Source organism: Podarcis muralis, chromosome 2 (assembly GCF_964188315.1).
Source record: "Podarcis muralis chromosome 2, rPodMur119.hap1.1, whole genome shotgun sequence".
In the NCBI taxonomy this organism is placed as follows: Eukaryota; Metazoa; Chordata; class Lepidosauria; order Squamata; family Lacertidae; genus Podarcis; species Podarcis muralis.
Genome location: NC_135656.1, coordinates 74,608,382 through 75,185,097, shown reverse-complemented (window position 1 = coordinate 75,185,097; position 576,716 = coordinate 74,608,382). Strand labels below are relative to the sequence as shown.

General features: G+C 41.9%; 16 protein-coding genes, 1 long non-coding RNA gene and 3 other non-coding genes across 52 annotated transcripts in view; 10 read left to right on the top strand and 10 right to left on the bottom strand.

The window, feature by feature from the left end:
* The window catches only part of SFMBT1 (Scm like with four mbt domains 1), a 77,047-nt gene extending 10,799 nt beyond the window's left edge, over window positions 1-66,248 (top strand). Inside the window, exons 1-21 of one of the 2 annotated variants that reach the window (XM_028718816.2) lie at window positions 20,907-21,055; window positions 27,352-27,504; window positions 30,989-31,083; window positions 38,534-38,774; window positions 39,249-39,337; window positions 40,924-41,170; window positions 42,437-42,534; window positions 43,914-44,015; window positions 47,252-47,402; window positions 47,910-47,992; window positions 49,027-49,153; window positions 49,535-49,648; window positions 50,262-50,304; window positions 52,141-52,205; window positions 53,877-54,016; window positions 56,381-56,490; window positions 56,950-57,125; window positions 58,368-58,546; window positions 58,685-58,930; window positions 60,371-60,499; window positions 60,730-66,248. In XM_028718816.2, the coding sequence (XP_028574649.2) occupies window positions 27,477-27,504; window positions 30,989-31,083; window positions 38,534-38,774; window positions 39,249-39,337; window positions 40,924-41,170; window positions 42,437-42,534; window positions 43,914-44,015; window positions 47,252-47,402; window positions 47,910-47,992; window positions 49,027-49,153; window positions 49,535-49,648; window positions 50,262-50,304; window positions 52,141-52,205; window positions 53,877-54,016; window positions 56,381-56,490; window positions 56,950-57,125; window positions 58,368-58,546; window positions 58,685-58,930; window positions 60,371-60,499; window positions 60,730-60,870 (2,604 nt within the window). In that variant the 5' untranslated portion in view covers window positions 20,907-21,055; window positions 27,352-27,476 and the 3' untranslated portion in view covers window positions 60,871-66,248. Of the gene's footprint in view, window positions 1-20,906; window positions 21,056-27,351; window positions 27,505-30,988; window positions 31,084-38,533; window positions 38,775-39,248; window positions 39,338-40,923; window positions 41,171-42,436; window positions 42,535-43,913; window positions 44,016-47,251; window positions 47,403-47,909; window positions 47,993-49,026; window positions 49,154-49,534; window positions 49,649-50,261; window positions 50,305-52,140; window positions 52,206-53,876; window positions 54,017-56,380; window positions 56,491-56,949; window positions 57,126-58,367; window positions 58,547-58,684; window positions 58,931-60,370; window positions 60,500-60,729 lie in introns of those variants that run through there. The other variant, XM_028718815.2, reaches the window with a different exon arrangement.
* Window positions 66,249-66,629: 381 nt separating this feature from the next.
* Window positions 66,630-70,389, bottom strand: LOC144326996 (uncharacterized). The gene is made up of 2 exons (XR_013391953.1): window positions 69,856-70,389; window positions 66,630-66,849 (listed from the first exon to the last, which is right to left on the bottom strand). It is a non-coding gene; the product is annotated as an uncharacterized LOC144326996 (long non-coding RNA).
* An 11-nt stretch (window positions 70,390-70,400) lies between these two features.
* Window positions 70,401-114,543, top strand: LOC114591602 (musculoskeletal embryonic nuclear protein 1). Of its 2 annotated transcripts, XM_028718820.2 has the most exons (11): window positions 70,401-70,701; window positions 87,139-87,187; window positions 89,137-89,232; window positions 90,237-90,358; window positions 98,826-98,938; window positions 100,104-100,181; window positions 102,286-102,435; window positions 103,133-103,243; window positions 110,682-110,697; window positions 113,044-113,160; window positions 114,067-114,543. In XM_028718820.2, exons 1-11 carry the CDS (start codon window positions 70,488-70,490, stop codon window positions 114,171-114,173), a joined length of 1,173 nt encoding a protein of 390 aa, XP_028574653.2. In that variant the 5' UTR covers window positions 70,401-70,487; the 3' UTR covers window positions 114,174-114,543. The 2 variants fall into 2 exon arrangements, with proteins under 2 accessions (XP_028574653.2, XP_028574652.1); XM_028718819.2 differs by lacking the exons at window positions 70,401-70,701; window positions 87,139-87,187; window positions 89,137-89,232; ... (4 more) ...; window positions 103,133-103,243; window positions 110,682-110,697 and adding an exon at window positions 108,623-108,905 and having other exon boundaries at window positions 113,040-113,160.
* Window positions 114,544-116,082: 1,539 nt separating this feature from the next.
* On the bottom strand, window positions 116,083-141,596 carry LOC114591600 (inter-alpha-trypsin inhibitor heavy chain H4). Of its 3 annotated transcripts, none has more exons than XM_028718812.2 (22): window positions 141,443-141,596; window positions 140,414-140,574; window positions 139,947-140,051; window positions 136,231-136,393; window positions 136,019-136,129; window positions 135,780-135,908; window positions 133,518-133,634; window positions 132,046-132,214; window positions 130,901-131,026; window positions 129,908-130,089; window positions 128,992-129,174; window positions 127,526-127,665; window positions 125,413-125,558; window positions 123,793-123,831; window positions 123,634-123,696; window positions 123,187-123,249; window positions 121,411-121,452; window positions 120,583-120,723; window positions 119,699-119,870; window positions 118,301-118,455; window positions 117,470-117,557; window positions 116,083-116,256 (listed from the first exon to the last, which is right to left on the bottom strand). In XM_028718812.2, exons 1-22 carry the CDS (start codon window positions 141,515-141,517, stop codon window positions 116,178-116,180), a joined length of 2,649 nt encoding a protein of 882 aa, XP_028574645.2. In that variant the 5' UTR covers window positions 141,518-141,596; the 3' UTR covers window positions 116,083-116,177. The 3 variants fall into 3 exon arrangements, with proteins under 3 accessions (XP_028574645.2, XP_028574646.2, XP_077780926.1); XM_028718813.2 differs by having other exon boundaries at window positions 123,187-123,246; XM_077924800.1 differs by lacking the exon at window positions 141,443-141,596 and adding an exon at window positions 141,287-141,407.
* Window positions 141,597-147,494: 5,898 nt separating this feature from the next.
* On the top strand, window positions 147,495-171,383 carry LOC114591598 (inter-alpha-trypsin inhibitor heavy chain H4-like). 2 transcript variants are annotated; one of them, XM_028718808.2, is made up of 22 exons: window positions 147,495-147,648; window positions 148,361-148,521; window positions 148,884-148,988; window positions 151,416-151,578; window positions 151,680-151,790; window positions 151,901-152,029; window positions 154,234-154,350; window positions 155,524-155,692; window positions 156,561-156,686; window positions 157,506-157,687; window positions 158,421-158,603; window positions 159,601-159,740; window positions 161,336-161,481; window positions 163,054-163,092; window positions 163,189-163,251; window positions 163,631-163,708; window positions 165,617-165,658; window positions 166,336-166,476; window positions 167,210-167,381; window positions 168,625-168,779; window positions 169,828-169,915; window positions 171,130-171,383. In XM_028718808.2, exons 1-22 carry the CDS (start codon window positions 147,574-147,576, stop codon window positions 171,206-171,208), a joined length of 2,664 nt encoding a protein of 887 aa, XP_028574641.2. In that variant the 5' UTR covers window positions 147,495-147,573; the 3' UTR covers window positions 171,209-171,383. The 2 variants fall into 2 exon arrangements, with proteins under 2 accessions (XP_028574641.2, XP_028574642.2); XM_028718809.2 differs by lacking the exon at window positions 163,631-163,708.
* Window positions 171,384-175,389: 4,006 nt separating this feature from the next.
* On the top strand, window positions 175,390-207,403 carry LOC114591599 (inter-alpha-trypsin inhibitor heavy chain H3). Its single transcript, XM_077923496.1, has 21 exons — window positions 175,390-175,523; window positions 177,741-177,761; window positions 180,838-181,004; window positions 182,372-182,476; window positions 183,126-183,288; window positions 185,211-185,321; window positions 185,585-185,710; window positions 185,794-185,910; window positions 188,498-188,666; window positions 191,444-191,569; window positions 194,135-194,316; window positions 195,736-195,921; window positions 197,398-197,537; window positions 198,810-199,012; window positions 200,236-200,241; window positions 202,085-202,144; window positions 203,454-203,567; window positions 204,388-204,595; window positions 205,114-205,286; window positions 206,648-206,759; window positions 206,856-207,403. The coding sequence occupies exons 1-21, from the start codon at window positions 175,431-175,433 to the stop codon at window positions 206,983-206,985; spliced, it is 2,712 nt and encodes a 903-aa protein (XP_077779622.1). The 5' UTR covers window positions 175,390-175,430; the 3' UTR covers window positions 206,986-207,403.
* A 1,935-nt stretch (window positions 207,404-209,338) lies between these two features.
* On the top strand, window positions 209,339-229,021 carry NEK4 (NIMA related kinase 4). 6 transcript variants are annotated; one of them, XM_028718800.2, is made up of 17 exons: window positions 209,340-209,668; window positions 210,948-211,214; window positions 212,671-212,868; window positions 213,488-213,595; window positions 213,795-213,833; window positions 215,761-215,915; window positions 216,489-216,618; window positions 216,926-217,351; window positions 218,641-218,694; window positions 219,188-219,328; window positions 219,734-219,868; window positions 220,218-220,284; window positions 221,791-221,897; window positions 222,486-222,574; window positions 225,516-225,715; window positions 226,183-226,316; window positions 227,460-229,021. In XM_028718800.2, the coding sequence occupies exons 1-17, from the start codon at window positions 209,450-209,452 to the stop codon at window positions 227,550-227,552; spliced, it is 2,562 nt and encodes an 853-aa protein (XP_028574633.2). In that variant the 5' UTR covers window positions 209,340-209,449; the 3' UTR covers window positions 227,553-229,021. The 6 variants fall into 6 exon arrangements, with proteins under 6 accessions (XP_028574637.2, XP_028574633.2, XP_028574635.2 ...); XM_028718804.2 differs by lacking the exon at window positions 212,671-212,868 and having other exon boundaries at window positions 209,339-209,668; XM_028718802.2 differs by lacking the exon at window positions 218,641-218,694.
* Window positions 229,022-230,117: 1,096 nt separating this feature from the next.
* Window positions 230,118-232,842, bottom strand: SPCS1 (signal peptidase complex subunit 1). Its single transcript, XM_028718807.2, has 4 exons — window positions 232,486-232,842; window positions 231,531-231,590; window positions 230,881-230,967; window positions 230,118-230,295 (listed from the first exon to the last, which is right to left on the bottom strand). Exons 1-4 carry the CDS (start codon window positions 232,840-232,842, stop codon window positions 230,173-230,175), a joined length of 627 nt encoding a protein of 208 aa, XP_028574640.2. The 3' UTR covers window positions 230,118-230,172.
* Window positions 232,843-233,195: 353 nt separating this feature from the next.
* Window positions 233,196-246,703, top strand: GLT8D1 (glycosyltransferase 8 domain containing 1). 2 transcript variants are annotated; one of them, XM_028718805.2, is made up of 10 exons: window positions 233,196-233,364; window positions 236,704-236,763; window positions 236,864-236,962; window positions 238,504-238,720; window positions 239,710-239,827; window positions 240,188-240,272; window positions 241,399-241,511; window positions 242,362-242,528; window positions 243,619-243,731; window positions 244,396-246,703. In XM_028718805.2, exons 2-10 carry the CDS (start codon window positions 236,748-236,750, stop codon window positions 244,584-244,586), a joined length of 1,119 nt encoding a protein of 372 aa, XP_028574638.1. In that variant the 5' UTR covers window positions 233,196-233,364; window positions 236,704-236,747; the 3' UTR covers window positions 244,587-246,703. The 2 variants fall into 2 exon arrangements, with proteins under 2 accessions (XP_028574638.1, XP_028574639.1); XM_028718806.2 differs by having other exon boundaries at window positions 233,196-233,589.
* Window positions 246,704-247,299: 596 nt separating this feature from the next.
* GNL3 (G protein nucleolar 3) lies at window positions 247,300-264,961 on the bottom strand. The gene is made up of 15 exons (XM_028718798.2): window positions 264,812-264,961; window positions 257,510-257,568; window positions 257,003-257,140; window positions 256,150-256,260; window positions 255,223-255,306; window positions 254,710-254,845; window positions 253,745-253,848; window positions 252,800-252,941; window positions 251,600-251,687; window positions 250,727-250,901; window positions 249,801-249,943; window positions 249,259-249,395; window positions 248,194-248,384; window positions 247,619-247,700; window positions 247,300-247,522 (listed from the first exon to the last, which is right to left on the bottom strand). The coding sequence occupies exons 1-15, from the start codon at window positions 264,822-264,824 to the stop codon at window positions 247,452-247,454; spliced, it is 1,674 nt and encodes a 557-aa protein (XP_028574631.2). The 5' UTR covers window positions 264,825-264,961; the 3' UTR covers window positions 247,300-247,451.
* Window positions 250,108-250,181, bottom strand: LOC114593123 (small nucleolar RNA SNORD19). The gene has a single exon (XR_003705617.1). It is a non-coding gene; the product is annotated as a small nucleolar RNA SNORD19 (small nucleolar RNA).
* LOC114593122 (small nucleolar RNA SNORD19) lies at window positions 252,480-252,552 on the bottom strand. The gene has a single exon (XR_003705616.2). It is a non-coding gene; the product is annotated as a small nucleolar RNA SNORD19 (small nucleolar RNA).
* Window positions 254,329-254,405, bottom strand: LOC114593121 (small nucleolar RNA SNORD19). The gene has a single exon (XR_003705615.1). It is a non-coding gene; the product is annotated as a small nucleolar RNA SNORD19 (small nucleolar RNA).
* A 36-nt stretch (window positions 264,962-264,997) lies between the features above and the next one.
* PBRM1 (polybromo 1) lies at window positions 264,998-323,598 on the top strand. Of its 17 annotated transcripts, none has more exons than XM_028718783.2 (32): window positions 265,024-265,148; window positions 268,362-268,483; window positions 272,922-273,071; window positions 273,559-273,656; window positions 274,934-275,081; window positions 275,374-275,517; window positions 276,260-276,376; window positions 278,024-278,092; window positions 279,117-279,215; window positions 280,204-280,289; window positions 282,153-282,248; window positions 284,591-284,682; window positions 286,947-287,163; window positions 288,809-288,950; window positions 289,544-289,641; window positions 292,416-292,692; window positions 293,565-293,670; window positions 295,722-296,385; window positions 297,467-297,678; window positions 298,937-299,122; window positions 300,006-300,163; window positions 300,602-300,868; window positions 301,375-301,520; window positions 301,691-301,848; window positions 302,880-303,063; window positions 304,011-304,221; window positions 305,150-305,351; window positions 310,088-310,252; window positions 314,178-314,324; window positions 316,109-316,176; window positions 317,128-317,344; window positions 318,584-323,598. In XM_028718783.2, exons 2-32 carry the CDS (start codon window positions 268,445-268,447, stop codon window positions 318,754-318,756), a joined length of 5,136 nt encoding a protein of 1,711 aa, XP_028574616.2. In that variant the 5' UTR covers window positions 265,024-265,148; window positions 268,362-268,444; the 3' UTR covers window positions 318,757-323,598. The 17 variants fall into 17 exon arrangements, with proteins under 17 accessions (XP_028574620.2, XP_028574621.2, XP_028574616.2 ...); XM_028718786.2 differs by having other exon boundaries at window positions 272,919-273,071; window positions 295,743-296,385; window positions 298,940-299,122; XM_028718784.2 differs by having other exon boundaries at window positions 272,919-273,071; window positions 298,940-299,122.
* UQCC5 (ubiquinol-cytochrome c reductase complex assembly factor 5) lies at window positions 323,215-327,963 on the bottom strand. Its single transcript, XM_077924799.1, has 4 exons — window positions 327,864-327,963; window positions 326,142-326,278; window positions 325,041-325,233; window positions 323,215-323,598 (listed from the first exon to the last, which is right to left on the bottom strand). Exons 3-4 carry the CDS (start codon window positions 325,189-325,191, stop codon window positions 323,537-323,539), a joined length of 213 nt encoding a protein of 70 aa, XP_077780925.1. The 5' UTR covers window positions 325,192-325,233; window positions 326,142-326,278; window positions 327,864-327,963; the 3' UTR covers window positions 323,215-323,536.
* Window positions 327,964-329,643: 1,680 nt separating this feature from the next.
* Window positions 329,644-360,670, top strand: NT5DC2 (5'-nucleotidase domain containing 2). Of its 2 annotated transcripts, XM_028718795.2 has the most exons (14): window positions 329,647-330,251; window positions 334,874-335,058; window positions 336,603-336,677; window positions 339,213-339,268; window positions 341,141-341,234; window positions 346,968-347,096; window positions 347,863-347,923; window positions 348,111-348,213; window positions 350,617-350,718; window positions 351,528-351,609; window positions 353,581-353,667; window positions 355,086-355,226; window positions 355,469-355,533; window positions 356,864-360,670. In XM_028718795.2, the coding sequence occupies exons 1-14, from the start codon at window positions 329,921-329,923 to the stop codon at window positions 357,123-357,125; spliced, it is 1,773 nt and encodes a 590-aa protein (XP_028574628.1). In that variant the 5' UTR covers window positions 329,647-329,920; the 3' UTR covers window positions 357,126-360,670. The 2 variants fall into 2 exon arrangements, with proteins under 2 accessions (XP_028574629.1, XP_028574628.1); XM_028718796.2 differs by lacking the exons at window positions 339,213-339,268; window positions 341,141-341,234 and having other exon boundaries at window positions 329,644-330,251.
* Window positions 360,671-360,820: 150 nt separating this feature from the next.
* Window positions 360,821-452,955, bottom strand: STAB1 (stabilin 1). 2 transcript variants are annotated; one of them, XM_028718777.2, is made up of 69 exons: window positions 452,583-452,955; window positions 449,410-449,546; window positions 448,976-449,091; window positions 447,923-448,008; window positions 444,740-444,809; window positions 444,356-444,451; window positions 441,887-442,003; window positions 440,411-440,607; window positions 438,112-438,239; window positions 436,775-436,902; window positions 436,036-436,124; window positions 433,670-433,786; window positions 432,435-432,584; window positions 431,865-431,927; window positions 429,533-429,646; window positions 427,875-427,928; window positions 425,419-425,499; window positions 424,560-424,718; window positions 422,964-423,026; window positions 422,443-422,544; window positions 420,262-420,348; window positions 419,432-419,543; window positions 417,431-417,617; window positions 416,007-416,100; window positions 414,079-414,237; window positions 412,258-412,353; window positions 410,887-410,982; window positions 409,711-409,758; window positions 408,486-408,616; window positions 407,027-407,138; window positions 404,531-404,608; window positions 403,892-403,993; window positions 402,916-403,023; window positions 401,770-401,901; window positions 401,189-401,317; window positions 398,891-398,947; window positions 397,522-397,617; window positions 396,259-396,454; window positions 395,389-395,484; window positions 393,890-393,935; window positions 392,858-392,937; window positions 389,918-390,043; window positions 389,134-389,207; window positions 388,195-388,269; window positions 387,554-387,667; window positions 386,550-386,597; window positions 385,845-385,928; window positions 384,322-384,468; window positions 382,781-382,918; window positions 382,138-382,197; window positions 381,352-381,528; window positions 381,169-381,255; window positions 379,540-379,689; window positions 376,968-377,027; window positions 376,608-376,824; window positions 374,597-374,746; window positions 373,524-373,628; window positions 371,426-371,533; window positions 369,471-369,664; window positions 368,716-368,860; window positions 367,804-367,937; window positions 367,099-367,264; window positions 366,768-366,874; window positions 366,385-366,504; window positions 364,934-365,080; window positions 364,651-364,770; window positions 363,399-363,542; window positions 362,476-362,586; window positions 360,821-361,530 (listed from the first exon to the last, which is right to left on the bottom strand). In XM_028718777.2, the coding sequence occupies exons 1-69, from the start codon at window positions 452,661-452,663 to the stop codon at window positions 361,474-361,476; spliced, it is 7,755 nt and encodes a 2,584-aa protein (XP_028574610.2). In that variant the 5' UTR covers window positions 452,664-452,955; the 3' UTR covers window positions 360,821-361,473. The 2 variants fall into 2 exon arrangements, with proteins under 2 accessions (XP_028574610.2, XP_028574611.2); XM_028718778.2 differs by having other exon boundaries at window positions 364,651-364,767.
* Window positions 452,956-456,569: 3,614 nt separating this feature from the next.
* Window positions 456,570-491,514, bottom strand: NISCH (nischarin). Of its 4 annotated transcripts, XM_028718772.2 has the most exons (21): window positions 491,128-491,506; window positions 483,581-483,664; window positions 481,778-481,960; window positions 480,552-480,600; window positions 478,357-478,520; window positions 476,859-476,954; window positions 475,895-475,990; window positions 475,351-475,503; window positions 474,858-474,926; window positions 474,363-474,548; window positions 473,416-473,544; window positions 472,794-472,907; window positions 470,911-471,019; window positions 468,240-468,358; window positions 466,529-466,584; window positions 464,734-466,047; window positions 463,550-463,724; window positions 462,489-462,642; window positions 461,304-461,432; window positions 460,605-460,766; window positions 456,570-458,222 (listed from the first exon to the last, which is right to left on the bottom strand). In XM_028718772.2, exons 1-21 carry the CDS (start codon window positions 491,212-491,214, stop codon window positions 457,594-457,596), a joined length of 4,257 nt encoding a protein of 1,418 aa, XP_028574605.2. In that variant the 5' UTR covers window positions 491,215-491,506; the 3' UTR covers window positions 456,570-457,593. The 4 variants fall into 4 exon arrangements, 3 of the variants coding, with proteins under 3 accessions (XP_028574605.2, XP_028574607.2, XP_028574608.1); XM_028718774.2 differs by lacking the exons at window positions 456,570-458,222; window positions 460,605-460,766; window positions 461,304-461,432; window positions 463,550-463,724 and having other exon boundaries at window positions 491,128-491,514; XM_028718775.2 differs by lacking the exons at window positions 456,570-458,222; window positions 460,605-460,766; window positions 461,304-461,432; ... (1 more) ...; window positions 463,550-463,724; window positions 466,529-466,584 and having other exon boundaries at window positions 465,887-466,047; window positions 491,128-491,511.
* A 3,111-nt stretch (window positions 491,515-494,625) lies between these two features.
* On the top strand, window positions 494,626-503,999 carry TNNC1 (troponin C1, slow skeletal and cardiac type). Its single transcript, XM_028718771.2, has 6 exons — window positions 494,626-494,762; window positions 498,327-498,357; window positions 499,169-499,315; window positions 499,858-499,972; window positions 501,051-501,187; window positions 503,557-503,999. Exons 1-6 carry the CDS (start codon window positions 494,739-494,741, stop codon window positions 503,586-503,588), a joined length of 486 nt encoding a protein of 161 aa, XP_028574604.1. The 5' UTR covers window positions 494,626-494,738; the 3' UTR covers window positions 503,589-503,999.
* Window positions 504,000-506,051: 2,052 nt separating this feature from the next.
* LOC114590873 (parapinopsin-like) lies at window positions 506,052-514,357 on the top strand. Its single transcript, XM_028717452.2, has 4 exons — window positions 506,052-506,517; window positions 509,520-509,848; window positions 512,577-512,819; window positions 514,139-514,357. Exons 1-4 carry the CDS (start codon window positions 506,052-506,054, stop codon window positions 514,355-514,357), a joined length of 1,257 nt encoding a protein of 418 aa, XP_028573285.2.
* The last annotated feature ends 62,359 nt before the right edge of the window (window positions 514,358-576,716 follow it).

Genomic DNA, 576,716 nt, shown 5'->3' with positions numbered 1-576,716 from the left:
TATACATGTCAAAAGATGGTGCGGTAAATACAGCTCTTGGATCCAGGCCTACTTGTTGTTCGGAACTTGCAGGTATAGGGGCTAGGAATTACAGGGCATTGCAATGTTTCTCTGAGATGGAAAGTTAATGTACAATCTTTTTGGTTAGTCATAAGTATCCATACTTCTCAACAACAATAAATACATTGGGTCATACCTTTAATGTTTGACTTCAATAGTTGGTTATATTATCCTGTTGTCTTATATAGAAAGTAGGCTAAAACTTAATGTAATTCATAGTTTCATTCTGAGATACGTTAAATTCAAATTTAATTTTAAAGCATTTTTAAAGATTAATATAATGACTTTTAAAATTATATAAATGGCTTAGGATTTGGGTTATCTTGGAAGAAAAAAATAATTGTCTGGGATCTAAAGCAGTGTGTGCACATAATGAATTTTCAGCTGCTCCCTTTATCCTGTCCCCCTCTCCGTGCTTTGTGTGTGTGTGTATAGGGGCTAGAAAGAAACAGCAGTTTCCTAATATGCATACACGCTTATCTGGATCCTAGTGTATGCATCTATATCAGCACAAGCAGAGTACACTCTGTGCCTAGACCTTTCAGAAAAGGGAATGTGCCATAAGCTGATGTGTTGCCTGTTTTTCTTCCTCCTCCCCATTTGTGTACAGATTCCTTCCTCCACATCCTGGTTCACACTAACCACAGCCTGCTCCATCTGGCATCTGAATTGGGCAAACCAGAATCGGAAGTTCACTTTAAATAATTGTATTGAATGGTAACCACAGTAGGTATCCACAAGGAGAGGAGGGAGTTTTTAAGCACATTCCCAACTTTGCTTTGACTTCATTGATACTTGGACTGGGCCAAAGTGTACCACCTTTTAAGTTAATACTGATAGGTTTTAGAGTGCGAGCCATGCAGGACTTGATGCCACTCAGTTGTGACTGCGGAGCTTGGATGTGTCAACCATGCAGTCTAATCCCATTGTGTTTATGTAATTCCCTGAGTAGCATAGCTGCTGGTAAAAAAAAAGGTTGTCACTATCGATATTCTGCTGCCCAAAGGGCACTTCGGTGGTAGTCCATGTCTCATGTACCTCGACTTAATAATGCACTGGGCGGCTGTTTGTGGTAGTGACTAAGGTCTTAAACTGAGACTTCTCAGAATTCAACAAAGTTAACCAGTTACTGACACCCACTGTTGAATAATCTGTTTAAAATTAAACAGTGAAAATGGGCAACACTGCCTGCTGCAGGAAGGCAGTGGGGTTGGCAAAGTTGTGTTGTTACTCACAGGTGCTTTTTATTGCCACTCAAGCAGAGACGTGTTGTCTGAATTACATATTTGAATACACTTATCTAAGCCATTCAGATTAGGTATTGCACTGATTGCTTTTTAAACCCTTATATAAACTATATATATTTGATACCCGGATGCTTCTACCAATTGGCTTGCATTGGAGTAAATTTTGTGACAATTAGGATTTGTTTTGCTTCCTTCTTTGCTTTTGTTTTGCCGCCTATTTTGCTCTTGTTTCCAGCCTTTGAAAACATTTTATCATTTTAGCTCCATAGCTGCCTGAAAGATTCAAATAGAGGAGGAAAAGGACATATTTGTGGAATGCAAACTACATTTTTTCATATTTGCGATAGCGTTGGGGTATAGTAGCTTTGGACTAAATAGACACATACATTCTATTCAGTATAACAGTGATGGAGAGTACTAATTTGTGTCTCATGGTTATTTTTGGCAGCAGGTTTAATGTACTTTGAGTGAGATGAGCCATGCTGATGGTCTAATTGTATAGAAAAGTATGCATGTAGGATGGAATAGGGAACCTTCTTCTCACAGGGCCCAGGTATGTATGCTGTAAATATGCAGTATGTACCCTGGACAAGTGAAAAAGTTCATGCATTGAGCTTGTTGCAGCTGGATTTAGGATCACCTCTAGGCTGTATGACTGATCCTTATGGGGTAGATTAGCCCTATCCAGAATAGAGGTGGCAGGTTTTAAGGCATTTTTTTCTGGTTGCTTATTTTTATGTGGTTGATTTGTCGGTATTGTAATCTCTGAGTGCTCTAAAAAAAATTGTTATTTTAAATAACTATTCTAATGGAAGAAATTCATTCACTTATACCATACAATTAATCACTTTTACAGAGGAAACTTTTGATTCTGTCCATATTTTAGGTATTGTAGCATTGTGCTATTTTCATAAGGTAAAAAAGGGACCTACAAATCCACATAATATCCTATTACCATAAAATTTATGGTTAGACCGGCAGATGCATTTATGGGTGCTTTTGCACTAGCAATGAAATGGGAAGTATTTTTAAGCTACGGTGTTTAAAATGCTCCAGTGAGTAATTTTTACTGCAGGACTCATGTGAACAGACCCAAAGTAGGGGTGTGTCCTCTAGTAAATGCCACAGGAAGTCCAGCAGTTGCTAACATAAATATAGCTTTAGGCTGCTGTTGTACCTTAAATTGGGTACATATGAATGCATGCTGGGGTGTATTACATCTTGTTACACATACACAGTGATTGCATTGGAAGAAAATACAGTGCTTAAACTCTGCTTAAATTAAGGGCTTTGATGGGTTTGCCATGCAGCATTGGTTATTAAAGGTAAATGTCGCTGATTAGATATTAGAGAGCACCTTTTAGGTTCAGAAAGCTGGGACACTCAAAAAATGTAGTCACACGCACCCTGGTTTATTAGCTTAATCATCATAAAAAGCAGTGATTTAATCACTAGACATAATTAATCAGCCAAATTAAAAAGACAGGTAGAACTAAATAGATGATTGCAAATTACTGCTTTCCCCACACAGTTCATCTTGCTGTTCTCCAAAATCTTTTTGGACTTTTGACCATGCTCAAAATAGCTGTAAATACAAACTCTCCGTGAGGAGAGAGAAGTCATCTGGTAGTTGCCATGTAAAAAATAATAATAAGCATTTATTTATTTATTTATTGAGGTGATCTAAAGTGTCAACACCAACATATGCTATATTTTATAGATAAGACTGCAGGAAAGTCAATCACTTGTTTTTCAGGCTAATTGGCAACCTGGGAGCAAGGAATCATTTTTGCCCACACCCCAAACGTTTGGGGTAAAGATGCAGCACAAATGTATTGGCTTCTGTGCAACAGTGAAGGTGTAGAATATTTTGTGAGGTGTATAAATCATTAACAGGCTACAGATTAAATTAATTACAGTATGCCTATTATGAAACCTGCCCTCTTATACTTGTTTGAATAGTAGTACAGTCATACCCCGTGTTGCGTTCCGCTCTTGTTACGGACTTTCAGCTTATGAAAGCGGCAAACCTGGGAGTGTTTACTTTTGGGTTCGGTGCATGCGCAGAAGAGCTCAATCGCACCGCGCACATGTGCAGAAGAGGCACTCTAGTTGCAGACTTTTCAGGGTGCGAATGGCACCCCTAAATGGATTAAGTCCGCAACTAGAGGTACCACCGTAACCACTTACGGTAATTTTGAGAAGATGGTTTAAATAAGTAGTTCAGTAATACGAGAAAGGAGATTCCCACTAAATACCTGGAATAACTTTCTGACAGTAAGAGCTGTTTAACAGTGGAACAGATTCCCATGAGAGGTGGTGGACTGTCCTTCCTTGGAGGTTTTTAAGCAGAGGTTGGATAACTATCTGTCATGCATTATCTAGTTGAGATTCCTGCCTTGCAGGGGGTTGGACTAGATGGTCCTCAGGGTCCCTTCCAACTCTGATTCTATAGTGGGAATAGGATAAACAAGGTGTGCCAAAGGCAAATATGTTTGAGAACAAAATTCCTCAGATCGTGGATGCTTAGGGGTTGAGACCCATGATGCTTCCAAATGAAAAAAAATATCACTTTTACTGCTTGGATTGCTACATACCATTATTCCACTTGCCACATGGCTGGACTCTTTTACCACTGAAGGTGGAGATGGGATTCTGTAGCGTGCAGTAGTAGTCATTAATGTTCCTGCTCCTTTTTATTCTAACAAAGGCACCGTTTTCATTGGTCTGAAGGTTTGTCAATTTTTGAGGAATGGTAGGGGTACTGTGGACTTTATTTGGGAACCCTAAAGGACCCAGTGAGGCCTCAGGGCCTTACGTTTGACATCCCTATTCAGAAGAGATAGAACATTGTGTTTTGTGGAGTTGCGAGGATTCTAACTTCTATTCAGTCCTAAAAAGACTGAACTTGAGAAACTGTGGCAAGAAAGATCCCCCACACTGCTAATCACCAAAATACTCAAAGCTACCAAACGTTCCCTTTCAGCTTCCAATGAAAAACATACCACAGGAAATTACCAAGGAAACAACTCCACCTGTACACAATTCTAATAATCAGTAAGCATCTTCAGAAAGCCCAACCAGATAGTCCCTCCTCTTCCCAGCTAAACTGTACTCGCTGCCTCCGAAATCACATGCTTTGATTTAATGATCAAATTTTATTGATTTACAAAATGAGAAGAATTTTAGGGGAAAGCAAGCAGCAATCCATGTGATTGAATTACAAAAGGAAGGAGTGCTGTGGGACTCCAGTAGAGTCAGAATGGGGAGTGAATCTTGTGGTGCCTCCCGATGGTATGAGCAAAAACATGTCAGTAGCAGCTAGAACTTCTGCGAAAGTGGAGGTGATGCTCCCAAATGAACTGGGATCTCATGCTCCTAATTACCCCAGCCTGAAGATGGCTCTGCTGTTCACACTTGCTGGCAACTGAATGACTGAGGAGGAGGATTACACTGCTTTCCAGTCTATGGACCCTGCATCCCTCCCCTCATCTAGCTAGGTCTGGATACTGCTCCCGTTGGATGTCATCTAGCAGATGTTGTGGAGGATACACCAAACCAAAGATGACATCAGCAACTTGCTCTATGACTAGCAAGTTGTAAATGGATCTCCACTCCTCCAGAATAGCCCTGCTCTACTCTATGGTGGTCTTTAAAGTTCCCTTCAGTGCCAGTTCTTGGAGACTTTTAGGGAGGCAACAGCCACGATTACAAAGCAAATGCCTGGTCTACATGGATAAGAGAACACACAGGAACTTTATTGTGTAATCCCACCAACCTAGAGAAGATGATGCCTATCTCAAGCTTATCTGCAAGGGTGGAGAATGTCCAAGAAATGTCAGTGTTGTGGTTTCTCCCAGAAACACCAAAGTATGTATCCATGAATTATCATTTGCTGTCCAGCATTGCCTGCAGGACCATGCTATAGAAGTGCTTGCATTTGTAGTATTCCACACACACTTCCCAGGCCCAAATGCTAAAGTGGGGTGAATCCAAGGCCGCCTCCACCCCACCGATGCCCTTCCCGTGAAGCCAAGCTCATGGAAGGATAAGGTGATTTTTGTTGCTGTTCTTCATTCCCCACATTCGTGGGGGACAGTTTCTTCAGGATACAGAGAGTTCTTCTGAAGATCTCACAAATCATGGATAAATCCAGAAGGTAAAGCTGAGAAGCACGTAACCCACATTAAAGACCAGTTTGTAGAATGTCAGCACCTGTCTCTTCTTCCCAAGCACTGCTTGGTGTCCAGCCTTTCCAGGACTGGAGTGGTATCTTTATTCATTCCACAAAGTCATCTTTAATTTCTCCAGCTTCACCAATTCTCCCTCATTGATTTCTGTGTCCTCTCCATGCAGGCCATTACGACAGGTACCACTGCTCACTCTTGGGGAACGTTCCCTTGCCTAACCATAGGCTGCCTTCTCCCTGGTGTTTTGCATAACTTTATCTCCATTATTCGTACCCCCTTCAGTTAAGTAACTATATTCCCATCTAGAGTTGAGGTGTGCAGCTTCTAGCCTGCACATCCTAGAAACACAAGGTCACTAAGATCAAGGATTGTTTCTGGGTTTATAACAGTCAAACTGAGACTTCAGGGCACATGTGGATTGTACATTAGGTGTTTGCACTGGGGGTTTAGAGTTAAATGGAAGCTGCAAGTTGGAAATTGCAGGCAAAGGTTTTATGGGCAGTGTTGAGTGCTGATTGAAAACTCATTTGAGTTTTTCACCCCCTTAAAAGTATTTTGGCACTGTTAGTACCAAGTTATTAAACCTTGCTACTTTTACCTATGAATGCTTTCAAGGTTTTTTACAACAGTTAAGAATCTTGTGAATTAAATTGTATGTGAATTAAATTGTATGTGAATTCATATAAGTTAAATTAGAGTATCATGGTACCCAGTTCCTTTAACTCCTCTGCTTCCTTCTTCATCCGATTCTAGATGTTACTATGGACTCACTAGGCTGTGGTCACTTTAAATTTTCCTTTATTTGTAGCAGCGGCAAAGCTGGCTGCCTTTGAGGGGAGGAGTTGTAGTAGTGGAAGAGTAGGGTGAGAAAAGAAGCCTGTTACCAGGCAAAGTTAGGGCCTAGTTCTTTGGGCAATAAGCCAGCAAGAGCCACTTATCCTTGGGAGAAGATTCCTTTTTGTTGCACTCTTGATGCATGACTCTGCAATCTGCCCAGTGTCTGGAACAGGCATACAAACCATACTTAGCAAACAGTGCTGGGTTCCAATGTAATCGGATGCCATAGTTTGAGAAAGCCAAGTTTCATAAATTAACAACAATAAAAGGCTTAAGATTGTGATTTATTGGGAATAAGCAAAGCATGGTTAAGCTACTGGGCTCAGTTTGCGTGGTGAAACAAACCATGGTTATGCTAAACAAACCATGGCTTAGTGTTCCATTTAAAGCAAGCCTGTGTCTGTTTACAAGGAACAGTCCTTGGCATTGACCTGCTTTCATTTCACAAGCCACAGTCTCAGGCATTGTCAATTACTTCCTCTTTCTACACACAGGCCTATAATATAACCCTTGTGTATCACGTAATATCGTCACAAGGCCAGGTTTCTAACTGATTTTACATATATCTATTGAGAAATATGTCCCACTAAGTCCTTGTATCTAGTTGTATAGGATTGCCAAGGAATAGCAGGACACTGGATGCTCTTAAGGTGAGATGAGATGTTCTGTTTTCCATAAATTGCCTGGCATATTATGATGCGCCAGAACAGTGGATACACATACATAAAAACCCAGCACTGAAGAGGGGAGGTCTTAAGAGAAAAAATGTCTTATATTCTTGTCTAGGGATGTGTCCTAAATTTACTTGAGGTAAGTATCTTATAAACCAGTGATTAAATGTCTTCCATAACAGTTACTGATACAATAAATGCTCACCTACACAAATAGAGTTGATGGGCATGAAAGATATAATAAATTGTTTCTGTTCGGGAAAGCCACCTACAATATTTTCTAGTCTCTTGAGAGGTTTCAAACTTGTTTTCTTTTCTCATTTTTTTAAAAGGTATTTAGTTAATTGGGGAAAATAAGAGGAGCAGCATGTTCTAATGAGCAACATGATCATCATATATACATTAGTAGCAAACTCTGGTGCTGAATTACAGTGTCCCTGTAGCCAAAATGGGGCTGATAAGGAAGAGGAGAGGTATCAGTGTGCCTGGGGAAACCACAAAGTTTGCAGAAAGTGGCAGATACCGCAGAGGTCAAACTTATTTAGGTATGCTTGTCCCTACCACCACTGCACTGGTGGCTGCCACAGCTCTTGTTATTTTACAGCTGATAAGCCAGGGGTAGTTAACATGGCATCCTCCATATGTTCTGGAGCTCCAGCTCTCATTGGCCACAGTCAGCAGGGCCAGTGGTTGAGGGTGATGGGAATTATAATACAACATCTGGAAGGGTAACATGATGCACAAGAACTGCCCAATCCCATTTTGAAACTGGCAGCTTTATGTGAGGATGAACGTGAGAGTCAGGCTAGTTTTATTCTAAGTAACTTCGTAGGACTGAAAATGGCCAAGATAGAACTCTGGATCCTAGTTTGTGCCCTTCTTTCGGAATGGGAAGCATGTACAGTGGTACAGTGCTTACGCACGCTTCTGGTTACGAGCTCCGCTAACCCGGAAGTAGTTGCTCCTGGTTGCAAACTTTGCCCCAGGATGCGAGCGGAAGTCGTGTGCCGGAGGCCCCATTAGCGAAAGCGCGCCTCAGGAGAAAAACAGTTTCAGCTTAAGAACGGACCTCCGGAATGAATTAAGCTCGTAACCAGAGGTACCACTGTAGGCCTAGAAACACATTTTTTCCAGCCATCTAAAAATGTCCTCTTTCTGTTTCAATTTCCTTTAATTGTGTTTACTGAGAATGATGAACATGCTGCTAAAATTAGAGCTCCAAAGAATAATTATTTGGAGATGATTCTTTTGGCACCAGCGCATGTAAGAGAGAAAGACAAAGAGAGGCTGATGGTGGGGAAGGGCAGGAGAAGCGGAGGGCAGTCACGAGGGCCACCTCTTCGAAAGGGGCACAGTATGCTTAACAGCTTTTATCTTGGTGAAGGGGGCGTCTCCTTTTTTTCTTCATAGAGTCTCTAAATCCTCAAGGGAAGTCTTGGGTGAGGGTGGCAATACCTTTTTTCTTTCCTCCCTAATTTCATTGAAAGCGTATGCAAGCATATTTTTCCAATTACAAATCTTCACTCTTCCATTTTTGCTTTTTTTTAAAAAAAAGAGAGAGCTTGCTGTCTTGTGTTCTTGATTTTACAGTTTCAAGAGTACAGACAGTCAATTAACAAAGTGATAATTTAGCACCACAAGTATGTAAATAGTAGGTAAGTTGGTTTACCTGTAAGGAGAATTTTATCACACCTTCATACCTGGTCATCTTGGCATTTGTAGCAGGATGTTAACAGTGACTGCCTTCAGTATACTGTATTTGCTGTGATGGTGAGTTACCAATACTGGATAGCTCAGTCAGTAAAGCATGAGATTTTTAATCTCTGGGTTGTGGGTTCAAGCCCCACATTGGGCAAAAAGATTCCTGCATTGCAGGTTTTTGGACTAGATAGTCCTTTCCAATTCTAGAAATCTATGTGTGTTCACACTCCAAAGAAAACAGAATTAGGATAATTGTGGAAAAACATGTTCTGCGATTACCGCAGAAGTAGCTTTGTGTTTCCTGTAATTCTTTTAAATGAGTTACCTCTATCAGAATTGAGTTGGAAGGGACGCAATGGGTCACCTAGTTCAACCCCTGCAGGGTAGGAATATGAATAAGCCTAGGTAACAATTTTGAAGGCTAAAGGTAGCATAGAGCCCTGCGGTCCCACCTGAAATTGCTAATTCATTAATATACCAGGGATTCCTATTTTAACTTGCTTAAAAATATATGGGTATTTTAAATAGCTGCTGGTGGTTTGGACTTCCACAGTAAAAAAGAAAAGAAAAGCACATTGCTTGTGAGAACAGATGTCAGCAGTAAGTGTAGCTGCAAATGATCGAAGTTCAAATGTAAGCTGTGTTACTTTTTAATCACTGGCTTTGTATGTGATGTTAAATTCTGGCGGATGAGGAAGCCTCGCCTGTCATTGTGCCATTGTTGGTAGAGGAGCTTCTAACACTGCTGTTTCCATTTGATCTCTCTTCATCTGTAAAAATTGCATCTTTTGATGCACTGTTTTCACTCTGTACTTGGGTATGGATATGAGCCTCTCTCCCTGTCACATGGGTGAGCATGTGTCAAATTTGCTGAGATGATATATTGGGATTTTTAAATTGTAGCTGTCGGTCTTATATTTTCTTGCAGTTTGGGTTTCCTTTTTGAACATGTAATTTTAGGTGTTGAATTGTAACTCTTCTCAAGTTGTGAAGACACACGCACAACACGCATACGTATTGATAAGTAGTGATTATTTTAACATAGCATTGTCGGCATTACTACCAGAAATCTGTCTGCACTCATGGAAAGAGTACACAAAGAACTTGGGAGGAAGAACATGAAAGGACATACTGTGGTATTGGCTTCCTGTACAAATTTGGATGATTGTGACACCACTAACATCTTTATACACATGTGCCAATAGTCATAACACTTAAGAAAGGTGAAAATACTGGTCTGTTGTCACTTGCAGTAAAGACTGGCTACCTTTTTAATGGCTATCTAAAGATGAATTAGATTGTCATTTCTAAGTAACAAATATGGAGGTACACATATGTTGCCTACCCTTGGTGGCTAACCAAAAAGAAATATGCCTACCCATATGTGGGTCTGGTCTCTGACTTTGTCCTTCATCTCCAAAACACAGCATGAGATCAAAGACTAACCCCTGCTCCCTGCTCTAGCCTGATAAGATGGGAAGTGGTAGATTTGATGCAATCTGAAAAAAGTCCCAATTCCCCTCCATCTTAAAGCTGGAAGGAGTGTAGAGACTTGCTTTGGTTCTGGGTTTGGCAGAACCCATAAGCAAATCCTAGGCTTCCTTACCACAACTTTGGGGCCAGAGACAAATTGAACCCCCTCCCCCCCCCCCCGGGCTAGAGTTGGGAAGAAGCCGAAGACTAAGTACTTGCCACGGCAAGAAAATTGTAGACCAAAAATATACTTTAGGGACAGGTGTTCTTCATGCATGACTTGGCTTAGTGTGGTGTGTAAACCAGGCCATTGAATAAGATGGAGGTGTTTATACAGCAAAAGTGCTTTGAGAATAGCCCTTTGCTAGTCTAATTTAGTTTCATTTATAATATAACTCTAGTTCCTTCTTTCATTTTATAGCTATATTTTCCCAAACCAGAGGAATATACTTCCAATATATTAATGCTAAACATCTGAAACTCCTTTTATAGTATGATGGTTAGGGACTTTTGTTCTTTCACGCCAATAGCTGACAATTGCAGGAGGGCTCCTGTCCTCTTCATTGTAGGGTTTGCATGTAAGGACCTGTTTAAGCAATTGTTAATTAAACTAGTACAGTGGTACCTTGGTTCCCAAACAGCTTAGTTGTTGAACATATCAGCTCCCGAACGTTGCAAACCTGGAAGTAAGTGTTCCGGTTTGTGAACAGTTTTCGGAAGCCAAACGTCCAATGCTCCTGCAGCCAATCGGAAGCCGTGCCTTGGTTTTTGAATGGTTTCAGGAGTTGAATGGACTCCCAGAACGGATTAAGTTCGAGAACCAGGGTACCACTGTAGTTCAGAATTGCCTTGTGAACAAGCAGCCCATGTTTTTACAATGGTGGAGAATCCTAGAGTGTTGGTTGCATAGGCATGGTTGCTCTCATGAGGCATTCACAGTTCACTGTGCCCTTATGCTGGATCTCATCATTGTACATGGCTGTTGTTGGTGGGATGAAATGAATTAATTAAGGGATTCTACAATAACCTGTTTTACTGGTGAGGCTGCTAGAAGTACTAGGCTGTGCTCATCAGGCTAATGGTTTCTGTTGTTGTTGGGACAAAGCTAAAACTTTGCTTATCTCAAGCGGAGGAAGAGTTGACTTGAGGCCCTCACTAACTTGCAACTTCCCTCCTTTAATTAAACAAACCAGCAGCTAAAGTGCTGTAAAGGGATTGTTACTCTAGGACAGGGGTGGCCAACTCCCAAGAGACTGCGATCTACTCACAGAGTTAAAAACTGGCAGTGATCTACTCCCTTTTTTGGGGTTCGGGTCAAAGTTGTTGAGTTTTTTCAGGGAGGAGGTAAAATGTTGAGCTTTCTTTAGGGGAGCCACAGTTGTTCAGCTTCTTTGGGGGGAGCCAGTGATCTACCAGTGATCTACCGCAGATGTCCAGTGATCTACCGGTAGATCACGATCTACCTGTTGGACATGCCTGCTCTAGGACAATGGTGCATTATAGATACAGTGGTGCCCCGCAAGACGAAATTAATTCGTTCCGCAAGTTTTGCCGTCTAGCGAATTTTTCGTCTTGCGAATTATTATTTAGACAAAGGAAACAAAGTCGCGAGACGTTTTCGTCTTGCGAAGCAAGCCCATAGGGAAATTCATCTTGCGAGGCAACTCGAAAACGGAAAAACCTTTCGTCTAGCGGGTTTTTTGTCTTGCGAGGCATTCGTCTTGCGAGGTACCACTGTAATCCATAACTCCTTGGTTGGAAGCTACTAAAGCTGGAAGCTCATTTTGAGGAGTCAATGCAAAGTTGTGTGCAGAGTTCCACGCCTCCGCCACCAAAATCAACTGCACTCTTTCCATGCCCTGCACGTACGGAAACCAGACATTAGCCAGCTTTTATTAGACTTGCTGCATCTCCCATCCTATATCCCCATCTCTTTTTTTACCTCCTCATTCCTTGATGGAACAGTAAACGGAGAGCAGTTCCAATGTATTTCTAGTTTTGATAAAGCAAGTCCCCACGGAGGACCCCATACAGCTGAAAGAAAATTGCAGAGCTGCTGGTGGATGGCTTGTTGGCTGCTGAAAGGCAGGAGGCAAAGGATACAAATTCTGCTGCCTTCTATCTAAAGTACTCTACTTTATTAATTGGTGCGATTGGGAGCAACTCCAGCTTTGTCATATTGAGCCGAGACTTTATTTCTTGGCTCTTGCACATCTTAAAGATTCCAATTTTAAAGCAGCTCTATGGCTGTTGCAGTTTACAGATCAGAAGACTTATTTTAGTCACACAACTTTAAACAAACTACAGCGTGTCACTCAAAGCCATTTAATGCTTAGGCAGTACTTCATTTCTCAATTATGCTTCCTAGACTTAATGCACAGGCTGTACAGAGAGCCATACATAAAGCCTTGTCTGTGTGTGTGTGTGTGTGTGTGTGTGTGTGTGTGTGTGTGTGTTAAAAAACACAAGCAACTTCATTTTTTAAAGTTTTGTGAGGAATTGATCGTGTTAACCAGTGCCATTTTTGTACAAGCGTATAGCAGGAACGATGGGGAAATATCCATTGTGCTGCTGCTGCTTTTTTCTTCTTTTTCAAAAAATAGTAATAGCTTCATTTAACAGGAGCTGCTATTTCTGGCATTTATTATTGTCAGAACAACTGCACAATATATCACTAACAACTTGCCAAAGAATTTTTAAAATGTTCTTTTTCTTTTTTTCCCTGTAATTTGGTAAATTTATAAATAAAACATTTTTAAAAATCACTAACAACATGCAAATAGTTATTCTAGTCTCTGGATGGGTAGTAGAGTTTGTAAGCTATAGAAAAAAGTATAGTCTTCAGGGTTGTTTTCTTTTAAAAAAAACCTAGGGGTTTGGTTTTTTAACTGACTGGTTCCATGGATACTCCACTGTGAAACCAAAATACAGTGGTACCTCGGGTTAAGTACTTAATTCGTTCCGGAGGTCTGTTCTTAACCTGAAACTGTTCTTAACCTGAAGCACCACTTTAGCTAATGGGACCTCCCACTGCTGCCACGCCACCAGAGCACGATTTCTGTTCTTATCCTGAAGCAAAGTTCTTAACCTGAAGCACTATTTCTGGGTTAGCGGAGTCTGTAACCTGAAGCATATGTAATCTGAAGCGTTTGTAACCCGAGGTACCACTGTATTGTGTGTGTCTCCCAGCCTTGCCCCCATTTGTCTTTTTTTTTATTTATTTAAAAAATTGGCCATGCCTATTTTGACATTCAGCACCTTGACATTCCCTCCATGTGGCCCTTGGCCTGAGAAAGGTTAAGCTTGCCTGCTATAATGCTTAATCACTCATGCGGTGCCTGATCAGGCAAATGGACAACTGATAGGCAGCACATGCACATGTTGTGTAAGGGATCAGAGCTGTTTATAGACTGTATGGAACCCTTCCCTCAGTATCTTTCTTTCCCCACTCCATTGAGAATGATGAAAGGAGATCTCTGGATGAATTGCATTTTCTGTTCATTGTAGATTTCTATCCCAACACCAGAAGACTCCCTGGAAAAGACTCTGATGTTGGGAAAGATTGAGGGCACAAGAAGAAGGGGACGACAGAGGACGAGATGGTTGGATAGTGTCTTCGAAGCTACCAGCATGAGTTTGACCAAACTGCGGGAGGCAGTGGAAGACAGGAGTGCCTGGCGTGCTCTGGTCCATGGGGTCACGAAGAGTCGGACACGACTAAACGACTAAACAACAACAACAACAACTAACTAGAGAGGAGATGAAGCTCTTCTTGAGCTTTGAGGACTGACCCATCTCAACATAACATTGATAAAGGACATTTAAAATTCTTTGTTATTCTGAGCATTGCAGTTAACAAACTGTAATAAAAAGAAGTGAGTGCTGCTAATCTGGATCTAGTGGGGCTCAGGGCAAAACGCTGAAAATCAGCCTATACTTTTGCACCAGCATAAATAAGTGTCTGCCCAGCTAGCTCCGTTAGTAAATGTCTGCATGGCATTTTCAGGTTTGCTGTACCTGACAGAGGAATGCACTCTATATCAACCCTAACACTGAGTATAGAGCATTCACTCTTAAAATACCTCTTTGATAGAACAAGGTGCACTGTGGCCAAGGAAGCACAACCCCCTGCCATTCAAGTGTCTCCCCCAGCACCTTGCTTCCAAATGTCTCCAGTTTGTCTGGAAAGGAAAGCTAGTACTGGACTACGTAGTCAGAAAGGTCTGGAAAGCAGCAAGCTTCCACTGGCTGTTCTCTATTAAACATAGACCACGAGAGTGTTTCCTATTTAGCAGGTTTGGGGTCTCTGGAATATGTACACCCTCTACTATCTGCCCGGTTGCAATCTAATTAAGCCTTTCTTGTGAATTGCTTAGAGACTGTGGTAATTAAGCAATATATAAACTGTTGAAGTAAATACAAATAAATGAAAACACACCTATCGATTGGCTTTCTAGGAGCCTAAAGAGGGACAGCATAATAGAGGAAGCAATGTACTGGTAAAATAATATATTAAATACAAACCATTAAGGTTTGGGACCTGCACTCAAAAAGATGCCACAACATTGTGCACCCCACTTGCCCCCCACCTATGCTAGGGAAAGGAAAATCTTACCAACTCTGTTGCTACTAGTCTTTTCTTTTGTCTTAAGGGGGAAAAATACTGCATCAAGCCAGTACTCATGCTCCTGTTTCATAGCCTTCACCCAGGAAAGTTTCATATATGGGGCTCAAGCCTTACCTTATCCCATCTTTTCCAAAGTTATCTCTTACTTTGCCACCTTTTGGAGGAACTGTGTTTAACCTCAGAAATTTATATTGGCAAGTCTAGTAATCATGACTTCACAATGAATTGTTTTCAGGCTTTAGGTAGGCTTTCACTTCTCTTCCAGTATTTGGTGTTCCACGCTTTGCCATTGTATTTGGGGGGGGGGGGGATTGCAAGTGTAGGCATTAAGATGTTGACATGAATGGCAGTTGAAAGCCTGCAGCCTGGGTTGAGGTGGTCATGTGAACATTGCACTCTTCCTAACACTTGCCTGACAATTTAATGACAACAGCTCTTAAGAGTGTTCATAAAAGTGTCAGAAGCATGTCATAGAAAGGAATAATGCTCATCTGATGTCAATGCGAGTGGTTCGGATTGAAACGCTCCCAACAGTATGAGTGTGAAAGTGCCTCAAAAGTTGCAGTATCTGCCAGGCTGGAGTATAGGTGACGTAGATCTTGCTGCAGAGCCAACTGAGTACATCTTCAGGCTCATAATCAAGCCTACTAAGTGGCTGTGGGAGGCTGTGTCTCCATAGCATTCTCAAGGAACTGCTTGGTGGAGTTGCATTGTGTGGCTGGAAGATTGCTTACCTTGACCCAGGGGGCAAACCTCTGGAGCACATGGTGACTAACTGTAACCAAATGGCTAAACTCTTTCAGGATACAGGCACTCAACTATTGCGGTGATTTAGATGCTGGTGTTGTGGCAGTGCCAGCCAAGGTCCAATGCAATGTCGAGGCCAGCATTGTGGGATCAGTTCCAGTTAATGTGCCCTGATGATGTGGACGGGATACTTGCAGTGATGTACTTGACCACCTGCAAGTTAGACGCTTGTCCATTTTGCCTTATGAAAGCTAGCCGGAGTGGGGTGACGGAATGGGTGATAAACACAGCCTTGCATGATGGGAGTGTTGCCTTTGTCCTTAAAGAGGCTGTGTAGTGTTCACTTCTTTAAAAGCTCACTCTAGACCAGGTGTCCTTAACCTTGGCCCTCCAGATGTTTTTGGCCTACAACTCCCATGATCCCTAGCTAGCAGGACCAGTGGTCAGGGATGCTGGGAATTGTAGTCTCAGAACATCTGGAGGGCCAAGGTTGAGGAAGCCTGCTCTAGACCCAATGGAGTGTAATTACTATAGGGTGGTCACCAAAACCCCTTTCTTGGTGAAAGGATGGTTGTGAAGCAACAGCAAGTATTCTTGGATGAGACTGATTACCTAAGTCCACTACAATATGGGAACAGACCCGGCATTGGTCCACCAGATGGATGAGCTTTCTTGAGAAAGAGAGAGCCAGGGAGTGTAACCGTATTATTTCCGCTTGACCCCTCAAGTGGCTTTTAACATCATTGACCGTGGTATCCTCCTGGACCAACTCTGTGGGAGGGGACACTTACTCTTATCTTTAGCGTCATGTTCAGAAAGTAGTCATGGGTGAGTGAAGCTCTTCAGAGTGGTCATGAGGAGTTTTGGAGCAAGGTGTCATTCATGAATGGGTTTGCTTACGGATAAGGCCCACAGCCTAGCTTTTTCCCTTGTTACAACTGTATCTTTGTATGTATATATATTTTCATCCAATGTATGAAGGTGAGCCACAAAGAAGCTAGAGAGGAACATGGACAAAAACAATTCATGTGCAACAAGATGTTGTGGTAGGGTATGACATGGGGCTGTTGCAGTTCTAATGTAGCATTATTGGGTGAAAGGCTTAGTTTAGTGGTAGAGCACATGCTATGTCAGGTCCCAGGTTTAGTATCATGTCTGAAACCCTGGAGAGATGCTGGTGACCTCTGGGGATAATAGTGAGCTAGATGGCCTGCGATCTGACTTGGTGTATGACAGCTTACAATGTTGCCATGAAACAGCAATTGCACTAGCAGTTGCATTGCTGTGCATAATTTTTAAAGAACCTCAACCTATAGCAACTGGCTAGCAACACGGTACTGATTGCATGGGCCTATGTATGCAGGCGGAGACCATTTTGTGTGTGTTCAGTTGAGGTGGGTCATTTTGGACCTGGAAGGTGGTGGAATGGGGGCCGGGCCTGCTGGGCTTTTGCACACTCTGCCAACAAGCGCAATGACCCAGAATGCACTTCTCCCTGTTACTATAGTACTGAGCAGTAAGCTATATGTCATTTTGTTGCACCTTTAATTTTTCTTCCTTCAATATTACGGAATAGTTGATGGCCAAACTACTCTTTGAAAAGCTTGCTGAAAACATTTCTGTTTCAGCTGTCCTATCCAGACACGTGATTTGGTTACACTTGTTTTTAAATTTGTTTTAAGTGCTTAATTGTTTTTAGGTGTATCCTTAACAGCTTTTAAATGTTTTAAATACATTTTTATACTTTTAAATTGTTTCCTTGGTTTTTTTTTATCAAAGAATTGTTTGTTGCCCTAGGCTCCCTTGGAAGAAAGGGCAGGATATAATTTTATTTATTTATTTAAAAAATGGTAAGGATAACACTGATCATTTTGACCTTTCTTAGTTTGTTGACATGTTGTATGGCTGATAAAAAATGAATGTGCCCAGAAGTAGTTTGCATTCACTTTCTCTTGTACTGACACAATGCATAAAATTGCAAGTGCTGCAGAATTAAAATTCAGGTGAAGAATGGGGGTGGGGGAGGGTGTGCAGATTGCCTTATTTGAATATTATTTAAATCCTGCTTTTGATACTGCTGTCTCATTGTGCATCTCTCACACGTGCACACAGTGATGCTCATTTGCAGCCTTTACTAATCAGTTATTATGGAGCAAATACCACATCTATAAATAAAGGGCAGAGCTTTGTAAATCAGATGACAGAAATGATCGTGCTGGGGGCGGGGTGGAATTCCTGTGACTTACTTGGAGCTTTTCAGAACCACTAAGGCAGCTAACAAAAATAGTTTTCTGTCTTTTCAACTTTCTTTCAGTAAATTTAGAACATTTGAGTACACGTTTCACATGTTTGCTTTCAACATGGTCATGTCACTATCAGATGACTGTAATGTATCTGTTTTTGTGTGGCGAATGGGTATTTTTGAATGCCCCTTATATGGTGCCAGCTGTTTTCCAGCAGCTTGGAAGAAGTTTATTGATTTCAGTGTGTCTACTCAGAGTATGACTAACATCAGTTACCATCCAACTTGTTAATTTGGGGGAGGAGATCTTTTTTTAACCGAAGTGCTTGCAATCTTGTGATAAGTGGTGATGTAAATAGACCCTGAAGCTAAACAGAACTAGGGAATGGAAGTAGGCAAGCCAAATATAATGACGAGGGGGATTCCCATGTTAGGTCAGTTTGAAAGTAAATCAAGGTGTCCTGAACAAGTTAGAAAAGGAATTCTTTATTGTCTGCCTTACTTCTAACTTGTGATGATAAAAATGCATGTCCAGTGCTTTCTACTGAGATGTGACCTAATCTTTTGAGTAGAAGGTTCTGTGCATGCCTTGCCAACTTTCTGAATGACTAGGTGGGCCCACAAGAAGGTCACACTCTGTTGTCTCCAGCCCAGCTCATGGTTAAACTTAACAGTCACTACGCAGTCAGTTAAAAACGCTCTGGCCTTTTTAAAGGGGATTTCCTCGCCTATTTTCCTATGACATTGTATCAGTTAAAATCTACTCAGCCCCCTATTTCCAAGTTTACCCAGTAATTATTTACACGAGTAACAGAGCTTGTCTTCAGGGGGACTAACTTGATAGGCTAAAGTCTAGCTTCAGTTGTAAGAAGCAATGAAAAATTTATATCATATCTAAAGTTTAAAATGCAGGGTAGAGGGAGTGATCGAATACTGCAGTCAGAATGGATTGCCCACAGAATTTCATCAGCTGCAGGGAAAATGTGAAGCCATTTAATCTTTGGTTCCAGATACTCTGCACAGTTACAGAACCAAATGACATCAAATTGAGTTCAAGTTCTCAACTGTAACTCCCCCCCCCCCCCCATACAACAGACCTGAATCCCTTTCAAGTTTTTGGTCCTTTTCCTCATTTCTGCTGCTGCTTATGTTTTCCATTCAAATCAGCATAACCTTTCACATTTTTAGAAGGCCTGTCTGTTACGGTGTTTCCACGCGGTCGCTACCTCCTCCCACTTGTATATCTGCTTATAATTTGCTGTGATAAAACTGACTGCAATCTTTGCCATTTTGATTTCTAAAGGGCTTACTGTTGTATTTGCTGGAACCTATCTTTTATACAAAATATGTGTCTGGTAGTAAATGCGGCAACTACAGAGTTGCCAGCCCCATTAAAAACCTTCAAAGAGCACCTTGTTTTGCAAGGGTTTTATCTAACATTTGTTCTTCCCGATTCCATTTTAGCTATGAGTAATGGAATTGCTTGCCTAACAAGTTCTTTGGCGATTTCCTTCCCTAAATTATTTTTGCAGTGTTGCAGCATTTTCATAGCAGCAGGGTTACACCTGAGTGGTGCCTTAGTGCTGTAGGAATAAATAGCAGAATGAGATGAGGATATAATTTGAAGAACATTTCCTGTTCAGGAACATCAATTTGAAATAAACACTAAAACTGCAGAAATGGACCATAAATGTACTCAGTATTTTTTCCCCTTCATTGTTGAGGAACATGTGTTCAAAAACAGGGAGCCTGGCATTTAAAATCTGAAGCCAGCATTTAGCTGGCTAAATGAATGTTCAGATATTTGACTGTAAAGCACTCAGCAGAAGCTGCTTAAATTATTTGAAAGTCTTAAAAGTTTTGAAAATCTAGTCATTCATTTTAAGTCTTTTTAAAAAAGTGCTTCAATTTATCCATTGCTCTTATGTTTAGAATGGATTTAAATCAAGGGATGGGGAAGTTGAATCTTGCAAACAGTAAACCAAGAATGTATTGCAGTCCATGGACAGTACAATGGTTTTCTTCCATGGGATAAGCTTCCTCCAACTTGCAGTGTAAATAAAAGCTATACATACTAAGGAATAAAATACTGCCTCGGTTTTTAATCTTGATTCTCCTCCTTTTCCTCCTTTTATTTTACATTTAATGCATTAACAAAATCCTAAATAAGGAATTCTATTTTTGGGCCACGTTCCTGCTCAGAGTATCTGCAAATCAGGACTTGTGAGTCTAAGAGCTGAAAATTGCATAGAAACCTTAGGCATAGTATTAAAATCACAATAGCATACCAGGACATCTTTGAGTAAGTTAGCAACACTCATGTATTTTATTCCTCAGAGTTGTACAGAAAAAGCAATGTCTAATTGCTTAAAGCAAGCATAATTCAGGCAGGGATGGTGAGAGGGGTGGATACAGATCTACTGGTAGATGTCTGGGTGATATGCAGGAGATAAACAAGGATTTCTAGCTATAGAACTTGATTATTTAACAATAGCAGCAGCAGAATTACTCCTCTACCCCACCCTGAATTATCCTGCTGAAATTAAAGATTTTTCTCTGGAAGAACTTTGAGCTCTATTTAGTAGTCATGGTCAACACAAATTGCTGGGCTTAATGCTAAGGGGTGTCTTCTGCACAAGAATCTTCTTTTTAATACTTATTTCATTTTTTAATTACTTCCCATAAGCTATCCCTAAGCAATTTACAATAAAAACATACATAGAGCAATCGCACATAGAAAAGCAGCTAAAACATTTCTCTATATAAAAACTAAACTGGTCTCCCCATCTCTACCTTATGAAATGTGGACAACTGAAACGGCATCTGAGCTGGTTAGTAAACATGAGGTGCCCATGTTTTAGACTATACTGACTGTGTTTCTAAAAACTTAAATTGATCAAGGCTTAAATTACAACCAAAGGGGTTTGATTTGTTCAGGCAAGGCTGGGTTTATTTGTACCAGGGCCTGATTACTAGGGCACTGAAAATAAGCTGGATTTTAGCCGCATCCGCCAGGCTCCTAGCCAGATGCCCCTCCCCCATTCCTGGCCTCCGTCAACTGTCACAGAACATTCTAGCTTTTCCTTTCTGGGGAATTCCAGCATCCCAAGTAAATGCACTACTCTTAAGCCTTTGACTTGCCTTCGCCCTGATCTGTTGAATCATTTGCAAGGGGAGAGACTGGATTTGCATTGTATGAAGAGTCCTTTGCCTTTGGCGAACATCTGGAGGACTTCAGAGATAGAAAGATGCTTCTCATGGTATCTTTCCACATTATACATACTGCTGTCCTTTTATCTCCACCTCTTAAGAGTCCATATTTCAGATTCCACCCTGCTTTCCCTATTGATTAACTGGACTTCTCTCTACCGCCTGCTAATATTTTAAAAAAATAAATATTAATATACAAAGCCCTTTACAACTTGGGGCCAGTTTACGTATAAGCTCTCTTTACCCAATTAATATATGCCCAATATATCAACTGCTTTGATCTGCGGATCTGGAACTGTTACAGGTGCCACATAATACTTGTTTCCCTGCCCAGTGATATCAGGCAGGTGGCGTCACTATATTCTGTTTGTGTTTAGACAGTATTATGCAGGTATCTAGAATGCAGGTGTGTTTTTAGTTTATTGCTGGTTTTAATTGTTTGAATGCTTTGTTTCTACTAAATTTTATTTTTATTATTTTTGTAAACATGAGCTTTTTTGACAAGTGGGATATAGATTTTATGAAATAAGCAAGAGTAGCTAATATAAAGTATTCTGTGTGCTTTTTGGGATACCTCTCTGCTTTTAGGATTATGTCTGCTTCCTTATTGTGGCGAAAAAACGTAACAACCACCCACTATTTCTTCTGTGTAACATTTCTGACGACCAAACATGATGATGTGGTGTTCATGTCATTTGGCCTTGTCAGCTAGTATATTGTGTGTGTTTTTAATCATTCGTGTGGGGAGAGGCACATTGGGATCATAGGTGAGGAGGGGCTTTAACTATATGCCCCTTCTGTGCCCCTAATCTGAGTCAGGGATTTGGCTTGGGACCTTGGCATGGGCCAAGGGTTAAAGCCCCCTTGCTCCCATGCTACTCTCCCAGTCTTGTCACTCTGCTTCTTCTGTTCTTTTCAGGACTCAACTTCTGTTTAAAGAGAGAGAGAGAGACAGCTCTCAAATGATAACCTAATTCTGGAATAGCACTTTTAAAAAAAGTTCTTTTTATTAATGCATTTTACATGGCTTTACAAATCTCATTTTAAAAATGTATTTCAAATACAAATGATAAACTAGAACTCTTTCAAACTGTATGGGAACAGAGGACTCAACACAAACTATTGCCATTATAAAATGCAGGAATCTTTCCAGATTCGTTGAGGCCCAACTGTTTAAATGGCCAATTTTAATTTTAATAGTAGAAAACCCAGAACCCTTCTATTAATGTTTTGTTCACAAATATACCATATAACCAGTCTCATATTTTTCTTTCTTTCTTTCAAAAGATTATGAAGCTAATGTAAACTCTAGTTGAGACTCCCAGTGGAACACTCAAAATGTGTTTTAACTTTCCCATCAAGCGATCATCCAGCAACTTGTATATGGAGACACCTGGTGTAAAATTGTATGGGTTGGAGTATGCAGAACAGTGTAATGGGAAGTTGTTGTTGCTGTATTAATGTCCTACATTTAGGTGCAAACACTATAAAATAATCATATTATCTGCTGATGTACGTAGGAGATGAATCTACAAGATATGTATTGTGAGTAACAGGAAAACAGATCAATTTTGCTTTTTGCCTTGGTGGGGAAAAAACCCATTCCTAGAATCTTTGGCTATTCCTTTTGGAACATAGACCTGTTTCCATGTAATACCTCTAGGTTGAGTTTTTTAGCCTTGTTGTCGTTCATGGTAATTAATGATCATCTTGCTACACAACAAGAATGTGCACAATAATATACATTCCAAATAGATATTTTTCTTTTCTTTTTTACCTAGACTAGCATGTGTAGTCAGTTTTATCAGGGTTAACTTTTCAATGCACTCTAGTCAGAGGCTCACAGCACGACACTTTGCTATGAAAAACCTATAATTTCATTCATACTTACATACAGTGGCATGTAAATATCAAAGTGACATTATTGTCGGTGTTAAAATTTAGAACTTAAAAACACATTTGGTCAAGTCTTGCTTTTAAGTACTTTTAAATCCGTTCTGCTTTCTTGAAGTTCACTCTTGAAAAGAGAGAGGTTACTTTTTATTATTGCCACCGTAATTACATCCCATGTTTGCTCTATGATCAGCCTAACACAGAACTGTCTCGGGAAACTTGAATTCATTTATTCAGTTGGGCTGACAATTAGGTAGTTAAGTTCAAGCAGAAGAGGAAAAAAATCAAAGCAACCTGGTTTTTCAGGTATATAGATAGTTGCAAAGATGAAAGGGTACCTTGTGTGGTTGGAAACATCTTTTGAATTCTAAGCACTGACATTGTATTTTTAGTTGTAAGCGATGCTTCTGGGGATGCTTTCCATACCTTTTCCTTTGCTGTATTAGGTGTTGTGTGCAGGGCTGCAAAATACCTGCACCCGTGTCTGTTCAGTGATAATCAAAGCTGTTGTGCTCAGGGCAATGAAGGCATCATTCTGAATGTTGCATTGCTACAGTAGGTCCTACATCCAGCCCTGCATGCTGCTTTGCTTATAAGATTTAGCATTTAGCCACATACTCAGTTGCCCTTTTGCTGTACCAAAGTTGTGAATCAGAAAATAAGAAAACGCTAGACTAGAGGCAGTATGCAACTTTTTTAAAAGTGTGAGCGGAACAACTTCTGCTTGTGCAATGTGACTTTCGCCCTCCTTCTCCCCCCTTTCATGGCCTGCCCTATCCCCAAATCTGCTTCCCAGAAGGCTGTGGGGAGCCCAGAACAGATATAGGGGGCACATGGGGAAGGGAGGGAAAGTTCCATTGTGCAGCAGAAGCCATAGCACTACTTAACTCTAAGGTGAATATCCCCCTAGATATTACCATCTTCGGCTAAGTTGAGACCAAATTAGGCACAATTAGGGAGTAAATTTTGGGAAGTCTATACCAAGCATAGGCAAACTCCGGCCCTCTGGCTGTTTTGGGACTACAACTCCCATCATCCCTAGCTAACAGGACCAGTGGTCAGAGATGATGGGAATTGTAGTCTCGAAACATCTGGAGAGCTGGAGTTTGCCAATGCCTGCTCTATACTGTATAAACAATTTTTAATGTTGGCTCTATTGACATGAAAACAGAAACCACTTCTGGTGCCATGCCTTTTCTTTAGCCAGTGCTTCCAGGCCTTACTTGCTTCAGGGTTCTGAATACCGTATCCAAATGTGTATTCTGCTCTTCTGGAATCTGTAGGCAGCTAACAACAATCATAAAATGAAGTGCAATAAAGCAATATAAAACCAAATTAACAAACAATACAAAGAGCAGGAGAAAGAATCCAGCAGCAGAAAAACTACATAATAGAAACCAAAACTGAAAGCAGTAGCTTTTATGAAGGTATGGATTATAAATCAGAGAATGTTAGAGTTGGAAGTGACCCAAGGGTCATCTAGGCCAACTCCCTGCAATGCAGGAATCTCAGCTAAAGCATCCATGACAGATCGCCGTCCAATCTCTGCTTAAAAACCTTCAGTGAAGGAGAGTCCACAACCTCCCAAAGGAGTCTGTTTCAACAAATAAATAAAATAAAATCCCTTATATAATGCATTCTAGAACCTGGATGAAAGGAACTTGTGACTCTCCATAGATTGTAGGACTCACACACCTGTCTGCTACATCTGGAGATCCCCTGCTTTAAAATAACATGCTTGTTGGTGCAGTGTTTTAGTCTTTTGGATGCTGAGCCTTCCATAAGCTTCTGCAAAGATATTTAGGATGGTTTGGAGGTTATCCTCTGAGTGTTGTTGTCATCAACATATTGAAGCTCTGTGACGAAAGTTGTGGTACCCTTACTCTTTGCTTTTAACCTACTCAAGTTAAAGAGCTTTCCATCTGTTTGGTATATGATTTCCTTCGACAAAGTGTAGGATCATGGCAATGAAAATAATAAATAAGTTGGGGTGATAACACATCCCTGTTTAACACTTGATTCTACTGTGAATGGTTCACTTTGAGAGCCATTGTTATCCGCGATTGTTGCTGTCATATTATCGTAGAGGAGCCGAAGGATGTTCACTAATTTATCTGGGCAGCCAATTTTCAGAAGGACAGTCCACAGGGCAGTACGATTTACAGTGTTGAAGGCCTCAGGTCAATAAACACCATATACAGGTGTTGGTTTTTCTCTCTGCATTTTTCCTGAAGCTGTTGAGAAGTGAAAATCATGTCCACTGTCCCCTAGAAGGTCAAAAATCATTTTGGGATTCAGGAAGGGTAGCTTCAGATATAGTTAGGAGATGGTTTGCTAAGATCCTTTTGCCAGCTGCAGCTAATAAAGAGATGCCTCAGTAGTTTCTGCAATCCGTTCTATCACGTTTTTAAAAAGAGATTGATAATCTTGGCATCCCTAAAGTCTGCTGGGATCTCCTGTCTCTCCCAGATTTTTTTGATGAGATGGTGTGGTTGTTGTGTAAATTCAATTCCGCCCACTTTGAAGACTTCAGCAAGTATCCCATCAGGTCTACTGGCTTTGTTGTTGTTCATTTGGTTAATAGATGTACATAACTCTCCCAAATTTGAAGATACTGCAAGCTCATCTCTAATTTGTTTTTGCGGGATTTGTGAGAAGACCTCGGCAGCTATGGGGGAGTTGCAGTTAAGGAGATGCTGGTAATGTTCTTTCCAACTCAGTGCAATAGCTTCTTTATCTTTTTGAAGTGTGGTACCGTCTGTCAGAGTGCAAGTAGATAAATAGGTACCACTCTGGCGGGAAGGTAAACGGCGTTTCCGTGCGCTGCTCTGGTTTGCCAGAAGCAGCTTAGTCATGCTGGCCACATGACCCCGAAGCTGTACGCTGGCTCCCTTGGCCAATAAAGCGAGATGAGCACCGCATCCCCAAAGTCGGTCATGACTGGACCTAATGGTCAGGGGTCCCTTTACCTTTTTTTACCATCTGTTGTGCGTAGGGGGCATATGCTATGATTTATTGGCCCATAGATGGTCTTTGTGGCTTTAAAGAAACTCTGTGCATCATGAGTGTCGGCTAAGTGCTGGATCTCTCGAGCTTTTTTATCCACTGGGAGTTCTTTAGTTCTCTGGTTCTTCTTTGAACCTCAGCCTTAGTGTTGGCATAGTTTGTTTTTTTCTTAGTGGCACAGTTTCTATCTCTTTGCCAGATCTGAAAGGCCTTCCTTTTCTTGTCAATAAAGCGTTCAGTCTCACTGTCATTCTCATCAAACCAGTCCTGGTGTTTCTTGGTTTGGTATCCAATAGTTTGTTCACAGGCTGCAGTAATGGATGTTTTAGCTTGGTCCAGTGTTCCTTGATGTTATCAGGGAACTCCAAAAGCAGGTGGTGCTTAAGAGTCATTTGGAGGCAATCCCGCTTAATAGGATCTTGAAGGATAATTTGAGAGTAGCAGAGATTAATATGATGTTGTACCTGTCATAGCATTCCTATATCTTATATTTTTGTTATGATGGGGCTTGAATGCATAATTAAAAGAGCAGAATAAAAGCAAGTTGAGTATTTCTGTTCCAGGTACTGAAACTATAAATTCATTGGGTTAAGAGAGTTTGGCTCTTTAAATATGTATTAATTTTATGGGTGTGTCGTATGCTTTTCAAGCTCAGCTATTAGCACAATATGAATTTCATGAAGAATTCAGCAACAAAAAACAATTTGCAGGATTCTACAACTCAGAAGACCTGTCTAAAAAGGGAGGGCTTAACGCCATCTCTCTGAAAAGGGCTAACTGAGCAGTTCTGGCATATCTCTGCCAAGAGAAATGCACACAGTTTTGCAAAAGGCCTTATTGCCAGGAAAGTATCATTGGCAAAGTATTCTTTATTGCTAATAACCACACTACTTGTATATTGCTGAAAATATACATGTTGTTTTACAGAGCAAATTAAAGCCATTTCTCTATACCAAAGGCATTAGAATTATTTTCGGATTTCCTCATACAAAAATTTGACAGATATTAAAGATACAGTGGATGTTGCTCACATAAAAAGCACTTTATTTGTACCACCACTTGAGTTCTGTCTATAATAAAACTGCTTTATACAATCTAGTCCCAACTCTAGTGGCACATGAAAATTCAGAATAGATGTGAGATGTTATTTATGTACAGTAGGCAAGAGAAAGATGTATGTAAGTGAAATGATTCCTGTACACATCAATAATCAACTTGTTTTAACCCTGCTTTTTTGCCGTTTTCAGGCATGGGCAATATATCACAGCATGTCTATAAAGATAATTCTACATTGTATTTAAAATTGGAGGCCTTTTGGAAGTGGAATAGATGTGGCCTCTGTTTTTTTCCTAAAATATGTTCTTATTCCACAAATATAAGAAGGAGACGTTTAGTTGTTCCGGAGTTATAAACAAACAAAAACACATTTAATTTTTTTCCTCTGCAGTGTTTGCCTGATCATCCTGGGAGCCTGTAGAAGCGAAGACACTGAGAGCAGATGAGATCAAGGCAGTGACTGGTTGGCTTTCTCTACTTCCTGCTCCCAAGGATTATTGCCAGATTGCTGTGGAGATGAATGGAGAACAGCAGCATGAGACAGGTACTGCAATTATGGCACCTGGGGTTCCAACAGGTATCTTCTCAGTTGTAAATCTATTCTGGACAAATTAACCTTGTTTTGCATACTTGCGACACAGATGATTAAAAAGATAAGCCATGGGTAAAGTTGCTTTAAAGTTCAAAGGCAGGGGCTATGAAGACCATTGCTGAAGTTCCTCTTCAGTTATGTGTGTTCTGCACTTGTGTTAACATTGCAGTGTGTCTGTAGCTCTCAAAAACATCTTTCAGCAGCAGCTGATCTAAACAGCTTCTCATCTCATGCAGAGTTTCCTTGTGCCTCACCTCTGGCTTGCTGTGACTATATGGCCACATTTCGGTACAGCATAATAAAGGCTTATCATTAAAAGAATGAGCCCAGCCTCCCTCTGGGCTCACATACTTCTTCCTTCCTCTCTTTTCCTCCATGATGACTTGGAGGGTGAGTTTGGAAGTTTTGATTCTGATGTAGACTAGCCAGTTTATCATTGAGTCAGAAGCCAAACAGTTGTGGTTCCTCCTAATTATAGGTATTTGAAACAAGCCATCTTCTAACCATGGGTTGCAAAGCTGGCTTATCTCAACTAACCATAGTTGTGATAAACCAGAGTTTAGGGTTTAGAGATAATTTGTGTTTCTGCAAGTGGAAGCAAAAGCTTATCTCCTCACACTAGAGCGGAACAGGGAGGGGATGGGCACACAAGCTCAAGGCTTGTGCATAAACCACAACTCATTGTTCTATCATGTCTAAACCTAGCCAGTGTGTTTTCATTTTCATTTCTGTCCTCCTGCTGCCGCATTTTAAACAAGTATAGAGTTTACAGCTATCGCTTCTTTGAATTTGCAGAAATTATTCTTAAAGTTTATGCCCACTTCACAGAACTTGTTTAGATGGAGCATAGGTGATGAGCTCTCTCACACAAGAGCTTGAATTGTGTGATTCTTCTTGATATAATCACAAACCACACGTAAGTACAGAATGTGGAACTTTGCTAATGCTTATTGTGGTTTCATATTCTGTGGCCTCAAATGCTGTGAGCTGTACATTTTGAGAGTGTGTGGCCTTTTCTCTTTCAAGGAATAAATATGCTGACAAAGCGAGTAACATTGCATGCAGTATATTGAATGTGGGTGATGCAATCTGCCATAAATAGAGACTTGGAAGTGTTAGAATCTTTCATTAATGTTCAGATTTGGCTTTTTTCCTACCCACTTCACTTCCTGTGAGAGGAAGAGTTAGTCCTTAAAGAATAGAATATGGCATGGGCAGTACTATTGCTGTTCTGAATTTCATAACCAGCCCAACCCAGTGTTTACTGCCCAGGCATTATAAATAATAACATGCAGCTTAATTTCTTACTACAACATGCCTTTGAATTTGCAAACTTGACAGAGAGTTTCCTGAAATTCTTCTCTGACAAGTATGCATATTTTTCAGTTACATAAGATGCAATTAAGGAGACTTCAGGCTACACAAAGGAATTATATGTGAAGCTGGTTATGTACTAACAGAGCAATCCTATACTCTCATTATGTCAGGACAGGAGATACGCTACTGCTACATCAGCTGTGCAGTTTCCAGTGTATGCTCAGCCCAGGAGGAGAGGGGGGGAGACGCACAATGAGAAAGTACAAAAAAACATAAAAGCGAGAAATGCTGTCATAACCCACCCATCAGTGCCTATGCTGGCAATGATGCCCACATGCTACCCATCCAGAAGCAGAGCATGAACTCTCAACGATGGGGGTACACCCTCTGCATGCTCATACGGGGCATACAAGATGACTCCCAAGGCCCCACCTTCCATCCACCTCAGTGGCACAGCTACAACAACACCTCTCCTGCCAATCTTCAGGCACACCTCCAGGCAGGGACCCAATAGTCACTATTTTATGAGCACAAGTTGCTGAAAGGGGCAGGAGAAGTCACACAGTGCAGGGTAATGTTAGAGAATGCTCATAGGCCCACCTGGTCCCTATAGGTGTCGGGGGGAGCAGTTGCCACCCACATGAGCCACGACTCTCAGATTCCATTAAACAAAATGTTTCTAGCATTTGTGGAGGTGAAGCAAAACATACAGTCTCATTTGTTTGTGAAAAGCTGGCTTTCTCTGTCTTCTCAGTGTTGATAACCAATGAATGAAGTCATAGCAGTGACTGACATTTAGGAAAGCAGCTCTAGCCAGTTATGCAAAGAGAAGTCTAGAGTGAAACTCCCTCTGTTTAGAGAAGGAGCTTCTTGGCTTGTTTTTAAGCCTTTTATGTTGGTCTTCCCTAATGGGGAAGTGATTGGCGCCCCATAGAAATCAATTCAGGTATCCAGAATGTTAGTGTAATACTGATTGGGGACTAGTGTGTTGGCTCAAAAACAAAAGGAATAAGCAAAAGCAGGAATTTATGATCTCTCAAATTCAGATCTGATTTCATATAACTAAATGTATTTTTTTTTAAATTGAGTTCTGTTACTGGGTGGGGCTGTAGGATTGTGCTGTAAAATACTGGTACCACCCATCTTTCCCATATAGACACCTCAGCACACACCTGACCTGCTGTATATAAGGTGTCTATGTGCATTTAAAATCATGACAGAAGTTATTCTTTGGTGAGAGCAAACTAGCTACACAAATTGAAATGGTAACTGCAAAATCTGACACCAACTGTATAGTCAGTCTGAGCTTAGCTAATGAAGCCCATCTACTCATCCGTGAGGCATTACTTTTGGAGTGGAGAGCGTTACATATAGCTGTTAAGGAAAGAGCCCAGCCAGGCCTTGTGAGCTATATATCTGTTTAAGGATTGATCCTGTCACATATTAAATCAAGGGTGTACTACTTACAGACATAAGTCACAAATCAAATGTGTTTGTGAAGGAGCTGCTGCCCTCTCCTCATGTATTTGCAAGTTGCTTAGTGACCACCACCTAAGCTTTTACTGTAATGTTCTTTTTTTCCCTCCTGCCATTTTCTTGATTGCTGTTCCGTGTTTTTGGCTGAGCTTTCAGCCCATTTAACATGCAGATAGTTCCTATTTTTCACAGAATTCCAATTACTTTTGATACGTGTTGTACCTCTTCAAGTGGTTTTTCTTACCGAAGTACCCTCAGTACATCTTGGGTGTCAAGGACGCCGAATCAACATGGGGCTTCAGTAATTCACACTGGCTGCTAACATAAGTGGCTTGGATCAGGACAGGTGGCATCTATAGCGTCAAATTTCTCACTGTACTTTGTACAATCTTAAGTAGTCTCCCACTCCCAGTATTCTGGAATTTGTTGACAATCCTTATCGCTGGTTGCATTATACATCAGAATATTTGCATAGTTTTATTAGGTTCCCTAAACCTGTATTAACAAACAAGGTGTCCATCTGGCTTTTAATATACTCATTTAGTGTATTTCCAAAGCAACCCCTTCACAAGTAAGGAAATTAAAGTAGCAAACCGGTGTTTCTCCTAAAAGCTACTGTGTGTTTTTTTCTGGCTTATTACAGATGCAGGATCAGGTGTGGAAGAAGCAGAATTCAATTGGGAGGAGTATTTGGAAGATACAGGAGCAACAGCAGCACCTCATGGCTCGTTTAAACACGTAAGTGAGCATCTGGTCAGCCTCTTCTCTCTTTTTTTATGCATTATTTGAGCTCTAATCCCCAGAGAGTCATAATGTGAAGAAGCTCTTTTGGTTTCGTATGCTTGAGGAATCAAAATGCAGCTGTTTAGGTTTTTTGCTCCTATATTTGGCCTTCTGAAATGTCTTCACAAGTCCCATTAGGGGGATGTGGCATTAGTGGGGAGATTCTGTCCTATGGCTTACAAGGCAGCCCTTGTGTTTCAGTTGGTGCTAGAGATCAATCCAAATAATGGCTAATGTTCATACAGTGGTATCTCGGGTTACACACGCTTCAGGTTCCAGACTCCCCTAACCCAGAAATAGTGCTTCAGGTTAAGAACTTTGCTTCAGGATGAGAACAGAAATCGTGCTTCGGCGGCGCAGGGGCAGCAGGAGGCCCCATTAGCTAAAGTGGTGCTTCAGGTTAAGAACAGTTTCAGGTTAAGAACGGACCTCCGGAACAAATTAAGTACTTAACTCAAGATACCACTGTACTTTCCAAGAGAGTGGCCATTGATTCTTTGTCCTTCTGTGATTTGGTGCGGAATAAGATCTCTTGCAGTTGGTACAAATGCCCTATACGGGCAACAGGTTGTATCCAGCGTTAGTCATTCTGTGCCACTTTCTCTGCTGGAATAACTAGTAGCTCCTTATATGTGCAAATAACAGTGCTTGAGGTCGGACAGTCAAACCTCAGTTGTGGAACGTAATCCGTTCTGGAAGCTCGTTCGGCTTCTGAAACTTTCAACAACCGAGGCACAGCTTCCGATTGGTTTCAGGAGTTTCCGGCACCCAAGCGGAAGCTGCGTCGGACATTCAGCTTCTGAAAAACATTCGAAAACTGGAGCATTTACTTCCGGGTTTTTGGCGTTCGGGAGCTGAAACGTTCCAAAACGGAAGCGTTCGGGATCCGAGGTTTGACTGTAAAAGCTATATTAGGCAGCTTAACAAGTCACCATGTACAGGGTTATTTTACAAAAAGTTTAAAGATATTTTAGTTCCCCACCTGCATCACTTTTTCAATGACACCCTGAACAGTGACGTTACTGGAGACAAGGTTCTATTCTAAATCCTTAATGCTGGCTTCAGACCAGTTGGCGATCTGCTGCTCTCTTTTGTCAAAAGAAGACATAGCCATGTTATAGCTTGCCTCTTTGATGTGGTTCCACCTTGCTTCGACACTGGGGCAGTTCAGTAGAGCGTGTTCAACGGAATCAGAGAACTATTCACAAAGTTTAGGTATGGCTGTAAACTTTGTGAACTATTCACAAAGTTTAGGTATGGCAGTGTTGATTTGAAGCCACCTTTTCTGTTTTGTGCTGTGGGCCCTCTTTGGCTGGAGAAGGATTTTGCTTGCCACCAGGAAGTGATCTGTGGCAATAAAAGTATAAGGTCATCCAAACATTTAAATACAGTGCAGGGTAAGGGATATATATATATATATATCCCTTATATATATATATATATATAACTATACACTGATTACATTGATATAACCACAGTGATACCGCTAGAAGCCATGTAACCATTGCTCGCTGAATTAGAAGCATTTAAAATGGTGGCAGGACTTGAGTAAATTCTAAGAAATCAGAGTTTGAGTTTTCATTGAGCCCTGAAGCACCAAAACATTTGTTTTTAAATAATTAAATATCCCCATATGCCATCATAATTTTAGATATTTTGGCATCCAAAATATTAAAAACCTTAATAAACCTCTTTTTTCAAAATTTTGGCCCTATTTGGTATAAAATTACAAAATACAGTGTTAGCCAGAAGAAACTTTCATTGATGGATAGACTCATAGCTAAAAGCTATGAAATGATGGTGACATATCTGATTCAATAATTACCCATTTGGATCCTTCTGGAACTGCTCTGCCTATGGCAGAGAAAATTAAAATACTATATATTTCAATATAAGAAACCCTGGCTTAAAAGACCATTGTTATGTAAGCAGTCCTTGCATGGTGAATGTATAATCCTGAATATTCCCCTGTATTATGACACACATCAGTTTAAACATCTGGTCCTATACATCAGTGATGATAACACTAAACAGTGGGTATACTGAGAACAGTATGAGATAGACAGATTCCCTTAAAGGTTCATCCATTTTCAAAAACTAAACTTAGGAACATATAGTGTATTAAAAGCAGATTTATATCAACAGTTTTTAAAATCTAGTAGAGTAAGGTGACAGTATTAATGCCAGCATATTCCCCTATGATTTACCACTTCCTTTTAATAATAAAGATAATAATAAAGATAATAATAAAGATATATTTATGGTATATTAATGATTGGGAAGTGGAAAAGTTTTGTGGAACGTGCAATTTTTATAAAAAATAATATTCCATTGACCAAAGAAATTGGTAGTGACCATTCTGCAAAAAATCACAAATGGTTATTTTGAATGAAATTTCATCATTCATAGCGAAAGCAGCTGTAAAAGCAGCTGCAATCAGACAGGTAACTGCTTGGGAACAGTTATTAAGGAAGGTCTGGATATCTTATAATAAATATTGATACGTGTATAAACAGTGTTTAAAGGATGCCTGAGAACAGGATTTTAAAATACAAACAGATAATTAGGCTTGGAGAGACATCTGGATAAAATCACCCTTCAAATCAGTACCAGCACAGAATAAATGGAAGATAAAATGCTGGAGGGACTGCACCCAAATTGGAACTTATTTCCATATGTGGTGGGACTGTAAGAAAATTAAGGATTTCTGGAACATAGTTTTCTGGGGGGGGGGGGTGATACTAATCTTCAAATAACACCTCAGTTCACCTTCCAAAACTTCTGTATGGAACATAACTTTGGTTTGATTAATAAGGACCTAATAAGCAATTAATAATTAATAAGCAATTAATAAGCGTGGGTGGCGCTTTGGGTTAAACCACAGAGCCTAGGACTTGCCGATCAGAAGGTCAGCAGGTCGAATCCCCGCGACGGAGTGAGCTCCTGTTGCTTGGTCCCTGCTCCTGCCAACCTAGCAGTTCGAAAGCACTTCAAAGTGCAAGTAGATAAATAGGTACCGCTCTGGCGGGAAGGTAAACAGCATTTCTGTGCCCTGCTCTGGTTCACCAGAAGCAGCTTAGTCATGCTGGCCACATGACCCGGAAGCTGTATGACAGCTCCCTCGGCAAGATGAGCACCGCAACCCCAGTGTCAGTCACGACTGGATCTAATGGTCAGGGGTCCCTTTACCTTTAAGGAGGTATTTGGAGAAGAAACCTGATTGCTGCTGGTATTAACTGTTGCTTAGTAATTTTATTGTTGTTCTAATGGATTGTATTCTCAAAATAAAATTTTAAAAAGCTAGTTCACTCCTTTGTGACTTTAGTCCATCCTCATCTAATATGCCACTGTTTTCCTTTAGTGAACTGGCAAAGCTTCATTGTCAGTGCAACCTTCACAGTCATTTCAACCCACCTAAGTTGGTTTGGTTGCTATAAAATTTATCAGCTGTTTCTTGTTGTAGCTTTTGGAAATTATAGGCGGCAAAAGTGTTTGAGCAAGTGCTGGATTTTGGGACAGCGCTTGGTTTGTTCCTACTTCTCTGATTGGACAGTTTCAAAATGGGTAGTGGAAGAAGGAAGCAGCTTATTGGGACAAAAGAGCCCCCATATTGGTTGGCACATACAATGGTACCTTGGCTGTCAAACAGCTTGGCTCCCAAACAAATCGGCTCCCGAGCATTGCAAACGCTGAAGTTTTTCGGAAGCCGAGCATCTGGCACAGCTTTCAATTGAGTGCAGGAAGTTCCTGCAGCCAATCGGAAGCTGCACCTTGGTTTTTGTTCCGGGAGTCAAATAGACTCCCAGAATGGATTATGTTCAACAACCAAGGTACCACTGTACGTTTATCATATACCTTATGAATTCCTCATCATAGTCTGCAGTAAGCCCAGTAGAGTTGCTGAGACATCCATGTGTGGCTCAGCAGAAGTAGCATGTACTAGGGACAAGGCTTTTTTAAAGACGCTGTTGAAACTCAAAGAAGTTTTGGAAATGGGTGTGGTCCCATGTCATCCCTGAAAGAAGGGCCTGCAGAAGAGACTAATAAAGGGCTTTAGTCCTGTGGAAGATGGGAGTTGAAGAACGGGCAGAAAGCTAGAGGCAAGTATGCTGCGGTTGCCCAGCAATATAGAGCTTTGTTCTTGGCATGGCTCCTTTTTTTTTTTAAACTTTTCGTAGTAAATATTTAAATATATTTCACTTGGGAAGTATGCTGAAGTAGCTTCTGACTTCAGTTTCTGGCTGGGTTGCTCTTTTGTTTTGTTGTTTAAAAGTCCATCACAACTGCAGACTATCCAAGGGAGTCTTAAAAAAAAATTAAAGTTGGCAGAGTTCAAGCTGGGATATCACTTGCAATTTTACTCAGCTAAACTGTTGCTTTACAGATTTAAAGCCTTTGCTGCTTCAAGGATTTAAGCCAAATTGGAACACTGTTTCTCCATGTTCACAAATTATTCAGTATCTATACCGGCACCTTTCTGCTTCATCCTGACAGAACTAAGGTTGCCCTCTTGTGGCTAAATCAATGCCTTTTGTGAACCTGTGCAAACTATACTTGCCCTGTAATTAACCTGTGGCAGGCTTAACGTAATACCTTTGCAGTCTTCTATGCAACTGGGGTTGCAATTCTATTAGGGCTGTATTCTGGAGATATTTTTTTCCCTTAATCAATTTGCTTTTCCACTTGCTTAACAGTAAGCCAGTAAGTTTAGTTTAATAAGCCACTGTGCATGTGCTGTGTGCTGGTGCATGTAGCTTGATTGCTTCTGCCTTGCGCCCCCCTGGCATGAACAGACAAACAGAGAGGGTGTGTGCTTAGTGTAATATCTGAACCTGGGATTGTAGTTTGTAGTTAGCAAGCCTTGATGTGCAAGGCAACAACATGTCGGATTAACAGTCATGGCTTGTTGAGAAAGACACCACGATCCTGAGCTCAGGTCCAAAATTAAGCTTTCTGGTGCAGAATTAAGCCTTTTCCCACTAGGGGAGGAGTGAAATGGGAGTAACTATGCACAATATGGTTTATTAAGCACAATTCTTCATTTACAATTACATGTGAACATGGACACTATAAAGTAATATGCAGATAGATAGATAGATGATAGATAGATAGATAGATACACACACAATTGTCTAAATCGCCACACTTTAAATCAGGAAGTTATTTTTAGTCTTATTCACATATGTCTTCTGGTCTGAGGTTTGCAGCCATTAGAAGCCAGGGGAAAGAGGTGTGCTTAATTAACTATTTTTAAATAGTTATAAATAGTTAAATAGTTATAAATCTATCAATTAATTAATCTATCAGTATTATAATTGCTGCAGTCACATCTACAGATTATATTTTGGATGCCGGCATTCCTAGACAGCTGGTTACCTGCAACTATTTTTTTCATAGTGAATGCCCTCACAAATAAAAAAGAACGAAATTAGTTCCCTTCACTCTTCATCCCACTGCAATCCTACCAGACTGCCATAAGAGGGTGCTGTTTGAGCATGAGTGACAAGTTTATAATAAGTACTGTATCTTGTTTCTAATCCACAAATATTCCAGCCGCAAATATTTGTACCAAATAAGATGTGAATCCTGTTTTGAGTGTGCTTGTAATTGTTTGTATTTCTTTCTCTTGCTGTTGGTTGTTCCTACCATGTTTGCCACATAGATGTCCTCAGAAGAAAGGGATTCATGCTCTCTTTCCTTTCTTGCATTGTCGTGGGTGACATATTAGGAAACAGATTCTGCCTCAACTGCTTGATGCATCTCATGCCATGCTTGCAGGAAAGAAGGGGAGGGCAATATGTGTTAGCAGGCACACTTATCCTTTAACACAGTGTAAAATACAACAGTAGAATGGGTTTGAAGCTAACCTGATACGTATGACATGCTGCAAAGTAATTTCATTTGCTTATCTAATGGAAAGGGACTCCAGCTTCGGTTCTGTTTTGGGGAGAGGATTACATGTTGTTTTTACTCCTGATGCAAATAGTTATTTTATTGAACGTGCTATCCTGTTAAAGGATCAGTGCATAGCAATTTTTCTTTCCTTTACAGAAGTAGGATTTACAAGTGTAAAATTTTAATTCAAGTTGGGGGTGATCATGTGGTGGTATGTTGTACTGTGGCACACAGATAAATAAAAATAGGATTTCGAAAAGGGGTTGTCTGGTAAGGAAAGGGAGGTTATATTTTGTGCTGAGAAAGCATTGAAGTTTTTATGCCAAACTTAAAAGTGTCAGAATTTTATATTCTATTACTGTTCTGTTATTTAACCCAGTAATGGAATCAAATTTAGTTAATAATGGCTTCCTTATTACACATGTATGCAAAGAGAGAGGTGTGAATGCTTGACACTGAAATGTATGGGAAAGCTTCTCTTTTCTTCCTACTCTCCCCCCCCCCCCAAGAAATGAGATTAAAGTGCTGGAACTGGTTATGTACATATGATTGGCCTTGTTAATGTCAGCTGAAGAGGAAAGTAACTCGTGTGATATGATAATTTAAAATTAATTCACTTTGGCTTTAAGCAACATATTATCTGTTGCATGCTTATAAATCAAATTGTGTAATATGGTCTGCTATGCTATGTATTGTTTATTGGCTGTAGGTTTAAGGTGGGGTGTTGTTGTTTTTAACATTGTCCTGCTTTATTATAGGATGTAAATTACTCTTCTCAGTCTCCTTTACTTTTTATGCAATGTCTAAACTCAAGGACTGATAGGTTTTCATCATAAGCTGCAGGCTTGAATTTTTCTCACAATTTTCCACATCACAGTTGCCTTCTAAGTCACCAGTTATGTTTGTCATATAACCTTAATCGCCTTTCTCTTGGGATAGGTTTGAAACTCCTTATTTCTGATGTTCCTTCCTAATCCACATTTGTTTGGTTTTGTCTTGAGAAGCAGATTCCTTTGTTACCAATCGTTAGTAACACCTTTCTATCCATTTTATACAATTTTCACTTGGTCACCAGATTACTAAAAAGCTTTTTCTGCATCCTTATTGGTCTGTTAAATTTAATCTGTTCTCCTGAGTTTGGATAGCACACGATGGATATTTTAGAATTATTATTTTTAATTGCCCACTCATGTCATTGGTGTTTTCTAGCTGTGTTAGCTTACCTTTGGGTGTTGAGATAAAATCTTCTGAAATAAGTTAATGTTACTTCTGCTTTGCCATTTATCATTGTGTCTAGATCTTGTGGCCAATTTTTCCCAAGGTACCCCATTGTCAGTTGGTTCTTCATTGACCAAAAGCAAATCCAAAAAAAGTTTGTTCCTTGGTTTCTACAGCATTGTGTTTTTTTAAAAAAGTTGTTCCAGATCCATGCAAAATGTTTTTAAAATTAAGTGATCAAATTGCAACCATGGAGCCATGCATTGATGTGTTGCTTGCTCTCTCTTTTTAGGTGGACACTAGCCTGCAAAATGGCTTTGCACCAGGCATGAAACTAGAGGTTGCTGTCAAACCTGGCCCTGATACATACTGGATTGCTACAATCATTACCACTTGTGGGCCATTACTGCTATTGCGATATGATGGGTATGGAGAGGACAGGAAGGCAGACTTTTGGTTTGACATCATGACAGCTGACTTGCATCCAATTGGGTGGTGTGAGCAGAACAAGAAGACTCTCAAAGTGCCTGAAGGTAACAGTCCACCATGGGGAGAAGAATGTTTCAATAAAGTAAACCTCCTACAGGTGATATATATTGCAGGAGACAAAGCCCTGTTTTAAGCTTTTTGCATAATCTTCTGTGCTCATCTGTCCATAAACTTCTACTAAGAATCGCTTTGTGTCGATTACACCTGCAAACACTATCATGACTTGGCTGAAACAGCTGTAGATGGATCTGTTTTTCACTTGGCTATTTGTTAATGTACCTTTTGGACCCATTCATATTTGTAATGACTATCTGCTTGACCTCTAGGAAAATGATGGTTGAGATCACACACAAAAATGTTACTAACTTCTGCTGCTGAGCAATGCAAAAGTTGCAAATCTTCTTCGGATTGGACATGGGGCCAGCTGTTGACTTTCCCCAGCATAAATAAAACTCTATGCTATGTTATTATAAGATAGGAAAAGTAAATACTGAACAACATTTTTTTTCCCCTTTTAGGCATCAAAGATAAAATTTCTAACCAGGAGGAATTCCTTCAGCAGACTCTGAAAGGAGCATGCAGTGCTCCTGCCACTCTTCTAGAAGGTGTAAGTGTGCACATGGATCGGCAGCAATAAAAATACTTCGCCCTTATTACGTCTTAAACCAATACCTATTAAAGCCCATTGTGTTAGACTTTGCGGCTGCAATAGCCTTCTGGTACAACTTCATTTTTCCCTTTACCAAAGTGAATGTTCTGACAGCTGAGGATTCACGTTTAAAAGGTCACAATAAAATGTAAACATATAATTTAAGCAGCAATCCTAACCATGTCTTCTCAGAACTAAATTCAGTTAAATTCAATGGGACATGGCCCTTCTTAGAATATACTTTAATGATTTTTTATTTTTTTTAAAAAAAACCAAACTACACACTTTCAAAATGGTAATTTTCCTCCAGTGAAGGTCTTTTGATGTAGCCGACCTATTTTGCTTTCTTGCTTTTATGTAAAAGAAAAACATTTTGTTCTGGTAGAAACTGGAAAAGTTTCCCCCCATGCTTCCAAAGATAGCCAGAGATCAGATGTCAAGGAAACAACTATCTGACTTTTAGAAGACATCTGAAGGCAGTCCTGTTTAGGGAGGTTTTTAATGTTTGATGTTTTATCGTGTTTTTAATATTCTGTTGGGAGCCACCCAGAGTGGCTGGGGAAACCCAACCAGATGGGCGGGGTATAAATAAATTATTTATTTATTTATTTATTTATTTGTGATTATGTGGGCTAATTAGTGAATTCAGATTCCATTGCTAGGTTTTCTTATACTTTTTTTTGCTGTTTTGGGAAGCTAATCTTTCAGCAAAACAGCCTAGCAGTGGTATCTAGTGAAATAATACAAGTATTAAAACATAATAATTAGTTTAAAACACAAGACACTCAGCTACCCCCTGGAAGAGAGGAAACTGGTGAAACACCAATGAGTTCCAGTTCAAAAGGGTACATGCTTAAAGAGAAGGTTGATAACCCAGGTAACCAACCATTCTACCTGTAACCACTGACATGATTTCAAGGTCTCAATGGGAAGGATGGTAGGAAATGGCAGATTCCTTGTCCTTCCACAGTAATCACAAACCTGGCAGAGGGTACACCTGTGTCATAGGCACTAGCATCACAAAGACAGAAGGCTGAGAAAGTAGATCTGACTGTGTGGATAGAGTGCATAACAATATATTTATAGAGAGTCAATATGACAAGAGGTGGGCTTCCTAAAACAAATGCAACCAATAGTATTCGCTAATCTTTCCCTTATAAATAAAGATTCGTAAGCATTTTTAAAGGAAACAGTAGGTCATTTTTTCCAGCCCCAATTTGTTTTTGAAATCGCTTGATAAGAAAGCATGAAGACAAATGCTGGTTCCTGCTCCCTAAATGAATTACAAATTACCATGATCTTAACTGTGTGCCTATCAAGCTTTTAAGTGGAAGCTGCAGTGCCATGAATAGGAAATAGGACTACATTTCCACATCTTGCCAGAATTCCTGAAAACTCGTTAGCTGACCCAACAGTATTCATAGTTGATGTCTGCGTATAACTCAGCATAAGCAATGAAGATGGATATTTTGTCTTGATAGCTCTTCAAGACAGGTGACTGGACAGCTTACCATTTATCTTCCTTTTTCCACTTTCCTCCACAGCTCCATCGAGGGAATAATCCCTTGGATCTCATTGCTCCCGGTTCAAGACTAGAATGTCAGCACTTGAATGATTCTCTAGGAGCTTGGATAGTCAATGTTTTGGAAAATGTTGGTGGAAGGCTCAAACTACGTTATGAAGGACTCGGAGATTTAGATCAGTATGACTTATGGATGTTCTATTTGGATCCCTTTCTCCATCCAGTGGGCTGGGCAACTCAACAAGGATACACCCTTGAACCTCCACTAGGTATAAAATTGCATTTTCAATTTGGAGTGCAAGGTCTGAAGAAGAAAAGCTTTTGGTGTTTTCACACACACACACACACACACACACACACACACACACATAGTGGTTCCTCGGTTTTGGAATATAATCCGTTCCGGAAGACCGTTTGAAAACTGGAAACTCAATACAGAAGCCTCAAAACGTATACAGGAAGCCGCCTCAGAAGTTCGACTTCTGAGGTGCATTCAGAAACGGAAGCATTTACTTCCAGATTTTCGGTGTTCGAAAACCAAAACATTCGGCCTCCAAGACGCTCAAAAACTGAGGCGTGCGCGCGCGCGCACACACACACACACACACACACACACTTGTACTTGCTTTTGGAATTGCCGACAAGACTCATCTGCTCAGAGCAGCTATTTTAAAAAAATAGAAAAACACGTAAATTTCCCTATATTGTACCCCTGTCTCTTGTTTGGGGTATATTGACAAGACCAAACAGAGAATCTCTGGGATTTGGCATTTGCTAGTATGCTATGCTACACAGAGCTATACAATAAGGAAAAATAGCAGGGACAGGAAAAAGAGAGAATGCATGCATACATGAATTTGTCTTTGTCTTCCCTTGGGCTTGTTTTCATTAGCCTCGAACAGTATTCTGTGGTCTCAATTTAAGGAACTTTCAGTCTAGTCAGAAATCATACTGTGTCTTTGCCGACATCACATGAATAGCATGGGGCTGTTCCAAACCTGGAGGCTTTGCATTTTCTTCTTAAAGTTTATCTGAGCTGCAGACACAATTGCCATGAAAACAGGCAAATTGCTCTAGATACATAGAGTCTGGTAGTTCTTTTGTTGTCTGTGAGTAAACTTGGAGCAATACACATGCTGTGCTCTGCTGTGCTCTGCTCTGCTCACACTCTGGGCAGGGAGATGCACTTTTAGGCCCGTAACCCAAGGGCACACATAAATAGTGCAACTGGAGATAAGTTTAAGGATTCCTTATCTGCAATTTGCCCTCCCCTCCAACTCCATCTCCAAACTGCTTATGTAAAAAAGCAATTAAAAGATTTTGCATAAGAACTATTAAAAGGAAGTCTCAGTGGAAAATGCAAGCATGCATTGTGGGCAATTTAAAAACCATTCAATGTAGGGCTCATAGTAGGGTTCAATGGGGGAGGGAAAACTTTTGAGTTGATTTTCAGATCGTTGACTTAGTCGTGTAGTGTAATGGACTCATTTTTAAAAGTGTGGCACTTTACTCAGACTACCATTCTTTTATTGAAGCTGTTAGGCATTTGAAGACTGAAGCAGAATGGCAGGATATCCTAGAAAAAATAAAAGAGGAGGAAGAAGAATCTTTGGTTCCCACTGATCTGTTTAAGGTACAAGTGCTGGAATTTGCTATCGGATCACTACACCCGGCCTGAGTGCTTTTAACAAATGGTATGGTTAAATATAAAGACCTGGATGCAGAGTTCACATCAGTTGAACTCCACCCACAAAATGCTCCTGCTGGAGGAAAGCAGGGAAGGATGGTGATTTTCAGAGTCATTTGTTGTGCACCCGCTGAGAAGCTGTTCTGCGTGGTTGGGGCATAGCTGTCAACTTTTCCCGTTTCTTGCGAGGAATCCTATTCGAAATAAGGGAATTTCGCTTTAAAAAAGGGAAACGTTGTCAGCTATGGGTTGGGGTCCCTTTTGGAATAGTATGGGAGGGGGCAAGGGAAGTGGGAATCAGTGGAAATCATCACCTTTCCTCCATCAGGAGGCTCCACTGGGTTTCGGTTCCTTCTATTGCGCAAGCTGCATGAAATTCTTTGCACATTGGGTCTGAGGTAAACGAGCACCTGAAATATGCATGACATATTAAAATCAAATAAAATGGGTACAGTGTTGACTCCTTCAGCTACAGACACAAAACTCCAAACCAAATAAGAGTTTTGAAACACTTTCTTAAAGGTGTTTTGACTTTGTCATGTTTTTCAGAGGCACCACACTCCATAACTGTGGAGAGAGGTAGTACCTCTGCATGCTCTTTATGTCTTAACTTGATTTCTAGGTGGCACAGTACAGATGACACTCTAGGTTGGTCTTAGTTTGCTAGGTCAAAGGGGAAAAGGAAGTCTATGATTTGGTCCTTCGACTAGAAGGCAGTATATAGAGCTAATGCTGATTCTGTGGTATATTTTCCCATTAACCTACGCTTGCCTTAAGTGACCTCCCACATTTTCGAAAACATCATCAATTGCAGGCCTCTCAGAAATAAGATTAACCCAACCAAGCAAAGTTACGGTTGATTGCCTGTGACATTATACTTATTTTATTCTGTGCTAGAGATCTAGTTCATTTTGTTCAATTTCAAGTGACAAGAGTTTCCTGGACTGGTTTTTTGTTTTCACATTAAATGGCCTCTCTGCGAACCAGGAGAGTTTTCTAAATGCCTTCATTATGCTGCAGATTAGAAATTCCTGGGTGAAAAGTATTATGTCAAATCCCAGTCTCGCTGAACTGAAAATGTAATGTCCATTTTAGTAAGAGAGCAATTGCTGACAACTTTCATTTGCTGGCTTCTTGTAAGTGAAACAACTTTTGAAATGCCAGGGTGAACTAGTGTGATTCTTGTTGAAATATTAAAGGATAAGTTTATGTCGTCTCTTGTGCTAGTGGAAGATACTAGGCATCTCTTCTACTTTGAAGAATTTTCTGTTTCAATGATAAAGGACCTCAATGATAATTTAAAATTTTCGTGTTGTCATTTTTAGGACAAACCTGTTGTTGGAATTCATTCGTTCTCTGTCAACATGAAGTTAGAAGCTGTTGATCCCAAAGCTCCTTTCGTCATCTCGCCAGCCACAGTTACAAAGGTACCCAATTATATTCTGAAGTTCTCTGGCTCCAAGATGTAACATTTTAAACATATTCTATTTTTTCATCTTCCCATTTGGCATCAGCAAGGTAACTTTCTGGTCCTGTTCGCTTTAATATAATTTTGTGCACACTCAGTGCTCTTAGGAAATAAAGACATGATTCCTTGAGTTCCTTAATGAGGTCCCCACTTTTGGGTCTTCTATTCTTTCATTTTTATTTTTCATTTTTATTTATCATTTCATTTTATTGCAATGAATGACCCATATGCAGTACTCGCTATAAATTAAATATGTCCATAGGCAATCCCCCTCGGTTTTTTTGTTGTAAAAGTAACTTTCTTTTCAGTTCAGAACTCTTACAAGTCTAGGTGTCATGACAATGTCTGGACTAGATGCACAATTCTTGTCATTTTCTCAGCAGTAAACTGTCAGAGCAGCTATAGGTTCTGTCAACAGTATCAACCTTTCTTTTTCTGCCTACCCAACATTCCCTTTATCTTACATGCTTTACGTTTCTATATCTTATTCCTTCTAAGATGGCTCATCAGAATTTTCACATAAAATAGCTTATCTGTTTGAGAAATTCAGATGGCATTCTCACAGTCCCATTCCTGTCGAGGTACATTTTTCTCCACCTTCTAATCAACTACACATTTAACACAGTCCCTCTGCTGCCCACAATCTAATCAACTTCAGCAGCTCATTGTTGTGTTTATCTTGTTTAATTACAGTTCATATGAGTCATCCTTGTCATGGGATGAGTCCTTGGAATTATAGGATCAAGTGTACTTTTCCACCTTCTTAATTTTACTTTATATGGCTAGAGCAGGGGGAATTCCTTGTTTTAATCAGCCTTTATTTATTTGTTTATTTATTTATTTATTCTATTTCTATAAGACGGTGTTAATTTCTGTTTATTAAACTTTCTTGGTGTCTTAGTGATTTGACTTTTCCATACATAATCCAGTTCAAATTCTTGATTTTTCTGACTTTATTTCTTGAGAAGCCTAAGATCTCCTGTTGCCCTTTTTGTCTTGCTTCTTCCTATATAAATGTGGAATGTTTGTCCTGAGCATGTTCCCACTTCGCTATATCCTCCTTTTTAAACGCTTCAAGGTTCTGATCATGTTTGAGGTACCGTATTTTTCGCTCTATTGGACGCACCGGACCACAGGACGCACCTAGTTTTTAGAGGGGGAAATCACGGGAAAAAATATTATTCCCCCCCCAGCCCCAAAGAGCAAGGGACAGGCTGCACGCTTCCTCTTTAGCCTTGAGCAGCATCTTTAGCCTTGCACAATGGGATGGATCATGCCCGCTGTCCACCGGGGCTGGACTAGATGACTCCTGGGGTTCCCTTCCAACCTGCAATTCTGTGACCTCGCAAGTTGTTGGGGGTCTCCACCACTGGAGGCTTTTAAGCAGCGGTTGGGGGACCATCTGCCTGGCGTTCTTTAGCTGTGATTCCTACATTGTGAGGGGGCTGGGCTAGATGACCCTCGGGTGGCCCTCCCAACTCTATACAGTCCTACACTTCTGCGGCAGGAGATCCACAGCCACTTCACACAATGCCCACTCCCAATTTTCATTGGAGAGACATGTGGCTTCACTGTCTAGGTAGGTACCCCCCTACCTGCCACTCTTCCCTCACCCCACTTAAGCCAAGGGAATTCCTGCCCAGAGAAGCTCCCAGGTGAGGCAAGGGTTAAGATCTACCTCTGGTAAATGGCTTTGTATCCTCCCTCTTTCCCTTTTCTCTTCTTCTTCTATGCTAGTTCCTTCTCTTGTGTTTTGTTTAATCTGTTTTTATTGTATACTAAAATAAAAGGTGCAAAGTTTCCTTTTTTATAATATTCCCCCCTCCAAACTAAAACGTTAATCTAGATAAAAACACTGATTCAGAGGAAAATAAGGGGGTGGAGAAAGGATGAAAAAAGAAAAAGAGGTAGAGATAGAGAGATTTTTAAAAAGTTGGCTTCTTTAGCCTTGTGCAGCCTCCCGTGGCTGGAGAGTCGTGCTAGGCAAAAGAGGAAGCCCGGGCAGCGCTTTAGCCTTGCACAGCCTCCCTCGGCTGGAGAGGCGCGCACGCCTAAAGAGGAAGCCCGGGCAGCGAGCGGGATGGATCGCGCTCGCTGCGCGGGCTTCCCCTTTAGCCTTGCACAGCCTCCCTCGGCTGGAGAGGCGCGCACGCCTAAAGAGGAAGCCCGGGCAGCGAGCGGGATGGATCGCGCTCGCTGCGCGGGCTTCCCCTTTAGCCTTGCACAGCCTCCCTCGGCTGGAGAGGCGCGCACGCCTAAAGAGGAAGCCCGGGCAGCGAGTGGGATGGATCGCGCTCGCTGCGCGGGCTTCCCCTTTAGCCTTGCACAGCCTCCCTCGGCTGGAGAGGCGCGCACGCCTAAAGAGGAAGCCCGGGCAGCGAGCGGGATGGATCGCGCTCGCTGCGCGGGCTTCCCCTTTAGCCTTGCACCGCCTCCCTCGGCTGGAGAGGCGCGCACGCCTAAAGAGGAAGCCCGGGCAGCGAGCGGGATGGATCGCGCTCGCTGCGCGGGCTTCCCCTTTAGCCTTCCACGGCCTCCCGCGGCTGGAGAGATTGCGCAAGGCTTTTCTAGAGGAGGGAGAAGGGATTGACTGGCCGCGTCAGTCCCTTCTCCCTCCTGGGGAAAAGCCCGCAAGAGCCGCGCGAAGCTTGTGTGTGGCTCTTGGGAGCTTTTCCTGCTTGCCTCCCCCCCTGCATTCGCTCCATAGGACGCACAGACTTTTTTCCTTAGTTTTTAAGACGGAAAAACTGCGTCCTATGGTGCGAAAAATACGGTACTTTACAAGCATGAGGTTCCACATGCTCAAAGAGCTTTTCAGGGTTGTATTTCTCCCATTCCTCATGACAGATTACTTTTGAAATTGACGTGTGTAGTATTTCATGTGGGCGGGCGGGCTGTTCAAAGAAAACTAGTTAACTCCCCATTGAGCATGCTCAGTCCTTGGGCACATTGAACACGGCTCTGTATCCTAGCCAATAAATAACAAAGAATTGTATCCAACTAGGTCCTCCTCAGAGTAGACCTGCTGAAATTAATTAATGAACCTTAGTCATGGTCATTCATTTCAATGTGTCTGCTCTTAATAAGACTAACATTTGATTCAACCCACTATTAGCAGTAGGACAGTGACTCAGAAAGTTTTATATGTTAGTAAAGTGAACCTTGTTTCAAAGTCATTCCTTTGTCTTTTTGCAGGTGTTTAATGATAAATACTTTTTGGTAGAAATAGATGATTTGCGACCAGAATATACCACAAGCCGGTCTTACGTCTGTCATGTCAACAGTCCTGGTATTTTCCCTGTGCAATGGAGTCTAAAAAATGGCTTGCATCTCAGCCCTCCACCAGGTGTGTAGCCTATGCTGTCTATTTGCCTGCTCTCATACGAGCAGTTGAACTGGAAGCATTATACTTTTATCTCTGAAAACACTTCTATTCCACGTATTGCAGAGACTGGGACAATTTAACAGCAAGATTTCTTATAATGACTATAAAAGTGGTGTGGGAAAGACATCGGGCCTAGGCTTTTCAAGTAGTGTGAAAAGCCTAGTTTGAGAATGTGAGGGCATTTGTGTGTCCTCAGGAACTACTCATATCATTCTCAAACTTACTTAAGCCAGTATGGGATAGACAAATGTTGAACAAGGAGTAGAGAGATCCTAGCATAGATCCCACACAACTATGACGCTCAGTGGGAGTCTTTTGGCAGACTGTCTCTCAGTTTAACTTACCTAAGAGGGTGGCTGTGAGGATAAAATGGAGGAGAGGATCATGGCTACTACGCTGACCTCTTTGTAGGAAGGATAAGATAAAAATGCATTAATAAATAAGAGTCATTTGTTCGCTCATTCATAGGTTATCCTGGGCAAGACTTTGACTGGGCAGATTATCTCAAGCAGTGTGGAGCAGAGGCTGCTCCCCAAAGCTGTTTTCCCTCGGTAAGCATTCACAATATAATGTGTTTATTCAACGGTGAATATTTTACTTAGTTTGTAAAGCTTGTTAACCACACCACATAGTGGAAAAAAGAATTAAAGCGTCCCAAAATAGTCTAAAGAGATGTTTAATATTCAACTTATTCTGCAAGAATTGATGGTATCTCATGGCTTGGGAGTCAAACAATGGCATTATGCATCTTGGGCCACAAACAGGATATGAAATGTTTGAAGTGTAGGTGAGGCTTCACCTGATGAAATGTTTCTGGGAGGCGGGCTGAATTCAGCACCTAGAATATCGGGAAGATGGCTCAACTAGTATCCTTCTCCCCGAAATCTAGTCTTTGAGGTTCCGGGATTCTTACTGCTTTTTTTACTGCACACATGGGAAGCACTTTGGTGGGGAGGGTAAGTGAATTTTGCTTTTCAACAGCAAGCCCTTCAAGCCATGTGGTATTTTGTTCTAGAGAGTCATCAGCCTGTCAGAGCATTTTTTTGGTAAGGGACACTGATGGGAGGGGGAAGCCTGGTGCATGCATGGAACATTTCATGCAGCCTTTTGGATCCTCCCTCAAGAGTAAACCATGTAGGTACCCACTTTAGTTTGAAGTGGGACAGCCCAGACACAAGTTTACCACCTTGTTGGCTCCTTGTGAGAATTAATTTATCCTTTGTGCAGGAAGTAGGTTTCTTATTTTGTGTATGCTTATCTCCACTATTGCAGTTTAATTTTGATCTTGAGTATAACAAGATGTGGGCTTGAAGCAGAGTCTCTTGCATGTTCTACTGTAAATTCAATTATTTTTTCTTCTTTTAATACTTTTTTTGAATGCCAGGTTGAAATTCCCTTGGTAATCTATAAGAAGCCGCTTGCTGACTATTGTTTTGAACTTACCATTTAAATCCCTGGTGATTCCCTTCAATGGTCTGTGTTTAATTTGTTCTGAATGTTTTTCCTGTTTGGTATATGAATTGGGTGCCCTTAAAATTGCATGTTCCACCTAAGTGTTTTTTTCTTCTTTTTTCTTCTTTTTTAGCTGACTTCTGACCATGGCTTTAAGGAGAACATGAAACTTGAGGCAGTAAACTCACAAGATCCTGAAGAAATTTGTGTAGCTACTGTTACAAAGGTGAAGGATTCCTATCTCTGGCTACAGCTGGAAAGTAAGTTATATTTTGAAAGGTAGATGTTTTGAATTTTGTTCGCTTTCCCCATGTAGCATGTTAATGCCACTGCCTTATCTGAACATTATAAATCTTTACCAGCACGCAGTCTTACTCCTAAAAATGGCTCTGAAAACAGCTGTTCCAGCCCATGGTTTTGTTTTATTTTTTTGCAACTTGTGATAAAACCCTTATAGGCAACAATCAAAGGCTTGTTTCCTGACAGATTCCGTTTTTGAGGGCCTGTCATGCTACTTATGTCTGATTCAAATGTGCAGGTACACAGATATGTATTATAGCAAGTGTTGTGTTCTGTTCTGTTGCGAGTCCAGTTGCAACAACCATTGATTTGGGCTATGTGTTCCATTTGTCTCTTAACAGGTTCTAAAATGCCAGTCCCTGAATGCATAGTGAGTGTGGAATCTATGAATATATTTCCAGTAGGCTGGTGTGAAACAAATGGATATCAGCTTAGACCTCCTCGCAGGGCAGTAGGTATGACTAATACAATTACTATACTACAAGATGGAGTGGAATGTGTTGCAGAATTGATTGTTGTACTTCAGAGTACTATGGTATATATGCATTTCTTACATAACAATGGTAAAACAATCGCTCTGTAGCTCTATCAAACAGCACAAGAGCAAGTCCCTAGAGAGGAAGGACTGTGGAAGGTTTTAAGACATTTTTGATTAATACTTTGAGAATCTAGAACTCACTAGAGCTTAGTAGCAAGGCAGCCTTTTGGGGATACTTGGAGCAGCAGTAGATGGGCAATGTGCAAGCCGTTGCATGTAGATTTAGAGTACCCTTGAAGTTGGAGAAATGCCTGTTTGTAAGCTTAGGAAACTGAAAAGCCTGTGTGTTTGCACTTGAAAGTTCAGGGATTTTCCCGTGTTTGGTTCTTTGCTCATCTCTTCAAGTTTCACAAGAAAGTTGGGTCTCAATTCCCCAGGCAGTGATGAAACATGACTATTATCTGTAGCCTGACTATGTAAATGTTGAAATTCTGCTTACAGAAGATTATAAAATAAAAGGTGTGCGTTATCATTGGAAAACTTTTTAAATGATACACTGGTTATTCATTGACTTTCACCTTGGCTTACAGTGAACAAGGAAAAGAAAATTGCAGTGGTCCAACCAGAGAAACCGTAAGCATTGAACTTATTTCACATTGCTAGCAAGGGACTGTTTTTTGAGAAGCTTGAATGCAGTTAACTAGAGCTCACTTACTTAGTAGTTGGAAATATTATGCATGTTTGTGGCTCTGTCATGCTACTATACTCTCTGGATATACCATAACTACTTTTCTTCTAAATCAGCTGCATCTTTCTGAACTGTTCTCAGGTCATATTGGAGGTGTGCACTTTTCCGTTAGTTAGGACAGCTTTGGGTATTACTTTTTTTAATTCACCCTCACGTCCCTTTCATAAGTGCTGCTTGAAAGGTTGTTACTTAATTCTTTTTCACTTTAGCTCCCCAAATGTTCCACGAGTCACGTAGGTGGTTAGTCTCACAAATCTGCATTTGGATTGCAATAGCAGAAGATGAACTCTATTAGAAAAGTAGATGGAAGTCCAGCTAATTCAGAAGAAGTAATTCCATACTTTGCTTGATACACTGCAGTTCTGTGGAAGTGACCTGCCATCAGTGGATCTTCCTATCATATAATAGTTGGATTGAGATGTTAATATCTATCCCAGGGGTAGTCAACCTTTTTATACCTAGCACCCACTAATGCATCTTTCTTGATGGTAAAATGCTTGATGGAAGGAGGATTCAGCTTGTGCCGTAGAACCCCCTACCGCCCACCTAGAAACCTGAAACACCCACTAGTTGGTGGTAGGGACCAGGTTGACAACACCTGATCTATACTATAGACACAGCAGATGCTATAGATTTTATGCTCTAGAGTCTATAGCACAAACACACTCTGGGGTAGTCCCTTAAGCAAGTTCTCTGTCCTTCAGTTCTTGGAAGCCGTTGCCAGCTTTGCTTTCCATCTTCTGGTGCATTTTTCTCACACGCATGCCACATGTCGGACAGGGTAGGAGGGATATTGCTCCCTTTTCACTTGGCATTATTTCACCTGACATGTTGCTGCTGTTCTTTAGCAGTGCTTACATCTCTGGCCACCCTGTTGGTTTTATAGAGTTGGGGGACCTTTTTCAGCAGCCTGGGGGCCACATTCACTAGTGGGCAACCTTCCAAGTAACATATGCCAGTGGTGGGTAAGGCCATGAATGTGACTCTTATTTTTGTACAGCTGCACAAAAATCAGAGGTCTCTGCACATTTATCTCTCTATCTGGGCAAGAAAGGGACACTATTCCAGTTCAAGGATACATTCCAACCAGCAGAGCGTGTGGAGTAGGGTCTGTGATGAGGGTGCCTAGGAGGAGTCACGGGTTATAGAAAATCCTGAGGATCAAAGAATTCTGGAGGGCCACATGGGGCCCCCAGGCCTGAGAATCCCCACCTGTTTTACACACAGTTAATACATTAGTTTAAAAACTCCTGTTCTTTAATTCACTTGGCGGGTCCCATGTTGTAGTAGTTGTCATTTGTTATGCCACCTATGTGTATACTGCTTTATAAAGAACAGATATGACCTGCCCTGGGAGGTTTACAGTCTAAAATAGACAGAGGGAAACTGGATGCAGGGCTGGGCAGGGGAAGAATATGTTGTTGTTTTTTTCCAATTGTGTGTGCTTTGATTTAATTATAATAGGGCTTGGGCACTAAGGAGGGAATGAGGGAACAGCAATGCCAGAGGGGGCAAGAGGAGAGAATATGAAACCTTTGTTTGAGGCACAAGTCCCTTCTACTGTAGAAACAAAAACAAAAGCTCAAATTGGATGAGGAGCTCAAGAGCCCAAATAATGAATAATGCCATCCCTCCCTCCCTCCCTCCCTCCCTCCCTCCCTCCCTCCCTCCCTCCCTCCCTCTCTCTCTCTCTCTTTTGCTTTGCTCTCTTCCATGGTCAGAATATTATCCTCAAGAACTGTCCATGAGGGACTAAAGAGCCAGGAACTGAACTCGGCTGATACCGGTAAGAAAGAAGTGTCTTTGTGTGTGTAGTAGTTGGAGAATGAGGCTAAATGCCGTGGTGTGTACATGTCATGTTTCCCTCGCGGGCTTAGCTTTCTAGACCTATCCTGCTGGGGTGAGGCTCTTCCTCACAAACACTTCCTACTTTTCCTTTGAACTTTTATCCGTTCTGCGGTGAGTTTCCATGTTCTGCTTTGCAGGGAACTCAGGCAACTCTATAGACAAAAGGCCATTTGACAGTAGAATTCCATATGTGCCAGATGGTGAAATCTAATCATTTGTTAAACTGTTGAATGGATGAATGTTGAATAAGTGCATCTGCTGCTGAACAAATCAGTTAATACTCTCTAAAATCTTACTGCATGACTTGCAATGCAGCAAAATGTGTGTTTGAGGTACTACCTAATGTCAGCTTTGCAGAAGTGGCTGCTGCTCATTCTGGGATTTAATTGGTTTTTAAATGGAGAGATGTTATGTCAATACAATACAATCTCTATATGTGCCAATTATAAACCCCTGGAATTAGGGCTTTAAGAGAAAGCGGCTCTTAGTCCAAGCATAGCTGGAATGAAATGACTATTGGTATATTGATATCTTTAACTATCTTGCATCACAGAGGATGCTAACTTATTTTGCACGCTAAAGCAAATAACCATAAACTTTGCTTCAGCGTTAACACATAATAAATTGTATCCCAAAAAAAGTCTGCATAACAGGATGGCAGAAGTTGACTTTCCCCCTCTCTGCTCCCCCAGCAGCTTCTCAAAGGGGTCCTCTGAGGGCACCCCAATCACACTGCAGAATGGGATAAACTAGAACAGAGTTGGGGCAGGGAGGAGCCCAGAAAATCAGGTATTGGCAGTGGCCACAAGCCCTTGCTTTCTGTTTGATTGGGCTTTGTGACACTGTGACATAGCTGATTCTGGCCCAGTTTTTTGTGATTTAGCTCCAAACCTGTGTGTGCTGTTCAAAGGGGTTTTGTGCTAGCGGAAAGGCCCTTGTGCAAATGAGCTCCCTGAATTTTGGGCAAATTCCCTCATCCCTCAGGTCCAGCTTTGGGTGAGTTGCAGGAGGCTATCAAAAATAAATGTGCATGTATGTGAAACTCTGGGTTGTATCCAGATTTTTGTGTATGTAGTTCCACTGGTGCATTGGGACTTCTCTTTCCTGGCTCTTCCAGAAAACATCTACACCAGAGGGTCCCTCAAGCCCCCTCCCCTGAGTTGATTTTACAGGCACACAAAGATCAGAGGGGACAGGAGAGGGAGAGCAGTTGTATGCATGGAAGTGTGTTGCACCAAAGGAGCTGCAGTGTTGGATGGGGCCCTGTATTTGTTGGTTTAATTTCTATCGTTTAAATTATTTCTAAATGCTAGTACAGTGGTACCTTGGTTCTCGAACTTAATTCATTCCGGGAGTCCATTCAACTCCTGAAACCATTTGAAAACCAAAGCGCGGCTTCTGATTGGCTGCAGGAGCTTCCTGCACTCAAACAGAAGCCACATCGGATGTTCGGTTTCCGAAAAAGGTTTGTAAACCAGAACACTTCTGGGTTTGCGGAGTTCGGGAGCCGATTTGTTCGGCAACTAAGCCGCCCAGGAACCAAGGTTTCACTGTATTTAGAGCACATGTTTGCACAGAGTGTTCTGATTATTATTCTTATTTTTTCTAGTTGTAACCAATGGTAAATACTGCTGTCCAAAGATCTACTTTAATCATCGCTGCTTCTCAGGGCCATATCTTAACAAAGGTAGAATTGCAGAACTGCCACAGTCTGTGGGACCAGGAAACTGTGTCCTTGTTCTTAAAGAGGTAAGGGCATCTGGAAAACATGGCTATATACTTGTGGCACAATTCATTCCCTTTCTCTGTCAAAGCACACCCTTTGTATCATTGTAGACTAGGAATACTTTAATGCAGCATTCAACGTAAGTATGGAAAAGTGTAGACCTATAAAATAATGTATTAGGTTGGAAAGTTGAAATCATAAGCAAGATATTGGTGGGTTTGGCAGCATTAAGTCGCACAGCATAATTCTCATAATTCTCAATCACTAAAACATGAAATAATGACCCATGCTGTGGGGAAGGTTTGTCTGAACCAGATTTCTCAATCTGCATTTCATGAAACAAATTCAGCTATAGAGTAGCAAGATGGTTTCTTCTGTGTCATAGGGATGGTGGTGTGATCAGCTTGTGTTGTTGCATGGTATGCCAGAGGCTTCCTGGTAAGTTTGGAAAGCACAGTTTTGTCTAGGGTAATGTGGAACCCATGGGGCATGGAGGTATATTCTGGTGAATCAAGCATCCAGTTCTGCAAGGAGAAGCCCATACTCACCATAAAAAACTGGCTGCAAACAAGTTTCTGTCCCTTCCAGCTAGCTGGAGGGCGTCACTCTGATATTTTCAGCTATCAAAGAATGCTATAGTTCTTTTGTAAGGGGCCCATTCACATTAGCAAGACAGGTGAAACTCATAATGGTATAAACCTCTGCAAAAGGACAGATACATACTAACTTCTCCTTCTGATTGTAAGGCAGTACCTGATAGAACAACAGAAATATAAGCCATTCTTGTAGGGTGTAGAGTTTGTTTTTTACTCATGGTTCTTCACAGTCTAATTCAGGGGTTGTCAACCTGGTCCCTACCGCCCACTAGTGGGCGTTTCAGGATCCTAGGTGGGCGGTAGTGGGTTCTATGGCACAAGCTGAATCCTCCTTCCATCGAGCACTGGTGGGCGGTAAGGAAATTTGACCATCAAGAAAGATGCATTAGTGGGCAGTGGTTATAAAAAGGTTGACTACCCCTGGTCTAATTCATTGTGTTTTACTTTTTTTAAGCTATTTGTTTTTAATGTATTATGTTCCCTGCCTTGAGTGCATTTTTGAAGTGGAAAGGCAAGAATGGACATCCGGTGACAAATGAAAAGGCTTTAGGGCAAGTTAGATATCTGTAGGGCTCTGTATTTTTTGTTGTATTACAGAAATGCCTAAGTGGCATTATGGAGAAGAGAATATACGCCTGTCACTAAGCAGCAGTAGAAACTGTCCACGACAGAATATTAGAGTTGATGAGTCAGTCATCTGATCTGTTGTGACAAATCTATAGTCCTTTGAGAACATTCTAGATTATAGGAGTTGCCTCTGGGGGTCTCTGCTGCATGTTAAACGCCATGGGTTATTCTTAATAGCGGCAGCTTTGTCAGATACTGTGCAGTATCCATGGTCTAAGAATGCAAAATCCTTTTTGTATGAGTTTCTTTTTAATAAGGGTGCTTCACTATTCTGGGTTATTTGCTCATTAAATTGATGCATATTTCTTACATGGCTGTATTACTTCTTGGAATAAATTGAATGTGGCAATTATCACTCAATACTTTTTCCAGATATTTGAATGCAAGGATAAATATTTACTTTGAAAGCAAGTTGGCTTAAAGCTCGTTATCAAACCTCTTGTATTTGATCAAAATCTGGCTCATTTTTAATGTATCCTTGGGCATTTATTTCAAATGAGACCACCCCGTAAACGTGTTAAACTTGATACTGCCATTTTTGTTTCCTCCAGTGCCTGCTTTTTAGCTCATTGTTCCACTTTGTTTAGCATTGTGATAAACCTTCCTAGCACTCCTCTTTACCTCCTTCCTGTAGTAAATATCCCCTCCTGAATGGAATGCTATGAAACCTTATTCCAAGCTCCCTTTGATTGGTATGTTAGTGGTGTCTCTTCTGCCATTCTCCATCTATCCTTCCTTGAGAATCCTCTTTCTTGACTGGGAGGTGGAGGAAGCTGGAGGGAGAAAATGAATAATATCAGAAATGAAGTTGGAGGGGGGGAGTATTCTCCAAATTTTTGGCATACCTTTATAAAATAAAGTAGCAACATTTGTTAGATAACAGTACTTTACCCTGAACAACATTGAGGGAAATGTGGAAAGATAGTTGGGCTATACTGAACATTGAATTGGGAATCCTAGGCAGTCAGATAAATCCTTACTTGTCTGTTTTTGGTTCACAGGTACTGTCCTTTCCAAACGTATTATGCTGATACATTTTAGTTTCAGTCTCTCAAGTTGCTAACTCAGATGAATAGAACTAATCTACTAAGTCATATTAACACGTTAAAAGAAATTTACTTGCCTACTGCTTTCATAACACTCTCTCCTCATTTCCATTTTCAGGTTCTTTCTTTGCTGATCAATGCTGCCTATAAACCTAGCCGTGTCCTTAGAGAAATACAGCTGGATGAGGAAGCTGCATGGCATGGATACGGAGAAACCCTGAAAGCAAAGTAAATGGACTCTGTTCTGTAGTGTGTGTTGGTCCTTTGCTCTTAGGCCAAATTAGACATTGCCAAGGAAGGATTTCTCGGCCTTTGTAATGCTAACAACCTGAGCTTGCCTGCAGTTGCTGCCTTACGTTCCCAAACACCCTTACCTGGCTGTCATGACTCTAATGAATGTGACCACTGCTCTGTAAAGGAGGAAGTTCGTCTTTTCTCCCTGGTGGAATGCATGCAGCTGTGTTCTAGGACCCTTTGGTGTTTGAGATGCTCCTATAGTAGCATTTGGTCCAGGCACCATAACCAGCACAGTAGGAATGTGTCTTGGTTTGAGAATGGTGATGCACAACATTTCCTCACCCTAAAATGTTGTCTGTAAACATAAAAAATTCCATGGCATCCAGAATATTGTCTTTGTAAAAATGACGTTCAAATCACATGTTGTTGTTGTTTTCTTCCTTGCTTCAGGTATAAAGGAAAGAGCTACCGTGCCACAGTGGAAGTTGTGAGAACAGCTGATCGAGTCGCAGAGTTCTGCAGGCAGACCTGTATCAAACTTGAATGTTGTCCAAATCTCTTTGGCCCCCAAATGGTGCTAGACAAGTGTTCAGAGAACTGCTCTGTTCTGACAAAAACCAAATACAGTGAGTAATTGTGGTGGTTGGCCCTACAAGGGAATTTTCTGATTCACTACTGCGCTATTCTACAGTGTAGGTCAGTGGCTGCAAAGCACAACTTCCAGTAAATGCAATTTCCTTAAAGCTGCTGTTCATGCTCATCTTAGTTATATATGCTCAAAGCACCACTGTACTGTGACCATATCATCAACATTTCATCTTGCCCTGGGTCAAAAAGTGTCCATTGAGTCCTTCTACAGTTAGTCTAGGGACGTGGGTGGCGCTGTGGGTAAAAGCCTCAGCGCCTAGGGCTTGCCGATCGAAAGGTCGGTGGTTCGAATCCCCGCGGCGGGGTGCGCTCCCGTTGCTCGGTCCCTGCTCCTGCCAACCTAGCAGTTCAAAAGCACCCCCAGGTGCAAGTAGATAAATAGGGACCGCTTACTAGCGGGAAGGTAAACGGCGTTTCCGTGTGCGGCTCTGGCTTGCCAGAGCAGCAATGTCACACTGGCCACGTGACCCGGAAGTGTCTCCGGACAGCGCTGGCCCCCAGCCTCTTGAGTGAGATGGGCGCACAACCCTAGAGTCTGTCAAGACTGGCCCGTACGGGCAGGGGTACCTTTACCTTTACAGTTAGTTTAGCAGTGCAGAAAACTCGTGCTGTATTAGTAAACCCAACCTGTGATTGTGCGGGGGTTCCTATTGATCTCAGGACAAACCTACCTATTATGTGAGTGATACATCACCTTTCCTGACCTTTCTATCTTCATTTGGAAGAGCCATGTGGGATTTGAAATTAAATCTAAACTACCCTCTGGGAAGCTGTTGATTGCCCCATGGGAAGCAATGCTGATATTATTTGTGTGTGTGTGTCGGTTCATTTGCAGGTTGGTCACCACTTAACATGTTGAGAAACTGGACTCTTGATGGTTGTAGAGCAGTTTGATGTGCAAAATTGTTGCCACTCCAACCCTTTGAATCACTGTGCTGTTTGTTGGGTTACTAGATTCCAGTGGCCAGTACAAGTTTAATTTATGTACCACAGAATATGTCATCTTTCTTCTAAGGCACATACCCATAGGTATCAAACAGCAACAATAGGTCATATAGATGGACATCATCTATCCCCTGTTGGTGGTGCATAAATATCATAAATAAAACATGGTGATAAAAGGAGATTTTAGAGGCACTCTTGATACATGTAGGGCTAGCAAAAGATGAATCATCCTGACATTTCACAGTCAGAATCCTTTTTCTATTAATTTCTCATAGCCCATTATTATGGGAAGCGAAGAAACAAAAGGATTGGCCGTCCACCAGGTATCCACAGCAACACAGAGACAAGCATGAAGAAGGCAAGCAGGAAAAGAAAGAAACGGAAAAACTTCTTTGTCCATAAGAAGAAACGCTCTTCTACCTCTGTAGATAACACACCTGCTGGCTCACCCCAGGTATGATAACGCATACAATTAATTTAATGCACTCTGTGTTCCATAGGTATTAGATGAATGGGTTTTTGGGTATTTTGCTACACACAGTCTTCACTGTCTACCTCTGAGTCTCCCCGTCTCCTTTCCATACCATTTCAGGGCAGTGGGGGTGAAGAGGATGATGATCAGGATGACATAGATGAAGAGTCCCTTACGGAAGACAGCACCTCTGAGCACCAGGAGGAACTGCTTGAAGAGTCTGAAGTGTCAGAAAAGAAATCGCGGTCATCCTCCCCCACACAGAGCGAGCGATCCCATTTTGGAGCTCAGGACCGGGACAAACGGAAAAGGAAACTACGCGCCTTTTCTTTCTCAGATGATGAAAATAAGCCTCCTTCACCAAAGGTAGGGTAGGTCTTGGAATTTTTTAAAAAAGAATACCTTAGCAGCAAGCATCTAGCATTCAGAAAGAGAGATTTTGTTCATCGGGGGTTGTCTCTAACTAAATCTCTGGGAATCCCCAGAGCTGATATGGGGTGTGCACAGGGGGAGGAGAGGAAGGGAAGGTTGAGCTCACAGAAGTCTTGCCGTGTGCACAATGGTTTAGCTGGATGCAACCCAAGGTCATTAAGCCATCTAATGATGAGCTTTGAAGGCTGAGGGCAAAATAATTGCTCCAATAAGCAGGTGAGGAAATATTTGTACTGACTTGTGACCTAGCAAAGAAGAAACAGACCCTGTTAAGGAAGGATTATTAAGAGCAGTTTTGAGGTTTTCTTTAGAAGCAAAATAATCCATTTCCCTGCATTCTAATGATATACATTTCTGATACTTGTTATTTAAATAACAATTCCAGAATATAGATTGGGAGAGTGCAGGGATGACAGGTTTACCCCTTCTCTTGCTGCCCTGGGGAAGGAAGTTGCATCAGTAGAAATTTCCCTCCCAGGACACTAGGGAAGACTCAAAACCTCCTTCCTGGTATATCACGCATCCAGAGCATGAACTCTTTACTGAAATAGCAACAATCAGTTAAATGCATATACACAATTTAACCTATTGTATAATTTAGCATATAAACTTGCATATAATTTGCACTTATTGCAACCTATTGCATACCTAACTCACCACAACAGCAACACTGCAGTGATTAGGGTGAGGAAATCCAGCCAGATGGGTGGGGGAATATATTATTATTATTATTATTATTATTATTATTATTATTATTATTATTATTATTTAAAAATACACAGTCGTACCTTGGAAGTTGAACAGAGTCCGTTCCACAACTCCGTTCGACTTCCAAAATGTTTGGAAACCAAGGCGCTCCTGCAGCAAATCGGAAGCCGCAATAGATGTTCGGGTTCCAAAGAACGTTTGCATACCGGAACCTATACTTCCAGGTTTGCGGCATTCGGGAGCCAAAACATTCAAGTCACAAGGCATTCGACTTCTGAGGTATGACTGTATACACATTCCACCTGTTCTTGCTGGAAGCTCCATGTATAGATCTCATCTAGTTGCTGGGATTTGGGGATTTCCCCTCCAAGTGCTGCCCTGTCAACATTTTTTTGCTACAGTCTCAAGAATATACAACTTGGGGGTGGGGCAGAGAGAGGGGATGGTTTGTGGAGTCTGTTCATGAGTACATGGTTCACACCTTATGAATTAAATTTGATCAGCACACACACAAAATCCCTAACACCGAGAATCCAAAATGTCATGATCTGTGACTCTTTTCAGGAGACAACTTGGGTGGAATTGGTGGGAATATACGAAAAGAGTAAATATGCTTGAGCAGGGCAAATGTAATATTTTTGCTTTGTTTTGGGACTTGTGGGATAGGAAATAAAGATAGACGTTGGAGAAAAGCTGCAGCTGGACAGCAACCCTCTGGAGTGGAGTGTAGCTGATGTTGTGCGGTTCCTCAAATCTACAGACTGTGCCCCATTAGCTAGAATATTTCTGGATCAGGTATTTTATTGTTTTACTGTTGGCAATTGTTAACTGAGCACATGAAATCTCTAGTCTTTGTCTCAATAACTTTCTAGCATTGCAAATAGTTTGGCTTTTTTGGATCCTTATACTTTGTCGAGGGATGCATTCCCATTTGATTTGTTAGCTTTCAATCAGACCATTTAATGCATCTTAATGGCATTTTTTGCATCAGTTCTGAACCCTGTTCTCTCTCTGTCTCTCAACAGGAAATAGATGGACAGGCGCTTCTCCTGCTAACTCTTCCCACTGTTCAGGAGTGTATGGACTTGAAACTTGGCCCAGCCATTAAACTTTGCCATCACATTGAAAGGGTTAAATTTGCCTTCTACCAACAGTTTGCTAACTAAAGGGAGGGGGTGATAAGTTGGAAAATGAATTTTTAAAGCACAACTGCAGCATCCTACTCTTCCTTCAACAGGGTGAGGCAAGGAAGGTCAGACGGAAACTGCTTATAAACTGGCGTTTGCAGTCTTGCACTTTGAGGGGAGGGGGAAAAAATACTTGGAGCAAAACATTAATGCAATCCCAGCTATTTTCACAGCTGTCTATTGGCTTAAGAATGTAGTAGTCGCTTGTTCTGTACATCAGGACTTTTTTGATGAATAAAGGTGGTTGTAATCTCTCCTCTAAGGGGAGAAAAATTTCCTGTAGTTCTGGTCTGAAATGGACAGACTTGGCAGCACATGGAAGGGAATGCCGATTGATGGAAATCTCCTTGCCATTTGCAGAACTACTTCATATTCTTTGTCTTAAACATAATTTTTAAAACATTAATATTGCTGATTGCCAAGATAAGTGGTGTGGCCAAAAGCTTGAAAACTGAAGTGCAGCCAGATGTTTTTTGTTTGTGATTTTTATTTTGGAACTTGCTTTCTACCTCTACAGCCTGAAAAAAAAAAGCTATGAGGGAATTACATTTTTCGGGGAAGGTCATATATGGCTATGCAACATGTGCTTTTCTGCAGTCAAAATAGGAATGCCAACATTTTTTCACCTGACAAGAGGTCCTGGGCCTCCAAAAGTTATCTGAAAGTCACAGATTCAAAAAGTTAGAGCTGTTTGTCATGGAGAGGGAGTGGTAGTGAAGTTTGTGCCTGACAGAATTTCTGCCTGCCATGCTGCTGGTCAAGGCACGGAGAGGACAAGTTTTGGGAATTGTAGAACAGGAGGTTTGAATGTTAACATATGGCTCTGCTTTACAGATAAGCTGCAACCTAATTTTTTATTACTTTTTATTTTTTACTGAAAGCTGCACAGAAATATTGACACTTTAGTATAATTTCTCTTTTTGAAAATATTTACTAGAATATTGCATGGTATGAGATTGGGATTAAGTCTTCTCGTATTCTCATTTGTTTTTGGAAATCGACCTTGCATCTGTAGAGGAAGAACGGACAGAAATGTTGAGCTCCTATCAATTCTCCAATGTTTAAAGGGTTTCTCCAGAAAATTGTAGTTGTTTTGTAAATGCATGGGTGAAATGTCGTCTTCCCTCTTCTATCTTAAGTATATAACAGAAATGATTTGTGATGTCCTTTTTGTTGGACAGTTCATGCAGCCTGTACTGTGTATACACCTTAAGAGATGGGGTCCATAGTTCTCTACATAACTTTGTGGGTTTATGTAGAGGCAATTCAACTATGGTCAACTTAATAATGTGCTAGCTAATGCTTATCTATACAGCAACTTCCCACAACTGCAACAACTAACTGTTGGTGCACACTGCTGAACAATTACAGGTTTTGATTTCTGCAGAGTGAATCCAGCTTCGCTGGGATCCAGCCATGCACCAAATGGGCTTCTGCACCCATTATATGTGTCTGTTAAATTTGAAGTATATCCGCGTCACTGGATCTTTTTGATATTCACAGTTTGAAACATTGTCTTCCTGCAGAGTCACGTTCCAGGATATATATGAGTGCTGTTTAGGAAGAGGGTTGTATGGTGTCTTAAAAGAAACGAATAACCTTCCTAGCTTTATGAGACCCTAGATAAGAGTATGGATGCAGTGAATGATTACTCAGAGCTTTCATACTTCAGGTTTCAACCAAAGTAGGTTTAGTACATTAAATGCTGTGTAAATGAGCATATGGACCAAGTTTGCAATTACATTTATATATTGAAATGAGTGCTATTCAACTGGTCCATTTATTTATGAGAAATGCACTTGTATGTGTTGGTTTGAATGCCTCTCTCTGGCATTGGGCGGGTGGGGTGGATCCAGGTTTTTTCATTATCCAGCTTCAGTGCATCTTTTGCTTTATTAAAAAGGCAACTATTGGATACCTTCTGGGGGGGGAAATCAAAAATCATAAGAATGGCATATGTACAAATCTTGTATGTCTTGAGATTTTCAGAGTTTTTAAAGTAAAACTTTCATACTCCATGCATTGCTGTAAATAAGCCAACTTACGTTTCAGAAGCCAATGGAGTAGGTGCTGGCTATCTGTGATATATTTATAAGCTAATATTTCTGCCCTACTTTAGGAGTTTGATCCCAGTGGGATCCATTTAGGGGCTGTCAGAAAGAGAGATGCTTTCCATTGTTTGTTACTTTAAGTCATTTCTATGCAACACATGAGTAGTTGTACACTTCATTTCTTGAGGCAATTCAAGCCTATCTTGTGGGCTGAATTTGAAGCCGTCTGCAAAGCATTCATCCCCTAAGTAGCCCTGGAATATTTCCCAACTTCAGGGAAATGTAACCTCATCTACAAACCCTTCATTTCTTTCCATTTACTGCCCAAATCAGTTCAATTGGAAGCTTATCTGACTCAATGCTGTTAAAACTTCAAAAGCTTCTTGTGCTACTGTAGTAGAGTGGGAGAGAGTCTGAAAAGTTAGATAACGTTGTGTATTTTAACTATGCTAATGACATTCTTACTAGGATAAAGTACATGTGTCCAAAGCAGAGAGTGAGAAAAGATAAACATAATTGTTAGATCTCTGGGGGCTAGTTGCTATACAGTGACTACATGAAAATAAATTTATAGGTACTCTTATTAAACAACATAGGTTTTCCATTTGGCTGGCTTTTGGGGGTGGGAAACAGTAGCTTATAAAGCTATTGTCAAAAGAAATTCAGTACATAATTTTGGTTTACACTCAAAGGTTCTAAGTTGCATCCTGTTAACTGGCACAGCTATCTAATAAAACGTGAGATAGTTGAGAAAGTTCTGGTCTAATTTTACTTGGCATAGCTACCACTTCTATAATGCTAGAAAGTTGAAAGGAGGTGGGAAACCTGTGCCATGAAGGGCTTATTCCAGACTCTGAAAGAGACAAGGGTTGGGGTGGGGAATGACAGTGCTTTAAAATTTATGTACCTGCCATGCAACTGCCAATCCTGTTAAGATAATGGAAACCTTGTTAGTCCTTTCACAAACCCACCTCTGAAAGGACTAACCAGAGGTGGGTTTTTAGCTACCCTTGATCTAGCTATCATGCCCATGCTGGGTGTGGCCACCCCATGCTGTCTTGCACAAATCTGCATGCAAGCACAAAGGGCAAACTCTCAAACCTCTACAGCCATTCCATCAATGTGTCTAATTTATAAATGTTTCCCTTTTTTCTGCCACTGCCATAAAATTGCCTTGATGGAGCTGGTGAGACACCTGGACCCAGAGGTTAGCCACGAATGCTTTACAGTAAGGTAGAATAAGTTGAATACTAAATCTTTAGCAGTGTGTCAATTAGGGTACAATACCAGGAGCAAAGGATTTTGCAGGCCTCCCTATCTACAGGCTAAGAAGGAAGTCAGCATTCAGAACCCCTCTACCAGCTGCCACAGGTAGGACTGGCATCTTTGCCCCGCTACCATTGGTGCTTCAGCATCAGGGGGAAACGGGATGGATCAGGATCCAAGGTCCTCCTGTTCTCCCAACACACCCCTTGGAAGCAGTATGGTCCTGGAGCATCTGATTCTAGTGAGACCAGCAGGGCTTGGCATCTGGCAGTGCTGCTTCCAGAGACCCTTCTCTTCCCCCTCCTCCATTCTCATTGGATGACTCTACCCTTTAGTGAAATGAGCACATACTTTTTGTCTGATTTGCAGATACTTTTTATGTATTACTAGCCAAAGCCTAATCAGCTCAAAAATTTGTCTTGTTGGAGAATTTTGCATGCCAGATTACCTAGGCAGTGCACATCTTCACATCAGCCGCTTTCTTTCTGCACACATTGTGAAGCTTTATGAATTCATACCGGAGTGTTGCCAAAAGTAAAACAATGTTTTAAATAAGGCTTTTGTTGTGATTTTCAGTTTTGCCTAAGATTTTGTCTACTGTGAAAGTAGTATCTGGAACACCAAGATTTGCTAAGCACAAAGGGACTTGCCTGAAAACCTCATGAGTGTAAATTTGACTGTGTGCTGAGAACTCACGCTGGTATTAACTTTCCCTAAATCATTCATATATGAACTTTGTTGTCAAAGGTAGCCTTTTAACCATCAGGCTAGAATGGGGTTTGAGCATGCAATTTTAAAAGCTCATTATATAATCCATTATATAAACCATAGATCCAAACCCAAAAGCAGGTAAGGTGGGAGTAACTTCCCCACCCCTCTTCTCTCCAGAGGAGCCCCATTGAAAAGGTACTAGGAATGCTGCAGAATTGGGGTATGATGCGCTGAAAGGGGAAGTAATAGAATAATAGAAAAAAAGATGCTCCAAGCAGATGCTACCATTACAGGTGTGTCTGCCCATTTTTTTCCGCAGAAAGAAGTCTCCTTCTGCCCACCGCCTTTCATGGGTAGATCTCTGGATCACTGTGTATGCAGTAAGCTAACCCACTCCAGGCTGGATTAGTAGCTGATGAGATCTGTAGTGAACCTTGCTAGTGTGAATTCCTTTTTGAAAAGGATCAAAATTGGAGACACTAGAAGTACAGCAGTTATTTATATTAGTTACATGCTTGTTAGAAGTTCGACCTAATTATTGCACTGCTGCTGACCAGATTAAATTACTTAAAAGAATAAAATCAAGATTGAACCATGGAATGCAGCACATTACTTCCTAGAATGAAATGAAATGTTCCACTGGCTTGTTGTCTTAAATTTCAGGAGTGTGGAAACTGGATTTACCAGAACTTTGGAACTTCAAGTAATGAGTTGAAGTGATTTTTTAAAAAAAATCTGTGAAGAACTTACTCCTTTAACTGCAACTCCTAAGAAACCTTAAGTACTATCTGTATATCAGAGAGGCTTCATGTTTGTCAGCTTCTGCTGCTGTTACCTAATCACCCAGTCCACTCTCATACAGGATTGCACACAGATTTTTCAATTGACCTCTGAACCAGTTCTGTTAGTGTTTATAGACAATCAGAAATCTCTTGAAAGAGCCTTCTAGGGCAGGTACTGCCAGCATATATGTAGATCTGTTTTGTTGTAATAAATCATTGAACATGCACTTTCCCTGCTTTGTTCTTTCTTTTTTAAAAAAAATAATTAAAGATGTATATTGTGTTGTTCCTCCTGCTTGCTGTATTTTTCTTTGATTTAATATATATAAATTATATGTGTGAACTGAGGGTAAAATTCAAAAATGGAGAAATATGCACATAAAATATGCCTATTGAAGATCCTCCTTTACTGGATAGATGTATCAGTTAAAGGGTTAAAATATTTTAAATGGATTATTTTGCTTGTTTTTTTTCTGTAAATGAATGTACATAATTTTGTGGTACTTCATGACCGTTTAAAGTGATTGTAAGTAAATTTTAAAAAATACTTAAATTGCTGCTGGTCTACTTTTGTGTCAATAAGCTGAGTATTGCTTGAGTGCTCAGAATTCCATGTTACATGTGTCATTGAGGGGAAACTGGATTACATTACTAATACATAAACAAGCACTTGAGGGTTCATAGACACAAAGGTCAATTTCCAAGTGTCTTACAATTATGATTCAAGAAACATTATCATATGCTCTTAGTGCTGGGCTTATTTGCCTGTGACCCTCTTAGGAAAGAACTTTTGCAAACAGTTTTCCCTAGAAAAATCTGCTGGTAAGAATGCTGCTGGATAGACCAAAAGCTTTTCTTGTCTAATATTATGTTGTCCACATGGCCAATCCAGTGCCTCAGTTAAGAAATGGAAGCAGTATACCAATAGTGGTTTTTTAACTGTTTTATTGGTTTATCAAAACAAATACAGAGACGTATATATTTTCAGTTTAAACAAAGTGAATCATGGTTGGAAATCTTAAGTTGCATTTATATTTGGACCCCCTTCCTGCAAAAAAAAACATTTCCCATATCCACTTCGGTTTGTAAAGGGATATTGAAGTAGATTTCAGAACCTCCTTACTTGATTTTTCTTTTCCTGGTGGTTCCTAGAGAAGAGTTGATTAAAGTAACACCAGAACCAAATTAGGTAGTGTTGCTGGCATATAATGAATCAATTTGTATTCTGGCCTGCAAAACTAAGATTGTTCTCTTAGACACTTTTATCTGTTGAACACAATAGATGAATCTTATTTCTGAACAGGCATGCATAGATAGAATTAACCTACAAGCAATTTTTTCTCCTGCCAAACTCCATACTTTGTAGTGATCTTAGAATTAAGAAAATGTTTATTGCATTAATGTTTAAATATGTAAAAATAATTACCAGCAATCACCTTATCGCCCTCCCAACAGTATTGCATGCTGAGAACTGCTAGTGTAAGGTGATGAAAGCTCAAGATGAAACCTGCTATTTTAATTAGGTTTGATAAATCTGGTTTTGATAAATCTCATAAGTGAGCTGCTAGGAAAAGAGAAGGGGCTTGTCTGACTATGTGCTCTCAGAAGTACACCATACTGAAGAGATCTTATTCTTACTGAAGCTTTATGATTGTGTTGGAGACACACAGTGTGCCTTGGAAAATCTATACATTTCTCCCCTAGCCACTTCATATAAGAAAGTCAGGCAGGAGTCTGGTTTTTCTGACTTGACAGCTCACTTTGCTGCCAAATTGACAGAAAATAGTTTTTCATTAAATTTATTTCCCTAACTTACCGGTATGTACCTATCCATCTGATACAGGTTACTTAAATTACGGGCATCTCTAAAATGTAAACTATTTCCATAATGTGGTAAGCAAATTCTTTCCACCCAAACTTGAATGGATTCCCTTGCATACACAAAGCCGCCTATACAGTGGTACCTCAGGTTACATATGCTTCAGGTTACATACGCCTCAGGTTACAGACTCCGCTAACCCAGAAATAGTACCTTGGGTTAAGAACTTTGCTTCAGGATGACAACAGAAATCATGTGGCGGCAGCAGTGGGAGACCCCATTAGCTAAAGTGGTGCTTCAGGTTAAGAACAGTTTCAGGTTAAGAACAGACGTAACCAGAGGTACCACTGTATATTTAAAATGTGACAGACATCCTCTACGGGAGGTGGGGGGAGATAAGTCAATGGGAAGACATATGAAACTTCAGATTTTTCCATAGGGGAAGTTCTGCTTTAGACATATCGGTAAGTCAAAATGACTATCCTCAAAAGTTGCCGAGCTACATCAATTCACTTACCAAAGTAGTACTCAAGGCAAATATTTGATGCACACCCTAATCTTAATAATTATCTTAATAATTATTGTGTTATATGTGGTTCAGTATTTGTTCCAGCACCAGAGGAAACTTTGTAATTCAAATATACATGGAAGACAACTTCAAGATTTGGAATTTAAAATGTTTGTTTTTTTCTAGATTGCCTCCTGCTAGAGTTCAACTCTTGTCCTGCATTTGAGCTACAAGAAACATAAAAATGTAATAATATAAAACTGTTCTTTGCTCAAGAGTGTTACTACTGTATTCCTGAAGACAAGTCTACTTCTCAGTGTCAATTACATGTACAGTAAAGCCTTTTAAGAAGAGTTGTAGAACCTTGCATGTTTTAAGCATAATTGACATGTAGTGTTGAAGTTATGCCATTTACATTACAATCCTATACAAATCTACTCAGCTGTAAACCTAGTTTGAGTTCAGCAGGACTTCACTTGGGGGTAAATGAATATAGGATTGCAGCCTAAAGCAGAAAAATAGCTCAGTACAAACTCACAAGTAAATATTGTGCTGCATACAATTACACATTCTTTAGTTGAAAACAATGAAATAAAAAAACACTTCAATCCACATTCTCCACCCTGAAAGCACATGCAACTGAATGTATTGATTGTGCACTCAAACCATTCTCATTATACATTTAAAACTTTTTATTTCCTTCTTGGGTAGAGAAAAATAATCAGTCATGGCTCAGACATGTCACATGGGTTGATATCCAATGGCCTGGTAGAAGTTTATCTTCTAGTATGCAACAAAATAAATATTTCCTCTCAGGTATTGATAAGCCTTCATTGTACAAATCAATACAGCAGATATTTTATTACATACAGTACTGAGATCAGTGTGATGTTAATAAATATCCCTGTTCACAATTACAGCTATAAATCATGAGAAAATAGTTTGTTACAGACATGAGACACAAACTAGTTTTGTGACATATCCTCTATCAAAAGAAAATTCGACCCATTCTAAGTATACTTGACTCCTGGCATAAATATATTTTTGCTGGTATCCATTTATTACTAAATGTGTTATATAAAACTGGAGTACAGAAGTCACCAAAAATTGGAATGTCTTTCTGCAATCTTAACCATTTCTACTCAAGAAAATTACTGAGTTCTGTAGGGGTTTACCCCCAGGTAGGTAGGTAGGATTAGGATTGCATCCTAAATGCGAGATTAAAAAATCCATAACTTTGCAGCAAGTACAAAACGGTAACAGTAAGAGTCCTGTGCTGTGAGGATAGTTTCCACCACAAACTAGTCCTCAGAGTGTAATACTGTACAGTAATTAGCAGGCACCCGTGTTTCTCAGTGCTATTTGCACAGTACAGTATCTAGCTTTGAGCCTTGAGACCAGCTCCGAATTGAGACACAAGTCTTGAGCTCAAGTCCCTGTGCCAAAGTTTTAAAAAGTCTAAACTGAATTCCCCATTAGTCATCTCCAAAGTATCCTGAAAGCTGCCACTTCTAAACCCTAACCTAGACATTGTTTCTCAAACCAATGGCATGTGTTGCACTTATGCAGCTGTAAAAAGGCGATCTCAGGTTTGGTACAAGGCTGGATTTATTGTCCCCAAAATCGTTCTTGATTTTATTGTTTTGCCTTTTTTTTTCGTTCTGTAAACCGCTTCGAGGTCGTTTTTACAATCTAGCGGTATATAAATCTTACGAAACAGAAAATAATAAATGAGCCCGTGGATTAAATGGTTTTTAAACAGGCCAAAAACAGCATTAGAGCTTTTTTATAAGACACAGCAATAGCTAGCTTCCTGCAGGCGCTTACTTTTCACAGCACCAGGTCCATTAGGCTGGGAGACGGGAAGTGGTCGCCGTTTCCCGCTCGCGGTCCTGCCATTCCCCACAGCGGCCGGCGTCGGGTTGCCGAATGACCACGGGCGACCCTGGCAGGCGCGTCTCCTCAGAAGTAAAGCTGCCTCCTCGGTGGCTTTGGCTGTGGCGGCAGGAGCTGGGAGGGCGAAGGCTTCCTCCTTCACCCGCGGGCAGAAGCGAAGCTCCTCCTCGGAAGAAAGCCCAACCTCCGTCCTCGGCGCAGAAACAGACCGGGCCGAGCCCTTAGCTCCGCGTCGACTCTCCCCGGGGCGCGGAGAGGAGGACGAGGGCTCGCCCAGCCTCCTGTTCCCTCCTCAGACGACGAAGAGAACATCTTCCCAGACCCGCATCCCGCCTCACCTGACAGACGGAGAGCGGCGGCCGCGGCCCCGACGCCCCCTTGGCCCCGCCCTCCCCCGAGGCTCACGGCGCCGCCAATCCACGGCGCCTGACGTCACGCGCTGCCGGTGACGCGGCGCGTGGGGTTCCTCCCCCGTCCCCAGGAAGCGCCGCGGAGCCTGCGAGCGACCCTCCCTCTCCTTCCCTCTGGCCGGCGCACCTGCTCCGCGGCGCGCTCAGTCCGCCATGGGGGGCTCGCTGGCCCCCAACAGCTCCTTCCTCGCCACGCCCAGGCCGGGCTCTCCGCAGGGCGGCGGCGCTGCTGGCGGGCCCGGCGCTGCTTCCTCCCCGTCCGGGGATGGGCCGGGCTACCGTGGCTGCGAGAACGGGGCCCTGATGGACAGCTTCGGCATCTTCCTGCAGGGGCTGCTCGGGGTCGTGGCCTTCAGCCTCCTCATGCGTGAGTCCCTGGCCGGCGCTCCTTCCCGCCCGCCTTCGCCCTTCTCCCCGGGGAGCCCCGGGGCCAGAGACAGAGAGAGAGACCCCCTCCCCCGCCGCCTTCCCTGCCTCGCGAGGCGGCAACCCGGCCCCAGGCAGCCTCTCCATCCTGCTTCCCTGGGGCGCCCCAGCCCCACCTCCGCGCCTCTCCCTCCTTCCCTTTCCTTGCTCTGCTTCCCTGCAACTTCCTGCGAGTTTCGCTTGTCGTAGCCCGTCGTCTTCGAGATGTAGCATGACTGCCTCTCTCTCTGGGTCCGGCTCTCCTTTCTGTGCTTGTGGCCGAGCGGGTCTCTCTCGTGCTCAGCTGTGCTCTTCCCTCCCGCCCCCTACAACCCCCATTGCTCCTGGTCTCCCGCCTTCTCCTCCTTGGTTTCCCTCGAACAATGTGCTCAGGAAAACCCACCGCCGTCTCTGTGGCTTTGTTCTGCCTCCAGCTGCATCCCCGACTTGATAGCGGAGTCAGTGGCGTAGCGTGGGTTGTCAGCACCCGGGGCAAGGCAAGTAATTTGCGCCCCCTAACCCGTGGATTTGCGCCCCCTAACCTGTGGATTTGCCCTAACCCCAGATGTTGCGCCCGGTGCGGCCGGCCCCCCCTGCACCCCCCACGCTACGCCACTGAGCGGAGTCCCCTTCTGCCTCCCACTCCTTGCATCCTCAGATGCGCTTTCAACACTGATTCAACTCCGTATTAGAATATGAAGTACTGTAATAAACATTGCCTCGGAGCATGGGCGCTTTTCTTACTGGTGTCCAAGTAGATAGATGGGTGTGGGCACTTCACTAAGCTGCCAAAATCGCTCTGCTCAAGGGCCCTTTTAACTTCCCTTGTATCAGCTGTATGACGACTCCTGACAAGTTTGCTTAATCCCCGGTTCACTGACCCTCCAAAATGGAGTTATGGGTTGCCAAGATTCACCTTCCCATGATGTGACCCCATGCCCACTGTATTGACATTATGGTCGCCATTCTTTAAGTTTGTCGCATTTGTAGATGGATGCTGTTCAAGGTTTCTTTACTAAGTGCTTTTGTCATCTTTTGGAGTAAATTACTTCTGTTACTATGTTTTATTTGAGGCTGCATGTTCACTTTGTTAGTGGGAATGGAGACAAGTGGACCTTCTGTTTCTTTTCATTTTCAGCTTCCTGCCTATCAAGCATGAGTTTGGGGAGCATGTTGCTCTAAACTTTAGCTGCTTAAAATCCATGGGAAAGTATGTTTAAAAAATGAAAGCTCCAGTGTGTTCTAGCGCTTATTCTGCAAGAATAAATATAGCAACTTGTCTTATGAATTGGCTTTCTGAGAAGTGTGGTTGCAATAGCTGTCTGCCTTCTGCAGCTGCTGTGTGCAGGAAACATGTTAATTTGTTTTGAGATTCCAAATGCTGTGAATCTCACAGAGTGGCTCATGTTTACCAACTAGATCATGGTGTTTTTTTAATGGCTTATGCACTATTGCCTGTGTTTAGCTCTTCAGAAAAGAGTTGCACCCTCCAATGTCAATCAGGTTCCCTTCCTCCTGTGTTTAGCCTGGTGAAAAAAGCTTCAGAACTTGCATGCTTAATAAAGGTGGTGTTCTGTTGCAGATTTTGGAACCCTCCCATATTTGATTCTCAATATGTGTATTCTTTATGCCATTGACAGTCATCTTCCCTATTTAAGTGCTACTCTTATTATCACTCTGATCTGTCTTGCAAAGTGTTGTGTTAATCCTTTGCACAGTATTGCTTAGAGACCCATGAGCTGGCTGTTCACCATTGGAAGAAGCATTATGTAAACTTCTGCTCTCTTTAGCAAAGTAGGTTTACAAATTTTCTGGCACTCATCTTTAGCCCAAACATATATTTGGTGACTTCTTGGTGTGTGTGGTTTTGCCATACATTTGGATATTGAATGCCCCTTTTATGATCCACCTTATGTCAGACTAATGCTCAACTTCAGGTCCCAACTCTCCAGTTGAAGACCAGAGTGTCTACTCTGAACACCTAAAGACTTCAAACCTTTCCCAGGTCTGCTGTTTGGGATCCTCAAGTGTGGCTGCATAAGGACCTTACAGATGAGCTGAGATTTAACATGTATAAGAAATGGAAGAAAGGGGAAATCACGAAAGAATATACACGAGTAGTAAACAGTTGCAGGGAGAAGGTCATTCTGAGCCAAAGCTCAGACTGAACTCAGACATGCAAGAGAGGTTAAAAATAAATTTAAAGGTTTCTTCTGCTATGTTTGAAGCAAGAGGAAGAACAAGACAGTAGTAGGTCCCTTCTTGGAGAAGATGGAGAAATGCTGTTGAGTGACAGAGATGTGGGAACTGCTCAACACTTACTTTGCCTTTGTCTTCACCCAAAAGGAAAGCAGTGCCCAACCTGATGATAACAGAGTAAACTATGCAAGGAGGGAGCTACAGCCCAAGATAGGAAGAGAGGTGGTAATGGAACACCTAGCTACTTTCAATGAATTCACATATCCAGGGCCTGATGAGCTACACCCAAGGGTACTAAAGGAGTTTGCAGATGTAATCTCAGAGCCTCTGTCTATAATCTTTGAGAATTATTGGAGAATAGATAAGGTCCCTGCAGATTGGGCAAATGTCTGCATCTTCAAAAGTGGGAGGGAGAGAAGACCCAGGTAAATGTCGACCAGTGAGCTTGATATTAATACCAGGAAAGGTCATAGAATGGATGAACAGTCAGTCTGCAGCACTTAGGAAAGGATGCTGTGATTACTAACACCCAGCATGGGTTTCTCAAAACCAAGTCATATCAGACAAATCTTATTACTTTTTTTTGATAGTTACAGAGTTACAGGGTTGGTGGGTCAGTAAAGACTTTTGACGAAGTCCCCCAAGATATTCTTGTGGAGAAGCTGGAAAAATGTGGACTGGGTGAGGTAACGGTTAGGTGGATTTATAGATGGTTGACTGACCAAACCGAAAGAGTACTCATCAATGGTTCATCATTATCCTGTAAAAATGTGACAAGTTGGGTGCTGTAGGGTTCTGTCCTGGGCTGGTTGTTCAACATATTTATAAATTCATTGGTGAAAGAACTGAGGGGATGCTAATCAAATTTGGAGATGCCACCAGACTGGGAGGATGCCGCTGAAAACAGAATCAGAATTCAAGATGACTTTAACAAATTGGAGAACTGGGCCCAAACTAACAGGATGAAATTCAATAGGGACACATTTAAGGTTCTACACAGGCAGGAATAACCAGCTGCACAAATATAAGATTGCCAGCAGTACATGTGAAAAGGATCTAGGGGTCTTAGTAGACCACAAGGTTAACATGAATCAACAAGTGTGATGCATTGGCTTCACGTTAAAAAAAAAGGAAATTCCAACTGAACATCAGGAAGATGTTTCTGTCAGCAAGAGCTGTTCGACAGTGGAGCACACTCCCTCAGAAGGTGGTGAGCTCTCCTCCATTGGAAGTTTTTAAGTAGAGGTTGGGTTGCCAGCTGTCTTGGATGCTTTAATAGATATTCCTGCATTGCAACTGGACAACCCTCGGGGTCCCTTCCAAATCAACAATTCTATGATTCTGTGTGTGTTTGGAAAGGTACAGTCATACCTATGTTGCGCACCTGAAATAGCTTGGGAGGAAGACTGAATAGGCTAACTCACGTTCTTAAGTGTTATCTTTTATGAGTGTGCAGTAAGCATAGTCTGGAAAATAGTAGACACTTTTTCTCTTCCCGTTTAAAAATAAATGAGTACAGCTCATTTTCCATTGTTTGAAAACAGGCAAACTTGCTGTAGCTTTCAGAACTCTTATCCTTTCTGTTGTGATACAGTTAGAATGCATTAAGGCAAAGGTAGTGAATGTGTGCCCTCCATATGTTGTTGGACTACAAATCACTTCCTGAACAAGGTGGCAGGGTGCTTTGGGGAGGGGAATCACTAAAAAACCATGTGGTTCCACAATCAATTTTCCATCTTAACAGGACTCTTTCCACCATAACAGTTCCTGAATTTCCAGTCACCTGAAAGCTGTTTAGATGTGTATTATATGTAACAATTTTTCTCCTTCACTTTCCCTTCACCTCCACCAGCCCATAGATTTAAATGGACACTCATGCATTCAGGTGTAGCAGATACCTTTAAGTGAGCCCACCCTGGAGTGTGACTGTCAGATTCTGGGACAACTTGCTGTGAGATTGGATAGTGCAGGCTTTTATTTGATGCTGAGATTGGGGGCTGCTCTTTGACTCCAGGTGTGCCGTTACCTTCCCATTGGGAACTGAGTCATTCATTATAACAAAGCAATCCTGGGATGGAAGCTGATATACCCTTATTACAGCAACCATCCTTTTCTATGTCGGCGCTGCTTCTTTCAAGACTGATTGGGGCAATTGTGGGCCTTTGCTCATCTTGCTTCCCTTATTTGTTCCAGTGGGAAGCAGAGGGTTCTTTTCAGCTCTAGCTTGTTTGTTGTTTTCCTCCAGCTGTTCCTCTCCATGGAGGGAAGGAAAATAGACTGGTTCAGGGGCTGGTTCAGCTATTAACTTGGGAAGACACCCTACCAGTATACCTGAAGCCAAGTTTGTGATTTCTTTCTTTTTAGAGTTGGTTAGATGTAATTGGAGAAACTGTTAGTCTGCAAATTTAAATCTAAAATTCTTTCATTTGTGATCATATCATATCTGATTTACATCAGATGCCATAGGAGGGCATCTTTGTAGGATCTCAGACATCCTTATAGATCTTTTGAAACCTATTACATGATCAAGTTATGCAACAGATTTCAGGCACATCCTTGCCTATTGTACAGTGGTACCTTAGTTCCCGAACGGCTTAGTTGTCGAACAAATCGGCTCCCGAACTCCGCAAACCCAGAAGTAAGTGTTCTGGTTTGCGAACATTTTTCGGAAGCCAAATGTCTTCTGCGGCTTCTGATTGAGTGCAGGAAGCCTTGGTTGTTGAACAGACTCCCGGAACGGATTAAGTTCGAGAACCAAGGTACCACTGTACTTTGTCTTTCCGACATAGTGATACTTTAGCTTCCCCTCCCCCTCCTTCCTTCATTTCAATCATACACAGTATTCATTTTTGCTTGTTAACATCTCTTCCTCACTTGTAAATATCTTTTTATCTTATATTCCGGACAGGGTTGCCGAATCATAAATATATAAAAGAAACTTAGAATAAACAAACCATGGGCTTCTCTCCCCAACCAACTCTCACGCCAAAGAAAATCTTATCTCAATTCAAACCTTTGATCCATGTAGCTAGTATATTCCGCAGTATGTTGTTGCAACCCTTTTCCATCACACGCCGGCACTTTAAAGCCAATTAAAGATCCAATTAATGGCAGTGTAGGAGAGTTTTTGCCAGGCAAAGCACTTTTGCACTCAGTGCCTCCCACATTCCATGCCGAAGCGAGAGCCAGGTACCTAGACAAACTGCGAAAGTTCGAAAGTTTATTATTATTATTTATTTATTTCATTTCTATGCCACTTTATTTTTTAAGAAAAACATCTCACTGTGGTTTACAACCTATATTAAAACATCAAATAAAACAATTGAGAATAAAAGGTTACTGAAGAAAGTCAAATATAAAGTTTACATTCATAGCAACATAATTAACAGGAAACTAAAAATTTCTAAATAAAACATTACAAAGGAGGCCAACTACATAATGCACACTTAACGTAGCAAAGTGAACAAAAAAATTATCTGAAACATTTCAAAAGAAAACATTACTACAGGAAGTCAAATGCAAAACACAATTTAAAACCACATACTGTAATTAACAAGAGAGTAAAATATTATCATAAGCATAGAATGTATCTGCTGCTGTTGCTGCCAGTCCTGCCAATGGTGGCTCATGGTGGGCAGAGGCTGTGGAAGCTCAGGCTCAATGATCTGGGTCTGCACTGAGAGACAACCCACCCCCTTAAACAAAACCTATAGTGATATGTCACGGAAAGGCTCTACTTTTTCTCAAAAACCTGTAGTTGCCTGAAAACAGTTACTGTTAAGATAAATATTCTTTTATTGGGCCAATAAAAATATTTGGTGTATGTAACTGCCATTATTTTTAATTTTAGAATGAGTGACAGGTTTGAAAAGATTTCATGTTCAAATGTGTGGTATGTGGTAAAATTTGTTGGAGTTTTGCCATCTTATAAAAAAAAATGCTATAGATTTTTTTCCAAGTAGTTTTTTTAAGGGATATTGATTAATTTTATAGATTCAGATTGATATGCTAGGAAATAAGGTACAGTATTTAGTCTATTGGGCTGTGGATTTTTCAAGTTTATTCCTTTTTTCATGCCTGTGGAGCAGCAGAACACTGAAATCAAAGGAGGATAAAATACTATTCATACTGGAGGATCTTAATAATTACAGGAGATTTTAAAGGTCATTTACGTATGAAATTCTCCAAACTGCACCTCCAAAGTGGTCCCCTTTCCCCAATATCTCCATCCTTTATAGGCAGTGTGGTCTTACCTCAGAGGTAGCTTTGGATATGACCAACAATTGTAGTCCACCCAACATGGAAGTGACCACGAAATATACTAACTGTACTTGTTTGTCATTTCTGTAGCTATTTTTTGTTGCTTAGGAAAGCCTGAGTAGTTGGCTTTACTGTTAGGATGGGTCCCATCAACCAACAATTTGGGGTTCCTTTCAGTTTCAAAGAGGAAAGTGACAAATTGAGCAAACAAGTTGGATAATTTAATTGAGGTAAGCTTGGCTGTTTTTGTCCCTAGCAAAAACTTAACAGGAAATTAGTTTTGTCTTTGAATCTCAAATTCAGCACTTTGAGCACTAATCTAAAAACTTCTTGTTGGAGTAACTGCTAGACTCTCAAGTTTTTCTTGGGGCCCTATATGATAATACGGTTTAGTGTGTCAAACGCCAATTAATCACAGTATCATTTAACAGTCTTGCTTAAAAGTACCTGCACAATATAGTTGTGAAGTCCCCTGCTGTGGAACCATGCTTGATCCTATTAGATGGAGAGGCACCTCCAGGAGTCTTTTATGGTGTAGAAAGGGCAAGAATTAAATTTATCTTGTGTCTCCCAACTACAAAGTACTATTGTATTTAAATAGCAAAGTGGGGGGAAATACAATAATAGAAGTGGGGGAAATTTATTTCTCCCTCTAGCTGCTTTTCAGTTGCAAGGTAGCTGCTGATAAATTCTGAAACAAATCTAGCAGATTTCTGGAGATACGGTACCTTTCAGCTTTTTCTGAAATGGGATCAGCAGTGTTGATGCTCCTTGCCACAATTACATAAATTAGACAGAATCTCTTTAGGCTTTGAACTTAATGCTTAAAGGGCTGTTTAGTCTATCATGAGCAGATTTTTAGAAATCATTCATCTAAGAATATTGAACTCAAACTCTTAATCAGCTGCTTGTAACAGATTAAAATGTTCTTTGTAGCGCATTGTGTGCATATCTTTAAAAGTGTGGAGTACTTTTTTATTATTACTCATTTCAGAGTAAGAGAGGCCCCCATTCTTCCTTACCTGGAGAGATGTTATTCCTGATGCAACACTGATTTCAGATACAGAAGAGAATGGGAGAGGCCTCTTCCTGATTCTGCACTGAACCTAGATGCTTAGCAAGCAGTGAGGCTTCTTGCACATCCCTCTTTTTGGCTGTGCAGGAGAAGGCCTCTCTTTCTCCCAGAGGGGAGGGGTTGTGAACAGGAGCAGCTTTCCACTGGGACAGGGAGGCATGCTTCTGCTGCCGTGGCCAAGCCTTCCAGCCAACCAATAGAGCCAGCTGGTGGGTGGGGCTAGCCGCATTTAAACAGCTGCGGCAGCGCTCATCTCCCAGTCTGTTCCTGCTTTCTTTGGATCTCCCACCCTCCCTCCCTCTTAGGTCAGCTTCTTTTGCATATTGACCTTGCTGTGGACTTCGGTTGGTTGCCTTCGTTGCCCAAGGGGCCTGGTAGGACTTTTTTATCCATTTGGCACCAGCCTCTTGGTTTTTTCGCCTACCTCGTAGCAATTCGTCACAACTTTCTGGTATTGGCAGTTAGGCATTGGAATATGTGTGCTGTGTTGGAGGATTGGGTATGGGCCATCATCTACCCCTCCTCTTTGGGGTATTCCGTTAAAGGAATCCGGCGGTCGTGGATCCTGTCCAATGCCCTGCTGGTGGCTAGGGCCATGGCACGACCCCCGGTGACGTCATGGGGGAGCTTCCAGTTGTATTTGCATCAACAAGCTCCTCCCGTTGGTTGTTAACCCTGATATGACTCCCATGGTATTGCTGTTTCATCCAGTGCCTAAGCCAATACTACTCACATGCTGTAACCAATAAAAGTTGTGGCCTAATTTTGCCCATTAACCTAAAATAATGTGTCTTATTATACTCCTATGTGGGTGGCGTGTCCTCAACTCACAACAGGAGCTTATCCCACACAGCTGGGCTGGGAAGAGATCCTGTCTCTCTCGCTGGAGGGGATGGGAGAACAAAAATTTTCCTGGTTACCGAGATCACCCTAGATCTGGTGACCCTGTTCTGTGCCTAAAGCCAGAAATGTTTTAAAGTACTTCATAGTAATTATATCAAAATGGGCAAAATAAAATCCAGTAACTAGTATTTATGGCCTCAAATTTGTTGCTTTTTTCTTGTGTTGACCTTACCATTCCTACTGTCTTCTAGATGTTTCAAAACCATAGCAAATCCTGGGAACCTTTGAATTGTCCTTCCTTGGTCTGGTACCCAGTCTGGAGATGTTTTGGACGCTACCTCTTATTGGCTCTAGCCGACATGGCCAAAGATCAGGAATGATGGGAATTGTAGTTCAAACATGGGGGGAGAGAACACCGGATTGAGGAAGGCTGCTTTAAACAGACAATCTATACACATCTACATCGTTGACATTACCAGTAAAAGTTAATTCACATGTTTTATATTTATCTTTAGGGCTGACTGTAAGAGCCCTAAAGTTCAAGAGATCCTGCATCATGTTTTTCACAGTGGTAAGCCAAGGGCTTATAAGCAGAATTTCAAGGCAAAAAACTTCCTCCATTTCTTGTCCCTCAGCTTCTATTGTTCAGAGGCTTACTGCCTTTTGGCACAGAACTGTGTTGTAGCTATCACTGTTTAATAGCATTGATGGTCAAATATGTAAAGGGGAGATCTGACTATCATAAAACCATTTGCCATCACTGTGGCCTATGACAGTCATTTTTCATAAGTTGACTATGTGTTGTGAGGAATAATTCCCTTAGGGTTTTTTCTTTTCTGAATTTAGGCACCAGTCACTTCATTGGGGAACCCTGGGTTCTAAAAGAAAAAGAAAAATCCCTTCTGCATACCCTTCTTAATATTATAAGACCTGTCTCCCTTCACTCTGAAGTAATTTTTCTAAACTAAAAAGGTGATGGTGTACCCATTTCAGGAAGCTGCAACCCCTTTATGCATCATTTTTTTTTAAAAAAAATAAGTTTTATTAAGGTTTTTTGTGTTACATAGCAAACAGATAAACAAGGAGCAGCACATCTGTTGTCTCCACTTTCAATTGTGCTTCATTTTTTAAAGACCTCAGTACTTAGGGTGTGCCAGAGGAGTGTGGTTAAATAAATCATATCAGTTTAAGAAATAAAATGCAGCGTAAGAGGACCATAAAGCAACAGTGGCATTTAAAAATGTATCAAAGGCACAGTGGGATACATTTTTGCTGCCTTCCTAAATTTCAAGAGGGGGGGGCAACCTCTTTTGGGAAGGCGTTTCTCACCATCTGGCTGCTCTGCTGAGAAGTCTTGCTCTCTTGACCCTGCCAAGCACACCTCCCAAGGTGGTGGAACACAGAGCAAGACCTTAGATGTTGACAGTAGAGCATGAGCAGGTTCGTGCAAGGAGGGAGGGCGGTCATTTTAGATCATATGCTCCCAAGCCATTTAGGGCTTAATGAGTAATAAAAAGCTTTGCCTTGTTCAAATTATGGAAAACATATGCCAATTAAAGAAATGGCTTAAGTGCATGATAGTGAAAAGTTTAATCTCCTGGCTGATCCTTGTTACTGTTCTGGAGGCTCCCCCCACCCCCCGCACTTCCAGGACTTTATGCTATCAGTTTCCTGCTAGATGTATTGCAATCCTGGCTGCCCAGGAAGACTCCCTGAGTGAGTGCTTGAGGGCCCTGCTCTTGCCACTTACCATCTGGCCTGGGGCGGGGCCTGGGGCCTCATAAGGACTGCGTGCTGCTTGCGGCCTGCTGCCCAGGAAGACTCCCTGAGTGAGTGCTTGAGGGCCCTGCTCCTTCCTGCCACTTACCATCTGGCCCAGGGCGGGGCCTGACAGGCCTCACTAGGACAGTTGTTACTGCCGGAGAGGCACAGAGTGTTTTTAAAATGTGTTTTTTTGGTTTGTTTTTTAATTCTTTGGATTTTTTGTATGTGCGGGGTGGGGGTGGGATGGATGTTGGTTGGGCTTGGGGAATTATTTTTTTATTATTATTATTTTGATGTTTTTGTAATTTTTACATTTTCCGTTTGTATTGTTTTATTGGTTTTGGTTGTTTGTTTAAGGTGTTATTTTGTTTTTAGGGGGAGGGTTCGGGGCTGCCGGGGAGTGGGCCCCAGCCCATAAAATGGCTGGGGCATGTTCCACAGGGCGGGATGCACTGGGACAACCGATCTCAGTGATCACGGGTAGGAGGAGGAGTTACGCTAAGACCAGACCCTATCATTACAGAGGAGGCAGGTTTAGTCGTTGTCTGAGGACTATCCCTGCCTCCGGGTCTGGTCCTGACCGGATGGATACTAGAATCAGCAAGGGATACCCACATGACCTGAAGGTGCTGCTGTGCAATGCCAGGTCAATGATTCATAAGACCACTGCCATCCATGACTTGATCATGGATGGAGGATTTGACCTGGCATGTATAACAGAGACCTGGTTGGATGAAGCAGATGGGCCTGTCCTTGCCGCTGCTTGTCCACCAGGTTTCTCTTACGCACAGCAACCCAGGTCATGTGGGCGGGGAGGGGGGGTTGCAGTGATTTTTAGGAAGTCATTAGTTTGCACCGGGCGTCCTGTTGGGAAGACCCAGTTTTCTGAGTGCATGTTCTGGAAGTTGGGCAATAGGGGCAGTACAGGATTCCTTTTGGTGTACCGACCTCCCCGCTGCACCAAGGATTCCCTGCCCGAGCTGCTTCAGGTCGTGGCGGATGTTCTCCTGGAGACACCTAGCTTGGTCGTCCTAGGGGATTTTAACATCCATGCCGACACGACCTTACAAGGGGCCGCTCGGGACTTCGTGGAAAGCATGGCCTCCATGGGGCTGTCCCTGAATAAGTCTGGCCCAACCCATAGCCGTGGACATGCCTTGGACCTGGTGTTTACCTCTATGGATGTTGGTGATCTGACACTAAGTAAAAGCGAAACGAAAGAAGTGCCATGGTCAGATCACTTCCTGGTGCAACTGGACTTCTCTGCGACCCATCCCCTCTGCAGGGAGGTGGGACCAATTCGGATGGTCCGCCCCCGCCACTTAATGGATCCAAATGGTTTCCAGAGAGTGGTAGGGGATGCTTTATCCCATGTTGATGGCCTTTCAGCTGATTCCCTGGTGGCCCGCTGGAATGTGGAGTTAACCAGGGCTATTGACTGTTTGGCTCCGAAGCGCCCTCTCCGATTGCATGGAGCCCGGACAGCCCCGTGGTTTTCCACGGATCTGAGGGCAATGAAACAATCGTTGAGACGGCTAGAGCGCCGGTGGCGGAGAACTCATTCCGAATCTGACCGGACACAGGTTAGAGCTCAACGTCGAGCCTACCAAGTGGCGATAGCGACGGCGAAGAAGAATTTCTTCACCGCCTCTATTGCATCTGCAGAAAACAGCAGCAGGAGACTTTTTCAGGTGGTTCACAATTTAGCGGAACCAACTGCAACATCGGGGCCCAGTACGGGCCACATGTTCTCCTGCAATGATTTTGCAAAGTTCTTTGCAGATAAAATCGCTCAGATTCGGGAAGAAGCAGACTCCACCGTGGGAGCAGGGCCGGGGCGGGAGAGTGCTAGAGTTCTGTCTAGTCAAGTTGAGTGGGATCAATTCCAATCTGTTACCTCCGAGGATGTGGACAGGCTGCTTGGACGAGTGAAACCAACCACCTGTCTCCTGGATCCTTGCCCATCCTGGCTTATAAAAGCTAGCCGGGAAGGACTGGGCAATGGGCTTCGTGGGGTGGTGAATGCTTCCCTCCGTGAGGGAGCCTTCCCAGACCCGCTGAAAGAGGCGGTTATTAAACCGCTTCTTAAAAAACCATCTTTAGATGCGGCCACGATGGCCAACTATCGCCCAGTCTCAAATCTTCCATTCCTGGGCAAGGTGATTGAGCGAGCGGTTGCCGAACAACTCCAGGCACGCCTGGAAGAAGCGGACCATTTGGATCCCTTCCAGTCGGGATTCAGGCCTCATCATGGGACTGAAACTGCCTTGGTCGCACTGGTTGATGATCTCCGGCGGGCTAGGGACAAAGGTGAGAGCTGTTTCCTAGTTCTGCTGGATCTCTCAGCGGCGTTTGATACCATCGACCATAGCATCCTTCTGGACCGTCTTGAGGGGCTGGGAGCTGGGGGCACTGTTATACAGTGGTTCCGCTCCTTCCTCCTGGGCCGTGTTCAGAAAGTGGTGGTGGGGGATGAGTGTTCAGACCCCTGGGCTCTCACTTGTGGGGTGCCTCAGGGTTCTGTCCTCTCCCCCATGCTTTTCAACATTTACATGCAGCCGCTGGGAGAGATCATCAGGAGGTTTGGGCTGGGTGTTCATCAGTATGCGGATGATACCCAGCTCTACCTCTCTTTTAAATCAGAACCAGTGAAGGCGGTGAAGGTCCTGTGTGAGTGTCTGGAGGCGGTTGGAGGATGGATGGCGGCTAACAGATTGAGGTTGAATCCTGACAAGACAGAAGTACTGTTTTTGGGGGACAGGAGGCGGGCAGGTGTGGAGGATTCCCTGGTCCTGAATGGGGTAACTGTGCCCCTGAAGGACCAGGTGCGCAGCCTGGGAGTCATTTTGGACTCACAGCTATCCATGGAGGCACAGGTCAAATCCGTGTCCAGGGCAGCTGTTTACCAGCTCCATCTGGTACGTAGGCTGAGACCCTATCTGCCTGCGGACTGTCTCGCCAGAGTGGTACATGCTCTGGTTATCTCCCGCTTGGACTACTGCAATGCACTCTACGTGGGGCTACCTTTGAAGGTGACTCGGAAACTACAACTAATCCAGAATGCGGCAGCTAGACTGGTGACTGGGAGCGGCCGCCGAGACCATATAACACCGGTCTTGAAAGACTTGCATTGGCTCCCAGTACGTTTCCGAGCACAATTCAAAGTGTTGGTGCTGACCTTTAAAGCCCTAAACGGCCTCGGTCCAGTATACCTGAAGGAGCGTCTCCACCCCCATCATTCTGCCCGGACGCTGAGGTCCAGCGCCGAGGGCCTTCTGGCGGTTCCCTCATTGCGAGAAGCAAAGCTACAGGGAACCAGGCAGAGGGCCTTCTCGGTAGTGGCGCCCACCCTGTGGAACGCCCTTCCAGCAGATGTCAAAGTGATAAATAACTACCTGACATTCAAGAGACATCTTAAGGCAGCCCTGTTCAGGGAAGTTTTTAACATGTGATATTTTATTGTATTTTTGGTTTTTATGGAAGCCGCCCAGAGTGGCTGGGGAGGCCCAGCCAGATGGGCGGGGTATAAATAATAAATTATAATTATTATTATTATTATTATTATATATTATTATTATTATATAAGCTGGTGTCTCTTTAAACAGCTTTCTGCAATTTTCTTGGATTCTTTTCTCCAAATGAAGCAGCATTAGAGAACTGGAATAGACTCAATGTTTGTTCTCTCCAGGGGGGGGGGAGAGAATCTTTTCCAACTTGCAGATTATATTTTCTAATTCTTTTTCAGTTGACAGCTTACAGTTTGCCAGTTGGCAAATCTCAACTTCAATTTCCTCTTACTACTTTGAAGAATTCTGGTGCTCTGTATGCAAACAACATTTTTTAGTGTCTGCCAGTGAATTGATACCGTGCTTCAAAATTAGCCGTTTTAAAAACCCATTGTGAAAATAATGTCTGGTCACTACCAGTATTTTGCAGGAAGAATCCAACTGCATACTGTAGGTTTCGGTTTGCGCAATTAAAGTGGATTAAAGCACTCTGGCACAACAAATCCACGTTGTTGTTGTTGTTGTTGTTGTTGTTGTTGTTGTTGTTTGTCTAAAACAGAGACTTTTGCAGTTAGGAAAGTAACAAGGACATGTGCTGAAAAGAGTTGGATAACAATCATATGCCCTCCCTGCTAACAAACCTGAAAGAATCCTCATTGTCGTGTAACCTTCCTACAGACAAATCTGAATATACTCTCAATAAAGTTGGGCTCACATAACCTCTCTGTGCAAGTTGTATGCAAACAAATCAGGACGAATAATCAATAAGCAGGGGGCCTAAGTGTTACACATGATGTAGCATTTTAAATTTAATCACTTCTTAGGCAGTGATATATCACAGTCAGAATCCAAAAGGCCGTTTGCACTGCCTCTGTGTTGTTTTTTCCAGCCTCCCCCTTCCAGTGCATCCTTTGGCAATCTGTCCCCAAAGTCGGAAGACCTTCCAGATCCTTCTGTGAGATGTAAGCAGCTGCTGTCAGCAGAGCTGCACTCATCCAGCAGGGCTTCCCCTTCCTCTTCTCCTCGTGAGGCCTTCACACTCCCCCCCCCCCCAAAGCGGCTCTGGAGGGTCCTCTAACCATGCTGGGGGCAAGTGATAGGGGTGGGCTTCAGAGGGAGGCAAGAACAGGAAGTCCCATGCCACCTTAAAGGCTAACAGATTTGTTGTGGCACAGGCTTCTTGAACATTAGATCCAACTTCATCAGATCATGAAGTTCCTTACGTTTTCTTTTTTCAATAATTGAACCCCCGAGAGCTCTGAAAGGTGGCACTACCTTAAATTGTCTCTAAAACAGTCATATAAAGCCAACGAACCGGATAAAACATTACAGCTATGACTTCAGCACCTCAGTTAATATTCTACCGCCTGCTTTTCCTCTATCCTCATCACAGAGTGTCTGCTTAATAACATGTTCATGCTAATTCTTCCACCATAGAAATTTGACCCATCTTTTATTATGGCATCTTAATAAATGCTGCCACAAAAATGGTTGTTTCATAAGGGCGTGCGACTTGTTGTTTTCCTTTATGGCCTGCTGCCCTCCATGTGATGTTGGACCCTAATTCCCATCAGCTCCAGGCAAGCTAGCCAATAATCAAGGATGCTAGGAGTTGTAGTCCAAACAATTTCTGGAAGTCACCACTTTGGTTGCCCCTGGTATACAGCTTCCATACCCACCTTTGGCCTGTTACACGAGGCAAAGTATAATTATGCAGTGAGATGTGTTGCCTTTGTTTCTGTGTAACCTTGCATTCTGTCAAGCTGTTGTGCAATTCCTTGCATGTTGGCTTTTCATCATTGTTTACTGGCGCTTTCCGCTTTTAATTGCAGTATTTATCTCCATATATAGCTCAAGGAAACCATTCACCCCTGCAATTCTCTTTTTTTGTTTTAAAGAGCTGGCTGCACAGATTCCTCATCCTTTCCTTAATTCCCTTCTGTTGTAAGGAGCATGAGGACTCTGAATTACCTAGATTACCTTTTCTAACTGTAAAAGTTAATACTGTAGCATGAGTTATAGTTGCCTAATTGTAGCTTGTATTTTGGTAAGCTTACGTAAACTGACAGTATTTCTAAGCTGGTGGAAAATAGCATTAAGGCAAATCTTCCTTCTCCCTAGGCTTTCACTTGCAAAGCAAGTTGAGTTCATTGCTCTCATTTTCATGCTACTATTTCAAGCTATAACCATAATGGTCGCATGTCCCCAATAAAACGAACACACCACTTCAAGCAATAAGTACACTGCCTTTGTTTTAGCTTTTATAGTGAACTTTCCATTTCTCTCTCGGCAAATGGCCTTAAATTGTTCAGTCATTTTAAATTACCTAAGTATTTCCTTGTTTGTTTTTTTAACAGGAATGACTTAGTTCAGCAATTTTGCACGGCCTTAAATGAGCTATGCAACTCTGGATTTGAAGGCTATCATATTTACTGGGTTGCTTGCGTCAAGTCTTTAATGTAAAGGGGAGGGCAGAAGAAAGGGGTGCATGTTACCAGACGGTAAAATATATAGTGGATAAGTACCAATGAAACCTTGGAACTGAACGTAGATGCCAATCTACGAAGAGTGTTCAAAGTGGTCGATTGCAGTTTGCTCTTGAATATAGGGGTCTAGATTTAATAAGATGTGAGTATGAAATCTACCCTACTATTCATGAGCAACTTTGCATACAGATTCAGCTGAACGGGGTGGAGGACTTTAGTTGGTACAGCTTTGCCAGTCCACTGATTATCTTCAATTCTCTTTTTAGTGAAACGCTTCAGAGAACCAAAGCATGAAAGGCGTCCTTGGAGAATTTGGTAAGTGCTTTGTATTGTTCCTAGAGTGCCTTGCCTTTCCTAGATGTTCAGCTCATGGACCTTGGGCGATGCATTACAAAGGGCAGGCAGTTGCAACCTGACTACTGTGCGTCAGATTATGTTTTTTGTTTTTTCCCAGTCTATAGGAACACCAAGGCAGGGATGTCTGAGAATGTTGCACTCAATTCTGTGTCCCTTTTAAAGAAGCTTGTAGTTGCGTTACAGGGTCTTCCTGTGCCAGGCAAAGCTGGGGCAAATAATATCAAACTGCAGGAGCAGCAGGTCATTTTGAAATTTAAATCAATTTAAATTTAAAACCTGTTCGCTAGAGCAAAGTACATAAGCAATCTGCATTTCCCTCGACTTCCCCTCCGCTTCTTTCTGTGGTTACTTAGTGTATATCTTTTTGTTACTGTATATCCAGCTCAAGCCTATTCACTGATTTCCCCTTTGTATTCCCTTTCCCTTATTTCTTAGTGCACAAGTTTATTCTTCTAATGTTTTAAGTTGTTTACATCTTCAGATAGTCAATAAATTTTCCCCATTCTGTTTTTAATAAGTCTCTCTTCTTGCTTTCTTATTCTTCCAGTAAATCCCACCATTTCTGCATACTCCCATCAATTTTAATTGCCCGTGACATCTTTCTCATACTGCAGACAAATCTTCTGAGTTTGAAAGTCAATGCCCTTAGTAGGATTTATTTAGCACTGGCTGTTTCTTCCTGCCTCTCCCAGATTAGGAACTCGCTGCCTATTGACATCAGATTGCTGAGTGTACACTTTTCAGTGCCTGCTAGAAACATTTTTGCTCAGGCCATCCTATCCAGGCAGGCAAGAGTTGGCAGGTGTTTTAGCTTACAGTTGATTTTAATTATATTTTTATTTGTCTTAAATAATGTGTTTTAAACTTGACCCTTTATTGACAGTTTTTCATTTTTTTCATTTTTGCAAATCACTTAGAAAGGTTCAATTTACAGTCAAGTGGTATATAAATTTTGCTACATAAATTAGCAGTGCAGGGGTCAAGGTGTGTGGAAACAGAAGTGCAAAGAACAGTTATCCAGTATCGGTAGCCAATCCAGAGAGGTATGGAATGGGTGCTGGCCTGCAGAGACTTAAGTGAAAAGGGAAGTTCAGCTGGCAGGAATGGGGGGGAAGGTGCAGTATATGGGAACGAGGCTTACTGGCAGAGAAGAGCAGAGCTGGCAGCTGGCGGCTTGAGGTGGTGGTGGTGCTCATGAGGGCTTTGGAGAAAACAAGACGTGGAAAGGAGGCAAATTGGGGCTGGGTAAGCCCATCAGCTCCATAATTTTGAGTGAAGATAGGAAATTTCATTCTCCAGCTCATTTAAGTTTGACACGCGGGTCTAGAAAACAGAGGAATATATTGGAATGTCTAATAAAAAATGAAACTTGCCTGCTAATGACCCTTATGAATGAAGAGCACTTGCACTTCATTCCCTCTCACCCAGTCAAGTTATACTTGTGAATTTGATAGACTGGACTTTGCCAGGCATGCAGGAAATTAAAAAAGTGATGGGGGTTCTCATGGCTGAGGCAAAATGCAGCCCCCCAGGACTCTTTCCGGCCCTCACTGGCTCTGCTCTAATACTCTCCAGAACCTTCCCCTGTTGGAATATGTAAATATGGAGGATGGAAGGGGGGGGGGGTTCTAGAGAAACCTGTGACTTTTTGTGTTGCTGGGACGCAGTTCTCAAACTTGCCAGTCTCCACTTTTGCCACCACCCCACCTTATTAGCATGCCACCCCTTGGAAGGTTCCCCATGAAGAAAATGCAGTATTTGGGCTGAAAGGGGTCTCTCGTCTCCAGGATAAAAAGTTCAAAACCGCTTCTGCACCCTTGGTATCTTTCTAAGAACTTGCAATTTTAGATGAGGAGATCTGTATGGTCTGTGTTTCATATGATGACCACTTTTTAAACTTCCTGTAGGTTTTTGGATACTTCCAAACAAGCCATAGGGATGTTGTTCATCCACTTTGCCAATGTGTATTTATCAGACCTTACTGAAGAGGACCCTTGTTCACTGTAAGTAGTGTGTGTGTGTGTGTGTGTGTGTGTGTGTGTACACACAACGCTTTATAGAACCATCCTGCGTGCTGTTTTAGAATAATAGCCAACAAGGTTTAGAAATATTGGTTTATTTCAGAGTTTAAATTTAGATCCCTGCCCAACAAACTAAGTTAGAAATCAATGAAGTAGGATCCTGCTTGGTCAGGCCAGCAAGTCAGATGCTTCATAAAGATCCTTGTAGTGCAGAACAGCATCAAGCTACTTCTTTCCTGCAATGCACAAGTCCCTTCAAATGATAAACCCTAACTTTGAAACACTAATATTCCTCCAGATGGAGCAATTCTGTCAAAAAAGCTGGGAAATAGAGATCAGTCACAGCTTGATTGTTTTCCAGGACAATAGTGACCTCTGGTGGGCTGTAGTATAATAAATAGCTCAAATTTATGCATCCAGGTTGATCGATCCAAATGTCTTAATCCATCTAGCCTCTCATTCTACAGTAATGTATTCATGTAGTAGTTTTTTTAAAAAAACAACACACAAAAATCCACTTCAAACAGAACTTCTATTGACTTTTTGCTTGGGCTTTTGCGTTTGAGCATCTACATGCACATAGATTTTTAACTTAGCAACTGCTGTATGAGGAAGACTAAAGCTCAAAATGCGTGACTGGACCAAGCATATCTAGCATGCCTAATGACTAAGCAGGGATTTGAATCTGGATTGCCCTGGTCCTAGTCCAACATGGTAACCACTGTACTGCACTAGCCCTTGAGTGTGTCCCTGCATACTTGTGCTCACTACTTGACCACTAAAAATGAATAATGAAGAGTAGTATATCTTAAAATTACTGTGTGATTAAGTTGCTAGGCTTTTTGAATAGGTGACAGCACTGTCAAAGGCAAAGATCTAGGTGGTGGTGATGGCTGAGAGTCATATGGATTGGAATTTTGATTATGGCACCTGCATAGGCCTCAGATATGTCCTATTTCTTTTGTGTATTTTTCTTACCCCTTTAGGTACCTTATCAACTTTCTGCTGGATGCCACCTTGGGAATGCTGCTAATTTATGCTGGTGTGCGGGCAGTAAACAGCATTGTTGAATGGCAGCAGTGGGAGTCCCTTCGCTTTGGTGAATATGGTAAAGATTTTGATGCCTTAGAAAGGAATTCTTTTGGAGCTGAGCTTCTTTAATAACTTACTAGATGGGCAATTTTAATGTATTTGGCATATCAGCACCTGCAACTGTATAGCATGTTTCTTTTCCAAAGGTGCAGATATTTGATTGCTATACATTGCCAGATGCAAGCTGGAGGGAATCTCCTAACAAAGCAGTAATGTTTCACAATCAGAAAGCAGCATATCAGCTGGCTGAGAATGATGGCTGTGGTCTGCAACAGATCTGGGGTTTTTTCCAGCTTTGAGACATAAGGACTTTAGTCTTCTGCTCTCTCAGATGACTCCACCTTTTGCCCCTTACGATTGGAACTGCCTCCCAGAATCAGATAAACATTAATGCCCCCTTCTCTTACTTCCTTCAGATACCAGCTCACAACCCACCTGCTGTGTGAAGCCTTCACCCCCTAGTCCCCAGCCCCTAGTGTCATTAATACCATATAATTGAAATAGTAAATATTTTTCTTCTGTTTTCCCCTGCATCCATTTCCCTTCCTCTGTCTCCTACATCAAATTTTAGATTGAAAGACCTATCCTCTTGTGTTTTTGTAAAACACCACTCACGAGCATGAAATATATAATAATTTGGACCTGGAATAATACATAGTAAAGCCCTATTCACGGGTTCTCCCCCTCTGTCTCATCTCCATACCCATCTGCAGTAGGAGACTTGCTGTAAAAGAATCTAAATTCTACAGGCAGTGTCCACAAACACAAGCCAGGCTCCCTGCTGCAGCTAGGGAAGAACTACCCAGCACATCCCCATTCTTCCCCATATTGGATAAAGAAAAAGAGAAGACTTTCACAGGCTCATGTGAAGCCTCTCCCTGCCTTGGTGGAAATATTTCAGTGCTGAATCATGTCTAAATTGAATTTCTTACTAGCCACCCTCAAAGCATCCTGCATCTAGGAGGATCCTGCCAAGTCCTTCTATTCTTAACCCAATAGGGATTCTTGAGCTCATGGATGTGCTTGTCTCCTCGGGTGAAATGCCTTTGTACAGTTACTGGGTTTATCTTTGTCTCAGATTTTCCTGAGCCCAGTATTCATTTCTTCCCCCACTACATTCAGTTGGGTAGTGGATTCAGGGAGACTCCAGATGCAAAAAAAAAATAATTCCACTATTATGCCAGATTGGATAACTCTTCCTCCTTGCAAAGAGATTTGCTCCCTGCTCATATTAGATTGAGAAATAAACATCTTTGCACTTAAGTCCTGAAAGTGTTTAGGATGCCTTGGAGATCATAAGTCAGAATTACTGAGGTTCAGCAGTGCAGTTTTGGCCAAGTTCCAAAGATGAACTTTAGGCATGCCCAGTGGGATTTCTGACTCTGCACAGAAATCTCTTGCACTATCACAAACTGCTCTGCAAAGCAGCTTCCTCTGTTTCAAAAGTGCCAGGTGGGAAGTAGACTAAAGGAAGAGAGTATTTTAATTCATGCTTAGGATTAGGAAAATGAGCATTCTTTCCCCCCCTGAATTAACTAATGAAACACTCCTGACCTTTCTTGCATTTTCACATTGCCTCCTATGAGCTCATTCACTTTCCTAGATGTATCATTTGATCCCTAGCGATAGCTTGCTATTACTTCAGTAGGACAGACAACAACTCTGTTCTCATATTAAAAGCCTGTCTTTTTATGGATTTAATTTGATAGTGTCTTGGGAAGAGAATTGATACCTCAACATATGCAGGAGGAGCTGCTGGTGATATGGCAGATTGAGTTGCACGGGGAGAGTGAGGGAAGTCTGAGTCTAAACGCTGGCACTTAGATTTCTTTCACAGCCTCATTTGATTGATAGTTATATTACATATGGACGCTACTATTTCAACAGAAAACAAAAGTAACATAATAGGTGAGAACCAAGAAACTGCTAAAACGCATGTGTGCATTTTCTGACCTGTGGTCAGGAATGATGGCAAATGTAGTTTGCATCACATTGTCCACCCTTGGGCTGTAGCCTTGCAAGCTTCCTACTATCTTCCATGTAAATTCAGCTCTCCTTTATTTTGTCAGTGTTAGCTACGGTGCAGCATTGCTTCTATACAGGTGCTGATCAGTCAGCTTTCAAACAGCTTAACACTTGAAGTTGATTCTCCAGTACTCCAGGGGTTGGTGCAGATGTAATGCCTATACAATGGTTAACACCATCACATGAGATTTATATCTACATGTAATAAGCATAAGAGGTGGAAGTGTGCAATCCTCTTCCAATCTCTTAGCCTTATTTAAAAGAGTGACAGCATTATGTCCGCATTCTTCATCATCATCATTTTATTTGTATCCCGCCTTTCCATAGTTAAACCAATGCTCAAGGTGGCTTACAACATGACAAGATTTGCATAACAGAAGTCACAAGCAGTAAATAAAACACAACCAAAAGTACACAACCAAATGGGAAACAATTTCCACATAAATCATAAAATCTAAAACTAAGAATACAGCATTAATATAAATCACAATTTAAAATGGCATAGATAAAAAAATAAAAGCAATTTTAAAAAACAGGAACAGAGCCCTCTCTGACCAGCAGCAGCAGTAGTTCTTTGTGGAGCCTGTCAGAGGGAGAGAAGCAGGGCAGGGCCCTTCAGGCTCCCAGCAGGTCAGTCCTTGCAATGCTTGCAATTGAGCAATGCTTTGAATGGAAAGGCAGCATCCGCCGGATTATCGGTTGTTGTCTTCTCTTCTTGGCCTCCTGTCATTCGATTAAGGTAAACTTGGGCTGTGCAAAATGGAACTGCTAAGCTATTCTAAAACGGAGGCTACTAAGTTTCTGTTCCAGTCTTGAAACGTTTATTGGGGGAGGGAAATACTTTTATTTGTTTGAAAGTCTTACTACTATTCCTACTTTAACCTGAGAATAAGCAGTGCAACAATGACTTTTGCATTTATCTTTTGTACACAGGTCCATTCATACTTGTATGTATCTGTAATGAGGAAGTTGGGCATATAAGTGAGGGTTTTCTATACTGACGCCAGCCTCGAGAAACTAATTCCTGCTTTGGCTTCCCTACCTGTTTATCAGGACACTTCTCTGGTGGGGGAATTCCTGCGGTAAGGGAGGCATGCAGTGTAGAATGTAGTGTAGACAGAGAAACAGCCCTCGAGTTTTGGTTCCCTTCCCATGATATTTAAGTAAAGCTGTTTATTTCCTCTGAAAATGGTGGAATAGCTTTCAACCAGTATTTGATATACAGATAATGAGTTTCTCATGACTGATTAATAATAATTTTATTTCACAAGCACCTGGATAAATCCTAAGATCTCTATACAATATAAAACACAACCTGCTCCCCACCAGGCTTGTAGTGTGAGTAAACAGAAGGGAAGGGGCCACGAAACACAATTTTGGGTTTGTAGTACCATTTGAAAGCCTGAGCTCTGCCAAAGCAAAATACATAAACTTGCTTCTTCTTTTTTAATGGAAGCTGGAATCCCTTGTAACTTGCAAGTTGCCAGAATGTGTCTTTAGTACATGTGAAGAAAAAGAAGGGAAAGGCTAAGGAAAGGCAGCTTAGTGTGTTCTTTAAGTGTGCCCCTTCTTCTTGCTTCACACTTTGCTCAGTTCTATACAGTGGACCCTCAGGTAACGTAACTTTCGGATTGCAAACACAGCAAACCTGGAAGTGTATACTTCCTGGTTTCACTGCATGCGCAGAAGCGCTCTATCGTGCCATGTGCAGAAGTGGCACCTCACGTTGTGGAGTTTTCGGGGTACTTAAGGACCCCCGGAACGGATTAAGTTTGTATCCGGAGGGACCACTGTATAGGAATTGTGAGATGTGTGCATCTGAAGGTACTGTGGAATAATGAGATTTGCTACATTGGTGAAAGGAGGCACCCATAAATTTATACATGACAGTACATGCATGTAATTTAACATGAGTCTCATTGACTCCAGGAAAATATACGAAGGATTGCTGTCTTCGTGTGGGAGAATTTCAAGGTTTGCAGGAATACACAGAATTCCTCACTGCCCCATGAGAAATGAGCATGCTTAGTTGCATCCAGTAGCCACAAAGAATATTGAGTGTCAATTGGAAAAGAAAATTGGGTTTGGGAGTGAGTTGGTCTGTGTCTTGTATATCCTTCTGACTGACATCTTTTCTGGCAAGATGCTCCAAAAAGGGACCTGAAGGATCTTGAGCAGGAGAGTATTCGGAGCCACATAGAAATGTTTGTCTCTTCCGGTGTCTCTGTGGAGAACAGCAATAGAAAAATGGAACTATGTAGCATTGAGGGGGAGGGATGAGAGAAATCCTATACAAAGATTGTATATTTTAATGTAACTATTAAAGCATTAAGATATATTAAAAATGCATGTGTTCCGGGGTGCTAACCTGCAAATAAAGAGAGCTATGGGTATATTTCAAATTCCACTGAACAAAGAGAGATGGTTCCCAATATACCAATTCAAAATCTGGACTGGAGAAAGAGGCCTGAATTTTTATTGCTGAAATGTTTATTAATCTGTAATTAACTCTAGACAGAGTTATATATTTAATTGGCGGTGCATGGGATATACTTCAGTAACACTCTTTATTAGAAATTTCCAGACTTTGAAGCGTTAAGTGCTCAAGTGTTATATAGCACTGACATAAAAAAAGATTATAAACATCAAGACCAGCAAGTAAAATATCTGGTGCATGTCTTTCAAAGCCATGCCAGAAAAGGAAATGACCAGGGCCCATTCCACATTACAGCTGTTTGAAGGTATTCGAGTTTCCATTGCAGCGTTCTCAGGCTCAGCTGTTAGTCTGTATTTGAAGATACCATGAAACTGACTTGAAAGCAGAGAGGGAAATATCATAAGAAATAGCTGCATTCTAGTTGTGCTGACACTGCTTATTGAGAACCATTACAGCAAATCAGATCACATGCAGAAGCTTTTTAAAACTCGTATTTTTGCTGGTGCTTCATCCTCTTATCCAATTCTCATATGTGAGTAAACAGGAAGACTCAACTCCACCGGGTTTGTTTGCTTTTTTAAAAAACCCACATTTGTACTAGCCTGTTTTAGGTAGTCCATTTCCCTCCAGAGCGGTAAGATAATTAAAAACTCCAAAGAATCCTATTGCGGCTTCAGCTAAATAATTGTAAATAGTATTGAGAATGTGATGGGTTGTACAGCAGCTATATTTGAGAAATTAATATGATCCTAGTAGACTAGAGAGGAGTGAATAGTGTCAATCTTAACAAGCTTGTCTTCTGTACATGGGGAAATAACCACGCAAATAAGGAAGCTGCTTGGGCATACCCAGAGCAAAAATTTGTCGCAGTTAATATGGGTTAATTAAAACTGAATATGCGATAGTCTAGTTCACTTATTTTGCCAAAACTGCTAGTTGTTATAGAAAGGACTTCGACAAGGCATTTGATTCAGGTGCAGTCCGATGGAGCCTAATGGAGCCGCAGGATCACTGTTACAATCACAGTCCTGCCAAGCATGTCGGCCGGAGCAGTAAGGGGGAACAGTCAGATCGCCGTGGCAACCTGGAGTTGGTGCAACAACTGGGCCCACTGTAGACGTGTGGCAACAAGGGGGCCTGTTTGCGATCCAGTGGCTCAGGCTGCTTAGCCCCACCCCTGAACCTCCTTAGCTGGGGAAGTTGGATTGGGCAGAGGTTTTTCTCAGCCGAGCCCCTCTGGCCTCTACCTGCAGAGTGACATCAGCCACTGGATCAGCATGGAGTTCCTTAGCCCCACCCACATGCTTGTCAACACTTTCAAAAAACTCTATACAGTGGTACCTCAGGTTGCATACGCTTCAGGTTACACACTGCACTAACCCAGAAATTGTGCTTCTGTTTCAGGTTAAGTACGGACCTCCGGATCGAATTAAGTACTTAACCTGAGGTACCACTGTACATGTAGTGACACAGGAACTAACCTGTGTAAAAACCATATTGATTCTTCTTCAGCAATATTTTGTTCAATGGGCTGTATGGCCTATAAATACCAAGATCTCCCCTCCCCTGGACCACCTTCAAGTCTTCAGGTATAGAAGTCGCTTGTGGAGAAAAGTTAAAATATTTTTTGTTAGAAGATGAGCCATTTCACATAAAAAAGAAGAAGAATTCTTGGGTGGATACATCTCAGTTCAGTCCTGATTTGTTAATTTAAATTAATATACGAAGCTTAGAACTTCATATACCCTTCTCAACTGTGGTTCCACTAGGCTTCTGAGCTAAAGTCAGAAGAGGACAGCATTGCCTTCTCATGCCAGAGAAGTAGTGGGGGAAGCTGTGGCTGGCCCTGAGGTAAATGTCCTCTGCCATTCTGAATCCTTGGCCTCGTCCCCAGAAGTTTGAACATCAGGGTCATGACACCTTTAGCATATCTTCATTGTTTGGTGGTCCAGCTGCCATCCTAGCTGATTTCCTGCTTCTGGTATATATTTAGATAAAGTATTATCGCTCTTAATGCTTTTTAGTAATATGCTTCTAAAAAACACAGTTTTCTTTTCCTTTTCTTTAAAAAACACCCTTTTATTTATGCAATTTTAACAGCTTTTATATACACATCATACAGCATCCATCACTTATCTCTTTTCCTAAGACTTCCCAACCCATCTCTCTGTGGCATTCTAGGGAAATCTTGATCTGCTGCATAGCCTGATGTTTCACCCGTTACCATTTCAGGTCTTCCTTTCTGATGTTATCTGCTGCTCATATGTTAACTCCTACTTGTAGGTTAAATTGTATATTGTACCCTCTAAGATAATCTTGAAACACCTCCACTCTTCTCTTACTTTTGTTGTTGTTTAGTCATTTCATCGAGTCCGACTCTTCCTGACCCCATGGAGCAGAGCACGCCAGGCACTCCTGTCTTCCACTGCCTCCCACAGTTTGGTCAGACTCATGTTAGTCGCTTCGAGAACACTGTCCAACCATCTTGTTCTCTGTCGTCTCCTTCTCCTTGTGCCCTCAATCTTTCCCAACATCAGGGTCTTTTCCAGGGAGTCTTCTCTTCTCATGGGGTGGCCAAAGTATTGGAGTCTCAGCTTCAGGATCTGTCCTTCCAGTGAGCACTCAGGGCTGATTTCCTTCAGAATGGAGAGGTTTGATCTTCTTGCAGTCCATGGGACTCTCAAGAGTCTCCTCCAGCACCATAATTCAAAAGCATCAATTCTTCGGCAATCAGCTTTTTTTATGGTCCAGCTCTCACTTCCATACATCACTACTGGGAAAACCATAGCTTTAACTATACTGACCTTTAACTCATCCTTATTCCTTAGTTTATCAGTCAGTTACAAATTCTATGTATTATTTCAATTTGTTCTGTCAAATTTCCTTGGTGGGTATCTCTTCTTTCCATTTTTTCCTTCTTTCCCATTTTTTATTTGATAGCATTTCTTCTTGCGTTCCTTTTTCTTCTCATTTTGTCAAGGCTTCCATTTTTCTGGGGGAATGCCCTCTGGTATATTTGACGCTGCTCATTCACTATGCTGGTGTCTTCCTGAGCTTGATGGCACTTTCCACATCTAGGGCATACATTGCAGCTGAGCTTCAATTATTTTGCATAGCTGTCAACTTTTCCCTTTTCTTGCAAGGAATCTTATTGGAATAATGGAATTTCCCTTAAAAGGGGGGGGGGGGGGAGTTGACAACTATGTTATTATGGATTTGAATAACCTTCAAGTATTCTAGAGAGTTTTGTCTCTTTTGAACTTTCATTTTACTGGTCCCCTCATTTCTTATAAGCCTTCTCTTTTGAAGCCATGGCTGCGAATCCCGGATTTGACCTCCATAGAGGAAGAACAGTGACTCATTTGTATGGGCACTAAACTGTGAAAAGCTACCCAGTGACATTTTGCAGAAGTTTAGTGAAGGGTCCATTACCTTTCAGTATTTTTGTTAACAACTTTGAAGGAATGGGCAGCACCCTTGATGATTTGATGAAAGGTTTCAGGATTAGGCTGAACACGCACGTGTCGTAAGAAGGCACAGATAACGTGAAGAGCCTTTTTTCAAAAAAATGTTATACGTGCTATTGCAGTTAGCTGTTTGGTGTTTTGTAACAGTCACTGGTTATTCACTATTACAGGAGGTTAGTTTTCGTTTTCCGTTTGCACAGTCCAGAGACAGTGTGTGTATTACATTTTAAGTTTTGATTAGAAGATGCAGCCATTTGCCACACGACACAACATGAAAGGTGGTGGGGTTTTTTGTTTAGGGGTTGGCTCATTTTGTAAACACAGAATGTTAGAGGAGCCCTCAGGGCACATGAGAAATGAATGATTCCACCTTTGTGTGTGTTCAGTTTCAACTTCTGAAATCGTGTAAATCTGTCTTAGAATGAGATTAAACAGTTTTGTTTCCAAATAAGGGACAACCAAGAATCTAGTTTGCTAAAGATTTCATAGTGTCTTCCTAGCTACTCAGATGCGATTTAAGCTTGCTTGCTAACCATTTGTGTTTTGTTTTGTAGGTGACCCCCTTCAGTGCAGTGCTTGGGTGGGCCAGTGTGCATTGTACATAGTCATCATGATGTTTGAGAAAACCATCATCATCATAGTTCTCCTAATACCTCAGTGGAAAGAGGTTTGAGTCTTGATATACATATATTTACTAGATAGAGAGAGAGAGATAGAGAGATAGACAGACCATATAGTAACCAGTGCTTTAATTTAATTCAATGAGACTAGTCCTGTGCTAACAACTGACCTGATGAAAATATTTGTGGTGGCTAAGCCTTAATAGTAAAATACCATATTGCATCTGTAGGGTATGAATAACCATTTATTCAAAAACCTTCCTTCTGTCCTGTTGAGTAGATGCTTCAGTTACAATTTATTCTCTCAGGTTCTTTCAACTAAGTCATACTCTGAGTAGACTACCTGAAATCAATGGGAAGCTTAAGTCCATTGACGTCAATGGGACTTCTCTGGGTATGACATTGTCGGCTAAAATCTGTATCTGCAATGGTAGACTCCTAAATAATGAGTAGGATCTTATCATAGACTCTAGGGCAGTGCCAAGCATCTAAATATTAAAGTGCTGAAAAATTAATAGATCACATGGTAATCTAGAAGCAGGTGTTCTGCAGCCTATGTGTTCTGCAACTACATACAGTTTCCACCATCCCTCTTTTTCCAGTTTTATCCTTTTTCTGAATTCTGCTTTCATGAAGCTGACTAGAAAATTGCAAGTCCTGCAACTATCAGTCTGCCTCATATAAAAAAGTTCCAGATGCAGAGGTCTCTGGTTCTTGGAGCTAACACTATTCAGGGCTTTGAATAGTATTTCCTAGGCCATTTATTTCAAAATACACTTGTTGCTGACCCACAGTGCTTTTTAATCATTGTGGATTAAAGCAATAAAGTGTCCGGATATGTTTAATGTTCATTTCAGGCCCTAGTGAAATAGGTACACATCTTAACATCGTTTAAGAACAAACCTAATATCGTCATTATGCTATAGGTTGTATCCAATGGTATCTGTGCATGAGTGGAGCAGACTTCCACTCCTGCAAGAGGACTTCACCATCTTTTCCCTCCTTGCAGCCCTCTCATGCTCTGAAAAGAGTTCAGTCACATAATGTTGGATTTCACTCAATAAAAACTATTTCTTTTCTGTCCCCTCAGCTCTTCCCAAGCCCACGTCCCTTTAACTTGATGCCACATACAGTGAAAAAAGATAACCTGAAAACTCAGTTGTACATGTATATACTTCCATAATATTAATGTGCTTCTTTCTCTCTTTGCAGGTAGCTGTATTGAATCCTATAAAGAATCCTCAGTTGGAGCTGGCTATTGTCATGCTAATAGTCCCCTTCTTTGTAAATGTTGGTATAAACAAACGTTTTCTGGATATTTAGTGTGTTTAAAAATATTTATACTTGGGAGTGCAGATCCATTGCAGTGGCACATGACGGAACATAAAAAGCTGATGCCATAAAACTGTAAAAGGTTAATTGGCTCTTGAACATAGCATTTAGTTGTAGGACAGGTATCAATTCTTTCATCATTTCTAAATCCTCTTCAAAGAAATAGTGATTTCTCTTCCATGATGGTGATTGTAAGAACATTAATGGATAAGTGGGAAGCCAACCCCCCAACCCCACAACATAGACACACTCTTCACTTTCAAAAGTAGGGAATAATCAGAAATCATTTTTAAAATTAGTTTTATCCCATTCAGATTGAGGCACATAAATTGATTTGAGCTGCTTGTCTGTTCTTTGACTGTGTTCAACTACGCCGTGAAGCTAAGCATGCTTATTTTATAGGGGCATTTTTCTTACACAAGTAAAGGCTCCTGAAGATCTGCACATGTTCTGTTGGAAGTACATGCAGATGCACACTAAACAATAACCACATTGCTAAGTGCAGCACTTTTTGCTTTTTGTGCCAAACAGTATGTTTCTGTCCATAGTCGAGACTCTTTAATAATAATAATAATAATTAATTTATACCCCACCCATCTGGCTGAGTATCCCCAGCCACTCTGGGTGGCTCCCAATCGAGTGTTAAAAACAATACAGCATTAAATATTACTGCCATACTGCTAATATGCACTTATATTTACACAACATTGGGAGCTATGAATAATTATGATACTTTGTTGTTTAATGCTGTTATTTCATAAGTTAACCAGCTGTATTTGTGCTCCGTTACAATCACAGTTTTAAAATACTTGACCATCATTTGACTTTTCAAGTGGCCCAAGGGAGCAACTGTGTACAGTGTAGTTGGACATGGGGCTTTTCGCTCTTGAAATATTTTAAAAGAGGAAGCAGTTTTGCACCAGGCACAAATTGAATAAGGTTTTGTATGTCAAAATTAAGATCTTGCCTCAAGTCAGGAGGACAACAGGATGCTTTTACACACCACAGTGCTCCCATTGCTGCACTCAGATAAATAACTTTCATAAATGAAATATGTGCAGCCTTGTGCAGTTGATCTTTTCAGAAGCAGCATTTATAATAGATGGGTCATCATCTCATGTATCTCATGTCTGATAACGTGTGACTAGAACATTTAAAGGATAATCTAATCAATATTCAGCAAGACACTTCAAAGTGCAGCAAAGTCCTAACTCAGAGTCTTCAGAGAATACCGAATCTGAAGCTGGCACATATTTTCAGTCAATCTGTCTGCCACTCTTTATTTTTTCAATCATGAGCCACATCAGAGGGCACACAATTTAAATAAATGTTTGCTAAATGTAAAAGTGGATAGGTTTTAGTCCTTCTGTTGTCTTGGTAGCACTCTGGATATATATATATATATATATATATATATATATATATATATATATATATTGCATTATCTTACCTGCTGAGTAATTATACAGGAGAAATGTGAACATTCACTGTGGGTATACCGAAATAATTCTCATATAGAAATGAGTTTTTGTTCAATATTCTAATCCACTAAAACAAAATTTTTATTTTCTAAGCATGTAGTGAAATGTGCTACACCTGGGTTGTCAACGAGGTACCTTCCCGATGTTGTGGACTATAACTCCCATCATCCCTAGCCATCGACCAGGAAAGCTGAGGTTGATGGGATTTGGAATCCAACAACATCTGAGAGGGCACCAAGTTGACTACTCCTGTTTGAAACATCTCCTTCAGGTTTTCTTTATAATTGAAGCTGCTGAACACAAGTTTAAGGTGCTCATCATTCTTGGTGGCCCATTTAACTTTATTATTTTGTGTGTGTGTGTGTGTGTGTGTGTGTGTGTGTGTGTGTGTGTGTAGATAGATAGATAGATAGATAGATAGATGATAGATAGATGATAGATAGATAGATAGATAGATAGATAGATAGATAGATAGATAGATGATAGATAGAGAGTCTTTATTGTAAGTCCCTTAAATATGACTGCTGTCTTATAGATTGAATGACAGATGGCACTTAACATTGACTTCTCCATCATAACAGGCATTCATGTTCTGGGTAGTTGATAACTTCCTTATGAAGAAAGGGAAAACAAAAGCTAAACTTGAAGAAAAAGAAGCTGGGCAGGATTCAAGGAATGGAAGCAAAGTTCGATACAGGAGAGCAGCCTCACACGAAGAGTCTGAGTCAGAGGCAAGTTCTGCATTTGCTATTCCTATAGTTTGCAATAAACAAATGGGAAGGGAGTGATGGCGCAACCTTATGTAACTTTAGTTTTTGCTTTTATTCCAATAATGGTACTGTATCTACTCCTTTTTGCAGTGCTGATAAAGGGCAAGGTTAATAGTTACTTAAAGACCCAAGTGGGGGACGCGGGTGGCGCTGTGGGTAAAACCTCATCGCCTAGGACTTGCCGATCGTATGGTCGGCGGTTCAAATCCCCGCGGCGGGGTGAGCTCCCATCGTTCGGTCCCAGCTCCTGCCCACCTAGCAGTTCGAAAGCACTCTTAAGTGCAAGTAGATAAATAGGGACCGCTTACTGGCGGGAAGGTAAACGGCGTTTCCGTGTGCTGCGCTGGTGCTGGCTCGCCAGCTGCAGCTTCGTCACGCTGGCCACGTGACCCGGAAGTGTCTCCGGACAGTGCCAGCTCACGGCCTTTAGAGCGAGATGAGCACGCAACCCCAGAGTCGGGCACGACTGGCCCGTATGGGCAGGGGTACCTTTACCTTTACCTAAAGACCCAAGTGAGTCATACATACTACTTGTTTAGCTTACAACACTTCCCTCTCCCCCTTATAAAAGTGTGTTTGCATTTGAAGATACTTTTGGGTCGGTGAGGGAAAACAAATACGAGTTGTGTCTAATTGCATATCAAAATTTTGCCTATAGATCCTAATTTCAGCAGACGATGAAATGGAAGAATCAGATGTTGAAGAGGATCTTCGGAGACTGACTAACTTAAAGTCTGTAAAGAAAAAGAAGCATCGATTTGGTCTACCCGTATGACAGATTCTGTGGCCTGCACATTTGCAGGTTTTGTGACAGATGCTTCTATGGACAGTGGATTTTTCACTTGGCAACACTATGCTTATTGCCTGGAAACTGACTCAGAAGAAACAGAACATGGATAGTGGGGAAAGCTACCTGTTCAGTTGCACTATGGAAACACTGACCAAATATGCAAGAGTACCTTTTCATCATGGGTGGAAAAATTCTTGTTACCAAGGCGATTTGTACTCGACCCTTTTGAAAAAGGCACCATAGAGCACCATTGTTTCTGCTATGGTTCCTGAACGATATTATGAGAGAGACGTCGGATTAACAACATTTGAATCAGTATGTTTTATTACTAAAAAAAAAAAAAGGCTTTTGCAACATATTCCTAGGACAGAATAGTTTTGCAGTTACAAATCGTAACTTAATATTCTTATGTAACTTTACTTCTTAAGGGTACTTTCAGCTGTCAAAGTTGCCCCACCCCCCTACCCCAAAGCTCCTCTAACCTATTTGAACTTTTATATTTAAGTTATATTTTCATACTGGGATATTTAAGGATTGTGTTTGTCAAAGAATATTATGTTGTTACTTTCTGTGTGTGGTGAAAAGGTCAAAAACTTGCAGCAAAAAAAATATACATTGTATCTGTCATATAAAGGAGAGTCATGTGACAAAGGGAAATGGTGGCCAAGTGGCTACTAGTTACACAAGGCCTTGAATGGGAGCTCTGCGCAAGCCTGGCTAAACCAAAACACAGTGAAAGGCAGCAAGTAGTTGGCAGATTAAATCCCTGGTCACTTCTGTGACCTGAAGACCATTTGTGTATACATGGTCCTGTGCACTTTAGCATAAAAGCAACAATAATTGGCAATTCTATTTGTCGCTGAACATTTTAGAGACTTCAGTAATGTTGTTTTCTTAAGTGCTTGCAAGTCTTCTGAGCCTATATCTTAACTATTCCAAATCTGAAGCAACATTCCTTTTCTATATATATGATATTACAATCTTTCCTTGAAACGATAACAGTTGGGCCTTCATGTGATCGACAGCTATGAATAGTGATGTAACAGAATTTGTAATTCTGTTCTTCTTTAGAGCGTTTCTTACTACTACAAAGTGTGCCGATCACTTTTAGCAGTAACTCATTCCTCAATTTCCTAAGAACAAAATAAGGCCAGAGGTAACAGCACCTAATGCATATACTCACCCATTAACAACATCATGGTAGTTGCTGCTTTTGTTGTTCTGCTGTCCTATGGTAACTGAGAATATTTCTCTTGTCAATGGAATACTTGCCTACCTGATTTGGTGCCCACCACTTATTTTGATGCTAGTTACTGTTTGGCAGTTTTCCATGCTCATTTAAATCTTTGATACAACAAAACAGCAAAAGTGTTTTCAGAATAAGAATTGGGGGTGGGGGGATGCAAATCTGTAATTTATGGTATCTGAATATCAGACTGTATTTCAAGCCTTACAACACTTTCAACGACAGGAGCTCGGACTTTTCAGATATATTTTTTTACAGTTTTTATATGTGTAGTCTGTCTTAAATGTGGTCGGCTACACAGGCAGCTGGTGTTGGGGGATATCACTGGACTTTGGGGGGTACAATGCAAGGCTCCATTGTTGCTTTTTGCTAGCTTAAGGGCGGTAGTTCTGAGGGGAGTGACATTTGCCTCGCTTGCCCTGCTGCCCATAAGAAGCATCTTAATGGGCGATGCATTTCGGAACTACATAATGAATGGTGGGGGTTGTTTCTTTTGCACAGCATCATATCTGCTATACTTTGTTACATGTTGGTGTTCAGGCTGAAAACAAAGGGAAATGATGCTTATCTCAATATAAAGTTAAGCGAAGCCTCTATTAGGAGGCGGGGAAATGTCTGTTCTGTCAAGAATCACACCTGAAGGCAGGTTCCATGACGCCTTTGTGAGATTCTTGGGGACAAATTAGATGTTTATGGGAGGCCTTCTCCCCAATACATCCACATCCTTATCCTCAGTAAGATTTATATGCAAATAACATGTATGGGCTTCCTCTGGACTGGGGCCACAGCAGAGGGGAAAGGATTAAAGCACCTCTCCTCTCCTTCATTCTTGGGTCCCTGTGCCGATGGGGTGGTCCATACCTGTAATCTATTTTTAAAAGTTCATTCAGGGACTCAAAATTGTGTGGATGGCATCTCATTTCTGCAGAATGGCAGATACGGATATGATTTGTCAATTTAACTTACTTTACCTGAGGTAGAAACAAACCGAGATGAAACCGTAGGCCATTTATTTATTTTTCAGTTTAATAATACCTAGCTGACTAAATCCAAAAGCTTAACTTTATTCATTTCTTCCTGTGGCTTCAGTTACATGAAATGTCTGTTTTAAACAGTGTTGGGATGGGGAATTGTAAAAAATGAACCCAAAGCCTTAATTGTGTTAAATATTCCAACTTGGAGGAGACCTCAGATTTACCATTTTATAGAATAGCATGAGGCATCGGAGAGCAGCTTAATTCAAAAACCTAAAGAATAAAGGGTACTCTGTTCAGCTTTTTTGCTGCATTGTTGTATTTCATGGTGCTTTTTGTGTCTTGTAGCTTGACATGCTGAAGCAGTACTGGCCAAAGATGGGTTTAAAATGCTCAGATGTCAATTGTGCATGGACCACATTTAAGAACAATAAAAATTGCCTTTGTGGGTCGCATCTAGATCTATGTTTCCCACAGCAGTCAGATTCCTCTAGGCCAGCCTTTCTCAACTTTGGCTCCCCATTTGTTGTTGGACTACAACTCCCATAATCCCTGATCACAGGCCCTGCTGGCTAGGGATGCTGGGAGTTGTAGTCCAACAATGTCTGAGGACCCAAGGTTGAGAAAGGCTGCTCTAGCTGTTACACGGGACATCAAATTAATGGCCTTCTGCTTAGCTGGTATTTAGAGGTACACACTGCTTCTATACAGAGGTCCTGCATGGTTGTCACAGCTGTTAGATCAGTTGTCTGTAAACATCCATAAAGCTGTCAAAGCTAGTGGTCATTGCTACATCACATCAGAATTAACATGTGAAGAAGTTGGAGAATGGCTTGAATTTTGCCCTAAGCTCTTCTGTAAAACAAACTAATTACTTTTGGAAAGCTGCAATAGAATAAAGGAACAGTAATTTTGAATGGGGGCAGGGGCAGGGGCAGGATACAGCCTAGCTGAAATTGGTTAATGTTTTGTTCTTTACAGTGCTGCATTTTTGCTTGCACTTAAATTGATTTTGGGTGTATTGGCTTGCTCTTCATTGAGTTGTGGCAGTTTGAAGAGGGCAGAGGAAGTAGGCAAAACCTAAGTGGAACTCTGAAGGTCAATTTGTAAAGATCTTATAACAAAAAAAAGTGTACTTCAGTCTGTGCTTGAGAAACCTGATTCTAATGTGACTAATGTGGTCCAGTTCTTTCTACGCTTAAAAAAAAAATAGTACCGTGTGCTGAATTCAATGGAGAGACTATCAGTTTCCCCTTGCCAAATGGATGAGATCCAAAAATGAAACAGACCATGATTTGCCTCATTGACTGTGCATGATATCATGTGCCCGACATAATTATTTGGGACATCCTGTGGTGGTTATGTAGTCATCATTTTCTGTTTTTAAACATATTAGTGTCTCCCATACTATCTTTAAATGAAATGCTGTGTGTTAATGTTGCTGAAAAAAATGTGTTACAAGCTTCTCTTCAGGGAAAAGACCTCATACTCGTTGATTTGTGAACCGAACTACAGCAATGCAAAGTGTTCCAAAGGCATTCCCCTCACAAGCATGTGCTTGGTTTCCAGCTATGCCTTGCTGGAAGGAAAGCGGTGGGAGGAGGGCTGTTCAGCCTTAACATTTCCTATGTTGAAATCTGGGCATCTTCGCCCCTGTGCATGGCTAATTGCAGATTGCAGCATCCGTACAAAAGCAGTGTGGTGGTGGACGCAACAAAACCAGCCACATCGGCCGATAGGAAACTTGCAATACATCAAAACTTTTGTAAAAGTTTCCAGTTAAATGACAGGAAATTACTATGGTTTTACAAAGCAAATGTGTTTTTTGTTTTTTAAAGGGATACTCTTTGCAATTAGGATTTTTGGGTGCATCTGGGATCCGAAATAAAAAGTAGGTCCCTTGAAGTTAAAAATGCAAGTCAAGATGTCCTCCGGATCATGTTTAACTTATGGTGTTTCATTAAAATGGAAAGAATGTTATGTACCTAAATCATGGTTTACAATAAAGTTTTGACTTAATAAAAAAATGTCCCTAGGTCTCTTCACTTCATTACCTGCATATTGGATTTATTTAAGATACAGTTAACTGGCGGTAGCAGATACTGCTAAGTGGTTGAATCTGGTAACCCAATGGTCATTTCTTAACTATTTTATTGAAGATGGCCCCACATGAAGAGCACTGAGGGAGTCCAGTGTAAATGGACTCAGTGCATGAGTTACACCTGAGACCTGGTTCCCTTTCTCCAGGTAGGGTTGCTGCAGTTAGCAAAGCAGTTGAAGCTGGCAAAGGTATTCCCAACCACTGAGACCATGTGTGTACACAGAGATAGTGCCAGTTTGTAGGATAACCCCCAAAACTGTACAGTGGTACCTCGGGTTACATACACTTCAGGTTACCTACGCTTCAGGTTACAGACTCCGCTAACCCAGAAATATTACCTCAGGTTAAGAACTTTGCTTCAGGATAAGAACAGAAATTGGGCGGTGGCGGCAGCAGGAGGCCCCATTAGCTAAAGTGGTGCTTCAGTTTAAGAACAGTTTCAGGTTAAGAACAGACCTCCGGAATGAATTAAGTACTTAACCCGAGGTACCACTGTACTTGGTACTTCAGGAAAGGTATAACATCATCTAAGACAGGTTAAATATCTCCATCCAGAATTAGAGTTCCTAATCAACAGCTTGTCTAGCTGAAGTTTTGGCTTGTTTGCCTTCATCCATATCCCCTTCCCCTCAGCTGTACTTATCTCAGCAAGGCCTACTTCTTGCTTTTGGAATTCAGCTGGAGAGAGTAGTGGAAATTGATATTAAAATGGCCCAGAAGATTGACTTTTTGCTGAGGAGAATTAGCAACTGGGAAGTTCAAGCACCTCATTTTCCCCACTTAAATATTCTCCACAGTGAGTGTCCCTACCCCAACTTTATGGAGCAGTGGGGGGAAGACTCCTTTTAACCCTCATTACAACTAGTTCTGCCCTACTGGCTTTCCATGAGATTTATGTATGTATGCCTAATACTGCAGCCTAAATTGAGCATCTGCAACACAAAGCACTGCCCTTTAAGGCTATAAATAGAGGCTCGGAGGGTTCCCTTGGAACAAGTACTTGTTCAAGCAGAAAGGACAAGACTTCCACATAGTTCTGCTGGCCCAGCTGTCTTTTCTTGTCACTTGTGTGGTTCTTCTCACTTCAGCCACGCAGCTCAGTAAATGCTGTGAACCTCAGTCACCGCTAAGAATAAACCTCTCAACATCAAGGCTGTGTCAACCTCAAACACTCCAGGAACTAGATTGGGAAGATGACCCAGTAGACTGACCTCACACAAGAGTCTATAAAAGTTAGAGAAAGCCGACTACTTCAGCCTTTGGATTTTAAACAAGGAGACTACTGGTACTCTTAGTGCAAGTGCTGCAGCGATGTCACAGGTATAAATAGCTTTTATTTTTTCCTTTGTTTTTCTAGCATTAATACTGGTTAGCATTGCGCTTATCTGCAGCTCTGTCAATGCTATAGCTGCAAACTGAATTGGCAAAGCTGGTGCTGCACAGCTTTGGGTTCTTGGGTTCAGCAATAAACTATTCTAGCAAGTTTTGGGGACTAAGAAAAATGTGTTTTTAGCTTTCTCCTGCTATCCTGCTTTCCCCCTTCCAGTATCAATGAATACATTTAAGGATATAGGTCTAGTGTTTTAATACATGCTAATATTTTTATAGAATTCTTTAATCTTGGGGTTATGTGCGCGTTCAGCTTTGCTTGAGCAATGATAGCTCAGTCTTAATGACATAACGTTCTGCTAACTTCTGACAACAGAATAAAGTTTGCTGTTGAGGCAAATGTTTTACAGTACTTAACAGTTGGTTGGACAATTTGTAAAGCTGAACGTTTCTTCCTATCCATCTTTCAAGATGAGGTGGGCACTTTTTTGCAGGGGAACATTATGCTAACGGGTTCAGAGTGTAGAGCTGCCTTGTATGTCGGATTGCCATGCGTTCTCTTTTTCCAGGACAGATCCTCTTTTTCAAGGGTACAATTTGAGACAGATTGCACTTACTTGCTTTGAATGGCCATCATAGCATCCTCTTTTTTGCTCTTCAAAATATGGCAAGATAGGGATTTTCATCATATGGAGGCAAGCCATGCTTTCCTAATGGAACCAATTATGTCAGGGCTAGGACGAAAGGGAATCTTGGGGCAGATTAGGCACACAGGCAGCAACTATTCAGAAGCTGCTTTAGGAGGCTGTGCCTAGGAATTTTGTTCTGCTTAGTGTCTGTTCAAAGTAAATATTCACTGAAGGAATACTAAAGATCTTCTAAACAAGCACTCATTTCCCTGCCACAGTTTCAGATAAATGGTAGGATAGATTGTTGGTATGGCAAGCACAGGAATGGTTGCAGGCTGAAAGCTTCGCCCATGACTAAATTTGTCACTTCATTAACACTGGAAATAATGTGTTCACTGGCAGGAATCGTATTATGGTCTTGATGCCAGCAGAGCTGCTGATCTCTCTGGTCTGTAGTGCTTGTTGATTGCTTTTCTATCATGGGGGAGAGGAGGTAGGGCTAGGTCTGCAAGTTCCCTGATCTCATGGGGTCTGCTTTTAACTCATTTGGTTGTTTACAACATGGGTGAGTTGCTCCTGTGGAATGGCTGTGCCAGCATGACACAACCAGGTGTTGGCTGATCTGCAGAAAAGTACTTCAGTTATAGGCATTATAAATCTGTGGGGATGCGGTGGCGCTGTGGTCTAAACCACTGAGCCTCTTGGGCTTGCTGGTCGGAATGTTGGCAGTTCGAATCCCCGCAACAGGGTGAGCTTCCGTTGCTCTGTCCCAGCTCCTGCCAACCTAGCAGTTTGAAAGCACACCAGTGCAAGTAGATAAATAGGTAGCGGGAAGGTAAACTGTGTTTCTGTGCGCTCTGGTTTCCATCACAGTGTCCCGTTACGCCAGAAGCAGTTTAGTCCTGCTGGCCTCATGACCCAGAAAGCTGTCTGTGGACAAACGCCAGCTCCCTCTGCCTGAAAGCGAGATGAGCGTCACAACACCAGGGGTCATTTACTTTTACCTTTACCTTTTATAAATCTGTGGTAGTGAAAACAGCAAAGAGTCTCATGGCATCTTTAAAAGACACACTTTTTATTATTATGCATGCAGTGGCGTGCAGTGAATTTTTTTGTAGGGGGACAGTTAGGGCCAGAGGCCCCAGCTTCTGAGGGCAATGGGGGGAGGATATGTCCTGTCCTGCATGTGGGCATCGCGCCTCCCTACCTAATCTGGGCAGAAGCTTCTTGGGCTTTGGAAAGGAGGAACCAGATTTTAATATTCTGATTTACCAGGAACATTAAGGAGACTAGCCAATCCCCCTAGTCCATTGATTGCACACTATTGGATGCATGCATTTGTTAACTAGCAACTGAGGATCCCACTTCATGCGCCTGGTGAAGTGAACCCAAGGCAATTCCAGGCTATCACTATTTGGGGGGTTCAGCCACATACTGGCAAATTCGCTTTCCACAATTATTGGTAGGTCTTCTGCCACAATCTCACTTTCCTGAAAGAGCAAGCTTTTGCAATAAGAAAGGTGGCTGGAAAATGCCTGGAGAACTGTGAGGAAAAACTTGTTTTGATACAGCGTTGTCTAACCACCCCACAACCACATCAGAATAAATGCTCATTAAACAGCCAACATGGTCTAACCTTTCTGCAAACAGATCAGGATGAATACTCAGTAAACTGACCATCTGAAAGCACCCCTAGTCCACAGAAGCTTATACAATGATTTATTCATCTTTAAGATGCCACAAGACTCTACAGTAATGGTTGGTCACATGATAATTGTCACACCGAGTGCTTTGAAAATAGACACCATTTGGCAACTTTAAAGGGCAGACTAGACCTGAGTCAGAGCACTGGTTCATCAAGCTCAGTACACTTTCTACACTGGCCAGCAGTGGTTGTCCAGGGTTTCTGGCAGTGAAAATTCCCAGCCCCACCTGCAGATGCTGGGGCCTGAACCTGGGACCTTCTGCATGCAAAGCAAATGCTCTACCATTGAGCTACAGCCACAGTGTGAAATAGGCTGTTCCCCATTCTGGGCCAGATTCAACTAAACAGACACACTAGCAGAAGCCATGAACTGGGTCTTGCTAGTACAACAAGGCTTCCTCTTCTCCTCCCCCTATGTGCCCCCACAAATTGGCTTGAATGTGGGTCAGGAGATCCCCTAGAATAGCATGTGGGAGAGGAAAGGGGAAATCATTCTCTTAGCCTAAACATTTCTGCTTGCCCAATGGAACTATCCTACTAGCGTGACAACGTATTCCTCCCCAAGTGTTCAGGCCTTCAGTAGGTCCTCCTGGTTCAGGGGAACACAAAATATTTGAATGCCGTCACTGTCTGCCCATTGCTGCTGGACAGTTTTTGAAAAGGAAGCTTTTAAAAGTCAGCCTTTAATTTGTTCTTTGCCTGGCGCTGTTCTTTGCTTCCCTAGGGGTCTGATTTCTTTTTTATTATTATTTGGTTCCCACAGTAAACTGGAAGCAAGCTATTCCCACGCATTCTTTAAGTATGTAGACATCTCCATTACTACAAATCTTTTGCTTTGCTATATTTAAAGGGCTTTATTGTGTAAGCCAATTAATTTGAGGGTTTTTGTGCCCATACCAATTTATGTCTACTCTATACCAAGATGAACATGCCAGCCTTATTGTTGATTTAGCAAAAAGAGTACCTCCCACTTATTATGGGCAAAGAGAAATGATTTTGCATTCGAGAAAATCTCAAAGTGGATATGTTCAGGACCACCAAGTTAAACAAAACCAAAAATAGAATTTACTTCCCAAAAATGTGCACACAAAGTGGTGGCATCTTTCTTCTGTTTTCCAAAGCGATTACACTAGAAAGCTGAACTGGGGCAAGTTAAAATGCATCAAGTTTATTTTTATATTAGGTGCTTCCCAGTGTGTAGAGCACAGTGTCCAATCTGGACACACATCCTTAAGGACAGGACATGGGCAACAGCTACTCTTGTGCATTGTCGTCACCTTCTCCTCATTACACAGCACCATCAATTGACATAGTCCCCCAAATTTACATAAAGTTCCTTGCCCAAGCTTAAATCTATTATTGTTGTTGTTGTTGTTGTTGTTGTTGTTGTTGTTGTTAGTGTTAGTATTCATTGCATTTGTATACCACTTTATATTTCTAAGGGGGAGGGAATCTCAAAGTGGTTTACAACCTACATTAAAACATCAAATAAATCAAGAATAAAACATTACTGAATAATGTATACGGTATACATCCAAAGCAACATAACTAACAGGAAACTAAAATGGTATCTTAAAGATTTCTAAATAAAACATTACAAAGGTGGTCAACTACAGAATGTACATTTAATGCACATTTAATGCAAAAAATAAAATAAAATCTTAAGCATTTCATGTGGTTACCTGAAGGAATGTGGCCAGGTGATAAGATGCTTAAAATGGATAAGGCAGCAAGTTACCTCTGTTGAAGTTATGCTGCTCCATACATTTATACAAATGTATTCCTTTTTAGCCAGCTCCTGTGAAGAAGAAGCGCCCTCCAGTAAAGGAAGAAGATCTCAAAGGGGCTAGAGGGAAGCTCTCTGGCAACCAGGAAATCAAATCCAAAACCTACCAAGTCATGAAGCAATGTGGTGAGTGTCTACTGCGATCCTTTCTGCGATATAATGTAACCTGAGAGCTGGAAGAATAGATGCTTGAATAGTCCTTTAAACAGCAGATTACTCAACATCCAATGCTAAGTAGATACTAGGGGCACATGTTTCCAACTGCATGTGAATCAAAGTTCTGCTTACAAGGCCGTTGCTACAATACAAATGTTTTCATGTTGGTGACGCACCTTTTAGACATGCATCATTTCGCGATACAGTAATTCAGTTTTACTAGCAAACAGGAGGTTAAGCTAACCCCTTTCCAGCTCCGGGAGGAGTGCGGGGAGCGTTCGCACGACACACCTACACACTGCAGCTGACACACTCACGTGTCATGACACACAGTTGGGAAAGCTAAGCTGTATCCCATTAGAAATGAAACATAAGCCATGAACGGGTGCCGCTTTTATGCAACAATGTCTTGCGCTTACAAAAACATTTTTCTTTCTCTCTCGCCGTTTCCCCTACCCCACACAAGGTCTTTCTTTCCTAGCAGATATAGCCATGACAGCAAGATTCTCCCCTCCCTGGTAGCTTTTATACTATGATCATAATGCTGTTTGCAGGATTACACTACTTTTGCCATAACACACACAACCCAAAAAACTACAACTGGTCATCTACATTAAACACTAAATGGTAAATATTACTGCCTTATCTTCTCAGGGGAAGCTTTTCAAGATGGAGAGGATAGGTCCTTCTGTAAATAAACGTATTGCATTTTTTAAAAAGTGCATCTGCCAATGAGGTCCAAGTATCCAGCATTTCTGTGCACACTGACTCCCTGGGTGTGTGACATTATGTATATTTCAGGGAACCTTTTCAAAGCTGCTGTTGAGTGTGAAGCATTCTTGCTGCGGTATTAATTGTCTCCGGTTCTTTTTCCAGAGCAAGCTGGCTCTGCTGCACCATCCATATTCAGCCGAGACCGCACAGGGGGGGAAACGGTATTTGATAAACCCAAAGAAGAGCCTCCGAAGAGTGTCTTTGGCTGACTGCCAATTTCAAGATCTGCAGCAAATATACATGGAATACTAAACCCCTTATTTTGCTTTCACATGCACCAGTCTTATTTCTTGCGCTGTTAATTCCTTTAATTCCTAATTAACAAGAGAACTTGTCTTGAAAGAAAGGCACTTATTTTTATATGGGGGGGGGGGGGCTTGCTTGCTTTTTGACCTTTCTTAGCTGCGTAGTGGATGATTCGAGTAGAGCGGTAGTTATTGGGCGCAGGCTGGTATTATAATGACCAATTTTGTTACAAACATACATGGATCTCTTCTATTTTATGTTCCAGAACAGTGTCTCAGTTCCAAATGTGGTTATAATTCTGAGCTGTAAAACCAATAAAGCATGGCGGTTCTGGTTTTGGCTAAGTACCTTTTTTCCCTTACAGAAAAACAACTTCCTCCCACAAATAACTGGAGGAATTTGTGTTTTCGCCCATTGGTGCCCAGCGTGAAAATTACCTTAATTCTAGGTGGAAGCTCTATAGTTTATCTGCCCCAGACTTGGCTTTTGGACAGAGACTTCCACTTAGACCCCTCTAACACGGTACTCTGATATCGCACCTGCTATAGGTTGGGATGATGCACCAATTCATCCCAAACCCTTCAATGGGTTACCATCCCACCCAATGCCTTATCCAACTGCACCGAGTGGCAAGAGCACAGTCAGCGTTTTTCCCCAGGCAGTGGACCAGAATGAAGACTTCCTGACTCTGGTCCATCATCTAGACTCCAGCTCCTTGCCTGCTCCTGGCTGGGCAGTTCAATTTGTGTGTGTGTTGGAAATCTATCCTGCCATCCAAAGCAGGCAGCTGGGAGAGGACCCAAAGGTCGGCTGTGAAGACTCGACTCTTACCCCTCTCCTCAGGGGTGGAGGAAAAGGCTGTGATGGGCCGAAACCACTGTCCACCCCCAGCAGGGTAAGCAGCCATTCCAAGTCAACACTAACAGGCAGACTAGTCCTGGCTATTGTTCTCCTCCTTACAAGATGGTGTCACCTCCAGTCAGGTGAGGAGGTGGGGAAAATGCCTCCCCTTTCCTGAAGGACCTAATCGCTCAGTTGTCTCCATGGAACATGGTCACCTCTCCATAGAGCCTGGTAATGGAAATGGGGATACTTAGCTGGGCCAGCTAGGGCCATCATATTACAAGGAAGCTGGTTTCCTCTTGTATAGGCCCCAGTTTTGTAGACGGTTGAGACTCCCAGGCACAATGAACCCCCCAATTCTATAACAATCGAAGAATATTTGATGAACTACATAGTGGCACTTACAGTTCAGAATGTTGTATGCTGCAAAGCAATTCAGTTGAACAATTATCCTAACATTACTGTTTGTTGAGCACTTGACCTCCCTGTGGCTTTTTTATGATTTCCCTTGCCTCCTTGCAACCCAACACCACCTCCCAAGCTATTTTGAAGGATCTCCTGACCCTCCATTGCAGACCAGGAGGGGGTTGGGGCTGCAGGAGAAACTGTGTATTGGAGGGTGTATTGGAGAGTCTTCCATCAGTAGAGGGCACTAACTGCATATAATCCGCTGCTTTCAAATGCAAGGGGTGAAAAAAGAGCATGGGGCCACAAAGGGATGGCGCTGTCATGTTATTGACTTGTCATGTTACTGAACTCAGCAATATTACTGAACTTGTCATGTTGCTGAACTCCGGAGTTAGGTAATGCTGGGGCTTGCATAATCAGAAATTGAGTAAGTTACACAGGCACTCCAGTTGCCACCTAAGCCTCCCTCCAAAAATTAATACTTCCCAATCAGGAGATTGTGGCTTCCAATAGATACTGGCTCTTAAATCAACAGTTAAGAAAGTCCTGCATGCTGCTACAACCTCCCACGCTTGTCAAAGGTCACTACAGTTTAAAATATGATGAAACAGAGGACAAACATCCCTTTACAATTTTAATAGTTATCACTGAAATGAAATGTAATAGTTACACTTAATACAAAAGATGGACATTTTTACTGCTTTAAATGCTGTTCTTCAAGAAGTTATATCCAGTGACCAGCAGGTAAAATTGACATTGGCTCCCTGTTCAATCCTGTAATCTTTCTTGTTTTGCCTTTAAAATGAAAGAAAAAAGATCAATGAGTTCCCATTCAAAGTAAAAGCCCCATTGAAAGTCACATGGTCTTCTCAGTTATTCCCCTGCAAATGATTTTTGTTTTAATGTGACTGCATTTACAGCCTTTCCCCCAATTTTTGCTAGCAAAAACCTTTCCTTTGCAAATGGGAAGAGCTAGGAATGAAAGGATCTGCCAGTTTCACTTCTCTCCATTTCTCATTTTTTCCCATCTTAAATTCAGCCTTCCACATTTGTGCAGCAATTCACAATATAAGAATGAAAAATCCTCATGAAGATTCATCAACATTCAATGCAAATTTCTCCTAATAAACACATTTTGGGATGTGTTTCTTACACATTTTTGAAAGCAATTTCCTCTAATATAATGCATTCCGTATGTCATTTTCACTAACATTTGTATGCACATTTCCCTCTAATATATGCATTTTTGTAAATATTGGTTGGTTGGAGAACTGCATAGCAAAATTCATTTGCCCAGATTAGGCGCATTATGTGACCCATGAGAGCAGCAAAACAACAAGACTGCACAATGGTGATGGGATAAAATCAGGCCAAATATTTATTGACAGCAGCAAGCAGGGTAAGGGTTGGCATGACATTGGGTCCAAGGACTCAATAAGCCCTCCCCATTGATGATAACCCCCCGCTCCTTCACAAAGGGTAACTTTTTTTCATTGGCGAAGACTGGGGCAACTGGCCGAGGAAAGCTAGTAACAAAGGGGAGGTTAATGAATGTGCTGAAGACCTGAAAGGCATGGGGATGACTCAAAATTTTTGAATTGGGGGAAAGTTGCATTTCAAGCATAAAATACCGAATATATTTTTTTGTGCATAGAAAAGGTGTGGGTTGTTCCTTGAGGTTCCTAAAGGGCCACAAATACTTTGCTGTTATGAAAATTCATGACAACACTGTTTTGAGCTGCATTTGCAGAACAACACTTCCAATTTACTATATTTTATTATCACTTTCAACATTCTTCTTCATGTAAAATACCGCCCCCTCCCAAATTGCAGAGCTGTGTAAGGTATGTGGTGAAAGAGAAGCTCAGGGTACCTGGGCATTTTTAGCTAGAGAAAAGAAGACAAAGTACGGATATCTTAACAAGTTTCTCATACACACACACACACACACACACACACACACACACATTCATATAGTCTACAACAAGTGTTTTTCTGTGGCTTTTACCTTGTGAAACTATACGATTGTCCTCGTACAGTCAACATCTTCCTTCTATTGCTGTGTCTTTGAAGACGTTCATTAGAGTAAAACTGACCTGGGGAACACAAAGAAAAACACAGGAAAATAACTGCAGTCCTCAAAGCTATGCTGCAGCAGCTGCAATATGCATCTCACCCCCCCCCCCCTTCCAATAAAGGCTAATTCCTGCTTGATTTTAGGATATATTTGACTACTGTCTAGTCTAGTATTTATCTTGATGGAAGTATTTTTGGGGGGGTTAGGGTAGAGAAGGTAGTTTTACTCATAAAACAACAAGCTCAGTGTTTCTCCGAGTTTTCTCTAGACATTTATTCAACACTTGTCCACTTTTCTGAGGTGGAGCTGCCTTGTACGTGAGGAACGGTGAGCCCCAGGGAGAAGGCAGCCATGGCCAAGAGGCTGCCATGAGTTCCCTCTCCAAAGATAGGAGTAAGAACATCAGGTTGGGCCTGGAAACTGAGGAAGATCTTCAGTGGCTCTCCTGACAATCATGTCAGCACCACCACCCCAATTCTCACAAGTATTGGTGTAGTGACGGAGAGATTGAGCTGTGAGCCAGACAGTTGCCAGTTGAAACATAACTTAAGGTGTCATGAACTGACTAGGTGACTTAGGAAAGCCACTAAATCAGGGCTCCCCTTCTCATCCCCACTCCATCTGAAATGTAGAGACATTCATGCTCATTTCTTTTTAGTGTTCCAAGGATATACAATATTAAGTTATAGTGCTATATCAAAACCAAGCTTACTGGTAAATAGCATGATGATTGCTACTTCATTGCAAAATCTGAATACATACCAAAAAGTCCAGCAATGTTGTTAGAAAAAAGTTCACTATTCTTGAAGTGCAATCCAAGGAAATTAAGAGGGTTCTTCATATAGTAAACTTGTATTGTGATACCGTCTGGTCCTGATAGTGAAAGACTCCTTTCCTTTTCAATAAGAAAGCTCAACCTAGGAAGGAAGTAATGCTGTTATTTCTAAATATATACATGTTGAAATAAATGAATAAATATTAATATATAGAAATATATACATTATTACTATGGAATACCAAATGTTTGTAGAGTTGTGGCACTATATGTATTGTAACAATTCAATATTCCCTCAATTACCTCTTGATCTGCAATCCCAATTTCAAGGTGGCATAATTTAATAGGTATTTCTGCATTTGGTTCTTGTTGCATTTCTTATTTTTAAAAAATATTTACACACCTCTTATGACACAATAGTTACCAGCAACAGGTAAAAATTATTACAATCAGAATAGAAAATGAACACCAAAGAAAAAGCAATATAAGCCTGTATTAGAGTGAGAGGCTTAAACATTGAAAGACAAAGTCATCATTAGGGAAAGCTTAGAAAACTAAAAAAAAAATTAAGAGACCATGTAAAATCAACCAAAAAAGGGGTCTTACAAAGATCTTTGAGGAGGAAATTCCATTGATGTGGGGCCACTACAGAAAAGATTCTGTCTCAGGTGGCTACCATCATGCTTTAGCAGGTTTGTAGGGTTCCTGCAAATAACTTGACCCTAAACTATTTAGGGCTTTACATTTAAAGGTAAAATCAGCTCCTGAAATTGAAATCATTTGATTTTGATTAGGACACTCTCCAGACACCAATTCAGGGTTCCACTGTCTTCCTAAGATTAGCTTCAGTTGTTTCGCATTGGTGTTAAAAAGTATGGGGGGCAAGGTATAATCTCATGATCAGTGTCACTGTGACTCTCTGCCCCCAACACCCCCTCCAGTAAGGCTGTCCAAAACGGCACCACTGCCAATTGTATCAAAAGCTGCTGTGACATTCAAGCCACAAAATAAATCAGAACAAAGCTCAGTGAGCACAATTCACAGAAACATTTCAGCTTGAGCTACTGAGTCAATTTCATTATTTTCTGGCCAACTAACTGCTAATTGCCAGTCTAAGCTAACATATATTATGAAGCACCTACCTCAGTTCATAGGAAATTAAAATGCTTTGTTCAAAAAGAAAACCAATATTTTTTAAAGTCCCAAAATGAGGGAATCCACTGAATTTCACATGAAAGCTGTTATTTGGATGCATGAACAACAAAGGCTTGTGCTTTGAAAAATTATGTAAGTTTAGGAGTTCAAGAATGTAAAAGTAGCATTAAGTATAGCCTTAAAGTCAGACCAACCAACACTGAAAAGAAACTGAAAATATTAAATTTTACCCTCTAGTTGTTAAAGATGCAGCCTTTGTCCATGGGAAAGAGCTCACATTGCCCTGATCATTCAGTATAATTTCTCCCATTGACACGTTGATTTGCACATTGGGTGTCTGATAGATTACATTGAACTCCACAAACTTTCTGTTTTCTCCAAGCTTACCAGTCACTTGGATCCCTGGAAATATAATAGTCAAAATAAATATGAGGATCATACGCAAGAAACATATTGCTGTTTACTAAGCAACAATTTAATATAAATAAAACTGTGATATAAGCTCAAGAGCAACAAATTCCATGTGTTGCCACCACTTCTTGTCACCTTTTTTGAATGCCTCCTGAAATAACACAATTGGCCAGAATTGCAAGAGCTACAGCTAGAACCAGATGACACAACTAGCTTGTATTTGTTGGTTACTATTGACAAATGTACAAAGTAAGACATGTGATGACAGATAGAGAGAAGATACAGGCAGGTATAAAAGAAGTAAACTCTGAAATTGGACCCTCAACCTTTAAAACAAATAGTACTGATTAAGTACTATATTGGCCTATGGACCATGAAATAATAACAATAAATAACAATATTAAAAAGTGAGACATGTGCAGGAAGGATTTCTACAATAAATATGTGAAACACTTTGAACAACTGGAATGAGACATGTAAAACCACGTATTCTGACAAATGCATGATATTAGCAACAGAAAACCATGTCACAACATTTTTCAGTGTAAGCTCTACAAGACCAATAGTGTTGAGATTTTCCGGGTCAGCGGTTTTAATATATTTCATTGTCAAATAAAATTCACTCACACAGATTTCTGGAAACAACCAAAATGCTTGACATGAAAGTTAGGGAGTTGACAGCACTTTACATTAGAAGGCTTACCTTTGTCTGCATCAGTTAGCAGGGTTATGGGTGTTTGCAACTGTCCATTGATATTTAAACAAATGGGATTTTTTTCATGAGCCAGTTGAAGAATGAAACTTGGATACTCATTAACAGCGTCTGGGAGAGACTGAACGTTGCCTAGGAATCAGTAGAAACCAAAAAATATTGTCATTTTTAATAGTGCAATTTGTGAGTTTGGACCTGCCTTGCCAAACCTTCAGTGAAGTCATGTCAAAGCTATATTTGGGTCTTCCATATTGATTCCAAATGGTGGCTGGTGGCCCAAAGTCATCCTGCTCATATATGACAAAGCCCTCGTAGAGTGGACTTAAAATTAAGCGATAGAGACAGGACAAGCACTAAGGATGGTGACACCTAGAGTTTTCTCAATTCCCAAATCACACATGCTACATATTACACACACACTCTTAACAAACCTGAAAAGGTTGTCTGTGGGGGTTTTTGGATATAAAAAAGAACAGCAACCTCAGAAGGCTGCGAATTTAGGAAGAGAGGAGCTGCTTTATACTGAGTCAGACCATTGATCCATCTGTCTCAGGACTGTCTACACTGACTGCAGAAGTTCTCCAGGGTTCCAGGCAGAAGTCCTTCCAAGCTCCACCTGGGGATGTTGGGGGACTGAATTTGTTCTGAGGAGTGGCCTGAGTGCTGCTTAACCTGTTCCTCACCAAACATTTCCCCACTTAGTCTTGTAAGCTGCTCCCTTCCACCTTACCAATGGGATTCCAAATATATGTATCCATATCAGAAACACCTCATGGAGGGGGAAATATATTAATAGAGAATAAAGTGTGAATTACTCACCAGGGTGACTCCCCAGCAACCTGTATGAATAATCCGCATAATCTAAATAACCCAAAAATATATAAATTGTTAATTTTCTGCTGTTATACTACATAGGTACTAGATCAACCTTCCATAACCTGGTGTCCTCCAGAGATTTTGGACTATGATTCCCATCATGTCTCATCGCTGGTCCTGTGGACTGGGGTTCTGTTTTTTGTTTTTGTTCTTCTTATTTTTTATTTAACAGGATTCGTAATTTCTATTTAGCAGGATTCTTATTTTTTATTTAACATGTACCATTTCAGGTATAGGGACACATTGCTACCCCTAAATTTTTTCTAATATATTTTTCTAATATATTTTTTAAATCACAATCACTATGCAGCAAACAATGCCACTTGATGTCCCTGAAACAGGGCAAAATATTGCCAGGCAAAAACACTCAGAAAGTGAACACCGGCAGCTTCATGCATATTTATTCTCAAGGGGGGGAAATAAGCATTCCTCCTTTCCCAAGAACACTGAACTTAACATTTTGTGGATGTCATGCAATTTCACACTGACAAATTCAGGTTGCACAACTAAAGCATATTTGATGCTCTTGCACACAGAGAGAGACTTTTTGCAATAAAGAATGTGGCACGAAAAAGCACTGGAAATTGTGAGATAACAAATGTTTGATGCAGCACTGTATAACCTCCCTGCAAACAAATCAGAGTAAATCTTCAATAAACCAGAGCCATTATATAACCTCCCTGAAAACATTCTGCAAACAAATGAGGATGAATGCTCAATAACCTGTCACCAGGAAGCAACACTAAGCCAATTATAAAGCAGCTATTCCCAATCCCTTACCCATGAAGGGAAAGCAAAAACCTGGAAGCTCTAGTTGGGAGCAAGGACCTCAGGACCCCATACAGAGACCCTCCCCACTTGCAATCTTTCCCAAGGCTATCTCTGCCTCAAGTTGCGACTGAAAAAATTACACAAAAAACAAAGTCTCACAAAACTGATTAATCATAGAATCATAGAGCTGGAAGGGACCACAAGGGTCATCTAGTCCAACTCTCTGCAAAGCAGGAATCTTTTGCCCAACACAGGGCTCAAACCTATGACCAAGAGATTAAGAAAGAGAAAAGGGATTATTGAATTAGTGGTAGTTTTCCTCTGCCTCGCATACCCACCTGTGGGGAGCAGGGAGAGGAAAACAGTGAGTGTAGCACTCCTCCAAGAAAACAAAAAACAAATAATCTTTAATTCTTAAATATTGTGCATTGAGTGTGCTAAGAGTGTGTATTCCATTGATTTGAGAGGAAAGGTCCAATTCTTTGCAGTCACTAAATTACAAGAACACTGATGTTGTCCTGTCTGCATACTTGGGGCCAAACCCATAGCACTGGCACAGAGAGTCCTGTACTTAAAAGTAGGAGGCGGGCCCAACCATCTGTGGAAGCAGAAAACTTTTATTTTTACGTCCATTATAAAATGCCACCATTGGCTCCCAGGGACCAACTGTTTTACAATGGCTGCAGAAGAAGGAACACAGACTGCAAGATAAGCCTAAACCAGGGGGGTCCAAACTTTTTTCAAAGAGGGCCAGATTTGATGAAGTGAACATGTGTGAGGGCCGACCACAGTTGTTGAGATTTTTAAAGGATTTTTGAGATTATTTTTAGGATTTAGGATGTACTGCCATGGGAGCCAGATTAAATCAACTGGTGGGACGGATTAGGCCCCTGAATCGGACTTTGGACATGCCTGGCCTAAACCATACAAAAATGTGATGGACATTACCTTGCACAGCAGCAATAGAAAAATCGGTTTGGGGATGGTCATAGTAACGCCTAGATGGTCCTACTGAAAAAGAAGGAAGTGTTTCAGTATGTGTAAGTACAGAAGCAAAGCACATTCTACCCTAATACAATTTGTGTCCATACTACCCCTGACATAAATATAAGCCTTCTAGTTCCCTCCCCTCCTTTTTCCAACTGCACACATTGTGTTTCCAACTTCACATGGCTGTGTCCAATGGCTCACGAAGAGAAACCCTCCTTCTAGCTTTTCTCTCCAAAGAGAAACAGAGCCACTCTAACCCCATACGACTTCAGCATTGCTGTTGGCGGATTCTTAGTGACTCTGCAACTTCTGTACAGGAGAGAGATAAGTGCCTCAATTCTCAACACTCCAGAAAACAGACTGTGGAGCTGTAGCAGTAAATTCGTGAAGATTTAATCTTCATACCGTAACTCCCGGAGTTGTCAAGAGGATCGCTACCTCCTACGATTCTAGAAGATTTCATCATGCCTATGAGAGAGTCTCATGGTTAGATCATTTTTCTCACATTATAGAAATTCTTAGGAATAAGTTACTGGTATTTAATTGTTGAATTAGATTACATACCAAACATTCGATCTGCAGCAGTGTTTACATTCTCATTATCTGGTCAAAGAAACAAAGACAGATTCAATGGACCGTAAGCTCCATCTCAATTTTTATTTCTCCTGTGTTTGCCCCCTCGAATTATGCCATAGCCTTTTGGTGCTATTGGGAAGTAATGTGTGCTAATCTGTCACCTTTCTCGATTGACCTTTTTGAGAAAACTATTTCACAACAATAGTACGATTTCACAGTTTTGGCGTACCTAAATTGCTCAGTGGAAACCAGAAAAGATATGTCACCAACATTCCTCATACTCATTCTAGATCCATAGAAATCAATAGACTTAAGTTACTTATTACTGAAGTTATTGGATTTTAATGGGTCTCAGTATGACTTAACAGACAATCACTCACCAAATTCTATTGCTGAAAACCACAAACCAGATCAGGAATAATGCCAAAGAGTCTGCCTATTATATCATTCTAAGCATTTCACACTATTTTCTATTGTCAGACCAAGGGAAGTAATAAAGGTAAAGGGACCCCTGACCATTAGGTCCAGTCGTGACCAACTCTGGGGTTGCAGCACTCATCTCGCTTTATTGGCTGAGGGAGCCGGCATACAGCTCCCAGGTCATATGGCCAGCATGACTAAGCCGCTTCTGGTGAACCAGAGCAGCACACAGAAAAGCCCTTTACCTTCCCACCAGAGCCTATTTTTCTACTTGCACTTTGACGTGCTTTTTGATCTGCTAGGTTGGCAGGAGCAGGGACCGATCAACGGGAGCTCACCCCGTTGTGGGGATTCGAACCGCCGACCTTCTGATCGGCAAGTCCTAGGCTCTGTGGTTTAACCTACAGCACCACCCATGTCCCCAAGGAGAAGTAATAGTCCTACTCTATTCTGCCTTGGTCAGACCACACCTGGAGTCCTGTGTCCAGTTCTGGGCATCACAGTTTAAGAAGGATATTGGCAAGCTGGAAAATGTGCAGAGGAGGGTAACCAAGATGATCAAGGGTCTGGCCACCAAGCCTTATGAGAAATGATTGAGGCTATTGGGTGTTAAGATGGGAGAAGAGAAGACTAAGAGGTGATTTGACAACCATTTTCAACTATCTGAAGGGCTGTCACATGGAAGATGGAGCAAGCTTGTTTTCTGCAGCTCCAGAAACCAATGAACCAATGGATTCAAATGACAGTAAAGGAGATTCCAAGTAAACATCAGCAAGAACTTCTGACAGAAGTGGAATGGACTCCCTTCGAAAGTGGTTAACGTTCCTTCATTGGAAGTTTTTAAACATAGGTTAGATGGCCATCTGCCAGGGATTCTTTAGTTGTGTTTTCTGGCATCCCTTCAAACTCTACAGTTTTATGATTCAATGAAAGGTATATTCAGCACCAGTAACATACCAGTGCTATCACATCAGTGACTTCACCTTTCTTGACATAATTATAAGCTACATTTATCATTATCCTTGTCTCAATAGTTATACTTCTATCTGACTGTTTTACCACTCTCCCAACTCGCCTACATAGCCAGAACTCTCAACTCATTCTTCTAGCACTGAACTTGGATGAGATTCAAAAGATAAATGCATGTATCACTTCAGTTTGAGATGGGAGCAATTTGTTCTGATTTACCTGCCTCTGTAGGCTTGTTTGCCACCTCTTGAGCATCAGGTTTGGTGACCACCATGGAAGTGAGGGGTGTAACAAATCCAAACTTCAAGGAGATGTTCAAAACTTGAGCTTCCAGGTTTTCCCGCTGTTCTCCATCAGCTGAAGCACTAGGATACAGAGGCAAAATCTGCACTGTCTGCTTTCTACACATGATCCAGTGAAACAAAATACAGAGACTTACGTATATGCGTTGGGTTTTATGTAAGGAATGTTGGCTTGTATCCAACTAGATAACTGCACACACAGAACAACACCCACAAGTGTAACAGGACTTCCCCTCCTTCTCCTACCCCCATGGGCCCCCTACACCAGCCTCTAACCTGCTCTGAAGGGTTTGCGGGGGAACCCAGAATAGATTTGGGGGGCAAGCAAGGGGAGAAGATGGGGAGGAGTTGTGCTGTGCTTGCAGACATTGTTTCATGTGCACAGTAACTGAGTTTGATACAACCTGCTATGATTTACACCCTCTCACTGAAACAGACATAGCCACACAATATATTTAAAGCACATTTATACATTCATGGACGTGGGTGGCGCTGTGGGTAAAAGCCTCAGTGCCTAGGGCTTGCCGATCGAAAGGTCGGCGGTTCGAATCCCCGTGGCGGGGTGCGCTCCCGTTGTTCGGTCCCAGCGCCTGCCAACCTAGCAGTTCGAAAGCACCCCCGGGTGCAAGTAGATAAATAGGGACCGCTTACTAGCGGGAAGGTAAACGGTGTTCCGTGTGCAGCTCTGGCTCGCCAGAGCAGCGATGTCACGCTGGCCACGTGACCCGGAAGTGTCTCCGGACAGCACTGGCCCCCGGCCTCTTGAGTGAGATGGGCGCACAACCCTAGAGTCCGTCAAGACTGGCCCGTACGGGCAGGGGTACCTTTACCTTTACTATACATTCATGGCTTCTCCCAAAGAATTCTGTGAATGTAATTTTCCTCACAATTCCCAGAACCTATAACAAAATATATTCCTGGGATTCTGTGGAGGAACTTATGTCATTTAAATATATATTTACATTAGTATTAGGATAACAATATCAAATATATAAAAGAATGTATGGGTTAGGGTATTTTTGTATGTATTCATATAATGTTTTTTCTCTCCTTCACACAGTTGTGTGTTCTTTGTTCTTTCCCCCCTTTTTTGCATCACTTTATTGCTTTGTAATTGAAAAAAATTCAATAAAATATCAATTTTAAATATATGGTATGGATGTGACTGCAATAATGAAAGCCCAGGGATTATCAGCATGAGCCTTCTTGCAGAAGGAAGTGTTTCTCAAGTCACTAAGCAACTATTACTCACTTTGTGTTATGAGTTGCGAGGGAGTAGGCTGTATGCCAAGACCCTTCTAATCCCTAGATCCAGCAAGTGTTAAAAACGAATCAAGGATTCAAATTCCTGGAATAGCCAGGCTAGCTTCCTGGTGAGGTCATGGACTGTTAAGGTAACAAAAGAAGTGGATATGTGCCAGACAGCAAATGGGTGCCCCCCCCCCAACTTGCTGGTAGTTAGAAAGATAAAGGCCATGGTTGGGAGTTAAGTTATGGGAGCTAGAATCTGGAAGCAAAGCTGTGGGCCAGGTAGCCAGAGAGAGAGAGAGACATGCCTGATTTCTGTTGGGATCCAAGGTTGTGGCTATAGGAGAAGAATAATCCTCTTGAGGTGTTAATGCTGTGAACCTCTCCATAAGAGGCTGTGTTTGTATGCATGTGTAAATAAACCATATACAGTCATACCCTGGATCCTGAACGCTTCTGTAGCCGAATGTTTTGGCTCCCAAACGCTGCAAGCCCAGAAGTGAGTGTTCTGGTTTGCGACGTTCTTTGGAACCTGAACATCTGATGTGGCTTTCGATTGAGTTCAGGATGCTCCTGCAGCCAACTGGAAGCTGTACTTTGGTTGTTGAACGTTTTCAGAAGTCGAACAGATTTCTGGAACTGATTCCATTTGACAACTAAGGTATGACTGTATCATAAAGACACCACAGCCTCATTCCAAGGGGAACATGAACCCTAGATAAGCACATAGAACCCCTGGAATCTCACATGCTTCAGAGCTTGCAACACTATTATTAGCTTACGATTTTTCTAGCAGCTGCTGAATTGTCAAGTAGGCCCATAATCTCTCAATGAAATTTCCAAAGATGTATTTCTGATGCTGAAATACTTGCTCCTTTTCTCTTATATTTGCCTCTTCTTTAAGAGTAAGTTCACTGGCATGCTGGAAAGCAAGCGGGGAGTGCGAGTTATTCAAAGTAACACTCAATCTGAATATAAGCAACACATACTGTTTTCTGCACAAACTGATGTTAGAGGGGGAAACCTATTTAAGCAAACTTTTAAGATTGGAGGGAAGAGAGAAGAGCAGGCATCTACCGCATTCATGAAAACAACAAATTATGAATATAACAATAAAAACAAGACAATTGTGAGCTCATGTTTTTGTTGGAGATGCTGAGATCAAAGAGTGCCTGGCTGCCATGTCCCCCTCATGCTGCCCTCCCCGAGGGGTCTTGCAAAGCAGTTCAGGGCTGGCTCAGGGAGGGTGGCTGGAGCAGCCCGCCCCCCAATGTGCCTGGAGCGCCCCGTCAGCCCCCTCCCTGCTACGCCCCTGGTTGCATATCTTTAGGCTCCAGGCAAAAATGTTTATTTTCAACATACATATGGCAGATTAACCTTCTTTGGCTTCTTAAATGTGTTTGTGGGAGGGAGTGTCATTGGTTTGTTTTGGTAGCAATGCGCTCTACGTGGGGCTACCTTTGAAGGTGACCCGGAAACTACAACTAATCCAGAATTCGGCAGCTAGACTGGTGACTGGGAGCGGCCGCCGAGACCATATAACACCGGTCTTGAAAGACCTACATTGGCTCCCAATACGTTTCCGAGCACAATTCAAAGTGTTGGTACTGACCTTTAAAACCCTAAACGGCCTCGGTCCAGTATATCTGAAGGAGCGTCTCCACCCCCATCGTTCTACACTGAGGTCCAGCACCGAGGGCCTTCTGGTGGTTCCCTCACTGCGAGAAGCCAAGTTACAGGGAACCAGGCAGAGGGCCTTCTCGGTAGTGGCGCCCTCCATGTGGAATGCCCTCCCACCAGATGCCAAAGAGAACAACAACTAACAGACTTTTAGAAGACATCTGAAGGCGACCCTGTTTAGGGAGGCTTTTAATGTTTGATGTAGTACAGTACTTTAATATTTTTTTTTTGGAAGCCGCCCAGAGTGGTTGGGGAAGCCCAGCCAGATGGGCGGGGTATAAATAAATAAATAAATAAATAAATAAATAAATAAAAATAATAATTGTTTTTATATCTGTTTTATTATGTATTATGTATTTTGTATTCTCATTTCGTATTTTTCTATTGTGAACCTCCCTGGGATATATGGATGAAGGATTTCCCCCCCTTAAATTTCAAATACTTTAAAAAAATCATAAAAGGAAAAGCAGAGTTTTAGTTTCAAAGCAGAATGTACCACAGAATGTTGGGGAAAGAAAAATGACTACGCAGCCCAAAGTTGTTCATACAAAAGAAGCAATTTACTTACTCCTTTAGCCTTAATTTCCACAGGAAGATCATCAACGTCATTGCCGAGCTTTCCAGCTACAACAATTTCAGAGCCATCAAAGAGCAACTTGAAATTATTCTGAGTTACTTCCAGTACGGCATTGTCTGGGTACTTCATTTCAATCTCTTTCAGGATAGGCGTAGCTACCTCTTGATAAAAGCCCTTGAATGAGACAGACAGAAAATGTAACCATAGGAACAAATCCCATTGGCAGAAGCCTGCACAAATGCTTCTGTTAATGCAATGAGACTCTCCCCCACTCTCCTTCCTAATGGGCCCCCACACCCTCCAAAATTGGCTCTGGGGTGCTCAGGAGAACCCCCAGAACAGCATGCATAGGAAGCAAAAAAGGGAAGGCTCCGTGTTGACGGAACGTTTTCCATAGCACAACAAGGGACGCAGTGGCGCCATGGTCTAAACCACTGAGCCTCTTGGGCTTGCCAATTAGAAGGTTAGCTGTTCGAATCCCTGCAACAGGGTGAGCTCCCGTTGCTCTGTTCCAGCTCCTGCCAACCTAGCAGTTCAAAAGCACACCAGTGCAAGTAGATAAATCGGTACCGCTGCAGTGGGAAGGTAAACAGTGTTTTCGTGTGCTCTGGTTTCCGTCATGGTGCTCTGTTGTGCCAGAAGCGGTTTAGTCATGCTGGCCACATGACCTGGAAAGCTGTCTGTGGACAAACGCTGGCTCCCTTGGCCTGAAAGTGAGATGAGCGCTGCTCCCCATAGTCGTCTCTGACTGGACTTAACCGTCCAGGCGTCCTTTACCTACCTTTTAACTTATAGCACCACACTGAATTCCTTTCCATAGAGAAATATTTTGGCCTACCTGAAGACAGTTTTGAGATTCTTCATTTTAAAACATATGTATATGTTTTGATTGTTGTGTCTCCCCTACCTGGAGCTGCAAGGCTGCATCTGAGTCCTCGTAGATACGGCGAGCCACTCCCCCATTTTCTAAAGCCATCTTCTCCAAAAATGTGTAGCTGACGTCAAACCCAAAGCCAAGGCAGTAGAGGAAGTACTTCCCCTCATTAGCTTCCCGTATGTTTCTTTGAATCCTATCAATGCTTGTTTCACCTGTCATATATGGGTATAAAATGTGAACACACCCCAGCCACTGATAAAACAATTAAATATGCTGCATTTTGAAAGAAACAAGCAGATGTTGGGAGTATAAAAAATATTAATGAGTTTAAAAACACCCACTGAGTTTTCAATTAAAGAAAAAAACTTTCAGAAGCAAATATTGGATATCTGTGTTCAACTATAATACATATTTTTTCTTACCAAGAAAAATGTTTTGTATTTAGGATTTCCTGTTTCTTATTGAGAAACGGCAGGAGTACTATATTGTGGTCAGATAAAGGCTATATTGTGTTTTCCCCATCTGGCACTCATACAATCTAGTGAGTCCGAAGTAAATGAAGGTGTGAAAGAGAGTTATAAAACATGAGGAAATTTTGTAGACTTATACAGCAAGCTGATGTCTGGAGGATATTCTGTGTTCCCACTTAGGCTGTAACTGCTTGAAGAAAGTTCTGCTGAGGACCAGTCTGTGTGTGATTATTCAACTCCTCTCTGTTTAGCATCCTCCTCCCTCTGTTTAGCCTTTTTTGCTTATTTGCTTATCTCTTTGTCAATTGTATGGGTATGTTGAATGTTTAAGGGGCTTGTAAAAACCAAATCCAAAGATATTGGGAGAATCTTTAGTGGAAGGCTTGAAACGGCCAATTGTTGAAGAGAAAGACAAGTAGGAGCTTGAAAAGGGGGTCACACACACACACAGAAAATGTCTAATTAAAGTAATTGTTGATAAGTATGCATTAAAAATAAAAAAATATAAATGAAAATAATAGCAGAATGTGTGGCTTTGCTGTTTCTAACTCACCAGTAGTAGGTTGACCGTCTGTCAGCAAAATTATCATGGAAATGCTTTGGTCTGGTAATAGCTCAGCTGTGGTGTCTTTGTCCAGTGAGTGTATTGCCTTCTGAAGAGCACCATTAATATCTGTTGCTGTAATGGGAAAGAAAACAGGTCAGTGGATTTGACCAGAGATTTATATTGTTCGTCAGAGATCTAGTGAGGATGCTTCAAAGGTATGGAGGGAGAGAGACAGCCAGGGCCATCCCAACAGTTAGACAGTCTTGAAAAGGCAGCCAATTAATGGTTATTTCATTTCTTATTTGCAATATTGTGAAATCCAGTCCATGAGTTTTGAACATACAAAGAAGACAAACACAAAAGAAATAAATGCAAAGTTACTGAAATCACTGGGTACAGTCAATAGTTTCACAACTGTATTAAGAGAAACAGGCAAATTAATTTCATTCAATCTTAATGTTGCTGTTAAATAAACAAACAAACAAACAAACAAACAAACAAAGGCTTTATTTTCACCCAGCCCATGTTTTATGTGTGTTCCAGTTTGCCAAGGTCTGGCGGAGTTTTAACCCAGGCCTTAGAAAAATGCTCTAGAAACTAGGCGCTAGGGTGGATAATGCTATAGATTTCTGATGGGCCTTTTCTCATGCCTAAGGGTTGTTTGAATTCTTAATAAAGTGCTTTGGCATGTCTTGCATTGTTACTGCAATGTTTAATTGCTGGGGTGGGAGGAGAGGCCCTTGTGGGATATTCTATTTCTTGTGCCAAAATATCTTGACTTGGCACCTTGGTGGGCATTTGCTCCTGCATCGAAGGCAAGATGTTGCTCTGGGGATATGGGGAAAGAAAGCAAAAAGACCTAGACTAGTAGAAATCTATGGCTTAAAGAAAATAAAATAGCACTAAGTCCACAAAGAAAAATCAAGAGACGAGCAAGTTTAGACATACAGTATGCAAATGGGAGTTAATACACTGAACAATTCTAGAGGAGGAATATGGTCATATTTCTGAGCATAAAAAATAAGAAGCTGTTGAATGAAAAACCGAACACCTGAGAATTAGGTATGGACTTTAAAAATATACTGCAGTGAGCATTTCTGATTAAAACTCTGCTGAAAAACTTGACAAGTCTGTTCAGTTGACAAACTTACTTCCTCCAGCAGAAATGGTCTCAACATGTCGTTTAGCCCGTTCCACGTTCTCCTCTGTAGCTTGCAACAAAGATGAAGTCCATAACCTCACAGTTCCACTAAAGAGAACTAAGCTAAAGTAATCTTCAGGATTAAGGTCTTCCAAAATCTTTTTCATTGCCTCTTTTGTCTATAAAAAGTAATAAAGCAATGTAATTTCCGGTCACAGAATCAGAAACTTAACATTAGACTTATATTTAAATAAATATTTCTGCAGAGTATGGGTCTAGCAGCCTAATCCTTGGCATGTCTGCTCATATAGAAGTCCCCCTGTATTTAATGGAACTGCACACAGAACTGCAGCCAAACAATTATGTATTTTTCTCCCCCCCCCCCAATATGGAAGTGGTTTTGTGCAGAAAAAAATTTAGCCCATGAAGCCGGTTGAAGGACCCTGCATGTAGAAGTTGCTGTGGGCAAGATGTGTCCCAGAACAACTGATTTGGTCTGTGTTGTAACTGATTTGGTTCCCATTTTAAATTTCATTCTAGGCCATTAATATCCCTCTTTAATATCATTTGCTAAGGTCTAGAAAAAAAAGACAAGACAAGGGACTATGTCCTCTTTAAACAGCATGCTTGTAGCCTTCTCTTAAGTAAATTGACTTGACAGAAAGCAATTTATCCGGGAAATTTACTTGATGAGGTGGTACTGTGTGGCTGGTTTCAGACTGTAGTAGAATTTACATGCTCTGCTGCTGGTCTTCTAAAGTAAATTCAGTCAAGAGAAGGTGTGGCAATGTGTCGTTACACATCATGCACTGCTGTACCTCTCTTGCCCCTTGAGATTCCTCCCAGAAAGGCAATTCTAGGGTAGTAGCAATAGTGCTTTCTGCACACGCAGACCCAACTGATTTCCAGAATGTGGCCTAGCTTTTCCTGGGAGATGCTTGAGGTGCTACAAAAGCCAGCAAAACCTATTGTACCAGTGAGAGAACAACGGAATGTGTGGACCCTGGGAATTGGCAGTCCTACAATACTGCTTTCCTTACTTTAAAGCAGTGTTTCCCAACCTTGTGCCTCCAGCTGTTTTTGAACTACAACTCCCATCATCCCTGACTAGCAAGACCAGTGGCAAGGGATGATGGGAATTGTAGGCCAAAAACAGCTGGAGGCACAAGGTTCGGAAACACTGCTTTAAAGGCTATCTTGCATAAACAGCCAAGGAGGCAGTGGGCTTGAAAAATAGGACAGGGACTAAGTCCAAACTACTGTAAATGAGCAAGGCTCTAAGGAGCTAAAACACTTGTTCTTATGTGTCTCAGCTCTCAAATCTCAAAGAGAGGAGCAGTTTGGTCCTGCTGTGGGATAGCAGACTCCATAAAGATTCATTGTGACTGTCAAAGAGATACTGCTATTGTCACTGGTAATTAACATACCGTTGGCGTAGCATGGCACAAACACTAGAACATTTTCTATTTGGAAAAACATTACCTGCCGTATTTTCTTCCCCCCCATAGATCCACTCGTGTCTATGACAAAGACCACGTTTTTGGGAAATGCTGGCATTTGACTGGGTGCAAAATAATGCACAAAATATCCATTAACAATCTGAAAACAAAGTAAGTGGTATTAAGGTATTACACATTCATATCACAACACAGCAGTGTATAAAATAACTCAAACTATGGAACTTGCTCACACCGGTAGCCGTGATGGTCACCACCTTGGATGCTTTTAAAAGAGGATTAGACAAATTCATAGAGGATAAGGCTATTGATGGCCACAATGGCTATTTTCTGCCTCCACAGCTTCTGAATGCCAGAAACCACAGGAGGGAAGTGTGTTCTTCTGCTCGAATCCTGCTTCCTGGTTTCCCATAGGCAACTGTTCAGCCACTGTGAGAACAGAAAGCTAGGCTACATGGGCCATTGGCTTGCTCCACCAGGTTTTTCTTATGCTCTTGCTTTCTTATGACCACATGTCAATTCAACTATATCATGCGCACAAAAACCCACTGTATGAGCAGTACAACCAACCCTTTAAATGGAGGCTAATCCAGCCTCATATAACCAGCATGCTTGAATCTAATCAATGCAAGAAGGGGTTAAGGTCATAGAGTAACCTGTCCTAGCAGGTTTAGCCTATGTAGCTTCCCCTCACTAATAATTTCCCCCCCTTTATTTCCCCCCCAAAAAAAACCTAGGTGCGCCCTATGGGCCGGTGCACCCTATGGGGCAAAAAATACAGTAATGCATGACAGGGTTAAGGTCATAGAGTAACCTGTCCCAGCAGGTTTAGCCTATGTAGCTTCCCCTCACCCTGGAAGGAAATAGGTAACCAAGCTTTCATTCCTTCAGTCTACATGTGAACATGGGTGTGTGAGGAGCTTTGAGCTGCAGCCTCTTTTGTTTGAGACAAGTATGGAGTCTGAAACAAACGTTTTCCTATACCAATAGTTTAGGACAGGCATAGGCAAACTCGGCCCTCCAGATGTTTTTGGCCTACAACTCCCATGATCCCCAGCTAACAGGACCAGTGGTCAGGGATGATGGGAAATGTAGTCCCAAAACATTTGGAGGGCCACGTTTGCCTATGCCTGGTTTAGGAGCTTTTAGCATTTTGTAAACAAGCTACATTTTGCTGCCTCTCCAACTTTTCTGAATGCTTTATAGTAGGCACATTTATCTGACCCAAGGAGAGTTTGTAAGTACAGTGGTACCTTGGGTTAAGGAATTAATTCGTTCTGGAGGTTCGTTCTTAACCTGAAACTGTTCTTAACCTGAGGTACCACTTTAGCTAATGGGGCCTCCCGTTGCTGCTGCGCCGCCGCACAATTTCTGTTCTCATCCTGAAGCAAAGTTCTTAACCCGAGGTACTATTTCTGGGTTCGCGGAGTCTGTAACTTGAAGCATCTGTAACCTGAAGCGTATGTAACCTGAAGCATCTGTAACCCGAGGTACCACTGTAAACCATTTTTATAATTTACCAGATGTGGTCGTTTTCTATGCCAGGGGAAGTGGAAAAATTTGGAAGGACATTATAAAGGGAGACATTTTGGAATTCGCTGAAAAAGGCACATTTTAAGGATTTGCATCCTATATTTTTACACTTTGCTTGGCTGCATGTGTTGCCATGTTAAATCTCTGCTGGAGTTCTCCATTGCCCCAAACTTGGATCTTGACTTCCAGAAATTTTTGAGCAGATGAACTGAAGACAAAGCATAGGTCTACTGAAACCTACATAGGTCTACTGAAAAGTAAGTCCCATTGAGTTCAACAGGACTTTCTCCCAGGTAAGTGAGCATAGGATTGCAGCTTAAACCAGCCTTTTAGATAAACACACCTGCTTTACTGGTATGTCAACAGGGTTTGTGTTCCTAGAGATACAATATTTGTCTTTTAAACTGAGATTAGAGACCCTTTGCCTTTGCAGTTAGTTTTCTGTGGTGAAATTACTGTAGGGATGTCCTTAGACTACATGAAGACTAGGAAAATGAGAAGCCAACAACTGTTCATCTAAAGGAAGTTCCTGTTCTCTTTCTTACTGAAGAACCTAGAAAACTGACTGGAATGTCTAAATCTCAGGGAGAAGATTATGCTACAATTCAGATCTGGTTCTTTTTCAAACAAAAGTTTAGGGGTTGCTGCCTGAAACTAAGATTATACAATTTGTAAATAGGCCTTTTCCTATGCCCCCCCCTCCTGAATTTAGCTAAGTGATGCCTATTACTCTGAATTCTCAGTAATTTTTTACCTGTATATCACCTGCAGTCTCACTCCTTTTAACATCATAACGTATGAGAAAATCTCCATCGAGCAGTGTGTCATCCTGTCCAGGGGTTTTTCTTTGTTGATCTATGGTTGGTTTAAATGAAATGTGGGCCTAAATACGAGCCACAAAAGCAAACAATCAGTCAAGCTAGCATAGGAGGGCTGGTGATTTTTATTCTTTTTTAAAAGCATGCTAAGTCTTGTAGTCCATGTAATGCATACCTTTGTCTCATTCTGCACCTTTGTTAGAGCATTGTTCAGTTCATTGGTGATGAAAGTGCTCTCAGTTTCCAGTGCACTTATACCTTGTGGTTCAAATATGTGGGTGTCAATCTGAAGAAAATAAAAAGATGCTTCAGAGTCATAACCTTCAGCTACAACATGGGGCCAGTCATTGGTGTCATTTATAGTAAGAGCCTCTTCCAAGAATTTACCTGAAAGTGTTTAACAAGTTGTTTGGGCTTGACCTTGATCAGCAGTTCGTACTTTCCCAGCTTTCGCTTTAGAAGTTCCTCGTATGTGAGTTCAAAGTTAACTTTGGCAGCAGCTGCAACACTGACTGAAACACGAAACTGTTCTAGTTTTCTTCCAGTTGATCTGAAGGGAAATGAGGAATTTAGGCTTTATGCAAGAATTTGGCAGCTCATCCTCAAGTGTGTCTGGGAAATGAACTCTTGAGTGATATTAAGTTGTGGACTCGGACTTCCGGGTTAGCGCCATTGACTAATGGCGGATTCCCTCCGAGCTCCGGAGGGAATCGGCTCTATAGGAGACGGGTCCTGCCGCCGCGGCGACGCGGGGACCCTCAGAAACCACAGGCGCTGAAGCCTGTGGACCTGGTGACTCGGCGGGCACCATTTGCGCCCCCCCGACCCGCGAAGGAGCCTTTTTAAAGGCTTCGGAACAGGGGATGGGGAGCGGCGTGGTGCTGAGAGTCGACTGCTTCTCCTACAGAGTGAAGCCGCAGGCCATGGTCAGAGAGCGCTGACTTCTTCCTTTGAACATTTGGACTAAAAGTAACAACCCGTGAGTAATACGGAAATCGGATTTATAAAAGGAAAATTTTTTGTTTGGATTAGGCACGATCGGGGAAGGCGCAAAGAGGAAGTCCATCTCCCCGCCTTGTAAACAACTTAAAGCAAGGACTAAATAACTAAGGTCGAGAGAACATCTTCTTCTTTAGTGGATAAAAGTTATTAATTTCACGTTTTGGCAGTACAAGCAATCTTGCTGAAGGATAAGAGTTAATTTTGAGAGCTGAAGTGCTACCCCCCCCCCCCGAGACCCGGGAGTGATCCGTGAGAGAGCCTGTTGAGGAGATATAGAAGATTTTGACAGCTGTCAAACTAGCTGTCAAAGCTGGGGGGGGGGAGAGAACTTTGTTTCTGTTGTCTTTGCTGGTTATATTTGTTACAATTTGGTTATAAACTGTCGAAAACAAAGAAGAACTGAAACAAGTTAACTTGACTTTTGGGTTGGAAGTGGAAGGAATACTAAGTAACCAGAATCCCTCTAGAGGGGGTTCAGGGACATTACAAGAATGGCTGCAGGTGGAAAAATACAGGCTGAACTGGACAGGGTCTTTTTTCTCTTGGGAAAGTTACAAGGTCAAAGTGATGTTTTGGCTACAAGTGTTACAACCCTGAAGGCAACAGTAAATAAACTCAATGAAGCTGGAAAGGACTTGATCCAAAAAACCCATGCAGCTGAACAAGAAAAGAAATCTGAGAAATTTGAGAAAGTCGAGAAAGAGATACATGCTGATCTGGAGGGAAAGGAAGGAGGAGCTGCAAAGTTGCAGATGACAAAGGAGAGCCAGAGGCCTGTCAAGATGGATACAAAGGAAAATAAGAACTGGATGATGAAAATCTGGTCATATGGACTTAAAAGGATTAAGAAACAAGATTTGAGCTCCACTTTTAAATATGGAGGTCTGGCTGTAAGAAAAATGGACATTATTGGGACAGAGCTTCTCTGAGATTTGGTGTTGGATATAAAGGACTATCAAAAAAACCGGCAGAGAGGAACTGAGAGAGAATTAAGAGCCTCGGACGTGAGGTCTCCAGGCTGATAGCAGATAGACTGATGGACATTAGTTGGGGATCGAAACCGGGAAAGGGGTGGGGTGGGGTTTGGGAATCCAAAAGTTGTATAACTATATCCTGATTCTTTTTATTTTGTTTTGTTAGGAGTATAAAAATGGGGAATTCGTGGAAGGGAATTGGGGTCGACCTTAGAAAAAGATTCTAAGAATGGGTATTGATATATAAAAACTGATGTTATTAAGTTAAAATTGATTATATAAAATGAACTAAATATAACAATGAACTAAATATCAAAAATTGGGGACAAGAACTTGTTGAACTAATAATTGGAATTGGAATACAAGAAGGGGAGGTGTGGGGAAGTCATGGAAATATGTTATTGAAAATAAGGATTGTAAACGGTGAATGCTTTTTATTTTTTTGTTGTTTGTTTTTTTCTTTTTTCTGGATTGTTTTTCTGAAAATTTCAATAATTAATTTTTTTTAAAGATATTAAGTTGTGGACATCTACTAGCAGAATGGACTTCCATGTGCCATGAGATGTTTCCTTTATCTCCTTCACCAGCAGATGTTGTTTGTGTCCCACAAATCTTTTCCAGAGGATATGGGGACATTCAAGAACAGATTTGGAAGGCAAAGGGGCCTGCAAGGGGGAGAAGAAGAATGAGAAGTCCCACTACATGAGTAGAAGTCAACTCATGTGGTACTGGATTTCGAAGTAATGTAGTATAATTGCATTGATACTGGAGTGGAGATGTTGAAGGCAGGCCTCTTATACTTTTAATAGTTGTGTATAAGAGGGAATTCTGACAGGTGTAGTTTATCTTGTAGAGGAAAATGGCACAAGTGGTGTCTTTCAATCCTCCACGGAGTGCTGAAATAGCAGCATCCAAAGCACCAGGGATCCATGGAAACTGACTTTTCTAGAGCACCTGAATAGGGATGTTAAGAGCTCTGCAAGCTACCTGTCCCAGGTCTCCCTGTGGATAGGACACTGCTGAACTTCCAAAAACTTGGGACAAGACATTTCTAGATCATCTGGTGTCTTTTCTGAATACTAAGAGCCTCTCAGAAATGACAGTCTCCAAGTATCCTTGCTGAGGGAAAACCTCTCAGGGAAACAACAGTCAATTCATAATGCAGCTGAACATTATTGTTTGTGAAGTTTGTATTTGAAGCCAAGAAAATGTTTGCACTTCAGTGACATCACTATGCAATACCAGTGAGTGTTTGATATGGTGTCTGTAACCCTTAGCGGGTCTACTTCATGAAAGCCACCAATAGCTCTTTTAGATCGATTATAATCTAGTCAAATCTACACTCTTTAGAATGTTATAATTTGGGCATACTGCTAGGACTGTAAAATGGAGCTAGAATGAATTGAGACTTAGGTTCTAAGAATATTGGGTTGGATCTGCAACTGTGTGAGCATAATGCCACTTGCATGATGGGATCTTTTACCTCCTTTGCTCTGCAGCCCCTGAAAGCCCTTTCTGAGATGTGAGGAGACTGTTGTAAACAGTACAGCTGCTACACAGTAAACTGCAGTGGGAAATGAAGCCCTGTTCTCGCAAGGTCCCTTCACTTTATTTTCACAATTCACCCTTTCATTGCTGCTGTCCCAAGCCACAGCTTACACTGAGGGCACCTGACATTTAGGAGAGGTTTCTGAGCAAGTGCAAGGCAAGAGAGACAGAGGCAGAAGAGACCTAGTATATCAGCAGAACTTTGGCTCCAACCCATCTTGTCCTTAATGTTTTGCTTAATGATCACAGTTGGCCTGCATTTAGGGACAATTTTTGCTCACAACATGAGGTTTGGTGACTATTTCTTTTCGCCTTTCCCTTTGGCATTGTTGTGTGATTATTTGATCAACCCATTTGGTATAGTGTGCATTTTCTTGACACAATTCAGCTTTGGGGAATGATGTCAGTGGTGCTAAGAAGTGGTGGCAATGGCTAGTAAAACAGTAGATGTAAGTCACTTTCCAAATATTCCTATACACTTCTATCCTCTCTATGGCTTTAAAGGTAAAGGTAAAATACGTCTGGACGGTTAAGTCCAGTCAAAGGTGACCAAGGGCGGCACCGGGGAGAATTGCTTACTTGACCAGTCCAGCACTTTGTCCTCGTGAAACCGCAGCATCATACTGATCTTGTGCAGATTTCTTCTCCTTGATTATTCCAGGATATGTTTCCCCATCTATTGTCCTTAAAAAACAGTGTTTTGAACAGTTAAAATCATAAGGAAGAGAACATATCCTCTTCTGCAGCCCACCTATTCCTCCCAAAAAACTGCTCTGGAGTTGGGGGGACCCTTCAGAACCATGTGGGAGGTGAGGTTGGGGGAAGATGAATTCAGTTTCAATAAGATTCTGCTTTTATAAATTAAAAGGTGAAAATTGCCTCCCCTCTTCCACTCATTGGGACGTTCGGTTGATGGCACTGGAACTGCTTACTGGTTGCAACTCACTTCCTCAGCTGGAAGAAGCACTTCCATTCACAGAATAGCTGGGCTGGAGCAATCTTTCTAACTTTTAAGAGGACCCAGACATGAGCTTACAAAGCCTTACATGCTAAAGTTTGTGATGAAAGCTGACTTGGGTAACTCCACTTCAAAAAGAGCCTCCTTGGATTCATTTGCTCTGTTGACAACTCTGCTGGTGATTACTGTGTGGGCATATCGTGAGGTAACTTTGCAGTCCACATGCAGGCTGTAGATTTCGATGGCATTCTGGAGAAGAAGAGGAAAAGATTCTCTGAATTCTGACAAACTTCTTCCACACCAAATGTATTATTGTAGAGCAAGATTTCATCAGCTCATTTAGTTGTCAGAGCAAGGAGAGAGTGCATTCATTAGGCATCCACTCTGGCAGATGATGTTCATGCTCCTGCCCTAAAAAATTGCCCCCTCCACTATGCCACTGGTCAGGTCATAAGTCCACCTAGCTCACTGTTGTCCTACACTGACTGGCAGGCTCTCTAGAAAACCTGGAACCCTTGGCATGCAAAACAGATACTCTTATCACAGAGTTATGCATCCTCCCAGATTATAAATTAAATTAGTAGTTTAAATACTCCCATCAGTATTTAACACAACCAGTTTAATAGCAGTATTAACTAAATTAAGGTTAATATCATACATGAATTAGATTCCCCACCCCCTCTTTTTTCATGTTTCCGAACTGCATTCGGTAACATGATAAAAAGAGGGGGAGGGGAATCTAATTCATGAGTAGTCTACTGATATGAATATTTTAAGGTCAGGGAAAGTAGTCATGGAAATCTGCTGCCCAAGAATAAGGACTTCCCATTACGTGCCATCATCCCAAACCCCACATGAAACTAAGTTCTTTTTAAAAATTGGATATTGCAATTTTATGTACATTTCCCCAATATTCTACAGACAAATGAGACATCTCTAATTCAGAAAAAGGGACAATTACCTCAGGTGCCGCAGGTTCCACAAATACTCTTATCACAGAGTTATGCATCCTCCCAGATTATAAATTAAATTAGTAGTTTATATATTCCCATCCGTATTTAAGACAACCAGTTCAATTGCAGTATTAACTAAATTAAGGTTAAAATCATACAATTACCTCAGGTGCCACAGGTTCCACAAATACTTGTAGTGAAGAAAAAAACAGCCAAGCGACAAAAAAATGCCTGTCCATTTTGGATGTGACAAATTCACAGAAGTGAAGTCTTTTATACAAAAGAGTTAATGAATGACTAACGTCTGAGGGACTTTGTGGGCTGATGAAGCCTAATATTTACCCACTGAATCAGAACAATATTCTTGAAACAGAACATACCCCATCCTGCCAATGTCACCAATCTTGTCAAGCAAGTGAATGGGAAATCTGTGTTCTACCCAATATTTACCCACTGAATCAGAACAATATTCTTGAAACAGAACATCCCCCATCATGCCAATGTCACCAATCTTGTCAAGCAAGTGAATGGAAAATCTGTGTTCTACCCAGTATTTACCCACTGAATCAGAACAATATTCTTGAAACAGAGCATCCCCCATCATGCCAATGTCACCAATCTTGTCAAGCAAGTGAATGGAAAATCTGTGTTCTACCCAATATTTCAGCAATACCAAAAATATATGAGTGGCTTCCCCCTTTCCTGTGGTTTTAAGAAAGTCCAGTTCTATAAAAATTTGCAGACTATAAATCACAGAATATAATAATGTTTTTTAAAATAGTAATAATTCCATAAAGAAAATTTGATAACACATGTACAGTATACAGTCAAACCTTGGTTCTCAAATGGCTCCATTTTCGAATGTTTCAGCTCCTGAACGTCAAAAACCCAGAAGTAAATGCTCCGGTTTTTAAATGTTTTATGGAACATGAACATCCAACGCGGCTTCCACTTGAATGTAAGAAGCTCTTGCAACCAATCGGAAGCTGCGCCTTGCTTGTCGAATGTTTTGGAAGTCGAACGGTCTTCCGGAACGGATTACGTTCGACAACCGAGGTTTGACTATGCAGGAAATTTAATCCTTGGATCTTGGCAAGATGTCTTTCACTGTGCTGCTGTGTGAGCTAAGTCAGTCTCCTATCCCAGACAACAATAGCACTGGCAACCAGGAAATCAAATCCAAAACCTATCAAGTCATGAAGCAATGTGGTGAGTGTCTACTGCTATCCTTTCAGTGATATAATGTAACCTTGAGCTGAGAGCTGAGAGAATGGGTGCTTGACCTTTAAACAGCAGATTGCCTGGGCCAGCTAGGGCCATCATATTACAAGGGGACTGGTTTCCTCTTGTATAGGCCCCAGTTTTGTAGACGGTTGAGACTCCCAGGCACAATGAACCCCTCAGTTCTATAACAATAGAAGAGTATTTGATTAACTACATAGTGGAACATATAGTTCAGAATATTGTACTCTGTAAAGAAATTCAGAACAATTATCCTAGCATTAATTGTTTGTTGAGCGCTTTACATTCCTGTGGCTTTTTTATGATTTCCCTTGCCTCCTTGCAACTCAACCCCACCTCCCAAGCTATTTTGAAGGATCTCCTGACCCTCCAGCGCAGACCAGGGGAGTGGGGTGGGGGCTGCAGAAGAGACTGCGTATTGGAGGGTGTTCCACTCTCGAAAGGCTCAAACAGTCTTCCATCAGTAGAGGGATGCTAACTGTATATAATTCGCTGCTTTCAAATGCAAGGGGTGAAAAAAGAGCATGGGGCCACAAAGGGATGATGCTGTCATGTTATTGACTTGTCATGTTACTGAACTCAGCAATGTTACTGAACTTGTCATGTTACTGAACTCCGGAGTTAGGTAATTCTGGGGCTTACATAATCGGAAATTGAGTAAGTTACACAGATACATTTAAGAAAGTCCTGCATGCTGCTACAACTTCCCACGCTTGTCAAGGGTCACTACATTTTGAAATGTGATGAAACAGAGGACAAACATCCCTTGTAGTCAGTAAATGTCAACCCTTCCCCCAAAATCATGTTTTTATCAATGAAGGCAGAAGTTCTATCAGTGACCATGTTCAGTGTCTTGGGCAAAGAATGGCATCAGTCCTAGAGGATGTTAGACTTGCCAGCCACTATGTGTACCCTGACAACTCCTGCAATATTATTTAGCAGATATATTTCTATCCTACCTGTCAATGGAACATTTTTTGGAGTTGCTTAGAAAACAAGCAAAGCATTAGCAGAAATGAAACAGTGAAAGTTAGGGTTCCTTAAAAGGATGGGATGCACACACCCCAAATAAGAATGGTTTTGACATGGCACCTAAATCTCATAGGAAGGATGCACCTGGTAAACTGCCCTGGAGTGGGCATTCCAAAAGCAAGCCACTAGTAACAAGCAGGTCCAGCATTTAGTCACTGCCAGCAGGACAACAGAAGAAGAGACTTTCCCTATGATTTCAATTACCTGGTGGGTCTTTATGTAAGCAAGTGGTCCTTGTGATGCAATGTCTTTCAAAGATGAAACTAGCACTTTCAAGTGTGCCCAGAAATATGCTAGGGATTCTATTTTAAAGCTGGTGATGTTCTGAGAACATATGCCCTTTCATTTTTCTATTACAGAATAAATTTGTACATGGTGTGGATGTCAGTTGTTCACTGTCCTGAAATGTTGGTTGTGAGTCGAGGCCCCGCTCCCTGCTTTGTGATGAAATAAGACACATGGGATTTGATTCAGATTGTAGCTTACCAACCCAGTGGTTTTTCCTACTTTCTTCAGTTTAAGCTTGAATTTTGCTATAAGAAGCTGATGATCTGAGCCACAGTCAGCTCCAGGTCTTGTTTTTGCTGACTGTATAGAGCTTCTCCATCTTTGGCTTCTGCCCATCTGGTGATGTCCATGTGTAGAGTCGTCTCTTGTGTTGTTGGAAAAGCGTGTTTGTGATGACCAGCTTGTTCTCTTGGCAGAACTCTATTAGCCTTTGCCCTGCTTCGTTTTGAACTCCATGGCCAAACTTGCCAGTTGTTCCTTTTATCTCTTGACTCCCTACTTTAGCATTCCAATCCCCCATTATGAGAAGAACATCCTTCTTTGATGTCATTTCTATATGGTGATCAACCTTATAGAATTTCAGTTGGCCAATTTCAGTTTCTTCAGCACCAGCGGTTGGTGCATAAACTTGGATTACTGTGATGTTAAAAGGTCTGCCTTGGATTCGTATCGAGATCACTCTATCATTTTTGAGATTGCATCCCAGTACAGCTTTCGCCACTCTTTTGTTGACTATGAGGGCCACTCCTGCCCACAGAAGGAGATATGGGTTTCCTGCCCACAGAAGGAGATATGATGGTCATCTGAACCGAATTCACCCATTCCTGTCCATTTTAGTTCACTGATGCCCAGGATGTCAATATTTATTCTTGCCATCTCATTTTTGACCACCTCCAACTTACCAAGGTTCATGGTTCTTACATTCCAGGTTCCTAAGCAATATTTTTCTTTACAGCATTGGACTTTCCTTTCATTTCCAGGCATATGAACTTATGAATACACAGTGGAAGTGAGGAACAGGTTTAAGGATTTAGATTTGGTGGACAAAGTGCCTGAAGAACTATGGATGGAGGCTTGTAACATTATACAGGAGGCAGCAACAAAAACCATCCCAATGAAAAGGAAATGCCAGAAAGCAAAGTGGCTGTCCAACGAGGCATTACAAATAGCAGGGGAGAGATGGCAAGCAAAATGCGAGGGAGATACTGAAAGATACAGGAAATTGAATGCAGATTTCCAAAAAAGAGCAAGGAGAGACAAGAAGGCCTTCTTAAACGAGCAATGCAAAGAAATAGAGGAAAACAATAGAAGGGGAAAAACCAGAGATCTGTTCAAGAAAATTGGAGATATGAAAGGAACATTTGTACAAACATTACCATAATAAAGGACAAAAGTGGTAAGGACCTAACAGAAGCAGAAGACGTCAAGAAGAGGTGGCAAGAATACACAGAGGAATTATACCAGAAAGATATGGATGTCTCGTACACCCCAGGTAGTGTGGTTGCTGACCTTGAGCCAGAAATCCTGGAGAGTGAAGTCAAATGGGCCTTAGAAAGCACTGCAAATAACAAGGCCAGTGGAAGTGATGATATTCCAGCTGAACTATTTAAAATTTTAAAAGATGATGTTGTTAAGGTGCTACACACAATATGCCAGCAAATTTGGAAAACTCAGCAGTGGCCAGATGATTGGAGAAGATCAGTCTACATCCCAATCCCAAAGAAGGGCAGTGCCAAAGAATGCTCCAACTACCCCACAATTGCACTCATTTCACACACTAGGCAAGGTTATGCTTAAGTGGACTGAGAACTCCCAAAAGTGCAAGCTGGATTTCGAAGGGGCAGAGGAACCAGAGACCAAATTGCAAACATGCGCTGGATTATGGAGGTGGTCAAAAATGAGATGGCGATCAGCCTTCTTTATGGTCCAGCTCTCACTTCCATACATCACTACTGGGAAAACCATGGCTTTAACTATACGGACCTTTGTTGGCAAGGTGATGTCTCTGCTTTTTAAGATGCTGTCTAGGTTTGTCATTGCTTTTCTCCCAAGAACCAGGAGTCTTTTAATTTCATGACTGCTGTCACCATCTGCAGTGATCATGGAGCCCAAGAAAGTAAAATTTCTCACTGCCTCCATTTCTTCCCCTTCTGTTTGCCAGGAGGCCATGATCTTTGTTTTTTTGATGTTGAGCTTCAGACCATATTTTGTGCTCTCCTCTTTCACCCTCATTAAAAGGTTCTTTAATTCCTCCTCACTTTCTGCCATCAAGGTTGTGTCATCTGCATATCTGAGGTTGTTGATATTTCTTCCGGCAATCTTAATTCCGTCTTGGGATTCATCCAGTCCAGCCTTTCGCATGATGAATTCTGTATATAAATTAAATAAGCAGGGAGACAATATACAGCCTTGTCGTAATCCTTTCCCAATTTTGAACCAATCAGTTGTTCCATATCCATAGCTTCCTTTCCCACATAGAGATTTCTCAGGAGACAGATGAGGTGATCAGGCACTCCCATTTCTTTAAGAACTTGCCATAGTTTGCTGTGGTCAATGCAGTGAAATGCATTTCCGTAGTCAATGAAAGAGAAGAAGATGTGTTTCTGGAACTCTCTTGTAATCATTCATCTTGTTTTTATTATTGCTTGTAAGCCGCTCTGAGCCCGGCCTTGGCTGGGGAGGGCGGGATATAAATAAAAAAATATTATTATTATTAATCATGATGTTGGTCACATGCTGCCTAGTGCTTCGTTTACTTCCTTGTTAGTCTGCTGGGTGAATGTTCTACAGATGGTGGGCAGATCTTCATTTAATGTGGACATTTGGACACACTTGTTAATTTGAGTGCTATTGTTGTCTGGGATAGGAGACTCACTTAGCCCACACAGGATCCAGATCCAAGGATCAAATTTCCTGTGCAGTCAAACCTCGGTTGTCGAACGTAATCCGTTCTGGAAGACCATTCGACTTCCAAAATGTTTGACAACCAAGGCGCAGCTTCCGATTGGTTGCAAGAGATTCTTGCACTCAAGCGGAAGCCATGTCGGACGTTCGGGTTGCCAAAAAAATGGAAAACCGGAGCATTTACTTCCGGGTTTTTGGCGTTTGGGAGCTGAAATGGTAAAAAATCGAGCCGTTTGAGAACTGTGGTTTGACTGCATACTGCACAAATTTTCTTTATGGAATTATTACAATTTTAAAAAACATTATTATATTCTGTGATTTATATTCTGCAAATTTTTATAGAACCGGACTTTCTTAAAACCACAGGAAAGGGGGAAGCCACTCATATATTTTTGGTATTGCAGACATATTGGGTAGAACACAGATTTTCCATTCACTTGCTTGACAAGATTGGTGACATTGCCATGATGGGGGATGCTCTATTTCAAGAATATTGTTCTGATTCAGTGGGTAAATACTGGGTAGAACACAGATTTTCCATTCACTTGCTTGACAAGATTGGTGACATTGGCATGATGGGGGATGTTCTGTTTCAAGAATATTGTTCTGATTCAGTGGGTAAATATTGGGTAGAACACAGATTTCCCATTCACTTGCTTGACAAGATTGGTGACATTGGCAGGATGGGGGATGTTCTGTTTCAAGAATATTGTTCTGATTCAGTGGGTAAATATTAGGCTTCAATAGTCCACAAAGTCCCTCAGACGTTAGTCGTTCATTAACTCTTTTGTATAAAAGACTTCACTTCTGTGGATTTGTCACATCTGAAATGGACAGGCATTTTTTTGTCACTTGGCTGTTTTTTTCTTCACTACAAGTATTTGTGGAACCTGCGGCACGTGAGGTAATTGTCCCTTTTTCTGAATTAGAGATGTCTCATTTGTCTTTAGAATATTGGGGAAATGTACATAAATTTGCAATATCAAATTTTTTAAAAGAACTTAGTTTCATGTGGGGTTTGGGGTGATGACACGTAATCGGAAGTCCTTATTCTTGGGCAGCAGATTTCCATGACTACTTTCCCTGACCTTAAAATATTCACATCAGTAGACTACTCATGAATTAGATTCCCCTCCCCCTCTTTTTATCATGTTACCGAATGCAGTTCGGAAACATGAAAAAAGAGGGGGTGGGGAATCTAATTCATGTATGATTTTAACCTTAATTTAGTTAATACTGCTATTAAACTGCTTCTGTTAAATACTGATGGGAGTATATAAACTGCTAATTTAATTTATAATCTGGGAGGATGCATAACTCTGTGATAAGAGTATCTGTTTTGCATGCCAAGGGTTCCAGGTTTTCTAGAGAGCCTGCCAGTCAGTGTAGGACAACAGTGAGCTAGGTGGACTTATGACCTGACCAGTGGCATAGTGGAGGGGGCAATTTTTTAGGGCAGGAGCATGAACATCATCTGCCAGAGTGGATGCCTAATGAATGCACTCTCTCCTTGCTCTGACAACTAAATGAGCTGATGAAATCTTGCTCTACAATAATACATTTGGTGTGGAAGAAGTTTGTCAGAATTCAGAGAATCTTTTCCTCTTCTTCTCCAGAATGCCATCGAAATCTACAGCCTGCATGTGGACTGCAAAGTTACCTCACGATATGCCCACACAGTAATCACCAGCAGAGTTGTCAACAGAGCAAATGAATCCAAGGAGGCTCTTTTTGAAGTGGAGTTACCCAAGTCAGCTTTCATCACAAACTTTAGCATGTAAGGCTTTGTAAGCTCATGTCTGGGTCCTCTTAAAAGTTAGAAAGATTGCTCCAGCCCAGCTATTCTGTGAATGGAAGGGCTTCTTCCATCTGAGGAAGTGAGTTGCAACCAGTAAGCGGCTCCAGTGCCATCAACCGAACGTCCCAATGAGTGGAAGGGGGGAGGCAATTTTAACCTTTTAATTTATAAAAGCAGAATCTTACTGAAACTGAATTCACCTTCCCCCAACCTCACCTCCCACATGGTTCTGAAGGGTCCCCCCAACTCCAGAGCAGTTTTTTGGGGAAGAAAAGGTGGGCTGCATAAGAGGATATGTTCTCTTCCTTATGATTTTAACTGTTCAAAACCCTATTGTTAAGGACCATAGATGGAGAAACATATCCTGGAATAATCAAGGAGAAGAAATCTGCACAAGATCAGTATGATGCTGCGGTTTCACAAGGACAGAGTGCTGGACTGGTCAAGTAAGCAACTCCCCCCTCTGCCGCCATTGCAGTCATGGGTAAAGCCATAGAGAGGATAGAAGTGTACAGTGGTACATCGCAAGATGAATGCCTCGCAAGACGGAAAACTCGCAAGAAGAAAGAGTTTTCCGTTTTTTGAGGTGCTTCGCCAGACAAATTTCCCTATGGGCTTGCTTCGCAAGAAGAAAGCACATAGGGAAATCTCCGGGGACCTCTTTTAAAATTCTTGCGGTCGGGAGCAAAGACTTTCGCCCACCGCCGGCCTTCAGAAGAGGTCCTGGACCTCTTCTGAAGGCCGGCGGGGGGCAAAAGTCTTTGCTCCCCCCCGCCTGCCTTCCTGGGAGAGACTTCTCTGCTGTCCCGGGGCGATCTTAAAATGCTGGCGGGCGGCAGCGAAGCCTTTGCTGCCGCCCGCCAGCATTTTAAAATCGCCCTGGGACAGCGGAGGCTTCGCTGCCGCCCGCCAGCATTTTAAAATCGCCCCGGGACAGCGGAGGCTTCGCTGCCACCTGCCAGCATTTTAAAATCGCCCCAGGACAGCGGAGAAGTCTCCGCTGTCCCGGGGGCTTTTAAAATGCTGGCGGGCGGCAGCAAAGCCCTCCTGTCCCCGGAGCTTGCGGGGCGGGAGGTGGGGAGAAGGGCTTTTCTTCCCACCGCCAGCCTTCAGAACAGCCTTCTGAAGGCTGGTGGTGGGAAGAAAAGCCCTTGCCCCCCCCCCCAGCCTTCAGAAGAGGTCGGGGGACAGACTGTCCCCGGACCTGGTCTGAAGGCGGTTTCCATAGGAACGCATTGATTGATTTTCAATGCATTCCTATGGGAAACCGTGCTTCGCAAGACAAAAAACTCACAAGAAGAAAAAACTCGCGGAACGAATTAATTTCGTCTTGCGAGGTACCACTGTATAGGAATATTTGGAAAGTGGTTTACACCAACTACTTTACTTGGCATTGCCAGTACTTCTTAGCACCACTGACATCATTCCCCAAAGCTGAAGTGTGTCAAGAAAATGCACACTAGACCAAATGGGTAGAGCAAATAATCACACAACAATACAAAAGGTAAAGGTGAAAAGAAAAAGGCACTAAACCTCATGTTGTAAGCAAAAATTGTCCATAAATGCAGGCCAACTGTGATCATTCAGCAAAATATTAAGGCGAAATGGGTTGGAGCCAAAGTTCTGCTGATTTACTAGGTCTTTTCTGCCTTTGTCTCTCTTGCCTTGCACTTGCTCAGAAGCCTCTCCTAAATGTCAGGTGCCCTCAGTGTAAGCTGTGGCTTGGGACAGCAGCAATGGAAATGAAGTGAAGGAGCAGCTGTACTGTTTAAGATGATCTCCTCACCTTCTAGAAAGGGCTTCCAGGGGCTGCAGAGCAAAGCAGGTGAAAGATCCCATCATGCCAGGGGCATTTTGCTCACACAGTTGCAGATCGAACCCAATATTCTTAGAACCTAAGTCTCAATTCACTCTATCTCCATTTTACAGTCCTAGCAGCATGCCCAAATTATAACATTCTAAAGAGTGTGGATTTGACTAGATTATAATCGATCTAAAAGAACTATTTGTGGCTTTCATGAAGTAGACCCGCTAAGAGTTACAGACAACATATCAAACCCTCACTGGTATTGCATAGTGATGTCACTGAAGTTCAAATATTTCAAATATGAACTTTACAAACAATAATGTTCAGCTGCATCGTGAATTGACTGTTGTTTCCCTGAGAAGTTTCCCCCCAGCAAAGATTCATGGAGACTGTCACTTCTTGAGAGGCTTTTAGTATTCAGAAAAGACACAAGGTGTTCTAGAAATGTCTTGTCCCAAGTTTTTTGAAGTTCAGCAGCGTCCTATCCACGAGAAGACCAGGGACAGGTAGCATGCAGAGCTCTTAACATCCCTATTCAGGTGCTCTAGAAAAGTCAATTTCCATGGATCCCTGGTGCTTTGGACCCTGCTATTTCAGCACTCCGTGGAGGAATGAAAGACACCACTGGTGCCATTTTCCTCTACAAGATAAACTACACCTGTCAGAATCCCCTCTTATACACAACTATTAAAAGTATAAGAGGCCTGCCTTCAGCATCTCCACTCCCATATCAGTACAAGTATACTACACTACTTCAAAATCCAGTACCACGTGAGTTGACTTCTACTCATGTAGTGGGACATCTCATTCTTCTTCTCCCGCTTGCAGGCCCCTTTGCATTCCAAATCTGTTCTTGAATGTCCCCATATCCTCTGGAAAAGATTTGTGGGACACAAACAACATCTGCAGGGGAAGGAGATAAAGGAAACATCTCATGGCACATGGAAGTCCATTCTGCTAGTGGATGTCCACAACTTAATATCACTCAAGAGTTCATTTCCCAGACACACTTGAGGATGAGCTGCCAAATTCTTGCATAAAGCCTAAATTCCTCATTTCCCTTCAGATCAACTGGAAGAAAACTAGAACAGTTTCGTGTTTCAGTCAATGTTGCAGCTGCTGCCAAAGTTAACTTTGAACTCACATACGAGGAACTTCTAAAGCGAAAGCTGGGAAAGTACGAACTGCTGATCAAGGTCAAGCCCAAACAACTTGTTAAACACTTTCAGGTAAATTCTTGGAAGAGGCTCTTACTATAAATGACACCAATGACTGGCCCCATGTTGTAGCTGAAGGTTATGACTCTGAAGCATCTTTTTATTTTCTTCAGATTGATACCCACATATTTGAACCACAAGGTATAAGTGCACTGGAAACTGAGAGCACTTTCATCACCAATGAACTGAACAATGCTCTAACAAAGGTGCAGAATGAGACAAAGGTATGCATTACATGGACTACAAGACTTACCATGCTTTTAAAAAAGAATAAAAATCACCAGCCCTCCTATGCTAGCTTGACTGATTGTTTGCTTTTGTGGCTCGTATTTAGGCCCACATTTCATTTAAACCAACCATAGATCAACAAAGAAAAACCCCTGGACAGGATGACACACTGCTCGATGGAGATTTTCTCATACGTTATGATGTTAAAAGGAGTGAGACTGCAGGTGATATACAGGTAAAAAATTACTGAGAATTCAGAGTAATAGGCATCACTTAGCTAAATTCAGGAGGGGGGTGGGCATAGGAAAAGGCCTATTTACAAATTGTGTAATCTTAGTTTCAGGCAGCAACCCCTAAACTTTTGTTTGAAAAAGAACCAGATCTGAATTGTAGCATAATCTTCTCCCTGAGATTTAGACATTCCAGTCAGTTTTCTAGGTTCTTCAGTAAGAAAGAGAACAGGAACTTCCTTTAGATGAACAGTTGTTGGCTTCTCATTTTCCTAGTCTTCATGTAGTCTAAGGACATCCCTACAGTAATTTCACCACAGAAAACTGACTGCAAAGGCAAAGGGTCTCTAATCTCAGTTTAAAAGACAAATATTGTATCTCTAGGAACACAAACCCTGGTGACATACCAGTAAAGTGGATGTGTTTATCTAAAAGGCTGGTATAAGCTGCAATCCTATGCTCACTTACCTGGGAGAAAGCCCTGTTGAACTCAATGGGACTTACTTGTCAGTAGACCTATGTAGGTTTCCACTGCTAATTGCTTTGTCTTCAGTTAATCTGCTCAAAAATTTCTAGAAGTCAAGATCCAAGTTTGAGACAAGGGAGAACTCCAGCAGAGATTTAACATGGCAAAACATGCAGCCAAGCAAAGTGTAAAAATATAGGATGTAAATCCTTAAAACGTGCCATTTTCAGCGAATTCCGAAATGTCTCCCTTTAAAATGTCCTTTTTTTCCACTTCCCCTGGCATAGAAAAAGACCACATTTGGTAAATTATAAAAATGGTTGACAGTGGTACCTCGGGTTACAGACGCTTCAAGTTACATATGCTTCAGGTTACAGATGCTTCAAGTTACAGACTCCGCGAACCCAGAAATAGTACCTCGGGTTAAGAACTTTGCTTCAGGATGAGAACAGAAATCGTGCGGCAGCGGCAGAGCGGCAGTGGGAGGCCCCATTAGCTAAAGTGGTACCTCAGGTTGAGAACAGTTACAGCTTAAGAATGAACCTCCAGAACGAATTAAGTCCTTAACCCAAGGTACCACTGTACTTACAAACTCTCCTTGGGTCAGATAAATGTGCCTTACTATAAAGCATTCAGAAAAGACGCAGAGGCAGCAAAATGTAGCTTGGTTACAAAATGGTAAAAGTTCCTAAACCAGGCATAGGCAAACTTGGCCCTCCAAATGCTTTGGGACTACATTTCCCATCATCCCTGACCACTGGTCCTGTTAGCTGGGGATCATGGGCGTTGTAGGCCAAAAACATCTGGAGGGCTGAGTTTGCCTAGACTCCATACTTATCTCAAACAAAAGAGGCTGCAGCTCAAAGCTCCCCGCACACCCATGTTCACATGTAGACTGAAGGAACGAAAACTTGGTTACCTATTTCCTTCCAATGTGAGGGGAAGTTACATAGGCTAAACCTGCTGGGACAGGTTACTTTATGACCTTAACCCCTTCATGCATTGATTAGATTCAAGCATGTTGGTTATATGAGGCTGGATTAGCCTACATTTAAAGGGTTGGTTGTACTGCTCATACAGTGAGTTTTTGTGCGCATGATATAGTTGAATTGACATGTGGTCATAAGAAAACAAGAGCATATGAAAAACCTGGTGGAGCAAGCCAATGGCCCATGTAGCCTAGCTTTCTGTTCTCACAGTGGCTGAACAGTTGCCTATGGGAAACCAGGAAGCAGGATTCGAGCAGAAGAACACACTTCCCTCCTGTGGTTTCTGGAATTCAGAAGCTGTGGAGGCAGAAAATAGCCATTGTGGCCATCAATAGCCTTATCCTCTATGAATTTGTCTAATCCTCTTTTAAAAGCATCCAAACTGGTGGCCATCACAGCTACCTGTGGGAGAAGTTCCATAGTTGGACTTATTTTATACACTGCTGTGTTGAGATATGAATGTGTATATCTGAAGCTGAGGCTCCAATACTTTGGCCACCTCATGAGAAGAGAGGACTCCCTGGAAAAGACCCTGGTGTTGGGAAAGATTGAGGGCACGAGGAGAAGGGGACGACAGAGGACGAGATGGTTGGACAGTGTTCTCAAAGCTACCAGCATGAGTTTGACCAAACTGCGGGAGGCTGTGGAAGAAAGGAGTGCCTGGCGTGCTCCCGTCCATGAGGTCACAAAGAGTCAGACACGACTAAACGACCAAACAACAGCAATATATGAATACCACTTGTTTTGTTTTCAGATTGTTAATGGATATTTTGTGCATTATTTTGCACCCAGTCAAATGCCAGCATTTCCCAAAAACGTGGTCTTTGTCATAGACACGAGTGGATCTATGAGTGGGAAGAAAATACGGCAGGTAATGTTTTTCCAAATAGAAAATGTTCTAGTGTTTGTGCCATGCTACGCCAACGGTATGTTAATTACCAGTGACAATAGCAGTATGTCTTTGACAGTCACAATGAATCTTTATGGAGTCTGCTATCCCACAGCAGGACCAAACTGCTCCTCTCTTTGAAATTTGAGAGCTGAGGCACATAAGAACAAGTGTTTTAGCTCCTTAGAGCCTTGCTCATTTGCAGTAGTTTGGACTTAGTCCCTGTCCTATTTTTCAAGCCCACTGCCTCCTTGGCTGTTTATGCAAGATAGCCTTTAAAGTAAGGAAAGCAGTATTGTAGGACTGCCAATTCCCAGGGTCCACACATTCCGTTGTTCTCTCACTGGTACAATAGGTTTGCTGGCTTTTGTAGCACCTCAAGCATCTCCCAGGAAAAGCTAGGCCACATTCTGGAAATCAGTTGGGTCTGCGTGTGCATAAAGCACTGGAGATGCATCACCCCTATTGCTACAACCCTAGAATTGCCTTTCTGGGAGGAATCTCAAGGGGCAAGAGAGGTACAGCAGTGCATGATGTGTAATGACACATTGCCACACCTTCTCTTGACTGAATTTACTTTAGAAGACCAGCAGCAGAGCATGTAAATTCTACTACAGTCTGAAACCAGCCACACAGTACCACCTCATCAAGTAAATTTCCCGGATAAATTGCTTTCTGTCAAGTCAATTTACTTAAGAGAAGGCTACAAGCATGCTGTTTAAAGAGGACATAGTCCCTTGTCTTGTCTTTTTTTTTCTAGACCTTAGCAAATGATATTAAAGAGGGATATTAATGGCCTAGAATGAAATCAGTTACAACACAGACCAAAGCTGTTGTTCTGGGACACATCTTGTCCACAGCGACTTCTACATGCAGGGTCCTTCAACCGACTTCATGGGCTAAATTTTTTCCTGCACAAAACCACTTCCATATTGGGGGGGGGGGAGAAAATTACATAGTTGTTTAGCTGCAGTTCTGTGTCCACTTACTGGGGAATAAGTTCCATTAAATACAGGGGGACTTCTATATGAGCAGACATGCCAAGGATTAGGCTGCTAGACCCATACTCTGCAGAAATATTTATTTAAATATAAGTCTAATGTTAAGTTTCTGATTCTGTGACTGGAAATTACATTGCTTTATTACTTTTTATAGACAAAAGAGGCAATGAAAAAGATTTTGGAAGACCTTAATCCTGAAGATTACTTTAGCTTAGTTCTCTTTAGTGGAACTGTGAGGTTATGGACTTCATCTTTGTTGCAAGCTACAGAGGAGAACGTGGAACGGGCTAAACGACATGTTGAGACCATTTCTGCTGGAGGAAGTAAGTTTGTCAACTGAACAGACTTGTCAAGTTTTTCAGCAGAGTTTTAATCAGAAATGCTCACTGCAGTATATTTTTAAAGTCCATACCTAATTCTCAGGTGTTCGGTTTTTCATTCAACAGCTTCTTATTTTTTATGCTCAGAAATATGACCATATTCCTCCTCTATAATTGTTCAGTGTATTAACTCCCATTTGCATACTGTATGTCTAAACTTGCTCGTCTCTTGGTTTTTCTTTGTGGACTTAGTGCTATTTTATTTTCTTTAAGCCATAGATTTCTACTAGTCTAGGTTTTTTGCTTTCTTCCCCATATCCCTAGGGCAACATCTTGCCTTCGATGCAGGAGCAAATGCCCACCAAGGTGCCAAGTCAAGATATTTTGGCACAAGAAATAGAATATCCCACAAGGGCCTTTTTCTAAGGCCTGGGTTAAAACTCCGCCAGACCTTGGCAAACTGGAACACACATAAAACATGGGCTGGGTGAAAATAAAGCATTTATTTATTTATTTATTTATTTATTTATTTATTTAACAGCAACATTAAGATTGAATGAAATTAATTTGCCTGTTTCTCTTAATTCAGTTGTGAAACTATTGACTGTACCCAGTGATTTCAGTAACTTTGCATTTATTTCTTTTGTGTTTGTCTTCTTTGTATGTTCAAAACTCATGGACTGGATTTCACAATATTGCAAATAAGAAATGAAATAACCATTACTTGGCTGCCTTTTCAAGACTGTCTAACTGTTGGGATGGCCCTGGCTGTCTCTCTCCCTCCATACCTTTGAAGCCTCCTCACTAGATCTCTGAAGAACAATATAAATCTCTGGTCAAATCCACTGACCTGTTTTCTTTCCCATTACAGCAACAGATATTAATGGTGCTCTTCAGAAGGCAATACACTCACTGGACAAAGACACCACAGCTGAGCTATTACCAGACCAAAGCATTTCCATGATAATTTTGCTGACAGACGGTCAACCTACTACTGGTGAGTTAGAAACAGCAAAGCCACACATTCTGCTGTTATTTTCATTTATATTTTTTTATTTTTAATGCATACTTATCAACAATTACTTTAATTAGACATTTTCTATGTGTGTGTGTGACCCCCCTTTTCAAGCTCCTACTTCCCTTTCTCTTTAACAATTTGCCATTTCAAACCTTCCACTAAAGATTCTCCCAGTATCTTTGGATTTGGTTTTTACGAGCCTCTTAAACATTCAACATATCCATACAATTGACAAAGAGATAATCAAATAAACAAAAAAGTCTAAACAGAGGGAGGAGGATGCTAAACAGAGAGGAGTGAAAAATCACACACAGACTGATCCTCAGCAGAACTTTTTTCAAGCAGTTACAGCCTAAGTGGGAACACAGAATATCCTCCAGACATCAGCTTGCCGTATAAGTCTACAAATTTTTCTCATGTTTTATAAGTCTCTTTCACACCTTCATTTACTTCGGACTCACTAGATTGTTTGAAGTTCTACTCATGAGTGTGAGATGGGGGAAAATATAGCCTTTATCTGACTACAATATAGTATTCTTGCAGTTTCTCAGTAAGAAACAGGAAATCCTAAATACAAAACATTTTTCTTGGTACAGAAGAAATATGTATTATAGTTGAACACAAATATCCAATATTTGCTTCTAAGTTTTTTCTTTAATTGAAAAGTCAGTGGGTGTTTGTAAACTCATTAATATTTGTTATACTCCCAACATCTGCTTGTTTCCTTCCAAATGCAGCATATTTAATTATTTTGTCGGTGGCTGGGGTGTGTTCACATTTTATACCCATATATGACAGGTGAAACAAGCATTGATAGGATTCAAAGAAACATACGGGAAGCTAATGAGGGGAAGTACTTCCTCTACTGCCTTGGCTTTGGATTTGACGTCAGCTACACATTTTTGGAGAAGATGGCTTTAGAAAATGGGGGAGTGGCTCGCCGTATCTACGAGGACTCAGATGCAGCCTTGCAGCTCCAGGTAGGCGAGAAACAACAGTCAAAACATATACATATATTTTAAAATGAAGAATCTCAAAACTGTCTTCAGGTAGGCCAAAATATTTCTCTATGGAAAGGAATTCAGTGTTGTGCTATAAGTTAAAAGGTAGGTAAAGGACCCCTGGATAGTTAAGTCCAGTCAGAGGCGACTATGGGGAACAGTGCTCATCTCACTTTCAGGCCGAGGGAGCCAGCGTTTGTCCACAGACAGCTTTCCAGGTCATGTGGCCAGCATGACTAAACCGCTTCTGGCACAACAGAGCACCATGACAGAAACTCGAGCGCACGAAAATGCTGTTTACCTTTCCACTGCAGCGATACCTATTTATCTACTTGCAACGGTGTGCTTTTGAACTGCTAGGTTGGCAGGAGCTGGGTCTGAGCAATGGGAGCTCACCCTGTTGCAGGGATTCGAACCGCCAACCTTCTGATTGGCAAGCCCAAGAGGCTCAGTGGTTTAGACCATGGCGCCACTGCGTCCCTTGTTGTGCTATAGAAAACGTTCCGTCAACACGGAGCCTTCCCCTTTCTGCTTCCTATGCATGCTGTTCTGGGGGTTCTCCTGAGCACCCCAGAGCCAATTTTGGAGGGTGTGGGGGCCCATTAGGAAGGAGAGTGGGGGAGAGTCTCATTGCATTAACAGAAGCATTTGTGCAGGCTTCTGACAATGGGATTTGTTCCTATGGTTACATTTTCTGTCTGTATCATTCAAGGGCTTTTATCAAGAGGTAGCTATGCCTATCCTGAAAGAGATTGAAATGAAGTACCCAGACAATGCCGTACTGGAAATAACTCAGAATAATTTCAAGTTGCTCTTTGATGGCTCTGAAATTGTTGTAGCTGGAAAGCTTAGCAATGACGTTGACGATCTTCCTGTGGAAATAAAGGCTAAAGGAGTAAGTACTGAGTAAAAAAAAAAAGACTTCTTTTGTATGAACAACTTTGGGCTGCATACAATGTTGGGTCCCCAACATTCTGTGGTATATTATCCTGCTTTGAAACTAAAAACTCTGTGCCAGGTACCCTAAAAAAAAGCTCAACAACTACTTTGACCTGAACCTGAGTCTCTTAGGAGTTAGCTACCCCTGCTCACAATAGAAAAATACAAAATGAGAATACAAAATACATAATAAAACAGATATAAAAACAAACCATTGACGCTCCGTCCCACAAACACATTTAAGAATCTATAGAAGGTTAATCTGCCAAATGTATGTTGAAAAGAAACATTTTTGCCTGGAGCCTAAAGATATGCAACCAGGGGCATAGCAGGGAGGGGGCTGACGGGGCGCTCCAGGCACATTGGGGGGGGGCTGCTCCAGCCACCATCCCTGAGCCAGCCCTGAACTGCTTTGCAAGACCCCTCGGGGGGGCAGCATGAGGGGGACATGGCAGCCATGCACTCTTTGATCTCAGCATCTCCAGCAGAAACATGAGCTCACAATTGTCTTGTTTCTATTGTTTTATTAATCATTTGTTCATTTTATGAATGCAATAGATGTCTACTCTTCTCTCTCCCCTCCAATTTTAAAAGTTTGCTTAAATAGGTTTTCCCCTCTAACATCAGTTTGTGTAGAAAACAGTATGTGTTGCTTATACAGTGGTACCTCGGGTTAAGTACCTAATTCGTTCCAGAGGTCCGTTCTTAACCTGAAACTGTTCTTAACCTGAAGCACCACTTTAGCTAATGGGGCCTCCTGCTGCTGCTGCGCCGCTGGAGCACAATTTCTGTTCTCATCCTGAAGCAAAGTTCTTAACCCGAGGTACTATTTCTGGGTTAGCAGAGTCTGTAACCTGAAGCATATGTAACCTGAAGTGTATGTAACCCGAGGTACCACTGTATTCAGATTGAGTGTTACTTTGAATAACTTGCACTCCCCGCTTGCTTTCCAGCATGCCAGTGAAATTACTCTTAAAGAAGAGGCAAATATAAGAGAAAAGGAGCAAGTATTTCAGCATCAGAAATACATCTTCGGAAATTTCATTGAGAGATTATGGGCCTACTTGACAATTCAACAGCTACTAGAAAAATCGTAAGCTAATAATAGTGTTGCAAGCTCTGAAGCATGTGAGATTCCAGGGGTTCTATGTGCTTACCTAGGGTTCATGCTTCCCTTGGAATGAGGCTTTGGTGTCTTTATGATACCGTCATACCTTGGTTGTCAAATGGAATCAGTTCCAGAAATCTGTTCGACTTCTGAAAACGTTCAACAACCAAAGTACAGCTTCCAGTTGGCTGCAGGAGCATCCTGCACTCAATAGAAAGCCATGTCAGATGTTCAGGTTCCAAAGAACGTCGCAAACCGGAACACTCACTTCTGGGTTTGCAGCGTTTGGGAGCCAAAACATTCGGCTACAGAAGCGTTCAGGATCCAAGGAATGACTGTATATGGTTTCTTTACACATACATACAAACACAGCCTCTGATGGAGGGGTTCACAGCATTAACTCCTCAAGAGGATTATTCTTCTCCTATAGCCACAACCTTGGATCCCAACAGAAATCAGGCATGGCTCTCTCTCTCTCTCTGCCTTCCCACCCCACAGCTTTGCTTCCAGATTCAAGCTCCCATAACTTAACTCCCAACCCTGGCCTTTATCTTTCTAACTACCAGCAAGTTGGGGGGGGGGGCACCCATTTGCTGTCTGGCACATATCCACTTCTTTTGTTACCTTAACAGTCCATGACCTCACCAGGAAGCTAGCCTGGCTATTCCAGGAATTTGAATCCTTGATTCATTTTTAACACTTGCTGGATCCAGGGATTAGAAGAGTCTCGGCATACAGCCTACTCCCTCACAACTCATAACACAATGTTAAGTGAGTAATAGTTGCTTAGTGACTTGACAAGATCTTGGCTCACACTGATAATCCCTTGGCTTTCATTATTGCAGCCACATCCACACCATATATTAAAAATTGATATTTTATTGAAAATTTTTCAATTACAAAACAATAAAGTGATGCAAAAAGGGAAAAAGAACAAAGAACAAAACGCACAACTGTGTAATGGAGGCAAAAGCATTATATGAATACATACAAAAATACCCTAACCCATACATTATTTTATATATTTGATATTATTATTCTAAAACTAAAGTAAATATATATTTAAATGACATAAGTTCCTCCACAGAATCCCAGGAATATAGTTTGTTATAGGTTCTGGGAATTGTGAGGAAAATTACATTCACAGAATTCTTTGGGAGAAGCCATGAATGTATAAATGTGTTTTAAATATATTGTGTGGCTATGTCTGTTTCAGTGAGAGGGTGTAAATCATAGCAGGTTGTATCAAACTCAGTTACTGTGCACATGAAACAATGTCTGCAAGCACAGCACAACTCCTCCCCATCTTCTCCCCTTGCTTGCCCCCCAAATCTATTCTGGGTTCCCCCGCAAACCCTTCAGAGCAGGTTAGAGGCTGGTGTAGGGGGCCCATGGGGGTAGGAGAAGGAGGGGAAGTCCTGTTACACTTGTGGGTGTTGTTCTGTGTGTGCAGTTATCTAGTTGGATACAAGCCAGCATTCCTAACATAAAACCCAACGCATATACGTAAGTCTCTGTATTTTGTTTCACTGGAACATGTGCAGCAATCAGACAGTGCAGATTTTGCCTCTGTATCCTAGTGCTTCAGCTGATGGAAAACAGCAGGAAAACCTGGAAGCTCAAGTTTTGAACATCTCCTTGAAGTTTGGATTTGTTACACCCCTCACTTCCATGGTGGTCACCAAACCTGATGCTCAAGAGGTGGCAAACAAGCCTACAGAGGCAGGTAAATCAGAACAAATTGCTCCCATCTCAAACTGAAGTGATTAAAACAGTTTGCACATGCATTTATCGTTTGAATCTTGAGTTCAGTGCTAGAAGAATGAGTTGAGAGCTCTGGTTATGTGGGTGTGTTGGGAGAGTGATAAAACAGTCAGATAGAAGGATAACTATTAAGACAAGGATAATGATAAATGTAGCTTATAATTATATGAAGAAAGGTGAAGTCACTGATGTGATAGCACTGGTATCTTACTGGTGCTGAATATACCTTTCATAGAATCATAGAACTGTAGAGTTGGAAGGGATGCCAGAAAGCACAAAGAAAGCAAAACATCTAACCTATGTTTAAAAACTTCCAATGAAGGAAAGTCAACCACTTTCCAAGGGAGTCCATTCCAGTGCTGTCAGAAATTCTTCCTGATGTTTATTTGGAATCTCCTTTATTGTCATTTGAATCCATTGGTTCATTGGTTTCTGGAGCTGCAGAAAACAAGCTTGCTCCATCTTCCACATCACAGCCCTTCAGATAGTTGAAAATGGTTGTCAAATCACCTCTTAGTCTTCTCTTCTCCCGTCTTAACACCCAGTACCCTCAATCATTTCTCATAAGGCTTGGTGGCCAGACCCTTGATCATCTTGGTTACCCTCCTCTGCACATGTTCCAGCTTGCCAATATCCTTCTTAAACTGTGATGCCCAAAACTAGACACAGGACTCCAGGTGTGGTCTGACCAAGGCAGAATAGAGTAAGACTATTACTTCCCCTTGGGGACACGGGTGGCGCTGTAGGTTAAACCACAGAGCCTAGGACTTGCCGATCAGAAGTTCGGCGGTTTGAAACCCCGCGACGGGGTGAGCTCCCGTTGCTCAGTCCCTGCTCCTGCCAACCTAGCAGATCAAAAAGCACGTCAAAGTGCAAGTAGATAAATAGGTACCACTCTGGTGGGAAGGTAAAGGGCTTTTCTGTGCGCTGCTCTGGTTCGCCAGAAGTAGCTTAGTCATGCTGGCCACATGTACGCCGGCTCCCTCGGCCAATAAAGCGAGATGAGCGCTGCAACCCCAGAGTTGGTCACAACTGGACCTAATGGTCAGGGGTCCCTTTACCTTTATTACTTCCCTTGGTCTGACAATAGAAAATAGTGTGAAATGCTTAGAATGATATAATAGGCAGACTCTTTGGCATTATTCCTGATCTGGTTTGTGGTTTTCAGCAATAGAATTTGGTGAGTGATTGTCTGTTAAGTCATACTGAGACCCATTAAAATCCAATAACTTCAGTAATAAGTAACTTAAGTCTATTGATTTCTATGGATCTACAATGAGTATGAAGAACGTTGATGACATATCTTTTTGGGTTTCCACCAAGAAATTTAGGTACCCCAAAACTGTGAAATCGTACTATTGTTGTGAAATAGTTTTCTCAAAAAGGTCAATCGAGAAAGGTGACAGATTAGCACACATTACTTCCCAATAGCACCAAAAGGCTATGGCATAATTCAGTAGGGGCAAACACAGGAGAAATAAAAATTGAGATGGAGCTTACAGTCCATTGAAGCTGTCTTTGTTTCTTTGACCAGATAATGAGAATGTAAACACTGCTGCAGATCGAACGTTTGGTATGTAATCTGATTGAACAATTAAATACCAGTAACTTATTCCTAAGAATTTCTACACTGTGAGAAAAATGATCTAACCATGAGACTCTCTCATAGGCATGAAGAAAGCTTCTAGAATTGTAGGAGGTAGCGATCCTCTTGACAACTCCGGGAGTTATGGTATGAAATCTTCATGAATTTACTGCTACAGCTCCACAGTCTGTTTTCTGGAGTGTTGAGAATTGAGGCACTTATCTCTCTCCTGTACAGAAGTTGCAGAGTCACTAAAAATCCACCAACAGCAATGCTGAAGTCATATGGGGTTAGAGTGGCTCTGTTTCTCTCTGGAGATGCGGAGCCAGAAGCAGGGTTTCTCTTCGTGAGCCATTGGACACAGCCATGTGAAGTTGGAAACACAATGTGTGCAGGTGGAAAAAGGAGGGGAGGGAACTAGAAGGATTATATTTATGTCAGGGATAGTATGGACACCAATTGTATTAGGGTACAATATGCTTTACTTCCATACTTACGCATCTTGAAACACTTCCTTCTTTTTCAGTAAGAACATCTGGGTCAGCACAAATAGATACCAGTTTCAATTTCCATCCACAATTTCTAACCGATTCTCAAGATACCGGTAATGCTCTGTCACATTCTTGTATGGTTTAGGCTTATCTTGCACTCTGCGTTCCTTCTTCTGCAGCCATTGTAAAACAGTTGGTCCCTGGGAGCCAATGGTGGCATTTTATAATGGACGTAAAAATCACAGCTTTCTGTTTCCACAGATGGTTGGGCCCGCCTCCTACTTTTAAGTACAGCACTTGCATGTATGAGCCTCTCTGTGGCAGTGCTATGGGTTTGGCCCCAAGTATGCAGACAGGACAACATCAGTGTTCTTGTAATTTGGTGATTGCAAAGAATTGGACCTTTCCTCTCAAATCAATGGAGTATACACTCTTAGCACACTCAATGCACAATATTTAAGAATTAAAGATTATTTGTTTTTTTGTTTTCTTGGAGGAGTGCTACACTCACCATTTTCCTCTCCCTGCTCCCTACAGCTGGGTATGCGAGGCAGAGGAAAACTACAGTGGTGCCCCACAAGACGAATGCCTCGCAAGACGAAAAACTTGCTAGACGAAAGAGTTTTCCGTTTTTTGAGTCGTTCCGCAAGACAAATTTCCCTATGGGCTTGCTTCGCAAGACGAAACGTCTTGCGAGTTCTTGCGAGTTTGTTTCCTTTTTCTTAAAGCCGCTAAGCCATTAATAGCCGCTAAGCTGCTAAGCCGCTAAGCCGTTAATAGCCGCTAAGCCGCTAATAGCCGCTAATAGCCATGCTTCGCAAGACGAAAAAACCGCAAGACGAAGAGACTCACGGAACGGATTAATTTCGTCTTGCGAGGCACCACTGTACTACTAATTTGATAATCCCTTTTCTCTTTCTTAATCTCATGGTGGTGAGTTTGATTCCTGCTTTGCAGAGAGTTGGACTAGATGACCCTTGGGGTCCCTTCCAACTCTATGATTAATCAGTTTTGTGAGACTTTGGTTTTTGTGTAATTTTCTTAGTCGCAACTTGAGGCAGAGATAGCCTTGGGAAGGATTGCAAGTGGAGAGGGTCTCTGTATGGGGTCCTGAGGTCCTTGCTCCCAACTAGAGCTTCCAGGTTTTTGCTTTCCCTTCATGGGTAAGGGATTGTGAATAGCTGCTTTATAATTGGCTTAGCGTTGCTTCCAGGTGATAAGTTATTGAGCATTCATCCTCATTTTTTTTGTAGAATGTTTTCAGGGAGGTTATATAATGGCTCTGGTTTATTGAAGATTTACTCTGATTTGTTTGCAGGGAGGTTATACAGTGCTGCATCAAACATTTGTTATCTCACAATTTCCAGTGCTTTTTCGTGCCACATTCTTTATTGCAAAAAGTCTCTCTCTGTGTGCAAGAGCATCAAATATGCTTTAGTTGTGCAACCTGAATTTGTCAGAGTGAAATTGCATGACATCCACAAAATGTTAAGTTCAGTGTTCTTGGGAAAGGAGGAATGCTTATTTCCCCCCCTTGAGAATAAATATGCATGAAGCTGTCAGTGTTCACTTTCTGAGTGTTTTTGCCTGGCAGATTTTGCCCTGTTTCAGGGACATCAAGTGGCATTTCTCCTAGATGAATCTTTCAGCCAAATGTAGTTGGCAATTGATATACAGTATTTAATAGCCACTTGGCAGTATTGTTTGCTGCATAGTGATTGTGATGTAAAAAATATATTAGGAAAAAAATTTAGGGGTAGCAATGTGTCCCTATACCTTAAATGGGACATGTTAAATAAAAAATAAGAATTCTGCTAAATAAAAAATATGAATCCTGTTAAATAAAAAATAAGAAGAACAAAAACAAAAAACAGAACCCCAGTCCATATGACCAGCAATGAGACATGATGGGAATCATAGTCCAAAATCTCTGGAGGACACCAGGTTATGGAAGGTTGATCTAGTACCTATGCAGTATAGGAGCAGAAAATTAACAATTTATATATTTTTGGGTTATTTAGATTATGCGGATTATTCATACACGTTGCTGGGGAGTCACCCCGGTGAGTAATTCACACTTTATTCTCTATTAATATATTTTCCCCTCCATGAGGTGTTTCAGATATGGGTACATGTATTTGGAATCCCATTGGTAAGGTGGAGGGGAGCAACATTCAAGACTAAGTGGGAAAATGTTTGGTGAGGAACAGGTTAAGCAGCACCCAGGCCACTCCTCAGAACAAATTCAATCCCCCAACATCCCCAGGTGGGACTTGGAAGGACTTCTGCCTGGAACCCTGCAGTCAGTGTAGACAGTCCTGAGACAGATAGATCAATGGTCTGACTCAGTATAAAGCAGCTCCTCTCTTCCTAAATTCGCAGCCTTCTGAGGTTGCTATTCTTTTTTATATTAAAAAAACCCCACACACAACCTTTTCAGGTTTGTTAAGTTTGTGTGTGTAATATGCAGCATGTGTGATTTGGGAATTGAGAAAACTCAAGGTGTCACCTTCCTTAGTGCTTGTCCTGTCTCTATCGCTTAATTTTAAGTCCACTCTACAAGGGCTTTGTCATATATGAGCAGGATGACTTTGGGCCACCAGCCACCATTTGGAATCAATATGGAAGACCCAAATATAGCTTTGACATGACTTCACTGAAGGTTTGGCAAGGCAGGTCCAAACTCACAAATTGCACTATTAAAAATGACAATATTTTTTTGGTTTCTACTGATTCCTAGGCAACGTTCAGTCTCTCCCAGACACTGTTAATGAGTATCCAAGTTTCATTCTTCAACTGACTCATGAAAAAAATCCCATTTGTTTAAATATCAATGGACAGTTGCAAACACCCATAACCCTGCTAACTGATACAGACAAAGGTAAGCCTTCTAATGTAAGCTGCTGTCAACTCCCTAACTTTCATGTCAAGCATTTTGGTTGTTTCCAGAAATCTGTGTGAGTGCATTTTATTTGACAATGAAATATATTAAAACCGCTGACCCGGAAAATCTCAACACTATTGGTCTTGTAGAGCTTACACTAAAAAATGTTGTGACATGGTTTTCTGTTGCTAATATCATGCATTTGTCAGAATACGTGGTTTTACATGTCTCATTCCAGTTGTTCAAAGTGTTTCACATATTTATTGTAGAAATCCTTCCTGCAACATTGAATCACATGTCTCACTTTTTAATATTGTTATTTATTGTTATTATTTCATGGTCCATAGGCCAACATAGTACTTAATCAGTACTATTTGTTTTAAAGGTTGAGGGTCCAATTTCAGAGTTTACTTCTTTTATACCTGCCTGTATCTTCTCTCTATCTGTCATCACATGTCTTACTTTGGTTAGTTATGTACATTTGTCAATAGTAACCAACAAATACAAGCTAGTTGCGTCATCTGGTTCTAGCTGTAGCTCTTGCAATTCTGGCCAATTGTGTTATTTCAGGAGGCATTCAAAAAAGGTGACAAGAAGTGGTGGCAACACATGGAATTTGTTGCTCTTGAGCTTATATCACAGTTTTATTTATATTAAATTGTTGCTTAGTAAACAGCAATATGTTTCTTGTGTATGATCCTCATATTTATTTTGACTATTATATTTCCAGGGATCCAAGTGACTGGTAAGCTTGGAGAAAACAGAAAGTTTGTGGAGTTCAATGTAATCTATCAGACACCCAATGTGCAAATCAACGTGTCAATGGGAGAAATTATACTGAATGATCAGGGCAATGTGAGCTCTTTCCCATGGACAAAGGCTGCATCTTTAACAACTAGAGGGTAAAATTTAATATTTTCAGTTTCTTTTCAGTGTTGGTTGGTCTGATTTTAAGGCTATACTTAATGCTACTTTTACATTCTTGAACTCCTAAACTTACATAATTTTTCAAAGCACAAGCCTTTGTTGTTCATGCATCCAAATAACAGCTTTCATGTGAAATTCAGTGGAATCCCTCATTTTGGGACTTTAAAAAATATTGGTTTTCTCTTTGAACAAAGCATTTTAATTTCCTACGGACTGAGGTAGATGCTTCATAATATATGTTAGCTTAGACTGGCGATTAGCAGTTAATTGGCCAGAAAATAATGAAATTGACTCAGTAGCTCAAGCTGAAATGTTTCTGTGAATTGTGCCCACTGAGTTTTGTTCTGATTTATTTTGTGGCTTGGATGTCACAGCAGCTTTTGATACAATTGGCAGTGGTGCCGTTTTGGACAGCCTTACTGGAGGGGGTATTGGGGGCAGAGAGTCACAGTGACACTGATCATGAGATTATACCTTGCCCCCCATACTTTTTAACACCAATGCGAAACAACTGAAGCTAATCTTAGGAAGACAGTGGAACCCTGAATTGGTGTCTGGAGAGTGTCCTAATCAAAATCAAACTATTTCAATTTCAGGAGCTGATTTTACCTTTAAATGTAAAGCCCTAAATAGTTTAGGGTCAAGTTATTTGCAGGAACCCTACAATCCTGCTAAAGCATGATGGTAGCCACCTGAGACAGAATCTTTTCTGTAGTGGCCCCACATCAATGGAATTTCCTCCTCAAAGATCTTTGTAAGACCCCTTTTTTGGTTGTTTTTACATGGTCTCTTAATTTTTTTTTTAGTTTTCTAAGCTTTCCCTAATGATGACTTTGTCTTTCAATGTTTAAGCCTCTCACTCTAATACAGGCTTATATTGCTTTTTCTTTGGTGTTCATTTTCTATTCTGATTGTAATAATTTTTACCTGTTGCTGGTAACTATTGTGTCATAAGAGGAGTGTAAATATTTTTAAAAAATAAGAAATGCAACAAGAACCAAATGCAGAAATACCTATTAAATTATGCCACCTTGAAATTGGGATTGCAGATCAAGAGGTAATTCAGGGAATATTGAATTGTTACAATACATATAGTGACACAACTCTACAAACATTTGGTATTCTATAGTAATAATGTATATATTTCTATATATTAATATTTATTGATTTATTTCAACATGTATATATTTAGAAATAACAGCATCACTTCCTTCCTAGGCTGAGCTTTCTTATTGAAAAGGAAAGGAGTCTTTCACTATCAGGACCAGACGGTATCACAATACAAGTTTACTATATGAAGAACCCTCTTAATTTCCTTGGATTGCACTTCAAGAATAGTGAACTTTTTTCTAACAACATTGCTGGACTTTTTGGTATGTATTCAGATTTTGCAATGAAGTAGCAATCATCATGCTATTTACCAGTAAGCTTGGTTTTGATTACAGATGGGTAGCCGTGTTGGTCTGCCATAGTCAAAACAAAAAAAATTCCTTCCAGTAGCACCTTAAAGACCAACTAAGTTAGTTCTTGGTATGAGCTTTCATGTGTATCTGAAGAAGTGTGCATGCACACGAAAGCTCATACCAAGAACTAACTTAGTTGGTCTTTAAGGTGCTACTGGAAGGAATTTTTTTTGTTTTGACTTGGTTTTGATGTAGCACTATAACTTAATATTGTATATCCTTGGAACAACACTAAAAAGAAATGAGCATGAATGTCTCTACATTTCAGATGGAGTGGGGATGAGAAGGGGAGCCCTGATTTAGTGGCTTTCCTAAGTCACCTAGTCAGTTCATGACACCTTAAGTTATGTTTCAACTGGCAACTGTCTGGTTCACAGCTCAATCTCTCCGTCACTACACCAATACTTGTGAGAATTGGGGTGGTGGTGCTGACGTGATTGTCAGGAGAGCCACTGAAGATCTTCCTCAGTTTCCAGGCCCAACCTGATGTTCTTACTCCTATCTTTGGAGAGGGAACCCATGGCAGCCTCTTGGCCATGGCTGCCTCCTCCCTGGGGCTCACCGTTCCTCACGTACAAGGCAGCTCCACCTCAGAAAGTGGACAAGTGTTGAATAAATGTCTAGAGAAAACTCAGAGAAACACTGAGCTTGTTGTTTTATGAGTAAAACTACCTTCTCATGTTTAATTATTGATTATTATTCATAGTAGGCGCAAGTGTACTGCAGTCTATCCATTTTGTTTGCTATAGGCCTGTCAAAGGCCATGGTGAGCTGCCCCCCCCAAAAAATACTTCCATCAAGATAAATACTAGACTAGACAGTAGTCAAATGTATCCTAAAATCAAGCAGGAATTAGCCTTTATTGGAAGGGGGGGGGGGTGAGATGCATATTGCAGCTGCTGCAGCATAGCTTTGAGAACTGCAGTTATTTTCCTGTGTTTTTCTTTGTGTTCCCCAGGTCAGTTTTACTCTAATAAACGTCTTCAAAGACACAGCAATAGAAGGAAGATGTTGACTGTACGAGGACAATCATATAGTTTCACAAGGTAAAAGCCACAGAAAAACACTTGTTGTAGACTATATGAGTGTGTGTGTGTGTGTGTGTTTGTGTGCATGTGTGTGTGTGTGTATGAGAAACTTGTTAAGATATCCGTACTTTGTCTTCTTTTCTCTAGCTTAAAATGCCCAGGTACCCTGAGCTTCTCTTTCACCACATACCTTACACAGCTCTGCAATTTGGGAGGGGGCAGTATTTTACATGAAGAAGAATGTTGAAAGTGATAATAAAATATAGAAAATTGGAAGTGTTGTTCTGCAAATGCAGCTCAAAACAGTGTTGTCATGAATTTTCATATCAGCAAAGTATTTGTGGCCCTTTAGGAACCTCAAGGAACAACCCACACCTTTTCTATGCACATAAAAATATATACGGTATTTTATGCTTGAAATGCAACTTTCCCCCCACTCAAAAATTTTGAGTCATCCCCATGCCTTTCAGGTCTTCAGCACATTCATTAACCTCTCCCTTGTTACTAGCTTTCCTCGGCCAGTTCCCCCAGTCTTTGCCAACAAAAAAATTACCCTTTGTGAAGGAGCGGGGGGTTAACATCAGTGGGGAGGGCTTATTGAGTCCTTGGACCCAATGTCATGCCAACCCTTACCCTGCCTGCTGCTGTCAATAAAGATTTGGCCTGATTTTATCCCATCACCATTGTACAGTCTTGTTGTTTTGCTGCTCTCATGGGTCACATAATGCGCCTGCCTGGGCAAATGAATTTTGCTATGCAGTTCTCCAACCAACCAATATTTACAAAAATACATATATTAGGGGGAAATATGCATACAAATCTTAGTGAAAATGACATACAGAATGCATTATATTAGAGGAAATTGCTTTCAAAAATGCGTTCATTAGTAAAAAAACACATCCCAAAATGTGTTTATTAGGAGAAATTTGCATTGAATGTTGATGAATCTTCATGAGGATTTTTCATTTTTATACTGTGAATTGCTGCATAAATGTGGAAGACTGAATTTAAGATGGGAAAAATGAGAAATGGAGATAAGTGAAATTGGCAGATCCTTTCATCCCATTTGCAAAGGAAAGGGGTTTGCTAGCAAAAATAGGGGAATGGCTATAAATGCAGTCATGTTAAAACAAAAATCTTTTGCAGGGGGATAACTGAGAAGCCCATGTGACTTTCAATGGGGCTTTTACTTTCAATGGGCACTTATTGTTCTTTTCTCTTTCATTTTTAAGGCAAAACAAGAAAGATTACAGGATTGAACAGGGAGCCAATGTCAATTTTACCTGCTGGTCACTGGATATAACTCCTTGAAGAACAGCATTTAAAGCAGTAAAAATGTCCATCTTTTGTATTAAAATGTCCATCTTTTGTATTAAGTGTAACTATTACATTTCATTTCAGTGATAACTATTAAAATTGTAAATGTTTAATGCAGAATTTTAAATGTGGAGCCATTAAATCTAATCATCTAATTGGACAAATTTCAGGGCAGGCTTTTGTTTTGTTTTTTGCTAATTTGGCAACACAGACAAGGAACAAAAAATTATCATTTATGGTTACTAAAAGGGAGGGAACCAGTTTGACAAAGACACTGTGTGGGGTGGGGTTGTACACGATCTATAATGCAGTTACTAAAAATATTCTGAAATCTACTGCTGTTCAGGCTCTTGTTTTCACCTTTATTTCACACAAAAAACACCATCTCCTAAGGAAGAAAGTGCTGTAGAAAGTCCCCTTCACTTAATGTGCTATTATATCATGTATTAAATACAGTTATGGTGGTACAGAGATTCTAGATGGATTTTGGAACAAACAAATCACAGTGTAAACACCTGCCATGTATATATGATTAATGCTATTTTTAAACAACATTTCAAGAATCCTTAGGTTTCCAGCAGGAGGGTCACCCTGCTACCACTGGGGGAAATGGGCTTTTTCACTAGCATGGGCCATGCTATCCTGATGATGCCATGTCCTATCAGCTCCCATACCACCAGTGTAACATGAGAAGGGGACTAGAGACAGTCCCAGGAAATCCTGTATTCCTATTCCATTATGAGGGGTTAAACATTGCTCCATTAACTCAAATACACTCACAGTCCAATTTGTGATTAGGGTGCCTAGCTCACTTCAATAACAGTATTGCAAGATTCCTCTCAGAAATCCCCCAACAGTCTTTCTAAATTCCAGTTTCATGCACCCTGTATTTAAAGAGGCTAAGAAACAGTTGACTTAAACTTCATTTTTACTATATCATTTCACCCCAAAGGGCCTTCAAATTCACATTACCAGTATTGTCCATTCATTTCCAAAAGTATAGACTTAGAAATATGGAAATCTGTTTTTTAGATTAGGTCATAATAATATTCATCCATCTAGTTCTGTAATGGCTACTCCAGCTAGCAATGTCTTTCCAGGGTCTCTGGAAGAAGGTCTGATCCATTTAGTTGCAGGTATCAGATTGGACTTGGGACATTCTACAAAGCAGGCACTCTGCCACCAAGCTACAGTCATTCATGGGTGCCAAAGGAGCCATTAAATCAACATTTAAGAAAGACTTTGCCCTAACCCATTGGAGCAGCTTCAACGCATTAGGCTTGCAAAACTACATATACAAAAGAGTCGTCCTCATCCAAGACTGTACTCACATAGAGTTCCAAACAATCCCCACACAGCTCCTCTTCCAAAGCACACTTCTGATGAATGGTATTTCTGAAAAGCTACACGTGAAGACCTTTGTGCTTCTCTTAAAGGAACATTGAGGAGGTCAAATGTCTGTTTATCTAAAGCCAATAAATAGTACATTTGCAAGATGTTTGCCTGCCAAATGTTATGTGCACTTCTGGTTATTTCACCTCAAAGCAGTTGGAAAAGGTTCAGAAAAGGGGAACCAAAAAGGGGAACCAAAAAGATTGTGGGGATGGAGTGAGTCCCCTATGAGGAAAGTTTGCAACGTTTGGGACTTACTTGACTATAGAAAAGGTAAGAGGTGACATGGTAGACATTTATGTAATTATGCATGACCTGGAGAAAGTGGCTAGAGAAAAGTTTTTCTCCCTCATAACACTAAAACTTGTGGATATCCAATGAAGCAGAACGTTTAAAGCTTCAGGACAGATATTTTTAAAAGTACTTCTTCATGCAGCTAAAAGTCATATGGACTCACTCCCACAGGAAGCAGTGATGGCTATAAACATGGATGGACACAGACAGCTTTCCGGGTCATGCGGCCATCATGACTAAACTGCTTCTGGTGCAACGGAACACCGTGACAGAAGCCAGACCGCACAGAAATGCAGTTTACTTTCCCGCTGCAGCAGTAACTATTTATCTACTTGCACTGGCGTGCTTTCAAACTGCTAGGTTGCAGGAGCAGAGTCATCGCAAGGTGGGCGCGGTGTGCCCCGGGTGCCACCTCTGAGGGGGTGACAAAATGCTGTGCGGCAGTCAACGGAGTGAGAGATGCTGTTGCTTTGGTGCGCACAGGCTTCCCGCTGCCAAAACGGTCTGCCTAGCTGCTCTCCCTCAGGTGTATGGCAGCCAGCAGGCTCCTCGCCACAAGGCATGTGATGCCCCCCCCCCCCACGAAGAAAGGTTGGCTAGTTGGCTCTGCAAAAGCTCAACAAATTCCCCCCCCCCATGAAATAAAGTCAACCCATTGTTGCAGGCAAATAATAATAATAATTCAATCCTCCCATGGAGGATAAAGCAATAAATGGCTGCTAGCCAAAATGGTAGGGACACAGGTGGCGCTGTGGGTTAAACCACAGAGCCTAGGACTAGCCGATCAGAAGGTTGGCAGTTCGAATCCCCGCGACAGGTTTGCTCCCGTTTCTCGGTCCCTGATCCTACCAACCTAGCAGTTCAAAAGCACCTCAAAGTGCAAGTAGATACCTTCTGGCGGGAAGGTAAACCGTGTTTCCGTGCGCTGCTCTGGTTCGCCAGAAGCGGCTTAGTCATGCTGGCCACATGACCCAGAAGCTGTATGCCGGCTCCCTCGGCCAATAAAGCGAGATGAGCGCCACAACCCCAGGGTCGGCCACGATTGGACCTAATGGTCAGGGTCCCTTTACCTTTACCTAGCCAAAATGGTTATGTTCTGCCTCTACAGTTTCCCCTCCTGGCTTTTCTTTTTCTTCTCTCTAGCAATCTTGTGTTCTTTATCACACAAACACAAACTTTCTTCCCCATTGTCCCCTTTCTTTTCCAGAGAAGACACACACACACACACACACACACACACACACACACACACACACTTTAATGTCCATTGTCCATAGACCTTTTAAAAGCTGTCCATAGAAATCAAGGGACAAATCTAAAATTTCTCTTAATTTGTGATTTGGCAACACACACACCCCACAATGGCAGCAGAGAGAGGGACCTCTGCTCTTCCTAGGTTCCACTGGTCTATTTAACGAACAAAACATGGGGGCAATGTGGGGGGAGTTTCTGAAAAGCAGAACCTATTTGAATGCAAATCAGTGGTGTATGAGACCTTCTGATACTAGTGAGGATGGGAAATCTACGTTAGTCTCAGCCACCCCTCTGACCTGTCATATTCAAAGTGGTTGCAGAGCTGCTGTAAGTCTCTCTCTTTCTCTTTTTTTCTCTTTCTTTCTCTCCTGCTTCCAGAGTTGTAAATAATGTAAACCAGGGACACCCAAAAACACAGCCACGTGGCCCTCAGCTCCCTGCGGTAAGGTAGCTGCCTATGGAAGGGAACTTCTAGGTGAGATCCCAGGGTAGCTGTTGAAAATGTGTCAAACAACCTTGTCCAGTGGGCCTGTGGCAAAGAGCGCATCGTGTATGCAGCCCAAGTCATCAACCAGTGAGCCCCACTGTCCTCTCCACAGCCCACTCTGCAGCTAGGTTCAACTACCTCCCTCAGCCTGGGAGCAAACAAGAAGACCAAAGGTACAGGCACTTGCCTCCCCTTTGGCTTTTCTTCGTTTTCCCTGCTTCATTTTTGAAGATGAGGAGGCTGTGGGGGTGAGCTGGAAAGACAGCCAAATTTTGAGACGTGTGGGCACAGCCCAAAAATCTGCACTGAAAAGACACCTCAAGATCCTACACTTAAGAAGAAGAAGAAGAGTTTGGATTTGATATCCCGCTTTATCACCACCCGAAGGAGTCTCAAAGCGGCTAACAATCTCCTTTCCCTTCCTCCCTCACAACAAACACTCTGTGAGGTGAGTGGGGCTGAGAGACTTCAGAGAAGTGTGACTGGCCCAAGGTCACCCAGCAGCTGCATGTGGAGGAGCGGAGACGCGAACCCGGTTCCCCAGATTACGAGTCCACCGCTCTTAACCACTACACCACACTGGCACACTTAAATTTTGTCTCAACACCAGCTCAAATTTTTGACTTTGTCAACTTCAGGACATGAACCTCTGACCTTGCAATGCTGGAGACCCAGCAATCCTTGACAAAGCCGTATATAAATATTTGCGGCTTTGGTTACCTATTAACTTGTTGCAAAATGGATTATAAGGCTGCTCATCCTTCCTGCTTTCTTATTCATTCTTTGACCATGGGGAACCAGCTCCTGTTTTGTACTCTGCTGGCACTGATTCCTGCACTTGGAACATCCGATTTTTTAATCTCTAATATCAGAAACATCAAGGTAAGAATACAAAGAGGCAGCGATTGAAATCATAGGATTGATACAAACAATCCCGTGTTGGCATTGAAATGCCATCGAAAGGCTTCGGGGCAGGGCTCTGCAAGTGTAAATGTATTTCTTCCAGTGCATGAATATCCCTAGGACAAAAACAGAGTAATGTATGGATTATTTCTCCTTGTATCAAAGTAGACTCCTAGATATCCTAGATATTATCTCTTGTACTCAAAGGATCCCTAGATGCCAGGTGTGTCCATTGGCATTATAAGCATCTAGGACTGAAATGCTATACAGTGGTACCTCGGGTTAAGTACTTAATTCGTTCCGGAGGTCCGTTCTTAACCTGAAACTGTTCTTTTTTTATATATATATAAAATTTTTATTGATTTTCCAACATAAAATAAACACAATACACTTCACAATACATCAACAAACAAAAAACATATAAACACGTATAATTTCATAACCTCCTTTTCTTAAGCTTGTTTCGCCGACTTCCCCATGCCTCCCTTTTCTGCATCCCTTTTTTTAAAATTTTCTCAACAACCCCTCACTTCATTAACATATTTGTTCGCTTTCTTTAATCTTACCTCTCTTACCCAATCATTTACAGCTGTAATTCTATTTTTTCCAATACCCTTGACATTTTAACACTCATTAATTTTATAACAATTCTTAAGATAATCTTTGTACTTCTTCCAATCTTCTTCCACCGTCTCTTTTCCTTGGTCACGGATTCTGCCAGTCATCTCAGCGAGTCCCATGTAGTCAATCACCTTCATCTGCCATTCTTCCAGCGTGGGTAGTTCTTGTGTCTTCCAATACTTTGCTAAAAGAATCCTTGCTGCTGTGGTAGCATACATAAAAAACATCCTATCCTTCCTTGACACCAATTGGCCAACCATGCCCAGGAGAAAGGCCTCTGGTTTCTTGTGAAAGGTACATTTAAGGACCTTCTTAATTTCATTATAAATCATTTCCCAGAAAGCCTTAATCCTCGGGCATGTCCACCAAAGGTGATAAAAGGTACCTTCAGTCTCATTACATTTCCAACATTTATTATTGGGCAAATGATAGATTTTTGCAAGCTTGACTGGGGTCATGTACCACCTATAAATCATTTTCATAATATTCTCTCTTAAGGCATTACATGCTGTAAACTTTATACCGGTGGTCCATAACTGTTCCCAGTCAGCAAACATAACGTCATGACCAATATCTTGTGCCCACTTAATCATAGCTGATTTAACTGTTTCATCCTGTGTATTCCACTTCAACAGCAAGTTATACATTCTTGACAAATTCTTGGTATTGGGTTCTAACAATTCCGTTTCTAGTTTTGATCTCTCCACCTGGAAGCCAATTTTCCTGTCCTGTTTGAATAGCTCATTTATCTGAAGGTAATGAAGCCAATCTCTTACTTTAAACTTCAAATTCTCATAACTCTGTAATTTCACTTTTCCTCCTTCTTGTTCTAAAATTTCAGAGTATTTTGGCCATTTAGATTCCATATTAAGTTTTTTTACTTCCTTAGCCTCCATTGGTGACAACCACCTAGGTGGTTGTAACCTGAAACTGTTCTTAACCTGAAGCACCACTTGAGCTAAAGGGTCCTCCTGCTGCTGCCGTGCTGTTCTCATCCTGAAGCAAAGTTCTTAACCCGAGGTAATATTTCTGGGTTAGCGGAGTCTGTAACCTGAAGCGTATGTAACCTGAAGCGTATGTAACCTGAAGCGTATGTAACCCGAGGTACCACTGTACACACTTCTGTGCAAGTAAGGCCCATTGAATTCCATGGGACTTACCTCTGAGAAGATAGGGTTGCACTGTAGGTTACAATTCAGATAATGGGTAAGTCAGATCAATAGAGGCCCCGCTGCTTGTCTTGTAATGCCCATGTTCCATCTTGAGTGGTGAAAGGTTGGGAGACACTGCTGTCCGAACCTGTTCCCAGTAAGGTTAGACGATACTGAGCTAAATGGACCAATGGTCTGGCTTGGTATAAGACAGCTTCCTATTTCCCCCATCTCTTCTGCACCTAGTCTCCAGAATGACCAGAACGAACCCTCAGAATAAAGTGGACAAATGCTTGGAGTCAGTGATGGGCTTGATGAGGGCTAATAAACTGAAATCTAATAAACTGAAATGCACCTATTAGCGTGAGCATTTCCAAATGAATATGGTAATAATGAAAGCTATTATTTTGTTTTTTCTTTACAGAAAAGAAATGTTGCAAATACTGTAAGTACTCGTCTTATTTTTAAACTTAGGTTGTTCTTGGCGTATAGGGGAGGATAGCCTGAGGGGAGGTAACGTGCTCTGCCTGGTTTTTAGTGTTTAATTTCCCAATCTCAGCACTGAAATCAGGACACAAAATCTCTCTGCCTTTCCACAGACCATTTGGTTGTGACCCCACCACCACCACCTTCAGTATCTGGTGTGAAGATGATATGTTTAATATGATGTCCCCTTTTCTTGTATTTTGTACTGCTTGTCAATAATGATATGTCCTAGGATGCAAGTCTGAAAATCAATAAAATAAAAATATCCATCTGCACACTCCTTAGAAATCCTCTGTAAAGAGCAAGCAAAGGGGTTCCCAGCTCAGCACTAAGCACCACAGCGCTTTGATCAGAGAGAAGCCCTCTGCTTGATCTTTACCACCACCCCATTGAGAGTGGGGGAGATGCTGCCTTTTACTCTTAAAGAGCAAGCAGTGGGATTTTGTCTCCTGATCTCAGTGCTAAGCAGCACAGCACTCATATTGGAGACAAGCCCTCTGCTTGTCCTTGGCAGCAATTTTCAGCCATCTCCACCCCAGTAGGGATGCCAGAAAATGCTGGTTGTTTGTATGTGCATGTATGTTTGTGTGCAAAGTATATGTATAAGTGTGTGTTGTGAGAGAGTGGAGTGCTCTATGCCTGCATGCCTCTTGAGTTTGTGTGTTGTATGTGTGCTGAGTGTCTGTGGTCTGCATGTATGTGGCATGTGCCATCCATGTATGTGGAGATACTCCCACTGCTGGCATTGCGGCCCTTGAACAAAGAAAGGCTAGTTAACCCCTTAGTTATAGGTACATCCCATTAATGACAAAACCTTTTATTATTACATTGGTTCTGTTTTAAATATTAATGCTCTTAGCCCTGCTAATTATTTCAAGATATGGAATTTGCAATGCAAGATAGGAAAGTTTCATGGTCAGTGGTCAAGGATGATGACAGCTGTAGTCCAACAGTATCTAGAGATTGGGAATCAATGCCTTCAGTCAATTTGGGTTTCCCTGAATTGTAGAAAGAATGCATGTTTTTGAAATGTAATGCTGCAATCAAACTTTGTTCAGCATATTTGCCTAAGTTGCTTAATAAATCAAGGACAGGGGAAAGGGTATGTAGAAATAAGGGGTTAAATAAACAAGCAGGAATAACAAACAAAAAATCAGCACTAAGTTCCTTTCACTTTTGGGCATAGGTTGGGGGTTTGCTGCATGTACAGGACCCAAAGTACACATGTGTATTATGCCTATTGGGCAACTGGGAAGTGATGAAAGGTTAACAACAACACCCTTTCTTATCAAAACCTGAGCCACTACAATGGTTTTGAAGTAACAAAAATAAAAATAAAATGGAGTGGAGTGGGGGGAATCAAATGAAGGATCTGCTATACTAGGAGAGTTTTTCTCCTTAGATAGAATAAGCACTCAAGAGAAAGGTTAAGCTTGTCACTTGACTCCTGGTAGTCTCTACAATTCCTCTCTGAAGTAATAGTTAGCAATATTGTCAATAAAGAAATACCTCTCCTCCTCAGAGCTACTTCACACTGTAATGTTTCTGGGTGGGTCCAATAACAGGCACCAATAATGACTCACTCGCTGGATCATCACCATGTTGTGGTGAGTGGGATTGCCCATTCCTATGACCCTTGTGACATCGAGCAGAGACATCACCTTGCCAACAAAGGTCCGTATAGTTAAAGCTATGGTTTTCCCAGTAGTGATGTATGGAAGTGAGAGCTGGACCATAAAGAAGGCTGATCGCCGAAGAATTGATGCTTTTGAATTATGGTGCTGGAGGAGACTCTTGAGAGTCCCATGGACTGCAAGAAGATCAAACCTATCCATTCTGAAGGAAATCAGCCCTGAGTGCTCACTGGAAGGACAGATCCTGAAGCTGAGACTCCAATACTTTGGCCACTTCATGAGAAGAAAATACTCCCTGGAAAAGACCCTGACGCTGGGAAAGATGGAGGGCACAAGGAGAATGGGATGACAGAGGGCGAGATGGTTTGGACAGTGTTCTCGAAGCTACCAGCATGAGTTTGACTAAACTGCGGGGGGCAGTGGAAGACAGAAGAGTCGGACTAAACAACAATGACCCTTGTGAGTGAAGCTGTCAAGAGTCTTGTACTCCCAGCAGGGTCACCCAAGGCAGTAAGGTCAAAGGGAAAGAGCTAGACAAAGAATGATCCAAGAAGTCCTCAATGGCAGAACAGGCGAAAGATAGCAAGTGGTATGTTACAATGGCTGTGAAGGTGGATAAAGTCTGCAGCAGATAAGAATCTACCAGTCATTGTGACACTGCAAAGACTGTGTGTTGGTCAACTGATCTACACACATAAAACAAATTCACGCACAGGTGTCTTCCAAAAACCCATCCTAAACCCCAATCCATGAAATCTGGAAGCCCCTAGTCATGAACCAGCACATGGTCAGTGGATACAGATTCAATTGTTCTGATTCAAGGAATGAGGCAGTTGAGTACCTCAGCAGGATCCACTCTGTTCACCCTGAAAAGGGGGAGGGGCTAGACTGGCTTGGGAAGACAGGTAAACTAATGCCAGTGTACTGGAAGAAGCAAAGATCACTAGTGTTGAAGCAAGGATTCTTCAGCATCAACTTTGTTGGACTGGTCATGTTGTTTGGTTGCCTGATTATCATCTTCCAAAGCAACTACTCTATTCTGAACATAAAAATGGAAAGCGTAATGCTAGTGGTCAACAAAGGAGGTTTAAAGACTCCCTGAGATCTAGGGGTATAGGGTGGCATACAAATTTAATAAATAAAAATAAAAATATAACAGTAGCACTTTGCCAATATAGTAGTGAGGATAATGTTATTCCATCTTTTGTATCAAAAATATCAAGAAAATGAGTGGTAATTCTATCTACTGTTTCATTTCTGTTCCACGTTGAGGGATTAAAACGGTGTACTGAAATAAATATTTGATTTATACATATCTTGCTCATTCAAATTCTGATTGGTTAGTGTTTCACTATTGCATCAAACAAATGGTGGTGATTTTTAGTTTCTCTGTCTCTCCAGATCACTGATGAAATAGATATTTACAGCCTGAAAATTGAGTGCTTCGTTACCTCCCGATTTTCCCACAATGTCATCACTAGTCGAGCTGTCAATCGTGCCAATGTGTCCAAGGAAGCCTTATTTGATGTGGAGCTTCCAAAGACGGCTTTCATCACCAACTTCACCATGTGAGTACAACTTACTTTCTAAACAACTGTCTTGAGGAATTGAGCACAATACAACTCAGTCTTCGGAGACTTAAAATACTTGGTGTTTCATTATTTTCTTTGCTTTCCATCTGATTTCTTTAGTTAAAGGGTGATGGTTAGTTTACAAATAGGCTCTGTGGCCCTGAAAATATATCTGTGATGTTTCTCCCCTCACAATGACTGGTCAAGGCACGTTGCAACTTGGATTTCACATGTGATAGGAAAATTGTTGCAGTAAATGTGTTGAGTGAATGTCTACAGTTGCTCAGCTGGTGGGTTAAATTTCCCTCCTCTGCACTTTTCTTTCAACTTGTCCAATACTTGACCCAACACTGTTTTAACAACGAGCCCTCTATGTGGAATGAGTTTTCCTCATGACTGCATATTTGGTAACAACTACAGTTTCCTCATACAATACTTAGCCTAACGTTTACCAACCGGGTGCCTTCCAGAGGTTTTGGGCTGCAATTCTCATGAGCTACAGCCAGCACGGACAATGACCCAATATGATGGAAGTTGTAGTCAAAAAAAAACCCCTGAAGGGCACCAGCTTAGGGAAGGCTGCTCTACCTCAAGCTTCCTGTGAACAAAGACACTTATGCACAATAACAGAACAATGCATTTTATTGTTTCAGCTGCAAAACTCTGCCACTGTGCTGCCTTGTACTGTTCAGGAGAGCTGTGCCAGTGCCAGTGTTAGGAGAGTGGATCTGTGGGTTTGTCCCATCACACCAACTGCTACTGCTCAGCTACATTGGCACATGAGTTTATCAAAAGTCTTCTTTGGGGTAATAGCCGTCCCTTCCTTCTCAGAGGAACCCAGGAAGCTTCTTTCCATCTAGCCCAGTGTTGTCTACTAACTGGCAGGAGCTTTCTAGGGTTTCAGACAGGACTTTGTCTCAGTGCCAGGGATTGAGTCTAGGGTTTAAGCATGGAAAGCAAGTACTCTGAGCTCAGACCCTTCCTCTTTGACTGCAAAACAATTGATATTCTACTACATGGTATTTAATACACCTAACCCAGGGGTGTTGGGTGTATTAACAGCATTGTTGTTGGTCTCAGCTTCCAATCAGACTTCAACAACATGGCCAAAGGTCAGGGATGATGACAGCTGGCATCCAACAACATTGAAAAGTCACCACACTGGATGCCCCTGGCTTAAGACAGTTGAAAACATTCATCGTTTAAACAAATGTACAATGTACCCAGAAAAAGACGAATTCCTGTAAACTGTAACGTGGAGGGAGGCAATGTGCTTTACTTGATAAGTCACAAAGAAGGCCAATGAAATTATTTTCAGATATCTGCATAGAAGTTCAGATATTTACCTGCTGTTTCTTCTCTAGGACTATTGATGGTGTCACCTACCCTGGAACAATAAAGGAAAAAGAGGCTGCCCAGAAACAGTATCAACAGGCAGTTTCAAGAGGACAGACTGCAGGTCTTGTAAAGTGAGAGTGAGACCCTTCCATATCCTGATAGTTTATTTACACTCATAGAATCATAGTATTACAGTATAGAGTGGGGAGAGAGCCTGAGGGTCATCTATGTGGTTTTTGTGTTTATATTTTTCATTCTTATTTTGTGAACCTCCTTGAGATCTATGTCCACAGCATTCTCCTAATCCACCAAGCTTGTAACTCGACTCAAGAAAAGAAAATTGGATTTGTCTGGCACAAGTTGTTTTTGAGAAACCCATGCTGGGCTTTAGCGATCACTGCATCCTTTTCTAAGTGATCACAGACTGACTGTTTAATTATCTGTTCTTGGACCTTTCCTGATATTAATGTCAAACTGACTGATTGATAGTTACCTGGGTCTTCTCCCTTCCCCCTCCTCCTGCAACTTTCTGAAGATAGGTACAACATTTGTCCATCTCCAGTCTGCAGGGACCTCACCTGTGCTCCAAGAATTATCCAAGAAGATTATAGACAGAGCCTCTGTGTTAACACCCACAAGCTCCTTCAGTGAAGCTCATCAGGCCCTGGAGATTTGGATTTTTTAAAAAAAGTTTACAGATCTAAGGATTTAAATGGGATTGTTACTTTTGTAACATTAATGCTGTTAATCTTGTAACAAACTTCTTTTTAACCTGTGAAGGGCTTCTGGAAGAAAAACTGAAAAATTCAGTGTTTCAGTCAACATTGCAGCAGCCAGCAAAGTCACTTTTCAGCTGCAATATGAGGAGCTATTGAAGAGAACCTTTGGAAAATATGAATTGTTTCTAAAAGTAAACCCGAAGCAGCTTGTCAATAAATTTGAGGTAATGTACCTATTATATCATAGAATCATAGAATCATAGAATCATAGAGTTGGAAGAGACCACAAGGGCCATCGAGTCCAACCCCCTGCCAAGCAGGAAACACCATCAGAGCACTCCTGACATATGGTTGTCAAGCCTCTGCTTAAAGACCTCCAAAGACGGAGACTCCACCACACTCCTTGGCAGCAAATTCCACTGTCGAACAGCTCTTACTGTCAGGAAGTTCTTCCTAATGTTTAGGTGGAATCTTCTTTCTTGTAGTTTGGATCCATTGCTCCGTGTCCGCTTCTCTGGAGCAGCAGAAAACAACCTTTCTCCCTCCTCTATGTGACATCCTTTTATATATTTGAACATGGCTATCATATCACCCCTTAACCTCCTCTTCTCCAGGCTAAACATGCCCAGCTCCCTTAGCCGTTCCTCATAAGGCATTGTTTCCAGGCCTTTGACCATTTTGGTTGCCCTCCTCTGGACACGTTCCAGTTTGTCAGTGTCCTTCTTGAACTGTGGTGCCCAGAACTGGACACAGTACTCCAGGTGAGGTCTGACCAGAGCAGAATACAGTGGCACTATTACTTCCCTTGATCTAGATGCTATACTCCTATTGATGCAGCCCAGAATTGCATTGGCTTTTTTAGCTGCCGCGTCACACTGTTGGCTCATGTCAAGTTTGTGGCCAACCAAGACTCCTAGATCCTTTTCACATGTACTGCTCTCAAGCCAGGTGTCCCCCATCTTGTATTTGTGCCTCTCATTTTTTTTGCCCAAGTGCAATACTTTACATTTCTCCCTGTTAATCTTGTTTGTTTTGGCCCAGTTCTCTAATCTGTCAAGGTCGTTTTGAAGTGTGATCCTGTCCTCTGGGGTGTTAGCCACCCCTCCCAGTTTGGTGTCATCTGCAAATTTGATCAGGATGCCCTTGAGTCCATCATCCAAGTCGTTGATAAAGATGTTGAATAAGACCGGGCCCAAGACAGAACCCTGTGGCACCCCTCTACTCACTCTTCTCCAGGATGAAGAGGAACCATTGATGAGCACCCTTTGGGTTCGGTCAGTCAGCCAGTTACAAATCCACTGAGTGGTAGCATAGTCAAGACCGCATTTTACCAGCTTCTTTACAAGAATATCATGGGGCACCTTGTCAAATGCCTTGCTGAAATCAAGGTAGGCTACATCCACTGCGTTCCCTTCATCTACCAGGCTTGTAATTCTGTCAAAAAACGAGATCAGGTTAGTCTGACATGACTTATTTTTCAGAAATCCATGCTGACTATTGGTGATCACAGCATTCCTTTCTAGGTGCTCACAGACTGTTTGCTTAATGATCTGCTCCAGAATCTTCCCTGGTATTGATGTCAGACTGACTGGGCGATAATTATTTGGGTCCTCTCTTTTCCCCTTTTTGAAAATAGGGACAACATTTGCCCTCCTCCAATCTGCCGGGACTTCGGCTGTTCTCCAGGAATTCTCAAAGATGACTGCCAGTGGTTCTGAAATCACATCTGCCAGTTCTTTTAATACTCTTGGATGCAGTTCATCTGGCCCTGGAGACTTGAATACATCTAGACTAGCCAAGTATTCTTGTACTATCTCCTTAGTTATTCTGGGCTGTGTTTCCTCTGCTGAATCATTTCCTCCAAATTCTTCAGGTCGGGCATTGTTTTCTTTATCGGAGAAGACTGAGGCAAAGAAGGCATTGAGGATATCAAATGGAACTGTTGTAAAAGTTTGCCAAAATTGTATTAAATGAGTGACGAAAGCTCAAAGAACTGAATGCATCTTGTTAAAGAAGATAGGTGATTGGTTCTGAGTTACTTCTCTTTGCTGCAAGGGTGTTTGCTGTAGTTAAGATGCTTAACTCCATCCGAACTGTAGTATCTGTGACTTTGTCAATTACAGCATTATTCAAATTAACATTTCAGATTGAGGCAAACATATTCGAGCCCCAGGGCATCAGCTTTCTGGACGCAGAAGGATCTTTCATCACCAATGACTTGTTACCAGTCATACATAAGTCTTTCTCAGGGAAAAAGGTATGTTTTACAATGATACATAAGGACAGTTCCACAGCACTAAAAATGTTCACTAAACTTGAGACAGCAATAATTAATTGGGAGGTCTGGGCTAGATGTTTATTTGTGGGCTAGATGTTTATTTCAGGGTATTTAATCTTCAAGGTACTTACTCTCTTGCAATGTTATTGTTCATGTTTTCAACAGTAACGCCAGGTGAAGAACAAAAAACCTTTCATAACTGTTTGTTAAAATTTCACATGGATGGATGCTTGTGCTTTCAGGGTCATGTTTCTTTCAAGCCTACTATGGACCAACAGCGAACTTGTGTAGATTGTCAAACAACACTGTTGAGTGGAGATTTTGTCATAAAATACGATGTGAACAGAGAAACCCCAGGCAATTTACAGGTAAACAGAACTGATGTGAACTGATGTGCCAGTGGATGTGATTGTAATGTCATCCAACACTTGTTTTTGTTTTTGTTTTGCAGATGGTCAATGGGTACTTTGTACATTTCTTTGCACCACAAAATGTTTCACATTTGCCCAAGAATGTTGTTTTCATTATAGATATCAGTGGCTCAATGTCCGGACGAAAACTAGATCAGGTAACCAAGTACTCTAAAATCAACTTGAAATGTAACCAACACTTAAGTTAATGGAGAGAGGGTGTCTCATAATCATTTATTCCAAGCAGTTTAGACAGAATGCCTGCAGAGTTTAGTGGGTGCTTTTGCTGAGTATATACTTAAGTCATTTAGAGCCTGGCTGCACGATTATTTAAGGTTTTGTGATTAGGGCAATTAGGGAAATTGCTAGTAGACAACTCACCTTATTTGAGAAACCATTGTTTTCTGGAGAAACCGTAGATAAGGTATTCTATTACTAATTTGTAAACTATTACTGTCCCCTTTTAACTGTCCCCTATAGACACTGTGAAATAGCAGTGGGACAACATTATGAAAGATGAACAGTCTTTGGACAAAACCTCCTTTCCATTCAACTTTGGCAAGGAATTGGGAGATATTCTTTAAAAATTACATAGATTTTATTTAACGCCCAGAAGACTGCTGATGATGCACCCTAATTGTCAGGAGGTCCTACACATGAGTAGGAGTCCGGCAGAGGCACATGCTCGACTGGCATGTTCTCTCCTTCCTGGTTGGTCTTCCGGGAGATTCAAAAGCTTTCTCCAGCCCGAACATCACAGCGACTAATACCAAGAGGCATCCGCACACTTCAGGATCAGCAGAGTATAGGCAGTCAGTGTTCAGACTCAGTAGCGCAGCAATTTGGCTAATCTACGTTTATTTACATATATACACTCAGAGCATCATAACTCAGCTCCTTTCTCTTCAGCATCAGACAGCAAAGAGAAAGTACAGAGGACAAAAATCCTACATCATGGAAACACAGTAATAAAAACATCCTGTCTCTGTCACTTCCCACAATGTGGAATGAAAACCTACAACGTCATGTGATATAAACAATCCCATGACTGCAACACAGTGAATGAATCCTAACATCCCTCACTAATAAGTTGGAGAGGGTGTCAGTTAACTGGTACCTATTATCATTTGGGGAGGGAGACTACCCCTTAATACAGCAATTTTGGTTCTTCATCTTTGTGGAAATTGGCAAAATTACTTTAACACTTTGTCCACATTAATAATGACCTGGTATGATTGCTTATGCAAGCAGCGAGTACTATTATAGTAAGACACTGGAAGAACCTAGAAGGAGTAAATGTTATAAATTGGTATAGAAAGGTATGGCAGACTGCACTATTAGAAAAAATTGACAAATAGATTGAGACTTCCACGGGGACAAATTTAAAAAGACAATTTTACTGCAACTTGAGTTGACTTTATAGATTTTATGAGCACAGCTACAATTGGTAATTTTATGGCAGCAGCTTTTCATATTGTATAACCTCCCCTTCCTTTGGTGAACTGGGGGAAAGGGAAAAATTTCTTTTATAAAACCTCTTTATCACAACATCACTTATACTACTGGTGCTCTAGCTGTATTACTATTTTGAATTAAGGTTTAATCATTTCTATTACTTCCATTAATCTCAAAGTATTATTTATTTTAAGATTTTGCACTATATTTTGGGTTGATTTTTTCATTTTATGTGAATCATGATTTACTATATATTAGTTGTAGTTTGATTAGTTTGTTGCATTCTTCTTCTTCTTCTTCTTTTTTGTATGTTATACTGGTGTAACACCAAATCAGTTATTGAGCATGCTACTCTTATGGAAATTCCAATCTTGGTGTTTTAGAACTCTTATTGTGGAAAAATATTTGTTGTTCTTATTGTTAAAGATGTGATAAGCATTTTTTTTTTTTAATCACTGATTGTCCAGTAGAGGTGGAAAGAAGGGAGTTCCCACTGCAACTCTCCCTTGCCCATGAAACAGTTGATTGATGATATCCTCCTATTCTACAAGAGCTCAATGCTCACAGAAGATGCCCAGCAGTTTCCCGTCAAGGACTCTATATAAGAGTCCAGGGTATCCAGAGCTCCCACAGAACCCTTGAGAGCTCCCAGGGTCATGCCTTGCAAGCTGTTGTCTCTGCAAGCACTGAGCTCCAAATGAAGCCTTATATGTTTTCTAGACCTGGAGTTCCATAAATGCCACCTCTCCAAAAGAGCTAACTGATCTTAGCTTGTTATGCAGCCTTTGGGGGCTGGGGAAACATGAGAGACTCCTCTTCTGATTCAGAGGAGGGAGGCAAGCCTGAGTCCTCCAGTTGAGGGAGTCCCATTCTATATCTGTATGCAGGTTCAAAAGTGCCAGGTGGGAAGAGGGAGTGATAGTTTGTTTAGTTACCAAAGAGATCTCAGCAATCAGCTTACTCCAAAATTCAGCCACCTTTGAACAATCCCTTCATATGTGCTTATATGTACCAACTACATGACAGTCCCTCCAACACAGTGAAGATGTATCAGGATAGAGAAAACAGAGCAGTCACAGAGTAGGGTACCTGTCATGTACTAACTTTTGAGAGAGCTCTCAAGTTTGAGCTGAATGGAGACTTGGCCCACAGACCTTTCTTCTGCCCGTCATCCATCTGTATGTCCCAGTTACATTCCTACAAGGGCTTTTGACTCTGAGCCCCTTTAGGTTCTGTTTCTTCATCAGTGCTCTGGCTTTAATTGTTTGCCCTTCATTATTTGTACTTTAGACAAAGGAGGCATTGTTAAAAATATTAGAAGACGTTAAGGAAGAAGACCACTTCAATATTGTGTTGTTTGGGAGTGATGTAGAGAAATGGAAAGATACCTTAATACAAGCTACTCCTGAAAACCTGGATGAAGCAAGACGCTATGTTCAGAGTATTGATACTCGTGGAAGTAAGTTGCAGGAGGAATGGGGTTTTATTTATTTAACAAATGTAATATTCCGCCCTTCCCTTTGAAGAACTTCAGAGCAGCTTGTAGTTAATAAAAAAATAAAACAATATTCGGAAATAAAACACTAAAATAATTATTCTACAGCAGGACAATATTTCTATCAGCAGTTCTATTAGCTGTATTATAATCAAAACTATAACATTTTTAAAAAGCCTTAGTAAATGAAAATATCATTACATGGTTTAAAAGGTTGTAATATTTGGTGTAAGATCAACCTCCATGCTGACAATATTCCAGGGATAGGTTGCCACAACAAAAAGTCTATAGTTGCCTAATCTATGCCAGCACAGAGAAGGGTTATGGAAGCTCTGAACTGCTTAAAAACACACACCCTCTGCTGAAAAGCAGGTCACTGACACAATAGTGATGGGTAGGCTTTTCTTAAGTTTTTATTCCCATTTGTTTCAGTGAATGGCCCTGCTGCTCTTCCCCTGCCTGTAATGTATGCATTTTCCTTGCAATTTACATAACGTTTTCAAGTATTCTGCTACCCATCCCTGTGAGATGTCTGCTTACCTTAAACAGTCAGGCAGCTTTGTGGCCTGGCCTTAGCCCCACATCAGAGATTTAGCAGCCAGCTGGGGAGGACTGTAGGCCTGCCGGCAGATTTGCCAACAGCAGCCAGGCCTAGGTCTGGGGATTCCCCACAGGGTGGGCCCAACCGGCCAATGGGTATCACTTGGGTCCTTCCCTGGGGAAAATAAATTGAGGCTGCCCAACACTCCTCTGTTTCTCCATTGGGTCTCCCACCCTTTTTTCAAATGCTGCTTCTTTTATGCTGAGACCTTGCTATGAACATTGTTGGCCTCCATATTTGGGGGTCAGGCAGGAATATTTCCACTTGGCAAATTGGCACTGGCCACTTGATTTTCACCTACCTCATTACAATCACCACAACTTTCTGAGGTTGGGCACTGAGTAAGCCTTAGTCTTGGTTGGAGGGAAGGTTGTAGCTTCTGCCTGCCCCTCCTTGGTTAATGGTATCCATGTTGCTTCTGCCCAACCCCCAGACAGGGGCTAGAGCCATAAATAAAGGGCTTCACCGAGTGCCTATGCCAAACCTTTCACAACTGTAACTAATAAAGTTGTGGCCTATTTGAACCCCAAAACTCTATAGCGTCTGGTTATTTCATTACATAGGGAGCGACTGGGTAACGGGGTTTTTGCATGTGACACACATGCCACATTTCAGGCAGTTATTGGAGTACTGAGTTTGATTTTCATCGTAGAAAGGTAAGGAACAAATGGCTAAATAAAATACTGACCCCATAAGCATCTTCCAAGACAACAATGCCCACTTACCCCACAAAGAACTCCCAGTACGTTTCCGAGCACAATTCAAAGTGTTGGTGCTGACCTTTAAAGCCCTAACCGGCCTTTGTCCAGTATACCTGAAGGAGAGTCTCCACCTCCATCATTCTGCCCGGACACCGAGGTCCAGCTCCGAGGGCCTTCTGGCGGTTCCCTCGATGCGAGAAGCCAAGTTACAGGGAACCAGGCAGAGGGCCTTCTCGGTAGTATGTGAAAGATAAAAATAACTACCAAGCTTTTAGAAGACATCTGAAGGCAGCCCTGTTTAGGGAAGCTTTTAATGTTTAATAGGTTATTGTATTTTAGTGTCTTGTTGGAAGCCGCCCAGAGTGGCTGGGGAAACCCAGCCAGATGGGCAGGGTATAAATAATAAATCGTTGTTGTTGTTGTTGTTGTTGTTGTTGTTGTTGTTGTTGTTGTTGTTGTTGTTGTTACCTACCTACTCTCAGCAGCTAGAAACATCATAACCAGACACTGGAGAGACCTGTCAGGAGTAAGCATGGACCAGTGGTATCAAATAGTATGGGAAACAGCCTTACTAGCAAAATTAACCAATAAACTGAAATTGACACGGGGACAAATAGAAGAAGATGCCTTCACCCCGGTATGGCTCCCCTTTATCACATACACAGCTCAACAAGACAACGACAAGAACCCACCAACAGCATACAAATCAATATGGCTAACCTGATTCGAAAACACTCACCCACCCCACTCAAACATGAAAACAAAGTTCACCACAGCCAATCACAAACGAGCACAAGGAACACAGGCGAATAGCAAAGAGAACCTGCACAAGCGAAGCTGACACAAAACCCCACACATACATTAAGTAAAATAGAAACATCGCTACCCGACCCCACCACACTCCCATGGCGCTCTCCACCTCTTCCCCCCTTTTCTTCCTAATGTAACACTAATGTCTCAACAAATGAAACTTACCTGTAGAAAATGTAACAAGAAAAAAAGAGACATTGCACAAGAAATCTTTAATAAAAAATACATTAAAAAGAACCATTCTGCAGTTTGAAATCCATTTAATAAAACAGTTGCCTGCAACCCAAACGTCCACTTGAAAAGTAAGGTTTTGCATAATGTCTGGAAGGCAAGAAGAAGTGAGCTGTGCCTCATTGGGGTGGAGTTTCACAGCCTGCCACAGAAAAAGTCCTCTCCATATTCCCAAAGAAGTGTATTTCAGATGTTACACTATTCAGATTATCTGAAGAGGTAGACAGGTACAGGAAATGCGATCCTTCAGCTAATGTAATATTCATTCTAAAAGTCTATTTGGCTTTGGCATATTACTGTGGCTTCTCTTTCATCCCACAGAAGAAAATCCACAGTTAGTGATCAAAAGAGCTTTCTAGTCACACTCTGTTTTTACAATTTGCTCCTCTATGTTCCAGTGACAAATCTTTTTGGTGGATTAATAACCGGAATTGAAATGCTGAAGGAAGCTCAGGAAGCTGGAACTTTGCCCGAAAGAAGTGCTTCTTTAATTATGATATTATCCGATGGCCAACCCAATGTAGGTATGTTTCCTGACAAGCAAATAACTTTGACATGTGATAAGATTGCTATGGAAAATGATAAATCTTCACAGAAATTTATAGCAGAGGTGTTACTTCAAATTTCAATTGCTGCAGATCAGAGGAGTAAGGAATTTTCAGTAGAAAGGTCAAGATTCACAACATTCAAAGGCCTGCTCTTTGATAAATTCAATACTGCATTGTGAAAACGTGTGTATTTCAAAATGATTTTTAATGGTTATTTTCTGTCTGAAACTTTGTTGAAACTATGTCAATATTATTAGTGTGAGTCCAAAAGTAAGCCTTTCTTCATTGAAGGGATTTTCTCTAGGGCAGAGGTTCCCAATTAGCTAATTACTGAGGACCCCCTATTTTTCAAAAACAAAGCCATGGGACTTCCGGATCGGTCGCAATCACGTTCAGGTCATGAGTTCATCCAGCAAGCTTGTTGGGATGACTCAATCATAGAAAAGGGTAAAAGGGGAGCGAAGGCAACGCAATACCCATAAAAAGGCTCAGAAAAGGATTCTGAGCTCTGACCCAGCCAAGCTGCACAAAAAGGGGTTTCCCAACAGCTCCTGCACTTAGTAAAGTGGCAGGAAGAGAGGGAGAACTCCAGCGCTAAATACAGTGGCTTCCCTTTCTATGAGATGCCTCGAAAGCCTGAGTGATTCAGCGACAGATCTCTCCATAATCTGAGACTAAAATAATAAGACTGCTGGCTGGCAAACAAAGAAAAGGTATGTACAATGATCGGCAGGCAATTTGATAGCAAAAAAGGAGTCTAATGTTACGAGGGGGAGGAAGGAGGTCACCCTCAAACATGGTTTAAAAAGACACTGTGCTCTAAAATATTGCGAAAAGAAGAACTTAAGGACTTAATTCCTAATTTGCGAATCAAGGATATTGAAGTACAGAAAATTGGAATCTGTTGGAGACATCTCTGAGGCGGGCAGGAAGAAGTGACTGACACGCAAAAAACTGGAGAAGTGAAACAGTACCAACAAAAAAAGAGTGGCAAGAGAGATTATTTGATTACCTTGAATTGGCAAAAATGACGGATAAAAAAACCCAGTGCCCTCAAATTAAAACCTGGACTTGCTTCAAATAATTTTTGCAAAACAAAGTATGGTTCACGAATACAACATATGGAGAAGGGTAGAAAAGATGAAATGAGAAAGAAACAGTTTATCAAGTTTAAAATCAGACCTGCGTTAAGGAGGAAGGAAGTCTAATAGAATAGAATAAGAACTAAAGCTTGGATAACATAAGTCCGTGTGCACAAACTTGCGGATTTATGGATCATTTATTTTGATCCAGTTTATCATTTATTTTGTGTGGTTTTTTTGTAGTTTGTTTTTTAAGTGTTGTGTGTGTACCTGCTGTAATAATAAGTTAATAAAAAGCATTTATATAAAAAAGGCAAAGCCATGGACCCCCTACTTTTGAACATTTTGACAACTCTGCACTAGTTACCTCTGGAAAGCATTTTTTTGAACTAAATGTGGGGTAGCCCATAATAAGCAAAAGATTTTAAGTATACTAAAAAAACAGACTAGGGCTGAGCGATATCTGGTTTTCAACATTGTGATATATCAGCAGCTAAACATTGCGATATTCTGATATATCACAATGTCTTAAATTGGAGATCAGGCGTGGGGATGAGGGAAAGAGCAGTCACAGAGATTGGGTGGGGGGGAGAGGAAGTGGAGTCACCTCCTCTGCATGGTTTGAGTGGGAGGGGATGGGGGGGGTGCATCAGCAGAGCAACCAGTGAAGATCCACGTCCACTGTGGCTGGTGCTGCTTTCTTGCTGACTGGGAAAAGCTGCTCTGCCTCAGTGCCCAGGCAAGGTAATGCCACGGTGCCTTGAAGTGAGGGCAATTGACTGCCCTGTTCTGCGTCAGCATGAGAGGAAGGCAGCTCAGATCAGCGCTGTTATCGGCTGAGGTCACCGTGCGATATCAGCAGTACCTGAAATTGGTTGCCCTGCTCTCCCTTATGTGAGGAGCGATATATTGCTGCGAATTGCTGGGTCAAAATCGTTATTGTGGTGTGATTTCAAAACTGATCTTGGCCAATATATCGAAAAACCTCACAGTGCTGAAACAGTCCATATATCTGTGATATTACCATGCAAAAATGACAAAAAATTAGGCCAGGGATGGGGCCGCGGACCCCCAGGGGTCTTCAGACCCCTAACTGAGAACCACTGCTTCAGGGTATCCCTGGTTTATGGGCACATTTAGTTGCTCGTTGTTATCTATACAAGTTCTGTGATGTATTATAAAAATAGTAATTCAGTGTATAGATCATGTGAGTTGGCAAGAAGTACGTTTATTAAACATAGTCACATGGTTTCTATAAGTGACCACCTTGAATTCCTATCTACAAGATGAATGATCCTGCTGAATGTGTTCTAAACTTTTTTCCTATTTGGGAAGAGAAAAACATTAATACTGGTATCTCAGAAACAAGTATAACAGGATTTTTGTTGCTTTTTTCTATAAATGTGTGTAACCATGAGAAACCTATTCAACATTAATTATTGTCTGTGTTTTCATACAGGAGTGAGTAGCATCCAAGAAATTTTACTCAGAACCAAAAATGCAACTCAAGGGAAATTCCCCATATATAATCTTGGGTTTGGTTATGACCTTGACTATGGCTTTTTAGAAAAGTTGGCCACGGAGAACAATGGAGTGGCTCGTCGTATCTATGAAGATTCTGATTCAGCCCTACAGTTACAGGTAAAATATGATAACATTAGGTGACAATTTTTTTAAAAAAGGTTAAAACAGATAAGCTACTGTTATTTTCAGAATGAAGACTCATCCACTTTAGTACCGCAGCATGGTATTGTTACACACCACCCCAATCTCCACAAATGGTACAAGATTCCAGGGGGTGCAGGAATATTTAACCAGGGTCTGTGTTTCCTTTTGGGACAATGAGGCACAGCAGATACTGATTTAGACATGTGTAGAACCTGTGTTGCAGGGAACCAGGCAGAGGGCCTTCTTGGTGATGGCGCCCACCCTGTGGAGCGCCCTCCCACCAGATGTCAAGGAAATAAACAACTATCTGACTTTTAGAATACATCTGAAGGCAGCCCTGTTTAGGGAAGTTTTTAATGTTTGAAGTTTTATTCTGTTGGAAGCAGCCCAGAGTGGTTGGGGAAACCCAGCCAGATGGGTGGGGTATAAATAAGATATTATTATTATTATTATTATTATTATTATTATTATTATTATTATTATTATTCCTGCTCTGCTTTGCTCAGCCCTATAGAAAGGGGCCAAACAGGAGAATAACTGTCCCTAATCTGCCCTGGCAAGGCCACCTCTCCTCAACTCTTCCTGTTCATAAGGACAAAAGCAAAATTCAGCTAGAATGTTAGGAACAACACGTGCTTTGGAATACCAAGAATATAATGTTGTGTATTTCCTTCGATTCAGTAAAGATTTTTAAGCAGAGAGAGGGTGGTTGCCTAAGAGGGATGCTCTAGTGCCCGTATGAAGAACCTTTGGCCCTCCAGATGTTGCTGAACTACAATTTCCTTCATCCCTGGCCTTTGGCTATGCTGGTTGAGGCTGATGGGAATTGTAGGCCAGCAACATCTGGAGGGCCAAAGGCTTCCCAAACCTGCTATAGTGGATTGAACTAGATGACCATTGAGATTCCAGCTGACTCCACATTTTATGGTTTTCTGGCCTTTGTTCAGCATGCAGAGGTGAAATTCTCCTACTTCTAATGTGCAGAGATTGATCAGTAGCAATCTTGTACTGGAGAGCTTGCCTTGTTCTGTGTTTGGATTTCTTTATCATTTTGCTTTTCCTCCAAGGAAATTAAAGCAGCATTTTGGCCTTATAGCAAAACCCTCACAAGTCTATGAGTCAGATTAAGCCTACAGTTAATTTGTTTATTTTTATATAAGAGCATTTAAAACATTTCCTTCATCAATAAGTAATCTCAAAGTGGGGCACAATAAACAAAGCAGATACTATTCTGAAGCAGGCACAAAACATTTGATGGACCAAGATCACCAGGAGATAATTTTATTATCTACATGTTTGTATATGTATATATGCATTCTTTTTCTCTTTACAAAAATATGCACTGAAACTAGGCTGTGTTTAAGTGTTGGTTTATTTATTTTTATTTTCTAGGACTTTTATAATGAGGTGGCCAATCCCTTACTTACAGAAGTAGAGTTTAAGTACCCTGAAAATGCCATCTCTGACTTGACTCAAAATAATTTTAAGCACTATTATGCTGGTTCTGAAATTGTTGTGGCTGGACGTATTATAGACAATGACCTAAACAGTATTACTGCAGAGGTGAAAGCTCATGGGGTAAGTGCCTTGTTAGGTCTGACAATTATAACATGTGTGTGTGTGTGGTTAAACTTTCTTTCCTGGCAGTGCTTGCCATTTTAAAAGGTAGGAATATAGCCCTGCTTATTTAACTTATATGCAGAATTCATCATGCGAAAGGCTGGGCTGGATGAATCCCAAGCTGGAATTAAGATCGCCAGAAGAAATATCAACAACCTCAGATATGCAGATGACACAACCTTGATGGCAGAAAGTGAAGAGGAATTAAAGAACCTTTTATTGAGGGTGAAAGAGGAGAGTGCAAAATATGGTCTGAAGCTCAACATAAAAAAAACGAAGATCATGGCCACTGGTCCCATCACCTCCTGGCAAATAGAAGGGGAAGAAATGGAGGCAGTGAGAGATTTTACTTTCTTGGGCTCCATGATCACTGCAGATGGTGACAGCAGTCAAGAAATTAAAAGACACCTGCTCCTTGGGAGAAAGGCGATGGCAAACCTAGACAGCATCTTAAAAAGCAGACATCACCTTGCCAACAAAGGTCTGTATAGTTAAAGCCATGGTTTTCCCAGTAGTGATGTATGGAATTGAGAGCTGGACCATCAAGAAGGCTGATCGCCGAAGAATTGATGCTTTTGAATTATGGTGCTGGAGGAGACTCTTGAGAGTCCCATGGACTGCAAGAAGATCAAACGTATCCATTCTTAAGGAAATCAGCCCTGAGTGCTCCCTGGAAGGAGAGATCCTGAAACTGAGGCTCCAATACTTTGGCCACCTCATGAGAAGAGAAGACTCCCTGGAAAAGACCCTGACGTTGGGAAAGATGGAGGGCACAAGGACAAGGGGACGACAGAGGACGAGATGGTTGGACAGTGTTCTCGAAGCTACAAACATGAGTCTGACCAAACTGCGGGAGGCAGTGGAAGACAGGAGTGCCTGGCGTGCTCTGGTCCATGGGGTCACGAAGAGTCAGACACAACTAAACGACTAAACAACAAATAGCTCTGTAGATAAAGTTAGAAGCTTCTTGCTGTGTGTGAGTTCAGTTTCCTTGTGTGTGAGAGAAAGAAGATTGCTTCTGATCCTGTAGCTGCCTATGATTCCCATTATGCCTACCCCTAACCCATTCCTGACCAACAAGTGAACTTGTCCAGAATTTTCACTCCGTGAGTCACTGCCGTTTAGATCCATATTTTTCAGCTTTCTGTCTGAAAACTTACCAAAACGAGAGCCAAAGGCCACTTCGCTAACCAACTCCCATAGCTGCCTTCACGAACAGCCATTCCCCATAGATATTATGCAGAGGTATGAAATATTTAGAACCCAACCTTGCTTTTTCGCTTCCCTTCTTGCTGCTTTTTGTCTTTTGCCTTTTATTTGCAAGCTATTATTTTAAACTGTAAATTAACTTGGTTGCTTTGGGAAAAGGTAGTATACAGATGTTGCAAGCAAGCTAATGAATAAAATGAAGTATTTCTTTAAAATGCCTAACAGGCAGAACAAGACGTGACTTACGCTGAACAAGCAGATGTTGAAGAAACAGCTAAAGCTACTGAAGAACAGAAATACATATTTGGGGATTTTATTGAGAGACTTTGGGCTTATCTCACCATTCAACAGCTTCTGGAAAAACGGTATTGGGCGGCGCTTTCTGATGTCATGGATAAGATCAAAAATTTGGAGAAATATCCCACATCTAATTGAATAAAGCTGAAATCCAATGCAAAATTTCCTAGAGTGTGGACAACTGAACATAGTAGGACTGTACTTACATAGGATTGTTCTGGAATTGCCCCCATTTTTTTTAGAAGGGGCAATTTTTCAAGAAGGGCATTTGTCATAAGTGGGATAAAAGCACCCTTCTAATGGATCAGTCTTATGCAGGGCTTTTTTTCAGCCGGAACTCAGTTCTGGCACCTCTCAGGTGGGCACCATTGCCATTATAAGCGAACAAGGGTGAGTTCCGACACCTCTTTTTTCTATAAAAATAGCACTGGTCTTCTGCTTTGTGAAGGCACTTCAAGTACAGTGAACCTTAAACCCTAAATCTAGCTCTTCAGTTTCAGCCATTCCCCGTAGCCGAAAACTTAAATGCTTGTGACACAGAGAGGTCTCGTCACTTGATTAAAAGTCTTCCTTTTCCAAGGTGGGAGGAAATAGTGTCTTGACCAACAAGCTACCAAAGAGGCATCTGATTAAAGATTATAATCTACCCTATATATCCAATGTTCTCTTGAAGCCATTGGAATTGTGTTCTCTTTCAACCGTACTACTGTGCATGTTTCAGAATGGTTTGCCCTAATTAATGCCATGTAATCATCTTACATGGCAGTTCCCTAAAACAAAGAACTCTGCCTCCTCTGTTCTCCAGCCTCAGCTGATGTTGTCAAATATATTCCCTTTTTTGGCCCACCACATTTTTCAAAATTGTTGCCAGAGTTGGGTGCAGGATTTGCACTTTCAGCTGCTGCTCATAAGAAAGGCCCTCTGTCTCTAGCAGAGATTTATTGCAGAAGCAGTGTGAATGCAGACACCCTTTATCATTTCTAGAATTATATCTTATTTCCCATCAAGGAACAAATACTTCTATGCAGTTATGTTGCATTTAAAACACAGAGGTTCTGTTTTTAGCTATTATGATGGTCAATAGCCACAGACAGACCTATCCTACATGGAGTACTCTAATTCTTTTTTAACCATCTGTGTCATTGACTGCAACACTAAGGTGGCTCATGTATGACCCTCCTAATGTTTTGGACCACAACTCCCAAAATCCCTGGCTGTGCTAGATGGGGCTGATGGGAATTGGAGTCCCAACGACATCTGGAGGGCCCCAGGCTAGCCACTTCTGATGTAATACAACATATGGGGGCAACCAATTTACTTGATGCTGTCCTTTCATCCAGCAATGTAGCAACGGGAGACGAAAAGACTAATCTGACTGCTGAAATCTTGGACATGTCTCTGAAATACAAGTTTGTGACTCCTTTAACATCTATGGTAGTTACAAAGCCAGAAGACACAGTGAATGAGACTGCAATTGCTGACAAGCCTCTGGAAGGTAGAGATATATTATACCGCATTTATTTTATTTTACCCGGGGGGTTGTGATCCTGACTCCCAATTTCATTGTTGCAAAATGCAATATTAAAATCAGTGAAAACAACGCAGTGTCAGAAGAATGTGGCGGCTAATACATATATATACCTCAGGTGTCAATACCATGCTTGATTCAGTCTGTAGCAGTAGAAGTCTGCTCACCCTTGTGGTGCGGCGGTGTTGGTGGATGGCAGAGACTCTTTCCAGGCCCCAGCAAGGAATCCCAGGATCGGCCTCCTGTTCTGATGGGTGGCGTGGGTCTAAGCCCACACCACCTGTCGGGAGACGGATCCTATCCTGCACCCAGGATTGGCGAATGGGGGTGCAAGCTCGAATGTGGGCTGGGACGGGGGACAGAGCTCTCTTCCAACCCACCCCCTCTATTTAAAACCTTTTCTTATGAGGCCATAATCAATATTTTTATTTATGGACATATTTATGGAAACATTTTTAGCTGATTTTGCGCCGCCGCCCCCCGCCTGTGCCCCTGGCAGGGGCCTTCCTCATCACCCCCTAGCTATGACCCTGTTAGGAACCCCTGCTTGGATTGACCATAGTGTGACTTCCAGCAGGCGGGCTGGAAGTATTTAATTGCCCCATGCCCAAGCCAATCCTCTTTCATCTGTATTCAATATATTGTGGCCTGTTTTGATCCAATACCAGTCTTTGATTTCTTGGGATTGGGGGCTAGGGAGCACAACGCCTGGGACTGCAAGTGGTTATTCCACATTCCTTTATATATCTGATATTTTGGATGTATCCAGATTCTGTTGAGAATGTTCTACTGTTCGTTTGCTTTCAAAGTACTTCAGGGCGAGCCCACCCATGAGGTGGAATGAGGCAGTTGCCTCAGGTGGCAGATCTGGCCTCTTTGTGCACTACTCGGTGCCTCATGCGCTTAGCAGCCTCTACCGCCACCTTCTTCTCCGCTGCCCGCTCAGCTCCTGCTCCTCTGTGGCCTCCTTTTACTCCCTTGCTGTGCCAGGGCTTCCTCAGGCTGCCTCCAATCGCCTTGGACAGCGGCTGCAGAAGAGGTGGCGGCGGCAGCAGTGGTAGGGGGCACTGAGCAAAAGAAGGAGGAGGAGGCAGGTGAGGAGGGTGTATGTGGCATTTTCCGTTTTGCCTCAAGTGGCAAAATGTCCTAGGCTGAAGTAATCTATGTCAGAATGAATGTTTCTAAATGTTTAACTCTCCCTTTTCTTCTTCTTTTTTTTCTTTTCATGTTGAAAACAGCTGATGGTAAGTTTTATTGCATTGATCGTTTTGCTGTTAATTATTATTTTACTTTAATTATTGAGCAAGTGTATACTAAATAGCTATCATGTGGGGGACCTTTGTCCCTGGCAGGGACAGATTTCACACAGTGTACCAAGTCATTTGTGTATCATGCTGTTCGTTGCTTTGGATGCTTTGGTGATGGAAAGAAAAGTGCCCTGATTTCTCTGTAAGGATTTTAAGGAAAGTTTTTGGAATTAGTAGTCTAAACTGAGCACACATATGGTTAATATTGCTACTGCAGTTTTAAATGTTAATTATGTTTGTGATGTCAGATCTAGAACTCAGAAATAATAATAATAATAATAATAATAATAATAATAATAATAATAATAATAATAATGTGCAAATACAATAGCCAAATGATAACTGGGCTACTATATAGGAGCTGAACAGACGAATATAAGGTGTACTTGCTTAAATCACTCTGCTACAAAACTGTTAAAGGTACAGGAGCTATGCACTCCTTTGTATCTGTCCACCCTAAGAACAGAATGAATCTAATAACATTTTTTCATAGGTATAACTTTAACTGGACAGCAGTACATATCTATTATGGTCCATGCCACTCTGACACAATTTCCCCCATATTTATGTTTCATTTCCATGAGAATTTTTGAAAGAATTCTTCTTAAATACATATTTAAATGCTTGTTGAAATACATTTTTAAATGTGCATTTCTCTAAAAACACATATAAAATACTTATTTTGCTCAAAATAAGTATCTAAATGCATGTTTTCTCTCACAACACACATTTAAACATTTATTTTCATTCAGGATACATATTCTATTGCACAGTTGACAAGTTTAAACTGCAAAAACTGTGTCACAACATTTAAAACCTTGTTTTGCAGTTCAACAAGGGTAGCTATCTTTTGATCTGCACATTGATCCAAAATGTCATTTCAGTATAGGAAGTCACGTAAACATCCCTATGTTCTGATAACCATTTAGAAGACAATTAGAGAAGATACCATAGGGAAAATAGGGTGCAATGTTTCAGAGCCCCAGAACATGAGCCCAGCAAGAGAGCAGTGTGCAGGGTGGGGACCAAAGGTTGGCAAGCTACCCCAGAAGGAGTAGGAAGTGTCTCCCACCAGAGATACTACCCTTCCCCTAATACCCCATAGACCCCAAGAACTCCAGCTACCATTCAGAAATCTAGTAAGACCTGTATCTAACCAACTGCACATTACAAAGACTGACATCTGTGGTACATAGGAGCATAGACTTGGCTTTATACAATATCAGGCCTTCTAATTCAGTCTTGTCAACAACACTTGCTGGCAACAGCTCTCCTGGGTGGTATGCCACTAAGTTTTACTGAGAGTAAACCTGCTGAAATTAATGAACACTATTAAGCTAGGTCCATTGATTTCAATAGGTCTACTCTGAGTAAAGCTTAGTAGAGTACCAACCAGATTTGCTCTGGAGGATTGGGGAAACTCCCACAACACATGGGTGCTGAGAGGGGGATGACCCCTCATTGCATGAAATGGAATATTTACCATTGTGCTAAAATACAATCCATAATAATCTGTGTTTTTTTTATTGCCTGTTTCATGGTTATTTCACCTCTTTTGTTTATTCCGTAATAACAGCAACATTTTTTCAATGAAACTGTGAAGTAGCATAAGATTCATTGAACCTTTACTTTTGTCTGTTCTGATCAGGAACAGTATATAATCAAGTTACGTTTATTTAAAATTGGTATGAAAATTCATCTCTCTCTCTCTCTGACTATCTCTTCTATATATATGCATTCTGTTTTGCCTCTAGTGTAACATTTTCTTATTTCTACATAGCATCACGTCCTGTTATTCCAGCATATAGTGCACCACAACACTACCACAGATATACCAGCGGTGAGTTTTGTTTTGAATTGTTACAGATAATGGATAGTGAGATCTGTGGTCTAAAACACTTAAGTTCTACAGTCGCCGAGACAGCATTCCATATTGTGACCAATTTCCATCATAACACAGAGACATATCGGTAGTTCCCAGTTCAGATTTCATGATGAGCCAGCGTTTGAAGAGTTAGGAATGTGCTGGAAGGCTCCTGCTCTCCCTCTTCTCTTCTCGTATTCAAGTTTCCTTCTTTACTTTCTGGTTTTCTCTAACCTTGGTATGCCATGACATTCAAATTGGACAGCATTGCCATAAAGCCATAGTTTGGATAAAGGGCAGGATAGAAATTTAATAAATAAATAAAGTATCAGCCCTGTTAGACCCCCCATAGGCATTAATGCTTGGGTCGTTATAGGCATCCGATATCATCCCTGCATACCCTGTACACTCAGGTGTCATACACATAATTCATGTAATAAATCTTAAATCATTATTATATCACATTAAAATCATTGTCAAATGCAACTCTCTTTCTTAAGCTATGACTATGTTGGGGCGTGTGTGAATGTGTTTGATCCCAATTAGTAAAGCTATTTTTGTGAGCATAGGTGGTTCTAGCATGCTTAAGGCAGAATTACATACTGTACTATGAAACAAGCAAGTGGTTCCTAACTCTCTGTTTGCCTCCTACCTCTAATGGGGAGAAGCATTTGTCAGGGAGAATTGGCAGGCGGGAGAGGGTGGCGCCTAACCCTTCCAGAACTACTTTGTCCCTGCAAATCCCAACAATCCACTCCATACTCCTACTATTTCCCTTCTGCAAGGTTCTGAGGTTGGAAGTAAGACTAGTTGAGAACTAAGACCAGGAGGAGAATTTATTCAGGTTAGGCACCCGAGTATCAGTTTAGTTTTGCCCTACAAAGATTCTACCTCCAGCCCCACCAATGTTCATGTTACTAAGGCAAACAGAGTTGTGAGGAACCACATCTGCTGCAGGAACATGTAGTTCCATCCAAACTTTGTAATGGATTGTGAACTTTTTCTGGATCACAGTAAGGGCATTACAGGCAGAGATAATTACTTTCCGCATTTCTGGAGTCTTTCAGTATTCTTTAGATCAGTGTTTCCCAACCTTGGGCCTCCAGCTGTTTTTGGACTACCTCTCCCATCATCCCTAGCTAGCAAGACCAGTGGTCAGGGATGATGGGAATTGTAGTTCAAAAACAGCTGGAGGCCCAAGGTTGGGAAACACTGCTTTAGATGTGAAATGAACTCGTGATTTCAGAGAAAGATGAGTGATCTAATTGTAAATATCCATTTGCAGTCGATGCAGATCCACACTTCATTATTGATGTGCCCCAAAAAGAAGATGCTCTTTGCTTTAACATTAATGAAGAGCCAGGAGTTGTGTTAAACCTAATCAGAGACCCAGCTACAGGTAAGCTTTTATCACACATGCTGAGCGCCACTTGCCACTCTCTGAGTGCACAGCCTGCAGCCTTGAGCCACATGTAGCTATGAAAGTGCTCAGTAACACCCTTGCATGGGCTCCTCCTCCTCATCTCTTGGTTGCTGTGCAGTCCCATCCAGCTGGTACCTACAGCTACCCACCCACCCTCACATACACACACACATGCACCAGCATTGTTTTCAGCCAGTGTGGTGTAGTGGTTAAGAGCGGTGGACTAGTAATCTGGTGAACTGGGTTCGCGTCTCCGCTCCTCCACATACAACTGCTGGGTGACCTTGGGCTAGTCACACTTCTCTGAAGTCTCTCAGCCTCACTCACCTCACAGAGTGTTTGTTGTGGGGGAGGAAGGGAAAAGGAGATTGTTAGCCGCTTTGAGACTCCTTCAGGTAGTGATAAAGCGGGATATCAAATCCAAACTCTTCTACTACTACTTTCCAATAGCTAGATGCACGTGGAGCCTTTTATCTCTGTTCTCACTACAAGAGGGAACCTGCAGGGTCTGACAGGTGCCTAAAGGTGGCTTGGGTGGGAAGTCAGTAAGGCCAGGCTAGAATAAAAGGATCTTCGATAGCTTCAAACTGAGAGTTTTCTCCAACAGCAATCTGGGGTTCAGCTAAGGCCTTTTATCCTGTCCCCTTCTGGTGGAGTTCCTTAGAGAGGTAGTCCTCTGGCAATTTTTTATATTGTATACAGTATTTAGTTGTCCATAGAAAACTGCTCTTTTAGCTACCAAGGCTTATTTTTCTGAAGAATTTTTATTTACTTATGCCCCTCCTTCTCTTTTTAGGTATTACTGTCAATGGGCAACTTATTGGCGAAAAGAAGAGCAGTAATGATGTAGGGTCAATACACAATACCTATATTGGAAGACTTGGGATTCGAAACACGCAGTTGAATGTAAAGCTTGAAATAACTCCTGAGAGTATCACTCTTCACAATGGCACAAAGCAAATGATGTTCACATGGCTTGATGAAGTCACCTTACTACATCCTAGGTAAAATTCAAACACCAAGCATGTTTTAAAATATATTTTTTTCTTAAGCAAAGAAACACAGATAACAGAAGACATAAAAGATAAGGAAGGACTGTAGCTCAGTGGCAAAGCATCTGCTTGGCATGCAGACTCAGGTTCAAGCCCCAGTATGTATGGGTAGGGCAGAAAATGTGCTTGCCTAAAATCCTGGAGAAATGCTGCCAGTCAGTGTTGACCAGCCTTTTTCAACCTCAGATCCCTAGATGTTGTTGGACTACAACTCCCACCATTCCTTGCTAGCAAGACCAGTGGTGAAGGATGATGGGAGTTGTAGTCCAACAACATCTGGGGACCCAATGTTAAGAAAGGCTGATGTAGACAATACTGAGCTATATGGACCACAGGCCTGACCCAACACAAGGCAGCTTCCTATTCTTAAATACACTTCCCCAAAGTCTTTTATTCGAGTTGCTGTAAGCGATTTGTGGTGTTAACCATTGAATGCACCTGTTCATACTGTCTTTCTTTATCCAAACTAGTTTGACTTTGAAAATCATTCGGAAAAAGAGCCTGGAATTTTCAATGGGAGAAGGAGCAACATTTATAGTGGTTTTGCATCAGTCATGGAGCAAACATGCAGTACATCCGAATTTTCTAGGATTTTACACGTTGGATAGTCACAGGTTGTCTGGGCGTACCCATGGTTTATTAGGTATGAATTTGTGAAATGACTGATATGCTGAACATGAAAAGCAATACAGTATTCGTTTTCCAGAAGTATGGAAACCTTATTTGAGTTGAAAACCTTTGGGGCAAGGAGTAAACCGCAATGTGCAATTATTTAAACAAAGGTGGAAAGTAACAAGTTTGATAGATGGGAGGGGGAGAAGGATGGGAGAAATAAGATATTTGCTTCTTAGTAAGTTCTGCTGAGCAAAATAAAGCACCCTTTTCAGTAAACTTAATAAGATTAGGCTGTACATTTGTTTGTTTTGAAGTTTGGGGCCTCTTATGTGGATGTAATGCAGCTTCTGAACGTTAAAAATGTAAACAGTGCAGTGTTTTTCCTTAATTTCCCCCCCCCCCCTCAAGTGTCTTATAAGGATTGGAAATTTTTGCCTTGCCATCATTTTGCATGCTAGGAAACAAGAGCTTAAATGTGCATAATGACCAGGTTTTCCTATCATTATGCCATTCATAGTGATAGTTACACAATTTTAGACCCTGGACATAATGGTCTGGAAGTGACTCTTTAAGATGTAATGTGTATTCTTTCACTTACTAGTACCGGTAATTCAGTTCCGCCATGGCTAGGGGCCTCCTACTCATTCTGCAGAGCGGGACCCTGGCCTGCTTCCCAGTCCTGCCCTAATAGCACCACTGGACATCCATATATTTGGCCTCATTCCATGAAAAACATCCCAGTGGATACCTATATCTCTTATCAGTCCATAATGTTACAGCTACCACAAGAGCAATTGTATTTGACCAGTCTACAAACTAAATAAAACTAAGAAAGAGACCATGTTCCTAACTGGGGATGTTTGAGAAATTTGTTATTTGTAGATTCTGATATAAACTGACCTGATCTGTAGCTCCAGCTCTAATGGAGACTGGAATTTAGTTATGCATCAGCTTTCCTGCTTTCTGAATGTCCCTGACATGGTTCCCACTTTTGCATTTTTATTTTAACAAAATGAGTTTAAAAGTCCATGTTTTAAGAGAAAATGTATTTAGGCAGCAATGCTATTCACACATACTTTGGATGAATCAAGCTGCACTGTACTCAGTGGGACTTCTGAATAGATTTATAGGACTGCACTATAGATAGATCTGTCTATGCACTAGACATACAATGCATATTTTGAGAAAAAATGCATTTAAAAACACAAATTTAAATACATTTTTGGTGCAGAATCTAGTATTACATTAAGTGCCATGAGGAACTACTATTTTAATTCCAGTTCTAGATGATTGTGAAAGAACAATTGCCTCAGCACCGCTGAAAGATCTTAGTGTGGAAGCAACTCAAACCCATAGTGATAATTGCTATTGCTTTTTTTTACCCTTTAGGGCAGTTTTTCCACCCAATTGACTTTAATATACTTGAAGTCCACCCTGGGTCTGATCCTCAGAAACCAGATGCTACAATGATTGTGAAAAATAACCAGCTGACAGTAACCAGGTAAACAGCAATTCGGGTATCTGAGAAATAGTATTTTGCCTGCATGAAGCTCTGGCTTTTAATTTTAAGAGTATGTATTTTTTCTTTTCTTTTTAGGGGATGGCAGAAAGATTACACAGAAGATGTAAAGCATGGTACAAATGTCCCTTGTTGGTTTATTCACAACAACGGAGAAGGTCTAATTGATGGCATATACACAGACTACATTGTTCCTAGCTTGTTTTAGAACAAGATATATTCATCTTTGGCTGCAACACTTTGAAGTGACAGAATATTTCAATATTATACCACTAATTACCACCCCCACCCCAAAAATGTCACCACAGATCAAGGTTTTTTGTGATTCCTGCTTGCATACAACACAGGCACCCTAAACTTCTACAAAATATTATCAGAAGTAGGATGTGTACTCTACAAAGCTAGGGGCTGCTGTTTTCTCTTATTAGTAGAGACTGCTTTGGTGGGTAGTACAATCATTTCTTTTATGAGCACTCATTCTGATTTCTTCTCTTCATATTAAATGCGGCCATGATTTGCATCATTTAAATGTAGTGTTGATAGGAAGAAGTTCAAAGCAAAGGTATCAAAGCACTTCATTTTGTATAATCATTCCAACTGTGATTAAAACTGTGATTAAAATTTCAGTTTCAAGGTCATGATTCTTTTTGTGGAAAAGTGGCATACCATTAAAGCTATGAATGAATGAATGAATGAATGAATGTTTTCTCTAGCCTCTAGCTAGTATAACAGCATGCTTGCAATCCCCTCTGCCAAAAAAATGCTCCAGGGGGTTCCCCAACCCTCTGGAGCAGACTCTGAAGGAGCACAGGGTGCTGGAGAAAAGGGGGAAAGATCCGTTGTACAAATGGAAATCTGTTGCACAAGTGGAATGGCAGTGTTGGATACAACCCATAAACTTTTGTTTTCTTTGGTACAAATGGAAGGTTGCACTGCTGCATGTTCTATCTGCTGAACATGTTGTATGTTTATTGGTCAAGCGATTGGTGCATCATGTAAAAATATATATGTACCAAATAGCTGAAGCAGATTCCACATTTATCCCTTTCAGCAGATACCAGGTCAAAAGATACTGGATTTTCAGCTTGTAGTGTCCTAATCAACCCTCAGTGCTGGTGTTTTGCATGCCCAATGGTGCCTTTGGCATCATATACTACTCTCACAGCTATGTGGATAGCCGTAGTTGACATTCTGGCATTGCAAAAGCATGTTAAGAAGCTCTCATTTTCAGGCATACTTAACAAACATGAGACATACTGTTTTTTGTATAATATACCCCATTTGGATATTCACATTATAGGGAAACTATTGGAGGCGTTGATAGGTTAAGGAAGTACCTGAGAATGCAGACAGGGATAAGTGTCACTGTACACGAAATTACACTAAAGTAATGATTTAATATTCTAGTACAGTTCTAGCTCTGACTGGTTTGGACCTCTATATCTCCTCTCAAAGAAGAACTATGATTCCTTTTTCAAAGTATATATGAACCTAAGGTTTATGCTGAGGTAAACTAGGTGGTTCCCCAAGGACACATGGGGAGCAAAGTTCCTGGGTATACTTTAAAAAATCATTTAAAAGAAACCCATATTAAAGTAGTGACTCAATGTCTGCATCACATTTCCCGTTACTCATGGAGCAGTAAGTTAAAACCGAACGTGCCTGTACAGTGGAGTATTCTAGAAAATGGCACAACTGGCTAGCTAACATTCCAAACAAGAGCACTTGGGTTCGTACTTGTGATATACTAACAGTGAACTCATCTGGATTTTGTCATAAATCCAATTTACGCTATTGCTTACAAGTCCCACCTAGTAAAGACATAGAATTTTGATGTAATTGTGGGTTAATCCCAAATAAATTTACTAAGTATTTGGATGCACGTCCTACTGAATGCAGCAAAATTTACTTCGAAGTAAACATTATGCAGGATTGGAGTGTAATCCAATGCACACAAGAATCTAAAGGCACGCAGCATGATGTCAAAGAACAAGGGAACAACCCTTTCAAAGCAGAGGAGACATCTGCCCTGAACTTAAAAAAAATCATGCTCCAAATTAATCCCATCCCCCTCAGCAAGGTTCAGGTTAAGGCAGTGGTTCCCAAACTGGTCCTCACTAATATTCAAATTTCATTGTGGTGGTCTGTGACACGTCCACGTTATCCATATTGATTTTTAAAGCTACACTTTTATTGCTTCTTATATTGTATTTTTACTACATTGCAATTTGAATTCTATGGAATTAAAGTTGTAATGCAATAAAATAGCATAACATAAGCAGCAAAGAAAGCAATTGAGAATCGTCGCAATCGAAGAAGTCGTTACACTCCATCGCTACCAAAAGCAACGTCAAACAAATTAGTTCAGTAGAACTGAAGCCAAGACTCTCGGCTACTTTCAAGTGGTCCGTGAGAAACAAAAGCTTGGGAACCCCTGATCTGCCGGAATCAAAGACAGCAGCGGCACGTCAGACTTTCGGCGAGACGAAAGCGGGTTCAACCCACCCGCGCGAGACAGGCGCCAACGAATTGAAAAGAGGAGCATGCGCAAGTCAAGGAATGTTGCCCGGGTCCAAGATGGCCGCTGCAGCGACCAGGATCACTACCATAGACAGCAAGGCGCTCTTTTTTGTCTTTTCCTTTCCCTTCCCCACCGAAGGAGGGTGCTCTCTATGGTCTCCGGAGGTTTTGTAGCTCTATCTCTATGGCATCGGCTGCCGCGTCCTTGCGGTTGGCGGGCGGGGGGCGGCTTCCGTAGGCGCCCCCCCCTCCCGTGCCGGCCGCGGGACCCTGCGAGGATGCCCGTCGGCGAGTACGCTTTCGTGAGGGCCGTGGGGAAGGGCAGCTACGGGGAAGTGAGCCTGGTGAGACACCGGCAGGACAACAAACAGGTACGGAGGGCAGCAGCCCGAGAGGAGGGGGTCTGAAATGGGGTCGGGCAGCAGGGCAGCATTGACGAGCCTTTGCTATGACTTTGCGAAAGCAGCGCAGGTGAACACCCAGGAGGTGTCGGGCTGCCTCTGTCTTGCCCTCCGTGCCCGCTCTCCATGCTGGCTGGACTGACGGGAGTTGGGAGCCCAACACACCTGAAGGGCCGCAGGTTTCCCACCCGTCAGGCAAAGGTGGAAGAAGAATCTTTATTTGCATCAGCCACAGCAATAAAATAAAATAAAACGTACAGTGAAGATAGAGGTAAAAGCTTAACTCTAGAAAATACATGAGATCTTATTCTAATTGCCCCCGCTAAAAACAACAACACCTTGCAGTTTTTGCTGTCATCTTGATCTGCTGAAAGAAAGAACACGCTAGCAATGGTTGAGCGACCTGGTAGAGGGGTAATAACCTTACTCTTCAATTAGGCAATAGATAGTTGGTGAACAAGAGGGGCAGTAAGGGAGGGGAAACCCCAGTGAAGAGGGTTGTTATGTTAGGGTGATATTGAGCGTTTGCGATTCATTATTTCGCAGGAGTTAAGCAGCTGAAAATCTGACAGTTGTTGCATTTTGAGGGTGCTGCGTTGACATTCTTTTATACTTTCATTTCCATCTTGCCCCTTGTTGGTTAAGTTGCAAAAACGTCTCCTCAGCATAAGCTGCTTTTGGGGATCTTCTTGGATCTGATGATACCACAGGGCTTTATTAAATGAATGTAGCATTCATTTATAACATATTCTAAGTCAGTTACAAAAATATATTTTTTTCCTGAAATGCCTAGCCTATGGAATAATTGCACGGATTCTAACAGTGCGATCCTATGCATGTCTATTCAGAGGCAAGTCTGACTGTGTTCAGTGGGGCTTCATCACAAGGGTATGAGATTTCAGCCTATGTTAGAGTCAGTGCAACTGGATTGGGACCACTGCCTTCAAGTATAACTTTGGGATCAAAGGGTACAAACATATTTTTAAACATTCTGATCCAAAACACTTTGGCCTCAATCCAGAAAATGTTAGCAGTGCTTCAAGTTATGTTGACGTTAGTTGGACAACTTAGTTGCAGTTAGCTTAAACTCCATTGATTGTAACAGTAAAAGTAATTAGATTTTCTGGACCGAGTCCAGTATGAGGATAAAGGTTCAATTAAAATTAGTTGGACTTCTACAGAGTAGACTTACATGCTGGATTTTTAAACCTACTAAATATATCAAAACTTTTTTTTTTCATTTCTGCAGTATGTTATCAAAAGGCTGAACCTTAAACATGCCTCAAGTCGTGAGAGAAAATCAGCAGAACAAGAAGCCCAACTGCTGTCTCAGCTAAAGCATCCTAATATAGTCACCTATAGGGAGTCCTGGGAAGGGGAAGATGGCCTCCTATACATTGTCATGGGCTTCTGTGAAGGAGGGGACCTATATCATAAGCTGAAAGAACAGAAAGGAAAGCTTTTGCCTGAAAGTCAGGTGGTGGAATGGTTTGTTCAGATTGCTATGGCTTTGCAGGTAATAATAATAATTTTATCATTTATACCTCGCCCTTCTGGCTGGGTTTCCCCAGTCACTGTGGGTGGCTTACAGCATATCTAAAAACTTAATAAAAACATCAAGCGTTAAAAGCCTCTCGATACAGGACTGCCTTCAGATCATAGCTGTCAACCTTCCCTTCTTTTGCGGGAAATTCCCTTATTCCAGCGCCATTTCCCGCTGCTTCCCACTGCTATCCTGGATTGTTAGATATCCCGTAGACTGTCCCCGGGACAGGTGAGGCTGCGGATCCCTTATTTTCGAGGCTGCTGATCCATTATTTTCAAATCTGAAAGTTGACAGCTATGCTTCAGATGTCTTCAAAAAGTTGTGTAATTCTTCATCTCCTTGGCATCTGAAGAGAGGGCGTTCCATAGGGAGGGTGCCACTACTGAGAAGGCCCTCTGCCTGGTTCCCTGTAACTTTGCTTCTCACAGTGAGGGAACCAGCAGAAGCCCCTCAGAGGTAACGTAACTTTGCATCTGAAACAGTTGATTCTTACTTAGTCTCTTAAATTTAAATAAACCTTTCCTAGAATTTTGGCATGACTTGAACCTCTTTTAGATTGTAATCCTTTAATAAGATATACGTAGCAACGTAGTAGGTAAATGTATTATTGCCACCTATGCATGTTTCTAATCAATCTAAAATCTATCTTTTCTAACATCCTAGCTGTTCTGTGTAGAACATAAAAGTGTGGAGTCTTTCAAATATTCTTGGATAGTCTTGATCCAGTTAGACCAGGTGTAGCTAACTTTTTTTTTTTTACTTGAGGTCCACATCCAGCCTTTGTCAACCCTCTGAGGGCCACAAGCCATCATTAGGTTGAGCCACCTCCAGTCACATGCACATATTCTCTTCTCAGTTGATCCATGCAGATTAGCTGAGGAAGGAGCCTATTGTTCCCTCCCCACTCATCAAATGATGGGCCTGATGACCAGTGGGGAAGCATTTTGCCTCTACACTAGGGAGCTGAGTTGTGCAAAGGTGTTGAAACCTCGCCACCCACTTCAGTGCTGCGTCTACTTTAAATTATTTTCCAGATGTTGGGCTCCCATTAACCTCAGCCAGCATGGTCAGTCATCTAGACCATGCAAAAATTTTTGGTCGTGCATCACTTTTTCTCTTTTTTTAAGTAGACACAGCACTGAAGGGGGTGAGAGCCACACTCACTGGTGGGGATGAGAAAGGATGGGGCAATAACTCCTTCCTCATCAGACCTGCAGAGGTCAGCTGAAGAGAGAGTTTAAAAGCATCTGGAGACACCCAGTTGTGGAAGGCTGATTTAATGTACAGTACCCTGCTTTCCCCCCCTGAAGAACTCAAGAGTGGTGTGCACAAGAGAATTTCTTTTTATGCATGCAGTACTGTAACTCTGTGAGGTAACCTAGGCTGTGAGTTAGAGATTTGTAAATACTGTTATGTTATTTTTCAGTATTTGCACGAAAGGCACATTCTGCACAGAGATCTCAAAACTCAGAATGTATTCCTGACACGTTCAAATATCATCAAAGTGGGAGATCTGGGAATAGCTAGAGTGTTGGAAAATCAGTATGACATGGCTAGTACTCTCATTGGCACACCTTACTACATGAGCCCTGAGTTGTTCTCTAACAAGCCTTACAATTATAAGGTAAAGTATATTATGTGTTGTGAACTCCTTTTCCAAGCTGCAACATGGTTTTAAGTTTGATCAGAAGTAGACCAATGAATTCAATGATGCTTGCTTCTACTTTTGGATTTGACAGCAAGCTAAGAGATGTAATTGAAAACCAACTTAGTTCTATTGAGTGGCTATTAAAACTACAGGAATTCTAAGTCTTTACATCTATTTTGATGAATGTGAGCTTGAATTAAGGTTCAAGGTAGTATACTAATTGCCTTTTATATTTGTGTGAGAAATACTGTACAGTTCAGGCAAAGCGTTTAGCTGTCTAAAACTTTTACATGCCATTTAAAAAATAGCTGATGTATTCGTCATGTGTTCACAAGAATCCAGTGTCCTTTCCCAGCTAAGCAAAAGCAATTCCTTCCTCCACTATCTATTTACTTTGATAAAACAAAGATTCCATTTGTCCATAAGCTGTATGCCTTTGTTAGAAGAAACCTTAGTGAAACAAATTGACCACAATCCAGAAGCCTATGTGTGCTTGTGGCTCCCTTTCCAAGTTGTGAAATGGCCTGCTAATGTGTTGTCTGATTCTGTTTTAAATAACCTCTAGTACACATGTTTTTTCTGCTTTTGCTTTCAGTCTGATGTTTGGGCTTTGGGCTGTTGTGCCTATGAAATGGCCACACTGAAGCACGCCTTCAATGCTAAAGATATGAACTCCTTAGTATATCGAATTATTGAAGGAAAGGTAACATTCCTTTATCATTTTTGTTACGCTAATTGTGGGCCATTATTCATACTTGCTGAAGTATCCATATGTGCAAGAATTTCCCTGTCGCCTTGTATGTTGCAAAAAACTGCGTGTAGACTAGGTAATAGGCTATTATCTAAGGACATAATGGATATAAACTGTACTGCTGAAGAAAGGAAAATGCTTTCCTTTTCAGTGTAGAATCCCTGGGATATCCTCAAGCACCACATGTGCAGTAAGTTCTCAGCATGTTTAACAAAAAAAACCCTTTTGATTTAAAAACCCAGTCTTAAGTGTAAGGATAGAGTGTGTGTGCTTTCTTGTTGTTTGGTGTGTGATATGAATGCATGCTGATATTAAGGAAACCTGAAAATTAATGTCTTTTTAAATACACCAGTAGTGTTATGTTAACTGGTCTATTAAACTTATTCTAAGACGTGCCACGGGTGGAAGCTGTGGCTCTCTAGATATTGTTAGCCTGCAGCTCCCATCATGCTTGACTGTTGGCCATGCTGGCTGGGATTGATAATAGTTTTCAAGAGCATCTAGAGGGCCACAGGTTCCCCATCCCTGCTTTAAAACATTAATTTAGTGGTAGTCATTCTATCAGGCTGCAGTGCAGAGAAAGAGGAGCAAAGGCACTATTGCTTCTGTTGCAATACCAGCTGCCTTTGACTGTAACTGAGGAGTCCAGCCAGCACAGTAATGATTCTGCTCACCCTCACTGCCTGTGGTACCATGAGAATGTCTGCTTAGAGCAGGAATGTTCTCAGGGATGCTGTACAAGGAGTCTAGCTCTTGTTATTAAGCCACATTCAGTAATAATTCTTTTTCAGTGACTCGCCTAACTATTCATGTGTGACACAGATCATGTGAATAAGCAGGAAAGATTGAACCTTTTAGAACACAGATGGTTTTCTTAAGTGATGCCAGTCACCTGAGGCAACCCACATATACCAAAGTTACCTTGCTAGCATGAAAGCGATAAGCATAAGAACGTAATTTTTAAGATTTTAATGATAAATAGTAATAGAAGCAATAGTCTGTGCATTAAAATGTGTGTCATGTCAAATTGTGGCTTAGTGAGAAGAAGCAAGTGCATAGGTCCCCAGAACAAAAATTGTAGCTGCTTCACTTGTCTCCTGGTCCTGGTGCTGCTGTGCTACTCTGAGCTAAGCCATGGTTTGGCTTATCATTAGGTGCATACCCAGGTTCCTGGTTTGTCTCCCTCAAACAAACTACAAGCATTCAAATGTGACAAGCCAAGAGCATGGGTTTGCACATGATGCAAACCATGGCTTAGCCTGGGTAGCATAGCAGCACCAAGAGAGGAGTGTAGCAACTCTGGTTTTCACGGTGAATATTCACTGGAACCATTGTAAAAACTCCCATTTACACTCTAGACCTCTCCTTCATGCTCTGCATACTATCCTAAGTGTTCAAAACTTGATCTCCACTAGGCACAACCATCCAGAAGCTTGCTTACCTGCAGTTTTGTGGTAGGAGACCAACAACACAGTTTTCTCCTAGACTGGCTGTTGTCTCTCTCATACATACTCTGGCCATCAAATATCATTGAGGAATAATGGAGAATAGCCAGCCAGATCTGCTTTGGAAGGCTGAACAGCTGCCTTGGGCTACTCTGGTCTTTTGCCATGTAGCTCCTCAGATCTTGCATCTTGGCAGTGCATATTTCAAATGCATGTGCTCCTCCCTGCTCCAATATTTTTGTAATGTGACACACTAAAAGGTGTGGCCCACACCATGCAAAGGATAAGTGCCACATGAGCACAATAATACAGTACACTTTGTGCCCCAGTAGAGAGAGAAGTACAAAAGAGCAGCCTACAGGCAGTGACAGAAGCAGCAGTAATCCATGTGCATGTGAGAGTGAACCTTGACGTTTCCTACCCTAAGAAACAAGCTGAATGGTTGCTACAGCCAGCTGGAGCGTTCCAGCCCTGCTTTGCAGGTTGCCTGATGCATGTGATGTGCATTTTCTGAAGAAACGCTGCCTTTTGGAAAAGCATATCCAAGGCTTGAGTTATATCTGAATGACTGATGTAATGCCATGAATGGACGTTCATCATGGGGGTTTTCCCATCATGACTTTATAGCCAGCCAAAGAAGTCCCATAAAGTTAGTTTTGCTTCTCTTAACAGCTGCCACCCATGCCAAAAGATTACAGCATGCACTTGAAAGAGCTAATAAGAACGATGCTTAGTAAAAAGCCAGAGGAGAGGCCCAGTGTGAGAAGCATCCTAAGGCAACCCTACATCAAGCACCAAATCTCTCTGTTTTTGGAAGCTACAAAGGCGTAAGAAATGTTTAAATGACAAATTACGTTGTGCAAGGAGTTCAGTGCAGTTGTTGGAATAGCTGTTTTTTTTGTTGATTACTGGGTTTCTGTAATGTGTAGCACAGGGTAATGTGTAATCTGTAATGTGTAGCAATGTGGCTGAAATGAACAGAAATATTCATAGATGATAGATGCGTCAAAGGATATTAGAAATGACAAGCCAAATGTATTTGTGACTGGTTCTGATTGCTTCTGATAGATGGATGTCAGGAACAAACAAGCCATGTCCTTTGATGCATAGCATCTATTTGGCCATTGTTGGGGTGTTAGGCTGGTTGCAGTCTTGATCCAGCAAGGCAATTCTTTCATTCTTATAGGTGGGCTACCTAAAGCTTATCTACACCCATATATTGATATGGATATACAGCAAGAAGTATAGGCGTTTGTTGCATGTGTCGTTCTTTCAGAAAGTACTCTGAAAGCATACATAGGGACCGGAGGCAACCTTGATTTGTTGCAAGACAATACTTCCTCAAATCTTTTAATTCTGTAGTTTCCTTAATGTTTGCATTTCCTACCTTTGCCTTGAAGGAAAACAGCCAAAAATCATAAGAAAATGTCTGAAGTCAAACCCCAGAGCTCCTCAGGAGATGCTGAATTGAAAAATGGAAATGTAACACCCCAGAAGCTTCCTAATGAACATTCCAGGAAATCTAAAAGGGTGAGTTAGATTTTAGTTCTTAACTCGACTTAGAGCGCTGGATCCAGAGTTAAATGGAGACACTGCTGGATGGGATGAGTTATGGTGCAGGGGGCTGAATATAAGGGGGGCTGCAGCTTGAAAATTGGACAAAGGCATCTTTCAGCAGCTGGAGAAGGCTCTCCTGTCGTCTTCAGGCATTTCTGAATCCAGCCATTTTGCATGGGATAAAAAAAATAAATGGGCTCTTGAAATTCCATTTGAGTAAAATGTTTAATGGGATTAGTATATTAATTCTATTCTCCCCCCCCCTTCATTTTAATTACAGAATGAAGAGAAATGTCTAATCCATAATAAAACCTTTCAGGTTTCTTCCTCGAACAAACTGGCACCTGAGCCTGAAAAAAGCGCAAACACAAATGGGTTGAACAGCGCGGACATGTCAGTGGCAACAATGAGCAAAGTGGACATAGTTATTGTTCCGTTGGAAAAGAGGAACTCTGAAAGCAAACAGACGCTTGCAGGAACATTCACAGGGGATAAAAAGCCCCGTAGCTCAAGTATTCCCAGTGAAGCAGAGTCTGAAATAGGAATAAACGCACCACAGTGTAAGGAAGAAAGGTTGCAGAGCATTACAAATCCATGTCTGGAAACTGTAGCTATTAAAAAGGGTGTTATTGATACCACAGCTGATGGTGATGATACCATGAAACTTCTGCAACCTGTTTCAGAGATTCCAGACACGAGCGATAAAGTAATTATTTTATCTTATAACACAGAGGAATGTAATAGAAGCTGCAAAGATTTTGGAAATAGGACCAACAACTAATGGCACTGGGTTTTTGTCGGTAATTGATCTAGGACATAGCTACACTAGCTCTTTGTTTCAGATAAAGCAGCTGCAGAGCTCTTGCACAGCACAAGGGTGGTTGGAGGAAGGGTGGAACTGAGGACAAAATGTTTTAGTGACCATGAATGACTTTACATTTCTGCTACAATTTATTATCATCATTTTATATACCCTTTCTCACTAATCTGATGCCCGCCCCCTTTTGAAAAGGCGATTGCTTTTTTCAAGACAGCCCCCCCACAATACAGTGCACTGTTCTGTTTATTGACATTTCATTGTCATTGTTAAACACATACTTAGGCATTATTTTGAAGATGATTGAAGCCGTCAGATATACAAACCAGCTGTGTCATCAAACTTGAGGGTTCAGATCCAAGGGCCGAATGACCTTTATATTGGGCCTCAGTCCAAAGCCTTACATACAGAAGTAGCAGAAAAGAGGTTGCTATGTTTAGTTTGTTATTCTTTTAGTCATGTAGGGATGTATCCAGTGCCACTATTCCAAAATTTGCTCCAGAGCGTTGGGGAACTCTCCAGGGCAGATTTTGAAGGTGCATGGGGAGAGGAGGAAGTCCCACGTTGTGATGAAACAGCATCAGATACAACTAATCAACATGACCCAAGCTATAAACAGCTCTTTTAGGTGACCATAAGGACTTGGACATACCTCATATGGTCTTTTTTTTTTACTCTTTGTCCTCCTCCTTGAACATCAGCTCATCCCCACTTTCTGGGGTTCAAGCATGTATGGAGGGAGGAGGGAGGAGACACTTCCCCTGGAACTGGAGATCCCAGAGTGCCTTGGCTTGGGCCATTGGAAAACAATGAAGTGAAATGGTTTATGTTGTCTGAGGATGTTTTTGCACACCTATTTCCCTGTCTCTATGCAGGGTGTCCCTGTCTTGTGAGACTCACTGGTGCTAATTGGAAGCAGTGTTAGAACAGAACAAGCCAGGTCCCTATCTAGCCAAGGTGGGGAAGAAGACAGAGGAGTGATATCAGTGTTTTTCCTGGGCTCAGAGAAGTGACACTTGGATACTATGTAGCCAGCCACTCCTCCTACCCTTTCTATTTTACAGTAATGGGGCATTTCAAATAATTTGCTCATTTGTTTTGCTAATGTTTACACCACACTTTTAGCTAGTATCATGATTGGTAAAAGTCAATGAAAATGCAGTAAATTCTCTTTCCAGAGTCTGGATTCTACTGACAAACTTCTAGCACCATTTGTGCCTGTAGAAGTTCTGGTAAGTAGTCAAATTTTTTGGTTCTGCAAGGCATGTGAAATTAAACCGGTGGCTTCTTTTGGAAAATTGTTCTACAAATGAATGTAAAATACCTGGGTGGCTACATAAATGCTGTTGACTACATAAAGGAATTGTGTAGGTTTGGTGATGAGGATGAGAAAAAGGTGATAGTTATGGGTCCCTGGTGGCACTTTTCAAACGTGTGTATACTTTGGATTGTAAGAAGAACCCTTCCGGGTCAGGTCAGTTGCCCATCTGGTCGAGCATCCTGTTCTCACAGTAGGCAACTGAATGCCTCTGGGAAGCCTGCAAGCAGGACATGAGTGCAACAGCGCTCTCCCTTCTTGCAATTCCTAGTAACTGGTATTCAGAGATACATGCTGTATTTGGCAGTGGAGCCAGAATATACTTGTCATAGTTAATAGTCCTTGATAGCTGTGTCCTCACTTTGAATCTGGAAAGCATATACAAAGAGTTTTGGGTTTATTCTTAGGCTGAAGCCTCCTTCAGAAGTTCGGGAGGAGCTAACAGTGCAGTTCAAAACGAAAGCGCCCCCTGTTTTCAGCCCCAGGGATCTGTTCACGAGCCTTCCCTGTCACGACAGCAACGGCAGAAGAAAAGAGAGCAATTTGAGGTATGTTCAGAGAGGGTGAAAAAGAGAAAACGCTCCTTAATTAAAATGCAGCATCTTTTTATTTTCTATTGGCACCTCTAGATTCATTATGTTTTAAAAGAGTATGCTTTTTCAAAGGGCAAAGAGGTGTCTCAACTTTTTTAGAAGTGTTGCTAATGACAACTGGGTAACAGAATACCCGTGCTGATAATATACAGTAAATAATATTATGCTTTCTGCAATGTACAGAATTAGATTGTTGGTGTACAAAAAGTGGAGCAGAACTACCTGCCTGATTATTTGTATTGACTTGGAGTTGGTCGTATAGAGGAATCCTTATGTCCAGCCTTGAAGGATGAGTGCTTTTATAGCTAACCTCTTAGCAGAAAAAAATGTTTTTACATAGCTGCTTTTTCTCCCTTTAAGGATACAGGTCCTCGACCATTGCCTGCTGCTCCTGACATGAATGCAAAGACAAGAGGAGACAACGCAGACAAGCAGGATGCTGCAGTTACAAGGGCTATAAACAGATCTGGAAGTACCGAAGTGGCAGTTTCTAAGGTTTGCTGCAGACACATTTTTAGCATATTAATGTTATCCGTTTTTCTTTGAAGCCTCAGATTCAGCATTGTTTCAATGCATAGACTACAGTGTATTTACTTTGCCATCATAGATCTGTAAACCTACTTAGTACAGGGTTGGCAAACTTCTTTTATAGTAAAGAAGTTATATTCTTTTCCTGAAGGCCTATATCAACCTTGTAGAATAAGTCAGTGGAGAAAAGGTAGTGAAGTATTGACTGTCTTGGAAACTTCAGTTTTCAGTTATGTTTTACATATCGACGGGTCAATTATGACAGACTACAAAGCCACATATCTTGGTTCTGATATCACTGTTACTTATTTTAAAGGATCGACCACTGTCGGCACGAGAGAGGAGGAGACTAAAGCAATCTCAGGAAGACATGCTTCCTTTTGGTAACTAACTTCTTTGCCCCTTTTAAGCATATGGTGCAATTTCTTAGCTATAACACATTTTCATTGCAATCACTGCCCAAAGTGTATCTTCACAAATAACAAATGGCTGTAACTGAGACAGAACACTCACCCACCAAATTTTCATGGCTGCTCAAAGTTATAAGTACGGTATGTTTTTAAAGGTAGAGAGGTCAGGTCATAATTGGCAGGGATGGGGATCAAACATCCAAATTTGCATTTGGTCAAAGGATAAATGACAGAGGTGCAGCCATGTCAGTCTGTTTACAGCAGAAAAGGAAGGAAGAAAAAAGTCAGGTGGCATTTTTAAAAGACTAACAAATTTGTTGTGGCATGGTGGACTAGAACCACTTTGTCAGAGTGATTTTGAAAGACTCTGAACTAGGCTCTGTTGCATATCATCAATATGAAATCCAGGCAAATGTCTGTGTGGCGCTTGGGGGGGAATTGTTATCGTGCCACTCCTTGGTGTGTGGAGTGCCTCAGGGTGCGATACTCTCCCTGATGCTTTTTAACATCTTTATGCACCCCCTCACTCAGCTTGTCCGGAGTTTTGGGCTGGGTTGCCATCAGTATGCCAATGACACCCAACTCTATCTGTTGATGGATGGCCATCCTGACTCGGCCCCAGACACACTGACCAGATGTTTGGAAGCTGTGGCTGCATGGTTACGTGGGAGCCGGTTGAAGTTAAATCCTTTGAAGACAGAGGTCCTCTGGCTGGGACGGGACGATATGGGATTGAGGGGCCAACTCCCATCTCTTGCAGGGGTCAATTAGTGCCAGCACCGTCCGTTAAGAGTTTGGGTGTAATCTTCGATACCTCCCTCTCTATGGAGGCGCAGATTACAGCTATAACGAAGGCGGCATTTTTTCATCTCCGCCAAGCTAAGCAGTTGGCCCCTTATCTCTCTCGCCCTGACCTAGCCACTGTGATCCACGCGACGGTCACCTCCAGACTGGGTTATTGAAACTCGCTCTACGTGGGGCTGCCCTTGAGACTGACCCAGAAACTCTTAATTTTTATAATGAAATGTTTTTAGAATGTTGGATTATTTGATTGTTTAATGATTTGATTGTTGTTAGCCGCCCTGAGCCCGGCTTCGGCTGGGGAGGGCGGGATATAAATAATTTTTTTTATTATTATTAATATTAATAATTAAGCAGCTTCAAGTTCAGAATTTAACATAACTGGCCATAACTACTCAGGTATGGAATTCCCTACCTTTTGAAGTCCAGTGGTCTACCTTACTTGCCTCTTTTTAAAGAAATGAGCTGATTTGCTTTAAAGCCTCCCAGGTTTTCATAAGTTAACATCTTTGTGCTGTGTATTTTGCTTTCCAAGTATGCTGCTGTCTTATTTTAACTTTTTATTTTCCATTTTTGTTATAAATCACTTTGAGTGTATTGGCAGAGATAGCATGTGAATGAATGTGAACAAGCAAAATAAGAGTAGATTCTAAATGCTTTTAATTTACCCCTTTTCAGGGCCTGCTGCAAGAAGAGCTTCTCACAGTGCAGCCACAGAAACAAAAGTTCCAGAAGATGATCATGTTCAAATTGCTCACTTTTCATCAGATATTGCAATCTGTGAGGTAAGCAGAAATCATGCATTTGCAACATTCAAAGTTGCTGGCTTTCAAAGCTGTCACTCACATGCTTTACAGCACTACAATGTCCTTCACATGGTGGTCTTTCCAAACAGACTGGATTGTTTTAGAAAGCATTTCCTGCTAGTAATGTTGAATTCTATTGCCATTGACTGCTGTCAAACTCACTTTTAAAAACCTGTGCAAAAAAATTCTTATCCTGAAAAATACACTAGATGATTTGGCACATGCAACTTGTGACACAGTTTTGCCCAATCCGTGTTGGAAAAGTCAATGCAACTCAAAGAAGAAACCTTGCTCTTGTAGCAGTAGCAGTAGCATCTACAAAAATAAGAAGCCTTTTCCATTATCACAGTGATTTTGTGCACCTGGTTTGAACAGCTTTCCACAAATGTATATTCTGTTATTAGCCTCTAAATAGGTTCCAAGCCAGTATTACTTTACAGAATATGGCAAGAATTGTATACACCCCCCTAAAATCAATGCCTTTTTGCAAGAAGAGATATTGGGGGGCTGTGCTACTGTTTTGTCTATAGTTTCTTGTGCTTGAAATACATGTTTTGCCTTCAACAGACAAAGAGCTTAATTGGTTGCTCTACTGAAGATGAACTAAGCTCTTCCACCAGCTCCACAGAGAGATCAGATGGAGACAGTAAAGAAGGGTAAGGCTTCTCCCTTAACCGTACTCATTCAGTGTATTTCTGCCAGTTTGTATTTCTCAGTGCAGAAAATATTGATTTGATGTGTAGATATCTTTCCTATTCTAATTAATTCAAGATGGTTATGAAAACTTCTCTGTGTGAAAGAAACAAGCAGAAAGTTCATGTTTGGGTTATACCTTCAGAGAAACTGAGTACAGCTGGCTTAAACTGGTTGTTATCTCTTTCTGTCAGGTCATGCTGACTATAATAATAGGCCAGAAGGAGCCTGGATTTTCACTTCTCTATCTCTTTTCCTTCTGGTGTGGTACACAATATGCTTAGTGTTAAGGTTTAGACCAGGCTTCCTCAACCTCGGCCCTCCAGATGTTTTTGGCCTACAACTCCCATGATCCCTAGCTAGCAGGACCAGTGGTCAGGGATGATGGGAATTGTAGTCTCAAAACATCTGGAGGGCCAAGGTTGAGGAAGCCTGGTTTAGACTTACTATAAGTTATTGTAAGTTTAAATTATGTCTACTGCAACTAGATTTCTTATGGACAGGGCAAATCCTGAATGTATTGGATTATGCACATTTGCCTTCAGTAGCAGTAAAGCTCTGCTGGATGAAATACAATTGCCTCTGGCCTATTTTTTTGGGAATCCTGCAATGTGTTTAAGTTGTTACTCTGCTAACTATACATTGGAAGCTACTCTGGATCAATATTGAGTAGAATTTCACAGCAATTTGTGCATCTGCGTACCACAGCCACACAGATGGCAGATCATCCTGCCCTTCAAGACTCAGGGAAATGTTTCTCTGAATTAGCTTCAGGAAGCATTAAAGATTCTTCGATATAGAATGGTTTTTAAAAAAGATTTTTAGATAATTCTTTTTGCTGTTCTTTAAATAAGAATTCCAATGCTTATCACATAGCTCCTGATCATGTGCGTCAGTGTTTTACAAGGACTGACCCACTTCTTGCAGCCATTCACCTACTTCTCAAAAAATGCTTTTGAACACATTTCAAGTGTTGTTTTTTTTAAACAAAAAGACAAAAAAGTTGTACAGTATAAGTGAGATACATACATTAAAGAAAATACATGCCCTGCTTTAATAAGCATAATTTTGCGTATTGCTAGTCAAATTAAGACCCTTTTTGCCAATGTACTTTCTTCTGCTGATTAATTTTAAAAAATTGGTATTAAAATGTTTTTGAGATTATTATTTTTATTAACTCAATCTGCCTTGGTAATCTTTGCCTTAAACACAACCCTCTTAATCCTGGGAAAACCCTTTCCCCAGTATGACACTCCATCAAACACATCGCTGGGATCTAAGGATTAGACAGCTCAAACTGGTGTTATTAAAGCAGTTGTGAATTTCCTGGTTTAAATATCATCTTCCCTATAAAGTCATTAGGCAGCCTTAAGCAAGTCATTCTTTCCTCTTTCCTGCGCACACTCCCTATCCCCTTTTCTGCTTTCCCTACATCTGCTATATTGTTTGACCTTTATATAAGGTTGCAAGCATTACTAGCAGTGTATGTGAAGTGCTTTGAACTTTAAAAAAAGCATTAGAGAAATGTTAAGTAGTACTTCCTCAGTCAGAAAAAAACAGCCTTTCACAAAGGCTATCCGTTCATGCAAGCCAAATCTATTTTCACAGAAATAACGTTCTGGTACATTCAGTTTATTCAGTATCCTTTTTCTTTCCATGTCCTACTTAACTGTTACACTCTCTCTGCATCTAGGCTTACTGAGCAAATAATTTCCCATGGGTTTGACACACTCTGCATTTCGGCAGCTATCCTCTCTTTAAGATATTGGCCCCATTTACATGCCACAGTAAAACCAGGGGTGGGAACACTGCAGCTTGAGGGCCATATGCCATTGGTGGCTGGGACCTGAGGCAAAAGTGCGCAGAGCAGCAGGTGTGCAGCAAGTCAGAGTGAAGATAGCTCCCATTTTGCTCCTCCTTGCTAATGAGTATGAGCAACAAACCATGACTTAGTGTTATGTCTAAACTGGAGCCAAGGCTTGCCCTTGGCTTCCCAACTGTTGTTTGGTTGAGTTAAATAACCCATGATTCTACCCGTTTGCATTTCTTAGTGCAGAAAGTTTTGATCTGATGTGTAGAGATCTTTCCTATTCTAATTAACAGCTGCCCTGTGTGAAAGAAACTTCATGATGTTTGGGTTATTCCTTCAGAGCAGCTGAGTACAGCTGGCTTAAACTGGTTCTGTTATCTCTCCTACAAGGTCATGCTGACCATAATAAGAGGCCAGAAGGAGCCTGAGTTTCACTTTCTCTATCGCTTTTTCTTCTGGTGTGGTGTTCTGTACATAGTATGCTTAGTGTTAAGGTTTAGACTTATAAGTTTTTGTAAGTTTAAGTTAGGTCTGCTGCAACTGCATTTCTTATGGACAGTGCCAATCCTGAATGTATTGGATTAGTGATCATTATGCTTATTTGCTTTCAGTAGCAGTAAAGCTCTGCTGGATGAAATATAATTGCCTCTGGTCTATTTTCTGGGAATTCTGCAACGTGTTTAAGTTTTTACTCTGCTAACTATACGTTGGAGTTCTGCTCTGGATCAATACTGAGTAGAATTTCAATGACAGATTCCACTTCAGATGTAATGCTCAGCCAATGATCAGGGTGTGTTGTTCCTGCTCACTGGGGGTGGGACGAGGGACTGGTATCCTCAAAGTTTGATGTGGGCTTCTTAAAGGAGGGGCTTTCTAAGGTGGGGAGAAGGAGAAGAAATAAGGACAAATTAAGGAAAAAGGAAGACGACCAGAATAGAAACAGATCAAGGAAACAAGCAACCTATAAGAATTGTCCATTACAATAACCTAATACCCCATCAGTATTAAAGAGTTCTTTGTGTAGCCTTAAACCCACTGTTAAAAGTTCCCATAAATTGTGCATTAAAAACTTAAGATTTTTATACCTTTTGCAGAAAAACAAATGAGATGCATGACTTGGTGCAGCTAATGACCCAAACGCTAAAAATGGATAATAAAGAGAATTGTTCACAATCTGCAATACTAGCTCCCGAATCGCAGTTCCGGCTTAATAGGAAATACAAAGACACCCTTAAATTACATGGAAAAGCATCAGAAGAACCAGATGAATTCCAGTTGCAGGAGTTTCCTTCAGGTCTGTATCACGTTTGAAAGGAATCATTCCCAGATTAGGTATTGTGCTGTACCATTGAATTGCAGGAACATTATTTCAATTAAAAATGTTTGCTTATAAAGAGGGGAAATAGGGCTGTTTGCCCCACCTCTTCTGTCTGTTGAGAAGTGCACAACTAAGCCCTCTAATCCATCCCCTTATTTTAAATGGCAAAAAGCTATGCCCTCTTTAGCAAGACTACAAACTCCAAGCCCCATGTGAGAATAGGGTACTGATGCTGGACTGGGAAAAGTTGTTTGTATAGTGAAGCATGAAATTTGAGATTTGAAGTCTGGGAAGTCCTTCAGATGGATATTTGTTTGCACCAGAATAAAAGGGAAAGTGTTCCACCAGGACTCCTACAATTACAATTTAGATTTCTGGCAACTAAAACAAAATAATAAACAGAGAATTAAGGATATCTAATATGTTTCTGCTTATTATTTTAGATGTTCTCTCTGGTCATGAAAAGGTTAGGAGATTGGTAGAGATCTTAAGAGCAGATGTGGTTCAAGGACTTGGAGTGAAGCTTCTAGAGAAGGTGTATGATGTCATGGATGAGGAAGACGAACAGAAAAGAGAAGTATGTCTTTCATATTGCACACTTGGCAACTCTCTTCAACACTGGTTTTTTCTCATCTAGCATTTAAAACAGCTAGTCCATGTATTTCCCAATAACCACCATATATTTCCTTGCACAACTCCAAATAATGTACTATTTTGAAAACAAGCCTGTTTGTCCTACAATTCTTATGCAGATCAACTCCTAATCCAGATAACTTTAGTCACGATTAAATTCCAGTGATTGAAATTAATGGACGCAGTGTAATCTTATTCCCTCTTACCACTCATGGTAACTCAATGGAGCTTCCTTTTGAATAAACTGCAAATTAATAGTGACAGAGTCCTATTTATTGCAAAGGGGCTTTTGCAGATAACCTCTGGAACAGGCTTCACTCTCTGCCACCATTTTAAAGTTTGAATACTTTCCATCTACGTGCACCTCAGAAGTGCCACTACTTGAAATTAGATGCTATACATTGTTGTTGTTTAGTCGTGTCCGACTCTTCGTGACCCCATGGACCAGAGCACGCCAGGCACCTCTGTCCTCCACTACCTCCCGCAGTTTGGTCAAACTCATGCTGGTAACCTCGAAAACACTATCCAACCATCTCGTCCTCTGTCACCCCCTTCTCCTTGTGCCCTCCATCTTTCCCAGCATCAGTGTCTTCTCCAGGGAGTCTTCTCTTCTCATGAGGTGGCCAAAGTACTGGAGCCTCAGCTTCACAATCTGTCCTTCCAGTGAGCACTCAGGGCTGATTTCCTTAAGAATGGATGCGTTTGATCTTCTTGCAGTCCATGGGACTCTCAAGTCTCCTTCAGCACCATAATTCAAAAGAATCAATTCGATGCTATACATAAACCAATGTAATTAAACATGTTTAACCTCACTGTAACTGATGGACTAAAGTACCCATAGCTAACTGAATGTCAAACGTGAATTGACTGTTACTCTAAATTTGTGCAATTTCCAAAAGTTCACTTTGGGATGTTCTGCCTAACTATCTGATCCTGTTTCAGTGTTAGGGATTCCTGAACCTATAGATATCAATGTTTAGGATGTTATTTAACTTTACGTAAGACTGTAGCCTGAATATTTCACACTAGAATCATTTGTGTTTTGAATTACAACACATAAAAGCTTTTTTTCCCCTACCCTGAACAGCTGCATTTGCGGAAGCTCATGGGAGAAAAGTATACTTCTTACAGCATAAAGGCCCGCCATTTAAAATTCTTGGAAGAAAATGTGAAGCTTTGACAGAAACCTCAATTCAGCTATTTCTTTATGAAGAAAAGAGCAAGACTTTATTCAACAATTTTTACCCCAGTGGATTTTTATTTTCCTGTACACAACTGATTTGTGGGGTACAATTTTTACTTTACTGATTTGTTACCTGCTGTAGAGCTTGTTTAGCTTTACAAATAGCAACATGTTTCTTCCAGGTAAGTGAGTAACAGTGTTTAGGGATTTTTTTATACAGGTAGTACATCTTAATATTTTCAGTTTTTTACATATTAAATTATTACCATAAATCTCAAACATCATCAATGATGTTTTTTAAGGTTGCAATCCTGCCGAATCACAAATAGCCATTCCCACTGATTTGACCAGGTCTTGCATGTCGTTAATCCCGGCTTTCAATGCAAGTGTAGTAAGATTAGGAAAATGCCAAAAATGTTTAGTCAAGACCAGAGTAAGCCTGTTGTATCCCATACTTTGAATAAGCCATCTAAGGAACAGGTTCTTTATATGTAGATACTGGAAGCATTTACTATTGTTGCAACCGTAATTATTAAAATTCAGATTAAAAACAAACACCCAGCTTTTGTAGCTACAATATTTTCTATGCACTCTAAGCAAAATGTCCTTAGAAATGGCCTCTTTGCTCGTTTTTAGTGCTCAACTGCAGTGAGTTAGGATTTTCATTTGAAAGAATAGGGCCAAGAAAGAGAAGACTCTTGCTGCTTTTCACATTTTTATCTATGAGAGGAACATAGGAAGCTGCTTTATACAGAGTCAGACCATTGGTCCATCTAGCTCAGTATTGGCTACACTGGCTGGCAGTGGCTCTCCAGCATTTCAGGCAGGAAGTCTCACCCAGCCCTATCTGGAGATGCTAGGGAATGAACCCAGGACCTTCTGCTTGAAAGACAAGTGCTACCACTGAGCTCCAGGCCTTCCTCAAGGATGTTGTATGATGGGCTATACTCAAGAGATTTGACCACCAAGGGGGATAGGCATAAGAAGACTTCACCACCACCTCCTTTCCCTGGTAGGTCACAAAAGAATTTCCTGACAAAAGATGACTCTGCCCAATTTTCTGTGATCTGCCCCTTCCCCACCCCATTCAAACTTTCTTTAGGGACCGGCCCTGCCCTTCATTTTATGTGGGCAGATTTCTGGATACAACCCAATTTAGACTGGTATAAGCAAGCTTCTAAGTTGCAGAGAACTCAAGTAGAATGAATTGCCATAAAATGTCCTATAACTGATGAAACCCAGGAATTCTGATGAAGTCTAGGAAGCTATCTCTGGTTGATCCATTGCCCCGCTTGCTTTTTGCTGCAACAGCATAAATTGGGTCTTACAAAATGATAATCTCCCTTGGGACCAACAAGACAGAAAATAACCCTTTCCTGGTACTGTATTGTTGCTTTATGTGTGAATGTTTAACTTTAAAAAAGTGAGGCTAATTTTTGGTAAAATAAAGTACTTTTATCAAAATACTTTCCTTGCTTAGGAAAAACCCAGCTGGTTTTCATCCTGCTATCAATTAAAGAAAAGAATGGTGCATATGGTACTTTCCTTCAGCTATAATTACACAGCAAATGTGTCTTGAAGGACTCCTGGCTAGATAAAGCCATGGGCTAATAATTTGGCTACAAGTTTAGTACCTTAGTATGACATGGAAGATAGATGTAGCTTGAGTACATTACATAGCTGTTTTGTACACAGACGAATCAGTTGCTTGCTTTTCTTTTGGCTCCATTTTTGTCCTGTTTCATGCAGTTAAGTATACACACACTATTCACAGTACATGCTTGTGCTATAGTCTACTTTTTAATTTTCATTTCTAAAGTTTTTAATAACCTTTCACATGACTGACTTGTATACTCAATATAGAGTTTGCAAAACCTGGAATTAATTGGGGTTAGGAAAAGACAATAAAAAGTCTCCATGTGGAAAAAGGATGGAAGAGTTTTCTCAAGCAGTTAGAGTCATTCAAAGACAAAAAAACCTTTGCTTTTGGATATTTTAAACAATAAGGTACCTCAGACCTATTTGGAAACCATGGTACTTTTAACCCTCAGGAGCTGTAGGTATGTACAATGGCTAAAGGGTTAAATAGACAAAAAATAAAGACATGTTTCAATGTTTAACATTTCCAATACCACCACCACTTCAGGCTCAGAATTACACTACAGGATGTTACATTGTCTCTAACAGGCTGCTAAATCTACTTATCTTGGGCCACAGTGAAAATAGATAAAAACCTGAAGTTTTCCATGTTTAAAAGCAGTGTCTGTAAATTACTAGGTCCGGAAGCAAAAACAATTATGCCACACCCTGCTGTGATCTTCCTAAAGCATCAGGCTGGCAATGGATAAAATAAAATGCTGGATTAGAATCTTATGATCTAATCAACATCTCTATCAAAGATAGGCCACTCTAGCATTTTAATAGTAATAACTCCGTTTTAAACATCTTTTTTCCAGGCTGCTGTAAGTCACTATCACATTGTTAAAACTCAAACTGTGCAAGGCCAATTTTAGAATACTGTCAAGGTATTCTCAAACAGCAAACCAAGTAAAGGAAGAGGAATAAGAGATTTTAAATCAAATTTAATGACAGAAAATGATACAAGATATGTATTTTTTCAATTTTTAGTGTGCCTTTTTACTTTTCTGTCTGCTGGCTTCTTATCATCTATTGCCGATTCCTGGACAGGTAGCCACTTCAGAGGATTGCGACGGTAAATGGGCCATGGAGGAAGTGTGAGCTGAAACGAAAAATACAAACTTCCTTGACAATGTTTTTGTAAAAGTTTGAGCTTTGCCTATATTAACTTTTAGAGTATATACAAAGCAAAAGAGCAGTGTTTCTGTTTCTAGTAGGGGCGCCATATTTCAAAAAGTAAAAACCAGGGTGTTTTTTTAGGAAGACCCCAAAAACTACAAGAAGTTTTGGGTTTTGGAGCTTTTTAAGGCATTTTTGGTATGTTTTAACCCCACTTGCCAGTTTTCCAGGACATCTGCACAATTTCCAAAAAATAATCCAGGGCGCCATTTTCGAAGGCACATCCCAAGACATGTCCTAGAAAATCAGGACGTATAGCAGTCCTATTCTAGTGCAGTTATTTCAAACATAAGGGGGGGGGGAGAGCAGCATAAAGAGCACAAAATAAAACAAGAGTATCAAGCTAATGGTACTGTTGAAGATTAGAAGCATGTTAACACATTGTCCTAAAGAAACACATATTTTACTTATTTTGCATGGTATGAGCTTTCCTTACAGCTCCATTCTATCACAAGCTTTGCAGAATTCACTGTTTTGCTACACACACAAAAATAAGTAATATTCTTACCAAGCATGATAAAGCAAATCCAGCCATTACAATGTAAACTGTCCAGCCAAACTGTTCAGTGATGTACCCATAAATAAAGCCAATTACCTGCAAGAAACAATAGGTCAATGAGAATTCCAGGTCACTCTCCAAACCCAGAATGGAGAGAATTTTAAATGAGCATTTTAGCAAACATTTTAACTCATTTAAGGGGTTAATATAGGGAATTGATAGCAGCAGAACATTGGGCACTTAGCTGTCATTCATTTGGACTTGGCCCACTGCAATATTATTATTAATTCAACTTACATACTATAAACATATACAAGATAAATCAATAACTTAACAAGATTAATGTTACTGTGACATACTGACCTAGTTACTCAAGAGCTATTTTTTACAGTACTTAAGACAAAAGGCTGCAGCCCTAAACATACTAAGGCCACTAACCGCAGTAGAACTTAGTTCTGTAGGAACAGTCATTAACTTAGCCTCAGTATGCTACATACAGGCTGCAATCCAAATGAACACAATTGTTGCACTATTGCTATACGTATGCTTTAATTTCAGATATCATGTATTTATCGCCTTCTAACTGTTAAAAGCACAAAAAACAAATACTTTAAAAAATAAGACTAAAATATATGGCATTTTTGTTTACTTATACTTACAGCAGAGAAAAGAATGATTCCCTGAAAAATCTGCTCTGCTAGTTTTTGGCCTTTATAGTCCTGTGGGGATGGAAAAAAGATTTGTGAGCACCAGTATTTCCCCCCATGCTGCTTACAGTTTCTATAATGATGGCATATAGATATAAGAAGATCCTGATTTAGTTTCCTGTGCCATCACTGCCATAGCAGCTTTGTAGGAATATTCATTGTCTTGTTTGCTGTCATATTTCCATGTCTTATGTGAATATTCTGAAAAAAATGTCCTAACAACGTGGAAGCATCAGAAAATGTTTCCACACAGTTGGGTGAACGTGTTGTGCTAGCACTGAGATTCTGCATTAAATAGGTGTAGAACAGTCGTGCGGTCACAGCAATCAAGGCAAAATCATTCCTTGGGCAGCTTCCACATGGCTGCTGTTAGCACTTTACTGGACTTATGTCAAATATGAACCCCTACTGATCCCTAAACTCAATATATGCTTTGACTAAACATGCCTAATACGCGGACCTCCGGAACGAATTAAGTACTTAACCCGAGGTACCACTGTATTAAGCTCCGACTTCAACCTCAAGACTACAATTCTCAGCACGCTTTAGCTTACTTGGAAGTCAAGGCGCACGGAAATCTAAGGCGCTAGGCTTTTAAGTAAACACGAGATCTCGGTTCAATAGCCCCAAGTGTTTTCAGGCGTTCTGGCTCTTCTCTTTTTCTCCAAGCCCCCAGGGACGAAGAAGAAAAGAGTGCCCCCCATCCCATCCCATCGCTGGGCATCAAAGCCACCCGCGCTCCGCTTAGGACACGTCTGCTTTATTGTGGCAGGCGGCCAAGCAGTTCCCCTATCCCCACTTCCTGCCCGGCTTGGAAGCGGAGAGGAAAGCTCTCACTAATGGTGCGGGGGAGGGGTTTGCGCAGGAGAGTCTCCCCCAAAGCCCCCTCCCTCCCCGCCTGACCCACCATCTGTGTCGGGATGGATCGGAATACGCCGAACATGATGTCTGCCTGCAAGGCCACGTCTTGCGCTCCGCAGCCGTCGTAGACTTTCTCCCGGGGCAAAGGAGGCTCGCTGGTTTCGGGCTGCACCACAGGCGAGGAGGCCGAGTCCGCGCCGGGCAGGCGGGGTTCCTTCGCCCAGCCGGGGGTCCCCTTGCTCTCGGGCAGCAGAAGAGGGTCGCCCTGCGAAGCGGAAGAGCCCAGCGAGCAGGAGGCGGCGGCGGCAAAAGGCGCTTCCGGATCCTCAGACGAGGAGGCTCTGCGCCGTAAGGCGGGGGCCACAGAGCTCACCGGAATTGCCGCTTTCTTGCCCCGCCTCATCCTGCTCGCACTTCCGGGGCGGGAACCGCGTCGCGCAGTTGACTGGTCCCTCAAACGCGCTTAAAAAACCCAACAACCACAACATAAACGCGCCCCGCGACCCGAACCACCCGCCTCTTGGTCCGGCGACAACCTCTTTATGACAGCGGCACTTCTCCGCGGCCTACGGAGCGCTCCGCCGACGCCGCGTCTCCATGGCAACAGACGCGCGAGGACCCCAACATTCCCCACCCGCGCGCGGAGGAGGGGACCTCGAGCGCTCCGAAGGGTCTTAACCGACTGCCTGCCGCGCTTTTTTCCCCCCGACCGAGGGCAGAACTTGTCGTTTCAGCGCATCGGGTGAATAAGGCTGCCCTGCGCGGCTGCGCCTATTTTGCGCATTTGTTTGTTTTCCGATCAGGCACCGCGTGGGGCAGCTACTTGAGCCGCTGACAACTTTGCGCTGTTGAGTTGGCATTTCTCTCGCGGGTGCCAGACTGCGCGGAGGGACGCTCGCTTTCTGGAGAAGGAGCAGGGAAAGAGGTACGGTAACAACAGTCTCGGTTGCGTCGATCAACCCGTCCGCGCAATCCCCCAGGCGCCATCCTTTCTGGCCGTCCACTTTCATGGAGGGGCAGATCCTCTCGGATGCGCCGCTTTCCCGCTGGTGTCTGAGGATTCGGGCTGCTCCCGTTTGGGAGGGTGCAAAATAACTGGTGTGTGAGCCGGGGGGGGCATCACTGGACTGCACCGTGAGAAAGCGAATGGGCAGAATATTATTATTATTATTATTATTATTATTATTATTATTATTATTGCCAATGGGCAGAACCAAGCAGATCGAAGGTTAGAAATAACGCGCGAGACAAAACGAATTAAATGTCAGTTTCTTTAAAAGGTCTGGAAAGGCTGCAGGCCACGCACGTAGGTGACAGAACAGAGAACACCCAACGGAGCGCTGCAAAAGCAGTTGCCTGCCTTTAATTCTTCAGAATTAAATCTCTCTCTTTTCAAGCCAAGGGCTTCATTCTCTCCTCATGGCTGATCTTCCAGGGTCCATAGAATTGTAGAGTTGGAAGGGACCACGGGGGTCATCTAGTCCAACCCCCTGCAATGCAGAGGTCTTTTGCCCAGCGTGGGGCTCGAATCCACAACCCTGAGATTCAGGGTCTCCTGCGCTATTGACCAAGCCGCACATTGCATGGAGCATATGTTGAGGGCATATGTTAGAGGTGGATGTGGCTACTGCTAGCCCATGCACACTCATTCTCATTTGCACACCCTACGCATTCGTACTTGTCTGTTTTGCTGCCTAATGCACACCCATTCGCTTGACGTATGGAGGAGGGGGTGAACTTGCAGCTGTGAAGGGGCTAACAAAGATTGGCACCAATAGAAGGTGGTTTCAAGGCCAATTGCTGCAGGGTGGTGGTGGTTGCAGTACACAGGGAGGGGAGAGTTAACCCTTCCTTCGCCAGCTGTGATCCCCGTTCCATATGTGTATTATGAAGTTCTGGCTACAAACTGGGCAAAGTGGAGGTAGGTAGAGAAGGGTATAGCCTGAATACAAGCACTCAGGCTGTGCTCTGTGAAAGCAAAGTCTACACTGCTGTCTCCTAATTGTGAGCTGTACTGGAAGGTGCTGTTTTTCTTATAGAGACCCAGCCTTCTCCATTACAGTCATACCTCATGTTACGGACACTTCAGGTTATGTGTTTTCGGGTTGCGACCACAGGAAACCCGGAAGTACCGGAACGGGTTATTTCCGGGTTTCGCCACATGTGCATAAGCACCAAATTGGGCCGGCAGCTGCGCAGGATGCGAACGCTGCGGGTTGCGGACATGCCTCCGTCATGGATTATGTCCGCAACCCGAGTACAGGGTTTTTCTTACAGGGACCCAGCTCCTCTTCCATCTTCCTGTGATGGAAAGCTCTGGCCGTGCTGAGCCTTCCATGGAGTCCAAATATGGCAGTGCCACTTCATAGCCCTTGAAGGCTTATTGGGTGGCAAGGCTTGTGGGGCAAGCCCTGCGTGCCTTCCCCTTTTTGTTTCAGAGTCCTCTGCTTCACCACCTGGGGAAAATGTGGACGCCTCGACCCTGGCAACCCATCTCCCCGGCAGTTAGGCTTGCAAACAACCCTGCATGGGGTATCAAGAATGATTGCACTCTCTCTCTCTGTGGATTTTTTATGCTTGAAAACATCCTCCTGTTGACTCCATTGTGAAGTTTTTTCAAGCCTAGTTGCTGTGAATTGAAGGGATGAGGAGCAAGGGAGAGGAAGCCTCATGGACTGGCAGTTCCCCAGCCCTGGTCTTGATATCCTTGGATGATAAATCCAAAATGGGGACCAATTATTTGAAGGATGGTCAAGTTGTATAAAAATGTTCAAGTCTGGTGGGCACATATCGATAATTGATTTAGTATGAAATGAATTTATTTATTTATTTATTTGAACCCCGCCTTTTCCCCCTGACAGGGACTTAAAATGGATTACAGATAGAATAGGAATAGCTAAAAACTTTTTTATTATTACAAGTTTTTAAATTACTAGTTTTACTGTGGAACAACAGATTGACTCTGATTATCAAGAAGTCTGTTCACAGGAATCTTCTTTGACACCTTAAGCAGCTTGCATCTCTTTGCTTTTTGCAAGAGTAGGAGAAGCAGGAGTATAGATGACTAGAAGGCAGGTGGAGCTCAGCTCACATGAAAACTGACAGATTGTTGCTTATCTTTTAAAGAAGACAGTGTAGCGACAAGCAATGAAAATTTCTGACTGTGGAACAAACTACACAGTGAAAATATTCTAGGAGGTGAATGGGTTTAGTAAACCTGGACTGTCCGAATGCCAAGTCATCTGTCCTTAACTGAATTGCAGCCTCCTTTGTAGACAAAAATGCTTTGTATTTGTCTCACTTTGCAAATGGGTGGTTTAGTGAGGGTCTAAGACCTGGGAGAGATGTGGCTTTCAGCACTGCCATTGGTTTTGCCCCTGTGAGCAAACCTAGCCCTGTCACATCAGTTTTTGAATTGCTAAAATAATAATAATAATAATAATAATAATAATAATAATAATAATAATAATAATAATAATATATTTCTACCCTGCCCATCTGGCTGGGTTTCCCCAGCCACTCTGGGTGGCTTCCAACAAAAGATTAAAAATACATTAAAATATTGGTCATTAAAAACTTTCCTAAAGAGGGCTGCCTTCAGATGTCTTCTAAAAGTCAGATAGTTGTTTATTTCCTTGACATCTGACAGGAGGGCATTCAACAGGGCGGACGCCACCACCGAGAAGGCTCTCTGCCTGGTTCCCTGTAACTTCGCTTCTCGCAGTGAGGGAACAGCCAGAAGGCCCTCGGTGTTGGACCTTAGTTTCCGGGTAGAACGATGGGGGTGGACGCTCCTTCAGATATACTGGACCGAGGCCGTTTAGGGCTTTAAAGGTCAACACCAACACCCACGTACTGGGAGCCAATGTAGGTCTTTCAGGACTGGTGTTATATGGTCTCAGCGGCCACTTCCAGTCACCAGTCTAGCTGCCGCATTCTGTTAGCTTATGTATAGATGTTAGCTTATTGTGTGGTACTCTTCTAAGGAAAACACATGCAAGTCTACTCTTTTACTCTCCCCATAAATAGCTTTCAGCATATTGGGTAAAAGGTATGAGGTGGCAAAATGCCATGATAAAGATGTATGGGAAATTATATCTGAAGATGCTCCTTGTTGTGTGCATGGTGGAATCCTAGGTGGATATTTACTTGAAATCTTTATTCACGACTCAGAACAATACTTTTTATATTTGAATGTGGTACTCTCAGTTATGCCTTTTTGTAAGTTTGCAGAATGGTTCTCTGTTGTGTGTTTTTCTTGTAGACATTTGAAGAGGCTCAACACTTCATCCAGAGTGAAAGGAAGAAATGACGTTCAGAAAAGGTATTATTTCCCCAAATGGCACATTTTAAAAATCAGTATACTTGAGTCATACTTGGCCATTATTATTATTCTAATCATGTTTTTCTTTGTTCCCTTTCAGTAAACATTTTCATTTTGGTGCTTGCTGTTGTTATATTTTTGCTAGTGTTGCATCACAACATATTGGGTCTCAGCGATCTCTTGAAAAGGGAATTATCAGGTATGGTGTCTCTCTCTTATTTCTATGAGTCTGGGCTTCAGTAATAATGTTTATTTGGGAGGTAACAAATCATTGCGTTGGTGAAATTATGTCCTTCACATAGGTTGTTCTTGTAATATATACTTGCATCTCAGTTATTTCACAGAAATATCAAACCATTTGAAGTGTGGCTATCATGTCAAGAGTAATTTTATTTCTTTATAAAGATATACTGCTTAATATAGGGGACGCGGGTGGCGCTGTGGGTAAAACCTCAGCGCCTTGGACTTGCCGATCGCATGGTCGGCGATTCGAATCCCCGCGGCGGGGTGACCTCCCGTCGTTCGGTCCCAGCTCCTGCCCACCTAGCAGTTCGAAAGCACCCTTAAGTGCAAGTAGATAAATACAGTGGTGCCTCACAAGACGAAATTAATTCGTTCCGCGAGTTTTGTCGTCTTGCGATTTTTTTCGTCTTGTGAAGCACGGTGTCGGGAAAGTTTTGGAAAAGCTTCAAAAATCACCAAAGTCTTTAAAAACCTCAAAAAAGGCTACCACACCGCGTTCTATGAGTTGCTCCTCGAAGTCAAGTCGCAACTGTATTAACGGTGTTAAGAAAAAGGAAACAAACTTGCAAGACGTTTCCGTCTTGCGAAGCAAGCCCATAGGGAAAATCATCTTGCGAAGCAGCTCAAAAAACAAAAAACCCTTTCGTCTAGCGAGTTTTTTGTCTTGCAAGGCATTCGTCTTGCGAGGTACCACTGTAGGTACCGCTTTATAGCGGGAAGGTAAACGGCGTTTCCGTGTGCTGCTCTGGTGCCGGTTCGCCAGAGCAGCTTCGTCACGCTGGCCACATGACCCGGAAGTGTCTGCTGACAGCGCTGGCTCCCGGCCTCTAGAGTGAGATGAGCGCACAACCCTAGAGTCTGTCAAGACTGGCCCGTACGGGCAGGGGCACCTTTACCTTTACCTTTACTGCTTAATATAATAAAAAAACCTCTAAGTGATTTACATAAAAACAATAAATAGAACAACATTCGATAACTCAAAATATACCTGTAGGTAGATTAAAATCAAAACATAGCTTTATATCCCAAATAAACTAATCAAGCCATAGAATTTAAGGGTCATCTTACTTGAAAGTAACTTTATCTCATTGCAATATCATGGTCAATCATTAGGAAGAGATAAAAAGTTTGATTTGAAGGGATGTCTCGCCAGTGATCACCTAGAGATATTAGACTACAGCTCACATTATCCCTGACCTTTAGCCATGGTAACTAGGGCTAATGACAGTTGACATTCAGCTGCATCTGGAGTGCCACAGATTAGCCACCCAATTTAAAGTCTGATAAAATACCCTGCTAATGGAAGTAACTGGAGAAATTAAAGAAATGTGTAAAAATTATATAAGGTGTATCTAGCCAAAATTAAATTCTTCAAAGAGTGCAATTGACTTTGTCCTTGATATTTAACAGGACTTAAGAGTGGGTGACATTAGATTGAGCATGCCCAGAATGATGTTTATATAATAAACCTGTGCACACCATACGCTTATTCTGCAGATTCAAGTCCATTAGGCCTCCAACCGATAGATTTTATACCTGAGGCACCTCAAAGGTTAACAGAGGACTGGAATGACAAGGAGATTCCTGTGGTCATTACAGCATCTGATGATAGGCTTGGTGGGGTAATTGCAGCTGTGAACAGTATTCAGCAGAACACCAAGTCCAATGTGGCCTTCCATATTGTCACCTTGAATGACACAGTGGACCATCTGAGGTAAAGTATGTTTGAGAAATTTTCTTCCTTGGTTTTCGTTTGCGAAAGGTTTCCAGGCTTAGTAATGCTGACTTTGAAGAAGCAAACATACTCCGTCCTCTGTTTTGTAATCCTGTATTCTCTGCAAGAAGCTATAGATAATAAAGTACTGCTTATGTATAGCCAAGCAGAACGTTCATATAGCCAAACTGAAATAGGATTGACCAAGAAGAGACATCTCAGAGAATTACTCTTGCAGATGCTGCTCACTATTACCAGTTTCAGAACTGATTTGCAGGGTATTGAAAACTAAATATTCCTCTTTCACGATCCTCATCTAGCTCCTCTGAAAAATAGAAGTGGTCGTTCAAACAGTGCTTTTTTCTTAAATGTTTAGGGGTATGCATACCCCTGCGTACCCCCAGAAAAAAGCACTGCCTTCAAGTATTTGGGCCCCAAATCATTTTTGGAATTGTAATTTAACATCAATGTTTTGAACTGAGCTGGAAGCTTACGGGCAGCCTGTGGAGATAATGGACCATAGGTGTAATGTGACTCCAACTTGATATGCCACACAGTACAGTGGTACCTCAGGTTAAGTACTTAATTCACTCCGGAGGTCCGTTCTTAACCTGAAACTGTTCTTAACCTGAAGCACCACTTTAGCTAATGGGGCCTCCCGCTGCTGCCACGCCGCCGGAGCACGATTTCTGTTCTTATCCTGAAGCAAAGTTCTTAACCTGAAGCACTATTTCTGGGTTAGCGGAGTGTGTAACCTGAAGCGTATGTAACCCGAGGTACCACTGTAATCTGGCAGTAGCATTTTGTACCAGTTAAAGCTTCTGTACTGTCTTCAACGGTGGCCTCGCATAAAACAAATTACAGCAGTCTAGATGTGAGATTACATTCACTGGAAAGGCTATCCCGGTCTGTAGCTGGCAAACCAACCTGAGCTGGAAATAGGCACTGCAGCCACCTGTGACTTTTTTACTGCTCTCTTCCCTGTACAGATCATGGCTTAGTAAAACTAGTCTGAAAAATGTGAAATACCAAATACTGGATTTTGACCCTCGTATGCTGGATGGAAAAGTGCAGGTTAAGTCTGAAATGCCAGACTCGATTAAACCTGTGAGTACTTGCACTGATTTATATTATTTTAACTTCCTTTCAGGTTGCTGATAATTCATGAAAAATATATACTTAGATATGGCAGTCTTGAAAAATCTGACCTGTAACTACTGATGCTATTAAGAGTTCTTGATTGTATTCATCAAATTAAGTTGGGACGGTTGAAAATTTTACCAGCAACTTAAGTTTCAATAAATTGTTTATTTACTATAAGCTTTGTTAGCAGACCAAAATATATCGTTAAAAGAGATTATGGTTATTTGAATCCAGTGTGTGGCATGTCAGATTTTATTTCATTCATTCATTCATTCATTCATCATCATCTTCTTCTTCTTCTTCTTCCCTTTTGTTTCTACCTAGCTAACCTTTGCAAGATTCTATCTGCCTAATTGGGTCCCTAATGCAGAAAAGGCCATTTACTTGGATGATGATGTGGTTGTTCAAGGTACTTTTCTTCCTGCAAATACTTTCAGAGATGGAAGCGTCTTTCTGTAGACCTATCCTGTCTCAGGGCGAGGGACAGATTTTAGCCCACCTAAAGAAATGGGATGAAGTCATAGAATTATAGAGTTGGAAGGTACCTCCAAGGATCTTCTAGTCCAGGGGCCTGCAACCTTTAAGACAAAAAGAGCCACTTGGACCCGTTTCCGAAGGAAAAAAAAACTGGGAGCCGCAAAACCATTGTGACATTTAAAACAAATATATCTGACAGCGGGCGATCTGACAGTGGGCGGGAAGGTGACGTCGGGACGGTGCGTGACTAACCCACGCACCGCCCCCAAGCGACGTCACAGCCAGTACAGCGCCCGCCACAGTGAGGAGTGTCGGGGCGCACAATGCACCTCCTCCCCTCGCTAGTATCCGCCCCGGAGCCGCGGCAAAGGTGTAAAAGAGCCACATGCGGCTCCGGAGCCGCGGGTTGCAGACGCCTGTTCTAGTCCAACTTCCTGTAATGCAGGAAACACATTAGGTTAGAATTCCCAAGGGAGTTATACTGGTTTTAGGGGGGGAAATACAGTACCACAAAATTAATTAGTGCAGTATCTTCTTAGTGCAATTAAAACTGCTGTTTTAACTTGAAATATGAAATTGACTTATGAACTCTGCACCCTGATTTGAGCTTTCCATGAAATCTGTACTCTTCCCAGCTTTAGAGACTGAAGTAAGGCTTCTCTAGAGCATGTTGGAATGAATTTGGCATTTTAAGTAATAACTTATTTGTAGATGAAATGGTTTATATTTGCAAAATATGTATTTAAGCTCCAGACTTCTCTTCACTTCTGTGCATACATGAGAATAAAGCCCTGTTTTTAACGAAATGAAGTTCTCAGAGGCAAGACTGTGTCTGGGATCTAAAGAGCTGCTTTAGGCAGGTTTCGGGGTTTTCTTATCAAATGAGATTTTTGTGTGTGGCATATGCCCATATAACCATCATAAACAGAAAGATAACACTTGTTTCCAGTATTTGCAGCTATTGAAAATGATTGTGGTGGGCAGGGGCGGAATGGCAGGCGGGGTTTTAAAATTTGTTTTGAACTACCATTTCTTCTTTGCTTGGATTGCTTTTTCAGATGATATCTTTGAACTTTACAACACTCCACTGCAACAGGGTCATGCAGCTGCATTCTCAGATGACTGCGACTCTACCTCAAATAAGTTTGCAGTTCGTGGAGCAGGAAACCAGGTGCAAATAATTCTAAAAGAAGAAAGCGAATGTTACAGGCCCCAGTTCTTAGAGGTGGCCTCTACCCTTGTGGTTGCGTTTGTTTTGCAGGAGTGCTTTATGCCTTTGGGTTTTCCAAAGCATTGAATGAAGCCAAGTGCCCCCCTTTTACCTGTATTATAGGACTGGGAACCTTAGCTTCTTCCTGGGCATGCTATATATTCCTGGCCCATATCAGTCAGTAGCCTGTATAATTTTCAGGGAATGGTAAATGCCTGTACCTTTCTGCATGGGAAGGCTACAGAATGTGGTGGAGTGGTCTTAGGATACCAGGGACTGTTGTCTTCTTCCTCATGTCTTGAGGAGACCTGCTTCTCCCTTATGGTAATCCAAAGCAACGCTTTCAACTTCCTGTTCTAAGCACTGAGGAGGAGCAGGTTGTCCTCTATGGTATGCTGAACAGCCAGGAAGAGGAGGCGATCTTTGAGTAAATGTAGATGTAGGTGGTTCCTTACTTCTCAGAATCTGTATGCTGTGTAGGAAGGGAGCCTACATTTTTGGAACATAATGGCCATAAGCAAAATGTGGCTGATTCAGAAAGGCGTAGGTGGCTTTTTGTATTTAACTCACCTTGCCTCAGTATAGTTATTTTAAGGTATTTGAAATGTAATAGCTCATAAACAAAAACGAATAAAACTGCTAAATATCATCACATTTTGGTGAAGCTAGCATCTCCATATGGGATATATTTCCTCTGCAAATAGAGGGGTTGGGCAGTGAAACTTTCTGCAGAGAGAGGTGTGTGTAACCAGTAAAGACTTCCAGGGATTCTTGTAACTGAAACAGAGACCCGGTTTCTATTAATTTTCAGTACAATTACATTGGATTTCTCGATTATAAAAAAGAAGCAATTCGGAAGCTGTCCATGAAAGCAAGTACCTGCTCTTTCAATCCGGGCGTCTTTGTTGCAAATCTAACTGAATGGAAACGACAGAACATCACTCAGCAACTGGAGAAATGGATGGCGCTTAATGTTGTGTGAGTGTGCCCATATTTCTGCTTAACACTGCCACTTGGGGGACTGAGCCTAATACAGTGTGTGCCGGTGGGGATGGAGAGTGATGAACTGCCAGAAGTATTTCTCAGGTCTTTCTACCATGTTGATGATAATCTTTCTCTATGCATGGATCATCTTTGCACTGACACCAGGCTACTTTCTGCATCTACTTCAGCCTACTAGCCCTGAATATATACAGTGGTACCTCGCAAGACGAATACCTCGCAAGACGAAAAACTCGCAAGACGAAAAACTCGCAAGACGAAAGGGGTTTTGGTTTTTTGAGTTGCTTCGCAAGACAAATTTCCCTATGGGCTTGCTTCGCAAGACGGAAACGTCTTGCAAGTTTGTTTCCTTTTTCTTAAAACCGTTAATACCCTATATCCTATGGGAAACCGTGCTTCGCAAGACGAAAAAAGTCGCAGAACGAACTAATTTTGTCTTGCGAGGCACCACTGTATTGTTTTCAGGTCTGTCATCTTTCAATTAAAATCCCTTCAGCTGTCTTGTTCTTTAACACGCCGCTGCCCCAATCTCAGACCATGAAACCACCTCTCTTTCTTTCTTTCTACCAACACTGTTACAAAGGTTGTCCTGAACCATCTGCTATTAGGTGGTCCACCCACATTTCTTTCTCAGGCTCTTCCTTCTGCTCCTATTCAGCCTGTTACTTTTTGAGCCTTTTGCGTAGGAAATACTATTCAGTACTCTTGATACTGAGCTTTTTGAATAGCCAAAGCATGTCACACACTTTCTGAAATCCTTGTTCCTATTGCCTTGCAAATGTTTTCCTCATATTGCAAGTGGTCGACAATGACTGAGAGAAGGTACATACTCATTTGCAGCTGCGTTTCTTAGCTGGGCTACACCTACACTCAGATGATTTCTCCATTTATTTTTCTGGCTCATTGCAAAGTATGTCAATTGCTGTATAGTGCCTAACAGAAGGTTGTAAACAAAATGTTTTATAAGGCATTGTTCAATAGGATGATTAACGATTTGAAAAGAGAAACACTCAATTGGATTAATGAATATTTAGCTGGTTAAATTTTCTTTCTTATCCCTGACTAGAGAGGAAATATACAGTCGGACTCTTGCAGGCAGTATCACTACACCCCCTCTGCTCATTGCATTTTACAAGAGACATTCAAACCTTGATCCTATGTGGAATGTGCGCCACCTTGGTAAGTATAATGGAAGAGGATGTGATACCTTTGCCAGACTTAAGCTGGTTGAAGTGGTTGCTTCTGTAGGCCTCATTTTCTTCTTCACAGGACCTTTGAAGTGTGGTAATGAAGCTGTGGATTTGTCTGCCCAAAATTTCTTCCTTTTCCTGTCTCTGAACTCTTTACTACATTTTGAAAAGTTTGACCATGATGTGAAATGGCTCTGGAAACATGGTGTTTGAATATGAATTCAGTGGTCAGTTAAATGTGGACACAGGAAGATTTCTAGATACAGTGGTACCTCTAGTTGTGGACACAACCTGTTCCGAGCGGTGCTTCTGCGCACACGGTGAAACCCGCAAGTATACACTTCCAGGTTTCCCGCGTTCGCAAACTGAAAAGACGCAACATGAACCTAATGCAACACGAGGTAGGACTGTATACTTTGGTGATGGCTATTCAGGTATCCTTGCTGCATTCTCCCACCCATCCCAGTTGCAATGGGGGTAAGAAAGGATATTTGAAAGATAAATCAGTGTTTTAACAATGGTTGAAAATTAAGAGTCAGCTGCGAACTTTGATTATGTGACTTGCTAGCCTTTAATAGAACCCAGCTAGAGTCTTTTGAGAGAAGACAGGATAGGAATCTAAATCCACTCATGTTTCTTCATTCAATTCAAAGGTTCGAGTGCTGGCAAAAGATACTCTCCACAGTTTGTGAAAGCTGCCAAACTACTCCATTGGAATGGACACTTCAAACCCTGGGGAAGGACCGCATCCTACGCAGATGTTTGGGAAAAATGGTACATTCCTGACCCTAGTGGCAAATTCAACTTGATTCGGAGGCACACTGACACTTACGAGGCAAAATAAGATGGAAGTGATACACCCCATATTCTTCTCAGGAACCAGACGAGACCATAGAGTGAAGTTGGTAATGCTACGTCCATTCGGATTGTTTTAAAATGGAGACACACTTAAGTACTTGAAATGCATGCTTAAGAGAGGAAGCCTCTTTAAGCAGAGGAACCTCCACGAAACTAGCATTTTCAACCAGATGGGATATTAAAGAATGACCTTCTAGGGATAAAATGTTTCAGAAGACACTGCACCCAAGACTTTATCACAGCTGGTGCTGGGGGAGTGTCTCATGTTGCACAGCAACTTGATGTACTAAAAAGCTGCTACCACTTTTTACTGTTACTTAACCTGTGAATATAAGCTTTTTGGTGGATCCCTCCTATTGCTTGAAGATCCATTCAGATTCTTACAGCTAATTTGAAGTTTGATTGTGGATTAAAAAAAATATCTGCGTTCCAAACACTATTTTTATAGTAAAGTTTCTTTTAATAAAACTACCCATCAACAGTAAAGCAGCCCTTATTTCTTAAAAAATGAAATTTATGATTTGATTTATATTCAGATTTATGGATTGTGTGCAGGCAACTGAAATGTGAATGGTAACTTGTGCTTCACAATATATCACTCCCTCGGTGCCCACCTAGCAGTTCAAAAGCATGTCAAAGTGCAAGTAGATAAATAGGTACCCTTCCGGCGGGAAGGTAAACGGCGTTTCCGTGCGCTGCTCTGGTTTGCCAGAAGTGGCTTAGTCATGTTGGCCACATGACCCGGAAGCTGTATGCCGGCTCCCTCGGCCAATAAAGCGAGATGAGCGCTACAACCCCAGAGTCGGTCACGACTGGACCTAATGGTCAGGGGTCCCTTTACCTTTTAATAAATTAATTGTGCTTGAGTTCCTATCAATTTGGAAGCAAAATCCCACCCTGCAAAAGTTAGTGGTTTTTATGTGTTCAGTGAGCTCCTCGCATATGCTGATCTATAAACATCTGTACAGTGGTGCCTCGCAAGATGAAAAGAATCCGTTCCGCGATTCTCTTCGTCTAGCGGTTTTTTCGTCTTGCGAAGCAACCCTATTAGCAGCTTAGCGCTATTAGCGGTTTAGCGGCTATTAAAGGCTTAGCGGCTTAGCTGCTAAAAGGCTATAAGCGGCTTAGAAAAAGGGGGGGGAGCGGGAAAAAAATCGCAAGACTAGCAAGACGTTTTGTCTTGCGAAGCAAGCCCATAGGGAAAATCGTCTTGCGAAGCAACTCAAAAATGGAAAACCCTTTCGTCTAGCGGGTTTTCCGTCTTGCGAGGCATTCGTCTTGCGGGGCACCACTGTACATCTAAAAGGGGGGGGGGGGAATGCCCACTGCCACCAAGCTAAGGATCTGTGAGTTTCCAGGACTTGAGGTTGATAGTGAGCCAACAGATACAAAAAATCTTAACACATTCATATTAAATACAATGGTACCTCAGGTTACATACGCGTCAGGTTACAGACTCTGCTAACCCAGAAATAGTACCTCAGGTTAAGAACTTTGCTTCAGGATGAGAACAGAAATTGTGCTCCGGCAGCGCAGGAGGCCCCATTAGCTAAAGTGGTGCTTCAGGTTAAGAACAGACCTCCGTAACGAATTAAGTACTTAACCCGAGGTACCACTGTACTAAGCAATAGGAACTTGTGTCATTTTGCTGCTAACTTTAGCAGGTGAGAACAGCCCAAACATAGTGTTTCAACTTCTTGAAAACTGAGCGAGGGCCCATTGGTGTAAAAGGCTGCAAGTATTACGGGACCTGCATCCCTTCTTTGTCCTTGGACCTTTTAAATTTTCTTATTTTTCGAACCTATGGTCTGTATGTGCACATTCTAAGCTGGGAAGCCCATGAGCTGGGTGGTCATGAGCCCGAGACTAAATGATCATCATTCCTCTGTCATTGGTTCAGTTGTATGTGCAATTACAAGTTATGGCAAGATAGCTGCTTGCTTCGCTGAATGAAAAAGAACATGGAGGTTTATGAACAGCATTACTAATTGTATAATGCCTTCCTTGCGGACAAGTTGAATAAAAAACCCTTGCTGCTTTTGTATATAATTGAAGAACCACACATTTCAGTTAAAAGCGTATTAAAAAGTGAAGTTTTCTGTGTGTCTGTAGTTTTCTTGATACTAATCCTTTCTCTGTATGCCCTTCCACCTTCTTCTGGACTATTTTGCTGGCCAGGGAAGGTATTCTCCGGGAACTCAGATGAAGGGGAGATTTAATAAGCTGTGTTTTGAGCCTGTCTGTGCTCTCTTTTACCCAGTTGTCCAAATACCAGTAAAAAGTATATGATGTGTATGCTTCCCCCCCCCCCCAACATCAGGGTTGGAGAAATGGTGGTATTCATAATCTTAAGCAGGAGACATATTCTTCATGTATCGCATCTCTCCTTAAAGGGGTGCTTTGTGTGAGCCTAGCGGTCACTGCGCTGAAGTGAGAGCAGCACATCTTTCTCAATACCACCCTTCCTACGTAGCCCACTGCTGCTCCATCAAAAAAAGGAACATATTATTCTATTATTGTAAATCAGCAAATAACCCTTTATCCTCAGCATGCCACTTGCAGTGCTCTGCTTTAGTTCATTTATATATAACAGAGGCAAGGAAGGGCCTTTTCAGCTGACAAGTGGGACCAAGTAAGTAAGAAAAATGGACAAAGTATAAGTAATAAATTATCATCATTATTCAATACGATTTACTCAGTTGAAAACAAATTCTTTTCTTTACTATTTTTACTAAATTATTTATTTAATAGTCCTGTACAGTATTCACATGGCCTGAACTTGAGGGGCTCCAAAAGTCCTGGTATTGGTCCCAGAAATCAAAGCAGCACTCAAGTCCTTTTGATATTCTCTTCACATATAATCTGTATTGAAGTCATATGCATCATCCAGGTCACCAGTCTTCTCTGTGTTGAGTTGCTTACCTGCAGAAGGGGGGGGGGGGAAATGTCAGTCTGAAATCATCTGCTTGCTCAAGGTGACATTAGTCTTTTGAAATTCATTAATCATAATAAATGTACCTGTAGGTAACTTCCCCAAGTCTGCATTATTTGCTTTTAGCTCTTCAGAGGTTGTTTTGCCGCTTGCTGTTCTGTTGCTTTCCTGAAACAAGGTGACAGGAATGCAAAATGTCAACATGACAGCGCTGATGGTAATTAAACATTTTTCTAAAAGCCAAAGGCACTGCATATTACAGTGGTACCTCTGGTTACGAACGCTGCTAACCCAGAAGTTGCTGCTCCTGGTTGCAAACTTTGCCCCAGGATGAGAACAGAAATCATGCTCCGGCGGCGCGGCAGCAGCAGCAGGAGGCCCCATTAGCGAAAGTGCGCCTCAAGATAAGAACAGTTTCAGCTTAAGAACAGACCGCTGGAACAAATTAAGTTCATAAGCAGAGGTACCACTGTATTTCAAACAGGAAGCTATTTGCCTGTTTAGGCAACACATGCAAATTCAAAAATAACCTACAAGTCTAGGATGTACTGTCTCGACAGTGTACCCTTTTATTCATGGATAAGGACTGAGGCCAAGAACTCCACCCTCTCCACTCTGCTGATGACTCTCAATATATTAATCTTGGTGCTCACAGATGTACCTCTTCAATATCACTTTCTATTTCATCCTCCTCTTCATCTTCTCCTTCGGTTAATTCCTCCTCATCTTCATTCGCTTCTGTCTTCTCCAAGTCCACTACTTCCTCTGGCAGTTCACTCTCTTCTATTATGCCCTCAGTGAAGCCAAGGGATTGAAAGGCAATGCTGCTTGCCTCATTAGGATATTTGCTACCTGTAAAAGAAATGTCCATTAATGCTATATGGGCAGAACTCTTGAAAGTGCTTTCCCAAAGGACAAATACTCTGGTCCGATTTGTACCAAAACGGTTTCACATTTTAAGTGAACTGTGCAGCAGAAAACATCAAAGGTGCAAGATGCTCAATTCATTTTCTAGTTTTAGTTGTATGTATTTGTCAGCACAGCACACTCAGGAGCGTTAAGTTTACATCTCTCGCTATAATCAAGATTCCATGGCACCTAACACAGCGATGCCACTGCTTCTTTGGACCCACAGAACTCAGTAGCAGCCCCTGAAAACTGAGCCACCTCCCAACTGCATAGCTCTGTCTGGCCACTCATGCTAGAAGCTTAATAAGCTTCGGGAGATGGCTCTTAGATGTATAAAGTAATGCTGCACACTAACAAACTAAGTGGTAAAGGTAAAGGTACCCCTGCCCGTACGGGCCAGTCTTGACAGACTCGGGTTGTGCGCCCATCTCACTCAAGAGGCCGGGGGCCAGCGCTGTCCGGAGACACTTCTGGGTCACGTGGCCAGCGTGACAAGCTGCATCTGGCGAGCCAGCGCAGCACACGGAAATGCCGTTTACCTTCCCGCCAGTAAGCGGTCCCTATTTATCTACTTGCACCTGGGGGTGCTTTCGAACTGCTAGGTTGGCAGGCGCTGGGACCGAGCAACGGGAGCGCACCCCGCCGCGGGGATTCGAACCGCCGACCTTTCAATCGGCAAGCCCTAGGCGCTGAGGCTTTTACCCACAGCGCCACCCGCGTCCCTAAACTAAGTGGTATAACATAGCAAAACAACAATTACCCAACTGCTCTGAAACCCATCCTAAAGGCCCAAGATAATTTGGTACACCAGCATCACCTTTTATGGTACTTTTGTTATCTTCTTCCAGATCCTGAAGATTAAAAGCCTGTTGTGCTGCTGCTACAATTTCACGGGAAAGGTGTGGCGACAGAGTCCATGCTGGAGGAGGCCGTGAATAGTAACTCACTTTGGCCCTACGAGGGGGGTGGGGAAGAAAATTGTTTACAAAGGATCTAAAAACCAGGAATTTGCCCTATTTATTCAGGAGAAGCAGAGGGCTGGACAGCTGGCTTTACACTGTGTAAATTGCAAGGGGCTGGCTAGCAGACAAGGCACTCTGGCCCTGCCTCCCAGGAGTTAGCATTTAATTGTACACCCCCAATTTTCCACCTTGTTTCTGGGGCTGTAGCTGACCCCCCAAAAAGGGGGGGTGGAACTAGCAGAGAGAAAGACTCAAGTAGCAGCATTTCAGGGAAGTGCAGAAGTTGGGCAAGGAGGGGTGAGAGAGAGGTTCTCCTTCACCACACCATGTTCTTTTAAGCACAGCACCTATTTCTCAGCAGCAAATCTTTCATGCAGACAAATGAGAACATATTTACCCTGTCCAATCGTACAGAAATAGTTTGGCCGCACTTTCTGTATCAGCAAGACCTCCTTTCTTCAGCATTCCTCTCTTCTGAGCAAGCAGAGTTAAGAACTCCAGAGAGTTTCTGTAGTCTGGGACGTTGTAGTGCAGCATAATCTGAAATAATAATAAAAAGACAGCCTCATTTGTGTACACCAGATTCTCCAACATCACTCGTAAGCCCAAGCCTTTTAACGGCAAGAGCAGCAGTTTCTTGCTCCAGTTTCTAGACCACGGCAGAAAGCAGAAGTGGGTCAGAACTCCTTAGGAAGCACCGTTAAGCACAAAGCAAGATCAGAGTTGGATCTGATGTCTTCACTGTAACAGTAAGACATAACAAATATCCTCATTTCTCACTTGGCTAATACAGTAATAAGCATGAATCTGTTCAATGATAGGGCATATAAAACTTGAAATTCATATTTTATAACCCAACCAAATGCTCAGTTGTGATCTGTTTAAACTTCTTAAAGATTGCACTTTTCAATAATTACAGTATGTGCTGGGACCTCATAGTGAAGAGCAGGTAAGGAATAAAGTAAACAAGAGCATTAACTTGTTGAAACTTATCTGATTTAATCTAAAGAGTCTGACGTGATGGGCAAACATAGATGATTCTATCTGTGTGAACTTGATGCTACACAACTGCTACTGAACCTTGCCAGAAAGCAAACCAACAGCTATTTTATCAACACAACAGATGGAGAACCTGTGGCACTTTGGGTGCTAGTGAATGTCAACTCCCATTAGTTCCAGCTAGCATGGCCAATGAACAGGGATGGTGGTAGTTTTAGTCCAACTACACCAGGAGGGCCACTGGTTCCCCATAAGTGCAACAAGTGTGTAAGCTAAACACACCCGAGGCCAATAAAATACTGGGAAACTATACAATAGCTTTACCTTCTGCTTGCTGCAATGCTTCAGAATAGCACCTACTGAACCTACTAAGTTTTCAGCATCAATGTCTGCAGTACTTCTCAGTGCCAACGCAAGAGCAGAGTTGGAAGGCGCTGCAATGATACATGGACTATCTAACATCTTGATCTGTTTGTTGATGTGAACTATTTGTAGACACCTTTAAAAGAACACACACATAACGAGCATTAGGGTTTTGTTTAGAAAAAACAAACTCCAGGAAATATTTGACAAATAAGCAAATCATAAAGCAGGAGTGGAAAAGGTGTGGCACTCCCAAACTCCTATCATTATCAGCCAGCAATGGTGAGGGATGATGGGAGTTGTAGTTCAGCAATGTCTGGAAAACCAAAGGCTCCCCATCCTTGCCATAAAGAATCAAAGCATTAGATCTGGGCTAGATGGGAGTCTTTCCAGAAAGCAAAATGTTAAACACGGAAGACAACACAAATCTGAACATGTCAGGTTGCAATTACTGGGATATGCATGGTTATTCTCCACTATGTGCCCTTTTACTCTTGATTCAATTCCCAGGATCTCTTCTGACAGCCCTGGTCCAATGAAGTCAAAACAACTGGTCTAGTTTCACAACAATTTAATTAAACATTTTATAGCACTCTGCTTAGCAATAAGGAAGATTATATCCATCTGATTGCCAATTTGAAAATGGCTATGCAATGGGAAAGGTGAAAATGAAATATGTCATTGTTAGAATGGTTCCCCACCCTGTCCTACAATACATCTCCCTAATGGGATCTCTTTTGTGTAAATAGAGAGAAGTCGTCGAACCACAGGAGGGATCTTAGTGAAGTTGAATGGCAATGCTTGAAAAACGTTGTACCACGAAAGCAAACTAACTTAGTGAGGCCTCTGACTGGTCCCACGTCGCAGGCACGCACCTCTTTCAGACTATTGATTATGCTGCTTTTCCCTGTGTTAGGAAAACCTGAAGGCCAAGATACAAAATAAAAACAAAGGTGCATTAGTAACCAAATTTGGCATGCTAGGTATTATCTGAAGAGGAAAGTTTTCATTTTCTTGGGAAAGAAATCTGCTGAAGACATTTCTTAAGCTCTTTGTTCCCAGTGAAGTCTAAGTGTGTTCAGCTGCAGGTCCTCACATGAATCCGTTGCCCTCTCCTCTACCAGTTCTCTCTCCACCCAACTTTGGATTGTAAGTATCTTGGGAAGAGATTGATTGTTCATGCTGTTAGTACGAATAATTCTAAGAGCAACCTTCCTTTCCATTCATCGACCCCAGAAGAAATGGCCAGAGCCAAGTATGAAAGTATGAGCCAGAACATTTCACAGAAAATCTCCACTCCCACAAAAAAGTGCAGTTGGGAAGATTACATGTAAAGATGGCTCCTTCCCCTTCTTGGCAGAGTGAGTGTCAATAGATCTCTCCCACCCCCACCCCCAAATGAGATGTTTATTTAGGTGGGATTCTATCCCAAGTTCAAAACACACCCAGGAGTAGAAACGTCATCTTCAAGTTAAATTATCCTCCAGGAAGACTGCTTACTTGGGAGGAATATTGTGGTATATATTCAATCTCCACTTCGTTTTCTTTGCCCATCCCTTGCAATATTGCTGAGAGAGCCACGAGGGCCGTGGCATGCAGACCGCAAGAGAAATGTCTGTAGGTGGCACTGCCACCTTCTGATTTTTGGCCTTGATTTGTTCTCTAAAAATATTTCACCTATAGGCGTGTGAGATACACCCATTTTAAAGCTGCCTGCAGAGCGAGATCAGAGTTGGATCTGAAGTCTTCACAAAAATGTAAGACAAAAGCATATATCCTCATTTCTCACCCCAGTGACAACAACAACAGTATAATCTGCTGGGCATGCACATGGTATTTCGAGCTCATACTGGGGCTTTTCAAGCACATCATTCCCACAGCACGTCCCTGAAAGGCTACAGCTAAAGGTAGGGGGCCTTTTTTGAATTCCCACCATGTGATACCACATAGCCACTAAAACTGCTGCAGTGCTCAAACAGATTATTATTATTGCAACCCAAGGAACTCCATGTAGACAAAAAATAGGGCACTTACCCACCACACCAACCTGAATAACTCTCTCTTTAGTTACACTGTGCTCCCGAAGGAGTTTTAGCAGGCACTCACTCCCAAAACATAAGCTGGATCTCGATAAATCAATATATGCACTACGTCTTTTTGTGTGCTTCTTCTGTTGCTGTAGATTTAAATTAAGATCGGGTACGTCAGCATCAGAGGAAATGATTTCATAAGGCAATGTGTTTAAAACAGGAACACATTTAAAAAACACAGATCCTGTGCACCAAATGGGGGGAAACACATTTTTCATACCACCCTTCATCCGAGGATCACTTTACAATATAAAAACACATTAGCACATACCGCAGTAACAAACAAGAGCAATACCCCTCTAAGTTTAAAAGGCCACAGAATTCTGTAAAGGCCTTTTGTAAAGAGGAATGTTTTTGGCTGGCACCTAAAGATATGTAATGAAGGCGCCAAGGCGAGCCTCCTTTGAAGACAGCATTCCACAATCAGGGAGCCACTGCAGAAAAGTCACTTTCTCGAGTTGCTGCCCACCAGACTTCTCATTGAGGGGAAAACACAAATTTTTTAAATAATAATAATAATAATAAAACAAAAGACAAAAGACCCACCAAAAACAATGGAGTTAAGCTATCCACAACTAATCAAAAACCAGGGCAGTGGGAGCACCGTTCCCACACTGATGTATTAATGGGAGCATGTTTGTTGCGGGAAAAGAATAGCCCCAGCGCATGTAATTCTGCACCCACACAGAATTCCCCACTCACGTCAAGAACACCAATTGGCTAAAGGGTCTCGGCCAAGCATACATATACAGGTAAATATACTGTTGCAATCTGTTAGAATGGAGGGAATGCAGTTTTGTATTAGGATTCTCTCTCCCCCCCCCCCATAACATTCCATGCAAGCAACACATAGTTCAGCACTGTCGAACAGAGGGTGGGCTGTTCTTACCACAGTTTTGTCTTTTTGCTGCATCGCAGACTTAAAAGCAATGGTTGGCAGTTCCTGGTTTAAATAATCCAGCCATTTCTCCAAGTTCTCTTTCGGTATTAGGTCTGAAAGATAACATCACCACAAACCCCAATGTGCAAAAATTAGGCAGTGATCACATTGCTGGTGATAAAATGGTTTCAAGGAAAGGCAGCTGCGTTAAGTCTGTTCAGTGGATTTGTTAGGTACTGATGCAATGGATGAAGCATATTCAAACCCATGAAAACATGCCACAAGATACTTTGCAAATTCAAAGATGACTGTATCCCATCCCCTTTAGATGGAAAATCCAAATGCTAAAAAAACCCCAATACAGTCACCCCCCCATTTACGCACGTTTAATTCACATGCGACTGTGCATACGCACCGCCCAGGAAACCTAGAAGTTGGGGGACAGTCCTGAAGAGCCTCAGCAAAGGCCCTCTTTGGGCTGCAGGGAAGGTCTCTTTGAAAACCACAGCGGAGCTTTGCTGAGGCTCCCGGCGAACAGCTGACATGTGGGAAAGTGGCTGCTGTGGCTGTTGCTAAAACTACCCTATTGCAACCGGAACAGTGAGCTCAGAGTTGGATCTGACAGTCATCAGAGGTACATCAGTATCATTTTGTATCTTCCTCATAGCTCACATCCCACTGGAATGTTATTTAACTGGTTGACTGTACAAGTCCGCTAGGTAGTGAAACTTGGATGCTTGGATTTAAGTCAATTCCACCCTACTGATGCCAGATGAAAAGTATCTTGATACCAAACAAAAGCCATTACTTGTAATATAGCTTATTATTAAACACAGGAGGACATACTTCTAAGTAAACACAAACATTTACTTCCATTCCTAGGCATCACACGTTATAATGAAACCACTAATCATTTGGGCTTAACTAAACTAATATGTACTTGTAGAATTAAAAAAAATATTATTTCCACTTACCAATTTTATTTAAAACCAGCAGTATTTTTTTCTCTCCTTCCATCTGACTAACAAGTTGCTCCACCTGTGGGCACCTGCTGCCTAGAGGGTCTCTAGCATCTAAAACTTCCAGCACTACATCAGAAGCTTCAATCACCTAAACAGCAACAGGGGAAAGGTGCACATTCCAGAGTCAAAATCTGCACAGAAATGTTGTCACCATGTGCATTTGTAAGGAGTAGTTAAGATAAGGGCACGTTCTCTAATATAACTGAATCTTAACATCTGTTTGAAAGCAACCATCTCATTATTTTTAGAACCGTACAAAACCAATGACATCTTTCTTTGCGATGGTCAAAATACAAAGAGAGAAACACAACCATTTTCAAAACCAGTTGGGATCACTTGGAAAACAGGGCAGTGCTGGAGTCCCCAGTAAGAGAGATGTCACACAGCTGAAATGAAGGCGTTAGGTTCCCTGGATGGTAAATGGCCACAGTCAAAGAGTTTTTCACATGACTGTAAAAAAATTACCTTTCTAAGCTCCTTGCAAGAGAATTTCGGTGACTTTTTCTCTGCCTGCCGGCTTGCCTTTGCTTTTTGTTTAGCTGCTGATTTCTAAGATAAAGTAGATACAGATATGAAAATTTAGTATACAGGAACCTAACATCACTTAGAACCAAAAAACTGATCATCAGGACTTCAATCTTTTAAAGCAACAAGAACACAAAATGACATGACAATTACCGCACCGGCCCAAATATAAGCCGCACCCGCAAATAAGCCACACCTTTAAAATTTAAAGGGGGGGAGAGAGAAAAAAAGACAATACCTGGGCTGCTCTCGGGGGGGGGGGGGGGGGAGCCACACCGCTTTGCTGGCAGTGTAAGGTCATGAATATAAGCCGCACTTTACTTTCACAGTCAGGTTTTTTTTTGGGGGGGGGGGGGGAGGTGCGGCTTTTATTCAGGCCAATATGGTAAGTGCTCTGTGCAAGTATTTGGAAGAGACTCCTTTCAGCCCTACAAAACGTCATAATTGGAATGGGGGGGGGAATTAAAATTTATATATAAATAAATAAATTCCAAAGTATTAGCCTACGTTTTGGGGAAATGTTCAGTTGGATCTGTCTGAATAAAACAAACTTCTGCTCATGCAGTGGGACTTCTCTTTCCTTCCTTCCTCCTGAGGCCTCCCCCCATCTACTCTGTATCAAAGCATACCATGTAGGGTGTGCTTGTGGTGGGGGGTGGCCCACAATTGGAAGGCTCTAGATGGATTTGGCGTCTGGCCATTTTAGGCAAATGGAGGGGAATGTTGCCAAACTGGAAAGCAAGGGAACTGCAAAAGCCTCAACTGGCACAGATGTTTGGCACAGTATTGGAATGCCATTATTCCAAATGTCACAAATGATTTTTTTCATGTTTTGTGGAGTATTTCTGATTTAAGTGAAATGCATACCTTTTCAGAAAGCTTCACTTTAGCAGCATCCTTTTTATTAGCTTCTTGTTTGCGTTTCTTTTCTAGCCCCTTTTGCCGATCAAGCTTCTGTTGTTTCTTTAGTTCTTCACGCTGCTCACATGCACAAACACACAAAGGCACCAAGTTATATGCAGGATCTCCTACTGTATTCAGAAAAGCACCACAGCTACCCAGAATTCGAATGTGTTTTGTGTTGCAAACACCACCTTACAATCTTGAAAATGAAGCATATTAATAAAGGACAGGGGGAGAACGCCATGTCAGTGCTGAACCAGTTGCTAAGTTCCACTTTCCCTCTGTTTGAGAGCTTGTGAAGTCACATAGAAGCAAATGCCGAAGTGTTTCAACACTTTGTGCTGAAAGTGCAGCAGAAATGCCAGTGCTGCAGCCCAGGTTAATTACTCAAATTAGAATATTAACCACAAATGTTGCTGGACTAATTAAACACAGTAAGAAATCAAAGCTAGCAAGTACTAGGTAGGTCAGAAGTGGGGAATCTGTTTTAGCCCAACCTCTGCACGGTGTCTTTGTACAGTAGGATAGTTCATACAGATACCTCACTTTATCCTCTGCCCAGAAAAGAGAGGCATTCTCAGAGTTCAAGGACACATCCCAGCCAGGCAAAAACACTAGGGGTATGAAACAGGGCTTGTCAGGGAAGTGGCATGGGATGTTTTCAAAGAACTGGACAGAGAGGCCTGGAGGCCAGTATTTGTCCCCTGGACCCAAGGCTCTTCATCCTGTTACAGGTGAACCACTGATTGCTGAAAGTAGACAGTGATTCACCACAGAGTTCCATGACAATATGCCATGAATATGCAAGTTGTTTTACCCTTTGTTTCCTTTGTTCTGCTTCCCGAAGAACCTGCTCCTTGAAAGGTGCTGCATTGGGAACTCCGAGATCTTTCTTTGGCTTTTTGTGCCCACGTTTCTTGGCTTCCTTCCGGACTTTTCTGTTGTGTTCTCGCACCTGTAACCAACAACGGGCAGATTTTGCTATTAAAAGATGCTAAAATTTGTTCATTGTAGCTGTTCACCCATATAGATTCTTCATTACACTGTAATCTGTGTTTTGTATACAGGTAATTCACAACTTACATGCATTTAGCTTTATACACTTGGTTAATAATAATAATAATAATAATAATACGGGCAGGCGTTCAGGAAAAAGACTCCTACAGCCAACCAGAAGCTGCGTCGGACATTCGGGTTCCAAAGAACTTTCGCAAACCGGAACACTCCCGGGGCTGTGGCGTTCAGGAGCCAAAACGTTCGACTCGCAAGGCGTTCGAGATACAAGGTACGACTGTAGTAGATTGCACACTGCTGAGTAACTCACCTTTTTCTGTATTTTAAACCGTTTGTGGCAGGTCATACGCTTACTAGCTTTCTTCAACTCTGAAATACAAAAAGTCCAAAGGTAAATAAATGTCTGCAGATCCAAGCCAACAATAACGGGTTAAATGCATGCCGCAACCTTCTCATCCACAAATATAATCCGAAACACTATACAACATACATAATACAGTATAAAATCATACCACATATCGACATCATACCACTTATAGACATCATTACATTTCTAACACCACCCTCCAAAAAAATCATTCCGAATATGAAACCAGCATACCAGGCAAAGGGCTGTTCCTTCCCGGTATGCAATTCTACCCACAAGTTTTGTTTTTAAGGTGGAAGTGCATTCAGAAGTGGCATCTCCACCTGCAGCCTTAAGTATATACTCAGTGTTCTGTGCTGCATGTGTAGCACAGCCTTAGATTGCACTACAGGAGCAGAAATTAAAGACTTCAACCTCCATTGCCATATCCATCGCATCCTCAGAAACTGCTTTGTCATGACTGCTTTGTCAGTATTGATTCAACCCTATGCCAATCTCTATAGCGTTCAATGAGACATGCTTTCTAAGGCAGGCATAGGCAAACTCCGGCCCTCCAGATGTTTGGGACTACAATTCCCACCATCCCTACCTAACAGGACCAGTGGTCAGGGATGATGGGAATTGCAGTCCCAAACATCTGGAGGGCCGGAGTTTGTCTGTGCATGTTCTAAGGGCATAGGAAGCTTCCAAAGAAATAGTGTACAATCAGGTGTGCCAGGCCGGGGGGGGGGGGGGAGGCCCGGGGGGTCTTCTACTAATGGAAAAAGAATATAATATAATCATACAATGAAATGAGTCAGTACATATGCAGAAGAGCAGAGACATCTGCCTAATAGCGTCAGCCTTCCTCAACCTTGGGTCCCTAGATATTGTTGGACTACAAATGCCAACATCCCTGACCGACTGCCATGCTGGCTAGAGATGAGGGAGGTTATAATCTAACAACATCTGTAGACCCCAGCCTTGGAAAGGCTGATATACCTAGGTAGAATTAAACAACCTGCAGGCCAATGAAAGGGTCCTCCATCTCTAGAACTTACCTCCTGGAAGCTGTATTTATGGCTACAGCCTTTGCTGCGCATGTTTAAAAAGGTAAAGGTACCCCTGCCTGTACGGGCCAGTCTTGACAGACTCTAGGGTTGTGCGCCCATCTCACTCTATAGGCCGGGGGCCAGCGCTGTCCGCAGACACTTCCGGGTCACGTGGCCAGCGTGACAAGCTGCATCTGGCGAGCCAGCGCAGCACACGGAAATACGATGAAGTAAAAGCAGGAAAGGTGTTTGGATGGCACATGCCCAAGATTTTGAAATCCTTGCATGGGAAGGTTTTGTCCTTCACTGTTCAGCTTCTTGCTGTTGAGAACCTTTCCAGGTTTACAAGCATACATTTTAAACAGCCGGAAGTCTTCACCAAAAGTGGAAAGACAGCTAACCACTCCCTCTCTTACAGATTAAGAGCAAAGACAGACAGACAAGTTCATCTTCAGTAGCAACCACAATTTGCCATGTCTTTAGGGTTGTTACAAGGGAGCCCTATAGCCTCCAAATGTTGCGGCCTTCAACTCCCATTAGCTCCAGCCAGTGTAAGTAGGCCAAAAATTCTCTGAGAGATCAGTTCTGGCCAGTCTTTCCCAAACACCTGGGGGGGTTTCGGTGCTCTATATAGGGGAGCATCAACAGTCCGTTTTGAGAGGGCAAAACTTAGCAGTGAGTGAGGTTTCAGACGGCGAAAAGGATTGCGAGCAAGGGGAAAAAACACCGGGAGACCAAAACATTACAAGAGAAACGGGCCCGTGGGCTGGAGAAAGGTGGAAAAACTCATGGAACTTTGAAGTGTCAGGCATAGCCCTATTGGCTTTAGCCCAAACGTAGCAGAGTTTTCCTGCACAGCGAAGAAGCTAGTTGCGGCAGTAATGACTAGTCAGCTAGACTCAGAATAACTATTTACAGGATTTATTAAAAGGAAAAATAAAACCAGCAGAGTTTCTGCATACAAGTCAAAGCAAAATAAACCCCCTCTTTCTCTCTCTCTCAAAACCATACACAGCACTTCTACTCCTAACACACCTCACCTCAAACTGAGCTAGCAATCCCTTGATAACAGAGCAGAGTGCTGGTCGTTAACCAATCAGAGTGAGTAGTTTCTAGGTCAAGCAGACCTGGGCTTTCTGCCAAGAGTAAATTGACACCACCTTGAGTTAATTGTGAGAAGCCAGAATCTGCAAGTTTCCCACGAGAACCAATTAACAGAAACTGAAACTGAAACTGAACACCCCCTCACAGATTCTGCTGAACAATTAACACCAAATACACCTATGTAGAAGATCATTTTTCCAGCAAACCTAAACCCTTGCACATTCGCTTGTTCTTTACCTTTGCCAATGGTTTAGTTAACACATCTGCTACATTTTCTTCACTTGGTACATAAGTACAGGTGATTACATTGTCTTGTACACAGCAACGTACATTTTGGTATTTTACAGAGATATGTTTGGAACGCGATTTGAAACCCTCTGTTTTACTTAATGTTATACAAGCTTGATTATCAATGTAAACTTGTACTGGTTCTCCACAATTTACATTTAAATCTGCTAACAAATGCTTGAAATAAATCACCTCGTTGCACAATTCACTCAATGCGGCGTACTCTGATTCCGTTGATGACACACTTACAACGTCTTGCTTGCGAGACCGCCAGCTGATTAAAGCTCCACCGACCATTATAACTAGTCCTGTGACAGATTTTCTATCCGGCAAATTTCCCCAATCACTATCACAGTAGCAACTCAACATTTCATCCTCTGAAGAATTTAATTGTAACATATAGCCAATTGTCTGTTTGAGATATCTCAGAACTTGTTTTACCCCTTTCCAGGCATTTAGTGTGGGTTTTGAGACCAATCTACTTAATATGCCTACTGCATAGCTAATATCAGGTCTGGACCACTGTGCTATATACAATAAACTTCCAATTACAGAGTGATATACATCAGGATGTTCAAATTCAGGACTCTCATCTATATGAAGTGTTTTTATGAAACCTGGATCCATAGGCACCACTGCCCCTTTGCAATCCTGCATCCTGTATGTAGTCAGTAGTTGTTTAACTTTGTTCTGCTGACTAATTAGGCAGCTGCCATCTTGGGCCCAGCACACTTCCAACCCTAGATATGTCCTAACCGAGCTTAAGTCTCGTCATAATCTTTTCCAGGCCTCTGAGAGTATCCTTGAGCCACTAAACGAGCTTTGTATTTGTACTCTCCTGTTACCAGAGGTTTAAGTTTGTACACCCACCTGCAGCCTACAATCTTTGCCCCCTCAGGCGCTGCTACTGGTGTAAAAACCTTGTGCTCATTCAGAGAGGACATCTCTTCCTCCATTGCCTGTTTCCAGAGCTCTGCCTCCTCTTTTGGTAACTTTAACACTTCCTGAAAACTCTTGGGTTCTGCAATTACACTAAACACATTTGCAGTATCAGGAGAAAAACGCACCGGAGGCACTCCTTTGTTTTGTCTTTTAGATCTTCTGGGAGAAAATTTTTCTTCTGACAGACTTTCCTCCTCAGAACTACGACCTCTCTTTTGTTGCTTAGCAACTGGTCTTTGGCTAACTCCACTTTCTTGAGAGCTCTTATCTGAACTTTCCTCCCCCTCAGACTCTGATTCTCTGTGTCTACTTTCAGAGTCATGAAGCTCCTGGGAAGGTTCAAACCAAACCTCAGTATTGGCATGTAGTCTCTCCCAGCCACTATGTTCACAAAAACTGGCATTCCTGGAGATCACAATGCCATTTGTCCCTTCAGCAAAACGGAAACCTTTTCCCAGCTCCTGGTAACCCACAAACACTAACTGTTTGGTCTTAGGATCTCCCTTCTTCCTCATTTGTTTTGGAATTAATACCCAGGCTTTTGATCCAAACACATGCAAATGGTCAATTTTGGGTTTTTTCTGAAACAATTTAAAGTACGGGGTTGTACCTATTGTTTGATGAAAGAGCCTGTTTTGGAGATAACACGCGGTGAGCATGCTCTCCCCCCAATAAGACATGGGCAAATCAGCATCATCAAGCATGGCAAACATCATATCTTGTAAAGATCTGTTTTTTCGCTCTGCAACGCCATTCTCCTCTGGGGAAAAAATGTTCGTTTTTCTATGCCCAATGCCACGCTTTTGTAACCAATCTTTAAAGGCATTTGACATAAATTCGCCACCTCTGTCCGTCTGAATCCTTTTGAGTTTAATGGACAGAAATCTTTCCACAGATGCCACCCAGCCTTTAAACTTAGTGAACACATCACCCTTATTCTTCATGGGAAAAACCCAGGAGTAACGTGTGGCGTCATCCACAATTGTTAATGAAAAGCGTGATCCACCCCTGCTTACAGCAAATGGACCAATTACGTCCATGTGAACCAGCTGTAGCGGTGACTCACTAACTCTGTCACTTCTGGGGTAAGAGACTCTGTGGGTTTTAACCTTTTTACAAACATTACAATCAAGGTACTTGTTACAACTCTTTAAATTACCCCCATCAGCCAATTCAGACATTTTTAGTACACTTTTCCAGCAAGCATGCCCCATTTTCCTATGCAATAAGTGCACACAGTTGTCATGTATAGCTTTGTTATTCACTGCAGGCTGAGATTTACTGACTACTGCTGCAACTTGAGGACCTGCTTTAAGCCAAAACAAGCCTCCCTCTGACTTAGCAGTGCCTAAAATCTCACCAGCCTTCTTAATAATGCAACTGTCTCCTTCAAAATACACTTTAAACCCAGCTTTTAGCAAACAATCTACAGACATCAGATTGCTCCTTAATGAAGGCACACAAAGTACATTTTGCAGGCATTCACGAAGACAAGGAACAAAAACTGCACCCCCCGAAATCACTTCGGAAGTACTTCCGTCTGCTAGAGCCACCTGGCTGCGCTGTGCTGAGTTCTTGGAAACAAACAATTCATCTGTATTTACGATGTGGCGAGATGCTCCCGAATCGACCACCCAGACCGCTTGTTTCTCATCAGCACTCTTGACCTCGCCGGTCACCAGCTGAGCCGACTGTTTTTGTTTGAAGAATTTCTTTTTACGCTGCTGCTGCTGCTGATCTCGTCTCTGCTCTTGCACCGGCAACTGAGACTTGACCAACTCCGGACATTGTCGTTTTAGATGCGCTGAAGACCCACATCGGAAACAACGCCTAACAGCAAACGCTGACTCCTCACCGGTACGCTGCTTTTGCTTCACCTCTGGCACGGCATGAGAACTCCTTCCAAACCGCCCACCTGTAGAAGCCTCTGCAGCCAACGACCTTTCTTGCCTCTTCTGCCATTCTTCAATCAAACGCCCAGTAACTTAACTGACGGATAAATCACGCTCCTGTATGCCTTCTAGAGACAAAACTAAATTATCCCAGCTTTCTGGGAGAGAACTCAAAATAATAGCCACCTTCTCCTGCTGGTCTAATGCACAGTCTCTTTCCTGTAGCGCAACAAACTTTAACTGTAAACTGTGTAGGTGTTCCTGCATTGTAACCCCAGGCTGTAACATTGCCTTGTACAATGCCTTGCGAATGAACAGCTTGGAAACCGCTGTCTCACGCACATGGAGTTCTTTAAGTGCTTGCCACACACCTCTAGCTGTCTTGATTCCCCTCACATACGGCAACTGGGAATCTTCCAGCCCCAAGACAATTGTGGCCCTTGCTCTTTGGTCTTTATCGAGGTCTTCATCATCAGGCTTCGCAGGAAACTTACTCACCACTTGCCAGAGACGATCCCTCTGCAGCACTGCCTGCATGCGTTCCGACCACAGCAAGTAATTGGAGTCATTCAGACGCTCAAAAGCCATCTGACCTGGTTGTGAGGCCATCTTGAGAGCGATGTCCCTGGAACCCGGAACCAGCTACTCACGACCACCGAGAGAGAGAACAGGAACCACAGCACCCAGCACTCACACGCTGCAGCTGTTGTCCTTGTGTCCGCTGCATCACCAGCTCACCACGGTCAGGAACCAGCCAGAGTCCATCTGCTGCACCAACAGGAACCGCAACTTCTGGAACTACTGGAACCAATGCCGTTGATGCTGACACCACCACAACTCAGGCTGGCAGCACAATGCCCATAACCTCATGGAACTTTGAAGTGTCAGGCATAGCCCTATTGGCTTTAGCCCAAACGTAGCAGAGTTTTCCTGCACAGCGAAGAAGCTAGTTGCGGCAGTAATGACTAGTCAGCTAGACTCAGAATAACTATTTACAGGATTTATTAAAAGGAAAAATAAAACCAGCAGAGTTTCTGCATACAAGTCAAAGCAAAATAAACCCTCTCTTTCTCTCTCTCTCAAAACCATACACAGCACTTCTACTCCTAACACACCTCACCTCAAACTGAGCTAGCAATCCCTTGATAACAGAGCAGAGTGCTGGTCGTTAACCAATCAGAGTGAGTAGTTTCTAGGTCAAGCAGACCTGGGCTTTCTGCCAAGAGTAAATTGACACCACCTTGAGTTAATTGTGAGAAGCCAGAATCTGCAAGTTTCCCACGAGAACCAATTAACAGAAACTGAAACTGAAACTGAACAAAAACGGCCCGAGGAGCGAGGTGGGAAGCACACGAAGGAGAAGCAAGAGAACAGCAAAGGGGCTCCACGTTGCTTGACCTTTTAATGTAAAGCCAAAAGCGGGTTTGGGGTTTTCAGAGCCCCGAGCAAGAGGATGGGCGCATCAGTGCTTTAAAAATAAATGTTTAGGGGCACTCTTATTCTCCTACTCATATTGAAATACTGCCCCTCAATGAGGCCAAACTTAGATTCACAAAATGTTCAGGGGTCTGCGTCCCCCACTGGGCGCAGTTCTCAAATCCCGCTGGCGAGTTTCGCCGCGCGGGCACGTGGCCTGTCACTGTAGGCGGAGATCGCGGGGGGCTGGATGGACCTTTGGCCTGATCCAGGCAGGCCTTTTCTGAGTTAGGAAACCTAAGTTCCTGAGTTAGACCCAGAAGCGCCTTTCCAATACAGGAAGCACCTCGAGTCATGAGACCCCCGAAGCCGCGGCCGAAGAGCCCAGGCCACTTTCCCGCCTCCATGGAGGCCGCGATTCAAAAAGAACTGGCCCGCCAAGGCGCACGTTGGCCTGGCCGCCCGCGGGAGAGGCTGCGAGGCGACCTTTCCACCTCCAGCCCGCAGCCCTTGAGCAGCGGCAGAAGCAGCAGCCGACCCTCTCCCCTCTCCCTCTCCCCAGCAGCGCTTACTGGGTCGCCTCATGGCTGCCGCGCAGGGGCTGCTCCTCGCTCGTCTCCTTCCTCCGCCTCGTCTGCCCGGCGCTCCACGTGGAAAGGAGGAAAACCCGAGGCTCGGCCGTAAAGCGCCGCCCGCTCTCTTCCCCCCTCCCTGTCGCGCTCCCGGCCTGCGCTTGGCGGCCGAGGCTGGCTGCTTTTGCGACAGCGGCGGGCTCCCCTGCGAGCGAGCGAGCGAGGCTGAGCGGCAACAGTGGCGGCGACGCCGACAGCGCGGGGGGCCGTGGCGGCGACGGGGGCTGAGCGCGGCCGCGGCTGCAGGAGGCGGGGGAGCAGCGGCAGCGGCGGCTGGGTAAGGCGAGGCGGCGGGCGAGCGAGCGAGGCGGGGCTGAGCAGGGCGCTCGCGGGGAGGGCAGGGCAGGCAGGAGGCCGCGGCGGGTTTCCCTTTGTGTGGCTGCGGAGCTGCTGGCGGGTCGCTTTCGCCCCCGACCCCCTGCCCGCGCTGCCTCACCGCCTCCTCATTTCCCCCTTCGCCCACCCACCCGCTCTCTCCCCACACGCATTCCCCATTCGCCCCCCCCAGATGGAACAAGAGCTTGGCCCTCGGGAGACCCTGAATGAACTCCTCTTGACTTCCTAACCCTCTTTCCCCCCACTCTGAATTCACACGCCTCTCTCACACGCGACATCACTTTGCTTGTTTCTTGTTCGCAGATGGTTTTCCTTCTCCTCTTAAACCTTACCCCCTCCCCACCCACCCCCATTTATATATTGGCTTGGTTTGTTTTGTTTTCCTTCAACTGCGATTTTGGAAAACTTTTAATTTTTCCCTCTCGAAATTGCAAGCATGAACTTCCGCGTATGAGAAAATGATCTGAAGTTTTCACAGTGGTACGGGAGCAGGACGCACTGCACTTGTCAAAAGCGACACGGTCTCTTCTCTGAGAGATCTACCCCGCCTTGAATTTTAAGCATATGGAGGTGGCTGGCCCCCCATTTCCCATATTAATACCGTCTAGAAAAATAAAGTTAGTACTTAGGGTGGTCACTGCATGTCCTTTAAGACCATGACTTAAAGTGTAAAGTGGAGTTCTCCTTTCCAAAGAGTTACACTGTTGAGAAAGTGACAAACAGGATGAATGAAAAATGTAGGAATTGTGCACATGGTACTTCAGCAAATATAGATAGTGCTACTATCTGATATAAAGGCTATTGCATTTCTAAGGGCTGGTTTTCTGTGTTTAAATTTCAGAAAGGCTTACATTTAGGTGGAACATATACAGTATTTTAGAAAGATATCCAATACGGTGTTTCCTACACAAGAAGTGCTATGTTTCTCATTGCTAGGGAAGCATTCTTTGGTGCATTTGTTTGAAACAAACTGTAAAAGCCTTGAGATGCTACTATCAGGTGGCATTTCCATATCTAACTTATTGACAAAATCTGAAATGGGCTGCATCTCTTGTTGACAGGCTGGGCTGGCAGGCTGCTGAAAACATTCTTAATTAGACAAGCCTACCCAGATGATTAGAAAGCTGATATAAATTTTAATCTGTTTTAGTATTTTAACTTTTGATATGGTTTAAACTATTGTTGTATAATTTTATTATTTTAGCTTTTTTTAAATCGCTATGAGGGTTTTTTGTTTTGTTTCCCTAACACTCTTTTTTTTTCTGCTGAAAATTTTCATCCCTTAACTATCTGCAGGTAGGTGTGAAAGTTAAGCAAGAAAATGACACAAAGGAAAGAATTTCTCCCAGCCTGATCTGGGTCGGGTCATTCTGATTTGGGTTAGGGAAGTGGGCACATGTGCTTTGGGTTAAAAAACTGTGGGGAATTCTAAAAAAGGGGTTCATTGATATAAAGGTAACATCTAGTTAACCTGAAGGGATACAGAGCAAGTTGCACATATACTGTCTTATAATAATCCTATATTCAGTTTACCAATTCATGACTGACAATAGGAAGATATGTAATACCGGGAAAACATTGTAGATGATTTACAGAATTAAAGGAGGCATTCAAAGCAACACTAAGGGAAACGTTTCATCAGTGCTTGGATTTCTCCTTGTGTGACAGAACATTATCTTGCTCTTCTCCCCAGAGGCCCTTTAAATCTGTTCTGAAGGTTTCACCAACACTCTAGAACATAATTTGGAGTGGGATAGATGGAGAAGTGGGTGAAACCCCATTTAATACTGCCCTAAGTTTCCAATCTTGAACCCTACTTAGAGAATCAGGTTTCAGTTCCCTCTACTCATTGATAGCTACTTCTGAATAAGCAGGTATAGGATTAAACTGAAAGTCCCATTAAGTTTGTGTGATGAACTTCTGAAAAAACATAGATAGGATTATGCTGTGTGATGGTAAATAGCATTCCTGACTACTGCTGCCCTCCAGAAAACCAGGAACAAAACAGGTCCTGGAGTACCTCTATACTGCATACCTGCTCTCTCAGGAGGTGTGATACAACAGGTAAATCCCAGATCATTTGAATCTTCAAGCATCAGTTCCTCTGGGTTCATTTCATTTTTCAGTATCAGCTTATAACTTCATCTGAGCATTGGCTCATGGAATCCACACCTGGCTTGGATGTACAATAAAAACAAAGTTGGGTGTTGCCAATATGGTAATGATTCAAAACTATGAGTGATATGTCTCAGTACTCCATATAGATGCTAAGTGGTTGATATGTAGGCGTGTTTGTATAGTTTTTGCATTTTCAAAATAAATACAATTATTGACCTTGTAATAAAACACAGGTGCATGTTTCTGATGCTGCGGACAGTACTAGACTTTTCTATTTTTGATCACACTGTGCTGTGGATACCAATCAACATATTCTTTATAATGAAGTATTTAAAAATATTTAAACTATTATGATTTGTGAACTGCTAATGCTATATGGGCAGTGAATCCCATACAATTATAGCCTCATTCTTGGAATTATGTGAATTGATTATTGCAGTTCTGCCCTATGAAAAACAATAGGAGTTTTAAGATGGTAATCTAATACTGTACTGCGCATGGGGAGTTTCACTTGCTCAACAGGAGTTCTCCTTTCTCCTCTCATTTGAGTGCCATCCAGATTTTCTCTGGAGGACCCCCCAACCCTCTTGCTCAAATTTTGAAGGGTGGGCTGCAGGGGAGAGGAGGGGGAAGTTCCATGGTGCTAGTGGAAGTCTGTTGCGATATTGGAACAGTGGCATTGAATATGACCCTTCCAGTTTCCGTCGGAATAGGACCGCACCCTTTGTTTACTTGTTAAAAGAATGCACTTTTAGTTCTGAGCTTAAAATAGGGCTCAGGAACCCATGTTGAACTTGAATTTGTAGGTATGATGGGATTTGTAGTGCAACAATATCTAGAGGGTCACAGTTTCCCCAGCCCTGGTATGTTATGTAAATGGGGTCCTTGTGAAATGGCAGTGGCCTAATATAGCTACTGCATTTTCTCTGTTTTGCGGTATATCTTTCCTTAACCATTCTTCTTGATTCCTTAATTTACCTATTCTTCCCTTTGTTTTCCCTTTGTTTTTCTTTCCTTTTGTTGTCTTCTCTTTCAGTTTTGCCTGTACTAATACAACTGCTGAATTGGTGCTTTAAGGATTTGCCTTTTCTCAGTTTCTTTACTTGCCTATCAGACATAATGAGGAGACTGGCTTTTCGTGGTGCTGGTTGTACTCTGGTAAATCTGGTAATTTACTGCTAATGTGTGTGCCATTTTGTCTCTTTCACACATCTCAGGCATTTTTGTTTCATATTTGGCATGACAGATCATACTTGTTCATTTACCTCGTTCATGAGTTTTTAATTAACCTTGCTCTCGGGGGGGGGGGATGCAAATGTTTAACAAAATTACTCTAGAGTAGTGATCATGAGCGGTATCCAACTAAGTTCTAATTAGAGTAGACTCATTGGGAGAAATTCAGCATTGTGCTGCAGCAATAGTTCTCTCAATGCAAGTCTTTCTACTTGTCAGATAGAACAGTCGCCCTTTCCCTGCACACTTTTCTGGGGGTTCTCCCAACTACCACAAAACAAATTTCTGGCAGAAGAGACAGAGGCCCAGTGTGCTAATGGAAGTCCTGGTGTGGGCTTTTGCTAGTGGCACTTGTTAGTTGAATCCTGTCCATTGAAACTAGTGGACACAAGTTAGTCATGCCTATCAATTTCAATGGATCTACTATGAGTAGGACTAACCGTGACTAGAGCCCAATTTTTTTTCTTTTTTTAAAAGGAATGGATAATGTAGTTAAGGGGATGTTGTAGGTCTGAATGTGCAGTTTATTTTGTGTTAGTTACCACTTTGGAAACCAATTAGATTTTATTTTATTTTATTTTTCATTTCCAAAATTAGTGATTAGAATTAGAATAGCACTGTGCATTGAGAGTGCTGCTATTTGTTTTTTAACGAATGAATATGGAATAATGCTTCTGGATCCTTTGTTGATTGCTTGTTTAAGGCTGGATTTGGTATTTTATGGAGCATCAAAATAGCATTTATACGTTGCAGAAGTAAAAACATTGGGTTAAGTTCATTGTAGTCTGAATGATTTTCATGTTATCTGTTCTTCAGACTCTTTGAACAGTTCAGGGAAATTAGTTCTATGTGTCCGCAGTTTGATCAAAAGACTACAAAAGAATAGTTGAATAGATTTTGCTTTCTTTAAACGTGGAGGTTGTTCCTTCTGTTTCAACTGTGCATTCTTCATGTTAACCATTAATACTCTTTGAAAAATTAGTTGTTTTAGCGTTTGGAGGAAGTTAAGAAGGAAATATGTATAGATAGACCCTTCCAACATTGTTTTCAACATAAAGCCACGGTGCTTCTGTTTTTAAAAGCCTTGTCTGTTAGGCAAATTTGTGGAGGATAAGGCTAGTCATGCCCACAAGTCTTGAAGGCATATTATTTTAAGTATTGGAGGCAGTAAATAGGCCTTTGAAATTCTGTTGCTGGTGATCAGAAGTGGGATAGTGTTACTGTGCTCATGTCCCGCTTTGTCTGGTTGGCCACTGTGAGAACAAAATTCTGCACTAAATAGGCAGGGTTCTCCTGACTGGATACTTCCATTTGACGTGGCTTTCTGTGGCATGTCTGACATAATTATTCCAATCCAGAGAAAGTTAGTAATACTTGTCAGCACAATCATAACCATGTCTTCTTAGAAGTACTGTATGTTCTGTTGAATACAGTGGGTCTTAATCAGTGTTAGAAATCCCCTAGGCCCGGGTCCAGTTCCAACCACATGGAGATCTCTGGATACCTGGTTGGTGACTGACATCTCCATCTGGCTAGCTTCTCCAGCTTTCTTAAGCAGGTAAGCATAAGAGATTATTTATGGCATTTATATCCCACCCTTTTCTCCAAGGAGTACATGGTTCACCTCCCTCCTCAGTTAATCTCTACAATGACCCTGTGAGATAGGTTAAGAGGCTGTGAATGGCCCAAGGTTATCCAGTGAGCTTCATGACTGAGTGGGGATTTGAACCCTGATCTCCCAGGTCCAACACACTAACCACTACACCACACTGGCTTCTACTTTTGCTAAGGGACAGCTATATAAATTAAGTAGGTAAATAAGTATAGGGAAAGCAAAATGTCACTTAGAGAAGGATCTGAAATATTTTCCTTGAAGCTTGAATTTGTTTTATTCTGAATTGGGTTTTTTCCTGGATTGTTTTATTGGATGTTTTGAGGTGTTGTAAAACACTTTGAGATTCTTTCTTTAAAATATAAAGTAGTATAGAAATGAAATTAATAACAACAGCAGCAGCAACAACAACGACAACAACAAATCCCACCGCAGAAAAGGTGCCTAGCTATTCTGTTGTAGTGACTGTAACCCAGGTTTAAGGTGCCATTTAGCAATTACCGGTAGCTGATATATCTGAGTTTCTAACACTGGTCTTAATCCCAGGTAAATCTTGTTGTGCAGCCTAAATCTTGTTGAAATCAATAGTGTGAGATAATTATGACTCACTTGTCCTCTGTTGATTTTATAGGATCTTAAGTGCTTTTTCTAGATCAGGACTTATGTGAGAAATAGTCCTGAGGGACGGGTTACATGTTGTTTGGGCTTACCTTGGTAAGACCTCCTTCTTCCTGCAGTAACATTTAGAAGTTCTTACTATGTGACACATTCTCACGTTTCTCTACCCCAAGTCCATATAGCTGACTATATCTGGTGGGTGAGGGAAACGTACATTACTGAAAGGATGGGAAAGGCCATGGGGATGCAGTTTTGGTGTAGTATGTCATCTTATTCTCCGTTATTCCACTACCACTAACTAAAGTAACAATACTGGTGATTTTGAATAATATTTTCTTTTCAAGATCTTGAGAGAGCTTTTTGTAAGCACTAGATTAGTTTAAATCAGGCACATCCAACTCCAAAGAGACTGCGATCTACTCCCACTATAAAAAAAACTGGCAGTGATCTACCCATTGGCATTGCCAAGAGTTGTTGAACTTTTTTGCGGAGGGAGGTCAGAGTTGTTGAGATTTTGGGGGGAATCAGGAGAACCACAGAAACCGCATCAATGGATCCCGTGATTGACCTAGAACCCCCCCCCCCATTGAACAGCACATCATGATTGCCCTGTTGGACATTCCAGGTTTAGATAATGGATTATTATGTCCAACCCTCCAGAACAGATTTAGGCCGGGGGGTGGGGTGTGCAGGAGGGTGGAGAGGAGGGTGACATTGTTGGATGTCACTCAGTATTTTTTAAATTCATTGTAAATTTTCTGATTTTTTAACACTTTTAGCTGTAAAAGTTGTGGTCCTTGAAGTCACCATCATGTACTGTGGTCAGAGACACCCGCCTGGACCTGCAAAAATAGATTAATTGCTCTTGCCAGATTGAGATGATGTCTAGTGACCCACAAACTGTGTATATTCACTTTACTATTATTATTAATATTAAAAAATATTTAAACAGAATTGGGCCATAATGTAGTTGTTTAGAAAAAAATGTTTGCACTAAAAATTGTGGTAGTATAGTTGTACCTTGGTTCTCGAACATAATCCATTTTGGAAGTCTGTTCGATTCCGGAAACGTTAAAAAACCAAGGAGCGGCTTCCAATTGACTGCAGGAGCTTCCTGCACTCAATCAGAAGCTGCGTTGGACGTTTGGGTTCCAAAGAACATTCGAAAACCAGAACACTTCTGGGTTTTCGGCGTTCGGGAGCCAAAACATATGCGTATCAAGGCGTTCAGGAACCAAGGTACAACTGTATAGGTTTTACCCCTTTTTCTTACATTCTTTTTAAGTTGGGTGTGTGTGACATTTTTCATTCAGAATTGATGCTGTCATTGGATCAGTAACCAAGAAGAGAGAGGTTTTGTTGTGGCTACCCTATGAGCTATTTGGTCTTGGGACCAGTAGTAGATGGCATGATTCCAAGTGAATCAATCATTTTGCTGCCTTGCCCCTCTCCCTCCAGATAAGCAGTAGTGACTCACTTGCCAGGAGGTTAGGTAAGTGCCTCTGCCTTTGCCCCAGCACACTGCCTGCTGCTGCTTGGGACCATTCTCTAGTATAGAGATATGAAAGCCCAGCGGTTGGGGCAGGGGGAAATAGGGGAGCTGGATTTCCCTCTGTGTTCTGTACTTTTTCTGGGCCTTCGCATCTTCTCTAGCATTCTCAAAGGCTGCAGGCCACAGTAAAATTTGTAATTGACTTTGCAGCCTTGTCTGAACCGTGGGCAGATGTTAAGTAAAAAAGCAAACAAAAATAGATTTTCATGGTTATCTCTGCTTCTGCTTAGAGTATCAGCGATACATGCAATAAAATCTGTATTACAATTAGGAAGGCTGCATCAGAATTGGTACTCTCACATATGTCTTGACTTTAATGCTCATTACTTCATCATGTTTTTGTCATTCATACGCCTTGATATTACAGTGATGACTTGGCTTAAGTAAAACCACACTAAATGGATTGCTTTGTTGGGCAAGCTTGCAGAATATTGGTCAAGAGTTTAGCTGTGTAGCATCAAAAAGTGTCACTATCTCAATTATGTAGAATTCAGAGGAACTTTAGGTTCCACTTCTTGTCACCCTGTGAGTGACAGGATAGAAAGCCTCATGTTTAAGAGCGCTTTTTTTAATTATAGAAGAAGTTGGATTCCATGGGTTCCAAGAGGCGAAGGGCTACTTCTCCTTCCAGCAGTGCTAGTGGAGATTTTGATGATGGCCACCACTCCACAACTACACCAGGCCCTAGCAGGAAGAGGAGAAGACTCTCCAACCTCCCTACCGTCGATCCTGTAAGTATTTTTTAAATGTCATGCTACCATGGAAATAGACTGAATACACGACTGCTATTCTTTTACAAAAAAGTTGAAATATAACTTAACTCCTAGATTTTTCTCAACGCTTCCATAGCCCAAAGCAAGTGGAGTGGCTAAGAACATGTGCTGTAAGACTAGTGTTACCACTTAAAATCTTAGCTCAGTTTTGAATTCACCAGGTAGTTTAATCCAAGTTGTTGCCCTTCATCCTCAGCCTCTCATCTATAATATGGAGAATCTAATGCAGTCTGTATAGGGTTCTTGTAAGGAGACCAAGAATGTATGTTAAGCATTTTTACCACTTCTGAAAAAGCATTGTATCAATATTTAGTTTTACCGCAATTTGGGTCTTACTTGTTGAGAGCTGCCCAGAGTGGCTGTGGCAACCCAGTCAATTGGGCAGCATATAAATATATTATTATTATTATTATTATTATTATTATTCCTTGGCTTTGTGTTTTAGATCGCTGTATGCCATGAATTATACAACACAATCAGAGATTACAAAGATGAACAAGGGAGGCTTCTATGTGAGCTTTTCATTAGGGCCCCCAAACGAAGGTAAGCGTGTAAGATTTGTTGATAAGAAAACTAAGGTAAGGCTGCCATTGCAAGAGCTATTGAGTTTTAATCTGTACAAGTACAATATTATGCTTAGAAGTGTGGAAATGCCTACCCCATCCTCCCCAGTGCACCCCCTGCTCCCCAGAAGACCTTTTACACTAGCTGCTTTCACTCCACATCCCAGGTCATTTCTGAGTGTAACTCAGCTCCCAGAACATGTTTTGTTGTACTGTATCAGGGTCTGCAATTCGGAAAAGAGCAGAGGACTTTCTTTTGCAAATATCCTTTCCTTTTCAGTTTACTACTCACTTTAAAGACTGGAATGTTTTATGCGTTGTGTCATCGTTTAGCATACCGTATAGTAATACGTTTAACTCTTTGTACTGTGTGCTTCAGAGCTTCTGACGTACAGCTGAATTTAGATTTTGTTTTTTTTGTGGTTTCAGCTTTTTCGACATTGCAATATTTTTTTAGGGTGTTGAGCAAAATTAACGACATAGCTGAGTAATGTTACCCTCAAGAATTTATTGGATTGCCAGTGTGGTGTAGTGGTTAAGAGCAGTAGACTCGTAATCTGGTGAACCGGGTTCACTTCTCTGCTCCTCCACATGCAGCTGCTGGGTGACCTTGGGCTAGTCACACTTCTCTGAAGTCTCTCAGCCCCACTCACCTCACAGAGTGTTTGTTGCGGGGGAGGAAGGGAAAGGAGAATGTTAGCCGCTTTGAGACTCCTTCGGGTAGTAATAAAGCGGGATATCAAATCCAAACTCTTCCTCTGGATTATGGGCAGCTAACCTCTGGCTCTCCAGATGCTGTTGGACATCCAAGTCTGCATAGTCAGTGGTTGGAGGTGATAGGAGTTGTAGTCCAACAATGTGTGGATTAGCCACTCTTGCATTAGAGAAAAAGTTGGCTTTTGTGACTGTGTTAACTTTGAATTTTTGCACAAAACCTTAAGGTGTATTATGACAGAGTTGCATTGCTGTGAAAAATATAGGGTAATGGCCAGATATGCTTAGAATAAAGCTCTTATCAGCCCCAGGATGCATGGCCAGTGGTCAGGGTTTATAGACCAACAACATCTGGAGAGCCACAAGTTAGCCACCCTGGAGTGAAGTATTGTTTGTTTAACTGTATTTTAATGTTTCTCAAATTGTGTTCATCGTGTATTTAACTATCCATTTGCAGTAGTGTGTATGAAAGTTTGGGTATTGCTAGATGCTGCACATTTGCTTACATTAACTGCATTTTCAATAACTTTGTTCTTACAATAGAAACCAGCCAGATTACTATGAAGTGGTTTCTCAGCCTATTGATTTAATGAAAATCCAACAGAAGCTAAAAATGGAGGAATATGATGATGTGAACGTGCTAACTGCTGACTTCCAGCTGTTATTTAATAATGCAAAATCATATTATAAGGTGACAAAATCTTTTGTTTTGAAAGTCATCATTTGCACATTGTGTCGCTCAGTTGTGTTTTAATGGAGTCCAAAACTCATTTACCTTCTCTACCGTACTGCTGATTCTGTGAAGTTTCCTCATAGTGTATACCATATATATACTTTACGGAAATTATTTTTAAGTTCTGCCTTTGTTCTCATTTGTAGCATAGTTTTAACTGATGGAATTGTTCTTTCATTTGATAAATGTTAAAAGTGACATAAAAATTATTGATTAACAAACAGGTTCTTTTGGGGTTTTTTTAACACAGCCAGACTCCCCTGAATATAAGGCTGCCTGTAAATTGTGGGATTTATATATACGCACAAAAAACGAGTTTGTTCAGAAGGGAGATCCTGACGATGACGATGATGACGACGAGGGGCATGACAATCAAGGGACAATTTCTGAAATAGTAAGTGTGAGCTTTATCAGCTACGTATAAGCATTTCAAATGCAAAAGGGTACAAAGTGCACCTGCCCTATTGCAATTAAACCTGTAACAATACCTAAATGTAGCATAACTGAAATAATAACAAATTGCTTCCTTTATTTCCCTGTTTGCCCCTGCCATTCCCCTGGTATTTTATCCATGCAAGTATTTTAGTTTGTAAACTCCCTGACTGGGTATTCAGTAATCTGTTATGAACACTGGTGGCACTTCATCAGTAAAAAGAGAGCTATGCTATAAGTAGCATATTGTTTTTTCCTCAGTTACTAAATTGCCCACCAAAAGGAATATGTTATACAGTATACGTTTATATATTTATTTTTATTAATCTCTTCCGTTTATATCCTGCTCTTCAGTGACCAGCTGTAAATGCAATTATACATTAAAGCATGCTGCCAGATAGTTTCCTTTCGCACGCACAGTATAAGTTAAAACATTAAAGTACTTTTGTTTTGTAAACATTTAAGTATTAACACATTATTAAACCTGCCTGGTTGAAAACACATTGTGATCCTGTTTTATTTATTCTAAAATTTATGCCCCCGCCAGACTAGCTAACAGCAGATTAGTAGCTGTTTATGTCTTTACTGCTTTTCCTTAATTTGTAAAAGGAAAAACCTGTATTTCTTCAACCAGTAGAAGCCAGCAGCAAACACCCGGTCCTAATCTTTTCTCAAATCATTTTACAATATAATTTTTGTGCCAGTCTTCTCCAGGTTATTTAAAAGAAATTCTGGAACAGCTTCTTGGAGCCGTAGTTGTAGCCACAAACCCATCAGGCCATCTCATCAGTGAGCTTTTTCAGAAGCTTCCCTCTAAAGTGGTGAGTGATAATGCTGAACTTTGAATGTAAACCGAAGGCTTTTCCCATTCAAATTAAAGTTGGACAGTAGTTGTCTTTGGGCTGCACCATCAAGCTCATGAGTCTTATATACTTAATGATATAGATTAGTCATAAAGCAGTCTATGCCAGCAAAACCAGAGTAACACACTGTCAACTCATAATACCAGTTCAAGAAATCATTACTGTACAGAGGCTGTGTATCCCAGGTACAGGATCTTGCAAGGAGGTTTCACTGGGACTGCCAAGTAAAAGTGTTGGGATCAGAGATGAGAAACTGTGTATATGTGTGTATACACACATATGTAATCTTAGATTCATAGAATCTTAGAGTTGGAAGGGACCCAAAGGTAATCTTGTCCAACCCCCTGCAATGGAGGAATCCAGGAGAGTCCACCACCTCTCGTAGGAGACTACAGTGGTGCCCCACAAGACGAATGCCTCGCAAGACGGAAAACCCGCTAGACGAAAGGGTTTTCCGTTTTTGAGTTGCTTCGCAAGACGATTTTCCCTATGGGCTTGCTTCGCAAGACGAAACGTCTTGCTAGTCTTGCAAAAAAAATTTCGCTCCCCCCCCCCCTTTTTCTAAGCCGCTAATAGCCTTTTAGCAGCTAAGCCGCTAAGCCTTTAATAGCCACTAAACCGCTAATAGCGCTAATCCGCTAAGCCGCTAATAGGGTTGCTTCGTAAGACAAAAAAACCGCTAGACGAAGAGAATCGCGGAACGGATTCTTTTCGTCTTGTGAGGCACCACTGTATTCCACTGCCAAACAGCTCTTACAGTCATAAAGTTTTTTCGAGTGCTTAGTCGGAATCTCCTTTCTTGTAACTTGAAGCCATTGATTCGAGTCCTACCCTCAAGGGCAAGAGAAAACAAGCTTGCTCCCTCTTCCATGGGACAGCCCTTAAGATATGTGAAGATGGCTAATCATATTACACACACAAACTGTTTAAATGATACTCTGTGCTGTACAAGAACTATTACCTACGCATATAAGTAGTTCAGATTGTGTGCCTACACTGTTTTTAGGAAACCCCTTTCCTACAATATAATACTAAGTATTTTGCTTTAAAAAATCTATTTAAGTATGATTTACTTTCTAGTAAATGTCTTTAGGATTGTAGCTGTCAGGCGGTGTAGTGGTTGCTCACGAGTAACCAGGCAGGACTCCGACCTGTCTCTGGCAGGTTTTTATTGGTAGAAACTATTTACAGTGCAGGACCAGAAAGTTCATGTCCGTCTCAATCACTTGCAGATTCCGGAAGTGACCCCTTCCAGTTTCCCCTCCAGCATAAGAACTTAGACCCCCGAAATCTCAGCCTCCCCTCCTTGTGTTTCACCCCTCTGCGTAAACTGAGCAACGGTGGCTGGCTGGGCTAGGTGAGGCGCTTGGGCTCTCAGTAGCATCTTTGAGCCCTCCCCTCGCTCGGCTTTCCCATTCTGCCTCTGGTCCACTGGAGGTGTGGCTTTCCCCATGCTTCTCTGTTTTCCCATGCCTCACTCCCCTGTTCCGATAGCAACTCCCTGACAGTAGCCCTAGTTGGGAAGGTTCTGTTGAAACTGGTGATAGGATGGTTGATGGATCACTGTTTATGCTTATTTCAGATGGAATTAATTTTGTTTTTCAGCAATATCCTGACTATTATGCAATAATTAAAGAGCCTATAGATCTGAAGACCATTGCCCAGCGAATACAGGTGCCGTACAACTTTTGGGGTCACTCTTATAAAAGCGATATAGCAAATTTAAAAGTAAATATATATGGAAATGAATGTTAAAGCAATATTTTGGTTTTCTGGGGGCAATAGTATGTTTAGGTTAATGGTAGATAAATAGGGACCGCTTACTAGCGGGAAGGTAAACGGTGTTTCCGTGTGCGGCTCTGGCTCGCCAGAGCAGCGATGTCACGCTGGCCACGTGACCCGGAAGTGTCTCCAGACAGCGCTGGCCCCCGGCCTTTTGAGTGAGATGGGCGCACAACCCTAGAGTCTGTCAAGACTGGCCCGTACGGGCAGGGGTACCTTTACCTTTTTATTACTTGTGCATTTTGGGACTTAACTGAAATTATTCATTTATGTCACTACAGTAGTGACAATCACTGATCAAGTAGGCTGGTTTAGACTAAGCAGTATAGGTTTAATAGACCATTGTTTATTTAAGCTGAGAAGGAATGTTTTGTCCACGTGATCATTGTCCTTTACTCATCTTATGCAGTTGGTGCTTCTATCATAGCTTTCTTTCTTTTTTTTTACACCACTGTTTTGCATTCCTTTTTAACTCATTTAATCTTTATTTACTAACCAGGATAGCTGGTGTTAAACCACAGTTTCCCAGTATTTGGCATCACACAGAGTAGGAAACTATGGTTTAAACAAGCTGCAGTAGACACCCTGAAAATTGTACACAAGCGGAATGAGGTTTGCGAGCACGACACTCATTTTCTCGTTAAATTAACCATTACTTATTAAGCCAAGGTCATTACATCTGAACTGGTTTTGGTACAACAGTTCATTTATGGCTGCTTCTGACAGTAGTCATTTCATGTGATTTATTGGACCTAATCTATGCGCTGCTTTCTGTACCATGATTTCCCACACAGTAGTCGCTCCCACGTGATAACGAGGACAAACTTGACAGAACCACGAAGAGGTTGAACTGCAACCTTTTACTGTAATAAATAAAATTAATGCATACATAATATGTTCCATTTTTTGTTCTTAGAATGGAAGTTATAAAAGCATTCATGCAATGGCCAAGGACATAGACCTGTTAGTTAAGAATGCCAAAACTTACAACGAACCTGGGTCTCAAGTATTCAAGGTAAAGTAACTTAGCATTTTAATATGAAGTGTTTTATTCAAATGCATTTATCAGGTTTTGGAACAGTAAGATCTGTAATGATCAGTGCAGTTCTGAGTTAGGGACAGGGGAGGATATGAAATGGTGGATTCGCTGCCATTTCCAAAATCATGGTGCCATGCACCAGCCAGGCTGAAATGCAGGGCGTGGATTTTTACCTCTGTTTTGCCCCCACTTAATTTTTTATCTCATTCCACTCTCCAAAACTTAGTTCCAAAGGGGAAAATTTTTGAATGCCAATTTCAAGTCTGTAGGGATGTGGGAGACATTTTGGGGGTTCTCTGGAGATTGAAGGGGTTGCGCCCGACAGATCCAAGGCTTGTCCCATTTTAGGGGGGTTAATGTCACCTATAGCTGGCAAGGATACTGCCAGTGGAAGATTCATGCCATGGAAGAATCATGCTGTGGAATTTTCTGTCGACCTAACAGGAGCCGGTACTGTAGATGTGGCCTTTCCCACAACAGAGAAGCTCCTCCATGAACCTGGGGCTTAGATTGCTTTGTATACAGTTGTACCTTGGAAGTCAAACAGCTTAGTTCCCGAATATTTTGGCTCCCGAACGTCACAGACTGTTCCGGTTTGCAAACTGTTTTTGGAAGACGAACGTTCGACAGGGCTTCCACAGCTTCCGATTGGTTGCAGGAGCTTCCTGCAGCCAATCAGAAGCCACGCTTTGGTTTTTGAACATTTTGGAAGTCGAACGGACTTCTGGAACGGATTCCGTTTGACTTCCAAGGTGCAACTGCATTATGTCTTGTACTCTGTTTAATACAACATAAATATTGATATTTTTCCTTTCCTTTCTTTATGAAAAGTTTTAAGCTAAATGGATTTATCTTACATATTGTTTAAATACAGTTTCAAGGAGCATTCGTCCGTAAATACTGATGATGTCATCTTTAGCCTTTAAAAATAAATAAATAAAATACATTTTCAATTTATTAACAGGATGCAAATGCAATAAAGAAAATATTTAATATGAAGAAAGCAGAAATTGAGCATTCTGAACTGACCAAATCAAGTCTCCGAATCAGGTACCGTGGGCAGAATGAAAGTTACTCAAGTTTTCTCTTTACTTTAGAAAAACAATCTACAGAGAAATATTAGCTCAAATAAACTCATGTTATATATTATAGTATTTGGTTTCAAATATCTCTGACCCTAACTTGTGGAGAAGCAGCTGGATCGGGAAATCATACAGCCAGTTTCTTCATTTGTTAATGAACATAGATTTTCACAACCATCTGAGTCATTGGAAAGGTTTGCGTTGGGACTCTGCTGAACAGGCCAGACACCAAATGCCCCATAATCAACTTATCTTGACCTTATAAATAAAAAAATTGTCCAGTAGCACCTTATAGACCAGCTAAGTTTGTTCTGGGTACAAGCTTTCATGTGCATGCACACTTCTTCAGATACACTGAAACAGAAGTCACCAGACCCTTATATATAGTGGGAGGGTGGGGTGGAGTTTTGGTCATCTGCATACTATCTCATTCTTTTTCCTGTAGGACTAATTGTAGTCGTTAACAGTCCTCAACAGGTTTACCATACCCATTGAGTCAATCACCCAGCTCCTACTACCCTTCTGAGAAAGAGCTTATACTGCACACAAAAGCTTATACCCAGAACAAACTTAGTTGGTCTCTAAGGTGCTACTGGACAGTTTATTTATTTATTTAGACTGTGTCAGACCAACAGAGCAACCCACCTGAATCTTATCTTAACCTTGTTTGCAGTTGATGCTACTGGGGAACATCTGTGCCTCCCCTTTCCAAAGGATTATATTTTCGCCTAGGCCTAGACTTTCCACAACCATAGAAATTCAGCCTGCGTTATCTAGAGCCAGTTTAGCCTGACCTCCATCCTTGTGGCAATAAGTCAGTTCAGTTAATTCCAGTCAGAAGTTTGGTGACCACCATGACAAAATCTTCATGGCGCATTACAGTAGAGGACTTATTCCCATGTTTCCACAAATACAGTGTGATGTCCTGTGAACACTTGGTAGAAAATCCAATTGATACTGGTAAGACTTCCAAGAAAACATACAGAATATTGGGCTACAAAGCTGCTGGTGCAGAAATTTCTGACGTAGCTCACTTTTGTAATTCCCTTCTGCTTCAAAACTGTCCATTTTAAATTTTTAATATGAATTTCTTTTTGTTGCAAAATTTTGAAGTGAGAGCATGAAGGCCCCAAAGCTCATGTACCTCAAGAGTAGAACTTGTCATTCAAATTCTTTAACATCCCTCTTTATTAATGCTGTGCAGTTGCTTGGTTTTTGATTATATGGTAATGACAGGAATTTTCTTCAGTTTTTCTTGTATATTTTTCTTCTTTGTGTCTCCTGCATATATTTCAGAGCTTAAAATACTGTACTTTGTAACTACCTATTGTGTTTATGAACCTAGAAACCTTCTCTTGTTGCTTTTCTGCAACGCGGTTTGCTTGAGAATTGACCTTGACATGGCCTTTTGCCTCTAACGCAGGTGCTTTTATTTGGTAATACATTGCACTTGGATGTGTAATTCCTTCCAGTTTGAAAATAGCACAGTTTTAGACGACTTTGCTTCTACTGTATGTTGGACTAAAAATGGAGGCTGCAGTTTTCACTGTATCTGCTTTGTGCGAAATTAATGGGAATAACCTCATAGTACAGATGAAGAAACACTTTTAGCATTAGACAGTGGCTCCTAAAATGCATTACGCTCACCTTGATATGAAGCTCAGTAACATTTAGCATAACCCTTTTCACTAAAGTGTAATGGCACAACCCTTTTTAACTTATATTTCAATACTTATTCTGTAAAAGAAACTTCATCCTAACTGTATATCATCTTGGCTGTCTGGTGGATTTCTTTTTTTCACTTTCTCTGGCTTGTTCATGCTTCATAAAGGACTGCAAATTTGGCTGCTTCCAAGCTGACAGGTCCTTCCTCACAGGGTAAAGGCAGTGTTGTCGATGACAGAAATGCTGCTAATAAATATTATCGGTGAGTACTTATCTCTGGATGTTATTCAAGTCATCCACTTTTTATAATAGATTATGTTGGTTGTTTTACTCCAGTCTCTAAATCAGAACGGTCCATTTCACTTACATGTGGAAGAAAATTTTTAAAAATTAAAAATAAGTAATGAGCTTGTTTGGTTCCTGGAAATATTACAGCAAACTCTTTGTTTTCCTAAAATCGAATTACGTAGAATAGTTCTGTAGATGAAAATACTCAGTTGCCAAAATATACTTCCACAAGTCAAAACAAGAGTTTTGTGTCTCCTTAAAAGAGTAGCAAAATATACTGTGCCATTAACTTTCATGGACTAGCACCCAATTCATCAAATACATAAAGTGTAAACACACACACACACACACACACACCACACTGGTGGTAGTGGTTGTAATCAGTGAAGGAGAGAGCAGTGAAATGCAAAAAGAACTGTCAGTGACAAATTCATTTAAAGCAAGGATGGGGAACCTGTTTCCAGATGTTTCTGAACTACAACTCCCATCATGCCTGACCATAGACCATGCTGACTGAAGCTGATGGGAGTTAGAGGCCAACAACACCCAGAGAGCCAAAGGTTCCCCATCCCTGAATTAGAAGCAAAATGTTTGTAAAATAAGTACAATGACCCTTCTCAACAGGCAGTGATATTTGATTACCCATGTGCATAAGAGCTTTGTTTTATCAGACCAGAGACCTTTCTACTCCAGCATTCTGTCTCCCACAGTGACTAACCTATAAGCAGGACTTGGGGCAAAGAGCCCTTTCCTGATTTATTCTTAAGGAATTATTGTTTTATTTGTATGCAACGTTAAGCAAATTTCTTTCTTCAATTAAACAAGATTTCATTATTTGGGTAAAACTCCTAGTAGAGGGACGCGGGTGGCGCTGTGGGTTAAACCACAGAGCCTAGGACAGAGCGATCAGAAGGTTGGCAGTTCGAATCCCCGCGACGGGGTGAGCTCCCATTGCTCGGTCCCTGCTCCCGCCAACCTAGCAGTTCGAAAGCACGTCAAAGTGCAAGTAGATAAATAGGTACCGCTCCGGTGGGAAAGTAAACGGCGTTTCCGTGCGCTGCTCTGGTTCTCCAGAAGCGGCTTAGTCATGCTGGCCATGCTGTATGCCGGCTCCCTCGGCCAATAAAGCGAGATGAGCGCCGGAACCCCAGAGTCGGCCACGACTGGACCTAATGGTCGGGGTCCCTTTACCTTTACCTAGTAGAGAACCTTGGCAACTCAGCAGAGCCTAATAGTTTCAATTTCTCTCTCTCTCTCTCTCTCTCTCTCTCTCTCTCTCTGTGTGTGTGTGTGTGTGTGTGTGTGTGTGTTTTCGAATGATTTTGAGCGGGGAGAGGGGGTTCCCTTTGCATAATTTCATTTTATTTATTTATTTTATTAGATTTATATACCACCTTTTGTCAAAAGATGTGGGGATGGTTCACAAGATAAAAGCACCAATAAATAGTCAAAACAGAAGCAACACAACAATAACACCCCCAAACGCATTTCAAAGCCTGTAGAACGTTAATTGGCCAAAGGCCTGGTTGAAGACTAATGTTTTTGCCTGGTGCCTAAAAATATATAATGAAGGTGCCAGGTGAGCCTCCCCGCAGAAAAGGCCTGTTCTCCTGTTGCCACCCTCCAGACCTCTCAGGGAGGAGGCATATGAAGAAGGGCCTCAGATGATGAACTCAGAGTCCAGGTTGGCTTATATGGGAAGAGGCACTCCTTGAGGTATTGCAGTCCTGGGCATTTAATGCCAGTAGTATTGTTGTACGACAGCAGCACTGCACATCTCAAACATTTGAGTTTCAGAATATTTTCTTACATTAAATATGTAAGAAGTCACAGCGTATGGAATGTATAATAAGCTTAAAATATCACTGCTTTGAGGAAACAGTGTATCAGCTGAAAGCAAGACAGTTCTTCCCATATAAAGCGTTTCATTAAGTTGACATGCTTACAAAGCTGCAGTCTTGTAATCTGCCTACTGCTGAGCCTAGTTCCGCAGCACAAATGCATGATAATTAAACTGCTTTACTAGTTTAATTATCTACTACACTTTTAATCACAATTAAAATTAGCTTGAGTTTATTTTCAGAAGAACTCATGGGCTATAAATCTGAAACATTAGCTGGAAGAAAGCCGGCTCATAAATTTAAATTCTGTCACCAAATTCATATAATGTAAAACACACACACACACACACAGCTTCTTCTGTATGCTTATTTTTATTGTATCACTTAGATAAAAGCTCCTGTTTTAAATGTAGATTTATTTTTCCTGTCCCCAGGGAATTTTTCATTCAATAGCTGTTTTGTTTTAAATTCACAGTAACAAAAGAGCTGTCCAAGGAGATCGTTTATCAGCAATAACCATGGCATTGCAATATGGATCTGAAAGCGATGAAGATGCTGTTTTGGCTGGTAGGTCAATATCTTTAGGAAAAGGTCATTTGTGAAGTTCCTAGCCCTCCTGTCCTTGCAGATTAAAATAGGTGACAACCTTTTTGGTTAGTATCTAATAAAAGTGCATGTTGGACAGCCCTCCACATGTTGTTGGACTAGAACTCCCATAATCCCTGACCATTAGTCATGCTGGCCAAGGGAGCTGACATTAATCCCAGGTCTATTTTGAACAATCTAGTGCACATTAAATTTAAATCTTACATTGTTTTGCAGGAAATCACAACGTTTAGACTTTCTCATCTCAGGAAAGAGAGAGCACTTATTTAGCCTCTTGTTTTCTTTAGGGATGCGGGTGGCGCGGTGGTCTAAACCACTGAGCCTAGGGCTTGCTGATTGGAAGGTTGGCAGTTCGAATCCCCGCAACGGGGTGAGCTCCCGTTGTTCAGTCCCTGCTCCTGCCAACCTAGCAGTTTGAAAGCACATCAAAGTGCAAGTAGATAAATAGGTACCGCTCTGGCGGGAAGGTAAATGGCATTTCCGTGTGCTGCTCTGGTTTCGCCAGAAGCAGCTTAGTCATGCTGGCCACATGACCCGGAAAAACTGTCTGTGGACAAACGTCAGCTCCCTCGGCCAGTAAAGCGAGATGAGCACCGCAACCCCAGCAACTGGACTTAACTGTCAGGGGTCCTTTACTTTTACCTTTACCTTGTTCTCTTTAGAGTAAACATGCTAATCTATTCCCCCCCCCCCCTCACCCAGTTGTTCTGCTAGTGTCTCTGTGCCAGGGGCTGGATTTAGGTTTGATGAGGCCCTAAGCTACTGAAGGTAATGGGGCCCTTTATAGGTCCAGCTGTCCTTTGCCAACAACAAATTGTCGCTGTCTTTTGTGATGAATATATGCTATATGGTAATTTGTGGACCTAATAGGTATCTAAAGCCATTTGCACATAACAAAGTATGTATTTTATCAAAGTAATTGTTGAAAAGTCCATGCGGAATGTAAAGTCCATGCAGAATATAGGCACTCTATATATAGAAATGAGCAAACCAGTGATATTTTAGAGAGCAGGCTAGCAGGCAGGGCCCATTACTTACATCATAGGTGCCTGCACAAAACAAAACAAAACACTGTTGCTGTATGTGGGTTTTATTTTATTTGTTTTTTATCTTATATTTTGGAAATGTACATCCAGGTTTGTTTTTTCTTTAAAAAAATTTGGGGCCCCCAAGAGAGTGGGGCCCTAAGCTTTAGCTTGTTTAGCTTATACGTAAATCCAGCACTGCTCTGTACCGACTCTTTTCATTCTTCTTTGTCAGTTTCAAAATTTTTGTTCCTGTATTTCAGCTTTATGGAGCTGAGAGGTATATAATTTTCACAGAACGCAGCACAAAAATAACTCTTCCCTAATTTGCTTATATTATTGATATTCCTGTATCGATGGTCAGTGGCTGTTTATATTTTGCTTCTCTTATGGCCATAGCCTTTTCTTCCACATGAGTTTACGTTTTTTAATTTTGATTAGGGCCAGCAAAGACAAATGTGGGTAATGTGGCAGGTCCTTTTTGCATTTCTTTCATCTTGGTTTCCTGCCTGGTTTCTTGAAGCTGCCACATTACTAGATTTAAGGTTGTTTCCACATTTCCTGGATTTGCCTGTATTAGTCCTTTAATGTCCAATCCTACCTGTAGATAGTGAATGAATAAGTAACTACCTGATCCTTCCAGCCAACTGCAGATAAAACTGTTTTGAAGCTGGAGAATCAGCAGCATATATCATAGAAAACTTGTAAGGTCTCAGTCCCTTACTAGAACTATGAAACCAGCCAGGTAGCAGAAAGTAGTTGCATTCTTCTTTGAACAATCCATTTAAAACAGATAAAGGTAAAGGGACCCCTGACCATTAGCTCCAGTCGTGACCGACTCTGGGGTTGCGGCGCTCATTTCGCTTTATTGGCCCAGGGAGCCGGCGTACAGCTTCCGGGTTATGTGGCCAGCATGACTAAACTGCTTCTGGCGAACCAGAGCACCGCACGGAAACGCCGTTTACCTTCCTGCTGGAGCAGTACCTATTTATCTACTTGCACTTTGACGTGCTTTCGAACTGCTAGGTTGACAGGAACAGGGACCAAGCAACGGGAGCTCACCCCGTCACGGGGATTCAAACAGCTGACCTTCTGATCGGAAAGTCTTAGGCTCTGTGGTTTAACCCACAGCACCACCCGCATCCCATTTAAAACAGATAAATAAGCTGAAATTGTGTAATTGTTTTTCCTCGTTTCTAGCTGCTGCCCGTTATGAAGAAGGGGAGTCTGAAGCCGAGAGCATAACTTCATTTATGGATACTTCCAACCCTCTCTATCAGCTTTATGATATAGTTAGGAACTGCAGGAACAACCAGGGTCAGCTCATATCAGAACCCTTTTTTCATTTGCCTTCGAAGAAAAAGTATCCTGACTATTACCAACAAATCAAAATGCCTATTTCATTGCAGCAAATCAGGTAAAACTGGTGCGGCATAATGTTTGATGGTTTCAAATGCAGCTTATTTACCAAACTTAAACCATGAGTCAGCTCTTCTAATGACTGTACTGTATTTGATAGATTGTATGATTTTACCTAAATCCTATATGTGTGTATGTACAAGATTTTAAGCTCCTTGTTTTAGCAGTTGAGAGTGAAGAGTCTCTTTACATATTAAACCCTTGGAATGCCAGCATAATATCATATATAAGCTTTAAGGTGATCCAAATAAAGGTAGATGATTAATTCATAAGTAATCACATTACCCTTCTTTCACTTTAGCCTTGATTATGCTTTAATCTACATATGAACGATTGAGATTTGATAAACCGAAATATCTCTAGAAGTACAATTCACCTGATTCTTTTTCTAATACATTTGTTCATGTTTGATCGCAGTAAGGATCTGACTGTTTATTTTCAAGTAAAGCTCTAGTGTTCACATATGGTTAACATGCCCATTCTTTAGTTTTCATGAGACGTTCAGAGCAAGCATGTGAAGAGGGCAGTGGGGTTGTGAATAGGGCTGGACGATACCAGCTTTTCAACATCGCAGTGTATCACCAACCAAACATTGTGATAGAGTGAAACATTGCAATGTTGAAAAGTGGAGGGAGGAACAAGCTGCATCAGGCCCTGTCCCACGAGGTGCCGGGGTGAAACCAGCGCCGCTCACTCAGGGGCAGCGGTGGTTTCACCCATGATATACCACTGGGTGAAGGCGCCATCATGCTTTGGACCTCAAACCAGTCCAGGGTGATGTATTGATAGATTGCCCAGGCCTAGTTGTGAACCTAGTTGTGAACTAGGGGACGTGGGTGGCGCTGTGGGTAAAACCTCAGCGCCTAGGACTTGCCGATCGCATGGCCGGCGGTTCGAATCCCCGCAGCGGGGTGCGCTCCCGTCGTTCAGTCCCAGCGCCTGCCAACCTAGCAGTTTGAAAGCACCTCCGGGTGCAAGTAGATAAATAGGGACCGCTTACCAGTGGGAAGGTAAACGGCGTTCCGTGTGCTGCGCTGGCTCGCCAGATGCAGCTTGTCATGCTGGCCACGTGACCCGGAAGTGTCTCCGGACAGCGCTGGCCCCCGGCCTCTTGAGTGAGATGGGCGCACAACCCTAGAATCTGGCAAGACTGGCCCGTATGGGCAGGGGTACCTTTAGTTGTGAACCATGGTCAAGTGATCTCAGCTAGAAGTCTCAGTGTGATCTGAAACCCTGCACTGTCTGGTTCCTGATCACTCTTAAGTTTTCTAAGCATACGCCTCCAAAATATACTTGGGAAGACTGGGGCTAAACATCCAGGATGGGAGCATGAGAGGCAGGGGCACTGTGTACATCCTCATGACAGGTTGTTCCCTCACCCCCATGCAGGGCATTTAAAATCACATTTCAAGCCTTCTAGTGTCATGAGAGATGTTCCTGTATCTTGATTTTGTCATGTGTTTGGGAAACATTAGAATTATTTCTTTTTCTTTTCTAACTCCTCCGGCACTAGCTGAGGAGGGAAGGGGGGGGGCCTGGGGAGGATATTAATTCAGCACTTTTAAGTTAGTAGATTATGTTTGATTAAAAAAGTAACAGGAATTGTTGCACCAGTGAAATGGGACTGATTATCTCTTCTACAGAACAAAACTAAAGAACCATGAATATGAAACTCTGGACCATTTGGAATGCGATTTAAACTTGATGTTTGAAAATGCCAAACGTTATAATGTCCCAAATTCTGCCATTTACAAGAGAGTACTGAAAATGCAGCAGGTTATGCAGGTAAAACTTCACACTTAAATAGCTACGTCTCTGGGGTTATTTTTGTAGGAGCTAGCATTTGGTGCATTTAGATCTGCATTGGCACACTGCTGTGATAGTAATTCTTCTTGGTGCTATTTCTGTGTTTAAACTCTCAGCATTATTCTATATGTTTCTGACTGAGTTTTTAACTGATAGCCATATGGCTGGAAATACAAATGAATATTCTGGATGAGAAATGAATCATGCTAAACTAATTTTCTGCACTCGTAATCTGAAATCAGGTTTTTGAAGAAGACATTGTATACAGCTTTCAAGATATATGTATTAAGAGTAACTGATAGCTAGTAAGACATTTTGCAATAGAAGCTTAGATGGAAGGCTTGCTGTTCTGGAATAAGCTTGATTATTTAGATATTCTGTGTACGGTATTTAATATTTTGCTTTATACATGTAACTTGAATGGCTGGAAAAAATCTTATTGCTTTCTGTTGATGCTACTACTATATTACTGCATTTCAGAATGAACATTATCTCTGGAGCTGTTAAATATTCATGCATTCAGGGGACATTCAGTGGATTGAATTTAACTCTAGGGATTTGTTTTCTTCCAGGCAAAGAAGAAGGAGCTAGCCAGAAGAGATGATATCGAGGATGGAGACAGTATGATCTCTTCTGCAACATCTGATGCTGGAAGTTCAAAAAGAAAAAGGTATGCATTTGCTGTTAATAATAATTAGTAATTATTTGATTTAATCTTCAGTTATTTAAAGCCAGTTATGAGCTGTGTCTTTATTGACAAGGTGATCTATCAAATATGTAAATATACAGTTTGCCAAAAAATAATAATATGCTGAGGTGATAAGAAATTTTAAATGTGATATTTGACATAGGTATTTTATCTAAATATTCCTATTTTCTGTTAAAAGGTACAATACCATATAGATGGATAAGGCTGCAATCAATCATATGCACTTAGCTGGGAATATGCCCCATTGAACACAGTTCTTACTTTCAAGTAAACTGTTAAATCAGAAAGAAAGGTGTACCTATTAAGGGGTTAGGGTGTGGTTGGAAAATGCTTTACTTGATTGTTCAGGAAACCTCTAAATGTTGGGATCCTTTGAAGACTCTAGGAGGTGGGACGGGAGGCTTCATATTTCCATTTTACTCTCTTTTCAGATAATACTGGGAAAGGTTCTCTGAATAATATGACTGTGAATGCAACATCACAGTTCACTTTTGAGATTAGTTTCACCACCATTGCTTTGACTTCGTTAGCTTAGCAGTTCCTTATACCTAGTGCTTTTTTTCCTGGGGGGACGCAGGGGGACGCATAACCCTAAACATTTTGTGAATCTAAGTTTGGCCACATTGAAGGGCAGTATTTCAATATGAGTAGGAAAATGAGAGTGCCCCTGAACATTTTCTTTAGAAAAAAAGCACTGCTTATACCAGATCATTGTGCTTGAGGGAGGGAGAGGAAATTCATTATATTAAATCAGGCTTCCTCAACCTCGGCTCTCCAGATGTTTTTGGCCTACAACTCCCATGATCCCTAGCTAGCAGGACCAGTGGTCAGGGATGAGGGGAACTGTAGTCTCAAAACATCTGGAGGGCTGAGGAAGCCTGTATTAAATCTTTCAGAGCATGATTTTTAAAAGTGTTCAATATTAATCTTTGCAGTATTAACAGTTTTTCTATTTGTAGCACCAACCAGCCTGGTACCTGGGTGGTCATGAAGCAGAGAAATTGTAACTCGCCCACCTCATCACTTGTGCCCTCCCCGCTTGCCATAACCCCTTTTAAAGGAGAGGAGAGCTTCAGAGATAGTTATATAACCAGAGTCATCTATAACCAGGGGGGAGGCAGGCACTTCACAGAGTGATTTAGGAAACCTCTCCGTGAAGTGCCTCTCCCCCATGTTACATCTTGCTGCCACTGCATTTAACAGAGCAGTGGTCTGTTTCACAGCAGCAGTGATCAACGAGAAGGCGGTGGCACTCATCTGACCTCCTGTCGCCTGTGTCACTGCTGCTTACTGCGAGGTGGAAGGGTGATGTTGACGTTGTGCAAGCGCTCCTGTGCAACCAATCCCGTGCTCCTGTTTGCGCTGTGCTGACCTTGCACTTTCCCCTCTACCTCCCAGTGAATAGGAGGTCATGTGAGTGCCACCAGCTGCCTCTGCGTAATGGCTTGGAGCCAGGCTGCTTGAAGGAACACCTTTCCCCAGGTATTCCCGCCAAGGCTTTTAAGATCTTCATCCAATACCTTTCTCCAGGTTCCCCTGCTTAATGTGGTAATGCAGGTGTCTGCCGGGGAGAGGGCCTTTTCAGTGGTGGCACTTCATGTATTCCATGCCCTCCCCAAAGACACTTGCCTGGTGGCTGTGCACTAGGTGAAAAGCTTCCTGTCCGTCCCTCCCACCAATACCTTTATAATAGCCTTTTAATGGTAGTTTTGGTGGTAATTTCATAGAATCCTAGAATCATAGAGTTGGAAGAGACCACAAGGGCCATCGAGTCCAACCCCCTGCCAAGCAGGAAACACCATCAGAGCACTCCTGACATATGGTTGTCAAGCCTCTGCTTAAAGACCTCCAAAGACGGAGACTCCACCACACTCCTTGGCAGCAAATTCCACTGTCGAACAGCTCTTACTGTCAGGAAGTTCTTCCTAATGTTTAGGTGGAATCTTCTTTCTTGTAGTTTGGATCCATTGCTCCGTGTCCGCTTCTCTGGAGCAGCAGAAAACAACCTTTCTCCCTCCTCTATGTGACATCCTTTTATATATTTGAACATGGCTATCATATCACCCCTTAACCTCCTCTTCTCCAGGCTAAACATGCCCAGCTCCCTTAGCCGTTCCTCATAAGGCATCGTTTCCAGGCCTTTGACCATTTTGGTTGCCCTCCTCTGGACACGTTCCAGTTTGTCAGTGTCCTTCTTGAACTTCTTGAATTTAGCTCTCTCAGTCAAGTTGCCCCTTCAGGCTTGGTGTAAAAAGTTTAAGCTGTTGTTCCATACCAGGCATGTCCAACCAGTAGATCACAATCTACCAGTAGATCCCCAGCTGATCCTGGTAGATCGCGGGACCCTTGTCGATCGTGGGATTGAATAAAGTTTACCAAAAGCTAACAAATAAAAGCTGAAGAGCTCTGTGCAATCCTACCCCCCAAAAGCTCAACAACTCTGGGCAATCCACCCACCTCACGCATGCTCCTCCTCCCTCCAATGACAAAGGGTAGATCACTGCCAGTTTTTTTATACTGGGAGTAGATCACAGTCTCTTGGGAGTTGGATGTGCCTGTTCTCTACAGTTTTAAATGTTTTGTAATGGATTGTTGTTGTTGTTGGTATTATTGGATTTTTTATTACTGGTAAACTTCATTCAATTTTGAATTTAAGAGGCTGTGAACCCCTAGAGAACATAGGTGCTAAAATTAATAAATAAGTATTCCCCCCCCCCCTCTTTCAAATCTAACAGCAAAAAGAACATAAAGAAGCAGCGAATGAAAATTTTGTACAACGTTGTTCTTGAGGCACGAGAGCCTGGCACTGGCCGAAGACTTTGTGAGCTGTTCATGGTGAAACCTTCCAAAAAAGACTATCCAGATTATTACAAAATCATCTTGGAGCCAATGGATTTAAAAACAATAGAGCACAATATCCGCAGTGACAAGTACGTCGGGGAAGAGTCTATGATAGAAGATATGAGGTTAATGTTTCGAAACGCAAGGCATTATAATGAAGAAGGCTCACAGGTATGTTCTCAAGAAAGTTCAAACCAGATTTGTATAGCTGTCACTCATGCGTTCCTCTGCTTATGCTGATATTTCATTAAATGAATTTCACAGTACTGTATGTTTTGGTTTTCTAAAAGTATGAGCTGTTTATATGCATGCTCCTTGCTTACCTTGTAGAATATGTCCATCTCCACATACAAAAGAGCAAAAATGAATATCTGTCCTTAGCCTTTGGGTGAAGCAGCCTCCAAATATTATTCAGACTCACCTTTGGGTGGCAAAGGAAACCATAAAAAACATACCATGATCAATATGAGATGGAGTGGATTATAAGACCAGAGAAATGCCTTTGCATAATTTGCGAACTATCAGTTAGTGGTTTCCATATTGTGGGTTGGAGATATTTTGTGTGTAGTTTTGCCAGGATGCTAAACAATATTGAGAAAGTGGAGCACCAGGAGCTAATAAAATAACTTCTTATACTGATGAACTAGCAATACTGGGATCTGGCATGCCAGAGATAAACTCTTCCTTGCCTTTGCATATATAACCTTATAGTTAATCCATGGAGCTTCCCCTGCCTTTAAGAGAGGCGTGTGGAAGAGAGGGTTGTGCCCCACTTAGGTGGCTCATTACATATTCCGGAATCCAGTGCATTTATGGATGACCTTCTGCCTAATGGCAAAGATGGCCCTGTTCCTACATCTTGTTTGTGCAGGGATAGAGCTTTCCCTGCTGCTATGTGAATGTTGTAGCTCATTCTAGGTAGGCGCTTTGGGTCATGTTAACAAGATTACCAAATGCACTTCCTCATTCTTAATTAGAACAAAAAGTAAAATCCTAATAGCCATTTGCTGTTTGCTATTTATAAATATTTTCATGATGAATAGGTTTACAATGATGCTCATATCTTGGAGAAGATTCTTAAAGAGAAGAGAAAAGAGCTGGGACCTCTGCTTGAAGATGATGAGGTTGCTTCCCCTAAATTGAAATTAAGTAAGGAACTGTTGTAAATTCCCAAGCCTGATAAATGAAATATAAAATGTTAACAGATTGCAGTCTTATTAAGCTGAGTAGTTTGCAACATTTCATCTGCTTCTGAAATACAGACTGAATATTTTTTAGATTTTAAAATATAATTGAGTCCTGAGCAAAGGTGTCCTAAACTGAACTGTCTCAGAGCATTTATGCCAAGAAAGAGACAGTCTGCCCTGAATAGGGTAGAAGTGTTAAAGCACTGTTCTAAGCTTTCGTAACATGAGAAACAGTAAAAGCTGAAATGTTGTTAGATTTGGGAAGTTAATATATATTTCCCACATATGCCTCTTGCAACATACCTTTCTCCCCCCCCCCCCCCAGTTTGTAGATTGGTACTGAGCCATGTGATATTAATAGATGTAAAGTACTTTGTGATCCTCAGCAAAAGTTGCTGCAGAAATATCATGTTGTTTCCTAAAAACAACAACAACACAGAAGTAGTAATAGAGCAATGGCCCTTACCATTACCACTAAAGGAGCACTGATTTTGTACAGGAAGGTTTTCATTTTGTATTTTTGCACAGTGCAAGGTCCAAATCATTCTGTTTTATTACTCCACTGCTGGAGATCATATGGTCGGTGGGGTTATTTTTTGCAGATTTTTTGTGTGCTTCCTTGTTTTAAGAGACAAACTGTATATCAAAGAAAAAAGAACCGAGAATGCTTGGCATACTATGTATTGTTGACTATGGGTTGTAAGAATAGTAAGAAGCATAGAAGCATCTAAGACCAGCACATATACAGTGTTTGAAACTGAGATATGAAAGCTAGGAGCTGAATGGTACCTTAAACCTAGGTTATGGGTGCAAAAACAGAATGTCTAGGCACGCTTTTTTAATAACAAGAACGCAAAGCTGAAAATGAATGAACTGCAGCTTAAATATTATGTTCATTTTTCACATATTCTTCCCTTGCCCACCCCCTAATATTCTTAAGAGGGTTTCTTCTCCAGTCTTCAGAGTAGCTGGAAGTGGGGAGGTAGAAAAAGGTCTTCCTTTCCTTCCACTCTGCAGTTTTAATATGAAATCTTAAGCGCAGTACTGCACTCAGAGCTCAGAAACTGCTTGCGCTAATGAAATTCCCTGTCACAAAATGCACCTAAAACCATGGGAGTTTCGAACACTGCACGTGTACTGTAAACCACTATTACCGTAACCTCTTGCAATTGGTAGCCCTGTTAGCTTCTGGGGCTGTTTTGCTAAAAACTTTAATGGTTTTGCTGTGCAAGATGTTTATTCTGGGATTTGAAAACTACTTTAAATAAATGAAGAATGTTTTATATGCAGGAAAGTTTTTTGTGCTGGGACTAGCAGTTACTGGCCATGATCCAGGGTTTCCAGTGTATCTACAGGGCAGTGAGGAAAAGAGGCCTCAGCATTCTTTTCTATGTGGTGCTCTGTGTAAGGTTATTATAAGGAATCTCCAGGTGCACACACAACAGTTCTCTTCGCGCAAAGCCCTGTTCTAACGAAGTTTTGAGAGTGTGCCTTTTGATTTTGACATAAGCAATATGAATATGTTACGTGCTGCTTGGGAGAACCTGTAGCCTAGCCTTATTTCACGTGACTCTCCATCAGTGGTTCTCAACCTGTGGGTCCCCAGATGTTGTTGGATTACAACTCCCATCATCCCTGAGCTCTGGCCTTGCTAGCTAGGGGTGATGGGAGTTGTAGTCCCAACAACATCTGGGGACCCACAGGTTGAGAAAGGCTGCTCCAGATGCTCTGAGTCCACTGTTGCTCTCCAGATTCCTTCTGCAGAACACTTTTCCATGGTGTGTGTGTGTGTGTGTGTGTGTGTGTGTGTGTGTGCCTGAGAGAGAGAGGAGCAGACAGAGAAATTCTGAGGCTCTCATATTGTTACGAGAGAAAATAAAAAGCACAAAAGTCTTGAGAAGGAGCTATGATGTGATAGACACCAAATTGCATGTGTCTAATGTTACATGAGATACCCAGATTAGTATTTGAGTAACTGAAGTCACAAGAATGTTGGCTTTTTTTTTTGTCTAGCTTTAAATTTTGTTCCTCTAGGTAGAAAGACTGGCATCTCCCCTAAAAAATCAAAATATATGACTCCAATGCAACAGAAACTTAATGAAGTATACGAAGCGGTGAAGAACTATACAGATAAGCGAGGGAGAAGGCTTAGTGCAATTTTCCTGAGGCTTCCATCTCGATCGGAGCTTCCTGACTACTACCTGACAATTAAAAAGCCAGTTGATATGGAGAAGATCAGAAGTCACATGATGGCCAACAAGTATCAGGACATTGATGCCATGGTTGAAGATTTTGTAATGATGTTCAATAATGCCTGCACTTATAATGAGCCAGAATCCTTGATTTACAAAGATGCTCTGGTGCTGCACAAAGTTTTGCTAGAAACTAGAAGAGACATAGAAGGAGATGAAGATTCTCATGTCCCAAATGTAACACTGCTGATCCAGGAACTTATACATAACCTTTTTGTCTCTGTAATGAGTCATCAGGATGATGAAGGCAGGTGCTACAGTGACTCCTTAGCTGAAATTCCTGGTGTTGATCCTAATTTCCCAAACAAGCCACCCCTGACTTTTGATATCATACGAAAGAATGTGGAAAATAACCGCTACCGGAGATTGGATTTGTTCCAAGAGCATATGTTTGAAGTGCTGGAGCGGGCAAGGAGAATGAACCGGTGAGTAAAACTTTTACCTTTATCAACCTCTCTAGTAACTTAAGTTACTAGTGCTGGATTCAGGTAGGTAACCGTGCTGGTCTGACGCAGTTGGGGGGATTTTTTTTAAAAAAAATTGTCCAGTAGCACCTTAGAGACCAACTGATAAGTGTGCATGCACACGAAAGCTTGTACCAGAACAAACTTAGTTGGTCTCTAAGGTGCTACTGGACTTCTTATTATTCTTATTCTTATTATTATTATTATTATTATTATTATTATTACTAGTGCTTGTGACACACCCCTATTACAGTGATCACTGTTGCCAGTGATACTAATACAAGAGTCTGTAAGTTACTAGTGTGGGATTGGACTCTTATTCTAGGGGCATGAAATCACTTTCCATTAACAGCCTCATAAATAACTTTTGTTTGTTACCTTCAATGTTTAGTACCTTTAATGTCTCAGAAAGGTATTTCTTCAGAAAGGTACCTTCATTGATTTTGCAATATGTAAGTATGTTTTTAGTTAGTTAAAAGCCAGATGATTATGTAACATATATATACTAAATAGCGCTACAAGTTTTAGAGAAGTGTAAAAAGTAACATATTACTGCATGATATGAGAACTGCAGATTTTAAGATGATATAGCAGGCATAGGCAAACTCGGCCCTCCAGATGTATTTGGAACTACAACTCCCATCATCCCTGACCACTTGTCCTGTTAGCTAGGGATGATGGGAGTTGTAGTCCCAAAACATCTGGAGGGCCGAGTTTGCCTGCGCCTGTGATATAGCAAGACTTTGGCCCAGTGGAATTGTCACAATCTCTAGCCAATTAAACCATTGTTTATTGTCCTAAGAATGAGCCGTGTGCCCCTACACTTTCAGCTTGCCTTTCCCTCCTCCCCTTCTGCACTTCTACCCTGGCTTACTAAATCACACTTTTCCATGACATCCAAACCAGGGTCAGGGGGGAAAAAATCAGTTGCAAACAATGAAATTTCTTTTTTTCTTTTTTTCTTTTTCATGACACATTCATGCTTCTTCTACAGTTACCTTGTGTACGTTGTCATTTCATGCAGTTTCTCTTTTCTTTAAAGGACGGATTCGGAGATTTATGAGGATGCAGTGGAACTTCAACAGTTCTTTATCAAAATCCGTGACGAACTCTGCAAGAATGGCGAGATCCTGTTGTCACCAGCCCTCAGCTACACTACCAAGCATCTTCATAACGATGTCGAAAAAGAGAAGAAGGAAAAGCTTCCTAAGGAAATGGAAGAGGACAAACTCAAAAGAGAAGAAGAGAAGAGAGGTAATTGTACTTAATTTAAACGGCTGCCCATTGTCACTCTTCATTTAGCAGATACTCACTGAAAGGAGACGTAGGTGAACCTTCTCCAGCATTATCAGCATTGCTTGAGAGAGGATGGGCAGTATAAGGATGAATTCGTGAATGAGCTGATTTGTACATTTGTGTCATTCAGCTCTCTTGTTCGCCTTGACACACTCTGATGGAAGACAAGGAAATTGCCAAATTTACAATCTACCCTTCTGGGTAATCTTCCCCAGTAAGATACCGTCAAATTTAGAAAAGTAATTGGTCAGATGGTTGCCAACATGTGTATTTCCTACCTAGCCTTCACTGAACTATTCAGATGTGCTTGCCCCTACGTGTAATTCAGTCATGAGGGAAGTACTGTTCAGCAGAACTCAAAGCTGCCAACTCAGCTGGTAAATTGCAAGTCTTGCACATGGTAAATATATTGTCAGTGTAGTGATTGTATTAGTATCACCGGCAACAGTGATCACTGTAATAGGGGAGTGTCACAAGCACTAGTAACTTATATACTCTTGATATTATATGCATGTGAGCTGGGAGCTTTTTAAACAGTAATATTTCAAAATGTGGTAAGCCAGACCTTCTGCACTTGGGGACCCTTACGCTCGTGTTGCTATGTGGGGCCCTAGACTTCTGCCCAAAGTCCTGATGGTACAACTGGCCACAGGCCCCCTTCCCCCCTTGCCACACCATTTTGAATACACTGCCAAGTCTGAAATGCTTTCTTCCTGCTCATTCTCCCCTCCTCACCCCTCTTTGGAGGCCCATTTCAGTGATCAGGGCATGCTTCTTGCAAAAACATTCCTCTTTAACCAGGCCTTTGGCTAATTAACACCCAATACCCTTTTAAATGCATTGTGGGAGAGTTGTTTATTGGTTGGTTTTTGTTTTTGTTTTGTTTTATTATGTTTTCTATCTTGTATTTTTGTGATGTGAACTTCCCTGAGAGCTACAGATGGACAGCATACAAATTTAACATTATTATTATTATTATTTGGGGGGGATGGAATCTGTCTTACTCCTTGTGTGGCAAGAATAGCGCCTCTCCCTTGCATTGCATGGTGATGGGGGATATTGCTTGATATGGCTGGTGCCAGGAATGCTTTCTAAGAGGAAATGGTCACCCTTTACAGGAAAGATCCTTGGTGTGTAAAGTGTTACAAGGCGAGCAGTCCCGTGTTTTTTAACTGACTGTAAGTCATTCCCACTGTTTTCTTTTATGTTGAATAAGAAGCTGAAAAGAGTGAAGATTCTTCTGGAGGAACAGGACTGTCTAGTTTACACAGGACATACAGCCAGGATTGCAGCTTTAAGAACAGCATGTATCATGTTGGGGATTATGTGTATGTTGAACCCGCAGAAGCCAATTTGCAACCTCACATAGTCTGCATTGAACGACTGTGGGAGGATTCGGCTGGTAAGAAAGACTGTCTTCTTAATGCTGGTGGTTGCAGCTGTCCTATGCCCTGTCTTATATCCAGATACCAGCTCCTGTAAACACAGTACATATTTCATTAAGTGGTAATAGAACCACTACCGTGAGATTTCCCTAACAAACTGATAGATTATTGAAATAATTCAATGCAAGGACAGCACTGTCTGATTGTAGGGTGATCCCTAACAGTTCATTTCGTGGGACACTGTAGCCAATGACACGGGTCACGTGTCGTCAGCTGACACAGGTGGGAGTAAAACTTGTAGGAGCAGGTCCATTTCCTTGAGTTTTTTCTCCTTCCTGATGCAGCTGTATGAGTGGATCTGAGAGGAGACAGCTCTGCTTCATTCTGATTAGCTTCGCCCCCAGGACAACTAGTGGAAACCTGAGGGAGGAGCACAGGTGGTGGTTGTGGCTGAGCTACAAGCGCAGAGCCATGCTATGCCCAAATGCCTCAAGGCCACATCTGCACCCCAAGCATGGTGCGACACCTCTCACTAAGAACAAAGAGTCATGTTTCTCTCCCCCCACAGCACTGCTGTTGTGATTGCCATGTTAACTGGTGGCACAGTCACCATTCTGTTCTGTGCAGCATGAATGACAACCAGCATCTCATCCTTTCTCAAATGTCTTATTCTGTGAACTTCAGTTTTCAAAAAATTAAGGGTTGCGGTCTGTCTTTGATTTGCGCAATCACAATATGCAAAGAGAAACTGTCCCACAGTTTTGCAGGTCTAGACTTTGAAATGCACTTTCCCTGAACACAAACAGCACTATCTCAGCCATTTTATTGGTGCAGAAGATCCGCGGATCAGTTTATAACTTGTTACAGTTGTTTTGTATCACAAAACTTTCTTGTTTTTAGGAGAAAAATGGTTGTACGGCTGCTGGTTTTATCGACCAAATGAAACATTCCATCTTGCAACCCGAAAGTTTTTGGAGAAAGAAGTATTTAAAAGTGATTATTACAACAAAGTCCCCGTGAACAAAATTCTCGGCAAATGTGTGGTCATGTTTGTTAAGGTGAGAATAGGCTAGATGTTCTGTTATGTATCTGGATGAACATTATGCTGATCAAATATTAGCGTTTTGTTGTGGTAGAGATCGTTTTTCTGTTTTGTTAAATTTCTCCCCATCATGCCCTCTTCAAGTAGTCAAATGCTTATCAGTTGGGAAATAAAACGAGGCCACTGAAAGATAAGGGAATGATTTCTGTACCCTTGGGTGACTACCTAGGTCTGCAGGTCTATAGAGCATGTAAAGTAGAGAGGAAAGGCATTTGTTTAAGAACCTCAGAGCAACCTGGTAGGAACTTGTGGGCTTCCAGATTTACAGGACATTGGTGGCCATTTGAGCCTGGACACTGCTCCAGAAAACACCACAAACTGTGGCTTTTGAACTTACGTGTTTCTGCAAGATGAGCTATTTTTTTCTGAATGATTATTTTTCCCCATTGACTAGGAGTATTTTAAGCTATGCCCAGAAAACTTTAGAGATGAAGACGTTTACGTTTGCGAATCACGTTATTCTGCAAAGACCAAGTCCTTTAAGAAGATTAAATTATGGACCATGCCAATTAGCTCTGTACGATTTGTTCCTCGAGACGTGCCCTTGCCTGTGGTTCGTGTTGCCTCAGTATTTGCGAATACAGACAAAATTGATGAGGAAAAGCACACTGAAATGTCTGAGGATATCAAAGTGGGAGACCACACCCTTAGCCTTGAAAAGGTATGCATGTTTGAAGAGCTGGCCATTAAATGCTTTGACTTTTGTGCTTGTCTGTAGGTATTTTAAATGGTTTATCAGTTTAGGAATGAATAGCTGATGCTTTTACCTGCTTCAGTTCTGATTTGTACATGGGTCTCCCATATACACATCTAACAGCCACATGAAATTACATGGGGAGGTCATTTGGAGGTTTGGACTAAAGCATCACCGGTATGTGGATGACACTCAGCTCTACCTCTCATATTCAGGAGAATCCCCAGAACTGTGAGGGAGGGAAAGGAGTCAGGATTGTTCTGTTTGGCAAGCTGAAAAGTTTGCACCCCACTGATCAAACAGTGGCCATATTGCTATGCTGAATGGCATATTAAAGGAGATCCGGGGGTCTGGATGTCACAGTCCCTGCTTATGCAAGTAGCTTCTGGATGAGGCTGAGTACCTAACGTACCATTTTATTTAAGAAGAGTTGCACAACTTCCCCATTTCTTAAGTCTGCCTTTATTTTACAGGACAAAGAAGATGTTCCAGTAGAAATGGCAAATGGAGAACCTGGGTGTCACTACTATGAACAGCTTTGTTACAATGACATGTGGCTGAAGGTTGGGGATTGCGTCTTCATAAAATCACACGGTCTAGTCCGACCGCGAGTTGGCAGGTAGCCTTTTTCTCTATAAATATAGTTGCATCATTGAAAACTAATTCAGGTCTTTCATGTACAAAAGCAAAAGATGAATAAAACCGTAAAGTAATTGGGGGGAATGGCTCACTTTTTGACTTGGCGATTATCTTGGGATACTCCAAAGCAAATCTTTTTCTGTTTTTCAGAATAGAAAAAATGTGGGTAAGAGATGGAGCTGCCTATTTCTTTGGTCCGATCTTTATACACCCAGAGGAAACTGAACATGAGCCAACTAAAATGTTCTACAAGAAGGAAGTGTTTTTGAGTAACTTAGAAGAGACCTGCCCCATGACATGCATTCTAGGTAACCAAATAGTATTGATGTTTTTTCCTATAACTTTTCTGTTTTGAATGAACAGTACAGTTGGGGGCTGGGGGAATCACTCCAATTCTATCATTTCCATTTCTTTTTCATGTTTTTGCTATGTTTCATGTTAGGATATGGTATACATAACTCTGAGTATCTAGTACATAATAAATTCTGTATGATAAATTTATTTGGGGGGGGGGGTTTAAGCCCTTTTCATTCTTCTAGAACTAGTAACAGAGGAAAATAAATGTGCTTTGAAATCCAGTAGGTTGTTTACTGGATAAGGGCATTCTCAATGTGTTGTGTATGGCCCTTGGCAGTACTATGGTCATCCTAAACAGCTGCTGCTGCTGCTGACTCAATCTACCTGTATCACATCATTGCCTACTTTACTAGAAGTATAAAGGCTTTGAACAAAATAATTAACTAGTCTTGAATGATGCATACAGTTATTTTAAATTTTCTTAAGTGAATGGTTTTCTTGTTCATGTGAAATTAAATTGGCTCTGTTAAGTAGTGGAGAATCCGTTCGACTTCCAAAATGTTTGAAAACCAAATCACGGCTTCTGATTGGCTGCAGGAAGCTCCTGCAGCCAATTGGAAGCCGTGGAACCCCTGTGGGACGTTCAGCTTCCAAAAGAACGTTCAAAAACTGGAACTGGTTTCGATCATTCAGGAGAACTAGGCTGTTTGAAAACCAAGGTACGATTGTATTTGTCATGAAGAGATCCAGCAAGGAAGCACTGTCCCAGTCCAGCAAAGGAAATCCATGTATGAATGCTGTCATCACATCCATTTAACTTCATGGATGTGTCAATGTGCATAGGAGATGCATTCCCTGCAGGAGTCACATGCAACATGTGAACTGGAATGAGGCTCAGGTGTTCCATTGTAGGCTATGTGTGATGAGTCAGTATATTGTCATGAACTTTTTGGTGGTTTAAAGTATGCAGGCCTGTTAACAAAAATTCGCTTTCAAACTGTTAATGTGGAAAACGCTGCTACTTTATTTTTCTCTCTTTCAGGAAAGTGCGCTGTGTTGTCTTTCAAGGACTTCCTCTCCTGTAGGCCAACTGAGATTTCTGAAAATGATGTTCTCCTCTGTGAAAGCCGCTATAATGAAAGTGACAAACAGATGAAGAAATTTAAGGGATTGAAAAGGTTTTCTCTTTCAGCAAAAGTAGTAGATGATGAAATTTACTACTTTAGGTACGATGCTTTTGCTTTTAAAGCATTATCAGAGATAATGGGGTAGAGATCTTTAAGTTGATTTGACTGTAGGAAAAAATGTCCTTTATAAAAAGTAGTGGTATAAACTGAAGCATCTTCAGATCCATTGAACATAGAGGGCCATTACCTTACCAGGAAGCTAGCTTGGCTATTCCAGAAATCCAATTTGTATTGGGTCCAGGAATTAGAAGGGTCTCAGGTGTACATCCTGCCATCCCCCTCCCTCCGGCCAAAGCAACAGCTCACAACAGTATTTTAAATAGGCAATGGTGAACCTATTTTCTGCCAATATGTATTTCTTACTTAAAATATCACTGCACAAAAATAGGCATATTATCATTTTAGATAAGGGCTGTAGAGAACAGCATCCTTTTCATTGAAGGATTTGCAATTAGAAAAATTGATTTCATTGCTAGAAAAGTTTAACATTAGCAAACATTTTAGAGTTGGCTACCAAAGCCATTCTGTTCTTTGTGTTGTGCACCTACTGCATGGAAGATTTCTAAATAATTATTCTGTGCAGTTTCAAAATTGGGTTCAAACAACAGTTGCTCACCTTTTTCAAACATGCCACTTATTTTTTTAATATGTTCCTACTTCTTCCTGATGCAACACTTACTGTAAAGCAGAATTTAGGAATTATGGGCCAGGTTCAACTAAGGTGTCACCCTAACGGAAACCAGCATGAGTCCCACTAGTGCAACAGGATATTCTTTCCTCTCCTCTCCACCACTCTCCCCAAATCTTAGCAGGGTCAGGAGACCCCCCCCCCTCCCAGAACAGGGTACAGTGGGGGGAGAGGAGAGCTTGTTCCAACAGCACAAGTGTTTTTGCTTGGCATACAAATGGATCCCCCTTAGTGTGGCATTGAATTCTATCCTATGTTGTACAGAGAGGGGTTTTATTCATATGGAATACTTTCTTAGGAAACCCATAATTCCTCAGAAGGAGCCATCTCCCCTTCTGGAAAAGAAGATTCAGCAGCTAGAAGCCAAATTTGCTGAGCTGGAAGGAGGTGATGAAGAGATTGAAGAGATTGCAGAAGAGGAAGGTGAAGTTACAGAAGCGCCAACGATGCCTCAGCTTCAGAGTCCTCTTTCTAATGAGTTGGATATAATGCCATACACTCCTCCACAGGTAACGTCTTTTACAAAATCACATAGTTGAGACCTTTCCCTCCTCTTCCTCCTCTGCTGAAAAGATGTGTGCTTTGGCTGTAGTGAGCTATATACCAGAAATGCAATTTTCAGTGTTACTTTGCCAATATACAATTTATTTTCTTTTTAAAAGAAACTGTTTGGAGATCTTCTATCAAATGCATATTATTATATACTTTTGTAAAATGAATTAAAATATACTGAGAACAAATAATTTTGTAACTCATGTGATTTCAAGTTATGTCTTTCATTTAATGCCATTTAATGCTGGAGAAATTGTGATTTGTGGTGCAGCAACTCATATAAATGAAAACTTTTGGGTAACCAAATAAGGATTTGTTTGCAGTTTCTAGAAAGTGCTAAAAGTAATTTGGAAGAATATTAATTAATGGCAGATATACTGCAGTGCTGCCCAGGTTTTGTAAACCCTAGAGGCAACCACCAATTCCTAGGTATGGCAGCCATCTTCACAGATTTGCCCACCCAGATACTCTTGCCTCATTGACAGTGATCCAATACAGTCATACCTTGGTTTTCGAACAGCTTAGTTCACGAACAACTTAGAACTCGAACGTCGCAAACACGGAAGTAGGTGTTCCAGTTTGCGAACTTTGCCTCAGAAGCCGAACATCCGGCACAGCTTCTGTGGCTTCCAATTGGCTGCAGGATGCTCTTGCAGCCAATAGGAAGCTGCGCCTTGGTTTCCGAATGTTTCAGAAGTCGAATGGACTTCCGGAACGCATTCTGTTCGAAAACCAAGGTACGACTGTACCATTATCAGCTTAAAAATATGATCATGAAGACAAAAAGGTCAGAAATTGAGGATTAGATTCTCTAGCCTTCACTTTCTAACTTGAGAATTTTCTGTTACGCATTTATGACCATAGGTGTGTTTTTTTTCTCCATAGTCCACTCCCAAGTCTGCCAAGGGCAGTGTAAAGAAGGAAGGATCGAAGAGGAAGATCAACATGAGTGGTTACATTCTATTTAGTAGTGAGATGAGAGCGGTTATTAAAGCTCAGCACCCAGATTATTCATTTGGAGAGCTCAGTAGACTTGTTGGAACAGAGTGGAGAAACTTGGAAGCAACCAAGAAAGCAGAGTATGAAGGTAAATTAAAGGTGTAATGATGTGAAACCTTTTTGCCCTTTCAGAAAAGACTCAGTGTCCTTTTGAGGGCAGGCAACTTATATTTCTGTCTTTATATATTTCTGTCTTTAAATATATAAGCGCTCACCCCATAGAAACTTATAATGCAATAAGACAGGGGTTCCCAAACTGTGGGCTGCAAGTTCCATACAGGTGGCCCATGGCATGTTGACGCTAAATATTCCTACTGATTTTTAATGGTATTTTATTGCTGCTTTTCTTTTATTTCATTGCATTGAAGTTCTATGGAATGCAAATTATAAGGCAGTAAAATACAGCATAAAGATACGCTACATTGTGGCATTTAGCACACCACATTGAAATTACCGCAAGAGGCAGTAAAATCATTAAGTGGTCCATCAACAATTTTCAAGTGGTCATTGGGGGGGGGAGGGATTTGAGAACCACTGTACTTGAGGGAATTGGTAGTGGTGATGATGCCTCTGAAACAGACCGACTGAGCTGCCTGCTAGGGAGGAGCCAGGGGCCCAAGAAGAAAGTCATCTAAGGTAGGTATCTTCAACCTGTTCAGACCCAGGACCCACATCTAACCCAAACATGTATTTGGAGACCCATTTCTTAATCTTTTACCATATGTTTCAATGATAGCAGTGCTCCTGTTTGCAACCTAACGTGGACCAGACTGGGACCCACTAGTGGGTCCCAACCCACCAGTTGAAGATCAGTGATCTAAAGCAGGCTTCCTCAACCTCGGCCCTCCAGATGTTTTGAGACTACAATTCCCATCATCCATGACCACTGGTCCTGCTAGCTAGGGATCATGGGAGTTGTAGGCCAAAAACATCTGGAGGGCCAAGGTTGAGGAAGCCTGATCTAAAGGAAGCAAGTGGGCTTAAAGAGGAGAGAGGAATAGGGAGAAGGAGAAAAACTGGAAAGGAGAAGTAGCAGAGTGAAAAGTTGAGCAATGGATGGGAATTGTAGAGAAGCAGGTTTTGACTAATATTACCAGTGCAAGCTGCTCAACAGTGGAACAGATTGCTGGAGGGGTGACCAGCTCTCCTCTTTCTGGAGGTATTTAAGCAGAGAGTGGACAGGCATCTGCCAGGAAAGTTGTAGTTTCATCCTGGATTGAGCCAAGGAGTTGCACTAGATGACCACCAAGGGCCCTTCCAGTTCTATGATTCCTATAGCCAGGAGCTGCAAGAGTGAAGTTCAAATCATGGATTCAGATAACTAGCCCAGCATTTAACATCAGGGCACTAGTACATGCTGCATAGTGAAGATACATAGAAGCAAAATGAAAGGACTACAGAGAGTTTAAAGCAGTGAAAGAAGTTTAAAGCAGAGCAGAGAAACATGTAGTTTGTCCTTAATAAATCAACTAAAATACATTTATTAGAATGTCTTCAGCTACTTAACCCAAACAGATGTGCTTTTGTTTCCCTACCTCAAATTGTTATTCTGCCCCCTGAGCAGCATAATAATATAGCCAGCTTATAATAATCAAGCTCTTTCATGTACTCACAGGTAGGTTTTCATTAAAGCCTGCATGGCTTTTGTAGGATGCATGTTTCCAAATGTTTATCATCCTAAACTCGTAGGCTAGAATGTTTTTCAGGTATTTATTGCAGCATTAGAAAAGAAAATTTAGGAATAATTATTAAGCTCTGAAGACGATACTAAGTCATTTTAAAGCAAGTTTGATATTCAGACTAAATGCTGTTGATCATTGGATCTCACTTTCCTTTACTGTGGACTTGTTGTATCATTCCTTTGCAGAGCTAGAATGATAGATGGTTCCATTTCATTTCCTTTTTTGTCAAACTCTCGTTCCTTCCTACATGTACTGACACATAGAAATGTGGACACGTTCAGGCAATCATATCTTAGTTTAATAAGCCAAGATATGAACAAGTTGCCTGGCTGTTCCTGCAGTCCCTTTCCACGAATGTGCAAGCCAGAAAGGCTCCTTGACTGAAGTTTCACAGCATGCTTGTATTGGAAAACTATGTTTAATGGGTTCAGAACAAGCTAGAAGATAAAGCCATGGATCATTTTGAAGCTATTAACCATTGTTTCCCATTTAACCTACAGTGAATGGAATAATTCTTTGTTTGTTCATTCAAACTGCAAAGGAGCTGATTATGCACCCATGAGCTTGTTCATACCTCAGTTTATTAAGCTAAGATACAGTTTTTTGAGCCAGTGCAATGTCTCTGACATTTTTCAAAGCAATAATGTTGAGTTTCCCTTTAAACCATGCCATTTTGAAGTTCACTCCTATCCATTATGATTATATCCCTTTTTATTTTGCTTGGGACTACACTATGGTATTGACATCCGTGCTAAAGTTTTCTTAAGTATTCCTACTTTGGTCCTTTATAATTTGATTACAAATTTCTGTTCTCAGACTGACATTTTATCAGCCATTTTTGTCAAAAGGCAGATTTTTCTTTCTTTGTAGATGACGGCATGGATGGAGATAGCAGGCAAAGCAAAGTTGTTTATTTTGTTTTGTATGTTTTGTTTAAATAGATTTATGGACAAAAGGGAAAGTATCTGGTATGAAGCTGCATTAAAAATTAGAAGGAATTTCCTTAAGTGCTTTTAATGAGCATCTTAGAATAGACTCGTGCAGGGTTTATGTACTGAATAAGTGCCATTCAGTAAGCAGTGAAAATGGATTTTAATGGAACTTTGAGCTTTAAACCACTACAAATTCAAAACAGAATGTTTAAGCACTAAACAGTCAAAAGCTGTGCATGACAAACTTCCCTGATAAGCAAAGTAATTAATAAATATGCACAATCAAGAATTTTTTGACATGAGAAATTAAGGTTCGTGTCTTAACATTTCACTGTACCCAGTGATTGCAAGGTGAGGTTTGAAGGTTTGGGGGCTGGGTTTGCTAGATTTGACAGTGAAATTCCAAAGCTCAGCTCCTGTGTCTGCTTGGTACTGTTGAATTGCTCTGTCAATATCACAAGTTTTTGTTCTCTTGTCTGCTAGCATCTGACACAAAACATTTAGAATAAAACCATTGCTGAAAGATTGGCTGCTGTTTTGCTGAACGTAGTCCTAATTCAAGTCTCTAGAATTTACATGATAAAAGAAACATTAATCCAATGAGTATATATTAAGAACCAATTCAGTGTGATGTTTTCTTTTTGAATTTACTATGAATAATCAAAATTCATTTTGATAATCAAAATGTCTTTTTCATAGTTAAAACAGAAGATGATATAGTAACTCCTTGCCTTTTGATCTCTTTTAAGGAATTTGTGTTATGAAATTAATCATATATTGTATGCTTAAAACTTTATACATATGCACACACACAGGAATCTATGACATAGCCTTCTTTTGTAATCTAGATTGTTCCTTACTAGTAGACATACTACAGTAGACATAATTTGTGTCTACTGCAGTTGCATATCTGTGTGTATTTTCTCTTGTGCTCTTTGATCATGCCTGTAATTTCATGTCCCCCAAATATAAGTTTGGATGCATTATTTCTGTTCCTAAATCAAAGAAGGTGCAAAAAGAATCATGCTTTTCTTGTTTGTCTACATAAAACATTAACAGTCTGTTGGGCAACTGGGATATATGAAATGCTGTGCTAGGAAACTAGTTTTTTGATGGGACAAATTGTGCAATTGTCTCATTCTTCTTGTTTTCTAACAAAATTTACATTTTTGATCTGGGAAATAACTTGGAAAAGGATGTTGTATTTGTTCAATAGTTTCCCCCAGGAGTTCAGGATAAACCATTATGTTTGCCAAGCCCCTTGAGTGTACATTTAGAACAATTCCTTTATAGATGGAAAAAATGCCTTTCAAACAGATTTTCTTACGTTTAGCAAATGTATTGTTCTCATGGTAGCTGAAGACGCTTGTTTGGAAGAACCAAGATGGGTGGAAAATAGAATTTCCCTCCTCCTAATCACTGGGCTTTATGTTAAAGATGGAGGTAAAAATTGGGACAACACTGGCCCTAGTAAAGTCTAACTGGATACTTGTTTTGGATCAGAGCAAATCCGTTGACATGTACTGTACTCTGTAGCTCACCTACTCTGGAACAGGCCCACTGGCATGTACAGAATGAATCTAGACCTCACAGGCTGTGAATTGCAAATGTGGTGCGTAGTATCTTATGCCAAGCTGTCCTGGCATGCGTATTTCTTACTTCTGAGCTGCTACTATCTGATGTACCATTGATGGTGGGACTTTTAAAAAGGCATCAGCTCTAAAACCACATAGCTTGGATTCTGAGAACCACCAATGGAAGGAGACTTTCCCATTCCACCCTCCCCTCCTTTGCGTCCTCCTCGAAAACCTTCACCTCTTTGGGGGCAACTTCCTCCTGTAGCTCCCTGCATCACATTCTGTTCCGATCAGAGGGTCCCCCGACCCTCAGCAGAAGCTTTTAGGGGGCACAGAGGACTGCAGGCTGGAGGAAGCCTTGGTTCTCGGGATCCAGGCCCACATTTCGTTGACTCTTCTGAGGCCCTTTCATCATAGATTCTTTAACCGTCTTTTTGTTGGCAGCCAAACTAAGACAAAATTATGTATTGCATTTTCAAAAGTAGCCTGTATTTTCCCCCCACCCACCCACAACTGAAGCCTAAACTTGTTGCCAATGTTGACTAGTCCTTTTTCAGTGATTAGAGAATATATTTTTTTGAAATTCTGGGTTACGAAACAGAACTGAAAGTCTAAAATCTAAAACTTTTGCAGAGCGGGCAGCTAAGGTTGCTGAGCAGCAGGAGAGAGAACGAGCAGCACAGCAACAGCAGCAGAATTCCTCCCCCCGGGCAGGCACTCCTGTCGGGGCTCTAATGGGGGTGGTGCCGCCACCAACACCAATGGGGATGCTCAATCCGCAGTTGACACCTGTTGCAGGTAAAAAACAAATAGGGGCTCTGACCATTTTTTTCCCTTCATCCACTTTACCAAACTCCTTCATAACTCTGAACGCTATTCTTGGGTCACTTTATTTGTAGTGAAAAAGAAAGAAAAAATTAACTATTAAACTTTACCTCATAAAACCTTAAGTTCAAAACAAACACAGATGTTTCCCTCACTGGTAGAAATAGCACCCCTTAATCCTAAGCATGCCGTCTTATCCCGATGAAGTCTCTGCCGGCTCATTCCCTGGTCAGCAAACTTGCTCCTGGTTTGTACTGTTAATTCTGTTTTGTTTCCTCTGAACGCTGCAGAATCTGGACACTTGGGAAAGAGTGGATGGTTTTCTCAGGTGGCACGTCATCCGTAACATTAGACACGTTCCGACTGTGAGAAAATGTAATATGATGCCTTAACGTGAGGGTAAACTTGAGAACTGATTTTATCCCTCAGTTGAACTGGCTAGGGTTCTTGGCAGCAGCATTTAGTGAGAATCGGAAAACATTTATTTATTTCATAAAATGCATATACCGCTTGATTGTAGAAAACCTCAAAGCGGTTTTCTTTTCTTTTGCAGGATTTTGGGTTTGTGTGAATTGAGCAACAAACCCTTCCATGCCACACTGCAATCCAGTTTCATAACTGTGATATTTCAAAAGCAATTATATTGTTCAGGCATAATGCTGAACCACACAGTTTAGTATTTTGTGCATGAGTGTCAAGCTTATGCTGTCTCCCCCCCTCCTCCTCTTCCTAAGGCATAGCCTTGAGGAGGAGCTGGGAAGCTTTCGGTTCCATCTTAAACTCTAGCTGTTTTTATTAGATAATTTTACATATAGGACTTGATTATCAAACCATGTAACCTAGTTTTGGGTGTTCAAATTTGTCAAGGCTCTACCTGTATTAAGCATCCAAGCTTATCTAATTCTGTAACTGAGCAAAACAGATACAAGAACAGGAATAAATATTTTGCATTAGTGTGTATGTAGATTTGGTTTAGTTTAGGTATCCATATGTTCTGAATCTGTATTTGAAAATAAATACATTAACTTCACCAGGATCTAAATAGGTGTTTTCTGAGGCACTCTGTATTTCATTATAAGCAAACAAATTGCAAGGCATTTTATTCTGATGATATTTAATGTGGCAGAATTTTCTGTTAATAGGACCTAGCATATAATTTATTTTTCTTTTAGTATCACCATCTCATTAAAAAACCCAATATGCCGTTTTATATCCAGTTTTTCTCACCACGTGATCTTAACTTACACCTCACTTTGATCCAGATCTGTTTATAAACAGCTTTTCTTGAAACACTTATTTTGTCTGAAGAAGATCTTCAGAAATCAGCAACTAATGTAATTAGTTGCAACATTTCTGCAGGGCAATGTAATGTAAGCGCAGCAAAAGGGGGGGGCAGCTTTGGGACGCACTCAGAGGTTCATTCTGCTCATGAAACAGGGATCTATAAGATTTTGGTTCCACTTTCCCTTGCACTCCCCAAAAACCTGTTCCAGGTGATTGAAGGACCCCCTGAAACAGACTGAGAAGTGGTAAGGAGACTGCAAAGGAAAGGAGAATAAGTGGCAAGGAACTATTCGTCTTTAATAGAAAGTTGTCCCACTGATTTACATGATATGATGAATAGTTTGCTAAACATGTTTCACTGCACCTCTTGTTTTCTTGAGTGAAGTATATCAGTTAAAGAGCTGGAGCAGCATTTTGTCTAGTGAGCTTTTGGCTGTGAGCCAAAGTCCCCATTTCAAATCTCCCATCAACCATGGAAGGATGGGAGAAGGAAGCCACTCACTCCCATCCTCTGCTCACAGCCCCATTCTGCATATACTATCCTACTTACTTGGCTGCTATAAACATTACTGGCACAATGTTTGCAACATGCTTTGAACGCTTGAAGTGTGTGATATAAATGCTAAATATAGTCACTAGTATCATTGTGATTGAATGGCAGCCAGTGTTGTTTGCACCTAATCGTTCAACACGAAATCTCAATTTACAGTAGAATGTTTCCAGATAAATAAATTTTACACAGCTTGGTTCTTAGTTTTTAATTTGTTGCTGTGAATTGGATTCGTCAGGGCTGCTGAAAATCTAGTCCAAAAATGTTGCATTTTATCTCAGCTCCATTTGTAAAAAAATAAATAAATTCCTTTTCAGTTCAGTTTTTGTTGCATATGTTGTGTAGAGATTGAATATTAAGCCATTTCAAAGTTTTCAGAAAGCAATCTGTATTTTTTAATGGTTCCCTTAGAAGCCAGACCTCCGCTTTGCTGTCAGGTGGATTGCCAGCACCATTGTAGAAGAAAATCTGTCTCTCTGGTGTTGGTTCAAGGAGATGCCCATTCTTTCCTATAACAGGGCAGCAGCATTCCTAGATCTGTAGCTTTTACAGCATAAACCTGTATTTGTGACATATCTCCACTTGGGTTGATATTATTCTTGTTCATTTTACTAGTTTTATTTTAAATTTTCTTAAGTGAGGTTACACAGGCATAAAATTAGAGCTATTTCTTCCAAACTTAACTTTCCTCCAGTAGGTAGGTCTGAATATGTATAAATCATTACCTGAAATTATCCACAATATTGGTTCCAACCTTGCAAATAAACAAGTGATGCTTGAAAAAGTATTTCTTCACCACCTTTGACCTCATATAGAGCCCCCAAAGCAACTCACAGACATAACTGCCATATTTTTCTCAGAATACTTTCAGTGATTTTCCATTATTCTCCCCCAAAACCCACAAACCCACCCACACAGGGCACTGACCTATATCTCTCGGAACTCCTCTCCACCAATCCTTATTTTCTTCTCTCTCCATAATATCTCAGAATACTTCTCTCAGTCACCTTTATTGTCCCCCTCGCCCAACAATCCCCATTTTTTCCAGTCAAAGACAACCCCCACATTTCCCTCATTAACCACCCACCAACATTTATCTCTCATATTACCTCTTATTCTACCTCTAAGATTACCTCCTATCTCTTCCCTTTCCCAATTTTCTATGTTGAAGACCCTACATATATTACCCCCCCCCCCCCCGCTTAACTCTCCATGATTATTCTCAAGGCACCCGAACACAGCAATCTTTACTTTCTTTTCCGGTGCCCTTGATTCTCTTCTGTCAAGAGACTTGTCCATTTTGCCTTCTGTTCAGTACAATACATGATTCCTTGTTTACATTGCTATAGTATGCTAAAATTAACATGCCTTGAAGGTGAAGAATTGTACTGTGCAATACATTGCTTTTTATAGTTACCAGTAGTGTAACTTGCAGCAATATATAAGCTATGTGAGCACTTAAGATGATTGTGCAGTGAATATTCTCTGATGAAAACGTCCATGAAGTTTTTTCTGTCATGGCACATGAAAGATAAGGTCTCTCTCTCTTTAATATACCTTCTGTTTTAGTAGTCTTTTGGCCTTAATGAAGGTGAGAGATGGGAAGCAGCTCAATCTATGCAGTATTGTTAAATTAATTTCCCATAAGTGTAAGTGGTTAACATCCTGTGTAAGTGAAAAAGCCATAAACAACCTGAATGCCTGGTATACATACATCTTCTGTTAAGCTACATTGCTGTCCCATGAATTTTTGAATGTGCATGTCACCATGTGATATACTTTCGTATGACTGACAAAACGTTTTGCATTTGCTTGTAATAATAACCGCTTAATGATTCTAAATGCTCAGCTGGTTTCCTCCTGAAGAATATGCCAAAAGGCTAAATACTAATCTGTTCCGAATACGGTATCTGGCATTGTAACAATGTTCATTTTTGCAAGGTACTAATTGTAGTGTTGTATGGCAGTACCGAAGGTGCATATATGTGGGTAGTGCATGTAATTATTATTTTGGTCATTTTGCATGTCATTGATGCATGTTTGAAATTTGTTGTGTCCTCCAAGGCATGCTAGGTGGCTATCCACCAGGGCTGCCAACTTTACAGGGCCCAGTTGATGGCATTATTAGCATGGGCAGCATGCCGCCACTTCACCCTGGGGTGCCTCCACCCCACCAACTTCCACCAGGCATGCCAGGCATCCCACCACCCGGTAAGAATGACCTCATTCACTCATTATCTCGCCTCTCTGTTCTCACCCCATTCAACCAATTGCCGTGGGAAATGTTTGCAGCTTGTGCATTTGTAGCTTAACTGCTTGACTTCAGTCGAATGCTCCAGGTATGTCTAGCTCTCTAGATGTGCAAGGTGCATTGAGAAATATACAAAGTATATTTGCCAAACATCTTGGCATGTATGATACATGTTGGCAGAGCAACAAATGTGACTGATCCAGCAGCAAAGGAGTTGACCATGGAAATACCCTTCTATTTTTAGCATGAGTTTTTTTTAAAAGTGTCAAATAGATCTGGCTTGAACGGTTACATATTGAAGTATTGAAGACACATAATTCCTAGTCCTTCTGAAACTGTTGAAGGTGATGTTGTTTGTTGAACTGGACAATTTCACTACCAGGCATGGATCTTAAACCAGTACACTGTTAGTTTTTTATTTCTTTGTGCACCATTAGTTTAAATATACACATCCTGATTTCAAACAACTTCATTTAACTGCAAATCATTTTAAAAAATGAAACCCTATAGCCTGATTTTTAAACAAACCAAACTGAAGCTTCAGCCAAGGGGAATATTAGTGTCTGGAGAGGTTGAAATGTGGGTACAGGCTTGTTCTTTAACATACAGTTCATCCAGGTTTGATAAATACTTAAAAGTAAATGCTCCCTTGTGATGTGGATCAATATTTATCCAAAACCATGAATGAAACATTAACTAAGAGAAGCAGATATTTTCTTTCCAATTATTAAACTTCTATTTATAGGGAGACAGGGGCTGTTATGGAACCCTTGTTCATTGCCCCCTTCTCCTTTTTGCTCCTGCTAATTTTTCTTTCACTTTTACATGGTACATCATACTCCTTTTCTGCATGCAGTGGATAAGCTCAGCTGTTAATCTGTGGGCAAAAACTAATGTGATTTGCCTGCTTTATTTCTAAGTATGTATTTCACAGTAGTGTTCCCCTAAAATCTGTGAACATGAATAATTGCCTTTAAGATCCCTTTTTTTCTTCAAGCCTGCTAGGGTATACAGTTAACATCCAGCAATCAAGAATTTGAGGATTTGCAGTGAGAAATGAACTATAGTTTTGGAATATAGATGTGTGCCATAGTTTATTTATGGCTCGTTGTGCTGTTGAACTTTGAACAGCCATAAAGTGCTCGTGGATGTTCACTATCATTGCCAGGTTTCTCTATTTTAAAAACACCTTGTCTCCTTAGCTGCAGAAACGGTGTTACTATGATTATCATGGATGTATTAATCGCCTTCTAGGCAACCATCTCAAGGCTATTTGCGTGTAAAAGGTTTTTAAAATAGTTAAAAGCACAAAACGAGATCCATTTAAAAGCAATATTAAAACCCCAACAAAGTAGACCCATTTATTCAACAAGGAAAGCCTGTCATTGTTGGATAGAAATGACTGCATATCTGATCAAAATTCCAAACTGTATCCTTATAATCCCCAGGAAAGCTAGCGCTGAATAAATTGTAAACATGAAGAAACAGCCACCATCACAATAAGCTAGCAGGCCTGTACAACTTCACAAGTTCATTTGTGATGTAGCAGCAGTCTTTGTGAGGTTATTCTCAGAGCCTGTAGAAGAGATTATTACTAGATGAAATAATTTTGGATGGAAGCCCCCCAAACACCACAAACTGTCAATCAACACAACTTACTACTTCTAATAAGAATACTTAGGGGATCATATTTTAATACCTGTAATACTCCTTTTTTCTTTTTTTTTTACATTTTGAAATACAGGTGTTATAGGTCAAAGCGTTTCCTCCATGGTAGGAGCCCCCTCAGCAGGAAGTCCTTTTGGACAGCAGGTAAGTGACTTAGATAGGCATAGGAAAATCCTATAAATCATACTCTCAAAGGCTTTGTTTTTTAATAAATTGACCTCCCACCACCTAGTGAGTTTATTGTTCCTCTTATTTTCTGATATTGCTTCCTTACTACATCTGGCATGTGATTTAATGATGTAGGAGATAGAGGATATAAACTATCCCCTCAGATAGTAAGAGCTAAGTAAGGCAACAGGTGCTGGCGAGGGAGAACAGGTGGGAGGACAGCATGCTTCTCCAGCCCTCAAATACTTTGCACTACAACCAATATTAAGGGATTAAAGGAGTTTTGGTTCAAAGCATATGGAAGACACCACATTGGGGAAAGCTGCTCCAAACAATCCCTTGTTCTTTTTTTCATGACTATTGATTTCTTGCCCTGCTGTCTTCCTTTTGCTCTCAATACCATTCCCTGTAATCTTCGCCAAAAATCAATAAGTAAGATTCCAGATAGCCAAACAGTTAAAAATGTTCTTGGTATGAGCTTTCGTGTGCATGCACACGAAAGCTCATACCAAGAACTAACTTAGTTGGTCTTTAAGGTGCTACTGGAAGGATTTTGTTTTGTTTTGACTATGGCAGACCAACACGGCTACCTATCTGTAGTTAAAAATGTGATATGTATGAATGTGTTGTGCACGGAAGTGAAAGCAATTTGTTTTGTGGAGATTTCAGACTGTCTTGATATAACAACGTGAAACAGGTTTTGTTTAGATTTAGATATTTTTTTTTGGCACGGGAACATTTCTCACCACACCTGAGGGTAACCGTTATTCCCTTAAGGATATTTCAGATGCTTTTGCTATTATACCCTTTCCTTTCACGGAACCATCTATAGAAACACAGTGTTCGCCACTTACCTTTGGTTCAATGAGATACTACAGTCGTCAGGCTATGTTTGACCTTTTAAGGTATTGTTCTTTACTATTCCAGATGGGTATCCTTGGTCCACCAGGTCAGCAGGCCCCACCTCCCTATCCTGGACAAAACCCAGCAGCCCAGCAAGTTATGCAGCAGCCAACAACTCCTATGTTTGTCTCCCCTCCACCAAAGACGCAAAGGCTTCTTCATTCTGAGGCTTATCTGAAATACATTGAGGGTCTAAGTGCTGATTCGAGTAGTATTAGCAAGTGGGACCAGACCCTTTCAGGTAAGTCTACTTGCAGTAAACACAGAGACCCTAGAATTTTTTAAATTTTTTTGAGGCTGTCCTTTTAATTCTACCATTACTGTACAGTACTATACTGTATGAGTGGTTTCCCCAGTGTGGCAGAGCTGTAGCTGCCATTTACTGGGAGGAGGGGCAAAGTAGCTATAAGATTGGGTTACACAAGTGGGGGTGCTGGATTGTCTTTGGTGGTGTGCTGTGCAGCCCCGACCTGTGCTTGTGCCTCCCCATCCCTTAAAGTGGAAGTAGCATATCTGTGTATAAAGCCCTTCATCCATCATTCCAACCATTGGTCATGTTGACTGATATCGCCAACTCTCCTTTCTCCGGCTTTTAAAACAGCTGAAATGAGAATGTTTTATGCATTCAGAAAACTGCACTCCTCCGTGAGATGGGAGTTCTATAATTGTGGACCGTCTATTGTAAGCCTGTTTCAGCAAATGCTGTATAGTAAGTCCACAGGGAGGGGGAAGACAGCTCCTTCACCCCTGTTGGTAGTCACTAATGCAGATAAGTTATTCACAGTGCCTTTTAGCAATCTGTTGAACTCACTAAGGAGGTTCACTATTACCCTGCACAAGGTAAGGCTTCCGCTTATAAAATAGAGCTTCTCTCCTCTTACCACACGCTCCCCGAAATTAACTTACAGTGGGGCAGGAGAATCCCAGAATATTGCAAGGGGGGCAGTGTTGAATTCAGTGCAATGTTGAATTCCACCCATTGCTTTTAACCCTTTGTATGAATATTTGAATACAGTGGACCCTCCAGATACGAATTAAATTCATTCCAGGGGTCCGTCCGCAACCCGAAAAGTCTGTAGGCACTGCTTCTGCACATGCATGCAGTGCGATTGAGCGCTTCTGTGCACACCTGTGTGGCGAAACCCAGAAGTATACACTTCCGGGTCTGCCGTGTTCGTAACCCAAAAGATACATATCCAGAGCGGGACATAACTAGAGGGTCCACTGTATTACTTTTTATTTCAGTTTATGGATTTATCTGAAATTTCATGTAGTTGGGCTGTTAAGTGATTATTTAAAAAACTGATCAGAAGTGTGCATGTTTTTTTCAGCTAGCTCTGTCAAATCCTTTTTATTTCTGTTCATAATTGAGTGCGTTCTCCCGCTGAAGTCCATGGTGTGGATTTTACTTATGAACTTTATTCCATTCATATTGTCAAGCTGTACAGAAATGTAACTGAATGCCCTTTTCCTTCTTCAGCACGAAGACGTGATGTCCATCTCTCAAAAGAACAAGAGAGCCGTCTTCCTACACACTGGTTGAAAAGCAAAGGGGCCCACACCACAATGGCAGATGCCTTATGGCGCCTTCGAGACTTGATGTTGAGAGATACTCTTAATATCCGTCAAGCATACAACATAGAAAATGTTTAATCCTCTTTCGATACCAACATATAAAATTTTTGTGGAACAATAGCTGTTTTAGTTATTGGTGGGGGAGGGCAAACTGGTTTTATTGCATCTTACTGTACATTGCAAGATTGTTTTTTATATAAGGACACTTTTAATAAGCATATTTCACTTTTTGTTATATTATGTTGACTTTTTTAAAAAATATACAGACTTGTGCATATGGTTCTTTAACTTGGAAGATGATCTCACACTTTTGTTATAAATGCAAAATAAGGTTACATCATTTGGCCTTACACAGAGGTTCTCATGCCTTCTTTTTTTTTTTTTTTTAAGCAGCAAGAGTGTGTAGCGAAGAGAAATGTGAAGTTAATCCCAGTTTGCATCTTAGCAGCATGAGCATCCATGTGCTTGTGTGGTAGTGACTTTTGGCAGATACATCACAAGAACTTAAAGCCTTCCTTTAAATAAAGCTACTAGGGTAGGGAGAAAATGGAATCAACTTGGTAAATGTAAGGCCTTTTTTATTTGTTCCCAGAACTTGATAAAAGGAAATAAGCAAGACTGTATCTTTTGATTAGACCACCTTTTGTTGGCACATATAAGTTCACAGTGGGGCTTGTATTGATGAGTCTGCTTTAAGAGATCTGCAGACATGAAGGCTTGCATGTGATGCCAGTAGACATTGGCCTGATGATAGTGTGCTACCTAATTTATTTCTCCAGGATGAGACCTTTCCTCATCACCACCAGCACCACCTCCTTGGGAAATACTTGAGTAAGCTTAAGTATAAAGGGGGAGGGATTTCTACTTTGCTGTCCTAATATGAAGGATGCATAATATCTTTGAATTCTCAGATCAGAACATTTATACATGTGTATTTTTAAAGGTGCAAAGCTTTAGTTTCCAAGACCTTCACTTCGAAATCAGAATTGGATGTTTTGTTTCTTGTAGTTTAAGGTTCCCACTGCAAATTTAATGCAGTTTATAACTGATATTGGAAGGTAAGTAACAGAGCATGCAAAAGGAGCATATGTATTTTAACAGCTTAAAATAAGTGCTCTATTCAGGACTTGGTATTTTGACACTTTTTCTTTAAAGGTTGCTCTGATGAAAGCACTGCAGTCCTACTGTTGATAATTTTTATACGCATAGTCCTAGCTGTACAGCACTGCTTATAAGCCTAACACAGCAGATCATCATATGTAGGAATTGGTGTCCTGAACCTACATAAATTTATTTAGAAAGTTAATCTAATTTTTGTTCCCACAGTTATAGGACAATACATCATTTGTCTTTACTAGTAACAGTAGTCACAAAGCAGAGAGTTCCTTAAGGCATGTAAAAAGTCCTAGGTGAAACCCGTTGGAGTTGTTAGTTGTGTAGTTCTGTTTTGTTGCCTGAGGGCCAGACTACCAATGGCATTAATTGCATAGCCTGCTTTTCACTGCACACTTTTTCTTCCATAAAACGGGGGGGGGGGGGGGTAGCGAATTCAAGAGCTTTTTCTCCAGTGCAAATTGTAGGCATGGGCCCCTCAAATCAAGGGTAGAACCCTGTCCCCGATACTAGTCATTTTTCAGAGAGGTTTGCACATAAACTCTGATAAACATCATGTGTAATAGTATAGCCCTGATACTAGGATTTTCTAGTTCAGCAGCCTTCCTTCTTTGGGCGACATCCATCATAGCACAAGGGGGCATCCACTTGTAGAAAGAGGAGCACCTCCTTCATGTGCACCCCCAAAATATGCTCCAGAGGGTTGGGGGACTGGAGCCCTGTTGCAAAGATGGGCTGCCACAATTAGATCTCCCTCTTCACCTTTAAAGTTAGATTTATAAGTTTAGAAAAAACAGCTTTGAATGTTGACAAGTAATGGAATGCTTATCAAGCATGGATTCAAAGAAATAATTCAGGAGGCCACCACCTGACAAAGCTTGCACAATTATCAGTTAGGAGGCACGTTAGAAGTCATGTTTAATTACGAGGTTAATTTTAACAGAGAATTGTTGCCATGCTGGCTTCAGAGAATGAGTGGTTCATCAGGATAAGTAACTGTCTTATTGGACCAACTTTAGTTCACCCAATGAAAATTACATTCCATTACCTATTTTAACACACATCCAGAAATATGTATATTTAGTTGATGTTTCTGGATCTGTTTCAGTGATACAATGCATTATGAAGATGACAGCAAGTAGCCTGTGAAAAATATACTATTAAAGTTTTGGTTCTTCAGATGAGATACTAATGCAAAATACAATATTAATATTAGAGATTTTTGTATCCTTATCATTCTATCATATGTGGCACACATCTTAGTATATGGCCTTTGCAATTTTTTAAAACCTCACAGATCTCTGCGTGCACCCAGGAATTTTCCTTAGGTGACTTAGCAGAAGCTGCCAATGCCAAATCAGCTCAGCACTGGGAGCTACTGAGGCAAGTGCATGGGTGCTCTTCTGGATCGTGGCCAGTGTGTTTGAAATTACCTCTCACATTTCAGTTTCAATGTCAAAAGGAGGCAGCAAGTCCTAGATCTTTAGTACTTGGAAAACCATAGACTTTTACTAATACAATCGCTTTTTGTTTTAGGTATTGCAAAAACTACACCAAAGAACCTGGAATTTATTTATTTTTATTTATTTAAAAAATAAACAGGATGAGACACCCTTTGAATGCTGTATAATTCAGGAGGATCAGTGTTGAATAATATGCAGCATTGTCTTTCCCAGACATTTAAGAAGAGGGCAGCTTCACTATTTCTAATAACCCAGGAGTAAACAATTAGAACTGTAAATGAGGCCTTTGCCTTTTCTATGGCAGTGCAGAGCACTCCTCCTAGACCATTAGGCTGGCCCTAATTATTTTAAATTTAATTTATTCCAAAATCATGTCTCTGTTTACTGGGGGCATTTCAGTAACATGTAGGATTAAAGTTTGATGGCTACAATCCAGTATTGCACAACCAGCTAACTAAATTTTTCTAACTATAAATTGTTGAGAAGGAGAGCAAACCATGTCTTTTTTTGACCATTTGAACCCATTATTTGTTTTTTTCTACAGCCATGCACTGTATTAGAATAAAAGGACATTGAATATTCAATTAAGAGTATGGGAAATGGTTGGCTTGAGTGGAAAAAACATGTTTCAGTGAACCAGTTTGGAAGTGATCAGCAGTTCATCTCCTATTCCATATTCCCCACTCTTCCCTTAGAGCAAATGTGTTTATGTAATAATTCAAGTTGATGTTTTATAATATACTTTTCAGCATATATGCTTTTTGGACCTGGTTAATCCATGCCTCATTTTTTACTCCTGGTTGTATACTCCATTGAGTAAAGTGATAACTAGTCAATGTGCATGTACTATCAGTTTGTCTGAGGCTTTTTAATTTGAATAAAAATAGCTTGCAGTTTGGATTAGCCAGGTTTGATGTCTTATTCTTAGTTTTCCTGGAAATCTAGACGTGTCCTATAAAAAACCACAGAGATAAGCAAGCTATACATACTGTCACAGTTCCCCCAAAAAGCAATCCTAGGATAATATGAAACAATATGAACTGTCCTAATATAGAGCTGTATCAAATCAATACACAGATCCACTGAATCTTAGGTGTATGATGGTGGTCACACATTTTGCCTGTCTGGAAAATCACTGTTGAATTCACTTAACGCTTAATTCCTACATACATGTACGGCTTATATAGTATGTGACCTATAGAAGGAATGTTAAACGTCCTTAATTTCATTAGATCTACTTGTACCATAATCAATACCAGCAAAGTGCACTCTACATCTCAAAACATTTTTACAAATTATAGGATAGAGCACACCTGCCATCATACAGCTATATAAGCAACAGGAACGTTTTTCAGTTTTCTCCCCAATTTGAGGAGTGTAACTCCTCTGAAGCTGAATTATATGCACCTGTGTGTTCATGCATTAGGACTCTGATGTGAGTAACGCGTAAGTTTATACAGGCTTGAGGTCTTTCTTGGGGCATATTGTGATTAACTTAGGTTAAATTACCCCCAAAAGTAATTTGTACTAAATACCAAAGACTATACAGTACAATTTCAAGCCATTAAAGCAGGTGTGGCTAATGTGCAGGCTGCATCCAGTTCCAAGAGATTGGGGGGGGGGGGCATGACACTGACACACACACACATTTTATTATTTAAATAATAAAGCCACTTCTATACTTGGCCATGACATGCGGCCCTCTGAAGACTGACCCTGGATCAATGTGGTCGTTGGCTCAAGAAACATTAGCCAACCCTGCAAAGGCTAATAATAGATGAACCATTCACTGCTTCCCAAGCCGAAAAGGGGGAAATGTACTAAAGTTTTCCAGAGCAAAGCTTCCAGAATGCTCTGCGGCCATGCATGGACAAGGCTCATGATTGCTTGCTACATCTGAACCAGCCCAGTGTCATGCCAAACAAGTTCCCTAAAATGAAAAGAGAAGCAGTACTACAAGTTGTATTTGTGGAAGGGTTTATAAAAACAGGTGATTAATCAATAAACCAATGATGAAATGTTTTAGATGTACAATTAATTACAGCTTCTGAAATAAATATAAGTATTGTAACCAGTTTTTACTGTTCAGTTCCTGGGTAGCTGTGACTACAATAAGACAACTACAGCATCTTCTTCCAGCAACCTGGGTAGCAAAAACTTCATGGGACTCGAAACAGCCATCGTTCAGTCTGAACACTTGTAATTTTCTTAATTTAGATGTGAAAGGCAAGTAGGATTTAGAAGTTCAAATTTCACTTCATCTAAATTATTCAGCGTCAAAGTCATCTTCCTTCCAAATTTTGCTCATGCTGTCTCTCAGACCTTTTTCTACGGTAAACGTCATCTGTAAAATATTTATTTCTCAAAATACTGTGGTGGAAACATCCTTTAAATGCATCTTACATTTATTACGTCACTTCGTTAGACAGCTATCCCCCGCCCCCCGCAATGTAAACAATCAGCTGAATGGGCTGATTCATGCCAAACCAGATCACAGCACCAAATACCGTATTTTGAAGAATATACCATGGCAATTAGTGAATGATTTATAGAAGCAAAGCTTGTTAGAGCAAGGATGGGGAATGTGATCTGGATCTAGAACTGACCCACGAGTAGACCCTTTTTAATAGGCGAGTGGGACGATCCACTTATCAATCACCTGATACATATATGGTGTATATATAAACTTTAAGCTGTGGCAGAAGTGTTAGGCTTATCTCCGATCTTAATACTTTTTGTCCCACAGCACTAAAATTGGAGATAAGCCTCTCCCACTGCCTTTCACTATCAAGCAGCAAGTAGAGGCACATCTCCTAGTGCAGTAGGACGAGAACCAAGAGAAGAGACAAGCCTCTGCTTGTTCTTTTATGGTAAAAAACAGTAGAGTCTTATTTATCTCTGATCTTGTGCTGTAATTCCACAGCACTATGATCAGAGAACGGCTGCCTGCTCTGGCAGTTTACTGTCAAAGAGCAGGCAGAGGCTTATCTGATCTTAGCACTAACCTTCAAAGACTAGAGAGAAGAGATCCCTCATCTCCAAGGTTAGATCAAAGATAACAGATCCAGCCATGTTCCAATTCAGAATACCAGAAATTATATAACCAGGCATCATAAAACAGGTGAATATGGCTTAACCAAAATAGCCTCATGGGAGAAACTAGCCAGGTTACTGCTGACTTAAGTCTGCTACCTATTTCATGAGATGATACTGCTGGTACTTACCCGTGAAGGGTTGCTTTTCATGCATGTAAGATGACAGCCAATGGTTGACAGCAGGTAAAACCATTTTGAGAAAAACAGACTTCCTTGGTGGCTGTGGCTGAGAATCATTCATTCTAACTTTTTCAAGGGAGGGGGAAGATCACTGAGCATATACAGTAGCTGACTAAACCATCAACTTCTTAAATGACCAGTCTAGGTATTGAATTGGGCATAGCACTGAAATTGCACTTTGTGAAATATGTCACTTGTCTCTTAGAAGAGCAGCAAGGGCAACTGCATCCCATTAAAGAGTTCTGAGACCTTTAATACCATTAGCCATAAAGTCTTAAGTTATCCATATTGTGGTTACCTGTTTGAGATCTTATTGGGCTATTTCTCCATTTAATAAAAGCTGAACATAAAGCAAAGCAAATCTTCAGGTATGATTAAGCAATTATGAACTTATTTTAGAGGTAATGGGTTACACAAACTAGGAAATATCTGTTAAGTCTAGGCTTTTAACAATGACTGTAGATATATCTGCTAAGAGATAAATACTAGAAAACTTTATGAAAATACTTACAAAAAGTCTCTTGCCCAATTCGGACTCTGATCATAAACCATTCCATAGCACCTCCAAGGATAAAAAAGAAAGGGAGAAATCTATATACTCCAAAACGTTGCTTTCCAGGCACCATGTTCAAGAGTAGTTTTATTTTATGTTTGACAAGCATTTTACATAGGAACTTATAATCCTTGCAAAGGAGTGGTTGATCCTAGAAAATGTAAAAAATTGATACGATTGATTAATCAACCTATATGGAGAGTAGCTAATGAAACCAACTGGGTTTCATATCTTTCTTGTACACACTTGACCCTGTGCAATAAACATTCAAAACTCAAATGATAAAGAGCTATGCAGACTGATCTATGCACGCTTTCTCATTAGTAAGGTAAAGGTAAAGGGACCCCTGACCATTTAAGTCCAGTCGTGACCGACTCTGGGGTTGCGGCACTCATCTCGCTTTATTGGCCGAGGGAGCCGGCATACAGCTTCCGGGTCATGTGGCCAGCATGACTAAGCCGCTTCTGGCGAGCCAGAGCAGCGTACGGAAACACCGTTTACCTTCCCACCAAAGTGATACCTATTTATCTACATGCACTTTGACGTGCTTTTGAACTGCTAGGTTGGCAGGAGCCAGCACTGAGCAATGGGAGCTCACCCCGCCGCGGGGATTCGAACTGCCGACCTTCTGATCGGCAAGTCCTAGGCTCTGTGGTTTAACCCACAGCGCCACCCGCGTCCCACACTTCTGATTAGTAAATTCCACTTAATTGGCAATTATTCCTAGGACAGTGTGCGTATGAATGTATTCTTGAATTTATATGCATTCTATCATTTTCACATTCATTTATAGAATGACTCATAAATAGCACTATGACAGTATTTTAATCCACACAAGCTTTTCAGCTTCCAGATGAAATGATCCCCCCTCTCCTCCCCCATGCACTAATATGAGGGTTCTCCTGAATTACTCACCAAAAAACCCTGGAAACCACTTTTCCAACAGTAGAACATAATTATGCTTCTGTTAAACATTTATTTAGCACTAGCTATATATTTTACAGTTTGAAATGCAAGGACCCCTAACAATAATTAACAGAATAAATTTAGCACACTGACCTTGCAACTTTCTATTTGTGTTTCTATGTCTGGGATGCAACCTAGTCAGGTTCACGTCAACAAGTGAGAAATAAAGACTCCACTGCAATATCAAATCATTTCTGCAGCATTCAGTGTATAAACAGAATCTTCAGCATCTAACACACACAAGGAAAAGAGAAATACTGAGAAGTAAAACAAAAGCCAAGCTTCGACATGAAACTTGAAAAAGTTCATTAAAGTTAACAGAGATTCTGTGTGGATATTTAGCTCCATTTGTTTTACTGAATAATGAAAAAAATCATCCAACACTCTGACTGGTAAATAAATGCCAGTTTTCTTGTTTATCGCTTTGCTAACATGTAAGAAGTTTTGCTAACATGTAAGAACTATCTTATGTAAAGTTAGCTGATTATAGTACTATACATATTTAACGTACCTAAGAATAAGTACAGTATTCATTCTTATTCATAGGGAGCTCAGTGGAAAAAAATTGGAAAGCCACTGCAAGTTTTACTTTCAATGGGACTTATTTCAGAGTAAACATGCATAGGATCAGGAGGGCTATTACTTAAATCTGATTAAAACTTTCAGTCCTATATTTTACATTTGCTATTTTCTTCAAGTGTCCCTAAGTATATTTGGAACATTACCTATTTTCTTGTACCTGTCCCTTGTAAATCACTGCCCCTATTGGCTGTTGGAACAGGCTACCCATCCCTGTTTTATAATACAGATTGTATATTTGAGGTACCTGCAGAATTTTATAGTTTGTATCAGTCAATAGGCCCAGTAGACCCTTCACGAAACTTGATCACTACTTCAGCCTACTATTTACAGCTGCTTTCTCTTTGCATTTAAGATAAATAGCTACCTATTCTCAACAAACATGCAACTAGATGTTTGTTTATCAGGTGGCCCTGTTCCTGGAGGAAAAAAGGGCTAAATTACCTTAGTCATGACTCGTTTTAGTCTTGTTTTCAGTTAGCCTGTTAGCCCATCTAGTCCTTTATCCAGGACAGGATGGAAGCTGGGCATAAGAACAGCAGCATTTCCTCCTTTTGTAATTCCCAGTAACTAGTATTCAGAGGCTATCAATTTCCAATAACCATTGTGACTAGCAGCCTTACCCTCCATGAATTTTGTCTAAACCCAGGGCCAGCCCATGCATGAGACAAGGCGAGGCGACTGCCTCAGGTGGAAGGATCCATAGGGGCAGCAGACTCCCTTGTTATCTTAATGCCCACCCTCCTTCCTGATGTAGCTCTTCACCCACTCCTCCTTCCCTGGCGGGGAGGAAGGGGGCCGCCATTCAGTGGTTTGCCTCAGGCGGCAAAAAGTCTTGGGCGGACCCTGTCCAAGCCCCTTTTGAAGCCGCCCACTGTTTCATCTTGCAGTACAATACTGCACAGCTTAACTATTAAGCTTCCTTAGGTGACCCTTAGTTTCCGCACTATGAGAAAGGGCGGGTGACATTCTCAGCAACGTGCGTCATTTTATTCACCTCTTAGCCCTATGTTCCACCATTTTATTCGCCACTCCATTGACACCTTCCAGTCTCTTGTGGGCCCGAGTTTGGAGCGCTTATTGCAGCAGCTCCTCCACCCCGACCACCCCACCCCTCGCAGGTTCAACGGTCATAACGGCAAATACCCCCCACTCTGCGTTTTCGAATTCACCCAATCGCTGAGCCGCCCTGAAGACTCTCTGCCGCGCGCGCGGACAGGCGCGGCAGGCCCTCACCTTGGAGCCTAAAGAGCAGACCTGTGCGAGGCGGCAGACTTACCCTTTGTGGGCAAGAGACGACGGAAGAGGAAAATTCGCTCCGCCGCCTCCTGACGCGCTAAGGGAAATAGCCGGATCCCATTGGCTCGCTGCGCTAGAGGGCGTGGCTTGTGGAACAGATGAGGAATAGGCGGGAGGAGATGGTTTTTTTGCTCTTGCTGAGGAACTCGAGCGCTAATGGCGGGCCCGAGGGAGCAAGGGGGCAGCCAGCTCCTAGCGATATTAAAGGCACGCTTCAGTGGGAGTACTCCCGAGTAAGGGGCACAGTATTTCAGGTCTCCGCCGTAAGCTTCCAGATGTCCCCGTGTTGCTTTTCTCTAAACTACAAAACAGGAAGGTCTAGTGTTGCAGGGAATGCTCGTAGGGGCGGGGACAAGACTCGTGCTGAAGATACAGGATCCAAAAAAAAAAAAAAAAGCCGTGTTGTAGATGTTGGCTATATTAGCGCTGCGTTGTGCAACTTGGATCCATATTCGACTGGTTGTTACTTCCCTTCAAAATAATTCGAATGCGTCATTTCCTTACAGTGGAACTATTAGTCTGCGTGGCGGGGGAAAGAACTGCCATGTGGCATCTTAAAGGCCAACATTTATTATGGCATATTTATTATTATTAATAATTTATTAACCGCCGAAGATCACAGGGCGGCTCACAGCATAAGGGTTCGTGGACCAGATTTCATTTTATGAGATGCATGCACAAAACACGTATGGGGTGGTATTGTAAAACAGCATCCCAAGCTGTTTAGAGGCTCGAGGGACCAGCACCTCGAGAGTAAATAGGCAGCCAATGTAACTTTTTCAGAATCGGTTTAATACGATTTCATCCAGCTCTACCGGTTAAAATTCTAGCAGTTGCATCAGCACTCATTAAAGCTTTCAGCTTGTCTTCAAAGTCAGCACCACGAACGGCCCATTACGGTAATCCGTTCAGTTACAGTTGTAGTTTGCCAACCAGTCAAAGCTGGAAAAAGGCCTTCCATGCCACTGGAAGCACCTGGGCCTGAGGTGACAATGCTGGATCCAAGAATACCTGCCTCCACGCTCCACCACTACACGCCTGCTCTTCCAAAGGGAGTGCAACCTTCCCAAAGAACAGACTGCGCACCACTTACGCAAAGCACCTCAGAATACCAGTTCAGTTTCTTGGCCTTGTCCAGCCCATTACAGAATGCAAACACCGGTCTCATACCTGCAGGACCACCCTTACACTAGACAGAGACAAAGAGAACCGAGTGTCATCAGCATACTGACCCCTCACGCCAAATCTCACTGGGCTCATAGAAGCCCTGTGGCGCTTATTCCTTGGTAAGAATACAAAGGAGTAAGCCCCGCTGAAAGCAATGGAACTTATTTCTGAATAAATAGGCTTAGCGTGGTGGAGTAATTCCCTTCTCTCTTCTCCCCCCCCCCCCCCCAATCCATTTATTTCACTAAGAGCTCCTCTAACGAATAGACGTCCCCTCTTTCTCCAGACAGGCAGAAACAACTAAGCGAGGAAAAGCAGACGACGAATAGAAACCATAGCCCAAACCTCCCTCTACCCCACGGCAAGAAGCGCAGCGCAACACAATCGTCAAGCGCGCAGTCTTTTGGAAAACATCGCCGCACTGAATGATTTAAATGCTTTCCAGCGAGGCGGGCGAAAGGGCTCACGGGTGTGGTAGTCCTTGGCTCCTCGAATACTCGGAGAGAGGCCGCGAGGAAAAGATTCGCTCAGCCTACAAATCCCAAGTCGCCGCGCAGCGCCTGGGTTCGGAGACCCCGCCGCCTGCTCCTCCTCGCAAGGGGGTCTCTCCTGATGGGGCGCCAGGGATTGGCCAGCTTGGCTGCGCTTCCATTGGCTGGCTGGCTGTTGCGCGGCGGCGGCGGCTGTAGATGTCGCGTCGCGCGGCCAGTGGCCGGAGCAGAGAGCAGGGGACTGCGAGGGGCTGAGGTGGCCTTTTCGTGCCTCTCTGAGGTTATGCCCTTTTAACCCCTCACGGAAGAGGCGTCCTGCCGCCCCGGAGAGGCTCCATGGCTGCCGCGGGACTCAAGGCTGCAGGCGGCAGCGTGTGGAAGAGCGGCGGAGTCGGTCTCCAGCTGGTGGCCGCTGCCGCTTCCACTCACAGCTGCGCCTCCAAAGGCAGCGGAGACGGGCGCGCTGGCTGCAGCCAGCCGAGGGCCCACCAGCACCAGTCGGCGGGACACTCGCCGCCGCCGCCGCCGCCCTCCTTGAACGGCAAAGTCAAGAGAGCCGGGGACTCCAGCCATGCAGCCACTGCCCCTTTGGGCAGCCCCGTCGAAGGGGTCGACACCAAGTCCTATCTCTGGGCCAGGTACCACGAGATGAAAAAGCTGGTTTACGGTAACCAAAATATTATTATTATTATTATTATTATTATTAGCCTTCCCACGCGGGGTGGGAGATTTGACTGTGTGCCTGATGCATTTGTGGAAGTGGAACCTGATGGTGATGAATTGCAATGCTTCCTCCCCCAGCTGCCCTACTGCAAATCGTTAGCCCCGTTGGGAGCCCTCAGATTAAGCTGTTCGCAGCCTGGTTTTATATGAAAAGGGGTGCAGTACCGTAGCTGTGTTCTAATTTCGCCAGGGAGCTGTGTGGCCAGAATCCCATCTGATTGCTTTTGTTGGTTTGTCCAACATGTTTCATCAGATACTCATTTGTCACTGTAGAGAGCAAGCAGGACTTTCTAGACCCGCAGCCTTCCAAAGTTAGAATGGCTTCAAATACTCTTTTGAGAATAGATGTCTGCTCAGATAAGAAGGGCATAAGCCAAGTTGGATCATATGGGACACATGTTAGTATACAGCTGAGTTCCTTCAATCACTTAGATATCAGCATCTAGTCTACTGTATTCTTGTAATAGATAGATAGATTAGATTATTATTAAGTTCTCATCTGCCCACTTTAGAGCCTTTCATATCCTATATGATGTATTGTTAACGTCTACATCTGAAACCATTTTGTATTTCTGGTATGTGCTCAGTGTCCCCTTGGCAAAGTCATAATCAGTAGTTTACCATTGCCAAGTATGTTAAATGCTAGTGGAAGAAACTAGCTGGGACAACAATTTCAAGATAACAGATGTAAAAAAATACCGGATTCATTTACTCTAAAACCCAGTGATATGAGGTGGAAAATTTTACAGTGCTATATTTTTCCATAGAAAATCTGCAGTCTAAAAATGCACATTCATAAAAATAAATAACAACGTGATGAGCTGATACAATATCAGTCATGTTGGGCAGTTTCAAATTTGTAATTAATAGACTATCACCATCTATTAAATAATGGGCATGCAGCTCTTCAGATTGCTAAAAGCGGTGCGGTATGTTAAGATTTTTTTCAATACCTTCATTTCCCCCCATAAAATTTAAACAACGGAAGTCTATGTTGTTGAGTTGTCATGAATTAAAATATTTACAAAAGTTCTAATCTTAAAAATCCAAGTAAGCTGTTGAGTTTATTTGTATGCTTGATACTTGTTGCACCCTGCAGCATAATTGTATCTCTGTCACCTGGCAATAACCTAGTACCGTTCTCAGGAACCTACCCCACAGGTTGGAAGAGAACGAATACAGTACAGTGCCTTCAACTACCACCCCATGTTCATCAGCTGAAAGTTGAGGGATCAAGCAAAAGTAACAGAGCTGCAATTCCCCCTCTCCCTCTTCCAATAAAGGTCACCTATCAGGAGGGCCGGCCCACCCATAAAGCAAGGTGAGCCAACTACCTCAGGTGGCAGGATCCACAGGAGCAGCAAATTCCAATGTATATATTTATTTCCTCCCTTGTTCCTGGTGGAAATCTTCACTCCTTTTTCCCTGGTGGGGAGAGGGCACCTTTTTGTGAGTCACCAAAGGTGTCAAAATCATGTAGTGGGTTGGCCCTGTCTGTCAGGGTGACCAAAGCCAATTCTGTCCTGAAACCAGACCAGAACCTGGAATGAAAAGGTTCAAGATAATAGTTTCATTCAGTTTGGTGGTGAGCTGGATAAGCGCAAAACAAGCTGAAACTCGGGTCAGATGTTCTGATCCCTTTTGGAGAGACTTTGTAAATGGGGTTACATACCTCCTTAAGACAGAGTTGGAGAGCTCTCTGGGTGATCTGAAGTAGGTTATCAAGGATTTCTCACTCATAGTTGTTTAACTAAGAATGACCCTAAATTATGCTCCTCAAATGAATAGTTTGGGGATGTGGGTAGACCATCCCCAAACTGTAGAAGAACTGAGTTCCATTCAATTCTGGTATCCAAAACAAACTGCTGAACTGAGAATTCTTTACACCTGGCTCCAGTTAGTAGAGCTAGTAAGAACAAGCTAGTTCCCTAAGCCTGAAGTCTGACTGAAGGTGCTGGTATGGTGGAGTGGGAGCAGTGGAGACTTTTTTTTAAACCAGCTTTGGCTGATTTCCAAACTTTGGGACCTCATGGGGAATAGTTCCCTGACCATTGTTATGCATGCTTGTAACTTCTAGATTGGGTTTCTGCTTCAGGCTGCTCCTGCAGTGCTTTTGCAAACTTCAGCTGAGGGAATTCAGAATGTGACAGCAGGATTATTGACAAGTATCAGGGAGCAGATAGCATCTATTTTGAAACAGCTCCCCTGGTTCCTGGGTGGTTTCTGAGTGCTGTTCAAAGCATTTACCTTTCTTGCTCTAAGCAGACTAGGCAGCATTTTAAGGTAGTGGGCCAGAGGCCACCAGTGGCCCTCAGCACTTCAGCTTGCCCTGCCCCCCAACAGCATTTTAGTTGAATAGACGCTAACAGCAGTTCTCCACATGCATAGTTCAGAGGCACCTGTGGGAGTTGGTTAGAGAGCGAGGTAGGTGGGAAGGAGCCTTTAAGGTTCAAACTGGAGGGAGGAAAAGAGAAAGAAAGGGAGGAAATGGACATGGAACCAAGCATGAGCTATGGGAAGGAGGGTAGTGAAAGGCATAAACATGACTAAGGGGAGAAGAAAATGAGGCCTTCCGTGGCTTATGATAAGTCTGATTTGCTGGAGCCTTTGTTTCCCCCACAATGGACCTGGCTTCTTATATTAAAAACGTAAGACAATATGCTAAAACATCAGTTAACAAAACAAGCTTGGTCTTAATCCTTTTTAACCTGGGTGCTGTGTGACTTAAGGATCAACTGCAAATCTGTAGTGATGAGTTTGGGAAGTTAGTTGTTTTGTGGTGTTTCCATTTGCATATTATTGGTAGCAACATCTTCGGAAGCTAACTTGTTCCCACTTGGGGGGTGTTTTCTCATTAGATAGCAGTAGTCCTGAGGAATCAAGCAGGGCCACTTAGAATAAATTGCTGGAGAGCAAATACTTTTTTTAGGGCACTAGGAATGTGAAGCTGATGTGTTAAATCTTGTGTGATGAAGTGTTTGCTTCCTTCAGTCCTCAGTGTTGCTTAAGCTTAGTTGCTTTCACAGCATTTTGTTTTCCCTACTTTGGGAAGCTAAATGCTGCATGGTGTTTTGAGGAAGTAGCTTATTTGTATCAGGCAACCTATATTTATTTGGACAATGGCATACTTTTAGCTTCAGTAGTAATTGAAGTGGTTCTGTTAGTATTCAAAAACTTGCATAATTCTATCCAAATCAATAGAGCAATGTATCAATCCATGAGAGAGGTATATAGAATAGGAAAGCAGGGCCATAGCTAGAGGGGGGTGAGGTGGGCCCCCGCAGGGGCACAGGCGATCCTCCCCCCCCCCCGCAAAAATGGCTAAAAATATGTTCATAAATATAAATATAAATTATTGCCTCATAAGAAATGGTTTTAAATAGAGGGTGAATTGAATGGGTGGGGGGGGGGATGGAGGAGAGGTGGAAAGAAGAGCTACTTTGTCCATGGCTAGGGGGCGCAATCTGAACGGTTCTGCCAGGGGTGCAAGAACACCTAGCTACGGCTCTGTAGGAAAGCACATATTAAATGGCTTTGGGCTGGTGATGGTCAAAATTTTCAGAATAATACATGATTGAGAGAAGATAATTTTTACTGTTTCTAATAATTTGTTATTCCAAACAATATTTAATTTTTCACACTGAAATTAGTGATCCTAATTGGATGATTTTATAAGTACTACACACAACTTTAGGGCTCTTGGAAATCCAGATTTTCCCTTCAAATTCAGAGAGATATTCCACATTTCACCATGGAAACATTAAACATAAAAAATGTGAATGTGATTTCTTCCACAAGCTTAAAACAATTTGGAAATTCATCAAGCAGTCTACTACAGTTTTGTTTTGTTTTTTAAAAAAAAAGGTTTTATGAAGCCTACTACAGTTGTTATGTGAATTCTATTCATTCTATCTTAGAGCATTGTAATATGTATTCAAATATGAGGTGAAATAAGCAATTTCTCAAGATAATTCAGCAAGCAACCTTACTGTTCTTCAACAAAAACCAGTAAAGCCATTTCATACCATAAACAATGACATGAATTTCTAGACTTGTGCTGCTTAGAGAATCTTCATATGCACATAGTCTTTAAGAGTTCAAAATCAATGTTAATTCCTGTCATCAACCATTTGTTTCTATCAAAAGGCATCTCCACCAAATGTGTTAAACATCTTTCGACTATGCATTACATTTCCAACTCCTAAGTGTTGTGAGTTTCTCTAACTTGGGGCTGGTTCAAACATTTGTCTGTGGAGCCTCCTATTGTCCCTGGGAACAATGTGGCCATGTGTCATATCTGTCCTGAAACAATTATTGTAGAGTACTCTTAATTTTCAAGGTTAAGCTCCACTGTGATGCCAAATAGGTGCTAGCGCTATCTCAAGAAAGAGAAGAACACAATTCTCTAGTTATATAGTCTGCTGAATATAAAAATACAGGAGCATCTCTAAAAACTGTAGTGGCAGGAACTTCAGAGTTCAGGGCAGCATCCTCACTCCACATGGTATCAGATCAAAAGCTTAAAGGCTATTTTTTCTTACTCCCCCCCCCCTTATTTTATTCCAGATCTCCTCCCACCAGGGGTCTGCAGTCTTCTTAACCCAGCGGCTATTTATGCAAATAATGAGATCAGTCTGGGAGATGTGGAGATCTATGGCTTTGATTATGATTACACATTAGCACAATATTCAAATTTGTTACATTCTATGATATTCAACACTGCCAGAGACATCTTAATTGAACAGTTTAAGGTAATGTACCTTAATCTTGCTGTTTATTGCCTAGTTACCAAATGCTGATTTTATCCACTTGATTTGTAGCAGGGCATGACGGGACAGTATGGAAACGATCCTTAGACCAGCGTGTACATAATTCTCTACTGATTGTTTGGGGCTTATAAAATAAATAGCAAGAACAGATCCTTCCACACCTTTTGTATGATAATAGCTTAGTTCACAAATAATAATAAACAAGTGTTTAGTATTATATTCATAAGCCTTGAGTCCCTGCACTCCCCCCATGTCCTCTGATACAGCCACAAGGAGACTGGAAACATTTACTGTTTTTTTAAACTAACCGGTATTTGTTTTGACCACACCTGGACAAACTGTAGCTAGTGTTGACTATGATTAAGGATCATTAACCATGGTTTGAAGATTGTTTGTTAACCCTAACCACAGTTTATCCAGATTAATTCATAAGAGCAAATGTAGTTAGCTGAACAGGTAAATAAATGCTTCCACTCTTCCCCTTGTAGCCATTCCCAAAAATGGATTATGATTTTAATTTATTGCCCACACTTTGGCCCAAATCATGTTACAATAATTAAAAAGTATTACATTAAAAACAGATTTAAAGCTTAGCAATTACAGAACATGCAGTCAAAAAAAGCTCAGGTGTCAAAGGTGTATACATACTAAGCTCCCTCACCCTACAGTCACAACTAGGTGTTTAAAAGCTTTCACTTCCATTTTAAATTAATTGCCACTTGCCATGTTGTCTGAATCCGGACACACTGTGGTTAATCTTACTACGGTTAGTTAAAGCCAACTCCAAACCATAGTTAGTGGAGTGCTCTCCCCTGGGAGGCTTGCCTGGCACCTGCGTTATGTTTATTAGTCTTTGGCTAAGTGAACAATCTGTGGACTTTTAAACTGTAAGGGGTTTTGTTTTTGTTATGTATTTTTGTGTTTTCATATCGTAAACCTCCCTGTGATCCTCGGGTGAAAAACGGTATAATAAATAATAATCTCTCTTATTTCAGCTAACTGTAGTTAGGTTAAACCACAGTATAGTGTATGGTTGGCACATTAAACTGTGGGTAATCTAAAGCAGAAACTTCCAAAGTCATCCATACAGTCACACTAGAGGGCAGAGTGCACAAGTCCAGGCTCACTGAGAATAATTTTTGTAATGCTAATTTAACCATATGTTAGTATTTTATTGAAACCAAGCCATTGTCTCCTGTTTTATTTTAATTTTATATTGTGTTATTTGCATCCTACCTTTCTGCAAGGTGCTAAAAATGATGTACATAGTTCCCCCAATTTTCATGTTATCATCACAACAATGCTGTGAGTGATGGAGAATGAGAGGCAATAACTGTTTCAAGATCATCCTTTGAGTTTTGTAACTGAGCTTGAATTTGAACCTTAGTCTCCCATGTTGTAGTCCAACGTTCTGGGTCTTCTAGGTTTCTACTGGTCTTTGGATAAACCAAAAAACCTGAATATAATGTAGTACACACCCCTGTGAGACAAAACATACTGATGCTTTCTAGTGGAATGTTTTGTAGTACCCAGAAGGACTCAGAAAATATGAATACATTCCTGGATTTGCCATAAGAGGGCTTCACTATGATGTCCACAAGGTAAGATATACAACTTCAGTCTTTGTTCATGTGTTAGCTTGCTGTATTCATAGAGACGAACAAGGGAAATATCTGTGTGCATGGTGAGCTAATGACTGCTGAAAAATCATGGCTACCCTTAGAATAAGAAGTGTAATTATCCATGACTTTGAGTGTTTGGGCAGGCAGCCCTTTGGGTGACTTGACCAATCACACATTGACTTGGGAGCATTGCCAGAGTGCACTTCATTGTCAAAGAGGAGAAGCTGGGTGTTGGTACAGGCTCTTTCACATCTTTGTCAGCAAAATACCTGGGGAAGATTAAGGGATTTGTTTTGTTTGCTGGGCAACACTGTTAATAGTATGTAAGACACTGTTATGTTGTAGTGATGCTAGAAATCATATAATTGTAAAGATGGGAGGGACCCTGAGGATCATGTAGTCCAAACCCCCTGACATGCAGGGATATGCAGCTGTCCCATAAGGGGATCAATCCTGCAACCTTGGTGTGTTAGCACCACACTCTAACCAACTGAGCTATCAAGGCTCCTCAGACTTTGTCTTGTAGCTACAGGTAATTTGCAACTTGTGTGCATTTAACTTGCGCACATTATTGCTTCATGCACTTGGCATATATAAGTGTGTGTGTGTGTGTGTGTATGTGTGTGTGTGTTTTAAAGGGGGAGGATGTCTTTCCACACATACATAACAGAAGAGAAACTTGGGCAATTTTATGAGGTTGGGGGTTTTAGTCTTTAATCCAGTGGAATGTGAAGCATGAGTGTCTGCATAGATGAAAACAAGATAGACAGGACAGCCCCATTATACAGCATGCAAATTTACAATTGCTCCTACAATTCTACAGTGCTGTTCTAGTTTCCCATGGAAATTCCTCATATGCACCCTAAAAAAGCGATATATGTGTGTTGTGCTCAACTGTGTTCTTAATGGCACAGCAAGATTAAAAAATAAACATATCATAAAAGCCTGGTTAATATAACAGTATGGTATTCTATGGGGCCAGGATTCTTCAGGTGTAATTTCCTTCCCTCATCCTTTTGGCTTCTGCATACAAGGCATTAGTTTCAACTTAACAAGCATTGGACTGGGGCCAGACAGCTAGCTTGTCAAATACAGAGAACACAATAATATATGAAACCCATATGATATTTGCACAGAACTATCAATCACCCTCAGCTGAGGAGTCTTGGGGCTAGATGACTTTTAAAAAAGGATTTGGAAAGTATTTTATAGCTTCCAAACTACCACGGTGAGAGATTTAACACTGAACATACTTCTTTTTTAAAAACTTGAAGTTCAGTATTGTAAGGAATTGCCATAGACCACTTTTCTGCTTATATCACATTCTCTCCTCCTCCTACCCCTCCATCCAGCAAGGAAAAATAAGTCATGCATGTCTGGTCCTCAGTGAGAAAAGACAGAATAAAGTGCCCAGAGTTCACCAACAGAGATCCCTGTGCTCCCAGTGTCCTTCGCTGATAATTGCCTAGTATATGTTTGAGTATTGAGGGAGTTGTTGCCAACAGGAGCCCTCTTAGCTAACATGCAGTTATGTGCCAACCTGCTGAGTATGAAAAGTTTATTTAGCAAGTACACGGTTCAAACTTGTGGGGGAACCTGAAGCACGTAAGTGTTTTGAATGTTCTGCATGCCCATTTATTTTCATGTTGTGTTCAGTGGGGAGGAATGGATGGTGCCTTTAGAGTTATGCTTTGAGACATGGTTTCCTCCTCGGTTTCCCCTTCCCTTGCTTACATGTGTGGAGTGCCTTGCCCTTTCACTCATAATTGCAGAAGTGGAATTAAAGTTCCCGGTGGCTGTGTGTAATTCTGAAGCAAAGTTCCTCCTTAAGGGGGATGAGAAGACAAGTGATCCTCACCTACCTGTCTTCTCCCTGCCCTTAAGCTGCTGGGTAGGAGTGTATGCCAAGTTCTCCATAACCAAATTCCCATATGTGTGCTCTTTGCTCTCTAGCCATGAGTCCAGACAGTGTGGCTTCATGCTGCGTGTCTTATGTGAGCTGTCTCTTTGTTCCCTGGCTGGGACTCAGATTGGTCCTTGAATTAGTTGGAATCCTGTTGGCTGATGTGACTTTGGAAGCGGAGCACAGCTAGGCTGCCATTCAAGACACTCTGTTGAAAGTGTGTTTACTTGCGCTGTCTCTTTTGCAAATGTTACATTTTACCATCAGGACCAGGGTTGTCACCAATCAACCGTAGGATTCTTCTGAATAACTTCTACAATACCTCCAAATTTCCCTCCATGCCCAATGGTAACCAGTAGAAGACTCTTGCTTTATATTTTGCTATATGTGCTTGGTGTGGTGGTGGTTTTGTTCTGCAGGGACAGAGGGGTTTAGTAGCACTCCCTCTCTGTGCGCCTTAACGCATGACTAGCAATCTGTGAGTGGAATTTAAGAATGCGTTACAATAGGAGGATCAGTTTAGGTAGGACTGACTTCTTTTAATGTTAGGTTCTGCAGAATGAGTAAAATATACAGAGGATCTTCTCAGTAAAGGTCTGCTTATCTTTCAGAGCCTTCTGATGAAGATTGATGCTTTCCACTATGTTCAGTTGGGTACTGCATATCAGTGAGTTGAATATCATCTCTTTTAAAATATATGCGAATATCAGGCAAATTAAAATGCTCTGTACATGTGCATTCTCTTTCTGGATCTGTTGCCTTTTGTTTGCTCTTATTAAAGCTTGTTGCTTTGATGCAGCATTTTAATGGCCACATGTAGTAGGAGTGAAAACCTAATTATATTTTATTGGCAGAGATTAAACTCTTGTTTACACAATTGAATTCCAGGTCTGTGACTTAAGTCAGTGCAGGCGGAACACGCTGGCAAGACTTACTGAAGTTGGATGTTCTCTTTATCTCACTGTCCCTCACTAAGAAATTGAAACGTGCACAAGTTGCATCAACGGTTTAAAAAAGGAAGCTGGCATCCTGCCCTGATAAATATGCTTAACTGCCACATTCATTAGTGAAGTTGTGTGGAAAGATCCTTTCTGAGCATAAAAAAAACAAAACCCAGTAGCAGTCAATTAAGAGCTGAGTCAAAAGTTCAGAACATGATGTTCGAAGTGAATGTTTAATCATTTATTTATTTATCAAAAGTAACTGATTGTAGTTATTGCTTTGCAAAATGCACAAAAATGATGTCCTGTTGTGCATGCATATCTGCCAGCTAGATTGAATGGGTTTTAATTTTGTGAGTAATGCAGGGAGAGGGGGCAGGCAGCAGGTACCAGCTATGCCATCTTTGAACCAGAGTCTAGTGGAAATTCTCCCCTGGAGAAGCAATTATTGTCATTGTGCCCGGGCTCCACTGACACTTATTCTCCTTTCTCTTGCAACTGTCGTGGTATCCCATTACTTTGCCCAGCTGTCTCAACCACATAACTGTCCAATCCAGCTGAATAACTTCTTAAGATACAATACCAAGAACACTGGCTTAGTCGAGGAGAGCTTAAATTCCTTTTGTATCCTATAGACTCACATGGGTTTGGACTCAATTCTTCGTTTAGTCAACTTTTGTTTTGTTAATAACTTTGGTGTGTGTAGATTCTCTGGTTCCTTCTATTAGCTTCATATACCTTGTCCTTTTCAATGTCACTTTTGATACAATTGTAATAAAAGCATTCCAACTGAAAAACAATGAAGCATGAAGCTGTCCTGCATGATTCAGAAGCTACTTTTTTGGTTTTTTTATATAAATCTTTATTAAACATTCAACACATATTTACACAACAGTTTGCCATATTACAGTTTATGCACGAACACTACACAAGAAAAAGAAAAATACAACAATAAATAAATAAAAAGGAAATAAAAATGACAGTAAGAAGGATAAAATAAACTTCCGATTGTTCTCAAAAAACTAAGTCTCATTTGTTATTTTTTACACAGTATCATATTATTATATTTTGTTTCCTTAATTTCCTTCAGAGAAATATTCTTTAGTTTGTTGTCTATACATTATATGAAGCTGTCCTGCATGATTCAGAAGCTACTTCAAAAGATGCTTGATAATATTCAGACACTACTGTTTTATGCAGTGAGTTGAATCATTGAAGGATCTTGGGTCAATGCTGAAGCATCTGAAATTTAACACTCCTCATAAAAGAATACAGTGAACCTTTATTAACATGGTGATAAAACCAAGAGGAGCTATGTTGGTTGATTTGCACTTCCAAAGCACATACCTATTATATAACTTTTTAAAAAATGTTGCACAGAATAACCAATCAGAAATGATTCTCAGTGAAGTGAACACAGCTGGCTACCAATTTATAAATGACCTGTGAAAAGTTTAATCTCTGCTTTCTTTGATTCTGGGGCAGCTGAAAGGCCCATGCTGTGATAGAAATAGACTTTCATTCCAGTCTGTCCTTTTTCTCCTTTCTGGCATTTATCTCACTTGAGGTTGACATTCAGTCTTTGAACTTGCTTATAGAGGGCTGAAACCAGTGCCTGATGAAGAGGTCATTGAAATGTATGGCGGGACCCAGCATATTCCATTATACCAGATGAGTGACTTTTACGGCAAGGTACCGTAAGCTTCGTTATTGACCATTTAATAAAATGGGGCTTTGGCTCTTCTTAATAACTGAGAAATCCAATATGCAGGAATTAAGTGAAAATGCCAGTGATTTCTTCCAAGTGTGAAAAGGCAGCGCTTGCCAGTTTAAACATACTGTTTCTTCAGGAGCATATGAACAATTTGTCAGGGAGACGGTGAGTCTGGTTGAGTTTTGTAAAACAATCTTAAATTTGTTGGCTGACTGGATGACTCCAGATATGACCACCTACGGAGCACTTTAAGTATTATTACTAGCAATGCTGAATAATTATTCATATTTTTGCACAGTACTTATGCATCTGTTCATCTTTCTGGGGAGTGGTCGTCTCTGGGGCTCTGCTGTTCCAATGAATATCCCAGAAGTCTAGGTGTCTGTCAGCATATTTATAAAAAGCCCCAACAGCCATGGTGTTAATATGGAGATTAGATCTCTTGCATCTTTTTACAACCATTTCAACCCTTCAAATCTAAATTTGTTGTTGTTTTCCAACACTATTGCAATTTAGTAGCACTGCAGAGGACTAGATGAAGTTGTTCAATGGCCAGATAGGATCTGTAAGCTACCAGATAGCCACCCCAACGCACTGTATAGTGTTCCTTTTCAAAGGACTTAACAGCAACTTATTAAAAGAAAATATTTTTTCCTAGACTTGTAATTTGAGGCTCTGCATTTATTCAGAAATAGTGTTACTCTCGGAGACAGTTCAGACACTACGTCACTCTCTGAATCTCTGTGCACAGCTAAATCACGAGCAAATCTCAGGCTTGTGTACTCATTTCTCAAGGTCAATGAGATAGAGCATTCAGATAAACATAGGCTTTTCTGGTGCAAGTGTTGCCTTACTCTCCTCCTCGTCATTTTTTATGCATTAAGGTTCACAGATGAAGTAACATTTGAACAATTCCCTAGTTCCAGTTTTTGAAATACATTGTCCTTCACCCATTGGACAGGGAGACGTGTAATACACACCTTTAGAACAGAAGTAATACTTGTATGTAACACATTGGGTTGTACTCAGCAAATTTATCCAAGAAGGACTGTCTTCCCATGTCCTGTCTTCCCTCTCCACAGTTGATCCAGAAGGTTGGAAGGACCCCAGAACAAGATTTTGGGTAAAGGGGCTCAAGGGGTATAGAGGAAGTTCCTTTGCGTAGGCAGAAGTTTTTCTATTAATGGGGTGACTTGGTTGGATATAATATGTTACTGTCAGAGCTGCCCTAGGTCCCAGCTCACAAAGGACCAACGCCAGTTCGTTGTTATATAAAACAGTCTTTATTGAAGCTCAGCTCCACTTTCACAGCCGCGGCGCGCAGCTCTACGTCTCAAACTCTAGACCGCCGAAGCTCCGTCTGAATCTCCTCCCCCCAGACACCAGTTTAAGACTCTAGCCTTGCTCCACCTCTTCCTCTGCTCTCTTCTCCTCTGGGCCCGCCTGTCCACTGGGGTCTCGCCTCTCCTAGACTCTTCTGACGCTGAGTCTCCTGAGTCCTCCCCCTCCCTCCGGCGGGCTTTAGGACCTGGTTCCCAATCCGGGTTTCCTGCTGTGCCGCGCGCCTGTACATTCGAACTTGGCGCGCGCGCCCAGCCGGCCACCTTCCTCCTGACCGTTACACTGCTCCTGTCACTGCTTCCCCCTTCGGGGAGGCTAGCTGCACCTGACTCTCCCTCCGTTCCCTCACTCTGCGATGGAGGCGTGGCCACCCCTGACTCATCCTCTCTCCCTGCTGGAGGAGAAGCTGGCCCTGATACATGTGACTCTTCCCCCTCACTACGCTCTGGTGGAGGAGCTGGTCCTGCTCTCCCGCTGCTGCTTTGGGAGTCCCTGCTGGCCCCTTGCTTCTGGTGTGTCCCCCCTGGGACCCCCCTTGCCCTGGCCATCGGCGCCCCCCTCTGGGAATCTTCTGATTCGCTGGAGAGACTCATGGAATCTCTCGGGCCACTTTCATACTCCCCTACGCTGCCCTCAGATTCTTCCCCTTCGCTCTCCATTTCCTCTCTCCCCTGTGCCTCTGCTCCTGAGCCCCTGACAGTTACATTTAAGTGGAGTCCAGAAGTAGTTTTGTGACAGTAAAACACTCCTCAACTGGATTCCTTCTCATTTGTAGAAGATTGTGAAATGCCATAAACCTGTCTTTAAGCAGCAGACTTCTGCTAACGTGATCTCTTTCCTGGTGCAAGGCAGTGTGCTGAGGATGCATTAAATGGGAGAGAACATGCCCTCCTTGTTCTTCCCGTCTAACCAGACTCCCCTCTCTCAAACACTAGGATTCTGAAAGGATGAGGGAGATCTGACAACTGAGAGAGATGACTGGCAAGAAAGTCCTGATACATTTCAGAGTGGGTCGGTCTATATATTAGAGGATCAAAAATCCCTTTTCCTGACCTGAGCTGGACTAGTACCCTGTTCCTCACTTCATGAGAGTATGTAATCTCTTGTGAATTTTGGGAGGGGGGATGTGTGCCTAAAGGGCATTACATTCATAGCCTACCTGTCGGTAGAGATGTGTAAGCTGTTGTTTGCTGTCAATTGATCTGCAGAACAGCCGCCTTTTCTAGAGAAGTTTTTCTGTTTCTGTGAGGTTCCTTCAACAGTGCAGTCATGTCTTCATGTTTCCTTGCCCTCATTGGGCACAGGTCTGTGGGAAAGGCCGGTAAATGGTGTGTGTATTCATCCATTAACAATCTCCTAAAGGTTGGTACAAATTATTCCTGTATACTAGCTTCCATTCAGTTTTATTTCTATCTTCGTGGGAGCAGGGCCTAATATGTGTTTTACATGATCATACTGTACAGTCAAGAGATGTACGGTATTCACCATCCTGTAAATTGTAATGTCATAAAAAAATAGCTGTGGAGATATGCTTTAATGGGAGCGATGTTCAGTGAAAGATAGAGAGCATAGTTGCAGTAGACAGATTTTTGGTGCATTATATAGCTTTTTGCAAAACAAAAAAACCCAAAACCCATTACACACCATGGTTAAACATGACTTATTTGTCCTTCATGACAGCTCTGTGAGTTAGGAAAGTTTTGAAAGAGAATTGTTTGCTCAATGGTAGATTAACCATATCTAAAGCAAACACTGTTGTCTCATACACCATGGATATATGATGTGATGACAAAAAAGGGAAATTCTGACCCATGAGGTTTTTTATAATTGCTTGAAGAAAGAACTAAATTACATTGATTTTTAAAAAGACCTTTTAACTATACGGTACATTTTTTCTTCGCATTTGGATTGAGTAAGAAACATCTATTCCTATGCAGTATTTGTCTGTTTTTAATCTAAAACCTTGTAGGTGGTGGTCTGCTGGCGGGGAGAATCCCTTCTGTTTTAACAAAGATCATTCTAGCTTCCTTGGCTTCTCCCAACACTTTTTTATTTCCCTGACCTCTCCCTCCATTAAGATAATATGCAGTTACCTTATAGCAGATATTCCATGTTCTGCTATACTTTAAAGCAACCTCTAAGTCTGCAGTTCTGGCTCCCACTAGTGCAAATATTCTTATTTAAAATAATTATCTCCCTTCCTGGGGTCTTTTGAACACATTTAAGGCTGCTTATTCCATTGTTTTAAAACAAATGTCAGGGTTTCATCAAGAAATTAAAAGTATCCGATTAAAATATGGGAAGCATTGGAGATGATACATGTATTAAAAAAACACAAGATATTGGTAGAATAAAGTGTGCATGCACACGAAAGCTCATACCAAGAACTAACTTAGTTGGTCTTTAAGGTGCTACTGGAAGGAATTTTTTTGTTTTGGTAGAATAAAGTTAGCTTAGCAAGTCAGAAGCCTAAAAAGAAGGTAGGTAGGTCTTTAATGGTCTGATAACATGGTATTGATTAGTTTATTGCTCTAGTGTGTGCATTGACAGTGTGCATAAGTCCCTTCCAGCTGACAGGCCAGAAATAATTTGTTGATGTCATTATAGTTGGAAGGTGAGTTCTGTTGAATTAGGTCTTGACTAGTTAAGGTCATTATGGTGTAGCTGTTTTGCTCAATCAGCAGCGATACCACCCCCCTGGCCATATGGCAGCTAGTATCTGATTTCTGTTTAATAAAAGTGTTTCTTAGCATAATCTGTATTATAAAGCAGATTATTCCTTTAGTCAGATGAAAGGAAAGGTCATATTTCAATAATTTTCAGTTGTTAACAGACTGCCACATACGGCTTTAATTTGTAGTTCAGTCTTGGCTTTTTGTTGTTTTTGTTTCGTACTGTTCAGCTGCTAAAAGAGAACAGATTTTTGTCTGTGTCATTGTTGCCATTTCTAGAGACTCCCATTACTTTAAAGACCTGAGAAATTGGGAAGTACTTCTTGAAATAAACAAATCACCAAGAACAGTAGTATCCTACTATTTACTATACCCTTTTAGTGACCAGAAAATTTAGTGACCAGAATAGGCACTGGAGGTTCATGATGGCACAGAGTTTGAGATCACTGATATTTTCTCATATCCTGCATGTCAGTGCAGTTCAATCTAGGGTACTTCTATTTATTTTATTTTTATTTCATTTAGCTTGTTTTAATACAGCTAAATCCAAATGCTTCAAATGGACTTGGGCTGTATTGCCTCAAAAGATTGGGGGAAAGACTTTTTTTTGTTTGTTCTATAATCTGTCCCCACAATGGTCCCATGCAAATCCAAAGCTAACCAATGATTTATCCCTCTATCCAGAGGGATCTTCTATGTTTTTTCCATGTCTGGTGGCATGTGAATATGATGCAATAGGTTCATCCCCTTGCATCATGACAAAGATTTGCTGTACCTAAGTGTGTGCAATCTCTCTATAAACCAAGCCTCTTCAGTTGCTATAGTGAAATGGTGAACATGTGAGTGCAGTCACCTTTCTATACAGAAGTGACTATATAAACTGATTATACAGTTTAAAATATATACCAAGCCAAACCCAATCCAATTTTGAATATAATTTGTAGATCATAGGTTAATGGGTCAGTGAAGTTCCTTTAAAGAGGTATTTTAATATCAAGGAATGAATCTGTATACATAATTATTTACAATGTTGTAGTTTTTAATAACTTGAATGCTTTTGTTTCCTGTGTGGAATTTTTAATTAATTTACTTCAGTAAATTTGGTAATGTTATTTGTTTTTGTATTCCTTGGCCATATGAAGTTGCTCCTGAAGCAGAGTGTGTGTGTGTGTGTGTGTGTGTGTGTGTGTGTGTGTTATATCTCATCTTTTGAGACCATTAGGTGAGCGAAAGGCAGCTCAAGTAAAACCCAAGACAGCAGTAAAACAACCTTAACAACATAATTGTAGCTTAAAAATGCAGACATCAGCAGATGGGTGTTTCTTTACGTCAGTCCCAAAGCTGATGGAAAAAGAGGAGGCTTGCTAATCTTTCACAAATCCTGATAGAATTAGATGCATGCCAGTTAAGTATCCATGTTCCCAGTGTTGTTTACCAGAGTCTCTAAAATCATCTCATACTTGCCTAGTTACAGTAAGTCTCTGACTCCTGTACATGCATGCCATGTTTGATTTGTTGTTTTGGAGAAGAAAACCACAGCTGCTGATTCAAAAACTTCAGTAACTCTCTATTATTGCATTTGCAGAGGGTACGCTGTGTTCAGCTGAAATGTGAGACACTGTGTCCAACTTCCCACTTCCTATAGAAGTACATTATGTTAAACAGCAGTTTTTATATTGTGTTTCCTCTTTTGGACAGGGTCCATCAATTAAGCAGTTTATGGACATCTTCTCCCTTCCTGAAATGACTCTGCTTTCATCCGTGACTGACTATTTCATGACTCACAATATTGAGTATGACCAAGTTCATCTTTACAAGGATATAAGTGTGAGTACAGCTGTTTTAGGCTACAGGTAAAAACTCTGCCTTTGGCAGTCCCGTGTCTTATATGAGAGTTGTGTTGCACGAGCATAAGGTATCATTGTCAAATAGTAATAAATAAATAAAGGAGACAAAAAAATCAAGCAATCATTAATTATTATTTTAATTAGCATGAAGTATAGTGAATCTCTATATTGCATTTTCCAGAGCGGCAGCCATGTTATTCTGTTGCAGCAAAAGCACCAGTCTTGTGGAACGTAAAAGACTTAACATGTTTTATTGGGGCATATGCTTTGGTGGACTGGATTCCACTTCATCTTTAAGGTGTCATGACTCTGCTTTGTACATTGCTTTTGTCATTTGTCATCTTCAGTAATACTCCTAAGCTGCTTTTTTTTCAACACCTATAGGAACCTGACTGCACAAGCAGAACTCTGTTATACATCTTTAGCATCACAGTTGCTTTGGACTGTAAATTTAAATATACCCATGTATCAGTGACTTCAGTGGATTCATGGAAATTACTTAACATTTGGTTTCTCTGTGTTACACACACAGACACACACATAGAAAGAGAGAGAGAGCGCCCTCAAAGTCCACTGATACACAGACTCTGTTAGTGCTTTGGGTGCAGATTTCCTACATCATATATCAAGTTCCCAACAGTTTTCTCTATTGATGATTACTTTATAAAGCGGCATATACATTGATGGTGCTGTATAATACAATACAAGGTTTAAGACTTATGCATAACTACTCGTTGCTGTTTTAGGATGCCATTAAAGATGTCCATGTGAAAGGAATGATGTACAAATGGATTGAAAAGGACATGGGTCAGTTAAGTTCTAAACTTTGATTAAGGTTTTTTTTGAATAGTAATGAACACTGCTGTCTGGCATCTAATGGCTTTAGATTAATGGTTTTGAACCACCAAACTGAAATTTGCCTAAATGCTTTCTTCTTTTTTGTCATAGTATTGTGTACTTCTACATTATGCTTAGCTTAATCTGTTTCTTGCAGAAAAATATATTCTTCATGGAGATGAAACTTATGCTGTCCTAAATCGACTGGTTAACCATAACAAAAAACTATTTCTTATCACAAACAGTCCTTTTAGCTTTGTGTGAGTATCATCTGTTATGCATCTTGATGATATGGTTGCTTATGTGCAGATGTTAAATGCAGTAGTAATTGTTCAGTGTAGACCATCTGGATAGCAGCTTTCTTATGTAAACATTTTTAATTGTGGGAAGATAAGATTTTATTATTGTTATAATAACATGAGGATCTATTTGTGTATTTGATTTGTTACCCTGCTTTCACCATCAGGTGATGGTGGCGTTCAGTTAACAACGTAATCATACCATTACAAACAAGTACAGCAAGTTTTAGCAAAGAATTGTACACGACTGTGAAACTGGAGAAACTGCATTGCTAGTTCTGTGGTTGCAAAGTTAAATTTGAGAAGTGATTGTAATCATTTCTAGGGGCACAGTTCTGTCCTGATGCATGCGCAGGTCTGTTTCATTGTCCCACCTTGGTATGCATAGGTGCATGTGGACTGAACTCTATGGTCTGTGTGCCTCTGATATTTTCAACTCACCCTCCCTTTTTGCCTGCTGTGAGTGACTCATGCTATGGATCTGAATTACTGGAACAGCCCAAATGAAAGGGCTGGCTGGGGATAGAGAAGGTAAATACAGGCATCCTGTTTTCTGTAATGTCCTGGTGGTGTGTGGTGCTTCCACACGTGCCAAAGTGAGAAGCAACTGGGCTCTGATGGGATCTCTGGATGCACCCCATCTTCATGTAGGGAAGGATTGTGCAATAAAATAGAACATTGTATGCATTATAGGTAATCTAATGAATAGATGGTAATGGGCCAAAGCCTTCAGATTCTATAGTAAACTCCTTTTTAAGAAAATCAACTCTCCCATAATAGGTGTTTTTGGTAGACTTTGGTAATGGAACATGTTCTCCATCCATGCCTTCGCAGAACTGAAGGTGCTATTCTGTTGTTGTTGTTGATCTAGGCTGGAAATGACTTGGAGCCATTTATCTCACGAATTAACTACCAAGTGCCTCTCTAAGAAACCTCTGCAGGAGCCCTCAAAATGCTGAAGCCTTCTTCACATGTAATATGGTGGCAAATGCCTGTTTGCCGCTGCATGTGTTATGCAGCAAGTGACACCCATCCAGGCTCCCTAGCCTAGTTCACGAATGGACTAGCCAGTATGAACCTCTTAGCCTAAAGGCATGGTTGAGGTCTTGTCAAGCTGAACTCAGAAGCCATGGGAAACTTCAGGCAGGGAAGGATTGGAGAATAATTTGTAATAATAGAAAACAATTTTATTAATTCACAGGGCCCTTAACAGCTTGGGGACCACCTGAGTCCTTAACTAGCCTGTCTGATCACCCAGGTCTTCAGGGGAGCTGCTGTTAGTTGACCCTTGTGGCTCTGACACATGGAGTGGAATTCAACATAGGGACAACAAGACTTTTCTCCTGTGGGGCCCTCACACACTCCCTAAGTCTGTTCTGGGTTTTCCTCCAGGACATATTTGGGGGATGCAAGGCAGGGAAGAGGGAGAAGACAGCCCATTGTGCTAGCAGACCTTGTTCTGCGCACACAACAACTTAGTTGAATTCTGCTCTTGGCTTGCATGCGCCAGAAGTTGTGTGCTCAGTACTGTGGGCCCAGTTCTCTGGAATGCCTCTGAGATCTGACAGGGGTCTACCCTGTCAAACTTGAGGTGCTTGGTGAACAGTTTTAAAAGCATTTAAAGAAAACTTTACTGATTTTCATAGTTAATATTTTTCTCTTTTGTAACCTCATTGTACACTACTACATAAATTGCTTAAATAAATAAAGTTGCAGAACATTAAGAACAGTGTATGTATTGAAGATAGCCTAATCAACACATGGAAACGGACTGAAGGTTTCTTTTTGACTGCTTCTGAAGCCTAGCACAGTACGGAGGACAAAACCCCAACCCTTTCCTGAGCATGGAGAAAGGCTCCCTTCTGGGATTGGTTTGCATTTTGGAGGTACCCAGAGAAGAAGTAAGAAGGCTTGGGGCAGTATCCAGTACATTTGTTCCATTAATTCAAGGATTTACACTTGCACAATGAAATTATGGCCTCCCCAAAACATTCTAGACCGTTGGGAAGAACCACCAGAACAATTTTGGAGGGCACAGAGGAGAGCTGAGCAGAGTTTCATTGCACACAAAAAAAATCCTTGCGCTAATGACATTAATTTTATATTATTGCCTTGACTGCTTCTGGAATTCAGAGTAAAGGGAGGAAAAATCATTTTGTGGACCACATCTTTGTGTAGACGAACAGTAAGCCCTAACAAAACTCAGCTCCTGCTGTGCTGTTAGGAAGGCAGGTTAGAATTTTTTTAAAAAAGAAAAAATCTTGGCAGATAATCCATGTCTTTCATCAGATCAAAATGAAATCTTTCTCTAGAGTACCATGCACTGGATTAAATGAAACCACCTTTCCCTGTTTTTGTCTGCAGTGATAAAGGAATGAAGCACATGGTTGGCAAGAACTGGCGAGACCTTTTTGACATGGTCATTGTTCAAGCAGATAAGCCGAATTTCTTCACTGATAGACGCAAGTATGTTTTGTGATTGTAGTATACCAGACCTACATATTACATTTAACTTTGCAGCTGTTACACAAAATGGCAACTGCAGATTCGGTGCTTCTCTGCCCCACATCCTTAGTTGATGATAAAGGGGGGCAGAGCCAGGAATGTGGAACATCCTGAAGTCAGGCTATGGGCAGGAATCCTGACTGGTGGGGCGAGGGAAGAGAGGAATTAAGTTTGCAGTTGCCATGTTTTGACAGCAGCTGTTCATTAGCAGTAGTGGGTTTCCTTTCAAGATGCCAAATTACTTTTTTGCATTTTCAAATTCTGGCCAGATCAACCAAGCCCCTTCTAAAACTGCTTGTTTGTCAAATTGTACAGAAATGTATTATGTTAATTCCCTGCCTTTTGCAGAGTATTTGAAGTCTTTAATACTATGTGTAATGCAAGCCATTGACATCAAGCATCCATGTACAATAAGTCAAATAACTATTTTTAGGACACCTTTTCCTCTATCCCAGCTGCCATGTGTGTTGAAGTGGTTATATATATTGAGTCCCTAACATCCTAGAAAAAGAAAGCATGCAGTGGCTGTTTTTTCTCTTAAAACAGACCATACACTTTCATTATGCAAACTGTTGTGAATAAATGGGCCAATTTCTTTCCTCCTGCTGCTTTCATTAACAAACTTTTGAACAGTTCACATAATAAAACTAATGATGATTTAACACAAAGTGACTTAAGGAATCACTTTCCATTTGTCGTCTTACTTCAAGTTTCCATAGCAAGACTCACTCGTTTGCAGGCCTGTAACAGCAGTTGTTTGACTTTTGTAGACCCTTCAGGAAAATGGATGAAAAAGGTTCACTTCACTGGGATAAAATAAGCAAACTGGAAAAGGGGAAAATTTACAAACAGGTAAGACTGTTTAACAGTATCTTATCACTTCATGGCTTAGTTTAAGGATACTAGAATTTTTTTGAGTCACTTTGAAGTATGTGAGCAAGCATGAAAAAGGTATTTGCTACTCTTCTTCAAAAGCTGTAATTTTATACTTTTTTCATAGCTTCTTTATTTCCATTTTCTTAGAATCTCCCATTCTTAGAACTGTGGTGCAAATATGTCATAAGTTAAAAGCAGAGGTGGATAATTACCCTTCTGAAGTCATAAACATATTTGTCCTGTTCTTTTGAAATGATTTCATCCCATTGTTTCTGAAGGAAAACAGACGAGCAAGGTTTTGTTTTCCTCTTTTAATATGTAGGCGAGGTAGTCTTGTTCTGCAGGTAGACTAGGAGTTAGCAGGATCTTGAAAAATCTTTTGAGGAAGGCTAGAAGATTATTGATCAGTAGAAGATACCAGGAAAAATAGTTAGTATCCCACTTTATGTGATTCGCAGTTGAGCTCTCTAAAATTCAGAAATGGTTCTGAGGCAGTGCAGTGATCAAATCAGGCCTTCAGAATTATAATGTCAAAGTATTTCATTGCTGAGTCAATGATTTCGGACATAACAATATGGTGCCAATTGGACAATGGCTGTAGCATCATCCAAACAAACATAATATGGCTAAATATCTTCAGGATTTGTTAATAGAATGCTGTGTGGATGAGACTAGGAAGATGAGGAAGGCTCTGTATATTCATACCATGTGTGACCTAATACATGGGTAAAAGTGTCCCAGTAGGGAAATCATTTTGACCCACAGTTTCCTAGTTGTGTTTTTCCCAGATGTCTTTATTACCAGACTCTTGTCTTAGAATCCGATATGTTAAAACCTTCCCAGCACAAACATTTGAATGGTTGTCATAGTTAGGGAGATGATTATTGGTGTGTGCGTATGTGGTTGACAACAAATTCCCACTGAAATTAACACATTTCTCCATTCTTACTAGGCATGCCAATGTTGGGAAAGTTTCCTAAAGTTGGAATTGGGATGATCTTTTAAACAACAAAAAATGTCATTTATTCATCCTGCGTGAATTTGAATGTGATTGGTTGGGATTGACGTCAGTGATGATGGAAGTCTAGTTCTGGTCATGCCAGGATTCATTAGGAAGCATGAGTAATAGTGGAGGGAACCCAGCAGCCTGTGTTTTGCTGCTAGGATATCTGAGGACAGATCTGCCTTACAGCCCAGTCAAAACATACAGAAGTTGGGCCAATGGGGAGAAGCTTAGGAACAGATAATGGTCACTGCAAAAAAGTAACTGTACCTTTAGAAGATAGCCTGTGTCCCACTTTGAGGGCCCTGGGAATAGCATATTGAAATTGTGCCTAGACTATCTTGAAATTAATGTTCGGCACGTATCAAATCACTAACATGAATCATGACTTAGCTATGCTTTAAAGCAGACCCATTTAAAGTAATGGGACCAAAATTAATCATTACTAACATCAGTCCCATTGCTTTCGGGATACAACCCCTTTTTGTTTGTAGTTTTTCAACTGTAGTATTGGAGTAGCAGTGGATTGTCGTACAAAGCTACAGTGAGGCTAAATCAGATAAGAACTTAACTCACCACACACTTAGGGATCAGTTAGTCTATAAATTTAGGAATGGTTCCTTGAATACAACCAACATGCAAGATATGAATTTGTAGGAATGATGGGATTATAAATCTAGCATTCCAAAGTCACCATTTCCCCTAATTTGACAAAGTTCCCGTGAGAACTCCTTAAGCTTTTACCCATGGATGTTTTTTTTAATAAGCAGCTTATTCTGAACAAATATTTTCTCTTTGTTTCCTTGGCTCTGTAGAAAAATCAAAGTAGTGAGAGACTTATTTTTTTGACCTTTTCAAGACCGGCACACACTGTTTTTCTTTGCAAGAAGAAACCAGATATTTAAGTTTATTCTCACATTCTTTTGTTCATCTTATGTTTCAAGGGCAATCTGTTTGATTTTCTGCGGCTAACAGGCTGGCGTGGGTCCAAAGTCCTTTATTTTGGTGACCATTTGTACAGCGACCTTGCAGTAAGTACTCCAGTCCCACTTGGAATTTTATCTCAGTGCTACTTAGTGGCCTCTGCTTGCTACCAAAATCCAAGGACAGCTTCATTCTTCAGTATTGTTGCTCTGGGATATATTTGTGGAAGACACCCACACTATAGCTTTGATTCTTGTTCAGCATGATCAACTCCCATTGCATAGGTGGTTCCTTTTTAGCCAGTCCTGATTTGAAACCCATACCAGCATCAAGTTTATTGCAAAAGGTCCAATATTTTCTTCTTCTAGTCTGCCATTTTAAGGCATATTTCCAAACCACAGTCCATATATAACCATTTTTAAGAATAACAGTTTAAAAACACTTTGTCTACTATTTTTAACTTTATTTTTCTAAAGGCAACTTGCAAAATGAGAGATTTTTCCTCCCACCACTTCTTGCCTTTCTGCTTGGCCAGGATCTGCCTTATACCTTGTGAACAGAGAGGCACTATTTCCTTCTGGCAGCAACCCCTTGCACCTTGCAAGAACCATTCCAGAAAATTGGATGGGGTGGGGAGATGCAGGGTGTTTCTGCTGGACAGGCGCCCATAGCTATGCATGCTTAGTCAAAAATACTAGGGCCCACTGAGGTCAGTAGAACTTGTTCTGTAATAACAATGCATAGGTTTCTATCCTGCTATATCTCTTTACATGTACATCTGAAGAGCTCCAGCCTCCCAGCTGACATTGTGCGCTGGCTCAATTAGACTCAAGCTGATTTCCTTGCCGAGGCTGCTGTTAGGAAAAACTCTGCAGAGCTTTTATTGAATGGTTTTATTGGGTACTTTTATTGTATCTGACATCATAGTTTTTGGAGTATATTGTATCTTTTGTATGCTATCTTCATGTTTTGGTAGGCAGGGTATGTTTATTTTTCATTAAGGGGAATAAAACCAAGTCTGCATGAGTGGTTGACTGCTTTTGGGAATGAACTGGCCTTGAGTAGACTCCCTAACCTGCGATTGCAAATGCTGTCATCTACAAACATATTTCAACTGCTGCATTTTGTTTACTAAGAATTTTTCCTTTTTTTGTAAATAAAACATAACCACCATACATTTCTGTAGCACACTCTGTTCAACCCAGAGATCGCCACCCCCTCTTCTCCACTCCTAAGGACTGCCACTCCTCAAGGACTAATAAAGCTAAAAGAAGATTAATGTTTATTTAAAAATTTAATGGTGTGAGAAAGAAAAGAGTAGACTATAGGATAAAGCGAAAAGCTAACAACGAATAGTGGCTTTCCTGCTTGTTGTTGGCGAGTAAGAACTGGATGAAAAACTGTTTCCTTCAGGCTATGAACTGATTTATCAGTATGGCAGGGCTATTAAAATGTGTATTGTGGGCTTATCTACAAGGCTGCATCACCGTATCGTATGCTATGCCCTTCCCTCCCTCTTTCTTAGGATCTCATGCTGCGGCATGGTTGGAGGACAGGTGCCATTGTTCCAGAACTTGAAACGGAAATCCGAATCATTAATACAGAACAATATATGCACTCTTTGACTTGGCAGCAGGCTCTTACAGGACTTTTGGAGAGAATGCAGGTAAAATAGACCAAATGGTGATTTTATTAGGTAGTTACCTAACATGATTATGGTTAGGCTTGCCATCACCCTAACCGTAGCTAAGCCAACTTCCTGGCTATATTTCCTTGTTTGTATTTCTTTTCTCTGAAGAAAGGAGATGTAAAACTGCAACCTTCATAAGTATTAAATCATGTATTTAGCCTGATATTCAGATATGTTCAATATTCAAACATCTTGGTTTTGGTTTTTTTTACTTTTAGATGTATCAAGATGCAGAATCTAGGCAGGTGCTACTGGAATGGATGAAAGAACGACAGGAAATTAGGTGGGTCTTGATATTTTTTTATTGTTGTCTGTTCCTCCCCGCCTCAAAAAAAGAGAAAACTGTCATTGCATTATTACATAAATTCCAAACACAAATCTCGCACTTAATTAGGAACTGGTTGCGACTAAAAAGGCATTTTCATAGTATGCTATTCCCCAATATTGCTTTGCTTCTATACTGAACACAGTTCAGGGGTGCAGGTGGCCTACTTAAGGGCAGGTGAAGTAGCAAGACAAACATGTCAGGCACTCCTCATCTGTCTCTCAGAACTTAAGAGGTGCAGGAAAAGCTTTTAGCAAGCTCTAAAGAGGATGCTGGGTGCTCCCTTAAAACAGACTAATCTACCAGCCATACACAGCAGAGGAATTCTGAGTAGCTACGGTAACCCAATGACCGCTCTCCATATCAAATGGGGGGCACCTTTTGCGTGGTCGTGCACAGCCCGCCCACCCCAATCCCATGTGGCTCCTGGCGGTACAGCCTGAATTTGCCCCCCCCCCCAGGCTGGACACCTGGAGGTAGCCGCCTACCTCTGCCAGTTACCCAATCCCAGCTGGGGAGGCGTTGCCAGGAGAGAGTTGGCCAGGTAAGGGGAGGGATCGCCCTGCCCACACAATAGTGGGCAGAACTTACCTGGGAGTTCTCAGTTGGCTTCAGAGCTTCTCCCACCCTGCCCTCCCTCAGTTAAGCCTCTTTTGCAGGTTAGCCTCTTCTTTACACTGGCGCTGCTATGTTATGGTCGCTGTTGAAGGGCCAGAAAGGAATTTTCCTGCATTGGAAGGTTTTGCCTCCCCCGTAACAAAACATCACAACTTTGGCGGTTTCAGGCATTGGGCAGAATCCTTTAGTCTATCTTCCCTAAATGGGGGGGGGGGCGTGAAGCGGTGACCCACGCCCCTCCTGCGGCGGCGATCCCAGGGTTCCCCGTTAAAGGGGTTGTTTTGAGGGGAGGCATTGGCCATACGCCAATAGGTTGTCATTGATCTCCCCTGCGACGGCGGTGAAATGGGGGACGGGCTCTCTGCTTGAACAGACATTCTCCAGAGCCAGCCCAATCCCCACACATTCTGGATAACCCTGATGTTCCCCAGATCCCTGGCTGGGGACTGGGAGGGATAAACGCCCAATGCCTAAGCCAAGGTCTCCCTACATCTGGAGCTTTAATAAAGCTGTGGCCAAAATTTTACTCCCATAACACGTTGTCTTGAGTCATTATTCCACTCGGCTGTCACCCAGGGCTGGAGGGGTTCTCCGCCTGTCCGTGCACAACCCCAGACGTTTTCAAGGGTTTCTAAGTCTCATGGCTTAATAGCAAATTATTTCCTTCCAGGTCACTTTCGAAGAATCTTTTTAACCCCCAATTTGGAAGCATCTTTCGAACCTTCCACAACCCGACCTACTTTTCTCGAAGACTGATCCGTTTCTCTGACATCTACATGGCATCCATCAGTTGCCTGCTGAACTATGATGTCAACTTCACCTTCTACCCCCGGCGCACTCCGCTGCAGCATGAAGCTCCCCTTTGGATGGACCAGCTCTGCACTGGTTGCATGAAGACTCCATTCTTGGAGGAAATGGTGCACATCCGGTGAAAGGATGTGTATGTCCCACTGCTGCGATACAGCTGTTGTATAGGAAGGGCCCAGCAGCTTAGCCTTAGATTGCAACCTGGTTACAGTGTGTGCCTGTTGCTGTCCTTTGCCTCCCAGCACTTCCTAATACTCAAGATGAACGAGTGAAAAGGCTGTGCAAATTATGTCTTAGAAATGCTTCACTGATAAGAAGTCCAAAGGTGAATTAGGTTCCTGTGCACTGTCTCCATAAAGTAGTTCCTTCTACATAGAGATTCTACCCAAAACGTTTGTGTAGATCCAGAGTTTGTGCACTGTGTAGCCATGATCCAATGATATTCTCAGAACTTGTTGATACTATAAAGCCCTGTTTGTCCATGTCTCTACCCAGACTTTAGATGTGACTTAGCTGTGATTATATTGGCAAATAGCTCTGGATGTTTTCCTACTAAAATGTGGACACATTTATATTCTTAAGACCTAAGCCAGAATTACCTTTGGTTCACTAGCATTGAGATGCACTCTAAATCCTTGGCAAAAGAATTTTAAACTTTAATAACTGCCAGCAGCTCAGAATGTGCTAGATTAAGACTTGATTAGGTTATAAATTCAAAGGTGCTAGCTTGTGTATCTTTGCACAACTGAGCACAGTATAATAAACAACATATAGCCAATTCAGTTTTATGTACAAATGTAGTGATCAACAGAGCTTATTGTGAGCATGGCCCAGAAGGGCTAAACAAGCAAAGTATCTCACCTGGTAGATCAATGACTGCTGCTGAGAGCACAGTGAGATTTCACAATAGGTAGTGTGCATTTCTGCTAGAGCATGGATTGGTCCACATGTACCACTTGATTACACTTTGACTTGTAGCACAATGTGTGACCTGACCATTGGAAAGCACTGTGTTTGTGGTAACATCAGCTGATGTGGTAGCTTTGTAATGGCTCAACAATGAACGTCGTTGCTGCACTCGTCACATGATGTGCATGCATGTTTCAATCAGCCCTATTAAATATACCATCCTATATATTTCTAAAAACTACTTTTCACCATTGTATAAGTGTAGCTTGAATTTCAAACCTATTTCTTAACTTGAGATCAAAATATGGAAACAAATGGTGTTTTATTTAAGCATCTGCTACTTTTTAGCCTGACACAAATGAAGGACGCAATCTATCACCAGCGTGCTGCAAAAGGTGAGCCTAGGGTTCAATGGCTGAAGCCATGGGTGCTTTCTCCTTTGTGTGAGATGTAAACCTGGGTCTCTTTCACTGTGCAATAGGTGGAGCTGCCATTGAAAGACTACTCAGAAGAAGCATCAGCTAATACAAGTGGTGAGTTATCAAGACCATGTTAACTGAAGTGTTACAGTGTTTGCACTTGTTCTGCATATAAAAAGCCTCATGTTCAAGCTCTCTGTATGTTTAGGAATGTCCCATCTAAAATCCTGCAACTGGTCTGACTTGATAGAAGGCCGTTTCCTATATATTGGTAAAGGCAAACATTTTGGGCCGAAGCTAGTTTGGCGACACGTCTTTTCTATATTTCGTCATAATGGAGCCCCCTGACCCTCAACTTAATACCTGTTTTTGTACCCCAGCTACTGCAGATCAGAAACATACCATTTAATAGAACATCTTTCCCTGGAAGACTCACCAAAGTCCATTTGGGCTGGCTCTGATAAGCGTTGCAGGAGTATAAATTAAAAGCTGGGCAGGGGACCTGTGTTTATTTTTTTAAATATTGCAATCTGATTGAATTCTATACTGGGTTTTGTGCTGGCTAATTTAGGTATGGCTATAAATAAATAAAGCTGCTCCAAATGATTCCAGCACAGTTTTAAAAAAATCTATCAAGAACTATTTTGTCTTACAAATGGCAGTTCAAAACTGGAATTAAGCTGAACTGTGCATTGACATGCTAAATTGCATTCTAACGATGCCAAAGCAACCTTACTGTCAAGCTATAGAAATTGTTGTCACTGTAGTTGATGCTTTAGGAGATATTTGGTTGCTGTTTCTCATGTATATGGTACCAAAGTGATGTCGTTTAAGACTAGGATACTGGCCTTTGTGTACTGTATCTTATATTTTACTCTTTTAGGGAATTATATTAGAATTCTACGTATTAGTCAAACACACTGAGCCGGTTTATAAAATGTGGTTTGATAAATTATTCTGTAGCTATAATAGGCTTAAGTTTAGTTGTGCAAAAATAAATAAATCACTTTATCATTCACATCTTAAGTAAGGAAACAAACATACCTTAAAATGGCTTCTCTGAAGTTTTCTACTACAGTGGTGCCTCGGGTTACATACGCTTCAGGTTACATACGCTTCAGGTTACAGACTCCACTAACCCAGAAATAGTACCTCGGGTTAAGAACTTTGTTTCAGGATAAGAACAGAAATCGCCCAGCGGCGGCAGTGGGAGGCCTCACTAGCTCAAGTGGTGCTTCAGGTTAAGAACAGTCTCAGGTTAATTCGTTCTAGAGGTCTGTTCTTAAGTACTTAACCCGAGGTACCACTGTATTTACAACTATAGTTATATAGTCTGCATGTGTCCTGCAAGCTAATATATTATGTAGGGCTGTTATTTATTTATTGTTATTTCTTCTCTTTTGACACATTCTCAACTATGTCAAGTCTTTCTTCAAACATGATGCCTTTTAAAAACAGATAAGGACTGTGTAGGCAAACACATAACACTGTGGAATGCCTACAGGGGTGTCAACCAGAATAAAATTGGGGGGGGGGGGTGGAGCCCTGCCCAACATAGAATTTCTGGAAAGGCTGGGCATTCCCATTCAAAGTGAAGGTATAAAACTTGATGTCACTTCATTTCCTTATTAATGTTGCCCGCTTTAAATGTGCCAATTAACTTTATACTGCACAGAAGAGATAGCATGAATAACTAACATAATGATTCCTGCATCATAAAGCCATCTGTGACCTAGCTTTTGAACATGAAATATATTAAACAGCTAGTTTTCCTAAGTGATATAATATCAGTTTGGCTAGACGTTTAGGTGAAGGAAATGAGCATTTGAATAAAAAGCTGTAAGATTGAAATGGCTGAGAAACCAATTAACTTGCTATACTGTTTCCATGTATTTACTGTATTCCACAGAAAAAGTGATACTGGATTACTTGTCAGACATTGTTCTATCTAAATTATTCTAAGAATTTTCTTGAAGCATTTTTGAAACCCAACCTAAGGTTCTGTGTCATAAGGTGCTCAAGTTAGCATTATCCTCATTCTATTACAAGTAGGCTACTTTGTATAATGCCAAATGGCTCAGAACTTGAAGAACTGAAATAATGATTTGGTCAAATTTTGTCTGCGCTGGGTAAAATAGTTTTGGCTCACAGGTCTGCTCACAAAGCATCCTGTTGTCAGCTGCGTGCCTACTTCATAACAATCTGCACAAACATTAATTCTTCTTTCCCACACTACACAGAATTTGTGGTTTGTTCTAAGTGACCTTGCAAGTGTAGAATGTTTCTTTTGTTGGTTATTTACTATTTTTACAAAAATAAAGTATTGCATCATGGGATAATGACTTTTTCTTGACATTGTCTTTTCTTATGGCAGTGTGGAGATTACTAAATAATGGCTCTCAGTCATAAGGCAGAACATACCTTTTCACCATTATGTATCCTTACTAAGTGTTGAATAACTATCTTCAGGTTCAAAATAACCAAACGCTTAATGAAGGTTGACATTTGCTTGTTCCCATTCATTTACAAACATTTGTCATTCACGGAACAGTACATAAATTCAGCAGGATTATAAACGAAGATGGGCCTACAGGCAGTATTATTTCAAACTGCCTTTTAAGTAACGTTTAAAAAAAGGGATCGGCAGAAGGCTGCATAGTGCAGTTTCAGAGTAAAGTTATCTAACTGAACTCAGATTTTATTGGCCCACTGAAGATTCTCCACAGCATCCACCGATCCAAACACATTCAAGAGTCATCATATTCCCTAAGTTTCAGCCTGAAGATTTAGGAGCAGAATCCAAAGAACACAACATGACTTTCCATCCCTCACCTTCCTACTGCCACTCCTTATGACACCCAAAGACTCATTCCTGACACCCAAAACAGCACAAGGGGGCTACATTCAAACAGAAAATTGCCAAAGTCCCTGTGTGCATGCAAGGGCAATGAGCTCTATGGGCCCCAATTTCCTGCACATGTATTTGAGAAGAGGAATGGAACTGAGGTATGTTAAACATTTACAATTTAAGCCGCTTGTTAATTTGTCACCATTGAAAGGGCAGGCAAGGCTTCTTAGCAGTCCATAACAGCCATATTCTGTTCATTCTGAATTACATAGCTTCTGGAAAAGTGTTGTTTCCAGCTTACTGGTCGCCTCGAATTCCAAAGGCATCTGAAAAATCTTCTCCGGTGAGAGAATCCTGAAACAAACATTCAAATACATATTAGGCCAGTTAATCTGACAAGAGTTCTATAGTGAACAAGCTTGACTTTTGCAAACTTACTGTAGTACAAGCAAACCAGTCACTACAATATCAATTGTCCGCTACAAATATGCCATGTGGACCATCTGTGGCTTGGTGCACATTGCAAGAGCAAAGGAAGCAATCATTTTGGGCAGCCTTAAATTCACCATTTTAGATCTTTTATTGAAGATTATTCAACGGCACTATGCCAAGATACTAAGTACTGCCAATCCCAGTTTGGTGATCGCCTTCTGAAAGATGAATGGAAAAGCAAAACTTTGCTTGTATTCAGATGCCATGATAGGCTATGGTTTGTGATCACAGGAATCAACCTAGCTTTCCCACAAACTTGCATGCTCCCCTCTCTCTTCTGCTGAGACTGCAAGGAGAGCAGAAGTGTTTGTTTCCGGTTTGAATTAATCATATTTTAACATTAGTCTGAACCCTAAACTAGCTAATCTTGAAGAAGCTGGCTTAGTTCTACAAACCATAGTTAAGTTGGTTTCCTTCAAACACAGCGTTGTTAAGGTTTGCCACAGTTTTGGGGGGCTCTTGCAAAAAGTTTAACTGCATTTTATTGAAAAGGGAATGGAAAGCTTTCAAAGTTGCAGCTCTGCTGCAAGGGAGTGGTCAAGTCCAGAAGGAGGGTAGAATTTTCCTGTCATTATAAATGATGGTTTATTGTGATACTCAGGTACAGCCACTAGACTGGGGGAGCAATGCCTCTTCAGATTGCCTGAAAATCAAGGCGGCTTCTAAATGATCCAGTTAAGAGACTAATGCTTTCTTAATTAATTTTGATTATATATGGACAGTAAATGTAGAAAAGGTTGAAATTAGAAACATTTATACAAAGTGTAGTGAAGTTTATCAACAAAATATAAAGGTCAGATGCCTTACCTCAAATGGTTCATAGATTGAGATGTCTGCTCCATAAATGGGATTTGGAATGGACACCAAGTGTGGGCTCCTTTCCTCCCAGGGAGAAGGTTCGTCATCTTCCAGCTCAGCCTACAGGCAAAGTAGAAATAGGCTAAGCATGTCTGTGCCCTTCTAAATGCAAAGCTGATTAATTAATTTTAAAAGACACAAACCACTGACATCAATTTGGTCTATAACTTTAATAATTAGTATTGATATAATGCTTTTTCATTAGTGCTCAAATGGATTCCCTCATCCCGTATACACCTGCAGCATGGCTGGCCAAATGAGCTGATAGCTAGAGTTGTCCTGGCTATTGTGATGCATAACTGAAGCTACAATGTGAGTGGGATGTGAGGAATTATGAAACTTTTAAGCAAACTATTTTCCTCAGAAAAATGAGTGGTTGCTATAAAAAAATAATAAATTCTTTACTTGTTTTTGTCCTGTATTTTATTCTGTGAACTGCCCTGAGCTCTTTTGATGAAGGGCAGGATATAAATCTTGTAAAAATAAAAAACAAAAGCTGGTTGTGCAACTGATTGAGCAACAGGAAGTATCAGGGCTAGATAAAATCTGTTACGCATCCAACTGTACTGGCTTCCTGTGCAAGCCATTCCACTAGCACAAGTAGTACACTCTTAAGGAACTTTAACTGTAAGTGCTATGTTGAATTCCTCCCAATACTTGGCATGGGTGCAATGTTACAGGTGCCTGTGACCAGAAATGAGAATGCAACAAATTAAAAGATATTTCCCCACTTAATCCATATAATTGATGGTGGAAAGTCTGTGGGAGTAATGAATGAAGAGCTGACACTTTGCAGGACTTGTAAACCGTTTAGAGACTATGATAGGTGGTATATTAATGGTTTAAATAAACAAAATGCACGGCGAAGTTACCTTGAAATAGCGAAACTGGAATCCTTGGTTCTTCCTTTTGAGGTAGATGTAGGACACGCCAGCCACCATTGCACACAGTACTAGGGAGACTACAATGGATACACTGATGGTCACAGCAGCAGGTGATTTCACAGCACCAACAACCTGTGAAAAGCAATTTTGTTCATATTTCAAAATGTTGGATTAGAGTCCTGCCTTAGTTAAAGGCAGCTAGTGTTTTTTTAAGTGCCACGCTGTTCTACAGCAAATCCGAAACTCTTATCATTATGATAACAGCCACCAGAGCAAGAGGTGAGTTGGCATGCTTCATGCTGTGAAGCTGTAGAAAACTGCCAGAGAAGTTGGACAGGAAGCAGCAACCAATAAAGGAGAGGTGGCGCTGTGGGTTAAACCACAGAGCCTAGGACTTGCCGATCAGAAGGTCGGCGGTTCGAATCCCCGCAACGGGGTGAGCTCCCGTTGCTCGGTCCCTGCTCCTGCCAACCTAGAGGTTCGAAAGCACGTCAAATTGCAAGTAGATAAATAGGTACCACTCTGGTGGGACGGTAAACGGCGTTTCCATGCGCTGCTCTGGTTCGCCAGAAGCGGCTTAGTCATGCTAGCCACATGACCCGGAAGCTGTATGCCGGCTCCCTCGGCCAATAAAGCGAGATGAACGCTGCAACCCCAGAGTCGGTCACGACTGGACCTAATGGTCAGGGGTCACTTTACTTTACCTTTACTTCTGACCAACCCCCAAGTAGCCCTGCAGCTTTCCTTCTCTTCAATCAATATAATGTTGCATCTTGATCATAATTTTGGTTATCCTGTTACTGCTGGGTAGCTAATCGGATAGTTATAGTATCATTTATAGTATCATTTTGGCCTTGAACATAAGAAACTGGGTAATTTTTATGGCTTAGTTTTGGGGTGAATTTTCGTTTATAGGTTCTGTGAAATTGGATATGGTTTATTTTGTTGTTCAGGATCTTTGTCTGAAAATGAGTAACTGCACAATCTTAAAAAGCTGAAATTTTATGGAAAAAAGGAATTACAATCAGATCCATGTTAGTTAAACAACATGGCCTCCATATATAGACTTGGAACACACAGAGTCAAATCCGCTGATCATTATTTGCAAAGCACATCACTTCTTAAAAGACTGAATTTAAATCCTACTTATGTAGTAAAGCAGAGAGCAATAGGATGCAAACTGGATTATTCTGCAGCAGGATAATTCTGAAAGATTCATACAAACCAACTAATAACCAACCTGGTCAAGTTGCCCAAGTTGAGGTGCCATCAGAGGTGCTTCAATAGCATGAATGATCCCATTGGAGGCCAGAATATCCCATTCAACTATCACTGAATTATTAATCATCTTACAACCCTGCTGCAATAAAAGTGAAGAAAACCAAATTACTAAACCACTGAATTACAATTTAAAGGCTTCAAGGATTGCAAATAAAATTTGCTGCATGTGGTGCAAAGCATTTTACACAGTCAAATCCATAAAGGTAAAGCTGATTCTGTCGTTATCCATATGAGATACTTACAGGAAAGCGGGTGTTATTCGTGGAATCTGCAATGGAAAGGTTGAATCCAGCTTGCGAAGGTATAACTGCACCAGACGTGAGATTGAAGCTCATCAGGGCCATGTCTCTCGCAGATGAATGAAGCTTCAGATCATTCAGTGTTAGAGACTGGTAAAACAAAGAAGAGTTTCAGTTCCATTCAAAGTTATGATATTGGTGAGAAAAGAGGAGAGACAAAACCATAGCCAACTTCATTGCAACCTTCTCTGCATGACAACACAATATATATACATTGCAACCTCTGCATGACAACACAATATATACACACAACACAAGCACAGCTGGGGCAGAGCCATTGGAAAGGATTGAACAGAGATACTGAATTGTATCTCTCCACTCGTGGAAGGTTTGTCAATCATTTGGAGGCCTCTGTGAGCAGAATGGAGGGGGGAAGCAATTTTCACTAATTCCCCCTTTTGCTGCCCCTGAGCCTGCCCCCCACCCCAGTTTGTTCCCTAGGATTGAGAATGGATTTTTTAAAAAATGGTGTCCTTCTATTCATGGAAGCCTTCACTGGAGCAAAGAGCCATCCATTATATAACCCCTGGTGCTTGGCCATGCAGATACAGCAAATTCTGCATTCCTTCACAAGTTGAATATGTTGTTTTCTGTTCAAGTGATATAAAACTAGGTATGTTAGCTTCATTGTTTTGGACAGCCCCAGTGTAAAGTTAGGGTCTCTTTGTCCTACCACGCTTCACAGACTGGGCTGCCAGTCTCCGCTGTGAGGATGTTTCACGTTCTGAAACTTAAAACATGAAAAGAAACTCATTCTTTTTTCAACGCCTCCTTGAAAATACCTTCCGCCATCGGATTAAAGAGTTTATTTTTAAACCTCAGAAAATAAATTTGGAGCTCAGCTCTGAGGACATTCTTCAAAGCTATTCTGCTGCAAAGCTTTCATTTACATTTAAATGACAGAAGAAGAGGGACTCTGTGGCTAGTTGATGTCACTGGCTTTATTTGGGTATGGAATGCAGGAAAGTCTCCTCTAAAATAGAAACCTTGTTTCAGAACTACTTTGAGGCCATTATCAATGCAACAAATTTGATTTGTGGTTTAGCTGCCATGGCTTTCCCCAAATAATTCTAACATAATTTGGCCAAGGTGCTACAAACTTCTATTCCCTGAGACCGCAGAAATTCCCAGGACTCCACGGGAAAAGGGAATAAACATTTAATGTAGTCTTTTCTTTTGGAGGTCATTTGCTTTAAGGGAATCTGATTTGATTTTGATACAATGGTTTGCTTCAATGATCTTATATTTGACCAGTTCTTGTAGACAGTGATGACCATTGGTTAATTAAGCCATACAATTATTCATGCGTTCATTCAACCAAAACTAAACCACGTTAAGGCTGCGGTGCAAGTACAAAATAATAATATCACAAAATCCTGTTTTGCATTTCTTACTGCATTTTTCCGAAAGCCGGAGTTCAGGGGTACAAAAAGAGTTTTGTAAGTCATGTCTGTGGAGAGGAAATTAAAAAATTCCCATCCTTCTTGGGTGGCATTGGCATAATCCAGTACCATCTGAAACAGAGAAAGGAATGTGGTGGTCAGCCTAAAAGAATAGCTCTGCTCTTGGAAGCAGCAGCCACCCCCCTTCTCCTTTAAACACTGAGTGAGCAGATGGGTAGAATACCTTCTTCATGAACCTCTTGGGATAAGTCCATGGCCCCCTAAGCTGGGAGCCCCTGCTCTCAGGTACACATAGCAGCAAGAATACATAGAGAAAGTCACCTCCCAAGGCCTCCCTGCTCCATACCAGCCAAAAGAAGCATTCATGTACTTACAGAATAGTAGACTGAGAAATTTGCCTTCTGGGCCAGCACTGCCACAAGACTCCCTGTGCATGTGTAGCCATCTCCCACAAACCCATCCCTACAGACACACTGCACATCTGAAAGAGGGGGGAAAGGAGGAAGGGATGGTGTAAACTTCCGTATGCCATGATTTTGGCATGCAAATCAGTTTCAGGCAACACAGCTTCCATCCCACTTAGCTTCACTTCTCTATTCCATCCCCGATTCAGCTTGGGGCACTTGCTAGCTTCAATGTCCCCATCTAGCCAAACTTGAGGTATCCCTGGTTTGAACTCATACTGATCAAGCCGTACTTTCTCACCTTGAACTCTGTAGCAGTAAGCATCCCACTTCTCACTGGCGTTACTTCGAAAGCCGTAGTCCACAATTCCAACATGGTGACTGCCACACTTCAAACTCGGGTACACAGTTGGGTAGCCTGCTGACCTATTATAAAGCCAACCTACCATGCACCGGTGGAAACCCATCTGGAGAAAGAAAAGAAACACAGGCTTCTCTTAACGTCCTGTATTTCAGTCAGACCATGACCTTGAACAGGTTCTCTCACCGAGAGCCAACTTGCTCTTATACACCATGTACTTGTCTCACTCAGACTGCGAAGCCATGCCTGGGCTGCAGGGGGCAGTATTTCATTTCATTCACATGCCATAGGCAAGATGCTCATTTACCAAACCATTGTTATTGGGTGGAGTGCGGGAGTGTGTGGGGGAGGGGAGGAACCCACCTAGGAGCATTTACGTTCCATGCTTGTTCATTCACAGCCTATTTCATCACAGAAAGAGCAGGTCAACACCCATAGTAGGCCCACCTTCTGAAATAGTTTGAGTGTGTTAGGCAACTGCAGGCAGGGAAACAACACCCAATAGGAATGTCGAGGGCTTCTTGAGGCACATGTGTGCACAAACAAGCGTGCGCACGCACGTTTTTAGCAACTTGGTGGGAGAAGAGCTGAACTCCTCAGACCAACTGTGAAGGGAAATGAGCGAGGCAATGGCTGCACTGTTACCTGTTGTGCCGCAGACAGCTGCTTAAGAGTAGCCACCGTCGCTCCCTCAGCAGCACAAGCCGCTTCAGCCTCTTGATAAGTAAATCTGTACTTTCCCTGGGGAGACTGCAGGTGGAAGACCCCGACTGTTTTTTCTGGAAAACAAGCATACAATATTGCGCCCCTTTAGACATTGCTGTGGGTCAGATCTGGAAAAGTGCTCTTTGGTGTGCCCAGCACAAATGACTGTGGGCCCATCTCTGAGGGAAACGGTTTGCAACTCAGGGCTAACACTTCCCATCCCCCATTTTCTTCTGCAGACTCACAGCCTGCAACCCAAACGCAATAGGTGACCTGCAAAAGATTGAGCTGCAATTGTATTTTCTGATTGCGAGGCCTTTTTCATTTTCAAGGAAAGTGTTGTCTCAGAGACGGGAGAGGTCATGGAAAAGAAAGCTGAGTGATAGCTTTTGGGTAGGCTTTCCATGGTAGTGCCAAGGAAACAAGTGTACCCCTGGGGGCTGATATCCTCTGACCTAATAGATAATGCATCAAAATAGTCAAGGAAAGAGGTGGTAGATGTCTGCAGGCAAAAGAGGCCACCAATAAATTTCAAGAGGGGCAGTAGAGGAAAGCTCATCAAACTGGATGAGTGTTAATGGGAAAGAGGAAGATGGACCTGAATGGGTATGTATCTAGCTTTGCCAAGATGGGGTCTGGGGTTCCCCCTCTGCTGCACACACACATTACAAGGGAGACAATGAGGCGGAGGAGGGTTTATTTCCCGCCCTTCACTCTAAGGTCCTGGGGCAGGTTACAACTGTGTATAATACAACACTAAAAACTATTTAAAATCTTACAGGTACAAAGCATACATCTTATAAAACAAGGATTGTTCCATGGAAATTATAGGATGGTAACAGGGACCTATACCTTCAAAATGCAAGTCACTGCAGAGAGCCTCAGAGTGGCACTGCCCATTATTTTCCAAGCAACGGTCTATGGGTGGGATAGCTTCCTCCAAGCACTGGATTCCATTTCCAACGTAACCGGCATGGCACTCACACCGCCGGGAATTCTGCAAGGCAAAGGAACCCACATTATCACAGCAATCTTATGGCGAAACACAGGACGATGCAGAAGGCAAGGACCACTGGGGGGAAAGACAATTGAACACCAATCCAAAGGGGAAATGTCATGCTAAGTCTTGGAAGGGTCAAAGAGTGGTTAATTCTTAGGTGACACTTTTCACTGAATTGCATTCCCAAATCCAAACAGAAATCTTTCACCTGCATCACTGTGCTTTGTATTTTGCATGCATTCTCATGAGCTGAAAATGGTGGTGATTTTTTTTCAGGAGGCTGAAGAAATGTGTGAGTTTCCCTGCTCTCACAAATGTGGTTTCAAGTCATCCAGCTAGGCAGTGCTTTGCCTTGATTTTGCTAAAAGTGAAATGCAGCACTCTGACAAGCAAACTAAATATGAGATCTCCTTCCCCAGCTCCTAGCTAAAGTTGTATAGCACAGAAAATTCCACATTCCTTTACTGAAGCTTGGGTTTGCAAGCGGACAACAAGAATGCAAGTGGTAATGTGAAGAACCTCAGAGTTTCTATAGCCACTGTCCATTTTCATCCCAAAATTTTCCTAGGACTGCTGCGCTCTGTATTATACCAAGGGTCATACTTACAGGACCTGTGTTGATGCAAGTGGCATGCTCGCTGCAATCTCCATTCATGCCATCTGCACACCTGTCAATAGGGCTGCAGATGTAGCCATCACCTTCGTAGTCTGGGAAACAGCTGCAGGAAACATCAATCCCAATCTGTGTGCAGTTGGCATAGTCACTGCAGTCACCGTTGTCTTTCGCACACCGGTCAATCACTGTATGAAAAAGAGAATTTTCAGTAAAGCCTCACTTCTGGCTCTCTAATCCTCCTGCTACCAATTGGGGAACAAGACTCACCTGGTACTTCTTTTGCCATTTAATAAGAATAAGACTATTAATTTATTACTTGTACACTGCCCATCTGATTGGGTTGCCCCAGTCACTATAGATGGCTTCCAACAAAATATAAAAACACAGGGAAGTAGGGATGAGCAGAGTCCTTCAGTTCCACAACTGTTCTGAGAGATGCCACCATCCCACTGACATTGAATTTTAGCAGGATTGCCAGGTTTTGAAATGTGGAAACAAGTTTTGTACATGTACTCAGAATTGGTGGAGGAAATTAAAAGCAACATCAACTCACCATTCATTCTTTTTAGTTTTAAAAAACATACTTGTACAATTGTGCTTTTACACTACTATGCAACTGCCCATATTATGATGGAAAGAGAACTTATTTTTAAGATTTACCTTTGATGAGTTTCTAATACAAAGAGTGCAAAAAAAAAGGAAGCAGCTTGGAAAATTCGAAAAATGTACCTCCACAACAATGCGTTCTGGTATAGAGGAAACCAATCATCCAGCTTGGAATCTGACAGAAGTGATTCTATAAACATCTCTATTCAGAAAGTACTTTAGAAGAGCAGTTCCAGATGACCCTAATGTCCAAGGACCTTCTGAATTGACCAAACCAGTACCAGCAGGTAAATTACATTTTATTTTATGTATACTACAAGTATACTGCATTGTCAGGGCTCTGCAATGTTTGAAAACGAATAATAAAAAATAACTTGAGAATCCAAGCATTTGATTGTTATCAACTTTTTAGAATCATGACCAATGTTCTGTCTCTAAGTTTCAATAACTAGAGTAGTTTGGGATGGATTTCAATTCAGGGAAGCATGCTTTAAAGTAACCCTCTCAGAAACAATTCTCCTTAGCAGTTTTCCATCTGTAAATCTAGAATAACAATTCTCTTCAGAGGCTAAGAATCCTCCCAAATATTCCCTTGGGGAGGGTTCGTTTGTAATGAGATATGGCCTTTGAGCTTTCCAAAGTCCACACCTCATTACAAACCTTCCCCAAAGGAATATCTGAGAGGATCTTAAGAGTTCTATGGTGGTGATCCTCAGTTCCCTCCCAGCATCTCTGGGAGGGAAGCAGTGACAAATAAACCAGTCTCTAAATTTATCCACACTAACCTTTCTTCTCTTTTCCAGGCACTGTCTGCACTTTATAACTCAATGTCCGAACACCCCTTCTTCTTTTTTGGTCCAAATCCTTCCTTTCCAAAACCTGCTTTTTAAAGCTCAATCAGAGCAAATGACAATCCGTGGGAAACCCAAATTGACATTTGTTCCGATCGAGCACTAAAGAGCAGGGTTTTCAGAAGGAAATCTCTGCGGCAAAGAAAAAAACAAACCACTTGGACATGGAGCTTTTAAGTACGGATCTGTGCCCGGAAAGAGCAGGGCAAAAGGTAAGCATGGATAAGCCCTCTGTTTGTAAGACCACAGTATCTTGCAACATTACTGGGGAAAAACCAAAACCCACGCAGACTCGATATAGTCACTTGGAGAATGCAACCTTATATCCAAGGATGCAGCATAAGTGGTCTTAGGATGGTTCACAATCTAAATTTGTTGCTATTTGCAATACCATCATATTATTGAAAGCTTTTCTGATACTACCCCAACATGACAAGAGTCTTAGTGACTGATTAAACATGGTTCTTAAATGCTAGATTCATTCAATACCTTTGCATGTCCATCCGTCTCCCTCATAATGTAGGCTACATTCGCATGTATTATTGGACCGGCACACAGCATTACGATGGCAGGCTGGGGAACACACAGGCACCGCAGCTAGATATAAAAGAAGTCATTAGTCAATTCCATTCCATTTTCAGACACATTTCAGGGCTTATTTCACAGCGCACTGCTCTTGCAGCTAGAGATGATGTGGGAAGTCCACAAACAATGGAAAATTTCCTCATGTCCAGGGGGAAAGTTTCATTTGAAAAACCATTTCATCTGCCAAAATTTCTCATAGGAACAAAAATGCAAGTGACCAAAACACATATAACACATCTCAAATCAGTTTATTTCAAGAGATTGCACCTCTCTTCTCCCACAACCGCCCCCCCCCCAAAACCATGCTATTATTGTGTACAGTGAGGCTGGTCAAACCTAATCTTCTTTTGCTCAGTTTATAGACATCAAAGGCACTCTGGGCTAGTGTACAGTGGACTGTGTGTGTTGAGCTAGCACAGGGGTAGCTGCAATTTCTCATTCAGCGTCAAAGCTTCCTTGGGCAGGTCATTTGCTTCTCAGGGAGAAAGTAAACATTACATGAAATGTAAATGACTAGGGTGCTCTTCAATATCAGCATCATGGAATGCAGAAAGGCACTGATAGCTTCCCACATCAAATGGGGGGGCACCTTTTGTGTGGTCGTGCGCAGCCCCCCCAGATCCCAATGCGGCTCCTGGTAGTATGGGCTGGCTTCACCCTCCCCAGGCTGGATACCTGGAGGTCTCCACCTACCTCAGCCCATCGCCCAATCCCACCTGGTGAGGCGTTGCCAGGGGATCGGCCAGGTAGGGGGAGAGACCGCCCTGCCCACACAACAGGTGAATCTTACTTGCCAAGCATCAGTTGGCTCCAGAACTTCTCCCACCCTGCCCCCCCTCAATTAAACCTTCTTTTGCAAGTTAACTTCTTCTCCACAGCTACGCAGGCACTGCTACGTCATAGTCGCTGTTAAAGGGCTGGAAAGGAATTTTCCTGCATTGGCAGGTTTTGCCTCCCCCGTAACAAAACATCACAACTTTGGCAGTTTCAGGCCTTGGGTGGAATCCTTTAGTCTAGCATCTGAAACTTAATAAAGTTGTTTCCAATTTTAATCCCATAGCACATTGTCTTGAGTCATTATTCCACTCGGGGTCGCCTGGGGTTGGGGGTGGGGGCTCCGCCTGTCCACGCAAATGTAACCTCCACCTCTAAATCCTGACAAAAAAATCTCACCAAGAGCAACGTCCTTCCCAGGACAAATAGCGGTGAGGGAGGTTGTGGTCAGGGCTGCCATGGAAAGAAACCCCCTCTACATGTTGTTGTTTATCCCTGCCCCCCACAGTGTATATGATCATTATTCTTATGAATGTGCAAAAAGATGTAATCACAGCATAATGGGTCATTTGCCTTCCAGGCTCACTTTCTTTAGCAATTTTCCATTATGCTGAGAAAACCAGTTCAGAGAGCAATATAAATCCCTTGTGCTTGTGAAAAAAGAAGCAGGAGAGCAGAATTGCCTGTGACGTAAGTTGAGCAGACAGAGGGAAGGAAGAGGTTACTTGATTACACTGCCATTGTCTCCAGTTCTCTGGATTTGTTTATTACAGGTCATACCAGTATTTAGCATTTCATTATCTTGTCATTCAAGTCTCACATTCCTGAACTGATCCAATTATTTGAGAATCTCTGTATTTGTTTATCTCTCTAACCCTCCCCATACTTGCCAAAAACACTTTGCTAACTAGATTTCCTGGGCTGGGCTGGGCTGGGGGCACATGATCCACAGAGTGGGGGAAGGGCAAGCTATGGATTTGGAAGGCCTGCCATCCCTATACATACCTATGGCGTCTGCACTTGGTGATTTTTCATCTCCACCTTGCTGCTACAGACTTTTAAAGCTTTTGAAGCACTCCAAAAAGATTTTTTTGCACAATAATGGGTTAAGAACAAGACAAAAATCAGGGAAGCACCCAGGAACTGTGTAACATGATCCTTTCCCTAGAATGTCTATCAAGACAGTGGGAGGAATGCTGCTTAGGGATTTAGCTGGGATCTACTTTACCGAGTTCAGTCTCGCAGCGCTCTCCTGTCCACCCCGCACTGCAAAAGCAGAAGCCATCTCCATGCAGCCCCTCATCACAGATCCCATTACTGGTACAATTGCACTCTGCAAAGAGAAAAAAGTAATAGTCACTGTCTTGGGCTAGTGTCAAAGCAATGATTCTTCCACATCAACTTCATGTGGTGCAAATGCCTGATGATCGTCTTCCAAAGCAACTACTCTATTCCAAACTTAAAAATGGAAAGCATAATGCTGGTGGTCAACAAAAGAGGTTTAAAGACTCTCTCAAGGCAGATCTAAAAAAAATCCAATATAAACACCAACAACTGGGAAGCACTGGCCTGCGAGTGCTCCAATTGGAGGACAGCCTTTACCAAAGATGTCATGGGCTTTGAAGACATTCGAACACAGGACAAAAGGGAGAAATGTGCCAAGAGGAAGGCACGCTTGGCAAACCTTCACCATGATCAACTCCCACCTGGAAACCTATGTCCCCACTGTGGAAGGACATGTGGATCCAGAATTGGCCTCCACAGTCACTTACGGACTCACTGCTAAAACCCTGTTATGGAAGACAATCTTACTCAGCTACGAGTGATCTCCAAAGAAGAAGAAGAAGCTGATTTTTGTACACAGTGGTATGTGCACAGGCTTCGGTTATGTGCCAGCTGATTTTGAGTAGGTATCTCACTTCCTTGCTTTTAAAGTACTTATTACTCAAGTACTAACACACGTCACAAACAGTACTGTAAGGAAATAAAACACCCCTTTCCAGCTAAAAGCATTGTAAGGCTGCACCCAGGCAGCACCTTCCTGACATGTACACAAGATGGAGCAGGGTGGGGGTGGAGACAGCCACCTATCTTCAAATGTGGTACTGAACAAAGCTGGCCATGCATTGTTTTAGCGCTCTCCATGCCCGCCTGGTGTAGGAAAACATCTATAAAGCAATCCTCAGGTACCAGATATGGCAACCCGACTCATAGCATATTACCAGTGAACTTGCTGAGATCAAACTGGAGCAGGAAGACTCAAGCTACTGGCTCTTGCTGTCTTTGAAAACAAAGATGTACCTTTGCACTCTGGTCCATAGTGGCCTGGGGCACAGTTCTCGCAAGCTGTCCCAATGAAGGCCTTGTCGCAGGAGCACCATCCCGAGCCTTGCTGCCCATCGTTACAGGTACCATGATTGCTGCATGGTTCCTTAAGCCCTCCAGGACACACTGAAAGGCAGGACGCATTGAATGTTATCCAACAGAAGGCGTTTTTATTAAGCAGCCATAACCATTTTGGCCATCACTCTTGAACGGAAGCCTTATTGCTTAAGTTAGCAGCCTCCTTAAAAAGACACCAGCCTAATTAGGAAACCATTAACTTTTCTCTAATGTCTTAGAACAGTAGAAGCACATCCATATGCAATCAAACTGCAAGGTGAAAGTAGTGGGACTCACCTTCCTTGCATTTTATTCCCCTTTCCTCTCCTCCCTAGCATCTCTTGGTCTGTAAGTCTTGGACTGTAAGTCTAAAGGCATGATCTGTATGGTTTTAGCATTTTGTGCAGTGCTAAACAATTATTTTGGGCAATTAAATAATAATGATCAAGATCTAATCAGCCTATCATTTGCCAGTGAATGTACTGTATAATACGATCACTACAGATGCAGACACATCATTGGTTTAAAATGCAGCTTGGTCGTTCTTTTTCTCAATTCTGATCGCAGTTGGAATGGGGGAGGAAACACATCAAAATGCAGTATTTCATAAGAAATGACAGGATAGATACAAATTGTAGCTAATGATGTCCGTACACTGCTTCCCAAACCAGCGGTGGAAGCATGCCGGATGCAGAATAAACAGGAGTGTGTACACAGCCTTATGTTCTTCAAGATAATTTGTATCATACTGTTACATGATGAAGTTAGAAAAAACCGAAGAAATCTAACTATGCCTTTTTTTCTACATATAGCGGAGCAAGCAGCGATCTTAGGTTTTCAAGTCTTCTCCAGCTGGGTCAACTTTCTGTCATCAGAAAAAAATGTTTAATAAGCTAAAGGTATGTTCGGGGCTATCATATCTGAAGCACACTAATTAGGGAATAAGTCCCATTTAACTCATTGGGACTTGCTTCTGAATATACAGGCTTAAGATTTTGCTGCAAGTAAGAGTCACTCATTCACTCATTTAAATCAAACATGGCCCATGGCGCTCCAACATTTAATCATTGCCAGGTGGCCGATTAGAAGAAATTCCTGAATAATGATGTTGATGATGATGATGATGATGATGATGATAATAATAATAATAATAATAATAATAATAATAATAATAATAATAATTTATTTCTACCCCCGCCCATCTGGCTGGGTTTCCCCAGCCACTCTGGGCGGCTTCCAACAGAAGGTTAAAAATACATCAAAACATCAGTCATTAAAAACTTCCTTAAACAGGGCTGTCTTCTAAATGTCACATAGTTGTTTATTTCTTTGACATCTGATGGGAGGGGGTTCCACAGGGCAGACGCCACTACCAAGAAGGCCCTCTGCCTGGTTCCCTGTAACCTCACTTCTCACAGTGAGGGATCTGCCAGAAGGCCCTTGGCGCTGGACCTCAGTCCAGGCTGAACAATGGGGGTGGAGACACTCCTTCAGGTATATGTGTTATGGCCAAGTGGAACATACACTAAGTCACTTAAAAAGGAAGTCTATCATTTTGAAAGGGATGGTAGGGGACATAGACCATTCAAGGCAAAGAAGTATGTTGGAAGGGTTGTTGGAATAAAGGAAATTTTTCAACCTTTGTAAGCGGGACAAAGCAAGTGAATCCATCATACTACACAAACAGGTTGCAAAGGAGTATCTGAAGTGGCTCCTGCTTGCAGTTATGAGGGCTACTTCCTAAGACATGTAAATCTAAAAAGAGCTCAACAGGAAACTATGGGGAATCTTCCCCATATAAAAAGGAAAACTATGATGAACAGTCTGGTGTTGTTTCTATTGGCTGAAATAATCACTATGATCACCAGGAAAGAGAAAAACACACACAAGTATACAGTTCCCCTGTGGACACACAACGAAGATCTCTTACCCTGACAATCTTTCCCATAGTGGTTTGGACAGCACTGAGGCACCCACTCAACGACAAAGCATGTTCTCCTGCACCCCTTCATCAAGGACCTTGAAAGTGGACGCCATCTGTTCAGCCCATGTGGACGATATAACCAGGGAGACCTTCTTTCAGAAAGGGAGTACCATGGACGGGTGGACAATCCATCTTCATAATAGTAACAAGACTGGGTCTCCCCCTGTAAGGAAAAACAACAAACTTTTATTTGCCCTTGATTGACATCTATTCCTTAGGGTAGAAATGCATGCCAAATATCTACTGTAATATATATCACAGGCTTAGTACGTTTTTATTTAGATGGAACCTTCATGTTCAACTTACCCTGTCTTTTGCGACACCGGAACAACGAGGCGGATTACCACAGGAACCGCAAGCAGCAGCCTGAGAGGAAGAGAAGCAGGAAGAGGAGAAAAGGTCCACAAAGGTTACAATTAAAAGTCGCCAGTCTGATTCTATTAAGCAGAGCTCGTCTCACCAGCAATGACCGCAGGCGTAACAGCCAGTATGGCCCTTTTTCAAGTTCACCAGTGGTTTATTTTTTCACGGAAAATCTTTCCATTTCATCAGGTCATTATGGGACCTCATGGTGAAGGGCAGGTAAGAAATATAATGATAATAAAAAAATATATTAAGAAATGAAGGCCAATTGCAAACACAATATTAGACAAGACCGGAAGCTTTGGGTTGTGTTTACTTAATACAAGTAAAACAAACATGCCAAATTATATCACTCTAGGGAAGACATGTACAACAGGTTGATCGCCTTGGTGTCTTTGGTCGATCGCAGTATAAAATAAAGTGATAACCTGGGTGGTCATTATCAATCCCCAAAATAAGCTCAATAGCTCTGGTGAACCCTCCCTTAAAAAAAGCTCAACAACTCCTGGCAATGACAATGGGTAGATCCCAGCCTCTTTGGAGTTGGACGTGCCTGCTCTAGGGCCTCTGGAAATTTTCTGGTGCAATTTACCCTAATTTGGATAAAAAATATCCAATTCAAAATTGGGGTAAAAGTGCAGCTATACATTCCTTTGTTGCATAAATCTATGCCAGGTTCTTCCCGTGAAGGGATGCCCAAAATCCTCAAAGGAAGGGAAGCAGAAGGCTCAAAATGGCTTGTTTTCAATTGAATAGGTCTAATGAAGTAATCAGTGGGCAGAACGGAGGTGGAATTCAACATTATGCCCTTCCAGTTATTCCATCTGCGCAAACATTGCAGCTTCCCAGATGGAACCTCCTCTCCTCCCCCTGTGCACTGTTCTGGGGATTCTCCTGACTCCTCTGGAGCCATTGGGGGGGGGGGGGCTGTTGCGCTAGCAGAGAAGTCCGTATGCAGTACTTCCCCTGAGAGAGCTGGTTAGGTGAATTTCACCTGATGTGTTTAATCCACCACACATCTGGCAATTCTCTCCTCAAAGACCTTTCTCCCCAGTCTTCTGGGCTTCTGGCTTCCAAGCTCAGCTGAGGGGGTGGGGACCAAGCTTAAAATGGCTGGCAGGGTGGCCTTTGCAAACAGGGGGTGAGTTAAGCACTTTCTAATAAATTCTCAGCTGCAAATTTCTCTTCCTCCCTGCCACACACACACACTTATTGGGCTGAGAACACTTTGGCCTATGAATGAATACTGCCATTCATATGGCAGTTTTCATGACTTCCCCGTTTCGTTCTGCATTATACCTGAGCTTTCACATAACATAAAATTCCATTTCTAGAATTGCTGTGGAATATAGGGCAGATTTCCATGTTATTTGCTTCCAGAAAAAATCCATTTCCAAACAATATGGAAAAGACTGCTAAACATGCACTGTATGCCACAATAGTTCTGGAAGTGGCTTTTATATTGCGTGAAACTTGCCATATATCCTCCTTTTCTAGGACATGTCCTCCTTTTAAAAATGAGACTCATCATGGTGATCCATAGTTAAAAGTAGAAGTCGGGAAATGTGTCCTCTTTTTTGCTCTTCAAAACATGGCAACTCTAAATATAATGTGGAAATTAACAGTTATCATAAAGATGGAATAAACTGCCATGTGAACGCAGTCCTTCTTTGCCTTGTAGCTCCTCCCTGAGGATTGGGTGTGTAATGTTAGGGAATCCAATCTGTGTTTTTTGTGTTCCAGTTCATCAGGGTCTGGAGCTGTTCCATTCCAGGTTTTACCCAAAGCTCAGCAGCTCTAGGGACCAGGCCATAGGCAGCTGATTTCTGGTGGGCTTTTATCATGTGTTTGAGTCTGTTCTAAAGTATTTTGGTCACGAACCTTTGTGCAAAGAGCATACTTTACAGGGAGATGTTATAGTTAGCATTTATGCAATATTGTTTTCATTTTATTTTCATTTGTGCTAAAACAGTGGGGTGGGGGAAGAGGAATATAGGATAGAATCATAGAGTTGGAATCCTACTTGTATTGTTCTGTTCTGTTCTGCTCATTGGGGTCTCCACAGATTATCTCTTTTGCTATTTCGTAGTACATTTAGCTGATCATAAGAGTAGGATTATAATTACTGAGTGTTAAAATGTAATTTTGAATCTTAAAACCAAATTAAATATTAAAAAACAGTGGAACCTCAGTTGTCGAACGCTTCGAAAGCTGAACAATTCGGAACCTGAACGCCAACAACCCGGAAGTGAGTGCTTTTGTTTTTGAAAGGCTTCTGAGACACATTTCTCCAATTTTTCAATGGATTTTGCCGACCGGCAATTGTGCCTCAGTTGTCAAATGTTTGGGGAGTTGAACGGTCTTCAAGAATGGATTACATTCGACAACTGAGGTTCCACTGTAATTTTTTTTTAAGAGTTGGTACTTTCCCAGGAGAGACTCTTAACTTCTTTGGGGATTTGTAAAGGAGGAAGGTTATAGAAATCAACAAGTATGTGCATATTAAGACACTCACCGATGGCCGCTCAACATCGCGAAACTCATCACAGCGGGACCCCAAGTCTGGAGGTTCCAGCACCTGGTCAATACCATAAGCAATCCCACCATTAAATTTCATTAACTGCTGTACAATCCTTGCATTGCCATTGTTCACCAGAATTTCCCCCTGTAAGGAAGGAAAACGAGAAGCATATCAGGAGGTGCTCGGTTCAAATCACTGTATGTGAAATTCATCCCTGCCTCCATCCACTTCTTGAAACTTACTGGCACCTTAGGCTTGCTTGCCTGATCACATGCCAAGGCAAAAAAATTAACTGAAAAATTCCCCTTCTATGCAAAAAAGGTACAGCAGCCATATCAAGATCTAGACCTAGGCAGCTAACCTTTGGCCCTCCAGATGTTCGAGGACTGCAATTCCCATCACCCCTGACTATCGGCTATGCTGGTCTGGCACTGATGACAGCTGGAGTCTAACAACAGCTTGAAAGCTGCCAATGGGAGTAGAAGAGGGGAGACAGGAGAAGAGGACCTCTCCAACTCATTCTCTTCCTGATGTTTTACCTACTCAGAATTGCCACACACACACACACACACACACACACACACTGCTTGTTGACAGGAAAGCACTTAGTGGGGAGACCTGAAAGACTAAACCTCTTGCGGGGGCTCAAGTAGTGCCAGCGCCTTCTGTCAAGAGCTTGGGTGTAACCTTCAATGCCTGCCTTTCCATGGAGGCGCAGGTTGCAGCCACAGCAAAGGTGGCATTTTTCCATTTCCGACGTATTAAGCAGTTGGTCCCTTACCTTTCTTGCCCTGATCTGGCCACAGTGATCCATGCGATGGTCGCCTGCAGACTTGATTATTGTAACTTGCTCTATGCGGGACTGCCCTTGAAGCTGACCCAGAAACTCCAGCGGGTGCAGAATGCCGCGGCGAGGCTCCTTACGGGGTCCTTGCCGCGGGATCACATTCATCCAGTGCTTTACCAACTGCACTGGCTCCCGGTGGAGTACAGGGTCAGGTTTAAGGTGCTGGTTTTGACCTTTAAAGCCCTATACGGCCTAGGACCCATGTACCTACAGGACCTCCTCTCCTGGTATGCCCCACGGATGACCTTAAGGTCCACAAATGACAACACTTTGGAGGTCCCAAGTCACAAGGTGGTTATATTGGTCTCAACTAGGGCCAGGGCCTTTTCAGTACTGGCCCCGACTTGGTGGAATGCTCTGTCACAAGAGACTATGGCCTTGCGGGACTTGACATCTTTCCACAGGGCCTGCAAGACAGAGCTGTTCTGCCTGGCCTTTGGTTTGGACTCAGTCTGACCCTCATGTTTCCCTCCCCTTATGGTTTTGATCTATGGACTATTATTAAAATGAGGCTGCATTTTAAATTGTATTTTTAACCTGTATTTTAAATTGGTCCCCCCCCATTATGTTTTTATTGTAATTTTACTGGTGTTAGCGGTCTTGAGCCCGGCTCTGGCCGGTGAGGGAGGGATATAAAAAAAAATTTATTATTACTATTATTATTATATTATTATTAAAGAGTCACCCATTCAATCCCTAGCTGACCCACTCAAGCAGTACAATAATCACTCCACCCCTACATACACAACATTTAGTTCAGATAAACATTGACTTACGGCATTTGTCTTGCTGCAGCCAAATGAGATGAGCGATCCATGCATCGTTCTTAAACCATGAGTATTCGTCAGACTGGAACCTGATAACTAGACACACACAAAAGTAATGATTCTGAGACAACTTCAAAAATAAATTCAGAAGGGTGTTTTTTTAAAAAAACAACAACAACACTATCAACTTACCAGCGTGTCCCTGATCATGTGTCCTTTGAGATAAGCAGCCAACTTGCTCCGGTGTTCTCTATGATACAACCATTTTTGCATATCCTCAGGGAGAGAATTAAATGCTGCATCTGTAGGCCACAACATTGTGAAGGGCTGGTGCAAGGTACTGTTCACCAGATTAAGAAGTCCCGCCTCCTACACAGAGACAATACAGCAAAGTGTATGCACATCAAAATGCCGTACACGCAGTATCAATCATAAATTACTTGTGTGCAACTAGCCATCAGAAACAAAAGAATGTTTTGAAGCATAGGTGGGTTCCCACAAGGCAAGACACAGTGACAACAGCAAGAACCTTTACTGAACTACGTAACTAGGAAAGCGGGGCAAAGCAACTGCTTATATGCATTTCTGAAGGCCTGGGCCATGCCCACTTCCAACATGATTGGCTGTTTAAACTTCCAAACTGCGAATCACGACTCAGATTTTAAGGGCCAATGGCAGAGGCCCAATTCCTGAAATGTTCTGTGATTGGATATCATATATCAAATCAGAACACAGGGGCTCAGAATCCTTAGTCCAGACTCAAGCTCAGGCAAACAAAGACCACTGAATACATAACTTGTTCCATATTTAAAAGTAAGAAATTTACTGCACAATCCTTTGAATGTAAGACCAAGCCTAGATTGGAGGGAGTATACTCTGAAATGAATTCTGAACTGAATCAGAAAGTTAATTTTTTTGGGTATTTTTATTAGAGATTAATGTTTCATTTTAAGGACTACAGATTTTTAAAAAAATTACCACTAGAAGCTTGCTGTAGATTTTGTATCCATAAGCATCTGCAACCTCTGTGATGGTTTCCTGGAAAGCAACAAATAGATGCAGTTATTAGAAACCAAGTCTCTGTATCATGGAAGAGGAAACCCAAATGCATTGCCACTCCCAGGGGATCGCTTTGTGTCCATTATAATGAAGACTGAAGAGAAAGCGCCCAATACACAGACATTCATACTCCTTAATACAGCAGCAAGTCATGATTTCTGCCAATCATCAATGCAGTCAATCAATATACTACTATTCTGGTCAGACATACTAGCTGTGAAATGCCTCATTCCAATATTTATAAAACTTTCTTCCACCAGGTAGGAGATTTCATATGCAAAGCTAGAAATGCTTCTGTACAACATAGGAATGCAAACCAACCAATTGTGTAACACCAAGGGGCAAGATGGGCTCACATACATTGCCAATGCATACAAATTACCTTGGGTGTGCCTTTGGCAGATTTACGTCACTGCTGGTATTTATTTATTTATTTTATATTAAAGCAAGTGCAAGGTTTTATGTTTAACCATAATGTTGTGTTTGTTTGCTTTTTAAAAAAATACAGCGTTGAGTATAAAAATTAATGAGTCATTTCAACCCTTTATAATTTTAGACATACCTGTGCTAGGTTGGATGAAATGTTTATATTCTGCAGGTCATATGGGATTAAGATCTTGTCAATGAAATGTAGGACACCATTGCTTCCCATAATGTCACTCTCAATTATCTTTGCTTCATCATTTAAATACACGCTGTTCTGAGAAAAAGGGACATAATACACATTCCCTGTAAGACACACCTTCTCATGTACAAAGCCTTTTTGTTCTTGAGTAATGATCACCAGTGAGGGATGGGCTACAGTAGCAAGATGGAGTAAGTTATTGTAGGTTTGTCTTGATAGAGGTTTTAGGCTTGACGCCTTATCATGACTATTGGTCCATTTAACCCAGCATTGTCTACACTGACTGGCAGCAGCTCTTCAGGGTTTCAGACGGAGTCTTTCCCAACCCTACCTGGACACACCAGGGACCTTCAGCATGCAAAGCAGATGCTCTAACCACTGGGTTATGGACCTTCCATTGAATATATGCAACCATGTTCTCACAGTCCCTTCCTTCGACTACTCAAGCTGGGTACAGTGGTACCTTGGGTTAAGAACTTAATTCGTTCTGGAGGTCTGTTCTTAACCTGAAGCAGCACTTTAGCTAATGGGGCCTCCTGCTGCTGCGCTGCTGGAGCACGATTTCTGCTCTCATCCTGAAGCAAAGTTCTTAACCCGAAGTACTATTTCTGGGTTAGCGGAGTCTGTAACCTGAAGCGTCTGTAACCTGAAGCGTCTGTAACCCGAGGTACCACTGTATAGCTAAAAACTTTTCAGAAATTTATGGGCAACATTGCGAAGCAGTAGTGCTCCCATGGGATGGAGGGTTTTAAAAGAGGATCGAATTCATGGAGGAGAAGGCTATAGGTTTCCCCCAGGCATCTGCTTGGCCACAATAGGATGCTAGACTAGATGGACCATTGGCCTGATCTAGCAGGTTCTTCGTATGTTCCTACAATTGCAGGTCTAGGGGCCAAATATGACCTTCCAGGCCTCTCTTATCAGGCCCCCAGGACTCTTCCCAGGCCATACTGGTCCCACTTTGCACCCTCAAGTGTTTTTGCCTGGTTGGAAAATGTCCATAACTCCCTAGTCCCTGGCCTCCATCCTTCTGAAATGTTACATGTTACTTCCCTAGGGACCCTTCTTCAATGCATGCCATTTTCATACTAATATAATTGTAAACAAAACAAAACACACAAGGATCAACTTCAACAGTGCCCCAAAACAAAAAAAACCTGCATCCATCTTTCTGAAGTTTGTTAGGTTTCTTACCAAGAGGCACCTTTATGAAAAGAATAGGGACCAGGGGCATCAAATGAGACCGACCCTTCAGACCTTTCTATCCAACCCTTGGGATTCTACTTAAACCCTGCTCCACACTCACGTTGTGTCTTGCCTGCCTGGGATGTGTCATTGATCTACACGAATGCCTCTTGCCTGGCTGGATGTGAGAACGTGTATAGGAAGCACTTACATGGTGGGAAGGTAGCCCGTTGTACAAAGGGTAAGAGGCACACCCATTGCTCTGCCCATGTACTGAATAACATGGCACATACCTCTTTCATGGAAACCTTTATTTTGAGTCCAGATAGAGCTGTGATGGAATTTTTCAACTGCAAGTCTTCTGACTGTAACTTGTGGCAGATGACTATGTGATAGTTAAGCAAATCCTTGATGAAACCCTTCTCTTCCCATTCTGAAAACTGAAGAAACTGGGGTTATACAAGTCAGGCACGGGCTCAGCACCTTTCCAAAGCACTGAAACTAGCTGAGGAGAATGGGATGCCCCAGAGTCAAATATTAATTTGACACTTCACCTACTGAGAAAACTTGTTCTCATTCAAGAAAGAGAAGAATGAAGAATTATGGAACTATTCCCCATTACCGTATTTTTTGCACCATAACACTCACTTTTTTCCTCCTAGAAAGTAAGGGGAAATGTCTGTGCGTGTTATGGAGTGAATGCCTACGGATGGCGGGGGGATCTGCTGCAGTCGTGAGCAGAGGATCCATGGTTCCCCTTCCTTCCCTCCTCCGTGGCTTGCTTTGAAACAGCAAAGCGGGAGAAGAGCCGCTGAGTGGGGAGGAGAGAGGGACAGAGACCCTGCTTGCTTTAAAGGAGCAAAGTGGGAGAGGAGAGTGTAAGCGGCTCCTGTCCGGTTGGCTCCTTTAAAGCAAGCAGGGTCTCTGTCCCTCTCTCCTCCCCACTCAGCTGGCTAAATAGCAGCAAAGTTTTTCAGCAAGCTGGGGAGGAGGGAGAAAAGCGGAGCCTGCTTGCTTTAAAGGAGCAAAGCTGGAGAGGAGAGGAGCCTTCTCCTATTATACCCCTCTTCTGCATTATTAACAGCATCCTTCTCTACCCACCCCACGCGTTTTCCTTGTCCCTTGAGTGCTTTTCCTTCCCTCCCCACTTAAAACGTGGTTACAAAGCACGGATCCACATGGATCCTCAGGATTTCTGCATTGGGCTACCCCAAACTCACCGTCAGATCACATGTCTGTGGCTACAGCATGAACCACAAAAATCATACATCCTCTGTTTCGTTTATAATATTTTTTTTCTTGTTTTCCTCCTCTAAAAACTATGTGCATGTTATGGTCGGGTGCGTGTTATAGAGCGAAAAATACGGTATATATATTATAGTTAATTAAAAAATTAGGGAAGACAGCCAATCACAATATAATCTCTAATACATTGAAGAGAACTGAATCAAACCTACACATGCAGCAGAAATTCAGATTCATACAAATGAGTTGAAAGTTGCTTAGATTAGATAGCAAACACTCAGGTTTAACTGAAGCGGGGCCCTTTCTAAGGATTTAACCTTTTCTAGTTAGAAGGGGTGATTTTAATGTCGGGGGGGGGGGAAGGAAGGAAGGAAGGAAGGAAGGAAGGAAGGAAGGAAGGAAGGAAGGAGGGTAGGTGGGTTGGGCTTTGGGCACTGTTGGCATGCAGTGCCTGAGGGCCATATTGCCTATCCCTGTATTAAACTAGCTCTAAAGAAACCCAGAGAAGACTTGCATAGACTGATAAACAGAACTATAGGCTTTCAAATGCAACCAGAAAAGTGTTTCTTACCGTGGTGCTGTTCTTTATGTAATCAGCATGTGGGACAAAAACAGTGAACGGTCCAGATCCCGTCAATTCAACAGTGCTAAAGCGCTATGGCACAAAAACAGGTCCAGAGATTAACACACACAGCAGCACAACATGATTTATGCAAGAAAACACTGCTCAGAAAAGATGAAGCAGGGCTCTGCTCATGTCACTGGACATTTCCAATGTTCTTCATCCTGATGCAGCTCCTTTTACCACTACCCACCCCAAAGTCCACTCCTGAAGTGAAGGAGACTCTCTAGAATGGAGTAGGGTGGGAGTGAAAATTGGCAGAAATCTAAGGTAACTTCGAATAGCCCCCTGTATATGGATTGCTCTCCCCAGGGAGTCCTGCCCATCTGCAATCTTGTCATCCTTTTGGTGCCAGCAAATACATTTTGGTCTACCTGAGCATTTGGACGCCACCAGTGCCATGTTATTACACTGATGAATCTGTTTTTAATCACATTTATGTCATTATGTGATTATGTTCACCATTATATTTTGTTAATTTTGGCTGTAAGTTGCTTTGAGACTTTTTTTTTTAGTGGGAAGCAATACACACACACACACACACACACACACACACACACAAACTTAATAAACGTAAACCTGCATGAGTGGAAGTGACACAAGGGACTCTCTAAATTCAAGGCTAACTCTCTTTTATAGGATGTTGATGCTTACTTTGAAATGATTAACGAATTTAGATGCAGCTTGTCTTGTGCTGAGCTCCTAAAAAAAATGAAAGAAATTAAAAACCATCTAATATTAACGACAAGGCTCTGCTTTTTTCATTTTTTAAAAAAAAACAACCTTATCCTTCATATCCAAATGAAGAAAGAACGTTTATACCCTACTTCACACAATAACGGGAGTACAATAATGAATAATGAAATGGGAATGGTTTGTGAAAATAACCCCATTATAAGACTTGTGACATACATTCTGGGCTTGAATTTTCCAGTTGCCTTGAATTGTTTGGCCAGAGAATTGATTAAGGAACCGGTCCCACTGACATCTGACAAGCAAAAATGAACTGCAGTGTCCTCTGCCTTCAGAGTGAACTTACTCTCAACTCCAAGTCCTCCAAAGGCTCTACTAGTCCAAAGAGGTATTTGGAACTGATTGGCTTGCAGGAGAAGACCAATCAGGCTCCAGGACGGAATCAGAATCAGCCAATCAGATGGGACACATTGTGTAAATAATGTATATAAAAGCCTGAGGTTTGGGGGACAATTAAATCACTGTTTTATAAGCTGCAATAAAGAGCATGAAATCACTACAGGACTCCGAGTTTCAGGGTAGTATTTCTAATGGTAGCATTTGAACAATTCTAGGTAATATCTGTATTTTAACTGCAAGCTCCTCAACCAGCAATCTTTTTCTTCACTTTCTTTTAAATTAATCCCTAACTAATCTATGGCCAGAACTGTTACTGTACTGCTATATTTAATTTACGGGACCTTTTGTAACTTTCTCACCTCCTCTGAAATATCCGCTTGGCATTTTAAAAAAATCTTAGTTTGCTTCTTCTTCAGAAAGATGAGTGATGGTGTAAGGAACAGTTCTGTATACAGCCTGATGTCAATAATATATTATTGCTGGTATAATGCTGCCCGGTGGGAACTTAAGAGTAGGCTGAGATAAAAGAAATCGTGGCAGCCCCTTTCCAACAGAATGTCTTGTACCTGCCACACAGTGCCTGTGCATGTAAATCCATCGCCGGTACCAGATAAACAAATGCAGATTCGATCCCCATTTGTAGAGAGACAGAGAGCACGTGGACTGCAGCCTCCATTATCCTGGGAAGAAAAGTTGAAACATATTAGTCAGTAAGAAAGCTGAAATACTGCCTACCGGTACTTGGAAATGCGTAAAACACACAGTGCTTGGAACTCACATAACTTCTTCTTCTTTTTTAAAATGTTTTTATTAAGCAATTTCAACATAACAAATTGTCAAACCGTATAATCACAGACATAATTCCCCCCTTTCCTCCCTCCCTTCCCCCCTAGGACTTCCCTCAGCTCCTCTCTCTGATTTCTCTGCACATACTATTTTCTGCATGTTATAAAACTCACGTAACTTCTTGAACAAACCTCTATAATCAAGGTGGGCTCTAGATTTTTAATGCTTCTTATCTGAATGGACCATTTTATGCCAAATTACACACTACACAGGATATTCATGATTGGTTTTCCCAAGCACACACTTTTTTTTTAACATTTCAAGATTCTACCCATAATTTGTCTGATAATGGACAGAAAGGAGACCAATGTAAATCATTTGTTAATCTTTTGACGAGAGAATCAGATGAGTGCCAACAAACCTCCTTGCAAGGATCAGTGCGCTCACACTTGTTAACACCATCGCCAGTGAACCCAGGAAGACAGTTACAGGCAACCTATGTAAAATAAAACAAAAGCAACAATGTATAGTCAACATTATATAATTCGGACCTACAAACAAAACTGCAGACAACAGTAGCAATAGATTGATTTTCTACAATGAAAATTAAAATCACAGGACCTTCCTCAGTCTAGAAACCTGCAGCTGTCTTTATCATCTTATTTCTGCTGTTGTGTGTAAGCATGCAACAAATCACTTCTACCTGAGCAATGGAACTTCTTCTCTGTCTTCTCCTTCTATGTGCACCCTGTATCTGCTCTGGGCTTCTCCCCCAACCCTGCTAATTATAGGGGGGCTGGAGGATAAAAAGGGGGAAGTCCCATTGAACAAGTGGAAAGTGTTCCCTATGCACCATGACCTTGCAGGATTCAAATGATGATCTAACAGAGAAGAGCATAACAGAAAGAGAGAGCACATGCATAGCCACCAGAGTGTGCCACTGTGTCTTCCCAGTGAGAAACAGTGCAATCAGCTGCAAGAATTTTAAATAGTCTTCTGAGCTAGTGAGACCCAATCCCTTACGGTCACCAAACTCAGCAGCTGGAGATGCATTGCAGCGCATTAGCACTGTTCCCTCATTGTGATGAGATTTCAGTCTTAGATAATATAGATATGTGCTCATGGAGTGACTTGTGCAATGGAGCTCCCACAAAATCTGCTCCAGAAGGTGGGTTTTGTGGAACCCTCAGGGTAGATCTGGGAGGGGGCCATGGGGAGGAAAAATCTGTTGCATGCGTGGATGTTGCTACACAAGCTCAATGATTTCATTGGATACTACCCTTAGGGTGGTACTCTTCCCTCCCAGGGAGAAATGTACTGTTAGAGAGCCCCAAAAATAAAGAGAAAAGGAGTTGCTTACGAGGCCTGGTCCTGTTTTAACACACTCGGCAAACTGGTGACATCCTCCATTCTTGTCTAAGCATAGATCAATTTCTGTATTTAGGAGAGATGTAGGAGAAAGGATTGTATGCACCAAAATTTTGCTTCCACTGTAAAACTGCACCTGCCTAACAAAACAAGTTCCTAGCATGCTAGGAGGCATGAACAGCGCTGTTATATATGAAGCTGTCTGCCAAGAGGAGAAGTGAGCAAGAGTGAAACAGTAGGAAAAAAGGTTACATTTTTGGTCTTAAGGACAGCATTCTTGACCCACTCACTCTCAACCCCCAAATAAAGCCCTTTCCACGCTAAAAATTAAACACAGCTCTGTGGAGGAAAGACAGAACCCCATAGGAAAGACCACGGCCACAGCATGTCTTGGGCAAAAATTGGGATTTGTTCAAACTGCAAGAAGTCCTATTGTCCTAGTAGCAGGTAGATGAGCACAGTTCCCATTTCCTAACAACCACAACTTTATTACTCTGCCTAGGCATGGAACAGAAGGATATCTGCTGTAGAGAAGGGGTGGTTGAACCATGCATGAGATAATTAAGGCGGTGTGAGACGCCAGGTCTGCAAGAGAGACAGGGTGACTGTAAGTTCTCAAACTCATTTTAATGATACCATAAATATTTACTTGAGTTAAATGTCACCAGTATGCTCACTCATGCATCTACATATATACTGGCCTTTGCAGTTAGCATCTATTTTCAAAAACAGAATGGCTCAGCAGTTCATGTGCTTCAAGCAGCATGGGTGCTCACCCCGGCATAGAGTCCCGTCTCCAGCATAGCCTTCTTTACAAGAGCAAGTTCTTTGACCAGGCCCAACTTTTGTACAGCTGGCATGTGGGGAGCAGCCACCATTGCCCACCGCACAGGGATCGATTTCTGTGTTACAAAAGAAAAGAAATTAGGAACAGGGTTGTCCTTTCTCTCGCTTCCCTCTGCAGCCTCCTGAAAACCTGCAAGGGTGACCCTTGTGATCAGTATGGAATATATTGTTGGGGGGCGGAGGTCAGATGGGGAGGGGAGTTAACAGGAATTTCCCCCTTATGTGAACAGATGATCAAGGCAGAATTGCAAGTCTATTTTGCTCATGCTTCTTAGCCAAACTGCCAAGGGAACATCAGAATCACTCAGAGAGGTGTACTATTTGCGTGATCAGGCACATCAAGCCTGTTGCCTCCCCCCGCAGACAGATTCATTGTGCAGTTATTGGATCAAAGCAGGCCACAACTTTATTGATTACAGATGTATGCAATCTGGCTCAGGCATCGGGTGATTTCTCGCTCAGTCAGCCCACCTGCTGACTGCTTCCCAAAGGGTTGAATCTGAGAAAGGATTGCCCTGTGACTTACAACAAATAGGAACAGCCCATCAGAATTGCTGCCTTGGGGAGTGCTGTGGTCCTTAGCCCCATCTGGGCTTATGGACAAAGCACTACCCCAGGATCCCTTTAATGGGGTACCCCAATTCCGGCTCCGGTGGCAGTTAAGACATTGGGGATCATTTATAGAGTTTAACTGCAGGGGATGTAAGGCTTTGCCTCCTCCTTCAAAGAAGGGAGAGCATGCCTGCTTCTTTTCTGCCTCTCTGATTTTGTGGCAGGCCCACTGTGCACACACACACACACACACACACAACCCAGCAAGTCAGGGAGGGAATAACTATCAGGATACAGGCACAGCTGATAACAAGCCACAACTGGCTTGCTGAGGTAAGTGGGGTTGGCATGGCATGGGGTCAAGATCCATTATTTCACAAGACTGCCAGTCTGAAGCCCAATACACCATCCAAGCACAGGGAACACTTTGGGACTTGACCAGCATGTAAGAACCTAGTGTGGTGCATGCCATGGAGCTGGAATCTCGCTGGTAACATGAGGTGAGTGGGGCCAGAGCCAGTCTGCTCTAAGCTGAGGCTATAAAATGGGTATCATCATGGTTTCATCTGGTTCTGGCTTCATGGCTTGATTAATATGACCAATAAAGATCATTCAATTGCATTGCCAATTTTGATTAAATCACTATATACGTGGGGGGGGGGGGGCATGCTGATGCTTAACAAAATTCTTGTTGAGGTAAAATGCAGGATTCATAGCCTGCATCTGATCAGTTTCTGGCTGATTGCTTTGAAATACCTGTCTTGTAAGAAGTTCTGTGTTAATCCATAAAAATAAGGATGCTTGATTAAATGAAAGTGGTTTTGTTCCTGATTGCAGATTTCAAAATGATTACTGTAGAGATTACTGTAGAGGAGCTATTTAAGCTGTTATACATCAAGGTGGCATAATAATTTGATTAGCCTGGTACTAAGCACTTGAAGTGCTAGCTGTTTTCATAATCGTGACAGAATGGGGGACAAAACAGGGAGGGGTTAGGAGAGCAAAGCTATTTTGCTGTAGCTTTACTTTTAATTTTTGTACTTTAGTTCTTATAGATTTGCCTTATCCTCTGCAATAACGTGAACATTTCTGTTTCTAGTTAAATTGCAACCAAATGTGCCTAAATTAAGAGTCAATATTAAATGACCGGCCAAAAGGTATCTTAAAGGGCCATAGGAAATGACCCTTTGAAACCTGTCCCATAGGATTCTCAAGAAACAGAAAGCAGAATCACAGAGATGGAGGGAATCTCAAAGGTCATATAGTCCAATGCAGTCAATTGTCCCTCAACTGATGGCCATCCAACCTCTGCTTAAAAACCACTGATGGTGGTGCATACACCAGCTTCTGCAGCAGTCCTTTCCACTGTCAGACAACTTCTACCACAGGAGAAGTTTAAACCCTTTTTCTTTTAATGTAGGCACTCCAGAGGAATAAAAACAGATCTGCTCCATTATCTAGGTGACAGCATTTCAAGTATTTGAAGATGGCTACTCCCTAAAGAAGCCATAAAGAAGGCTCATCGCCGAAGAATTGATGCTTTTGAATTATGGTGCTGGAGGAGACTCTTGAGAGTCCCATGGACTGCAAGAAGATCAAACCTATCCATTCTGAAGGAAATCAGCCCTGAGTGCTCACTGGAAGGACAGATCCTGAAGCTGAGGCTCCAATACTTTGGCCACCTCATGAGAAGAGAAGACTCCCTGGAAAAGACCCTGATGTTGGGAAAGATGGAGGGCACAAGGAGAAGGGGACGACAGAGGATGAGATGGTTGGACAGTGTTCTTGAAGCTACCAACATGAGTTTGACCAAACTGCGGGAGGCAGTGGAAGACAGGAGTGCCTAGTGTGCTCTGGTCCATGGGGTCACGAAGAGTCGGACACGACTAAATGACTAAACAACAACAACAACACTCCATCGCAACTCACTCACATTTTTTTCCTGGCAAAACACACCCAACTCATTCAACTTTTCCTTACAGGACTTTGTATGCAGGCTTCTCACCAACTTTGCCACCCTCTTCTGGACACATTCCAGTTTGTCAATATCCTTCTGAAGCTGCAGTTCACAGAGCTGGACAGCAATGTTCAGAAAAGGTCATATGTTCTCTTCTACCCACAGAATTTTCATTTTTGAAAAGGTATGCATGTTCATCACTCATATATGCATGTTCATCACTTGATAAATGAAAACTATTGTTTAAATCAAATATCCATATTCTGTTGATTACTCAGTTCATTATCCAGACTTTTCTGTGCAGGATGGGTTATGATTTTACCATGTATGCAACATGATTGCAGACATTTGCCAGAAGTACCTGTGCAAGAGGTTCCGTTCCCATTGTATCCAGCAGAACACAAGCAAGTGGGCTGGGAAGTGGTAGAGTCATTGACGCAACTGAAATGGAAGAAGGAAGCACTGAGAAGGTATGTATGTACCCAAATTCACCAACATGTTCAAGGATGCTATTCTGTGGTAATGACCAGTCTAAAACTCCAGCATTCTTGGATCTCTATAAACAGTTGATCCTGGTTTCCTTTGCCCAGGTGAATGCAATTAAGAACTATGAGAGTGACATTATATCATGCAGGGTTCAAAAAAGCTCAAGCAATGCATTTTTGCTTTTCCTTGTGCAAAATAAATGGAAGTTTTGCATCTCAGTGACATGTGCATCACAGGACCCCAGTTGATCATAAGTGAAAGCCACTGCCAAAAGGCTATTGCTGACAAAAGATTTAGGTGGTCTCGAAATTAGCAGACCAATTTCCATCTATATCAAAATTACTTCTCCTTGATAGGTACATCTTTAGCTCTACAGCTGTTGATAATACCCAATACAAAGCAACAGAATGGGTAAATGCCTTACCTATTCACACTTCATTTTCAGAAGAGGAATATGCATTTTGAATTTGCATTTTAAATTAAACAATATATTGTTTAAATTAAAACAATATATTGATGAGCAGAAGCCATCCTTTTACAATCTTTGCGTATGAAGGGCTTTCTCTCATGCACAAACTAATTCCCCACTGCGCAGGATGACATTAAAGGATGGAGCAATTGAAAATGCAAAATGTTGAATTAAAGCATCAGCTTCCATTATTATTATTAATAATAATTATATTCATTAGTCACTTTAAAAAAATGAACTCTCAGTGACTTATAAACATTGAAAGCAGATATAAAGAGAAAAAACAACCTAAAATACAATAATATGCATAAAAGAGCAAATCCAGCTCAACCCCAATCCACTACAAAAGTACTGTCATGGTTCCATATTTCAAATACTCATCTCCAGATACATGCATAGCATCACATGTTTTAAATTGTGCCCTCCAATTGTACTCACTTCGCATGTTCATCGCAAGTGCCATTACAGAAATCCTTTTTAACTTCTGAGAGAAAGAAAGAAAGAAAAAGTTTTTACATTATTCCTGCATTGCAGGGGGTTGGATTAGATGACTCTTGGGACCCCTTCCAACTCTACAATTCTATGATTCTATAACTCATCAAGTACCATATTTTGCGCCCCATAGGACGCTCCGGCCCATAGGACGCACCTAGTTTTTTTGGGGGGAAATAAAGAAAAAAAAATCCCCCCCCCCCCAGGTGCGGGGCTGGAAGAACCAGGTCGGGGAACAGCGGGAAGGCGTGCTCTGCCTCCCCGCTGTCCCCCGAGCTTGTGGGGCTGGCGATGGGGAGAAGTGCGCTGATCCCGGGACTGCAGGCAGCTCTGCGCGGCCATCGGGAGCGGGGCGGGACTTTGCGCCCGGCTCCCGGTGGCCGCGCAGAGCTGCGCTGAGCCCGGGACTGCAGGCAGCTCTGCGCAACCCTCGGAGCCGGTCTCCCGAGGGTTGCACAGAGCTTCCTGAAGCCTGGAGAGCGAGAGGGGTCGGTGCGCACCGACCCCTCTCGCTCTCCAGGCTTCAGCGAAAGCCTGCATTCGCCCCATAGGACGCACACACATTTCCCCTTCATTTTTGGAGGGGGAAAAGTGCGTCCTATAGGGCAAAAAATACGGTAATTGAAATCTGTCTAAGAACAATGACAGCAGGACCTTGAACCAGATCAGTCTTTTCAGCGATACTTTTTATGTTGTGATCTCAAGTCAGCAGCTTCTCTGTACTGCATCAGAAGCTGCTTCTGCAATGTGACTATTTGGGTGACAGAAGAAGCAGAGTTGCTGCTGTGGAAACAATGTTAAAAAGCGTTACTGCATGCACGCACGCACGCACACACGCACGCACACGGCTGCCTGCACACAGATATTAATAATGGCCTCACTAAATCAGAGTTCTGACTTTTCCCCAAATCCTCCTGTGGTGGAATGCTGAGATACAAGCAGATCCCATTGCAGGGGTAAAAGAAAAGGAAAGTAATCTAAGTTATCACAGCAGTAATACCAAGGTTCCTGTTAGGTCTAAACTGGGCTATCCCAAATCTTGGGCAATCCATAGTTTTGGGGACCCAAGATTAATTATTGACCCGAGAAGAAGTGCTTGACCATGTTTCAACAACTGTGCAGCGTTCATATTTGATGCTTCAGCAAATACTTAATTTATGTATTGTATTCATGTTCGGCACCTGTGGCACTCCAGATATACTTTTATGTTTATCCTGTTTATTAAGTTTATCCCCCAGAGTATCTCTATGTGTGCATAATCCTATGACTGTCTATCATTCCATTTCTATCACTGCCAGTACGACATTAATTTTTGCTGTTACTCATCCTTACATAACTGCTTTTTCTTAAATCGGTCTCACTTTTAAGATTTCGTTTTTTAATTCACTGAGTTCAGCAACATAATGACTGCATATCCACAAAGACAGTGGCTTTCATGCACTTACCTATGTCGCAGCTAACCCCTTTAAAGCCTGCCGCACAGGTGCAGCTTCCATCCCCCAGCAGTCCATCGTTGCATATCCCATGAGCGCAGTTGCATTCTGAGGATAAATATTAAACTTCTATCAAGGATACATACAGAAGCCCACATTAAGGCAGGCTGAGTTTTCCACAAATTCATAATCAGCTGTATGTGACTGTAGCATTTTAAAATAAATGATGAATCATCATGAAATATGAGTACAAAGCAAGTTATATAGAATATAAATACAAATCCTTCATATACAATCTATTTTTAAAAAAAATATACAAAGTACATACATTATCAAATGGTAGATTATGAAGTTGTAAAACTGAGTGTGTATTAAAGTTCAACACCAATTTTTTTTATGCCAATAGCCAATCAAGGGACTGCAGCCCACAGCAAATTTGGGATTCTGCTGTCTACAATCTATTGATCTTACTAATTCATCTATTAATCTTACTTTTATTTTTAAATAATTGTATTAATTAGCAAAACTTTTTCATCCACTCCCTCGATTTTATTATTTTTGCATTTCCCCTGCACTTTGCTATGATTCACTTGGAAGATCATTGGTTGAGGTTTTTTAATATACACATGGAAAAGTTCTAACACCACAATTTTAGTAGCAAAGGTTTAATCTTTTGATATACCCACTGGATGCTCTCTCAGACAATAGACAAAAGTTAAATGGGACCGCACCTATGAATTTGTTATAGCTAATGACCGCATTGGACCCTAGGAACCAAATGTGGAACAAAACATATGAGTAATTCACAAAGAGTATGTAGAATAATATTCCCTCCCTGTCAATATCACAGAAGTTCCACACATCACTCTAGCCATGAATCACCTGATTTACAGTTGGCTCCATATCTTCCTGGCTGACACATTTCACAGGCCGTTCCATGGTAACCTTCATGGCATTGGCACTCGCCATTGCCATCAATGCCATCTTGACACACTCCGTTTCCAGAACACCAACGGTCTGGTTTTCCCGGGCACATCTCACACATATGGCCATAGTAACCTGAACAGCAGACAGAGACCTCAGGAAACAAAACAAATAACAGTCAGACCCATTATACTGGAGGAAATGTGAAACATCATGTAGTCCAAATATTATTTTTAAAACTGCTTTTCGGTTGTTAGTTGTTGGTTTTTTTGGGTGGCTTATATATTTATTTAGTGCTTGAGATGGTGCCATAATAGCATTACTCCGTGGTCATCAAGCAAGGCTTTGCTAGTGCTGCCTCTTGCTCCCGACGTCCAAACCACGTTATTTCCAAACAGGAACCTGGCTGAAGGATTGGTCCCAGCCAATCATACTATTAATTTATGTGTGAACTGTATAACTTTAAAAAATATTGTTTTATTGTAGAGTGATGTTTTAAATTCTTGTACATCGTTTTATAATTTTCTAAATAATAATGTAACTAATAAATTCTTGTAAATACAATACGCCGCTTAACATTTCTTAAGTGGTGATGACATTGTGACATGTTTTTATGTGGATAAGAGGATGGAGATTGTGTTCAGCATGGACAGCAGCATTACAGTCATATCATGGGACAGAGACCTCCCCTTCAAATATTTTGGATGGTATTGGGGGTTGACAGGTCAGGAAATAAAAATTTGATACTGTGCTTACAGAGAAATTAGTCAGCTGGGGATCTAGATGAGCTCTTACATCCTTCTGGGCAACACAACTTTCTGAGTGATGGCACAAAGGTCTCTGAAGCATCTTTCCATTTTGATGCTGTACTGTTTTTAATATTCAGTTGGAAGGCGTCCAGAGTGGCTGGGGAAACCCAGCCAGATGGGTGGGGTATAAATATATTATTATTATTATTATTATTATTATTATTATTATTATTATTATTATTATTATTATTATTATGGAAGTGATGTTATTTCATCCAAGGGCTCTAAATCATCATTAGCCAACTGCATGTATTGAATGGGAAGTAGATCTATAGAAGCTGGCTTTTGCAGCTCTCATGCAAACACTTTTGTGCCAGCCATAATGAAATGAGTATGAATTCCATGTGTGGGGCAGGAATAAACAATTTTCTATGTGGTCATCATGCATTTGTATACAGTAAAGCTTGCTTACTAAGGAAACTTTGATGCAGGTGAAATGACAGCCAACTGATCTGCGGCCTTGAGACCTTAATACACAGTGAGGAAAACTCCCATTTTCTGGTGCTCCCTGTCAATTATAAAAAAGTCATTACCAATCACATCATAAACAGATATTTATTCCAAGCAGACAACACTCAGCTTTAACCAACAAATGTATTTAACTCTCATTCAGCTGCCTCAATATAAAAGTATTATTGGCCAAAGGGCTTTGCTCATGCAGAGAATCAAGGGTTAAGTTATGTAAAAAGCTTAGAGCAGGGGTTGGCAAGGTTTACCTCCCCTGGGCCGGTTCACTCCAGCGGAGATGTTTCTGTGGGCTGGATCGCACGTGCTCGTGATTTCTGACATCTGCGTCTGCGCAGATGTGATTTCCAGTGCCACAGAAGCGAGTCCCTGTGCCGTGCTGCGCCGGTTTAGTGCAGTGCACGGGGACTCGCTGAGCGGGCGGCTCAGTTCAGGGGCGGCACGTGGGCCGGTTAAACGACCCCCCGTGGGCCGCTTTGGCCCATGGGCCTTAGGTTGCCGACCCCTGGCTTAGAGAAATCCGTTAGGCAGGTGACTGGTGCCCAGATCAAATATTGAGGGTAAGGAGGAGGGATTATTTTGACTCTTAAGGCATTTTAAAAAGACAAAAACAAATACTGGATGACAAAGCAACTTGTTCCAATTCTCTCTCTCTCTCTCTGTGTGTGTGTGTGTGTGTGTGTATCCAACTAAGTGCTAGTCAGAGTACACCCATTAAAATTAATGGGCCAAGTTAGTCATATTCATTTCAATGGGTCTACTCTGAGTAGGACTTAGTTAGATACAACCCTATCAATGAAGGTTAGGTGAAAAATGATGCAAATAGGAACTGGGAGAATTTCAATTCAGTTTGCATTTAAAGACAAACCTTTCAAACTTGAACTTTCTGAAACAAGTCAAGAACTGCCACACAGCTATCCTTCATAGTTGACACGCAAAGTTTGTCACACAGTTCTCCAACCAACTAATGTTTACAAAACTACACCTATCAGGGGAATGTGTGTATAAAACAGGTGCATTTATGAAAGCAGTATACAAAAATACACTGTATAAAGTGAAACTGCTTGTAAAAATGAATATAAAAATATGCTTATTGGGAGAAATTTGCACTAAAATGTTGAATAATTTTCACAAGGATTGTTTTACAAAAAATTGCTACAGAAATGTGGAGAAATGAATTTACATTTGGCTAAATTAGAAACTGAGAGGACTGATACTAACATATATTTCCATCCCTGGCAGCAGGGTAAAGGAGTAAGTAAGAAAATACATAAATTCTGTGAGGAAAAATATTCAAAATAAAAATCATGACTTACAGCAAGCACTGATCCGTTTGGGCACCTGATTTTTTTGTCACACTTCGCACATCTTGTCTAGGGTACAGAGGATTTTTTTTAAAAAAGGAAAGAAGTCAGTTTCATGTTCACAGCACATTAACAATTATCAGTCTCGGCTACAGGAATGCAGAGCACACAGTCAATTAACTGCCATTTCCCAAAAGCTAAGATGGCAGAGTACATTCTTAATGGCTTTGCTGAAATTGTAAAAAATTATGTGAAGCCCCATTATTCCTCCTAATATCCAGTGTTGTGGTCACAGGACTCTTCCATTGTGAAATGTCAATCCCTTCAAATAGCAACTTTTTTGTGTGACTTTCTAATTTGTTTTAACAACCTATGGCTCCCTAGACTATGAGACCTTTGGTAACTGAAATCTAACTCTTCAATTTATATTATAATTACATGATTCTCTGGAACCTAACCCATAGACTTTTGGCAATGTGGCAAAACAATACCTCTAAAATAAATAAAAGCAATGGTTTTGGCACTCTTGGGTCTGCTCATTGAGCAGCAATGCCAAAATATAACACTTCATTTCATGAAGATTATTGACCAGCAGCCATCAGATATTTAGTTCCCAGACATTAGGGTCTGTGTTTTTGCTGTTCTCCTTTTATATGAATTCATATGGCAGAAAGAATTGGCTTTAGGCAGATATACCCTCATTCATTCATTCATTCATTCATTCATTTTCTTTGGCAAATTAAGTTGCTTCTCAGTGTGGGTTCCTGCAGCTCAAGACCAGGCAAAGCAATGTAGCAGCATGCGTTTAAGATTCTTGGGGAAGGGACTTTACGGTTAGTGGTGTCCCCCCATCTCAAATGGGTTAGAAGGTCAAATACCTCCTCAGATCCACAATTGGAGGCAGTGTACTTCGACAACCTGCTCCAACTGGATTCAGTCCCACCAGCACCTCAGTGCACCATGCTGCACTTTACTCTCATTGATATTTGACACACAACTTCTAATTTAAAGGTAACAGGAAGTGAGCTGTAGGGCCGCTGGCTTCTGGTCCTAGTCCACTAAGCAGTGATTTTATGGAAAGTGAAAGGGGCACTAGGGACCATACAGGAGACGCCGAGCATGTCTGATAATGTCCATGGGCTCTTTTGAGTGTCTTGGGGTAACAAGAGTTTTGTGTTTTTTTTAAATGATGAGCACTTCCAGGGACTGTAAACATTGCTCATCAGTCCAGAAACTTGAGAGCACCAACTGAAAGGAATGTGAGCCACTCAGTAAACAGATGTCCAATAAGAGGTGTCAGAAAAGAATTTGTGTCTCCTGATGTAAAAAGCTTGGGTCATACATGTCTATTCAGAAGGCTTACTCCTAGGGTAAGTGAGTATAGCATTGCTGCCTGAATTCCAAGATGCTGAAGCTTATGTAAAATATTGTCAGGCAATAATGATTACAAGTGAAGAAGTGGATGCAGCTGGGGATTTAGAGGCAGAAATGTTTCTGAATACCAGCTGCTAGAAACGACAGGAGGAGAGAATGCTCTTGTGCTCTGCTTATTGGTTTCCCAGAGGCATTTGGTTGGCCACTGTGAGACCCACATGCTAGACTAGGTGGGCCATTGGCCTGGCCCAGCAGACTGTTCTGATAGGTATAAAACCAAATCGATCATTTTAGCCTTGTCACCTGTATCAAATTTAGTTTTCCATAAGAAGAAGAAGAGTTTGGATTGGATATCCCGCCTTTCACTCCCCTTCAGGAGTCTCAAAGCGGCTAACGTTCTCCTTTCCCTTCCTCCCCCACAACAAACACTCTGTGAGGTGAGTGGGGCTGAGAGACTTCAGAGAAGTGTGACTAGCCCAAGGTCACCCAGCAGCTGCATGTGGAGGAGCGGAGACGCGAACCCGGTTCCCCAGATTACGAGACTACCGCTCTTAACCACTACACCACACTGGCTCTCGATAAACATGCTAAACACAAGGAGTGACTTTAGGCATATTCACGGTGGCCTGGCTATGAGAATTCCCTGGAGGATACCTTATCAGGCAAGCATTAAACACGTTCAGTCTTGAAAGGTGCAATATATCAGAGCTCAAAAGGGACAGCCAATTCTCAGTAAAAGAGGACGGCCTGCAGAGGCAGTGCACAGCAAATGCCCACCCCCCTCCCAGAGCCCCAAGTGAGCAGATGTTCTCAATGAATGACTCAAACCAATTGGCAAAGAAACCTATCATGCCCAATTAATTAGTTCTAAAGTAACCATCACCAAACATGTAAATTTCGTACAAAACAAGAAATTACAGGTCTCTAACGCTTTACCTTTTGCACTGTTGTGCTGTTGATACTACAACGGTTCTTTTGAACTCGCAGGACTTCAGAAACCCCAATCAACATCCCATTTGTTGTTTCAACAAACTGACCATTCAGGAGGACTTTGTTTACATATGCCTGCAGTAAGAAAGGATGGCAAGTAATGAAATCTAGGTATGCTCCAGAAAAGCACAATGGCTCCAATGTTAATTTCTAAGAGAGCATAGAATGAATAGTTTATCATGTTGTCCTGCCAGCATTATTAAGCCTTAGAAGAAAAAATCATTCCAGAGGCAAAAGTACAATTCAGTAGCCCATATGATCTCACTGCAGGTACACAGCTAACAAAGCAGTCAGTCAGATGCACTGATGAGCAGAGACCAATGTATTAATCACTGGTCTACAATTCTTTCACAAAGGTCACTGAGAAAACTTTAGCAGGTAAACTGTGCTGCTTGTGACCAAGTGGTTTTAGGGATGCAGCCACAGTCCACGAGCAACCCCATCATTTGAAACATGTGACTGAATTAGTGGCTTCCTATAAAACCATACATTGTAGAATGGAAGCATAATTCACCTCTCATTCTCACCTGAGTAGTGTTTTTGTAAAACATCAGCCAGTATGAGAATCCTAGCATTGATGTTTTGTGAACTCCGCTTTTCAGGTCAGTGGCCAACAGTTTAACTCCAAGAACAACATGGTATTGTACAGTGTCCATGTCCTAGAAACCAAGGTGTACAGGAAACAAAATCTTTTTAAATAAATGAACAAAAGCAGAGAGATAACAGCTGGAGATAGGTAAAGATAAGAAGCACATGCCGTTGTGGTAATCAGTGATTCTGTTTGACAACCAAGCCTGTATCTAGTAATGAATCTTTCACTGTTGCTTTGCTCCATCAAATATTTTACCTGGGCACCTTTATTACCATTATTTAATTAAAATGTTAATGTAGAGGAATCTACATTCCTCAGCTCAGTCACCCTCTTCACAACCTGAGAAGTAAGTAGTTATTATTCTTATTACATAGGTTGTAGAACACTGGCAGAAACACAGCCCTTTGCCAAATCCATTCTGTGAATTTGGCGGGATTTAAAGCCAGATTCCTTACCAACAATGGAGCATACTGAGGTTCATACAATACTTGTATACTGAAGGAGAATGCTAAAGCTATTCTCAACCAATAAATAAATGGGCAATGTTTTACAAGTGACTGGTTATTAGTGTGATATTTAGATGATTATTAAAATAACTCTGAAGAATTTCAACCTTCTGCTTGATGAATTGCATCATTACTTCTATCTTGCTATATATATAATATAATATAATATATATATATTGCCTTAGATGTTTGAATGAGGTAGAGGTGCCTCACAGGGTATGGAATTTCTAAATGGAAGACAAGAGTTATGCTAATCTGTGTATGAATGGCTTTACATGTGAATTTTTCACCTGCTCTGGAAAGTGTTAGTGAAGTGGAGCCATTTACCATGCATGCAGTAGGAAGTTCATGTGTAAAGAACATGAGATACAATATGCCTTCCATTTAGAAATTTTGCAATGCATGAATCAGCCTTTACTCATTCATTCACAAGGTAGTATACAAAATATGATTCAGTGATGATGTGGCATTACCCCAAAAGAATAAGTACAGAGGCTTGTAAAAATAAGTAAATGCATGCATGCATGCATGCATGCATACGTACGTACATGCATGCATACATACATAGTTCTTACCAGCTGTGTAATATTAGCATCTTGGCAATACTTCTCAATTGAACTATTTCCTGGGACAAAAATAGTGTATTTTTCAGATGACTCAATCTTTGCAATCAGATGGTATTCCTGAAAGTTTCAGAAGAATACAATTAACAAGCAAATGTGGTCAGCAAAGATTATAGAGTAAGCAAAAGAAAACTTAGGGGGGAACCAAACAACTCCGCCAATTATATGTTCAGATACATTTAGATACAGAGTTTCAAGGTAAGATGATTGAGAGAAAGAAAGGCGTGCTCTCTGTTTTTAATAGGGCCAAACAACACACTGTGCTTATTGTGCAACGTACAAGTAAATCCTAGATTTTCTTTAATTAACTCCAGGCATGGGGTGTCAGTCTTAGTACGGTGGCAAACAGTGAGAGGAGGTTTATCCCTTTCCCCATCAGTCTCTGGACAAATTTTGGGGCTGCTGCATGGCTATGAGTTAGGAAAAAAATCCCATTGGTACAATGAGCTCTGCATTTCACAACAATTTTCCACTGTTCCCTTACATAGATTATATATCAGTAGTTAAACTGATGCTCTCCTAAAGTTGTGGACTACAATTCCCATCATCCCTGACCACTGGACATGCTGATTGGGGCTGCTGGGAGTTGTGGACCATAACATCGGTAGGTCCCCATGTCCGCTCCCCCATTATAAACATTTGTGTTTTGAAGTTGAGCAGGGGGGAAAGGAAACATTTTTCTAGTGTTTCATCAGATGCCCTTGGCAGTGACAGGATTACAACACTATTAGCCATCACTTTCTGGGTTTATCAAAATGTACTCCCTTCGTTTCCTTTCATTTCCCCACACCAAGACAACGCAGAATTGTTTTAGAATTGGTCTTCCTCCATACACCAACAGAAGACACTTCCTGTATCTAGGCAGACTAGTACAACAATTAATGGGTTCAAATTATGTGTTTAAATGCAACACAGCTGACATACTCACCTCTAGCAGCTCCTTGAACCTACTGAAGGAGGGTGTCGCATTAAGTTGCTGCTGCAGACCTGGGGCTCTTGGAGGGATGTCATCCAAGGTGGGCAACAAAACCTGAGCAGAGGAAGACGTGAAAACAAAATGAGACTCAGTGGTGTAGTGCAGCACAAATATAGGGAGAGTGCAGCTCTGGATTTTTTTCCACAGCAAAAACTGTAGTATACCTCTCTTTTGTGTGTGGGGGGGGGGTTTCCCTGGGACACGATCCCATTGTTGGGTAGGCTAGGCTAAGAGATTACTAGCTCCAGGTCACCCAGTTAACTTCATGGCTGATCAGCAATGTGAGATCAGCTGTCCCCAGTCAAAATCAAATGTGTTAATTGCCACAGCAGTCTTCTGCCACCTCTTTAATAGGTATTACATGCTGGTTGGAAATGTTTGCTAAGTATGTGGATCAATCTAAGGAGAAAGATCAACCTTTAGAAGTCAATAAATAAACTCTGCAGCTTGGTTGCTCTCTACCTGGTAAAACAGCTCTAGATAATCTCAGTATCACTATGGCTTTGGGGCTGATACATTCCTGTTCAGACCTTATAAATCCTCTTAACCAGAAACAGAAAGAAACATGTCCAATGCAATCTGTCAATGTACCTTGTTGATGATATAAATAGTGCTGTTAATAGCAGGGATGTCACCCAAAACAATACTTGCATTCTGAATCGTTATGGCCTGGAAAGCAAACAGAATCAAACTTCATAAATTTGCATTAGGCTGCCAAGAATTAATAGATAATGCATATTTACACAAAAGTGCTGCATCAGAAATACACCTTAAATTGCGTACCATTTGTCTTGGAACACTCTAGTTCTGTTCCACAAAATCTACTCACTAGCAGTACTGATGTTCTCTAACCATGGGATTTTATTCTTAGTTTCTGTGGGACCTCCTATTGCCTTTTTAAAAATACACAGAGAACTCCCACACACACACACACACATCACAGTCAATCTCCCAGTAGCAGAGGCTCACTTATTCTGCTTATCAATAACCCAGCTACATACACACTATACATTTAAAGTACACTGAAAGCACATTATAATCCGTGTAATCCTGGGAACTGAACAACATGTCCCACCAGCCTAAACACACTACAATTCCAAGAAAGTAATGTGCTTTCAGTGCATGGTGTGTCTCCAGCCAGAGTCATGAAATATGTCCATATGTAGAACTTTACCAGCGGTCTCAAGCCCACAGTTGGCTACAGTTTAGCCACTCCTCCTCTAGACCAGAGACCTCAGTGAGTGGATTAGCCATACCTTGATGACTTCATCAAACCCTGTCATCAGATATTCTATCTGCTCAAAAGCATGAACAAAGGATGGCCTCACAACCACTACAGTGTGGGATTCGATGGAGCTGTGCCATTGGAAGTGGGTCTCAACTTAAAATGGACTTCATGTGGGGTAGAAAATAGATATAGATATTTCACCCATGTGGGGTAATTAATAATAGACTTGGATGGATCCCAGATCCAGGGCTTTTTTTCAGCTAGAACTCGCCAGAACTCAGTTCCGGCACCTCTCAGGTGGGCGCCATTATAAGCTAACAAGGGAGGCATTCATCATGAGTTCTGATACCTTTTTCTAGTGTCGCAGGAAACCCCGCCCCCCCATCATTCAGTTTGTACAAACTTCACACACACTCACACACTACATACGCTACGCTTCTGTTATAAATTCATAGAAAATCAACCATACATCAGATTTGTACTGTTCCACTTTTATTTTACTCCATGAAGGATGGACTACAAATTGGGGAAGGTTTGATATAGGGCAGCCATAATCCCTTGAGCATATCAACACATACACAGGAGCCCTGCCCAGTTGCTATGCCAACCTTGATGGTCCTAGACAGAAGACCATCAAGATCACAAAGAACTTGCATATGGGAGTGGATTCAGCACAGACTGGAACAAAGGACAATAATAGCTCTTCCCTCTGGGGGCAGGAAACTGCAAACTCACAACTCCTCCCTCAACCCCTCCTTTCTGTGATGTATGTATGATGTTTCTAGGGGTGGTCTTGATCTACAGGGTGGCAATTTCAAAAGTCTTTATAAGGCCTTGCACACCATTTTTCTGGGTCCTTCCTCTCTCCTGCAAGTGAGGGGAGCACCCTGTTGCAACAGTTCAATAAAGGCCAAACCCACAGGCTGCTGTTTTGCTCCAAGTAATCCTGGTTGGTGTCTTTGTTTTTGTCCAAGGGAGCCCTCAGATTTTTCCGTTAACACTAGAAAAATAGCACTACCTAGATCCAAATACACTATCCAGTTAGGGAGTCCCAACAAAGTTAAAAGTCACAAAATGTGTAACCTCGGTAAAGTGTTAGGAATATAGGCTGTCAGGCCTTTTTAAATAATGAGTTTAGTCCACTTACAGTACTTCTCCGTTTCTATCCCCTCACAATGAACAAGCCACAGCGTTTAGTGAGCTTAAATGCTTTACTTACAAACGCCAAAGGTCAGATTCATGCATTACTCCATGCAGCAGCAAGATGAACACAGGTAGAAAATTATTGGGTTACAAAATACAGAAAAGTACTTTTGAGCATGCAATCTGGGCTTGAAACAGTCAAGCCCAAACGTGTTGCCTGGTCAGTTTCACATGGTGGGAGAGAGTGAACAAAGGAAGCTTCATTTCCTTCTTCACTGTAGGTGATGGGGGTGACCTAACTGAGTCAAGGAATACAGTTCTGTGGTCTTAACCCCTTCATGCATTAACTACCCCTACGCTTGCTAATTATATTTGACTGCAATTTCCCACACTTCATAGAACTAAACCTACAGTTTTAACTTTTGATGGTCACCCACATGACTAACCATGATTTAGATCGCAGGTCTAATTTCAGTACACCCATTCCAGTCTTAATTCCAACTGGACTTTGGCAATGAAGGGGCCACGGTGTCTCTGACTGATGGCCTTTACTGAGAAAGAGAGAGATAATAGGAGGAGTGTGGCACTTTTACTCCTTACTCTTGCTCAGTCTCTTCCTCATCTAAGCCTCATATAAAATTATCTGAGGGCCAATCCGTAAGGTGTGTTATATAAATACGTTAAAAATGTTAATATTATTTTTAGAAATCTCTTACCCCACTGCTGTTGTTAATTTTCCACCTGATCCGTGGGCTAAGGGTGGGCAGCTCCTGGCCCACGTATTTATTGAGTTGCTCAGTTGTGAAAGAACCCAGAAGGAAGTGGCCCCTGCAATTGAGTAAGGAAAGAGCATTCAGAATATTATTTCCTAGGGAGTTAATGGCCAGAAGAAACCTTTCAGTTTAACTAGGTTGCATTTCCCTATAATTCCCAGTTATTTTCTACCAGCAAACAAGCTTCGCCTCCTCTAAATATTTCAAGAGTTATGTCTGAGGTCTTTTCTTTCCATCTTAATCCAGGACATGAAAGGCCAAACTGTCTCCAGTGACTCATATCTCTTTTGCTGATTCTATAATCTATTGTCCAATTTGGAACAGTTTTACTTGCTTTATAATGGTAATGGTTTTATCTGTTTTTATAACTGTATACTGTAGTGTTGTAACCCGTCCTTATGGGACGATGCCAAGGGTGCATTAGGAAAGCTTATAAACAAACAAGTGAACAAACAGCTTCTCAGTTGAGCACTGAGAGCGTCCTTAATGGTAAGTGAGGCTCTGGCTATTCTTGTATGAAGAGCACTGTACACTATACAGTCATTGTTTGCTATATGCAGGGGTCAAGATCCTTTGAACAATGGGCCAGACCTGATCCATCAGGGATGCCAATTTGTTCCACAAGGCTATTTCCCCTAAACCACACTTGCCCGTCAAATTTATCCCACCAAGGTTGGATATGCTATTCTTTGCAAATATGGGCTGTGTTTTGTTTTGTTTTGTTTAAAGCTGCATGTACACTTTTATCATCACCATCACAGAAATTGTTCAACGTGTATGCCTACCAAGGACCGGCTACAGCTGTGCTGCCTGTCTTTGCTTCTTTGATTTTCTGGACCTCGTGCTGGATGTGCACAGAGATAGTGGGCAGGCGCACACACTGCTGCTGAATGCCATCAACTCACTCAACTCACTTATGAAATGTGCACACGCACACACCATTATATGCAGTGCCTGGGCAGCAATGAGACAGAAAGCAGGAAAAGGCAGCTCTATACATTTTTTAGCTCTGCCTGGTGATGTCCAAAAAGATCACTTGTGAATCACAGCTCTGATTTTCTCCATTACCTAAAACCCTGCAAGTTGGGGACTACCAACCAGGCTAGCTCATTTCACAAAAATTGTTGGTGAGGTGCAGAGTTCACATTTTGACTTATATCTTTTGATGTAGAGCACACAGAAACTCACTTTTTAAAAAAAGAAACTAAAAGTCCTGAGCCCCTGCTGACTTTGATCCCCCACCCCAAATCCAACCCTTTCTACCTGCCTGTTGGAGGCTCCGGTTCTGTAGCTCTTGGAGCAATCGTAACTATATTGCAACTCTGTGCCCTTGCCTGCGGTATTTTCTGACCATCTTAGATCAAGAGAATAGTCATATATAGTCACACCAAACCAATGGTACCTGACAAGTAATAATAGCATGTCTGGCTGTAGCCAGAAATCTTTTTCATCTTTGCTCAGGTTTTGGATGGCTTCTTTCACTGGTACCAAAACAGTCAAGTTGGTTCCTTCAGGGATGCTGAAGAGGGATTTCTTTTGTCCAAAGCAAAAAACAAAACAGAAACATGTATTATTAGCCTCCTTTGCCAATTTGAATGAAAAGATAGGGAAGAGATTATTTATTATCCATATTGCCATCTCCCAACAAATTGATTCAACTTAACCAAGGGTGGACACTTCCCAGAGCCACTAAAGCTATATTTAATGCAACATCTTTAGCTATTTTAATGAAACTGTGCATATTCCAATAAAAGGTAAAGGTAAAGGGACCTCTGACCGTTAGGTCCAGTTGTGGATAACTCTGGGGTTGCGGCACTCACCTTGCTTTATTGGCCGAGGGAGCTGGTGTACAGCTTCTGGGTCATGTGGCCAGCATGACTAAGCAGCTTCTGGTGAACCAGAGCAACACACAGAAATGCCGTTTACCTTCCCGCCAGAGTGGTACCTATTTATCTACTTGCACTTTGACGTGCTTTCGAACTGCTAGGTTGACAGGAACAGAGACCAAGCAACGGGAGCTGACCCCATCACGGGGATTCGAACCACCAACCTTCTGATCAGCAAGCCCTAGGCTCTGTGGTTTAGACCACAGCACCACCCGCGTCCCGCATATTCCAATAAGCAGGTTTCAAAGCGGTAGTAATATCTTGTCTGACTGACAACATGATCTTCATATTCATCAGCAGAGGAGGGCAAAACTATGAAGCTCTATCCTCTTCTTTACGGAAATCAGTTTTGTAACAGTATGGCCAGAAAAGTATGAACACAGGAGTCCAGGGCAGTGCCTATCCATAAGGCTGTCCCATCCTCATTAATGTATGTTGGCTGATTGACTACTCATCAAAAAAGTATGTTAAATGAAACACAGATGATGCCCAGATCGTTTTCAAGTATCAAAATGTTTGGATGCCCCAAGCATCTTTCCTAATTATATGGCACATGCACTGACTGAGTCTTAGCCAGAAATAAACACCCAGTTTATTTGTTTTGCACCTTGTTGTAAAATGCAAATAGAATACTTCTACCAGTTGGACAGTATGCTTAACCCCTCAGTAGTTTTAGGTTGTTATACAATTTCTCTCCCACCAGCAAACAAACTTAATTACTTTGAACAGTAAATGTCTTACCTTAATCCACCCATAGAAGTCAGAAAAGTGGTAATTCCTTACTAACTCCTTCAAAAAGAGAAGACAACAGATTTTTTGAAAAAAACAAATAAATAAAAAGTGCAGCACCGAGTAGGCACATGAAAAGGTATACAGATAAAAGGTGGATGTTAAATTCAGGCGTGAACCTTGATTAAGTGACAGGTCAAAAATGAATACAGATGAATTTTGCCTTTTGAATTTAGAATACTAGTCCCTCAAGTCAAGGTTCCAATATCCTGATGTAAATAGGAACCAGCCAGGTGCCTCTGAAAAGCTTACAAGCTAGATGTCAGGAGGACACAGGAGCTGCAGTTCAAGTTTCCTCCTATCACTTTCTTCTCCTGTCTCCCTTGAATGTAAGCACAGGTGAGCTGGGAGAGGAACAGAAGCAGGAGTAGAGCATTAATAATCAGATGCCCAGAGTGGTTACATAAAAGGCAAGGTGTAGGAGCATTGGAGGAAGGGTGCCTAGAAATTTATGAATGGAAGGGAACAGACTCTGGAAGAGGTTAGAAAACAAGGCAAGGAATGTAGGAAGAAAACTAAACTGGCTGTAAGTAGAAGCAAAGAGGAAAGATATTAATTCTGGAGGTAAAGTCCAACAAGAATTAAAGCCATCCAGAATTTAAAAGCTGCAGAAATAAAAATAATGAGTTTGGGAATTGCCCTCCTCCTCTTCTCCCCTCCTCTCAATGTCCTCCTTCTCCCCTGTTTCAACTCTATCATGCCCACGAAGGCCATTTTAAGCTCCCTCACAAAAACATATTTGCTACAGTTCCTGGGTTACAGTGGGAAATGTGGCGAGAGCAGTTAGTAGATTGTCTTTGATGGGAAAGCTATTGGTAGAATGTTATTCTTCCGTACAGCAACACTTGATATATTGTCTACTTTTCATCTTTTACTTGTGGGTATTACAACAAAACCAGAACAGAAGATTTAAGAACAGAAGTACTCAGCTGTTCATGTCTCTATGAAGCAGTACTCCAGGATTTCAGAGAGGGTTATTCCCAACCCAACTTGGAGAGGATAGGAATTGAATCTGGGACCTTCTGTTTGCAAAGCACGTCCACTGTCACTGAGCTAGATGGCCCTTACCATGTATGAATTCACTTTGCTTTCTCACCTCTTAGGATAGAATAGAATGTGTGTTTTTACCTTCATTATATTTCCATAACATAGAACTCCATCCCCCATGTATCCATCAGAGCAACGGCAAGCCTTCTCTCCAGTACTAAGAGACTGGCATGTAGCCTATTGGGTTTTTAAAAAGCAACAAAGCAAAACAACTCTCAGCAGGATAATTCTCTAATAAAAGAAACATGGTTCAGTGTTGTCCACACAGGAAGCTTGTGGTTAAGCAATGACATAAACCCTGGTCTCCTGTGACACAGGCTAGGGCTTTTGCTACAATAAACATTTTCCAACTTCAGTGATCATGTGTTGGAGAAGCTTATTTTCTCTGTACACAAGCCTGACAATAAAAATATATACGATGTGCAAAGCACCTATTCCCAGCAGATATTGCACAAACCATGAACCCCCACATATTCACGTGATGATGATACACCTGAAACAGTTTTATGAGCAGCTCTCGTAGTTCCATCAATTAAAAACTAAGGGCAGGCCATTCATTTAGATGAAGGAGCAAAATATCATGAAAGTGTTAAGTTGCTTCAGAATCTGGATTCCACTCCGCACAAACAAGCATTCACCTTACATATGGGAGTACAACCTCAGTGCTTTTCTCCATTACTTTTGTTATTGCAAAAAGTCACATTTGGGGGAGGTGGAAACTGTCTGCTGTTTGAAAGCACCAAATCAATTTTAGTTATGCAACCTTAATTTGCCAGTATGTGGCTGAATCCCACTGGAAAATAGTGACAGTTTTGTAATTGCCCACAGTTCACTCCCCCCCCAGTTAATTAATTAAAATAATAATAATAATAATAATAATAATAATAATAATAATAATAATAATAATAATAATATATTATACCTGAAGGAGCATCTCTACCCCCATTGTTCAGCCTGGACACTAAGGTCCAGCACCGAGGGCCTTCTGGCGGTTCCCTCACTGCGAGATGAGAGGTTACAGGGAACCAGGCAGAGGGCCTTCTCGGTAGTGGTGCCCACCCTGTAGAATGCCCTCCCATCAGATGTCAAGGAAATAAACAACTATCTGACTTTCAGAAGACATCTGAAGGCAACTCTGTTTAGGGAAGTTTTTAATATTTGATGTTTTATTGTGTTTTTAATGTTCTGTTGGAAGCTGCCCAGAAGTAATAAACTATTATTATTATTATTATTATTATTATTATTATTATTATTATATTGATTTTAAAAACTTTAAAACCTGATTTGGCCAGAAGCAGCTCTGGGACAAAGTAGAAGTGTGTGCATAAAAATCAGAAGCCATTCTCAAACTACCATCACCTCTCAAAAGCTACTGTTTGCTCCCATCTAGTACCCATCCTCAAAAAGCAGTTTTCACAAAGCAGCATTTCTTGGACATTTCTAGTTTCTTACCAGTTCATGGCAGCCACCATTGTCCACAGAGCAAGGAGCAACAGGGTCACAGCTGTAACCATCGCCATTGTAATTTCTCTTGCATATACAACTGCTCTGAAAGTAGAAACAACAAGAACTATGGTTATCAATTGTTACTAAAATTTCTTCTCCAGAACACTGCTATTTTTTTTTTAATTAAAAAATGTCCCTTTTTAAAAGTCTCCTCAACAGCTCCTTGAAATATAGAAACAAAAATTGAATGCTTCTATGTGAATATTTGGCTAGCACTACACTGAACAAAACAATGTTGAACATAACAAAGGTACACTGAGGTTGTTAAGTCCAGTGCACTTGCGTACAATTGTTCTTCGTTGGGTGACTGTAGTACAGATACTGCTAGATACACAGAACCAGAAACATCCTGGAATTTCAGGATGACTGAATCCTGCCTGTGAAAGCCTTGCTAGATTACACTAGTATCAAACAACCATCTTTTGGAGAAAGAGAGCAACAAAGACAATGGGAAAGACAGAGAGGAAAGAAAATATTTAAACAGACTACAAGATACAAAGTGAGAGATGGGACCCAAATATTGCAGGCTTTGGTTATTATTGTTATTACTGTTATCATAACTTTTATTACCCTCCCTTCACCAGCAGGTGCCAGGGCAGGTTACAATAATATAAATTTCAGAAATTAAACACAGTTAAAGCAGATTACTGTCAGAGGCTGGGTCCACAGCTGCAAAGTTTGTAGACTAGTTTACATACAATCAAACCTATGCTATCTAGAATCACACAAAATGCCCAGCTTCCAGGTTGACTGGACACCATATTATGGTTGTCCTGGGGCAAAAGTGATAGCTGCCCATAGAAAAAGGATTTTAGCATAACTGTGAGTAGGCTGCAGCATATTGGCTACCAAAAGGGAAATAAAGGATAATGATAGCAGCGAAATCAATTTGTTCTAAGTCAGGTCTTGCTTATGTGTATTTTTCTTTTTGAGTTTTTAAATGGTTAAACGTACAATGTGGCTACACGTAAATCAATGGAACACAAGTCCGCTCACCTCTCTTGGTGCGGCGGCATTGCTGGACGGAAGAGGCTTCACTGGGGCCCCGAAGGTGGAATTCATACGGCAGTGCTCTTCCTGATAGGTGGAGGAGGCATAAGCCCCCACCGCCTATCAGGAGCCAGATCTTAGCCAGCACTTTGCATTGGTGAATGGGGATGCAGGCTGGGATGTGGGCTATGCCAGGGGGGTGGAGCCGATGGTAGGCCTCTCTCGGATCCGCCCCTGGCGGTTGGGCATTGGGGCAATCCCTTGTTTTGGAGAGAGGGGAGGTTGTAGTCCCCACCTGCCCCTGCAAACACTGGGGTATCCTGTTAAAGGGATCTGGGGTGTGTGGCCATATCCGCATACCCAGGTGGGCCAAGGCCGAAGGCACTCCTCCAGACGGCGGTCCCTGCGGGGGTCACCCTATTGGATATAAGTCTTAGGAACCCCCACCTGGATTGACCACGCGTCAGTTCCAGTGGGCAGCCCGTAAGTATTTTGATTGCCCCATGCCCAAGCCAAACCTCTTTCATCTGTATTCAATAAAGTTGTGGCCTGTTTTTACCCCAAACCCAGTCTTATTGGTCTCTTATTTATATGGGTTGGGGTATGGGAAGTCCGATGCCTTGTCCTGCAAGTCTTCTGAATGCAATGCAGTACTGTATTCGGCACTGGCCAGGAGTCTGAGCTGGGTATGAAGGGCACTTATGTCATCTTCACAGTAAAATGTCCCAGGTATCCACCAATATTTTTCAGCAAGACAGCAAAGGATGCCAACTATACCTGTCCAGGCCCAATATAGATGCAGTCAGCATTGACGTGGCAGCCTCCTCTGGTTTCCATTGCACAGTTGTCTATAGCAATACAGTCCTTTCCATCCCCAGTCCAGCCCTTGTTACACTGGCAGGTTGCTCTTCCAGGGCCTGTACTGGTACACATGGCCTGATCAGAAATAGGAAAAGAGCAAATAAAGAAGGGATTACAACCATGCCTAGCAAAACAGAACAAAGGAAGGACATTTCCCTGAGTAATTTTTTTAATTTTCCAAATTGCTTAGAAAGTCTTGATAGAAATAGAATTGCTTTGTTGCAAACTACTGCCTCAGCATACAGAGAGAAATGGCTTTGAAGTGTTGAGAAAATGTCATCATGTTAGCAATTAGCTGCCCAACTCAGGTCCAAACATGAGGTATTGGACATTTCTTCAACTCCCTTTTGCTGCTAACAGAGCAGCAAGGAAGGCTGGGGGTTGGATTTGGATTGAACTGTGCTGTGGTGCTGGGGGAAGAGGTTCCGACATTCCCCCCTGTGTGACAAGCCTTGATCCAAACTGACTTCCTAAAGCTGCTATTAGCTGTGGAGCAGAAAATATACAGGCAAAATATGAGAGTGCCCTATTCCATCAAAAAGGAGTGCTGGTTCCTGACCTGTCTCCATTCTTGGCCGTTGTCAAGAAACTCATCAACTTTAAGATGTGGAAAAAGAAAACTCTGCATCATGAGATATGCATTCCCTGTTTATGCTTTCAGAGAAATTTCAATTTTCCTTTGACTATCAAAATTAAAGGGTTTTTTGGGGGCAGTATATCCAAAAACTGAAATAGGACAGCACAGAATTTTCTTGAAAATATTGGCTTCAGCTTGTCCAAGGTTTGTGGTAACTGCTTTTGTTTCACTTCAAAGCTGTCACACTAAATTCACATCTAGTCTCTTCTTGCAGACCTCACCCACACTAGAGATTATTAAAAACAACATAGCGTCCTTCTGTATGCATCCTTTGGCAGTACAGTGGTACCTCGGGTTAAGAATTTAATTAGTTCTGGAGGTCTGTTCTTAACCTGAAACTGTTCTTAACCTGAAGCACCACTTTAGCTAATGGTGCCTCCCACTGCCGCTGCACCACTGCTGTGAGATTTCTGTTCTCATCCTGAAGCAAAGTTCTTAACCCGAAGTAATATTTTTGGGTTAGCAGAGTCTGTAACCTGAAGCGTATGTAACCCGAGGTACCACTGTAGTATGCAAAAATGCTCTAGAAGTAACAGAAATAGGACCAAACTACCCATAAAGATCAGTTATATTTAACTTTTTCCTTCCATTTTTATTTCTACAAAAAGCAGCCACAGGAGGCTGTTAGAACAGGCTGCTGCTTAACCCTTTCTTGGGCTGTTTTTCTTCCCCAAATTGCTCCTTGGGTATTTTCAATTGCAGGGCAAAAATATGATGGGGGTGCAATTTCAAACAGGAAAATAACCGAATGAGAAATGGTTAGGCTTCTCTCCTCACCTACCCAACCAACCACTACCAGTATTTTGTTCAGGTTTTCTGTTAAAATAATAAGTCAAAGCAAATGGGTATGAAATATTGTTTGCCCCTTTGGTCCACACTAAAAAACATTGAAATATGTGTTTTTTACTCAGTTTCCGATCACTTGTACATTTAAAAATAAGACGAAGCTATTCAACACACATAAGGTTTTCAAAACATTATGAACAAATCATTAATGTTCATGCCATGACTCTAAGGATAGCATCATTTCAATCCTACGACTTCATTGATAGCCAGTTTGAGTGAAAGCCAGGAAAAACCCTGATCCTTGGCTCTAGGCGGTAGCGATTTATTCTAAATTATCTTTCTCAGGGCACACTCTTTGGAAGAAGCAGGCTAAAGATGAACAAAAATTAGTCAATCAGTACCAAAAGCTTTACCAACATACGTTTTTTGAACATCCTCCCTGTTCTGGCTTGCTGCAGACATCAATAGGCTCACATGAAAACCCATCCCCTTCATAGCCATCAAGGCAGACACACCTTGGAAATAAGCAAAGGCAACTGTTAAATCGCAAAGCAGGAATGTCTCTTGACATCTTGTCATTCAGTTTAAGCAAATACTGTTCAGAGGAATGGTTGCAAACATATACATTCCTGTGTACCGTACTTAGGAAACAAACTCTAAATCCTGATTGTTTAAAAAATACCTCTATTCTCCTTTTTCCCTAGCCTTAAAGTCATTAAAAAACTTGGGTGCTTTTCTCAGGCATGGGGAGGGCGAGGGCAAATAATATATCAGTTTGCATCACTTTGAAACTCTCTTCTCTCTTTGGAAAATTGCTTTTCAAAGGGCAAAAGAAAATATAACTGATGATATTTTATCTAGGGGATGCGGGTGGCGCTGTGGGTAAAAGCCTCAGCGCCTAGGGCTTGCCGATCAAAAGGTCGGCAGTTCGAATCCCCGCAGCGGGGTGCGCTCCCGTTGCTCGGTCCCAGCGCCTGCCAACCTAGCAGTTCGAAAGCACCCCCGGGTGCAAGTAGATAAATAGGGACCGCTTACTAGCGGGAAGGTAAACGGCGTTTCCGTGTGCGGCTCTGGCTCACCAGAGCAGTGATGTCACGCTGGCCACGTGACCCGGAAGTGTCTCCGGACAGCGCTGGCCCCCGGCCTCTTGAGTGAGATGGGCGCACAACCCTAGAGTCTGTCAAGACTGGCCCGTATGGGCAGGGGTACCTTTACCTTTACTATTTTATCTAGACTTGCTCAATAAGTGTTCAGGAGAGAGCACATGGCTGGCAAGGAAGGGGTGGTGGTGGAAGAAAAGGGATACATATCTCCCACAATTCAAATTGGGGAAGGGTTCTAATCCCTAGTCTTGCTGCCCATCCCTATAGAAGGAAGAAGCCACTGCCAAAGAAGATGAAGGAGATTGGCAAAACAAACTAATGAACTGTGCTGGACATATTAGACAATTTGAAAACCTAGAAAGAAAAAGGACATTGTTTTTCTTTCTTTTCTTTCTTTTCTTTTTTAAAAAGAGGAAATGTTCAAGGCATAATTAGCAAGCTTTGTGTATTGGCTTTTACATTAGTTGGACTTTTAAAGGTGACTTGTAATAACATGCATAAGGTTTTAAAATTGGATACCGGTAGTTAAGAGTATAAGATTTTGTGGACGTGTATAAGTAAGTATAAAATAATGGAACCAGGAGGGGGAGTTGGAGGAAAGTCAATTAAGATGTATGATTTTGATTGTGATGTGTGTGTTATTGGTTTTTTGTTATTATAAAATTAATAAATGGTAATAATAATAATAATAATAATAATAATAATGCCCAAAGAAACAGGCTACATCAGTGAAGAGGCATACCTTACAGTATCGTTCCGGATGCAGACTGCATTCAAATGGCAATTCAGAGGGGCATCGTCGGAAGAAGCACACTTCTGAGAGCTCCTGTCACAAAATTCCCCACTGTAGCCAGCTTTACATGAGCCAGGCTGGCAAATGCCCTTGCTTCCAGGTCTGTTATCACAAATTCCATGGACACAGCCACAATCTGCCAGACAGAGAGAGAATAAGCTCAGCTGCTAAACCACTACGACAACTTTTACTTTTGTATTTCCACCACATACTTTCTTAACTGTAAATTCTGTTAAGACACTTTGGTCACCCCAAGGAGATGCCTAGATACTGCAGTATCAAGGCTGAGCCACTGGAGTCAAGGAACATATGGGAACACACCAAGGAAGAGTTTGCTGCTCAGGTGCAAATCTATCCCGAACAGGAAGTCTTTTATAGCTTTCCCTATCCAGAATGGCTTACTGGCACAGTCCAAGTGGGCACAATTCTATGATTGTATGGCCAGTTGGGAGTCTGAAAATACTTGACTGACAGGAAGGTGCTCCAAGTGAAGTTCTGGCAGCTTACCACACAGTGTTGGTACACACAGAACAGAAGCTAACCAGTTCTATATTAGAACTTTCCAAAATGTAGAATGTCTACAATGGCCGCTTACCACCCTTCACAGTGAGCGGCGGTTGCTGCCTGACACAGTGCCTCCTCTCCTTCCAAGTGTGCCGCACCATCTTTGGTTGCCTCCCCCACCCCAGCCGCCACAGAGAGTCACGGGGTTCCTACCAAAACTCGTTTATTCAAACGGGCCAATCCATGGCGGCCCGAGGGGGTGTGGTGTGGTGAGCGGACCTGAGGGAGGCAGGCTTCCCTCAGGTCCGCCCACCATCTACTTAGCCCAGCTGACAAATCGGCCAGGAGCATCACCCACCCTTTTCCTCCCTGCATTAATAGTCTATTACTGCTCTAACCATTTTCTTTTCAGCTAGGAGGGCTTTGCTGTGGTCTTTTGATGGTCGCTGTATTCAAGGCCGAATACAGGTTTCGCCTTCCCCATAGCAGTAGTCACAAGTTTGGCGGTTTAGGCCTTGGGTGGAATCCTATAGTCTTTCATCCCATCAGGGCGTGGTGAAGTGGTGACTCACCCACCCCATTTGCTGCAGCATCAATAACAGGGTACCCCGTTAGAGGGGTCTGAGGGAAGTCTGTGTCCAAAGAGCCAGTTGCGTACGACTAGCAGGGTCACAGAGCTTCCCTCAGCATTTGGGAGCCATCTGCGTAAACCTGTGTTTTGCAACGGATCCACCCCCAAATAGACCCTGTGATGCCTCAGTCCCCAGCAGGGAAGCTGATACACACCCAATGCCTATGACAAGGCTTCCTACATCTGAAATCAATAAAATGGTGGCCATTTTTAAATCCTGGACAGTTGTGCCCATTCATTTACCACTCAGTAGTCAGGCGCGTTAGGTGGGGGGACTCTGCAGCTGGGCACCCAAGTACAGAATACCGGAAATTGCCTTATGCAGAGTCACACCATTGGTCCACACTCTCTGCTATCCGCTCTCAAGTTTCATGAGGTCACTCATTACAAGAAAGTTAAAGACTCCCAAGTTAAAGGTTATGGCTTCTAGGTAGGCGAGAGAGGCCTCAGAACTCTCAGTTTAGCACTGGCTGTATCAGAACATGCCAGCAAGAAACTGGATTCCTCCTGTCACTGGCACCTTCAGATCTCCATGTCCAAGAGAGCCCTGAAGATATCTGGCTGCTTTCAGAATGTTGCAACCCCCCCCCCCCCAAAAAGAAAACACCCCACCCCTTTGCATCCCTATGTAAAAATTTGTTACAGAACTCTAAGATCAGCGTATCTAAAAACTGTCCTTTTGCCACTATCCTAGTGCTGTTCTCAAGGGGAAAAGTCCTGATCACGGTCTCAAATATTCCCAGCCTTGATTTACCCTGCCTGAGGTTTCCCGACACCCATCAGGGTTGCTTTCCTGCAGATTCAGAGTCACAGACCTTCATCACAGTTCTCTCCGTGCTTGTTTGGGTTTGAACAAATGTGGCAGGCAATTCCTTTGAAATTCTCATGGCAGTGGCACTGGCCATTCCCACGAATCCCATCGTTGCACTGGAGAGAAAAAAATGGATTTCAGTGTGCTAAATGGGATATGATGTTGCAAGACAAAACACATAATATTGTAACTGTAGGGTACTATGCAATGGTTTAGGAGCTGGGAAATCCTCTTGGAAACTATAGGCACGTCAGCCTCATCTGTACAATACATTTGCAGCTGTGTCATAACACTTTAAGCAGTTGCAGCTTTCCCCAAAAGATCCTAGAAACTGTGATCTGCTAAGGGTACTGTGAGTTGTTGGGAGATCCCTAATCCCCTAATACAGAAAAAAACAAACCAGAGTCATTTAATAATCAATACCTCTTCCCAGAGAGCTCTGAGAATTGTAGCTCTATGAGGGGAATAGGGGTCTCCTAACAGCACACTTAACAAACTACAACTCCCAGGACTCTTTGCAGGAAGCACTGATTGTTTAGTTGAAGTATTTTCAATGTTGTTTGGAATGCCCTCCTGAGTGAGATGGGCCTGTTTCTGCCACTAACTTTCAAGAGGCATTTGAAAACATTCTTGTTCACACTATATTTATAGCTTTGGTTTCTTTTGGAATTTCCTGATGCTACTAGGTTAACACCTGGATCAAAATGGATTACAAAGGGGCATGGCTCAAACACATGTCCCTTCAGATAAATTAGCTGAAGACTATACAGTAGTAAGGGATGACCAGTTAATAACCAATCTTCCCAACAACCCAGGAGATTCTTTGCTACTTACAGTTCCTTTGCCATAGCACGGATTGGTAAATCCACTAGGACATGGGGTGCAGGAAGAACCAAAGAACCCTTTGCAGCATCCAGGTACCTAGCAAGACATTAATTACATCATTTGAATGACCTCATCAGCCCTGATGATTAAACAGACTGCCCACATTTGATAGCAGTTTCAACTTCTAACCCAGGGGAAGGCAACCTAAGGCCCATGGGCTGAAGGTGGCCCAATCGCCTTCTCAATCCAGCCCGCTGACAGTCTGGGAATCAGTGTGTTTTTACATGAGTAGAATGTGTCCTTTTATTTAAAATGCATCTCTGGGTTATTTGTGGGGCATAGGAATTCGTTCATATTTTTTTTCAAAATATAGTCCGGCCCACCACATGGTCTGAGGGACGGTGGACCAGCCCACAGCTGAAAAAGGTTGCTGACCCCTGTTCTAACCCCTTGATTTATTTTAATTCCAGGGAACTACAGGGCACTGCTTTGCTGGCTGCTTCCAGACAATTGGTTCAGCGAGTACTTATCTTGATTTATTTGCAGGGAGGTTGGACGGAGTTGCCAATTTAATGAACATTCATTCCGATTTGTTTGTGGGAAAGTTAGTTGATGTTGATCACCACCACCACCACCATTTTATTTGTATGCCACCTTCCCATAGTTAAAACCATGCTCAAGGCACCTTACAGCATGAAAAGAATTACACCAGGCTTCCTCAACCTCGGCCCTCCAGATGTTTTTGGCCTACAACTCCCATGATCCCTAGCTAGCAGGACCAGTGGTCAGGGATGATGGGAATTGTAGTCTCAAAACATCTGGAAGGCCGAGTCTGAGGAAGCCTGATTTACATAATTACAAATGTAACAAAAGTAATCCTAAACAATAAATAAAACATATCAAAAACACAACCAAATTTGAACAATTTGCACATCTAAAAATAAAGATTTTAAAAAATTGCATTAAAGCAAGTGTGATGTGGAATGCTCTCCCCAGGGAGGTTCACTTGGCACCTTTGTTATGTACCTTTAGGTGCTGGGCAAAAAACATTCCTCTTCTCCCAGGCCTTTGGCTAAATGAACAATCTATGTGGCCTTTTAAACTGTTGTGTGGGGGTTATTGTTTGTTATTATGGTATGTAGTTTTGTGTTTTTATTTTGTAAACTGCCCTGTGATCTTCGGACAAAGGGTGGTTTACAAATTTCATAAATAATAATACTTAATAATACCCCAGACTTTCCAGTCAACTTCCCAATTACTTTCCTTATTGCAAGCTTTTGGTGAAGAGGGCTTCCTGTGTAACACTTCCCAGCCAACTGTAACTGCACAACATGAATTTGCCAGTGAATCCCACTCAAAAATAGCAACCATTTGGAATCACCCAGCGATTGTGAAAAGGGACGTGCACAAGCTTGGACTGTCCAGTGCCCTTCCCCCTATTCTTCACCCCTTCCTAAGGAAGATCTTCGCCATGTATTCCATAAAAGAACTGACTCTCCTCATGAGAGAGACAGAGAGAGATTGGTCTTTGTTCATTTGTTTGTTTATTGTCTTAATAAAGAGGCCTGTGTTCCCTGCCAAATGGCCGTATAAATGATGAAGGGGATTCTTTGTCCAGGCCTCACCAGGGAACTGATGCCGTTTGCCACTGGGAGCACAAGCAAGCAAGAAAACTTTGCCTCCAGTGCCCACAAAACCAGCCTCTGGAACTCTGTGGGCTGACAGGCATAACAACATCTCTGGCAACTTTTTGAAAATATTTCATAGAAAAGAGGAGGCCTTCCTCAGACATGGCAACTCTCTTTTCCTATGGCTTTTCTACTATGAACTCAGCACTGTCCAGTGGGCCTGCTAGAAATGTGTTGCACAACAGCAGCTTACCTTCTAATAACAAACCCATTCTTCAAAATGGAACCAGCCATGCACAGGGAGGTGGCTTGGGGTGCGCCCAGGTTTCGCAGAACCACAAAAGAAATATTTAGCAGGGGAAACAACCCCAGAGGCAGGAAAACCCAAAACAATCCAGTGAGGACTGAGCATACCCAGCAAGCACAGAATGCTGGTTGACTGTTGCTGTGGGAAAAGGAAAACTGGGAATATCCTAGATGAGAGCATGGCTGGCTCACAAAATCATGAACAGGAGCAAATCACACTGAAACAATTACCGGTAGTTCTGTGCCTTATACTTACCACCACAGTTTGGTTGCAGTTTCTTTTGCAACCCTTCTTCATAATGTTCAAGCCTAATGGGTCATGAATGTACACACACTCCCCTGGAAAGAGCCCCTCGGCCTTTGGAAATGAAACAGATTGTGAGTACAAAGAGCACTTTTCACACATGTTTGATGTATATCCATCATGTCGTGCAAGCCAGAGGAAGTTCACTGGGGGGAAGTCAAGGTGAACTGGACCGTCAGCATGTCTGTCAGGAAAAGGCAGGAAAACCACTTCCTCTCTTGACAGTCAATACAGATCATGCCCTCCGAGATAGCTCTCTGGTTCACCTCATGATAAGGAAGAACAATGAAGATACAGCAGAAACCGTGTCACAAACAAGTTTCTTTGGTTAAAAGCCAGAACATCACATGGTATTTTCCTACTTTAGAAAGAGAAAGGAAGTAAAACACCATTCTGTAAGCAGCTTTTAATAAGTTTTGTTTCGTGAGGACCAAAACCCACCATAACCATAAACAAAACTAAGAATTGTTTACCATAACTGTGCTTTCAGGTGGGCAGACACTGGTATTAAGGGCACTACAGTCCACACAAGATCCCTGAAACAGAAATCAAGAGGAGGAATCTTTACTGCATGAAAAAAGTCAAACACACACCTGAGTTCATAAACGCCTCAGGACCACAATATTTCAAGGATAGCCTCTCCCCATATGGACCTACCCGGACCCTGCAATTATAATTGGAAGCCCTTCTTCGTGTGCCTCCTTCACGAGAGGTCCAGAGGGTGGCAACACGAGGACGGGCCTTTTCTGCAGTGTGTCCCTGTTTGTGGAACGCTCTCCCCAGGGTGGTTCCCCAACACCTTCATTATACACCTTTAAGTGCCAGGCCAAAACGTTCCTCTTCAACCAGGCTTTCGGCTGATTTAGCATCCCATATCCTTTTAAATGTTTGTGGGATCGGGGGGGTGGGGGTGGTGGGGGTGATGGTTATTGCTTTGTGGGATGGGGGTGGTATTGTTCTTGTTTTTATTATGTACTTTGCATTTTTATCTTGAATAAACCTGTGTGAACTGCCCTTGGATTTTTGGATGAAGGGCGGAATACAAATTTAATATAAATAAATGTCACCACAGATAGAGGAAGGAGGAGATATAATATTATTATTACTATTGTTTATTAAATTTAGATACCACCCTGGAGGTTTACAATTTGAAAATACAAACATGTGTGACATAGTAACAAACAAAAATGATAAAAAAGAAAACCACATACACAGTTTAAAAGGGCATACATTGTTTAATTAGCCAAAGGTCTGGGAGGAGAAGAATGTTTTTGCCTGGTGTGTGTGTGCACACTGCTAATACCAAGATGTTTTAAGCAAAAGATGTATTTACTAACAGATTGTACCCAGTATATTGATTGTGCAGTAACAACAGCAGCAACGAAGGCAGACCAGTCACCTACTAAGCATATACCCCATGTGTGATACACATTTTCTCTGTGCTGCTTGGTAGCAAACATCTCAAAAAGTCTCCTATCCCTGTGGAAGTCATTTACAAAGCCAGGGGAGAGCTCTTCCAATGGACTTAATTTTAAAACAAACAAATAAAATGCAGCTTGAAGCCCCTCTTAAAGTATCTGCTTCTGCAGCTGCCGCAACTACAGTAAGGAGCAATGTAAAGTCCGTGCCTGGAAGCCCTGTCTGCTTCTCCATCTAGGCAACAGGAAGCAGATGTTCCGAGCGCATGATGAAACATCATCATCAGACCCGTTGGCAGAGGCTGTGTCAACAGGAAGGGCCAGCTCTCAAAGGAATCGCAAGGGGATGGCCTCTGAAAAGCCAAACTGCTTTCTGAGTCAGAAATATTGTGGGTTATAACGTGGAAGATTGAAACCACAGACACAACCAAAAATTTGACTCTCGAGTTAAAATGAGGAACACGCTAAGGAAAACCGCTGAACTTTGCAGGAAAGCTGTGCTGAGATGATTGTAGGGGTTGTACTGGCCACAAGCAAGCATCTTGCACTGGGGGGGCCATGATGGAAAATGAAATTCACATTGCAAAAATACGAAGTCTTTCCCCATCAGCCCAGAATAAAGACAAAGTCTAGGTAGACTTGACTACTTACCGCTACAACTTTATAATCCTTTTCGTTGCATCTATGCGGCAGAATGGGGATGATTGATGGAGGAATGAAGATTCCATCTAAGGTATGAATGATACCATTTGATGCCAAAATATTCCTTGTGTTTAAGGCAACCTCAGAGTCACCTAACAGAATTCTTCCCTGTGTAAAAAGAAACAATTTGGAAGTTAATGGCCAAAACAGAGCTGCGCAAAGCAGACAGGTCAGTAAACTGGCCTCTGCTTACACTCCACACATTTAACCTCCAAAGGATCCCGGGAACTGCAGTACACCCCTTAAAGGTAAAGGTAAAGGGACCCCTGACCATTAGGTCCAGTCCTGACCGATTCTGGGGTTGCGGCGCTCATCTCGCTTTATTGGCCGAGGGAGCCGGGGTACAGCTTCTGGGTCATGTGGCCAGCATGACTAAGCCGCTTCTGGCAAACCAGAGCAGCGCACGGAAACGCCGTTTATCTTCCCGCTGGAGCGGTACCTATTTATCTACTTGCACTTTGACGTGCTTTCAAGCTGCTAGGTTGGCAGGAGCAGGGACCGAGCAACGGGAGCTCACCCCGTCACGGGGATTCGAACCGCTGACCTTCTGATCAGCAAGTCCTAGGCTCTGTGGTTTAACCCACAGCGCCACCCGCGTCCCCTAGTACACCCCTTAAAGAGCTACAATTCATAGCACTCTTAATAAACTAGTTCGATAGAGGAAGGATTTTGAAAATTAACCGTTTTACACAAACCTGTTTTAATGTCTCTGGACTGAAGCTAAAACCAAGTCAAAATCCTATGCATTTATCTAAGCAGTTCCCTGCAGTTCCTAAGCAGTTAATTCCAACTGTTATGAAACACTTACCTCCTCACTGAAATGGATTGTTAGAACCTGATTTGCCATGGTCAAAATTTGTGGCAAGGTAATCAGCGTTTCCACATCTACCTGGAAAATATTGTGTATATTTTATTTACACCATCAGGAGCTTTCTGAACCAACACTTTCTGCTCATTAACTACTTCCATGTGGCAACCAAAACACAGGGGCACAAAAACCAAACAGGTAATGCAGTGCATGTTGGCTGAAGACACCCCCACTCCCATTTTAGCATGTACAACAGCATGCAAATGCGACTTGGAATGCAGGGGGGCGGGAATAACCTTGCTGCATTTTAAGGTGCAATGTGTACATAGCCTAAGAAGGGGGCAGGGAGAGGATTTTTTGTTCTTGTGGATGCTAAGTAATTAGGAGTCAGAATCCTTGCAGAACTACAGAAAACCACCCAGCTTCGTTCTAGATTGCACTCCATTTTAGCTCAAGATTGTATCTATTTCCTTGGACAGATCCGTTGGCTTGTAATTTCAGAGCCCTTGACCCTGCATCACCACAAATCTAAAATCTGATATGCAGACCATTCAAGACATCCTGCCTACTGCTACCAGCATCTGATCATCAGTAATTCTCTCCATCAAAAAGGCGGGGGAGGGAGGGACGAAAATAGCTAAAGTACTTCCTCTCCGCAGACCATGCAGCCTCCCAAAACCTCCTAAACTATCCTGAGAGCAAGACATTTGTATCTCCTTGCACAAAATGATATAGGGGACACAAAATGGTTGAGGTACGTTTAAGTTAGACAGAATGCTGGAGTTTAATACTGTTCAGTTTTAGACATCATGATTAATAGAAATTATATATGTTCCCCAGTCTGGCATATTATTATTTATGAATAAACATCCAGCTTTGTAGTTCAAGCAACAGGCTGGTGTACCTCTCAAGATCATATTTCCTCATAGCAAGTGTCCCAGACCTTTGTTAATCCAAACTATTCCCTTCTTGTCAGTTTCCAAATGCTCAGTTGAATTTGTTTCTGGCAACTGTCCCCTTTTCCTGACATAGAAGCCCTAGCAATTTATAGCTCCAAGACCATCTCCTATCGTTGGCTTCTCTCTCAGTGTTCTTATGGCAACATACCCAGTGTTACACATCTTGGCATACTTATTAGTGCCTCAAATAAAATACCAACAAGTCTGATTTTGGGCAGTGGGGTGGAAAAGTATACAAGTCTTGATTTTTGTTCCCCTGTGCGGGCATTTTCTTCCCCATTTTCATTTTTTATTTAGCAAGAATCTCGTGATGAAGTTTCATACCAAGCCCTGGATCAACCACCTAGAGAGGAAGAATTTTGCTCAGTGACCAAGCCAGTCATTGGCAGATTTGCAGATAGGTCTATGATACACACATAGCAGCTGCTGGGTGTTTTTGGAAGGGAAAGGGCTGCAGGAGACAGAGTGAGGGAGCATATTTTGAATATTTCGAAATCAATATACAGGACTTCCTGTTATTAAAATGACATCAGTACTTAAAAGAGCTTCATGTAACACCTGCAGGATATACATATGGCCGAAAGAGCTCCAACTTTTCAAAATAAATTTCATGTGCAGTGAATAAAACACAAAGAGATTTAAAGATTCCTATGCATTTACAGTTCATACCAGGGTAAAGCCAAGCTAATGTTCAGCTATGGTAAACTAATGCCTAGTTCACACCTGTAGCACTTGTGATGGTAAAACTGTTCCTGGACTGTACCACTTAAGATAGCAAGAATGCAATTGCATGGCTGAATGTTCCCACTCATATCTCATTGAACAGGCTCATGCAGGGGGGCGGGGGCAGCCGGGTACCCTTGCCCTAGGCCTTGGAGGGCTACACTGGATGGGGTCCGTGCCAAGGACCTGCAAGACTTAATGCTCTCAGGCCAAGAACACCTTGTGCCACCTAGCTGACAGAGGACACCCTCCCCAGGCCTCAAATAAGCTCTGCACGGGCCTGTCCATGACATTATGTTTTCGGCATGCAAGAAAACTCAAGAGAAGTAAATTCACCTATGCAGCCTTTTCCTTGCCTCCTCCAGTAGGACATGGTACAGTCCAGATAAAGCTTAAGATAAGATTTACCAGCTTAATCCTCTCGCATGCCGTTTGTGTGTGAACTAGGCCTACAGGATCTCTTTACAACATGACCTGTGGTCATCCAGATGTTGCTGGAACTATCACCAGCCCCAGCGTATTTAATAAAAAATAGTTTGTGTCATTGAAGGAAGAAGTCAAGCATTAGCAAAAGCATCCATGTTGCTAAATAGCAAAAATTTTAACAGAATTGAGTTTCACTTCTCCCTAGTTTGGACAATGCAGAAATGAAAGCCAAATAACTAAGCATTTTGTTTTAAGAACTAGTAATATAGAAGGCTGCCTTAATATCATTCTACCTCACAGATGTAGTGAGGAAAACACACACACCAGCTGGAAACAGATTTGCCTTACCGCTGCTTTTGTGTAGACATGATGCTTCACAAGTTCCTGGAGCTTGTTTATTCCCTAAAGCAGGAAGAAAGCAATTACACACTTTCCCTAGACATTTTGCAGAACTACAATAATGGGCACCTGATTGCTAATGTAAATGCCAAATGCTTGTGCCTGCAGATTATACTTAATGCTGTGCGTCTTTGAAAAAAATCAGTTTCTTACTGCATTACAAAAGGATGGACAACAGAGTTTTCACTACAAATATGTCAAGGGGAACTTTGTACCCTAAAAAGTTAAAATTTCACATGCCAGGAGGCTGACATTTTGCACAGTAGACAGCTTTCTACGGATGCTCCAAGCAGACTTCCTTTTAATAGCATGCTTGCACTTTTTGCAAATTCATAACATTCAAGAAAGACTAAGGGGCCAAATAGCAAGGACGGAAGGTGCTGACTAACAAGGACTAAAGGGTGATAGGAAGGAAGTCTGTTGGACACAAAAAGTTTACTCCTTGATCTCTGGTCTGTGTACTATCAAGCATTCCTCCGCAACAATGCAAAACAGAATCTGGCTTTCCCCACCTTCCACATTTTTTAAAGCCAGAAGGTTATATTTTGAAACAGACTTCAGATTCTGGGTTGAACGACTTAAGAATAGCTGCACTTGAGATGAAGGGCAGAATCACACCATACATTTTAAAGCACACCCAACACATAACCTGCCCACAAAATCATGGAAACTGTAGTTTGTTTATGAGTACTGGGAATTGTAGGTCTGAGTGGGAAACTACAGTTCCCAGGGTCCTTTGGGAGACCTTATGGACCAGATTCAACTAACCGGCTCTGCTAGTGGAAGCTACGCAAGGACTTCCCCTAGAGCAAAGAGGCTTTTCCCATCCCCTCTTCCTGCACCCCCTGCCCCAAGTTGGCCCAGGGAATTGAGAGAACCCTTAAAACAGCACACGGGGGAAGAGGAGAGGGGAATTTTTCCACTAGGCAAGCAGAGATGCTTACGCTGACCAAGCAATCTCTTTTAGTTCTATGCTGAATTCCTCCCCATGTGCTTTAAATGTGCACTGAATGCTATTTAAAGGGACTGTGTGGGTCTGCCCTATAGCAGCAAGGCAGGATGCAGATGAAGCAATGAGTTACCACAGTGCTAAGCAACACTGCATGAGTGGAACGACTTTTGTATTCTCAGCAGGACCTTGTGTCCCCTGCTCCTACCATGTGCTCCCTAAATCTATTCCTGGGGGTTCCCCCAACTCTCCAGAGCAGATATGGAGATGGTGTGGTGCATGCTCTGGGAAATGGGGGTGGGGGTGTTGAAATCTTGTTGCACTAGCAGGAATTTTTGCACTGGCTCCCACTGGCAAAAGAGTTTAGTTGAATCTTCCCCTTTCTGCAAAACCATGATTCACCGGAACATCTTCTTTGTGGAATTTGCCTGTCGATTCCTATAAGGAAGTGCCTTCTTTTGAGATGAAACCAGTCTCTCTCTCACGAAAACCAGTCACAAGATACCTGATGTGATGACACCCCCATTTCCACTAAAGCATCTAATACTGGTTAAAGCAGAACCACATGGATCTCCATGAGGTGACGGAAATATCCTTAGGATAGTTCTAAAGCTGCAGCACCTCCCCACTCCCGCATAATTAGTGGAGATGGCCTCACCTCCGTGAAGAGATAAATTAGCCTTCCATCTCTTAATTTGTCCACTGCTTCATTGCTTGGTACAAACACAGTGAAAGGTCCTGGGCCATCCAGAAATGAAGGCAGGCCACAGTTCTGCAGAAATATTAAGCACCACCACAATATATCAGTCTAGTCTAAAACAATCATGGCATAGAAATATAGACTATGTTGAGTGTACCCTACCAGGAACCACTGAATCATAGAGGCTAACGACTGGTGAAGATGGTTTTCCCTCTGCATTTGGTGCTAAAATACACACGCAGCTCACATTTTATATATTGGTCCTAATCCAAGTAAAGTTCAAGTATCACTTAAGTCCCACTGAATTGTTTGTAACTAACTTAAAGGCTTATTTATTTTAATATGACTTGGTGTGGTTAACTATAGCAGGATCAGGCCCAATGTATGCAGGGGGGGGGGTCCAAGAAAAACAGTTAATAGGTTTTATAAACAACTGGCCCTCTGAAGAGAAGAAACTCTTCTGGAACTATTTCAAGAGCGATCATAAGGAAGAATAGGATAGCATTAAGATATCTCTCTCCTGGTTGCAATGAAAATCACTGAACGGGGATGAGTAATTCAAGAGGTGTTATTATCATCTGATACCTGTTTATTTTTTTATATGCACCTGTATCATAACTAGGCGTAAACCAGGTGCAAACCAACAACAATATTATTTATTTATGTTGGCTACACATTGACATATTATCTAGATGGCTCACAAAGCTAAAATGCAATATATATATATTTAAAAGTCATAAAAACAACTGTGTGTGGGAAATCTCCAGTTGAGAGAAAGCAAGATCTAAAATCAACCTCACAGTATAATTAAAAATACATAACATATAATCTGTGGGATAAAAAAATATATATTTTAAATTCACAGATTTGTCATTTTGGAGAATTTCCCTACATTAACCGCCGTAAAGGATAAAAAAGAAAAAATCATTTTGGAAATGAAAGTATTTTCCTTTTCATGAATGCAGTCTAAATGTTGGTTGGATTTTCAACTTTTGCATTCAATGTCTTGTAAGAAGGCAGAGAAGAGCTATCACATTGCTCCTGTATTTTATTTATTTTTCAATAGACAACCTTTTCCTAGAAGGAAAAGCTCCTAGGACCAGGGATAGCTGCTGTATGTGGTGCCCTCCAGAAGCTGTTGTGCTCCAACTCCCAGCAGCCCCAGCCAGCATGCCCAACGGCCAGCAATGCTAGCAGCTGAATTCCAACATCTGGAAAGCACTGTGATGGCTACCCCTGACTTAAGAGAGTGGGATTATTCTAGAGCTCTCATTTTCCACAACAAAGATTTAATCAAAATGCTTGTTTTGTTTATCTTTTGCATTAATAATTCTAATTGCGACTAGCCCTTTTTCTTCTTGTGACTTCCGTTTCCCCCTAAAGCTCCCTCTGCATTTTTGTTCTCTTAATGGAAAATAAACTGCAGCCCTGAGCCTCTCAGTTGACTTCTCTAGCTTCCTTCCCCAAACCTTTATTAGGCATTAGAAATATAGGCCATCATAAAACATCCATATTTAAAATTCTAAAATATAAACAAAAAGTCATGTAAAATATGTAATAATGAGGATTTTCACTGGAGTTTCTTACCGCTAAATAGTACCATTCACCACTCTACGAGATACTACTGACAAAAACTCAGCCACCCTTGCAGTTACTTCTGGGTTAATGTCAAACAGATAGAATCTGATATTTTCATTGTGCCGTGATGTTAAAGGTAAAGGTAAAGGGACCCCTGACCGTTAGGTCCAGTCGCAGACGACTCTGGGGTTACGGTGCTCATCTCGCTTTACTGGCCGAGGGAGCCAGCGTACAGCTTCCGGGTCATGTGGCCAGCATGACTAAGCCGCTTCTGGCGAACCAGAGCAGCACACGGAAATGCTGTTTACTATCCCACCAGAGCGGTACCTATTTATCTACGTGCACTTTGATGTGCTTTCAAACTGCTAGGTTGGCAGGAGCTGGGACCGAGCAATGGGAGCTCACCCCGTTGCGGGGATGCAAACCGCCAACATTCTGATCGGCAAGCCCTAGGCTCTGTGGTTCAGACCACAGCGCCACCCATGTCCCTGACTTGATGCTAGACTACCCAAAAATGGGGATAGCACACATTTGCGTAACTGGTTGTACAATGGATAGTAGAAAATAATATGTATTACAGTTTCCGGCACATTCACACTTCACTAGCACCCTAATGCCACTCATATATAAAATATATGAAAAACAAAAGCTGCACTGTCAAAACAAACATGTGCCCAGGTCAACTTCAAGTCCTGGGTGGGAAGTGTCTTACTTCCAATATGGTTTCAAATCGGCTGGCAATCTCCATTGAAACAAGAATTTCTCCAATTGTTTTCTGCAAAAAGAGAGAGAGAGAGAGAGAGATGGCAGAATGAGACAGAGAAACAGACAACATGCTATGAAAATATGCACAAGCTAACAGATAATAGCATTTACCTCCCCCTTCCACTCATTGCTAGGACAAATGTTATTTTGTACAGTAGTACTCCAAACTTCACCCACTGCCAGTGGCGGAGCTTCATGCTCCGGCACCGGGGGGCGGAGAGCAGGTGGGGCGGGCCTGGCGCATGTTCTGGGGGCATGGCATGCCACCCGCAGGGGTGTGACACGCGTCCAGGGGCGTCGCATGATGCCTGTGGGGGCGTGGCACCCAGTGTGGGTGGGGGAACAGCCGCAATGGCACCCCACCAGGATCACGCTGCCGGGTGTGGTGCGCTCCCACCCCACTTCTCTTCCTCCACCAGTGCCCACTGCTATCAACACAATCCCAAGAATATTTACTCAGAGTTCTCATATCTTACCCTCCTGCCCTTTCTATTAGGAAAAGAAGCATTTAACATGCCTGAGAATTGCTAAGGTTGTCCAAGAGGGGTTTTCTCCTTAACATGCTGACGATATGTATGATCCCATTAGCAGCTGGCAAGTTTCGTTCTCTAATAAAATATTGTTGTGCTGGTTCATCTGAGTACCTGTAGCTCTTTGTGGGTGACCCCTGGGAAAGTAATACAGGATCATTCTATGGTGAACATTTCAATACAGTATGAATTCAGCTAATAGATTCGGATATCTGTACTTTATTAACAGGCAGGACTGATTTGTTCCTTACATTCCAGGACAGTGCAAGATTGAATGCAAGCTCAGGAAAAAAATATGTTTATTACTATATAGGCACACACACACACACACACACACACACACACACACACACGGCTGCAACCCTGCTCATTCCACTCGCCACTCCCCCAACATTGGAGCTTCACCTTCCCAACCCCATTTCTGAAACCACTTCTCTCTTTGTTTCTGCTGCACAACTTTCCACCCATTTTCACCTTTACCCACATGTCCAAGCAGCTCCCTTTTTTGCAACTCCCCTTGTATAGCAACCAGCCCTTGGAAACCTCCTGCATCTTCCTCTCCCCACACATTGCAACCACTACGCACCTTTTCCACCTTCTGCCCAATTATGAAGCCACCACCCCCTCCTATTCTGCAGCCCCTTTTGCATTCTCCGCTTTACCCTCATTCTCATGCATCCTACTCCCTCCTTTTTTTGAAATGTTTCATTTCCAGCCCCCAGTTTCTCCCTTTCCCCTCCCTCTTCCTCCTTCCTTTTCCGCAACTCTCCCTTTGCACACAAACCATCCCTATTCCCATGAGTCTTTTTGCAGCCCAAGAAGAAGTAGGGGGGAAGAAGGCCTGCCTGCCTCAGGCATCTCAATGCCTTGTGCCAGCCACAGATGGAAAGACTGAAGAGAAGCAAAAAGAACAACCAGGAATTGTTGATTTACACAGGGGAAAATACTGCATCTGAAAACAATCCAAAAGCCAAGGTAATAAAATACTTTGCACTAAACCCATGTGAAGTGGCAAATATACTGAGCAAAATAGGAAGCTACACTTGGACAATTCCAGAGGAATGCATCTGAAGGCATTTAAAACAGAGTTTAAGACTTGAAGCATGACAGAAATAACTGGGTGGAGGGGGGTGGAATGAAGCAATGTCAGGATAGACCTACAGTCCAGTTTTTAGAATTTCAAACCAGGATTAGAAATAACCTTCCCATTATCTTATTTTACCTGACTGGAGAATATCACTTTCGGACCAGCTAATGTCCACAGGTCCTTTTCGGTATGATCCATTAAATGCAGCCCAGGGATTATGTGCAGTTTGCATAAATTATTTGCAAGGGTTTCCTTTGAGGAGACAAAATAGGATATAAAAAACCAGAACTGTTTATGTTTACTCATGCTGTTTTTTATAATAGCATTTCCAATTCCACAGTACAAAAAGTGTTTTGTTTGGACCAAAACAGCGTTGACTGCCAAGCGTTGACTTCTTTTCTTCAATCAAAATGATTTGGGGAATGTTGCAGTTTTAAGTTCTGATAATTTGGAGTTCTGAAAATTGACATGACAGGTTTTAACTTACTCTTAGCTTGTCCTGTTTTCTTGAGATTTATATTGTAATACTTATTGGCTACAAATAATAAACATTTGACTGACTAATTCACAGTGCAATCCTAACGTCTACTCAGAGGTCCCACTGAGTTCAATGGAATTTACTCCCAGATAAGTGGGGTTAGGGTTGCAGCCCAAAAATTACTTTTAGTTTTCACTGCAAGAGACCAAGAGGAGAGACCAGGTTGCTGGACTAGAGTCTGATCTAGCAGACTCTTCATATGTTCCTAATTGCAGCATCACTACTAATGTGGGCAGAGTTCTACTGAGGTGCTGAGGATTTTAAGGGCTCTATCTTCCTCTTTGCAGATTCAGCACATTTTATTGCTGTCTGATGAGGGAGGGGGTATTTTTATCACCTCTTGAACAGCCTCTCTTATTTGCCCTAATATCCATTTACATTTCTGGGCTTGGAGGGTTAAAAAACAAATAAGAAGGAATGATTAATATTTACATTTACATTTCTGGGCTTGGAGGGCTAAAAAACAAATAAGAAGGAATGATTAATATTTATGTTTTAAGTAGCTAAAATAGGCTATATTCACCATAATTTTATTCCTCTTCAGGATGGCAAAAAGCAAACAAACAAGCCAAATGTAGAAGGAGGAACTTTTAATATCACTGGGTATGTTTGTTGAATGGGTTGTATTTAGAATTTGAAAAAGCTTTTGGTAAAGTCCCTCACCTCAGTCTTTTGAGTAAGCTTAGCAGTCGTGGAATACAGGTAAAGACCAATAAACGTGCGTACAAAAGACAAACAATTGTGCCACACCAAACCCAGAAGTGAGCAAAAATGTCACTCAGCAACACATCATGAACAGGGCATAACGGTGGCAGGTATAACAGGGTGGGGCAAACTTACACGCGCTCCACCAGGGCATGGTGGTGGTTGGGCAAGAAATGGAACCCTGGCGTGAAATTGTCATGGACTGTAAAAGGAGATGTCCTCTTGCGGATCAGTTAAGTGGTTTAGAAACAGGAAGCAGAGTTGGAATAAATAGGTAGTGCTCCTGATGAAGGGTGGTAAAAAGCAGAGTCCTCAAAGGACTAGCACTGAGGGCTGTGCTTTTCAACTTGATGATATATAGTAAAGTAGCCAAGTTTGCTGATGATACCAAATTGTTCAGGGTGGTTGAAGCAAAAAGAGATTGTGAGGAGCTCCAAAAGAATCTCTACAAACAAAGCAAATGAGAAGTGAAATGGCAAATTCAATTAACTGTCTGAACTGGTGGTGTCCAACTAGGAACACAAACTAGGGGTTAGTAGGTTGCTGAAGATGTCACTGAGGGCTGGAGGACCTTAAGGACAAGATTGAAAATAAAATCGCCAATACCATAAACAAATCTATGGTGTGACCGCACTTGGAATACTGCGTAGAGTTCTAGTCTTCACAAGGCAAAAAGGATTTGTAAGGTTGGGAAAGGTTCAGAAAAAGGCATCTAAAATGATCAAGGGAGTTGAGCAAGTCCCCTATGAGGAAAGGGCCTTTTTAAGTTTAAAAGAAAGGTGAGTAACAGGAGGACCTGATAAAAGTGTTGAAGATTATGCATGGTTTGGAGAAACCTCTCCCATAGTATTGGAACTTGGGGGCATCCAAAGAAGCTGAATGTTGGACAATCCAGGACAGAAAAAATAAAGTACTTCTTCACATGGCCCAACAACTTGCATGGCTTTAAAACAGGATTGGTAGATGAGTTCATGGAGGATAAGGCTCTCAGTGGCTACTCGCCATGATGGCTATGTTTTGCCTCCACTGTCACTGGACACCAGTTACTGGCATCCCAAGCAGGGAGAGTGCTTTGCCCATGGGTGCAGCTTTCAGGCTTCCCATGGGCCTCTGGCTGGCCACTCTGAGAACAGACTGCTGGGTTAGGCATGATATTGGCCGGAACCAAAACAAGGAAAAAGTGTGGATGACCGTCCCCCTTTTCCGTAAAGACCAATTTCAGAAGTAGCAATATTTACCAACAGACACCAGCGCTTACATTTAACTCCATTCTGTCATAGTAAAGATTGGCTGGCACAAGCACAGTTAAAGGCCCATGGTTTTCCAGGAGAAACGAACAACCCATCTCTGTAAAAGACAACCCCCCCCCCCCAAGAAAAACAATTAGTATAATAGATTGTGACAGACCTGATTAGATTTGGCAGAATATTTATGCTAAACTGTATCTTCAGGCAGAGGTGAACAACTTTCACTTTTTTTAGTACTAAAGAGAGATCCCATTATAGATTGCCTCACATTCCTTTTTGTTTTCTTAAAAGCAGCCGCCCCCATCACTACCCTGAAGAACAATGGAGAATGTTTTCACCTGTGCCATTTTCCCAGTTTAAATTTTCTTTATTTGAGCTTATTTTATACATTTCTACCCCACTTCTCTGTCTAAAGCACCTACAGCTGCATACATAATAAAAAAATAAATCTGTAAAGCGGTAACATAATCAACAAATATTATAATACTATAATGCTTATTATAAATAATTAAAATATAATATTGTAAATAAGATAAATAATAACTCTGATAATAGCAGTTGATCATAATTTGGCCCATCTACCGAAGAGTCACCCACATAACTGTCTTGGTTCCCCATCATTGCTGCTGACAGGACCTGTTTGGTGAAATGAACCTGAAATGGCCACCAAAAAATATTTTAATTATGTTCTGAAATACATAATTAAAATACTTCCAGATGCATAATCAAACAAACACTGAAGAAACTTACCAAACATGTTGATTGCATGGCTCATTGTCCTGGCGTTTCTCCCTACCACATTCACAGAAGAGATCTCCCCCAGGAAGGTTTTGTAACACTTCCTGCCATCTCCAATTTCTCCATCTTTGCAGGTACATCTGATCAATATAAGAGAAGAATGAGAATGGTCCCCCCCACCCCTGTAAGCTGCTCAGTTATCAAGCCTGGTTGTAACTAAGTCACACAGATTTATAGCAATGCCGGAGCCACATGCACCATGGGACGGACAATGGACATTTTAATAGTGTTGTGAGTTGGGGGGGGGAATTAAGCTGTATGCCTGAGTCCCTTCCAATTCCTGGATCCAGCAAGGTTTAAATTGCTGGACTAGCCAGGCCTAAGTTTGGGTCGCTAAGGTAAGAAAGGAAGTGGTTCTGTGCCAGATTACAAATGGGTGCCCCCCCCCACCTGGTTGTGGGTGAGAAGGACAAAGGCCAGAGTTCAGAGTAGAGTTTTATGTTACATAGAAGCTGGAAGCAAGGCAGCAGGCTAGGAAGGCAGAAGGTCAGAGCCGTGTTTGATTTCTACTTGAATCAAGAGGCAAGACCCCCTTTGAGTGTGAATGTTGGAGAACTCCTCCATCTCAGGCTCAGATTGCATAAATGTTTAAATAAACCAAATATCCTAAAGACACTACCGTCTCCACTGTCCCTCATTCTGAGAAAGCTGAACGCTGGGTAAGCAGCAGGAACCCCTGGAATTTCACATGGCTCAGAGATAGGGGTAGCATTCAACACTTAACAGAAATAATTAAATTAAACATTGCTTATCAATCTTTAAATGTTCACAGTAGCTTGTGACATCATTTAACTTAACTACGCAACAATAATATGATAACAGATGCAATAAATATAGCCAGTGTCAATTGAAAGCTGCAGTAAAATCAAGATAATCCTAGGGTTCAATTCACATTAATGTTCTTTTGTTGCTTCTTGCTTGCTTATAAATCACACAGCACATTAGCAAAACTGTAGTTACTTTGTTCCTTTTGCCTTTATTTTATTCTGGAATTTTTCAAGACTCTTTAGATAATGGTTGCTTTTCTTTGCTCTTATTGCATTGTCCTTGTATTGTTGATTTCTGTGAGTTATTGTTATTGGTGGGAGTGGTTCTGAACCTGCAGAACCTTTTGGGAAAACTTTCCCCCACCTTCCTCCCCTCCTGATTATTAGCCTTTAACCTCTGTTCTTCCTTTTATCCTATATGCATGCCTTTTCTCCAGCAGTTAAAATTGAGCAAAGGAACACTATAGCTACAGAACAGTTTCCCCCACCTCAGCCTTCATAATGTGTTCCTGAAAAGCTTACCTTATTGAAGCATCTGGGTCAATCTCACACTTTGCAGATCTGTCACAGTTATGCGGCTGACATGAAAGGATGCTGAAGCAATCTTTATCACCATGCCTGATGAATCCTGGCTTACACAGACAACGTGCCTAAGGAAAGAGACACCAGAGGAGCAATTTTGTTGGGCTGGATGAATCCCTAGCTGGAATTAAGATTGCCGGAAGAAATATCAACAACCTCAGATATGCAGATGACACAACCTTGATGGCAGAAAGTGAGGAGGAATTAAAGAACCTTTTAATGAGGGTGAAAGAGGAGAGCGCAAAATATGGTCTGAAGCTCAACATCAAAAAACTAACCCTACGCAATTGGCTCTTTGGACAGAGACTTCCCTTCGGACCCTTCTAACGGGGTAGCCTGTTATCACCATCACAGGGAACAAGGGGTGGGTGATTCATCACTTCACCACACCCCGATTGGATGGAAGACTCTAGGATTCTGCCCAAGGCCTAAACTACCAAAGTTGTGACTAGTGCTATGGGAAAGGTGAAACCTGCAGAGCAGGGGAAATTCCTTTCTGGCTCCGAATACGGCAACTGCCAAAAGACCACAGCAAAGCGCTCCTAGCTGAAAAGAAATGGTGAGAGCAGTAATCAACTATTAATGAAGGGAGGGGAAGGGTGAGTGACGCTCCCAGCCCCCGGGCTAAGTAAATGGCCGTGCCCCACCCCACTGCAGATTGGCTCGTTTGAAGGATGAGTTTGGCGGGAACCCCTGAGCCTTCGTGGCAGCTGGAGAGGACGGAAAGAATATCCTAAAATGGCGTCGCACGTCCGAGCCGCAACCGCCACTCACCAGCAAGATGGTAAGTGGCCAGTATCAATAAAAGCATCCATAAAATATCACTGATACTCCGTGAACGTATTTCAACTTTGGGATACTATTATTAAAAGTACAAGCTAATAGTCCATTGTGTAATGGGGCACATGGCAGCAGCTGGTGGTCCTGAGTAACGATTTTGAACCTCAAAAGACCATTCTGACTGCCATCTGAAAACATACTTACTAGGGATGAAGCCCCAATAAACACAGTGGGACTAACTTCCAAACCAACATGCACTTCAGCATGAAATAAACATGTATGTTGAGGCAAGTGTTTCAAACAAGTGCTTATGATGCTTCCCCCCCCCCCTTTTTTTCTTTTTTGCAGACAAACCTATGCTTGAGAACATACCATAAGAAATTACACCAAAGACACGTAGAGTGGGCTACCTGCACCTTTCCCAACAATGGCGCCAAGAGATGGTCTTGGCTGGGTCTAGTTTCACTCCCACCTTTCTCTGGAAACTTTCTGCACTTTGGAACATGCAAACTTAAAAGATCCTTATTGCAAGCTGACTACTCTTTGTTGCACAGAGTGTGACTCTCTAGTAATCTGTACTGTAGAGTGTGACCACTGAAGTAATCCACAAAGACTTATTCTCCGCTGATAAATTATTCAGCTCTCAAGTGGTTTTATCCCTTCCATTTCTTGGAAGTATCATCTACAGGCATTTTGAAAACTATCTAGAAAACTGCACACAGTGTCATTTGCTTTTAGGGCAGAACAGTAACAGCTGAACCTGTGTGGTCTTGTGGTAGCCAATATATCTGACTGTATGGGGTCTCTGCCATGGGAGCATATTCACCCAGTGCTTTTCCAGCTGCACTGGCTCCCGGTGGAATACAGGGTCAGATTTAAGGTGCTGGTTTTGACCTTTAAAGCCCTTCACGGCCTAGGACCCTCGTACCTACGGAATTGCCTCTCCCGGTATGCCCCACGGAGAGCCTCAAGGTCCATAAATAGCAACACCCTAGTGATCCCGGGCCCTAAGGAAGTTAGATTAGCTTCGACCAGAGCCAGGGCCTTTTCAACACTGGCTCCGGCCTGGTGGAATGCTCTGCCTCATGAGACCAGGGCCCTGCAGGATCTGATTTCTTTCCACAGGGCCTGTAAGACAGAGTTGTTCCGCCTGGCCTTTGGCTTGGAGCCAATTTGATTCCCTCCCCTTCTTTCTTTTTCCTTTTTCCTTTCTCCTCCTGTGATGAGGCTGCATTTTAATATTTTAATGTTTCAATATTTTAATGTTGTATTTTACTCTTGTTTTTAAGTTGTATTCATTCAACTTGTTTTTATTATTGCTTGTTAGCCGCCCTGAGCCCAGACTTGGCTAGGGAGGGCGGGGTATAAATAAAAATTATTGTTGTTGTTGTTGTTATTATTATTATTGTTGTTATTACTGCACATTATTAGCAAACCTAACTGCAATTAATCATCTTACCTCTCCTGGTCTTATATAGCTACACAAGGAAGAATTTCTAGGGCAGCCTCCATTATCAGTGAGACAAGGATTTATGGGTTGGCAAATCTTCCCATTTCCGAGGTACCCAGCTTTGCAAGTACACTCATACTTGTTTGGCCCAAGAGTCTTGCAAGTTGCAAACGAGGAGCATGGGTAGGAGCTGCAAGGATCCTGGTCTGGAAAAAAAGGTAAATGAGGGATATTATGGGTAAATGATAGACTGGATAAAGATGCCTAGCCCCCAGAACTTAAAGGCTGTGCAGTACACAGTCAACCAATGGAAGGGGTAGCATGTACTTGGATAATTGTTTTGATGAAATTCAGTAGACGTGATCTAATTTGAAAGCGTCCCCTTCATCTGTGCAACATGTACCTCACCAAAGCTAATATCAACCAGGTCAAGATCTTGGCACTGCAGTCACTGATTTGGCCAATGACATCACTTTCTGGTGGTTCTATCAGGCCTCAGCGGCAGTGCTAGGGAACTGATGCCTTGGTCCCAAGGGATTTATACAATGATCTTCAGAAAGCTTTGAACTTGACCCCATGCCTTTCAACATCTACATGAATGTAGGGAGCAGCTGTCTAGCTGTTTTGGGATGACACTCAGTTCTACTTCCTTTTAACAGGGCTGGGTGAGTGTGTGGAAGTTCTGAATAAGTGACTGGAGTCAATGAGGGAGTGAGTGAGGGTGAATAAGCTAAAGCTCAATCCAAAAGGGGAGGTTACCTAACAGAAGCCTAAATAAAGATTGGGTGCATTGCTTTGGAGTGCTGTTCCAGCCCTTGCTCCTGGATCCACAGGTAGTATTTGAGGCAACTGTTTATCCTGGTCATTCCTTGATACATGCCAGACTGGACTACAATGATATCCTCTAAATGAGAAAATTGTTCAACTTCAGTTAGTTCAAGATGTGGAGACTGGGTTAATTTTCATGGATGAGCCAAAGGAAACACATCAGCACTCGTGTTTTAACAAATGCATTGGTTCCAAAGATATTTTTCCAAGCACAATTCGTAGTGATTTTGTTGAGTTTACAGCCCTAAATGGCCTGGGCCTTGATTCCATACAGCAACACTTCTCTCTTACTAGCTCCCCTTCTTTCGGGATCTTTTGAATAAGTTTCTATCCTGAGGCCCTTCCTTGTCTCAAGTTAGATTGGTGGAAATGAGGAGGAAGGACTTTTTCAGCAGTAGCATTCACACTTTAGAACTTTCCTCAGGGAAATTTGGGGAGGTAATTCGATACTCAGCTTCCTGAAAGCTGTTTAGACATTGTTATTTCAGTAGGCCTACAGAACAGGTGGTTGGCTTGTTTTTTTATTTTTATTATTCAATTGCATTATCATTTTACTGAAGCTGTCATAGGTTTAATTAGTATACATTTGCTATAAATGCATGTGAAGGGCTTTGAACACTATAAAGTGCTACTCAAATACCACACATTGCCTCTCACCTTGACAGTAAATTCCATTTTTCTTGTACCCTGGCAGACATTCACACCTCGACTGCCCACCCTTCACCACACAAATGGAATTGGCTTCGCAGATTACACCTCCGCAGTTGAGAAGTTCTGAAATGTTTAAAACAGAGATATTTTAAACTGGGCATCCAAGGAAAATATGTGGCTTTCAGCCCCTTGGGTACACTTGTGTAAGTAAGCCTCAGTGTGTTCACTCACAACTAAGGGCTCACAGGATTCTGGTCTGCATGAGTATCTAGCATATCTAAGGACACATCTAGGCCCAAGATCCACAGTTGCATGTTATGTTATGTTATGTTATGTTATGTTATGTTATGTTATGTTATGTTATGTTATGTTATGTTATGTTATGTTTTATGTTATGTTATGATTGCACCTCAGTATCTTTTTCCAGCTTGTTCATTCTTAATTTCCCATGCTCTTGCTGTGTTTTTTTTAAAAAAGAATACTAGCTATTTACATATAGACACAATCAGTAGAATAGACACAATTTTTATTGGGTCTGAAAAGGGAGGGATGGGTCCTGAGACAGTTTAGTTCTATTAGGTAGAGTAGTCAATAAAAGCCAAATGAAAAAACAACAAACAAAAATACACAGCTCTTGCCTGGGATGTGAAGGACCTGAGTTTGGGCTCCATGGCCAAAGGGAAATTATAAAGTGTCGGGGAGGGGGGGAGAGGGTAGGTAGGACACGACATTGTAAGATGTTTGTCTAGGCATAAATTCACATGGCAGTTAGTACTTGATTACTAAGGAAATGCCCATGACAGTCAAGCCAGGTCATGCAATAAATGTGGACGCATCAGCCACATTTGTGACATTTCCAAGCATAAGTTCCTGCCCTGAATACATGCTACGACTATGTCAGGAACTGCTTAGTTGCCCTTCCTTACCCAGTTATTGGTGTGTGTGTGTGTTTCTGCAGTTCTCACAAGCCAAGGAGCGTGCCAATGAAATAGAAAAAAAACACCAGACAGTTCTAGGTAGTGTGAGTTCTTTTACTGGCAGCATAATGCAGTTCCAAAGCTTAGAAGCTACATACAGTTGTAGTCTACGGCAGGCATAGGCAAACTCCGGCCCTCCAGATGTTTGGGACTACAATTCCCATCATCCCTGACCACTGGTCCTGTTAGCTAGGGATGATGGGAATTGTAGTCCCAAACATCTGGAGGGCCAGAGTTTGCCTATGCCTGGTCTACGGTCTTTCCGGCAACATACAGTCTCCTTGCAGTGTTCCGACCCAGGCTCTGGCCAAGGGCAGAGGCCAAGAGCAAGCTTGCTTCAAACTGAAGTGTATTTAGATTGTCCTGAGTCCCTCTCACATGCTTAACTAGTTGCAGGTGCAGAACAAACACACCCAAAAATTAGCTTAACGTAACCCTTTCTTGTCCCTTTCCACTGCATCCACAAACTCCTCACACCTTAACAAGAACAGCCCAGAAATTACTGGTCAAGAAGCACTCCAGCACAGTGTGCTTCATTGTGGATAGTAGGTCTACTTGCAGGCAGGCACCCCAACGTTTTAAGTTTCAAATGGCAAGTTCTGGCAAATTCTTTCTTAAGCAGATATGATTAAAGAGGGGGCAAAACAACTGCCACCTGCATCATCCTGCCATTTTAGCAAGTTTGCAAAGGTGAACATTCCTCACAAAGCCTGTCCAGAATTATTGTAGAGAAAGTAAATCTTTGACGAGATATTCATCATCCAGAGAGAGAACCAGACATAGATCCATAATTTATGGACTTCACCCCAGATACAGCTAGAGGTCTAGTTCTGGTCTATGTCAGTTTCACATGCATTCATTCATTCATTCATTCATTCATTCATTCTTAAGTCTCTACTGACCCATTTCACAAACATTCACATTATTTTTGCACACGTTTTATCCCAAAATGCATATTTTTGTATGCATTTTGATATCTTTTTTGCACTGACAAAATTTGAATCATGAAATTTACGACAGTATTAGTCCATAAAATGCTAACGAAGCCACCTCACTTAAAACGCAGACCAAATGAAATCCTTGAACATCCCTAAGTGTAGCACAACTATATTATATATTCTTGGGACATATTATTTGAAAACAAACACAAGAAAAATCCCAACTGAGAAGAACTACCATTCTAATCATTTAGCTTAAATTGGTTCTTTTGTACACACCCCAATTGTGTAGAATTCCCAGTTAAGACCACAGTTGTGAGACTCCAACATTATGATCCACACTATTAAATGTAAATATATGTAGTCCAATCCTGGAAGCTATTCAACAGTATTTTTCAAATAAATAAATAAATAAATAAATAAATAAATAAATAAATAATGTAATACAATATTTGCAAAAGCATAAAGATGGCATAAAGTGTTTATTTTCCCTACATTTGTTCTGTGTGGAGTTTTTCTTTAAGGAATCTTGTGAGAAAGGACATGCGGAAAGTACACACCTTGGTCACATTTTGGGCCAGTATAGCCAGCGTAGCAGGTACAGCTTCCATCTCCAGAAGGTCCACGGTTGCAGATCCCGTGTTGACACTCACATACTATGCGAGAGAAAATGATGATGAAGCAACATTGTCTGGAGAATAAAAGTATATTTGTGTCCCATCCAGGGCATTACCAGGACACAGAGAAGAGAAAGGAGGGATTTCCACACTCACTGAGTTTGTGGTTCCTGTCTCCCAAATCAACTAAGATGATCCTACCCAAAAATACTGCAGTCATTTCCTGTCCACATGGATCTCCTCTGCCTACCCCAGCAGTTATCCTACAGCTGAGAATGGGTCACTCATTACAGTTAAATAATTTCACTTTTAAGTCAAGCAGCTTACCGGATTGACAATCAGGGCCAAAACGTGTTTCATCCAGGCAGTCTTGGCATGCATAGCCGCTATACTTCTCCTAAATGAATTAAAAAGAACAACTTTTTACATTGGCACTTCCATGATCCTTACATTGCAACAGCCTTGCTTGACATCCAGATGTAAAAGTCACCTTGGACTTGTCACATACACAAAGGGAATGAGAGATTCTATCTATACAAGTTGTCAATCACCTGTTTGCACACTTAGTGATTCCAAAATTGTGCCAATTAGTTTGTTTTTCTTGAGAAGAAGGCACTGTTATTAGTATAATTTTCTTGTGTCTGACAAACATTTTATGAAAGGGAAGTTAGCCCCAAGGGGCTGCCATGCCACTTGAAGCCAGTGACCTACACATTGGTTTGGCTTGGTTCTCTTAGTTTTTATCCTTTGTGTTGTTTTTATGACATGGATGGCTGACTCGAGCAATTATGGAAAGGCAGGATGAAAATGTTTTTGTTAAAGAAAATAAATAGAATAAACACAGGATGCACATGAGACAAAAAGGGGGGGGCAAATCTATGAAAGTAACATTTCTCCTGAAGTAAGCAGAAACAGATAAAAGGAAGTGCATTTTTTTTGTTTCCATACAAATAAGGAATGATTCAAATGACCCATTTTGGGCTTGTATTCAGATTGAAGCTCATTCTTTGGAAGTGCACAAATCCATCAAGGCCAACCTGGAATTTTTTGTTCACAGTAAGAACATAATAAGTCCTTGTTGAATCAGGCCAATGGCCCAGCTAGCCTAGCATCCTCTTCTCACAGTGGCCACCCAGATGCCTGTGGGAAACATGCAAGCAGGACCCAGTCACAAGAGCACTCTCCCTTCCTGTGGTTTCCAGCAACTGGGATTCAGAAGTATTGCTGCCTCCAGCTGCAGAGGCTGAGCATAGTCATTGTGGCTGGCAGACATTGACAGTATGCCTGATCAGAGAATAAGTTTGCCATACAGAAATGAAAACCATGATTTGAAGGGAAGTCCAAATATACAGGGTCTGCATGTTGATTCGTAGCCATTTCTCTTTGGGCTGCAAACATAAGTGTGCATTTATAAAATTAATACACGTGTGTGCCAGTGTGTGAAGATTAGGGTAGAGGGGAAATTCAATTAAGTTTCCCAGGAAAATCAGAGGCTCACTATGTCAGGTTACTATTGGAAGACCGGACAAATGCTAGAACATTAGCAGTGGCAAAGTTTTTATCGGTGGTTGCAAGAACCAATGATCCCTATATTCTGAACAAAATGCTTGTTTAACCTGGAGGTAGGTTGTATGAATTGCGTATTGCTTTGTAACTATTTGTTGGGTCTCTGGACCGTAATAAAGATTGATTGAGAATTAAGATCACCTTTAAAGGCAAATCTATCAGAGTCACACTTGCTGAACCAATATGAGAACTGTTCAAAATCTGCACTTACCTAAATTTCGCAATGCAAAAATGCAGATATTAGGAGAAAGCATTCACATAAATGAATTTATTAATGACAATAACAAAAAAGGCATTGTGTTAGATAAAATTTCTTGCACAAATGTGTACATAAGTCAAAGCTGCATACAAAAATATATTCATGAGGAGAAACTCACACTAAAATGCTGAGGGATTACCATAAGCATTTTTTTAAATCACAAAAATGTGCAGCAATGTGAAGAACAGAATTCAAAACTGGGAAAATGATAAATTGATGGAAATTGCTATCCCTAAATTAAGAGCCAGTATTTTTCAAATATTGTTAAAATGCTGTGCCACAAACAAGAGGCAAACCATCCTCCTTTGCCAATGAGGAAGCAGCAAATGACAATTCATTTCATTAGCAGTATCTGTGCTAGGGTGACATTTTCTTACTTAAAGAATGCACATACAATGCAGTAAGGAAACCTGAGAAGTTGTAGAATGGAATCACTGTTTTTAAAGGAAATTTTAAGAGAGACTATACATATTTCAGGGGTTATTTCATTGTAATGAACGTTGCCATTCTTCAGCGGTTAGAAACAAGACAACGCTGATCATCTGCTCCAATTCTAATGACTTATCATGAACTGAACTGTCATGATCCAAGCTTTCTGCATTATCAATATAGCCTAGACCATATGAAAGGAAGCAGATCCTTCCCTAATTCTATGCTCATAATATATGCAAGAAAATGTGATATGTGGTCTGAAGGTCAGGGATGGGGGAACCTATAACCCTCCAGATGTTGTTGAGCTCTATGTCAAATCAGTCCCCAGCCAGCAGGGCCAAACGGTAAGGGGTGACTGGAATAGAAGTCCACCAACATCTGGAGGGCCACATGTTCTTCATTCCTACTGTAGGTGTATTTAATCCAAATGGAGAAATAAATACTGTTCTACTGTTACATAGATGTGGTCTTTTTAAAGGGGGAAGTATAAATACCTAGAGACACACAGATTGTGAATGTGTGATAGTCCATTCTTTGAAACCTCATCTTAAAAAATAAAACCCTTCTGCCCAACAAAAATCATTTCCTCTGCGTAAGAAACTTCCAATATATTTGAAATTTTCTCTCAATAGCATACAACAACCTATTAGATCTGGTTAGGTGCATTTTGAGCTCTTTTGTAGTACCCTTTTCAAAGCCTGCTTAAAATGTGAAGAATGCCTTACCAGTGAAAAAAGCCACCGTTAATATACAGGCATTGCCTCAGCCAAAAGCAATGGGGTTTTTTTTAGCTGAATAACAGGAAGGAAATCTCGGCGGGCTGGGGCAAGATTTTCAGTAGGAGACATTGTGGAGCGACTGAGCTCTAAAGGGATTCTGAGGATCTGACTGAGCCATTATTTTCAAGAGAACCAGCCATATTGAAGTGGAATAAACACAAAACTTAAAAAACCCAGAAAGCCTGGCAAATTTAAGGAGGCCCTTGGTTCCCTAACTATATGACTTTGCTACTGCTACTTCTTTGTCAAAATGTCCCTTACCTGCCCCATCTGAAGCCCTCGCCAATTGGCCTTTGTAGATGAAGATGCTTTCTTTGTAGTTGCCCTAGCTTTGTTCCTTTGCAATGTTTTTCACCTTGCAAACATCTTTTCCCAGAAGACCACCGTTCTCTGGTTTATCCTGACTGGATGTACAACCGTAGCCCCAGGAAATACGCAGCAACCATTGCTAATTGCAAACAGCCCCGCTTTTACCTCACAGATGCAAGTTCCGTTCTGTGTTGAACCTTCCAAACAAGTCCCCCGACCACTGCATACGTTTCCAGATCCAACAGGGCATTCTGGAAAACAAAAACACAGTTGCAGACCAGTTTCAGTTACTAAAATCAGTGTTGGTTTCTCCTCACACCCACCCCTTTATTATCTAGAGTTGTCTTTCAAAAAGTGAAAACCAGGTCACCTCCCAAAAAAGACGCCAAAGTTGTTGAGCTTTTATAAAAATGCCAAAAAACCATGTTTTTTCGATTGACCATTCGGGGGGGGGGGGGTGTTCAGAAATTCCCCCTGGGTGTCACTCCTGCCTTTGAAATCCCAGTAACATCCGGATGTATGGCAGCCCTATTATTTACATTATTATGGAGCCTATTACCGGTACTTATGATATACTATGGCCCGCACCCCACTTCTATTAAAGCAACTGAGTTCTTAAGCTTATTCAAACAATGTAGGCCAAGCTCTTCATAGTGAACTGGAATGGAGGGGAAGTCTCCACTCCTGCATGTAGAAGGGTATACCCAGGACCATTCTGGGCAACTGTTCTTAAAGCTGTGTCTGGATAGGAGCAGAAAAGTAGGCCGCAGTGGAGCCTGAAGTGCAGCCTGCCCTGCTCTGTTCTGCCAACCTGGCAGGGCAGAAGGTCCAGTGGCGTAGCGTGGGTTGTCAGCACCTGGGGCAAGGCAAGTAATTTGCACCCCCCTAACCCGTGGATTTGCGCCCCCTAACCCATGGATTTGCGCCCCCTAACCCTAACCCCCCAGATGTTGCGCCCGGTGCGGCCGGCCCCCCCTGCACCCCCCACGCTACGCCACTGAGAAGGTCTGTCTGTCTGGCTCCCAGTTTTTGTAGTAGGTTGGACCAATGCAGAGTTTTCAGTCTACCCACAGGGGCCAGTATTTTACACTCCTGTTCCCTTCTGTGTTTCAAGAGGGCTGCAAAGCTTGAGCATTCAGAGCCAGGTGCCTGCCCTAACCATGTTTCAAGCTCCAGGATCCCTGACTGGAATCTAATGCACTTAATTTAAAGCCTTACCGTAGCAAGCAGGACCCCAAAAACCAGGACAGCAGCGCTTCTCCTCAAATTCCTGCTTACATATTTGAGCACAACCAGGGAGTACAAGAGTAGTCTCGCCTAGCTTGAGTGTATACCTGAAAGAGCAACGACAGCAGTCTGGCAGAGGAGAAAACAAGGGGTGCACTCAAAAACACCACTGGAGCAGCATCTAAATTTGTCCCCTGCCCCTGATGAACCGAGACAGTCAGCATCAAATCTCCCCCTCCTATTTGCATATAGCCCAACCCTGCATTATGCTTCTTTGTCATACTAGAGCTTGAAAAAAATGTTGTGGATTGGCTCTTTCAGTGTCAGTGAGCAGAAAGCTTCAGGGGAACAGCAAGCAATGGTTCGACATCATGTTACCCTGAAAATAAAATAAAAAAGAAAGAAAGAAGCAGCAAAGGCCTCACCTGCAGTTCTTCTGCCCATCCTTTCCAAGTAATTTTGTCCACCTTTTTGGGCATGGCAGCCTGGAAGCCACGATACAAGAGGTACAAGGTGTATCGCGTGTATATGTAAACTTCTGGTCACATCGCTTAGACTTTAACTGGAAAGTGGGAAGAGCATTCACCATTATTCTTAAGCGCGTAACAGCACTGCAATATGGTAGCCATTAAATGAAACCGGTTTTCAAGCACTGTCTTTCAGATTTCTCATCCCCAGTCTAGAAAAAGAGGCAACTGATAGACCTGTGGGATCAACGCTGATTGAGCCATACAAAATCTATGCAAATGAACCATTTATGAGGCACAATTTCCTCCCTTTTTTTGCACACGTGAACAGAAGCAGTTAGACAGATGCAGGCACACTTACCAACATTTCACCGAAAATAAAATGTGGTGGAACACACAGACTGCTTGTCCCTGCACTGTGACACTTTATATGGTGCTTGCTTGTCAATGTGATCAGGCAGCGGCTATTATATCTCTGTCTTGAGGTCATTAAAAGTCCACTGACAATAGCAGGGCCCCCTGATTATCCACATGCAGATGCTTTCATTCAGCCTGCAATCCTATACAGTTATCACTTTTGTGTCAGTAGTTCCATTAAGCTCAGTGGGGCCTACTTTGGAGTGGCATGTACAGGTTTGCACTGACAGATAATTACACTGCAGCTGGGGATGCTAACTACGTGCTGTCCAAGAGCAGGCAGCAGAGCTCCACCACTATTAAAACACTTTGGGGTAGGGGTATTTGGAGCAGAGAAATCTGCTGAAGATGGAATGATTGTATTTATCCTGCCTGATGTTTCTCCAATTTCAATTATCCCCCCGCCAGTGGCATTTAAAATTCAGGTTACCTCTTGCATAAAACTTTCAGACACCCACCCACCTGTGCCAGCAGTTTTTCCTGTCCAGATTACCCACTCCCATGGCTGTGCTTCTTTCCAGAAAAACATGCCAGGGGTCTCTCATACATGATTGCCCATATAGCTTATTCCCAGGGGCTCTCCTTCGTGACAAAATGTAAGTGTGCTAAGGAACGTAATCCTTTAGCACATGCAAACCAATCTTACTTGTTATGGCCAAGCAGTTCAGTTTTCTATCTAGCTCAGTCATCTGTTTCCTACAGTGACCAGCCAGAATATTATACTTCACTTTTCAACAAGTGCAAAGTCCAGGCAAACCTTCATATTCTTTTTTGTTGTTGTTGTTGTTTTGTACAATACACTGCAGATATGTGCAAGTGTATAATTCAAGTGAAATCAAAGGAAGTATGTACGCCTAAGCAAAATACACATACCAGCCAGGGAGACCAAACTGTTCACCTTATTAAGTAAGTTTTCTGATTCTGGCAGTAGCCTATTTCAGAAATACACGATGTGTCATTGATTCATAACTTCAGGTAATACCTCAGCATTGGCTGATATAAACGGACTGCAATACCTCTTCACAATATTCACCAAAAGTCAATGACGCGCCTATCTACCCCTCATGAACTTAAAACCCAATATTCAGATTGCGAGAGAAGCCTCAGGACTGAATACTGTTATTTACAAAATCCCACAGATTGAAATGTTAGTGTACACAGGGAAGCCGCTTCTTTTGATTCACTGGAAATGGCTAGCCTTCTCTTTCTCTCATCGTTTGCTGATCCGTAGCACGGCAGCTTCAGTTCTTGGGGTGATTATTGTTCAGGGATATAGAGAGGATGGAGTTATTGATTTGTTATAATTATCAGCCACCTCGTGGTGATTCTTTTTTATTTTTTGAATGAGCTATGGTTTATTTTGAGTTGCATGTATAAAATCAATTTCCAGAAGTGTGTGATATGAAAAAAATAAATGGAAGTTTATGAGGTTTTCACTTCACAATGGACAAGCTAAAGTCTATTCTGCGTACAGATAAGCATGCAAAGGTCCTTGATTAGTTTTTCCTACTTACAGAAAAGACCAAATCATTATCAATTCCGATTCTTCTTGTTCTATGTACTCAATTTATTTTTCTCTCCACTATCGGTGCTGAGGCAAATGCCTTCCTGAATATGTCTCTCATTCATATCTATAACAAAAAAAATTCCTTCCAGTAGCACCTTAAAGACCAACTAAGTTAGTTCTAGGTATGAGCTTTCGTGTGCATGCACACTTCTTCAGATACACATCTGAAGAATCTGAAGAAGTGTGCATGCACACGAAAGCTCATACCTAGAACTAACTTAGTTGGTCTTTAAGGTGCTACTGGAAGGAATTTTTTTTGTTTTGACCATGGCAGACCAACACGGCTACCCATCTGTAACTATTCATATCTATGTGCCCCTCAATTGCATCCAGAAGTCCCTTCCATGAATGGATGGGCTCCTTGTGTTTGTGGAAGGGACTCCAACCTAACAGGGTCCTGCTAGAAGACGAGGTGTATTTGTGTAGACAGTTTCCATCAATTCCCCTTGCAAATCCCCATTCATGCCATCTCCCATATGGTTCCAGAGAGCTTTCCAACCATCTAGAGCAGCTTTTAGGAGGCCGCATGTAGGCATGGGGAGCAATCTGCAAAAATTGTCTCCTACTCCCTTCCATCCCTGGGATCATCCCATGAACTTAACCGTGCTCATGGCTAGTCTGGATCTAACCCTACTTATCAAACTATTTTTTCATACACAAGAATGCAGACACACACAAACACTCAAGCAGTTGACACCAAGTTAAATAAATCTTAATCTACAATCAATCACATTGTAATAAATTACATAGTCAGAAGTGTACATGCAAATTTTATATACTTTTTAAGGAAAGTATTTACCGTCTTAGAAGAGGCTTCTCACCTGTGTGAGAAAGTAAGCACTGTCGCAGAGAAGACTGTTTCTATCTGTGGCTGTGATTAATACAAATTAAAAATAACCAACTTATTTTAAGAGCCAACTTAACTTGGGCTAGGCACTTTTTAAACTGAGTAATCGGCCACAGCCACAAAGCTTTATTACAGAGGTGATTTAATGGTTTCAAATATAAAACTTCACAGCAATATACTAGACATGCTGTTGTCTATTTCACTACAGGCTGATCCTGGGTTCAATGGCGCTTGCTTCCAAGTAAGTGCCTATATAATAGCACCTTCTAATACCCAAGGCTGCTGCAGCAGCAAACTTACCTGCTGGCTTTTCTCTTCAGCTGTAGAAATCAAGCATGCTGTATAGAATAAAAAGAAGAAGCCAGAAGTTTTCATGGCCATGCCTTGATTGAAAAGCCCCAGTGCTTAAAGGGAGATGTGGAAGATGCTGTTTCTTCAAGATAACACCGCCTACTAAGAATCAGATCCAAGAAAACCAGAAGTTAAACGTAAACAGAGAAAAAGCTTTCGCATGCTGCGAGTCTCTTATTCCAAAGTATACAAAAGCAGCATTGCTTTGACTGAGCATGAATTGTCAGTCAGCAGATATTTTAAAGTGGGGAGAAAGCAGAGGTACAAAAATGATCCTGAGGGGGAAAAAGTTTGCTCAAAACAGAAACGTCTATGGATTTCCTCTCACATATCAGTTCAAAACAGAAGGAAGGAAATCCTTCGTTTTCAGCGGTATGGAAAGGAGTATGCTAATCATATTCTTGTGAAGTAAAGCTGAAGGCTGAACTAGATTGGATGTTGAATCAGATGGGAAATTAATATAGTATGATCAAATTGTTTTAGGGTTTTTGTGTTTTTACTGCCATTTAATAGGCTTCCACTGTTCAAAAAATAAAGAAACTACATGCCATATTTGAGAAATATTTGGGGGGGGGGTAATTTTAAAAATGTCTGGGATCATCTTCACAAAAATCTTATTAAGATAGTTGAGGCACTTTAAAGGGAAACTATTTCTAAGACATGTTAGTGACAGCTAGATGAATCCCTATAGTGTTTTCCCCAAATATATGGAGTAATAAAATATATGTTGTCTTGGGCCAGTTTTGAAATGGACCTTTCTGCCAAAGACACTACAGATACAGGCTCCCCCGACATTTAACTGACCTAATATATCTGAACCTCTTTTTAGTTGATTTCTACATAGAATATTCCTATCCCATCACAATTATAACATTGGAGAGAACAATTGCAAAGCAAAATGGCTGAATTATGTTTTTAAATTATACAGTTAGAATGTACACCTCATGAACCAGGGTCCAAAAAGCCTCACAGCTAGTTCTGAACACCCAAGGGGGCTACAGATGTGTTAATTGAACAGTAGCTCCTCTGGGAATGACTTTTAGAAGCAGTTTATGGAATACTGTGGGAGTCTACAAAAGAAAAGCAAATAGGTTTTTAAAATGTATTTAATTGGTTCCCCACCTTTTCTCCAGCATGGATCTCTAGGTATGATACATGCCTAGAGTTCTCAGAAGATCTGCCATTTGGACATTGACCAGACTAGTTTCCAAGCATCATCATGTACATTTCAACCATGCTCTGGGACCATTAGTGTTAGATCATTAGTGGTATACCTGTGGCCCTCCAGATAATGGAGTCCAACTCCAACCCCAACCAGCATGGTCAATGGTCAGAGATGACCAGAATTGGAAAACCAACATCTGAGAGGTCACAAGTTCCTTGCCACTGCTTTAGATTTCAGCCTTCATTTTATATGTTAGTATATTCACTTCAACAGCCTATTTACCGGTAATTCTTAATACAATTCAACAGCATGGATGGAAACCTATGGCCCTCCACAACTTTCATCATCCCTGACCATGCTGGATGGGGCTGATGGAAGGAAGGAGATAACATCTGGATCACACATTCCCACCCCAGCTTCACATATACACAAACTTGCATAGGGCAGTAAGTCAACCGATAAAGCCATATTTGTTGTAGTGAATCTTCTAGTGTGATCCTGAATTTAAATAATTAACAGACCTAAACTGCCTACTGTATATCCACAAAAATGTATAGTGCAGGCACTTCTCTCATCTTACAACGGTGGAAACAGTACAGGAGTAGCATTATATATTTTACAGTAACAACAAAGTGTACTATCTACGGCCTATATAAATTCTATGAACCCAGGTCTCATTGCTGCCACCTTGGTCAAAGATGTCCTTTAATATTTATGACAAATGGCAGTATCTTGTCATTCTTTGCACAGCAGAGCAGGGGGTTGACAGGAATGGATTGAGATATGCAGGAAACGCAACAGAGAAGAGAGTCAACTTTGCACACATAGCTGGAATGTTGTTTGATACTGCCGCCACCACCACAGTATTTCCACAACCCAAGACAAGCCGCTGGTTCAATGTTAGTGGCTTGTCTCTTCAGCAGTGGTGGTGTAGAAACAGAAAGCAAAGCTCTGGCTTCAGGCACTGTTTATCCCCCTGTGTGTGTGTGTGTGTGTGTGTGTGTGTGTGTGTGTGTGTGTAGTTGTTGGATCTTGGTCCTCTCCCTCCTTCATACACAAAAGCACTTTCATTTTTCAAGTGCTTGGAGAAAGCGCTGGGCTAGAAAACCATTATTTTGTGAAGCATTTGCAATCTCCAATTAGCTTTGGCAGTTTCCTGCAATTGAAACCTTGTGTTTATGTAGTCTTGACAAAAATTAAAGACTGCCAAGACTTAAGGTATACCATAAAATGTACATTATCCTGTGTGGGTTTTCTGAGGTCTACAAATTCCTAAGGTCAGCTGAGAAAGATTGTTAAAATCCCGTATTTTAAATTTGAGGAAACATTTCTATTCAGTTCATAATTGTCTGATTGCATAAGTTATCTGAGGCAGGGAGAAAAAAGGATATAATTAAGAATAAACCAACTAAATTATAGCTCAGCTTCATTAGCGAAAAACAGAACCTTGTGAGGAAGGTTATTGTGTGAACGACTGCATGTGACTTTGAGCTCTTGAGCCAATAGTCAGAACTCATCTAGGACAGCAAGCCTCTAAAAGGGTATGATTTGTGCTTGAGAGAGAAGTCCAGCTCTCCAGTCTTTTAACCTATTACCAAGTGTTGTAGGGAGAAGAGATCCTTTCAAGTAGTTGAAAAGCACTGAAAGTACTAACACTATACAGTACTGGAAAGTGGCTTGGCATAACACGGACAGTATTCACTGATGCCCTGTACTCCATTGTTCCCGAGTTCCAGTAAACTCATTCAGGGCCACCCAAAGGCTGCACTTGTGGAACTAAAGATGTTGAATTCTGTCGTGGATATCATTCTATTCTCTGTGGGCCGAAGAGCTGCTAACCTCATCTGGAGATCTGTGATTACGGTATATAAAAGAAGGAATTATATGACAACTTGCCTCTGAGCTAGAAATACTTCATCCCCTAGAATTCAAGTGTGCTAGAAACAATTGGCCAGTTTCCTGCTATCTAGAGTGGAAGAGTTCCCCCCACTCCCAAATTCTATTTAATTATATCATGGGAGATCCGAAATAATGTTAGCACAAGAACTTTTAGAGAACTGTCATTGCACAAGTGGTAGTGTGCAAGCTTAATTATCAGAGTATAATCATAACAGCAGTTGTGCCATGTGTTGCACAACCTTTCAGAATTGCAAGACACTTGTATTTAGTTGTTGCACTATCCTAAGAATGATGGCAGTGGAATGGCCGTTGTGCAAGGTCGCTACAACTGGGTATCAACTATTCTTTTTGTAAGCAATATTTCAAGATTTACTTTTGGAAAAGTTCTACATTCCTCTCCAGACAAAATAAAAGAGAGTTTAATGAACACTTAAGCAGTTAGTTGTCCCTAATGTTGCCCATTTCAACTACAGTGGTACCTCGGGTTACAGATGCTTCAGGTTACAGACACTTCAGGTTACAGACTCCGCTAACCCAGAAATAGTACCTCGGGTTAAGGTACCTCGGGTTCAGGATGAGAACAGAAATCGTGTGGCAGCAGCGCGAGGCCTCATTAGCTAAAGTGATGCCTCAGGTTAAGAACAGTTTCAGGTAAAGAACGAACCTCCAGAACAAATTAAGTTCTTAACCCGAGGTACCACTTAAGTATAATTTCACTTGAGGGAACATTTCCCTTCTTTTATTTCCCATTATGAAATATGCGCCTAATAATGTTTGGCATAATTAGTATATCTGTCAGATTATGCAAGAGAAAGGTGGATACCAAAGGAATCATTCTGATCTTGAAAGAATGCAAATTGGCGAAGTCCAAGCATTTTGCAATGGGTTTTTATTGTGTATGCCAGATAGACAAAATAATCATATAGGCTCAGTCCCTTTTATGAAAGCTTCCCCTGGAAGGAACTGCCCATGACTTGGATTATTTGATATGATGGTCTCTTCAGAAATTTTCCTTTTCCTTTGAGGCTTCCTACACAGGGCTAAAGGCTTATTAGAAAGACAAATGCACAACTGACCTGCACTGTGAGCAAAATCATGGAAAGTCAGAAACACAAATTTTGGTTTATTTGTATTGAGAAACTTGGCAACAGAAAAACCACAGTGCTCTGAACTACAAGTATCCTTTGATTTGTTGGCAACAGGGCAATTATTGTCAATCCTGGCCAACCTTTGTCTGCATTAGTAAACTGAAATTGATAACTTTTCTCAACTGTTTTAAAGTGTCCATCGGATGTAACAGTAACTTTCAGTTATAGGTGAATTCTTCCATCATGTTCATGATTAGCAAACAAAATTAAATTTGACACATCATAAAAGAATGAAATGTAAAAATTATAAGGATTATTAAATAATTGTTAGCAGCATAGGCAATAAAATACATCTTGAACAAAGAACATTGCACTTTGACATAGCTCAAGCATTTTTAGTTACCATTATTTACATATCTTGTATAGAATAGCAAGACTGATATATATGTACAAAAACCACAGTGGAAACATAACAGTCCTAATGAAAGTATGCCAAGTATTGACTCCTTTTGTTCCATACAGTTGCCTGGGATGCTTAATAAGGAATCTGAATGTGTACTGTTACATAAAAATATAGTTTAGAAAATTCCAGTTTTAATGTTTTAGCAGATTGGTTGTACTATTAAAACCTCTTCACTGCACAAGGAACTATAACAGCAACACACAGCAAACTTCAATGTAATATCATGTTGCTGTGAAGAGAGTGCCAATCCCTGCTTAATTCAATCAATGCTGTGCTTTAAGTCATAGTCTTCGGGCCTGGTCTCTATCAGCTCTGCAGTAACTAAAATATTTGAAAAAAATAAAACTACCCAGTGAGCTCCAAAGGTAGCTCTCGACCACATAAGATCTCCCACTGCCTAGCAAGGAGAGATATTAGTTTCTCGCGGCTTTCTGGACTTGGGATGAAGACACACCACAGGACCTCTCGACTGCTGCTGCCTTCCTGGGTGACCTGTCCTTTAGGAAAACTGAGGACATTGTCAAAGTGATCAAGGGTCAGGTTCTGCATGAGATCTTGATTCTGAATGTCATCAAAAACAAACGTGAGCGCCTGCGGATACGTCTGATATCCCATGAGCACTCTGTCTAAATCACGGATCCTTCTTCCATCTGCAAGCTGATATTTGTCTTTCTTTGGCGGTTCTTTAGCAAATTCAGGAAGTGGATAACTGATGTAATCCTCATTGAAAAGAAACATATCCGAGCTGGTTAAGATCAGCGTTTTAGGTTGAAGTGAGCTGTTGGATTGAGCAGTCCCTTCTGTAGCATTCACTTGAAACGCTAGCACATAGAGAAGTATATTCAGAGACTGGAAGTTAATCACACAGTTCATCTTCTCTGCTACTAGAAAGGCAAGGTCCCCAATTTCTTCTTCATTGGGATATATGAACTTCACTCTACTAGAATGAATCAGTTCATAATTCTCCATTTTCCCTGTAAGCAGAAATACACAATTGATAGTCTGCACTTATTAAAACAATTCTACCAAGGAAGCAACAAAAAAGTTAGGCTAAAATTCACACAGAATGTTTTTATCTGTAATATTAAACAACAGGTTTTCAAACTGAAACTTGGAGTGATAAGTGGATACTCTGGCAAATATTAAAATAGGCACCAGTGAACTAGAAGTCACTGATTCAAATCTCACCTCTGCCATGCATTCATTAGATGTCTTAGGCAAGTCATTCCCTCTCAGCCTCAGTCCCTCACATGTAATATGATGGCAATCACATCAAGCAGGCCAGTACTATTTTAAGGATCATTGAAATAATGTATGGGAAGCACTTTGAACATACTAAATTACATCACTTTTAAGATTGCAGTTTAGTCCCTGCCCCTTTCTCCAAGATGCTTAGGGTAGTATACATGGTTATTCCCTTGCTCACTGTATCCTCACAGCAAGTCTGTGAGGTCAGACTGAAAGGTAGAAACTGGTCCAAGGCCACCCAGTGTGAGCTTCATGGCTGACTGGGGATCTGAATTACAATTTTCCCAGGCCTAATCAGACAAACTAAGCACCACACTGGCTCATGCTAAGTATCAATAAATTGTATATAACACTTTCTGAAAGAAGTTAACTGCTGATGGTAAACATTTTTGTTGGCCTAACTTTTCAACTTCCTCTTTCATTCTTGGAATTTACTCAGGAGGGGGTGGGGGAGAGTGCTAAAAATGCAGTTGTCAGCATAATCCCATATGCTCCCCTCTACCCCAGTATTTTTTGTGCTTTTCAGTTAAGTTCTATACTTGTTTAGCATTGCCAGAAACACTATTCATACCCTCTCTATACATGCAAAGAAATCACATGGTGCAGGAGTCACAGGATTGTACTACTTGAGCCAGCAGGTGGGGGAAAGCTTCTTGCACATAGAAAAGTATTGCATCAGAAGGCTGGAATCCTTCCATTTTGTATTTTGTATATGTAATAAGTTGGGCTTTTTGCATGGCAGGGACGGAGAAAGAGGAAAATCTAAATGGGTACAGTGTTTAGAAAACTCAAGACAATTAAGGCTATTCATTTCCATCTGCTTTTGCATCTTCCCTTTTCTAACCCTCCAGACTCTACCCAATCACAATTTCTCTAAATCCTTAGAACAGGATTGTTAGAAATGTTCTTCACCATGAGCTTAAATTTTGCTACCCCCCCCCCCATTCTCTCAGTGACTCACATTAGAGGTAATTTTATGTACATGATGTACTGATGGGTGGAATACCCTTTTGTAGTTTAACATAATACACCTGTATCTGTTCTTTTTAACTCTATTTTCATTCAGGTAAAGGAAAAGATCAACAATCAGTGCTTAATGAATACACCTGTTTAGGCTGAACTTCCATACTGATTTCAGGGTCACTGACTGCCTTGCCCAAAGGATTCCCAGCTGAATTCTGATTTACTATAAGACAGGGATGATGTAACCAACAGGAAAATGGCTTAAGATGTGGCAGGAGGTTGAGTTCTGAACCGGATTTTACAGTGAAGAGCTAAATAGTTTGAATACTATTCACACTGGATTTTCAAAATTCAGATTTTCATGCTGCAATTGTCTGGATTCCCAAGTCAAATTAGGGACCAATTAAAACTGTATTGCAAAAAGAAGGATAGCTTGTCAAAGCTACTGCTATGTAGGCATGCCAAGAGTTCAATCCCCTGGCTAAACAATTTGTGTCCATCTGAAGTCACCCCAGACTTACTGAGGAGCATCCAGCAGCTCTTTCTTCTCCAAGTCCACTGCACTCAGGCTACTCTCAGGAAAAGGAAGGGTACGACTGCATGCAATAATTTGGGAAAGTACAAGCTGCCAGAAATCCCTAGGTAAGGAAAAGCGGGCCTGAAGTGAACCTGCCTAGACATGTCAGAATACACTAGCTACCAAATGTATTGGCTTCACAGAAGATTGAAAGCTTAGAATGGGCCTGTCTGTGGGAATTGTTCCACATTTGCCACACTTCATATTCAGGTCTACAGCCCATATGTGTATACTTGGAAACCAGCACCACTGAGTTCAAAGGGACTTACTCCCTAGTAACTGTGCATGGATTGAAGCCTGAGCCTACAATTCTAACAAAAGCTGCAGGTGTTGCCTCCTTTTACATATGTTTTTTTACAAAGATCTATGAAATTTACTGATAAAGAGTTGTCTCCTCCTTCGTCTCAAATTACAAGTTCCATTATTGGCCAAATAATGTGCTAAACACACTGCATTTTCCTTAAAAGGAAGGATCTTAACACATCTAATGTATATTGCATACTCTAGAACAGTATGGCGAAATATATTTATAGGTCCTATTAAGTAAAACGTTTCCAAAAAAAATTACCTGTATTTTTCTTTCCAAATTCAGAGTAGAAGTCTTTGTCCACTGGCTCTGGGGATGGTGTTCTTGCCAGTAGTGAGAGCACTGCCATAAGGTGTTGAATAAAAGCATGAGTGCTATAACTGTCTCTGGTTAGACAAGTTAATATATGTTCAGCTGAACGCCCTGAAAACAAGACAGAATCAAATGTGCTTCAAGTCCTATTACAATTTTGCAACATTTTGTGTAGGTTTCTTTCTGTTTAACAGAGGCTATATGTCCACTGGGCCAAATCTTAGGTTTTTATTAGCAGGGTTTGTCTGTTTCGTTCCTAAACATTCAATACCAAACCTCTGATGAGCACTGCCCCACTGTACAGGCAATACAGCAACAATTCTTTGAAAATCGCACTTTTACCGGCAAGATGTCTCTACTAAAACTAGACATTTTCAGTAAAATGCGCCAGTGTTTGAAAATGTGCAGAACTTTAGCTGTGCCAATGCTAAACTAATGCCAGGCATGCTACAGATAAATCTCATTAACTGAGTATATAAGACCAAATGGTTATGATAAACTGGAACGACAGTATGCAATACTAAATGGTTATGATAAACTGGACTTACAGGCACTATCAGTGCACTGATACTTTTCAGGAAGTCCCCCCTGGTGGGAGGGGAACAGAAGGAGGAAAGAGAAAGGGAAATGGAAAATAAATTTACTTACCAGCAAGTCGAAAATACTGATCAAAAAGTCCAATGTTCACTGAGTGGAGATCATTTAATTTTAGGACCAAGCAGTAAGAGAGATGGAAAGAACTGAATTCATAGTCCAATTGTCCATTGCTCCAAAAATCTGTTAAATTGATTATTGGATAGTATTTAAGAAATTTGGTAATTTTATGAGAAGAAATGTGAAGATCATTTTAAGATCTCAGAAGAGAAGGTTCACTAGTCAGTGCAACTTTTTTTTTTACAAAAAATAGAAATAACCCCCTACTAAAGGTGGAACTTTGTATTGCCCTAGCAAAAATGGGTTCCCTACCCATGTTTGCTGAGGTAGCCCGAGTACAGTGGTACCTCGGGTTACAGACACTTCAGGTTACATACGCTTCAGGTTACAGACTCTGCTAACCCAGAAATAGTACCTCGGGTTAAGAACTTTGCTTCAGGATGAGAACAGAAATCGCGCAGCAGCGGCGCAGCGGCAGCAGGAGGCCCCATTAGCTAAAGTGGTGCTTCAGGTTAAGAACAGTTTCAGGTTAAGAACGGACCTCCAGCACGAATTAAGTATTTAACCGAGGTACCACTGTAATAGCATTTGTAAAGGAAAATAAACAAGCAGCAACCACTGATGCACTCCCTGCTCTCCCCTGCAGACCACTCCCCAATTATATTTTGCCCTTGCAGCTAGCTGCTGCTGGTGGTGGTGGTGGTGGGGGAGATAGCTGAATACAGTCTTGTGGGAAGGGTTATGGGGAGAATTCACAGCTCAGCAAACTTAAGAAATGTATTTCCACCTGCCAGTTCTCTTTTGCAAATGCCTCTTTATCCCCCCTGTATTAGCGTTACAAGAAAAACACAGTGTTCCCAAACCTCCTTGCCTCATGGCATGCAGTTCTGTTCCAAGAGTGGCCTTAAATAATTATTCAACATTGAAAAAAGGTAATGAATCTCCTTTTTGTATCTTCTAACCCCAATGCCATTTTTCTGCACTCGTGGAAAATCATGGCACACACAGAGCTTTTTCTGGGGGAGCGGGGATCCTTCCAAAGGATACCACCCATTCTAATTCATTAGTCAAAATGGTTCATCATACAATGAACGTCAAGAATATGGAAGTTGCTCCAATCTAAAATCACTTGTCCTTGAGAACATTATTAGAAGCCAGGGATTATATATTCTGCCTTACCGAAGTGGCGTTCGTTAGAATGACTCACGGAATCGTCTAACAAGAAGTAAATAGCTTTAGTTGAGAGCAGAACACAAGCTGTCGCTTCCATATCAGGAGCTTTATAAAACAGAACAGATGACCACATGAGATGCCTCAGCTCTTCGTTTTCCACCTAAAATATTGACAACGCAATTAATCAACTATTTTAAGTGTCTGGATGCAGTTTCTTCGTCAATAGTTATAAAATGCGAGTCCTTTCTAACCCACTTCATATTCAATTGCTGGAGAGTATAGCTTCAGTTCGGGAAGAAATTCATACAATCGTAGAGTTGGAATGCCTGTTTGCCACTGGAAATCTTCCCTAGTGATATAACAAACTGAGGACTGATTAAACATGTGGAGCAAGAATTCCTGTGGATCCACATTTTCCTATTGTTTGTGGCTTTGGTTTGCATCCATCAGTATTATGAAATACTCTTTAACATCCAGAGTTACCACCACTGGACCCAAGAGTGTTCCCATTTTCAGACTTTTAAAGTAACTGAGGTGCCCATTAGTTAATACATATACTGTAACAAAGTTTAGCTCTCACTATTGGTGGAAGCGGAATAACAATTTTGATGCTGCTGTAATGAGTGAACCGAAATGGTCAAATCATCATCAACAACAACAACAACAACAGAATATTCACAACCGTTGAGAGTTGTGGGAGTTAGTTCTTTAAAATGCAACTTGTAAATATGATTAAATTTATTGTCCTTGCTGTTGCCTGGTCTATTTGATTTTAGAGCAATAAAAAATCCAATCTATTGCCACATGACCTTATAATATTAATGATAGTAAAATCAGAAGTCATCAGCACTATTTCTATTATCATTTTCTCCCTCCACAGAAAAAACGATTATGTAAGACAAAATGTATCCTGAACATATATTGCGCATGAAAATTCATGCCACCATAAACCAGTTAGTTTTCAAGGTGCTAGAGGACAATTTAGCTTTTTTGCAGCAGAATAGCATGGCTAGACTTCTGGAACCTCTACCATCAGGAATGTCCCTTCCCTGTGTATTGTACAATACCTCAGCAATGCTGCTGTGGAAAAATTCCATAATGGATTTTCCCTTTAGCCCAGCCACATACTGAAGAGATGAAGAGACAGGAAGGTGCACAGGTATTTGGTTCTCTTCAGTAATTTTCTGCACCAGAAATTCAGATGGATACAGAGATGAGAATGGCAAATGTGGCTTGCATAAGCTGGGAACAAAGAGAGATGAATATACACTGTCAGAGGCAAACCCAAATGAATGAAACACAATGTCATTCAAACTTACAGACTCAGATTTGAAAGGAACCTTGGTGGTCAACTAGTCCAATTTCTTGCTTAGTGCAGGATGCAACTACAGACTCACTGAAAGATGATTGTCCCGCCTCTGCTTAAAATACTTCCTATCAAGATCTCAGGATCATGACCCTTAATCCAAGCTGAAAAGTTTATGTTAAAGCATCCTAGGTGTCTTAGCTGATCATAGCTGAACAGGAGCCAACAGTGTGATGCAGTTGCTTAAAGACTAAACAAATCACAAGCTTACCCTTAAACCCATCCCTTTGCCTCCTGCACTTTTATACGAATGACCATACATTAATTGTGCAGTTTTAACACCCTTACACATCTTAACTGTTTTACTTATTGGAACTCTTCCCAAGATGTACACCTCCTCTGTAATATTGTGCAGCATTTTGTAAACAACAAGAGACAGAGGTCATCAAACTGGCAATTTATAGAATACTCGTTGCTCAGTTCACCGCAAGCCTTCTTCACGGACAAGAAGTTCTCACTAGCTCTTTTTCAGCACGTGATTACAACAGGGAGGAAGGTGACCAACTTGTTGGCCCGGTCCCCTCCACCACATTTCTGTCAATTAGCTCTGCAGCCCACTATGCATTTGAGAGCTAAGTTCTGAACTGGGAGCCTGCCACACCAGAGTAGGCTCCCTGTGTGATTTAGATAGAAGCTTCATCTTCCAGGAGTCTAAATCATACACAGAACCTGCACGAGTAGTAGAAGAGCAGCAGAAGTCCAGACCCTGGCATGCAGAAGGGGATGCAGCTGAAAAGCAAAAATATGCCAGAAAGCTGGGGCCTACAGGTTTGTTCCCATCTTCCCATACTGCAATTTTAAACACACATATATGGCTAAATTTTTAAAGATGGCTACTATTATAGCCACGCTGCGATGAGTGATATTCAAAACAGTTATCCTCACCTTGCAGTTTGGCCATGCCTCTTGGAGTCCCAGAGAGGGTTTCTTACAGATTCTGCTTTGAAAATAATTATAGTTTTGATGTCTTGTAAAAGTGTCCTCAGAAGACCATAGATTCTTAGAAAACGGAATTTTTCATGAGGTAGGACAAATACAGCTGTGACAAATCTGCAGCCAACAAGCAATTCAAGCACATGGCCATCTGAAAACGAACCTTCTTGCTGAATAGAATGGCTGGCAGGGTGCAAGAGAACAGAAGCTAGTGGAATCCTGCTCAGTTTGAATATGCTCCTTGCGTTCTCAGAGTCTATGTATTTACCTGGCAGTACATTAAAGTCAACTTGAACGATGTGTAGGTGTTGGGGTGTTAGAAATATCCAGCAGGGATGGAACATGCAGTGGCCCTCTTCGGCAGATTTATGAAATGTTGAATAAAGTGCAGAACAACCGACGTGTTTAGAGGAAGTTTTGCCATCACTGGCAGATTCTAGCTGACATAAGACTTTCTGAGCATCAGCTTTATTACGGCAGAAAAGGTAGGCAGGGAAACAACCCTTTATCTCTGTGTTTTCAGATGAAATGTGATAAAATCCCATAAGCTGGTAGACAAATTCTTGCAAACTTGCTTTGCCACAGTACAGTACAGAACTTGTTAAAGCAGGCGTACAGCTCTGAGAGCGAGACATATGTAAACAGGAATAGAAATCTTGCAGATTCTGAGAGTCCGAAACAACAAACAAGCAGGTATCGCCATTATTTACCTTGAGTGTCAAACATATTTCTGGTATTAAAAAGCCAAATTCTGTAAGGTCAGAATATGGAAAGCACAGTGCTAATTTCAAGGCAGAAAGAATATTCTGGCAGTTTCCTTTGGGATCTTGAGGGATTTCAAATACAGCTACCACACTATTGGTCAAAACCAAACAGGAAGCAAACTGCTTGAGTCCTTTATGAACCTGAATACAAAAGCTCCAGAGAACTTTGACTATGTCATCCGGCTCTGTTTTTGTGCTGTCAGAAGCTATTTGCACAATATTTGATGTAGGGATGAACTCAAATACATTGTCCCCTTCATGAAGCCCCATTTCAAAATAGCCATCTTCAGTATCTGCAACTCTGGAATCACTCAAAAGGTTCCCTGTATTTTGAGTTTCCACTGAGAAAGAGGGTGCACTTTCCACAGCATCTGCTATCAAAGCAGAGAGATGTTGCACAAAATCCTGATTTGTGGCAGTGTACGACATACAGGTGAAAGGCAGGATGACAGTATTAAGAGAGTCGGGCAAGGCATCAGGTTCTTCTTTTGAATGGCCCAAGCTTTATTAAAAAATAGAAAACTATATTAATCCAAGTTCAAAAATAATCATCCTATTTCCAAGTCTCACTCTGGTGTCTCTTCACTACTTAAATATTTAAAATACAAGTATATGTATTATTATTAATTATTATTATATGTAATGGGGCAATGGCATTTGAGATAAAAGTAGACGGTTGCTGAACATAAGCGCAGGTATGCATTCATTCAGCTGGTCCTTACAAACCATTTCGAGTGTGTACAGAGTCCATCCTGACCTCAACTTGCCCCATCTGCATTTTGTGGAGCTGCTTCCTGTACTTCCTGTTTCACACTTCTGCTTTAAACAGGAAGTACAGGGAGCTCCTGGGCAGATGAACCCCCTTAAGTCTTCACAACTTTATTTCTCCTCTCTTTGCAGTGATCTCTAGCAGCTACAAGTTTTGAATGCATGCAAATGTTCAACAGGTAGAAGTGGAAATCAAAATGAAACATCACTCTCACCACATGTGATGGGCATTTTCATATTTGCTGGAAGAGTCCAACTGAGAAGCAGGTACCTTGAAAGAGAAGGGAATCAGAATAAATAAGTCACACTCTGATGCCTCTGTCAAGTTTGCCCCTGGTACTGCACAACTGAAGGGCAGTACATTCTTGCCTTTGCCATCGGCCAGGGGACTAAGGGCCGCTGGGAGGCTGCTCCTGCTGACTCCCAAGTAGAGAGTAATGGACAAGAGGGAGTTCAGACGGTCCCCATGCATTGCATGCAGCTGCAGGGAGCTTGCTTTGCCAGTGCTTGCTGGAAAGAACACTTACAAGAACTTTGTAACTAAGAAGTGGGGTCTCTTTGCTCCTCCCTTCCAATCACTTTTCTTTTTGTGTTTTTAAGATTGTAAGCCTGAATCATTGATTGCTTTAAGAGCAGGAAAAAATATTAAAGTGAAGAAACAAACATACAAAAGGAGACACGATAATCTAGTAAAATGTGGGCCTAGTCACATAACAACCTTAACATAGTTCAAAAGGTTAATATGGCTCAATAACTACCGTATTTTTTGCTCTATAAGACTCACTTTTTCCCTCCTAAAAAGTAAGGGGAAATGTGTGTGCATCTTATGGAGCGAATGCAGGCTGCGCAGCTATCCCAGAAGCCGGAACAGCAAGAGGGATTGCTGCTTTCACTGCGCAGCGATCCCTCTTGCTGTTCTGGCTTCTGAGATTCAGAATATTTTTTTTCTTGGTTTCTTCCTCCAAAAACTAGGTGCGTCTTATGGTCTGGTGCGGTTTATAGAGCGAAAAATATGGTAGCTGAATTGTGGGCTATAATATGGTTGCCATACGTTCTGATTATCCCAGACATTACTGGGATTTCAATGGTTTTTTTGTGTTGTCACCGAAAATGGACAATGTGTCAAGTTCTTTGGCATTATTATTTTTTTTTTTAAATGTTAATTTGTTTGTGTCCGGATTTTCACTTCTTGAAATATGGCAACCCTAGATAACCTGTTTAACTTTAAAATGACTTTAATAAGCATCACTTGGCTATCTGGAATAGCTAGTGATTGCACTGAATAGTGCTTTCCCCCTTTAAAGCAGAATGGCATGTATAGGCTTTGTTGTTCTTCAGTGCAACATGGCAAGTCAACAGGTAGCTCTTTGCAAGTCCTGATAATTAGCTGATCATCCACATAGGAACCCTGCAGTCATTGTGATGCCAGGATACTGACAACTGGGTGCATCGGCTACCTACTTAACTTTGCCTATGAGGGAAGTTGAGAGAAGATAGGTTCTGGCCCACCAAGCAGATATAGTTCCCCACCCTTGCTATAGGTAGAAGACATGCCTGCTGAATTGCTTATCATTCAGTGAATACAGCCGATTTCCTTGTATCAGGAGTTTACAAGCAAACCTCAGGAAAAGAAAAATTGTTTGCTTTTTTAAAATAGCCATCGTATAGTTTCCTCATGTCAATTTTTGCATCTGTCTGTCTGTCTGTCTCTCTCTCTCTCTCTCTCTCACACACACACACACACAAATACAAATTCACTAAAGCAGAAAGATTATCTAACATATGGACAGCTATTTGAAATACGTTTCCAGTCAGCCATCTTGCTGAAATCTTATTCCAGTTTTCTCAGACATGGCATTCAGCTTTGAGTGGGCTACAGACTTAGCTGGTTTATGACAAAAACTATCTCAGAAAATGAGCCATTACCTGATTTCTGCTTCCCAGGCCGGGTGTTTCAGAGCATCTTTGAGTAACTGTATGGCTTGTAGGAGTCGAACTACTTGATGAGAAACTGCTGGCTAGGACTGTTTTTCTAAAAGTTATTTCTAGAACAGATAAAAAAACAGTTCTTGAACACCACTGATGTAAAAACAAGCAAATGTGATTTGAAATATACTAAATAGTATTAACTTTCACATGCTCTGAGAAAGAAAATGCATTGTATTTCAAGCATACATTTATACAATGTCATCCTGTGCTTGAGATTAGTTAGAGAAATGCACATCCATCAACTAACATGCCTATTTGACATACTGATAATTTAACAATAATTACTGAATATGCAGGTTCATCAGAAGCTTGGAATCTTATTACTTCCCACCCAGGCTGCTGCATTTATGCTTGACGGAAGCAAATGATCTCTGTCTTCCACTGAAATAACTGGGCTGCTGAAATGTGTGAAAGGCTTGGACTGCAGTTCAGATTGTTTCAGATTTGAAGTCATTTAAATAATTTTAGGTCATTCAGATCAAAATTAGGGAGGCATCCATTTGTCCACTGCATTCATCCTTTTCCCTATTGCATATGTGAGCCCATGTTTGGAGTTTTCCATCACTGCCCCAACTGTCCCATGACTGGCCAGCTGGACTTCCAGGAGGGCTGTAAGAGGAGAGTGCGCTCAGGGAAGGAATTCATGTACTGAACAAGGCTAACTGGACTGGGTATTATATGTATTTCTTTGCAGCTCTCTTCTATATTTAACCTCAAGCACTCAAGAGAACAATAATTGTTAAAATCAGAAGACAAATGGAAATATTTTTAGCTGTCAATGTTTTTATAGTAATCGTGGCCATACATTCATGTGAAATGATCCTTGGTTATGGTATGAAGTAAGGCTAACAGCCTAATTCTGTGTTTGCTCAGAAGTGAGAACAAATTATTACAGTGGGATGCGGTAGCTTACTCCTGTCTTAACAGAATAATCATAAGCACATTTATTCAGAAGCAAGTCCTGCTGAAGACTGCTTCTCTAGTAAATGTGCTTAGGATGGCAGTCTAGAAGTGTCATGTAATTTAGTTTCAGAATTTCTTTTGTATTTCCTATTAATTTGCAACCAAAAAAATTAGGTTTTCAAACCCCTTAAAATTTTGAATGTGTAACATCACACATTGATAATTTCTTCAACAGAAGACCCCTACAGTCTACCTGTTCATTATGAAAGAAAAAAAAACTATCTACTGAATTCTGACAGTAGTTAAGGAAGCTGAAGAAATATTTGTGCTTTTCTGTTTCCTGTAAAAAATATTTAAATCTTGGATTTCCTGCAAAAAGGCAGTTTTCCTGTAACACTTGATATGATTAATACTTTATGGAAACAGATGGTGTCACAAAAACATCAGCAGTTGTTTCAGAAAATAAAATGGCAGAACACATGTCCATCCTTGGAAGTTTCAACCCGAAAGACTGTTACAAACAGGGCCTCCGGTTTTCACGAAGAGATCTCTCCCAGCTCCACCTAGAGATGCCAGGGACCTCCTGCGTGAAGAGCTGAGGCAGGTCACTGAGATATGACCTATTCCATATATATATGTCCATGACTTTGAATTTTGGCTACACTGATATTTGAAAAAGAACCTGTGAAAACTAGCAACATTAAAAAAAAAAACCAAATGCACATAATTTTGGAGGAAATGTCTTGTACTGATAGAGGATAGAAAACAAGGAAAGATATTGCAACGACTTGCACATACAACATTTGGATATTTCCAAATTCCTACCACAATCTTCTTAGTGTTTGAAGAAATGTGGTAAAATGTTTTCTACTTTATATTTTATTTGCTTGCAATAACCTATATAAATAAATTGAAGTATATGCCTCATTTACTGCTTATGTAGTATTCTCAGCACGAGTAAGGTAAAGGTAAGGTAAATTTAAAGGACGCCTGGATATTTAAGTCCAGTCAAAGGCAACTATGGGGTTGTGGTGCTCATCTTGCTTTTCAGGCCGAGGGGCCAGCGTTTGTCCACAAACAGCTTTCCGGGTCATGCGGCCAGCATGACTAAACCACTTCTGGCACAACGGGACACTGTGACGGAAACAAGAGCGCACGGAAACACCGTTTACCTTCCTGCTGCAGCGGTACCTATTTATTTACTTGCACTGGCATGCTTTCAAACTTCTAGGTTGGCAGGAGCTGGGACAGAGCAACGGGAGCACAGCCCATCACAGGGATTTGAACTGCCGACCTTCCGATCAGCAAGCCCAAGAGGCTCAGTGGTTTAGACCACAGCGGCACCTGCGTCCCTTTCACCACCAGTAGAGAGTTACGGGCTGATGAGAACACACAAAAGAGCCTGGTGGATCAGGTCAATGGCCTATCTAGTCCAGCATTCTGTTCTCACAGTGACCACCCAGATGTCTGTGAGAAATCAGCAAGCATGACTTGAGCACAAGAGCACTCTTCTCCCTGTGGCTTCCAGTGACTGGTATTCAGAAGCAATACTGCCTCCAACCATGGGTATTTGATCATTTGCCTTTGTGCTTCCACTGATGTTGCCAAACCCCATTTCCCTGGAAAGAAATTCATGTATATCAATGCAGCCTAGAAAGGCAGAACCAAAAGGCCTGGGCATGCAGCATGATACATACATGATTACCTTGACTGGAGCTGACAGGACGAGGCAGAGAAGGAGAGGGAGGATGTACAGAAAGAGAAGAACAGTTTGATTTTGAACTGGCAGCAGAAAGCTTGGGATCTTCAGGGATCTGAGAAAGAAAAAACGAAGGGCTGGGAACAAAGGCTACAAAGCATCCCTATCTTGAATGAAAACAAAGACAGATTTGTTAGCAAGCAGTAGGGCTCTGATAAATTAGATAATTTTAAAGCACAGCTTCTTCGCCATAATACTGGATGTTGGCAATGCTGCATTAACAGCACTTAAGATAAATTTAAAAAGTCAAGTGTATGAACACAAGCAAATTATCCACCTTTCAATGGACCAATTAGCTTTAGTACCAGAAAGAAAACGTTAGGAATGTTTTCCCAAGAAGCTCCAAAGTAAAACCCAAGAGTGAGAAGAAACCCATCAGTAACTGTTTCTTCCTATGGGCAACATCCAACGTTACTCATACTCAAAGCAGACCTAGTGAAATTCAGGGATGCCAACAAGATTCCCTGTGTATGGAACACTGGATGTGGATTGGGCCCCCTGCATACACACAACATGAATGCAGCCTACTGAAAATAACTGCTGCTTATGTGTGTACATATATAAACTTAGCCTATCCTACCTCGCAGGGCTATTGCAAAGATAGAAAGGGTTGGGAGGGGAATGTACACAACCATGAGTTCCCGGGATGAAAAGCAAGATACAAATATGCAAAAAGAAGAAGCAACCAATACTCTAAGCATGTGCAGTTTCACAACTCCCAAAAAACACAAAACATTTTGACAACCTCGAGGAACAAAAAAAAACCGTATCCATGTGTGCTAACAGTACAATCCATAGGAATTCTAACTTGCTGAAGCTGTGACGTTCTGGATGATTTTATAGTTGTACCTGCAGACTCATTTTGTATATTCTATATTGTTGTTTTATGGTTACTGTATATTAATAAGCAACAGCCCAGCCAAAACAAGCAGACCAGTTGTGGTTGCGTGGAGGGACGTGGAAAATCAGGAGGCAGGGGGGAAGAGAATGACAACGACGACCTTGCAATATCACAATTTTTCCCCAGTAGAGAGTAGTTTGATGTGGGTTTTATAATATAACCAAGACCACAGCCTGCCGCACATGGAGGATCAATACTTCTTAGGGTTTAAATTAATATTTACCACTAAGCAGATAAATAAAAAACTGTGTACTTTACATGTAGATCCCTAGAGATTTACATCCCACTGAAATATGTTTAATACCCATTGTTCAATATTTTTATTATTCTTTATTTGTATTTCATTTCCTAACCACCTTCATCTGTATAGATCACAGGGGCACTCCTTCATGTGTGTCGCTCCCAAGCCAGTCAAAGCTTTATACACCAATGTAAGCAACATGGTAGCCAATAGGCGCAAGTGAAACTCCCAGAGAACTTGTGTTCTATGATTCATCCCTTCTAGGAATAGCATGCAGCAAACCTGCTATGGCATTCTGCACCAGTGGCATATTCTGGATCAGATTCTGGGCAGCCCCACTATAATCTAGTTGTGCTAGAAGTTGCAATATTGCATGCTGATCACATTCTACGAAAGTTTCCCATCTCCTCATAGCTGTGCCAGTGGGGCAGGAAATATGCAAGCCCTCAGGGAGTCATTCTCATAATTCTAAACCATGATTTTGCATTATGTCCAAACACTATCAAGGAATGTCAGCGAAGTGAGGGAGAAGATATTGTCTAAATGGAAATTTCAGTATAGTGCACAAAGAAATGTCTTCAAACAGGCCACCACTTCCACATAATTTGATACATCATCTTGCCTCCTTCCTAAAAAAAGTTTAAAAGCATCCTATTGAACAGGTTTCATTATCCATCCATCTCTCACCTTTTTATCAGAGTTGTTCATTCTGCATTTTGCATCTTTTGCTTTTTGAATAGCCTTCAACACTTCCACAGTGTCAAGTTCTTTTTCAGTGGTCACAGTATAATCCAAACAGACCTGAAAAACCAAGGGACCAATCATAATAAATCTTCTACAATAAAGCAATTTGAATCCCATTAGCTTACCCAGACAATATTAAATCAATGCAAAAGTTAAAACAAAGCCTTTAGAACTCAAGTACATATAGACAGACATCTCAACTTAAGATTCCTGCTTATCATATGAACTACCAGTAGTTAAAATTGGCAAAGCATATTTTAAACACTGGAATAGCTAGCCCAGTACTGTCAATCCTGAGTGGTAGCACCTTTTTAAAGTCTCTCACACAGGTCTCTCCTACCACTGCTACTTGATAGTATAGTTAATTGGAGATACTGGGGATTGAATTTAGGACCTTTTTCATGAAAAGCTTGGGCTCTATCACTAAATTTTCATGTTGTGGGTCCTACTCGTTTTATCAAGAAATTTTATCATATGTCACACTGCTTCTCAAAAAAATGTGCTGCTTTCACACTGTATTATACAAAAGAAAATCTCATCAAATGTTAAGTATGAGAACATTTACCTCTGAGGCTCTGTCCCCAAACTGAGCTAGCACTTTGGTCCTGTAATCAGGAATAATACTCAAAGGATTGTTGGATAAGACAACTTTTTCCAAGCATGGAAGACCGCCTATATTCTTTATTTCATCAATCTGAAAAGCAAAGGAATAAAACATAAATTCTTCCATATATTATTTTCTGATTGCTCTCTTTATAGTGATAGGCTGCAGATTGTAACTCTAAAACAGTTTATTAAAAATCATATTCTGTGACAATAATAAATCAGAAGATATTTGCTGGTTCTGCACCAAAAGAGTGCAGATTTATGACTATGAGGGGCTAGGGAGACTGGAGGAATGGGTGGAAACAGGACTGAAGATTCCATCCAAACAAAATGAGCTTTTTACAAAAGGAAGGAAGGAAGGGCATACATTTCAATAACATACAATAATAAATAAATAAATAAATAAAGTGAAACAATACAACTGAAGTAAAATTAAAATTAAACATACTGTGCACACAAAAGCTAATTTGGGTAGTTTCATTCAAAATCCCAGAAAATAGTTGATTATTGGGGATAGTAACATCCCTCCCATAAATTTTCCTTATTTTATTTTATTACATAATACAAATGTTTGAAAGATACAGGACACAAACAATGGCTTGTCTGTTTGACATCATGTGGTCCACAAATGAGTGGAGAAATTGCCATTGCAGAGAGATATAAACTGAGCTTTTTAGTAGACGGAAGCTACACAATAAGGTTAGAAATTTGCTCTCTTATTTAGAAAGGGGAAATAAAGATGCTCAGGATTCCATGGAGATGAACAGGAATCAGATTGTACGATTTGCAGTATGAGACCATGCTGATTTCTAGACCCCCAAAATAGTTACACATATTGTTTAACACTACTTTTTTCAGTCAGTAAGACTTCTAAGTAAACATGTATATGATTATGCTGCATAATACCTGGTCCACTTTGTTGTTGCTAAGATCCAGGTTGACTAAAGAATAGAGTTTGTTGAGGCCATTAAGTCTTTCCAGATGATTCCCTGCTAAGTTCAGTGTTTTGATATTCCCAATTTTGGTATGAATACCTTCTAGTGTTGCAAGTTTATTGTAGGATAGATCCAGATGAACGAGGTTGTACAGATGCTACAACAGAAAACAAGCAGATTACATGTAAATTTAATAACATTTGTGCCATAAATTGACACCCCGAGGCTTTATAAAGTTGCTATTCATACACAGCAATTAAAGCGGTAATTCTATACAATTAACTTAATGGGCCTTATTTCTGAGCAGACATGCATACAATTGCAATGCTCACTTCCAAAATTGCACTGAAGACAGACTTACCAAGAGAAAGGTAATCAAGCAGGTTCAATATCAAATCATAAGCAAACATTTAAGGAACTAAACAAAAATACACACTATAATATTACCAAAGATGTCAAAGCTAACCTGTAAGTTTTCCACTAGTGGTACATCGTTGTGGCTTAAATCAAGAAATTCTATCTTCGGCATAAGTTTCTAAAACAAAGGAAGAGTAACCTTTCAGTGTGAATACTGAACACTGTTTGGAATCAAAACAACGACATGATTAGGGCTATGTTCCCAAAGGAATTTAGGAGTTCAATTTCTCAAGCAGAGCTCGAAGGCCACAAGGCACACCTCTTTTGAAAGTAAGGGAAATTTCAAAAGCAGTTTGCAATATAGTATAGCTCTCTGCAGTTCAACGGGGAAAATACAATTAGGCATGATCTTTGGCAAAGGTGTTCAGAAGCCTTGATCATTTTATAGCATACTATGGAATGATCAAGGCTTTTGGGCACCCCTGACAATGTTCAAAAGCCTTGATCATTTCACAATATGCTAGCATCAATAAGTAAAACACATATATCACTCACTTTCTTTTAAAATTTGTCTGAATACATTTTTAAAAATATGGTCTTACCACAGATTCATCAATTCGAGCTATGCTGTTGTGACTCATATCTAAGGTTGTTAAAGTTCTCCATGTTGGAATAACTGCGGTCACGGGACAACTGGAAGGTGCACCCTCTGGCTCCCACTGGTCAAATTCATAGGCCTCAGGAACTAGGACCTCCTGTTCAAAACACAGAGGAGAACGTTGAATGAAATTCTTTTTATTTCGACTTTTCTCCCTCCCCCAAAGAAGTTTTAGCCTTGTAAACCATTTCCCCTCAAGAATTATTATATGCAGAGATAAATTAAGCCTACATTTTAAAAGCCTGAGTTGTAAGATATTTCACCCAGAGTACTGTATGCAGTCACACTGCATCACACTGATTTTGGTGGGGTTACAAGTATAAATGCTTAGGGCTGAGCTGTAAAACCATCTCATTAAGACATCTCACAAAAACATGCTTACATTCATGCATTCAAATTCTGAATATAACTTTGCTACTTTGTGAACAGTCAAAAGCTGTAAACAACCGCCACAATATAATTGCAAATGGTTAATGTTTCAGTCTTACCATCATTGATGTTGCTGAGAACTGAACACTCAGTGTAGCCAAAGTGTGCTTTGAGGAGGTCAGCCCTTTAATAACCTTTGCGCCACAGTGATTTATCTGTTTGTTTTTTTATCAAAAAGGGTATATAAAGCAAAATGAAGATCATCAGAGAAAAGCAAAATTCCATTTTTTATTACTGTACTACTACAGCTACTCCTTTAGTTCTAGCACACCCAGTACCAATCTACCATGTTGGGATAAAATCAGCACCACAACATATAAACAATAAAAATCGCATTACTCCATAAAAATTATAACCCAATACTACAAAATCCAATATTCAACAGCAAACATCAACCTAAGCGGATAAAGCACTGAAATGAAGTTAATATAGTCCAGGTGTTTGTGTAAATAGCTGGGTCTGTGATGAAAACATCTCATCCAACAAGGACTGAAACTGATCCCAATTAACCTAAACAGACCGCGCACTGGACACCGTGCCACACAAATGCAGCATCATAGTACAAGCAGATATGGGCAACTTTTTTTCTCTAAGTGCAGGTGGTCAAAAGTTCCACTTCACTTCTAAGCCTGATCTCAATAAGCTCTTTATCACTTGGAACAACTTTGCTAGATGACATCTCAAATGCTGCAATGGAGAAAGCAAAATAAGATTTTATTTGCCTCTCAACAACATGTTTGGTTGGATATGCACTATGTGACTTGTGCTCCCTGCACTCCAGCTGCTGTCTGGCCTTCTGAAAATTAAAGAGGCTTATGGGCTCCATAGCACTGAGAGTGAGTAGGCCAATAAACCCCTCCATCTCCAGGTTAATATTCAAGTAAGCAACTCTATCAGTTTTCAGGACAATTAATGAAGGTCTTGCAATATTTCAAAGCTGGGACCAAAAAACTCAGACATATATTGCATGCACAAAGACCCAGTTTTGGTCCTTGGCTTCACCAAACTCTTTTTCAACTATACCTGTATCTGATGAAGAGATTTAAATATTGATAGGTCAAAAGGCAAAAGATGTTCCTGAATGTTACTGGTTCCCAAAGGTCCACTTGTGCCTGTTATCTAAAGACAAAAATTTAAGATATTGCTAAATTAAGTACAAATTATGATGAATAATCCACAAGTGTTTACTGGCAAAAATAAAAAGGCGACTTTTACTGCTCCCAGGACCTATATTCAATGTAATATCATGTGACAACCATCTAAAGATGCAGCACACATATGCAGCTAAAACAACACTGCCACCTTGTGCTTATATTTTGTACCATATGGTGTTTGAGTTAAAAGACTCTTCTTCATGGGCAAACAGACTCAGTATTTTTAAGGAGTGGCTAAAACAATAGCCTGTGCTGGCCAATACAATCACTCAAAATATATTGGATCTTCATATATTTTTCTTTGAGGGCTCTTTTCCATTCCTGGTGTTAAAATGTTTATATTAGAACATATTTACCTGCAGATACCAAGAGAAAAACTGGGCAAATATATCAAAGTGACAGTTATTTGGTTTGCACACAATTAAACATTTAATGAATGGGCAAAATATAATATCATCTGAAGTAGTTGCAGAAGTCATGGTAAGACCACCAATATTTCAATACGCCCAGGTGCTCCTGTCCCTGTATAGGAAATATAGTGAATCAAGGGAAGGTAACTGCAGTGAGGCACTGATCAACGGCCAGACAGGAATACTATGCATTTTGATACCAGAGTTTAAGAGATCTATCATGTACTTTTACAAGGAAATAATGGGCAAGATACGCAGGGCAAGAATTGGACATTAAGAAATGACAATGGATTTGTATTAAGGAACTATCAAGTTTGATTTTTTTAATATACTTTTTGTAAACTACTTTGAGGTTTGTTTTTACAATCAAGCAGTATATAAATTTTATGAAAGAAATAATAAATGTACTATCAACACACTTAAAAGAAAAGTATTTTAAAACTCAGAACCAATGGAATTTGACACCATATAGATTGAGCCAGATTTGTTTGTCAGCATGAATAAATTGTTGGGACATATAAAGCAGCACGGGCAGACTTTCTAAATATATTTTGGGACTGTCCTATAATCCAGATTGTTTGGATTACAATCTGGAGCCTAGACAGGGAAATGATATATATTACCATTAGAACCAAAGCTGTTACTATTGGGTTATTTAAAGGAATCCATTATTGATGGTGACTTGGAAATGGTAATTCTTCTCCTTACAACTAGCAATACTTGTAAAGAAGCAAACAAGGGGGGAAATATCACTCCACCATTTTCAGAATGGCTTAACATAATATGGAACAGAGCAATACTATCCAAATTAAAATACTGTATTACAGAAGAATGAGTAGAAAGGTGATTTGTGATGTTTTCGAACAATCTTCAGGACATTATTCAATATTTGCTTATTGCAATCATCAACATGTAGAATTTATTTCAAAATAAAAAAATGGAAAAGAACACATTTACCTTTAAATATTTGAGTCTACACGTGAAATCCAGAATGTGACCAAGATCAGTTTTGGCATCTCCATTTGCACATGTTGGCTTTCCCCGACGAAGCTGTTGAGTAATAGCATATAACTGCAAGGGTGTGATATTAAAGACCTCACCAGCCATAAGTAACTGCTCTCCTGAGAAACAAAAATAAGAGATTTGGCAAGCATTCACCAATAATACTGGAAGAACAATAAAACAGAAATGCTACAATTTGCCTTATAGATGATTGCAATCTTCTAAGTCTTTTTCCATTTCTGACCAGAATTGGCAAAGTTTAACTGGGATTTCTATATACAGTGGTGCCTCGCAAGACGAAATTAATTCGTTCCACAAGTTTTTTCTTCTTGCGAGTTTTTCGTCTTGCGAAGCACGGTTTTCCATAGGAATGCATTGAAAATAAATTAATGCGTTCCTATGGAAACCGCCTTCAGACCAGGTCCGGGGACACTCTGTCCCCCGACCTCTTCTGAAGGCTGGGGGGGGGGACAAGGGCTTTTCTTCCCACCCCCAGCATTTTAAAAAACCCCGGGACAGCGGAGGACTTCTCCGCTGTCCGGGGCGATCTTAAAATGCTGGCGGGCGGCATTTTAAAATCGCCCCGGGACAGCGGAGGACTTCTCCGCTGTCCGGGGCGATTTAAAAGCCCCTGGGAAGGCAGGCAGGGGGGACAAAGACTTTTGCCCCCAGCCAGCCTTCAGAAGAGGTCCTGAAAATGTCTTTGCTCCCCCCCCGCCTGCCTTCAAAAGCCGTCCGGGACAGGCTTCGCGGACCTCTCCGCAAGCAGCGGGAGCGCTCCGGCTGCTTGCGGAGAGTTGCCAGCATGCCGAAGCCTGCACACGTTGAGATCAGCGCGCCCAGGCTTCGCGGACCTCTCCGCAAGCAGCGGGAGCGCTCCAGCTGCTTGCTGAGAGTTGCCTGCATGCCGAAGCCTGCGGGCGCTGAGATCAGGGGGGAGCAAAGACTTTTGCCCCGCCGGCCTTCAGAAGAGGTCCAGGACCTCTTCTGAAGGCCGGCGGGGGGCAAAAGTCTTTGCTCCCCCCGCCTGCCTTCAAAAGCCGTCCGGGATAGCGGGAAGCGCTTCCCTGCTATCCCGGACTGCTTTTAAAATGCTGGCGGTGGGGAGCAAAGCCTTTCGGCCCCCGCCGGCCTTCCTGGACCTCTTCTGAAGGCCGGAGGGGGGGGAGGCTTTGCTCCCCACCGCCAGCATTTAAAAGGGGTCCCCGGAGATTTCCCTATGGGCTTTCTTCTTGCGAAGCAAGCCCATAGGGAAATTCGTCTTGCGAAGCAACTCACAAACGGAAAACCCTTTCGTCTTGCGGGTTTTCCGTCTTGCGAGGCATTCGTCTTGCGGGGCACCACTGTATCATAATAGTACCAAGCTGAGCACCCACTGCATATGTAAGCACTTAATGAAGTCCAACAAAGGGATGTGATTTTAGACAAAGTTGAAAAAGCTTTTTAAAACATCTAATTTATTTTATTTTAGCTGTGTTTAAAGCTGCCCAGGGTCCCCCAGGAGCAGATTCTGAGGGTAATCACGGGGCTGCAGGGAAGAGGAGAGGAAGGTGAAGTCTCATTGAGCAAGTGCAAGTCTGCTGAAGCAACACTGGATTTTGCAGTACATCCCTTACTTTTGGCAAGAGCCCCACCTCTGCCAACCAATAAAAGATGTGATGACACACCACTGTAGAAAAAGAATAACCTAACACACATAAAGTTACTGAGGAAGACAGTTATTATATGTGCTTGATGGCATGTTACATACAAACATGCACATCTGCTTTGGCTAGCTTCAAATCTAAAAGCACAGTTCTATATGTGTCAGTTCCGATGACAGCCACAATGATTTCAATAGATTCACTCAAAGGTATATCCCTAAATTAGCTATAGAGAAACAGCACACATGCCAAGAATTATGTCACGTTTAGAGGAATTACAGTCTTTTCAGCACCAGTGAAAGATTATTTATTTACTCAAGCCTTTTAAATAACTTGTGTTTTTATAATCTGGGCTTTTCAATTTTATTAGTTTTTTATTGTATGCATGCCAAAAATGAACATTTCTTTACGCTGCTCTTGCTGCTTTGTATTTTTAATACCATATTCTATTTTGTGAGTGATCCAGTGAATATATGTTACTGGGTGGTCATACAAAATAAAAATTACCTTTGTGAAAGAGTTCTTCAGCCAATGCAGCTGTGATCCCAATGATTTCCTATACAGAACAAGCAAATGGAAGAAAAATCACAAACTTTTCTGCTTGAACATTTTTTTAAAAAACATAAAACAAGATTCAATATATCTTAAAAAATAATACAGAATTAAAATAATCCAAACATTGAGTGATGTTCAGTGCTGCCTATACTCAAGTCAATTAACTGAGAGGCTACCTTATCCCTTATATACCCAGTAGATCACAGCACTCTGCAGAAGACATTAGTTCAACTCATTAGCTGCTCGGCCAATAAGGGAGAAAAAGTGTCTGAAATTATTCCCCAGTGGAGATGAAGGCTGTGTGTTCATTTTCCTTTTTTTTTTTTTTTAAAAAAAAAAAAATCTTTTTAATGAACTAAGCTACTGCTGGAAAAAAGATCCACAAGACAGGGAAGAATCTATTTCCTTTTACTGCAGTTCTAATTGCACAAGTTACAACCACTTCATTTCCTCAATGGTACAATAATTAAAACTGCTGTATCAGATGCAGATGGTGTGTATCAATGAACAACTTGAGAGAGGAAGCTTTTTCAAAATAGGAAGATTGCTTTTGGTAATCTTCCTATTAAAGAAGAAATCCGTAAAGAAGAAAAGAAAGGGAAATACGTAAGGAATGACATTTGTTTCCCTGTGACACTATCCTGCTAATCAGTCAATATTTGGAGCTAAATGCAATTAAGAAAATTCAGCAAGAATGAACTATAAATGCATAATCAGAAAATGCTATATGAAATCATTAAACATCAAAACATGCATCTAATATATAAATGGCAATGAAACGTAATCATTTAGCACCTGTGCATTAGTCTTCAATGGAACATACTCTGGTCACAGTTCAAATAATATGTAAAAGGGATTAAAAAAACCAACGAGTTCTTCTGCTGCAAGAATTTTTTTAAAAAAGGATGACTACAAATACAGAAGAGAAAGTGTGCTGAGCTGAGAGGTTTTCTGAAACTCAAACTATGAAAAGCAATAGATGAAAGGCACAAAAACCCTAAATTCACACTGGTCATTTCAAGGCATATTTCTGAGAACACAAGTTGTCAACATAGTGGATTACAATTCTCATCAGCCCCATGCCATTTAAGATAAGAAATTTAAAATAAGAACTGAACTCAGAATATTTGACAATAAACCATATAAACCATAGTGAAGAATGGCAGAATGCAACTTACATATAAGTGAAAATGTAAGAACTGGGACAATACTTTGGGTGCAGCCAAGGGAAATGTAAGAAGGAGAGTTTGTAGATAGACTTCCAATTCTTTTTGTCTTTTTTCTACCAAACTTTTGGAATTCTTGCCAATAATCTTCTTAGGAGGTAACAGATTCTTATCTATTCTCTTTTCTGAAACAAGCTGTAAGACAAAGAGTTAAGATTGTTCCTAAATGAATCAGAGTTTTCAGAAATTAGCATTTACTGCTTACACTAAAAATTAGGGCCAAACTGAAATAAAATATTTATTTTGTCAGTAATTACCAATATAGTTTTTGAAAACTCAGGGTAATATAAAGTGAGATCTTTTTAAAAAGCTTTTACATACTGCTTTGCATGCCTTCCAAACCAGTTTTTAAAAATGGGGGGACAGGGACGGGTGACGGGACTAAGGTCTCAAAAAAGATTTGTACAATACAAACAGCAACAACGCAAATCAAACAGACAAACAAACAGACAAACTTCCTTAAAGGTCTTGCAGAATAACCGAGATAGTGCCAGGAGAGCAGGTTCTTAATATTGATGAAATGAATAACATTGGCTTGGATCCAGAGATACCTTGCAGTTGTGAAATAGCACTTCATTTGGGTAAGACTGCTTTGCTGAATTCACCCAACTTCCTGTCCTGCTGCATCCGATCCTATGCTATACCAGAAGATCTGCTGATCTTCAGGAATGGTCTTTGGGGAGAGGAGGGCAAGTCAGAAAAGCTTCACTGCATGAGCAGAGTTCCACTCCAACCTAATTTTTAACATAATGAAGTGAATGCCTTTCTCTTTGGGGGGCGGGGGAGAGGTTATAGTCTACATTATGGTTCAACAATTCTGAACTTCAAAGTCAGCAAATGTTCTTCATTAATGAGCTCAGGAACCAAATGATGACATATTACCACTCACAAGGCTCGAACACCACTAAGAATAGGAAACTAGCAGGTACCAGAAATTAAGTAATGACCAGGTTCCTACTATGACCATGTAAACAAATGAACTTGGATTTTCATAAGCAGATCAGTTATTTTCCATAGGCAATGGTTAAAAAAACCAAGCAGATTTTACCTAATATAATTTGCTCTCAGTGCAATCCCGTACATTTCTACTCATAAGTAAGCCCTACTGTGTTCGATAGAATTTGTTCATGTGTGGGTAGATAACAGCTTACTGGCCCATTAAATGTTAATGCATTGAATCCTATATGATTGATACTCTTCTTTTCTTTTCTTTTCTTTTCTTTTCTTTTCTTTTCTTTTCTTTTCTTTTCTTTTCTCTTCTCTTCTCTTCTCTTCTCTTCTCTTTTCTCTTCTCTTCTCTTCTCTTCTCTTCTCTTTTCAGCAACAGCTCTCACTCAATTGTGTGTGTGTGTAGGGGTCTGGATTCTGACTGCCGAATAGCAAGGAGGGAGGTTTTAGCTCTTTCTATGTGAAATTTTCATCAACAAAAATCGGGTGTAAGATTCTTGCATTGCTGGGAGTTCAAGTAGATTACCTTCATGGTCCCTTCCAACTCTTGCATTCTGTCACAAAGCCATATGCTGGGGGAGAGGAGAACTCCCTCCCTCTCATGGTGCGGTCTCCCATATGGCTTTCCTTTCTTTTTAAAGAGAATCGCAATGTGGGGTATCTTTTGTTTCTGTGTTTTCACCGCTTTTAATTATTTTATATATAAAATATATTGAGACACCGGGTTAGAAGAAGAGTAATAAATCAATGTTAATAAAACAGTAAGAGAGTCATTACAACAAACATTTTAAATATGAGGATATTTACCTTTTCATGAAGTTCATGGAAGTCACTGTATCGATGTTTGACCACCCACTGATGGTTGCCAATGCTCACTTGAATGATGTACACCTAAATAAAATACAACTCTTAGCTGATCAAGGAACCTAAGATGGCCAATGTTTACACATTCAGAGACACAAAATCCCTCCAGTGTTTGTGTAACATTAAATAAAGGCTGCAAGTTAAGTTCTGAGCTTCTGTACATCCTGAGAATACCTAAACCTGTGCAAGTACAGCATACTGACACACGAAGCAGAGGCCCGTTACCAGCAATATTCAGGTACCAGTTACTGGTTTAATTTGAAGAACACACACACATCTTCCTTCAGCAAAAATGATATCCTATATCAAGCAAAACATTGTGATTTGCCAACAAGAAACCAGCACAGTTATGAATCACAATGCTTCCATCACATTTATGCTGTGCTCCCTGATAAGCTGGGCATAATACCGAGTAAGGCAAGAGGAGCAACAGAAATAACTGAACAGAGGTAACTGCGACAAGCAGACCTCCCTCTCCTCAAAGCCCTTCTTGCACCCAAAGCATTTGCCCAGTGACAGCCTACTGACATTCTTCAGCCACTAGGAAGTGTCATGAGATACTCTGGGATCTGTACTGCTTTCTATCGAAAACAAGGCCAAGACTGTATCTGGTGTTAGTGACTGAGCTTAGATTTGAGAGATAATGATAAAAACGTTTATCCAAAAAACATATAAAACTTCACATAGTATTACAGCATTGGCAGCATAGTGGAGAGATATTTGCATTGATTTTGGAAAGGCACCCTAGAGTCCAATACCATCTAAGTATTGTTTTTAGAGTGGATTCTTGAATCCTAGAAGTTATAGTTTTTAATGGAGCATTTACCCATATTTGATCCCATTTATGTTCATGAATCTGACATTTAAGGTCATCCTCCCAAGATATGCTAAGATCCTGGGGAGGAACCCATAGCCAGCCTTATTAATAACTGTAAATATTGGATACCTTTAGAATTCAGATATATTGAACATATTTGTCTGTAAGGCAGACAGCTGGGTGGTCCAATATAGGAATTAAAGGGGATGTAGATGGAGCTAAGTGTGAAACCATCTCTTCCATACCCTAAAAGTCAATTGAAAAAAGAGATTGTGTATTTTCCCAATACACACTCAATAAGGATTTTTTAAAAGGCAGAGCATTAACTGAAGGGGTGGTGCAGAATAATTCCATTTGAACCCACAAGATCTCCAGCAAATCAGTAATAATATGCATTATTTATGCAAGTTGAAAGGCATCATAATATAATTTAAGATAAGGCACTCCCAATCCTCTTTTGTCTCTAGGATGATACAAAATTTGTAGGGTTGTTCTAATACTAAGTACTGTATTAATAACAAAGGTTACTGATAATTACTTATTCAGTATTTTAATGAAGTAGGATTTTAGGCTTTGTATTCTGTGACCTAACATACGGAGTTTTGAGCAATACTTTCTCTCTCATCACATCTCTCTTTCCCAAAATTTATATGGATGCTCTCTATTAGAACAAACAATACCGGGTGTTTTTCTAGGAGCATGATATTTAAAGCAGCTTAACATTCTGGCTTGTTGAGAAGTCATTAATTATCATTTCTCAAGTTGTATGTTATGGGAAGTGATAGTTAAGTGGACACTTCCTGCTTTGTTCACAGGAAGGCAAGGCAAAGCAGCTGCATTTAAGTTCATCAGGTTTGGTCATAGTACGGCTTAAGCAGTCAAGATATGATTGTTTGAATGCAGCCTGTATGCTTCATTTCAATTATAGTATAATCATATAATCATGCATTAGTCCCTGCATTAGCAACTAAGGAAGAAGGTTGTGAATCACTAATTCTGAAATGAAAACCAGATCTATGATTAGCATTTCCTCTACATTAGTATTTTTAATACTGCATGTTACAAACAAGGCACTACAAGAGTGCTTTAAAATTGCTTCATTTTCAAATCTCATGCAGAACTAAGCATATATTCAGGGTTGTCTCTATCTCATTCACAGCTTGTCCTGTTTTAATATTGATATAGGAAATTGATTGGGGGGGGGCAGATTAACATACCATTATGTTGTACTATGTTGATAACATAATTCTATTACTAAAAGAGGCTACCTGATTTTCAGCAATTTTCAGCTGTCACAGGCACACAAGGCTGCAGCGTAAAACCCTGTTGCATGAGTAGACGTCCACTCGTGCAAAGTCTGAATGTAATTCAAATTATCTTCCTCTGATCACACTAACTAAAACGCTTAGTAAAAGTCATTAAGGTGTATATCAGAAAATAATAATAATAATAATAATAATAATGCTCAGGACTCAAACGTTTTATCATAAAACAAGGGAGTTTTAAAAGCAAAAGTTAGAAAAGTAACAGGATACTGTTTGATATATCTACAGTATTCCCCATTTTAAAAAACTCAGTCCAAAGTACAAATATTTTTTTCCTGCCAACGCATGCAAATAATTTAACTGGCATGAGACATCATTAATGGCATTTTAACCACATCACTGTCAGAAATCTGTTCTTGGCATTAGTTAGGTGGTTACCTTTATACTCTTAGGCTGGAATCCAATGCATCTTTATCTAGAAGCATGACTCACTCAACACAGACTTATGTCTAAGGAAACATCTAGGGGACTTAACGTTAAATTAGATTAGATTAATAAATACTGTTTAAAATACTTCACTGATATAGAGAATAGAAAAGAGTGTGTACTCTTGTATTCTGAAGGTTGATGAATACATGCCTATTTCTAGAATGAGACTCCACTACCTGAAATCAATTATTTTCACTGCTTATTTCTATGGAACAATACAAATGAAATAATATGGAGCAACCTAGCTAAGATAGTGGCTGCAATCTACAGAGGCTCCATGTGCATTTGGAGGAGGGGGAACCATGCACACAGCAGGAGGTTTCTTTGAAGTTCTCACTGCAGCAGCTCTGGCTGTTGAGGCAGCAAGCTGTTTTGCAAATTGAACCATGGCAGTAGGAGCTGCTGCAGCAAATACTTCAAAGGAAGCTCAGGCTGTGCACTCAGTTCTTCTCTGTGCACACACTTTTCTGGACTGTGTCTTTAGAATCACAATAATCAGCATGTATTTACACACAAGAGAAGACAGGGTTGTTTTTACATTTCTCACAGCACAATCCTTTTGTAAATGAAGCTTCAAAGCCTGTAGACTTCATCATCAATGTCACTTATCTTGCTATTGCTTTGTATTATCTAGTAATAATCAAAAGATCTGCAGTTACAAAGGGCAATGTTATTACCCAAGTTGATAGGTAAGCTATGTGTTTCGAGCTTGCAGATTTCATTAGGGGCACTAAATACAAAGTAGAGTATATACAAAATCTCTCATAAAAAAACAATTTTGCATATTTTCATTTCAGATTGGCTCTTAAAAGGAAGCTTGGAAAAGGGAATCTTTGCACTGTCTCGTCTGCAGCCCACCAAAAGCCACTCCTGAGGATGAAGGAACTCTCCAGAATAGGATGGGGCAGGACACAGGGGCCGCAGGGGGAATTACTTTGTCCCCCTTACTAAGGCATTGTATCTCCCTTTAATTTCAGGCAGCCTCCCACACCTTCAGGAGCAGCTTTTCCAGGGGTGCAGGAAGCTGTGGTGGGGAGATAAGGTGGGAAAGTCTCCTAAGAGCTTCTTGCTGTTCATAATTCTGAGAAACAAAGAAAAAATACATGCAGAACCGTGGGCACAATCCAGTCAAAGTTGGGGAGGGGGAGGGGGAATCACTTCATCTGAAATAAGTGCAACTCAAATGTGCTTACCTTCAGCTGTTTAAGAATTCTTAATTTTATTAAGTCCCCCCCATATAACATAACTTAAAAATACATTTTTAATGAGTGCAACCTAATTCCTATGAAGAGATACTAGTGAGTTGTTCAATAAATGGTGAGAATGTGTATTGCCAAGTAGGCTGATGGGAACATATATTTGCATAATATAAATGGGGTTTTGGCTATCCCCAATTGCACCAAAGCATGGAGAATGTGTCCCTGACTTCCCATAAGGAGGAATGTCAAGGGACCAGGAGGACTTTTGGAACTGCCCCTTTTTTTGGCCCACGGTGTTGGACACTGGTGTAGCAGAGTGGAGGGGCACCAGGGCGATTGCCCTGGGTTCAAAAATTTATAGGGATGTGCTTCTGAGCACATGCAAAATACTCCTTCCCTCTTAGGCTGCAGTTGCAGCTGCTGCCCTGACCAAAGGCACTCCCTGTCCCACCTGCCTGCTTCACCTGAGCAGGACACCAAACAGGAGCTAGGATAGGAGAGGCCCTTGTATTCCTCAGCTGTGTGGCGTTTCCTGATGGTGGGACAGGTGGATGGACGGCGAGACTTGAGGCAGTGGCAATGCCCCAACCTGAGGAGGTGTGCACATATATCCTGCACTGCTCCATCTGGCAGCAGCAGCAGCACTGCATAGAGGCACTGTGAAGGCCAACAACTCTGTCCTGCCCACCGCTGGCTTCCTCTGCCCATTGCCCCGAGCCTCAGCAGAGATGCTCCCACCCATTTCAGCCTGCCCTGCAGCAGGGAGGGTCATGTGCCCACTCAACAACAGCCCCGACAGTGCAGCACTCTGTTGCCACGCACTGTTCTTCGAAACCAAATCCACTGCCACCTTTTTCTCCAAGCGTGGAGAAAGGTGCACAAAAGGGAAGGAGCCACAGAGGTTGTGCAGAGTGCAAGCCAATGATGGCAAAGGTTTGCACCATCGGAGTGCTCCCATCCCATCAGAAGGGTTACTCTGTGCTCACCATGAACTGAGATGTCAGTGGTTGGTTCCAGATGGTCCCAGTCCCTGAAAAGCAGACTCTCGCATGGTGGGCTCCTCAAACTTTTCCTTGACTGTGATATATGATTGCTTCTTTCTACAGGTTAGGGGGCTCAATACTTGCCTTGCCCTGGGCACTGGCAAACCATGCTAAGCCACTGCAGTTGGAGGAGCTGACTTCTTGGATATCAAAGAAGTAGATCTGACAAGGGGCCATGGGGCTGCACCCTTACTGAACTGTGTTACTAGGGATGAAAGTAGATCTGAGAAAGGGTAGGGATTGATGTAATGGCTGCCAGACACTGCTGACTCTTAAGCAGGGAAAAGTATAGCTTACTTTGCTTACTTATATAGTTGTGTAAGGATATTCATTGGTCGCTCTCACAAATAAAAACACTGCAAGTTTCCCAAAGCCAAGTCTAGTACCTTTCCCATCATCATAAGTTACCTGGGACACTGCAAGTCCATTACAGTCATACCTCATGTTGCATTTGCTTCAGGTTGAGCTTTTTCAGGTTGCATCCCACGGAGACATGGAAGTACCAGAAAGGATTACTTTGGCGTTTTGCTGCTCACGTCTGCGCAGACGCTCAAAAATGACGTCACGCGCATGCGCAGAAGCAGCAAATCGTGACCTGCGCACACACGGGTTGCGTTCTGCTCAGGTTGCGAATGGGGCTCTGGAACGGATCCCGTCTGCAACCAGAGGTACCACTGTATCTTACAGTGTTACAAAAGTGGAGAGCTGCCACACAGTTACTAATTTTTAAGAGGGAGAATTATCAGAGTAAAATTTTTAGAGGGGCAGGCATTCAAGTCTATAGCAGCAGCAGCAGCAGCAGCAACAACAACAACAACAACAAAACCCAAAAGGAATCTTGAAAGGCTAACCAATTTATTATGGCATATGCTCTTTTGGACTACAGTCTACTTCATCAGCAAACATATTTCCTGTCTATGGTTTTCTTATTATTATCATGAGGTTGCTGTGGTAGGCAACCTACCAGTCTCTCTTCGTTTTACATTGGGTGTTCTACCCAGCAAATACAGTAAAAGTATTCACTAACAAACAAGGCGCAAGCCAAAATTAGCACTGTGAGGGGGACTGTTTGCCTAATTTTGGCTGGATTAGTCATTATAATATCATTATCTGCTCTGCACACAGATCAAAAGAATTACATTTTGAAAGTACTTTATCTAGACTGCTTTCTCCCCCTTCTCTCTTATTTTAGCTAGCCCGTGTACTCAAGGGGGAAAATATTTTCAAAACTCTCACACTGCAGTTCTATCTCTGCCAAGTATCTCACATTATGTAAATCATTTCCATTATACCCTGATTTTTTTTACACTTTACGTATTAAAAATGCAATCAACAAGGCCTGCATCTATGCAGCATTAGAAATGGGACATATATATCACTTTTAAACCAATGTGGTGCCAAGTATTCTCACCCCTTCATACTATTAAAATAGGCATAAACAGGTTTAAAAATCTGTTTTCACACTACAAAATTCATTGATGAGAATGGCTCAAGACTTCATCTAAGAGAATGGCTTAGCTAAAACAAAACTAGGAGGCACACCCATTTTCATTTATGTAACCAAGTAGTTTGAGATGTTTCAATGGTAAGATTCTGGGTTGGCTTCTAAAGCTGCTAGGTAACTGTAATATACTTGTCCATACAGACAACTCTGTATAAAAAGTTTATTGGTATTGATAAGAGCATTACTACAACTAGTGTAATGCAAATCAAAGCATCTTCTTCTCCTCTAACCCCACCATTCAGAAAGAGAAGCATTTCATAGTTTTAATAGTTGCGTAAGATTATCATACACTGAATTTGATCCAGACTGGAAAAATGTCCCCTTGCCCATTGCCACATCCCTTCTGCATATTATGTTAAAAAACAACATACCAAATGTATTATATGTTAGGTCATGTGTTTGGGCCAGTTTCTAAAGGATGCTTTGTATCTGTTTACCATGAAGTGAGAGGGCAGAATAAAATGAAGCTCATACCAGAACTTGGTTTTTGATTTGGCATACCCATTTCGAAGGCAAGTATTTTAAACCTCAACCATAAGAGAGACAACAACATCTATGGCCTCCCTCACATGGGTGCCAAAGGATTTGGGGGGGCGGGGCGGGGATGTAAAACACTAAAAAGCGGAAGAGATGGCTAATTTCTCACCAAAAAACCTATAAGCACATTTTGCCTCCTTTATCTGGTTCTACAAATGCTAGAAAGATGAGACTCTGGGGAAGATGGTTCATGGCTGGAGTGTTCCCCCCCGCCCCAACACCACCTTTGCTCTCTCACATGCATTTTATTTTGCTTTCGGAGTTAAGTGTTCCCGCCCAAGGAAGAGTTCTGTGTAACTCGGAAGCGCACAACCATAACCCAGACCCGATGAAGCCTGCAATCGTTTCCCAACAGGGCAATATCGGATCTGGATGCACCAAGAAAGCGTCTCTTTAGCAGGTTTTCTCCAACCCGCTCCCCATTTATCCCCGCATCGTTATTCCCCCTTCCCACGATATAGATGCACAGTGCGTGTGTACGTGTACCATGATCAGGAGATTCCCGTCCTTTTCCCCGAGAGAGGGATGAGGGACCCAGGGAAAGACTTGAACCCTTCCCTTTGAGAAAAAGAAACCCACCACCGCCCTGACCTCGCCTCCCCTTCCTCGCCCCTCCTGCCGCCGCCGCCGCCTCACCGTGTAGGTCTCCACCAGCTCCGAGCCAAGGATCCGGACCCCTTTCGGGGGCTCCTCGCCCTCCTCCCCGGCCCCGACCACCTCCATCTCGGCCGCTCTTCAGGCAAGAAGAGGGCAGGGCAGGGCGCGAGGGACGGCGAGATGGAAGGCGCCGCTGGGGCGGAGAAGCTGCGCTCACTCGGCCGCTCTCCTCAGGCGAGCTCTGCCGGCCGCTGCTGCTGTTGTTGTGGCGGCCGCTGCTGCTGCTGCGCTTCCCCCTCCCCACGGGCCGCTGCCAGCGCAGCACCCGCCGCCGTCACAGCCGCCATGTTCGGCTTCACTCCGCCCGCCTGCCCGCCTCCCTAACTCGGCTGGCTCCGGCGGGGGCGGGGCGAGGAAGAGGAGGAGGAGGCCTCGAGAGACGCCGCCGCGCGACAAGCTGTCATTCGCAGCCTGCGGAAGGGTCGAGGAAGCCCCGGGCGTAGGGGGCGGGGCTAAAGCGCGGCAGGGGGGGGGGGCGGAAGGAAGAAACATGGACTTTCGAAAGAAGTAGAGCCGCAGCTGCTTCAGCTGGAGGACGGAGCTTCCGGGTTACTTTCGACCCCTAAAAAAAAAAAAAAAAGAGGCAGCTCCTCAGAGGAGAGGTAATGAAGTGCAATGTGGCCCGAGTGTTCCCTGCATTTTTCTAGCAACGGTGCCCCATCTGTTGCTTGTTCCCATCTGCTTTGGAACCAGTCTGTTGACCTGCAGCTTCACCCCTGAGTTTCTTTTGGAAAGAAGGTGTTGCAGTTCTGATACGGTGCTGACATAAGAAGCCGGTTGCTCCGCCAGCCACAGAATCCCCCACTCTTGACTAGTCAGTCCTTGGCCTGTGCTACTGAGCCACCCGCATCTATTACTACAAGTTAACCCAGACAACACAGACTGCCTCGTTATGTTGCAAATCACCCCTACAATCTGGCTTTTGCTGTTATAATGGTAGCCTGCACCTGTGAAGGAGGCTCCATTTTTGCCTGGAGAGGCACGGAAAGAACCTCCATTATGCAACGTAGATATGTCCAGGCAAATGCTGTTTATGCAACAAATTGCTTCACCTCATGAGTACACCCATGGACGTAAATCTTTGTCATCCTGTTATCCTTTGCTATCACTTACAAAATTCAAAGGTAAACAAAAGAGATTTAGATGGAAGAATCCTCATGGAATGTTAAGCTAATAAATAATCAGCTGAAACGCTAATAGAAAACTTGCCCTTCCTTCTCCCTCACCGGAGCAACTATCCAGCAAGGCCCAAAGGATGTGGCAATCTTTCTGTCCTCGCTAGCTCTCAGCTGGCTCATTAACCAACTATTTTTCTCTGCCTCTTAACCACAGTCTGTCTTGCTCTTCAAAATGCCTATTTTTTTTTAACTCCTGTGGCTCCAGGGAGACATTACCAAAAACAGAATAAGAGCTTTTAAGTTCTGCACTAAATTTTTTTCTTTCCTAGCTACTGTATGAGTCCCAAGCAAGTTTTGTCTTTCGTTTCTGAACATGACTTTAAATTTTTTTAAATGTAATTTATGACAACTGTCTGGGGCATGCGTTTTAAGGATTATTTTTGGACTTGTCTACGTTAACCTTTATGGTAGGATTTAGATCTCTAATAATTTATGTAACCTCTTTAAGAATTACTGTATTAATAGTGTCTGTTGTTTTGCTTATAGCTCCTGAAAAATGCTTTATTATTTTACTTCTGAATGCACTGAGCTACAAGAACAAGCTTTGCAGCAGTGTGAACCAGAGCCTGTTCACCTTTTTGGCTCATTCATCAAGTAGAGCCAGCCAGTACCAGCCTAAGACAGTTTGCTATAAGTGGCGATGGACAAAATGGTCCCTTCCCTACCCACATTCCACGTTCAGAAACCCACCAGACTGGCAAGCAAACACCAGGGCTGGAGCAGCATTCTCCACTGTGCCTGAAGGCAGCAAGCTAGTTTAGAGGGCACAGGGCAGCTCGGTTCTCCACCACCTCACAGCTATTTTCCTGGCCATCTCCTGGCCACATCACACTGCTTAATGATAGGGTGCCTCAGAGCCATCCATTACCTGAGAATACAAGTGCAGAGGATGAAGAATTTAGAATGCCAACTCTTAGCATTGGAAGAATGGAGAAAAACCTCTCCCTTTGACCAGGAGGATATTTAACATTTGTTATAATTATATACAGTGGTACCTCTGGTTACGAACTTAATTTGTTCTGGAAGTCCATTCTTAACCTGAAACTGTTCTTAACCTGAGGTACCACTTTAGCTAATGGGGCCTCCTGCTGCCGCCGCACGATTTCTGTTCTCATCCTGGGGCAAAGTTCTTAACCCGAGGTACTACTTCCGGGTTAGCGGAGTCTGTAACCCAAAGTGTTTGTAACCCAAGGTACCACTGTATTAGTCTTATTGATCTTATGTTAGCTGCTTCATGAGCATTGTTGGCTGATGTGGGGGTAAAACACAATATGACTGAACAAATAAATATAGGAAATAAATCCATGTTAAGTTATCCTGACTATTGTAGTGCCATTCTTACGTACCTCTACTCATTCAAAGTAAAGCCCACTTGCAAATTCTTCACATAAGTTTCCATTTACAGATGAATTAGTTTCTTCCCAGCTCTACCTACCTGTGTGCAAACACAGTTGGACAGAGGGGGGAGCTCTGAATCAGTGGAGAGATTGTTCACTCTAGCATATGTATAACCTCAATACCAATGCGTGTCCCTAAACAAGCTAAGTGAATGATGGAACAAATTGTTTTGCCAAGGGTCGACATGAGTTAAGAATTTAACCAGCTTACCCCACAGATGCTTGCAGAGAATTTGGTAAGAGTCAGTTCAAACATTTGGACTATTGTGTGGTACAGTTATTCAGATGGAAGATTCTCCTTCACTACTTAAAAAGGAAACAGAAGTGGTTCCATTGGGTGGAGTGAAGGACTGTGCCATAAAGCTGCATGTGAAAGGTTTATATTTGAATTGTTTCTCAATTGTCACAGAGTGTACAGCTAGACCACCATAGGCTCATGTTCTTGCCCCTGACATTGTGATACACGTGTGATACACAAGGAAAAGGCTTCCTTTGGAAAGGACAGGTCTTCCAATAGGATACTCATGTTCTGTTGGTAGTAAATCAGCTGTGCATAGTATACAAAGCACTGGTTTTGCTGTCAGTAAGTCATATGGATGAATTTGAGCGCGGAAAACTAAAGCACCCCCAAAATGTGGAACCATCATTCCGTACGTGTGCCATCTGGTCCCTGAAAGAAGCATAAGTGTAGCAAAGATCAGGTTGCACTTTAGTTCTGAAGTATAAAACAAACAAAGTAAGCATCAGTGGAATTAGGATCATGTTTTAGAAATGTCAGCTGTAACAAACTTTGCATGCTTCCCATTGAGACAAGGTGAAGAGTCTTGCTTAGAATGGATAGGATGGCTTTATATGCCGGGCTGTGTAGCGATCAGCAGTCCCTGCCTGACACATTTAGGGCTGACAGCCTACTATATAAGCAGAGCTTCAAGGGACAGAGAGCTGGCAGAGACCTTAATTTTGTCTCTGTACAGTTTGACATCTCCATCCAGCACCGGGCCAACAGTAACAAACCATGGATGATATTTACAAGGCAGCAGTAAGTAATATTTTCATACATGATGATATAAAGCTGAGGCTGGGACTTGCTTCTGCATAAGCAAGCACAGGATTATGCTCCACATGTCTTAACAAGGTGCAAATATTAATGTTCTGGTTAATGCTAGTGATGATGTTAGATTCATTTTTATCATTAATGTTAAATGTAATAATGGAGATCCTTCAACTTGTTGATATGATAAAGAGATTTGCCATACAGCTTAAGTTCCCTAAAAAAAAAAAAAAACTTGGACAAATGCATTGTTGCTTAATTTAATGAAACTTACTGTGTTTTATGTGAAAGTCTGTTTTCATTGTAGCCCAGCTCTAAATAGAGTATATATTTTAGGTTTTTGTTTAATGGATTAGGGATGCCTAACTGCATAAGGCTGTTGTTGAGCATAATTTCAAAACTACTTTATCTTTGTACTATTATAGCCAATATGTTTTTACAGAAAATGCAGATAGCAGTGAAACAATTTATTATTTATATATGCAAATATAGTTTTTTTCCCAGAAGTTCACAAGCTGAAGGGTTTTTGTTGGTTTGTTTAATTCGGAATTCATCTATAATTTCCCCTTCTGCTCGTAATTGTGAACTACAAGGGGGCCTGAGAAGTAATGTGGTTATAATTTTTTGCGCCTATGGTTTTGACCACTGCTCTGCAAGACGAATTTTGAAGGAAAATGCTCACTCTGTTCAATGAAGAAGAGGACACGAGATCACAATTGCCTAAATTTCAGGAGAGTTAGATTAGTTATTATTTTTAGCTTGGAAAGTAAGTCAAAGGGGTAAGGAGAGAAACTAATGACAATAACAGAAATACTCTCACTAATTCCATTTTAATCGGGGGAAGAACAGTTCTGGCTATATCTGTAATCTAACTGGGCTTATGTTCTGCTGTGGTTAAGATTGTTAATAAGAAACCCTAATAAGACAGATGGAAGAAGGGATGATTCCTGCCTGAGCATATCCTGGTGATGGCTAAGCTCCTACAAGTAGGTTTAAACAGCTGCTATGTGCTGTAAATAAATAATCCACTGAGGCAAAAGAATGTATCTGGGCTGTTGCACACATTTCTGTCTAAAATACAGAAGATTCTTTTTCCAATATGGGACAACACTGGACTATCTGGGTTCTGCATGTTTTGCATTTTCTTACTAATAAAAGGGTCTGCAGTCTGCAAGTTGGTAGTCAACCCCAGACAGCACTGTCTGCTTTCTGAGCAACACTGTTGAGACTAGGCTCATAAAGGCATTGAGGGAAATTTATTTATAGCAAAATTTACTTTACATTTAGTACAGTGGTTCTACACCCCTTGTCATAGCCTTTAACTTATTTGCCTTTACAACAATTATAGAGGAAGTCACTGGTTTTCCCATGTTGTAGGAATAGAATTACAGGCACTTAAGAGAGTTCTTCAGCCTTGTCCATTTGGGGCTCCTGGTCAACAAGATGATCCTTTATGTGTTGCCTTAGCTTAAGCCTTGCACATGTTTATCTTACAACATTTGCATCCTCCTCTTTGCCCAATGAGCTCAATGCAGGTTTCTTTCCCCATTTTATGCTCACAACAAACCTATAAGGGAGGTTTGGTTGAGAGATGTGACTTGCCAGAGGCCGAATGGCTGAGGCTCTATTTGACCCCAGGTCTCTCTCTTGTCCAATCCTCTAACATGTTAACATAAAAAGGCAGCAATTGGGGTGCCGAGCTGGAAACGAAAGAATGTTACATTAGTCCGTCATTTACTGCAAAGTACAATCATCTTTACATGCATGCAACTGCTCCTGTAACACATGTAATTTTGCAACCACTTGTTCAAAGGAATCCAGCGGATTTATCACGTTGCCCGCTCACATCTCTTCTGCAGAGCTAAGTTTGGAATGCTTTCCAGATGCCAGTGTATACAAAGAACATTTTCAGGGCCATGGGTTGAGATAAAAGCCTCCAGTGATAAATACCAATGTCAGTCAGCTTCTGTGAACAATCAGAAGGGTTATCTTTCTTAACAGCATCTCAGTCACTAGGGCATAAAAATAGCCAGCGTGCCAAAATAGTCAAGTTATGTGGAGCACACAAAAGTGACAGGAGGCGTTTGTTTGCTGTCTCCAACTATCTTGGGTTGTCGGGGTTTTTTTCTTTTTTCTTTTTGGTCATCACAATGAAAGAGCATCTCACAGCTGCTCTACTTCCATCACAGAGGCTTATATAAGCAGGTTCAGGTTTCACTATGAAATTTGGAACTGGCATCTTGCTGCTATTGTTATCTGTTTCCATAGATTATCCCCCTCCCCCATCTTGTCATTCGTTTTCTGCAGCCTTCCAACGCAATGCAAGCAAGGCTGACGGATGGGAGACCAGTATTTCTATGGGGTGGTTCTGACCTCATAGGTAATTGGAATCTTACCTCATAGGTAATTGGAATCTTACCAAGATTTTACAGGTTGATCCATGTGTGTCAGTTTACTCTGAAAAGATTCTCCAGACGGAAACAGGACTGGTCAGGAATAAGGGAGTAAGGGATTGTTTCTCAACAGCCATCTTTACACAAAGATGTGTAAGGGGGACAGGGCAGAAGGTGTATCTTGGAGATGCTGACATGTAGGAGGTGGTATCTGCTTGTATGTAGGAGGAGTACAGCAGAGTTGGAGTCCAAGACTGGAGTCCAATGTCCCAGTCAGAAGAATAATGAGCTGGAGGGGTGGGTGTGTCCCTGGGTCTGAACCTGAATTTAGAGCTAACACTCTGTCACCCCACCACCAGCTTTCAGAAGAACCTGGAAGTCTATTCTGCATACCATAAGCACTTAGGCCTGCTCACCAAAGGCAACAGAGAGGATAAATCAGAAGTACAAGGCCCAGATCACAAGCATGGATATTTTGAGAGGATGCTCCTACAGTGCTACCTCGGGTTACATACGCTTCAGGTTACATAACGCTTCAGGTTACAGACTCAGCTAACCCAGAAATAGTACCTCAGGTTAAGAACTTTGCTTCAGGATGAGAACAGAAATTGTGCAGCGGCAGCAGGAGGCCCCATTAGCTAAAGTGGTGCTTCAGGTTAAGAAAAGTTTCAGGTTAAGAATAGACCTCCAGAATGAATTAAGTACTTAGCCCGAGGTACCACTGTATTATGTATTAACTTGAGCACATAGCAACTAAATGGTACAAATTAGCATTTAGTATCATTAAAGGAGATGCTGGCTAAATCCCACGAGGAAACAACCAGGCAAATTAGATGTGCATATCTGATGTTATGGTGAAGATGTTATGTTGCCTATTAAATACAATGTTAGTGAGAAGGGATGCATCAAGAGGAGAATTCACAATCAAGCCACCACTAATTTTGGGGAGAGACAGAGACAGAGAGAGAGAGTTTAATTCATGTCAGAGCAGGTGAAGGTGGAGGATACTGAAACATTTTACTTTAAGAAATTAATATATCTGTTTTGTTAGCCTGTAATGTCTTGCTACTGGAAGACTATATTTGACTGAAGTACAAGCATGATATGTATACAAATAGTTATACTGTATGATTGAACTGAGTCTTTATTTTAATAACAGGTTGAGCAGTTGACAGAAGAACAGAAAAATGGTAAGCTTGTGCCATTTATCTTCCCATTTATTTCACAAGAAGGCTGTTTGCCGCATTGTCAACTTGTAATTGGGGTGGTTGACTAACCAATTAGCCACCAGCGCTGACAAGTAATCAATATGTAAAATAAAGAGCTTGGATCCAGAGCTGGTGGAAGATGACCATTTGTGAAGTTCAGCCTGCTACCACTTCACTCTAATCTTAAGAGGCGATTTCCTGCTTATGCTTCCCAATCCTTTATTGGCAGATGCAGGATATAAAGAAATTCCAGAGATGTTTTTAAAAAGGGGTCATATAGACCTATGAAGCTGCCTGATGATGTTAGATCAACTGGGCCATGATATGACATGAAGTTGCCTGGTACCAAGACAAGGTACTGGTTCCAAATATTCCAGTACTGTTGACTCTGTCTATCAGGGGCTTCCCACAGTAAGGACCTCTTGCTACCCGAGAGATTGACCCCGGTCTGTATGTGCATGGACCATGTGGTCTATTACTGAGCTATGGGCCCTCCACAGATTGCATTTGGCATATTTTTGAATTAAAATATAAACTAACAGAGTACATCTGTGAAATGCTGGGAGGCTGAATGTCCTTGAAACTCTTTTAAGCCTTTTAACGTTTTGAGCTTAGCTGGTCCCATTCATGAAAGGGAAGGGATGAGAGACAATCAATCTGGCATAATTTTGAAGGCAGGAGTAGAAAGCTGCCAGCTATTTTCTGTCAGTCACAGCTGGAAAGTCTGCTGTAGGCTTTGAAGCCTCCTTGTTGAATTCAATGTGGCAAACCCTGACTTCATTTCTTCCTCCAGAATTCAAGGCTGCTTTTGATATATTTGTCCTGGGTGCAGAGGATGGGTGTATCAGCACAAAGGAGCTGGGGAAGGTGATGAGAATGCTGGGGCAGAATCCTACCCCCGAGGAGCTGCAGGAGATGATTGATGAAGTAGACGAAGATGGTGAGCTATTTTTTTCTGGGTGGTTATAAGGATCTGGGAAGGAAAGTTTAAAAATAGTAAAACATTTTTTTTCTTGAGAGCTGTGTGGAGGAGGAATGAAGAGGAGTTGAACCAGATGTCCTTTGGCATATTCTGCATTTTTATCTTGTGAACTGCCCGGAGATCTTCGGATGAAGGGTCGTATATAAATTTAATGAATTAATAGCAACAACATTATTTTTATTTATAGCCCATGCATCTGGCTGGGTTTCTAGATGGAATTCTAGATGGAAATCATCATATTGAAATAATTCATCACACCTCCTTGAATGTTTATGGATTCAAATAATAGATGAAACAAGAAGAACAACTAACAACACGAGCAATAACAATTTGGAAAAAAACAATAACCACCATTTAAATTTGAAGGAAAAACAAACCTCTGTCAACTGCTACAGCATTTACAATATAAACTGGCTTTTTTTCTTAGCCGTCTTCGGAATATTTATGTAGAAATGCTCAAGGTGGTAAGTTACCTTTGTTGTTTTCTTTTTCATTGACAGGTAGTGGCACTGTAGACTTTGATGAGTTCTTAGTTATGATGGTCAGGTGTATGAAAGATGACAGCAAAGGAAAATCAGAAGAAGAACTTTCCGATCTCTTCAGAATGTTTGACAAGTAAGTACCTTGTGGACCTAGACAGTGATCAAGTGGAGACAGAACGTTTCTAACACTCATACCTAGTGACTAGTAATATGCAAGAAGAGGATAACTAGCTTTCATAGACTTCCTTCACTGTGATAGCTGCCACTACGAGGATGGGGGAGAAATCATTTCAGCTCACATTTCAAGGCAATATGCAAATCGAGACACAACCAGCCTGCAAAATTCACATTTCTCTGAATATTGCAATTCTTTTTATTACTTAATATAGTGACATCCTGCCATTCTCCCAGGTTGGGATTCATTGTAGTCCTCCAGCCAAGTAATGCACAGAAAAATGCATATACCAGGGTGGAGTTTTCATAAAATGCATAATTTAGTAAAAAAAAAAACCATACAAAAATGTATAATATTAGGAGAAAGTGCATTGCAAAGGTGGATATAGTAGGCAAAATTAGGCATAGAAACATTAAAAGAATGTCACGACATAATGATACCATGTGATTATTGTCCTACCCACCTGAAGACATTGGCCTGCAGGGGGAAGGCTAGATAAAAATCTGACCCCCAGGGGCAAGAAGGTTCCAGAACTTTTTCTTCCTCAGCATTATCTTGACAGGTTGGATGACCATCTGTCATGGATGCTTTAGCGGACTTCCTTGCATTGCAGGGGGTTGGACTAGATGACCCTTGGGTCCCTTCCAACTCTAAGATTCTATGATTCAACACGTTGGGATTTTTTCCCTCTTTCACATTGGCCAACCATTAAGTAAGACCCAAAACTTCAGCCTTGATGGGTACGAATGTTGCATTTGCACATGTGTATTTAACAGCTCCACTAGATTATCACTCAGCTGTTTGCAAGTCCTTTCTTTGTAAAATTCAGATCTCTGACAAACTGCGCATGATCATATTGAAATACAAATATTAATGCCAAACAATGCCTTTTGGGTTGTTTGGTTGATCTTGTGGTGTATCACATAGAATACAGTGTTCAAATAAACGCTCGGCTGCAATGCAATGCTTGGTGAGAATGAAGAAATGTACGGGAATGGAATTCTCCCTTTTTTTGAGCTCTCCCATCTCTTCACAGAAATACAGATGGATACATAGACCTAGACGAACTAAAACTCATGTTGCAAGCTACAGGAGAAACGATCACTGAAGACGACATTGAGGAACTGATGAAAGATGGAGACAAAAATAACGATGGCAAGATTGACTATGATGGTAAATGACTGTGTGTAACTTTGAATATAAAGCACAGCAAGAATTGCAGTGCTCTTAGTTGGCAACCACTATAAAGAAAAAGAGGGTGGACACACACACACACACACACACACACACACACACACACACACACACTGGACCTAATCTTAAAAACTCAGAGTCACCATTACTTAAAGACCAAAGGTACTCCTTTCAGTTAAATCCTTCCAGCTTGGGACCAGCTGACTTGAAGCATCACCTTACCCCATAAATGCCCACTTGACTGCTTTGATCTATGGATCTGGGAGTGCCACATAGTGTTCATTCCACACTTGCAAGGAATCCTTCAGTATAGCCACACCTGCACTTTTGAATTCCCTGCCGATTCCCTGCAGCACGGCAAAACTAGGCTTTCTTTCACCTGGGTAGAAGACTCACATCGGCCAGCCCTATGCGCATTTCCATACACATGCACACGCGTACACACGCACACTCCTCTGCTCTTTTTTGATATCTAGCTCCTGAGGGTTTCTTTGACATTGTGCCCATTATAGCAGGGGCAGCTTCCAGAGGCTTCACTTGAATGGACTACGGCTTCCTCTTGAACTCGGTGATTCTTACTTCTGAGTAGAGCATGCTTAGACATTGCACTAGTCACCAGGGCTTCCTCTTGAACTCGGTGATTCTTACTTCTGAGTAGAGCATGCTTAGACATTGCACTAGTCACCAGGGCTTACTTCTGAACTCAGTGGTCCTTACTTATGAGTAAATATGCATAAACGTTAACACTGCAAGTCATTTCCCAGTAATATAAAGAATTATCTCACTTCATTTCCCAAAGCACAGGGTCATTTACTTCTCTGTCTGGTTTTAGTCCTTTGTGTCTTAATTTCCCTCTTCTCCCCCAACCCCACCCCACGAGAAACAGCAAGGGGACCGAGATCTGAATTGTGAAAAAGCAAACCCCCATATTTACAACCTTATCACAGGGTTGTGGGAAAGAAGGTTCTCATGTCTCTTTACAGATCACAGCAGTCACATTCGGGGGGGGGGGGGAGGGGGAGAAAAACAGCTTCCCTAGCTGGGGAGCCCTGGTGGGACAAGGGAGCCACCTGGCACCAAGGAGTGTAGAGACACACGAGGGAGAGAGGGGCTGGTGCTGCAGCCCAATGCAGCTGTCCTGGGCACCCCACATGCGTGGAAGGGGCTCTTCCCTCTGGAACAAGCAGTGAGGAGGGAGAGAAGGAAGGGGCTTCTGACTCAGAGGGTAGGATGGGATGAGGCAACAAAGCTAAACCGCTTTGGACTTATGGGGTGGAGTGGGTGGTCCCAGGTCATCATAGATTGGCTAACAGGCTGAAAGCATCAATGGCGCCCTCTGGAGGCTTCACATTGGGTAGAATTCTTAGTTTTGGCACTGTAGGCAGGCACTTTCGCTGTAATGTTTTCAGCACCTGCTAAAAACTTTTTTATAAGCAAGCATGCCCAAACATATAAATTTGACGTTATTTTACAATGGATTTTTTAAATAGCTGATTTTATTTTGAACAAAAATTACCCTAACTTGCTTTTAAATTTTGATGTGATCAGAAATTTTAATGTACGTTTTATGTAAACTGCTTAGAGGTTTTGATGATTAAGTGGTATATAAATCCTGTTACCTAAATAAAGGAGGAAAAGCCTCGGGTGTATTGCAGTATGCATTGGTCTCTGGGTCAGAATGCATTATCTTGCATTCACTTCCCCGCCACTGCATTGTCAATTCTTAATAGTTCGTATTTAAGCTGTTAGTATCATTTTCCGTACACAAAATCATTTTTTGATTATCCTTTCAAAAAAGAATAAGACAAACTGAGATGTCTCATAGCCATGGTCACAGTCTAATGAAGAGTTAAGCTTGCTTTGGGCCATTGACATAAATAGTCCTAAGTGTGCTTAACTCTGTCTTGGACTATAGCCATTGTTTGCTTGAAAAAATGTTTGAGGAGTGATAATAGGGTGGTTTTGCCTCTGGGAAAGTAATGGGTAAGACAAACTCAAATGGCAAGATGCATGCCTTATGCGCAACAATTGATACATACAGTCAGTGCTTTTCCCCCTAAAAAAAATATTTAGGGATACTCTCATTTTCCTACTCATATTGAAATACTGCCCCTCAGTGAGGCCAAACTTAGATTCACAAAACTTTTAGGGGTATGCATACCCCTGCATACAGTCCTTGCATGAGTACAGCTCATCATGTGGGGCAGGAGGTCTATGGGAAAGGAAAATCACACTTGTGGAGCAGCACACAAAAGCTGGGGAGGGGGGAAGAAGTGGCAAGAAACATCCCCTGCTTCTCCAACCATAATCTTATTAAACAAACATCTTGGATTTCCTTTCTTTGGCAGAATTTCTGGAGTTTATGAAAGGCGTTGAATAAGCATGAGATCTCTGGAAAAGCAGCCTCGGACACCTCCAGTTCTGTTTTCCTTACTACTTGCATGATGTCATGTACTGAAGATGGTGAACATCAGGAAAGTGTGACCCATATCTTAAGTGCCTCAGATAGTCATCCAATGGAATATTTATTGAGTCAGGTTGTGGTCCTGTTTACTTTTATTGCTTTCCATGATTATAACGTGCCCTTTAATGTATGAATGGGTTGTGCAGGTGACAATGAAAAATGAGGCTTAAATGACTATTGAGACATTTAATAATTCACTACAAACTCTGATTTAACAGTGGAGCTACAGCTCATCCTCCACCAGTGTCAAGCGGAATGTAAAAGTACAGTGTGTACAGAAATAAAAATTTCTTTTTGAAATGCTAATAAAATTATTTTAAAACTAAAGTAGTTGTTGGTTTTGCAGAAGACTTTCACTGCCAAAAGGTGCTAGGGATGCTTATCAACATTTCAGGTTTGGGTTTATACTGGAGTGTCCTCATCAAACATGTTGTGTACTGTATTCTCTGAACATATTTTTGTCAAGGTCTGTTTCTTTATTTCAAGAATTTTTACCCAGCTCTTCAGCCAAAAACATTAGGTAGCCATCCTCACTATACTCCTTTAGATGCTTGCGAAAAACTTTGATTTCACCAAGCGCAAGATTTACTCATATGCGTACAGTATTTGTTTTTAATATTTGCTGATTTTATCTATTGATAATTGATGTATGTACACTGCTTAAAGGTGTATCATCATCATCGCCACTATCACCCTGTAAAAAAAAAAATGTTCCCAATGCAGCTTAAAAGGGTAAAGGGACCCCTGACCATTAGGTCCAGTTGTGGCCGACTCTGTGGTTGCGGCGCTCATCTCGCTTTATTGGCTGAGGGAGCTGGTGTACAGCTTCCGGGTCATGTGGCCAGCATGACTAAGCCGCTTCTGGAGAACCAGAGCAGCACATGGAAACGCCGTTTACCTTCCTGCCAGAGCGGTACCTATTTATCTACTTGCACTTTGAAGTGCTTTTGAACTGCTAGGTTGACAGGAGCAGGGACCGAGCAACGGGAGCTCACCCCATCGCGGGGATTCAAACCGCCGACCTTCTGATCGGCAAGCCCTAGGCTCTGTGGTTTAGACCACAGCGCCATCCGCGTCCCCCCAATGCAGCTTACTGATCAATTAAAAAACACACACACCAGACAATTCTTGCTCTCAAGATTACAATCTAAAAGGCATGTAGCAACAGGAATAAGGGATGAGGAAGAAAGATGGGGGGGGGGGAGCAATCTCAAGCACCAAAGTTATAGCTCTAATAATGAGCAGCTGGGATGGAAGTGTTCAGTCAGAGTGAATGAAAGGCTGCTGCTAAGTGACAACTGACTATCCGTCAAAGGCAGCTGGTTTCTCAGCAGAGCTGGCTGGATAGGCCACCTTCCCTGCTTTGCCTTCTGTTCTGCAGCCTGGTGAAATGGACTGCATGATCTGAGATTCTTAGGATGCCCAATTTTTCACCTTCTATTAGCTTCTGCACCCAAGCTGGCTATTAGCATACTTTCAGAAATGTAACACTGGAAGACCTTTATTTATTAGAGCAGAGAGCATTTCTTCAGATGCTTAAAAGATACTGATCCATGGGTTGTTTCGACTCTTAGGTTTTGAGGAGCCCCTGAGCCAAGGAGTCCTTGGTGGGCTTGACCTCCTCTGCCATGTGCTCCTCCTGCCAACTTGTTTGGACTCTTTTCCCAGCTACAATCTGCACAATTGCCCAGAGGGAGTTGCTGCTCCATCGCCTCACCCTTGTCATTTATTGCACGCTCAGAGGGCAGGTGAGCAGGCAGCAATAGCAAGGGGTTGGAGCAGCAGGGGGCTGCAGAGAATGGCAGTGGGCCCACTTCAGGGGCAAGTGCCCAATGACCGCCCCCTCCAGTGCCATTCCTGTGAGTGGGACTCTGGTGGCAGAGTGGAGATGGAAGACTCAGTTCACACTTCCCAGCACTGCTACTCTCCAGAGCGTCATATATTTGTGTTTAGTTACATATGATCTTAACATCTATATTTCAGGGTTGTTTGTCTGTCACTATCACTTCCAAAGCAGAGCATATTAACAAGAGGTTTATCTTCTTTCAAAGCAAGAGCTGGTATTCTGGAGAAAAAGATGACAGACATAAAAGACTGATAGGTTCTTCTACCCATTTCCCAGACCTAGAGCAGACTGCATAACTACCATTCTCATGGGCTTCAAAGCAACTCACAATTATTTATCATTTATCTAGATCCGAAATGACAACAAGCACAAAAGATGAGTGCTACACTGCAGAGAGAGGCACATCAGATACACAATTAAGTGGTTTCCAAGAGATGTGTTTTTCTAATAGTTTGGGCCCAGGGCTTTCAAACATGCTATTTATCCATTCCCCAGGCATAAAAACAAGAATGTATTCAAACCCAAAAGGGATAATGTATTATTGCATCTTTCAGAGAGTGTCTTTCGTGAGAGACATAATAGGAGAATTACGAGAGCTCATTATCCTTTGCACAGGGATCACTTCTTGCAAACAAAATGGAAAGATGAATCATTCTCTGTTTTCCTCCAATGCTTCAACATCCCTTGGACCGAATGTGACGTGTAACGCCATCACCTGCTTGGATCAGGTCAGGGAAAGGAAATACAAGTTTGGTCTTGGGGTGCTTATGATCTTTGGCACGCTTCTGGGTATTTGGTTCAACGGAACCATCATTCTACTAACCATCAAGCACAAATTTCTCAGGGTTCCTATTAATTACGCTGTGGTGAACTTGTCGGTTGCAGACATGGGCAGTATAGTCATTGGACTCTGCCCCACGACTGATGCTAATCTGCATGGGTATTACTTTGAAAACAAGTCTTTCTGCATCTTCCAGGGCTTTTCCGTTGCTCTGTTCGGTAAGTGATTCCAGCCTACCCACCTATCTAGATTTTTGTGTGTCATTGCTAATGGAAGTTCTGCTGCATACATAGTAGTCTATACATGCATTTATACAACCCATGTTGCATGCACAGATAGAAATCTGTGGGGAATCACTGTCAGACATAGGATAATGTGAGCACAACTATAGTGAAGAAACAAACATTAAGTCAGAATGGAGATAATAATTGCTTGGGTTTTTTTCCTTGAATAAATTGATGGTGACAATCAGTTTGGGGCTTGGTCCAATTTGACATTTCAGATGGTTAAAAATATATATATGTTGACCTTTCCAATTTCCAATTTGTATGTAAGTGGAATTTGAGGAATTCTCAGTATATAAGTAAACATTTTGTTAAGCTCTGGTCACTACAGTCTAGTGAAAATGTAACTCAGTACCTGAACTGCATATCATATATTAAGGGAAGGCATCTGAACTGGAAACCCACATCTGAACCATATTTGTGAATCTTCAGGGAATTCAATATATAAGCTTCATCAACCACTGGAGTGAAAATTTGGACGGTTGCCTGGAGAGTTTTAAGTTAGTTATCACATAGATGGAAAGGTGGGAAGCTCACAGCACCCATCTCCTTCCTTTCTGCAGCCACCTCCTGGACATGCCTGCTAGTATGTGGATGAATGCTAGCTCAGAAGTAAAATGTCCTCTTGCTGTGGTGTGAGATGGAAAACAGGAGGGAGTCCCACCAACTGGGTGGGAAACCCCAGGCCCAGTGGTCATTCAACAGCAACCAAGCAAGCAAACCACCCACCCACCCACCCACATATTCTTCAAACTCCTGTGGTTTCTCTTGTGGGGAGGCCTAGAATTTTACACTTTCTTCTCATTCTGGACAAGCTGCTAGCAGAGGCAGATTTAGGGCAGCATGACAGGTTTCCCTGCACTGGACGCTGAGCTGTGTGTGTGTGTGCTGCAGGGTGTCACAACTATGATGTAGTGCACATGCAGAATGGAAGGCGAGAGGGGTGAGAGGGGTGGATTTTGGCCTTGCACAGGGTGCTGCTGAAATTTGAAAGACCAAGGCACATCCCTGTTGCTAGCTTTACAACCATTACAGACACTCCGGAAAAGACCACCTAATGTGGTTTTCTCATTCAGGTTTATGAAGCATGATATGTAGTATGGTTAGGGTTGCTTCTTATGCATCACCAAGAAACAGCACATGTTTCAACAAAAAAAGGGACAAACAGCGAGCACAGATTTGCATAAAAGTTGCATATATGCTAATTTAGAAATAATTACAATACTTTATAGAATTACATCTTACTGTATTGGGGTCGACTTTGATCAGGTGACCTGTGTGATTGCTCATTTGACTGTCTGGGGACTAACTGTTGATGGTCAACTTCAAGGTCTCTTTAAACTGGACTTGTCCTGGACAGCCCTTTGAACAGAGGATGCCTTTGCATAAAGGACTGTCCACTGTAAAATAGGGTACATGCAGACTGCTGGGTCCACATTTCATCTCCATGGTGAGCTTATTAGGTGGTTTTGAGCAAGCAACTTGTTTCTCGGCCTCAGTCGGGACCCTTTGTCTGCATCACCACCACCACCACCAATATCAGTAGTAGTTCTCTTATTGTTTTTTATTACCTGCCCTTTACCGGCTGGGTTGCAGCAATTTAAAATTCAGTATTAAAAACAGTTAAAACAAAGTGCAGTCGCAGGAACAGGGTGGATCCTGAAAACATGTATCTCAGGTGTCAAAGGCCGGAGGAAAGAAATGCATCTTCAGCATTTGCTGAAAGCTGTATTGTATAGGTTGCAGATGCACCTCTGTGGGAAGTGAATCCCACAATTTAGGGGCTGCCACAGAGAATGCCCTCCCCCAGGACACCCACCCATAGGCGCCGACTCCATGGGGCTTGAGGGGGCCCGAGCCCCCTCAAAAATTCGTTTGGGGGGGCTCTGCCCCCCCAATAATCTCCGGCGCCCCTCCAGCAGAGCGCCATCGCCGCCCCTCCCCCAGCCCAAAATGCACAGGGAGGGGCGGGCTGCATGCCTCCTGCCCTCCCTCCCGAGCAAAAGCTCCACCCAATTTCCTTTGGAGCTGATTAATAGGCGCAGCACGCTCTCCCCTATTCGCTCACGAGGAGGCGGTGCCACTTTATTTGCATATTCATGAGCTTATTTATTATTCATGAGCTTTCCCGGGCCCCCCCAATATTTTTTATAAGTCCGCGTCCCTGCACCCACCCCAACTTCTGAGGGTGGTAGAAGGCCCTTTCTTGGAATTTTCCCCTCAGCCTGCCTTATAAGGAAGTGAAATATTAGTGAAATAGTACTTGTGAAGTGATTTGAACCCTGAAAGTTCTATACGAATGACAACAAGAATAATAATAGTAAAGGGTCCCTGTGGACCAGTCAGGAGGGCCTTGGAAAACGTCATTACCTCTTACACTTTATTTTCCTGAGTCCAGTGAGGCAAGAACCTGACCTAAATAAACATTAATTTCCTATACCAGGGTCACACCCACACCATACACACAAAGTCCATTGAAAGCATGTGGCTTCCCCCAAAGAAACATGAGAACTGTAGTTTGTCAAGGGTTCTGGAAACTGTAGTTCTCTGAAGGATTCTTTGGGGGCAAGCCACGTGCTTTAAATGTATGGCATGGATGCAGGCCTGTTCAGACCTTGTCTGAGGCATGGGCTGAGAGTCTTGTTCTTGGTGTGACAGTGCAAGTCTGGAAAGCCCCTGGCAAGGCCCCCCTAGCTTGCTTAGCTCTCTGAAACCGGGGGCAAGTGTACCTGGCTGCCCCCCTCCCTCTGCAGCAGCCTGTGTGGATGTGCCCTGAGTGGATGCTTACATGGCCAGCGAGGGAACGTGCTGGGAAAAGGGTTGGCAAGGCATCCTGCAGCCACTTTCATCTTTTGCCACCATTATGGCAGCATCCTAGCCAGGTTTCCACCCCCCTGAGAACAAGCGTGCATTAATCCTTCCTCTTCCCACTGTAGGGCTGGTGGCCCTTTGGTCTGTTGTGGTGTGTGCTGTGGAGAGGTACCTGGTGGTTTGCAGGCCATTCAAAGGCATCCAGTTTGGGAAGAAGCATGCCCTCCTGGCGCTCCTGTTTACCTGGCTCTGGTGTATCATGTGGACTCTGCCACCGCTTTTTGGTTGGAGTAGCTACGATGTGGAAGGCATTGCCTCAAACTGCGCTCTGGCCTGGCACAGAGAAGACTGGAACAGCCGCAGTTACCACTTGTCTCTCTTCGTGTGGTGCTTCCTGCTTCCTTTGGCCCTTATTCTCTGGTCCTACGGCAAGCTCATTTACGTCCTCAAACAGGTGAGTCGTTCCTCAAACAGGTGAGTCACCCACCCTGCTTCTACATAGCTGAGGAAATCATTCACTAGTTCTGCTAAGGGTCTGGAATGCATGTTCCAAAAGGGTTCTTGCAACTGATTTCCACAGTTGGGTAGTCTGAGGCCTAGAAGAAAACGAAAATGTCTGCTTTGTACCATACTCAGGACGCTTGCAGGCTCTTGCTACTTTCAGGTTCGGTCACATACTGGTAAATTCAAGTTGTGCAAATAAAGCTGATTTGGAGCTCTGGCCCAACAAACCCAACTCCCTCCCAAAACTGGTTGCAATGAGGCAAGCAATGGGAAAATGCACTGCAAAGAGTGGGATAACTTTTGTTTGACGGAATACCATCTAACCTCCTGCAAGTAAATGGGGATGAAGGCTCAGTAAGTAGCTGGTGCTGTCTAACACCCCGCAAACTTTGTGCTAACAAATCGGGATGAAGGCTCCATAGACAGGTTGTCTTCTGATTGTTCCATTAGTATAAGCATTTCCGCTTCCCAGATGGAACAATCTAGCCTTCCCTTCCTTTACGCTTGTTCTCCTTGCCTAGAGTGGATTTGGGGGAGGAGGTGGGGGAAGTCCCATTATGGTATTGGGAGACCTTGCTCTGGCTTCAAGTTGCAGGACAGCTCAGTTTAATCCAGCCCTGAGTTTTTAAATGGAGGGTGAGGAACATTTTTTCAATCTGAGGGCTGCGTTCCTTCCCAGGCAACCTTCTTCCTTTCAAAGTACACACACACACACACACACACACACACACACACACACACAAAACCTTGCAAAGCCTTTCCATGCATTTAAATGGAGAGATATTTCAATGAGTTCAAAAAGTTTGTGAGCAGGGCCGGATTTAGGTTTGATGAGGCCCAAAGCTACTGAAGGTAATGTGGCCCTTATCTGGCTGTCCTTTGCCAACAACAAATTGTTGCTGTCGCTGTTTTTTGTGTTGAATATATGCTATATGGTAATTTATGGACCTAATAGGTATCTAAAGCCATTTGCACGTAACAAAATATGTATTTTATCAAAGTAATTGTTGAACTGAAATACAATTAAGAAGAAGTATATTAATAGTGAAATACAATTAAGAAGAAGTATATTAATAGTATATTATATAGTATATTAATAGGGACATGGGTGGCGCTGTGGTCTAAACCACAGAGCCTAGGGCTTGATGATCAGAAGGTCGGCAGTTCGAATCCCCGTGATGGGGTGAGCTCCCGTTGCTTGGTCCCTGCTCCTGCCAACCTAGCTGTTTGAAAGCACGTCAAAGTGCAAGTAGATAAATAGGTACTGCTCTGGCGGGAAGGTAAACGGCATTTTCGTGTGCTGCTCTGGTTCACCAGAAGTGGCTTAGTCATGCTGGCCACATGGCCCGGAAGCTGTACGCCGGCTCCCTCAGACAGTAAAGTGAGATGAGTGCCGCAACCCCAGAGTCTGCCACGACTGGACCTAATGGTCAGGGGTCCCTTTACCTTTAGCCATATCAATAGTGAAATAATGATTAAGCTCTAACTTAAAATGATTTTTATTCATAACAAACTTAATAATGCAAACACATTTTTTTCCTTTAATTTTTTTGGGGGCCCCCAAGAGAGTGGAGCCCTAAGCTATAGCTTGTTTAGCTTATACGTAAATCCGGCACAAATTGTGAGCCTGGAGCTGAGTCTTCCACCGATATGAATGGAGACAGAACCTCCTTGCATAGCAGTCCCTTTATGTATCTGAGCTCTGGATCAGATTAGGAACAGAGGAAGCTGCTTTACTCTGAGTCAGGTCATTGGTATCATCTAGCTCAGTATTGTCTACACTGATGGCAGCAACTCATTGATTTCAAGTGGGGTCTTTCTTAGCCCTACCTGGAGCTGCTGGGGATTGAACCAGGGGCCTTCTCCATGCAAGGCAGGAGCTCTGCCACTGAGCCACAGACTTTAGGATCAGGCCAACACTGAAGAAATCTAGGCAAAATTCCATGATGTTTCAACTTATGTTTAAGTTGAAAAGCTGCATGTGGGTGGGTGTGAAATGGCAAAAGAAAAAGAAAGAAAGAGCAACAACCGATCGTTCAGTCTTGGGACGACAATACATACTTAGGCTCCAGTAACAACTGTCTGACCTTAAGGCATTTGAAGGAGGCATGTCCTTTGCACTAATATGACTTGCAGCTATTTATAGGCACATTATTTCAGGGCATGCTGGGAATACTTAGCGCAGGCATTGTTTAGCAGCTGCCACCGCTTTCCATCCTTTATTGTTGTCTCTGGAGTCCCTCCTCTTTGACTCATTTGCATCCATGGATGGCTGCCGTTGTTTTAGTTGAAGCATTTAAACTGCTGCAAAAAGAAGAGAAAGCAGTGTATTCATTTCTGTGAGCCACTGGGAGAGTCCACAAAGTCTTAAGACGCAGAAGATGAAAAGAAGAAATCGCCCCGTAGGCTAAATCTTCATCTGACCATTTCAGCAGTTCCTTCTGCTTTTGTTGTTGTTTAGTCGTTTAGTCATGTCCGACTCTTCGTGACCCCATGGACCAGAGCACGCTGGGCACTCCTGTCTTCCACTGCCTCCCGCAGTTTGGTCAAACTCATGCTGGTAGCTTCGAGAACACTGTCCAACCATCTCGTCCTCTGTCGTCCCCTTCTCCTTGTGCCTTCTGCTACCAGCCCCAATCTTATAATAATACATTGCATTTCATCCTCTCTCTTCTTAGGTCGCAAAAAGTGGCATAGCCCAGAGCAATTCGACTCAGCGGGCTGAGACTCAGGTGACCAAGACGGTTGTCATTATGATCCTGGCCTTTCTTCTCAGCTGGGTGCCTTATGCTGCCTTTGCCCTGACCAGAGTGGTGAATCCAGAAGTGATCATGGGTCCCCAAATCCAGAGCATCCCTATGTATATGGCTAAAACAGGCACCGTATACAATCCAGTCATTTACATATGTCTGAATAAGCAGGTAAATCTCTTAGTCTACCTTGCAGTGTTGCAAATTACGCATGGGTGCTTTGTAGTTTATCTAGGAAGAATAATATGACCTTGTTGTGATTGGCTTAAAGGCAAAATGTTCTGGATTATGGCACTGATTATATTCACCAAGTCAGTTAATAGCTCACGCCCTGCTTTTCCTAGTTGTTGTTGCTGCTGGTATCCATCTGTCTCAAGGGACAACGGAGTGTGCCTCGAGGGATGAAGTCAAACCGCTGGGCTAGCAACACCGGTGACCTCCCCAGGGTGCAAGTCTGAGCAGTGTGTCTGGAGGTCCTGGGCTGCCCAGATGACAAGAACTCCCTCCGGGCCTCACTGACATGATCCAAAGAAAAGCAGAGCAATACGTTTGGCACCAGCTTGGCCGCAGGAGGTGCTGGAAGGAGGGCATACAAGGCACCATCCAACCATCTTAGGGACTCCACTCCAGATTTGTGTAGGGTGTACTTCTTAGCCTTTTCTTCTCCCGAAGATATCCCACAAGGGAGAGCAGCACCAAAGTGACCTCCCTGGAGTGCAAACTACCCCAGAAGGAGCACAATATGTCCCCCACCAGAGGTATTACCCCTTCCAAGCTGTAGAACAGAGATAATATCTGATGGCATGACTTGCTAATTTGAAATGTGAATACATTTCTAGTAGGCCTCAGATGGTCCAGCCTGTTAAAACAGAATCATAATCAAGTTTATTTACATGCCCCTTTTATGAATAATGCTAAAAATGGCTCACAAGAACACTAAACTAATTGAGATTGCTTTAACGCTTCTCATCTGACCTCCTGGCTGGATTAGTAGCTCTCTAGCCATATTGCCATCGAGAAGCAGGATAACTTCAAGGAAGTTTATTGTATTTCTGTCCTTAGCAAAGTGGACCGATGCCAAGATGAAGCATTCAGTTTAAAAGATGTGCTTGTGAGAACATTAAGAAAGAATAGAGAAGGTACAAGATTGCCATTGAACCAGATTTAAAGCTGCCCCACTGATAATATCTGCCAAAAGCCTTCTTTTCTTTTATTAAAGTAGCCTCAATTGTAGCCAGTTGTTCAGCTGCATACAGTCACATGCTATAAAATACAATTTAGAGGATATAAAAATAATAACAATGCTGGCATTTCTTCTCTACTTCTGTGAGAGGGGGCAGTCCTGGAGAACTCTTCATGATCACATTTTTATCTATGTTGGGTGAACTGATATAGTAGCTTTATGGCTCTGAATCAAGACTGTGTTTTAAAACTGCTGCAGTGGAAATATCTAAGGCTCTGCTTGTGTCTTCTCCCTCCCTTCCTTTCAGTATCGAGATAAAGTTGTGACCTCCTTAGCATGCCTACAGAAGTGTTCGATCAATAAGTACAGTAGGTCAAGAGCTCTGGCTACAGCTCTGAAGAGACTGCAAGGGAACCAGGTCAGCTGCAACACGAACAGGGTAGCCCCTGAGGGTGGACTGAATATCAGCAAGAACCTCCTCCTGCCAAACATAAACTACTGTAGTGACGAATCCTTCTCTGAATAGCCTCGTATGCCACTGTTTGTTCTGCTGCTAGTATCTGGCACAGGAAGTGGCTCTCTATCTTCTCTGACCCACACTAGGATGGGTACTGCATGTGGATAACAGTTAACACTTGGGTGGAAGGTGGAGTTGCGCTATAGCAAAAATGGAAGTCACTGCCAAGACCGATCATTCTACAGGACACGGCTGCAATTGAAAGCTTGATGACACTGAGTTTTTCTGTTGATTGACTGGATGCTCTATTTGCAGTGTAATAGTGGAGAAGCATGCATACGTTTTCGTTCAGTATTGCTGCAGTTAGATAATTGTACACCAGAGTAGCAAGGTGTAGTTTCCCTACTCCTGGCCGCCACATGTCTGGAAGTTGCTGAAAACTGGTAGTGAAGAGTATGGAATATTGCTCTTTCAGAACATCTAACTTATCATCCCAGAAGAATAGAAGGCATGGCAAAGCACAACGAATTTGATAACATTTGGCTTCCCTTTGTAAGTTTTATTCATAGGTCAAGTGCAACTCGTGTTTCTCCGTAAAAATGACTGGTATCTTGCTGCATTGTGACTGCAGGTCATGTTTTTGCTGACAATGTTGCATCTTCAATCACTGATCCTGTGTTACCTGTTTTATTGTTTCTGTTAAAACCAATAATATATATATATATATATATACACACACACACACACACACACACACACACACACATACACACACACACACACAGCATGACATCTTTTGGCTCAAAGGGATTTAGATGATGTTCTCATTGCAAGGTTATTCTACGAGTCAGAAGTGTCCAGAATGACAAGTGGGCAGAGGGCAACCTGATCCCTTTGGATCGCCAAAGCTAGCAAGCCGCCTCCTCTTTTCACACAATGAAGCTCTGGCTTTAGAGTGCATTATTCCATGTTGCATTGTGTCACACGAGGCTATTTTGAGCTGGAAGCTGTTGAGACCATATTTGGGAAAGTCTTGCACAGCAGGACAGAGCTGAAGGTCAGTGATGACAAAAGCCTTCCAATAAAGGCAATTTCCCAATTGCAAATGGAAGCAGGAACACAAACCCGTTTGATTCCTGTACTGGCACTCACTTCAAAAAATGCTATTCAGTGTCACTGTTAAATTTTAAAGAACTTAGAAAATATTCAACTGATTGGAGGGGAAAAGGAGGATTTTGCCTATATGTGTAGTTAGCTTGTTAACAGCTGGGTTCTCTGTCTCCAGCTTGAATGGAATTCTAGCAAACTCCATCACCATTTTATTACCCATGCCACCTATTTTTTTTTTGTGGGACGCAGGTGGCGCTGTGGGTTAAACCACAGAGCCTAGGACTTGCCGATCAGAAGGTTGGCGGTTCAAATCCCTGCGACGGGGGGGAGCTCCCGTTGCTTGGTCCCTGCTCCTGCCAACCTAGCAGTTCGAAAGCACGTCAAAGTGCAAGTAGATAAATAGGTTCTGCTCTGGCGGGAAGGTAAATGGCGTTTCCGTGTGCTGTTCTGGTTCGCCAGAAGCGGCTTAGTCATGCTGTCCACATGACCCGGAAACTGTACACTGGCTCCCTCGGCCAATAAAGCGAGATGAGCGCCGCAACCCCAGAGTCGGCCACTACTGGACCTAATGGTCAGGGGTCCCTTTACCTTTACCTACCTATTTTTTAAATCGCAGAATTTAAAAATGGCCCAGCACATTTACAAATGAAGAATATACAGTAAGAGAAAGCAGAGCAGAAAACACAGGATTTGAAATGTACAGCTTAATATGTTACTATTTAGTGTAATAAGAGAGTACTAGCTGAGCAATTTATAGCACAAAGACAGCTACCACATAATGCATATAGTTTGCAAATAATAAAAAATAATTAGTAATTAAATGATAGAAAAATATCAGCCTAGGTGCTATTCATCATGATTAGGGGTTATGTTATGGATGGGGAAACTGCCCCTGCAGATGCTGTTACTCCAACTCCCATCATCCCTGACCATTGGCCATGCTGGCTGGCACCAAAAGGAGCTGACCCACTAACATCTGGAGGGCTGTAGGTTCCACAGTCTCTGGTCCTTTTGTGACACAAGGGAAGGAGAAAGTTCGTAAGCTTGAGGCACATTCATGTAATGCTGGCCAATGATCACACATGATGGTGTTGCAACTCACCTTCATCTGGAGAGCCGTAAATTAACAATCTTCAATATACGGTAATTCCAGATCACAGCATTACATCTGAATTAAGCCAGCTATCTCAAAGCTCAGTTGAGAACAATGAAGTGGTCACATGTACGTAAGTTTATTTCTGTCACAGGAGTGGGACATCCCTTAAAAGTGTAGAATTCTAGAACCCTACTTAGTGTCATTCAGCTAAAGCATGGGTAGGCAACCTAAGGCCGGGGGCCGGATCCGGCCCAATCGCCTTCTAAATCCAGCCTGTGGACAGTCCGGGAATCAACCTGTTTTTACATGAGTAGAATGTGTGCTTTTATTTAAAATGCATCTCTGGGTTATTTGTGGGGCATAGGAATTTGTTCATGTTTTTTTCTTTCCAAAATATAGTCTGCCCCCCCCCCCCAAGGTCTGAGGGACAGTGGACCGGCCCCCTGCTGAAAAAGTTTGTTGACCCCTGAGCTAAAGGGTGGAATTTGGCTTTGTCCGAAGATTATTAGGAGTCAACATGGTGTCTGAAGATCCCATAAAGCAGTGATTACTATGTATAGTCACTTCAGGGGCAAATAGGATCTATACGGCTGAGGTATTGTTTAGGGGCATTTGTTGCTGTCATTGATATTCATTTTTAGACCTTTATTTTTCAGCTCTTATCATGACATATGGAAATATGGATTTTGTTGTGTACTTTTTGATGTGCTTTATTATGACTACTTCTGTAATTGTGTAATTTTTTCCATCTTGTTAGCTGCCTTGAGCATTGGTTTAACTATGGAAATGTGGCGTACAAACGACAGAAAGAAATGAAAGGCAGTATTATATAGCTTTGTCCCTAAATGGCTCCTCTGTTTATGTAAGGGAGGGGGCTGTTAAACTTTCTGCTAAACTCTCCTTCCATATATTCCTTTGTTCCCACTAGACCTTCAAACCAGATTTTCAGGAGTGGACTGAGGAAAGCCCCATTTATTATTGAGTTGGGAACCAAGCCTGCCTTAGATTACATGCTACAAGTAATCAAACCTTTTTTATTATATTTCAGAGATAAAAGGTAGTTCATACTTAGTTGCCAAGACTTTCCACCAGAAATTCTGATATTCCCATTTTAAGTTGGATGGCATTGCACATATGCTGAAGGCACCACCTTCTGGACAAATGGCATTATAGCAACCCACACCCTGCTTATAGCTCATGCACGTCTCTAGGGAATAGAGGCTATTCTATTTAAATGTTTACTCAACTTAATGTTGGTATATTCTTCCATATTGAGCAGTAGCAAGAGGCTCTCATACTGGAGATTAATTCTGTAGGCTCAATAGTTGTTTTAGTAACTTGGGGGCACTAGACACTGTGTAAAACCAAATTGTTAACTACAGGCCAAAAGGGCATGAAATGTGAGAAGTACAAATTGACAATTCCACATGAAGGTTAAATGAATAGTGACATTCACAACATCATTGTGTACACATCATTCTGTACACTGCACTTGTGTACTTTTATATTTCATAGATAATTGTCACACTATAGCAGTTTTGGTCCAACTGTTTACATTTTCAATAAAAATAGAAAAGGGACAAATGTGTTCTCCAAAAGTAGCAACAATTTTTGTCAGTATATTCCATGACAAAGGTTCCTTTTTCAGGCTCCACCTTAAAATTCCAAGTACCAAACATATACAAAATAGGTGAGGAAAAGAAGTGTTAATTTGGATATGCAAAAGAAAAAAAGGGGGTAAATTTTTGGAACTGCTGAAAGATGGGAAGGGAAGTAGAAATTTGATATGCGGTAATTGTTTAATTTTTTGTTGTTGAAATGTTTGTAATAAATGAAAATTATAAACATATATGAAAAAATAAAATTCCAAGTGCCATATAGTAGCTGAAGCAGTTTGGACACACAAGCAGCCTGGTGGTGCCTTCATAGCATCTTGAAATGTTCTGAAATGCACTGAGCTGTCATAAAGCTTAGCTGGCACTTGCTGAGAGTATGTTTGTCCTTCTTGCATTCTCTCATTTCTTGGCCTCCCTCTCTGTATGCTTTTATATGTGATACATGTACATAACTGTCAACGGAGTGGTAACAGATCATGAATCAGATGAAGTCAATTATACAAGAGCTTCAGCTTTTAAGGGGCTACATTGTTTTTACTGTAGCACACTGATACAGCTACCCTTTAGGACGTTGTTACCATGTGAAATTCATCACTCCTAGCTCTTCCCACCAACTGCACAAGGTCCCAAGAAGCTATGTAAATTCTTTCACTACCATCTGTGTAACTGGGCTCCCCTATCCCAATGGTTTTGTAGGGCTCAGGATTTCCACTTCCCCAGTCTCCTGGCAGCATGCAACCCTTTGTGCTAAGGCTAAGCTCTGCACTGCCTGAGGTTTTCTCCTCCCCTCTGTTTTGCTCCACCCCCTCCAATTTCCCATGGCATACCCCACAATATGGAGCAACCCCTGAGCAATTTTAATACGGGAAAATAAAGTGGGACACTTTCCCCCCAAAGGAATAAAATCACCTTCAGAAGGTGTAATCTCTTGTAGGGTGAAAACAGAAAGCACGGCACCCACACATTACACTCAATTTTATTTATACAAAACGCCTTGAGTGAAAAGATGAAAACAACTGCTAGTCAATTGCCAAGCAAGTCAGTCCCTTTTGCCATCTGGAGGCAAGCTGGTTATTTGGCATTCTTAGCGTTGTTGGCCCGCATTTTCTTCAGCCCTTTCTTGTTGTGTTTCTTTGCAAAACGCATGTTCCGCAGGAACTTGGGATCAACCTAGAAAACGGGGGGGGGGGGGGGGAGAGATATAATTTGTTTAGCAACTCATATAGCTGGGTAGAAGTCCTAGTATTTACGGTGGGACAACTGACCGAGGTCTAATACTATTGCACAGTCCTGTTCTTCAATAAAGCAGCCCTTTGGCCACGTCCGGCTCACCAACCTGCTCTGTCTGGCTCAAACCTGCCGGCTTTTCCAGTAATCTTATGCATCTCTGTCTCTGACATCATGTTATGGTACTGTGATCAACCACATAAAGAGCCATGGTTATGGCCATAATTCAAGTGGCTATTGGTAATAGCTGGCAAACAAAAAGATAAGTTCCAAACAAAATGTAGGTGAGCAGCCCATCTAGCAAGAAGGGCAAATAAGAACATATCTCCTATATAGACATATGTTCACAAACTCTAGATAGCAGACAATACTTGCTTCAAGAGAGGCATTAGAAAAGCGCAGTTCCAGGTTCTAAAAACTGCCAAGCAGGTTTGTTTCCAACATTTGTGAGCAATGAAGAAACAGATGTTTAGGAATGTTATCAGGCTGGTTCTTTCACCGTGAGAAGACCCCTTTTCCATTGCACCAAGAGACTATTCTGTATCACTCATTTCTATCCAAATAAGAATTTTAAAGCCAAGCCAAATAAGAAAAAGGATATAACAAAACACCAGTAATATTCAAACTCAGACCCCCTCTGCACTATACATTTAAAGCAATCACCATACCACTTTATGTAGTCATGGCTTTCCCCAAAGATTCCTGGGAAGAGGTATTGATTGTTAAACCACTCTGAGATCTGTAGCTCTGTGAGGTGAACAGGCGTCTCCCAGCAACTCTCAGCACTTAGGAAACCACACTTCCCAGGAGTCTTTGGGAGAAAACATGACTATTCAAAGTGGTATGATACTGCTTTAAAAGTATAGTGCAGATGGAGCCTCAAGTGTACAAAGTGCAGGTTGCATTTTGCAAGATTCACTGAATATGACGCAGACTTTATTTATCTATTTACAGAATTTACAGTGTTCTCAATTCTACAGTGAGGAACATTGTAATGAAAATAAATAGAGAAAAACAATATGCCACAATGGCAAAATCATACAAAAGGACCAATAAATAACTAAATAAATCTATCATAAATTAAGCAAGCAAAATTATGACATAAAATTTCCAAATAAAGTGACACTTAATGTTATTCTCTGTTATCATACAATCTTAGCATGCAAGGCCTCTACAAGCCCACTAGTAATGGGTGAAAGCAGTTGCTGATAAGGAAAAATGAACTTACCCCCTTCAGAGATTCATATCTATTTGATCTGGGTTTCTTAATGCCATTTCTGTGCCACTTGCGAGCTGTTAAGAGATACAATTTTCACATTAAGGAGAAAGGCTGTTGATATTGTCTATCACCCTTTGCCAGCTTGGTGCCCTTCAGATATTTTGGGCTACAACTCCTATCAGCTCCAGTGAGCATGACCATTCCAGGCTAGCTTTATCTGCCTCTGTCACACATGTGGGTTTTTAAAGTCCTGTGAGCTAGTGCAAAAGTCCCTAGTTAAAATCCTGAATCTGGGCAGTCCCTAGTAAGCACCAGTTTTGGCTATCTATCAAGGATGGCCAAAATTGGTGGGCTCTTGATACATGAAGCACTCAATGTTCATACAAACAAATGCTATTGGATCTTATTTTCAAAGCATATGCTTTCTCTGTATAACTTTCCCTTTGAGGCATGAGATTATATTGGGAGGCAGGAAATGTCAACATACTGTCAAATGTTCTCTGTTGCCACCCTTACAAATACCATCCTGGCAGCACTCTTAAAAGGTGCATTCCTGCCTACTTTTTATTTGAAATCTGTTTTAAATGAATGGGTGTCACTCCAATGTGTATGCAGTTAGGACTAAACTGTAAATCTTCTATTCTTTCCCCAACTTCTGACAACACCTACATTGAATTAAATCCACAAGCACAGTGGCCAATGAAGTCCATGCTCTTCTATTATTCCAAATGGATACTACCCATGTAATATTATTAGTGAGAGAAAAACATGCTTGCCTACCACTGTTGGAGACCATTACATTCAAGGATGGTTTCCAAATGAGGATCATCTGGAAGCCCTGAAAGAGCTAAACTGGGGATTATTCTCGCTATGCTATGATCAGCACCAGAAATGTGGGCAATTTTGGGGCCAGGCATTGACATTTACAATCGCCATGGCAAGGATGAAGCTGTTGCATGATCAGCTTTCCTCCATCAGTTGAAGATGGCAGACCCCCTGACTGACTTTCCTGAAAGAAAGTGGTTTTCTGAAGCTTCCTTGGGATGTGTTTACCTCCATCAAAGCAACGGGGGGAGGGGGGGGAGGACCAGACAACAATTGCTTGGCTAGCAGGACCAGCCAAAACTAAGAGTGCCCTATATGAGACTGTTTACCCACTACAATTTCAGTTAGAATGCAAACTAAATATAGGATACAGATATTCAGTCTTATTAAACTTGAATCTAGATTTCATGTATATTAATGTTTGCTTATAGTTATTTTGGATCAGACCAGTTATTCCTGGCACACTATGCAAGTCAAATGAAAACATGATAGAGAAACAATGAATTATATTTCAGCGCCCAGTTACTTGGAATTATTAGTAAAGGGATGTGGATCCCCTCACTTATAAATACTGAAAGTTTAATCAACGTATCTGTTGTTTCAAGAGGTCAACTACAGTTACCATTACTTAAAACTCTTCTGCATGCTCAGAGTTGCTAACTACATGCCTCCAACTATACCTTGATAAACAATTACTGACCACTATTCACTCCCTGACCTCTATGCAAACTTACACTGGTTGTGTGTGGTGTGGTTCTTGGACTTGGCCATGGCTCAAACCTGTGAAAAAGAAGAAGAATCAGAAGTGTTTCTTTCAAACACAGAATAGCAGAAAGCCCCAAGCTCCTCAGGAACAAGTTTATGTAGAAAAACTTTAAAGCCAATATCCATCTAACATCCTAAACACCTTTCCTAGAAGACCTGCTTTGCTGAATCAGAACAAAAGGGCACCTAGTTCAGTATTATGCATCCATGCAGTTAAATGTCTCCGGGAAGTCATGAAGACAACCAGACTCCACAGATACCTGGCAATTAATTGAGACTACAGCTGCCATCCAAAACACACCAGTAGGTTTGGCTGACCTCAGTGTAGACATGCACACTGTCACAGGTCTGTAGCCGCAGAAGATGAAGCTCGCACGGCACAAAATGCTGATATTTCTCCACGCATTAGTAATCTCTAGTGGCCGCAATATCACATGTGATAGGGATTGTTACACAGGAGAGAACTTCATATAAACTTGGATGCTGGATCCAATATCCTGCCAAGATACAAGGTCCAGACACCCCACAGGACAACCAAGCGGGACCCCGACCGTGCCAAGGGCGATACCGCGCGCGCTTCAGCTACCCTTTCTTCCCATCTTTTCATCCATCCACCCACCCCACTCCACCTTTCAGACGCTCCAAGCTGATCTCATTCCCATCCCTCGGGCACAGAGCACGAAACGGCCTCTTAGGAAGGCGTCCCACCCCTCCTGCGCCGGCCATTCGCCGCTCTGGGGCATCCCTCGGGAAGGATGGAACCGGATCGAGAGATGGAAAGCTCACCTGAAGCTCCGCCACAGTTCAGACCAAAACCGGAAGAGAAGCGACACTCGTAAGGCACTCTGGGAAGCCACAAAGCCCGGTCATAGACGCAGAACGGGCTGCGTTATTGTGTTTCCGACTGGAAACACGAGCCTCCGTTAAAATGGTTCCGCAGGAGGACATCCTCGCCTTCCGTTCCTTCCGCTGTTTATTTCCTTTTCTGAAATAAACAGTGGACGAGCTTTGGCAGGATTTTCGCGGAGTTGAATGTGTTATAATTTGAGATAACAGGGCGTTCCGATAAAAAGCTTCGTTGCTTCTCTGGGCAGGTTTCTTTCCTTATGGTTTATCATTGCATTGTTGCCTGTCATAAGATCCACCGCAGTCCATTATAGTGTCAGATCAAGGGCGGAAAAAGGCATTTTTCTTTCTTTCTGTGGACAGAAACTGATTTTCCAGAGGCAGACCCACGACTGCATTTTCCCATGTTTTCAAAATCGGGGAAGGTTTCGCTCTGAACTCACACCTTTCAAAATTTTGCCTCTCCAGTCTAATAGTGGTGTTTTATTTTATTTTTCAATTTGAACGTTTTAAAATACATTTGGGTAGCCTTTATCCTATGATCAGGAAGGCGTGCAGGCATTTGGCTCCTCGAGTTGGCGTTTTAGGAAAGCTATCCGATATGGTAAATGTTGGCACGTTTCGAAAATCATTCCCTGACGTTGTATTTTGTATTGCAAATTTATGTCTGAAAGGAAGTCATTCTCATTAACTCAGAGTACACAAATGTTGTGGTGGTATTGTGGTGTTTATTCTCACAGTAACCCTAAGCAATAATGCTAGTGAGTTGCTCAGTTCATTAAAGACTCGACTTTCTGCAATGTTCCTTGTAATACCATTCAACAGCATAGTCCTGCAAGACTGTCAGTTTAAACAGCATACTCGACTATTACTAGAACCAGTATGGTGTAATGCAGGGTCTGTAATGGTAAGCTTGAATGTGTGAAACACAGCTTTATATCCTGCCTCAGCTGTGATACTCATTGTGCCAACCTGAGGTCCATGTATTCTCTCACCTGGGGGCACTATTTGATCACAATAGTCAAGAGAGGCTGCTAAATTTTATAACTGGTTGGACATATTAATAGATTATTGTTTCTGATGTTCTGTTTTAGTGTGTGGGGGGGGGAGCAGAACATCAGATTTGTATTGATTTTTATACCCCCTTCGCTTTAAGCTGCCCCCCTTCGCTTTAAGCTGTCACAGGCTCTAAGCTGTGTGTCTCAATCTGTGCTCCACCTGTATATATTCTGTAACAACCTCCTTCCAAAGGGATGCAAACCTGGGTACGTGCTGCACCCCTGGAACTACTCACCACCTGTAGAAACCAAGGAAGATTATTCTCATAATGCCTTTATGAATCTCCCAGGGGCATCTGGCTAGCCACTATTGACAGGAAAATGCTGAACTAAATACAGTGGTACCTCTGGTTAAGAACTTAATCCTTTCCGGAAGTCTGCAATTTTTCATGCTGCCACAATCTTCCTCAATGTGGACTGAGTGATAGTGAGCAAAATTTGTTTTTGTACTTGGGGAAAGATTCAGACAACATGATTGCCATGAGCACAAAGCACTCCAGTTGTTGTTTTTGCTCCTCCCACTGCTGTTTTTTTAAATTGTTGATGGTTTATTGTTTGATTATATTGATACTGATACTGGTCATGTTTCGTTCTTTAATCAATCTAAGATATTGGTCTAGTTTGCAAGCTATGGTTTGCCCAAACCCAACTCAGCAGACTGTGGTTTGTTTCCTAGCAACAACCCATGATATAAAGCCATGGCTTCTTGTTGGCTCACGAACTTTTAACTGTGGTTTGGTGTTATGGCTGAACCCAAAAGTCTTGCTTAACAGTTGTTTATTTTGTCACCCTACACCAGACACTTGCTAAGCTACAGAGGCAAGAAACAAGCCATGACTAGAGGATTGAGGTTGAATCCCAATAAGAGAAAAGTACTGTTTCTGGGGGGCAGGGGGCAGGCAAATGTGGGGGATGCCCTGGTCCTGAATGGGGTAATTGTGCCACTAAAGAACCAGGTATGCAGCCTTGGGGTCATTTTGGATTCATAGCTGTCCAGGGAGGCACAGGTCAATTCTGTGTCCAGGGCAGCTGTCTACCAGCTCCACCTGGTGCAACGGCTGAGACCCTACTTACCTGCATTCTGTCTCGCCAGAGTTGTACATCATCTGGTTATCTCCCACTTGGACTTCTGCAATGTATTCTATGTAGGGCTACTTTGAAGGTGACTCGGAAACTACAACTAATCCAGAATGCAGCAGCTAGACTGATGACTGGGAGCAGCCGCCAAGACCATATAACACTGGTCCTAAAGGATCTACATTGGCTCCCAGTGTGTTTCCGAACACAATTCAAAGTGTTGGTGCTGACCTTTAAAGCCCTAAAAGGCCTCAGCCCAGTATACCTGAAGGAGCATCTCCACCCCCATCGCTCAGCCTGAACACTGATGTCCATCTCCGAGGACCTTCTGGGCTTCCCTCACTGTGAGAAGTGAAATTACAGGGAATCTGGCAGAGGGCCTTTTCAGTAGCGGCACTCGACTTGTAGAATGCCCTCCTATCAGATGTCAGGGAAATAAACAACTATTTGACTTTTAGATGACATCTGATATAGGGAAGTTTTTGCCTGATGTTTTATTGTGTTTTTAATATTTTGCTGGGAGCCGCCCAAAATGGCTGGGGCAACCCAGTCAGATGGGCAGCATAATGATGATGATGATGATGATAGTAATAATAATAATAATAATAATAATAATAATAATAATAATATTGAGATGACTCATGGTTTGTTGAAAACAGCATGGTTAAAACAAACCATGGCATATGTATGAATGCAGCCTTTGTGAATAACCATTTTGCCTACAAATATGGGATGACAATTTTCTGTTAATAAAGAGATCTAAAATGTAGGTAGAAGGAAAGGGTAGCTGCCTGTGCAAAGCTATTCGCTGGCCTTCAAAAGAGTAGTGCAACCATTTTATTAGTTTAGGGGACAATACCGAGAAAATGAGGACACCTTTTCAAGGAAAACGAATCTGAAAAAAGACACCTTGTTCTCAGAAAGTACGATCTCAGGGACTTTCCAGACAAATGCCATTACACAGCTGTTGTGGGGAGTCCAGATGTCCTTCTCCCAGCTTGCTCATTCAATGTGTGCTGTAGGTATACATCTCAGCAAGCCTGTGAACTGAGAGCTAATCAGATTTGTGGCATTGGAGAAATGTGATTCTATGGGCTGCATTCTTCTAGCATAAGAGTGTGATAGAAAATGTTTCACCTGCTATATTTATGTGAATCAGGCTGCTCTTAAAACCACAGGGTCAGAAGGGCTACTCTCTCCACAAAGCTGCAATCCTAGTGATCGCTCTCCTATATTCACCATAATTCATATCCCCCAGCAGTACTTTAATTGCGAAGTCAGCACCTATTGGTTTGTTCCCATTTCATACAACTTCTATTTTTTCATGACTGCTGGATGCTCCGCATACCGCTCCAGCAGTGTGTCTGCTTGTGTGGCGTGTGATGAGGAACTGAGCAAATACAAGCAAGATAATTCTTCTAATGTGCTGTCATTTGGTGAACTTTCTGGGTTTTTTCCCCCCAAAGGCTACTTCTTCATTCCCAGTTCCACTTACCCACTTCTTCTGAGAGCAAGTGAAATTGACAAATTCCCTATGCAAATCAGACTGTGGGAACTAGCTATAATGCTGTGGGTGTTTCTGAGAGAACTGTAGACAGAAAAACACATGGGCGGCTTGCCCTTTGTACAATTCTGTGAACAACTTCCCTTCCCCTGAACAATACTATCCCCAGCCTACTACCCTACAGCGTCAGTTAAGACTGAAAAGGTCCAAACCAGGGCTGGTCTTTAATGAACTCAGATCATGGGCCATATCAGCCTCAGTCAATAGAGCATGAGGTTTTCAATCTCAAGGTAGTCCAGTAGCACCTTAGAGACCAACTAAGTTTGTTCTGGGTATAAGCTTTCATGTACATGCACACTTCTTCAGACACACATGCACACGAAAGCTTATACCCAGAACAAACTTAGTTGGTCTCTAAGGTGCTACTGGGCAATTTTTAATTTGTATATACTGTATATATTTCAACTGCGTCAGACCAACACGGCTACCTACCTGAATCTCAGGGTTGTGGGTTTGAGCCCCACATTGTGCAAAATATTCCTGCATTGTAGAGGATTGCGGTCTCTTCCAATTCTATGATTCTTTGATTCACAGTTCTGTGATTCCATCTCTCCTTCCAGCAGGGGTATTCTGGACTTCTTCACCAGAGTAAGAAGAGAGGGTGGAGGCACATAAACAGAGCAGCTAAGTAATTTTGGACCTGGAGTAAAGAGTCTTCTGGGAGCCCCTTTAGGTGGTCATGTGTATTATTTAATTGTAAGACACACAATTAACACCCCCCCATTCCTCTCATTCCCTATTTTACAACTGCTTCTACATTTATGATACATTAAAGCCAACAAACAAACAAAAGATTGCCAACCCTATAAAGGAAGAAGAAATACCCTGAAAACGTGCAATTTAAACTCACTTAGATCTTAGCACCATTCCTAAATACAGGAATAAACTGGGGGTTGCTTCTGTTACCCTGATGCGAAGCACGTTTACTTGGGAATAAGCACCATTTGTTGTAGAAAAGGATAAAGCATTTGCTCACGATGGAGAACTCAATCAGTAGAGCACGAGACTCTTAATCTCGGGGTTATGGGTCTGAGATTCCTGCATTGCAAGGGCATCGGGCTAGATGATCCTCGTGGTCCTTTCTATGATTTTAAGTCAAAAAAATAAAAAAAATAAGAAGAGCATCCTTAATGGTGTACATGGCTGCCCGGGTGCCCCTTGACTATGATTTTATTTTTTAAAAAATATAGAGGAGGAAAGAATGATGCTGGGTCTGTTTGCCACTGCTCCCCATCTCAAATTGCCACTTTCTGAGTGGACATTTGAGGGGGTGGGGTGGGGAAGGTAGCAGCAGGGGTCCCCTGCACTGTGTGACTCTGATCTTTGGCCCAGAGGTCCATTCCTGTCTGTTCCACTGGCCCTATAGTGGCAGCAGTGACGGTGAACTTTCTGCTTGGCTCTTTCTGGGTCCTCAAATTCAATACAGAATGGAATGCAGTAGCCTTTATCAGGTGTGCTCAAAGGCAATGTATCTGGCACAGCTCCAGGTTGTGTGGCACTAGGTCACTCTTCCTCCACCCCAGTCCTAAGCACATTGGCTTGGAAATCAAGTCTCCCTTGCTTCTAGAGACTCCTATTCAAGTGTAGAAATAGCTGCTGAAGCAAGTCGTTGGAGGCTCACCACCTACATTAATAATAGCCTGCTTGCTCTTTTGTAGCACATTTCACTCAAGAACTCCCACCATGCTTTACTAGTGTAATTATAGAGGCACCAACAATTTTAGACACAGAATTTCCAAAGAAAATATAAAGGTGGGCTTTAGAACAATGGGCTGAATCCAGACTAAGCTAGCTGAAGTCTGTTTTCATTAAAAGCAACTGGAATTGAGTCACAGATAACTTGAATTCAGGGAGTAGACACGGTTAGGCTTGCAGCCTCAGTTTTGCTCTAACCCTACGCCTGCCCTTTCCACTTTTTGCTTTTTCGAAACCACACATTCCTAAATGCTTTTCTCTCCTCTGTTGTTTGGTCAGCTATGCATGAAAAAGAACCAGGTGCTGCACTGACTAACTGCCTATACAGAGGAGCAATGAATGTGTCCGCTGGCATAGAGCTGCTAAGCGCAGAGATGCAACACTTTGAACTGCAGAGCCACATCCCCCCCTTTTAATCTCTCTCAATTATAGTAATTTTAGGTGTTATTTGTAACTGCAGGAGGCATGAGCTTTCTGCAGGGCAATTTTTCTGTTGATGCTTTCTCTTTGAAGGCCTGTCCTCAGGTATCCACTCCAGAAAGGGTCTAATGGTGTTTTTCCAAGTGATGTGTAAATTGGTTCCTGTGTTTCTCACATCTGTAATTTGAAGGCAATCAGATGTACGCTTGATTTAAAATGATCTGTTTTCTGCCTCACATTAACAATGTTTACCAGTGACACATTCGGATCTAAGGCTGCAGTCCTGCACGCTTACGCGGGAGAAGGTTCTATTGAACCCATCAGGATTTACTTTGGAGCAGACATGCAGAGGGTGACACTTCAAAAAGTATTAGTAGCATCAAAAACTTCCTTCAGCCAGGAGATATACTCAGAAGTCCTATTTATTTCAGTAGGACTTTGGGCCTAGGAAAAAGGGTTAGATTCTCCACCAACCCAAACCTTTGTGTTTTCACATATATCACTGATGATCATTTATACTTCCAAACCACCCATCAGTCCTTAAAATCACAGAGTGGTGTACAAATAAAGCACAGTTCACAACAATCTGGCAATAAACTAAAAACAATAAAAAGCAACAATTATTAAGCGATTCAGGCACCACCTTCCTGCCCCAAATGCCTGTATCATGAGATGCACTTTTAGCACCTGCTAAAGTCAGTAGTGAGGGGACAACCATTTTCCCACAATAGTTCCACAGCCACAGAGAAGGCTGTGTCCCACTCTGCAACAGAAGATACACTACCCATCAACCATTCCACATGACCACTTTGTCCAAAAGGGTGATATTGGCCACTGGGAGGTATTTGTCAAATACTGCAGGGTCAAAGGGGTGCCTTTTGAGGAGGAACCATGCCATCACTTCTTTCAAGGCACCACGACCATCTTGTTCCCCAAAGACCACCCCCGGAATCATCCTCAGCCAAACTAGCTGGTCCCATTAACTAGACCCCTCAACTAGAGCCAGGGCTTTTTTGGCTGCGGCTCCAATCTGGTGGAACACTCTGTCACAAGAGACTAGGGCCCTGCAGGACTTGACATCTTGCCGCAGGGCCTGCAAGACAGAGCTGTTCCACCAGGCCTTTGGTCAGGGCGCAGCCTGACTCCCTCCTTTGGCAATCTTTACAGAACTTTAGCTTATGGTTGCCATCAATTTGATTTTAATTAATTTTTATAATGTTTTTATAATGTTGCATTATTTTATTGTTAGCCGCCCTGAGCCCGGCTTCAGCTGGGGAGGGCGGGATATAAATAAAATTATTATTATTATTATTATTATTATTATTATTATTATTATTATTATTATTTTCACAGTTGCACCAATCTGGACCAAACCAAGCAGTTTTCTCCAACCGGGTGCTCTCCAAATGTATGTTGGACCACAACTCCCATGATCCTTGGCCAATGGTCATGCTGCTTGGGGCTGGTGGAAGCTGTAAAAGCACTAGGTTGGAGATGAGTGGAAGTCTCCTATCACCTATCATCTATCTATCTATCTATCTATCTATCTATCTATCTATCTATCTATCATCTATCTATCTAATCTAATCTATCATCTAGAGCAGGTTGGAACATGTTGGTAGAGGTGTGGCATATTTATGATAGTATGTGGGTCAATCTGCTTGTATCTTTGCTACAAAGCCATGGCTTGCAATGCTAACGGAGCAATATGAAGACCTAGCTGTAAATCAATTAACATTCATGGAATATGTATTGATATTTTTTGACAAGCACTTATAGAATATTCCCAAGAAAGTATGGAAATCATTTTTAGCTTGTTAGAGCTCATCTGCAAGGATGTATGAGCTGTGTATGGCATAAGGCAAAGGACAAGCCAAGGTCTCAGATTGTTTTAAGACTAAATGAGAGTAAGAAGTTAATCTTGATGGACACTTGATTGCATAAGTGCACCTTGTACCTCCAGCTTAACTCTTGCACAAACAATGGCTTTTGTTTCTAAATATCTGGAAGTGATAAGCAGGCAATATTACATAAAGGCAAGGTTTTATGTTGCATAAGATATTAAGAGGACTAACAAACCGCTGATTTTTTAAAAAACAAATCATGTGCCCAGCTAAATATTTTCTTTTAAGGCATTGGATTTCTCTCTCTCTAGAATGGCCCACATTTGATTTCTTTAGCTTGAACTTCTAATCTTAGGAGTTTGCCTTTTTTTTTTTTTTTGGAAACACAGAGGCAACCATCTCTGCCATTCGCCTCTTTTTTGACAAACGATAATGAGGATGGACAGGAAAACCTTGTAGTTTGCCTGCTGCTTTGTAGTCACAGAAAAGGTTTCACTATCTTCCTATGTCTTCCATTTATTATAGTTCTACCACTCTTTACAAATATTTATTTAGCCATTCAGAATTTTCCACTGGAAGAAATTTCAAACTCTTCTTGACAGTTTACTCTGCTCCTTTTCAGGTAATAAACAGGTACGAAATCATCTAACTGAATATTTCTGAGTTAAACCCATTGCCCTTTCCTTAGTAGCAAGGTAAAAACATTTTTTGGGTAACCTTCTTTTAGACATCTAAAAGGTTATGGTTATGTCTCACCATAATCTTGTTTCCTTTGGGCTGAGGTTACACTGTAACCTGCAGATCCTCTTTACAAGTTTAAGCAAGAGGTAGCGATGGTAAAAAAAGTTGGCTAGCTTTAAAAGAGGATTAGACAAGTTCATGGAGAGTAAGACTAACAATGGCTACCAACCATAATGTCAGTGTTCTCCTTCTACTTGTTGGAGGCCTCGTGCTTCTGAATAAGAGTTTATGGAAAGCATGGAGGTGGGTGGGGGTTCTGATTATGAGCTTCCCATAAGAGGTAAAGGGACCCCTGACTGCATAGGCAGCTGGTTACCCACGGTGATAACAATGCTGGTTTAGATGGGCCACTGGTCTGGTGTAGCAGACCTTATGTTCATCTTCATTTGCATGCCATCTTTCCATAGTTGAACTGAAATATACTCAGAGTCACAAAGTGATTTCATGCTCTTTATTCAGCTCATAGTGGTGAGGAGGGAATGAAAGTCCCCTCAAAGTATCTGCTTTATATACATTATTTACACAATGGGCTGCACGTGATTGGCTAATTCCGGACTTCTCCTGTAGGCCAATCAGGTTGTGGATTCACTTCTATCTGGAGCTGGATTGGGTGGCTCCTGCGGACCAATCATACTGCTGCATTGTTCTAGGACCAATCAGACTGCTGCATTCTGAATCCTATTGTTCTAGGACCAATCAGACTGCTGCATTTTGGATCCTATTGTTCTAGGACCAATCAGACTGCTGCAGTTTGGATCCTATTCAACTCAGTACATAACATGAACCATGCTTAAGGCAGCTTGCAACTTCAAAACATTTACATAATTACAAAAATCTAGCAAAATTCAAGTAGTCAAAAACCATAAATGAAAACAATTCAGTAGGTATACAATAAAATCCAACAACCCCCAAAGAATTCATCATAAGGTCTAACAAGAAAGATACAAAAACCAATCACAGCAAACGTTACGCACCTTCCAAAAAAACCTTGTCCCCCATAAAAACTCTTGAACAATACTTCACTCCAATAGTCTTTAGAACAGCAGTTCTCGCCGGTCAGATGCTCTGAGACCCATTCAGCAGCTTTTGTAAATGGAGTTCTTAAGCAAGAGAACCAGAATGTGGAAGAAACTGTAAGTGCAAGTAAACTGTTAGTATTGTATTTCAGACAAGTGCTAACAATTCAGTCATAGCCTTCATTTCCATCCACTGTACAAAGACAGGGTACAAACTAAAGCCCTCTTCAGCTGTCCCCTACATGTGATTATCATCGGGGGGGGGGGGGAAAGAGTGGGACTGTGCTCCCCGGCCCACCCTCTCCTCTCATCACCATAGGCACCTGCAGCTCTCCACATGTTGGGGGCTGAACTGCACAACAGAGCCGGCTCTACTCATGCCATCTCCCTGTAAGAGCCCTGGAAGATCAGGGTTCTGTGAATCAAAAAACCTCCTCACTTTAGAAGTGATTGCTCCGACACATAGAGGACAGTTGGAATGGCAATGGGTGGCTGAAGCAAGTGCACTTGTCCCCTCCCTCCCTCATTGCATGAGAGATTAGACCACCTGAATGGGGCTTGGATGAACTGGTATATAGGATGTAAGGTAAAAGGTAAACGTAAAGGACCCCTGGATGGTTAAGTCCAGTCAAAGGCGATTATGGGGTTGCGGCGCTCATCTTGCTTTCAGGCCGAGGGAGCAGGCGTTTGTCCACAGACAGCTTTCCGGGTCATGTGGTCAGCAGGACTAAACTGCTTCTGGCACAACAGGACACCGTGACGGAAACCAGAGCGCACGTTTACCTTCCTGCGACAGTGGTACCTATTTATCTACTTGCACTGGAGTGGTTTTAAACTGGTAGGTTGGCAGGAGCTGGGACAGAGCAATGGGAGCTCACCCTGTCGCGGGGATTCAAACTGCCGATCTTCTGAGTCCAAGAGGCTCAGTGGTTTAGACCACAGTGCCACCCGCATCCCTGTTCAGGATGTAACACAACAGTTACACTGCTGAAACCTTTAATTTATCTCTTAATACTAAAATGGGCTTCTAAGCAGTTTACGAAGCATAAAAGCCAGTTTTACACAGACCTTGGAGTGTAAATATCCATAATGCAAATGCACAATAAAACAATCCCGTTTAAATAATAAGAAGATATAAACACAGACAATGAAAATATGCAATAAGATAAGACAATCCCATTAAAACAACACAGCCATTAAAACAGGAGGCCAGTTGGGCCAGAGCAGCCGCAACACAGATGTAGAACAGCTAGTTCAAGGGCCAGAAAAGTGGGTTCTGCCAAGGATGCAGTGAAGGAGGAGCAGGACCAGGTCAGCGTCCAGTGCTCAGTCAGAAATTGGCCAGATCCCCTGTGACCTTTTGGGGTGCATGTATCTGTGGGCTTCTCCCAGCCCCTTCTGCTGGGTGGCCACATCTAGCACTTAAACCAGAAAAAACAACACCTGTAGCTTGCCAACTAATCCTGAGGAGATACTTTGGATTTACCAACATAAGAATAAATCGGCAACTCAAGCAGTGTCCTGCATATGCCAAATGAGATGGGGCCATGCAGATCTCTCCCCCCCCCCAACCTTTGGGGTGTGGCTCGCTCTGCTTGCTGGAGACATCTGGGTTTTTGTTATTAAGGATGATCACAGCCTATTATGCATACCTGATTTCACCACCATCTATCTGCATTCCTGTTTGTTTGTCACACTCAAGCCTCTCCTCAGACCTTTACTCTTGCAGTTTGTAATACGTAATGTGCGCTATACCTTAATTATGGCAATTGGCAGGATTGATGATTATATATAAAGTCTGCCTCTGCACTACAATACCTTTTAATCTCTCTTTAAATTGGAGAGGCTTTTTATGAAACAATACGCTGGGAGAGTTTGCGTACTCAATGAAAATGATAAAAGGCCAAGACGCTGACTGAAGATGTCCTAGGGTAGGTTGCATTTTATGAAGGAGACCTCTGAGAAGAGGATTTTCTCCAATTTCTTCCCACCATACACTCCCTAAATCTGTTCAGGGTCCCCCCCCCCCCAACACTCCAGAGCAGATTTTTTTTGGGAGGTGTGTGCATTAGCAGTAATCCTTGTGCTAACAAGTAAGTTAGTTGATTGCTGCCCTGTGTGTTCTTTTGTGAATATACATCTACATACAAGTCTTTTCAGTTGATCTGTATTGCAATACAGTGGTACCTCGTGTTAAGAACTTAATTCGTTCTGGAGGTCTGTTCTTAACCTGAAACTGTTCTTAACCTGAAGCACCACTTTAGCTAATGGGGCCTCCTGTTGCTGCCGTGCCGCCGGAGCACAATTTCTGTTCTCATCCTGAGGTAAAGTTCTTAACCTGAGGTACTACTTCCGGGTTAGCGGAGTCTGTAACCCGAAGTGTTTGTAACCTGAGGTGTTTGTAACCCGAGGTACCACTGTTTTCCCCAGCCACACTAGCAGACAGTCCTTAATGGGATGTATCCACACTGTGTGCTATTGTTCCCTCCCCTCAAACAGTCGTTCCCCACATTCCCAGGAAAACTGAGGTCTATTATGGACATGTACACAGGATGGCTGATGATGATTATTATTTTTAATAGAGACACCAGTGTTCCTATATATCAGACTTCCACAAAACAGTGAGTTAAAAAAGAATCTTGAGAAACAGCCATGTGTGCCGACCGAAGAGCATCTTGTGAGTGCAAGTAGCCGGTGTGTGGTGACAGATGGCAGCAGCAAAATGACACTACACATGAAAACAAAACATGAACCCACACACGGAATGGGCTTCAGTACATCCACAGTTGGTGGACATGCACGTTAATGTTGATTCCCTCCCCCCACCTGCTTTGCTGCATTATTTGCAGATTGGGAAAACCTTAATTAAATGCGGGGGGGGGGGGGGAGGCATTGTGCTGTCACCTGGATGTGGGCAGCGTCATGGGGACAATGTCAAAAATATGCACACGTGGAACGCATGAAATCCACTTTTAAGTGCCATGGGTACACAGCCCTGATTGCAGATGTAAGATAGAATGTGGTCAGAGATATATTTGAAGCTCAAATGAGGCCAGTGTGGTGTAGTGGTTAAGAGCGGTAGACTCGTAATCTGGTGAACCGGGTTCGCTTCCCTGCTCCTCCACATGCAGCTGCTGGGTGACCTTGGGCTAGTCACACTTCTCTGAAGTCTCTCAGCCCCACTCACCTCACAGAGTGTTTGTTGTGGGGGAGGAAGGGAAAGGAGAATGTTAGCCGCTTTGAGACTCCTTCGGGTAGTGATAAAGCGGAATCTCACATCCAAACTGCTCTTCTTCTTCTTCTTCTTCTTCTTCTTCTTCTTCTTCCTTCCTTCCTTCCTTCCTTCCTTCCTTCCTTCCTTCCTTTCTTCTTCTTCTTCTTCTTCTTCTTCTTCTTCTTCTTCTTCTTCTTCTTCTCTCTTAGGTGTTGTGTAGGTGTGAGGATGCCTCTACGGCTGTTGGGAAGAAAAAACACACAGTGGTCAATAACCACATATTTTTTTAAAAAATAAACTAAAGCTCTTAACTAGGCCTGTCTTTATCCTTAGGTGAAACTGCAAGTAAGTAAGTAACTGCAGATCCCTGTCCCAAAAGTGAGAGCTAATAGTAGGTGGTCATGTGTAGGAATAATACTGCCAGTAGAAGGAGCTCTTGTGTAGTGGATAAAAAAATGCGGAGCTGTGGAATTAATAGTTTTAAAACATGTTGGAGAAGCCCAGTGCATTCTCTCTCCCCCCCCCCCTCTCTCTCACACACAAACACAGTCTTCGTGTTTTTATTGCACATTGCCTCTGGCATGTTTTCGTAGTGAAGATGCAATTCATAAACACTATAAATAGTTTCAAGAAGTTGCATATATATATATTCTATGGGGAAACAGAGTTTGGTTTAACAGAGTTACTGATGCAACAGAACTTTTGAAAAATGATTTGTTGTTTATAATTTATTAATTTATATCCCATTCCACACTAAAATTTATATAAACTTCTTCTTTTACATGCCTCATGGCTTAATTTGAAAGTTTCCTCCTTCTTTATGAATACCTCACCGTTTCAAAGAACACAATGGATGGTACACATTTCAAAATATGAAACAGATTCAGATGTCTAGTACAGTGCCCATCATTTTCGAGAATTAAATGTCACATCCTGTAGCAATTGTGGTTTAAATGTACTATCACTTCTGTACATAATGGTACTGAGTATTCATTGCAGTGTCTCCAACAGTTCTTAAGGGTGCAGCACCATCCCCAAACGTCTGGGAGTAAATCTCACTGAACTCAACAAGACTTACTTGTTGAGTAAACATGCATAGTAAGGTGCTCTAAGGCTACTAGTCATGCTGCAGTGAAGAAAGATGGGAGCAGTGTTGGAAAGGGCCATCACTCAGTGGCAGATCATAGCTTTGCATGTTGAGCATCCCTGGTTCAGTCCTTGATGTCTAAAGGATCTGAGATAGCAGTGTTGAAAAAGGCCTGTGTTTGAGGTTCTGGCAAGGCAGTGCCAATCAGAATAGGTGATAGTAGTTTAGATGGACCAAGTAGTTTAGATGGATTCAATGGGACAGCTTATTTTACCCTAATCCTGAAAGTCAGAGCTGCTTTACACATTCTGGCATTCATGTGGAGGCTACTTCAAATAGCTCCAAATGGAAGCTGTCACATCTACTGTTGAGCTGTTTGTTCGTGAATCAGATGATTTTATCTGTCCCACTGACCTTTCCGTAGCACCGTAGAGAAAGCTATCTGATCCACATGGAGAACTGCTGCACGCAAAGAGCTAACTATGTGATAACAGCCCCAACACAATGCATTTTATGATAGCCTCCATATGGACACTGAAATATATAAACGAACCTTCCTATATCACGAGAAAGTAAACATGTAAGATGAGCTGTTGGATCATGCCAATGGCCTATCTAGTCCATCATCCTGTGAGAAGCCTGCAAGCTGGATATGAGCACAATAGCACCCTGTCCACCTGTGACCCCAAATCCAATAGACTCGGAAGAAATCTAGAACCACTTACTAAATCTGGTTCTTCCGGCTCAGGGAAGGGTGCCTTTGAAGGTCCAGGCTGTTATGTACTGTATTCAGTGGTCTTTGTTTGCCTGAGCTTCAGTCTGGACTAAGGATTCTGAGCCCCTGTGTTCTGATTTGATACATGATATCCAATCACAGAACATTTCAGGAATTGGGCCTCTGCCACTGGCCCTTAAAATCTGAGTCGTGATTCGAAGCTTGGAAGTTTAGACAGCCAATCATGTTGGGCGTGGGCATGGCCCAGGCCTTCAGAAATGTATATAAGCTGTTGCTTTGCCCCTGCTCTCCAGTTCTGTTAGTTCAATAAAGGTTCTTGCTGTTATCATTGTGTCTTGCCTCGTGGGAACCCACCTACACTTCACAGGCTATGGCCTTACATGCCCTGGTAGTCTGGGAGGTTCCTCTGGGAATTCACACCCAAAGCCCTCAGGTGCAATGGTATTCCAATCTCCAGCAGTAAGCTCTGAGCCCTGATCATGACCTGGGTCTCCATCTGGTGCCCTTGAAACCTCTGACTCTGGACCAATGCTAGATTCAAGGAACACGGTAAATTCCGTTTTTCTTATATTGCCCAAAGTGCTAATGTTTTTTATTCACACTCTCACTCATTAGTATTTGTATGGCCTGTGGGTTGCATGTAGCTCTTACAGGCCTTCTGGATCCACCAAATTTTCTTAAATACCTTGACTGAAACTTACCAGCAGCCAAATAAATTTGTTTTAGAGCTGAGGGGCCATTTAACACATCACCCTCTCCACCCCAAAATAGAGGACAGAAGGCACAGATTTACATAAAAATGTGCACATATCAATTCTATATGAATGAATGCAAATTTAGTAATTAATTACTAAAGCTTAAATCAAATCAAGTCTCACTATAGTGTGTGTTTGCTCAGTCTGTAATAGGTGCTAACTGTTGATGTGCATCTCCAAGGCCCCAGTCTCATTTTTATAGTTCTTAAGTCTTTAAAACAAACTTGGACTAGACAACGTTTCAAACAGAGAATGTCTTCAGACCAAGAACCTCTGACTGCTATCCAAATAGAGGACTATCCTCTGTGAAGTAGGACACACTGTTGCTCTTAATATATGGATGGATGGCTCCAATCCACAAGTTTCCAGTTTGCAACCATTCCCAGCACTGGGAGCTGAAAATCACAGAAGGTATCCCTTTGGTGTGGCCTGCCAGAAAAAAGCACATTTGCCAGTAGGAAGATATCACTGATGAAGTAGCTTCGGCTTCAGAGATGAGAAGTGCAATGCTGCCTGTAGCTATTGAAAGTCACTAACAGAGAGCTGTTAAAAGGACTAGGTGTTCACAGCACAGTGGAGAGCACCTACAAAAGAGAAAAACAGAAAGGAACTCCAGCTGCTGCTGCTCTTTTGGAGGCAGCTCCTGCAGAGACAAAGAAACCAGGAAGTGGAGAGTGTGGCGCCAACTCTTCAGCTGATATAAATCGAAGAGCTTCATGGAGATAACTGGAGCTCTGTTGATTTAACCCATCTAAGTAGTTCTCCTGGAATTACCATTGAAGGCCCAAAGGGGTGCTGAAGAATCTGAACAGGAAATGTTTATTTCCAGTCTGAGCCTTTCCTTGTCTATATGTTCTGCAGATTCTTATATTACTAAGAGCACATTGCCACCAGCCCCCTTTCATGGCTTTGAATCAAACCATGAGCAGCTTGAGACGTTTCTATGGAGCTTCCAGACTTCCAATAGAATTCTGAGATGGTTCTCTTCCAACTTTAGAATGGCAACAAAACGGGGGATGTGTATATCCCTTGTTGCTTGCAAAGCTCTTTGGAGCGTCAACGCCTCCTCTCTCACTGATGGGAGGAAAAAGCTCCACTTGCTTCTAGAAAGGACAGTTTCTCTCCTGCTGACAGATCCAATGCAGGTACAGCCAGAAATAGTGAGTGAGCTGTATGGTAAAGTGATGGGTCCAAAAGTAAATTATGATACTTTATATAAATCTGGAGCTGGTTGTTTAAGCCCAGGTAAAGCAAAAGTTTGAAATCTCACCTACATTTAAGCCAAGCGGATACTTGAACCAACTCTGTTTGTTGAAGTATAAAAATAGAATTCTTATGGGTTTGCAGGGGGCAAGGGTCCCCTAAAATTCCTGGATGCCAGGTTCTCCACATCATTCCTGAAATTAGTAAATGTGGGGTTTGAAGTCAAGCCAGCTTCCTCAGGAGTTGAGTTTAGAGAGGAGCCACCCAACAACAGAAACAAGCAATAGAAACAAGTCATTACCATGAGAAAAGGTGAGAGACATTCAGCATCAGACAAGAGAGGGAGAGGTTGCCAGGTAACAAGGGGGCATGATGTCACTGCAGGAAAAGAGGGTGTCCTTTGCACCCAAGCTTGCTGAAGTCCAATTCTCATGTGTCATTGCGTGTGTGTATTATATATACACATCAATCTCTGACTTTTGTCTTCTGGGTTTCTGGGGTTTTTCCTGTTGTTATTCTGCCTCTCACAGCTACAATAAACCTACCATTAAAATTTTGGACTGGTCATTTCTTTGTCAGAAGGCAAATGGGCAAATTTAGTAGGGATCAAATACTTTCCCCCCCTCACTGTGTGTGTGTGTGTGTGTGTGTGTGTGTGTGTGTGTGTTTGTATTACTTATACTCTGCTCACTGCCGGCGTTTGTCTGGAGACAGCTTCCAGGTCATGTGGCCAGCATGAATAAGCCATTTCTGGTAAACCAGAGCAGTGCACGGAAACACCGTTTACCTTCCTGCCTATTTATCTATTTACCTATTTATCTACTTGCACTTGACATGCTTTTGAACTACTAGGTGGGCAGGAGCTGGTACCGAACGGGAGCTCACTCCGTCGCGGGAATTCAAACTGCCAACCTTCCAATCGGCAAGCCCTAGGCTCTGTGGTTTAGACCATAGCGCCACCAGCATCCCTTATGTATTGTTTTAGAAAGGACAAATTAGGTGGGTTCACCTTTAAATGAAAACTGAAGCAAATTTGTCCCCCACCCTTGCAATGCTTTCTTGTCTTTCTGCTTCTTTCCTTTCCTTCACAAGGAATCCAGTGCTGAGGGCATCTATATGAGTGACTCATGACCTGAGGTTCGTAGATGGCAGCTTAGCTGCCAAACCTAGCAATCTAGGATTTTTCTATTGCATCTTTTGCGGACGTTTCCTGATGTGGTCTATGGTTCTTTTCTGGAATCCCTTCCACAGCTGCTTGCGGGGTCAGCAAAGGGCTGGAAAGGGACTAATTAAATAATTGTTCTTAGAAGTCTTGGCAAACAAAGATCCAGTCTGAGAAAGAGTCTCCTTTGATGCTGCTAAATTCTTTCGCAATGAATTTCTTCCAGATTTCACTGAGATCAACAAACCACAATTTGTCTGGGGCCTCAAAGAGGGGGCCTTCAGGCAGGGAGCCCTCGGTGGTAAAATGTGCTGGAAGGATGGCTTTATAGATTTAGGCAAAGTCTCGGGATGCAATAAATGGTGCCTCTGGATCCTTGTCACACGCTTCTTATCTGTCCCCGGAAAAGCAACTGGTGTGTTGGTTTTGCAGACTCACATTTCTGAGTAAATATCAGAGAGGTACACAACCATGGGGATGCACTTAGATTTGCAGCTATATCAAGCAACAAACAACCCAACATTACGTCCTTCTGTAAGGAATATTCAAGAGGCGGTGTTTTACCATTATTAAATTCGTACATGCTTTATGTACAAAATTCTTTCTCCTGCTTCTTCCACTCATGGAGGGTCATTGGCAGGAAGACACCATCCTTTCGTTTGTTCTTTCATGCTCTGTTTTCTAGAGAGGAGGCTCTCTCTTGAAAACAGAATGACAACAGACAGTAGTGGAAGAAGGTTGGTCCCACACTCTCCCCCTTCACTGGAATTTCCATCTGTTGCTCAATCCCTTCTTCTAGAGCAGCCTTTCTCATCCTGTGGGTCCCCAGATGTTGTTGAACTACAACTCCCATCACCCCTAGTTAGCAAGGCCAGAGCTCAGGGATGATGGGAGTTGTAGTCCAACAACATTTGGAGACCCACAGGTTGAGAACTGCTGTTCTAGAGGATCCAGATGATGTTCCTGTCAGAACATTGCGTTCCGGTGTTTTCTATTATTTTCTTTCAATATTTTCTTAAGATCTAATACATGGCAATATATATTTGCAATGAAATGCCATTGCAGCGCTAGTCTGTCCTGTATGGACTGGCAAAGTGTTATCAGAGCTGAGGGAGGGAAGGGAGAACCACCTACTGTATGTTTCTTTGCGCTCCTGGGAGGAAAGGCAGGCTATGAATGTAGCAAATAAGTAAGAAGAGTAACAAAGCACTATGTTGCTCAAACAGAAAACGATTGAAGTGGCCGAATCTGCAAGGAGAAAGATGCTAATTAGTATTACAAGGGATCTTGGCTGAATAGGATATACTTGTGAGTAAACAATATAGAATCTTGGCCGTATGGGGTTGGCATCACAGACCGATATTAGACTATATGAAGTGCTGTGCGGAACAACCACTCTGCTTTTATCTGATGGTGAAAAAGTAATGCCTGAGCAACACTAAGCGGCTGTTATTGTTTCTGTTTCTTACAATGTTATGTTGTTGTTGTTTAGTCGTTTAGTCGTGCCCGACTCTTCATGACCCCATGGACCAGAGCACGCCAGGCACTCCTGTCTTCCACTGCCTCCCGCAGTTTGGTTATGCAGCTTTGTGTTTTTATATTGTAAACTGACAGTGATCTTCGGATGCAGTACAGCTGTACCTTGGTTGTCGAATGCCTTGGTACTCAGATGTTTTGGCTCCTGAACACCTGGAAGTAAGTCCAAACCTGGAAGTAAGTGAAAACGAAATAAAAAAATTCCTTCCAGTAGCACCTTAGAGACCAACTAAGTTTGTTATTGGTATGAGCTTTCATGTGCATGCACACTTCTTCAGCTACACACCTGTAACTGGAAGTAAGTGTTCCAGTTTTTGGGAAGCCGAACATCCGTTTCGGCTGTTGGCATTGTTTCGGGGGCCAATCAGCCAATCAGAAGGTGTGCCTTGGTTTGCAAATGTTTTGGAAGTCGAACAGACTCCTGGAACGGATTCTGTTCGACAACCAAAGTACAACTGTATAGAAATTAAATAATTCAATACGGGCTCCTAGAGTGGAAGGAATTCTGGTTAGTGGTATCACATGCAATAGATTTCCTTCCTGACATTTCCTTCCTGGAATGTCCTCTCCAATGTTTGTTTTTTTAAAAGAAAAGTATGCTGTCCCCTTTCCTTCAGTTGTGTGCCACGTGGAAACACCACTTTAATTCCACTTCTAGCAATGCCTTTAGATTTCTGAAGAGTCCTCATGTGGAGACAACCATAGAAAGAGCCTATGCTGGAAAGCTTCACCTGAACCATCATTTCAAGGAGTCGGAATGCATGTTCCCCTTTAAGGGGAATTCCATACTCTTACATCTCACATTAATCCCTTTTCAGAGCTCAAACACGGATTTACTCAATTTGCCCTCACTTCACACATGAACGCATTAATAGCCACCATTACTATGTATTACATTTGAGGTTGACATCCAATGATATTACAAACTCCACACATGATCTTTTACCTTTGTAAGATAATTAAGAATGAGTGTGTGTTTGTGTGACACATGGATATAAAATAGTTTTTAATTTGGCTTAATTATAATGTATATTTAATTGCTTTGATTATCTATCTATCTCATTTGTGTGTTCTATTTTGGTTTGTACGTTCTTGTAAGTTAATAGAATGTGATTATTGCAAATGAAGACACATGGCCAGATCAGTCTTTTTTTCCTATTCTGTCTGCAGTTTTTTTTTGAAATTGTCTCAATACAAGGGTTCTGAACAAGTCTAACGCTAAGGAGGTACTGCTGGCATCCGTCTGTCTCGGGAGACAATGGAGGAGTGAGCCTTTGGAGGTGAGGTCAAGCTGTTGGAAGGTTACAGCGCCTGCTGTGGCTGTAGAGACCAATGTGGGAGAGAAGCTCTCCCAGGACATGATCACGATTTCATGCATCTGGCGAGGAAAGCTTGTTTACTTCAGCATTTTGGCAGCCCCAAGATAGAGACAAAAACTGTTTCCCCAGCATTTGCACTTGGATCACACTTCTCTGGGGTGTCTAAATCTGGCATCTACAGCCTGTTCTGCTAAGCAGCAGGACCGATTGCTGGCAGCTTGACTTTACAGCAAGGAGCTGTGCAAAGGGCAGCTTTCAGTTTTACGTTTTATGGACTGACGGCACCTTGCTTTTGGGCTGTCTTGTGTGCTTGTATGCCAGGATACTCCAGCTAGTTCTGGCAATGGGATTTGACGACCTTTTGCTGCAGTGCTGCACGTGGCAGCCTTTAGTTCTTCTCGTCATTATCTCCTTTTGGGCAGGTGCCAACTGCAGATTGAAGCTCTGCGGTACTACAGGTTTTTTGAGGAGAAACCTCTTGTGTATGCCTCAGCTTACAGACAGGCTCCTTTGGTTCTCTGCAATTCTCTGGCTGGAATAAAAGCAAGCTTCATGTGTGCTTTAAAATTAGGTTAGCCTATTTGTATTGTTTAAATACAATGTTGCATGGATCTCTCTTTTTTTGTATGTACTCATAATTATGAATATTTATAATTGTTTCTAATAGGTTTTGAATGGTTATACTTGATACCTTGTGAGCCACTTTGGTCACAATAAACAGATGTTGATGATACTTCATATTTGCAATTTTCTGGGGCTTTGCTCCATTTCCTGAGTTTTGAGAATCATACCATTTTGTGCACCTTCAGCCAAGTTCTGATCACAGTGGTGTTTGGCACACATCTTTAGCTTCTGTGGGCTCCTTCATATTCTCTCTTTACTGAACATCCATCCTGTTTTCTTTGCTAGTCTTCTTCATATCACCTTGGGAGGGAGGGCAGAGCAGCCTTTGTGGGGCAAAGCTCTTTAATTTTCTGTAATTTTCTGTCAAAGGTCTAGGTCAATCCCAGTCTTGGAAGGAAGACAAGTAACTTTAACACCCAATTGCATCACTACCCCTCTGACCTAAGTAGGAAAGTGATCCATCCATTCATTCAAAACATTGGTGTTCAACTGTTTTTGTCAGGACCCACAAATAGATCGTGCTCAACCTATTTCATTTTCACCAGTGCAATGGTGTTACTGCCATTTTTTCTTTCTTGTTCCTTTTTATAAAGTTGTCAAAGAGAAGGGAAAGAAATAGGTGAGGAAGAGCGATAGAAAGACACAGAAGAAATTTAAAAATAGGGGGAATAGGGGGAAAGCCTATATACAATTAAAAATGGGTCCATTATTGCATATTGGGAAGATTGCCCTGGGTTTAAAGAAGATTAAGAATACTGATTTGGAACAGTATGTGATGGCTTCCTATTCATGGCAGATTGTCATGCAACACAGTGATCATCAGCATAAGCTGCCTGGTTTGGGATCCACTCAGTGGCGTAGCGTGGGTTGTCAGCACCCGGGGCAAGGCAAGTAATTTGCGCCCCCTAACCCGTGGATTTGCGCCCCCTAACCCGTGGATTTGCGCCCCCTAACCTGTGGATTTGCCCTAATCCCAGATGTTGCACCCAGTGCGGCCGGCCCCCCCTGCACCCCCACGCTACGCCACTGGATCCACTGCAAGTCACCTCAGTATGGAAATCCACTTCATATGCTTAGCAATCAAGGGCTGGTGGGACTGCACTGCTGGCCCCACCCCTGAGGTTGTATGACTTAATCCTTCCCAGCATGTACTGTATGCTTTGCATGGATAAAGCCTATGTGAATTGACATCTGCACATTTGGCTGCAGTTGTTCATGCCTAATGTGTGAATGTCAGAGGTGGGAGAAGCCAAAGAACATCCAGGGACTTCTCTTCATATGTGGAATACATGAACGGGGCTGAATTGGTGGTAGTACATAAAAAGGAGAAATACAATGCAAAAAGCTCCCAATATTTTGTTGGCATGCAGAAAAGTACTACTTGTAGAATGGTTTAAGTTTTATGTAGATTGCAGGAATTATTGCCAATTGCTTATGTAGCTCTCAATTTTATTTTATTTTTTAGTTCCAAACAGTTTGTGTGATGATGAATATTTCTCTGAATCATCCTATTGCACAAAGCCTCCCTTCAAGCTTCAGAATGGGATGGTCATTGATAAGGGAACAATTAATGAATGGGGCATTTGCAAGTATTTTTGACTGTATCTAATGGTATATCTTGTCATGCAGCTTGAGCAGAAGGGAGTGAAAACTGGTATTGCCTGTTTGACCGTGGGCAGTGTGTCCAAGGAGAGCTAAAAACTGAGTAGCTTTGGAGTTAGATTTGGACAGACACTGATTTGAAACAAGCACTGTCTGCCCATGTCTGTGCCTCCTGGATTGTTGCAATGCGCTCTGCATGGGACTGCCCTTGGAAGCAGTTGTGGAGCTGCAGCTGGTGCAAAATTCAACAGCTTGGCTGGAGATGCCAGAGGAGGGCACATCACTCCAGTTTTGAGAGCACAGCGTTGTCTGCCAGTGAGCTACCACACCCAATTCACAGTGCTGATACTAATGTATAAAGCCCTAAATGACTTGGTCCCCAGTCTCCACAAAGACCACCATGGCAGATACCCAGACCCTCCAAGTGTCCCTTTTTCCAGGGACAGTCCCGGATTTACAGAAGCTGTCCCAGTTTCTGATTTGATCCCATAATGTTCCCGCTTTTTCTTAGGATGTCCCTATTTTCATTGGAGAAATGTTGGAGAGTATGGAGTTATAGGACTGCCAACATCTGAAGGCAGCCCTGTATAAGGAAGTTTTTTTAATATTTAATGTTTTATTATGGTTTTGTATATGTTGGAAGTTGCCCAGACAACCCAGTCAGATGGGTGGGGTATAAATGTTGTAAATCCACTGCTGTGGATGGCAAGGACAATGGGAATGTGTGGGAGGGGTTCTCTTCATGGTGGCACCCGGTTTCTGGAGCTTCCTCCTGGGGCAGGTATATTTGTTCGGGCCTTTGGAAGGCCATAGGCAGTATTAGACTCTTTTTATGACTCTCATTTTCGTTGTTGTATACTGGGTATACTTTATTTGAATTTATGTTGCTAATAGCCATGGGCACTCTTTGGAGAGGAAGGGCGGGCTATAAATTTGATGGATAATTAAACAAATGCTGTGTTCCCAGTCTGTCCATTTGTACATAGAGTTTGCTACAAAAGGGACCTGACTTTGTAAAGGCTGCCCTGAACATCCTGCTCGTTGGAACGGGAAACCTGAGCAACATGCTGATAACAACAAGGGGCCTAAACGAGAAGACTGTTTTGACACAGTCTAAGGTGCTTTAGGATCTGTACCTCATTTTCAAAGCAACTATAGAGCCTGGTATTTTACTCCTATGTGCATATCACCATCAGAGGGACGCGGGTGGTGCTGTGGGTTAAACCACAGAGCCTAGGGCTTGCCAATCAGAAGGTCGGCAGTTTGAATCCCCACGACGGGGTGAGCTCCCGTTGCTCGGTCCCTGCTCCTGCCAACCTAGCAGTTCAAAAGCACATCAAAGTGCAAGTAGATAAATAGGTACCACTCCGGCAGGAAGGTAAATGGCGTTTCCGTGCGCTGCTCTGGTTCGCCAGAAGCGGCTTAGTCATGCTGGCCACATGACCCGGAAGCTGTACCCCAGCTCCCTCGGCCAATAAAGCGAGATGAGCGCCACACTCCCAGAGTCGGCCACGACTGGACCTAATGGTCAGGGGTCCCTTTACCTTTACCTATCACCATCAGCGACGGGGCCAGCTGGGGCAGGACCCTCCACGGGGCCTCCGTGGAGTCTGCCGGCCTCCTCCCACTCAGCTGCCCTACAGCTGGGGGGGAGGTGGCGGGCGGACCGTTTGGGACAGCACAGAGCCTGCGGGCACCCAAGCCACCGCGTCACTCCCAGGAGAGACATGTGGCGCTGCAGGCCCCATGGTGAGTGCCGCCTGGCATTTTGTCACCCCTCCCCACCACCTGGGGAGCACCGACCCTACCACACACCCCTTCCTCCGCCCCTCATCACCATATCTCCCTGCATCCTCAGCCCTCCACATAATAGCCCATTCTGAACATATAAGGCACACATTATTTATTTCAGAAAATATACTGGTAAACCTGCCTTGGGGTAAATTTATTGTTAATTAGTATTTTATTATTAAAAACCTAACATTGTGGGCACATTTATCTATGCTATCCTTGGAAATGCAGTTCCTTTGTCCCTTCTGTCTTGTCTGTTGAACCTGACTGTTAAATTGAGCTTCACATTCATGTTGGTAATGTAGCAGCTTTATTAATAGAGTTACGTACAGCTCTCTAGCAGGGATCCTAACACACACACACTTGCAGCAAAGTTTCTTCTGGTCTAGAGGAATAAAATATTGTGGGTGGGGGAGAAGGTGATTTTAGGGATGTTCTTAAGGGGACAATTCACGGACGTTTACTGTGCCTGAATACAAAGCCTTATATCCTTCTCACAGTGGTACTAACAACAGCAGCACATTTGGTCATCGGCACACATGATTATCTGCTAGTCCCCATCTTCCCAATATAAAATATAGCGCTGGCAGCAATGAAAGAAGCTGAATTCATTTTTCCGATGCTAGTTTGATTTTTGGCAGGTCTGACATTTAGGGAACAAAAATCATTATTTGTCTTGTAAGAAGATTGGAGGGCTTTGAGGGTATATACAAGAAAAACACAGAATTGTGAGCCTCAAGGAAGTGGTACTCATCATTTTTCCAGCTGTAACAGCAATATAATCACATCTGCAATCTTTCCCTGTTTTAACAATTGTTTCTGTTTAGGGTCTGCATGGCTCCTCTCTCCAACCCTGGTGGCTATATATTCAGCTGAAACCTACAAGGGATTCCTTCTGAAAGTCCTCAGTCTGCCCCTCTGTTCTCTCTTCTGCATATCCTTCTTTGCATCATCTATAAGTTCAGAAAATATATTTTAAAAATGTGTGTGTGTGTGTGTGTGTGCGCGCAGGAAATGAAAACAAGTAAATACTTTGTTTTGGATGTGTGTGATTCTGAGATTTGTGTGCAAAAAATTTAACTTGCATTATTACAAATTTAATTTGTATAATTAAATTGTATAACTAGTGTTGATTACCACTGAATTTGTTGCTCTATCGTTTTGGTAAAATATATCAATTAAAACTACTTTTCTTGTATCAAATCTCACAGCAAAACTCCACTCCCAAAATTAGACTTGTTGAAGCTTTTCTTTCTTTCTTTCTTTCTTTCTTTCTTTCTTTCTTTCTTTCTTTCTTTCTTTCTTTCTTTCTCTTTCTTTCTCCCCCCACTCATAGGATATCAGTACTTGTTGTCTCGACATCATAATTGTGGAGCTTTTATCTAACACATTTTATAAGAAGGTTCACATCTCTTTCCAAAGGTACAAAGCCCACTCCACTTCCTCCTAGCAGTAATGAAATCAGCAGAAAAAGTATTCGGATTTGAATTTGGCCAGAGGCAGGTATACCTAGCATATGGTTTTCTTTCATACTGTTAAAATGGAGCATGTGGCCCAGATTCAACTAAACCAGCACACTATCAAGGGCCAGCACAAGGACTTCCACTAGCACCACAGGGTTCCCTCCTGCCCCCCTGAAATTGTTTTTTTTTTGGGGGGGAGAACCCCCAGAACAGCATGTGGGAGGAAGAGAGGGGGGATCATTCAGTCTGGCAAGCAGACTTGCTTGCGCTGATGAAATGATCAGAAAAGTGTGATGTTCATCACCACACTTTTCTGTATGCTAAAATATACCCCTGGTCTGATCCAGCATGGTTTTTAAAACATAGCTGTTCCTGATAGATGTACCAAAGCAATGACTCTTCAGGAGGCAAATAAAAATTCCACAAAATATACTTCCAATCCGCTCTCACCCATGTATTTTTAATTTTGCTGTAGCTATTTTGGCCAAAGGCTTCTTTCCTTTTCTTTGGGGAGATCTGAGCTCTGTAGATGTACAATATATAACTTGAAGTGCATTTTCTACAGATTGCCTGCCTGGTCATTAACTAATCAACTTCCTATTCACTTCCTAGTCCTCTCTTAACCTTTTGCCTTACTGTGTTGTCACTGACTTCAACCTCAATGGAGATAACTACTGTTCTACAGAGCAGACAGTTAGTTGAGCATTATTCACATTTCTATCCCATTCTTTACACTACTTGAAACTACTCACAGTTCAGGAAATGAGGCTCATGACTGCACCTTCTAAACTAAATCTGGGACGCTGGACTTTCTTATGCTAGGGGATCATGCCTAATGTCTGAATATTTTGTAGGAATCGTAACAGCCATCGTGTATCTTTTGCATTTGAAAGCAGCTGGATCTACTTCAGATGCACTCGGTTGTCACTCCACTTCAAATCATTATTTGGCTCCGAATCTGATCTGCTAAATCTGAAGCTTTTTTACCTCCATGGACTATAATGGAGAATCTATGAATGGTGTCAGGGGGCTGCCATTGGAACAGGGAAGGGAAACAGAGGGGCAGTTGGGTTATGGGGAACCTCCGAAAATCTTGCAAAGCAGTTCCTCTTCCTGTGGTGGGGAAAGCCACACCTCCAGTGGGGAAGAGGGGAAGGGACCAGAGGATGCTGTTGGGAGCCTCAGCACTGCTCCTGGTCAAGCCAGCCAAGAGGGAAGCCCACCCTGCGCAGAGGTGTAAAACGCAAAGAAGGAAGGAAAAGGCTGGGGGCGACTAAGCTATTATGTTGGGGGAGGACCGGAAACAACCACTCCCGCATTCTGCTAGTGACTGAGGCAGACGTGAACTTGTGGCTCTGCACTGTAAATAGTTTTGCACCAAAATAAAAACCTATAAAAGACAGGTCGGAGTCCTGACTGGTTACTCACGAGCAACCACCATTGCCATCTGACAAATGGCTATGAACTTTTCTCCCTTTTCACATAAGTGGGTGGCATCTGCAGGTAAAGGAGCCCCTCCAAGTCTCAAGCAGATCCATGCAGGAAGTTTTGTGCAGGATCTTTAGTGTGTTTTTTAAAGAAGAATAGGCCTTTTTTTCTTTTCTGCTGGAAATGGATGCAAATTGGAGGCATGATTGCCCCTTCTGAAGGGATGAGGCTTGCCAGATTTCACAAAGATACATGCAGGGATTCTTTCACAATGCCAGACCTTAACATTTTGGAGTGAAAATTTTAATCACGTCTCTTCTAGTTTTTCTTGGCTGGAGGTGGGAGAAAGGAATCAGTTTGAAACCTGGGGGCGTCAGGGAAATGCCCCTGGGTTAGAAGCCGACCAAGGAGCAGACAGATAGGTCCAGGGGCTAGCGTACTATGTGATTTTACCTTCATTGCCAAAAGCAGGAAAAGCTAGGGTTTCCCCTCACTGTTCTCCCACTGTAGTACACTCCCTGAAGAAAAAAGAGCAGGCGGGCTATGATTTTTAATTGTTAGGAAAAAGAATGGGGAAAAACATCAGTTGCCCAACCTGAACTTGCGACTGAATCCCACCTGGAAAGTTATGACAGTCTGGAATTGCACTGAGTTCTGGTACAGTCAGGAAGAGGTAACTTCAAGTACTTGCTTGTCTGTACCAGTGTGGGCTGACTGTGTGAGGAAAAAAATAATTAATGGCGGCAGTGAAATGTTTAAAAATCTATGTCCTTAATATAGGACTGTTTGTGGAATTTCCTATAGGCTGGAGCCAGCATATTAAACCAGGCTCCCAAGACAAACAGTCTTAATTTACTGTCAGTCTTACAGTATTTATGATGTATACAGACATTTAGTTGCATTAGTGGTTGTGACAAGGGTACGATCTCTTAATTAACATGACCTTTTGGAAAGTTTCTGGTGGAAGAAAAATCAAGCACTCAACACTGTACTGTAAACTCGGGAAAATAATAGGATGTGATTCAGCCTCCTTTATCAAATTGTCTAGCCCAGGAATGCATGCAGACTGAGGGATTAGCCAATATGAGAGATTAGTGGGTGGTTCCCTCCCCCCAACCTGCTCTCCAATAACTTCCTAGTTTGTCAGAGGCTAAGCAGGACAAGAGGATGAGTGCCAGGAGAGGAAACATCACCATTCATTATTGCTGGTGAGGTACAATAGTACGAGAAAGAAAGGAAGCCATACAAAACACAGTCTCCGCGTTCTGCACAAAGGCAAAGCCTTTCAACACAGGCCAAGGGTCGCTCTGGTGCACAGGAAGGGGAAACATCACGGCCAAAAGATGAAGGAAATTAGTAATTTGGTCTCTTTTCATGTGCGTAGAACAGAACAGAGAAGACTGTTCCTCACAGGTCATTGTAGCAGTGGACCCAGCTTTGGGGTTCTTACCGGGTCACCATTTTCATTTCACATCTTTTCATTAGCGCCTCACTGTCTATCTGCTTCCCCTCACCCTCAAGAAAAGAGCAGGAAAAGAGCAGATGAGAAAAGAAAACCAGGCTAATTCTGGGTCATGCTCAACTTCCCTTTTACACTGGTTGTGAGGTGAACATTATTTCTGTGAGATGGTTCCTTGAATTCATGGTGGAGATACGCAGTTCTGATACCAAACCATCAAAGGACCATCTCACAGAAACAGTCCTGACTCCACCCTCAAGACACAACACATAATAACTGCTATTTTTGTTAGCACCTGGGGGTCCCCAACCCTCTTTTTTGCTAGTTCTGAGGTACACCCACCCATATGAACCTGTCTTAAGAGCATCCTCAGAAGTTGGTGTTGTCAAGATAATTGACAGGCTCCAGAGATGGCCGTTTTTGAGTTGAAGAAACCAGAAAAGCAAAAAAGTACTCCAAATGTGGTTACATAATAGATTTGATGATATTGGGAGTTTTATTTTCAATTCCTTGCCTAATGATCCCTAGCATGGAATTGGCCTTTTTCATGGCTGCCCCACACTGGGTTGTTTGATTGTTCAAATTGTTTTAATCTGTTTTATTGGATATGTTTGGCTGTATCGTGTTTTTAGGCTGCTGTTTTAGCATCATGGAGATAATAGATTATTTTAGTTGCACTTTATGTTTTTAATTATGTAGGTGAGTTGCTTTGAATTGTGGAGGGGGGCGGGGAAGCTTTGCCCTGAAATGCGGCATATAAGTGTTGCGCACAAATAAATACACACATATTCCCTGTGTAGGAAGCTATCAGAAACCGGCCCCTTGATTGTGTTATGTAACCTTGGAGATGAGCAGAAGAACACCAGTGTCATGGCAACAAGGCACCTGTCTCAGAAATGTTTACAGAGGGGATATTAAGCAAAGTCCCCCCGCACCCCAGATATAAAGTCCAGCCAGCCATATTATCAAGGAAGGTCATTCGCGCCAAACTGAACAAATTAGGCTGCCATCTTAATCTCACAGTCCGTACTACAGAGATGTTTAGGGATACCTTGCGCTTATTAGTAAGGTGGAGTATCACTGAGGTTCTCTGCTGAAAGCCCATTATCAGGTGGTGGCAAATATTTCAAAGCCTTGCTATCTCCTTCTGCCTTTTCTCCCTCCTGCTTCACCCACTAGTGATCTAGTGTGACTTGGATCTTCTGACAGCTCACACACTAGACCTGGTGGCTGAACAAGCCTGGAGAATCCAGCACAGGAAACCACAATACCTGTGGGGAATTCTGTGACAGGCGAAGAAGGAGGCGGAATAGCTTTTTGCTCTTTGAGGCCTGCCTTGATTCAAGGATGTAGTGAATGAGATCATATTGACCTGGAAACTGAAGGCTTGTCAGTATCTGTCAGAGTCATTCTCTACCGTAGCTTATGTGGGGAACGGCTCATCCTTGAGCTTGCTGGAGCGTAAGCTACAGGCAGGAGGGAAACACAAAGCTAGTGAGAGCGAAGGAGACAAAAAAGAAATGAGAGAGGGATCATGTGCAAAGGCTGCCTTGCAGCTCATGATCGCGCTATATATATATATACCGTAGCTTATGTGGGGAACGGCTCATCCTTGAGCTTGCTGGAGCGTAAGCTACAGGCAGGAGGGAAACACAAAGCTAGTGAGAGCGAAGGAGACAAAAAAGAAATGAGAGAGGGATCATGTGCAAAGGCTGCCTTGCAGCTCATGATCGCGCTATATATATATACGAAAGCAAATATATATATATATATATATATGCTTTCGTAGATTTTCGTAGATATATATATGGCCTTTTCTGAGTTGCCTCTGAAAGGTTGTCATAGCAACAGCTGTGTGTGCTCATGAGCCTCACGTTTTCCTGGCTATAGGCAGCGTGAGCTTGTTAGGCACAACAATTGTTCGGGGATTTTCATGGAGGAGGATCTCCAGAACAAGGAATATGTGGCCACAAAGCCAAATGGATAGAAAGCCAAGAGTATCTCTACCCTTGTTGACGACAGTGTACTGCCAATCAATTCTACTCCTTTATCCTGAGTCCTGAGTGGCGGCAGTTCAAGTTAGGCAAAAGGCGATGGTTTTTCACACAATGCATCAGGTTATATAATTTGTTCTCATAAGATAACGGTCTCTTGTTAAATAACTTTTAAAAGGGCTAGACCAGTGGTGGAAAATAACAGGGCCTAACTGGATCTACCATTTCGTTGGGGGCAAACCAAGCCCACCTTTCCCTGGCCTGATGTCATCTAGGACACCAGGTGTGGGGAAGGTCAAGTTGCGTCTAAAAGGTAGAAGATAGGGAGATGTCTCTAAGTGCATGCCCAATTATTTATCTGCATTAAAAAAGTCGTAGAATTGTAAAGGACCTCAAGGATCATCTAGTTCACTTCCCTGGGAAAAGCAGCCATCCGGTTTTTCTTACACGTCTGCAGAGAACTGGTGTGCCCTGTAAGGTTGCTGCACCATTCATTTTACATTCAAGAAAGTGGCGGTTTGGGGTATGTGAAAAATAGTTTCCAAAGGTTTCCCCGCAAAATTTTCAACAACACCCATTACACATGATTTGAGCCTTAACTACAACCTTTGACATATGGTGTATATGTGGTTCAAAAGACAAGAGTACTGGTGTTTTCAGTTACAAGAATTAATGTTCATGGCATTGCCCGCATTTTTAAAAGTGCATTTTCAGCTCCTCAACTTCTTTCTCACTCATCTTTTTGGCAACGTGCATAAACTTTGTTTAAAATATTTTGGTGTCATTTCTTCATATTAAAGAAGATGTAGGCAGCCTGGGTTTCATTGTGCTTGTCGGTTCTTTTTAATTTTTTTTAAAATTATACATTAAACGCAGGTATTCTGTCTACATAAAAGGATGGGCAAACATGGGGCAGGATTCAGCTAAGTAGTTGTGTGCACGGAGCAAGCTCCCCTTGTGCAATAGGACATCTTCCTCTCCTCCCCCCCCCCCAAATCTGCCTTGGAGAACTGCATGAAACACGCCCCGCTCAGAACAAGTTTAAGGGCACACAGGGGAAGGAGAGGAGGGACAGTCATGTTGCGTGAGTGGACCTCATTTCAAGTATGCACACCTTACTTAGTGCTACACTGAATTCCACCCACTTTTCCTTTTTTTTATTATCCTTTCCATTAGCAATCCCCACCTCCTCTGCCTTGCTGCATTGTAGAAAAGCAATCAAAGATCAATTGAATCCATTGCAATTGATTATAAATGGAGCACATCAAAGGACTTGTCTAGATGTAGTCTAGCCATTTATCATTTCATGTAGAATATTCATTTCCTTTAGTCCAGTTTTCCCCAACCAGGTGCCCTCTGGTTTTTTGGGGGACTACAGCTCCCATCTTTCCTGACAATTGGCCATGCTGGTTGGGCACCTGGAGGACACCACATTATAGAAGGCTGCCTAAGCCAAATAATTTTTTTAATACAGTATTTGAAAAAGAAAGAACAATGTATAGGGTCAGCGGTGGTGGCTTCTCCCACTTCTGTCACCTGCCTCTCTTTCCTCCACCTTGTGCAAACAGGCCCCTGGGCTGAGCCCAGACCAGGTAGGAAAGGAGGATTGGTGATGGGAAAGAGTGAAATGTCACAAAAAGGCCCAACTCCATCCTTTTTACATCTGCAAGGTTGTCAAAGGAGAAGCACAATTCTGGTTGTATTGTTCTATGCAACTTGAAAATATCTCTACCCTTCCAGTCAACGTTATTTCACTAGAACATATCTTCGCCAAAAATTTCTACAGCTAGGGTGAAAAGTAAAGATGTGCCACACACTGTCATGCAATCAGTGTTGTTTAAACAGTTCATAAGTCGCTTCACACATCCTGCGTGGATGTGAAAATTGTTAATATGCACACTGAAAGGGCCTGAAGCTTCATTCTTGTATGAATAAGCAAACTTTTCTCAGGACATATAGATCTACCTCGGTAACACGCCAAGCAATTCAATACTATGGCCAGACCAGAGAGCATTCCACAGTTGCACAGTCTCTATACGCTGCACAGTTACCTGAGGCAGGTTTTTCGGTGTCAGAAATGTGCTGTAGTCAAGTAAGAGCTGATGTGGAGTTCTAAAACATCAAAACAAGTTTTGTTCCAGTGTGAATTCCTCTTCAGACTTCACAAAGTAGCACCTAGCCGTGAGCACTATCTCACATCTATGTTCCTTTTTGCACAGGCTCCTTTGATTAAAACATTTCCCCCCTATAAATATCAAAACAGGCTAGGGAAGGATCTTTACTGCTCGCAGATTGGTAGCAGAGTTGGAAACCTTGTCAAGGGGAAATTTCCATATCAAGGCAATAGCAAATCATAGAGAGCGATAGAAGTTTGCTTCACTTAAGAGTGTGCTCCGGTGAGGTAGCACCAGAGTTTTGATCAGGTAAGAGCACAGGAAGCAGAATCAAAGGAACTATGGCACTGCACAAAAAGTAATGGGAATTTACAGGTCACAGGGTCTAGCTTAAGCTGTTTGGTGACTCAGCTGTCAATGTCTCTCACATCAGGCATGTGTAACAACAAAAGCATTTATGTTGCTACTCCATTCGTTTTCCTTCTTTTTTCTTTCTGGGCTTTTTTATTTTCTTCCACGGCAAATTTTGCCCACCTCCATCGCTCCTGTCCATATTTACCTGTGAGTCATGTCCCCTAAATCTTCAGGGTCCCAGGGTCGGCCTGAGGATGTCATGGGGTTCTGAAGGAGGGAGCACAGGCAGGTAAGGCTGCAAATTGCCAAGAGGTGATTGTACAGTGGTACCTCAGCGTTAAGGGACGCAGGTGGCGCTGTGGGTTAAACCACAGAGCCTAGGGCTTGCCGATCAGAAGGTCAGTGGTTCGAATCCCCGCGATAGGGTGAGCTCCCATTGTTCAGTCCCTGTTCCTGCCAACCTAGCAGTTCGAAAGCATGTCAAAGTGCAAGTAGATAAATAGGTACCGCTCCGGCGGGAAGGTAAACGCCGTTTCTGTGCACTGCTCTGATTCGCCAGAAGGCTTAGTCATGCTGGCCACATGACCCGGAAGCTGTACGCCAGCTCTCTCGGCCAATAAAGCGAGATGAGCGCCGCAACCCCAGAGTCAGCCACGACTGGACCTAATGGTCAGGGGTCCTTAGACGTTAGGGACCTCGGGTTAAGAACTTAAATTGTTCTGGAGGTCCATTCTTAACCTGAAACTGTTCTTAACCTGAAGCACCACTTTAGCTAATGGGGTTTACTGCTGCTGCTGTGCCGCTGCCACACGATTTCTGTTCTTATCCTTAAGTAAACTTCTTAACCCAAGGTACTGTTTCTGTGTTAGCGGAGTCTTTAACCTGAAGCGTCTGTAACCCGAGGTACCACTGTATAATGGAAGAGGTCACTCATTCACCCACCTTGTAAGTCACTGCTGACTCTGCTACAATGAATATATAAAACAATTTCTTAAACATCCCGAGAAATGACCAGGAAAAGCCAGACTCTTTTGCATGGGGCAAAGATTATCTAGAACTTTGAGGGTGAGATTCAGCACAGCAGCAGTTTGTACTTGTGATACTGGGTCTTTTCAAGTAACCAACTACATGAGCAGAAGGCAGGGCAGAGGCTACTGTCACAATCCTACCAAATGTTCTGCTGTGCATTGCTTACTGGTTCCTGCCTCTGCTGTTTTGCTGGATCCATGTAATGATTTTATTGAAATGTATTCTTCTTTTGATCTCATGATATGCCTTTGGCACTTATTCCTATAAGGCATTTAGAGCCTTTTTTGTACTGAGCAATTAATAAGTCAGATAAATAATAACAACACTGGTGGTTGCAAGAACAGGGCTATTGTCATGGCTCCCTGCCACTTTGGTTCTCTGGGAACTGTAGTTCCCTGTGGAACCTAATAATAATTCTCAGTGCTGTCACAATACTACAAATCCCAGTATGCAATGCGCCAAGCCAATAGTTGAGCTGGTTTAAAACTCTCATATTTTACTTAACCGCTGGTTACTTCTGGCAGGTCAAAGTGAAAGGAGAATGACCTGTTTGGCTCCGATGACTTGCTCTTCTTCCAACCCCACTGAAATAGGTCTTATGCATCACTTGGATAAAGTTCCCCCTAAGCTTAGGGTACATTATGCTCCTGATCCGCCCGTGCTGTTTACAGGAAGTTCCATCTGAAAGCATGGAATTAGAAAGACCACAAGGAAGTGAGAGATTATTTACTGGCGATTAAAGGCCTGAGAAAAACCACAAGATAAATCAGTCAGGTTGAGGGAACAGTAGCTGTTATTTTTGACTTGCAGCTGCTGGCACTTGCGCCGGTTGTGTTGCAAGAGGAAAAGAATTTGACAGGAATTCTGCTCTCCCCAGTGCTTTGCTACCAGATGAAGGGCTGCTGGGAGGAACACAGCATTCCTCCAACATGGGTCTCCTACTGGAAAGTCAGCCTTTGGATAGAAGAACAACATTTGTAAAGCAGTGTAGCTACATTTGTGGAGAAATTTGCCCTGCTCCTTGCCTTAATTCACTCTGGATTTCTAGCCTGCCTCTCCAAACGTATTGAGGCAAACCAGGCTGGAAGGTGGGTGGGTGGAATCAATAACAACATTAAACAAGGACCATTAGTCATGCCTTGCAATATTGGCTGGCAATGCTCTCCCTTTCTTAGGGACATTGGAAGTGGCCATATGATAATATGGTCCACCTAACCCAATATTGTCTACACTGACTGGCAGCAGCTCTCCATGTTTTCAGACCTGGGTCTCTCCCAGCCTGACCTGGAGATGCCAGGGACTGAACCTTCTTCTTCTTTTTAATAATAATTTTCATTAAACGTTTTCTTGGTTTATAAAAGTACGTGCATTGTCTCTTTTTCCAGGTTGTAAAATCTTTTCTACAGATCAGTTACATTTGTTATGAGACATTAGTGTTGAGTACAGTATAAGATTTCCTGAGAAATCTCTATGTGGGACAAGAAGCTACAGTTAGAACTGGATATGGAACAACTGATTGGTTCAAAATTGGGAAAGGAGTACAACAAGGTTGTATATTGTCTCACTGCTTATTTAACTTATATGCAGAATTCATCACGAAAAAGGCTGGGCTGGATGAATCCCAAGCCAGAATTAAGATTGCCGGAAGAAATATCAACAACCTCAGATATGCAGATGACACAACCTTGATGGCAGAAAGTGAGGAGGAATTAAAGAACCTTTTATTGAGGGTGAAAGAGGAGAGCGCAAAAATGGTCTGAAGCTCAACATCAAAAAAAACGAAGATCATGGCCACTGGGCCTATCACCTCCTGGCAAATAGAAGGGGAAGAAATGGAGGCAGTGAGAGATTTTACTTTCTTGGGCTCCATGATCACTGCAGATGGTGACAGCAGCCACGAAATTAAAAGACGCCTGCATCTTGGGAGAAAAGCATGACAAACCTAGACAGCATCTTAAAAAGCAGAGACATCACCTTGCCAACAAAGGTCCTTATAGCTAAAGCTATGGTTTTCCCAGTAGTGATGTATGGAAGTGAGAGCTGGACCATAAAGAAGGCTGATTGCCGAAGAATTGATGCTTTTGAATTATGGTGCTGGAGTAGACTCTTGAGAGTCCCATGGACTGCAAGAAGATCAAACCTATCCGTTCTTAAGGAAACCAGCCCTGAATGCTCCCTGGAAGGACAGATCCTGAAGCTGAGACTCCAATACTTTGGCCACCTCATGAGAAGAGAAGACTCCCTGGAAAAGAACCTAATTGAGGGCACAAGGAGAAGGGGACGACAGAGGATGAGATGGTTGGACAGTGTTCTCAAAGCTACCAGCATGAGTTTGACCAAACTGTGGGAGGCAGTGGAAGACAGGAGTGCCTGGCGTGCTCTGGTCCATGGGGTCACGGAGAGTTGGACACAACTAAACGACTAAACAACAACAACAGCATAAGGTCAGGGAAGAAGAGTGGGGGAGAGGAGAAGTGGGGCGGTGAAACATATTCTTTTTTATAGTGTATGTGTGGTGTTTTGTGTCAGCGTCAACTGGATAGGTTCTCTTTCTATTCGTTTGTTATATTTGAACCTGGAACCTTCTGCCTGCAAAGTGGATGTTCTCCCATTGAGTTGTGGCCCTTCCCCAACACTGTAGTCTTTATGAAATTTCTCCCCTATTTCCCAGTGGTGTCTACACACACAAACTCCAGCTCCCAGCCGAAGCACATATTAGAGGCAGTGGTTGTTCTGCTGCAGTATCAAATCTTCTGTCCCAGCATAACATAAGGACAGGACTGCTTACGGTAGTTTACAGCAGGGATCAGCAAACCTTTTCAGCAGGGGGCTGGTCCACTGTCCCTCAAACCTTGTGGGGGGCTGGACTATATTTTGGAAAAAAATATAAGCAAATTCCTATGCCCCACAAATAACCCAGAGATGCATTTTAAATAAAAGCACACATTCTATTCATGTAAAAACACCAGGCAGGCCCAACAAATAACCCAGAGATGCATTTTAAATAAAAGAGCACATTCCAGTCATGTAAAAACACACTGATTCCTGGACCGTCCAGGGGCCAGATTTAGAAGGTGATTGGGCCAAATCCGGCCCCCGGGCCTTAGTTTGCCTACCCATGGTTTACAGTATAGCATAGTTTACAGCACATTTGGATTTTACAGAGTGTGCGTGTTGTTGTTTTTTAAAGCCACATAGGACACGGTTTTGTTTCTTTAACGACTTGAAAACTATCTGTCAGAACAGGGCATATTTACTGAAAAAGCCGCAACAGCTAAATAGAAATAAAGATGGAACGCTCCTTTGTTCTGGGAGATCTTTTTTCTCTATTCACTGGCCAAATCTTTTCAGCCATACTTTAGAACATGGTAATAAGGTATTTCCATATCTTAATATCTGACAGGGTGGGGTCGGCAGTGTGTGTGTGTGTGTCTAGTACCACTGCCTTCTCCGTTCAGTTGTTTCGAAAAGGAGAGGGAGAGATTGTACAGGGGATGGGTGGCCTGACCTGAATTGCATTCATTATTTCATTGATTCCTGCATAATGAATGGGAGAGGTCACATGACTCCCTGAAGCAAGGAAGCTCTTGGAGCTATTCCTAACCTCATTATAGTAGCAAGCAAGCTACTAGCTTTGTGACAGGGAGGTTGTTCGGCTGCAGATAAAACGGCTTAACGGAAACTGGATCAAACCAGTCCAGCCTTGCGGGGCTTTTCATTTAAATTGCAGTTTTGAGGTGTGATTAAAAGCATGGAGATTCTGCTTATTGAGTTCATATATGAATTGCATAATACCCTGTTTCTGCTTCCCGTAACCTTTAAAATGAAATAGTGGAAAATCTTTTTGAGTCCGCCTATTTATTATATGGGGACCTGACTTGACAGGGTTAATTTCTTGCTGTACGTTTCTTCATATGAGTGATCCGCCCCTCCCCTACAAGCAATATACAACATTCCCCGAATTAAGGAAATCTATCTACGCATGGAATGTATTTGTGCAAAGGATTTCTGGATGTGAAAGAGTGGCTAACTTCTTGTACATTGCATTCTTTTTCATGAATGGCGGCATACACACATTTCTTACCTCAAAGAATCATGGGAACTGTAGTTTGTTATGGGTGCTGGGAATCGTGGGGCAAGTCATGTGCTTTCAATGGCCTTAGCCTTATTTCGTATTTCTTTTCGTCATCTTGGGTTCACTGAAACAAAAAGTTATATGTCTTCCTTACAACTTGGTTCTTGGAATTACTGGAAAGCAATTCAAATGCAGACACCTATAGATTTCTTCATCTAGGAATCTGCGCCCACCAGCTAGCTCAAGTGCCAGGGGCTCACAGTCCTGTGGTGGAGCACATGAGCTCCTTGTAGAACTGAGCATAATCTCTCTTGAATGCCAACATTTTTCCTATTAAGTACTTTGTTTAAAACTTGGTTACGGGCCAACTGTACTGCGTAGGGAACAGAAATCTCTTAGGTGAAGGCATTGACATACGAACGATACGGCGTCATTTGGACAGGATATTAGTAAACGATGTCTGACCAGGCGTGTGATGGCATCAGAACGGTGATTTAATTAGGGTCTTATGCAACTTACATTTCCCGTGTTTTGTGGAATTAAAAATAAATATCAAATATTCCGAATCCACACTTTAATAAATGGTGGGGGAAATGTGTGTCTTGATGATTTAGCAGAAGCTTCAAAATGCCATACATTGGTATTTATATTCCACAGTAGGTTGTGTGTTTTATTCCTAGACATTTCTGCCTGACTGTCCCAAAGGAGACCAGGGTGGCTAAAGTGTTTCTACAACAATCCAGTGCAGACTGAAAGGCACTTAAATCTTTCCGTACCAGTGGATTTGAGGCTGCAGTCCTATTTCCTATTGCCCTGGGAGTAAACCGCATTGAACAGAATGAGCAGATATGTGTAGTATTGCTCTGTAAAGTGCCCTTAGGTCTGCCTTGACTTGTGGCCTTTATTTATACACTTGGTACCTTTTGGGACACAAATGATTTGGCCACTGTGCTCCATGCTCTGGTAACTTCCACAATGGATTACTACAATGCACTCCTCTGGCACTCTACGTCGCCAGTTTGTTTCTGATTCAAGGTGCTCATGTCAGTGTTTAAATCCCGAAATGACTTCGGCCCCAAATACCTGAAAGGCCCCTTCCTTCCCTACAGGCCCCCCTTGGGTGCTAAGGTTGCCAGAAGGGGCGCTCTTGGCAGCTCCTAAACTGTGGAAGTCCCTCCCCACAAAGGTGCATTTGGCACCTTCGTTATACAGCTTCCAGAAAATGCTAAAGATGCACCTCTTTACCTTGGATTTTGATAATTGTATATTTCCAGGACCCACTTCATTTCTATGTTGGTAAGTTGTTTTAAACTGTTTTTAATATTGTGTCTTAATGCTGTAACCCAACCTGGAACCTTAGAGTGAAGGGTGGGTTAGGGATTCAATGTTAAGACCGTGTTCATGGAAGACAATCTTACTTGATTAAGAATGATCGCTGAAGAAGAAGAAGAAGAATCATAAAACTACAGACCCCTTCTAAAAAAGATTACAGACTTCTTTTTTAAAAAAATATATCCTGAAATGTTGATATGCTACCCTTTTCTCTTTCTGTACTGAGAGCTGCATCCCACCAACCCATTTCTGCAACAAAGGAACAGTGTATAAGAACATCAGATCTCCAAAACAGACCAATAGCCCACCCCGTTCTCACAGTGGTAAAATCCAATTCACTGGAGGATGCTTCCCAAACTGTAAGGTAAAAACCATCTAGCTCCAATCTGAAAAGGAAACTTCAGATCCAGCCATCTTTCTATTGCTTCCCCCCACCCCACCCCACCCTTTTGCATTTGAAAAGACTACGGATTCCATCTTCCCTGCTTTTCTTCCTGTCTCACTCAGATCAGGGGCATCAGACACCCACTCCTAATTAACTTGACAGGTAAGTCAGCAAGCATGGCTCACCTCAGTTTACCTTGGCCACAGACCACACAACATACTTCCACAATACAGCACCTCGGCAAGAATGACTAAACCTGTAATTGCTGAGAGGAGGAAATACATCAGCAGCGGCTGGTGAAAGCAGCCATTCAGAAATAATAACTGAGAGAGCAGAAACAATGGGAGAGGGTATTGTATGAAAGGGCTTGGAACGTATTTGTGACAGTCCCCATTAGGAAAGGAGGGCTGGCTTGTCTCCCTGTTTGATGAATCCTGAATGTAATTAAAGGTTTCAATTGATTAATCATCTGGCTTTTAAATGAATACACTGGAATATATTTGCATATACGCAAAACTTTACTGTGGGTGCTGTTTTGAGGAAAGGCATAGGTCCTTTTAAGGGAATTATAATGTACTATTTAGCAAAAGCCACTCAAGGCAAAAGCCATTCATTGTTAGAGTGGAAAGTTCATATTTAGTATGTTCTTTTTCCATCACTCTGGAAATTTGGGACAGACAACATTCCCTTAGTGCCATACCAGAGCCTTTATTTTTTAAAGTAAACAAGTTGTATAGCACTTCCAAATGTTCAAAGCATGCATTATTTCAACAAACTTTGCAACAACATTGTAATATAGGTCAACATTATATATTCATTATAATGAATTCGATGTTGCAGATAGTGGTACTGATAGGAGTGGAAGTTGAGGTTATGAGACAGCGGTTTGCCTAAAGACACAAAGTAGATTTTTGGGGGTGCTACTGTTGATTTTGCTGGGCAAAAGAGGAGCACAAACATTCTGCAACTCAACATGAGCACATGGCCCTTTAAGGCAGCTGTCACATCTCAGAAGAGAGCTGGCCTATAGAGGGAGAGAGCTCAGTAGGAGCCTTGATAAAGCAGGGAACTAAGCGTGGCTCATTAAACCAGAGGGAAAATATGAATGGAAAGGACAGTTGAATGAATGGAGGAAGAAATCAATGAATGAAAAAATAAATCAATGAAAATTACAATGATTCAGGGCTTTTCGATTCAGGCTGTCGTATCAGATGGGAGAATCCCAGATAGTCCAATATGCTCTGATGATATGTTTGTATGTTGCACTATCTGCAAGGCTGTCTTCTTTTGTTCCATCTTTGTAGGATTTGTAGGATCTTGTTTTATTTTTTATAGCAGGCTTTCGGTTTAAAAGCAAAACACCAATATCCCATTAATCAAATTTCCATTACACTGGGGCTTATTGCAGTGCCAGCTCCCTTGTAATTTCCATGGCAACTACATCTCTCATCCATCACCAGACTTTGCTTAACCTCTGCCACTTAACCTGTCACATCCATTCATCATTCATGAGCCATACAGTGGGATCCCTAGAGGAGGTGCCTCCTGGGGTTAAATGCTTACCAACTACAAGTGCTTTTTATAGACTGAGGGCTCGAGTGAGAGAGGCCCTCTCTGTTCAGTGGGAGCCTTTCCAGATGTTGGGCATGGAATACAACAATGGTGAACAGGAATAAATGCTCCTTTCATAGCCACCTGTGGCAGGAGCCTGGGCTGCAAGCACATATTTCCTTTAGAGATGCACCCACCCACAACTTCCAGCTGAGGGACCTGGATTGCTTATGTGCATTGGATCCCTGCAGACAGCTTCAGTCCAGGCTCAGTCCCTGCCTGCACAATCTGGGATGTGCCCAACTGAATACAACCATCCCCTCCTAATTTCTGTAGCCTGAGGAAGGCAAAAGAACACGTTCGCCGAGCCCTTAGTGGGCCACTGTGTGCAGGTACTAGGCAACATTGGGCTTGGTGGGTCTGGATGCCACATTTTGAAAAGCACTTTGACAACCTGGAGCGTGTCTGGGGAGGTCAAACAGAGTAGTGAAGGGTTTTGCAAACCAAGTCCTGTGAAGATCAGTTGGGTCCGTTCAAGCTGGAGAAGATAAGATTAAGAGGAGACACCATGTCGGTCTTCAAATATCGGAAGGGCTATTATGCAGATGGAACAGGAAGGGCTGTAGCTTAGTGGCAGAGAATCTACTTCGTATACAGAAGGCTTCAGGTTCAAATCCCAGGTGGGAAGGGAGAGACCCTTGCCTGAAACCCATGAGAGCCAGTGCCAGCTACCGTAGAAAATACTGAATTAGATGCACTCAAATACCGGGCAGCTTCCTGTGTTCCTAGACTTGTTCCCTATTGATCCAGATGGCACGACTAGAACCAATGAATGAAATTTATCGGAGAGCAGATGCTGGCCAAACGTTAAGAGAAGCTTCCTAACTATCAGCTTGACTGCGGAACGGACTGTCTAAGGAAGTGGTGGGGTCTCGGCTGGAGGAATTTAAGCAGAGGCTGGACAGGGATACTGCGGCTTCAAGTTGGCTCCTCACACCCCTCCATTCACCAGGCACAGATATTGCCAGTCTCACTGTGATGGATGAGCTCTACCCACTGAGTGCTTTTTAAATATTACAGCCTGAGTGGTTGAGCATCATTCCCAACAGAGAGTCCATTTTCCGCAGTATTACCATGGCAACTATAAGGTATGCTCTGGCCTTAAAAGGAGTCCCTAAAGTGCAGAGGGTATTCAGGAAGCAAGATAAATCTTATTTTATGCAGCTGTCTCCTCTCAAACTGGACAATCCAGGATTATCTGATCTGACTGCTCCCCAGGCAGAGATCTTTTACAGCACTGCTACTTGTGTTGCTGCTCCCTAACCTGGTACCCACTTTAGGGCTGAACATCTAGAAGGCGCCAACTGGGGAAAGCTGCTTTAACTGGAAGTGCCAGGGAATGAACGCGATAGCCCTCTACTCTACCATTAGTAGGGATTGACACCTCTCCATGTCTCATTTGTCCAGTCTTTAGTTCCAATGGCACTCAGAATTCCCTGTTTCACATCTGACCATTCTAAAAGGAACAGTGGCAGCTTTGTGGATCTTACGTTGCAGATTTGGGTCAAAGGTGAATCCTGTTCCTGGAAAGGTTGACCACAATTGCTACATAAAACAGGGAAGTATTGTGGTTCCACTATGGAGAAGTGATCCTTGGACAAAGCCTCATGAAAGCATTCCTCCCCACTTCTTTCCTCTTCATTCATGACCGCCAAGTTACGTGGGCTCATCTCTCGTATTTTACTCTAGAGCAGAGTTGGGGAATCTGTGTCTCTCCAGAGATTGTTGGACTACAACTCCCATCATCCCTATTTGATGGTTGTGCTGCTAGGGGTTCGTGGGAATTGGAATATCATCTGGAGGGCTCCCCGTTCCTGCTTTAGACGCACGTGGTGGGATGAGAAGGGAGGGAGAAATCTGAAGCGCCTCCACACACTGTGTCTTGCAGGAAGCTACCAGCCCATAATCCCTTATCCATGGAGGAGGCGTAAGTGCTGGTCTCCTTAGCTTTTCTGGCTTTGTGAAGGAATGAGAACACAGAGCATGAGGCTCAGGTAGGCGGCTTCCTCTGTCCTGACCCACAGAGGTTGTGTCATCTGAACTCCCCATTCCCAGTGACTCACGCCGTGCCAGCCCTTGTACTTTGCTGTGGCTTTGCCTTTTTGGAACTCGGGCCTCGGCTTCATCAGCCCACACAGATGCTATTTGGAAAAGCAAAACACCATTCAGCTTCCGCAGCAATTTATTCTGTCCTGACCCCCAACGCAGTTCCTCTCCTTTGTTTCCATTGTGTTTCCCCCTCCTAGTCTTGCCGAGCGAGATTGGGAAGGTAGGAGGCAGCAGCTCCCAGTCACGACACAGCAGCAAAGCATTTAATGACTGTCATTTGGGGATGACTGCAGCAGGCTTGCCTCCGGGGCTTGCCTTTTCATGGGGTTTGCCAGGCAGAAAACACCCCCGCCTTGTCATCTGTCAGCCTCCCGCCCCACTTTCACTTGCCATGCTTCCCTCCTGACTATTAATAGGCAATGTTGCTTCAAACTGCGGCTGCTTATAAGAGTAAATCTCTGGGAATGGCTGTCCCCTCACTAACAACACTTGTCAATGTTTCTACAGCTCTGCTCGATGCATCCTTGGCGATCGCCCCAGACCAACACTTTGATGCCTGGGGTTTAAAGGAAATTGGTTTGGGTTGGAGACAATAGGGGCCAGTCTGGTGGGGCAGAGCTACCTTCCCAACACTGGTGATGTTCACAACATTGGGACGATGAGAGCAGAGTGGGGTGAGGTGGATGCTGTGTGGATTCATTGGTGGAAGTGCTGGGTTGGTTCCGCTTGTGCGTCTGCACTGTTCCAACCCTATCCAGGTGAGCTGCGGAGATGACAGTGTTGGGAAGGTGACCCCGTGGCTTCTGCCCCACCACACTGACTGCTACTGGCTGGAGAATGAAAGGCACAATGAGTGACATGTCGTGCACTCACATGCCGTTTTCTCCACCATTTTTGTGTATTTAAATAATCAAAAGCAGTTTTGGGAGGCTACTTGTCTGAGTGCAGAGAAGGCGAGGGAAGGGGCCACATTCTCTCCTCCTCCTGATAGCTTTTCTGCTCAAATGATCCACCAGCTGTTTTCCTCACCGAACAGGGGGAAATACAAGCTCCTGCATCTTTCCCCACAAGGGACAGAAAGGATGGGGCTGTCAATGCTGAGCAGGAAAACAGCCAGAGGGAAAAAGAGGTTGTCTGGGTCTTAGGCCCACCCTAACCCTAATTTCCATATAAAGGTTTTATATGGAATAATCAGAAGGATTTATGTGTGGCAGCTGGTCACAAATAAGATCTGCGGTGGGAAATGTTTTCAGACTGAAAAAGGGAAAGAGCAACTGAGGGCGCTTCCAGGTGAACAAGGTTTTAATAGTGATGGGATACCTGCAAATGACAGACTTGTAATTAGGGTGGGTGACACAGACCTAAATTCTACAGCCCCCCCCCACAAAACCCCCCACTTGCCCTTGAAGTATTAGCATTGTCAGGTCATAAGAACACAAAAAAGAAGAGCCCTTCTGGATCAGGTCAGTGGCCCGTCTAGTCCAGCATCCTGCTTTCAAAGTGGCCAACCAGATGCCCATGAAAAGCCTACAAGGAGAACTGCAGTGTCCCAGCACTCTCCCAACTTGTACTTACCAGCAATTGGTGTTCAGAGGCATGCTGCCTCTGTTGCTGGAGGTAGAATGTGGCCATCAATAGCCATAGCCTCCATGGATTTGTCTCTTCCAGTGGCATGCAAGTCAGTAGCCATCACTATTTCCCAGCCTGACCATCTCGACGCCCCAGTGGCCAGGAGACAGCTTTTCCAACCTGTTCTTCCTCTACTTCTACAATGTGTCCTCTTCCCATACCTGCTGTAATGGTCAGGGTTCCAGGTGTACCACAGAGCAAGCAGCAGAAGTGGGCATACAAGACTTTGGGAAGAGTAGGCAGGAGAATCTGTGGCTTTTTTTGAAGCTGTAGAAGCATTGTCTGTGATGACCTGGAGATCTGTGCAGAATCTTTCTTCCGCCTTGGAGCTTAGGGGTTATACTGTTAAACCACCTTTTGGGAGGTAATATGGTCATTATTATTTAAAAGTCAACAGATCAACTTATCCTGCTGTTTCCTTAGACAAGGAAGGTGAAATTAACTTTGGGAGTTAACTAGGATTAAGGGCAAGGTTTCCCACAGATTTTACTAAGAGACCCCTGCGTGTTTGCTTGAAACTCAGGGCTTATCCACACTTCCCTTTGACCCGTGATTTCTAGGCACAGGTCGAAGAGGTTTTCATTCTCCTGTCACTTTCCCTGGGAAAACCTGCTGCTCACGGCTGAATCAGAGCAAACATCAATCTGCAGAAAACCTGGTTTGTTCCGATTCAGCAGTAAACAGCAGGTTTTCCCAGGGAAGGCGGCAGGACTAAAGAAAAACTTCATGGACCCAACCTTAGAAATCTAAATGATCCTCAGGGTCTCTTCCAACTCTAAATAGACCTGAGCAGTCTTATCAGCCCTCACAATCCTGATTTCTTCTTTAGCTTCATATGATGGATTGCCCATTCACAATGTCCCCCCCCCCCCCCGCTCAAGCTTCCACAAAGTTTGTGTGATTCCATTGAACCATCATTTTTTGATTAGGAACCATGGAGTTTGCTTCTCCATTGGCAACACTTTTCACCAGTGCTATTCTTCTAGAAAAAGAGGCGCTGGAACTCACCATGAACACCTCTCTCATTCTCTTAGAATTGCAATGGTGCCCACTTGAGAGGTGCCGGAATTGAGTTCTGGCTGGAAAAAAAGCCCTGCTTTTCACAATCTAAAACCAACCACGAGATGCTGCTAACTATAGTTAGCTAACAATCTTGTAGCAAGGGACAGAAAAGAGACCACAAGTGGGGCAAGAATCTCTGGTGCCCATTGAAATTGGCTCTAGTAATGTGGGCATGTGCTGGTACATTAAGGCAACATTGGGTTGCATCCAACAAAGTTTCACACAGAATAAACCCACTGAAACCAATAAATTTAAATTACTTATTCCCATGAATTTCCAGAGGGTCTACACTGTCTATGACTAACACTGGATACAAGTCACAAGGCTAATATTTAGTATAAAAAGAGAGGAATCAGATTGCCACATAATGGTGAGAAAAAAGGCACTGATACAGGGTTAGTCCAGTCACTACAGGAACATTTAAGTGATTTTAGATGAAAGGTGTAGAGGAGAAGAAATAGTCATATAATGAACCTATGACCGGCTTAGTCTTATTGTACAATAGCCTCCAAGGGACCAAAGTGATGACTGATTAGAGAGAGGGAGAGAACCCTAAAGTTGGTCTCACAGGCCCCAGTGATTAGTAATGAGATTAACATAAGCTTTTAATAAGCTCCTTGCTTCCTCTTTCTCACCTAGGATGCCAACACTTTCCTCAAACCAAAACCATAGAACAATAATGGAATGAAAATGAACCCAGCGCACTCATCAGCTTGCCCGTAAGTTTCACCCTTTGAACCCCAAGGCAACAGAAACCAATTTATGTGCCAGTTTGGTTCTGACACTTCCCCTTCCGGCATGGTCTGGGTGGTCAAAGAAAGATGGAAGTGTGTTTTGTGGCACAGGTTCTGTTTTGCCTGCAAAAAATGAAATTACAATTAAAAAGCTGGTCTACTGTGGGTGACACAATAAGGGAATAAATGCATTTGCCTCCCTATGGTAATGATGTGCCAAATGCTTACAAAAGAAATGCTTGCTGACCTTCAAGATCGACAAATCAAAGATCAGTGTTCTCCAGGGTACACACTCCCTCTGAAGGAGCGGGTGGTCAGCATCGGCTGGTGGCCCAGCTGTGCCCCTATCTGGACAGGGATAAAGCCTTCAAGAAGCTCAGGACTGCAGTACCTCAAGGACTGCTTCTCCCCATGTGAATCAACTTGGACCTGAGATCATCATCTGAGGCCCTTCTTCATGTGCCTCTTCCATGAAAGGTCTGGTGGGTAGCAACATGGGAACAGGCCTTTTTTTTACTGTGGCTCTCTGCTTGTGGAATGCTTTCCCCGGGAGGGTCACCTGGTGCCTTCGTTACATGTCTTTAAAAGTAAAGGTACCCCTGACAGTTAAGCCCAGTCGCAAATGACTCTGGGGTTGCAGCACTCATCTCGCTTTGCTGGCTGAGGGAGCCGATGTTTGTCCGCAGACAGTTTTTCCGGGTCATGTGGCCAGCATGACTAAGCCGCTTCTGGTGAAACCAGAGCAGCGCATGGAAATGCCGTTTACCTTCCTGCTGGAGTGGTACCTATTTATCTACTTGCACTTTGATGAGCTTTCGAACTGCTAGGTTGGCAGGAGCTAGGGCCGAGCAACAGGAGCTCACTCCGTCGCAGGGATTTGAACCGCCGACCTTCCGAAGGGCAAACCCTAGGCTCAGTGGTTTAGACCACAGCGCCACCCACGTCCCCTCTACATATCTTTAGGTGCCAGTCAAAAACATTCCTATTCTCCTAGGCCTTTGTGCTAACTGAAAAATCTATGCCCTTTAAATTGTGTGTATGAGGGGGAATTGTTTTTGTTTGTTACTATGGTATGTATTTTTGTGTTTTTTATATTGTAAACTGCCCTGTGATCCTCAGATGAATGGTGGTAAAAAAGATACATAGATAGATAGATGATAGATGATAGATAGATAGATAGATAGATAGATAGATAGATGATAGATAGATAGATAGATAGGAAGTTAATCTTACTGGATTTTTGCATGAAGATATTGTCTTATATTGAGACATTGCTAGGAATGAGATTCTCCATTGATCTGTAGCTCATCTTATTCATGCAAGGAGAGTGCAGCATTTTGCCCAGTGTGCAGTTCAGTCTACATTGAACATAATATCGCACAAGATAAGAGACAACCTAATGCTTGCCCATTGGTCTATCCACTATCAGCTTTGAAAAGGGGGAAATGAAACCTATTAATTCTCTTAGGCCTCTTTGAACAAACAGACTGGAGCTGGATGGAAACCATAAGATTTATGTTCTTGCCCGTGGCCATGGTTCTGCTGAACGGATGAAAAGGAGCAGAGATAAGGGCCAGCAAATTCCCATTTCATTTAAGAAATCAAAGGTTTGTTCACATTCCCATTCAAACTATGAGAAGGATAACCTGTAGGCAGGAAGAAGGATTGTATAAATTGGGCAGGCATTTGCAGCAGTGTAGTTCTGCCAAAGTTAGTTGTTGTAGTTTTGAAATTAATGTGGTGTTGTGAACATACCAGCCAGCTGAGTACCCTATATTTTATTGTCCGTTACCATACCCATTCCCATGTTTATTCCAGTTATCACTTACATAGCAGTCAAATTTTATGCTGGTTAAGGCTGAGATGTACTTTCCATGTTACTTCTGCAGAATATATAGATTGAAAGGTAGATTCTGTAAATTTATACCCTCGTTAAAAAAAAATATGACACTGGGCTATTATTTATTTAGGTGCTAATAATTTCATGTCAGGAATGGATGGGCAATCCTTGTAGACTGTTTAGATGCTGATGGGCAAAAATAGTACATTTCACTGCATAGAAGGGAAATCCCACAGAATGGTATTTTAGAAGCCGATGTCCGCTTCTTTAATAAATAGATTATTTCAGGGAGTATGGCAGCCCAATGCTTCTTGGCTGCTGCTTCTGCTGCTACATGGAATTAGCCAATACATGTAGACTAGGGTAATGCCACCTGGCAGCCATTTGGAATATGCTTCAGCCTGGTGATCTAACCTGGCAACAGTTGTCTTTCTTGTTATTAGATCATTCCCAGCCTTTAAGACTCACAGAGACACGTTTTGTTAAACAGCAAAAGAGTCTTGTGGCACCTAGAAGTCTAATAAATTTATTGTGGCATAAGCTTTTGTAAACTACATTCAACAGTCCACTCCAAAAGATGTACCCCTTCACTTCAGTTGTTTACAGGTGGACCAACATTGTCCCAGCCTTGCTAGCCCAGAACTGATATGGTGTTTTGGGGTTTTTTTTTGCGCTGTATGATTAATATAGAGATCATCTAATAAAGTTTCTGCTGCATATTTATGCCTTCATATGCCATACAAATTTAGATGACGTCCATGGGCTATCAAGCATTCATCAGTTTTTTCCCCCACTATCAAAAATGCTCTTTGAAGAAGTTAAAGAGTCCACCATTAATGTTTGGAACAGAGATGGGGAACCTGCTGCCCTCCATATTTTGCTGGGTAACAGCTTCCTTCAGCCTCAGTCAATGCAGCCAATAGTCAGGGATGAGTGAATTTCTAATCCGAAACCTCTATAGAGCCACATCCCTGGTCTGGTGGGACAAACATTCATAGTTTGTCAGGTATGTTTCAGTACTTGAAATATGAGATAGCAAGACTAAGACAGAATAGTCAGAGCTTCATGTTGCCTCTATTATGTATGTAGTCATTTTAACACAAACACAGATGAATGTATGTTCGAGGGGGTTGACTTTATGAAATTTAATTTCTTCCTTTCTCTGGAAGCCTAGTCTGTTTCCTTCCAATATATTTAAATTTGGTTGGTTGCAGGGAGAGGGGAGGAGAGACTTTGTCAGCAAACATCAATACGGACTTGCTAAAAGAAACATTTCATAGATGTTGGCCAGTGTCCTTGCTTGGGTTGCCAAGCATTAGGCAACTGGTAGGCTTAATGTGCCCCTCCACCCTCCAGATATTAAAAGCAGAAGGGAAACTCAGTTCCAAGTTTATTTTGTGGTTTTGCCCTCATTTCCCTCTGATTTTAATTCATTTAACACAGAAATGGGGAACCTGTGGCCCTTCTCCTAGATGATCTCAAACTTCCATGGGCCCTGGGTAGCATAGCCAATGGTCAGGGATGATAGGAGGTGCTGTCCAAGAACACATAGGGTGCTACAGGTACCCCATCCCAGATTTAACAGGCATATTCCTCCCATCTCACATGTTGAGCTTGGAATCCAGAGTTAGGTGCTACATGAATATCTTTTTCAACTCTAGATCTCAAGATCTGAACTCACAAGTGTCCATAATCCAAACCAATTACAGTGCAATCTTCTACACGTTTACTCAAAAGTAAGTACCACTTTGTTCACTAGGACATACTCCCAAGTAAATGGTCATAATACTGAGCTCAATTGGCTGCCTTCTGAGTAAACACACATCCATCAGCAGTTCACAGATAAAAAGAGGGACCACGGCTTGACACCCTCCACCTCACTCATATGTATGGGGGGGGGGGAGGTTTTCCTCCAAATGTGGCATGTTTGATTAAGTTGCCATTTACACACTGTCTGCAACTTTTTATATGTGAGTTTGGAAGTTAAGCAGAACTTGCTTTCTTTTTGGTCCATGTACACACATGTATATGTAAGCTGTATGTACATCCTTCCCTTCATACATTTAATTTCTAGAGGCCTGGGACTGGGGACTGAAAAACTCAAGTGCCTATATGTGTGCACACTTATACATTTTTTTAAAAGGGTATTCAATGTCTCCCAAGAGGACAAGAGGAGGATTTACCAGGAAAAACTGTCCCTGTAAAATAAAGAAAATTGTAGCATACATACAGATACATTGGACTGGACTGTGCCACTCTCAGCAGAAAACAGATGTTTTATTTGGTATTTATCGAAGATGGGCGTTGATTCATTGTTTTATAGTTTGGTGGTATCTAACCCACTCAGAATCAATAGCCGACTCCCATGCAGTTGAACAATGAATCTTCACCATGATGCAACAGTACCTAGCATTTTCTGAGTGTGTTTTGGTGTGCAGAGAATATTTTTAAATGGAAGATTGCTGTAGACAATCTTTTTAAAGCATGCACACATGGCCTCAGGCCTTAATGAGTTCTGTTTCTGAGACAGCATCTTAAAAAGCAGAGATATCACCTTGCCGACAAAGCTATGGTTTCCCCCGTAGTGATGTATGGAAGTGAGAGCTGGACCATAAAGTAGGCTGATCACTGAAGAATTGATGCTTTTGAATTATGGTGCTGGAGGAGACTCTTGAGAGTCCCATGGACTGCAAGAAGATCAAACCTATCCATTCTTAAGGAAATCGGCCCTGAGTGCTCACTGGAAGGACAGATAGAGAAGCTGAGGCTCCAATACTTTGGCCACCTCATGAGAAGAGAAGACTCCCTGGAAAAGACCCTGATGTTGGGAAAGATGGAGGGCACAAGGAGAAGGGGACAACAGAGGACGAGATGGTTGGACAGTGTTTTCAAAGCTACCAGCTTGAGTTTGACCAAACTGCGGAAGGCAGTGGAAGACAGGAGTGCCTGGCTTGCTCTGGGCCATGGGGTCACGAAGAGTCGGGCACGACTAAATGACTAAACAACAACAACAGCACTCTCAGAAAGCCAGCAAGGGCAATCACCTTTGGACAACAGAGTCTAGATTCAGTTCTTAATCCAGCTCTGGACAACAGAAGTTTCCTTTTCCACCACCCATCAATGCCATTTACTCTCTCTCATTCAGGAAATCCTAATTACACCTTTTCCAGCAGCCCAGGAAACACAGGAGAACTGAGTAGGATGCCAAGTAAACAAGGATTAGTAGGTAGCAACCTCCCACCGCCCCCGAAAGCACACCATGTCCCAGGCCTCTACTTAAACTGGATAATATACAAATCCCCGTGGCTCTCATTTGCAGCCCTGCACTAGGGACAAAGAAGCCATTGGGATCCTAATGGGATGTTTATTGAAAATAACTGTGGGAAAGGGATAACCTAATTAATTGCTGACCCAGCAACAGGCACACACCCCCAATCCCACCCTGCCAATAAAAATCTGTTACCTTAGCAGTTTTGGGTGACTGCAAAGATTTCCCATTAGAGCTAACAAGATAAGCAGTCTGAGGCTGTGTCCTTGTGGAAGCGGAAAGCTTTTAAGAGCCATTAACACTTTAACTCTCTCTCTCACACATAAGCTTTGACTAATGACCCAATCCTCTTTTATCCTCCTGGGAAAAGGCCCTTCAGCAGGGTGAAGCCTAGCATAACCTTCAGGCCTCTCCTCGGGTAATTTGCATACCCTCCAACATTTCTCCGGTGAAAATAGGGATGTCCCATTCCATAATGATAATTTTACTATTTATACCCTACACATCTTACTCGGTTCCTCCAGCCACTCTGGGCAGCTTCCAAAATATATAATAACATAATAAAACATTAAACATTAAAAAACTTCCCTATACAGGATTGCCTTCAGATGGCTTGGGGGGGGGGGGTCAGATAACTCCATACCCAACATTTTTCCAATGAAAATATGGACATCCTAAGGAAAAGTGGGACATTCTGGAGAACAGGCGACGTCCCGGCAGACTGGAGGAGGGCAAATGTTGTCCCTATTTTCAAAAAGAGGAAAAGAGAGGACCCAAATAATTATCGCCCAGTCAGTCTGACATCAATACCAGGGAAGATTCTGGAGCAGATCATTAAGCAAACAGTCAGTGAGCACCTAGAAAGGAATGCTGTGATCACCAATGGTCAGCATGGATTTCTGAAAAATAAGTCATGTCAGACTAACCTGATCTCGTTTTTTGACAGAATTACAAGCCTGGTAGATGAAGGGAATGCAGTGGATGTAGCCTACCTTGATTTCAGCAAGGCATTTGACAAGGTGCCCCATGATATTCTTGTAAAGAAGCTGGTAAAATGCGGTCTTGACTATGCTACCACTCAGTGGATTTGTAACTGGCTGACTGACCGAACCCAAAGGGTGCTCATCAATGGTTCCTCTTCATCCTGGAGAAGAGTGACTAGTGGGGTGCCACAGGGTTCTGTCTTGGGCCCGGTCTTATTCAACATCTTTATCAACGACTTGGATGATGGACTCAAGGGCATCCTGATCAAATTTGCAGATGACACCAAACTGGGAGGGGTGGCTAACACCCCAGAGGACAGGAACACACTTCAAAACATTAGGAAGAACTTCCTGACAGTAAGAGCTGTTTGACAGTGGAATTTGCTGCCAAGGAGTGTGGTGGAGTCTCCGTCTTTGGAGGTCTTTAAGCAGAGGCTTGACAACCATATGTCAGGAGTGCTCTGATGGTGT

Bases quoted from the DNA above. Each gene is read 5' to 3' on its own strand.
- LOC114591599 (XM_077923496.1), top strand. From the start codon at position 175,431: ATGGGGAACCAGCTCCTGTTTTGTACTCTGCTGGCACTGATTCCTGCA. The intron at 181,005-182,371 runs GTGAGTACAACT...TTTCTTCTCTAG, and splicing joins TTCATCACCAACTTCACCAT to GACTATTGATGGTGTCACCT. The intron at 185,911-188,497 runs GTAACCAAGTAC...TTTGTACTTTAG, and splicing joins CCGGACGAAAACTAGATCAG to ACAAAGGAGGCATTGTTAAA.
- GNL3 (XM_028718798.2), bottom strand. The intron at 255,307-256,149 runs GTATGCATTTCA...ACTTTATCTTAG, and splicing joins AAGTGAAGCTTTCTGAAAAG to AAATCAGCAGCTAAACAAAA. The intron at 247,523-247,618 runs GTACATTTATTA...CCCCTTCTGCAG, and splicing joins CTTGGGGAAGTTACCTACAG to GTAAGCAACTCAACACAGAG.
- LOC114590873 (XM_028717452.2), top strand. From the start codon at position 506,052: ATGTATTATTGCATCTTTCAGAGAGTGTCTTTCGTGAGAGACATAATA. The intron at 506,518-509,519 runs GTAAGTGATTCC...TTCCCACTGTAG, and splicing joins CTTTTCCGTTGCTCTGTTCG to GGCTGGTGGCCCTTTGGTCT. The intron at 509,849-512,576 runs GTGAGTCGTTCC...CTCTCTTCTTAG, and splicing joins TCATTTACGTCCTCAAACAG to GTCGCAAAAAGTGGCATAGC.
- LOC114591600 (XM_028718812.2), bottom strand. From the start codon at position 141,517: ATGGACAGGCATTTTTTTGTCGCTTGGCTGTTTTTTTCTTCACTACAA. The intron at 140,575-141,442 runs GTAATTGTATGA...CTTCTTCTCCAG, and splicing joins TGGAACCTGTGGCACCTGAG to AATGCCATCGAAATCTACAG. The intron at 130,090-130,900 runs GTGAGTTAGAAA...CATATATGACAG, and splicing joins AGACGGTCAACCTACTACTG to GTGAAACAAGCATTGATAGG.
- LOC114591602 (XM_028718820.2), top strand. From the start codon at position 70,488: ATGGGGGGCTCGCTGGCCCCCAACAGCTCCTTCCTCGCCACGCCCAGG. The intron at 70,702-87,138 runs GTGAGTCCCTGG...TTCTCTTTTTAG, and splicing joins GGCCTTCAGCCTCCTCATGC to TGAAACGCTTCAGAGAACCA. The intron at 87,188-89,136 runs GTAAGTGCTTTG...AACTTCCTGTAG, and splicing joins AGGCGTCCTTGGAGAATTTG to GTTTTTGGATACTTCCAAAC.
- STAB1 (XM_028718777.2), bottom strand. From the start codon at position 452,663: ATGGCCATGAAAACTTCTGGCTTCTTCTTTTTATTCTATACAGCATGC. The intron at 448,009-448,975 runs GTAAGGCTTTAA...TTTGTTTTCCAG, and splicing joins TTGGGGTCCTGCTTGCTACG to AATGCCCTGTTGGATCTGGA. The intron at 396,455-397,521 runs GTAAGCAAGCTT...TTGTTTCCTGAG, and splicing joins CCTGCATCAAAGTTTCCTTA to GTCTCTGTCTGCTGTTCAGG.
- NISCH (XM_028718772.2), bottom strand. From the start codon at position 491,214: ATGGAGGTGGTCGGGGCCGGGGAGGAGGGCGAGGAGCCCCCGAAAGGG. The intron at 483,665-491,127 runs GTGAGGCGGCGG...TATTTTATTTAG, and splicing joins AGCTGGTGGAGACCTACACG to GTGTACATCATTCAAGTGAG. The intron at 476,955-478,356 runs GTAAATGTGTTC...TTTTGTCTTTAG, and splicing joins GTAGACTCAAATATTTAAAG to ATAACAGGCACAAGTGGACC.
- SPCS1 (XM_028718807.2), bottom strand. From the start codon at position 232,842: ATGAGGCGGGGCAAGAAAGCGGCAATTCCGGTGAGCTCTGTGGCCCCC. The intron at 231,591-232,485 runs GTGGGTCAGGCG...CCATCCCCACAG, and splicing joins GATCCATCCCGACACAGATG to GACTATAAAGGCCAAAAACT. The intron at 230,296-230,880 runs GTAAGAATATTA...TTTTCGTTTCAG, and splicing joins GATTTGCTTTATCATGCTTG to CTCACACTTCCTCCATGGCC.
- NT5DC2 (XM_028718795.2), top strand. From the start codon at position 329,921: ATGGCTGCCGCGGGACTCAAGGCTGCAGGCGGCAGCGTGTGGAAGAGC. The intron at 347,924-348,110 runs GTCAGTTAAGTT...TGTTTCTTGCAG, and splicing joins ATGGATTGAAAAGGACATGG to AAAAATATATTCTTCATGGA. The intron at 355,227-355,468 runs GTAAAATAGACC...TTTTACTTTTAG, and splicing joins GACTTTTGGAGAGAATGCAG to ATGTATCAAGATGCAGAATC.
- GLT8D1 (XM_028718805.2), top strand. The intron at 241,512-242,361 runs GTGCAAATAATT...ATTAATTTTCAG, and splicing joins TTCGTGGAGCAGGAAACCAG to TACAATTACATTGGATTTCT. The intron at 242,529-243,618 runs GTGAGTGTGCCC...ATCCCTGACTAG, and splicing joins TGGATGGCGCTTAATGTTGT to AGAGGAAATATACAGTCGGA.
- NEK4 (XM_028718800.2), top strand. From the start codon at position 209,450: ATGGTCTCCGGAGGTTTTGTAGCTCTATCTCTATGGCATCGGCTGCCG. The intron at 209,669-210,947 runs GTACGGAGGGCA...TCATTTCTGCAG, and splicing joins ACCGGCAGGACAACAAACAG to TATGTTATCAAAAGGCTGAA. The intron at 222,575-225,515 runs GTAAGGCTTCTC...TACCTTTTGCAG, and splicing joins GATGGAGACAGTAAAGAAGG to AAAAACAAATGAGATGCATG.
- UQCC5 (XM_077924799.1), bottom strand. From the start codon at position 325,191: ATGCTTGTCAAACATAAAATAAAACTACTCTTGAACATGGTGCCTGGA. The intron at 323,599-325,040 runs GTAAGTATTTTC...AATATTTTACAG, and splicing joins AATTGGGCAAGAGACTTTTT to ATGACGTTTACCGTAGAAAA.
- LOC114591598 (XM_028718808.2), top strand. From the start codon at position 147,574: ATGGACAGGCATTTTTTTGTCACTTGGCTGTTTTTTTCTTCACTACAA. The intron at 166,477-167,209 runs GTAAGCCTTCTA...TTATATTTCCAG, and splicing joins GCTAACTGATACAGACAAAG to GGATCCAAGTGACTGGTAAG. The intron at 167,382-168,624 runs GTAAAATTTAAT...CTTCCTTCCTAG, and splicing joins GCATCTTTAACAACTAGAGG to GCTGAGCTTTCTTATTGAAA.
- TNNC1 (XM_028718771.2), top strand. From the start codon at position 494,739: ATGGATGATATTTACAAGGCAGCA. The intron at 494,763-498,326 runs GTAAGTAATATT...TTTTAATAACAG, and splicing joins ATGATATTTACAAGGCAGCA to GTTGAGCAGTTGACAGAAGA. The intron at 498,358-499,168 runs GTAAGCTTGTGC...TTCTTCCTCCAG, and splicing joins GACAGAAGAACAGAAAAATG to AATTCAAGGCTGCTTTTGAT.
- PBRM1 (XM_028718781.2), top strand. From the start codon at position 268,445: ATGAGGAGACTGGCTTTTCGTGGTGCTGGTTGTACTCTG. The intron at 273,657-274,933 runs GTAAGCGTGTAA...TTCTTACAATAG, and splicing joins ATTAGGGCCCCCAAACGAAG to AAACCAGCCAGATTACTATG. The intron at 279,216-280,203 runs GTAAAGTAACTT...ATTTATTAACAG, and splicing joins CTGGGTCTCAAGTATTCAAG to GATGCAAATGCAATAAAGAA.